Below are 438354 nucleotides of genomic sequence, written 5' to 3' on the forward strand. Positions count from 1 at the left end.
GTTTTGTGTAAAAGGAGGTGCAAAGCATGGTTAATGGGTTTAAGATATATTTTTTAAAAAATAAAAATGATTTCTTACAGACTGAACTGTTCATGCAGCTAGATGTTTTATACATATCAGGCCTGAGAAACCTTTGGCCTTCCATACATTGCTGAACTACAATTCCCATCAGCCTTAGGAAACATGGCCAATGGACATGGAAGATGGGACTCTTAGTTCAGCAACTGAAGCGCCACAACATGTTTTATATTAACAATCTCAGTTCTCACTCTTTAATAATGTTATGGTTTGCTAACTGTCCTTTTAGCTGAAGCAGTGTTGACTTGATCAGCTTGATGGAGCAGGCAGCTACCTAGGTGGCACAGTTCAAGGTGTGCTCTTCATACCACATAGAGGAAATGGACAGTGCTTGTAACTGAAGAGAGTAGACATAGTGCCTCTAGTTGTAGCTTGGCACCTGTGAACTTTAACCAAATGATGTGCATAGTCAATAGAGTATTCTTCAGCAGAGTTGTGGCATCGCTATCTCCGGATTCTCTGTCATTCCTAAGTGCACAGATGTGCTTTGTTTTACAATTCCAGAATCCTCTTTTGTTTCATGACTTTTTAAAAAAAGCACTACTCAATTTCAAGATCTTGAAGATGACTCTTAAAGGTGAAGGATCCCTGGATGGTTAAGTCCAGTCAAAGGTGATTATGGGGTGCAACGCTCATCTCACTTTTCAGGCTGAGGGAGTCAGTGTTTGTCCACAGACAGCTTTCTGGGTCATGTGGCCAGCATGACTAAAATGCTTCTGGTGTGACAGAACACTGTGATGGAAGCCAGAGCGCATGGAAATGCCATTTAGCTTTCCACCACAGCTGTACCTATTTATCTATTTCCACTGGTATGCTTTCGAACTGCTAGGTTGGCAGGAGCTGGGACAGAGCAACGGGAGCTCATCCCCTCCATTGGGTTTCAAACCACCAACCATCCATTTAGCAAGCCCAAGAGGCTCAGTGATTTAGACCACAGGGTCACTCGGATCCCTACTTTTACCTTAAAATGACTCTTACAGGAAACCTATGTATGAAGAACTCAATTTGGGCACCAGTGCTCTCATGTCCACCAACTCAGGAGCAAGGAGCAGGGACATGCCATGCAGTCCTGCCTCCTAGTCTTCACATGAAGTGAAAGAGCCGGGGTGCATACAGTTTGTATGCTCAGGCTTTCTCACAACTAAGGACACAAATTCTGGTCTGCATGCATGCCTGCCTATGTGCATACAGTTAAAAGTGGGAAGGCTCCAGGCGGTTGTGCTCTTTGGACAAAGACGAGGGATGTGGCTTCATGGCACAGTCCCACTGTGATCTGGATGAATGTGGAAGCATTAACACACAAATAGGGCTGGTAGTTTCTAAATATGATGGCCATTGCGGCATGGTACTATTGTCACCCTACTACCGCCATTAGGTTTTCATTAGAACATTGATATGTCTGTGGAACTTGAGATGTTTGGGGAATGTGACAGAAGAAGAAGAAAATGACTCTATCGACGACAGTGTATTTGTGTGGACCTGATGTGGTTGTGTCTTTGAATTCATGAATCGTGGAGTGGCTTTGGACAAGGCAAAATGTAGTCTCCTTATTTCCAGGTTTGGAAATACTGGTGATGCACAATACAGTTATTCTGAAGGTGAGTAAGAGAAAAATAATAAACTGCTTTCTGGCTAAAAAGAATGCTAGATGTAAAACCAACAAATATATTCAGGTTGTAAAAAAATTGTCCTGGTGCTGTGTTCCTCTTCTCTTCTCTCTGGCAAGTACTGTAGAAATTTCCACACATATCTTCAGACACATGAAAGCTATCTGGAGCTGTGGATTCAAGCAAGTGTGCGGGCCTCGTGTGCTGAACAGATTAGTTGTACTACCTTGTCTTGGAACTGCTTACTGTCTAGAAATAGGTTTATGGATGATGTCATAAAATGTGGTTTGACTGGAGCAAGTTAAATGATTTTCCAAAGTGGTATGGGTAGCTTTTCTAAGCTAGGCAAAGTTTTAAGATTATCAAGATATGAAATTATGTGCAATGGGCATTATAGTTATTGCAGTGTCGACACTGGAGTGTCAAGGAACAAATAACATAAGAAAAGACTGATATATTTCTGAACCCGCTCCTGAAAGAGAAAGCTGTGATGCAAAGGAGCACTGACTGTTTTGCAGCCCTGTGGTGTGTTTATGTTGGGGCTGCGCTGTGTGCAGCAGTGTGAGTTAACCTGAGAAGCCAATTGTTGTTGTTTAGTCATTTAGTTGTGTCCGACTCTTCGTGACCCCATGGACCAGAGCACGCCAGGCACTTCTGTCTTCCACTGCCTCCCGCAGTTTGGTCAGACTCATGTTTGTAGCTTCGAGAACACTGTCCAACCATCTCGTCCTCTGTCGTCCCCTTCTCCTTGTGCCCTCCATCTTTCTCAACATCAGGGTCTTTTCCAGGGAGTCTTCTCTTCTCATGAGGCGGCCAAAGTACTGGAGCCTCAGCTTCACAATCTGTCCTTCCAGTGAGCACTCAGGGCTGATTTCCTGAAGAATGGATACATTTGATCTTCTTGCAGTCCATGGGACTCTCAAGAGTCTCCTCCAGCACCATAATTCAAAAGCATCAATTCTTCGGCGATCAGCCTTCTTTATGGTCCAGCTCTCACTTCCACACATCACTACTGGGAAAACCATGGCTTTAACTATACGGACCTTTGTTGGCAAGGTGATGTCTCTGCTTTTTAAGATGCTGTGTAGGTTTGCCATTGCCTTTCTCCCAAGAAGCAGGCGTCTTTTAATTTCGTGACTGCTGTCATCATCTGCAGTGATCGTGGAAGCCAATAGTAAGGACAAAAGAGCAAATGGGAACGGAAGGACAAAGCTGGAGGCAGAAGTCAAGACTAAAGAGCAAGATGTAGCAATGGCCACCAACCTGGATGGCTTCAAAAGAGGATTGGACAAATCCACGGAGGATAAGGCTATCAATGGCTACCAAACACAACGTCTGTGTTCTGCCTCCCATGTTGGAGGCAGCATGCCTCTGAATGCCAGTTGCTGGGAACCACAAATGGGGAAAGCATTTGTTTGCACTGAGGTCCTGCTTGCAATCTTCCCATAGGCATCTGTTTGGCCAGTGTGAGAACAGGATACTGGACTAGATGGGCCCTTGCCCTGACCCAAGTCGGGCTTTCTCATGTTCTTATAGCGGAGTCAGGACCAAAGGGTACAGAAACAACCTAACATTTCAGAAAACCTTTTTTGCTTGTGCAATGCTTAACTGGGACAGGCAAGTCCTCTTTTTGTTTATTTAAATGTACAGCTCATTCGGCTGTTCCTTTTCTGGCAAGGAGGATCCTAGTTTGGCCAGGTCAGTCCAGAATCTGAGGATACTAAGCTGCCTAGGTAGATGAGGTAATGAGAAGTTCAATGGCTCACTATGTATCGTAGCTGCACAGACAGAAGGTTTCTGAGTTTGAGATCTGGCAGCTCTTGATAGTCTCCCAGGGAGACTTAGCAAGTGCTGAGGTTGTCATTTTTCTGGCACCATGCAAAGTCTTTTTTATTCCCTTGGGCATTTGGACAGCATTGATAGCTAGACTTTTGGTGAATGTCGGTATTCATCCTGTGAGGAGGGAGTGGATATTTTGTGCTGTTTTAGGTGACTTTCCCCCTTCTTTGGAAGAACTATTTTAATATTATATGTTATACTGCAGGAAACACACACACACACACACACACACACACACACACACACAATCCTCCACCCCCAATCTGGAGTGGTACAGTCCAGCAGCATCTGCAATGTGTGATGCTGATAATTAGAACTTGTCTCTCAAGAAACATGCACACATTCTGTACTGTGGGGTGGCAGGTGTGCTTGAACTGCAACGAGTGGGTTTGGTTTCTGGAGCGTTGCCAAACACAATTCTTTACTGTGAGAGGGAAGGCACATTTCCTCCCATGCTCATTACAGCACAAAATTTGTCCCCATGATGCCTACCAATGTTTCCTTTGCACTATGTGACTGGATACGGGCTGAACTGTGTAATATAGTAGCTCTTCTGGCCTTTTGTAAACAATTTCCCCTGTCTTAGCACAGAGCGGTTTTGGAATGTTTAGCTGTTCCTCTAAGTAATTGGCATTATGTCAACTGTCCTGGTCAGCTCTCAAAAATGAAAGGGAGCAAACCTAACTTATATCCAGTGCCAGGAGGAACACAGGCAGCACCCTCTTTTCTCAGCAATTGTTCATATGTGATACAGTCTGGCTTCAAATCCTTACAACCAGAGTTGTTTGGGCAAACAAACAGAATGTTGTCACTTGCGTAGGAATAGCACAAAGGTTGGTAGGTGGGTTGTGAGATTTTGAAGGACTATTTCTTCTATACAAGAGACTGTTGGGATATCTTGGACAATCAAAGAAACTGAAACAGGGATGAAGATGCCAGGAGCCAAATGTGGCCCTCAATCTGTGAATTATGGTTCATTCTGGGGTGTCAAAGAAGGCCTTCATGGGCACCACAGCACCTGCAAATACCAGGCTGGCAACCCCTGGACACTGGCGGAGGAAGAGGAGTGCGGGGGGAATGCACTGTCCCCGGCAGCGTGATACTGGCAGGGTGCCATTATGGCTGCCCCCCCACCTGCCCTGGGCACCATGCCCCTGCAGGTGGTACGCCCCACCCCCGCCTGCTCTCTGCCCCCTCGGTGCCGGAGCATGAAGGTCTGCCACTGCCCCTGGACTAGGTCCTGAGAGACCAGGGTTCAAAACCCCACTTAGTTGTTGAGGCTCACTGAGTGATCTTGGGCTAGTCACTGTCTCTCAGCCTAAGTTACTTCACAGGGTTGTTGTGAGGATAAATGGGGATGGAGAGAACCATGTTTATCACCTTTAGCAACTTGGAGGAAAGGTCCAATCATGTTGTATATCAACCCTGTCTCTGTACATACAGCAGGCTCCTTCCAACAAATGGGCAGTGGGGGAGCAAATGCAGGGGTGGGGTAAGTGGGTGCAGCCCCACTCCCCCCCATAACTATAATCATGTGGAAGAGAATAGTGAAAGTAGATAAATAGGTACCACTCCGGCGGGAAGGTAAACGGCGTTTCCATGCGCTGCTCTGGTTCCCCAGAAGGGGCTTAGTCATGCTGGCCACATGACCCGGAAGCTGTACGCCGGCTGCCTCAGCCAGTAAAGCGATATGAGCGCCACAACCCCAGAGTCGGTCATGACTGGACCTAATGGTCAGAGGTCCCTTTACCTTTTAACATAGAATGGGGTGGGGGTGTCTATTTGGCCTTCCTATGTCTTCAGATGTGGGATGTTCAAGTGATAGAAGGTTTTCATTTGACATGCTGTAACAAGAACTAGGAATTTTGGAGAAATAGTATTCATGAAGTATGAATGTGTTATAACATGAAAGTGTTGAAGAGCGTTGTTGAATCTCCTAAAAACTGAGTAACGTATATAGTTAAAAGATGCTGGATTAGATCAGTTTATGTATACTGTTTTAGATGGTTGCTTTATAGCTTGATATTGTGATTGTGTGCTAACTTTTTGACATTATTTTACTTGCACCTTAAGTGACAGTAATAGTGACTTAAGTGACTTCAGAAGAAACCTCAGGCTACATACCTGCTCTTTCAGAATAAGTGTAAGCCCATCCAAAACAGACCATGGCTGGATCTAGACACATCAAAAAAGCATTTCAGGAAAATGCGTTGTAAACCTCACAGTGGGAAATCACGTTGGTGAAAGACGGGACTCCACAGTGCCACCTGGTTTCACAGTGTTATAACACATAGAAAACACTTTTTCTTTACTAATGTAGCCAAGTCCCATGTCCCACTTATGCAATCTAGAGAACTACCCACTATTGGTACCTCAGTCTTTTCTGAATTCAGCTTCAGTTCATTGGCTCTCATCCAGTCCACAACTGAGGCCAGACATTAGTCAAGTATATCCAGTGCCACTACTGCAAATACAAAGGAGAAATAGAACTATACATCATCAGCATATTGCTGACAGTGCATTCCAAAACTCCTGATGACCACCATCAGCAGTTTCATGTAGTTGCGTGGCAAGACCCTCAAGCTGACCCTCCATTAGGATAAATAAATTCACACGGACATGGATATTTTGTTTAAGGTTTTGGGGGAAAAAATTGGCCACAACTTTATTGATTACAGGAATGAGAGCAGTATTGGCTTAGGTATTGGCAAGACTATATCTGACTCCTGTCCCCTTTGCAGGAAGTCTGTATGGGTAAACCACCCAAAGGGAAATTGCTTCGGGGGAACCCGCCTGCATCTCCCCTGGTGTTCCCGGAGGCCTGGCATGGCCCTCACCCTTCAAGCGGACTTCAGACAGGAACTAGGCCCTGGCTTCCTTTAATGGAATACCCTTGAAACTGGAGGGGCAGGTGATGTTCAGCAGCGCGAAGCAGGAGCCTGGCACACGTCACGCTGTTGCTTTTATTTTATTTTTTTATAAAATTTTTATTGGTTTTACAGAGTTTTTTTTTTAACAAACAAACACTTAAAAAGACAAACATACACGTATAGTTTCAAACATATTTTCATAAACCTCTTTTCTTGGACTTCCCCATACCCCCCCTTTCTGCATCCCAATGTCCATAATTTTATAGCAACTCCCAATTGTTACTTTCCAACCTCTGTCATCTTAGTCCTCTTTATATTCTGACCTTATATCCCTGTACCCCTTTATTTCTGAAAACCACAACATTTTAACATTCATTAAGTTTATAGTAGTCCTTAAGATAACTTTTAAATTTTCTCCATTCTTCTTCCACCGTCTCTTTTCGTTGGTCACGGATTCTGCCTGTCATCTCGGCCAATGTCATATAGTCCATCACTTTCATCTGCCATTCTTCCAGAGTAGGTAAATCTTGTGTCTTCCAATACTTTGCGATGAGTATCCTTGCTGCTGTTGTAGCGTACATGAAAAAAGTTCTATCCTTCTTTGTCACCAGTTGGCCGACAATGCCCAAGAGAAAGGCCTCTGGTTTTTTAGGAAAAGTGCATTTAAGTACCTTTTTCATTTCATTATAGATCGTTTCCCAGAAGGCCTTAATCTTCGGGCATGTCCACCAAAGGTGGTAGAAGGTACCTTCAGTCTCTTTACACTTCCAACATTTGTTATCGGGCAAATGATAGATTTTTGCCAGCTTGACTGGGGTCATGTACCACCTATAAACCATTTTCATGATGTTTTCCTTTAAGGCATTACATGCCGTAAATTTAATGCCGGTGTTCCATAACCATTCCCAGTCAGCTCACATAATGTTATGTCCAACATCCTGTGCCCACTTAATCATAACCGATTTAACTGTTTCATCCTGTGTACTCCATTTCAGCAACAAGTTATACATTCTAGATAAATTCTTAGTATTGGGTTCTAACAGTTCGGTTTCTAGTTTTGATTTTTCCACCTGGAAACCAATTTTCCTGTCCTGTTTGTAAAATTCCATTATTTGACGATATTGAAACCAATTTTGTACTTTATGTTTCAATTTCTCATGACTTTGTAGTTTGAACTTATCTCCATCCTGTTCTAAAATTTCCCAATACTTCGGCCATCCGACCTCCATATTGAGTTTCTTCACTGCTTTAGCCTCCACTGGTGAGACCCATCTAGGGGTTTTATTTTCCAATAGATCTTTATATCTTATCCAAACATTAAACAATGCTTTTCTGACAATATGATTTTTAAAGGCACTATTAACTTTGTCATACCATAGATATGCATGCCAACCAAAAGCATTATTAAAACCTTCCAGATCCAAAATATCCGTGTTCTCGAGGAGCATCCATTCTTTCAGCCAGCAGAAAGCTGCTGCCTCGTAGTACAATTTTAAGTCCGGCAGGGCAAAACCCCCTCTTTCTTTAGCATCTGTCAATATTTTAAATTTAATTCTGGGCTTTTTGCCCTGCCAGACAAATTTCGAAATATCTTTCTGCCACCTCTTGAAGCATTCCATCTTGTCAAGAATCTGCAAGGTCTGAAACAGAAATAGCATTCTAGGCAGTACATTCATTTTAATCACTGCGATTCGGCCTAACATTGACAATTTCAAATTTGACCATGTTTCTAGATCTTTTTTAATTTCTGACCAACATTTTTCGTAGTTGTCCTTATACAAATTCACATTTTTAGATGTTAAATAAACCCCTAGATATTTCACCTTCTTGACCACTGTCAAGCCTGTCTCCTCTTGGAATTTCTCCTTTTCCATATCTGTTAAGTTTTTCCCTAAAACTTTGGTTTTTTGTTTATTCAACTTAAATCCAGCTACCTGGCCAAACTGTTGTATTATTTCTAAAACCTTTTTCGTACTAGTGTTTGGCTCTTGCAAAGTCAATACTAGGTCATCTGCAAACGCTCTTAACTTGTAATGTTTAGCTCCGACCTGCACTCCTTTAACCTGCTGGTCGTTTCTTATCATGTTCAGCAACACCTCCAGAACTGAAATAAAAAGTAATGGGGAAATTGGGCACCCCTGTCGTGTTCCTTTTTCTATCTTGAGTTCCTCAGTCACTACATTGTTTACAATCAGTTTAGCTTTTTGTTCGGAATATATTGCAGCCATACCATTCTCAAAACCTTGGCCTACCCCCATCCCATGAAGATTCTTCATCATAAAACTCCAGGAAATATTATCAAAGGCTTTCTCCGCGTCCACAAAGATCAGTACTGCTTTAGTGTTTATATTCACCTCTAACTTTTCCAAAATGTCTATTACATTCCTTACATTGTCTGCTAGGTGTCTTTTAGGGAGAAAGCCTGCTTGGTCCTTATGAATCTTCTCCATCAACACTCTTTTAAATCTTTTTGCCAAAATGTCTGCAAAAATTTTGTAATCCACATTAAGCAATGATATTGGGCGGTAGTTCTTAAGTTAGGTCTTTTCAGTCTCTGACTTTGGTATGAGTGAAATATATGCTTCTTTCCACGATTCAGGTGCCCTTTTTCCCTCAAGGATCTCGTTGCAAACTTCTCTTAGTGGTTGAGTCAGCCATTCCTTCAACGATTTGTAATATCTGGAAGTCAGTCCATCTGGTCCTGGAGATTTGCCCAATTGCATATTCTGAATGGCAGCCTCTATCTCTTGTTCTGAAATTCTCTGGTTCAGATCCATCTTACTTTGATGAGAGATGTTTTGTAGTCCATATTTTTCAAGGAATTTGTCTATATCTTCTCCATTTTGCGGGCCTTGAGTGTAAAGTTTTTTAAAGTAACTCAAAAAGCAATTTCTAATTTCATTGGGTTTAGATATATTTTTTCCATCCACCTCTAGGCTTGTAACTGTATTTAATTTCTGCCTTTTCTTCAGTTGCCATGCCAAAAGTTTGCCACATTTATTTGCTGATTCAAAGGTCTTTTGCTTCATTTGCTTTATCTTCCATTCAGTCTCTTGGTTCATCAATTCCATATATTGTGTTTGATATAGCTTGATCTCTCTTAAAATCTCCTGGGATTTTGGTTTTGTTCTTAATTTTCTCTCTCCTTCCTTTATCATTTCCAAAATCTTTTCTTTTTTCTCATTTTGTTTTTTCCTCTTTACTGAATTTTGTTGAATCAAGAATCCTCTCATCACCGCTTTACTTGCGTCCCAGATCACTCTTTTCTCCACGTCGGCCCTCAGATTTATTTCAAAATAGTCTTTTAGAGTCTTTTGGGCCTTCGTGAGGATCTCCTTATCTCGAAAGAGGGTGTCATTCATTCTCCATCTAAATTGACCAGTTGTTGTAAGTTTCATCTCCATCCTCACGGCATTATGGTCGGAGCAAGTTTTTTTTTTTTTATAAAATTTTTATTGGTTTTACAACATTTTTAAGAAAAACAAACAAACACTAAAAAAGACAAACATACACGTATAATTTCAAACATATTTTCATGAACCTCTTTTCTTGGACTTCCCCATACCCCCCCTCTCTGCATCCCAATGTCCATAATTCAACTAGCAACTCCCAATTGTTACTTTCCAATCTCTATCATCTTAGTCCTCTTTTATAGTCTAACCTTATATCCCTGTACCCTTTTGCTTCTGGAAACCACAACATTTTAGCATTCATTAAGTTTATAGTAGTCCTTAAGGTAGCTTTTAAATTTTTTCCACTCCTCTTCCACCGTCTCTTTTCGTTGGTCACGGATTCTGCCTGTCATCTCAGCCAATGTCATATAGTCCATCACTTTCATCTGCCATTCTTCCACAGTGGGTAAATCTTGTGTCTTCCAATACTTTGCGATGAGTATTCTTGCTGCTGTTGTGGCATACATAAAAAAAATTCTATCTTTCTTTGTCACCAATTGGCCGACAATGCCCAAGAGAAAGGCCTCTGGTTTTTTAGGAAAGGTACATTTAAGTACCTTTTTCATTTCATTGTAGATCATTTCTACAACAAGGGGGGGCAATGATTGGTAGAAAATGCCCGCTATCAATTTGCAAACACACACTAGTGATAAAGGAAGGGTTCAAATAATGGGAGGGGAGGAGATAAGGCAAGGACTGAGTCGCAGCAGGGATCGCTACTAAAGGCTGCAAAATAAAACAAGCAATAGTTTAGAAAATCACTGCACAGATTTCAGTTGAGGTCCATGGGCAGTCTCCCCTCGTCGATAATGAGCGTGATGCCTGCTGTCCACTGCACCTGCTGGCAAGCTATGATAGTGAGATGCAAAACCAATACGTACCTGATGAGGCCATAGGTGCGCCTAAGGACCACCGAAGCATGACCGCCCCTGCAGCCAGATCCAGGATGGCCACCGCCATGTAGCCACCGGCGCAATGGCTGCTGCCATGCGATCGCCATTGAAATGGCTGCAGACTTGGGGCCACCACTAAGCAGGCCCCACCACGGTTTATGGGGGGGGGGGCAAGCAGAGGCACACACTGTCCCCCGGGGCCATCTGGGGGGGGGGAGGCGGGTATGCCCACCGGCGGCAGAGGTCCCCCCCGCCGCCGCCCAGGGGAGGTTCCAGGGTCGCCAGAGGCCTGGTGTAGGCCATACGAGGCGGCAGGGCCTCCCTGCGGCCTTAAAGGCTGACCAAAGGTGGGGGAAGGCCATGCGGTGTGGCCCGCGGCCCCCCCACGGAATGGGGGGGGCAGGAAGGCCCCCGCCGTCCAGGGGAGGCTCCAAAGCCACTGTAGGCCCAGCTAGGCCGCACTATTCAGCAGAGCCTTTCCGAGGCCCGGTTAGGCCTCCCGGAGCCGGGGAGGGCACGTGCCGCAGCCCGCGCCCCCACCCCAGCGATTGTGGGTGTGGCGGGAAGGCCCCTGCTGCCCAGGAGCAGCTCCAGGGCCACCGGAGGCCCGGCTAGGCCGCAAAATGCGGCAAGGCCTCGCCGAGGCCCAGCCAGGCCTCCCTGCGGCCCAGGCAGCCCTCCGGAGCTGGGGGAGGCCGCGTGGCGGGGCCCGGGGGCCCCCCGGCGAGCGCGGGGGCGGCGGGAAGGCCCCCGCCGCCCAGGAAAGGCCCCAGGGCTGCCGGAGGCCCGGCTAGGCCGCAAAATGCGGCAAGGCCTCGCCGAGGCCCAGCCAGGCCTCCCCGCGGCCCAGGCAGCCCTCCGGAGCTGGGGGAGGCCTTGTGGCGGGGCCCGGGGGCCCCCCGGCGATCGCGGGGGCGGCGGGAAGGCCCCCCTCCGCCCAGGAAAGGCCCCAGGGCCGCCGGAGGCCCGGCTAGGCCGCAAAATGCGGCAAGGCCTCGCCGAGGCCCAGCCAGGCCTCCCTGCGGCCCAGGCAGCCCTCCGGAGCCGGGGGAGGCCGCGTGGCGGGGCCCGCGGCCCCCCCGGCGATCACGGGGGCGGCGGGAAGGCCCCCGCCGCCCGGGGGAGGCTCCAGGGCTGGGGGACACGGAGGAGCCCCCCCCGAGGCCTAGTAAGGCCTCACGAAATGCCGCGGGCCTATCTGCGGCCTAAAAAAGGCCGTCTAGGGGCCACCAAGGCCCTGGGAGGTGACCGGGGACCCCCCCTCCACCACCCGCCGCACCCCAGGGCCGCCAGGCCTGGCGGGGGAAGGGAAGGGGCCGCGCGTGGCGTTGCCTCCCCCCCCGCGGCCCACACGCCCCCGCAGGCACGGGGGGGCAGCTAGAGGGGCCCCCATGCCACCACCCAACACCCCGGGGCATCAGGGCCCACCTAAGGAAAAGGATCCCCTTTTGAAGGGGTATCCTGAAGTCCATTACCCCCCGTTATCCCTTGGGATCCCTCTAGTGGGGGGGGGGGCAAAGGCCCCAGGCTTACCTTTTGGAGCGAGGAAGTCCAGGGACGTCCTTCCTGGAGAAGCTCTGGAGCCAAGTGTGGATTCCTAGGTAAGATCCTCCCTCTATTGTGTGGGCAGGTAATCCCTCCCCTACCTGGCCTGGTCTCCTTGGCAACGCTTCCCCCAGGTGGGATTGGACAACTGACTGAGGTAGGTGGAGACCTCCAGGTATCCCACCTGAGGGAAGGCAAAGCCAAGCCTATGCTGTTGGAGCCGCTCCAGATCTAGGGGCTGCACGCGTCCACGCAAAGGGCGCCCCCCATTTTAAGCGGGGAGCGGTCATTCTTGCTGCTGTTGTGGCATACATAAAAAAAATTCTATCTTTCTTTGTCACCAATTGGCCGACAATGCCCAAGAGAAAGGCCTCTGGTTTTTTAGGGAAGGTACATTTAAGTACCTTTTTCATTTCATTGTAGATCATTTCCCAGAAGGCCTTAATCTTCGGGCATGTCCACCAAAGGTGATAAAAGGAACCTTCAGTCTCTTTACACTTCCAACATTTATTATCGGGCAAATGATAGATTTTTGCCAGCTTGACTGGGGTCATGTACCACCTGTATACCATTTTCATAATGTTTCCCTTTAAGGCATTACATGCCGTAAATTTAATGCCGGTGTTCCATAACCATTCCCAGTCAGCTGACATAATGTTGTGTCCAACATCCTGAGCCCACTTAATCATAGCCGATTTAACTGTTTCATCCTGTGTGTTCCATTTCAACAGCAAGTTGTACATTCTAGATAAATTCTTAGTATTGGGTTCTAACAGTTCGGTTTCTAATTTTGATTTTTCCACCTGGAAACCGATTTTCCTGTCCTGTTTAAAAAATTCCATTATTTGACGATATTGGAACCAATTTTCTACTTTGTGCTTCAATTTCTCCTGACTTTGTAGTTTGAACTTATCTCCATCCTGTTCTAAAATTTCCCAATACTTCGGCCATCCGACCTCCATATTGAGTTTCTTCACTGCTTTAGCCTCCACTGGTGAGACCCATCTAGGGGTTTTGTTTTCCATTAGATCTTTATATCTTATCCAAACATTAAACAATGCTTTTCTAACAATGTGATTTTTAAAGGCACTGTTAACTTTATCATACCAAAGATATGCATGCCAACCAAAAGCATTATTAAAACCTTCCAGATCCAAGATGTCCGTGTTCTCGAGGAGCATCCATTCTTTCAGCCAGCAAAAAGCTGCTGCCTCATAGTACAATTTTAGGTCCGGCAGGGCAAAACCCCCTCTTTCTTTAGCATCTGTCAATATCTTAAATTTAATTCGGGGCTTTTTGCCCTGCCAGACAAATTTCGAAATGTCTTTGTGCCACCTCTTAAAACATTCCATCTTGTCAAGAATCTGCAAGGTCTGAAACAAAAATAACATTCTAGGCAATACATTCATTTTGATTACTGCAATTCGGCCTGACATTGACAATTTCAAATTTGACCATATTTCTAGATCTTTTTTAATTTCTGACCAACATTTTTCATAGTTGTCCTTATACAAATTCACATTCTGAGATGTTAAATAAACCCCTAGGTATTTCACCTTCTTTACCACAGTCAAACCTGTTTCCTCTTGAAATTTCTCCTTTTCCCTATCTGTTAAGTTTTTCCCTAAAACTTTGGTTTTTTGCTTGTTCAACTTAAATCCAGCTACCTGGCCAAACTGTTGTATTATTTCTAAAACCTTTTTCGTACTAGTGTTTGGCTCTTGCAAAGTCAATACTAGGTCATCTGCAAACGCTCTTAACTTATAATGTTTAGCTCCGACCTGCACACCTTTGACCTGCTGGTCATTTCTTATCATGTTCAGCAACACCTCCAGAACTGAAATAAAAAGTAATGGGGAAATCGGGCACCCCTTTCGTGTTCCTTTTTCTATCTTAAGTTCCTCAGTCACTACATTGTTTACAATCAGTTTAGCTTTTTGTTCAGAATATATAGCAGCCATACCATTCTCAAAACCCTGGCCTACCCCCATCCCATGAAGATTCTTCCTCATAAAACTCCAAGAAATATTGTCAAAGGCTTTCTCCGCGTCCACAAAAATCAATACTGCTCTAGTGTTTATATTCACCTCTAGCTTTTCCAGAATGTCTATTACATTCCTTACATTGTCTGCCAGGTGTCTTTTGGGGAGAAAACCTGCCTGGTCCTTATGAATCTTCTCCATCAAGACTCTCTTAAATCTTTTTGCCAAAATGTCTGCAAAAATTTTGTAATCCACATTAAGGAGTGATATTGGGCGGTAGTTCTTAAGTTGGGTCTTTTCAGTCTCTGACTTTGGTATGAGTGAAATATATGCCTCTTTCCACGATTCAGGTGCCCTTTTTCCCTCAAGGATCTCATTACAAACTTCTCTTAGTGGTTGAGTCAACCATTCCTTCAGCGATTTGTAGTATCTGGAAGTCAGTCCATCTGGTCCCGGAGATTTGCCCAGTTGCATATTCTGAATGGCAGCCTCTATCTCTTGTTCTGAGATTCTCTGGTTCAAGTCCATCTTACTTTGATGAGAGATGTTTTGTAATCCATATTTTCCAAGGAATTTGTCTATATCTTCTTCATTTTGCGGGCCTTGAGTGTAGAGTTTTTTAAAATAACTTAAAAAGCAATTTCTAATTTCATTAGGTTTAGATATATTCTTTCCATCCACCTCTAGGCTTGTAACTGTATTTAGTTTCTGTCTTTTCTTCAGTTGCCATGCCAAAAGTTTGCCACATTTATTTGCTGATTCAAAAGTCTTTTGCTTCATTTGCTTTATCTTCCATTCAATCTCTTGGTTCATCAATTCCATGTATTGTGTTTGATATAACTTGATCTCTCTTAAAATGTCCTGAGATTTTGGTTTTGTTCTTAATTTTCTCTCTCCTTCCTTTATCATTTCCAAAATCCTCTCTTTTTTCTCATTTTGTTTTTTCCTCTTTATTGAATTTTGTTGAATCAAGAATCCTCTCATAACCGCTTTACTTGCGTCCCAGATCACTCTTTTCTCCACGTCGGTCCTCAGATTTATTTCAAAATAGTCTTTTAGGGTCTTTTGGGCCTTCGTGAGAATCTCCTTATCTCGAAAGAGGGTGTCATTCATTTTCCATCTAAATTGACCAGTTATTGTGAGTTTCATCTCCATCTTCACGGCGTTATGGTCGGAGCAAGTTTTTGGGCAGATTTCCACTTTCTTAATCTTTGGAGCCATTCCACTAGTAACCCAGATTTGATCGATTCTGGTCCAGGTCATCATTGCTTGGGAGAAGAAAGTTCCCTCTCTCTCCAGAGGGTTCCTTGTTCTCCATATGTCTATCAGGTCCATATTTTCTGTCATTTCGAAAAAAGTCTTAGGGAGTCTCCCTTCCTTGCTAACTGTTAGTCTTTGTGCCTTGTCCATATTAGTGGAGACCACGCCATTCATGTCTCCCATGATTATCATATTATAGTCCAGATAGTCAGTGATGGTTTCATGGAGTCTCTTAAAGAAGTCAGATTTGCCTTCATTTGGTGCATAAATTCCAACCACTAGAAGTTTTTCTCCTTGTATTTGTATCTCCACTGCCAGATATCTACCTTGTTCGCCCTTGAATATCATTTTTGGAGCCCATTTCTCCTTCACATATATTACAACTCCTCTCTTCTTAACTTTGTCTGATGAAATAAATTCTTGTCCTAACCTTTTATTTATAAGTAATCTCCTGTGGGCTCTGGTTATATGAGTTTCTTGTAGGCATATCAAGTCCAGTTGTTCTCTATTTAATACATGAAATACTTGTCTTCTCTTCAAAGGCCCATTGAGCCCATTACAATTCCAACTAAGGAATTGCAGAGCCATCTTGCTATTTTTCTGAGGCTCCTCCAACAGCTCCCAGTTGTTGCTCTTCTTCTGATGGTGGTGGTTTTTGTCCAATCGAGAGATTCAGGATGTCCAGCGCTCTCCTCTGTTCTGCGAGTACGTCCACAGTCCCCTTCTGTAGGTCCTCCTGGTATCTTGCCAAAAATTTGTCTTTATCTTGAATTGTCTTTATTTTCACCTTGTTTGCCTTGTAATCAAATGACAGCCCTTGTGGGAATTCCCACCTGAAGCGGATAGAATTTTTCTTTAATAAAAGGGCTAAGTCCTTGTAGAAGTTTCTTAAGTCCAGAATGTATTTTGGGATGTCTTTGAAGGTCTGTACAGCTGAATTTCCAATTTGCAAGGCCTTTTCAAAGTGTAGTCCTAATATTTTGTCTCTTTCCTCCTTGGATCTGAGTGTGATCAAACAGTCTCTCGGGGTCTTTCTGTGTTGCTTTTTACCCAATCTAAAGGCAGTCGTAATTTTGAATTCGTCTTCCTCAAGGTCCCAGCAGTCCACAAACTCCCGTGTCAAGTATTCCACAAGGTTGTCTCTTTCATTCTCCGGAATCAGTCTTATTTTTAAGTTTCTCTCTTTCCTCTGTAACTCCCACAAGGCCAAGGTTGCATCATGCTCATAGACCTTCTTGGCGATCGGCTCTAATTTCTCCTGTGTCTCTCCCGCAGTGGCTTTGGCATCTTCCGCAATTTGGCGCGTAGTGGCGTTTTCCTCCACCAATTTATTTATAGATTCTGTATTCTGGTTTAATCTTGCTGAAATTTCTGTTAATTTTAGTGTATTCTCTGAAGTCTGTTTTGTCAAAGACTCCAGAGTTTGGTTTATCTTGAGCAGGGCGTCTGTCACAGCTTCCATAGAGACGGCTGCTCCTTTGTCTTGTCCTGTTGTTCCTGCTGATCCGACTGTTGCGCCTGAGATTGAGCCTCTTTTCTTTACCTGTTGCTGCTGCAGCTGTTGTTGTTGTTGCTTGGTCTTGGCTCTTGTGACTATCTCTTCTTGTGCGCCACTCATGTCAAGGTCAGTTCCCACGGGATTTATTCTCCCTTGGAAAATTCCACTGTCTTAGGCCGTGCCGGACTTCACTTTGTCCTCTAGAGGGAGCAAATCAAAATGGCCATAGAGCAAAGTTTCCAAGTATGAAAACAAAGGAGACTGTCCAAAATGTAAAAAGGGAGATTAACACAGTCAAAGTCAATGTTACTAAGAACTTGTTACTTCAAATTGCCACAGTTGCCCAATTTATGCTATTTCTTCTTGTATTATACAGTAGCCAGGCACTGTGGAAACTTTGTATCAAAGTATCACTTCACAGGGAAAAGTCAGTTCAGTGTGCTAAGAAGGCAGACCGTTTCATGCTTTCAGATGGGTGAGACAGCAGAGGTTTTTTACTTCCAATAGATCATGCAGTTATTGTTCAAATTCACCTCCCCTCTGCCCTGCTAGCTAGAGGGGAGATCAAAGGTCTAAATGTCCGGTTTAGCTGATCAAAGAGCAGGTTTAAACGGATGCAGGTTTAGAGCTCCGTTGCTTTCGCTTTCATGCAGTCGGGGGGAGGCAGACTTCCTTTGTTTAGATCTCCCCCGTTTTTAGCCCAATTTTTAAAATTTAAAGGGTCCCGATTATTTTTTCAGCTCTTACTCACGGGGATTCAGTCCAAATTTTCTTTTCAGGAAGGAATCGGCGCTCTCCGCTTATGGCGACGCGGCTTCACTTCGCAGGCTGGGTAGCGACTCTCAGCACCGCGCTCACTCCCGATGTCGATCCGTAGCCTTTAAAAAGGCTCTTTCACGGTACCGGGGGGCGCAAAGGTGCCCACCGAGTCTCCTTGTTCTCAGGCTTCAGCGCCTGGGATTTTAGGGGTCCCCCGCTTGCCGTAGCGGGTAAGACCCGAACTTGCGAAGCAGTCCTTCTCCGGAGCTCGGAGCTAGGACCGCCATTAAGCGCTGGCACCGACCGGAAGTCCATGGTCGGAGCAAGTTTTTGGGCAGATTTCCACTTTCTTAATCTTTGGGGCCATACCACTAGTGATCCAGATTTGATCAATTCTGGTCCAGGTCATCATTGCTTGAGAGAAAAAGGTTCCCTCTCTCTCCAGAGGGTTCCTTGTTCTCCATATGTCTATCAAGTCCATATTTTCCGTCATTTCAAAAAAAGTCTTAGGAAGTCTCCCTTCCTTACTAACTGTTAGTCTTTGTGCCTTGTCCATATTAGTGGAGACCACGCCATTCATGTCTCCCATAATTATCATATTGTAATCCAAATAATCAGTCAGGGTTTCATGAAGTCTCTTAAAGAAGTCAGATTTGCCTTCATTTGGTGCATAGATTCCAACCACTAAAAATTTTTCTCCATGTACTTGTATCTCCACTGCCAGGTATCTCCCTTGTTCGTCTTTGAATATCATTTTTGGGGCCCATTTCTCTTTCACATATATTACAACTCCTCTTTTCTTAACTTTATCTGATGAAATAAATTCTTGTCCTAGCCTTTTATTTGTGAGTAATCTCCTGTGGGCTCTAGTTATGTGAGTTTCTTGTAGGCATATCAGGTCCAATTGTTCTCTGTTCAATATATGAAATACTTGTCTTCTCTTCAAAGGCCCATTGAGCCCATTACAATTCCAACTAAGGAATTGCAGAGCCATCTTATTATTTTCCTAAAACTCCTCCAACAGCTCCAAGTTGTTGCTCTTCTTCTGATGGTGGTAGTTTTTGACCAATCGAGAGATTCAAAATCTCTAGTGCTCTCCTCTGTTCTGCAAGTACGTCCACAGTCCCCTTCTGCAGGTCCTCCTGATTTCTTGCCAAAAATTTGTCCTTGTCTTGAATTGTCTTTATTTTCACCTTCTTTGCCTTATAGTCAAATGACAGTCCTTGTGGAAATTCCCACCTGAAGCGGATGGAATTTTTCTTTAACAAAAGAGCCAAGTCCTTGTAGAAGTTTCTTAGATCCAAAATATATTTTGGAATGTCTTTAAAGATCTGTACAGCTGAGTTTCCAATTTGCAAGGCCTTTTCAAAGTGTAGTCCTAATATTTTGTCTCTTTCCTCCTTGGATCTGAATGTAATCAAGCAATCTCTCGGGGTCTTTCTGTCTTGCTTTTTACCCAATCTAAAAGCTGTTGTAATTTTAAATTCATCTTCCTCGAGGTCCCAACAGTCCACAAACTCCCGTGTCAAGTATTCCACAAGGTTGTCTCTTTCATTCTCCGGAATCAGTCTTAATTTCAAATTTCTCTCTTTTCTCTGTAACTCCCACAAGGCCAAAGTTGCATCGTGCTCATAAACCTTCTTAGCAATCGGCTCTAATTTCTCTTGTGTCTCTCCAGCAGTAGCTTTAGCATCTTCGGCAATTTGACGCGTGGTAGCGTTTTCCTCCACCAATTTATTTATAGATTCTGTGTTCTGGTTTAGTCTTACTGATATTTCTGTTAATTTTTGTGTATTTTCTGAAGTCTGTTTTGTCAAAGACTCCAGAGTTTGATTTATCTTAAGCAGAGCATCTGTCACAGCTTCCATAGAGGCAGCTGCTCCTTTTTCTTGTCCTGTTGTTCCTACTGATCCGGCAGTTACGCCTGAAATTGAGCCTCTTTTCTTTGTCTGTTGCTGCTGCAGCTGTTGTTGTTGTTGTTGTTGTTGCTTGGTCTTGGCTCTTGTGACTATCTCTTCTTGTGAACCACTCATGTCAAGGTCGATTCCCACAGGATCTATTCCCCGTTGGAAAATTCCACTGTCCTAGGCCGTGCCGGACTTTGCTTTATCCTCTAGGGGGAGCAAATCAAAATGGCCATAAAATAAAATATCCAAATACGAAGACAAAGGAGAATGTCCAAAGATGTAGAAAAAGAGATTAACACAGTCAAAGTCAATGTTGCCAGAAGCTTATAACTTCAAATTGCCACAGTTACCCAATTTATACTGTTTCTTCTTATAATGTACTGTAGCCAGGCACTGAGTAAACTTTGTATCACAGTATCACTTTTGCAGGAAAAAGTCAGTTCAGTGTCCTATTGTTCTAAAAGGGCAGACCGTTTCATGCTTTCAATAGATGAGACAGCAGAGGATTTTCACTTCAGGTAGATCATGCAGTTATTAAAATCTCATTCGCCTCCCCTCTGCCCTGCTAGCCAGAGGGGAGATCTAAGGTCTAAATGTCCGGTTTAGCTGATTAAAGAGCGAGTTTCAACGGATGCAAGTTTAAAGTTCCGTTGCTTTCACTTTCATGCAGTCGGGGGGAGGCAGACTTCCTTGATTTAAATCTCCCCGTTTTTAGCCCAATTTTCAGAATTTAAAGGGTCCCGATTATTTTCCAGCTCTTACTCACGGGAATTCAGTCCAAATTTTCTTTTCAGGAAGGAATCGGCGCTCTCCGCTTATGGCGACGCGGCTTCACTTCGCAGGCTGGGTAGCGACTCTCAGCACCGCGCTCACTCCCGATGTCGATCCGTAGCCTTTAAAAAGGCTCTTTCACGGTACCGGGGGGCGCAAAGGTGCCCACCGAGTCTCCTTGTTCTCAGGCTTCAGCGCCTGGGATTTTAGGGGTCCCCCGCTCGCCGTAGCGGGTAAGACCCGAACTTGCGAAGCAGTCCTTCTCCGGAGCTCGGAGGTAGGACCGCCATTAAGTGCTGGCACCGACCGGAAGTCCCACGCTGTTGCTTTTATACTTTCCCCCACTATCACCCTTTGACATGATTGGGCAATAGCCCTGGGTAATTGTGGTGCCACCCTGGCATGAGTGCAATAGCTCCACCCACACCCGGGTGGGGGGAACCAGGTAGAGAGCCTGCCCGCAACCAGGACCATCTGTTAAGATGATCCCATATGTTAAACAGCATGGAGGTAAGCAGGACAATAAGCAAATATTAAGACAATCATATGATGATGCAGGAATTAAGGTTTGCCAGTTTATAATACTGCTATGTTATAATTACTGTGCAGTCAATAGAATTTGTTGTTGAAGTCCTCTCGTGCCATAGAAATTATCAATATATTGCACAAGGAAGCCCTAATATTTTTGCCTTTCCGCTGGGTCTGCATTTGATAAACAGTTGGGAACTCAGATGCTGCGCACTGATTTTGTTTTTGAAAGGAAACACCAGCTTTTATTTTTTAAAGTTTATTGAAAGCTTCAAAGGAGCAGAATATTTTACTGCAATTGAAAACAGGCTTATGAATGGGTAAAATCAGAACAAGATAGCAATGGGGATGATTTGAAGGCCAAAACTGATTTTAATATTCTGATTACTATGGAAAGGCCAAGTTCCAATGTAAATCTCCAAGGGCCTCATCAACCAAATCACCCTCGGTTCAGCTACCCTTCCAACCGAGTTTGCCTGGCGAAACTTCTGTGGAATTGAACAGTGAGTGACGGGTCCACTGTGTACAGGTACTGCACACAGGGCCATGTATACACACTTTAGGGAATATAGAAACAAACAGATGGTGATGTTAAGAAGGGGAAATGGGGAATTGGAAGCTAAACTCACATCTTTGAAAAGCTAGTGTGTAACCTGCATGGGGAGCAAACACACATAATGCAAAGCTAATTAAACAGCTGTTGTTTATTAATGTAATATAGCAACGCTTGAATAGCATTACATAAAGTTGTCATATCCTTTCCATGACCTTTAAAGGACTCCGTAAACCCGACAATCTTTGGTCTTTTCTTCTCTCGAAGATGTATGGTAAACCTTCCCAGGTTAAGGAGCCCCATCTGCCCCTCATTTCCTCAAGAGCACATGCAGAAAGCACTATTGACCACTGGACCCACAATTTGTCTCAATCTGCTGGAGCCTGTATTCACATGCAGGGGATAAACATGTCCCTAACTCATTGAGATTTTGAGATCCATTGGCTACCTTCACCTGGTTTAGAAGGTTGTGATATGCCTTGTATATTTGCACTCATTATTTTACTGAACACCCCTTTTGTCTGTGTATATATATATATATATATATATAGATAGATAGATAGTATTTTACTGGGTGTGGGGTTTTTTTTTTACTTTATACAGTACAAAACAAAAAACAAAACATGAACTCACTAAACTAGATGGATGCATATGTTGATTAAATAAGGATGTGTTTGTCTCCATTTGGGGCCAGTTGTGTGTGGCAAATTGGGCCGATGGAATTAGATCAGGATCAAAGAGGATTGGAAAGAGGCATCCTTGGTTATATAAGTAGATCAAAATGGGATTTAGGGTTGCATCCAATGCTATTCAGAGTGGACGAATTGAAATGAATGAATCTAAGTTAGGCCCATTAACTTCATTGGGTCTACTCTAGTAAGACTAGTATTGGATACAACCCATAAACATCAATAGAAGTACAGGCTTTCCTTTACATTGCTGCAACAATTTAGTAGGTTAGCTTCACTCCCCACACCCCTTTATGGCAGTGGTGGGATGTTGGAACTGGCCTATCCTCCATGGATCACTTTTGATAGGTGTCTGGGGCCACTTACCTATCAGTCACTTGATGTCATCACAAGTGTGCTGTGAATTATTCCCCCCCCCCCCCAGCATTGGCTTAAATGAAGGCTTCAGCTGCAAAGATTCCTGCTGAAAGCAGAACTTACATTTAAGTGCCAAAGGCAGGCCAAATTGTTGGCAGGGATCAACTCCACATGGGAGCTCTGATCTCAGTGGGGCTTTCTGTTGGAGAGAGAGGTTTGGAAGATAAGCACAATGGTGATTGCTCCAAGCACTTAAAAGCTTGGTTAGATTTACATCTGCCCTCATCCACCGTTAAACAAACATTCCCTACAAAAATACTTAGGCTAGAATAAATCACAGACAGATAGCTTTCCAAATAAGTGGATATTTCACTCACAATTTTCAGAAGTTACAGTAAACAAGTCTCCATCTGTTGGAAGTAAAATGAAGATGAAAAAAATTCAAAATTACTCAAAAAGAAAAGTACTTTGTTACCTTACTAAAGGATGACACAGTCTTTGGGTTAGCAAAGATGTAGTCTATAAAATATTGGAAAGATGTTAACTTAGTTTTTACTTGCAGCTAGGACCCATTGGCCACATGGCTCCTTGCTTTTTCCAGGAAGCACAAAGAGGATCTCAGGTTAATCCATTCATGCATGCACTCGTAAATCAGTAACTGTATATTAAAATACTTTTGGCAGGGATTTGCTCCACTAAGGAGTGCCGACTGGGAGCAGCAGGGCTTGCATTTAGTACCAAATTTAAGAGCTGCTGCCAAATTCAACCCTGCTTGCAAAGGAAAAATATCTAAATCTCTTAGCTGATCCTTTGCAACTATGCCTTTATCTGCCCTATACCTGATGTCCTATGATAGCAGATATGGGGCTGTTGGGAGTGGCTAGGGAAAAGATAGCTTCACAAGCCAAATTAGGACCTCTGGGGAGTCTAATTTGGCCTGGAGGTTCCCTATGCCAGCTTTGCAGGAGTTGTGAAGCCATGTTTTTCAACAGTAGCTCTTTTGACTCAAATTCCCCTTAATGAAGAGCATTATTCAGAATGTTTGTCCAATGATTAAATCATGAGGAGTGAGCTTTAGTTCATAATCTCTGATTTTAAATGATTTGTTATCTGGCAGTATGTTGGAGCCTTACAGCTGGGAGAGATCTTGGAGCATGCTTGGCAATTATTCTCTTTTTGGTTCCCCTCATAAAACCAAAATGTTTTTTTAAGTGGATAGTGGAAGACTTTAAGAGTCACTTGATGGGCTGCTGTTCATGTGCTTAGTCATGTAGCTCAAATAGATCGGAATGTCATGCACACAGCTGAAGTTTCCTAAACTTTTGAGAAAAGGACATTCCATGGCCTACAACATTTTGGGTTCCAGAATGTATACAACACGACCAAGAGGTCACCAGTGACATTAAGCAGCTGGGCTAGTTGTTTGGGATGTTTGTGGTCAGTAAACCCATTCATAAAAGTAGCTCAACTGAGCTCTCTGAGAACTAAATAGGGAAGTATATTGAATGCCAGACAAGTTTAGGGGGAGAGAGCCTGTGGCCTCCGAACTGCATGCAGTCCTTGCCCCAATTTCATGCTGGTGGCAAGAGTGGCTGGGGGAAACAAGGAGACCATCACTACCCCTCAGTGTTCTCTCTGGTCACATCCATGCCATACATTTAAAGCACTATCAACACTTCGACATTCCCCCAAATAATTATGGGGGCTGACGTTTGTTAACAGTGCTTAGATCTGTTAAAAAGGTAAAGGTAAAGGGACCCCTGACTGTTAGCTCCAGTCGTGGATGACTCTGAGGTTGCAGCGCTCATCTTGCTCTACTGGCTGAGGGAGCCGGCGTACAGCTTCCGGGTCATGTGGCCAGCATGACTAAGCTGCTTCTGGTGATCCAGAGCAGTGCACGGAAATGCCGTTTACCTTCCCGCCGGAGCGGTACCTATTTATCTACTTGCACTTTGACGTGGTTTTGAACTGCTAGGTTAGGAATCCTCTATTCTCTCCACAGAGCTATAGTTCCCTAGGAAGAAGGATTGACTCCAGTGGCGTAGCGTGGGGGGTGCAGGGGGGGCCGGCCGCACCGGGCACAACATTTGGGGGTTAGGGTTAGGGGGCGCAGATCCATGGGTTAGGGGGCGCAAATCCACGGGTTAGGGGGCGCAAATTACTTGCCTTGCCCCGGGTGCTGACAACCCACGCTACGCCACTGATTGACTCTGTTAAACCACTCTGGGATTTGTAGCTCTGTGAGGGGAATAGGAGTTATTTTAAGAGATAAAGTGTGTGTGTGTGTGTGTGTGTTTTGACTCCAGCCCAGTCCAGTGCTGGCTCTAACTCACTCTTCAATGCTGACACTCATTCCCTGGTGACTTCTGAGGGAATGTGGTCCACGATGAGGAAAAGGTCATCCACCCCCATTCTAGTTCAATAAGTTAAACTCTCCAGAAGTCCTTTATTTGTGAGGAAATAGTTTAAACCCCACATGGGAATCATTATTCAGATTAGGGATGGCTTTGGGGAAGCCCATAGAAGGCAGAAATACCACTTGTCATATTTATGACCATTTCTCTTCCTTTCCCTTTAAATGAAGCATTCTAGTTTCAGCCCAACCTTAGGCTTGATGTCCATACTTTATTTTCTCTTTTGTTAATTTTTAAAATTTCCCTATGGAATAATAAAAAAAGAACCTAGATGGTTTCAAATGACTATTTGCACAGCATTTGGAAAGGTGAGTGAACAAGAGAGTCACAACTGATTACTTGTTGAAAAGAAATTGCAGGTTTTTTGTGGCAAGTGCCTTTGACCAAAACAGGTGGGCTAGCAGCTTTTCTGACAGAAAATTATTTTCTGCATATAGTTGAAACGGGAACCATCTTTCTACAAATCAATCTGAGCGAGACAATGTGAATTCAAGCTAGCCTCTCCATCCAGATGTGTTGAGACCTAAGATTTTCTCCAGTCAAGAAAACTTGAGCTTTTAATGGACCTCCAGGGTGTGGTCATTTAAAATGTCACCAAGTGTTGATGCTCTCAGATTTTAGCCATATACCAATTTAATCCAACCAAATTGAAGTCTAAGTACCTGCAACTGATTTTATTCAAGTTCATCTCTTCTTAACCTGGCCCCTTCCACTCTTCTTTCTCTTTCTCTATTATTTTGAAATCATGAGTAATAATAAACTTAAGAATAATAGTTTCAAAATGGTTGGCAACAGTATGTGTCAGGTGTGGAGAACCTTTGCACCTCCTGATTTTGCTGCAGGCATGCTATACCTTTAAAGCATATTTGAAGCACATTCTTTCCCTCCAAGAATTCTGGGTCCTGCAGTTTACCACTCACAGTGGTATAATTCCCACTAATCATTAATGAAGTACAGTACCCACAATTGCTTGAAAGAGTGAAATGTGCTTCAAATGTGCTTTAAAGATATAGTGTGTATGCAGCCTAAATTGAACATTGGTTTGACTGTACTTTTTGACTTGGTTTTGGAGCTCTGAAGTGATGTCCGCAGACTATTTCCAGATATAAAAGCGTGTGTGTGTGTGTTGTATTTGAGTTGCTGACATAATTATGTCAGACCTATCTGCTAAGGATTATACATTTGCCTTCCTGTGAAGAGAGTTGTTACCAGGAAAGAGTGACATCACGCTGAGGTCCTTGGTTAGCCCACTTGCTCTTGCTTTGCACTAGTGTCACTGAGAACAAACATTTGGTTTGTTTCTCTGTTTTAAAACACAGCCTGATAAGATCAACTGTGCTGTGATTTTATTGTACAAGGAAACTTTTTGAGGCCATCCAAATGTCCTTGAAAGTGCAATTTATGATAAACAATCCCAGGAACCTAAACCCACCCCCCATATTCTAAAGAGGATAAGTTCCACAGTTTATAAGACAGTTATGGCAAATTTGCTAGGTATTGGTTATTTACTTCATGTCTTGTTTATTTTTCTTTGCTCCATGGAGACAAGACCTACCTCAGCTAATACACGTGTGCTTGTCTGCATGTACACATTGCAATGTTTTTCTGCATAGCAGTTGTTATGGATAGTAAGGGAAAATATAAGTTTAATGCAGATATATATATATATTTTGTCTGCCCCAACTGATTCTTATAATTTTTCACCTAGTGAACTTGTGACTTATTCAGCCCTGTCCTTTGAGCAATCTCTTCACTTTCTGACTTACTATGCTTGAAGTCAACCACATGAATGGGTAACAAAGAAGATTGCGGTGAACCCACGCAATGTTCTGACGTCACACGGCATTCTGACCTCACACACGTGACATCATGAGGAGCCAGGAGGTGGAGCCAAACACCCTCTGAACACTGAGGGGGCCCGGCTCCCTCAAAAAAACACATGGGGGTGGGAAGAAAGTGCTTTGGCCCCTAGGAACAGGGGCCTATGAAGAGTATGAAGGGTAGCTGTGCTGCTTTGTTGCAACCCAAGCAGCAGAGAGTCTTGTATATCCTGAATGCAGTTGCAGTGCCAATTCAGTGCTCCTTGGCCTGCACTGACCCTTCCACCACCTCATCCCTTCCCCTCCTGGTAAGCACAGCAACGTGCTAACTGGAGGCCTGTTTTATACTACACTGGAAAATGAAGAGGTGAATGCAGCCTTGATGCAGCCGACAGCATTAAGCCTCTGTAATAGTGTCAAACAAGTAGAGTTTGAGCTGGCAGAGGAAGAAGAAGAAGAAGAGTTTGGATTTGATATCCCACTTTATCACTACCCTAAGGAGTCTCAAAGCGACTAATAATCTCCTTTCCCTTCCTTCCCTTCAACAAACACTGTGAGGTGAATGAGGCTGAGAGACTTCAGAGAAGTGTGACTAGCCCAAGGTCACCCAGGAGCTGCATGTGGAGGAGCGGGGACGCAAACCCAGTTCACCAGATTACGAGTCTACCGCTCTTAACCACTACACCACACTGGCAGAGCTGTTTCAGGGTCTTGTGTCTGTATGTCTGTGTCTGTGACCTGTTGGTGAGCATCTGTTTTGGGCTGGCGGACTGCCTGTAAGCTTGCAGAGGCCTACCACCCAAGGTCAGTCAGAAGGAAGTGCTACCATCCAGGATGGATTGTAGATAATTGAGTGGTTTTAGTTGGGAGTCAGTGACAAGAAGTTGTGTTATGTCACTTACTCTTCCAGACCTATCCTGTAGCAGATTAGATGAATTTTGGGAAGCAGTCTGGCCTTGTTGTTCTGCTTTTCAATGTCATTGGGTGAGTACTGTGGTCTAAGAAATGTCTGTGGTAAATCCCTAAGTTGTGAATTGCTGTCTGATGACTCAGAGCAGATGTGGTTGGATCTCAGGGCTTGGCTGTAGACAACAGATTTTATGTTGTGTGTTGCGTGGGAAACATATTAGTATGTGCAGCAGTTACTAGGTTTCTGAAATATGGTGGATTATGTGTCCATTATGTTGCTGCATGATAGTCTGGAAAGTGAACCTACTGCATGGGCTGCTCCTTGTTCAGGACGATGGTGAGGTGAAAGTTGAAACCTCAGGTAACCCTTCAAAGAACACTGGCATAAATGAGAAGAGGTCAGCAGGTTGTTAACTAGATAGGAACACAGTGGTACCTCGGGTTACAAACACCTCAGGTTACAAACACTTCGGGTTATAGACTCTGCTAATCCAGAAGTAGTACCTCGGGTTAAAAACTTTGCCCCAGGCTGAGAACAGAAATCGCATGGTGGCGGCGCAGCGGCAGCGGGAGGCCCCGTTAGCTAAAGTGGTACCTCAGGTTAAGAATGGTTTCAGGTTAAGAAGAATTAAGTTCGTAACCAGAGGTACCACTGTAATCTTTGTTGTTCAAAGAGTGTTATCATAAAGTGAAGATGAAGAATTCCGAAATCTCTCCTTCCCTCTCCCTTCCTCCTCAGCCAGGTATTCTGATCTGCATCTTATTTCTTTCATTTTCCTACCTAGTGGGACTCCTGCTGTTAGGCCCATCCCAACCATTAGGCAGAATGAGGTTGTAGCCTGACTCATGAGTTGCACACTCAGTCAGTTCCACAGTGAGTTTATGATAACAGAGATATAAGCCAGGCTTGTTGGAACATATATCTAGTCCCATGGATCTCTCCCAGTGTTTGAAAATGGTAACATAAATTGGCCTCTGGTGAATGTTGCTAAAACATTTTTTGAGGCTTTGCCCTCTAAATCCAAATGATACATCTCAGAAAACTTGCACATTCTTCCCAAGGATTTGATTTCTGCCTGAGATCATGACTGTAAATTGACTTAAACCCTTTTGCTAAGACCCTCCACTGATGAGCCCAGTCTGTTTCTTCTTTGTACTTAGAGCTTTAATCTAAGCTATAAAGGATTCATAAAAGGAGGCTTTTGTAATATCACTTTGGTAATATATATAGTGACCAAATCCTTTTGGGGGAGATTAATATATTCTGGACTCTGGATGTGTTTTTTGGGGGGGTGGGGTGGATAATCAACTTTTGGAAAAGGTTTAAGCATTTTGAAAAGTGCATTTCTTGTTTGTATCCGCAAAAAAGACACATTTATTGGGTCGAAAAGATGGCCCTTCTAGCCTAACATCCTGTCCCCACTGTCCCCAGGCCAATTTTGGGTGATTCTGAAGAAAATGAAAGGTTGTAACACTAAGATCCCATACAGACTTCTTTTAGCACTGTTTGTGGGCACAGGTCCATTCTTTAAAGCTATGTTGTCTGAACACTACTTCTTCTTCTTTTAGGCCCTGGCACTTTACCCATAAAACCCTGCTCTTTACTGCTGGAAGCAAATTCTGTGGGAAATCCTGAATTGCTGTTGGTTTTTTTCTGATCCAGGGTTAAAAAGTGGGTTTTCCTGGGGAAAGTGGGGCAGGAGAGGCTTGGGCACAGATTGGGAAAGTGCAGACCTGAGTCTAGAAGGCATGGGCAAAAGGTGTATGTGTGTGGATGAGCCCAGAGTCTCTCTAAAATCCCATTTAAAGGATATTTATGGGCTCCTGGGCTGGATCAAGACACATCAAAGAAGCATTTCAGTTCAATACGTTGTAAATTTAAACAGGGAAAACAGGTAGAGAAAAACAGGGACTCCACATCGCCGTCTGGTGGGACAATGTTGTATCACATATACAACACATATAAATCTCTTTTTCCTTTTCCAGTCTAACAGTTCCTGTGCAGGAGGTCATTGTTAGGTCTTCTCCTTTGCCAAAAGCATCTGTGGAGCTTAAGGAATGGGCATTAGCAGTCCTTCTCCCCATGTATGATCTGAACTGTAAAAATGCTTCTACTTCAATTATTTTTTTTTTACTATTTCAGAACTATGTTTCATCTCACTATATATATATACTATTATACATGGCGGTTCCCTATCTTTTCTTTTCTTTTTTGGAGGGGGTGATGGTGGTGCCAGTGGGATATCTGTAACAATGGGGGAATAAAAAATTAGGGTTCTGCACTTGGAAGAGTAATGGTTACAGTGCAAATTCAAACTAATGAAAAATTCAGAGATGTTATTAGAAGAAAGTATGCATAAAACAAATATATTGTTGAAGATAACATTTCTATCATTTTCATTAATTTGAATTTGCACTGTAAGTTAACACTTACCTATGTTGCATTGGTTTGACCAAACTTACCAGCATGAGTTTGACCAAACTGCGGGAGGCAGTGGAAGACAGGAGTGCCTGGCGTGCTCTGGTCCATGGGGTCACGAAGAGTCGGACACCACTAAACGACTAAACAGCAACAACATGTTGCATAAGCATGGTTGCCTGGAGAACTTAATCTCAAAGTTTGGATAGGGGTGAATTTCAAAGGATAGCTGTATTTCAGTTTCCATATCATTTCAGAAAGTGTGACTTTGATCGATTCTGCTTTTTTAATAGATTCTGCTTTAAATGCACACTGACTCAAATGTCTCCTTCATCCCTAGTGGGTACGAGTAGACTGAAAACACCTGGGCAACTGCAGCATGCGATGGAGCTTGTCCTGAAATGCTCCTGTTACATACATACATGAAAATTTTAATTACCCTACTTTTAACTAATTAATTCATCTCCGTAATCCTAGTACTTAACATTGGCTCCAGCATATAAAGCTATGAAATCATTGTAAAGTAGTTACAGGGATTTTGTAAACCATTGGGAATAAAATCCTGCGAGATAATTCATAAAAGGGCCAGGGCTTACTTCTGCTTTCCCCATGTGCTAGAAATCATTTGGCATTTGATGAAAATCAAATCTCAAATGGGAAAAGCCATAGGTCAGTGGCTGATGATGCAGTCAATCCTGGGATCATTCCCTGAAATTTCCTGCTAAAAGGGTCTTAGGGTGAGAAAGAGTTTTTCCTGAGACATAGTTAGGTAAAGGTAAAGGGACCCCTGACCATTAGGTCCAGTCGTGACCGACTCTGGGGTTGCAGTGCTCATCTCGCTTTATTGGCCAAGGGAGCCGGCGTACAGCTTCCGGGTCATGTGGCCAGCATGACTAAGCCGCTTCTGGCAAACCAGAACTGCGCACGGAAATGCCGTTTACCTTCCCGCCGGAGCGGTACCTATTTATCTACTTGCACTTTGACGTGCTTTCAAACTGCTAGGTTGGCAGGGGCTGGGAGTGAGCAACGGGAGCTCACCCCGTCGTGAGGATTTGAACCGCTGACCTTCTGATCAGCAAGTCCTAGGCTCTGTGGTTTAACCCACAGCGCCACCCGCATCCCCAAGACATAGATTGAGGTAAATACCGTAGATTTTTTCTTCTAATTTTTACTTGTAGCCATTTCAGGTCATATCACTAGTTGCATCAATAAGCAGAAACCACTGAATTTTAGATCTCCATATAATTGGAAAAGCCCAAGTTTCATTATGCGGATTATTTATGCATCTTCAAAGTGGCTCTCAAGAAATTCATTAAAAAAACAACAACCTACAATACCACAAGAAACCAGACAAATCTTCTAAGGATGCATAATGTTCTGATTCATGAATTTGAATGACATTACTTTGCAGAGAGATCCAATAACATTCCTTTCATTCTTTGGGATGTGGATGTGGTAATTTGAAGCAAATGGTTTTTTGCAAAATGCTTAGTGGTTCGACCTACTGCCATTTGGTCCAATGACAATTTAGAACTGGGACCAAGTTATTGTTAATATTTCTCAAGACAGAGAAACAATCTCTCTGTGTATACTAACCTTACACTTCTCTGTTCACTGATATCACCAACATGTTTAATTTAGATGTTAATAGTTTCCATTTAAAAGGAGGTGGCCACATATGTGATCTTGATTAATGGAGGCATGCTGAGTTTATCAAACACTTTGTCACATTAGAGAAACAACTCATTAACTGAGCCGTGTGCCATGTAATATTTATTTTATTGCTATGGAAGGAACCCTAGCATTGAAGGAGCTTCAAGAAAATGCTACTCCAAATACGCTCAATTTCTTGGGATAGAATAAAACTTTTAGTTCTGGAACAATCCTGCTGGTAGTAGAATTTAACATTTAAAATACTGTTTAATGTTTAACGTCCCTTGCATTCAAGCTGTGCTCTGGATTTGTTGGGGTCTTAGACGGGGTAAGACTGGGTCCTTATCTTCAACAAGCTTTCCAGGGCAGCCACCCAGGTTACAATATCATTGTCTCCTTCTGTTATTGTCACTTCTATCAGTTTCAAAGCCTGTCCTAGGATGATGGATCTCTTATGGTAGTAGTAGTAAGAACTGGACAAACAAAGTGCAATTAGTTGCTTAGCAATGAATTATGGTCCCTCCTTTTGCTGGACGTTTGTTTATGTTAAAGTATAGGCTTTGTTGCTGAGAAAATGCTTTATTTTCAAGTAGCAAATGGTTACTTCGTAAACCATAGTTGGCCTAACTATGAACATTTCTTGCATTTAAAAAGCCCTGAAAAACTTGGTCCAGGATACCTTAAGGCCTGCCTGAACCCCTATATCCCAGCCGGATCACTGAGATCAACTGGAAGAGCGCTGTTCGTTGTTTCCCATCTTACAGTGGCCCAATCAGCCTTGGCTGGAAGTCGAGCATTTAGTTTCACTGATCCCATGCTGTGGAGCACTCTTCCAGCAGAGATTTGGCAGGAATAGTTGCTTCTGACTTCCAGGCATCTCTTGAAGACTCTTTTTGTTTTGTTTTGTTATATGCCAACAGCCTTATGTAGTTGTTTAACATTTTCTTGAGTGGCCAGTCATTTTAACAGTTCTTTTGTACTTTTTTTTTTTTTAAAAGAGAGTGCTTTATTGTATACACATTGTTGTATACCACCCAGATACTTTATGAAATGGCGTTAGAGAAATACCTTTCATAAGCAAACAAACAATACAAGCATGTGGTGTACATAGAATTCAGGATCCACACACGTGTTGATAATTTAACTGGCTTGTTAAACAGGGCTTTATACAGCTCCCCGTGTAAGGGCTCTTCAAGCAAAACTGCAGCAGTGGCCAAGGGCAGAGAGAGAGGTGGGAAGGTGAGGTGTGCTTAAGAGGACCTGAATACAACACAAGCAGGAACACCAAGGGATGACTTCAGTTTGCCAACTACCAGCTGAATCTTCTGGGGAAGAAATGCAACATTAGCCCACTTTGTATGTTTGGGTTCTCCTCTGTACATGACATTAATGAACATATAGCAGGTGGTAGAAACTGGCCCCTCAGTGCATACAGTGGTGCCTCGCAAGACGAAAAGAATCCGTTCTGTGATTCTCTTCGTCTAGCGGTCTTTTCGTCTTGCGAAGCAAGCCCATTGACGGATTAGCGGATTAGCGCTATTAGCGCTATTAGCGGCTTTTAGCGGCTTATCTGCTAATCGGATCAGCTGATAAGCTGCTTAGCGGCTTAGAAAAAGGGGGGGAGGAAAAAAAACCAGCAGGAACTCGCAAGACATTGTCGTCTTGCGAAGCAAGCCCATAGGAAATTCGTTTTGGGAAGCACCTCCAAAACGGAAAACCCTTTCGTCTAGCGGATTTTCCGTCTTGCGAGGCATTCGTCTTGCGGGGCACCACTGTATTCAAAGTGCATGGAAACCAAACATGTGTGAAAATGTTACTGTTACTTGCCGTGTCTTTTAGTAAATGAGAGGCAAAATCACCCCAAGAATGACCGGAGAGCTACACATCCACAGTAGTGGTCACTGAAGCAGCAGTGTCTTATAACTTGGATTTGACTTCTGGCACACTTGCTAAAAACCTGGAGAGGTTACTGGCCTGAGGTAACCAATGCCTCAACTGGGTTTCCAAAAGCAAATCCAACTGCTCTAAAACCAAAGAGCAACAATTGCTTGTTGTGATTTCTCGAAAGTCACAAAATCTTCTTAAGAAGCTATAGCATTTAACACCTACGCTTTTACAGCATCTGAAACTCTTGTCTATCAGCAGCCATGAGGAGAGGTGGGCCTGACATAACCTCGCATGTTTATTCATGATTGGTACCTGTGAAATTGGTGATTGTCCTCTTGGGCCCACCACAGAAACATTACTTACATTCCATGTCATTTTCTTACCCTGGTGTGCTCTTTCCTTCCTTGGCATTGCCAGGAAGGATGGGATTGGCAAGGATGGATTATGATAAGTGAACAATGTCTTCCTTATAAGTCAGGGCTAAGGAAACTTCACAGTATCAGTTACAGAAGACTCCTCCATACTATTAAACGAGAGGTAGTTGTTTGGCCTTACAAATAGCGGGGGAGAGAAGGCAAGCAAAATGCGAGGGAGATAGCGAAAGATACAGGAAATTGAATGCAGATTTCCAAAAAATAGCAAGAAGGCCTTCTTAAACGAGCAATGCAAAGAAATAGAGGAAAACAATAGAATGGGAAAAACCAGAGATCTGTTCAAGAAAATTGGAGATATGAAAGGAACATTTCGTACAAAGATTACCATAATAAAAGACAAAAGTGGAAAGGACCTAACAGAAGCAGAAGACATCAAGAAGAGGTGGCAAGAATACACAGAGGAATTATACCAAAAAGATATGGATGTCCTGTACACCCCAGGTAGTGTGGTTGCTGACCTTGAGCCAGACATCCTGGAGAGTGAAGTCAAATGGCCTTAAAAAGCACTGCTAATAACAAGGCCAGTGGAAGTGATGATATTCCAGCTGAACTATTTAAAATTTTAAACGATGATGCTGTTAAGGTGCTACACTCAATATGCCAGCAAATTTGGAAAACTCAGCAGTGGCCAGAAGATTGGAGAAGATCAGTCTACATCCCAATCCCAAAGAAGGGCAGTGGCAAAGAATGCTCCAACTACCGCACAATTGCACTCATTTCACACGCTAGCATGGTTATGTTTAAAATTCTACAAGGCAGGCTTAAGCAGTATGTGGACCGAGAACTGGATTTCGAAGGGGTAGAGGAACCAGAGACCAAATTGCAAACATGCGCTGGATTATGGAGAAAGCTAGAGAGTTCCAGAAAGACATCTACTTCTGCTTCATTGACTATGCAAAAGCCTTTGACTGTGTTGACCACAGCAAACTATGGCAAGTTCTTAAAGAAATGGGAGTGCCTGGTCACCTCATCTGTCTCCTGAGAAATCTCTGTGTGGGACAAGAAGCTACATTTAGAACTGGATATGGAACAACTGACTGGTTCAAAATTGGGAAAGGAGTACGGCAAGGCTGTATATTGTCTCCCTGCTTATTTAACTTATATGCAGAATTCATCATGCGAAAGGCTGGGCTGGATGAATCCCAAGCCGGAATTAAGATCACCGGAAGAAATATCAACAACCTCAGATATGCAGATGACACAACCTTGATGGCAGAAAGTGAGGAGGAATTAAAGAACCTTTTAATGAGAGTGAAAGAGGAGAGTGCAAAATATGGTCTGAAGCTCAACATCAAAAAAACGAAGATCATGGCCACTGGGCCCATCACCTCCTGGCAAATAGAAGGGGAAGTAATGGAGGCAGTGAGAGATTTTACTTTCTTGGGCTCAATGATCACTGCAGACGGTGACAGCAGTCACGAAATTAAAAGACGCCTGCTCCTTGGGAGAAAGGCGATGGCAAACCTAGACAGCATCTTGAAAAGCAGAGACATCACCTTACCAACAAAGGTCTGTATAGTTAAAGCCATGGTTTTCCCGGTAGTGATGTATGGAAGTGAGAGCTGGACCATAAAGAAGGCTGATCGCCGAAGAATTGATGCTTTTGAATTATGGTGCTGGAGGAGACACTTGAGAGTCCCATGGACTGCAAGAAGATCAAATGTATCCATTCTTAAGGAAATTAGCCCTGAGTGCTCACTGGAAGGACAGATCGTGAAGCTGAGGCTCCAATACTTTGGCCACCTCATGAGAAGAGAAGACTCCCTGGAAAAGACCCTGATGTTGGGAAAGATGGAGGGCACAAGGAGAAGGGGACGACAGAGGAGGAGATCGTTGGACAGTGTTCTCGAAGCTACAAACATGAGTCTGACCAAACTGCGGGAAGCAGTGGAAGACAGGAGTGCCTGGCGTGCTCTGGTCCATGGGGTCACGAAGAGTCGGACACCACTAAACGACTAAAGAACAACAAGTTGTTTGTAATCTGGCCATGGTCTGATAGGTACATGAAAAACACTCCGCCCCCAAAGGAACTCTTGGCAATTACTTCATAAAATATGAGAGGACTGAAATTATTGACAAAAACTGTGGAGAAACTTGAAATGAGTGAAGTTCAGAATTGGATAATGGGCAGTACTCCAGGTGCTCCCATACTATAAGCTTCTTTTCTTTCACCTTCCAGCCAATCCTGTAACTTCAGGCAAAAAACTTTAGTCACACTTCTGAAATAATTAGTCTCAGCCTCAGTTAAAGTGGTGCAAGCCATTGTTCACTCCCCCAGTTCTCCCAGAGGTCTTGTGATTTGGCTGCAATTCTATTCATGCCTACTCAGGAGTAAGCACCACTGGGTTCAGCAGGGTCTGTTTCCCAGTGAGCAGCATAGTTGCCTCTTGAAGTTCCCACATTTTAAAAATCCAGACAAGCGAAGATGTGATCTGTAAGGCATTTAAGATAAATGGTCTTGTCTCTAGGGAATTACGTTTTTAAAATATGCGTGATTCAGGCGACACTGGATTTTGCAATCAAAACTGGCAAAACATTGTATTTACTTTCATCACCAATAAGGGATGCAATAAAAAAGATTACCTGATGCACTGTTTGGTTTGGGGTCCCTCTTGTATCCTGAGACTTATATGGCTACAACAATAGACCATAAATATAGTTGTCGCATAAAATTTTAGGGTGCAGTAATCAAGTTAATATTCCAAATATGTTTTTGATACATTGGGAGTCTGGACAATGTCTTCCTTTTGCCTTCATAGCTCTTGGATCTAGACTTTAAATATTGCAATAAACCGCATGACTGCTCAGTATTGTTGTTGATGTTCCATTCATTATGTACAATTCTTGCACTGGGTAGTCATCGTAAGGATAAGAAGACAATAAATGGAAAAATCTATTTCTAGCAATTCTTCTTCGTTTCTTTATTAGAAAAATATTGAAATTCTGGCATTGTGCAATGGTTGCTGCATTTTTTCTTGAAAAGTGTATGATTGACAAAGGACTTAAACTCTAGCCTACAATATTCAGAATATTTTCCATACTAATGAATTAGAAATAGAGCTGTTGCTTTATCATTATAAGTCAATATTGTTGAGCAATAGTTCAAAGTTGGAGCAGTACACAAAGGGCTTATTGTGATTGTTGAACAAACACTCAGGTGTGATAAAAGAATGGACAATAAAGTTATTAGAACATTTATGCAGAGCAGTATTTCAATGTTCTGTTTGGGGTACATTTCAGGGAGATGTATGTGCATTTAAGGCTTTGCTGACAAAGAAACACCCAAAGCTGATGCTATTCCCTGTATCATTTCACAGTATGGCTTGGTGGCCAGCTTGCAATTTATTAGCACCTATACTGAGCTACTGGGAAGCTCTTGTCACAACCTTGTTAATGCAAGCAGACCTCCATTTAAAATAATAAGCATTGGTGATGCTGGAGTGCTGGAAGCAAGTTTTTATGTAACATATTTAGGGCATCACCCACTGAAGTTAAGCACTTTATAAAAGTTAGTGCTATTTTCAAATGTAGATATGATTTAAAAATGCAAAAGTTCGGGAACCAACAATTTTTAAAAATAAAAATTATTATTATATGTTTGAATATCTAATCTGTATCATCCATGGAATCAAGAAATTGCTCATTGTTTACCCCTTCTTATTTTGGATAGCTTATTTTCAATGGGAGAGAAGGTAGAGCACAATGAGCTTAACCCTCTCATTAAAATTAACAGTTGTGAAATATGTTTAACTTTGGCTGGATCATTTCCCTTAGATTGTAAGTGTGCGTGTGACCATATACTGTGAAAAAGGAGTGCTGGAATTGAGTTGTGCATCACTGTCTGGCAGTTATTGGCAGTTAGCCTTTACTTGTGACAAGTGACACAACTCCTCCTACCAAATCCCGTATAATTTTTTTAAGTAGCACTGCACTGTAAGAAATATTTTGCTTTTTAGCAGTGTTCATTGAGCTCCAGTGTCCTGCTAATTTTTTTTTGACCTGCTTTAGTAGATAAGAGAGATAGTTGGCAAAGTTTAAATAGCACAAGCCTATACATGTTTAATAAGAATCAAGTTGCACTGGAATCAACGAGGCTTACTCTCTAGTAACCCTATACATATTTACATGGGAGCAAGTGCCGCTGAGCTCAGTGAAACTTACTTCTGAGAAAACATGCATAGTTTTGGGCTCATGAACATGATCCCCAACTCCTAAAATTTAACAATCCCCGTCATCCCATTATCCCAAGATGCACTCCTTTAAAAGGAATTAAGTTGTGAGACAACTCAACCCCAGGAGGACTAGGCAGAAACTGTGAGTGACTGCACATTTTTGCAATTCAGAATCCTTGAATCAATTGTGCACTGGATAGGCAGTTGACCCACAATGCCAGTTGGATGTGCCATTGCACTTCTGATGTGTACCTGCCCCCTGGATTTGCACTAGTGTGGATGCAATGCTAGAACATGTTCTGAAAACAGCCTTTCCCATTCTAAGTTCCACAGCATATAAATCCTCTGGCATGTGCTTTTAACATTTAACTCTGACTAATGCAGTATACTACACAATTTATTTGTACAAGATCCGAGGTTCGATTCCTGGTGTTTCCACTTGGTAGCATGGATGAGAAGGACCTCAGCAAGTGAGGACAGACAATTCTAAGGTAGACAAACTAGTGGCATCACTCTTTCCTTCCTTATGTGTTTTAGGCCACTATCAGCAGCAACTGGAGAATCTCATGCATACTCCCACCTGAACTGAGCTGGAAGGCTTTCCTTGAGGCACTATGTAGTGCTGTAGGCCACCTGCATGTCAACAGTAAATACCCAGTAAATAGCAACACACCAAATAACTTCCAATACTGGTGGATGTGCCACAAATTTATTCAGAGATATTCAGGTGCCTCCAATGAACAATTTGGAACCATACCATGTGTTCATAACAAAAAGACGATAGTACTTGGTGAAATGCTAAACCAACCTTAACCACTGTCCAGTCAACGTTAAGCACTTTTATGCCTTATTGATTGAAATGTGAGATTTAGGCTGTAATTCTATAGTAATTTACTTGGGAGTAAGCCACACTGAACTTTGTAGGATTTATTTCTAAATAGGCATGCATAATGTTGTGCTGCTAAACATGTGCTTAACTTACCCACCTCAATCACTGGTACTTATAGATGCTTTCTGCCCTGTGTTTATATTCTTCCGATATTCTGACGGCATACTTACATTGGTTGTAGCCATGGAACACTGTTGGAACTCTGAGTCAGAGCAAATAATGGATGCTGGTTGAAAAGAAATGTCTCTTGATGCTGATTATTATAGGCCAGAGTCCAGATGTTGTTGGACAGCAACTGCTATCATCACTGACCATTGGCCCTATGGGCTGGGGCTGTCCCAACAACATCTGGATGGTCACAGCTTAGTTGACCCTCTTTTAGGCATTCATATGTATCAGTGTGTATGTGTGAGCATATCCTGGAGGCCTAAAATTAACACTCTCTAGGCAGTTGTTTCATTGGCTTGAACAACTGGAGAAAGACCAAAATCTTGACTCTCAGTTTGGAAGTAAATACAGGTAATCTTGGATGCAAGTGGAAACAGATGGTTATTAAGAATGAACTACATCCAGCTCGCTCCCGCAACGGTTCAAATAATTATCAAAAGCAGAAATGGACTCCACACTTAATCCTCTGAACCCGCCTTTTGCTTTTGTTAATACAGAGGTAAGAAAATTTTAGTTCAAAACTGCAAACATGTGTATTCCTCTCGACTAGGTCTTTTCTACAATTGAAGTAAACAGTCACTCTTCACAAGAGAATCCTAGGCTTCTCTCTCCATAAAAGTCAAACCTTCTGCCCTGTGGTTGAAATTTAGCTTAGCAGAGCATAGTTGATCAACAAAACATTTGAAATCGTTTTTCTGTAAATATGGCAGACCCTAGGTGGAATGATGCTCCAGGTGAGGCACAAATTCCTAAACTTTTTAATGTGCTGCGATAAATGTTGACCTACCATTCCTCTCATGGGGGGGGGGCGCTTCTATAAACAGAGGATTAAACTTGGATCCACCCAATCCATTATTTATCATGTTTGTAGCCTATTTTATGACTTGCGCTGTTTATCCATGTGTGTCTTGTTTATCCCTGTCAAATAAGATGATAAACTTGTATACAATGGATCTGATCAGCAGCACATTAATTTGTTGAGTGGGGACTGATGTTGTAAATTTTTCTGCAAACGAGAACAACAACAACAACAGAATGTTACTCCAATGCTGGCCACACAGGCCATTGTTGCCAGCTTTGTAAGTAAAAACAGACTGTTCGAGCTGTTTGCTGTTTGCTTTGAGTGCCTTAGGTTGCAGCCCAGAGGTTTTCATACCTTTAAAACTGCTAATTTGAGTGCCAGGCCTTCTTCTCTCCATTCTCTCCCCAGTTCTCTTGTCTAACACACACCCTGCCCATCCTGAAAGAGGAATAAAAAAGCTGGGAAAGGAATGGGTGGAAAAAAGCTGATATGTGTGTTGCATAAGGGTCCATCCTATGAGGATAGTAAAAGGAGGAGAGAAAGGCTGCTTCCACATGGGGATTTAGAGTGCAACCTTCATCCCTAGCCAGTAGTGATGGGGCTTGATGGAGTTGCACAGCCAGCTGCTTGCTTGCTTTACAGCAGCAGGGCTTGCTCTGTGCTAGGCAGAGCAGAAGATGGACAGAAAAAAAATGTCCCTTTGGTGTGCAAGCTGCCAGGCTGGTGCAGTAAAGAGCCCAGAACCATAATATGAAGGCAGCAGGGTCTGCACCAGATCCTGTGAATCATGTGTCACCCCACCCAAGAAACACCCTGGGGATACCGGCTTCTGTAGCTTCTATTCACCTGCCTTTTAGGTGGTCGTATTGGAGCATTCCTCAGCATTGAGGCTTCCCCACCAAGGGCGGGGCTCTGCTGCTGGCAGAGCCAGCAGAACTAGGTGGAGGGATGCAAGCCTCCTCCAGCCCTGCTAATCAAGGGGTTGGATTGCTTTGTTAAGATCACAGTCATTCAGATAAGGGAAACAGGTAACTGACAACATTAAAAAAACACACACAATGTATTGGGCTTTCTCTGGAAAGTGTAAGTCTGGGGTTAAATGGGCAGAAAACTACTGGCTGGCATTTTGATGCCAACAGCATTGTCTGGATACTATGAAAACCTTGCACACAAGCATAACTCCAATCCCACAAACACCCATCTGGAGCCATCCACAAAGGCTTTTTTGGAGCTGGATGCAAAAATCAAATTAAGCTCTTGTAAACATCAGTAGAACCCAACTGGTTTATTGCACTGGAGTTCATCACATCTTGTATTCCCATCTCACTCCCTTTCTTTATTCTAAAGGGCTAAAATGTTACAGCACCTAATAAAGCTCTGAGATGGTTGTGTGTGTGTGTGTGGGGGGGGGGGTTCTGCTTCTGTTCTTCCTGCTGTCACTTCCAGAGTTCGATTGTACAGCACAATCATTGATGCATGCTGCTGGAATGGAGGGGATCCTACGCAAATAGCCAGATTTTCTTTCTTTGCAGTAGAATGCACAACAGAAACCACAATTTGAACTTCTTTTTGTGTCTGATGGAAAGAGACACACATGCAGAGGGGATGCCAGCTGCGGATGCAGTAGTGGCAAGCATACATGTTTCCAAAAGTTAGAGACAGTTGAAAGCCATTGGCTTATTAGTGAAAGAACTGGATTAAACTCTTTCTCCCCCTTGAAAGATTGTTCTTTGGGTCCAGGCTCCCTGTCTCCTTGGCAAAGCAACACAGCTGCGATATGGGTGCAGCCAGTCACCTACACTTTTGTTGTTATGCTTTTTACTGCTTTTCTGTTTTGCCACAGCAACCAGTTGGAATGGTGGCCAATCACATATGATGGCAAATGAAAGGCTTGAGCTATCTCCGCTGCCCTTTAATTTTGAAGTCATTGCTTTTACAGGCCTAATGCACTGACTCGCATAAATAGGAATTCTCTCTTTTCTCATTCCTGACAGTGGTTATGATTTCACCTGTTAACACCCATTTTTATTTTTCTTATGTGCCTCTCAGTGTGAATTATGTTTAAGGAATTATGATCTATTACTGTATTTTATATATACAAGGGTTTGGTATTTTATATCTAAGGGTTTGGCTGACTCCTTAGTTTATTTGGTAGGTAAGGCTGCAATCCTGCAATCCTAGTCCTGCTTATCTGAGAGTAAGACCTACTGACTTCAGTAGGACTTCTGAGTAGACATGGTTTGGATTGCACTGCAAGGAAGAAACTATAGTGTGGAACAATTGGTTCCTTAAAAATGCAGCCATACTCAGAAGCAAACCCTGTTAAGTGGAACCTACTCCCAGGGAAGTGCATATACCTGAACAAGTCTAAATAACACAGGGAATTTTTTAAAATAGAACTATATGGGTGGACCTTTGCCCCAGTATAAACATTCTATGATCTATTTTCAGTGGTTGCTTGGAATGCAACCATATAGAGGCTGCTCCATGTGGCCAGCTGTTGTTAACCACATAGAATGGAAAAAAATGAAAAACAACAACATGCAGTTATCCAACTGAGAACAAACAGTAGTAAGTGACAAAATTAATTAAGTCAGCATGTCATTCAGTCAAGCAATAATGCAGCTCAGTCAATGAACAATTTTAAAACAAAGGCTGGAATGCTACATGCAGTTTGATCAAGCTAATATGCATTGCATTTATTGGATTAAAGCAGCCTTCCTGTGCATAGGATTGCAGGTCAATTTTTGGCAAACCAATTTGGGGAACTCACCTTTTAGAAATCCAGATTTTTAGATAACAGAAGCTCAGTTTGTTTTCCTTTTGAAAAAGGAAAGATGGAGGAATTAAAGATCGATACCACAGTAGAAGTTGTTTAAAGTCATTTACTTTTAATTTTATTATTAATTTTAATTGACTTTTCCTGGCATTTTAACAAAATGAAAACTGCTACATTAATTAGCCCTCTTTATACAATGAGCTGCCATGTAAGAAAACGGCATAACCTGGTTTCAGAATTTTGCCACATCTGGGTTTTCTTGTGTGTGATGGAGGTAAATTAATGTAGACAGGGTACCACAGCTGTTGACTTCTCTTTAGACTGCACTGCCTTATCTGATGACTTGGTACATATCTTGCATGTCATTCAATTTCCTGATTCGGTATTGCAAAGGTGATTCCTCTCAAATGTTATCACATCATGTCGGTCAGTCACGTAATGCATGCTGCCTACACCCCAGCTGTTCTCACATTTCACTGAATTTCGACAAGGCTCTTAATCACTATTGCATATAGCAGGTCCTTTATGAGTATTCCTTTGCTGTAATCCAATTTCCAAATTTAGCAAGTTGTCAAATATGGTAACTAAAATACGTTTTGATCCACTAGAACTTGTCAGCTACTATGTATGCAGGTTCATACCACAACAAACCAGCTGGCGTCTGAGGCACATCTTTTGTCTGCTCCTGAATTGGTTATATATTGTGCACCTGGATATTGTACGATTCTGGGACTTTTGGGGGATGGGAAGGTAATGACAGCCATTACCAAAAATGAAGCCCCTGGCTGGTGTCCACTGTTTTATCAGAAAATGCCCAGGAACTAGGCAACATCTTGGGCATTCTAGACTTTTCTGGCTTCTCTTCCATGCTGTAGCTCCTGCACTCATCAAAATCCATTCGTGAGTTTTAAGGGACCCTCTGAAGCAGTATGGAATGAGGCATTGAGGAAGGGTGCTGAAGTGGGATGGAAAGGTCAGATGGATTAGGGGAAGTAGCCTTGTGTGAGTGGAAGTGAATTTCGGCTTGCGCAAGAAAACCTTTGCACCCAAGCCAATAATAATGACAATCTCTGCTCTTAGTACGGCTGTGCAACTGCTTATGCCATACAGCTTAATCCATGTAGCTGAGAACACATTCTTATTTCCATCAGTCTGCAATGAGCTAAACCTAGCATATAATGTGAAACACACATTGTGATGATGTCAAGGTTTCAGTTGGTGTGAGAGAAGCCCATGAAATGAAACTAGTTTCTCATAAGTCACAGTAGGTAATATGATGCCCTCTAGATGTTGATGCCAGCATCCTTGCCCATTGGCCATGCTGACTGGGGCTGATGGAAGCTTTAGTCCAGCAACACCCAGACAGCCTGTCATTGGTTATGAACCAACAAATTGATTATTATTCAAAAATGCTTGTGAAAAATGGATGGAATGCAAAAATCCATTGCATTCAGATCTTGTTAAATGTTTCTTTGGACATGGTTCTGAGAGGCCAGGGTTCAGATCCAGCTGATGCAGGGTTAGCCAACATGCTGCCCTCCCAGTATTTTGGACTACAACTCCTATCATGCCTAACTATTGGCCATGCTGGATGAAGCTGATGAGAACTGTCAATCAGCAACATCAGGAGAGCACCATATTGACTACCTCTGAGGTAAATAGTGATCCCAGGCAAGTAATCTCAATCTCATTTCTCTGCCTATAACATGCAGTGCTGTGAAGGAATGAACTACACAAATGGGATGTTTCTAATCTTTTTCTCAGCCATCCATATAAGTCCCATATAAATGTTATCCTGAGAAAATAAATGCAGTTGGCAGTGTTTTAACTTAGTCACATTAAATAGGATCATTTCAGACTGGGCACCATTATTATAATACTACTACTACTACTACTACTACTACTACTACTACTACTACTTTATTATTTATACCCCACCCATCTGGCTGGGTTCCCCCAGCCACTCTGGGCGGCTTCCAAAAGAATATTAAAATACTGTGATACATCAAACATTAAAAGCTTCCCTAAGCAGGGCTGCCTTCAGATGTCTTCTAAAAGTCTGGTAGTTGTTGTTCTCTTTGACATCTGGTGGGAGGGCGTTCCACAGGGAGGGCGCCACTACGAGAAGGCCCTCTGCCTGGTTCCCTGTAACTTGGCTTCTCGCAGTGACGGAACCGCCAGAAGGCCCTCGGTGCTGGACCTCAGTGTCCGGGTAGAACGATGGGGGTGGAGACGCTCCTTCAGGTATACTGGACTGAGGCCGTTTAGGGCTTTAAAGGTCAGCACCAACACTTTGAATTGTGCTCGGAAATGTACTGGGAGCCAATGTAGGTCTTTCAAGACCGGTGTTATATGGTCTCGGCGGCCGCTCCCAGTCACCAGTCTGGCTGCTGCATTCTGGATTAGTTGTAGTTTCCGGGTCACCTTCAAAGGTAGCCCCACGTAGAGCGCATTGCAGTAGTCCAAGCGGGAGATAACCAGAGCATGCACCACTCTGGCGAGACAGTCCGCAGGCAGATAGGGTCTCAGCCTACGTACCAGATGGAGCTGGTAAACAGCTGCCCTGGACACAGATTTGACCTGTGCCTCCATGGACAGCTGTGAGTCCAAAATGACTCCCAGGCTGCGCACCTGGTCCTTCAGGGGCACAGTTACCACATTCAGGACCAGGGAATCCTCCATACCTGCCCGCCTCCTGTCCCCCAGAAACAGTACTTCTGTCTTGTCAGGATTCAATCTCAATCTGTTTGCCGCCATCCATCCTCCAACCGCCTCCAGACACTCACACATGACCATCACCGCCTTCACTGGTTCTGATTTGAAACAGAGGTAGAGCTGGGTATCATCCGCATACTGATGAACACCCAGCCCAAACCTCCTGATGATCTCTCCCAGCGGCTGCATGTAGATGTTGAAAAGCATGGGGGAGAGGACAGAACCCTGAGGCACCCCACAAGTGAGAGCCCAGGGGTCTGAACACTCATCCCCCACCACCACTTTCTGAACACGGCCCAGGAGGAAGGAGCGGAACCACTGTATGACAGTACCCCCAGCTCCCAGCCCCTCAAGACGGTCCAGAAGGATGTTATGGTCGATGGTATCAAACGCCACTGAGAGATCCAGCAGAACTAGGAAACAGCTCTCACCTTTGTCCCTAGCCCGCCGGAGATCAACAACCAGTGCGACCAAGGCAGTTTCAGTCCCGTGATGAGGCCTGAATCCCGACTGGAAGGGATCCAAATGGTCCGCTTCTTCCAGGCGTGCCTGGAGTTGTTCAGCAACCACTCGCTCAATCACCTTGCCCAAGAATGGAAAATTTGAGACTGGGCGATAGTTGGCCATCGTGGCCGCATCTAAAGATGGTTTTTTAAGAAGCGGTTTAATAACCGCCTCTTTCAGCGGGTCTAGGAAGGCTCCCTCACAGAGGGAAGCATTCACCACCCCACGAAGCCCATCGCCCAGCCCTTCCCGGCTAGCTTTTATAAGCCAGGATGGGCAAGGATCCAGGAGACAGGTGGTTGGCTTCACTTGTCCAAGCAGCCTGTCCACATCCTCGGAGGTGACAGGTTGGAATTGATCCCGCGCAACTTGACTAGACAGGACTCTAGCACTCTCCCGCCCTGGCCCTGCTCCCATGGTGGAGTCTACTTCTTCCCGAATCTGAGCGATTTTATCTGCAAAAAACTTTGCAAAATCATTGCAGGAGATCATGTGGCCCGTACTGGGCCCCGATGTAGCAGGGCCATATACATACATACATACATACATATACATACATATATATATATATATATATAACATCTCATTTAGAAAGTACCTAACATAAAGTAGTCCATTACCTCTTGTATTTATGCCTTAGTTATCTGTCCCTCTTGGTTTCATCTTGAAATAAATTTATCTCTATTATTAAAAACACACAAACAACAATTTCATATAAGTGCTGGAAAACAATCAAGTTTTCCTTGATCTGGGAAACAATTCTCTCTTTTGTATAGTCTAGGACAGTCAACATTTAGCTGTTGGATAAAACTCGCTTATAATGAAAACCAAAAATTGCTGGCAATTTATTTTGTTTCAAGTATGTCTTAAGGCCAATAACCATCTACAGAATAAATGGGGGGAAACGATCTGAAAAGATTTTAAAAGCAAAAGATCTGAGAGAAATTGATCATAAAAAATAATAAATATGTTGCAAATGAGCCCCAACAGCTGCCACAGTAGTGGGGAAAGATGGATAGAGTCCATTGACAATATGTGGTTTCCCATAACTGGATCAACATGCAGTTGTATTGTCTTCATGGTTCTCATGTGTGTGTGTGTGTGTGTGTGTGTGTGCGCACGCGCATAATTTGCCTCCCAAAAATCTTATGGACTGCAATTAAAAAAGTAATTGTAGCCCTATTCAGATTTTCAAAGAACACAAAGGGGATATGAAGCATGTAGGAGGCATGGGACTATGGGTACCACCCCCTACCTGTTTTTAATTTTTATCTGTGTTGTTTTAAATGAGACCATCTTGGCTATGAGCCCTGGAAGACCTGTACCCTGCCTTGCTGGCCTTTTCCCATCTGGCCTGGGAGAATGGAGTGCTGACTGACTCCACCTACAAAAACTGAGGCTGTTGTACAGATTCTTGGGCTGGAGTATTGTTTATGGGGGTGGGTTTGAGAGAGCTATTTGCTGTTACTGATATTATTGTTGTATCCTTAGTTTTAGATCTTATGATTTACGTGGAAATTGTTTCCTTTTGGTTGTGTATGTTTTGATGTGTTTTATTTATTGTTTATGACTTGTGTTTGTAATTATGTAATTTTGTAATTATGTAAATCTTGTCATGTCGTAAGCCACCTTGAGCATAGTTGCAGCTATGGAAAGGTGACATGCAACAAAATGATAATGATGATTGTTATGTACTGAGTTGAATAGGATCCAAACTGCAGCAGTCTGATTGGTCCTAGAACAATAGGATCCAAAATGCAGCAGTCTGATTGGTCCCAGAACAATAGGATTCAGAATGCAGCAGTCTGATTGGTCCCAGAACAATAGGATTCAGAATGCAGCAGTCTGATTGGTCCTAGAACAATGCAGCAGTATGATTGGTTGGCAGGAACCACCCAATCATGCTCCAGATAGAAGTGAATCCACAACCTGATTGGCTTACAGTAGAATTCCAGAATTAGCCAATCATGTGCAGCCCATTGTGTAAATAATGTATATAAAGCAGATACTTTGAGGGGACATTCATTCATTCCTCCTCACCACTATGAGCTGAATAAAGAGCATGAAATCACTTTGCGACTCCGAGTCTATTTCAATGATGATGATGAGCATATTGGACTGTTGTGATGATACAATGTGGTATGGGAGGGGATGAGTCATGCATGCTCCCTTACATTTACTCTCTAGAAACCAGACCATTCTTAACCCAGAACCAACAAAACTAGGCATTTGTATAGTTCATGGAAAGCAAGCGTTTCGCTGGAAGGAGGGCTAAATTAAGAGGACCACCAGAGGAGTTAGCTATAGTGGTCTTTGACGAAGGTTTGCAGAGATAGGAGACATATTGAGATTCAGAAACAGTGGACTCGCCCAGATTGGTAAATCTCTTTTATTTCCTGTCATTGGGGTAACATTCCATCTTTGCTGAGTTAGAATTAGTACGCTTGAACATCTGCCAAAGGGGAAAGGAGACAGATTTTATTGCGAGAATATTTGCTCTTGTCCAAGTTGTGTTCCAGCTCTTGGTATGGACTTTGCACTCTTGAGCTTTTCAAATGAAATATTTAAGCATTCAGGATATTTATACTTTCCCCACCTGAACATGAAAATGCACAGGTACAGTTGGTTTTACACATTCCTCTTCAGAATTAAGAGAATTACTGATATCCGCTTGACATTGTGCCACACACCTCTACTTGTGACCAGATATGTGACAATTTTACTTCTGTTTGGTTATATGTATCATAAAAGTAACTTCGACTATCCCCACGTAAACCATAGGCTGTTCAGACTTCAATATTAGATGTTACATTTCCAGACAGCTTCTGTGCTGAGAGGCAAGTCAATTCAGGAAAATTCAGCCAGAGGGGAATGTGGAGAATGAGATGTTTTGCAATAAGGGTTGTTTTTTTCCTCTTCAGATGAAGAATGAAGACTACTTAGGTAGCTGTTTCTCAACCTCAGGTTGTGTGAGGCATCCTCCATGCACCAATCTCTCTTCTGTGGCATTTTCTGAACAAGAGAAGCAAGTGTTTCAACTTCCATCTGGACCCAATTCTCTTATATGTCACAGATGACAAATACCAGACATTTGATGCAAATGGGATTAGCAGAGCTTTCTCTCTCTCTCTTTTTGCAATCACATACAAGTTCTCTTACTCAACTGAGGACATATAACCTAATATAACCCATCATAATGCATACCATCTGTTTCATTGTGCCTCCACATGCAAAGGTATCAAAATGCTTGCTAATAGGTAAATAACTGCTAATGTTTGTATTGGCGCATAAGCAACAACCTCTTCTTCTGAAGCTTTCATTAAGTGGTAATTTCAGGAATGATTTTACAGCAACCATTTGTGCCAGACACATTATGTACACTCCTTAAAAGAAAAATGATATCAGTTAAATTAAACAATATAAAGTTTTACCAAGAATGCTGTTATCTTACTTGATGGGTCTCATATGTTAATTTTGTCCATTTGTTGTTCTGCACTGGAAATAAAAGGTGGGTAGATCTGTCAATTCTGGATCCTCTCAGTTCCTCATTTTTCCAAGCTTAATTTTAGTTCTCATTTCTACATCAGTTTGCAAATCACTATTTTTTTTTTTAATGGAAATCTGCCAGCATTTTAGTGTGGGTTTTCCTTAATATATACATTTTTGCAAGCAATTTCCCCTCATATAATGCACTTTTGAATGCTATTTGCACTAATATATGCATCTTTATGCATACATTACTTAGTGGATGTATTTTAGAATGCATTATTTGGGACTCAGCTATACAACTACAAATAAAATATTTTGAATGTGTTGTAATGTACAGTATACAATTGTGACACTAGATGATGACTGTGAGCTATAGCAAATTCAATGCGTTTTTCAACACAATTTTTTAAAAAAAGCATTTTCACAACGTTTTTCACATGTGTGTGGATTCCACCTTGGCTGGAGAACTGCATTGCAAAATTTGGGCAAGTGCAAATTTTGAAGGATGTCTGTGTTTTGGTTTACAGGAAGTGTGAATTACCGGTAGGTGGACTCACCTTTTGATTGCGAACTGAACTGAATCCCCCCCCCCCAATCCTTGATTGCAATGAGAGAGAGAGATTACTCTAACATTTCCAGAAGGGAGTTGTCACTTACTTTACTGGGTCTTGACAGGAAGTGTGGCTGGAGTGAAGAGAGCCTCATGCTGCCCTCTCCTGCCCCCACACTTCCCAGAAGACCTTGAGATGTGGCATCACTTCCAAGGCATTCCAGGAAGTGTAGCCAGTGGGGTGCTGAGGAGGAAATTTTGTGTCGCTGTGAGCAGTGTGTGGCTTATTTATAAAGCTAAAAAAGTAAGCCGTAATATTAAGTAAGGGAGATGGCTTTCCTATTGAGTCCCATGTGTGCACTAGGGTTACCATTATTTTTATCTACACTTCCTAAGCCAATAACTGGAAAGTTCTGCTCTGCGTCATGGTAATTCATATCATTCCTTACTAACGTTGTTTTCCTGATGAGAAATGGGCTGAACTGAAATTACATATATCAAGTCAATTTTGTTTTCTATTTCCATGAGAAAGAATCTTCTTTTCCCCCCTGTTGGTTTTCAGAACTCTTCACATTTCCCGCCCAGCACATGGGGCAGGATCCAACTGTCTAGTCTTGCTAGCAGAAGCCCACACAAGGACTTTGAGTAGTGAAAAAAGACATTTCCCCCTTTCTACCCCCCCGTGTGTTCCCATGTGCTCTAAACTTGATTTGGGGTAGTGGTGGTTCTGCATAACCCCCTAGAACAGAGACAAGTTGGGAGGAGAGGGGGAATCATTCCCTTAGGCAAGCTGAAAACCTTGTGCTGATGGAACGATTGCCATAGCTCTACAATGAATTCCTCCCTTTGCTTTTAATCGTTGCACGCTTAATCTATTTGCCATGCAGTATCTGATTTACTGTGTAGACTCTCAATAGTGACCAGAGGGGTGATACAGGTGAGGTAGTGTTGCTCACCTGTCTTCCCAACACAGCATGTCCCTGCTGGTCACTGAGAGGAGGACCTCAGCATGACATAGGAGCAGCAACAGAGCCAATAGTATTCTCCAGACACTGTAGGCACACTGCAGCAATTGCCCCACTGTCTTGGCCCTCCCTTTATCAGTAACTGGCAGCATTGGGAAGCCAGTGGGTAATGCCACCCCGCTGCACTGCTCTGCCAGCTGCTACTAGCTACTGCACCGCAAACAAGATAATCTTGAGTACTGTATAGTTGTACTCTGACTGAACATCAGAAATCAGAATCAGGTTAGCTCACATCAGAGTCAGATTTATTTACTAATGTTAGACGTACCAGTGCCACTCAGTGTGCTAAGTGGGCAACGTTATACCGCGGAGTCTACGCTGTACGCCCCCACAATTTTATTGACTGACAGTATTTTACATCTATTGCGCAGATATGCCAGACAGGAGTGGGGGTCCCAGAATACCATGAAGCACAGAGACTCATTGCCCTCTGATCCTGTAAGGTAGGATGCGACTTGCTATGATTTCTTTGCCATGCGCACAATCCGACTTGCCAAATGTGTAGTGGTGCAATGGGAAAAGGGAAATCAATATATACAGTAGGTGAAGAATATAAACAGTTACTTGGGAAATGACAGGGATGGAAATATTTAAATTATAAGGTTGTTTTTCAATCTATTACTTTTATTATCACATTCTAATTCAACTTGCCAGCACTAATTTCTTTCTTTCTTTCTTTCTTTCTTTCTTTCTTTCTTTCTTTCTTTCTTTCTTTCGATGTGGAAAGCCTTTATGTAGACTGGAATAAAATAATTTGTATTCTAGACAAAGTCATCTGGATATAATGCACTGTCAGCCCAAAGGCTTTTCTGTTTTCTTCTGTTGGTCTTGTGTGTAGAGGGGCAGAAAGCTGCAATTAAAAAAAAAAAATCTTAAAGCTTCATTTTTTAAAAAAATAAAAATTAATGTGGGCATTTACAATTACAGTGTTTATTTAGCCAGTATGATCTTATTTGGTACAGCGCTTTGCTGAAAGCCAAGAAAAATTGAGTTTTCAGAAGTACAATGAATTTGAGTTTGGTGAGGCTTCTTCTCACATAGGTGCATAAGTTGTCCCTACAGCCGAGAACGGAGGATCCTCCATTCACGGCTGCTGCCACAAGCAGAGGATCCCGGCACCGTCTGCATGACGCCGGAGCAGTGCTGGCTGCAAACCGCTATACAGCACATCTGTGGCGTCGCTATGTGTGCGACGCCGCACATGCACTGTACTTAGCGGTTTGCCGCTGGCACCGGGATCCTCTGCTCACGGCTGCAGCCACGAATAGAGGATACTCCACATGCGGCTGCGGCGCTGCGATGGCTGCTCGTGCCGCTGTGAGCCCCCGCGGGGTGACTTCTTGTTATCCCCGCAGACATGGAACCCGGGGTGCACCGCCCCCCGCTCCCCCATTGCAACGCCACTGCCTATCAGCCTCAGACAGAATAGCCATTGACCAGGGATGATGAGAATTGTGGTTCAGCAACATTTGGAGGGCCACAGGTTGGCCATCCTTGGTGTACATTATTGCAACATCAGTGTCAGAAACTGTGAGGCGAAACATGCAAAATTATTTCCCCCGTTGCTGTCCTATCTATTGACTTAACTATGATAAAAATGACATATTTCCATGGGCCAGGCTGGCCAATTTCATACAGCATTGGCCCATAACACGAGGATCGTGATGGTTGTTCAGATCCTAGTTTCATGTATGTGTGCTTTGGAGTGAGATTGATTCAACCCGATAATGGCTTATGTCAAAACATCAGATAATTTAAGATTCAGTATAAGGCCACAGTAAAAAAAAAAAAAATCTCACAAAGGTCCAAAGCTAAAATTTCAGCAATGCAAATCCTAGTGCTTTGGATGACAGAGAAAATAAAACAGGCTTAATAAATGGGGAATGAGTCAGTCATTTCAAGCTTCATCAAAGGCCACAGCTGCCCTTAACTTTTTACAGCAGACTTCTGCTGCCTTTCAACTTTACATTGTTTTATTTACATCATTTAGCAGCTGTTTTATTATTGTTTAACTGTTGTTTCTTTTGTTTGCAAGGACTTAGTTATTTTAATAGAAAGCTGGGGTGGAAAGCAAGCAAGCAACCAGACACGCAAAATAATTTGCCATCTATGGAATGCATTGTATTTTTATAGTTCAGCCAGTTATTTCCAGATATCAATAATAATCTGAAGGTCCAGGAAGTCAGGAGATGGGATAGAAGGAGGGATGAGAGTTGCAGTCTTTTATCCAGTGCAACTTACCTATTTCTCTCCCGCATATGGTGAGATGGGCCTGGCCTTCTTTTTCAGACCTACTTCCAAAATAAACATGGCTCCCACATCCTGAAGAAGAGGCAGCGACACTGTCTCCTTCTTCCCTTTCTCCTCTCAAATCTCCCATGTCAGGCACTGGAAACAATGTTAGCAAAATAATTTAAATCCCCTGAAGAGAAAATAAAGCCTGATAACACTCACTGAGAAAGCTGAGCCGAAACAGTGTATAATAAACAGAGAGATTTTGCATTTTCTAATTCAGGCCTTGTATATAGCAAGGAGATATTTAACCAAACGACAGAGGAAAACTCCCTCAGAACTGTGCTACCAATCAGGGCGCGTGCTGCCTCAGCAAACACCAGGCCGTTCTGTTTAGTTGCTGAGCAACACCGCCACCTGTCTCTCCCTTCGCCACATTAACAGAATTAAACTTTTAGTTGCACACACAATGGTCTGTGCTCTTGCCTTCCAACAACTGAATGGCCCTCCCCTGAAATTTTGGATAGCTCCGCTTCAGAGGTAGAATGAAGCAGCTGCGTTGGGCAGGGGAATGCCATATGGTTGCGCTAGGTCTTGTGCTGTTTCCGGGGGCCACTCAGCCTCGCAACCTCTCGTGTGCAGGAAGCCGAAGACAGCAAAGGTAAGAGAAGGGAAGGAAAGAGGGGGCGAGTGTCCCCCTTTTTTTTTTTTGCTCTTCGGAATATGGAAACCCTATTTTTGTTATCATCCCTGATGTATGTTCCTTCACTGCTTCCCACCCCCAGATACAAGGCTAGTTAAGGGGAAATTGAACAGCTCATAGCCTAGGTTTATGAGAGACGTATTGAAGGCTCTCACACAGACAAGGTTGTGTCTGAAGTTGCTTTTAATGTTTTGTTCATGTTTTGTAGAAATGATTAAATATCACCACATCAATGGGTAGGGTGCCAAGATAGGTAGGATGCATGTGCGAGAATTGTAACATACATGTCAAAGTGGCTGCTCAGAGAAGCAGAGAAAGGCACTGGTACACTATGAAAAGGAAATGGTTTGGAGAAAAGTGATAAGTGGTTGACTACAGAAGAAGCTTGTGTGAATGAAAAGAATACAGGTGTTTTTGTGTGCATGTGTGCTTGTATTCTTTTTTTAAAAGAAGGGCTTTCTGGTGCCAAGAGAAAATTAAATAGTATTATACAGCTGGAGAAAGATGGTGCTACACAATTGACCAGGGTATATGGAATGCACGTAAAAATGTTGTGGAAATGTAAATTTACAGTCATAACAGAATAAAGTAGAGGCAATAGCACTGAATTTAAAAAATAGATTTGTGCATAGATAGGGTTGTATTCAGCCAACTAATACTGAGAATAGACCCATTTAAAGTAAAGGACCTAAATTAGTCAAGGTGATCCTTCTTATTCTCCCCACCTCATATTTTTGGTGATGGAAAAATAATACAGATTTTATTCACACTGATGCAAATATGTATGTGACATAATATGTTGTATACTGCCCCATCATGGTTACACGTTTGTAACCTGGCACTTTCCCCAACAGATCCCCCCCCATGCAAAATAAATGATACAGCAGCAGTGGCTGTAGTTCTGTAAGTAGCACAGACAACATATTCACATTTTGTCTTCCATGTTCTTCTTGGGGGCTAACCAAGCTACAGTCTGTGTCAGATGTGACATTTTGGTTTCCTCTGGCATGGCTATCAATGGGCAACTCTGAGTCAAGCAATAGCTGGTTCAAATCCAAGGGAAGCACTGGCGTGCAACTTTTCAAAAGGGCACCTAGTTATTAAAAGGCATTTCCCAAGTTTAGTCATATGAAAACCATTGGGTAGCTTGACCTGCTCACCCCACTGAGTCCAAAAATAATACGGAATTTATTATTTTCAGTTGCCCAAGTCTTATGAGCATCTGAGAAATGTGGAAACTGGAAGTCAATGTAACGTAATCTCGACAGGAAATTTTCCTGAAGTTGTTAAGTTAACACCTTTTGGGGGGAAATGCCCTGCCTGTTGGGTTATGGAACTAACAACACACTCTCAATGCTACCTATTAAAACATACTGCCTATGATGATACTAATTCAGATCCCAGACTTCTGCAATTTCTTTTTCAGAACCTCCTTTTTTGCCCCCCAGACAAATATTTCCTTATTAAACACACATTCCTTTGGAAAGTATCCCATGAATGCCTGCTAGAAAAGGCTTGCAACGGAAGCCGCTGCGTTCCAGTATCAATACACGCAGGTGATATATAAACAATGAACAGTTCTAAATGTTGTGCAGCTTGCATGAGCACAGACATGCCACTAGGATTCAATATGCCACTATGATTTGCAGGCACTGAATGTATTTAAAAAGGATGTGTTTCTTGGAACAAAAAGTCCTGGGATTTTTACACATGGAGATGGGGGGACTTCATTGTTCATTCATAAATATGGATTGAAGGGTAATAACGTTCTGCTTTAGAATAACTGAAATTGGGATGTGATGGTGGTTAGGATCATATCAATGGCCCACCTGATAAATGGAGGTTGCCACTTTTAAAAGGGGTCATTGAAAAAGCCTTTGCCGTATTTGCAGGCTGTGAAATTGGAAAAGGATGGATTTCACCAAATGTGTTTGTGGGATGAAGGCAGAATTTGCCCACAGTTGAGGAGGCTGGAAGAGAAGCTAATAATACATTTCTCTTCTTTTCTGGAAAAAAAAATTCTGCTCAGTTGAAACTAAATGAAACGACGTTGTTAGTTTATACTGGTGAATGAGGGAAACAATGAGCTTTGAGAGGAGGGTTGGAAGGAGCAGAGGCGAAAGTCATTGCTCCCGTCTACAATATTAAAATAATTTTGGAACTGATACACTGCTGTGTTTGAGATTCTTTACTCCACTTGTGGGTGGTGAAATTGGTGGCACCATTTTCCAAATGTTCTCCACGCTGCTCCTGAAATATTCCAGCTGATCAGGGGAGCCCAAGAGAGAAAATTGCTCAGGATATTCTATTCTGAGAATCTTCAGATCAACTCTAGTTCTCATTCTGAGAAGAGGCTTCTGTTTATGACAGTAAAGTGTGAATTAAGGGAGATGGGGGAAGGGAGGGTGACCAAGGAGAAAGAAGAACATAGGTTACTGGGCTCAAGCATTGCATCCCAGGAGGATGGTTGTGCCCAACCACACCAGTAGCTATGGACATGCAGACTGCTCAGGTATAGTACATGAATGCAGGAAACTGGCCTTTCTCCTTCAGCTCTTCTGGACTCAACTCTATTTGAAATAAAAATTCCACTGCCACTAAAATATTACAGAATACGAGGTTCTCTCCCTGCCCCCATAGTGATGCTAATCTCTCCCCCCACCCCAATAGCACATGTGAGACGTAGACACCAAGTCTTTTGGCTAAAAACTAATGCTAAGTTGCTGAAGCTGGGTAGTATGATAAAACAATTATGAAATAACTTTGAATACACCCCATCAGGAAGTCCTGAAGGACAAGCCCTGCCCAGTTCAATGTGGCTTGTGGCGGCTTGTGGCCATTGTTCCGTCAGATGGTGTCTCTGTTCCCTATGCCAGAAGGAGAAAATGGCCAAGCTTCATTAGGAAATACTTGCAGCATGCTATTAATTAGATTGAAAGTTCAGCAGAGAAACAGTAAAAAGATTTAAAAACCAAGAAGTTCCATGCATGACTTATTTGCCTTAGGATTTACATCTTGGCTCCCTTGCAGAGTTTCCAGTCGCTCAGTTTATATGTTCTTGCCTATGAGCCTCTTTTCAAAAAAAGTTAACTCTGGGAAGACAGCAAAGGCAAACTGTTGAGCTGCTGGTGATTGCTATAATTACTGCATATGTGACATAATTACTTCACAAGAAATCTCCAGCCACTTACCAAAATGCATCTGCATTTGGCAAGAGGAAAAGGTAAAGATAAGATCATTCAGACAGATTGCCAGAGTGCTGGAATTAGACAATTTATTAGATTTTAGTCTCACCCTTTCCTGAAACTTTGGGTAGGCAGCAGTTAAAAGAAAAGAAAAGAAAAACAAATCAAAGGCAGTCTTGAAAATAAGAATAGAGTTCTGTAATCACTCCTGACTTCCAGTACCAGTTTGCCACAACCACCGAAAGCTAGTTCAGGTTCAGACCTTTGAGAAGGAAACTTCTTTTACATGCTCTTCTCCAGTTAAAGGTTTGATCCAATAGGGCAAGTCTTGTGCAGAGTTTATTTATTTTCATGTAAATGTGTAGCCCACTTTCCAACTATATACTCTTCCAATTGGCTTTTAATAGGAAAAAAAAATCATAGGGCCTCTCCTGCCTTGGTCTCTACAGTCACAGCAGGAGCTGCAACCATCCAACAGCTTGACCCCACCCTCAAAAATGCATTCCTCCATTGTTCCCCAAGACAGACAGATACCAACAATGGACCCAACTAAGCCATATGCAGAGTGAATCCACTGAAGTCACTGGACATAACTAAGAACAGCCATACTCTTAACTAACCACCTGAAAATTGCAGTGGCATAAACCTCATGGATTTCTCCTGTTTCCAATGAAAGGCAGCTAGAGTGGTGGTGCCATCTGAAGCAACATCTCAGCAGCTGATCTTAACTCATAGAGACAGGACTATGGGAGAAAACTCTCCATACAATTTCTTGGAACTAATGTGTTTAGATGATTAAAGATCAAAACCAGCATCTTGAGTTGGAACAAAATGGTGGGCAGTGAAGTTCACAAAAAATTAATAGGTTCTATATCATCCCTAGCTAACAGGACCAGTGGTCAGGGATGATGGGAGTTGTAGTCCCAAAACATCTGGAGGGCTGAATTTGCCTATGCCTGTTCTATATAGTCCCTATGAGTAGCTTCAGATAAAAACTTGGCTGCCCTCTTCTTCTGGAGTAGTTGCAGTTTCTGGACTACTTTCAAGGGTAGCCCTGCTTACACTATATCACAGTAGTCAATGCAGTAGTGAGCAGAACACAGAAGCAGATCTGTAGTTTCTGTGGCAGGTTCAGCTGGCAAAAACAGCACTCTGGGCCAGAGCTGTCCCTTGGAGTTTGGTCCAGAAGCGCTGGAAAAACTGCAAGCCTGGTCCTTTTGAAGGCTCAGCAACTGAATTTATGGTGCCTGAAAAACCCTGGTCATGGAGTATTGAAAGAACATAATGGAGTCTAAAAGGCTAAAAGAGGAACATTTAATACTACAGGGAGATTGCGTTAAGCACACTGAAAGCCCCTTCTCCCCTCTTAACAGTTACTGTAATGAATTTACATCCTCTAAATGAGTTCATTAAAATTACACAGGATCAATTGGCACAAGCGTTTATAAAATTATTATGAGTTTCAGACTGAAGTATTATACACTATTTTCCTGGACTGTGGCCATCTCCTTCTATAACTTGAAGAAAGAATTAAAAAAGAAAAGACTGTACTGCTTTAAATGTCAGCCGATGTATGTTGTTGGGTTATGGTGAATTGTGTCAGGTTCTAGAGTTTCATATGATGCAACCTGCAAATGTCCAAGTTGGCATTGTGCACAATAAAATGGAGGAAATGTTTCTCTTGAAACAAAAAGCAAGTTCAGAACTGCCGAGAGCCAAAATACAATGTTTGCTTTAGCCCTAGATAGCCAGGTAGCTCATGTCCTTTCCAGCTCAGATTCTTATGTTAGAGCAGAAGTTGGAAACTGGTGGCTCTCCAGATCCAATTGGACTACAACACCCATCATCCTTAACCATTGCCCATTCTGGCTGGGGCTGATGGGAGCTGGAGTACAACAGCATCTGGAAGGCCTCAGATTCCCCATCCTGTCTTAGACAAATAAAGAAATGATGACCCCCTAGGAACATTGCCCAGCAACTTTCTGAAAGGTAGCATTCAGCTGAGAATAATGCAAGGCCTCTTAGTTCCAAGGCCAAAACATCTGCTTAGCTCACTCTCCTAGGTAAAGTCTAAATATCAATGCATATTTAAATAGTCTCAAAGCACCAAACTCTCTATAGGAAATTCTGAAAACTTTTGCCCACTTTGTGTTTCACCCCCAAAGCTCCCTCCCCACCTAACCTTCAACCCCTTCTGTGCTTTTGCTTTTTACTCCCTCCAAACCTCTCATCTTTACTGCATTAAACAGGAATGAAGAGTTTTCTTTGTGTGCAGAATTTTATGTTTGCCTTTATACCACCAGTGCTCTTATAGCTAGGAGAAAAACCTTGAGAGTATGGAAACTTGGGAAAAGTCTAACATTGCCATTCCAAGAAAGGTAACTGCTAGTACTTGTGTGGACAAGTTACAAGAAGCCACGGGTTCCGCAGAACTTGAAAGTTGTGCCAAAACCAACAGTGACTCGGGTGGCAAAAATGCAGCTTGTAAATTTCTGGACCTGAAACTCCTGTATATAAATTAAGTATTGTTTAAATGCATGTAGGCTGGTGATGTCAACACACGTCGTATATCTGATGCAAAACATTTCTTCCTGATTGAGAAAAATAGAGGCTTGACTATGCCAGCTTGCAGAGGCCTATCCAAATCCATCATTTGTTTGTAGTGGTATCAGCCAGATGTCAGAAAAGGAACAGTTTAGTACCTTATAAGGTTTTTGGGTTTTGCAGGGAGGAGTTTGTTGCATTGGACTGCTGTGGTGTCCCCTGCATGGGCACATAGTTTTAGAACATCTTGGAAAATGAAAACATTTAGGACTGCATGCAGTTTAGGAAAGCCAGCACAGTGTTTCTTTTAAGACCAGGATTTTCAGCTTTAGAGCAGAGTTGTGACTCGTGTTTGTGTAGGTTGTCTCCAATGTGTTGGAGACCAAAGGTAGCAGCCCTAAACCTGGGTATAGTAAATGGTAGTTACATCTGAGCAGATATTAAGGACATTTGATTTGGACAAATCCTGAATCCTGAGCTGATGTAGGCCACATGGGAAAGATTCAGAGTTCATCTGAAATGAAGTGACATCTTTCCAATGCACCCTGAATTGAAGCAGGGACCTCTGAAGCAATTTGGGGCAGTGCAGACAGCATGTCTGCCAACAGTGAAACATTTCTCCCCAAGCTTCCCATGCAAGGTGTTAAGTTGTGGGTAAACGTATCAGACGACACAGCGATTCTTCAAGCAGCTCTTGTTTATTCACAGGCCAGAACAGAACTGAACTGAACTGTTCTGCCAACCTGCTTATATAGAGCTCCACTACAATGCAACTGTAACAACTTTCTGTAACTATCCAATCACTGAACGTCACTTTCAATCCCTTATTTGCATATGTGGATCTGAGTGAAAACTATCTACAGTATCCCCCTGCTGGCCCAGGGTGAGAACTTCAGTACATAACACAGGGGACATGCTAGGGTGGGGAGAGGAGAGGAGAGAACTCTTTTGTGACTGATAGGTCTAGCTACTAAACAGAGACAATGATTTTACCTGGGCTGTCTAACTGCAGTGCCTTGGAGGAGGGATGCAGAAACAACATATAACCTTGCTCTTGTTTGTTTTATGTGTTTTCCTAGTTCTTCTAGTGGTGCTTGCTTGGAAAATGCTGGATATTCAAGTCACCCTCCCTCTGCCAGATGCAGAAAATGCTGAATATTCAAGTCATCCTCCCTCCGCCAGATGCCCACAAAATCCTCACTGTCAAATCACCTTTGCACTTAGTTTCTGCAACATTTGGTGCCAACTGGGCAGAAGGCAAGCCTGCAGCTGCCCTGCCCTTCTTTCATAATAGTTTCTTAGCCTCTGCACCCATCCCTCTGAACTTTTGCCTCTGCTATGTACATTACTTTCAAACAAAAATTATTTCCTTAAAAACACAGTGAGGGAAGCAAATCCCTTTTAGTTATTCTACACCCCCCACAAGCTTTAAAAGTGCCTAGTACACGCCTGCTTGCACCTAATGAAATTTGGCTGATTACTTACCCATGGGCATCTATATGAAGCATTCTATATTTTGTTCAGATTGCCCACAAAACAATACGGGATATTATGCAAGTCCTCACATAAACCTATGGTGCTCAGTGCTGAAATTGAGAGATAAAACCCTCTTCTTGCTCTCTGGAGAGAAGGCAGAGTGCATTATTTCCTAAAATCAGTGTTGTGGTGCTCAGCATAAAGAGTTTAATGGGTAATAAGGTCCTGGGGGCAGGGCAGGCGGAGCAGGACAGGTAAAAACACACAAAGCCATTGCCCTTAGATGGTCCAGCACAGTTTCTCCCTGCAGCAATGTCTCTCAGGCAGAAGCTGTTCCTTATATGGGTGCCAGGTGGGGTTCTGGCACTTACCGGACCTCATGTCACTAATATTGGTGCATCCTACCAGGAAGGAGATGGGCAAGTTGGTGTCAGATTGGTTTCCCCAGTGTGTCCAAACCAAGTGTATTGCACCTCCTCATATGCCACTGGTGACGGGAGGTCAGGTAAGCGCTGTCAGTGGCACTGCCATTGTACTGTAAATCACCTATCTTAGAGCCAAGAAATGGTACAGAAATGCTTTAATAAATTTGCCCCATAGTGAGGCAATGTTTTTCATTTCTTATAACTGTTGGAAACCATATTTGCATCAGCATTAAGCTATATTCATCCCCAATCAAGCATCTAACATATTTCTATTATTAACATTTCATGGTTGCCAAAAACTGGATGATAAATTATCTTAAAGTCTTTGGACAGAATTATTCACTCTTAGTTCAAAGCATTTTCCACTAAAGCAGAAATGTGTCTGAATTACAATGAGGATCAAGTTATGCAGTGAGGAAAATATGTTGGCTTATATTTACAAGCTATCTTCGTTTTGATTCTATAGATGGATTTGGATGCCCATGGCATTGTGGATAACAATCTTCTAAGAAAGGAAATCATTTTTGCTGTTCAGTCAAAAGCAGCAAGATTGGAGCTTAAATTGTGGTTTTATATTGCAGAAATGGTGAAGATAGACAATTGTTCTGGCCAATAATTCATGTCAGTAACATCTTTGACTACACTGAAGCATACAGTGGTGCCTCGCAAGACGAAATTAATTCGTTCTGCAAGTTTTTTCATCTAGCGAATTTTTCGTCTTGCAAAGCATGGTGTCGGAAAAGTTTTGGAAAAGCTTCAAAAATCACCAAAAACCTCAAAAAAGGCTACCACACCGCATTCTATGAGTTGCTCCTCGAAGTCAAGTCGCAACTGTATTAACAGTGTTAAGAAAAAGGAAACAAACTTGCAAAAAACGCAAGACGTTTTCGTCTTGCGAAGCAAGCCCATAGGGAAATTCGTCTTGCGAAGCAGCTCAAAAACCGCAAAACCCTTTCGTCTAGTGAGTTTTTCGTCTTGCGAGGCATTCGTCTTGCGGGGCACCACTGTAAAGGCACCATTAGGTGACATGCTCTGTTTTGTACTGTATGTTTCTTAGAGTTGGCTCATAAAACACAAAGCTACAGGGTTCTGAAAAAGTCTACTAAGGCAGAAATCCATTGGCCAGCTATGGGGCCCTAGGCAGTGGCATAAATTCATTTTTGAGGGTGGGGTACACTTGCAGAAAGTTCTTGTGAACATGGATGCCCCATTTGTGCTCATTTATCTTTCTGTGAAATATATCAACAGCTTATAAATGTGAGGAATCTGCCTGGGTTGATAAATTTAGCTTGTCTTATCAAAACCCTTTTAGCTCCCCCACAAATCCCCCAAGATGAAACTGCAAATTTGCTTTGAATTTTACTTTTTGGCAAAATTTCAATTGCAACACTCACAAGCTGTTGGGACCTTCTTCAGGTACATATTGGTGTAGACAAAGATTTACATGAAGCAAAGATCATGAGTATGGCTGGCATCAGTTCTCTTGATCTGAATGGCAATTCTTCCAGCTGTTGTAATCAAGGGAGTTGCTGTCAGCCACATTGATGAAGATAATAATAATAATAATAATAATAATAATAATAATAATAATAATAATTTCAATTATAGCCCACCCATCTCGTTGTGTTGCCCCAGCCACTCTGGGCATCTTGCAACACATATAAAAACATAATCCAACATTACACATTCCTGATACAGGGCTCCCTTCAGATGTCTTCTAAAAGCTGTGTAGTTTTTTATCTCCTTGACATCTGATGGAAGGGCATTCCACAGGGAGGAGGCCACTGCTGAGGTCACATGCCTTTTTTGTCCACATGACTGTGTACCCAAGTATAGTTGAAGCTGCTTGTGTGGAGAAAACAAGGAACTTTGTGAACCAACTGCAAAGCTCATCTAAATGTGAAGTTGCTTTACATTTTTTGACGAGTGTAAAATTTGTGTCTCTTGACACACAGAGCTAATGTCAATTGTGTAAAGAAGCTGAATTTTAAAAAGTCGAAACAGAAATAAATCAAATCTGTTTATCTCTTGCAAAAGGAAAGCATGGGCTGTAAACAGAAGGGACCCATAACAAAAGAGGATATTGATTTTGTGAGGGATATTATTTGCTTATCTCTCATTCTCGTAGTTTTAAGTCTTGCCATTAATGAGATACAAATTGCTGTTTAAATGGGTGTTGCAGCATTTTAGAGCAATCCTACAGCAAAATAACTGAAAGAAGAGAAGTCTAGAAAAATGAGAAAAGAGAGAAAGTGGTAGATGAGCATTAATAATCAGTGGTTTAGTATAAAAACTAGCAGAGCTGACAGATTTGCTCCACTGAGGCAGAGCAGCCGTGTTTGATTTAATTCAATCCGACAATTTGAGTGTTGGCAGGCTCAGGTTTTTTTTTCTTTATTAATGACTAGCTAAACACTTTCCTGTTAAATCTTAATCCCTTCTTTGAATTTCATATATATCAGCATAATTACAGGAAACGTTCTAAAATTACTATGTTCCATTCAATTGGCTAATTGTTCAATTAAAGAGAAAGAGATGCAATGCGGTAAGTGCCTACCGTATTTTTCGCCCCATAAGACGCACTTTTTCCTCTCCAAAAATGAAGAGGAAATCGGGGGTGCGTCTTATGGGGCGAATGCCTGCAAGCCTCGCGCCCTCGGCAGGAGGTCCCACCGGGTGCGCGAGGCTTGGGGCGGCAGCCTGTCGCCCGAAGCACGGGGAGCCCTCGGGAGGGCTCCCCCTGCTTCGGGCGAGTGTCTGCAAGCCTCGCGCACCCGGCAGGAGGTCCCACCGGGTGCGCGAGGCTTGGGGCGGCAGCGGACTTCTAGCTTCTAGGTGCGCGCAAGCAGTCCGCTGCCGCCCCATGCCTGGCGCACCCGGCAGGAGGTCCCACCGGGTGCGCCAGGCTTGGGGCGGCAGCGGACTGCTTGCGCGCACCTAGAAGCTAGCAGTCCGCTGCCGCCCCAAGCCTGGCGCACCCGGCAGGAGGTCCCACCGGGTGCGCCAGGCTTGGGGCGGCAGCGGACTGCTAGCTTCTAGGTGCGCGCAAGCAGTCCGCTGCCGCCCCAAGCCTGGCGCACCCGGCAGGGGGTGCGCGAGGCTTGGGGCGGCAGCGGACTGCTTGCGCGCACCTAGAAGCTAGCAGTCCGCTGCCGCCCCAAGCCTGGCGCACCCGCAGGAGGTCCCACCGGGTGCGCCAGGCTTGGGGCGGCAGCGGACTGCTAGCTTCTAGGTGCGCGCAAGCAGTCCGCTGCCGCCCCAAGCCTGGCGCACCCGGCAGGGGGTGCACGAGGCTTGGGGCGGCAGCGGACTGCTTGCGCGCACCTAGAAGCTAGCAGTCCGCTGCCACCCCAAGCCTGGCGCACCCGCAGGAGGTCCCACCGGGTGCGCCAGGCTTGGGGCGGCAGCGGACTGCTAGCTTCTAGGTGCGCGCAAGCAGTCCGCTGCCGCCCCAAGCCTGGCGCACCCGGCAGGGGGTGCGCGAGGCTTGGGGCGGCAGCGGACTGCTTGCGCGCACCTAGAAGCTAGCAGTCCGCTGCCGCCCCAAGCCTCGCGCACCCGCAGGAGGTCCCACCGGGTGCGCCAGGCTTGGGGCGGCAGCGGACTGCTAGCTTCTAGGTGCGCGCAAGCAGTCCGATGCCGCCCCAAGCCTGGCGCACCCGGCAGGGGGTGCGCGAGGCTTGGGGCGGCAGCGGACTGCTTGCGCGCACCTAGAAGCTAGCAGTCCGCTGCCACCCCAAGCCTGGCGCACCCGCAGGAGGTCCCACCGGGTGCGCCAGGCTTGGGGCGGCAGCGGACTGCTAGCTTCTAGGTGCGCGCAAGCAGTCCGCTGCCGCCCCAAGCCTGGCGCACCCGGCAGGGGGTGCGCGAGGCTTGGGGCGGCAGCGGACTGCTTGCGCGCACCTAGAAGCTAGCAGTCCGCTGCCGCCCCAAGCCTGGCGCACCCGCAGGAGGTCCCACCGGGTGCGCCAGGCTTGGGGCGGCAGCGGACTGCTAGCTTCTAGGTGCGCGCAAGCAGTCCGCTGCCGCCCCAAGCCTGGCGCACCCGGTGGGACCTCCTGCCGGGTGCGCCAGGCTTGGGGCGGCAGCGGACTGCTTGCGCGCACCTAGAAGCTTGGGGCGCACTGAGCTCAGCACGCCCCAAGCTCCTGGTATAGCGCAGCGATCCGCTAGCCCTGGGAGAGCCCCGCGGCTCTCCCAGGGCTAGCGGACTGCTTGCCGGCACGCAGAAGCTTGGGGCGCGCTGACCTCAGCTTGCCCCAAGCTTCTGGATTAGCGCAGGAGTCCGCTAGCCCTGGGAGAGGCGCCCGGCTCTCCCACGCTAGCGGAGACCTTGCCTGCACGCAGAAGCTTGGGGCACGCTGAGCTCCGCATGCCCCAAGCTCCTGGTGTAGCGCAGCGCACCTGGGGGGGAAATAAAATTTTTTTCCTTTATTTCCCCCCCAAAAATCTAGGTGCGTCTTATGGGCCGGTGCGTCTTATGGGGCGAAAAATACGGTATATTATTTTTTTTTAGAAAAAGACACACAGAGAGAAATATATGAACTTAAGGGCAAAGCTACAAACAAAATAGACATCTATCAAGATGACTAAATGTAAGAAATGAGTTAAGAAAAACATGTAAAAATCTTGGAGAAGCTCTTCTGAGGTTGTTCTATCTGCCTCCAGGCTTGGTCCCAACAGACTGCAAGTGGAATTATGGACTTCCAAATCTCAATGGACTCCTACTTTCCCCCTGTGGCCTTTCATACAGCTGGGTCTCATTAGGGAAGCAGACTTTTAACAGAGACACTATCCCTGTCTGTTGACCATGCTATCTGGAGCTGATGGAAGCTGATGGAGTCCTGCAACATCTGGATTCCTGCAGTATAGAGACATCTGATGGATCCATGCATGGGTGGGTCATGATCATGCCTGTTGACCCTACCACCTCAGTGTGCCTAATATCCACGTATAGCAAGTGTCCACCAGGACCTACATATGTAGATGAGAACCATGTGAATGTTTAGAAACCAAGACATGGCTTCTGATTGGCTGCAGGAAGCTCCTGCAGCCAATCGGAAGCCACAGAAACCACGTTGGACATTGGGGTTGCAAAGAATGTCCACAAATTGGAACACTCACTTCTAGGTTTGTGGCATTCAGGAGCCAAAATGTTCGACTCGCAAGGTTTTCAACTAACTTCTGAGGTACAACTGTATTATACAAAATTTGGCTAGAGAATTGTAAAAATGCATACTGGGAACACAAACAACTTGTCAAAATGGTAGATAAAACAACCAATGTAAGCCTAAGTTTCAAGTTTGCAGTTATTACAAATCATTAACAAGAGCATGGTAAACAAGCCGTTTTTTGACAGAATTACAAGCCTGGTAGATGAAGGGAACGCAGTGGATGTAGCCTACCTTGATTTCAGCAAGGCATTCGACAAGGTGCCCCATGATATTCTTGTAAAGAAGCTGGTAAAATGCGGTCTTGACTATGCTACCACTCAGTGGATTTGTAACTGGCTGACTGACCGAACCCAAAGGGTGCTCATCAATGGTTCCTCTTCATCCTGGAGAAGAGTGACTAGTGGGGTGCCACAGGGTTCTGTCTTGGGCCCGGTCTTATTCAACATCTTTATCAACGACTTGGATGATGGACTCAAGGGCATCCTGATCAAATTTGCAGATGACACCAAACTGGGAGGGGTGGCTAACACCCCAGAGGACAGGATCACACTTCAAAACGACCTTGACAGATTAGAGAACTGGGCCAAAACAAACAAGATAAACTTTAACAGGGAGAAATGTAAAGTATTGCACTTGGGCAAACAAAATGAGGGGCACAAATACAAGATGGGTGACACCTGGCTTGAGAGCAGTACATGTGAAAAGGATCTAGGAGTCTTGGTTGACCACAAACTTGATATGAGCCAACAGTGTGACGCGGCAGCTAAAAAAGCCAATGCAATTCTTGGCTGCATCAATAGGAGTATAGCATCTAGATCAAGGGAAGTAATAGTGCCACTGTATTCTGCTCTGGTCAGACCTCACCTGGAGTACTGTGTCTAGTTCTGGGCACCACAGTTCAAGAAGGACACTGACAAACTGGAACGTGTCCAGAGGAGGGCAACCAAAATGGTCAAAGGCCTGGAAACGATGCCTTATGAGGAACGGCTAAGGGAGCTGGGCATGTTTAGCCTGGAGAAGAGGAGGTTAAGGGGTGATATGATAGCCATGTTCAAATATATAAAAGGATGTCATATAGAGGAGGGAGAAAGGTTGTTTTCTGCTGCTCCAGAGAAGTGGACACGGAGCAATGGATCCAAACTACAAGAAAGAAGATTCCACCTAAACATTAGGAAGAACTTCCTGACAGTAAGAGCTGTTCAACAGTGGAATTTGCTGCCAAGGAGTGTGGTGGAGTCTCCTACTTTGGAGGTCTTTAAGCAGAGGCTTGGCAACCATATGTCAGGAGTGCTCTGATGGTGTTTCCTGCTTGACAGGGGGTTGGACTCAATGGCCCTTGTGGTCTATTCCAACTCTATGATTCTATGATTCTATTCTATGATTCTAAGCATCACATTTAGAAATGCTACCATCCATTACAAAAGGTCCCAAGTGAGTTTTGGGAAGTTGGAGATGGCATCTCTTTTATAGGAGTGTTGGCAAGCCTTAATGAAGGGAAACAAACCTCATAGTAATGTTGTGGGTCACACCAATCTCTGAGCAGTGCGAGATTCCAGGGATTCCAGTTGCTTACACATGGTTTGTGTTTCCAACTCATCAGTTATCAATGAGGGTAGGCAAATGCACCATGCAATGATGTCACAGGACACATTGTGCTATACTAGATAGAGATTACCATTACAAAGAGGAGAAAGAAATACAGAGCTGCACCAGCTCCTTATCTCTAAGAGAGCTTTTCGTGATCATTTTGATTTTGACTGAATGTTCTCATGTGCTGAAGTGTAGGAACCTCTACTTCCACTTTCCACATAGTATTACCATTTCGCTCAGCCATTGCCATCTCTCTTCCTTGCTTTTTACAACCTCGTTGTTCACTGAATGTTCCATGTGCTTCCCCTTCTGGTATGCTTGCAATGACCTTCCACCACCAGTACAACTGTCTCCTTTTCTCTCTTCAAAAGACCTCTCTTATCCACCCCTCTTATCTTTCCTTCACAACTGCTCTTGCATTTCCTCCAATTTCCCTTCCACTCGTGTTATGTCTTATCAGATTGTAAGCCTGTGGGCAGAGCCATGTCTTTTTAATTTTTTGTATGGTGTCTAGTTTCGTAATAGGTGTGGTACAAATTATGATGATGACGAATTATGACCACAAAAAGACTGTGGTATATGAATTTCTACTCTATCCATTATAAACAATCCAGATGTTGGATTTTATAATGAACTGGCAGTTCAACATTATGAAAGTTTATTCAGGAGTAAGCCTTGCTGTGGTTCAGTGTGGCTTACTCTGCATAGTATGCATACAGCTTTAAACAGAAATGATTAAAATTAGAATTTTAATAGGATTTTTAGACTGCATTGCAAGTATAGTCAATTACTAACATACCGGTAGTTGGAGAAAGCTCATTTCCGCATTTATTTGAGATGTGGAAAACGGATGCCTACAGCCAGGAAAACGTCAACTGCTTTCGTTTCTTTCATCTCTCAGCTTCTGCCTTCGAAAGTATTTATCGACCGGCCTTTATCATAAAAAACATCAGCAGGTGAAGTGAGGGAGACGTCATGAAATCAGATAACGCTATAAAGTTGTTGTTTTTTTATGGGGGATAAAGCACACATGGAAGAACTATTTTGGAGTTTTCTCTTCTCTGCTACTAATTTTTGACTGCATGCCAGAACAAAGACTATGTCATATTATATTATCAGAATTGAAATGAAGGAAGTAGAAGTGTCGGCTTTTTCATTTTGTTTTGCATTCCTTGGGGAATTGTGGTGAGGCAGCCCATGGTGGGAAAGAAACACCTGGCCTGTTCCTCAGGGTTGCCTTGTAGGAGCTGTGAGTCCTGGTTTGGAAGGTTTGACAGCTGGGCCCCATTAGGGAAGCAGACCTTTAATAGAGATATGTTTAGAACATCAGACGGATCCCTTGCTTCCAATTAGCTCTGGGATAAGTTGTCGTCTGACCATGAGCCAAGATTTCTTTTGTCTACAAGGCTTACAAAAGAACTATATTGTGTGTTTTGTCTGGTTCCCAACTCCCAGGGCTCTTGCCTTTTTTATTCACTTCCAGCCGTGCCCAATACGTTGAAACCAAGTAGTGAATCTGAATGCAAAGAAAAGTAAATAGGAGCATACTTGTATCACTCTCTTTCTCTCTATATATTCTCTCTCTCTCTACTGTATATATTCTCTCTATATTTCAATGTATGTTCTGATTTTCTGCCAAAAAAGCCCCCAAAGCAGCTTACAACAACAAAAGTAAAACAGAACAATAAAATTCAGATGAAAATCTACAAAGTGCAGTTCGTAAAAGATAGCGGCAGCATTCTAAAAAACACCCCATCAGATTACAAGATTGTGGAGAAATGGGTGGAAAGGGAGGGTTTTCATTAGGTGCCAATTGGCAGATCTCTCTTGAGATAGAATTCCACAATATAGCTGTAAACCAGGAGTGGTTTGCGGGTGGAGCAGAACCTCAGCCATAGCCTGCCTGGAGAGATGTTGTGGTCACGAACCAGGAAGGGAAGAAAAAGGAAGAGGGGCAGTGACAAGGCTTGGGCTGCACTGGCAGAAAGGTCTACTTTTGGAAGGGGCATATGAACTGGGGAGGCATTCCTAAGGAAACCTGGAACCAGGCCAATTTAAGTTTTAAACATTAAAACCAGCACCTTGAATTATCTCCCTACTTCTTTCAGTTGGGTACCAGGGGTTAGTGGTGAAGCTTCATGCTCCGCTACCGGGGGCGGAAAGCAGGCGGGGGTGTGGCTGGCGCCCCCAGGGGGCGTGACACGTGCTCCGGGGGGGTGTGGCACACCACCCACAGAGTGATGGCGGTGTGCATCCTGGGGGTGTGTGTGTGTTCTGGGGGCGTGGCGCGTCTCCGGGGCCCCCGCTGCAATAGCACCCTACCGGAATAGTGGTGCTGGGGGTGGTCCGCTCCCTCCGCACCCCTGTTTGTCCGCCAGTGCCAGGGGTACTCATTCCACAAGTGGATCTCTGCTCCTAGGATTTTAGAACCCAACCCAATGTATGTTACACAAATACAAAATGGCATGTACTTTCATGTACACATCCTAAGGATAGGTTCACATTAGTGGCTTAGAACTCAACAAGTTCATTTCTGCTCCGCTGCATTTCAAGGGCACGTTGCTGTACACAAACACATCAGAGATGGCGAGGGGATGTCTTCACCCTGTGTGCATGGCCTGCTTGGTTCCTCTGTGCCCGCAACCTCCCCTCCTATTCATGTGCACGTGCACGATCATCTGTGGGTGTGCAATGGCTGTCTCAAATGTACACACCTCAGCTTAACTGCAAGTGAAATGTGGCTTCAGTTTTCAATTTTAATGGCAGTTGGTTTGAGGGAAAACATACCATACAGCAGTGTTTCTCAAGAAACTACACAATAGATATGGATCGTAACCTACGTCATTTGTACTTGGCTGTGTACTTATACTGCCCAAATAGTATGTGTTGCCTATGTTTGTAAAACTATAAAAACAAGAGTAACAAATGGAAATCCTTGAAAATGCAGATGTGCTGCCAATACGTGGTCTGCAGCAGTCGCTCTGTTGGAGCCTTCCCAGCCCCTTCCAATGGGTTTTGTGAAGCAGGGAGAGTTTTCTCACATAAATCCATAAAGCTGCCTGACAAACCTTACATAAAAATGTTTTGTGGTTACTAGATCTATATTGTTCGGTATTTCTTCAAACATAAAAATCTTGCTAATCTCCATAGAGCTTTTAGATACTCAAATACTCCAAAAGTAGAGAACTTTTCAGATGTTCAGTGAAGGGTCTCTGTCCTTGCATCCAAAGCTCTAACTGTTGATTCCATTGTCTCTACAGAATCGGCATGCTTACAAATTGTGTAGGAAGAGGTTCTGTACAGATACTAGGAGCAGAAACAGAATTCTCAGTCCTGATTCCCAAACCCTTCCCAGTCTACATGTTCACGGAACGTCTGAAAAAAAAAAGAGGTCTTTTCTGCATCTCACTTTCTTCTGGCCTCACTGTTTTCAATCCCACTCCAGAATCATATATGTACCTGCAGTTCAGGTTAACACTTCGATAGTCTGATGAAATGGACTGTAATCCACAAAAGCTCCTGCCATAATTTAAGGTGCAGAAAAACTGATGTTTCTGCTGCAAGAGACTAACAGAGCTACTCCTTTAGAATGTGTTTAGTTCTTTGATGTTTAGCATTTTGTTGTTTTTGTTGGTTCTGAAGTAGCTAGAACTTCTGTCTGAGCTCTATCATTTCTGCAGGTCTGGAGAGAAAGTCAGACCTCGTCAAAAGAATAGAATTTGGAATCTGGTAGGCTAACTATAGTATATATAATATCTAAGAGGGTACCAAAGCAGTTCTTTTCTTAGACCAGCATGGGGCAGCATTATCAAAGGTAAGGCATATTTGCAAAACTTCTGGTGGTAGAGCTATGGGTTAACAGGCTATAGGCATCACAGAAGAGATTAACAGGGAGCTAAAACGTCTGAGAAAATGCATGAAGATACTGAATTCTCAGAGGAACCTCATAGCTTGCAGGTCTTCTCTTTAGAAAAGTCTCAAGCAAAAGGGACAACTGTATAGCACTGAATGAGGATGGAAGAGATTTATTTGACTGATAAAAAAGAAGAAGTTAGTGAGAGGGAGAAATGCTTACTTCTAAAAGTTTTTAAAATATGCCCTATACTTAATATGCAATTATTTCCAGAAGCCTTTTTCATGGTGCTGGTGGTTGTCAGGATGACTGGATGTTTAAAATGTTATTCTTGCCATTATTTTTGTTGAAAGAGGGACATTTTCTATTTGAAAGCCTGCCCCCAACCCAAGAAATCAACAGCATTAGAAGTTCAAAGATACTTAAGGAAATGTGTGCTTTTATAGTATCTGTCGTGATATTTATTTTCATTTGTAAGAGGCCTTGAGATTGATTTCATCATAGAAGGGTGAAATAGAAAATTTAGAAATTAATTAAATCATAGGACTTGGCCACTTCATCTAGATCAACAACCTTTCTGAGGCAATCATGTGATTTTTTGGCTTACCTGATGCCTTTGTAGTTACTGCTACAACTGTTTTCTTATAAGTCCATTTTTTATTATAATAATATAAGAATATTCAGATGGCTCTAAGAATAACTAGGTTATTTAAAATGACAACAATAGTGTTGTCTCCAGGCACAATATACAGCATGGTATTGGTTCTGATCTATAGCATCTCACTTCTTATGTATGAAATAGTCTTAGCCATGTATTCCCATTTCCTTCATTGATCTCTTTTTTTGAATTCCCTTATACTGGAGAGATTTATCACTTTGGATATTCTTATTCTGTGGAACTATGGCCTTTCCCATAGAAGAAGGATATCTGGCTTATCATGATGGAGCAGGACCCAGTGAAGACATTTTGCTGCCTGAAGTGAAGGACAAGATGTTGCTGCCCCACAATCTGAAATTTGAAACAAGTCAGCATCTTCTACCAAAGCTGAAGGTAGCCAGCTTGTTTTGTCTTCCAGCAGTACCCTTCTGTCCTCTGCTCCTCAGCTTCTTCTTCCTGAGGCAGTCACCTCACTCTATCTAATGGTAGGGCTGACACTGCTGAACAACTTGAGGATGCTAATTATCCATTTTTGGATAAAGGAAAAAAAAATAGCAGAGGATTATTTTCAATTTAACGCTTCAATGTATTTGCTTTTGATGAATAAATGACTATAGCTCTGCACCCAGAGGTAGCAATCCTTCTGATTCTCATAAATGTTCACATGAAGGTGTAATATAAAATATGTTAAGCCTTTAAAATAGTTAGAGGCCAAATTCTATAGATGATACTCCTACTACTAGTGCTACGATTACTACAGCTATAAAGTTACAGCGCCAGAACTAAAGTGCTTCCCACTTTAGGAGCCCAGATACTCTTCATGGAAAATATATATATATATAGCCAGAACAGAAAAGACAAAATAAAAACCAATTCTGCCCTGAGACCCTGAGGAACCAGTCCCTGACAGAATTACATTTGTGGTTTGAACACAAGTTTATGGAACTCAAATGTCCTCTCATCCTCCAGAAACACACACACACACACACTTTAATGGAGCCAAATAAGAGTAAAGAATGAGACAGAGGAAACAAGGCTGTGCTGTGTCAGGAAGGAAAATTTGTGGCCCAAAGACTTGGGGTAGAAACATTTTGTCACATGCTTGTGGTACATATTTTCAACTCGGTCTGAATTGCTTTTGCAGAATTACCCTGGTCTATCCATTTATTTTAAGGCACATTTTTTGGTTAAGCTGAAGTCTTACAGATTCTTTGGAAGAGCGAGCAGACCAGTGTGGAGGAATGCAATTTATTATAAGTGCATTTGGCCAACTTATGCGGAGAATGATTCTACAGTCATTCACTTTGTGCAATGTTAAACCACAGGCGTAGGATTGTGACAATTGGGGGGGGGGGGACATAACATAATCATATGAAGAGCACCAGAGAAGAGCTTGGACTTCCATCTTTCTTCTACAACAGAGTTACCGTATTTTTTGCACCATAACACTCACTTTTTTCCTCCTAGAAAGTAAGGGGAAATGTCTGTGCGTGTTATGGAGGAAATGCCTACGGGTGGCATGCCTACGGATTTTCCTCCTCTAAAAACTATGTGCGTGTTATGGTCGGGTGCGTGTTATAGAGCGAAAAATACGGTACTTATTCTAGTCTATTTACTGTACAGAATTTAAAACTTCCTCCCCATTCTCTTCGAATTCCCAAATGAATTTGGTCCTTCGTAGAACTAATGGGAATGGATCCGAACCCCTTCAGAATGTATCAGAAGATGTTCCACTCCTTTCTGGCTCAGCTCTTAAATCAAGCCGGGTTTTTCTGCAGGAGATAGAGGAACAGCCAAGGATATCTGGTTCATAGTTTCTTAACATGCCACCAACAGAATCCCAGGACGCTGCATTATGTCTAGATACTTTGTCTCATAATGGATGACAAATGTAAATCTTGCTGTTTTATTTGCAGAAGCAAAATTGGACTTCATTTCCAGGGTAATACGAAGAGTGCTGAGATCTGAGTTCAGATGAAGCAGCAGAGGTCACAGTCGCAGCAGATTGCACATAGCTGCTGCTACTACTTTAGCCAATGAAATTATGATAAGGAAGATGTCAAAGAAGGAAGCAAAAACACTGATACTGACAGTTACTACAGAACGTTTTACAAAATTAACCCAGATTAGTCTTGAACTACATGCCTTTCTCAGTATGTTTAGTCAGAAAGACGATCTACCTGGATTTGCAGGGAATGGTGTAGGAATCAATGTTTTGATGATATGAGTAGCTCATGGGTCTTGTACATGCATGTGTATTTACTTTTTCCCTTGAATATTAAGAGATGGAATTCTGCATACACAGTACAGAGCCTACATGTAGAGGAAGAACAGAAACACCTATCCAAGAAGGGCCTTGCTGGATCAGACCAAAGCCAATCTAGCTAACCATCCCGTTTCGCGGTTAGCAACCAGAGCACTACAGACCTCTCCTACTGTTGTTTTCCAGTGAGTGGTATTCAGAGGCATGCTTCATCTGCTCCTAGGCTTGATGGCCTTCTCCTCCATTAATTGAATTAATCTAATCTTCATGAGAGGATTGGCCACCTCATGAGAAGACCCTCCCCAGAAAAGGCTCTGATGTTGGGAAAGATTGAGGGCACAAGGAGAAGGGGATGGCAGAGGACGAGATGGTTGGACAGTGTTCTTGAAGCTACTAACATGAGTTTTACCAAACTGTGGGAGGCAGTGGAAGACAGGGGTGCCTGGCGTGCTCTGGTCCATGGGGTCATGAAGAGTCAGACATGACTAAATGTCTAAAAAACAACAAATCCTCGTCTCAAGTGGCCATCACATCATGTGGTTGTGAAGAGTATGATGACCTGGCACACTGAGTGCTTGTTCATGTGCACTAAAGGGGGAGGATGGAAAGTAGTGTCCTGTTGTCTTTTATGGAGATGTCTTTGCACATAAATGCTGCACCCATTGCACACCAAATATGAGTGCTGCACTCCTATCGATCATGCTGAATAGGAATAAATAAGAAAAGGACTATTCCTTTAAATGGTTTCCCTATGCAAAAGCCCAACATAGGTTGGATAAAGGAACTAAGGGCATATCCATTTTCATAAAAAAATCTATGTTTATGTGAATTATTGTGAATATAAATGCACCCCACGTTTCTACATCTCCAGGGGAGAAGCTGATCATATAAGGTTCCAGCTTCCATTAAATTATATGCATGTAGAAGTTTACACCATAGTCTTCCCGCTGCAGACATCTGTATTAAATGCATGGGTGTCAGGAGGTGGGGCAAGGAAGCCCTATGACCTTGGCAGGAGTAAGGATGTATTGATTTGGTTTGATTATAATGTGTAGAGGAGGTTCACTTGATTCTCAGAAGCCTGCAGAAAGATGTGTCGCCTGATCCTCCAAGTAGTAGTTCAGTTGGTAGAGCATGAGGCTCTTAATCTCAGGGTTGTGAGTTTGAGCCCCGTGTTGGGCAACAGATTCCTGCATTGCAGGGGGCTGGACTAATGGTCCTTCCAGCTCTACGATTCTCTGACTCATGTTGGTTTCACAGAAGTGCTTTGCAATGTTTCCCATAAATGATATATGCATGAAAAGTGTGCAGTCAGAATGGGAGATCCACAGGGAGTTTGCAGAGCATTAGTGGTTCCTGCTCATGGATCTTTCTTTTGAATCAATATAGATTTCCCATCCTAAAGAAATATTTTCCATTTGTCATTTTACCTAGTGTAACCAACTTGGTTACCCTTGAAGATTTTATTCTGTGCATTGTTCCTCCATTTTATCTGTTTCTGCATCATTCCTCTGGAAGATTTTCATTTATAATAAGGCTGTGAGTCAGATATTTCAGACAAAGACTGGGAACTGCAATTGCAATAATCCGGGGGGGGGGGGGGCTGAAACCACAGCTCAGTGGTGGAACACAGGCTTCACGTATATAGTACAGTGGTACCTCTGGTTATGTACTTAATTCGTTCCAGAGGTCCATTCTTAACCTGAAACTGTTCTTAACCTGAGGTACCACTTTAGCTAATGGGGCCTCCCGCTGCTGCCGCGCCACTGCTGCCGCGCCGCTGCTGCGCAATTTCTGTTCTCATCCTGAAGCAAAGTTCTTAACCTGAGGTACTATTTCTGGGTTAGCGGAGTCTGTAACCTGAAGCGTATGTAACCTGAAGCGTATGTAACCCGAGGTCCCACTGTATTTGTGATATTCTCCTGGTGCCCCTAGATAGAGGCAGTTTAATTTGTTTTGATATGTGAAACTTAAATTTCTTTTTATTCTACATGTCCCGCTTCCCTTTGTATTTTTTCCTAGTCAATGAGAAAAATAAGTAGAAGGAATCAACATTGTGGCCAGTGTATATACAGCATTGAGTTTACAAATCAATTGAAGCAAGAATCTTAGCAGTACAATTTTAGACATGCCTACTCATAACTAATCAGGAATCAGGGTGGGCTATGGCCATTTCCTACAACTTTATTCTACACTAAAGACCAAATATCTTCCCTAAAATTGATATTTGGCAGAGGCAACTGATACAAACAGTGCTATTTCATCAACTTTATTTACCTTATTTACCTGAACAGAATAACCAAACTGGTTAAAAGTGCACATTATTGAAGGGTGAAAGGAAGAACTGTAATCACAAGATTTTGCTTGCAAACCATAAAACAAAACAAAAAAACTTGCTAACATCTGCTTGGACGATTAAAATCTATCATATGAAATGCAGACATTCTTGGCTTTTTCCTCATTTGAGATAATTGGTTAAGCCAAACGGATGTAGCCTTTGCCTAACAAAAGAGCATTCAGAGAGAGAAATGTAGATGCTGCCTTTAGATATATGTATTTTGCAAGCTCTGGATAAAGTAAGAATGGAAAAGAACAAATCCACTGGGATGCAAAATCAGCAGAAAACCTAACTGAATAAACCAAAGAGAAGGAAGTGGTCAGGAATGAAATCTCAGAGAGGACTATGGAAATGAGAACAGCTTGTAAATATAATTCATGTTCATTAAATGTTTTGACCAAGTATCTTAGAGCATTACAATGTCGGGAGTCAATTTTATTTGCATCCTTAAAGAGTGGCTGTAGAGTTAACACTTCTGACTGTATTAGTTTGTAGAAGCCAGAGATCAGTGTTTTTAATTTAAAGCCTTGAAGCATGATTTTCAAATAATATATAAATATTCTGTGACCTTTTGGAAGCCACAGAATGTGTGAGAGAACCAATCCTGTAGAAGACTAGAAACTAGAATGTTTCAAAAAAAAGGGAAATGAATAACTTTTTTTTAAAATGCCCTGTTTTCACAGAATATTTGAGGGAGAGGGAAGAATCTTTATGTAATACCAGCAGGCTAAGATTGAGAATGTTTCCCAGAGCATGAAGGGGAATGTTAAGGAATCTTCTCAGGAGTGGCTTGTACGTTATGGATATTACTTACTGAATTTAAAATGTTTGGTACCCCTTCTCTCAGTTACTGAGCACTCGGGGTTGGTTATGGTCCAAAATTAAAGCACTACTTCAATCAATAAAACCAGCAGATGTTGTAAAATAAAAGAAAACCAATGACTAAAATGTAAACCAACATTATAAAAAGCATGCTTACAAAGCAGTGGTTGCTTTAAATGGTTATATGCACTTTGGTTTGTGGTGTCATGGAGAAAATTGCCTGATTTGCCACCCATGAATGGTTCGTCACAAGGCAACAATTGCCATACTGTTATTGCCCAGGGATGGGGATGCCCTCCAGCTGCTCTTGGGCTGCCATCACCAATCAGCCCCTGCCAACATACACTGGTGGAGGAAGATGAGTGGGGGGGGGAGCGCACCGCCCCCAGCAGCATGATCCCGGCAGGATGCCATGGTGGCTGGCCCCCCCCCCCGTGCTGGGCACCACGCCCCTGCAGGCGGTGCACCATGCCCCTGTGGGTGGGGCTCCCTGCCCGTGCCTGCTCTCCGCCCTCCAGTGCCGGAGCATGAAGTTCTGCCACTGCCAACATAGCCAATGGTTAAGGATGATGGGAGCTGTAGCTTGCAACTTCTGGAAGGCAAAAGGCTCACAATTTCTATTCTAACCATCTTTCAGATAATGGTCACATTCAGAAGATCCTTCAAATTATGGAATGGAGGCTATGAAATGAGCATTGGCAATCCTTGGGCTCAAGTTCACCCTTCTCTCTTTCACCCTTGCATGTGGGAGGAGAAGATGAGCTTCTGCTCTCAATGTGATAATTTGCCATTTTGACTAAATGTGGCTGTGACAAACTGTGGTTTGAACAAACCATTGTTTTCACTTAAGGATCCTAAATCATGATCAAACTACAATTTGGATCCTGGTTTAAGATCAATTGATCACTTGTATAAAACTAGTTTACTACTCAAACAGCAAATGATGGCAGCGTGTGGTAGGGAAGAATCAGCCTAGTCTTAGAAGCGTGAAATTTACAATACTGTTCTAAGAGTCAAGATTTTTTAAGGAGGGGAAGGAGTATTCCTATGAATAGAGTTTCCTTGTTCGTCAGTTCTGTATGAATCTCCTCATAATTCTGTCAGCAGGACTCCATTTTTTCTAAGCATTATTGGCAGCTGTTATATTGTTTTAAAGCGGAGAATACATTTTAATCCCTGAAATGTTTGGTTTTCTAGTGGCTAACTATATTGGCCTGCCAGCATCGTTTGATTGATTGAACTACTTTAAGTGATGAGTCTGGCGGAGATCAAAATCCATTGCGTGTGGGACTATTTCAGGAGCATACATTAGTAGTTTAATAGACACACCGCATGGGCAGAACAAATCCAAATTCAACTGGATTTGGGTTTCTTTCAGAGTGTGTTTATACACAGGAAGTACATTGCCACGCTTCAGATTTCGTCTTTACTAAAAAGAGAAAAATCAAAGCACCACAGCTACGCTGGATTTAGGCCTCCTTTGGAAATCAGAGTAAGAAAGCAGTAACAGCGTAGTTTTATGATCTGGGAGGATTGTGTTTCTGATATTGTAGCCGTTGAGTTTATTATTTTCTAAACCTGACTTTAGTGGATACAGATGTTGCTAGGATTCTTTTAAAAGGAAAAGGGTTCCTCGCCAATAACAAAGAGGTATCATATTTATTCTCTCCTGCACATAGATTTTAGACTTCACATTATTTGAAATAGTAGATATAGGGTGATTCATCTCATGGTGGGGGAAACACTTGGAAATGACCCTTAGATGCAAATAATGATGTAGATGCTCCTTACATTTCAAACTGATTTGCGCATCACCCTCTTTTATTATTATTAAAATGGGCTCCTATGGGACATCCCATCCCAGGTCCTGCAAGAATGTATTTTGCTTCCTTTTTTTTGTAGCTGACACTGGCAAACTGCTAGGAGGCGGATAAGGACCAAACCACATTTTATGCTTAATGCATATCACACAGCAACCCATCCCATTTTACTTTTATAAATTACAGGTTCATGGAGGGGGAAGTTCTTACTGGGGATGCAACATGCAGGAAGGTGAGGCTTATCTCTTTTCTCTGCAGCATGATCAAAACTAAGACTCCCACCCCCTATCACTGGGCATGGCTAGGACACTTGTGGTAGGGAACTGTTGTCATCAATGGGAATATTTTTCCTAAGTATTCCTCCCAAGTTGGGAGGAGGCAGCTTTAGGTCTGATTGCACAGTGGAAGGAAGGGGTAGCTTGCCCTCCCCATGCACGGCCTTTCTTCTAAGGAACGCACCCCAACCTTTAATTAATAAAAAGAAAAAAAGGAGAGGTACCTGAGATGCCGAATCAGAGGTAGCCTAGGTGGTTCCCTCCAGATGTTTTAGACTACCGCTCCCATCGGATGCAGTCAGTATAGTCAATGGCCCGGAATGATAGGAAGTGTGGCCTGCAACATCTGGAGAGCACCATATTTGCTACCCTCTGAGCTGCACATTAAGCCCAATGTGTACTTTGGCCATGAAAGGTTCAACGGAAATGGAACTCTACTTCCCCAGATTCGAAGCAGATCTGCAGAAGTACCAGAATTCTGTGCCAGCACAAGATGTGATTTTTGCCAAAGTTTGCCTTTCCATATTCACTGAAACAGTGAAATGAGGAAAGAAAAGATCAGCTTCACCCTACACCTAATAGAAATTAAGGAACAGATATTATGGAATGCGAAAAAAATTATTGCCAGCTGTTAGATATTCAAGAGTAGTTAAAATTAAGGGAAAGGCTGGGAACAAAAGAGGATATTATGAACAGAACAAGGATGAAAAACTAGGGTACCTAATTTTTTATGGCAGGGGGCAGAATCTATTGAATCAATGAGAGTGATGTTTTTGCAGTCACATTTACATATACATAAGTTACTGATATGTTTTTATTTAGCAAGATTTATATACTACTTAATCAAAGAAATATCTCCAAAGTGATTTTCACCAAATAGTATAAAAAGCAGTGACAAAAGCAGAATGTATCTATCTCTGTATCACATACCAGTGCTTTTTTCCTAGAAAAAAATGGTGCTGTTTAAAAAACACTGTTTTTTAAATTTTGAACTGGGTGAGCTGTGGAAAAGTTTGAAACATTTACATTATTGCAGATTATGGTTGTTTTCACACTCTCTAGCTATACTGATATTTTCAGCACCAGAGGGTTTCATCTTGTGATCAAAACTTTTGCCTGAAATGTACACTTTCGTAAGAGTTGAAAATGAGCCACAAATATTACATTTCTTTTTATGCTGATTTCTCTTGCTAATAAGATCCATAAGGGCTTTCACACCTATTAACTACTGGACCACATTCCCAACATTTAGGTAGCTGAACCAACATTCTTTTCTTGCTGGAGAGAGACATAGTGTTCCCCAAATGAAACTATATTGGTACATTTCCTTTCTTCTGGCTGCTGTACAGAGTTGGCTGCATTTTCAGGTCATATAGATTTTAAAGGAGAGGTTGTGTAAAGCCTCAGGAAAAGGACAAAGTGTATCTCAGATACACTTGGTTTGCATGTGTGCTGTGCAAAGATCCAGTTCTAGTTATGCTTTTTGTGTTCTCCAATAAATGGCAGAAAATAGTTGTTTGATTGTTAGGTTTAACAGTAAAGGAGAATGACTTGCATTTTTGGAATTTAGGATAAATTAGTTGATTCAGTAGGCAGATTAGATATAGATATAGATAGGGACGCAGGTGGCGCTGTGGGTAAAACCTCAGTGCCTAGGACTTGCCGATCGCATGGTTGGCGGTTCGAATCCCCGTGGCGGGGTGAGCTCCCATCGTTCGGTCCCAGCTCCTGCCCACCTAGCAGTTCGAAAGCACCCCCAAGTGCAAGTAAATAAATAGGTACCGCTTTATAGTGGGAAGGTAACGGCGTTTCCGTGCGCTGGTGCTGGCTCACCAGAGCAGCTTCGTCACGCTGGCCACATGACCCGGAAGTGTTTTCGGACAGCGCTGGCTCCTGGCCTCTTAAGCGAGATGAGCACGCAACCCCAGAGTCGGACATGACTGGCCTGTACGGGCAGGGGTACCTTTACCTTTATAGATATAGATATAGATATAGATATAGATATAGATATAGATGATATAGATATAGATATAGATATAGATATAGATATAGATATAGATATAGATATAGATATAGATATAGATATAGATATAGATATAGATATAGATATAGATATAGATATGTATGTATTTGTATTAGCTGGTGTATGCGTGTATGCCAGCCGTGTCAAATGCTACCTGATGCTTTTTACATGTATTAGGAATCTTGTCCTGCATTGCTTATTTTGAGGAATGAGTCGTATATGCCTTCATAAAATATAAGAACATAGGTGGTGGTGTGATTGGTCACAAGAAAAGTCCATCTGACCTATCTGCTGCCTGCCTGATGCCTCCAGCAAGTGAAAATTGGGGTAGGATGGAAATGAGAAGCTATTGTTTGTTCAGAGCCATGTTCACACATAACACGAAGCCAAGGCGTGTGACTTGCTTAAACCATAATATGCACAAGCTGTTTGCTAGCGTATGGAAATCGAGCACTCACATTTAATTCCTCCCTTCATCTAGCTAGGATTGACCAACCTGATTGAGAAAGATGCTTATAGTTTGATCCAGTGCTTGTAGTTTGTTTCTCTCCAAGCAAACCACAATTGGGAACCCAAAGGTTTGCTCTTGGCTTCCTCACCACAGTTTGTTTGGGAGCAGGAGAGAAACAGGAGCACTGTGGTTTGTTGCTCCTGGATGGACAGAGTCGGGAGTGAAATAGGAACACTTGAGCTGCACGCACCAGCTCACAGCTCATGCACATTATGGTTTAAACTAGGGATGGGGAGCTTCAGGCAAAGGGGTCCAATGCAGCCCTCCAAGACTCTCTGTCCAGCCACCAAGACTCTCCAGAGGCCATGTCTCCTCCCCAGGTCACACACTATCTTTCCAGGCCAAATCCATCACCAGCCCTATTCCATGCGCTCCTTGACTGGTTTTCTCTGGCTAGAATGTGCCCTCGAGAGATGCTAATGTCTCTTGCTTGCATGGATGAAGATGAAGTCAGCTAAACTCGTAGCAATCACAGCATCCTTTGGCAAAGAATTTCCAGAGTCCACTGTTGGTTGTTGGGTGAAGAGTGCTAGTTCGCTGCATTTTAATCTGATGTTGTTTTGTGGAATATTTCTGATACTTATTTTCTTCGTGAGAAAGTTGCTGTATGATTCTCCCTGATCTGTTTAGATTTACAATAGGCTTTCTAAAAATTAGACACATTTATTTACCTAGGAGACCCAAGATAACAAAAAATAGCTTTATGCATTGAACACTGCAGATTAGAGGGCCCTTGCTACTGCTCCTTCCAATGTATCTTGAAGTAAGTTCAATAGCATTTGTTGATGGTAAAAGGGATTAGGGTTATAGGGATGTACCAAATGGCATGCGACCACTTGGCACAAGTGCTCCAGTAGCACTCAATTCACATTTGCCCAAGAATTTATACACTAGAAACCAAGATATCCTGATGGTATAAATTAGGGCTGCCCTTATTACTTCAAGCAGAGAACTTGGCAGACTACGGCACAAGAATCTGATTTTCTAACTTGTCTTATTCTGCCAGTGTATCACTTTTAAAGTCTTCAGATCTTCTTGGGCTGCTGCTGAAAGAGTGGAGAAAAATGCATCAAAAATGGTTTAAATTAGCTGTTGAAAATGGGGAGGAATTTCAGATCTTGGTTTGGCAGCAGCATTAGTTCAGTTTTGGAAGCTACACACCCACTTATTAAGCAGATGTCAGACAAATAAACTATTAAAAAGAATTGCACTGTCCCTTGCAATAAAATGTTCTTTCTTATGTTCTTGTTAAAGACTTTAAAATATAAGCATAATTTTGGGGGCATCTGCATACAATAACTTTGTTTAACTCAGTATGCCTTTCTGATTTAAAAATAACTCCAGAACTGCAGTGCTTTTTTAAACTTACATTTTATGAGTTTGAAAAGTTCTTTCTCCTCACTCACTGCTTTATTTTTCATTCATGATCATTAAAAAAAAAGGAATACAGAAAAAATGACAAAGAAAATAACTAGGCGAAGAAAACAACCAGTATAAGGCCAACAGAAGGGATGCTGTTATGATCAGCTTTCCCTGCTTAAAAACAAAGAAAAAATGAATGAGTACTCCTTTGGCATTCAACATAGTACAATATTTAGATAAGGTGAAGTGAGGCTTTCAGCACAATCATACACCTAATCTACCCAGAACAAAATGAAGTAAATCATTTTGAGTCCAGTGAGACTTACTCCATGATTAGAGTGTATAAGATTGCTTATTTGTTTAATTCATTTTCGCTTTCTTCTACCCTGCCTTTCTTCCATCATGGATCCTCAAGCAATCACCCATTTCAGATTTAATGTCTTCTATGCCCTTCTGTGCCCACAAGTGCCAGTAGTGGCCTGTATGGTGGGGAAGAGCCACAGAACTGCCCTCTTGACACCGGCATTGCTGCTGCTTGCTTAGATGGGTGGGGCAGACTTGAGGCTGGTGCAATTTGGTGCTTCTGTTGGTGAGTCTGTGTGGCCTTAACCTCCCTGGTGCCCCATCCAGGTTAAACAGCAGAGTCAATAGCTTGCTCTCTTCCACCATGTGTGCCACCAATGGCAATCAGAATGAGTCTGGCACTTGGTATCTTTATGGAGCAAGAAAACTTTATTTTGCAAAATGACATTTATTTTTTAAAATTGTTTGTAGGCGACCAGTCATCCATAAAAAGAATGCAATCTATGGATTTTTTACAAGACTGTATTATGAATGTTTGCATGCAAAGAGACTAGCTATAGAGTCTCTATTTATATGTAAACATTCTTAAAGATTAGCACATATCAGCTGGATTTTAGTGCAAAACAGATGGAGAGCAGGAATAGATTTAGGGATGTCTAACCAGATGGCTAGCCAGGCAGAGGGTATTAAGTCCAATTGACTTGAAGGGAAATTAGATCTGGAATCGAAGACCAGGAATCAATGCACTGTACTCCTATAAGAACTGGACTCCTATAAGAATCTCCCAAGCTATTTTTGAGTGACATTTCAAATGTGTGTGGCTATGTAACTGGGATGGATGCTGGTAGGCACTGTTTGGGGGGGGGCGGCGAAATCCTATCTTGTACTAGGTATGGTACAAAACATTGGACTTGTCTTTGGTTATCAGCTTAAATTCTTCATTGCACTCCTTAGGTATTTAAAGCAAGTGGAGCAAATCATAAAATTACATGACAGGGTAGCATGTGTGTGTGTGTGTGTGTGTGTGTGTGTGTGTGTGTGGAGAATTGCATTTAAGATTGGAAAAATGAGAAAGAGAGAGAACCAACTCTGGGTCTGGTCAGTGCCTGGATGGGAAAATGCATTGGTGCTTGAATCCAGTTTTATTTTTCTTCCTATATCCATAAAACTGTATGGCTGTTATTACACAGACACCCTCCCCCCAATTTGGAAGATTTGTAGTGCATATGAAATATGTTTTGTAAGATGTTTTAATTAAGTATTTGTTGTTTTGTTGCTTGTTACTTGTCTGGATTCTTTGGAAGGAAGGAAGGGAAATAAATAATACTAATAATTAACCTGCTACCACTTTTCATACTATCGCATCAGAGGTTGGAAGGAATAATTAGCAGAGGAAAATAATGACCTTGAAGTTGTTCCTTCATTTTGGTTGCTGCCAGTAGACAGTTTCAGTGTTCAGCATACTTGTTTAGAGCTCATGACATAATTGTGCTTTCCAAGCCAATATAAACAAGCAATTGTGGGATAAATTGAGAACCGAAAGGTACAAGAATGTAAGGGGTTGCAAAGGTTAGCTGTGACTAAATGGTCATAATAATGTTCTAATAAATACTGCTAGTATGATTTATCACTACTAATACAATCACTTCTTTATTTTAAAGGTGGGTGTCTTGTATGCACACATACTCAGCGATGAATAGACAGAAGTGATAGGAAAGGGATGGCCGATGGATGAGACCCCCATCCCAAAATACGCATGAGACTTCAGAAGTTTTATTTTTCTTAAGCTTATATATCTCCCAAACTGGAGGGACCGAAGACTGTGCATGTGCCAATTGACAAGGGCAGCAGAAAGCAGCATGCTTTCATTGGAGCTGGAATTAGACTGCACGGAAACAGTGCATTTTAAAAAGGAACTAGTTCAAATTCAGCTACTTCCTGTTCAGACTTGTACAAAATGAACTAATTCAATTTAAGTTTGCCCAGGTGAAATTTTGGTTTACTAGAGGGACACTGGCCCCTACTCTGCAACCCCTCCCCCCACCAATTAACCTGCTGGAGCTTCCCCTTCCCATATCATGCAAACACTTAACCCTGATTTCACCTTCCCAACCCTATTTTTCCTATTCTGCAGGCCCAGTTGGCATCCATTTTACTTTCACCTCCATGTCCATGCCTCCCCTGCATTTTCCTTTTATGTAACCCTCCTCCCTTGCACACAGACTAGCCCCATGTTAACCTCTTGTATCTTCTCCCACACAATTGAAACTACTAAACACTCTTTTTACCTTTCACCCAGTTATGAAGCCACCATCCTTTCCTATTCTGCAGCCCATTTTGTACCCCCATTTCATCATACACCCCACCCATTCCCATGCCTCCTCCTCCTTTGTTGCAACCAACTTTGAACCACTGTTTTCACCTTCATCCCCTTTGTCTCCTCCTCCTCCTCCTCCTCCTCCTCCTCCCTTTTCTTAACTTCTGTTTCCACACAGGTAAAACATGGGTTCTGCTGCTAATAAGTGGTACCTATCTTACTGCAAATGCAAAATTTTTTGTGCATGTATGCCAAGAATCAAGAAAAGGTAAAATTAATATGGTGGAATCAAAGGGGAATAACTGGGAACAGCAAAAGTGAAATTTTAAATGAATCACTTAGTATAACCTTACATAGTATAAGATTTATTCTTAGCCTGTAGGATTAATCTCTCACAGAAAGCGGAGGAAACCTTGTCATTTTGGCACATATAAGCTTACAAGGATCAAATGCAATCACATGTACAAAATGGAGTCCTCTCATATTGGCAGGGTAACCAACTAAATAACCTCATTATTTCCATCTCTGGCTTTTATGGACTAGATTTACTACTTGTGGATGTCCAGCTTAGCAGTTAATATCCCTCTTGTCATTCCACCTTAGGTTATAAGTGATGCATTTCATGATCATGAGCAAAACTCAAGTAGCTCAGTCAAGGCAAAAATAGATCTTTTTTCAGACAGGCATCAAGGAATTGCATTTGGGGCAGATTATAGCTGATGTCATTCAGGGATATGGAGACCCCAAGAGTATAATTAATTCCAGAAAATAGAGATCAAGATACATTAGACATGGTAACTGTACATATGGAAGACAATTTTCAAGTACAGTTTTAGATCATTGCATGTTAATACATTTTCAGTGATTATGATTAGCACTTCTACTCTCTCTCATACAAACACACAATGGATTTATTCAACTGAGTCATACTCAGAGCAGATGAACTGAAATTAATGAACATAACTAACTCAAGTCTATCAATTTCAATTGGTTCACTCTGAGTATGACTTAACCCAGCGGTGTGGGGAATCTGCTCCTTGGGTTCAAGGTTGCATCCAGCATCAGTTGGAGATGGGACATCAATGGACAGATGCATGCTACATCTGATGCTGGCTGGGTGTAGTGGATCTTAGATGGGCTATTTACAGGCCAAAACAGAAGGCGGATCAGGTTGGGAGATGAAGGCAGCACAGGAATGAGGCTGAGGGCCACTGGTCTCACAGATTCAATGTATTAGTATGCTCAAGGCTTGCAAGTCTAAGCAGCCTGTTTGTGCTATAAAGCAATTACACCATTGTTGGAGCTTAGCTGCAATGTATAGCTCCCAGTTGTACACCATTACCAGCAGTGCAGCTCTAGCAGCTGTCACAAAAAGCGCCCCTCATGCATGTGCTTTCCCTTCCAAGGTGAGGCCCAGTTCTACATAAGGGGGGGGGGTATGGAGATAACGAAGCAGCATGACAGCAAAGGGCTGGGTCTTCCAAGTCTGGCCTGAGTTGAGGGGTGTCCATCATACTGCAAAATGTAAATTTTAAAAAGAAATAGCAAATAAAAATAAAGGGGAAGAAGAGAGTCTCTGTCTGGCACCAAGGAAAGGGCAAGCATCCCATAATGGCAGTGCTTTTTTCCAAAAAACAAAATAAAAAAATGTTTAGAGGTACTCTCATTTTCCTACTCATATTGAACTACTGCCCCTCAATGAGGCCAAACTTAGATTCACAAAATGTTTAGGTGTATGCATGTAATTTGGTTATTCTGTTTGGTTATTCTACCACTTTTGTTCTTGATCAGAGTAGCTGATCACCTAAGCAACACCTTTCACAAGATCTAGAATGAGCGCATTCAGACAAATGAATTTCCTGGTTGCAGTGGAGTGATATTGTTATTTGGGTGTGGTAAGGAAAATGATTTCACATTTCATTTATGAGAATTCCCATTTTAAGCTTTTTGTTTTTGACTAATAGTGAGTAGTAATGATTATTTTTACATCTATAAAAAAAATAAGTAAACGAACCAAACTGGAATATTTTAAGTATTATTCATATAATACATACATTACTGTACTAATTCTTTCAGTATTTATATACCAACCGAATAACAAAAGTTGTCTGGGCAGCTTACAGGTGGAAAAAGAAGATTAAACAAAGATGCAGCATAAAAAGAAAATATAAAACCAGCAACAGAATAAAACCAGTATGGTTCAGTAAAACAAAGTAGGAAAATAATGAAAATCAGGTCATTTGTTTCTAGTGAATTCAAGATTGTTAGATACTGCAAAAAGCAAACAAAAACAAAGTACAACAAAAACCCACTTCCATGGTAATGCAGGTTTAAAGGAGAACATGCAATTATATGATGATGGTAACAATAAAACATTAGTGGCAGGCCAAGTCCAATAATCTTACAGTCAAACCAATATGTATTGTGCAGTCTCATTTTTTCCTCTTGCAATTGTAGCTTTCCAGGCCTATCTGTTTAGCAATAGGAAACTACACAAAAAGCATGGGAAAGGACAACTGAAGCAAGGAGATTTACCACCACCCTGCTTTGAAACAATAAAGCTGGTTGTATGTATCCTCTGTAAGGGACATGGGTGGCGCTGTGGGTTAAACCACAGAGCCTAGGACTTGCCGATCAGAAGGTCGGCAGTTTGAATCCCCACGACGGGGTGAGCTCCTGTTGCTTGGTCCCTGCTCCTGCCAACCTAGCAGTTCGAAAGCACATCAAAGTGCAAGTAGATAAATAGGTACCACTCCGGTGGGAAGGTAAACAGCGTTTCCGTGTGCTGCTCTGGTTCGCCAGAAGCAGCTTAGTCATGCTGGCCACATGACCCGGAAGCTGTACGCTGGCTCCCTTGGCCAAAAAAGCGAGATGAGCGCTGCAACCCCAGAGTCGGTCACAACTGGACCTAATGGTCAGGGGTCCCTTTACCTTTACCTTTACGTATCCTCTGCACAGTGGTACCTCAGGTTACATATTCTTCAGGTTACATACGCTTCAGGTTACAGACTCTGCTAACCCAGAAATATTACCTCGGGTTATGAACTTTGCTTCAGGATGAGAACAGAAATCATGCTCTGGCGGAGTGGTGGCAGCAGGAAGCCCCATTAGCTAAAGTGGTGCTTCAGGTTAAGAACAGACCTCCAGAACGAATTAAGTACTTAGCCCGAGGTACCACTGTACTGTGGACTATCAAGATGAGCAGGTAGAAGGCCAGTATAGTGCTAGCATCTTCTTTCCTGTGCAATGCAGTGTTTGGTCCTTTAGTAGTAGTTTTCTACACTCCCTTGCAGATATTCTTTGTGCCCCTGATTCTGGGGAAAGTGCAACTTTCCAAAAGTTCTCTATCTGCTTCCCATTCCTGGTAGATTCTAAGATGATGCTGCAGATATACAGACACCATAGATTCTTAGAATTGTAGAGTTGGAAGGGACCCTGAGGATCATCTTCTCCAAGCCCCTGCAATGAAGGGATATGCATTTGCCCCTAAAGGAGATCGAACCTGCAAGCTTGGCATTATCAGCATCACACTCTAACCAACAGAGCTATGCAAATACTTTTTGTATCATGGTGGTGTCCAGTGTTTTGAAAATGCTTTCAAATTTCTCTGATTTTTCTGACTTTCACGAGACAAGTACTTGATGCATCAAGGGACTAGGGATATATATTAGTGATTTACTGCTGTAGAATGAATGTGCTCATAATCGCTCATCTAAGTGAGCGAGGGGTTTTTTGTGCTACTGTGACACCACAGAAAAAAAAGGAAGAGCCAAAAGCCAATGTCATTGTGAAATAACTAGTAAATGCTTTGGGAACATCATAAACATTAATTTTGTGTTACCTTTCATCCAAATATAGGATTAGTTTGATCCAAAACAGATGAACGAGGAAAACAGCTACTGTTTTAAATAGTCTGCATGTCTATTTTCCAGGCAAAAACACACACAAACTAGCTGTAAATCATGCTTGCTTTAGTTCAGTGTGTCTTTCTTAGTTCCATCAGATTAAAGCTAGACTCTGGAATTTGAGGAGGTAACATTTTCCATGGAGGTTGGTGGTAACTCAATCAAGTGGACAGATGAACACACGCACAGTACTCCCTTCAATTCACTTCTTCTTTAGAAGAATTTGAAAGGCCTCCAGACTCCAAAAGCAATAACAGTGATCTCTTACTCAAATCGAAATCAATTTTTAAGATTCATTAAAAAAATATTTTAATGTCATTACAATGACATTGTCTAGTGTTGTTTGTGTAGCTAAAGAGAACTGGGATTTGGCCCAGGGCGAGGTAGCCAATGTAGTGCCTACCAGATGTTGGGCTACAACTTGCATCAGGGGTAGACAGCTGGTCTAGGTTGGAGCAACAGGTCAGGGATGATGGCAGGAGGCAGAGGGAGAAAGTCCAGCAACATCTGGAGGCCACTATGTTGACTACCCCAGCCCTGGGGTCTTGTGGGACTCAAGCCAAAGATGGAAATGGACTTTAGATACAGCAATGCCAATATATTTAATGAGAATAACAAAACGCAAGGGACGGAAGAGAAAGATGAGGACCCTTAACTGTGCCAACTCAATTTATAGGTCAAGTTGTTGTTGTTTAGTTGTTTAGTCGTGTCCGACTCTTCGTGACCCCATGGACCAGAGCACACCAGGCACTCCTGTCTTCCACTGCCTCCCACAGTTTGGTCAAACTCATGCTGGTAGCTTCGAGAACACTGTCCAACCATCTCATCCTCTGTCGTCCCCTTCTCCTTGTGCCCTCCATGTTTCCCTACATCAGGGTCTTTTCCAGGGAGTCTTCCTTTCTCATGAGGTGGCCAAAGTATTGGAGCCTCAGCTTCAGGATCTGTCCTTCCAGTGAGCACTCAGGGCTGATTTCCTTAAGAATGGATAGGTTTGATCTTCTTGCAGTCCATGGGACTCTCAAGAGTCTCCTCCAGCACCATAATTCAAAAGCATCAATTCTTCGGCGATCAGCCTTCTTTATGGTCCAGCTCTCACTTCCATACATCACTACTGGGGAAACCATGGCTTTAACTAGGCCTATATAGGTCATAGGCAGTCTCAAAGAGCTGCAGTCTTCCTTGCAATCTGCCGTGCTCATGCTTCAGGCCATGCTGACACAGATGAGCCTAGCTAGTAATAGAAGAGGGCATCTAGGCAAGCAACACATCTAAGATGCTGGGCTTACACTCCTGCAATTCTCCCCCACCTGTCCTCCTCATGTGTAGTAGAAATGACTTTCCCAATTTGCAGTTGCAACCCGTAAACTGATTTGTCAGATGCGGTGAGCTTATACACTAGCATAGATTCATAGAATCATAGAGTTGGAAGAGACCACAAGGGCCATCGAGTCCAACCCCCTGCCAAGCAGGAAACACTATCAGAGCACTCCTAACATATGGTTGTCAAGCCTCTGCTTAAAGAAAATGGAATCCCAGTTCTTGGAGTTACTCGGGAATTCTAAGAATCAGAGAAGTTTTGAACTCCGATTCAAAATGGCAAAATGGCCAACTGTATCCAAACTTAGATGAAAATCTTTTCCTTGATGTTAGGAACCTCATGCAAAATTTGGTTATGATATCTTAAGATGTGTCCAGATGCATAGCAAACAGAAAATTTCCCAAAGTGTATGGTAGATTTTGATACAAAAATCCATCTCCAGTTGGGAAAAGATAATTGTATGTTAAAAAAACCCATTGCCCATGGATCAGATGCTCACCCCATCCACATTAAAAATGCATCCATTCTGTTCAGGGCCTGAATGAATGTTGCAGTGTGAGAAACAATATTCACGCAAATCCATCTGCATTGACTATACATGGAAGGTTACATCTGCACGTGAATCAATTGAAGCAAATATCCTGCTGCAAAACCATCACTGAAATGAATGTAAACTTTGTTGATTTGTACATTTAAGGGCTGAATCACCAGGGAATGAATTACCAGTGGTACTTCGGCTGGTGAAGTGGATATCTGAAGAGAAATTGATTTTACACGAAGGCTGTGAATATTAGATTGTCAAATATTCAGGAATGCACTCAAACTGTTGCACTAAATTAACCATGCAGAATGTCTACTAAAAGCATGTACTAATTCATTTCACCCAGAATATGATTAATAATGATGTCTTGATTTTGTACATGGTAAAGATTCGTTTTTTATACTTGTAACTGGAACATTCTGTGCAAGTGATGACACCTCCTTGCTAGTTAAAATAGAAAATAAAAAGCAGACATTTTCACAAAGTGCCTCCTTTATCTAAAAGGCTCAGAAATAATTAAATGATGCTGTGCAGTATGTTCTCTCTAGTAGCATATTCAGCACTTTCTTAACAAAAGAAAGAAAAATGAGGGTCCTTCTGGTAATTTGACTGTAGGATATCTGATACCATTCTGATCTTACACTCGCTTACACATCACTCTTTTATATGTAGCATTGCCCGCTGATTGGTAAGGAAACATGACGTGGCCTGTTCTTGTGTCCATAACAGTAGTTTGATGTTGAAAAATCAGCATATTTTCACCCGCTAATAAACATTTCCAGGTGGCAGTCCAGAGTGAATACTTCTCCACTCCAGTCCACACCCCATCTTGCTCCTGATAGGGCAATTCAAATTTGTGAATGGCAGGTTATCCCACCACCCATAGCAGCTGGCCAGGGGATGTCCCATTGGTTGACCGCCACAAGCAGCCTTTTCACTCCTCAGGGGGTGAGAGGGGTAGCCATGAAAGACCAAACCATAGACCACCCTGGGACCTGGTAAGTGGCCATTTTCACCTGCTAATAAGCATTTCTTGTATATTTCTCTATATGTCAAGCAGCTGTTCAAGATCCAGCTACAGCAGCTAGTTAATATATATTCATGCACTTGCCAGTTCGGCCCATGCTCCCATGCACACCCCCCCCAAAGCAAACCCAGAAAAAATTATTCTGTTTTCCTGAATATTGAGAGCAGTTGCTAGACTGACATGGTTAAATGTAAAAGGAAACTCCAACCATAGTTGATTCCAGAACAGTTTATTATGCCCACAGGAATGCAAAATCCGTTTAGTTTATGCAAGTGGAAAATAAGTTCATTTTTAACACATGAATTCCAAGTAAAAAGCAAAAACATCTAGCTTGTTTATACAAACTTGCAGTCAAGTGTCAGATACTTTCAGTACAGTATAATGTATTTATTTTCTAGGAAGAGGACCTCTTAATCAGAAAGTATGCTTTGAGTAAGGATTGGTTTTGCAATTCTGAGGAAACTTACTTTATCTAAATAATGTAAGAAGCCTTAGGCCCAGATTGGAAGCTAAAGTAATTATGCAGCTGCTGTTGTTGAAAACAGCTGCATCTCATTTCCCGCTACTTCTCTATAATATCTACTTGAACGTGCTTTATGTTGTGATGTCGCAACATCCTGTTTCCTATCCCACTCCATGTCATTGGCTGCTGATGTTGCAGTGAGTGGACAGTAGGCAGAGATATATGGAAACATGGTGATGTCACAAGATGAAATATGATCTGTTAGATGCTCTGAAGAAGGAGGGAGGAAACAAAATGTGTGGTAGCTATTTTTTGTTTCGTTCCTGTTGTTGTAAGTATGTTTGCTATAATATCAAACTTATTTGATCCTGAGAGATAATTCACCAATATTCCAGCATTTAAGAATTGTTAAGAGTACAGGGGTAACAGTGGTGGTGATGTCATCAATGCAGGATGACACTAGAACGAGCTAGCCAAGGGTGTCTTTGCTGAACTTATGTTGAACATTAAACTGTAAAGTGGAAGACTTGGAGAAGTGCAACTGCTTTTTGAACCTCCAGGACCATAGGATGCTAGAATCAAAAGAAGGAATCAATAACCCATACCACAATAAATTATCTTAAAAGGGGTTTTGGGGACCTTCTGTCTGAGTTTACCACCAGAGTGGCAGACTTTGAATAGCTAACAAATACAGACTAGAGTACTTTGGTCCCAAAGAATACTGGTTTCACTGTTTCACTTTGTGGGACATGGAAGAATATACAAAATAGAATGTACAATTTTGTGGCGTTTGTGCCTCTTATTAGCTGTGCCACCCATCCTAGCTCTCCTGTCCTCCTTGCCATGTGGACCAGAGAACAGAAGAGACGGCTTTGTGGACGGTATGTGCTAAATCAGTACATCTTAGCTCCTGTCCCCACATACGCTTAGGAAATTTCCTAAGGTTATGCGTTCTGTTGGCTACTTTGGCTCCCTGATGTTTGGAATTGTCCAAGTCTGATGAGCAGAAAATGTAAAAAACTATTTCTCCCTTTGGTAGAGCACTCAGAGTGGCACAGCTGGAGCCCATTAATCAGTTAGGAGCTCTTAAATTGAATGCTCATTTTTCACATTTTCAAGAGAACACCCAACACAAATAAACATCTTTATTGGTTCCTCCAAGTGACCCAAATAGACATTTAACTCCACACTTACCTTTATTGTTTTTTTGAAATATGTTCAGAACATTTTAGGAAATGTCAACATAATGCAAGTACACGTGCTATAATCAATGGCAAAGTGTTCAACTCAGCAGGAGACACCCTTTCCTCCACTCTTTACAAACCATCTGCTTCTCCATATGTATTATGCAGGGTTTTCCCATTCTGCAGGTCCGATCCCCTTCCCCCCCATGGAATCCTATGTCTAGGCTTCAGGGAATGGATCATGATACTTTTTTTAAAAAATATTTTAAACCCCCCGATGCGTCATAAAACTATTATTTAAAAATAAAAATCTATTTCTCCCTGTATCCCAAGTCATTTTTCTCAAAATTAGCACCTTCATTACACACCTTACACAAAAGTAAAAGATCAATGTCTGTCTAGGCATCTGGAGAGCTGAGTTTGCCTATGCCTGATCTAGGCAGTTCACAACCAGTTCCTGCTTCTCAGAGAAAAGTGTTATATAGAGCTGAGATGTAATTTCTCAGAAAATGTTCTCCAGTGCAGGCTTTGGAGTAGTTGTCAGTGGAGTGATGGCCATTCACACCAGCTGATAATTTGGTCTGCGAATGAATGGGGAAAAGCTTTGAATGCAGCTTCAATAGCATGTGGGCATTCAGCCCAAGGTGAATATATATCATTTCAGAATCAAGAGAATAATTTTGCAATCCTTTAGAACAAATAGATGGCTGCCTTCTATGGTTTGGGCTCATTTTGAGTTTGCCTGGGGTATTTTTTGTATATAGCCATTCTTGGGAAGATTTTTGTCCACTTCAAAAGCTCTCTTTGTCCTTACTTAAGAATATGCTTATTTGAAGCCTTCTGATCAGCATTGTATTAAACTCATAAGTTAAATATCAATCAAAATATTTTCATTTATTGTTTTGTTTAATACAATCGCACACACATGAAAATTCATACCTCATTACCAGAAGGTTTCAAAGCAGACAATTTATTTGGAAACAGACAATGCTGGGAAGAATGGCTACCTCCTTAGCCTGCAACCCAAAATGTACGCCCAAAATCTGCTTCAGAGGATTGGGGGACGCTCTGGAGCAGATCTAAGGGGCATGGGACGTGCAGGGGGAATCCCATTGTGGTAGTAGAAGGCTGATAGTGAAATCAATTCTTCCTTAGAAATATTACCCCACCCCTGCAGATAAAACACAAGTACTTTCCAAAGTTACCACAACTTCACCACAAAACCAATTTGGTGAGCAGAATGGATGGCTCAGTTACATGGTTCATTTGATCTAAAAAGAATTTTCATTTAAAATGCCTGAAAGACTAGAAATGTTTTTACCTGGTGCATGAAGGACAACACTTCAGCGATCAGTACATTCCATAGCTATGGCACCACCAATGGAAAATCCCTTTCTCTTGTTAGGCAACAGTAATGCTCCTTTCCAAGTTCATTCTAGTTGTATTATATTTCTGTCATGCTATTCTTCTTAAGAAATCCCTCTTGTTGGCAGCATCAAAATAATATAGTTATAGGCTTTCACCATATTGTAATGCCTTTATAAGCATTCTGTGATAGGACATTGGAGGAAAACCACACGGATTATAATTTGCATTTGGAACTTTTAACACATTGGGTGTTGTAATTGTTACATAAAAATTTATGAAGTGGCAAGTTGAAACACATTTACTTGACCCGACAGTCATTTCTTCCTGTGGGATGGATCCAAAGGAGTGATAAGCCCATGTTGTGGAGAACCAAATACAGTGGTACCTCATGTTAAGAACGTAATTTGTTCTGGAGGTCTGTTCTTAACCTGAAACTGTTCTTATCCTGAAGCACCACTTTAGCTAATGGGGCCTCCTGCTGCCGCTGCACCACCAGAGCACGATTTCTGTTCTCATCCTGAAGCAAAGTTCTTAACCCAAGGTACTATTTCTGGGTTAGCGGAGTCTGTAACCTGAAGCGTCTGTAACCTGAAGTCTCTGTAACCCAAGTTACCACTGTATGCAGACAGAACTGCATTACAGTACTTGTTTGTAGTACAGCAATTGGCACTCCTGAAGAGAGAAGCCAGTGGTACATTTTAAAAGTGAATTGTCCCTTTGGCAGTAAAGTACCAAGATGCCATAAAAATTCCTGTGTTACACTTCTGAGTAACAGAGGGGCTCTTTAGAAGTTGCAGCACCAGCAGCATAAAGCTGTGGGTTCATCCCATGGCAGCTGTGATGTTAAAGGCCGAGGACAATAATGCTGTCATGCAAACCCTCACAATTTGAACCTAACCTTTGATCCTGATTGGCTGAAAGGAACCTGCACAGCTTACTTGATCTATGTGATGCTAGGCCTTTAAACTTTGCAGCAGCACCATGAAATGAACTTATGAAATGAACTTATGAAAAAGTAGCTGCTGTAAAGCTGTTGGGGAGTCTGTAGACACCAGAAGCAAACAAGAATACTGTATTTGTGATGATTCCCATGATCCCATATTTTCAGTCCTTAGTGATCTGCCAATCTGGTGGAACTGTCGCTTGTCCTCTTTTGCACGTGCCCAAAGCACAATTTAGTTTCCCAAAATGAGGGATTCGGGGAAACCTGTGCAGTGACTTCTTAAATTGTGAACATATAGCTTTACTATGTACATTTCTATTCAGCCTTGACAATAAAAGAACAACAACCAACCCTTGCTAAAAATGACCACCATATTCATGTGAGCCAGTCCAAAGTATGTGGAGTTCAAAAAATGTAGACTGCAAATATCAAGTGAGATGGAAGAGCAGCATACTTTGCTTATTTCAATGAAAATTATTATGTACAGTGCTATATATTATGTAATATGAAAGCAATGTTAGGATTTTATAGTAAACTTTGTGGTTACAATAATTACTTAGGTAGTCATAATCTATTTCATACTTTCCCTGAGTTCTAGCTACTGAATTTTGCTTGATTTGGCCAGTGCAAATACTAAAATCTCCTGGGCAGCCACATTTTTTCAATGCACAGTCCAATTCTTCATTGCTGTTTCTTACATGTCCACACATCCGCTGTGTGCAGATGTGCTATAATTGCTTCCAGAACCCTTAAGGGCAAAATGTGCTTTATTGTTTAATAAGAAGATGGCACAGAGATGTGAAACAATAATTTGGGTTCAGTATGGAAAAATAGATTCTTTAAGCTACATTGCTTTTCTGCGTAGCAAATAATCCTCCAGAGTGGCTTTTTTTATTATTACCACAATAACTAGCTAACCCGCCCACCCCATCCCAACTCCCTGATTTTTGGTTCATGTTGGTTCATTAAAATGTTTACAGTTGGTGGTGGCATAGTGGCGTCAACTCAAAGCAGAGCATTACTCTCCAGTTTTCAAAGTACATTTATATTGCTTCCTTTAATAGAAAAGTAGTTTTGGCAGCAAATCCCAAAATTAGTGGGTCTGGTTCTCATATTTGATAGCCTTCCTATTTCTCTCCAGTCCAGTGCTTGGATGAAATGCCCAGTTTAAGAAATGAGGCCTTTAAAGTGTTGAACATGTGACAGTTCTGAACTCATAACCGGAAACTTGAATGGCGAGCGCTGAGCCCATTATAAGCAGAGACCAAAACCCATTGGAGTTGAGGCCCAACTTGGTGTCACCCAAATTTACCCTGGGATTGTGAGTGGAAACATAATACTGGGGAGCAGCATTTACTGACCCCTTGGAATTGTAGCTTTCCATTCCTCCTGGCTGAAATAGTAAGTCTGAGTACCGTATTTTTTGCTCTATAAGACGCACCTTTTCCGTCCTAAAAAGTAAGGGGAAATGTGTGTGCATCTTATGGAGCGAATGCAGGCTACACAGCTATCCCAGAAGCTAGAACAGCAAGAGGGATTGCTGTGCAGTGAAAGCAGCAATCCCTATTGCTGTTCTGACTTCTGGGATAGCCACACGAAGCCTCTTCAGAGCAGGGGGAGGAACGCAAAGAGGCGCTGCACAGAGAGGGAAAGCTGCGCAGCGCCCCTTCTGTGAAGCGGGAGAAATGGAAGGGGCTCGGTTTCTCCTGCCGCTTCGCTGAAGGGGTGCTGTGCAGAGAGGAAGAGAATATTTTTTTTCCTTGTTCTCCTCCTCTAAAACTATGTGCGTCTTATGGTCGGGTGCATCTGTATTTCTGGACCGTTTATACTTGAAAACAACATTTTTTTCACTCAGCATAATTGCACAATATCTATACCTTTGTGACACAATGCTCTGAATTTGTAATTACTGCTGAAAGGGGGACAACTGGTAGTATGAAGGAATCAAGAGATTGCTTTCTTTGGAAAGAGAAAACTACAAATCCTTTGACTGCAGCAGGTTACAACTCTTCTGCACATGCTCAAAAAGTGTTATTTTAATGTCTGGAGCAGTATTATTATTTTTCTCTCTTGGTTTATTTCATAGGGTACCCTCTCTCACCCCCACACCTTATTTCTTTTTGAATAAGTTTTCAGACTATGTTTGAAAAATACTTACCGAATATAGTTACCAAACCTCTTACTTGGTAGAGGTTCCCAGAATTAAATGGGTGGTAGAAAATTACAAAGAAGGGGATATGCTGAAATACATTAACTATTTCATCATTCAAAAAGAAAGAAAAGCAAGTCAAAATTTGTTTAAGAATCAGTGCTGTGTAAATTCCATGCAAATTCTTCTGCCCCAAGACCAATATGAATTTGGTAACTTTTGTTTCTGATTGTCCAACTAATAGAAATAAAGTTTTTCGGTATTTGTGGCAGTAATACTTAATGAGCAGAGAGGTAATTAATAATTAGATAAGCCACCAAATGCATGACCACACAAAAAAGTTACAGTTTTTGTTGAACTGAATATGAATCCTGTCTAAATAGCAGCTCTCTGTGCCAACTGGAGTTAGCATGGAGCAATTATTTGTCAGTTGAGGGCCAACTTGATGTTATATCAATTTAAAAGAAGCATGGTTGGATCCTGGTGATGATCGAGGCAGGTGGAGCCAACTGGAAGCACAGCAGCCATGTCAATTACACCATGCTAATTAAATATGTACTAACCAATAATGTTTTCACTCCTGAAATGCATTTGTAATCTTTCAGAGCAATCTAATTCTTATTATCTTCGAAGATGAGGCCATGTGTCTTAGATGAAGCAGTTTGGCAATATTAATGACACCCAGATATTTCTTTCCAAATTAAGTCTACAATAGCATTTGCTAAGATTTCAAAGACTTGAGAAAGATTCCCTACTTTTTATAATAAGCTGGCTAATGAGAATCAGGTCATGTTTCTGTTTAGGAATAATAGCAACATCCTCTTTCACAGGATACATATTAGTGGTTAAAATAATGAGCCTTGAATTTCTCCATTATTTGAAAAAAACCAAACCCGTTTTGTAAAATGAGCACATGTGAATGTTTTATGAATTACAGCTTACTAAAATGTTTCCCTAACCATATTAACAGAACTATGATCTCAGTTTTAATTTTACTTTATTGTTACTGCATCGGTGCTGATTAAAATAGACAGTATCTTATTGTAAAGTTATTTCCAGCAGATTTTTATAATCTCAATGGATGCTGACCACCAGCTTTGCAGCCACAGTTATGTACCCTCCCTGAAACTCCCAAAGAACAATATAAATAACAAAATCTAGAAAACATACTTCATAGAATCATCAGATTAACCACACCGCCTATCTAAACGTCAGCTAAAACTGTTTTAACAGCTGCCCAAAGTCATATTGGAATATGGAGTCCCAAATGCCAACAGGCCAGAAGTTCCAGAGGTGTTTTGATGGGAAAGGGTGCAAATGCCCTTTTCAGATTTTTATAATAATTGGAGTTTCTTGGAATACATGCGTACCAAATTTCAGGACTGTGTTGCCATATTGCAGAAGACCATTTTTATTTCAATGAGATTTTGGGTGGATTGTAACAATGCTCCTTGCATGCCCAGAAATCCTGTGGGCCTTTAAGTAGCTAATTCTGTTCATTTCATACAATATTAGCTTTTCAAAGCCAGTTATTGGTTGGGAGGGTTCCGTATAATCCTACATGGGCAAAGGATAGCACAGGGTAGGAGTGTTAGTTGTTAAGATCGGAGTATCTATTAGCCTAGGAGTTGCCTATTGACTTCCTGCCAAATACTAAACTACTTCCTCTTCACACAAAAAACCCCCCTATGTGGGTTCTGCAATCAGTCCTGGTAAATACTCAAAAAACCTTGAAGTGTGTTGGGGAGGAAAAGCCTTACTGTTTCAAGGGGCACAACTGGCAGCATGAAGGAATCAAGAGAGTTATTACTTTCTTTGAAAAGAGAAAACTACAAATCATTTGACCACATGGAACAACTCCTCTGCGCATGCTCAAAAAAGTGTCCTTTCAGCTTTTGGAGTTTACACTGCTGGCCACCCAGCCTGTTAGTGAGCCAGGCTTCCTCCTCCTGCTAATTATACCTCCCCCTTTGGCATGGTAAAGTTTAAGCTGGCGTGGTTGCTTGCAAAAGAGATTAGCTGGGGGAGGGAGGGTATCCCCATAAAGTCCCATAACCCCCCCATAAATTCCAACCTATTTCACCTTTGAGCAAGGTGATGAAGAAGAAGAAGAAGAAGAAGAGTTTGGATTTGATATCCCGCCTTTCACTCCCCTTCAGGAGTCTCAAAGTGGCTAACATTCTCCTTTCCCTTCCTCCCCCACAACAAACACTCTGTGAGGTGAGTGGGGCTGAGAGACTTCACAGAAGTGTGACTGGCCCAAGGTCACCCAGCAGCTGCATGTGGAGGAGCGGAGACGCGAACCCGGTTTCCCAGATTACGTGACTACCGCTCTTAACCACTACACCACACTGGCTCTCTAGTGGTGATGAGTATAGATCAATGTGAAATGGATGCCAAGTTGTTGGGGGTTTTTTGGGGGGGTGTTTTTTTACATTTCAAATCCCTTCCTCATTTCAGATGCTTGCCAAATCCCTGTAGAAAAATATGTAAGCATGGAGAAGTCTAGGAAAGAATGCTTGCTGGTGGCATTTACTTTGCTACATTTGAAGTGGTATAGTCCATATTTAGGTTTACCACCTTGTCTGATGTCTGTAAGAACTAAACCTCACTCAAGCCTGAGTGTCTTTATATGTATAACCTTTTTTATAACATTAAGTGCCTTGCTACTGTATGCTTAGTTCTACTGTTTGATGTGTTTAATTTAAATTCCTCTCATTTATTTTTTTAAATCACTCATTTCTTTTTTTAAAATCCTCTGCTGTATAAACATATCCTTTCAGCTTTGGGGCTCAAATTTCGTGACACTCTATTACTGTAATTGGATCCTTAAAACACAAACACAAAGCTTTTTCAGTATGTATGCTCATGCGCCCTGGAAATGCATGGGAAGGGTCATAGCTCAGTGGTAGAGCATCAGTTGCCATTACATTCTCATTTCCCAATCCTAAATTCAGTTCTCCACATTTTATCATCAGTTTGCATTTTTTTAAAAAACCCTCATGGAAATTGCAGCAGCTTTTTCCTAATATGTACATGCCCATATGCAATATTGTGTGATATATACGTTTTTTGCAAAGCAATGATCCCCAATATACAGTGGTACCCCGCAAGACGAATGCCTCGCAAGACGGAAAACCCGCAAGACGAAAGGGTTTTCTGTTTTGGAGGCGCTTCGCAAGACGAATTTCCCTATGGGCTTGCTTCGCAAGAAGAAAACCCATAGGGAAATCTCCGGGGACCTCTTTTAAATGCTGCTGGTGGGGAGCAAAGCCTTTCCCCCCCTCCGGCCTTCAGAAGAGGTCCAGGAAGGCCGGCGGGGGCCGAAAGGCTTTGCTCCCCACCGCCAGCATTTTAAAAGCAGTCCGGGATAGCAGGGAAGCGCTTCCCGCTATCGCGGACGGCTTTTGAAGGCAGGTGGGGGGGAGCAAAGACTTTCGCCCCCCGCCCGCCTTCAGAAGAGGTCCTGGACCTCTTCTGAAGGCGGACGGGGGGCGAAAGTCTTTGCTCCCCCCTGCCTGCCTTCCCGGGAGAGCGGAGAAAGGCAGCGCGTTTCTCCGCTGTCCCAGACGACTTTGGAAGGCAGGCGGGGGGGGGGGCAAAGACTTTCGCCCCCCGCCCGCCTTCAGAAGAGGTCCAGGACCTCTTCTGAAGGCGGGCGGGGGGCAAAAGTCTTTGTCCCCCCTGCCTGCCTTCCCAGGGGCTTTTACATCGCCCCGGACAGCGGAGAAGTCCTCCGCTGTCCCGGGGTTTTTTAAAATGCTGGGGGTGGGAAGAAAAGCCCTTGTCCCCCCGCCAGCCTTCAGAAGAGGTCGGGGGACAGACTGTCCCCGGACCTGGTCTGAAGGCGGTTTACATAGGAACGCATTAATTGATTTTCAATGCATTCCTATGGGAAACTGTGCATCGCAAGACGAAAAACTCGCAAGAAGAAAAAACTTGCGGAACGAATTAATTTCGTCTTGCGAGGCACCACTGTAGTGCATTTTTGGTTTATTTTCAGTAATATATTTATTTTTATGCACACTTTCCCCTGGTATATGCATTTTGGACACATTACTTATGAGAAATGCATTGCAAAACTTCCACTAAAATTAGTATAAATTTCAAAGGATGGCTGTGCTTTGGTTTGTGTATTGTTTTGAAAAGTGAGAATCTGGTGAATTTGCCTTCAAATTTGAACTGAATTGAATTCTCCCTCATCCCTATTGCTGATTTTCATGAAGCTTATGCATGGGATTGCAACCTCATTCAACAAGATTGCAAAATTTGAAGTGATTTTGGCAAAAGCAGTTTTTATTCACTGGTCCTGGAAGTGATGATACTGACTGAGCATGCGGAAAGACTAATGATATGTCTGAAAAGTATTTGGCATAGACAGTACCAACAGTGCCTCTCAAGTGCATGCGTTTTAGAATGTTGGCACTGTTAATCATAAAAGCTTTGAAGACTGATTTATAGCACCCAATTGCATAGCAGTGTAATGATCAGTAAAGAGCAAGCACTCTTTATTGAAAACAAACCTAGAGTGACATTACATACTGAAAAGACTTTGCAATACTGTCTATAAACATGTCTGACCATGTGTTTTTACTTCCTTGAGTCACATCCCTAATTTAAGATTTCACTTAGGTAATATTCTGTGAATGTTCAGAGGCAACCCCCTTCATTTTCAGTACCTTTATAACAATGTTCTGGTCTAGATCCTACCTCCCCAGGCAATTCTAATCCCTGCAATCCTACTGCTACCATGCTTCTTCAGAGTATCTATCTATCTATATACATGTATAAAACCTTCTTGTAATAAACAAAGGAAATGAAAAGGGAAGAAGCCATTTTAGAGCACAGATAATTGGGGCAAATTGCTCTAGTGCTGGGGAGCCTCTTACGTATGCAGTCCTGGGCTGATTCTGCTGCTGCTTGACCAGCTGAGCTAGCTTAGAAATCAACATGTGATATCTATAGCTATCTATTTGTCTGTCATCACACAGTAGTTCACATGTCTGCCAACAGATGGTGCTGTGAGCCACAGTGTGATAAGAGTCACTTACCATGAAGAGCAGCAGGAGCAATTCAGGGACGAAGAAGATGCCCAGAAGTGGTGGCCCCTCTGCCTGCAAATATGCTGCAGTGGTGATAACGGTGCCATGAAGCAGAAAAGGGCAAAGGTGCTGTTTCAGAATGTTAAAAGTTCCTAAATAAGTCTCCTAACATTTACATCCACACCCAAAATAAAAAGAAAGTTGAATTACTTCAGAGATTCCAAACGATTATCAAGATTGGCAGATATTAAAAGAATTTTTAAATTTTAATTTGTGACTTCTTGTGTGACTTCATTTTATCAAGTTCTCTTGCTTTCTTTTTACCAAGCTGGATTTACTTTCAACAAATTAATGCCCGTAAACCCCACGGAAGGATCTTTCCTCCTTAATTAAGAGTCATGGAGAAACATTTGATCATTGAGTACCAGTAACAGCAATGACCAGTCCCCTTTTGCGTAGTTGCGCGCAGCCCCCCGGATTCCAGTGTGGCTCCTGGTAGTTTGGGATAGCTTCAATCTCCCCAGGCTGGATACCTGGAGGTCTCTGCCTACCTCAGCCAATTGCCTGGGGAGGTGTTGCCAGGGGATTGGCCAGGTAAGGGGAGGGACCGCCCTGCCCACACAACAGAAGGTGTACCTTACCTCAAAGCGTCAGTTGGCTCCAGAGCTTCTCCCACCTGCCCTCCTTCACTTAAGTCTTTTTTTGTAGGTTAACCTCTTCTCCACAGGTACACAGGCGCTGCTACGTCATGGTCGCTGTTGAAGGGCTGGAAAGGAATTTTCCTGCATTGGCAGGTCTTGCCTTTCCTGTAGCAAAGCGTCACAACTTTGGCGGTTTCAGGTCTTGGGCAGAATCCTTTAGTCTATCTTCCTAAAGGGGGGGAAGCGTGAAGCAGTGCCCCACGCCCCCCTTGCAGCAGAGAGCCCAGTGTTCCCAGTTAAAGGGATCTTGGGAAGGCATTGGCCATACACCAAGAGGTTTTCATTGCTCTTCCCTGTGACAGTGGCAAAACGGGGGGCAGGCTCTCTGCTTGAACAAATGTTCTCCAGAGCCAGCCCAATCCCCACACATTCTGGATGACCCTGATGTCTCCCAGGTCCCTGGCTGGGGACTGGGAAGGATAAACGCCCAATGCCTGAGCCTAGGTCTCCCTACATCTGAAACTTAATAAAGTTGTGGCCAATTTTAATCCCATAGCACTTTAATTTGAGTCATTATTCCACTCGGGGGTCGCCTGGGGTTGGGTGGGGGGCTCCGCCTGTCCACGCAATAGTAATGGACTGATTACTGTCAAAGTTAATAGCGCTTCAGCTGTTGGGGAAACATGATAGGCATGTATAAAATTATGCATTGCGCAGAAAAAATGCATAGGGTTATGTTTCTCTCCCTCTTTCACAATATTAGTACTCAGGTACATCCAATAAGAAATTACTTAGTTAAATTATATATATATATATATATATATATATATATGCAGGTTTTGGTGTCCTCGGGTGTCTTCCCGTGTAAAAGTTGGGGTGTCTAGGCGACGTTTCGACGAGGTCTCACTCGTCATCTTCAGGCTGGTGCTTTCGGCTTCTTGTTACTGGAACAGAGCGGGATCTCAGTGTTTGAGTTCCTATAAATACTGTAGAGGGGTGTGGTGTATTGCCTCAAAAGTTCTGGGCAGAGGGGAAGTTCCCAGGCTAGTGTTCTTTTCTTCTTTTGTTCCTTAATTACTTGAGGGATATCTTGAGTGATTTCTGGAGTGATATTCTGAGTACCACTTAGGTGGGTCATTAGGTGTGGATTAGTTGCTAAAGCCTTCGTGTCTTGACCTCTTGAATTTGTGAAGAGTTTTTCTGGGAAGATGGCTGTACTGCACTTAGTTGTGCTTTGGCTTGGCTTCGTGTATAGGGGCGAGCTGTGGTTTTGTGCCCTGTGCCAGCCAGATCTGTGTAGGGATTGCAGGGGGGTGCAGCATCCGGAGGTGCCACTATGGTTTGGTTACTGGATGGTGTCTGTAATTTATCTGTGGAGAGGGTCTGGGTTTGGGTCTGGTGTGGTTGATTGGTGGTGGCGTTCTGTGTGCCTCTGGATCTGGTGTCGGTTTTTGTGGGGAGGGCTAATTTCCAGATGTCTGGCAGGCGGGACGTGTCGTCACGCTTGTTCATGTTGTGAGGGTGTTTCTCTATCTCGATGGCTTCCATGATTATTCTCTTGTGGTGATGTTCCATGTTAAAGAGCAATTTGGAATCTGCAAAATTAATTTCGTGTCCTGTTTCTTTCATGTGTTGGAAAAGAGAGGAAGATCGCCCCTATACACGAAGCCAAGCCAAAGCACAACTAAGTGCAGTACAGCCATCTTCCCAGAAAAACTCTTCACAAATTCAAGAGGTCAAGACACGAAGGCTTTAGCAACTAATCCACACCTAATGACCCACCTAAGTGGTACTCAGAATATCACTCCAGAAATCACTCAAGATATCCCTCAAGTAATTAAGGAACAAAAGAAGAAAAGAACACTAGCCTGGGAACTTCCCCTCTGCCCAGAACTTTTGAGGCAATACACCACACCCCTCTACAGTATTTATAGGAACTCAAACACTGAGATCCCGCTCTGTTCCAGTAACAAGAAGCCGAAAGCACCAGCCTGAAGATGACGAGTGAGACCTCGTCGAAACGTCGCCTAGACACCCCAACTTTTACACGGGAAGACACCCGAGGACACCAAAACCTGCATTCCTGTACCCGTGAAAATCTACGAAAACATATATATATATATATATATATATATTTGCTTTCGTAGATTTTCACGAAATATTTATTAAGATTTTACAAATTATAACAAACATAACAATACACACACACAAACAAAAATAACATAAAAAAGAACAAGTATAATTTCAATACCTTATTTTCTTAAAACGTATTTCACCGACCTCCTCATACCTCCCCTTTCCGCATTCCCATTTCAGAAATTTAATTCAGCAAGTCCTCGCCCTTAATTTTATCTAATTATCATCCTTACTTTCCTTTCACTTAATCTTTACAGCTGTACTCCATTTAATTTTAAAAGCCACATTATACTAAATTTCATAAATTTTACAATATTTCTTAAGATAGTTCTTAAATTTCTTCCAATCTTCTTCCGCCGTCTCTTTTCCCTGGTCTCGGATTCTGCCAGTCATTTCTGCAAGTCCCATATAGTCTATCACCTTCATCTGCCATTCTTCCAAGGTGGGTAGATCCTGTGTCTTCCAAAGCTTTGCAATGAGTATTCTTGCCGCTGTTATTAAATTATAGTTTAATAGTTAACCTATGGAATTTGCTGCCGCAAGTTGCAGTGATGCTCCCCAACTTGGATGGCTTTAAAGGAGGATCAGAGAAATTCATGGAGGAAATGGCCATCAATGGCTACCAGTCATGATGGTAATGTTCTACCTAGACTGTTGGAGGCAGTATGCCTCTGAATACCACTGAATACCATCACAAGTAGAGAAAGGGCTGTTGCTGTCATATCCTTCTTGTCAGCATCTCCTTGGCCACTCTGAGAACAGGATTCTGGACTAGATGCACCTCTGACCAGAATCCACAGGGCTTTTCTTATGTTCTTATGCTGTTGGTACTGAGAGCATGAGTAACCTCTCATGGGAAGAGGCAGATCTGCTCGCAAGAGCCAGCAATGTGGGTTGAGGCAGGGAAATGTACAACATGGTAGATCTGCCTAAAAGTTGTAGGGAAAGGAGAGAGAACTTGCCCCAAGGCTTGGAGACAGCCCCATGCTGAGCATCACGTCGAGTTCTGCTCTAGTTCATTGTGTTACAAAAACAAAGCAGAAAAAAAAGTTCTTTGAAATATTTCTGTAAACCAGATGCAATAAACCTGACTGTGGAGCTTGAGCCCAGTTTTGTGTTGAATCTGAACCTAAAAATGCATCTCTTCCAAGGCTGGGACTGTATGAGGCCCACTAGTGGAAAAAACAGATACAAAATGGGAGCACTGTCTTAATTCATGATCATTCTAGCAATGAGTAGAGACTGTTAGTAGTTACCTCACAATCTCTGCTTTATGTAATGAAGGGGGAAAGTGGCGTGAGCTATTGGAAGGAAGCAAAGGGACCTGCCCAACTCAGTTTACTGTATACAGTGTTAAAGCCACTTTGACAACTTCTGGTGGCAAAGAAGATTGCCACAGTCAGCTATACACCTGGTTTAGATTTTTCAATCCATTTTGGAAGTAAACTCTGAAACCCTCAGGTTGTGATAAGTGTTCCATTACTTAGACAAAGTATCTGTGAAAGGAGAAGGCAGGTTTCAAGTTCCCTCCCTGAGGAATATGTTTCTTGGGCTTAAACATTCCAGTTCAATGATCCTCTGTTTTAAAATGTGGGACATAATTCTGCATCAGCATGAAGTCTTTATTTCTGACATTACATTCAAGAAGGATGTGTCTACACAAAAAAAAGGCGGGGGAACCAAATTCTGTTCCAAGGAGAGCTGAATTTGGTGGCTTAAATAAATTATATAAAATAATTTATTGCTTCTTTTTTTGCAGTTTATTTCGCTTCTTTGAACCTAGAGGGTGGAAGCTATGGAAATCAGTAAAGTCTGACCCCTTGGCTAAGGAAGTTGTGACTTTTCCACTGGAGAATGTGCACTATTTGTCAAGCTTATTTCTGCAGCCACAAAGGCTGTAATTTCCTTTTAAAGATGAAAGTAGGGGTCCTCAGGCTTCTGAATTCTGCACCAGATGCCAAAACCTGAATTCTACAGCAGCTACCAAATCCTGCCCCTCATTGTGGGCATGATACAAAAATAAAGGCTGCAGCTCAGGTTATAGTTATACACTTCCATTAATATGTATTGATTATAACCAATTAAATTGGAAGACAAGTCCGTACTTGAAAGAGCAGAAATACAAGTTATCTAGGGACCAAACTAGATGCAATGTGGATTAAGTCTTCACTTCCATTTCCCTAGCTTAAATCCTTTTGGAAGTAGTTAGCCACTGAGGGAAAGGGTGAGAGAAAGTACAGTACCAATATTTATATACCTCTCCCTCTGTTTATATACCTTTCCCTCTGTCTCTAATAGCAGCTTTGGGGTGTGTGTTGATTTGTCATGGAAACATCACTGGGGACAAGTTTATTTCTCCTTTCTCCAGGGTCACAGCTCTGAACTCAAGCAACATGATCGAACCTAAGACATTACGAAATTAGGTTGTGATTCAACCAAAATTAGGCACTTTTGTGATTTCAGGGGGGAAAGTTGAGTACATCTATATGCTTAACTTCATGGCTTGTAAGTTTCTTTCAGCTTGGTGGCTTACAAACTACTTGGACTTGTTTTCAAGAGAATTCATGTTTGAATGAAGAAAATATGCTTTCAAGGGGTGGGGTTTTTTTGTTCTTTAAAATCTAGTTCTGTAGCATAAAGATAAATAGGATTCAAAGAAAATGTTTGATAACAAAACTTGATTATTTTTTAAATCAAAGGGAACGAAAGAAATTGCATGTAATGCTCACAATTTGTTTTCAATATAAAATCCTATGATCTGGTGTTGTATGAACAGAGAACACTTTATCTGTCCTACACATAAGGAATGAGAAGCAAATAAAAACCAATCTGGAGTAAAACCGCAAATAAAGTCTTGTTTTTGCAAAACAAAGAACCTCAAAATTCCTGGAGGCAGGATGATATTACAAAGAGATAAAGATGGAAATCTGGCTGTGATGTCCTCAAACAAGTCAACAGCGGCTTTAGGGCTTGGACATCCCTTTCAAGTCCTAGCACTCATCCTGACTGGGCTTAGGTGTGTCTACCTCTGCATACAACTACAGCTTGAGGCTAGTTTTCTTGGAAAAAAAGGTGACTGGATACAGTGTGTAATAGCAACATACGTCTCACCATCTGAACACATCTTACATCCCATTCATTTTGAACTGCAAACTCACGACAAGAGAAAGAAAGTTCTCATTATGTAGCTTTTTGTTGCCTAGTACCCGAATATAGTGGAGAAACGGTTTCTTACAGACATTTGTCGTTATGTGGTATAGGAAATTGTTTAAATAATAACAATAATATGGAAAGCAATTTACAGGGGTCATTGAGCGGGCAGGAAGGCAGCGAGAAGGCATTAATGTAGGCTGGCAAAAAGTATCACGCACCACCAAAAGCACATATGCGGCTTCTCTATTATGGCATACCTTCCAAGTGTCCTGATATGCCAGGGTCAGTCCTGGAATTACAAAAACCACCCTGGCTTCTGATTTGATCCCGAATGTCCCTGTTTTCCCTGCTAGCACAGCTGCTGTTGAGCTTGGTGAGGAGGATGAGCAGAGGACAGGGCCGCCCTGGGCGGGGAAAAATGGGGAGCGGAGTGCAAGGAGTCTTGATTTTTTTTGAAAAAAGTGCTTCATGCATCTGCATCTAATCTTGCCCCTTTCTAAAATTTATTTATTGGTGTATGTTTTTCTTTTTGTAAATCTACCAAAGAATAAAATAAAATCAGGATTAAGGGGTTTTCTCAGGGTGGTGGAGGGTGTCTGTGCTGTGTCCCGTTTATTGTGGTGGTAGCACTTGCCCTTCTTCTGATGGGAAATGCTATGGGGTGGGGGACAAAATTGGGCGGGGGGGGCATTGAGGAGGGTCAGTTGGTATGGGCACACAACTTCTTTAAGTAGATTCTAATGTAGTTTATTTATTATTATTATTTTTTACTGTTCACTTTCTGGAGAATCAATTAGGCAAAGGCAAAAACAGAGGCCAGAATAAGAACAATAGGTCTATAAAATGTTATACAATGTGCCATCTTTTTGTCTGCAGTACTACTTTGTAATTTCACTGCTATCGTGTGTATTGCTTGCTGGCCCACATAGCCTAGACATATGGAACAGATTATCCTTAAATGGCTTGCAAACACCCCCCTCCCCATTTATTTTAATGCCCTATGTGATTTCCACAGCATAATCTGCATCTTTGACAAAGAATCTCATTCTTATGTTTGACCAGCAACTCGTCTCCCTCACCTAGTTATTTCCTCTCGTCTAGAATTTGGTGTGACATTTTTTGGGCAAAGGGATTCCTCTTCATGGAAATACACTTTGCTTTAGGTTGCCTGGTAGAACATAAACATGAAAATTCCAAACTTTTGTTGGGGGGGAAAGCCTTGGGATTTCTGTAAATGCTATATATCTATATTTATCTCACTCACCCAACAATTGTCAGCAACTTGCTCTGTGATATATTTCTCAAGGGCTTGTTGTTGACAGTTGTTGTGACCGGTTACCTATGATGGAAACTAGAGGCCCAGTGACCACAATTCCCTGGAAACTAGATGCTAGGGATATACAAAGGCTCAACCTGGTATTACTCACACACCTGACAGCTGTAGGTGACAAGGAATTGCATGCAAGCAATTCATGAAGCCCCATGCAGATGAGTGAGCAGGCTGGAGTGCTCTGTTTGCCCTCCTCTGTGCCCAGCAAAAAATCAAAGCAGATTCCTGCAGAAGGATAGATGTCTTCTAATCATCTCTGCCAGCCCCAGAAGGCTATTTGTGTGTGTGTGTGTGTGCCTGTGCAGGCAAGTAACCTTTGTGGTCTTAATTACAAGGCTGTATTAGCTTCGTGTTTTGCTTGTGAGTGTCTGCTCTTGAAAACATCATGCGGCATTAGGACGTATTTATATCATATACAGTGGTACCTCAGGTTACATACTCTTCAGGTTACATACAATTCAGATTACAGACTCCGCTAACCCAGAAATAGTGCTTCAGGTTAAGAACTTTGCTTCAGGATGTGAACAGAAATCATGCTCTGGCAGTGCGGCGGCAGCAGGAGGCCCCATTAGCTAAAGTGGTGCTTCAGGTTAAGAACAGTTTCAGGACCTCCGGAACGAATTAAGTACTTAACCTGAGGTACCACTGTATGTTTAAAGCATTATGATACCACTATAAACTGTCAGTTTCTTAAAGATTTTGAGAGTTGTTGGGAAACCCCTTCTCCCCTCACAGAGTTACAATGTCTAGCGTGGTTTAACAATCAGTTCATCTTTACAGGGAACTCTGGGAATTGTAGCTCTGAAGGGAAGAGGGATCTCCTAACAACTCCCAGTGCCCTTAACAAACTACAGTTCCTAAGATTCTTTATGGGAATCCATAATTGTGAAAAGAGGTGTTTGGGTCTACCTGAGTAAACAGTGTAACATCAGAGGGGGAATTCATAGAAGATCTTGTCATCTGTGGTTGGAATATATATATATATATATATATATATATATATATATATATATATATGCTTTCGTAGATTTTCACGGGTACAGGAATGCAGGTTTTGGTGTCTTCGGGTGTCTTCCCGTGTAAGAGTTGGGGTGTCTAGGCGACGTTTCGACGAGGTCTCACTCGTCATCTTCAGGCTGGTGCTTTCGGCTTCTTGTTACTGGAACAGAGCAGGATCTCAGTGTTTGAGTTCCTATAAATACTGTTGAGGGGGTGTGGTGTATAGCCTCCAACGTTCTGGGCAGAGAGGAAGTTCCCAGGTTAGTGTGCCTTTTCTTCTTTTGTTCCTTGATTACTTGAGGGATATCTTGAGTGATTTCTTGAGTGATATTCTGAGTACCACTTAGGTGGGTCATTAAGTGTGGATTAGTTGCTAAAGCTTTCGTGTCTTGACCTCTTGAGCTTGTGAAGAGTTTTTCTGAGAAGATGGCTGTACTGCACTTAGTTGTGCTCTGGCTTGGCTTCGAGTATAGGGGCGAGCTGTGGTTTTGTGCCCTGTGCCAGCCAGATCTGTGTAGGGATTGCAGGGGGGTGCAGCATCCGGAGGTGCCACTATGGTTTGGCTACTGGATGGTGTCTGTAATTTATCTGTGGAGAGGGTCTGGGTTTGGGTCTGGTGTGGTTGATTGGTGATGGCGTTCTGTGTGCCTCTGGTTCTGGTGTCGGTTTTTGTGGGGAGGGCTAATTTCCAGATGTCTGGCAGGCGGGACGTGTCGTCACGCTTGTTCATGTTGTGAGGGTGTTTCTCTATCTCGATGGCTTCCATGATTATTCTCTTGTGGTGATGTTCCATGTTAAAGAGCAATTTGGAATCTGCAAAATTAATTTCGTGTCCTGTTTCTTTCATGTGTTGGAAAAGAGAGGAAGTTTTTCTAGACACCCCAACTCTTACACGGGAAGACACCCGAAGACACCAAAACCTGCATATATATATATATATATATATATAAATTGATTGGTCTGTACCGGTCCTTAAGACAAAAGGATGAAAGAACATCTGTGAAATGTAGCCTCTGTTACCATTTTGCAAAGAGGAATATGCAGCTGTGACATTAATGGCTGGAAAGGAATAGGTTTGCCAGATAACATGACCCCTGCTTTTGGATGATATCGGTATCCCTGATGGCTCAGTTTGGCAATTCTAGAATCTTAGTTGCTGGCTTCTTTCTTTTACAGATTTTGCCAAGGATTTAAACAAAAATAGAGGAATAAATTTACTAACACTGCACGATAAACTAACTCTTCTTAAACTTTCTGTTGCATGGCTACGCATGTAAACAATGCTTTAAAATGTGTAAATAGCTATGGTGCTCATTATAGCCCACCCTCTTTCTGTAGATTTTGGTAAGTGGGGATCCATCACACTGGGAGGAAATGTGTACATAAACAATGTATAACCTTCATTCTGGCTAATTCAACAATCTATGGCCTTTTAATCTCTCTCTCTCTCTCTCTCTCTCTCTCTCTCTCTCTCTCTGTGTGTGTGTGTGTGTGTGTGTGTGCTTATTGTTTTTCTTTGTTACTATGCTATGCATTTTTATGTTTCTGTATTGTAATCTTTGGATGAAAGGTGGTATAGAAATTTAATAAATAAAATAAAATAAAATTTACAGTAAAAGATGGTTTCCAATAATAAAAATAGTCTTCCTGTGTACAGTCAAAATATTTTGTTGCATTCATATATTTGCACACTGTGCAACTGGCCTCAGCTCAGTGCAACACGGGTGAAGTGAAGGACAGAGCAAAGTCCAAAATTCAGCATGGCACAATAGATAATGTTGGACTGAGACCAGTTTATCAATGTATTATTTGTTTGCTTGCTTGTTTGTTTAGAGACTCCTGATACCCAGTAGTGACCCAAGTGGCAGCGCAGGTGGAGCATCATTGCTCTCCTGCCTTCACACACCTTTTAGTTGTAAGTTGTTTTTTTTCTAGCACTACACAGACAAATGTCTACCCTTGTTCAAATAAGGTTCTCAAGCTGTGTTTCTGATGTTAGACTATATATATATATATATATATATATATTCAATGAAGTTCTCAGGAGTTTATGGTTACTTAAGTTCAGCCAGGATTCATGGCCGAAATCAGTATATTAGCTCATTTACATTTAATTTCATAGCTTGCTTATTGAAATTCTTACGGAATATGAAAGGTCTTTGTCTGGCAGGAACAGAGGTGATCACACTCCACCTTTCCTTCGAAGATCTTGGCTTAACTGACTTCCCCAAAGCTTTTGATTCTTGGATTACTCTCACATTCCTCCCCTCCTCCCCCAAGTGAAGACTGAAATACATTTCAGTCTTTCACTCAGGAAACACTTAGTAATAGAATCATAGAATTGTAGAGTTGGAAGTGACCACAAGGATCATCTAACTGAACCTCCGCAATGCAGGAATCTTTTGCCCAATGTGGGGCTCAAACCCTCAGCCCTGAGATTAAGAGTTGTATGTTCTACCAGCTGAGCTATCCAAAAGGTCTACACCCAGGGTCTCGGTCACCACTGTGAGTCTTAAAACCCACCCCTGTATATTTCCCCTCCGGTCTATTATCTTCCCAACTGATTAACTTACTTTGTAAGCTGCTTGGGACATAACTGTCTTGTTCGCTTATGTGACTTCAATGCTGTATAGATCTACAATCTATAAATAGTCGTTAGAATAACAAATTGTTTTACAGGAGCTGAGGTCCACCCCTATGCATTGTCCCATTTTTAGCTGTAGCAGTCAATGATGTCATCTTTTCCTTTGGAGATAAATTTGGGGGAAATTCCTGTATGACCTCAGTAGGCCTCCACAACTGAAACGTTGCCTTAAGGTTAAACAATGCAACACATTACTGAGTCTTATCTTGACTTTCTTACTTTTTCACAAGTTAAAAAAGAAAAAGTCATTGGGCTTATGTGCACATTAAAAGATCAGTGAGGAGATCAGTGAGAAGTAAGGTGCCCCCACTCACAACCAGGGGATGTCTTTAAAAAAGGCCTAATGGACCTGATATGATACTGTGTGTTGGATAGGATTCCAAACAGTGGTTTAGCAAAATACTTAATGGGGCCAAGCTTCTGTCATTGCCTTCTATGATTTACTGCCTAGAAATCCAGAGAAATACCACATATTTTATTATACGTATGTTGGACAAATGGAATAAAATGAGTAGTGTGATTCAAGTCTCTTCTAGGCACTGTGTGGGGCCAAGTCTTGCATTTATGTCACAGATGCGCTGCAGTGTCCGAGCTAAAAATGTCTGGGAAAGAGGGGAATGGCTGCTGAGGAACAAGGCAAGGTTTGCACTGTTCTACATCTTGACCATCATTTGAACATAAATAAAACCTCTTCTGCAGCTGGAATGTGACACACTACAAAACTGAAAGAGACTACAGTGGTACCTCAGGTTAAGTACTTAATTCATTCCGGAGGTCCGTACTTAACCTGAAACTGTTCTTAACCTGAAGCACCACTTTAGCTAGTGAGGCCTCCTCCTGCTGCTGCACTGCCGGAGCATGATTTCTGTTCTTATCCTGAAGCAAAGTTCTTAACCTGAAGCACTATTTCTGGGTTAGCGGAGTCTGTAACCTGAATCGTATGTAACCTGAGGTGCCACTGTATTTCAGTCAAGGAAACATCCAGGTTTGGTCCAGGACATTTTGCTGCCTTGGATAAATAATACCCAAGGTCAGTCAAGTGATGGTGTATGTGTGTTCACATGCTGTTTTGCTCAGCATCAGACAGCAAAATATTATGGGCTGCTATGGGTTGGTTCCAGGATGCTTTAGGTCTTTGTGAAAGCTCCCGTGAGTTAGCTGCCCTTTACTTAGGGCTCATTCACACTTTCCTTTGCCCCACTCTTTCCAGGCACAAGTCTGCGATTTAAAGCTCTGTGTCTAAGCATATATATTTTGTTGCCACAGAGCTTTCGCCATGAAAACCTGCTCTTTAAAGCTGAAGTGCAACAAATGGCAATTCAGGTTTCCCATGGATTGCTGTTTGCTCTAATTTAGCTTTGAAGAGCAAAGAGAGAGAGACAGAGAGAAAGCACTTTGACACAGAGCTTTAATGTGTGGAAAGTGCAGAGGAAAGGCAAATGTGGACAAGCCCTTAGGTGGACTGCTCTATCAGGCCTTTGAGTCACTCACTAACCCAGCATAAGACTGGGACATGACAGACTGTGAAGCAGTCTACTTTTAGAGAGTGCAGTTCTTTACAGATCAATGTCAACCCATTGAAATGTGCTTAGGTGGGTTTAGAAAACTATTCAGACATCTCAAAGTACACCTTAGGAAATGGTGTGAGAGTGAAAGGAAAACAAGCCTTTGAACTAATATTAAATCATGAGGGATTCTGCGATGAAAGGCCATCTGTCTGTAATGACCACATGAGTCAAGGCTGAAGCATTCAATATCACATTAAAGGAAACTCTCTTTTTTCCATTTCTCTGACTTACATCATCCATCTGCTCCAGCATTTTGCCTGCATGACCACTTGTTTCCAGAACTAAATTATGCTAATGGCGAGATGCACAAAGGTATTGAAGGTAACTCAATTTGTCTCACAGCATCCCATTAGCGAAGGCTCCACATGTGGAGCTGGAAAAGTGAGAAGAGCAAAGCATTTGAGAGTGGAAAACATTCTGACAGCAGTCAGATGTGCAAGTGTCTCCTCTTGAGTTAATTGGTGTGATGCAATGATGTCTGAAGCCAGAAGGTCTGCATTCAATGCTGGGAGAAATGGGGAAAACATCATGCCCTCGCCATGTAATTATTCAACCAGAACTACAATGTAAACTGCTCAATGTATGCAATCAGACAGGAATTTGCTGCTCTCCATCAGGACAGCTTAAACACTAGTGGATTTTCGACAAGGTGTCCTGGGAAAAAACAGGTTCCTTTAGGTATCGGTTCACAAATCAGTTAACACTGGTTGAAGGGAGGTGGGCAAACTTGCAACTTCTGCTCCTGCCAATTGATTAAGAAGACCTATGTGGAATACTGTAGGGAAGTGACTGTGACAGTGACTCTTTCTGCCTGGGAGCAATCTCCACTGGAAGCTCTTTCCCTGCACTGAGCGCATGATCAGTGTACACTGTTCTCACCACACTGATAATCTGCTTAAGGCTAGAACAGAATGCAGGCACTTTTGTCTGCCCCACTCCAGCCCCCTTGGTGATCAGGAAGGCCTGTGCCAATCATAATTGGGGACTGTGGAAATATCATATTTAGGGACTGTGGAAAGTGCATGAAGCATTTAAAATTTTAAATGGGAGCCACAAGGGAGGGAGGGACCTTGGTGTGTGGGGTGGGGCTTTGATTTCCTCCCTTGTTCTGTGTTCCTGATGAACATTCTTTTGGAGCTGCTGTTCTGCCCAGAGGTAAAATCTTCCACTGATGCCAATATGAGCTTCCGTCTTATGCTAACTAGCAGCTTGGGGGAGGGATTTTTGTCAAGTTCATAGCCTAGAGGGAAAGAATTAAATCTGTCTCCCAATGTGCCATAGTCCTAGTCCTGCTTGCCCTACCTCATGTGACTGATGTTTAAAGTTTGGCAAAGAATCACACATCACCAAATAAAAAAAATTCCTTCCTGTAGCACCTTAAAGACCAACTAAGTTAGTTCTTGGTATGAGCTTTGGTGTGCATGCACACTTCTTCAGATACCAAGAACTAACTTAGTTGGTCTTTAAGGTGCTACTGGAAGGAATTTTTTTTATTTTGACTATGGCAGACCAACACGGCTACCTACCTGTAACACATCACCAAATGACATAGTCATAAAACTTTGCCAGTGCAGTGGGTCATTGAATTTCACTGTGTCTAATTGTGGGCTATGTTAAATACTGTTATTGCAGAAGGGTGCATAAACTTCACCTATCTGGCTTAGAAGGGCTGCTTTATGAACAGAAGCATTACTCCAGTTTCGGCCTTATACGATATCTTTATTGTCATTGTCCCATACAGAACAATGCAATTGGAAATCTCCATAAAACATTCAAAACCCCCTAAAAACTCTGAAACCCCATTTTAAAATACAATATACTACAGAGATTCCTTATGCTGCGTTTAGAACCAGAATTGCATTTGCGTTTCTCAGGCGGCTAGTCCTGGCCTTTATAACCCTATACCTTCTTCCAGAAGGCAGAAGCTGAAAGAGATCATTTCCGGGGTGCGTACTATCCTGCGCTATCTCTGCCGCTTTCTTATGGCGCCTGACAGCATAGATTTGATCTAAGGTGGGAAGAGTGCACCCAATTATTCTCTCTGCAGTCTTTACAACCCTGGACAGCATTGTTTTCCCCCTGGCCGTGCAGCTCCCAAACCACACACACAGATCATAAGTTAATACACTCTCCACAGTACAATGGTAAAATGCCATCAACAGGTCCTTTGAGAGATTGTTTTTCTGGAGGATTCTCAGAAAATATAACCTCTGCTGTGCTCACTACAAGGGCTCCCACAAAGTTGGCTGGCTTCGGACTACTGGAATCAGTGCAGAGCCTTAGTGTCTCTTTCAGTAACCGGGTGCCTTCCAAGATTTTGGAGCACAAGCCCTCTCAGCCCCATGCAGCAGCCCTCTAAAAGATATGGAGGGCACCAGGTTGGCAAAAGCTGCCTTGGTGATTCAGTCTGGAGCATAGAGGTATTGAGACAGGCATCTCTAGAGTTTTCTCTAAATGGCTTTTCCACCATTGAATTTCCACCATGCCCTGTGTACTAGGCCAACAAAAGCAAACATAAGTCAAAAGTGATTGTAGTCTCATGACGACAAACACTTTGCTAGTTCTTAGCAATAAGACTCCTGGTAAAAGACTCTACAAAATCACAAAAAAAAAAAAATGAATGTTCTGTCAGCAGGAGGAAAGGAGCATCCAGAAACCAAAGCCAAATGTGTGCATGAGAGATGCGAAGAAATTACATACCCCCGACTTCTACCTTTAAAGGCGATTGTTCAGTTTTGGTTGTTATTGGGGATTTGAGGTAGATTGATTTTACTTCATGGGTTAATTGCTAACGACATCCTTGTTTCTCCCCAAGACAGGAAACGGCTGGATCACAAGGGTGTCTTTTGAGTGTGCAGTGAGAGAGACTATGTCGTGAAAGGGGGCCTGTTACCATAATTAATGAATTGATGTGTTTTCCACATGTACGTGCTCTGTGGCTACAATCCAACAGATTTAAGTGTGTTTAACTCCATTTAAAACCATGGCTTTATGTGCACACCTACAGCCTGCAGTTACCGATTTCCACATCAGCATCTGATGTCTATTTTCTCCCTATTCTGCTGTGGGTTCTTCAATTTCATCCGAAAAGTTTAGACAAAATACCATTTCACTTGCGGAACTGGAGACACTCATATATTTGTCTTTGAGGTCAGGCATTAAAAGAAACTGTGCTACCCAGCTCTACTTATTCCTGCCTATAGTATGCTTCCCCAATCACAGAAATGTTCAGGATGTGGGTGGTGGAATTTCAAAGCTGGTGGTTTACGACCAAGAAGACATCTCTATGGGCTGCCCCAAAGAAATGTCATTATCCTGCACCTTAACCTAGAAATGTTCATCACTCTCAGTGATGATTGGCTTCATTATTTTGTTGTGTTTTTCCTATTAAAGCCAAAGGGACATCAGTTCTGGATGACTTATGCACTATTGATTTTAATGGGAATTGTGTGTTATAAAGGCTGCAATCCTATGCTAGGGATGAAGCTCATTTGAACCCAGTGAGGCTTCTTTTGCAGTGCACACACATCTTCACTCTGGCATTTAACACTTGAAATGCACATTCTTCTGATCCACCTTATTTCTGTGCTTTTGTTTTGAGCTGTTGTTTTTGTTAAAATTTCTATACAGTACCGCCCTTTGAGGATCACAGGGTGGTTTACAGAATAAACACGCATACATAATATAAGAACAAACTAAACAATACCCTCTCACAGTTTAAAAGGCTATAGATTATTTAATGAGCCAAAGGCCTGGGAGAAAGACTCTCCTCCTGCAAGAGAGGGGAGTGGTTGTGGTCGGGAGCCGGAGTCCTCCTCAAGCAGGGGGCGTTAGCCCCCTGCCTCCCACTCACCTGGCTGGCCTACGCCCACGGGCAGGCACCCAACCAGGTGCCTGCGAGGGGGCGTGTTTAGCAGCCCAAATTGCTGCGGCACCAGCCTTCCGGCCTCACTTTTCGTCGTCCCGTCACGAGTCACCCACCCTCCACTCCCTTAGAGCTCAGGGTCTCAGTTTTCTTTTGGCCTTGCTATGGACCTTAGGTTGGTCGCCCTGGTTGTCCGGGGGCCTGGCATAGGCGCCGACTCCATGGGGCTTGAGGGGGCTCGAGCCCCCTCAAAAAAATTTTTTGGGGGGCTCAGCCCCCCCAATAATCTCGGGCGGGCGCCCTTCCAGCAGAGCGCCGCCGCCGTCCCCCGCCTCCTCCCCACCTGCTCCTTCGCCAGCCAGCCAGCCGCGCGCCCTAATCGGAGAGCCCCGGCCGGAAATCCCGCAAGAACAGGGGAATCCCGACTGGCCACACCTCCCAGCCAGCCAATCGGCTGGCTGGGGGGCGTGGCTTGCCCTATTTAGGGCCGGAGCCACTTTATTTGCATATTCATGAGCTTATTTATTATTCATGAACTTTCCCGGGCCCCCCCAATATTTTTTCTAAGTCCGCGTCCCTGGGGCCTGGTAGGAATTTTTCCATTTGGCATTAGGCTTTTTGGTTTTTTCACCTACCTCGTAGCAATCGTCACAACTTTCATGGTATTGGTGGGTAGGTTAGGCATTGGAATAATGTGTTGTGGTGTGTCGAAGGGCTAGGTGTGGCCATCGCCTATGCCTTCAATTTTTGGGTATTTCGTTAAAGGAATGGTTACGTGCTTAATTCATTCCAGAGGTCCATTATTAACCTGAAACTGTTCTTAACCTGAAGCACCACTTTAGCTAATGGGACCTCCCGCTGCTTCTGCCGCGCCGCTGCCATGTGATTTCTGTTCTCATCCTGAAACAAAGTTCTTAACCCGAGGTACTATTTCTGGGTTAGCGGAGTCTGTAACCAGAAGCGTATGTAACCTGAAGCGTATGTAACCCGAGGTACCACTGTATTGTGTTTTAATGGTTGTAACCCACCCTGGGACCTTAGAGTAAAGGGCAGGTTAATTCTTAATATTTAGCATTGTGTTTTAACTTACTTTATCTGGCTCCGGTTACAATATGTATAAAATCTACTTGGCTTTCTAAGTCTTGAAAAATAGGAAAGGAGAAGCTTCAGTCTATCTCAGATACCCTGTGGTTAAGACAGGGTAGAAGTAGAAGTTCAAAATGGCTTGTGCAGGTCAGGATCGAGCAGCTGGGAGGTATCTGGCTGCTAATAAAAGCACACTAGCCTCTTTTTCTTTTTTGCACAGTACATATGTCTACCCCACTATTAGCCTAGATTGGACAGATCTCTACCATTTTTACTACCCTCTCGTATTTCGTTTGCAGAGTGTGCCAATGCAACTATACTAAGGCATCAGTCAAATAATTGACTGATAGAGCAATTCTGTGCTTAACAGGGAAAACCAAAGTTGGGTGACCCTGCAGCACTTTTCCATCTCGAACATCAACCCAGAGAGTGAACGAAGTAACCTTCCCACTTGCCACAGTGCAATGAATCATTTAAGTATAGCTGTGGGAACAATACTGCCTAGCTTTCCACTTAAACAGCTCAGAATTGCTCCCACTGCTGTGGAGTGTCAGGCTCGTTTTTCAAGAGGACTGTTGTAATGGAAACAAAAGAAGAATTAGGTATTCCTTAGGCTCCCTCCTTTTTAAAATCTGGAACATGGAAAGGAAGCAAAGGGGGATACCTGTAGAATCCTATTGGAAAGAGTTCATTGGATAATACACAGCTGTCTCCTTTTTACACTGCTTTCCAAGTTGTGTTCCCTGTGCTGCAGATCTGGGATGATATATAAATGAAATCATTTGTCCTCAGCCTCCATTTTGAGAAAAACAACTGCCCAGGAGCTTGAAATGATATACAGCATGTGTCATCTGTGGGATCAATTGCATGCCCAGGCTTGGGAATTTTAGGTGACAATATTAAATTATTGTTGCACAGGAATGTTCATTTGAGATTTATAGTGTGGTGACGAATGTTTGCTGGAGAACAGTTTCAGGATTATTATTTACAGCAGGAGTATGACGTTAAGTGGACTTTATTCTCTTCTCCAGGCCTACATAGACTCATTTCTCCTGAATTCTTGCCATGTGGTTTGAAGCCAGCTTAATCACCCAACTGGGAGTCCTGCCTCATGTCACTAAACCCTTGAGAAAATTTGATTCAATGTTTTCTCCGCATGTGTGTTTGAGTGTGCCTGTGAAAACAGTAGGGGAAGTACTGTGGCCAAAGACGTTACCATATCAATATGTCATTGCTTTATATATATATATATTCCTTGTCAACACTGTTTCATACTAAAATGTCTTCCTGTCCTACTTTTCCATCTCTGTGACACATCTGTGTGAGAACCTGCAAAGAAGATGCTCCGTAATTCATACTCACTATCTTGTATTTATGAAAGGCTCTTGTGAGATTTGGAGCTAGCAAACAGATAAGCACTTTCGGGCAGAAAGCAAAAATCCAAACCAAACCAGTGTGATTCATAGCCAGGTGAACTGAATGTCGGTCAGAACCATGTTTCTTCAAAACAGTTGAATGGCACAGATGTGAATTGTTTGCAGAATGTCAAAAAATGTGAGGATAAATCAGGATACATGACGCTGGCACTTACATGGGGTTGAGCAGGTATAGTTCTATTGGATGGGAAACACCAAATGTGGACAGCCATAAGCTCTCAATACTGGAGATGACAGGTGTAATATATTTGGGGATCTTTCAAAATATATTGGAAGGAGCTAAGCAAGATACAGTGGTTTTAATTAGGATTCCTGCACTCCTTCCCTTGCTCCCTAGAATTGTTAAGACTTCCAGTACACCTCACTAATGACTTTCACAAACTTTGGATGATATCCAATGTTTGTCAGGGTCCCATTAAAATCATGGGCAGTGGGATTATTGTGCTGGTTTTCCTGGTTATAATGCTTGTACTTCTGCCCAAATTTCTAATTCTCCTTTTATGCTGTATTATACATTGCATTATAGAATTGTAGTTTTTTGGTTGACACACTAAATTTCATTCACACCAGTGGGTGTAGTGTGACACAGCAACAGACGTCATTGGAGATGTCGCCCCTCCCCTTTATTTGCATGTGCACGTCTCTTCCCTGTGAAAATGGTAGGAAAGAATTGCCTGTCAGCATATGCCCCAAATTGGGCTAATAGGATTTAAAATGGATTTTTTTTTTCCTCTGGAAAGAATTAACATGGAAATGTTCACTAAACTTCCACTACATTCTGCTAGATTTCCAGAAGTGGCTTTTACGTCATGTTAAAGATCACATAAAATGTGAGAATTATCAGGAAAGGAAATACTGTATTGGGAAAACAACATGACCAATCAGCAAGGCCAGGATTTGTTAGCAAGCAAAAGAGCCTTCCACAACGAAAGAGTGAGTGAAATAGGCACAACGGGGTGGATATTTAGATCCATTTGATTTGTTCAAAGGAGATAAATCCTTGCCTTTCTCAATTATCAAAGAACAGTATGAGTGCATTCCACAAAATATCCAACTTCATGAAATGATTTGATAAACGATGTGCCCAATTTATATAATTGCAGCTTCCACAGTAATTTTGATTAAAGATAGTTTGTTGTCATCCAAGCAAAATAACTTTAGCGGCATCTAATAAAACTACACCAAATACAAACAACTGCTATTTTTTCAAAACCCTAGAAGTCACGCTGACATGTTATCAAAGCTTAAATTCTACAAGAATGTGTTTGGCTCAAATCTGAGCATACTAAAAAGATCCATGTTAAAAATAGCATTTGCTATGAACTTGTTTAACTAATTTGCAAAGGTGGCTGGATTAAGTCAGGCCAGTTCTAGGTGTCCTTTTTTTCTGATAGGAGACATAAGCATATTGGTTCACGATAGGAACTGAGGAGTAGTGATGTACCAGTCTGGCATGCAGATCTGGCCTGTCTCCGAAGGACGTTACAAAAATAGAAAAATGTCTTTCATTCCCATTTAAATGAGTTTAATTGTGTTGCATTTGGTTAAGGAAAATCAGCTGTAGGGTGTATTCTGATGTCTCCGGAAGCACTGAGCCTCTTGGGCTTCCTGGTTGGAATGTCAGTGGTTCAGATCCGTGTGATGGGGTGAGCTCCCATTGCTCTGTCCCAAACTAGCAGTTTGGCAAGTAGATAAATAGGTACTGCTGCGACGGGAAGGTAAGCTGCATTTCCGTGCGCTCTGGCTTCCGTCACAGTGTCCTGTTGCGCCAGAAGCAGTTTAGTCATGCTGGCCACATGACCCAGAAAGCTGTCTGAGGACAAATGCCAGCTCTCCTAGGCCTGAAAAGTGAGATGAGCACAACACCCCATAGTCGCCTTTGACTGGACTTAACTGGACTTTACCTATTTGTCACACTATCTATATTGTATAATTACAGTGTGACTGCTGCCTTGCTACAAACAGTGGATTTCCTTCGCTTCCTTGATTTCCTTTAGATGAGGGAAACCAAAGTTCAACTCTATCAATCTAGTCCAGCTCACACAGTTGTTGTGAGACCTCAGTGCTCTTCTGAACTACATGGAGAAAGACAGGAATACAGATACATTGCTTTTATTTATTTCTTCCTTGGGTCATTAGCAGTTCTCAAACATCAGGACCCATTGCAGTGTTGACAGATTTTTTTTAAAGCAGAAATTGCTTTTGGATGCACTCTTATATATGTCATAGCATTTGTAGTTAAATTGCATTTAAATAGCAAATACTCCCTGGTGTTTGACAGAGTCTGGACTATGGTTGTACATTAAGTTCACATTTGGCAACACAACAGTGGTGAATTCATATGGGCAGGTTTAGATCAGTGTATAGTTCAGATTCTGAAATCTCACATTGCCTTGCATTATCAAAGCATGTCGTTTATTGCAGTCTGGGAAAAGTCTTTCTCAGAGAATTCATATCCAACTCCTTCTCTCCAAAACATGTTCCACGAGTCACTATCTGCATAAGTTAAATCCTCAATGTCCATTTTAGAGCAGACATTTTTCATTCACTTATTAACTGTCATAATAGTTTGGAAAGCCAGTTAGCAGTAATGGTGTATTTGGCAGCTTGAGTCAGTTGCATAATCAGCTTTCTTTCCATTGTCCTATGGCCCTAAAAGAATGAGGAGCAAAGATTTCCAAGTTCCTACTTCTTCTTGTTAAATAAATCTTGTTACCAGTTGCAAGTTGCTTATCTATTCAAAATAATTCTAGGTGAAAAAATAGGTGAGTTGTCTTATGCATCTGCCAGGGCCTTTGCACCCCATTGTTCACATTGCAGTTTTGAAATTCTTAAAATACAAGAAAGGCACTGCTGGATCAGACCACAGGCTCATATAGTCCAGCATTTTGTTTTTTACAGTGGCCAGCCAGATGCCTCTAGGAAAATGCACAAGCAGGACCTGGCGGCTGCAGCTGGTGTAACATATTGCCTATAAACCTGGGGGTGGTGTATAGCCATCATCATTGATAGACTTCTCTTCCATGAATTGTCCAGTCCTCTCTCATATAACATCACCAGGTAATCTAGTGGCCATTACCACAATATATCAAGAACGAAGTGTAAAACATCACAACTAATATGCACAATTCACAACCTAATCTCCTTTGCACACAGATCCCCATCAGCTTTAACAACCCCAATAAACAACATAAAACATAAGCTGATTAAAAATAATGCTAAGGTGGTTTAAAATGCATGAAATCATTAAAAGGCCTGGGAGAAAAGAAAGGTCTTAGTCTGGCAATTGAAATATTGTAAAGTGGGCAATAGGTAACCCTTCCTGGGGAGCGTGTTGCACAAGTGGGGAGCCACTACTGAAAAGGCCCTCTCTCTTGTCACCATGTACCTGTTGTGCTTTAGAAATTGTGGGAGGAGAAGGCTAGCAGGTCACCCACCATTCAGTTCAGCAACATGTACACTTCTCTTGTAAATTACAAAGCCAGGAGGAAGCCAGGCTCAGCCTCACACCATGAATGAAGAACATGCAGTGACTTCTCATTAAATATTGCATCTGTCTTCACACATTACACATACCCTCCAACATTTCTCAAAGAAAATAGAGACATCCTATCCAATGATGGTGGTGATGATGATATTTGCACCCTGCCCATCTGATTGGGTTGCCCCAGCCACCCAATCCATCATGTATAAAACACAATAAAACATTAAACATTTTTTTAAAAACCTTCCCTATACAGGGCTGTCTTCAGGTGTCTTCTAAAGGTTGTATAGTTATATATCTCCTTGGCTCACGGTGTTAGCAATTCACTCCTCCCGTTGCTGATATGTCACATGTCACTGTTTACTTTCCTAGGCTTGGGAAAGTCTGAGGAGGGAAGTTACGTCTTATCTCTTCCATTATGTTGTGCTGTTGCACTCTTGCACATATTTTGGTTCTGATATGTGGATTCAGAAGCCACAGAGCGATACGCTCGGCAAACATAGTTTGCAAGGCCTTTTTCTGGGTTATGACAAAGGCCAGTACATAGTACTGATGTGCCAAACCAAGATGGTTGAACTCACTAGGAATGTTGAGTGCAGTGCAAAGTGGAGAGGGAATGTGTGCATTTGCCAAAGCTACCCCATTGCTGAAGGCTTAGATACTATACTGAGTCTGACACTGACACTGACAGTGAGAGAGCTATGAAGGGTAAGCTGCCCACCAGGTATGCTCGAGAGTTTGCTAACACAGCTGTTGTGAATATAGCTGTGGCTAGTAGCTCATAGGGACACGGGTTGCGCTGTGGTCTAAACCACAGAGCCTAGGGCTTGCCGATCAGAAGGTCGGTGGTTTGAATCCCCGCAATGGGGTGAGCTCCCATTGCTCTGTCCCTGCTCCTGCCAACCTAGCAGTTTGAAAGCACGCCAAAGTGCAAGTAGATAAATAGGTACCACTCCAGCGGGAAGGTAAACAGTGTTTCCGTGCACTGCTCTTGTTTGACAGAAGTGGCATAGTCATGCTGGCCACATGACCCGGAAGCTGTCTGCAGACAAATGCCGGCTCCCTCGGCCAGTAAAGCGAGATGAGCGCCGCAACCCCAGAGTCATCTGCGACTGGACCTAATGGTCAGGGGTCCCTTTACCTTTACCTTAGTAGCTCGAAACAGGTATGAAACCTGAGGTCTTACAAGGGATACAGGGATTGTCCTCGAAGGAAGCTGAACCACGTCCAAAGGCCGTGTGGGCCAAAACTGATTCCTCAGAGAGGAACAAAGCTAGGGTTCGAGTCCCAACAAAGCCAGGTGTGAAACTTCTTGATAGTCAGAAGAGCTATGACTCCAAGACTAACCAGAAGTGCAAAATGGTTAGGCACAAGGCCAAACCAGTTGCAGGTAATCCCAAATATGGGAAAGGAACTACAAGGGTCTGTTGTGTGTATGACAACTGTATGTTTACTTCTGGGGAGGCTGTTTGGGTGTTTGCAGCAATGGTTATCTGAATTGGGGGGAGGATGTTAGCAATTCACTCCTCCCATTGATGATATGTGGCTGGAGAGTCACATGTCACTGTTTACTTTCCTAGGCTTGTGAAAGTCTGAGGACGGAAATTACGTCTTATCACTTCCGTTATGTTGTGCTGTAGCACTGTGTTTCTTTCTCTCTCTGTCTGCTGCTGAAGAAGAGAGCAGACTCCATTATGATCTGTTCTATAAATATTGGTTGATAAATCCTTAGGATGCTCACATTCATGCTTCCAATCGTTACTGCTATCTCTGCTGATTAATAGAGTGTGCACAGGATCAGCCACCCTGTGTTGCTGGGAGCACTGTGATGAAGATTGATGGCCATCCCGGTGGAGCACAACACCGGAGGATGCCCGGAGAAGTTTGTCTCATACCGGGGGCTGTGGGGCCCCCCAGGGCGTATTCGGACACACGGGTCACATAACTCCATACCTTTCAACATTTCTCCAATGAAAACAGGGACATCCTAAGAAAAAGCGGTACATTCATGAATCAAATCAGAAACCAGGATGGCTTCTGTAAATCTGGGAGTGCCTCTGGAAAATAGGGACACTTGGAAGAGCTACGTGGTGAGATGTGAGCTACTACACAAGTGCTGAGTGGTGAATCTGCCTAGTGACATAATTTATATGATTGTTTTTCCATCTGTCTCCAGTGAAGCTTGCTTTGCAAGCACCTAACCCACATTTGGAAAGTTTGCGGTTGTTTTGGTTACCCACAATTTGGGGGCCTGGTGATGCACCACTTTGCCATGGGATTAACGCTCACCACTTGGCTGCGAGTCCTTTAATTCTGAGTTGGCACAGATGTATATGAAATGGATACAAGCCTGGGAAAAATGTACAGAGGGCAGTTACTTGTCATAAAAAAGAGAGTTTTATGGTGGGAAATGGGGGGGGGGAGTGGTGGGAAGAGATATGGAAGAAACAGGACAAAGTGAATTTCTTTATTTGAAGGAAAAGCCCTGCATGAAGTGGGAGAGTGGGGGTCATGCTCATGACCCCTGTGGCTTCTGTCTTGCTCCCAGCAGACCAGTCCCACAACCCCTCATCTTGTGGAAGCTGAACTTCTGCAGCAGGGAGGCAGCTTCATTCATGGGCACCATGATGGATCATGGAAAAATAAATAAATATCGAGTCGGTCAACGAGGGGAAAGCAGCATGGCAGAAAAAGAGAAAACAAATAGCATTTGCAGGGCACATGGGCAGCAGATGGGAACCATTAAAAGGTAGTCATAAACTAAGAGTAAAGCACGAAAATATTTAAAGTATTTTTCTTGGCCGAAAGAGGGCACTATATGTTATACCTATTAGCTGTGATGAAAAGTGTTATATAACCCAGGAAGTAAGTGAATTTGGCTCAAATGAACCCAGTCCAATAAAGTAAAGGAAGGAGAGAAGCTTGACTTCTTTGATTATCCCAACTCTTCCACCCCCAGTTCCACATTCCTCTTGAATCCTGAACATGCAGAGTAGAGCAAGTGCACCGTTTGCCCTTTGGCTCTCGCTCATGAAAAGTCCTTTGTGGCAGGAACTCTTTTGGCCTGAGCCTATTACTGTCCATCATGTTGCCCCTTTTCTTTTTTTGGAATGACATTGTGCTCAGTGATTATTACTCATAATAAAACAGTTATGCAATTGTGCTCAGGGATCAGAAACACTGCCAATTGTGGGAGCTTACAGCCCTTTAAAACAATGCCAGTCACTTGCTTTTCAATTGGACCTACCAGACTGTCAGATGTAGTAACTGCACAAGCAAATGGTTATAACAGGGTTATAGTAATGAATCTTTGTCATGGCAGTCACAGACACCCATGTCTTTCTGCTGCAGTTTTTACAAGTCTCCTTAAGTAGTCAGAGGCTGCCATGCTGCCAAGAAAACCCCAAACCTTACATATTCTGCATGGAATGAAAAAAAAAGTGTTTACTATGCACCTATGAAGTTTCAGAGCTCTGCATTCGCCTTGGAAAGCTTCAAGCAAACAGGGGGCATCTATTGCTGCACTCCTCAAGGTTCAATAAGAAACAACAACAGGAACTCCTATGAGGTGTCTGCTGTTCTCAATGGAAGGGAAGCAGTGAGCCAAAGTGTCAGGATTAGACCTCTGGTTGATTTGTTGTTGTTGTTGACAGTGAAGAGGCTTCTGGAGGCTATGTGTTTCCGTTCCGTCACATTTTTCTAGGAAAAGGCAGAAGTCGACGAACATTCCCCAGTAGCATCTGTGCATACTTTTAAAGAGGTTTTATAGGTTTCTTAGAGTTTTATTAATGATACGTGGAAGAAAATTGAGTGTTTTATTATTGTGGTGAATTATTGTTATGGGTGGAAAATCAAGGAGACACACGCACAGAAAGAAGCCCCTAGCACACACTGTTTTCCATTCAAGATCCAGCTTTGGCTAATGGAAAAAGAGTGATTAGTATAGAGTTTACTTATTCTTTTATTTATTAAATTTCTACACCACCCTTCATCTGAGGATCACAGGGCAATTTGCAACAGAAAAACGCAAAAATACTTAACAAACAGAAACAACACACCCACTATTATCTATTTATTTATTATTTCACAAGATCAAATAGAAACTCCCAAAAACAGCCCTTATGGGTTACTTAAGATAGGAATAACATTTTCTTCAAGGTTAATTGGTATAAAATCCACAAATAACAAATGTGATAAGAAAGGTGTATGATTGGAATGTTTAAGAAAACCATTTGGAAAAAAAAAAGATTTTGCATAGTACAGTGGTACCTCTGCTTACATACGCTTCAGGTTACACACTCCGCTAACCTAGAAAAAGTGCTTCAGGTTAAGAACTTTGCTTCAGGATAAGAACAGAAATCAGGCTCTGGCGGCGCGGCAGCAGCAGGAGGCCCCATTAGCTAAAGTGGTGTTTCAGGTTAAGAACAGTTTCAGGTTAAGTACGGACCTCCGGAACGAATTAAGTACTTAACCCGAGGTACCACTGTATACATTTGTTAAAGTGCCTGGTGCTTAATGAGCCTGAGATAAAATGAGTTTCAGCTGCATTGCTACAGCCTAGTTTTTGTCATTTGGCTTTGCCATGCTCTTCAGATGCGGAGTCCACAGTGGCTTCCTACTCTGCTTGAGGAACTGCTTCTAGTGGGGATTGCCCACATCTGTAATGTTAATGGTCCACCCAGTGGAGACAGATTTGATCTCATGTATTGCAAAAAGGACAGTTTGATTGGGCATGTTCTGCTGGGTGGTCTTGAGGTAGTGGGTCTTTATCCATATGTAAGAGAGCAACCCAGATGGCAGAAACTAGAAAGGTTTATGTTAATCCATGATAATCTCTGCCATCCCATAGTGTAGTGGGATGGGGAGAGAAGGGCTGCTGAATCACTCCTTTCGTGCAGCTGAGAGACCAGCAATGTTTGGTTCCTCTCCTCCTCAAACTGTTTTCATCTAAGCTGGTCATCTGAAGAACCTGCAACAAAAGAAATAGTACTTAGGAATTAATATCTGAGTTTGCACATTTCCTTGCTTTTCCCAATTTGCTTTCCTTCTGTGTAGATTTTACTAGATTATTAGCCCAAGGCTGCCATGTTTTTATTGATCCACAAGCTACTCTGATAGCCTTTTTTGACTGAAGATTGGGGTAAAATACCTTAAGTAAAAGACTGACAAACGAACAAGAAATCAGTTCTAAAGAGGTACATTTAATTATTTAAAACATTCATATACTGTTGTTTCCTCAATACAGTGGTACCTCAGGTTAAGTACTTAATTTGTTCCGGAGGTCCGTACTTAACCTGAAACTGAAGCACCACTTTAGCTAATGGGGCCTCCTGCTGCCGCTGCGTTGCCGGAGCACGATTACTGTTCTTATCCTGAAGCAAAGTTCTTAACCTGAAGCACTATTTCTGGGTTAGCGGAGTCTGTAACCTGAAGCGTATATAACCTAAAGTGTATGTAACCTGAGATACCACTGTATATTTCTAAAAATGGAATCATCATCATCATCAAAACAAAAGGACGCTGGCACCATCCATCCCAAGCATTTGTATAACCATGTTGTAAAGGATACGTGCATGTATGTATGCAAACAGTAATATCTGATTCCCTGTTGGAATGATTTGTTAATAATATTTTAGTGTTATGTTTTTACTGATGCTTGTTGCATCGTGTTTATATATTCATTGTACATTGACCTGAGCTCCTTTGGAGGCAGCACCACTTATAAATCCTCCCAGATAAATAAAATAACTATCTATCTATCTATCTATCTATCTATCTATCTATCTGTATGTGCGCATGTGTGCATATTCTATCCCTTTGTGCCATAAACACTTACCACAAAATGAACTGAAGTCAATGAGAGAGGAATGGAAATGTGTTTAGGCCATAACCATAACATTCAAGTCTTTTGATGCCTGGCCAGAGCCCACTGCAAGTTTTAATTTAATCCATTCTTTGTGAAAAAACCCAAAACACTTCCATGGAAACTAAGTAGGATGTTACAAACAGACTGGTGATGACTTCAGGTGGGGAGCAAAACACCACAGACTCCTAGGCCACAATCCACCCTAGAAGTAGGCACCATTAACTGTGGTGTTATGTGCACTTGGCTCTTGGTTGCATTGTGGCCTAAGGTATTGTTGTTTTTATTAAATAGCAACACTAGAGAAAAAACAATAAGTAAAATAAAAGATCCGAAGGGAGAATTGTCTGCGAAGAAATGATTTTCTGTTTTCTGTGTGTTGAGCATTCGTTACTGTTGCATAGGAATAGGTATTGTTTTTAGTGAACAATGCCTGAAGGTTGAGGCAAAAGATAAGATCATCCTTTCTCCTCATTTTGTTCTTGGATAAAATATTTTCTTCTGCCTGCTTTCTTCTCTCCACAGCCTAGTTAATGTAATAAATAGCCAACACATGGCTGTCCACAACTTTGTTTTTGTAACAAGTAAAATGAAAAAGATAGTATCTTGCATGCTTGAATTAGTGGGCACTAATGCTTGACAGCTAACATAGCTGAGAGGCATCTAGGAAGATGCCTTTATTGTCTAAGTTTATGGAAAGTAAAAATTAAAAAAACAGTGGCTGAATGATTTTTTTATTTTTTGGCAGTTTGTGGTTTGACAATGACTCTTGCTTTTAAATTCCATGACTTAAAAGCACCAAATTCCATTTTGGGGTAATTTGATGCTTGAAAATATCCATTCCTACTCCGTAAGTATAGTCTGCTTCCCTTTCCTACCCAATTTACACTGATGGGTAAAAGTTTCCCATTTATTTTACACACAAGAGCAGGGGTAAACAACAGCTTGCAAGATCTACCAGTCTGATTCTGGCGCAAAGACAAATGCTTAGAATGGAAAGCTTCTTATGAAAGAGAGAGACAAAACATTCTGTCACCAATTTCACATGACATATCCACAGCTGAGCTGCACCATTTCAGCCCCCACATAGAATGTTTAAATGTTTTCCTGAGTTTTAAACTTGTCATGTTAAAGGTTAGGCTATTCAGTTTGCGTGAAAGAATCTATTTTTTTCATATCATCCTTTAAAATCATTATCATTACGTCTTCTATCACCTTTTCAGCTATTTGTACTCTAAAAATCAATAAAAAAATCAAACTATTCTGCATACTATTCCTGTCTCATTACATATGCTAATCATCTGCATACTATCCCTTGCTTTTTCCTGTAGGACTAATTGCAGTTGTTAACAGTTGTCAACAGATTTACCATACTCATTGAGTCAATCACCCAGTCAATCACTAGCCTCCTGAGATAAACCCCACCCCACCCTCCCACTATATATAAGGGTCTGGTGACTTCTGTTTCAGTGTATCTGAAGAAGTGTGCATGCACAGGAAAGCTTATACCAAGAACAAACTATGTTACTATTTCTAAGTTACAGAGTTGTTTGGCTTCCTCCCCAAGATTATTTCAGTGCTGATGAAATGGTTGGAATTGTCTAATCTGCAGAGCTATATTCTTATATTTTGGCATTTTGGTTCTGAGAAGAATATGGATGGTAATGATTTCTGTGCATTGGACTTAGGGGAACCATTTTATTGAATTTCACTCCTGCTTACGGATCAACTCCAGACAACCTTTGCTTACTATTATGTGGCATTTTGATTGACTTGACAAATATATTGCCCTCCCATGGATTCTGGGATTTTTCTTGCGGACCAACATGGCTGCCTTTTGCTTTTTGTACAAATTACAGTGCAACATAACACCTTCCTCTGGTTAGTCATTCCCACAATTTTGGTTAAACATATGGCTGATGGCTGTCTGAGAAGGCCCAGTGCAGACTTGCCCCGACTCTCACGTGACATAAAAGTGCAGGAAGCGTTGATTTAATTGCAGTGTTGTGTGGAACTTAAAACTGAATGGAGCCAACAGCATGTCAAAAACAGCCCCAAGATGTTTTTGCTGCTATTTGAAAGCCAAAAATAAAAAGGAAATGAGGGGCACATTGTGCAACCATTTATGTAAAATATTGTCTCGTGCTATGCATTGAAAGTCTGACATCTCTTGAGGAGAAGCTGGAAAATCAGTTAGATTGGCTTGTTTATAGTGGTTATGTGATATAAACTGTAATACCATCCATGGAGACCGCAAAAATATTGCACTTAGGATGTTAAAACTGGGTTTCTCTTGTGGTCATAAAGATGGCATGTTTTTCTGCTCAAGTCAAGGTGAAGTGGCTTTGGTGATCTCATCTGAGTTCCCAGTACACATTTATCTATATTATAAAAACCCATCACTATGTAGTTTTTGGAATCTTTTTGAAAACCACTTTTAAACAGAAGCCCAGTAGTCAGATAGAGGTAAAGAAAAGCTAGAATTAAGCTGGTCCAATTACAGCCATGTATGCAAAGTGTACTGTGCTGACTATGTGACAGAAACCTATATTTTTACTCTGCTGCCTATGAAATCCTGTTCTATGTGGCATTAATTGCTTAAGCTGCTATAAATCAATTTTGTGCTACTGACTTTAAAAAAAAAACACTTCAAAAACTGGGTTGGGTGGGAAATTGGCTCAGTGTTGTGTCTAGTAATATAATGCAAAGGAAACTATTATAACTGAAATAACATAAAATAAATAAAATAAAATAATCCATTTAAGGTAATTTATGTATCTAGGGCATGGTCTTGGACTTCAGTTGTCCCTGGGAGCCAGCCATTAATTTCTGTGGTATTAGGATCAATGTGTGTGAGGAAAAAATTCCTTTAAAATCCAACCGGCGTAGAAAGGAAATGCCTTTGTGTCAGTGTGTAGGGAAAGAAGACTTATCTGCCCCAGATTCCTTAAAGAAGGGTGTTGGTAAAATCCATAAAACAGAATAATTTTTAACCAAAAGTGTTGAGGGGTTTCAGGTCTTGTTCCAACTAAACCATCTTGATCCTTTCCATACATCCCTTATGGCCCTTCATCTCCCCAGTATGAATCATACGTCACATTCAGGCCCATCCTTCATGTATTCTACACTTATTTTACTATCTCCCTGCAGCGAAGTAACTGCACTAGTACACTTTATCTCTGGGATTAACAATGTCACCATTGCCAAAACTGGGAAGTTAGGAGTTGGACTCGGAAATCAATAGAGTTAGGTGAGCATTCTAAAGCTTCCCTCAATTAACTCAGAAATTACCTGTCTACCTAAAAATTGAGGGGAGAAACTTGGATAAATTTCCAAACCACCCTGAGGTCTTTGTGGGGAAAGGTCCCTAAGATCCCTCAGTATGCCCAAAAGATCTCCCATCAACTTCCCTTCACATGCTTCTTCTTCTTCTTCTTCTTCTTCTTCTTCTTCTTCTTCTTCTTCTTCTTCTTCTTCTTCTTCGGATTGCTTTGTAAGTTTTGTTTTTTAAAAAAGGACTTAGCCTTCTCACTGGAAACAGCAGTATCAATCCAATTCAGAGTTTACTTTGCTTAAGTCCATTGAAATAAACAGGTTTAATGTGTTTAACTCTATTTTTAATTGTTAGCAGGTTCTAGGCCTGGTCCTCCCTGAGCTTAACTCACAGTCAACTTTGGTTTCTTACTAGTGTCTGGCTATCAGTGCTCCGCTTTGTTTAATTACATTGGCACCCTTCATATTGTAGCGTGATCATGGTTGGCAACCGTGCTATGGGTGTCTCAGCAACTTTGCAAAGCCAAATGCAGGTCTGACTGACTGCTTTGTGGAAGATGTAGCTTGGAGTGCCAACAGAAGATTCCTCTGTTTTGAGAACAAATGTGCAATCTCTAGGCCTGTTCCCAGAGTAGCAACATTCATATGGTGGCAGACTTGATGAGCTAAGCAAGCCGCACTATCCCATGTCTAGGACAGAGGTCTAGAAATGATCTATCAAACTATTTCTGGACAACTAGGAATATCCAACCTCAGTCATGTACCTTTCTTCATAAGTCATGAGTGGGGCTCTGGAATGGGCCATAGCTCAGTGGTAGAGAATACCATTATATGCTTTGTTTGCCAGAAAGTCCCAGGTTCAATCCTTGTCATTTCCAGTTAAAAGGGTCAGGGTGCAGTTGATGTAGCATATATCTGTCTGAGATCCCAGAGAAGCACTGCTAGTTACTGCAGATAACAATGATTTTCACTCAGTGAAGGGCAGCTTCCTATGTTCCATGTTACAATCTGGTAAATGTATGTGTGTATTTAATGGCATATCTTCTAAGAGTTAAGAAGTGTGCCGTGGCTAGAAATACCAAATCAAGTTTAATCATATAGCTAAAAAGACTCTGTGAGGCTTAGCATGGGTAAGAACAAAATTAAGGATTTGCTAACCCTATGTCTTCATGACACAGCTGTAGCCAGCTACACTGCTGTGTATACTTTCTGCACAAATAAAAAACTATGAACTGATTTATTCTCTGACCTTAAAGCCCTTAAAATCTCCAATAAAATCTTATAACCGTATGCTTTTCTCTGTTTTGCTCAAACACTCTTCTCTCCCCTGAATATTTCATATAAGAACTGCAATGTTCATTTTTAGAGGCATTAAGTTGAATTGTTAAACTCTTCAAGGAAAATGTCTTTCCCCCCTTTTTACAATCTATGTACCTATAAAAGTATTCACTGGGGAGAGAAAGACAAATAATCACTGGCAGGGTTCTAAATTATAGTCAAAGAGCAGTGACACTCGAGTAGAAATAATAAAAAAGGCACCTTGTTAAATATTGCAACTTCTGCAAGCATGTGTGCATATGGTTAGCTGCTGTTGGGTATGCTCATAGTCCCCCTGCCTAATAAGGTAAATGTCATAATGAAATGCTGGAAAGGTTATTTTCTTAGGCACGTGACACTAACCACATCCTTAATCTCTCATCAATCAATAATGTACTGCAGATCCAAGAAGAAAAGGGATGTTCTCATAGGCCCTGAAGGAAAATGTTATGTCACTTTTAAAAGAGCCTTTATCTCCACAGCTGTCAAGTGCCTTCCAAGATTCCCCCAAATCCACAGCTGTAAAGACAACCATCAGCTACAAACGGTGTTTCTTTTTATCTGCTGGGAGAACAATCAAACATTTGCCTAAATTTATTCAAGGGTGCAGTGACTGTGTTTACTCACATTGTTTTAGCCTTGTGTGTGTGGTTAAATGGTACTCTGTTGCTTCTGGAAACAAGGCAATGGCACTTTGCTGTGTAGCAATCATAACAATAATATGGGGTTTGCCATTTACTGGGTATTAAAATCTATTTTTCTTAGTGGATTTTGAGGAGATTTCACCCCTCCCATATCCAACAATCTCCTGAGGAGTCTGCTGATTCTCCAGAGAGGAGGAGGCGTGTTCTGCTCTCTACTTATTCTGCTCCAGCACCACGTCAAAGAGTCAGTCAGTCAGTGTGTCGGGGAGAGAGAGTGTTAGAGAGAGATTGTGTGTTTAGATAAGGTTGCTGCTCAGAGCAGCTGCAGACACTCAGTGCGGTTCAGCATTCATTTATGCTTAGACCTATTTAGCTCTGTATATAGGTGTATTATAGTTGTAGTTATAGAGTAAACAAGATATTCTACAGAGCTGCTCTCCGAGTTGTTTATATACTCTGCTGTACTCTGCTATACTCTGCTGTGCGACGACCGTCTACTTGTGGAAGTGAATCCGGTGCTCACAACTCTAAGCTGTGAGTCCACAGCACTTTGACCTGTTCCTGTGAAGAAGGTGGTCTCTGGAAGTGCTACCCAGCTCGCCTAGCCCAGTCGGGGCTGAAGTGGATGAGTCCAATTAGTGGCACTGGCTCAAGGGCGATGCTGACAAAAGTGCAAAAGTGGCAGAGACTGGCCTCCATTTTTGTCTAGGACAACAAAGTGTGTATCAATAGTCACCTTAAAGCAGAAAACTAAAATTCACAACTGGATCTGCAGAACCGAATGTCCAGAGACTGGAGATTGCCCCTCAATGGGGAAAGGTTGTAAAGGGATAAAGGTTGGCGCAAGTTCATTTGTGGACCAAAAAATGATGGCAGAGACCAATGACTCTGGCTGAATACTTCAGCAAATATAAATATCATCTAGATAAGCTGTGCTGGCTGGGGCTGATGGGTGTTATAGACCAAAACATCTGGAGGGCACCAGGTTGGCAAAATGGACTACTGTGGCCTGGATTCAGTTAACCTGGCATGGCAGAAGAAGCCAGCAGAATGGAGAAGAAGGGGGATTGTTCTTTCCGGCAAGCAAAAATGCAATTAATATAGTTTCCATAGGCAGGATTTTGGTTCCACCTCTCCTTTAGCAAAACAAAGATGCAAACCATATGATCAGACCGATGAATCACTAAATGACTAATCAGGAAATATTTCCTTTGACATATTATTAATTGCCAATTGATTTGCAGCTGCTCAAAACAATTTAAATCAGATGCTAGCAGACTCAAATAGCTGTGATAATTCCTAAGCTGCCCTAGAAAATGTAGCTTTTCAACACCATATTCATAGCCTCTAACATTTCACAGGGACATGCTTGTAACACCCCTTTCATCATACCAAGGATTAGTGATTGAGTCACCTCTCCTGTTGCACATTGTGGGGCCCTCACCTACATGCTGAATTTTCTTATTTTGCAATAGTCTGTTCTCTACAGATTTAAAAGTCAGTAGATTACTGTTCCTGGATTTAAAGAAATACATTCTGCTAAAGTGCAGAATGACAGGTTTGTATGGTGCCTTGGTGTCAATGAACATGCCTTTATTATTTATCTATTATTTTTATTTATACTGTGCTCTTCAAGACTTTAAAGCAGTAGGGCATGCTGAATTTTTCAGCTTTCAAATTCCAAAAATGAAGACTGCTAAAAAGTTGTAAAATGACTTGGGAATTCGAAAGATAATTTGGCAAAATTAATATAGTTTTGCTTGGTAAGTAAAATGTGTGTAAAATTGCATAGAAATCATTAAAAATGACTGCCAAATATTATTTTTATTTATTTATTATTTAGTATTACCTGACATTTTCAGAAGGCAAAATTAAAATTCTTTGGTTTTCTGAAAGCTGTTTATGTGCTTCTTCATCAAATGTAGATTTACCAAGCTAAATGTTGTCCAATCACAAAAATAATAGCAGATTTGGTCTCCCCACATCTATATTTTTAAGACCCCTCACTGAAGAATTTTGCAAAAATTAAGTTTCACCTTGTAAAATGACAAGTCCTACTAAAGCAGTGCACAGTGCAGGATCCTATAAAATACAGTACTCAGTGAAATACAGCAATAACAGGGGCATCCACACACATAACCCCTTATGTGGCTGGATCAAGTGATGTCCCACTGTTCAGCTCTTGCAGCTGAGCCAGCCTCCTGCTGAGTGCCAAATGTGTGCATGGGCAGCGGGACAAAGGGTGGTATTCCCACTAACAAACCTGGCGAAAAGCCCCGAAATGTGGTGTTCCAAGTGTGGGTCATGGCTGAGCCAATCCAGGATCTGCTGGATCCTGAGCTGGTCTCACCGCTATCCCTGGCGGCATTGTGCTTGATCCAGAACCAGCTGCTATGCTAGCCTGGAAGTGGTACAAGGGCTGACCCCATTTGTCCTGCTCCTGCAGTGGTTGCTGTGAGTGTCCGGGCTGCAAATGCTCTGATGGCTCCATTACTCAGCAAAGCCCTATGGGCAGGCTAGGATTGCAGTCTTAAATTTCCAAAACCATCCCTAAAACTTGGGGCTCCCATCAACTGTGGTTGGCAGGCGAATCCTGCCGGTTGTTTTTCTCTTTGCCTCTGTGTATTGAATCACTAATGCTGCTTTTTGTCACTTCCTGCATTAAATATGCACTGCAGCCATTTGTACAGCTGTTGTTGTTTTTAAAAAAGAAATCGGCAGCAGAGCTTCATTGAGCAACATATTTTATCTTTTGTATTCATTTAAAAATATTTACAGGCTGCCTTTCTGAGTGCAACTCTGTCAACATATTTCAACTATCTGCACCGCCACTGTGATCTGCTTACATGAACTCTTGAGCCCTTACTTGGAACCCAAATGTGGCTTTTAAAAATATACTTCTTGTTGTAACCAGTTCAGCGTAGGGGATGCCACTTTGACTTGAGCCCTTTTCAGCTGTTATCCAAACACATGGAGGGAGGAGAAGGAGTGGGAGGGGGTGGAAGAAAAAGGAAAAGAAAATGGGTGACCATGTCCACTTTGGGCTGTAGTCCTGCTTGCTATTAGAGTTGGTCTTACTTGTAGTTGGTATGTGGCTACTGACAGATTAGCCCCAAGGAGATGCAGCTTCTGAGAGAAAAATGGCGGGCCGCTTCCTGCCGTAGGTGAAGTAATAAAAGACTCTGCATTGTTCCCTGAAATGATTTTAATTCATCTGCCATTGAGCCTGCAGAATTTGAGAGCCATAAAAGGAGACTCAACCCACCAGCCTATCAGGGACTTGATCCTCCTCCTAGGACTGCAAAATAGAGGTGAGGGGTTCTCAAACAAGTAGCAGACCATCTTACTAGTGATTGTAGTTAAGCTTGGTGGTTTGCTGGGCTGCCTTATGAATTAAAAGTAATAAGAAATTTCAATGCAGAGGATGCTCTGGGGCTTTTTCAGATTAATATGTTGGCTCTCTGCTAGATGCAGAATGAGATCATTTATATATGCTATTTTTTTGGAAGCAAGCCTTTTGTGTCTTTAAATGTCTTTGGGTTACATCTTTGTGGTATTAATGATGGAAAAAATATATCAGATTTTTAGAGAATTTCCCCCTCTTAATACGTTGCAAAACCCTAAATATGGCGTTAATGTCACAGTGCAGTAGCTATTCCACGAGTAAGCATGTTTTCCATACGCTATTCATTATAAACTTAATAAATGCCCCCTCTTCTGAGCCCATGTGTGTGGTCCATGTCCAGGGAATGTTCTCTTTTGTTACATTGTCTTTATTTTTTAAACCAAAACAGAGTTTATTCAAGAAAGCTGTTTCAGAAAAGTCAAACTACAAGTCTACAAAAAATGCATGATCTGAAATTTTGTCTATTTCATAATTTTTGCCATTGCACCTCCTATAAACTTAGCTCATTATCCAGGCAAACCTAAACTTGCTTAGGCTCCACAGATTTCAAAAAATTAAGCATATGCCATTAAGTACAGCCACCACGGGCTGTTGGACTTTGAGAATCCTTAGCCTTAGATGACCTGAGATCCTTCTCTATGCCAAAAATAATCCAAGTTGAACCAGTATGCTTTCCAAAGCACTGAAGTGGGGTTCGAACCAAATCTGTCTTCCTATACAGTTGTACCTTGGGTTACATATGCTTCAGGTTACATACGCTTCAGGTTACAGACTCCGCTAGCCCAGAAATAGTACCTCGGGTTAAGAACTTTGCTTCAGGATGAGAACAGAAATCGTGGTACGGTGGTGCGGCGGCAGCGGGAGGCCCCATTAGCTAAAGTGGTGCTTCAGGTTAAGAACAGTTTCAGGTTAAGAACGGACCTCCGGAACAAATTAAGTACTTAACCAGAGGTACCACTGTACTTAACCCAAGGTACCACTGTATATGCTTCTCCATCCAGGGAGAGCTAATTACATGGAGCAATGCCCTGTTACAATGTCCTATATAATAGCACATTTGAGACATCAAATGCCAGGGGGAGCTGCAATTGCTTGACATTTCCCATGAATGTTAATAATGGGGGAAGGTAGACACACTTCACCAGGGAAGGCATCCCATAAATGGTGAGTTGCTATTGAGAAAGCCCTATGGCACTGACCTGCAGCAGGATCTTCTTAGTAATAGCTCTTTTTTGTACTATCATTTAGGAGGGCATTTTGAGTGGCTGAAATATTCTGTTCCTGGCAAGCTTTGATATTTCCTTGGTAAGAACAGAATCAGTGGAGCACTTTCCAAAGGCTGTATTAAGTAGCAAAGTGTACTATGGCCCACTTATTTGCATATATATATATAAAATTCTGTCCTACTGTTCCTCCCAAAGCAGCCCAGGTACACATTTCTTAAAGGATCACAGTGTGAACTTTTTGAAGAAGTTCAAAAAGCCCTGCCAGCTTGCTGAGATTGCAATATATCAGTTTCAAGAGTAAGTAATGCTGAGCACTTTAACAGTGTTTGAGCAAGCATCAGTGCAAATTCTGGATGGCAAACATTTACAGTGCTGTTCCAGCTGGTGAGGCAACTTTCATGAAGATTCTAGAAGCTAGAGAGAGAGAGAGAGAGAGAGAGAGAGAGAGAGAGAGAGAGACGTGCACTATCTGATGTACTTACACATAATGTACTGGTGCATTATCTTTCTTGTACAGGCATTGCAGGAAGTTAGACAGCATAAACATGACAGTTTAAAAATGTTCCAAAATGCCATTTGTCCCTTTCTAAAATACAAATTCTCCAAGAGAATAATTATTTTGCTATTCTTTTGCCACTTTTAATCAAAAGATACTAAATTCTGTGAAGAATAATACAATGCATAAATAAAATAACAAACAAAGGGGACAAGTATAACAATATTAAAATCAAGTCAGTACAACAAAAACAATGTAGCAGAAAATGTAAGTCAGATACTGCAAATCCAAACAACAATGAGATTACCCCACCCCCTAAAGAAAATGCACTAGCAGAAAATTAAAGTTAACTATTTTTGTATAATCACAAAAGGCCATTGTTAGAAGGACTCTTGAGGAAGCATATTACACAACTGAAGTACCACAACAGAGAAGGCATTGTTATGCACAACTACCAACCAAACCTTCTGTGGCACATCACTGCAGTCAGACTAACAAGTCATGCTTTGACAGATGGGCACATGAAGGGGCTGAGGCTCACAGATGTTTCCTGTAAAATTTGCTAGAGAGAACTCTGTGAGATCACTTCCTTTGTCTGCCTTGGCCAGAAGCTGTAACACTACATACTTCCTTCCTGTCTGGGCTTCTTCCTCTTTCTTCTTCATGCTTACTGTTGTGGAGCTGTTCTGGTTCATGGAACCTTGCCTGAAAACAAACCCAATAAGTAACTATGTTACTGGCCTAGGGAAGTTGCTTCATATTGTCTTAAAAGTGCAACAAGTAGTTTAAATAGTTAATGAAACAGGTCTGAGACATGACCATGTTGAGTGAGGACTGACCTGTCTTGTGAAGTATGGTGGCTGAAACACTGCATGCTCTGTGCCCTTAACCTCTGTGCAAAAGCACAAAAAGTTAGGAAAGTTCTTCCATACCTCTAGTGCTTTCAAATAATACTGTGACAAATAGCCAAAGCTTGGGGGTGGGAAATCCCCTCAACGCATAGCTCCTAAATGCAGAAAAACAAAACAATCAATCAATCCATGCCTGAGCTCAAAGGTTAGACATCTACTCTAAGGATGATAACTATGCACTTGACACAATAAACCTTGTTTTCTGGGAAACTGTAGAGCTCAAACAAATAGTTTCAATCAGCCCAGAAAGTGATTAGGGTTGCCTTGTCTTTCTCCTGCCTTCTTCCTTCTAGTAGGAAGTAATTCCATGAGTTCTTTGGAAATAAGTTAAGTGATGGAGAAGTCAGAATAAACAGCAAGGCAGGAATTTTGACTGCAAAGAAGGAAAATCATGTTTCATCTGGCAGTGCTCACATTTCCAACAGTTTACACAATCCAATCTAAATTATATGTCACAACATAAAACTGCATTATAAAAACTGCATAGGTCTGGCTGGAAATCCATTGACTGTCCAAGGAAAAAACAAAGGAAAAATTGAGCTACAACAGTTTGCATTGTGCCTGGGAAGGCCCAATAGATATTGTTGACCCATTAAATACTAGTGTGTGGACAGCCATATGTGTGCTTCCCCCACTTATGGTCAAACTCACACTAGGGGCAGGGAGGGAACTGGGCGCAATTTGGAACAGGGAAATGGGTGGCAGGAAATGGACGCTTACTGCTTCCCTGGTGGGTGTTGGTTGTGGGCCTTCTCTCTCTCCCTCCTTCCTGGCCAGCCGGAACTGTATGGTTGTTGGCCAACTCTAGTTGCTGGCGGGAGGGAGGATGGATCTGCAATTGAGCCTGCAAAAGGATGTGCATCTTCTCATTATTCATCACTTCTTGGCTCCCTGTCTCTCCCTCTAGCCCTAACTGCATTTCTATGTAGCCTATGTTTTAGTTCTTAAACAAATTAACAAGAGGACACCAGTATGTTTGGTTAAATTTGTATAAAATAAATGCTATAATTTAAATAAAAACACAATACTTCTGGCCGTAGTAGGGAAGACTGTGACTAGGTGACCTGTGTGCTTGCCTGCTCAGTATGCTATCCAGATGTTAATGACATATGGCCATTTCATGGCCTTTGCTTTCTCTTCTTAGGCTTCCTTATCTTTAAACTAAACTTGGACTGGAGAGTCTTTCATGCAAAGCACTGTGCTCTGTAATGTAGGACACATGATAACCCTCAGCCTGATCCAATAAAAGAATTTGAGATGCAATCCCAATCCTAGAGAGCCAGTGTGGTGTAGTGGTTAAGAGTAGTCGACTCGTAATCTGGTGAACCAGGTTTGATTCCCCGCTCCTCCACATGCAGCTGCTGGGTGACCTTGGGCTAGTCACACTTCTCTGAAGTCTCTCAGCCTCACTCACCTCACAGAGTGTTTGTTGTGGGGGAGGAAGGGAAAGGAGAATGTTAGCTGCTTTGAGACTCCTTCGGGTAGTGGTAAAGCGGGATATCAAGTCCAAACTCTTCTTCTATTGTGTTGTAGGGAGCATCAGCTCCCTACTGATCAAGTTACGCATTACAAGCAAAAAGCAGGTGCATTGGAGAAAGATGCTTGCAGAGCAAATACTGTTGCGTTATGCAAGCAAACCAAGCCACAGTGAAGAGGGACACCATTTCCAACAGTTTAAAAAAGCAACCTCATACAGACATGGGAAGAGCTCTATTGAATCAGACCAGAAGCTCATCTGGTCCAGCATTCTGTCCTTACAATGACTATCTGAATGCCCATGAGAGGCCTGCAAGCTGGAGCTAAATGCAACTGCGCTCTCTCCACTTGTGATTCTCAGCAACAGGTATACAAAGGCACACTGGCTTTTCCTTGCCTGCAGCAATTTTTCCTAAAGGCATCTAGAGGAGTGCAAAATAACAGATGCAGTGCTTGGCTTAGTAGCAAATGCCATAAAATCTAAATTGGAAGGAGGTAAAAGAATGCGACAGAAAGAAGCAAACCCAGGGGCAGGAACAGGAAGTTATTCATGATCTGGCTTCAGCCCATTTTTTTCTACTGCAGAAATCCTCCTTAGCCATGACAACTGCACCCTGCACATGAGCAGATTTCTACAGATTCTTAGAGCTTTTTACACGGGATAGGATTGCTGACAAAGTATTGGACAGCAGCTTTCCAGCCTGTAGACAAGTCTGGTATTTGGCAACCTCAAGATAAAAACTCCAGAGTAACTTCCTCTTTGGGCACCCGCTACCAAAAGAGGCACGAGAGGCAGTTTACCTAATGGAAAATATAAATCTGCCCTCAAAGATTTAGAGATGGCGTTAACCTTATCCCAAAACAGCATGGGCTCAGTACAGTTTACCATGGTCACTTTCTGTTTGTCCCCTCTCCCCACCTGCCTCATTCCAGTGTTGTACATCAGAACAGTATTCCTTCAGTTCTGATAACTTTAGAGGACTGCCTTCTGTGGTGAACAGTGAACCCACCTGGTGTCTAATCATAGAATCATAGAATTGTAGAGAGGGAAGGGACCATTGTGCGCTTCGTCCTGAAGTGAAGTGTCATGCATTCAAAATGGCACCCCTGATCTATTTATTTTTTACTGTGCATTTAGTACTATGCAAGTTTACTCAGAAGTAAATTGCACTGTGTTCAGTGGGGCTTACTCATTGTTAAACATGTATAGGATTGTAGCCTGGCTTTTAGTGGGGCACTTCATGTATCAGTCTGGGAGAATTAGGCAGTCTTCTGAGATGACTGCTTGCACAGCTTATAATAATTCAAGCACTGTTGGGATTCTCCATGTAGGCGGCAGAATAGAAGAATGGGCAGGGCTTTCCCCTTTCTCTGAACTACATCATTCAGAAGCCTCCATCCAAACAACCTCTGCATTAAAAAAAAATATGATTCAGGGTTTTCCTAGGGTTTGAGTCAGAATAAGCAGATAAGGTCAAACAACAACTATGGTATGAGCATGACATTATAAATGGAGAGAAAATTGCATTTTTCTCTCCTGAGAAACGGCAAAGCAGTTACTTCATACAATGAGATAATCAAAGACAGAAAGGCAGCAAAATCATCCGAGAATGAAAACACAAAACGATAAACTATTTGCTAATCGGACAGGAATTCAAATAAAAATGGCTATGTGTTATCTTTTCCTACACATGTCAATGCTTTCCAGTGAGGGGGTTTTTCAAGGGATGGCTTTGGAGGATAAATTATAGCATGGTGTTTAATAATGTTTAGAAAGTGAGGATGAACATAAGTGAATGCATTTGAAGTACTCTAAACCTCACAAAGTCTCTTGCGAGAGAAATGTATACAAATTTAGGCTTTGTTTGGAAGCAGAGATCTTGAGATCTGGCCAGTGAAAACTCTTGGAGCCAAACATTTCCAAAATGTGAGTTCAGCTAAGTCAAGGGTAAAGTGGTACCTTCTGGATGTTGTTGTGTTGACCACTGGTCATGCTGCCTGAGGCTGATGGGAGCTGGTACCACACTGACTACCCCGACTTAAGTTCAGATGTCATTGCAACCAGTGTGCCATATTTTCTTTTGGCATCAGTATTAAATTGAAAGCCATGAGAGAGAATGAGAAGCCGTGTAGTCACATTAGTTGGCTACTTGTACCATGCCCAGAATGATAAATATGGTTTCAAAGACTTTTGAGGAATGACATCATTACAATAGTCCATCTGTTGCCTCTGGCATGGTTTCAGGAGACAGAACAGTAGTAGGTATTTTATCGAGAATCAGTAAGATTTTGCTCCAAGCCAAGAACTGAGTTAATTTCCCTTCTGCTTGATGTGGACATGGATTTAACTTCCAGTTACTTCACTGAGCTGTGTCACAGCTGACAAGATTGCTCCTAATGCTATGGTAAAAACAAAACAAAAACCAAAAACTTAAAAAGAAACTTGAGGCAAATTCCTCACATCTTCACACCTGCAAAACAACCATGTAAAGAAGTACTTTATTCTTCTAATTTCACAAGTGGAAAACTGAAGTTTGGGTCTAGTTACTAGAAGAGGTGAGAGCCACGGTTGTCAGATTATCACAATAGCAATGGAATCCTCACTTAAGAGCTTCAACATTCTCTTTGTGATAGTTCGGAACCTCAATCCTCCGATATCCATATATTGCATGTGGATGTCCAAATAGCAGACGCCTACAAAGTGTAGATTATATACATAGGCTTTCGTAAGATCTGTAACCCCAACTGCGCAGGGTTTCAATCATACAATAGTCTATGTGCATAGGCTTCCCCAACCATATATCCATACACAACACATGAACAGCAGGAGTGGCCAGGGATGTGCTCCTGCTGTTGAGCCTTGTTCATGGGACAATGTCTGAAGAGGGCTTTAGTCAACTATATTAAAAACAAACAAACAAACCACAGTACACACTTTTGAGCAAGCGGTCTAAAATTGAAGTTAAAACTGTGTAAGCAGAGTTACCACAAATTGTATATGAGCTTGATTACTATTGCTATTAGGGAATTTGCTCTCAAATTCCTCTGTTATTTTTTGCCATTTTAAATTTAAAGTTTAAGTGAATGGACCATTGTGAACTCGGGTTACTTGTTTATGAGTAGTTGCAGAAAAGAGTGATAAACTCAAGAAATGAGATGGAAGGATCTGTCTGTTTTGATTCTCTCATTTTTCCAATTCGAAATCCAGTTCTCCACATTACTGCCACAATTTGTGAATTTTGTTTTTTAAAAATCATAATGAAAATTCTTCAGCATTAAGTGTAAATTTCTGCTAAATAACAAAAATAAACACATTTTGTGTGTTGTTTGGACTAGCGTACATATTTTTGCAAGCATTTTATTTTATTATGATGTGTTTTTGTATGTTATTTTCACATATACATTTAGTTCAATACATGCTTTCCCCCATTACATGATTTTTTGTAAAGATTGGTTGGAAAACTGCAAAGTGCAACACAAAATTCAGATAAATGTCTTTTGCTCTCATATTGTTCTGGAAAGTGCAAATGTAATAGATTCAGCTTTAAATGTGAACTGAATCAAATTTCTCCATTCTTACTTGAGAGAATAACTTACAGTTACGAGATGGCTGCTGACTTCTATGCAAGTAAACAAGCAATGTTGCCAACTCACCCACCTGAAAGAATATTTGTGTACTAAACAAGAAGTGTGGGGGCACCCCAGAATACTGTGAAAAATTTTTAAGGGATGGAAAACAACTAGAAATCGCCTTAAGTGCAAATTCCTAAATATTGCAACACTGCTATAAATGTCTCTGCAACGTACACTATTTCAAGGAATGTTGCAGTATGGGCTTTTTAACTATTGTGTGAACACCAATGCCACTTTGGTTCTGATTTGGGGGAGAGCCACTCAGGCTGCAGATGTTGCAAGTCACTTGGATGGGAGAGGTAGCCACTAGAAAGAAAATGTAAGTGAATAAACCCATGTTATGACTTACTTACTGGGTCACCAATACTGTAGACACCTTTGTGGCACCCACAGGGACCCTGTTGCTCTTCTCCTGTCCCCATTTCCCCCACAGAAATCAGGTGTGAAAAGAGCATTGCATTGTAGTAAATAAAATAGGGTGTGGAATTAATAATAATAATAATACCCTGCCTCTCTGGCTGGGTTTCCCCAGACACTTTGGTGTATGTGTGGTGACCACAACAGTTTTTCTGGTTTTCAGATGGACCCATGGACCCCAAAAGTTGGTTACCTCTGTGTCTGGAGGTCCTTTAAATAGATTATTGGCTTCATGCCCAGAGGGATTACCGCATACAGAGCACCATAGATAATAGCAGGTATTCAGTGATCTAGATAGTATAATCAACTAAGACTTCTTGTTAATGTTTCTTTGTGTTTACAGAGCTGTGAAATAGATTTTATAAGTCTGCTTACCTTACTTGGTGGGCAGTGTTGCGGCTGGGCATCGGGCCCTGCAATGATCTGGCTGGGGCAGAGATTGGTGCCCTCCTCGTTGCTGTTCGGCTATGTCGTCAGTGCTGCGTGGGGCCCTGCCCAGGGGCAGCCCTCACTATCCAGTCGGTGCCAGTGGGGACGGACATGGCCAAGGGAAATTTAAACCATGGCACGGCCAGGAGACCATCCTCTTGTGCCCTTCGCCAGATCTCCTCATTAAGAGTATCCTGTTAAAGGGATCTGGGGTGTGTGGATTCTGTCCGATGCCTGGATATGGGCTAGGGCCGGACCACTACCCAACAGGGACCCCTTGGGTGCCCCTATTTGATGTAAGTTATAGGGCTCCCCCTATTGGTGATTTACCCTTAGTTGGACTCCCTGCAGACAGGCAGGAGTCAAGATATAGCCTGGCTTCACCCAATTCATAAGCCAAACAGCTCACATCTGTAACCAGTAAAGTTGTGGCCTATTCAAACCCATAAACCAAAATCCACTTTTCTCTGTGTTGCTTTATTCACCAGGGAACTGCGGGTCACGAGGCCTTGGCACACAATACATGCTTATTAAAGCATAAGTAAAGTGTTTGCTGACCCTCTGTATCTCTCTGATTCCCCCCACGTTTGGATTTGGAAGAGAAGTGAAATTAACTAATCTTAATGAAGTGGGTTACAGGACATGAATTGTCCTACCTCCCCACTGGAACATTTTGGTATCGTCTCCAGTTCCATAAGGTCCAAACAGTGGCTGATTTAGCAGGAATCTTTATTTTATTAAGGAAAAGCTTCACCAAATAAATATTCCAGACATGAAATGAATACGGGAAGTAATCAGTATAGGTAAAATTGTCTTTCATTTACAATTGTCTGAATAAATTGGAATATATTTAGTTACATACTTTGTATTTTATCTTTGCAGTCTTTTAATTTAAATACCTAGATATTTACAGATTGCCATCTTGGATATAACATATTGTGTAGTGAGTGTTTGAAATATTAACAGGAGCACCAGATTGTCTGGAGATCATTTTCATGCTTTTTATTTCAACCCAATTTAGATGTTGCATTCTGGAGTGTCAAAGTACATAGTGTATGGGAACTCTTTGTACCCTGTTATAATGTATTTTTGCAAGAATGTACAGAACTTTATTTTCTATTAATTCATTATGACAAAAGGTAACTGAATACATATGGGCAAAAGGACTAATTCAAAGTTTGAAATTGGGTGCAATACAATATTTAAAGAAATAATAGCATATGGATAGCAAACAAAGATGAAAATGGACTATTGTGCATGTGAGTCTGTAGCTGAATAAAGGACCATATGCACACCTGCATTTCTTCTGAAATTTATTAACAGATGTGAAAGTGGTCTACAGTCCCTTTATCCAAAGAGTTGGAAACTATGAGAATTGTGCCTATGTTATAGTGACATCATGGTTGTGGCTGCATGAGTTCCTCAGGCTCACACTTCTTCCCCAGTACACAGAGGGCTATCCCAACAGCCTGAATGTCTGAATCCACATTATGGCAGTCACAGCCTACAGCCACAAAGCATACTTTAACATGATACAGTTCAATAGTTCCTATTTGTGCCCAGTTTCATTCATATATACAGTTTGACTCCTTACTTCATAACACATATGCATTAGTTCTAAGCTTGAACACCCACATAAATGTATATGTAAGCGTTTAACCATTGTAGCTTGCATAGGTCATGTGTCAAGATTTCATAACATGGATGATTTAGATTTAATTTGATAGCAGCATTTTGCTATGGCGCAGTCCATCTAGGTTATGAAGACTAGAACAGAGGACTGAAATATCCTGCCATAATGTGGATTCAGGCTGTTGGGATAGCTCTCTGTGTATTGGGGAAGAAGCCTCAGAAACTCATGCAGCCACAACCATGATGTCATTACAGTGGTACCTTGGGTTACAGATGCTTCAGGTTATGAGCTTTTGGGTTGCACACCACGCTGAACCTGGAAGTACTGGAACGGGTTTTGGCGTTCGTGCATGCGCAGAGGTGCTAAATTACGCTTTGCGCATGTGCAGAAGTGCTGAATTGTGACACGTGCGTGCCTCCAGCATGGATCACGTTCGCAACCCAAGGTTCCACTGTATAACATAGGAACAATTCTCATAGTTTCCAACTCTTAAGGGAAGGGATTGCAAATATTGAGTGACTCACATCTATGGCTGTTTGCATGATTACCCTTCACATAGAAAAAAATCCTGTGGGCCAAATTTCTGGAAAGGGGATTAGCATTTTATAGCCCTTTTCATATATTCAATGAACGCATAGGGTGGGGGAAGAAGATCACATCCACTGTCGACAACCTTGCAGTCAAGGTGAAGGTGCAACTAGAGCCTATGTGTATGTGCAAGTTGTCTTCAAAAAGTGTGGCCCCCTCAATCATTCAGCCATAGCCTCTGCACATGTAGTTGTGAATGTCTGGAAATTGGGACAGAATCAACTGGAGTGATTCTGTTCTCCGCTTGATCTGTTTTGTCTCCATGATATTGTTGTTTGGCTAAGGCTTACAACTTTAAGTTAAGCAATGTTTTGTTCATAATTACCTTCTCTATGTGCAAAGAAGCAGTAAATAAGAAACATTTTATACACTTGGGTTTGTTAGAATATCAAGTTGAATGTGCCTTTAAGAACTGCTTACATCACATCCTTGCATGGAGATCAAAGCATTTCATGTTCAAATTTGTTAAGAAAAAAAATTCCCTGTAGGGTTCAAGGCCCACTATTTATAAACTTTTCAACTTACCCTTAGCCAACATTTTATCTTCTATGGCTGAGTAGCTTAAGAGATTGTTTTAATTTTAAAATTATCAGCATCCGTCATTTCCATATGTGACAAAGAATCTTTTAATATTTTTTTCTATCACACTAATGTAGATTCAGTGATAATAAATGAAGGCTGGATGTTATGTTCCATTATGTTTTGGGTTTTCTCTGAATAGTAATGCATAAATCCCAACAAAGTTCAAGATGAGTTCACATAGTCTAAACATATGAACTTCAGAAATGTGCTTGGAATATTTCCCCCCTCCCCAAGTCTTTGTTGCAGATCTACTGATAACGATCTCAATTCATCCATTTTCTATTTGGTACAAATCAACAGTTTTTGAACTAGATCCTTTCCCCCAGTTGCATTCATTTTTACTTTCTTCATGCTACTTCTTTTTCTTTGTTGAACAGGAATGAGAAGAACTGTTTCAATCTGTGGCTCTCTCACATAAAGAACTCAGTCTAACTCAGTCTGAGTATTATGATAACACAAGCGGCGCCCTGCTAAGGAGGGGTGAGATATTCTGTTCAATTCACATTTAAGGGCTAATCTACCTGATCCATCCTTCCCAAAACAGTATGTGAACCAAAGCACACTTATCCTTTGATCTGTGCTCTTCCCTGAATTTTGCAATGCATTTCTCCAACCAAGTAATGGATGAAAAAAAATGCATGTACTAGGGTAGTGTGCATAAAAATGCCCGCATTAGCGAAAATAATATAAAAATGCACATTGCTTGCAAAAATGTGCATATTAGACAAAAACAAATACAAAAAATGTGTTGATTAGGAGAAATTCACACTAAAAGGCTGACAAACTTCCAGGTCAATTTTTCCCTTTTAGTTTGCAATCAGACCCAGAAATGTGGAGCACTCAACTTTAGACTGTAAAAATGATATACTGAAAGTAACCAAGATTGACACAGTTGTCCATCCCTAGGTGCAGCAATAATATGGTACCATGTGGGGTGGCTCTGTTTAAAACTTCGGTCATCCCACCCCATGCTCCCTAATATTCTTCCTCCATCACAAGGTAAGCCAGTATTCTGTGCCCACTGGACATGCTCAGCCCTCATTGGACACATTTAAGGGTGTTCTGCTTTTGTGCTCCATTTGGTCTTTCTTTCTGTTTTGGAGTGGGTGGACAATCAATTGATGCCTATAAGCAGCTTGTCAGTCCCTCTGAGGGGACACAAGAAAACAGCTTTTTACCGTGAACTAGGGACGCGGGTGGCGCTGTGGGTAAAACCTCAGCGCCTAGGACTTGCTGATCGCATGGTCGGCGGTTCGAATCCCCATGAGCGGGGTGAGCTCCTGTCGTTCGGTCCCAGCTCCTGCCCACCTAGCAGTTCGAAAGCATGTCAAAGTGCAAGTAGATAAATAGGTACCGCTTTCTAGTGGGAAGGTAAACGGCGTTTCCGTGTGCTGCGCTGGTGCTGGCTCGCCAGAGCAGCTTTGTCACGCTGGCCACGTGACCCGGAAGTGTCTTCAGACGGCGCTGGCTCCCAGCCTCTAGAGTGAGATGAGCGCACAACCCTAGAGTCTGTCAAGACTGGCCTGTACGGACAGGGGTACCTTTACCTTTACCTTTGGAGTGATCTATCTGAACAATGAGATGGTACTTTCTACCCTTTATGTCAGGGGTAGGGTACCAGATGTTGCTAAATTAGGACTTCTCTCAGTCCCAGCAAGCATGGCCAATGGCAAGGAATGATGACAGTTGTAATTCATTAACATCTGGAGGGGCGATGGATCCTCACACCTGCTTTATTCATAAGTCTTTGGCTGAAATCCTATACCCACTCACCCTTGAGAAGTAAGCTACCTTGAACTCATGTAGAAGCAGACATCTGCAGGATTACACTGGACGTTACTTTATCCCCGCTGTTCTGCCCACTCCATGCTATTCCTTCTCCCACCCAGATCAGTTCTTTCCTGCAAATTCTCTCACTGTTCCATGCCACTGAGATCTTGTGATGTTGGTCTCAGGGTTATCCTGAGTCTGCCAGAACTTCTCTATTCTGTGTCATTGTTGACTACTTGAACACAAGCAAAAGAAGACTTTAATCACTATTAGTATGCCGACAAGCTTTCATCAAAACCAGGTTCACAACAAAGGGTCCAAACAAAGTGTAAAGAAATAAATGTAGCCATTTTTGGAATGCAGATTAGGCCTTCCTCTGCCATCTGGCATTAGGTTAGACAGATTTGGCCAACCAAAAAACAACAGAAGTAGAACATGAACATTAAATGTTGATGCCCAAACTCAAAATATTTAGGGAGGAAATCCTTGTAGATTTCATTTTCAAAATTTGTACCAGATTTCTATCATCTCTGAATGTGTCATGGCATTGTAGCCCTTCATATTGCATCATTTAACTTTGAAGTTTGGTTCTTAGGAGGCCTCATCTGAGACAATTTATTTGACAATCATGTATTAGCAGTTGCTCATTGGCAGAACTGAGGTATGAAAGAATTTTCACTGAGCAGAATTGCAGAATTAGCTGTAGAGACAAAACACAGACATGCTCAAAATAAAGGATAGCGAGGAAATAAACACGGTGTAGGCCTTCTGTTACACAGACAAATGTTTAAGTAACCTTCGGTTTTTTTCCAAGACTGTTACCCTTCAACTACAATTTGCAAGGCTTCCAACGCAATCCAAACCCCTGACTGTCAACAGTAGGGCTTGATGGTGCAGCATAGCCACCACATCTACATACCCATCATATAAGCATAAAAGAGCCTGCTGGATCAGGCCAATGACCCAACCTCCTCCAGCAAACTCTTCTCAAAGTGCCACCAATTATGCTAGCCTGGGTGAAAGGGGGGCAGTATGGGAAAATGTCTGCTTGCTACACTAGCTCCCAGGCTGCTGCAGGTCTGGACCAGACCTGCTGCCATCATCTGACCGTAGCGAGGCTGGCTCAGGATGCAGTCAGAAGTGGCTCATTGTTTGGGGTAGACTGCTATGCTAGCTTCCTGGTAGGTGGGTCTCTGTTGCTTATCAAGAGAGAGATGTGGAGGGAAGAGGTGGCAGGGAAATCAGTGTGGTGAAAATACACGAGTAGAGCCAATCTACTCATAGAATCATAGAGTTGGAATAGACCACAAGGGCCATCGAGTCCAACCCCCTGCCAAGCAGGAGACACCATCAGAGCAGTCCTGACATATGGTTGCCAAGCCTCTGCTTAAAGACCTCCAAAGAAGGAGACTCCACCACACTCCTTGGCAGCAAATTCCACTGTCGAACAAGCTCTTACTGTCAGGAAGTTCTTCCTCATGTTTAGGTGGAATCTTCTTTCTTGTAGTTTGGATCCATTGCTCCGTGTCCGCTTCTCTGGAGCAGCAGAAAACAACCTTTCTCCCGCCTCTATATGACATCCTTTTATATATTTGAACATGGCTATTATATCACCCCTTAACCTCCTTTTCTCCAGGCTAAACATGCCCAGCTCCCTTAGCTGTTCCTCATAAGGCATCGTTTCCAGGCCTTTGACCATTTTGGTTGCCCTCCTCTGGACATGTTCCAGTTTGTCAGTGTCCTTCTTGAACTGTGGTGCCCAGAACTGGAGACATTACTCCAGGTGAGGTCTGACCAGAGCAGAATACAGTGGCACTATTACTTCCCTTGATCTAGATGCTATACTCCTATTGGTGCAGCCCAGAATTGCATTGGCTTTTTTAGCTGCCGCGTCACACTGTTGGCTCATGTCAAGTTTGTGGTCAACCAAGACTCCTAGATCCTTTTCACATGTACTGCTCTGCCAGTATGTTTGCACCATGCCAACCCCTACTCCTTGTAGCAACAATAACCCACCTGGTTGGAAGCTGGCATGGTGGAATCCCTTCTGAATATAGCATAGCCTATGCCAGACTTCTTCTGGCTGCTTCTGGTAGGGATACAGCCAGCATGAGCATCTATTTGCCCACCATTCATGCAGGTGTACTGAAGAACTCAGGGGCAGAGCTCCCTGACTGAGGGTGGTGGACCTGGGCAGGGTGAAGTGGTGGCACACTTCTTGCTCATCCAAACCCCACGAAGCACAGCAGATAGGGGTTTGGATTGCTCTGCCTCTACCTTCTTCATTAAACCTAAACCGCCTATGCACCTGTATTTCTATTATTATTATTAAAAGTATTATACACACACACATATATACATGGATTGCCAAGATATCATTTTATGGAAATGTCTAGCATGATCTTGCGAGATCAGGCCCCAGTTTAGTTGGGAGACATGGAGCCTGAGCCACCTTTGCCTCAGCCAGGAACTGAAATAAAGGGACTGTCAGTATTGCCTACCTCTAATGTTTTCCCCAACCATCTCCACTCCTGCTGCCAGGGGGGACGCAATTCTTTCCTCCCACTTAGCAGTGGTGGCCTGGGAAGATGCCCACAATACTTGATTGTTGACACTGGGCATTGGTCTTGCAACTCTACACATCCCACTTTCCTTTTCAAAAGCACTTCTGCTATTGTTCCTTTCGTAACAGTTTATCCTGTCAGGTCAAGCTAATAAAAATCCAGGGCAGCTTTTTTATCACTTATGAAGCACACAGACAATGGAAAGCAGAAGCTTTAGTAAATGCCACTAAATAGTTTGTTGGGTTTTGCCAAAGATCTTGTCTCGATTTTGTCAGACCACATCTTGTGTCTTGCAGCCAGATGTTCGGGAGGGGTGATAGTTCAGTAGCAGAGCACATACTTCGCATGTGTAATGCTTCACATTCAGTTCTTGGCATCTCTACTTGCAGGTTTTCAGTGGGCAAAGCTGAGGCTGTGGAGAGCTGGTGACAGTCTGAGTAAATAGATGTGGGATAAATGGAACAAATGATCTGGCTAGATTAAGTAGATCCTTTTATGTAGCTTAATACACCACACAGAGATTTTTTAGCAACAGTGGTTAACCATATAGAGTGGACAATAACACCATAGTAGGCAATGAGATGAATAGCATTTTATGGTGCAGAATGACCTCTCCCCACATCAAATGGGGGGCGCCTTTTGCGTGGTTGCATGCAGCCCCCCTGGATCCCAGTGCGGCTCCCGGTAGTATCGGCTGGCTTCGCCCTCCCCAGGCTGGATATCTGGAGGTCTCCACCTACCTCAGCCAATCGCCTGGGGAGGCATTGCCAGGGGATCGGCCAGGTAAGGGGAGGGACTGCCCTGCCCACGCAATAGAAGGTGAATCTTACCTGCGAAGCGTCAGTGGGCTCCAGAGCTTCTCCCACCCTGCCCTCCCTCAGTTAAGTCTTCTTTTGCAGGTTAACCTCTTCTCCACAGGTACACAGGTGCTGCTACGTCATGGTTACTGTTGAAGGGCTGGAAAGGAATTTTCCTGCATTAGCAGGTTTTGCCGTTCCCGTAGCAAAACGTCACAACTTTGGCGGTTTCAGGCCTTGGGCAGAATCCTTTAGTCTATCTTCCTAAATGGGGGTTGGGGTGAAGTGGTGACCCATGCCTCCCTTGCGGCGGTGATCCCAGGGTTCCCCGTTAAAAGGGTCTTGAGGGGAGGCATTGGCCATATGCCGAGAGGTTGTCATTGCACTCCCCTACGACAGCGGCAAAACGGGGTGGGCTCTCTGCTTGAACAAATGTTCTCCAGAGCCAGCCCAATCCCCACACATTCTGGATAACCCTAATGTCTCCCAGGTCCCTGGCTGGGGACTGGGAAGGATAAACGCCCAATGCCTGAGCCAAGGTCTCCCTACATCTGAAACTTAATAAAGTTGTGGCCAATTTTAATCCTATAGCACATTGTCTTGAGTCATTATTCTGCTCGGGGGTCGCCTGGGGTTGGGTGGGGGGCTCCGCCTGTCCACGCAAACTGAACCTGGAATCATCTCAGGTTACAATGAATAAAAGTTGGAATGGACATTCCTAACTTCAGACATCCCCAATCATGATGTAACAGCCTACAGTATAACTTTCTAAACTTCAAGCTGGAAGGAGAGACTCATATTGTTCATATTGTACTTGCCATTGAAGCTGCTTAGTTGTAGTATGCTGCTTTGTGATATCTGTCAAACACAGTATGCATTCAGGAGTTACACAGGGTAGGGTCATGGAAAAAATTGCACACATAAACCTGATCTGGTTATCTGTGTACCCCATTCATTTGAATGCTGTGTGCTTATTCATACAATTGGTCCTCCCCCCCCACTCTCTCTTTCTCTGGTCTTTCCACCTGAGTTCTTTGTGCACACACAGAATCCCTTGGACTAAGCTAATGAAACCCTCTTTCAGTGCTGATTCCAAAAATCCTGGCTTGTTTGTTTATTTCTTCAGTGGAATTATGCACTGGAGCATTTAAAATGCACATGAATGTCTCTCGGTCTTCTTTTTTAGTCTTCTATCTGGTATACATATCCTTAAATATTTGTTTTCTGAAGATACTGTGAGCAAAAACTGGCTTCTGCTGCTTTATAGGGCTTTCCCTTGTAAATAAGAACATCCTGTTCTTTGAAGCCTGAAAGATCTCATTCTCAGCCAGCTCTATCTTCTCCACTGTTTTCTTCTTCTTTTGATTTGTCTGACACACCCTAAGAGGAATTTTAAGGTAATAAAGTTATTTACTATTGGCAAGCTGTTTTTCTGCACTGTACATGTTGCCTTCATAAATGAACTGAGGTCCCCCCCCCCGACTCGCCCACATGTGTGCTTGTGTTTTTTTCTCCTTTTTTAAAAAAACACCCAAAGCTTAGATCTTTGAAAATCTGCAGCCTATTAGGCCCTTTTATTGCATTTTATTGGATGTCAACTTAACAAAATACAGCAGAAGTAAAAAAACAAAAAAAGGCGGGGGAGAGAATCTGGGGATTTTGTGTCTATTTTTCTGTGTGGTGTCCTTATTTCTGTGTAAGTTTAAAAATGGCTTGGAAAATTATTGTAGGATCAAAGTTTGTGTGTTTCTGTACAGATACCACAGGAAAAAATACACATGCCTCCCATTAGTTGTGAATGAGACGTGCACATTTAAATTATTGCAAAATGCAGTGCAACAGGACCCTGATCCTTTTTCATTCACCACTTCAGATTCTTTCCTATTTATTTTTGTACGGCAAAGGCTGGAGAGTCATTTGGTTGCTTCCATATTATTTTTACTTCAACCGTTTAGTAGTTCAAAGTTGCTGTCAAAAGGTCCAGTATTGCAGTTTAAAGTTCATATCCAGAAATGAGGCCAGCGTCACTTGAGACACATCTGTTTTTATTTTATTTTTTTAAATACGTAGTTTTAAATTATTGATGTTGATTCTTCTTATTGGTTACTTAATTGGTTCAGCTTTTTGTGAACTGCTTTAAGGGTGTGTTTTTGTTTATTTTTAAAAAATTGAGCAGTGGATAAATGCTATGAAATAAATAAAATAAAGAATTAGCCATGTTTTGTGGTTTGCTAACTGAAGGAGACAGCAAAAATTAGAAGCCTTTGAAGCTTTTGGTAACCTGCTGTTTAGGGCTAAATGGCTGATGGGCTTTGCTTAGTTTGATGGGTCCAAAGTTGTACTATAAGAAATCAAGGTATTCAAGTGTTTAAGGATATAAGGAAGGATCTATATTTTGCAGTCTTTGTGTAAAGACTACTGATTTGAGGATATGCAGTGGCTTCCCTCTTAATGAAGTATATCAAAGTCCATATTTAAACATACCTCTGCCCCAAAGTTCACCTTTGAATATTTTAGAAATGAAGTACAGGAAACTCATCTTAACAATTTATATCACTATATGTTTTCAGGCTCTGAGAAATCTCATTTGTATATGGCTATAAGGAGAGCAGGATCATATTCAATCACATTACCTTGACCCTTCAGTTTAGGACATTTCATAGGATCAACCATTCAAGAGAACACATATATTTCAGATGTTACAAAGGACACAGTGCAGCTGCCAAAACTGAGTACTTTTAAATCCCACTGATTGCCTTGAAAGAAGGCTTAGAAATGTCCAGCTCCTGCATGGAAATAAAAGGGGCTTAAAGTGCTTAACCTTGACTTGATTGCAAAAAATTGGTGCACTCTATAAAGTATATTTAAGGATTTGGGGGGGGGGTAGAAGCTCACCCACCTTTCTATGTTATAACAGGCTGGAGATGGACAAGTGAACCAAAGACAGAAGTGTGCAGAGCAAAATGTTCTAAGTGGCTGAAAACATTTTAAAATGGAATATTCTTCCATTTTCTTAAAAAAATTAAAGAAGTTAAATTTAATGCAATCAGCAATTCCAAGTTTTGTAATAGTAAGGTAGCTTCTGTGAATCAAATATGACTACCTGAGGGATATTTGAAGGAAATTTTAGGGTTACTTCATAAGCAAAATATCTGTGGAAAATCTGAGAGCTAACAAAGGAATTTGATAAAGGTTGCAAAATTTATGAGGAGGATATCATACAAACAACCTTACATGCAGGTGGATCAGATGAAATGTTGTAATTCCTCAGAACCTGAATGGCTACTTGAACCCCAGTAAAGTACCTAATATACTTCAAATAGCTTAACCTGTACACAGGACAGCATCCCAAATGACGCTTGCTGTCTGTGTCAGTTGTCCTTTCGTATTTGAACAAATAATTAATCTGCCTTTTCCTCTATTTATTATGAGCACTCTACATCCTAAGTGTATGTTGGTATAAGGAGATAGAAAAGAATGATCAGTGTAGAAAAAGAAATGAAATAGGAAAAGTCCACATATTTTTGACAGAAATACTGAACCAGAAAATGCTTATTAATCAGAAACAAGGATTTCCAAAGGCGCAAATGCTGCTTTTGATTAAGCAAATCCTTCCTGGCACAGAGCTGGTGGAACCACAATGGAGCGTTGTAATTTGCCAGGAAGTTAGCCCCATTGTTTCCCAATGGAACTTTTCATTAGTCAGCCACATCTCCCATGATTCTCTACCACCCATCGTGCAATAGACAAGGGATGAATTGTGTGTATTTTTTTTTCTGGCAGGAGATAGTAACTTGATTTAAAATTAAAATTATGCTGTTTGTTTTTTGGGTAACAACGGCCCCACCCCTAATCGTTGTAAGTGGGTTTTTTTGGGGGGGGGAATGAAGTAAAAATCACTTTCCACATATGAAACTTCCCCCTGAAAAGGGAATTCTGGTCCAGGAGAAACTTGAGTATTAAACTCAAACATCTCTTAGGTGTGAACATGTGTTTTTCCCCTGGTGGTCTTGGTTTTCCTTAAAGTTTCCTTTTTTATCATTGATGCTTACCTTCCACGATTTTTCATGGTAGCAGCTGTATCCAATGTATAGCAGTATATATTGAATGCTAGTAACTTGGTTAGTGACTAGAGTTAAGTTTGGATGAGGGAAACCTAGGTTTAAATCATTTCTCAACTCCGTGGCTTAATGGATAGCCTTGGACAAACCACTATCTCTCAAGTCTGTGACAGGCTAAAATATCACTTTAAGCTTTTTGAAGGAAGTGCAGGATACAATTTGATATGCACGGAGAGAGAGTGAATAAAAAGAGGGAGCTGTGCTTTTGCTAACTCCTTCAGGACCTGCTGCTATTTGTTGTTGTTGTTGTTGTTGTTGTTGCTGCTGCTGCTGCTGCTGCTGCTGTTGTCTTCATCATCTGGGATTAAAGTGCACTCTGAAGCATGCTTTCTCTGGTAGAAGTTCCACTGAACTCAATGGGAATTTACTTAATTTTTCCCCCATAACAATTTATACACGGGTTAGCTACAATTGTTTCTAAAAGGTGTACAAGAAATACATTACAGAAAAGGTAAAAATTGGTTAAAAGGATAAAATAAGACTTCAATTAAAATGCCCACTGGAACTTTTGTTTTGGTTATTATTTTAAAAATTCATTAGTAGGTGCTGGAAGTTCAACAGGAGGGGACTTGTCTGACCTCAGCTGACCTTAGCTTCAAAGTAAGCATGCATATGAATGTGCTGCATCAATGGTGCTCTCTTTCAGTAGGTGCCCTTTGTCTGATAGGCCACCATATTCCCCACCCTCTCTCTTTGTAGAACCAATGGTCATTGCAAACTAGAGGGTACAAAGCTGAGATTTCAAAGCTGAGAAAGCAGCCCCATTGCTATATTTCACCTAAAACACCTGGCTTCAGTCTATTGATAGTCAATTCCCTTAACCGAGTATCAGTTTTTTTGTCAGGAAATCCACATTTGGCAAAGGCCAACGATTTGCTACAAGGTGGCTGACCTTGGCTATTAACCAACGGTCACTTAAGTGCAGAATAGAGAGCTGCTGCTGTCATGAGGGGTTTGTTTTTAAGATATGCTGTTGGTGGAGTTTTAAAACTTCAAATCTTGTAAGCCAGTTTGTGTGTCCATGGAAAGGAAAGCAGGGTGAAAATAACAAATGAAGTCAAGTCAAGAAATTGGGTATGGGCAAAGCAGAATTGGGAACAGAAAATAGTATTCCTAGAGCAACTCCCCCAAATAGGAAAATTGTGCCATTAGTCATTATGACTAGCTTCCTTATAGCGTGGCTTATAGCAAATGTTACTTGGTTGCTTATCTGATTTGTTTTACCCCTGGTTGCTTGCTGCATAAAGTCTGTCATTGGCAGGGACTCAAGAAATTATGTAAATTCATGAAGTGTGTTCAGGATGTTTGCTTTTAAAGAAAACAATGGTGTACATCACACATCATGTGCATCACCCATATCTGATAATAATTCCTATGAAACCAGCCATCTTTGTGGGTTATCTGTTCACTTTGACAGGGCATACACAAACGATATACCCATGAAATAACTGAGAAAAAAGAAGTTGTCGAACTTCTCTGCAATGATTTTATGGAGTTACGGATGGAGTGAACTTTAGCTGGAAACTGCTGACAGCTACAGAAAATATGCTTTTCCATTTTACTCAAAACTGTCTAGGTGGCCAGCACATTTTCCTTTGTACGTTTAACTGATGCATACCTGACTGTAGCCTCAGGCTCATTAAAATGTGTAAAAATCCTCAAAGTGAGATTAAAAAGAATGAGAAGGAATAGACTCAACAGACACAGGGCTCCAGAACACCCATTATGTATTGTGAGGTGGAAGAAAGGAGGGTTAAAGGGGAAATGAAAACAGAAGGAAATTGTGCCTGTTTAATGAGAGAAAACAGATTTGCTTAAAACAAACTGTTGGAGATCTTGACCAGATGACTTGATTTTTCACTCCAACATCAATTTCAAGAAAACTATGCGCTATAGACTGGGCGCAATCCACAAGCTAGTCTATTTCTCACAGGAGGTTTTTTAGAATGTTATAGAGCTATGATCCTTAGAGATTTTTCTGGAGGAGCTACTGCTCATAATTAGTGATGAGTGAACCAACCTTGACTTAATTCAGCTTAGAGTTAGGAGAAAGAGAAGGAAGGGGGGGAATGTTAATCTCTCTCTCTCTCTCTCTCTCTCTCTCTCTCTCTCTGTGTGTGTGTGTGTGTGTGTGTGTATGTGACTGTACAAGCCCCAGTTTGCAGGTAAATCAGCAAGTTTGATGTGCTTTGAAATGCCTTCCCCCCAAAAAAAAAGATTGATAGATTTTTAAAATAAGTACATTATTATTTATCCTTCATATGTCTGAAGAGACAATGGAAGAATGCACCTTTGGGAGTAAAGTCAATCGTTGGAGAGTTACAGTACTTTCTGCAGCTGTAGAGACTGATATGGGAGAGACATGTTTTATTGTAGGCGAGGCTGATGATGATGTCTGGTTTTGCTGCTACAGGTGCACCATGGCATTTCTCTCTCTCTGTGCTCCTCCCAGCAGTCATTCCTCCTCTGGTCACTGCTGGGGATACACAACCTGAATGTCTGTCTCCAAGCACTGTGGTTGTCTACAGAGGATTCCCATATGGCGGGGTTAATGATGCCAGCTTTGGTGTCAGGTTTGAAGACATCTTCATTATGCAAAGTTCATCTGCCCACAGGCCTAGTGTCTGAATCCAGGTCCCGATACAGCATGTCTTTGGGGATTCTGCCATCTTCAAGACTGCTACATGATCAAAACAGCATAGATGTCATTGAGACAGAAGTGTGAACAGGCTAGGAATGTTGGCTAGGGAGATGTTTTGTTTGAAATTCTGTCCTGTCATGTGATGCCCAAAATCTTCCTGACAAAGCACATATAGAAGGCTTTGAGATGTCGCTCCTGTGGCTGTAAGTTGCCCATGACTCCCACAAAGCAGCATGCACAACATGCAAGCCTGATAGACCTTCACCTTAGTATTGCTCATCAGCATCACATTCTCCTGTACCCTTTTGGAGAGGCGAGCCATTGCCTTACCAATACATTTGTCCACCTCAACATCCATGGAAAGGTTGCTGGTTATGGTGGAGCCCAGGTAGTACATTATACAACTAGGGAGAAGTTAGGAAAATTCCATTCCCCTTAAACTGCAAAATGGGTTTTGGAAACTAGAAAGGATTCCACAGTTCATTCCAACCATGTACAAAGAGGCACCGCTCCTGTGCTGTGCCAACACTGCTCAGTTGTTGTGCCAGAGACCCTGGAGCATATGAGATGGACATAGCAAAGCCTGGTGGTGTTACGGAAATATGTCTGCCCCAATCAGAACATAGGAATCTAGCCAGGATATTGCTTTGAGCAGAACTCTTCTCGATCCCTGTTTACAATGTTGACTTAAAAAAGGCAATAAGAGCAACGATTTATTTTAGCACTATAAAGTTGCCTTTGGATTGCTTCTTCCCCCAGTTGCACAGAAAGTGGTGTGTGTGTGTGTGTGTGTGTGTGTGTGTGTGTGCGCGCGCACACACACACACACACTTCTTAGGAGGAGTGCCAACTAATCCATTTTGACTAGCCGTGATCAGCTCAGAAACTTACATGTTCCCTAGTGGGTTGTGAGTATCAATAAAGTTGGTAGCATATCCAGCTGAAATTATTTCCATGTTAAGAAATAATAATCTTCATGGAAATTATTTCAGAAATAACCAAGGGCAACGAAACATGTCAGATGTTTATGATATAGTCATGGTATGGTATGTTAAAAATATCTCCATCAGGACAGTATGCTAAAACAAACGCAAGTGAAGTTAACATATAATGCAGAAGTATTTAGATCCATTACCTCATTGATGCCTCCCACTGGCCATGGGTGAGTATTCTAAAATTACTTTCAGTCAAAAAGAAGAAGTTCTAAAGTTACTTCTCCCTAGGGAAGTAATGGAAACGCCATTATTTAATATTTTTCAAAACATAGATGGCTAAAATGCTAGGAAATATAGTGTGGGATAAAATCATGTGTTGGAAGAATATTCATTTTCCATAAACCATTATCTGGTTCTTAACCTCCAGCAGCCATGACGTTAGGTTCTATTTCAGGGAACACTAGTGGAATTAAGCAAGTCCACACTAGCATAGTTCCTTAATGCACACTCATATTTTTTATACATATACCTTTTACACCTAATCATCAAGGATCCCAGGGTCAGGCAAATTGAAATCACCTTCAGCAGTAATAAGATGTGTGTTACAGAAGGTTACTTTGACTTTTTTCTTCACGAGGACAAGATGAAGCAACTGTGTGATTTATTATTTGCTGAGAATTCAATTTGCTGTTCCACCACACATATTTGTACAGTAGTAGTGCAATAAAGGGATGCGGGTGGCGCTGTGGGCTAAATCACAGAGCCTAGGACTTGCCGATCAGAAGGTCGGCAGTTCGAATCCCCGCGACGGGGTGAGCTCCCATTGCTTAGTCCCTGTTCCTGTCCACCTAGCAATTCAAAAGCACGTCAAAGTACAAGTAGATAAATAGGTACTGCTCCAGCAGGAAGGTAAACGGCGTTTCCGTGCGCTGCTCTGGTTCGCCAGAAGCGGCTTAGTCATGCTGGCCACATGACCTGGAAGCTGTACGCTGGCTCCCTCGGCCAATAAAGCGAGATGAGCGCTGCAACCCCAGAGTCGGCCGCGACTGGACCTAATGGTCAGGGGTTCCTTTATTTTTACCTTAGTGCAGTAAAACTGGGAAATGAGGAATTCATGCTTTGCCAGTTCTGATAAAAACTGATCTGATACTCATCTTCAGACTAATAGTGTATGCAATTATCCTCTGAATTTTACACTTCTGGAAATTTTGCAGTGCAGTTCTTGGATAAAAAGATGTACCAAAAAGGCATCTAATAATGTGTATTATTTTAGGGTTAAATGTGTTATATTATTTTATTTGTTGTTGTTTTTTTACTTAGTAGTTGTCACTTCCTACAAAAAAATTAGGAACTGTGTAGCCTTTGTATACCGTACTTTCTGTAAGCCACCCCTCTGATTTGTGTAAGCCCGCCCTGTGTATTTTTGCTTGTTGCTGTTGTAAGCAAGTTTCATAGCTGACCCCCATTGTGATGTAAGCCTCTCTCTTCTGCCTCAATCTGGAAAGGAGAAAGCTTTCAAGCAGCTCCATGCCATCATGTTGTGCAAGTGAAGTGAATTGTAATGTTTTTGATTTGGAATCACACACACACACACACACACACACACACACACACACACACTTTTCTGTTATTTATTTAACAAGACAGATATACAAAACACCTGTAAGTGGTTTACAATGAACAGTCTAAAAATACCATTAATCATACAAATAAATATAATAATTCAAATCAAGTAACATCAAGACTATGTGTTGAAACTACATGAATGCATAGGCTTGTTGGAACCAATAGTGGTTTGTTTGTTTTTTGCAGATGTCAGAAACAATACAGTAAAAGTATCTGCCTAATATCAATATGCCGGGAGTTCCAAAGTGCAGGTGCTGCCACTCTAAAGGACCAGTTTCTCGAAAGTGCAGACAAACATTATGTGGCACTTGTAAAAATGCCAGTTGCCCTACCACATATCTAAGTGGTTGAGTCGCCACACTAAAGTGTTGGGTAGTTGGAAGTATAGAGTAATCATGTTATTTATAGATCTTCATTCCAATCAGAAAATGGAAGCATCCATGTGTATTCATTCTAGGGAGCAACCATAAGATGACAAGTCTAACAACGTATTAGTTTCCTGGTAGCAGTGAAATAACACCAGGAGAAAGACACCAACAGCTTATACAGTGGTACCTTGGGTTAAGAACTTAATTTGTTCTGGAGGTCTGTTCTTAACTTGAAACCGTTCTTAACCTGAGGTACCACTTTAGCTAATGGGGCCTCCCGCTGCCGCCACACGATTTCTGTTCTCATCCTGAAGCAAAGTTCTTAACCCGAGGTACTATTTCTGGGTTAGAGGAGTCTGTAACCTGAAGCGTCTGCAACCTGAGGTACCACTGTATGTACTAATGTTAAGTACAGCTTATATGTACTAATGTTAAGAACCTGGAAAAAAACTATCAGGGAGAAAAAGAGCTCTCTTTGAACACTTGCCAAGGAAGCTCAGAAAGCTTGAGCCTGTCACAAACTAAAGCAGGGGGAGCTCGCACATCACAAGAAAAAATATATAGTCAAATGCTCAACAACCACAGTCTTTACATTGAGAAATTGAAGAGAGACAGGTTAGCTTGCCAGGGGTAATATTTGAGCAATCAGAGGAGTAAAAAACATAGGCCCTTTCCAGTTTATGCTAGAAAGGTTCTCTCATCTAAATTACAGATTTTAAAGCAATACTCTGAATCCCCCTGCTGTGGAATCACCGGGCACTGAAGCTATTTCACAAATATCACACTGCAGTCTGACATGTTGCTCTACCTGTGTGAAGTCCAACATAATTTTTGTTTCAGGTGTGGCCTTCTGCCTACACACAAGCTACAGGGACTCTTGTGTTCATGTTCCCAAATGTTAGCCAGCTTCTCCTTTTCCACTCCTGTGGACATTGCCGTCACCCTCCCACCATTTGGAGTCAACAAGCTTTGATTCCTTCAAAATCTTGCCAAGGTTGTACTGTTTCTTTACTGCACAATATTTCAAAATCTCTTGCTGTTCCCTTTCTGTTCAAACACCCAAACACATCTGCGAAAGTTATCTCCCATGTTCTATCCCAGGCTATCATGATATCACTGCTGAGTGAATACCCATTATTCACCTTGTTAAAACTAGCTCTTTATCCCTGTCTTCAATATTTTGGATCTCACCTCCCCCCTACCCCACATCAAACTGGACATGTGTGGTTTGGAAACTGCAAAAGCGATGTGGTGAAGAAAGCAGCATATCTGTGAGGCCCAAGGAAGACAGATTGTTAGAACAATTTCCTCCTCCTTTTTAGTAGAATATTTAATAGCAAAATGTGCAGGGGCTCTACAATTTATAGCAAAGAAGGCCCTCAACAGCTTGGTAGCAGGTCTGGCAGAATAAGTAGCTGCCTAGAATGACTCAGTTCACTGCCCCTGCTGTTTGTTCATTGCTGTACAGGAAAGTACAGTGAGGTACAGCTATGTTAATTTAACACCTTTAGTGTAAAAGAAACTCAGAGCCCTCGCTGAGTCCTAATTGAATGCAATCTTACTTGCTGAAAAACTCTAGTTTGCAATTAAGCTTCTCATTGAAGTCTTTTTTGCTGAAACATATTGCATATGCTTGTACTTCTGATCTCTTATTAGGTGTTGTACAAGGCAAAAATAATAATGAGACTAGCCATATGCAAGTCATACTGAAACCTTGAGGCAACTCATGAATATAGATCTGTACTGTATTTCTATAGATCTTCAGGAACGGAATGGGTATTGAGGGAAAAGCAGGCCCTGGAAAAGGTCAAATGGTGTAGCATGAGCAGAAACAGTGGTGACAAAGGCCTGCTTCATGTGCTTATTAATTCCTTATGTGGTTGCATGTAGATCTGTCACTGGGATCATGAACCAATTTGGATGATGTGAAACCTTCAGTTGTGCGAGCCAGTGCTCCTACATATGAAGGACCACATCTCTCCATGTGAACCTACCTGGCCCCTGAGACCATCCTCTAAGGCCCCTCCATGAGAGGCCCAGAGGGTGGTAACACAATGACAGGCCTTTTCTGCAGTGGCTCCCTATTTGTGGGATGCTCTCCCCAAGGAGGTTCATGTAGCACCTTCAATATTACCTTCAGGCACCAGGCAAAAACATTCCTCTTCAACCAGGCCTTTGACTGATTAACATCTTTTAAATGTGTTTATGGGAGGGGTGGGGGAGAGGGAGGTTTTTTACTTTGTGGTTTTTGTTCTTGTTTTTATCATGTATTTTGTGTTTTTATATTGCATTTTAATGTTGAGAACTGTCCTGAGATCTACGGATGAAGGATGGCATACAAGTTAAATAAATAAAGTATAAGAGGTGGTTGAGTAGCTAAGCAACACTCCATCACTACAGCATTTTATATGAATTTGAAGATTATGTACCGATCCTCACCAAATTTGCAGCGTTGCAAGTTTGCAAATGTCAGAAATGCGGTTAAAGCCACTTGTCCCTTGTTACATAATTTTACTACAGTTCTAGAATTCTGGAAAAAAACAACCTGTAAAATAAAAAGCTGTGTCTAAAATGTGGATTCAATTGACACGGGGAACATTTGTCTGGAGATGTGACTGGCAACTACCACGATAAAGACTTTAAGTTAATGAAAGCCTGATTTTATGAAAAGAGAATATGGAACTTTTGTCCCTTATTGTGAAATGTTTGGTAGTTAATTTGTTTTGATTTGCTACCTTTCCCATGCCTGAAGATCCTAGGTGATCAACTAAATCAGGATAAATAGGATCACTTTAACAGCTATGGTTAAATACTTTTCAACAGAGCAATCCTATGTCAATGTAAGGGATAGTTACAGGTAGGTCTGCCGTAGTCGAAACAAAATAAAACAATTCCTTCCAGTAGCACCTTAGAGCCCAACTAAGTTTGTTATTGGTATGAGCTGTTGGAATACTGCCAGGGAGACAAAAGCCATCATGGACCCCATGTCGTCTCCGGACGATCCATCGACCTCCCGTAGAAATGCAGTATCAATCAATTAGCGACACAAAGCCTCAGAAATAGCTTTCCACATTCCAAGGACTAGTGCACGCTCTATCAGCAGAGTTCGTACAGCGAAAGATGCACTCAGGAGAGCATTATTTACAACTTTATTCAGCGTTGGTCAGAACAAAGAAAAAACATGACTGCCTGCTTCGATGTTCAGGCACAGAGAGAGAGAGAAACGAAAGCAATAGATTAACAGAAACTTCCTGTGAGCAGGAAATATGTAGGCTGTGACTCACAACAGCCTGTCCCCTTTTTAAGGTGGAACGGAAATACCCTAACATGAGCTTCCGTGTGCATGCACACTTCTTCAGATACTCAGTATGCCCTGCTCTTTGGAATATGGCCTCTGTCCAATCAGCAAGTGTCCTGGTGTGAACCTTGTGTCTCCGGGAACCTACGCCAGAACAAGAAAATAGTTTTCCATAGCTGAAGCAATATATTGTCTAAGGTTTGGAGGGATATAGGTATTGGCACATTCCTGAAGGAACCTGAGTAGCCCACAAGTTCACTTACCAGCACATCCTTATTTTGTGTGGTGACAGTATCAAGGCACAGCCAGCTGTTACCAGCATTTGCACAGTGCAGAATGAACACCTTGTCCGAGACCAGGGAGAAGAGTCGGTGGAAGAAGACTGGAAAAAGTTTAAAGACTATTTACAGAAATACTGTAAAATTAAAGAATGTTAGAAAGATGTTGGAATGAAGCTATATGGCTTTAGTAGAAATGTTATAAGGAATTAAGTATAAATAGATTATTAGAGTATTAAAGGAAAAATAAGGTTAGAATGTGTTAAGACAATTAAAGGATAGAAAACAGAGGAAGATGGAAAGGAATTGCTGAAACAATCAATAGAAGTGGAATACAAAAAGGGAGGTGTGAGGAGGTCGTGGAAATTAGTGAAAGAAAGATAAGATATTGAAACTGGACTGTGTTTTAAATGGTTTTTGTTGTGTTTTGTTAGTTGTATGTTAATGTTTTGCAGTTTTTTTCCTTTTTCTCTTTTCTTCTTCTTTTTTGTATTGTATTGTATTATTGTATGTTTTTTCTTCTGTAGTTTTTTGTAACGTTGTGTTCAATTTGTTGGAAAACTAATAAATATTATTATAAACCCCCCCCCAAAAAACCCAGAATGAACACGTTGATGTTACACACTGAAAATGACATTTGAAATATGTTCTAGGCATCCATCCCAAAGGTATAAATCCCCTTACCTGAACAAACGGGTGGCTGTTTGATTTGTGCTGATACTATATGGTTGTTATTAGATATCAAAGGCTAACAAATGCTTTTAAAGTACACTGGATTTGTTTTTGCACTTGGATTACTTCATCCAAGACTGAACCTTTAAAGCTTGATTAAAATCTTCCCCACACATCTTTATCCCCAACTGCTGGTGTGGGGAACTTGTAACCTTCTAGATATTGTGAACTACAACTCCTATCAGCCCCAGCAAGCATGGTCAATGGCCAGAGATGTGGCAGTTGTAGTTCAGCAACATCGGGCAGGCCAGAGTTTTCCTCCAACTACTAAAATGTGAAATGATGTCTCCTCAAAACATACCTCTTTTTGCTTAGCTAAAGCAGTGTGTATTAGGCCTTATGTCTTCAGAAGGATTGTTGGCACGTAACATGGGCCAGGTCTCTTTTTATTAGTTGTCACCATTCATATCCATCAATGGATGTATCATATTGCACCCAGACCATCTTCTAAGAAACTCTGATGTTCCCAGGTGATCATCTAAATTAGTCCCGGACTCACTAAGCTATCTGATAACATAACTTCATCTGATACTACAACACAGATTTTTCCAGACATGGTTATAATACAGTTCAAATGAATCGCAAAACATTTTGCCTGCCACTCAGCTGAAAGGTGAGAAAGTCCAGCAGTGCTAATAGGAGCTATTTAAGGTTTTCCTAGCACTTAGCTGGGTAAGCAAAATCATAACTATCAACAGAACTTCAGAATACATGTGACAGACATATTCTTTTTTGAAACACAAAGATCCCAGAAAATCAAAGTTGATTGTTTACTGAAATCTTGCATGACCTCAACTTGGAAGAATGGATTGCTTCACTTTCTAGGTAACTCTGTGATACGCAACTTCACTAAATACAATGGCTTTAAAGCAACCGTTAATCTTTTGTGGAAAAAGTACACTATGAGCTGTGGAATGCATTGAATCTGTTCTCTTTGAAACCTCATCTTTGTTCCTAGCAATTACCATCTGGTTCTGATTTTGAACCGGCTGATTCAGTGACGGAGGCTATCCGAGCTTCTGTACACAGGATGGTGTTGAGGTTGTTTATTTCCCCCCCAATAGATCAAGAGCTCTTTTTATTTTTTTATTTTTAAAGAAGTAAATAGAACTTAGTCAATTAAAGAGGATATAAGGCAATCTGTCAAATGCCAACAGAAGCAGAAATAGAATCAAAGCAATCTTTTATAAAGTCCCAGTCAATGAGTGCACACATTTTACTTCTCTCATTCATGTGGCCCAAAATCACAAGAAGTTCCTACATGGTAAATTTTGTTAATTTTTGTAAAAAAATAAATAAATCAGATGGCTCTCAGTCAATTCAGTTAGCATTTCAGAGTAAAGAGAAGAGTTTTGATTTCAAAACTGCACTGGAAGGTTAAACACACATTCAGATATTGGAAGAGTTGCCCACATCAGTGATCTCCAAATCTTTAAGCCAGCTGGCCCTTCTTTCAGACTTCATATTGGCCTGCGTTGGATGGCTAAAAGACAAGACTTCAGTGATTCCTTCACAAATTATAATTTCTTCATTGGTTTGGCTTAAGCTTCTCCTCTCCACCCACAAATTTATATTGTTTCAAAGGTTTCCCCACAAGGTTGTAACAGATTGATCTGCAGGTGGCCTTTGCTTGTGGATTTATTGTTCTGTTGAAATGTCTACTTGATTGGTTTTAGCTAAATTTGAAACTGCCAAAAAAAAAAATGCATTCCATAATTTTTATGGTTTCCTTTCTTTTGCCTTCGGCAGTGTTCTGCCCAAGGATGAAAGCAGATTCTTTAAGTACTGTTTAAACACAGTAGTAGACTTTAAAATCCCATGATCAGCAGTTACTAAACTATATGGCAGGAGGAGGGGCTCAAGAGCCTTTTGGGAAGGAAATCACACCACCATGTTGAAATCATTTGGATGTAATACTAAACCATGGTTGAGCATGATGTGTACAAGACAGGAGATTGGAAGCATCTACCTTCCATGTTTAAAGTAGTCAGAGTTTGTTTTTATGTCTTTAAACTAGGATGGAGGACAGATCAGTCTGTTCCCAGTCCTTGTCAGTTTTTTATATGTCCTTTCACAAGCACATTCCCTCCTCTTCCTGCATTAATCTGTCAGTTTTAAAAAAAGAAATCTATATATTTAAATACATATTTTAAAATACTTTCTTGAAACAATTGTACTTCTGAACATACTTTGAGAAGAGAGCATGTATTTCCACATATTTAAATAGGCATTTTGACACATTTTCCAACAACTAGAATGCAAAATTCATAGAAATGTGAAATCTGCAGGATTACCACTTTATGAGCCTCACATACCAATGTGGATCAGGTCAGTTCATAACAGAATTCACAGAGCATCCTTTCATCCTCAAGCATCCTTACTTTGGCTTATGGGGAAAAAACACAATGGTTTTAAGTGTATTCTTTCAAACTATTCCTCTGGTGTCTGTTCCTGGCTTGTACCAATATACCAAAGTTGAAACTAACTGCAGTTCCCAAACTGTGGCTAGTTTTAAGTGGGAAGTGTATTCTTCCAAACTATTCCTCTGACAAGCACTAGAGGGAGAAAGGAGGCTAAACTTCGGCTTACTGTTATCTCTAAACTAGGCCTATGCTCCTCAGAGCAGGCATTCCTCATGTGCCATTAAATCTTTCTCTCTGCCAAGATATAAGAAGTGGTACCATCATATGGAAGGCAGGAAGGCAGATGCACTGAAATTTTCTGATGCAGTTTGAGCTACAGGGGTGTGGGTGGGTGCACTTGGAGGATCCCAGAAACACCACCATTGCCCAGAAAGTATGACCGACTCCTGTGTATATCTGTTTTAGTCCTAATGAGTACCTTGAATATCAGTCCAGAAAACAACAGTGGCCTAAATACCAAAATTTGGGATATACTGCCCTAGAGCCAGTGCTTTTTTTCTTAAAAAATGTTTAAGGATACTCATATTCCTACTCATATTGAAATATTGCCCCTCAGTGAGGCCAAAGTTAGATTCACAAAATGTTTAGGAGTATGTGTACCCCCACATACCCCCAGAAAAAAGCACTGCCTAGATCTACCTACCTATCTACCTATCTATCTTCTATCATCTTATCTATCTTTCCATCTAGAAGCTCAGTAGTGATTTTGGCTTTGTGGTAGTTCCTTCTCCTCTCTCTTTATGTAGAGTTATACTTTACTCAAGACTATAAAGATCTCCAGATTGAAATTACCTCCCTTATCATGCTTGTTTGAAAATACTGCCGCTCTGGCACATGTGTCAGCTTGGGAGACACTCCAAAGCCCACAGAGGTGAATGGAAATACTCCATTTGACTGCAGTGGGCTCCACTAGGTATTGCCATTGGTGAAGTCGTCCAACTGGCTTGTGTACCGCACAGAGATCCCAAAGCTGTTATTAATCCTAAACTTGGTTGAAAAATAAACTAGTCAATAGCTGCATTCAAAAGCTATTTTAGGGAAGTTTGGACAGCAGCTATGAATTCACATATTGGACAGGGAAGAATTCCATATAGAGGGCTTTATTCCTCTAGAAGAGGAAAGCAAACTGAGGGGGGAACTCTTTGTGCCAACAGAAAGTATACAGTGGTACCTCAGGTTACATACGCTTCAGGTTACATACACTTCAGGTTACATATGCTTCAGGTTACATACGCTTCAGGTTACAGACTCCGCTAACCCAGAAAGAGTACCTCGGGTTAAGAACTTTGCTTCAGGATGAGAACAGAAATCGCGCAGCGGTGGCGTGGCGGCAGTGGGAGGCCCCATTAGCTAAAGTGGTGCTTCAGGTTAAGAATAGTTTCAGGTTAAGAACGGACCTCCAGAACGAATTAAGTACGTAACCAGAGGTACCACTGTATCTGCAATTCCCCCCCCCCCGCCAGGTAGTGATGTGCGAGTTACCCTCAGTTCAGTTTTTAGAACGATTGCAAATTTTGAGCAGCGACATTGGCTGTTTGGAGAAAAGTGAAGTTTGTTTCCCTGTCCAAGTCATAGCACAAAGTGGTGGAAGGTGGTGTGTTTTCTGCCTCAGCCTGTGAGGACAGCTTCTGAAGGCCTAGTCAATGTTATGTACTGAAGTTCTCATCCTGGGCCAGCAGAGGGATGCTGTAGATAGTTTTCACTCAGGTCCACATATACAAATAAGTACATAACCAGAGGTACCACTGTATCTGCAATTCCCCCCCCCCCCCGCCAGGTAGTGATGTGCGAGTTACCCTCAGTTCAGTTTTTAGAAGGATTGCAAATTTTACGTAACCGGAGGCACCACTGTACATTATTCACACTTTAGCAGCATTGCTGGGTCCCTGCATCTTTAACAGATAACTGACAAGCAGAATTTCAGCTGGTCTCCTTTTTTGCAGCATGCTGTGATTGTGAAATGCAGGCCCTTTGGAATTCCTGCTTGTCCCACAGCTGTGAGTTGCTAACTTAGCACAGTGAGACTGGGCAATCCAACCCTGCAAAAGGTGTCCCCCAAAACACGCTAATTTGTTTCTTTTTCTTGTTTACCTTTACCTGAACCCTTTTTTTAAAAAATGTAACTGAGCTCGAATACAGCTAGCCCTTTCTTTTTCCACATTCCCATTAGTGAGCATTGTAAGAAATAATGTTCCTTTGCCTTGCTTCTAGAGTTACCAGCTTTGGTGTTTTGGCTCTCGTTCAGTGCCTCAAATGGCATCCTGACATGCAAAAATAAAGCAAGTGAAGCGTTTTCAAGGACTTCCTCTCCATTCCAAGAAAAAGTGGCTTCATTTATCAACAAGCTGCTGTTAACAGCATAGGAGCAGGGCCATTAACTTGTCGGTTCTGCCTGTACCACTGTTCAACCTTGTGAGACAATACCAAGCCTTTTTCTGTATGCATGCTTTTTGCAGAAATAGTCCCAGAGATAAAAACAGCTGGAGTCCCACAAGATAAGAGTGGACCAGACCTTAGTCCTTGCTTGCTCTGCATGGAAAAGATCCCTCTCATTCTTCCATTGTAGGACAGCCTTTCCCAACCTTCAGATCTTGCTAGACAACAATTCCCGTCATCCCTGACTATTGGCCATGCTGGCTGGGCCTGATGGCAGCTGCAGAGAAGCAACAGGATGGGGAAGGGTGCTCTGCAAAGTGGAAAAACCCTAGCTGTTGGCATTCAGAATGTTTTTTTTACCGGAATGCACAAGACCGACATCTTCAAGATTCTCTGTGAAAAAGGCATTGATGAAGTCGAAACACTTTTTTTTCTTCCAAATCAGGGCTCTCTCTGACATTTAAATCATGGGATTGGTAAAGCCAAAGCTCTGTAAATAAATAAGTCAAGCTTGATGTATTCCCCCTACACGCAGCATTTTCACAGGCAAGAATGTCAGAAAATGTGCCTAACTGGCTTATTCTGTTGGTAGTTCATGGAAAAATGATATGTAGATGGTTAGCATTCAATGCCAGGATCAACATGCTTTCTTTTCCTAGAAGCTGGAGATTTAAAGATTTTTTTCCATCAAATGGATTTTTGCAAGGATTTATATATCCTGCAAAACTTGGCTTGACCTATATTATTCCTTACCCCACTTTGGAAAATTATTTTTTTTAACCCCCACCCCCAAATCTGTCATAAAAACAAAAAAGATGGACCTGCTTAATGAAATGCAAAGAATTCATTGCGGGCATTTCTTCTTCCCACCTTTTATTTGCAGAATATTTAATTAGAATAATTAGCCGATGTTTCATAATGCTGCTTAATGTAAGGCCACCCAAACTTTGCCCAGCAGGCCCTTTTATGAACACAAATGACCTCTTAAAAAGAAGAAGCAAAAATACATATTGCCTCTGCAAAACCTGCAGGTGTTAAGGGGAGGAAGTGTTTGTAGGAAGAAAACAGCTGGTGAACAAATTAAGCTGCTGTATACTGGCTGAAGCTATTGGTCCACCTAGCTTAGGGATGAGGAGCCTGGTACCCCTCCAGATGTTGTTGAAGTCCTCATCCCATCAGGCACAGCTAGCATGGCCATTGGACAAGGTTGATGAGAGTTGTAGTCCAGCAACATCTGGCTCTAGGCCATTGCTCTCTGTGAGAAGCAGCCACTCCTGACACAGCCGACAGTGAGGTAGGACTCACCTGACCTCCCTCTGAGTTGCTATTGCATACTAGGGAGGGATGGTTCACACCTGCTGGTGGAGTGAATCCGGTGAACCTGCTATTATGTTCACACCATACCAACCTCATGGCTGCCTCCCTCTCTTTGCCCTGGTATGCCTCAGTGACTCATCCAGAAGGAGGTCAGGTGAGCGGTGCAGCCCCATCATGGTGTCTGCCAGTGCTTGATGGTGTGAAGCGGAGGTCTTCCCCAGTCCTGTAAATACATCTCCCATTAGCAATATGAGCCAAGTGGAGTTGGAAATCCAATGTGCCTTAGGTCAAAAATGAGAATAGGTTCACACCACAAAAATTACTCAAGTTGCACAGTAGAAAAACAATGTACTTTCCTGCTTCCTACTTTCATTAATTTAGAATCAATTTAATGCATCTCATTTTAGCTGAGTTAGTTTCATTATAGGTAAAAATCACAAAATATATTGGAGGACAGAGCTGCCCTGTGCTCCCTAAGCTAGCCTACTGCTCTCAGGGGCAGTAGAAGACATAATCCCTTTGCTGGTGTTCAAGATAGGTTGATTCAGATTCAATAAAGATTCAGCTGACACTAAAGTCTGTTTTCTGCTCATGGAACTGAAGGGAAGGGTGCCATCTTGTACTTTGCCTCAGGCAGCAAGCTGACTGGGCTGGTCGTGACTGTGGTTGCTGGAATCCCTGAACTATCTCTCCCACTTTTGGTTCCTGTTTTGACAGGAAAGTGTGTGGTGCATTTTGAAATAAATAAATAAATATGTCTCCTCACCCGCAAACCATTTGGATGGTTTCTGAGACTGACAGAAAAGCACGTTATAAATAATAAACACAAGATAGTTTAATCTTTAGGAAACGCCTAAGGAGTATAAACAACCGGCCAACCATGTCAACAGATTGTCTCCCAACAAGTTTTTGTGGTAGGGGTTGTCACTGCATTTAACCGTAGAGAGGCAATCTAGTTATGAAGTCTGTGTTTGTGTGACTACATTGTGGTTGGGAGTGCTTGTGTGAGTATTCTGGGTGTGACAAAAATCAGCTCTGAGTTCACTGATGCTATAGTACCAAGTCCCATTAGAAGTTAGGGAATGAGGAAGCAATATAAGAGAATAACAGAGTTAGATAGGGTCTAGCTGGAGAAAGCTAAGTGGATTTATTTTTCTAGTCAGCTTTTGGAGGAGAGGGAGAATTGGCAAGCACTCTGCTGTTGCCCATGCTGTTGATGGGTGCTTCCTTTTCCACCCCTTCCAGAAAAGTTGCTTTCTATTAGCAAAACCCATCTCCACCCCTTTGTTATTTTTTAGCCGATTATTGAGTACACTGGTTAAAGTCCCAGATACTGAAAGAAGAATAAAAGTGCCCTAACAGGCACTGATTTGTTGTTTTTGGTGACTACATGAGAAATGAAAACAAATAAAGCTACTTGCTTTTCTAAAAGTAGCTCTCTTGTGGTGCTTGCGGTGGTTATTCCCCTTGTCCAGTTTCACTGAATTCATGGTCTTTGCAGCAAGCAGTTCCAAACCCCTCCCCGCAATTCGCACTCAGGGGAGGAAGACTGCACAACTCATCTTGTATATTATCCTCTCAGACTTAAAAACATAACAAAACACAGAGAGAAACGCAATGTTCCCAAACTCAAGACTACAGTACATAGTTTGGTTACTTTGTCCATTAGGAATGATTGTTTCCCATTAGAGTCTATTACATTACAGTTGGTAATGGGTGACCACAACCTGTGGGCATTTCTTAGCTCTCCTTAACAACAACAGCACAGCTGTGTCCTCTGAAGCAATCTTTGAGCAGCAGGAATAGTTGAGAACTGGTATAAATTATGAATGCTTTTGGCTCAACACCCAGGCCCTTTCCCCAATATAAGACTTTAAGAAAACCCCAAAAACCAGCCCCTTTTATAGTCACCTCAGAAATACTGCTATGTGCCATACGAATGTTCGTGTTTAATGTGCTTTCCTTTGTTTTAATATGGTTTTGCTAAAGTCCATAATGAAACACAGAGCAGCTGTTTACAGAAGGATACATTAGAGCCTCCATCCCAGGATGACTGCCACTGGCATTTCCATTTTGGCACGAATCTGCGAAGAACTGTATTTAGGAAATTTTAATTTAATAATTGATTCAATTAGGTTTCAAATTAGAATGGGGGCAGTGGTTGTTTTCCTTTTTTCCTCGAAATAGAACACACCTCTCCTGCCAGTTGGGCAAGCACCGAATAGAAGCCAGGCTTCATTCGATGTACAGGCTTGAATCCATTACAAAGATGACCCAGGAGATTTCTGTTCAAGCCTTAGAGATGTTGTTCAGCACTGGGCAAGTCACTATCTCTTAGCTTCAGCTCATCTATAGATTGCACTCTACATCACAGAGAGAACACAACAAGTGACAGAAAGTACACAGTGGCAGCTACAGTCCTCAACACACATATCCCCATTGGACTCAGTAGGGCTGGGCACTTTCTGCTAAGCACACGGAGAGCTGGAATCTTATACAGTGGTACCTCAGGTTAAGTACTTAATTCGTTCTGGAGGTCCGTTCTTAACCTGAAACTGTTCTTAACCTGAAGCACCACTTTAGCTAATGGGGCCTCCCGCTGCCGCCACGTCAACGCTGCACGATTTCTGTTCTCATCCTGAAGCAAAGTTCTTAACCTGAGGTAATATTTCTGGGTTAGCGGAGTCTGTAACCTGAAGCGTATGTAACCTGAGGTACCACTGTAGTCCTACAAGAATCAGATGAGATGGGATAGGGCTGCAACTCAGATATGCCGCAACCTGAGATTTGCTCATTGAGGGATGTTCATCACATTTCATACACATGACAAAGAAATCCCATGACGGCTCTTTGTCTGTTACTACTGTTATTGTTGTTGTTTGCTACTTGACAAAATCTCTATTCTCATGATCAACTCCCTGATCTTTACAGAGCTGCTCTCTAGACGGCAGTGTTGCTGCAGACATTCATTACTGGAAAATGGAAAAACGAGCAACTATTTACAGGAATCTCAACTGTGTAATTTTGGCTTTTACTGAGGTATTGGTATTTTCACATGGCCTTCTTTGATGGTGTAATCCAGATTAATGCTTTTCTCTGTTAATATAAAATGCGGTCATCCCAAATATTTTAGCTCTGGTGTGGCCATACCAGCATTTCCCTTTCAAAACCAACTTCTATGGCACATTAAGACATAAATGAACATTATTTTCCATGTTCCATGCAATAAGAGCAAGACTAGAGCTTTTTCAGAAATCCTTTTTCTTGCTGTCCTGCTAAATAACCGAAGCAAGACAGGGAGCAGCGTGTCTCAGGGTTGCTTTAGGGTAACCAACGAGGTGGTCTGCCACCACAACCACTTTATATTTTATATAACATTTTGAATTTGCAATAGATTTGCTTTCCTTCATTCTGTTTCTCACTGAAAAATGTCACAAGGTGACATCCACATCCACATAGAGTACAATCCTGTGCGTGCCTCCTCAGGGCCTAAGTCCACATGATGCTAAGTGCATCACTGCCAATCATGATGTGGTTAAAAATAATAATGCACCTGAGGGCAATTTTAATTGGGGTACACAGCATGCAGGCCAGGGATGTTTACTGCTCCCACATCACAATAAGAATATTCCCCACTGGTTCCAAGGGCACTACCTGCAACATGGTAGGGGTTTTTCATTGAAATTGGAGTGAGGGCACCCCCCCTTGCTGCACTCCTAAATAAAATCACCTCATGCCCATAGTTAAAAACAAGCAACAATGTGATTTGGCATGATTCAATTAGCATCACAGTTGCTAACAATTCCAAATTATTATTATTATTATTATTATTATTATTATTATTATTATTATTATTATTTATACCCTGTCCTCCCCAGCCAAGGCTGGGCTCAGGGCAGCTAACAAGCAATAATAAAAACAAGTTGAATGAATACAACTTAAAAACAAGATTAAAATACAACATTAAAATATTGAAACATTAAAATATTAAAATGCAGCCTCATCACAGAATCATAGAATCATAGACTCATAGAATCATAGCGTTGGAAGAGACCACAAGGACCATCGAGTCCAACCCCCTGCCAAGCAGGAAACACCATCAGAGCACTCCTGACATATGGTTGTCAAGCCTCTGCTTAAAGACCTCCAAAGAAGGAGACTCCACCACACTCCTTGGCAGCAAATTCCACTGTCGAACAGCTCTTACTGTCAGGAAGTTCTTTCTAATGTTTAGGTGGAATCTTCTTTCTTGTAGTTTGGATCCATTGCTCCGTGTCCGCTTCTCGGGAGCAGCAGAAAACAACCTTTCTCCCTCCTCTATGTGACATCCTTTTATATATTTGAACATGGCTATCATATCACCCCTTAACCTCCTCTTCTCCAGGCTAGAAGAAAGGAGGAGGAGAAAGGAAAAAGAAAAAAGAGAGGGGGAGGGAATCAAATTGACTACAAGCCAAAGGCCAGGCAGAACAACTCTGTCTTACAGGCCCTGCGGAAAGAAATCAGATCCTGCAGGGCCCTGGTCTCATGAGGCAGAGCGTTCCACCAAGCCGGAGCCAGAGTTGAAAAGGCCCTGGCTCTGGTTGAAGCCAATCTAACTTCCTTAGGGCCCGGGACCACTAGGGTGTTGCTATTTATGGACCTTGAGGCTCTCTGTGAGGCATACCAGGAGAGGCGGTCCCGTAGGTACGAGGGTCCTAGGCTGTGAAAGGCTTTAAAGGTCAAAACCAGCACCTTAAATCTGACCCTGTACTCCACCAGGAGCCAGTGCAGCTGGAAAAGGAGCCTCACTGCTGCATTCTGCATCTGCTGGAGTTTCTGGGACAGCTTCAAGGGCAGCCCCGCGTAGAGCGAATTACAGTAGTCAAGCCTGGAGGTGACCGTTGCATGGATCACTGTGGCGATGGATAGGATGTATCCTCACTCACAATGTAAGTGAGGATAGGATTGTATCCTTACAGTGGAATCCTACACACATGTTTTCTCCTAAGTCCTACTGAGTCGCATGCAATTATTACTTGCAGGTAAGTGTGTTTAGGATTTTAGCCTTAATCTTCTCAGCTGCCAGCTCATCACTTCATCTGAGTTGACCCCATAGCAGAAGAAGGAACTGAGTTTTCTCAACCAGACTGTGATGCACCTCTTGTTGCACTCTAGCTTTTCTGTTTCTAGCAGTGCTTATAACTTGTCTTTCGCTATAAAGTGGGTGGGGATTGTGCTGTAGGGAAGGGCTGAATATATTCAAGGCGGCTACATTCCAGCTCAGAATCCACCATGTCGGGTTACTGTTGCAGCTGTCTTGAATCAATACTCAATATACCACCACTCTGTGCATTTACAAGTAACGCGTCACTGAAGTTCCTTCACACCTTTGACTGGTAGTGATGTGTCATTAGCACTGGCTGCAATTTACCAGAAGGGCTGCTGCTTTTCAAAATGTCAGCCCAGTCTGTATTGGGAGCTTTTTTTAAAAAAAAACATTGTGCCTTGAGAAAGCTGAACTAAAAGAAATGCAGCTGTCGCTAACTCTGCAGACATAGTGCAATATCCCAAAGGAACACAAACATATATTTCATAGCGGCCTGAGGTGTTTAAGAAAGCATCTTGTAAAATGGGAAGGTAGTTTCCAATCCATTATAAATTACTGGCCATCATTCACTAACCACAACATACAGTAGTTGTGTATATAAGACCAAGATTCTGTTCTCCGTCTCCTATCCACAAGAATCCAGACAGCCACAAAAATTACTGAAATACTTAACGAGTCTTTTACTTGCATCACAACTGACTGGCCTGCCTCCTGTAAGTTTTTCGTCTAAGTTCTGTGGTGGATTTGCTGGTCAGATATTGAATGTCTTATCTGCTTGCATTGTCTCAGTGGCAACCCTTTTGAAAAAGGGCAGATGTACAGTAGACACAGCAAGAAACCTGTATTAATCCCAGATTCTCTTTGACTTGCTGTCTGAAAGCATATACAGGCGTCCTCCAACTTGTGTGGGGGTTACGTTCTGAGCCCCTGCACACATAAGTGAAATTGCGTAAAGTGGGGATAAGAATAAAAAACAAACAGCTGGATAACTTATTAGATCCACCAGTCTTGTGCCCATGTATTCCATAGTGCCATAGAATGAAGGTTACCCTCCCAAATGTGGTTTGGTGTCTCTTAGGTTTCATTCCTAGAACTGTGCATGTTCCTGCCATCAGACTTGCGATTTTCAATCCATGGTGTTTGAACCTGCAATGACTCACAACATACTGATATGCCTTTTCCATTTATCTTTCTTTTCCTACTAGAAAGGGGGAATTATTCAGTCTTTCATTTAAGTGAGATTTATGCATAGTTTTCAAATAAGGTTCTGCCCCTGAACCTTATATAGGCATCCCTATAGACAACACCCGTGGGATGCGGGTGGCGCTGTGGGTAAAACCTCAGTGCCTAGGACTTGCCGATTCAATGGTCGGTGGTTCGAATCCCCGCGGCGGGGTGAGCTCCCGTCGTTCGGTCCCAGCTCCTGCCCACCTAGCAGTTTGAAAGCACCCCTAAGTGCAAGTAGATAAATAGGTACCGCTTTATAGCGGGAAGGTAAACGGCGTTTCCGTGTGTGGCACTGGTGTTGGCTCGCCAGAGCAGCTTCGTCACGCTGGCCACGTGACCCGGAAGTATCTTCGGACAGCGCTGGCTCCCGGCCTCTTAAGCGAGATGAGCACGCAACCCCAGAGTCGGTCACGACTGGCCCGTACAGGCAGGGGTACCTTTACCTTTTTACCTTATAGACCACACCAGGTCCTGGAAATCAGGGGAAACCTGGCTGCACTTGATCACCAGTGCATGATGGATACAATTTCTGTTTTTCACCTATCCATCATTAGTGGTATTTAAAATATTAGGTAAAGTTTACAGACACGTTGCTGTCTGAAAGCATATACAAGTGTTTTCCAGTTAGCATGGGGGTTACGTTCCGAGCCCCTTCCAGGACTCAATAAAGTAAATATGGAGCAATATGGAGAGTTAACAATTCGTTTTTAATGCTATTATAGTTGCTTTTCAGAAGCTGTCACACGTTCATTGCTACTCTTTGTTAAGATCGTTTTAAGCTTCTTCTTTTGATGGATCTTGAATTGAGTTTCACATTATGAAGTAGTGGTAGCAGTAGTCCAGACTTGATGATTAGCATCTTGTGAAAAATCCTTCATGTATAATATATTAACTTAGTCCAACCCTACGCAAAATAATTTCCATTGAGTTCAATGGGGTCTCCTAGTATAGGACTCTAGCCTTAGTTATGAAACTTTTGAGCAGTTCAACTTCTTTAGGGAACACATGCAGGTTTGGACCATGAGAATGATGTATGTGCTGCTCAACCTTTGGAACAAAATGTACGCCAGCCAAATGCTGTATGTTTTCATTGTTTGCTTGACTCTCTCCTCTGCCCGCCTCATGGATTAATATATTTTTCCTTCAAGTCATCTCTGGCTGTATCTTCTAAACTTGGTCAAGTCTAAAGATTGGGAAAAGAACCAGCTTTCTGTTCCCTTCATCAGTCTGATGTCTACATTAAGCAGGTGTTTCAATGGATTGTATTTACTGTGTGTGAATACAAGCAGTTGGCTAAAAACCTGGGCTGTATTTCAATATGAATTAAGCTCCAAACCCTTTGTTCAGTTCTGTTCTAGGTTTTCATCCTGAAGGTCTTCACAAAGCTTGCTAACAAAACAGTTCTCATTTTGCCCCTTGAGAATAAGCAGTTCCTGCTGTTCTTTGCCCACTAGATACCAAGGACTCAGCTACTTTAGTAAAAAAACAGTGAGTTGAATGTGCTATAAGCATGCAACACCAGATGGTGCCAGAGAGCAGGAAATTTTAAAATACAGTTTTCCATAGAGATTTTTTTCTTTTGTTAAAGAGATCTAATTTCTGACTTATTTATCGTGGTTCTCTCCCCCCCCCCCCCGTGTGTTTAGATCTACCCCAAGTGAGATGCTTCTTGTGTTTAATAAGGAATTGTGCATTGCTGATCGGTCCAGTAGAGCTGTGCTGTTAGCAATAGCATTTTCTTTCATTTGTGCTGTTGCTAGGCTTTGTAAGAGCATAGCTGTATTGATCAGAACAGGATATAGAAACAGATATGAAAATGCTGTGCTTTTCTTTTATGGAGTTCCCTGTATTTCATGTATATGAAATCTATATGTAGACACAAATAGATTGTGATGGTTTGTTGGTATTGATTTTTAATGAAGCAATTGGCTCTTGCCAGGAATTGAACTTATAACTGTGTCCAGATAGCATATCATCTGATTGGTCATTTTCCACTTTGAACCTAAGGTCATTTGATCATTTTGAACCTTAAGGTCACGAGAGCTTCTCCGTTTTCTTTGGCTCCAGCCTCCCAGCAGCCCTTAGAAAAAACAGAAAGGGGATGCAGCTACTGCTAAGCTGCTCAGCTGCTCCAGTAAGATCCTATTCCTTGAACACGTCCTGCCTGCTGCCTTGTTTGACTTGCTCTGCACCGACCCTTTCGTTCCTGAACCTAATCAGTAACTATTTTGCTCAGTTGTTACCAGTCTGCTTGTCCTGATCTCATTCTGCTTGAGCCTATTCATTTGTCTCCTGATCCAACTTTGCCACTGATTACTCGCCTTGTCCCCTAAATAATTGACTGTTTGGCCTTTTCACTGCTATCATTCCAAAATTTAGAGTAAGGGTGGCACATGGCACAGAAAGATTCTTTTCCAGACAGTTCACACCAGGCAGGTTGGCACAGTGATTGAAATGTGTGTGATCAGATGGTATCTCAGAACTGCTACATAGTGCAAAACTAACTGGTCATCCAAGCACACTGTTTTCCTCTCCATCCATGGCCAGGAAGTGCCCTGGACAAGTTCCTATGCAGGGCAAGATATTGGTAGCCATCTTTTGTTTCTAGCACCTGGGTATTTGGGACCATGGGCTTAGTGCTCCTAGAGGGGCACTCCCTCTTTAGACGGCAATGTGTATTACAGTACAGTGGTACCTCGGGTTACAGACGCTTCAGGTTACAGAATCTGCTAACCTCGGGTTAAGAACTTTCCTTCAGGATGAGAACAGAAATCGTGTGGTGGTGGCGGCAGCAGCAGGAGGAGGCCCCATTAACTAAAGTGGTGCATCAGGTTAAGAACAGTTTCAGGTTAAGAATGGACCTCTGGAACGAATTACGTTCTTAAACTGATGTACCACTGTACTTGACTTCAAAATCTGATGAGCCAGTCCTGGTGTGCTTAGGGATCCTCTTGCTCATTCTGTCAGGGTGATATCTGCCCTCAAGTCCTGCCCTGACAGCAAGTGTGGTACCCCCAAGTGTGGCAATTCTATTCCTGCTCATCTGACAATATTGAAAGCCAGACCCCAGAATGAGAAATTAATAGTCCCATTAGTACAAGGTACAGTATTCTTGCCTTCATAGAAACACCAGCAAGGTAAAGAGGGAAGGAGAGAGAAAATTTGCTTCAGATTTTTGAATTTAAAAAAGTCAAAAGATAGTGCTGTGCCTTTTTCTTTTTTTAAAAAAAGCATAAACCTCTAACATTTGAGCCTGCAAAGCCAACCACAGTGTGTCAAAGGGATTGCCAGCCCTGCTCATATAGGCTTCCTTTTTCTCCCTCATCCATGTGGTCCTAATTGACCCTTTGGCACTAAGTCTTCCTGAAGTAGTTGTAGCATTTGCAGACTTTTACTCATCCACTAAGTTTTTAGATGGAAACTCTGTCTTTGTGCTTAAAAAAAATATGTGTGAAAACAAAAGGACATTGCTGAGGCTATTTTCAGCGCTTACGGCAGACACTTTCCTATTGCATTCTCTTTTATTAGATATCATGGAGGGGCCAAGTTTACTTCTTGATTATGGACACACTGCTGTATCAAGTCTGGGCTCCTGACCAAGCAGCTGATGGAAATCCAATTATTACCTTGAATAGAATATAGGGGCCATGAGTAGCGCATGCTGGGAATGTAATTAGAAACTTCCAGGCCATCGGCTGAATGCTATTTACTCTGTAAGCACAGTTCTCCACCCCTCTACTACTTCATTTACAGCAGGGATGGCGGACCTGTCACTTTCCATATGTTTGTTAGACTACAACCCCCATCAGCCCTGGCCAGCATAGCCAATGGCCAGGGATGATGGGAGTTGTAGTCCAACAAGGAAGGTTTCAGGTTCCCCTTCCTTGATTTACAATGAAATCCTACGCATTGGAAGTAAATCCCTCAGTGTTCAATGGGGCTTACTCCCTTGTAATTGCATTTAGGTCTGCAGCTTTCCTGCCTAGTATTGTGCTTCATTTTGCTGTGAGAGATCAGGAAATAACCTACAGTAATACAGCTCATCAGATATATAATTACAATATGGAGACAATTTATATAAAACTTGAGTTTGTATTCATGGTATGTAATCTGAGCCTGGATAGTTAATTCCATTCAGCTGCTCTAAATAAATGGAACAGTTTAAAGGTCTACCTGGTCTGTGTCTTAAATCTCACACATTTCCTGTGCCAGTTGTTAGGGAGAAATTTAGTTCAAATGTGCATACCCTAGGGCTATATACAGTGGTGCCTCGCAAGACGAAATTAATTCGTTCCTCGAGTTTTTTCGTCTAGCGAATTTTTCGTCTTGCGAAGCATGGTGTCGGAAAAGTTTTGGAAAAGCTTCAAAAATCACCAAAAACCTCAAAAAAGGCTACCACATCACGTTCTATGAGTTGCTCCTCGAAGTCAAGTCGCAACTGCATTAACGGTGTTAAGAAAAAGGAAACAAACTTGCAAGACGTTTTCGTCTTGCGAAGCAAGCCCATAGGGAAATTCGTCTTGCGAAGCAGCTCAAAAACCGCAAAACCCTTTCGTCTAGCGAGTTTTTCGTCTTGCGAGGCATTCGTCTTGTGGGGCACCACTGTATGTAATCTAGCTTTGCTCTGAGCAATGAGAGTATTACTGTGGTGAATGGGGAAAGCCCTTATTGGATGAGTCAGCAATAATCCCAGCACATGCCATTCATAAACAGGAGGATGCACCTTGCCCCAGCTTATTTCCAAAGTTAGCACCACATCTGAGGCAAGCAATAAATCAGCCAGTCAACTGCATAATAATATAGGAACTGGACTTTTATTGTTGTGGCAACCTATCCTTTAGAATTCTGCCCCGTTACATCTTAGAAAGGTGCCGCCAGTCTGAATCTGTATTGGAATTGTTTTAAAGATGTTTTCATTGTTGTATCACTTGTGTTTTTGCTGCCCTGGACTCCATTGGGAAGAAAGGGGAATACAGAAATTTAATACATAATAGCGTGAGGACATAATGAGTTGCTAGGCTGGCAAACATTGCAGCACAGGCTTTTCTTGAAGCCACTATGCATTGAAAGGACAATAGGGAGGCTCTGAGAAGGACAGGCCTTGCCATGAGGTAGAATAAGACCTCAGGCAGCAGGTATGCAGAGTGGATGGAGTTGAGTGGGCCATTTAGCCTGCCCTGTGCCCCTGACCTAGGCGCCAACTCTGTGGGGCACCCACAAATTTTCATTGAAGAGAGCCGTTCTGCCCCCCAAGGTTCTACTTGGTGGCACACACATGCTTTAAAGCACATACCACTGTGCCTTGAAAGGTAAGTTGGATAAGCTGGATTTTAGTATGTGAGGCCAGTTACAAGGTTTTTAGAAGAATTCTGCTCTGTATTCTTCCAGGCCAAGAGTTATATGTTGCACTAATGAAACAGCATAAGACATGGAGGCTGATCAGGTCACAGCACAGGCTTCATTAATTATCACTTCTGAAAGTTGGCCTGTACTAAACTCACAGTGATGATACCTTCGTTGAGTGCAATTTCCTGCATGCCTTTCCTCTGAAAGGGAGACAGCTAAGCCTGGAGTTGCATTCACCCATCTGGACCTGTACTGACGGAGCAACAAGATACTGTAGCTTTCTCTTTTAAGTCAGTGCGGAAAGTGCTTCCCGTGTCAAAAATACTTAAGACATAACAATAATTAAAAGTCCAAACTCTCTTAAAGGAAAGGTTACCCTAGGAGTAATCCAACACTTTTCAGTGTTTGCTTATATGCTGTCGTCATTGGAAAAAAGGAAAGCGCTGCTGTGGACTCAAAGGTCCCACAGAATAACAGTGTGTTGCACCGTCCATAGGAAAACATTGGCTGAAGTGTGCCTACAAGTATTTACAATAGCCTAATATGGAATTGATTCAATGTGGCTTCTGATACGGCGCTCTACAGATGTTCCAATGAATACATGTGGGTCTGGGGTGTATTTCCTCTCTCGTGTTCCAGGCATGTCATGGGAAGCTGGAAGGAGAAAGGAGGAGGGTGGGAGGCGAGGAAGAGGAGAAATGGAGTTGGGTAGGTCAAATGGCACAATATCCTGTGCTAGTTCTGAGCTTTTCAACCCATGGCTGTGCACAGATAGCTGCACAGATACACCCATAGCTATCTATGTGATTGCTATGTTTGGCCACATGAGCATCAGGCTTCAGATGCCACATGTTGAGGTATCAGACTGTATGAACCAATTCTTGGTCTGCATGCTTGAACTGCCTTGACTTGGCATGTTGGCATGTCAGATCAGTCACACTATAAAACCTGAGTAAAGCTGAGTACAAGCTGTCCCTTAGGCAGCTAATGAAGTTAATAGTGTACATTTTTCTTCCTCATTTTATAGTGTGAATATAATCCTTAACAGACACATTATGAATTCAGCTAGCTTGCTTCATGGAACCCAGGAATGTTTTTGTAAAAATTTTCAAAGGTGTGTGTGTGTGGCGGGGAGTATTTTCTCATTTCAGTGATTACTTTTGACAGCGCCATCATGATGCTATGACTTTGACAGGGATCCACGTTCTTAATGGCTAATCCCCTGTTCAGTCCTGGGATACAAAATGTGTACAATGTAGTGTGCAACACTTTTCTCTCTCTTCAAATTGCAGCACTCCCTAAAACCGCAAATGAAATTGCCAAAATGTGGTGTGCCTCATCACATTGAGGGTGTTATTCTACAGAAGCACACAAGTTTGGGCTGTGAAGGCCCATGGCAGAACATCAGCTCATTTTTCCTTACTATTGGGTTTCAGGTGGAAATTTTGTGAGCCAAGAGAAGCCTTTAAAGAAGATTATTTTAGAAGCACATTGTGGCCTTTGATGTTCCAAAAAAATGGCACATTTGGGTTTTTAAGTAGTATCTCTTTTTTTGTTTACATCAATACAACAATAACAACAACAAAGAGAATATTATGAGCGAGGTAGAAGCGAAAAGGGGACAGAGATTGGTCAGTCTTCATAGATTTTGCTAATTTAAATTTGTATCTAATTTCTGTAGTTTGCCATATGGAGCTAGTTCATGTGTGGCAAGTGAGGATAGGTCATCGGTTAGTTGGTCAATTGCAAAGTTTATTTTCTAAGCATTTGTCCTCCAGTTGTATGCTAGTCATTTTAAACGTAAGCAATTTAAAAAATCTCTCTCTTGAAGTTATATATTTTGTCACAGATCCTTCTTCTCTTTTTCTCTGTCCCTTCAGCCCCCCATAAAATATTTGAAGGGGCCAGCCCCTCCCCAGTTGATGAGCATTGCCATTTAAATGGTATGTGTGTGCCACGTCTTGTGGTTGATTATGTGGGGCAGGACTTACCTGGACCCCCCCCCCAATATTTTATTCAAGTTGGCACCCCTGACCTAAATGCTGGCCGTGCCTAACACGCGCAGTGTTGAAAAGAGTGTTGGAATGATTTTAGGTCTGTACTTAATTTTCTTTCTCAGAATATTCTCATGGCAGTTATATTCTTTCTCATGGAGAATATTGGGAAGGGTGTTAGCAGTCTCAGTGACATGGTTTATTCCATGAGTGGAAAGAGGAGATTGAAGGGGAAATAGCTTTAGAGAGCAAAGGGTGGTGTTTTCCTAACTCATCCTCTTAGTGCAAGGATTACCACAAGCACAATGAGACTTTGCCCCTCTCCTGCCACCCTGTGCACTGCTCCAGAGAATTGAGGAAGCACCTGGAACAAGTTTAGGGGGCACATGTGGAGGGAAGAGGGTGGAAGTCCTTAAGCTGAAGAACTGAGACTAACTGCTACATTGAATACAACCGAAAGTGTTTTATCTGATCACCAGATCCAGAGGTCTACCAGTGCTCTGTGGTACATGAACACTGATCAACCCAAGGCGTTCACATTCAGTAGAATTTGAAAAGAAAGTATGTGCATACATTATGAAAATACATGAAGCCAGGGGCTTTTTCCCAACAGGAACTCATTGGAACAGAGTTCCAGCAGCTGTCAGGTGGGCGCCATTGCCATTCTAAGAGAACGAGGGAGGTGTTCATGGGGAGTTCCGGCATCTCTTTTTCTAGAAAAATTAGCATTGCATGAAGCAAACCCTGAGATATACCACATGGATTGAAAACCCTTCTCATGCACAATGTTTTAACAGGAGAACCATGTGTGCAACAGAGGTCCTGCACATGGAAGAAACCTTTTAACTGGGGCTAGTGAGAGCAAGTATTTGTTCAACGTGCTAGACAAGATTCTTTATTATTATTATTATGCAACATTTTGTCTCTTTGTAAAACTCTCAAAGAGTCACGTAAGTTATCATGCGAAGAGGAAGGGAAAATCTGCTTGCTGGAAGACGTACAGCATATTCTTTAAACTTATGCCAACTCAGTCTTTGTGCTTAATGCTTATGTAGCCATTATGGATCTGGTCTTGGTGGAAGCAGTGACAAAGTTTAGCTTCACTGGTTAAATTTATGAGATGAATTTAAGAAAGATATTGTGAGACCCTTGCTAATCAAAAAGGTCTGAACAATTACACTTTTCTGCAAATGTTTCTGTTTTATGTCTAAGTATGTAATTAAGGTCCTGCTGTTCTTGTATACTTGTATGATTTTAGGATCTCTGAACACCATTTTTAGAGTAATTCCTGAAAATCATGATAGCTGTCACTGATTTTTTTTAAAGCAGTACTGAAATTAAATATGCCAATAATTCAAGTTTCTGTTCAGTGAAAATCATGAGAATTCCAAAGTAATCTTCTTGCATTAATTAAGGCAATATCAAATTGCTATCGAAATCCCTCTACTCAGTGTTATTTTTCTAGAAAAAGAGGTGCCGGAACTCACCATTAACCTTGTTCTCTTATTATGGCAATGGTGCCCACTCAGTGGCAGAGGAAGGGGGTGCCGTGGGGGCAGGCTGTCCTGGGTGTCACCACTGAGGGGGGGGTGACAAAATGCCGGGCGGCACTCACCGCAGGGCCTGCAGCGCACCCAAGCCACTCTCCTGGGAGTGACGCGGTAGCTTGGGTGACTACAGGCTCCGCTGTGCCCCAAATGGTCCGCCCACCGCCTCCCCCTCAGCTGTAGGGTGGCTGAGTGGGAGGAGGCAGGCAGACTCCTTGGAGGCCCCACGGAGTGTCCTGCCCCGGCTCGCCCTGCCCCAAGGGCAGCTGACCCTGACCCTGGGTGAAGGGGGAGCATGCTGCCCCAGGGGCCCCATCGGCTTGCTCTGCCACTGCGCCCACCTGAGAGGTGCCAGAACTGAGTTCTGGTGAGTTCCAGCTGAAAAAAAGCCTGCCTCCACTACCAGCAAATATGGCCCTAATAAAAGACCCTAGTAAAAAAAAGAAAGAAGCAAAGAAGCTTCACACTGAAAGTAGATTCTAGTAAAAGACCCTATAAATGACTCTAGAGCAAGCATGTCCAACAGGTAGATTGTGATCTACCGGTAGATCACTGGACGTCTGCGGTAGATCACTGGTAGATCATTGGCTCCCCCCAAAGAAGCTGAACAACTTTGGCTCACCTAAAAAAAAAAAAGCTCAACATTTTACCTCCTCCCTGAAAAAACTCAACAACTTTGACTCTAACCCCTCCCCCAAAATGGGCTTTCCTCCTCCCTAAAGAAAGCTCAACAACTTTGACCTGAGCCCCCCAAAGGGGGGAGATCACTGTCAGTTTTTAATTCTGTGAGTAGATCACAGTCTCTTGGGAGTTGGTCACCCCTGCTGTAGAGGGAGGAAGGAAGGCAAGCAGGCAGGCAGGCAGTGAAATAAAAGAAATATATATTTTTGGAACTTTTGATAAGGTGTTGTAGGGACATTATGTAAGTGGAATGGATGCACTGGACCAGGGTAGATGAAAAGATCAGGAAACATATGGTTTCAATTATTTCACTTGTGTTGCACTTATTTTATTTCTTAAAACTATATCTATACTGCCTTTCCTTCCAAAAAGGATCAAAGCAGTTTGCAAACAGTAAAATAGCAGAGATAATATAATCACAAATCATATCCATAAAACATATCAATAAAACACACCATTAAAATATTAACATCAGTGACAGTATTCAGGGTGCTAAAAACTGGCATGAATGGCCTGGGATTGCTTGAGCACAACAGATAACAGAAATTATATTCATTTGTGAAATGGCCTAATGCTTTTGAAGCTACCAAGTGGAAATCTAAAAATATATTCTAGTTGAACAGTGCACTCAGGAATAGTTTCTAACTTCCCAGGCATATCTAAAAATAGAGAGGAAATGCATATTCTAAAGTTCAAGCGTGACTTTATGTCTAGTCGTGTAATTTTTAAGAGAAATAAACACAGATTAATCTTTTCCTTCAGCTACATGTTTGAGGTTTATATGAGCAAATTAAGCTATAAATATACCTTATTTAACCTCCATATCTTCTCCAGTGGAAAGTTGGTTGCTGCCACAACTGTTCTTGCCACATTGTTCTGAAACTTTTTAAATTATAAGATTCCCTCCATTATTATTCCCTCTGTTATTGCACAGGGATTCCATTTTGTAGCTCTCGTGCATTAATAAGTCTATAAAAAGTTGCAGTAGAGATGGAAAAGCAGTTACATATGCACTTTGATTTTCCACTTTGTATAAGGCATGTTGGAGTGCTTGTACTTCTCAAAAAGAATTCTTCTCCCAGTGGACAGTGTGCTTGTGTTGTCATAAAAATACAATAGAAAACTGAGCACTCATGGAAAGCTCCACAGTGGCATTCTACACTCTTTAAGAAATAATAAAAAAGTTTCATTTGGCATGATTTACAGATTTTCTAAAAACTGGCTATAATTTTTGTGACTAATAGGTTTGGAACCAGCTTTGCTCCCACAGGTGAAGGGGAGAAGAGAACTTTTGCCGATATTTATTCCTATTATAGCTTCCAGCAATACCTCTTGCTCTGCGTGGGAAGTACTGTTGGGAGTTGGAAGAGGAGGAATCAGCAAATACTGCTGCTCCCTTCCTCCACCAGCGAGACCCCTCCACTGGCTCAAAAGCCTTTTGTAGACAGAATGACATCTTCTGTCTGTGTTCTGAATGTAATCAATTCCCATAATGCTTTCATAACAGGTAACTCAGTCTTTTGGGTACATTAACATATTTATTATGGCACAAGCTTTCATCGACCAGAGTCCAGCTGCATAAAGCGTTACCCTTAGTTGGGAGGTGTTTGTGTTTGTGTGTGTGTGATCCATTCTGGGGAAGAGAATGGAAATGGGGGCAAAATGGCTGTGAAATGCAATAAGTGATGTCTGTGGACTTAACTGCATGTTACGTTAGTAGTGTGCAAGGTAATCATGTTGCGGTTTTCTTTAAAATTAAATATGAGGCCTAAAGGGGAAATAATCATCAGCACTGAAACCCATGGGAAGGTTTAAGACTTCCTTTCCCAGCCATGAGCCAAGTAAAAATCCTTCCCCAATTAGTCTTGAGGAAGAGGGGGCTTCCCATTGGTGTCACTGAGAGTTTTCTTTCTCCTTTAATGCTAATTAAAGCAGTTTTTTTTAAAAAAAAAACAACAACCCTGATATTGTGACTGTTTTTATGCAGTGTGGGCATAGATTTTTATAACGAAGAATAGCACAGGTGTGGGATGAGGGAGAAATTCAATTTGGTTCACATTTTAATGCAAAACTCCCTAATGTATGTTAGCAAGTCACTAAAAGAACACAGATGAAGTCCAGAGAGATGAGAAATCCCAAGAAGTGGTGGGAACTGAATGAAAATAGTGCATAGTTCTCCGCTGTGATTGCATCTTGGTTTTCTTCCTTGAATGTGTGGGGATAGGCAAAACAGTTCGATGTAAAATTGTGTGTAACTCAAAGAAATTCCACAGCAAAGGTGCTTCTTAATCTGTAGCCCTCTTCAAGTGTTTAGCCTAGACATGCGAGGCCAAAACATGCATGTATGTAAGACTCAACCTTTGAATGTGTGGGAAATGTTTGGTTTTTGGTAAGTCCATTGACACTTGCCAAGATCAATTCTAAATGCCTGCATAGATGTAAACCAGATCATTTTATTAGCACCATACTCAACACTAAACACTAGATGGGGAGCCAACACACTGGAAGTTGTGACATCAGTTCATCGGCTGTCTTCCAAGAGATGTTCTTTTAAATCTTAGTATAAATCAGAAGATAGATCACTAGGCCCTTTATATTGGCAAATGGACTTACTGCTGAATGAGATAAATGAACAGAGAAGGAAAGGTAAGCCAAAAGCCATCTTCACGTTGCAGACCTTTTCTTCCTGATCTGGAATTTCCTGACCTGACAATGATTAGGGGAGATGCAAGAAAGGCAGCAAGTCTCTGCTCATCTCCAACATTATTTGTCAGCTGGTTTCCAATTTTTATATTTGTTCATTTAATAAATGTAGGCTCAACAGAGCTTCCAGCAGACATGCATTCGTTTTCAGTTCCTTCCCCTTCCCCACAATTTCCAGTTGTGTTGTCTTAGGCGTAGTCTTCCTCTAATGTCTTCTCCCACCTATAATACTGCACAGAGGGTTCTCTCTTCCCCTTGTGTACCTCCCTCTTTCCCCACAGCTGAATGTTGAAGATCCATCTAGGCATTTGCAACGTAAGAGGTAAAAGTTTCGGCTGTTCCTCTAAACAACCAGCACCCTGGACAACTTCCCAGAAATACTGGGTGGTATCATTAAACCTCCTCACTCCCTGCCCTACTAGATAGAAGTGATGGGTTGCTGCTGTTAGCAAGGAGGGTGAAGAGAAAACATAAAATTCCTTAAAGAGGTGAGACATTGATCTCTTCCATAGAATTGTGTTCTATTTTACAGTGGTTGCCAGTGGAATCTGGTGGGAATAACCAGAGGTAATTGTGCTTTGCCCAAATCCATTGCAGTAGAATCATAGAGTTGGAATAGACCACAAGGGCCATCGAGTCCAACCCCCTGCCAAGCAGGAAACACCATCAGAGCACTCCTGACATATGGTTGTCAAGCCTCTGCTTAAAGACCTCCAAAGAAGGAGACTCCACCACACTCCTTGGCAGCAAATTCCACTGTTGAACAGCTCTTACTGTCAGGAAGTTCTTCCTAATGTTTAGGTGGAATCTTCTTTCTTGTAGTTTGGATCCATTGCTCCGTGTCCGCTTCTCTGGAGCAGCAGAAAACAACCTTTCTCCCTCCTCTATATGAGGGAGTATGGTTCTATAAGTTTATGTTGCATGACACACAATAATAATGCTGTCCAGCTGTAGCATTTCCGAGCACAATTCAAAGTGTTGGTGCCGACCTTTAAAGCCCTAAATGACCTCAGCCCAGCATACCTGAAAGGGCGTCTCCACCCCCATCGCTTAGCCTGGACACTGAGGTCCTCCGCTGAGGGTCTTCTGATGGTTCCCTCACTGTGAGAAGCAAAGTTACAGGGAACCAGGCAGAGGGCCTCCTCGGTGGTGGTGCCCTCCCTGTGGAATGCCCTCCCTTCAGATGTCAAGGAAATAAAACAACTATCTGACTTTTAGAAGACATCTGAAGGCAGCCCTGTTCAGGGAAGTTTTTAAGGACTGAATTTTTTATCATGTTTTTAGATATGTTGTAAGCCGTCTCTGAGAGGGAACAATCAAACCACCCAGCTTTGTCTGAAGGGGTGGCAATCACCTCTACTTACCTAGTGATCACATTCTTCTCTGGAACTTTCAGGTTCCACATGTCATGAAGTAGTGATCCTGCGAGCAAGTATCACTGGGTGTGGCCCCTCAGGCAGGTGGTAACAATTAGTCCCCAAAGTGGGAGCATGTGATGGGGCTGGCTGGTTGCCAGCATTCTCCAGCCCTATAAATCTTTGAGTTAACCTGCTGAGGGAGGGAGAGAACATGCCATGTTTTAGACTTGCTGTTTGATGTTCTATAGCTGGTGCCAGAGAAGAAGCCAATAAAGCCTGGTAACCTGGTCGGTGCCTGTGTGTGTGTGTGTGATTGATTAATTAATAGCTTGGAGGGAGGACTCAGGAAAGCAACCCCCTCCTTGACACTACATGCCCTGTAAGTGGTCTGTGAGTGTCCCATCAGTATTAGAGACAATTACAATATTCAAGTGGTAAATGTACATATAGTTTGGATCCAAAGAAGCATGAATAATACTCTGTTCACACAATGGGGCTTTCTGGCATCTCTCTCTCTGTCTCTGTCTCTCTCTCTCTCTTTCATTGCAGCCTTCAAAAGCTATTCCTGAAGACTGAGGGAGTCTCTGGAGCAACTTGGGTTGGGGCCTGAGGGACCAGCAGCAGAACTGGGGAATAACAAAATGGAGGGGGAGCTGGTTTGCATAAACAGAAGTGACTTTCTGCTCATGCAAGGCATTTGGATCCAAGCCCACATATATACAATATTGGTTAACCCTGAAGATGTAGTATTTACAGTAAGAACATCACTTGAGAACCTGCAGTGAATTAACTGATGTCCTGTGAACAGTGTAAGGTTATAAAACAAGAACATGGAGCAATTTTAGGCAGCAGTTTGCAAACAGAAGATAGGTAAAAATGGCTGACCCTTTGAAATTTCATTTGGTCAATGGCCAAGATAGATACTTGGGATTAATATATTTCTAATCACTGAAGAGCTGACAAATTAATGGAGGATAAAGCTGTCAATGGCCGCTATGGGAGAACCATCTGGGCCAAATATTAAAACCTGTTCCATATTGGCTTGGAATAATAGATAGAATCTGATCCTGTATATCTTTCCAGTTTCATCAATCAAAGTTCAATTCCTATTATATGGGGTTTTGAGTATTACAATTTTGAAATATTTTTAAAATGATTCATTATCTTTTTACTCTTTATGTTTCTATTGCAGGTAAAGTGGATGTTGCGCAAGAGGTTGTGCCCAGAATTCAGACTAGAAGGGAAGAAGACTTAGAGGCAAGTAAAGCAAATCAGCACATTTATATTGCTAATCAATAACTAATAGTATTTTGATGCCTGGGCCTGTTGCAAGAGCACACGATGAAAAAGCTCAGACTCATATAAGCCAAGTTTTGAAGTTTCCCAAGTGCATTGCGTCAGCTGAGTCAATCTCTGAACTACTTCCTTGGTCTTTAGGGACAGCATTTCCTGATCTCTGTGGCTTCCCAAGTCACATAGCTGGGCAAAGCACATATAACCACAATTGTTGTAGCCAAACGAGAAAGCTTAACTGACTATTCTACTGTGCTTATTTTGTGGTGCTTTTCTTCTTTGAATCTGCATCCTGTCTGGAACATTTATTTAGCCCTGGGATTGTCATTCTCCCCCCCCCCACCCAAACTTTCCTTTCTGAATGAGTATCTGAAGCTTTTTCATACAGAGGGACATAGGAAGCTGCATAATACTGAGTCAGACCATTAGTCCATCTAGCTCAGTATTGTCTGCACTGACCAGTGTGGTATAGTGGTTAAGAGCGGTAGACTCGTAATCTGGTGAACCAGGTTCGCTTCCCCGCTCCTCCACATGCAGCTGCTGGGTGACCTTGGGCTAGTCACACTTCTCTGAAGTCTCTCAGCCCCATTCACCTCACAGAGTGTTTGTTGTGGGGGAGGAAGGGAAAGGAGAATGTTAGCCGCTTTGAGACTCCTTCGGGTAGTGATAAAGCGGGGTATCAAATCCAAACTCTTCTTCTTCTTCTGTCCAGGATTTCAGAGAGGGTTCACTCCCAGCTGTACCTTAGATGCTGGGGATTGGACCAGGGTCCATCTGCATAGACACAAGATGCTCTGCTGCTGAGCTATGGACAAAGCAAGACCACTGATTCATCTAAGTCCAGTACTTCCTCCAACTGGCAGTGGCAGCTCTCCAAGAGTCATAGAATCATAGAATCATAGAATCATAGAATCATAGAATCATAGAATCATAGAATCATAGAGTTGGAATAGACCACAAGGGCCATCGAGTCCAACCCCCTGCCAAGCAGGAAACACCATCAGAGCACTCCTGACATATGGTTGTCAAGCCTCTGCTTAAAGACCTCCAAAGAAGGAGACTCCACCACACTCCTTGGCAGCAAATTCCACTGTCGAACAGCTCTTACTGTCAGGAAGTTCTTCCTAATGTTTAGGTGGAATCTTCTTTCTTGTAGTTTGCATCCATTGCTCCGTGTCCGCTTCTCTGGAGCAGCAGAAAACAACCTTTCTCCCTCCTCTATGTGACATCCTTTTATATATTTGAACATGGCTATCATATCACCCCTTAACCTCCTCTTCTCCAGGCTAAACATGCCCAGCTCCCTTAGCCGTTCCTCATAAGGCATCATTTCCAGGCCTTTGACCATTTTGGTTGCCCTCCTCTGGACACGTTCTAGTTTGTCAGTGTCCTTCTTGAATTGTGGTGCCCAGAACTGGACACAGTACTCCAGGTGAGGTCTGACCAGAGCAGAATACAGTGGCACTATTACTTCCCTTGATCTAGATGCTATGCTCCTATTGATGCAGCCCAGAATTGCATTGGCTTTTTTAGCTGCCACATCACACTGTTGGCTCATGTCAAGTTTGTGGTCAACCAAGACTCCTAGATCCTTTTCACATGTACTGCTCTCAAGCCAGGTGTCACCCATCTTGTATTTGTGCCTCTCATTTTTTTTGCCCAAGTGCAATACTTTACATTTCTCCCTGTTAAAATTCATCTTGTTTGCTTTTGCCCAGTTCTCTAATCTGTCAAGGTCGTTTTGAAGTGTGATCCTGTCCTCTGGGGTGTTAGCCACCCCTCCCAGTTTGGTGTCATCTGCAAATTTGATCAGGATGCCCTTGAGTCCATCATCCAAGTCGTTGATAAAGATGTTGAATAAGACCGGGCCCAAGACAGAACCCTGTGGCACCCCACTAGTCACTCTTCTCCAGGATGAAGAGGAACCATTGATGAGCACCCTTTGGGTTCGGTCAGTCAGCCAGTTACAAATCCACTGAGTGGTAGCATAGTCAAGACCGCATTTTACCAGCTTCTTTACAAGAATATCATGGGGCACCTTGTCGAATGCCTTGCTGAAATCAAGGTAGGCTACATCCACTGCGTTCCCTTCATCTACCAGGCTTGTAATTCTGTCAAAAAACGAGATCAGGTTAGTCTGACATGACTTATTTTTCAGAAATCCATGCTGACTGTTGGTGATCACAGCATTCCTTTCTAGGTGCTCACAGACTGTTTGCTTAATGATCTGCTCCAGAATCTTCCCTGGTATTGATTTCAGACTGACTGGGCGGTAATTATTTGGGTCCTCTCTTTTCCCCTTTTTGAAAATAGGGACAACATTTGCCCTCCTCCAGTCTGCCGGGACTTCGCCTGTTCTCCAGGAATTCTCAAAGATGACTGCCAGTGGTTCTGAGATCACATCTGCCAGTTCTTTTAATACTCTTGGATGCAGTTCATCTGGCCCTGGAGACTTGAATACATCTAAACTAGCCAAGTATTCTTGTACTATCTCCTTAGTTATTCTGGGCTGTGTTTCCTCTGCTGAATCATTTGCTCCAAATTCTTCAGGTCGGACATTGTTTTCTTTATCGGAGAAGACTGAGGCAAAGAAGGCATTGAGGAGTTCAGCCCTTTCTGTGTCCCCTGTTTGCATTTCACCATCTTCTCCTCTGAGTGACCCCACTGTTTCTTTGTTCTTCCTTTTGCTACGAACATACCCATAAAAGCCTTTTTTGTTGCTTTTAACCTCTCTAGCAAGCCTGAGTTCATTCTGTGCTTTAGCTTTTCTGACTTTGTGTCTACACGTGCTGGCTATTTGTTTGAATTCCTCTTTGGTGGTTTCCCCCCTTTTCCATTTTTTGTACACATCCTTTTTTAATCGTAACTCAGTTAAAAGTTCTTTAGATAGCCACCCTGGCTTCTTTAAGCACCTTCCATGTTTCCGTCTCATTGGTATTGCCTGACGTTGTGCTTTTACTATCTCCCTCTTAACAAACTCCCAGCCATCATGAACTCCCTTTCCTTTTAGTATTACTGTCCATGGGATCTCACCCAGCACTTCCCTAAGTTTTATGAAGTCGGCTTGCTTAAAGTCAAGAAATTGAGTCCTAGTATGCTTGGCCGCTCCTTTCCGCTGTATAGTAAACTTCAGAAGAGCATGATCACTCGCGCCTAATGATCCTTCCACTTCTACCCCACTAACCAGGTCATCAACATTGGTTAGGACCAGATCTAAAATGGCTGTTCCTCTTGTTGCTTCTCCCACTTTCTGGACAATGAAGTTGTCTGCAAGGCCAGTGAGGAATCTGTTTGACCTTATGCTCTTGGCTGAGCTTGACATCCAACAAATATCCGGGTAATTGAAGTCCCCCATTACTACTATCTCCCTTCCTTTTGCATGCTTGGCCTGAGCAGAGATCTCCCCAGAAATACTGTGTAGTGAATCTGGCTTCCAAAAATGCAGAAGTTGGCCTCCCCCAATATATTACAAACAAAACCAGGAACCGAAAGATAGATATACTAGTGAGCAGGAGTGACTGGCACAGTGGACCAGTGCCTCACTCCTGATCCTAATGTCACTGTGACTTACCTGGACGGTGTGGGGGTAAGCAGAGTTTGTGAGGGGCAGTACCTGCTGAGCCAGTTCTCACTTGCTATTCCTGCTCATAAGGTTTCCCCTGCCCTGACTTCGAGACATCTCTGATCACCGTTAACAGCTCAGATGTTTTGATGTACCAGACAAATCAAGTGTAACTTGAAAGAAGTACAAAATGTCCTCCTCCTTTTTTAGAATCTTACTCAAAAGAAGTGAGTGGAGGAAATGTATGAGTTCACCATCAGACAGCAGAGAAGGGGTAGCCATCTGGAAGCAGAAATGGTTGGTGGTGTTTCACCGTCACCCGTGAAGCCCATCTCAGAGGTTAGTTATGCATGGCCCTGTAGATGTTCGCTGTACAGATGGTACATGACGCACTGAAAAAAACTAACACAAAGCAGCTGCCTGAGCATAAACAGACTCTTTGAGTGATTGTTCCTTTTCCCTGGGGAAAGGGCATGTTTGTCCTGGTTGGCATGGTCACAGTCTTCTCAGGGGCAATACCAATAGGACTGAGCAGCACATGTTCTGGTCTGCCATTGGCCCTATCTCTTCCCCTTCCTTTGCTGCTGCTGAATTGTGTCAGAAGGAGAAGTAGTGTGGATTGAGGGATGCAGACAAGGTATGTGGAATCTGTGGGCACATTCCAGCTAAACACTATGTATTGATTTCAATGGGAGAGCAAGGCACCTACTTCATGGTTTCTCATTGAAATTGTGCTGAATTGTGTGCCCTTACATGCAAATCTAAAGGCTCCGGTGTATGGGGAACATAACAATTCTGAGTATAACATCATTGGTGGAATTTGTATTTGAATCACCTGCATTGGAATATTATTTATGAGAAAATGAAAGCGCAGCGAAAATGTCTCCTGCCTGCTATTACCCAGAAGGTGTAGGGAGATGGGAACAAAAATGAGAAAACAAACCACCTCAGTAAATGGGTTTGGAGATTCAGAACCTGAAACGAAAAAACCAAATTGATGGCAGTTTGTAGATGCTCCAGCTATAACTGAACATAATCAGGAACACTTGGCTGCACATGTAGCACTATACCCCTGGGGAAATGTGGCTGTGAATATCGTGTCAAAGAATGGTATATATTGCCTTCTGGGTAATATGCTCCTGGCAGGATTTCTCTTCCTCTGTGAAGGGAAATCATGTTACCAAAAGTTCAAAGCTGCCAGCTATGAAAATGTCAACACGGTTCACAACTGGCACATGACAGATTTCAACCTCTTAAAATAAACGTACAGGTTATATTATGAACTCTGAAAAGACATATGAACAGTAAAAGTACTGCCACAGCAAACATATGATAGGTACTGACCTAGGAAAAATGTCTGCTCTAATGCTTTAACTACAGAATTTAAATGTGCAAAAGTCATTAAACTATTTGGTTTTTTAAAAATCTATTTTAGGACGAATTCTCAGTTCTTATATCTATCATATAGTTTCTTATGGTTCCATTCAGAGAATTCCCAGATTGGTCTCTATCCAAAAGCATATTTAATACTCAGACTGTACTGAATTCTGTCCCATGTGGATCTTTTGGGCAAAAATAGCCATTTCTCTCTCTCTCTTTCTTTCTCTCTCTCTCTCTGTGCGCACATGCAAACATATATCCAGAAAGTCCTTTGGTTGCAAGAATATTTACTTTTAAAAAATCTTATCTGGTGTTCCAGTTGCTGCTGCATTACTCCCCACCTTCCAGTTACTGTTTCTATTGGCTTCCTGGCTGTAGCCACTGGCAGGTGGCAGTGTTTGTCTCCTACCTTCACAATCAGTCACATGACAGGTGACTAGCCAATAGGCAACACTACATCACTAAGTAGCCAACCAGGTTTGGTTAATATGATGACATGACAAAAGATAAAGGCAAGGCTTTTGCCTTAATGCAGAGCTTTCCAGACTTTTCATGTTGGTGACATACTTTTTAGACATGCGTCATTTTGTGACACAGTAATTCAGTTTTACTGACAAACCAGAGGTTAAACTAACCCCTTTCCAGTCCTGGGAGGAGCGTGGAGAATGTTCATACAACACGCCTACACACTGCAGCCAACACACTAACGTGTCACGACACAGAGTTTGGAAAGCTTTGCCTTAATGTGTAAGGGCAAGGATTTATGGATCCATAGGATCAGTTCCAAACCAGTCAGACCCACTCAGGCTGCATATGCAGAACACATTTAAAGGACCCCCTTCCAATAATCCTGGAAAATGTAGTTTGTGAAGGGTACTGGGAATTGGAGCGCTGTGGGACTATTGTTGTTTAGTCATTTAGTCGTGTCCGACTCTTCATGACCCCATGGACCAGAGCACGCCAGGCACTTCTGTCTTCCACTGCCTCCCACAGTTTGGTCAAACTCAGGCTGGTAGCTTCGAGAACAATATCCAGCCATCTTGTCCTCTGTCATCCCCTTCTCCTTGTGCCCTCCATCTTTCCCTACATCAGGGTCTTTTCCAGGGAGTCTTCTCTTCTCATGAGGTGGCCAAAGTATTGGAGCCTCAGCTTCAGTATAGTTCCCAGAAATTGGGGTTTTGTGCTTTTAATGTATGGTGTGTACACAGCTACCATGAATGAGTGAGAGCTACACTTCATTTTATTCTTCATTTTGAAAGACTCTGTCCTGATTAGGTGTTGTTGTTTTTTTTAAAAAAACAAACCCAAGCATTTATTAATATAAATTAATTTTGTACTTTTTGTGTTGGTTTTAGTGATGGAGTAAGAATGCCTCCCGATATTTCAGGGCCTACAAGTCAGATCATTAGTGCCCCAACAGATATCTTGTCTGGATTAAGATTCAATTTATTTACATTGGCATTTGTTGTATAAATTTCCTAGGCTCCCTGGGATTAGAAGATAGAAATGAGAGATAAGAGCTAGGTATCATCATCGGGATGATGCCATCCCATCCCAAATCACTGAATGACTTCAACCACTTGTTAGATGGGAGGCAAAAAAGGGAGTCTTTCTGAGGCACCTCATAAATCAAAAGGCTACCAGATAATATTGATCTTTCAGCGTCTGATAAACGGAGAATTTTTCCCCATCAAAAACTTTTGAAAGAGTATTTTCTTAGCGTTTGCACAAAATTCACAGGTTTTCAGTCCTCTAAAACAGGTTAGACTGACATTTTAAACATTAGATTAATGGTCTATTCCCAGTGGTGTGGTATAAAGTGTTTCCTTCTCCTATCATTCCGATAACTAATACATTGATACATCACAACACACCCGTTCTTAATACTGCAACACGGTTTCTTTTGCTGCCCCTTCTTTATTCTCCATTCTCTCTTCCTTAATTTCTTTTTTGGTTATGGTACAGGCCCAAGTCCTACATCTCAGTCGTATGCTTTCCACAAAGATCCTGTTCATCACTGCTAACTTCATGACCTGGGCAAGCTGTCTTCAACCCTGACCTCTGATTCACACTGTAACCTCGAGACTCTCTGATTGCCTCAGTACCAAACTGATCTTCCTCCCATGTTCCTTACATGACCCCTATGGCGATCCTCCTGTCCCAGTTTAGACATCCAAAACTCTAACCTTATTGGACCTTTCTGGTTGAGTTGGATTCCATCTCTACCTGCCTCTACACCAGTAGTTCTCAACATTTCCTGATCCATGACCTACTTTTAAGCCCAAATAGGAGCCGCTTCATTTTTTTTCACCTTAAGCTTATTTTTCTGTACTTTTTTGGGCCCCATTCATTCATTGGCCACTGTTACACAACCACATTCCTTATTCCCTCTGTGATTTTAAATGAAATGGGGGAGAAGTTAGATTAGTGAAATGGAATGAAAGATATATCAAAGCATCTTTTGGATAATATCCCATCCATGCACTTCAGACAAAGATGTCAAAATCGGGAAGAAGGGTTGTGCTGGGTTGAGAACCAATGAAATAAAAGATTATGAGGCTGTTTCATGCAGTATTAAAACTGATTCTTCAAGTAAATTCTTCAAAATTGCCTTCGAAGAGTTCTTATCCAGATGTAATAAATTTGCGCACTCCTTGTATCTCATAAAATCTCTGGACTGTGTTGACAACAATTCTAATATGGCTTAACAGAAAGAAGGGAACAGAATAAAAATTGCCACATTAAAAGTTTATTCCTAGCTAATGAACTACAGTGGATGCATTTAACCATTAAAAACTATTTTAACTTTGAACTGTTAACAAATTATGAAAACATGGGTTATTTTTTATTTATTTCACATGAGTCATTTATGTTGCCTCAAGGCAGGTAGAGATAAACTTTTTAATGCAATTCTATTAAAGTTCAGTCTTTTTCTCTCTTGAGTCTCATAATTTCCATTTGCTCTAATAAAGACCTTTATTTGCTTCATCTGCCTTTCTAGTTGCAATCTTATGCTCCCTGAGAGGGGTTCCCAGAGACCATAAGGGTTTTTTGGAACTCCTGCTCTCCAAGGTCAGTGAGAAATCCAGCCTAGGAGAAAGAGATCTGACCTTATACCTCTTTGAGGTTGTAGAAAGGTATGCAGACAGTGCTCTTCTGATGGTGGAGGCACCCATGGGGGTATGCTGGGAGATTCTGTGGATCCATAGGATCCCAAACATTCCTGTTCTCTAGGCACCACCATCCCCATGAGAATTGGGAACAACCTTACTAGCCCTGGAATTGGCATATTTTATCTCTTTTTGAAATCAGTGGGAAATAAGCTTTTTTTTTTAAAAAAAGTAAAAGCCCCCTGAACAATGAACGAGGGGAGGCCTCACCACATCCTCTGTCCTGCCAGCATAAGCTGGCATGGTTCCTCCACCTTTGCTTCTCCCTCCTGCTCCAGAACTCCACGGGATCACTCTTGTCCAATAAGTAATTTGGATTCTTCCAGTTCAACACTCAAGAAAACGTGGTCCTCCAGTTTTTGCTGGATCACAACTCCCATCACCCCAATCAATTTTTGTGCTGGCTGGGGCTGATGGGCGTTGGAATCCAACAACGTCTGGTCTTTTACTTTCTCATGGTAAAAACATTATTATTATTTTTGTTTATCATAACATTTCACTAAGAAGCTTAGGGTGGCATGCATAGGGTAAATAGAGAGTGGTCGGCAACAGCCAGCAGGGATCAATCTTCTATTTTTTATTATTATTTTTAAATTAATTTTCTTTTCTCTCATTACAAATATACTTATAACATACAGCTTACATCACATCTCTCCCTCCCCCCTTTTGGACTTCCCTCAACTTCCGTTTTTGATTTATTAACCTCATTCGTATATTCTGCTGTTTTCTACAAATACCATATTTTTCCTTTTATTGCATTATCTGTTTCCTATCCATAAAGTTGTGAATATTTATTTAGATCCTACCATCAGGTAAATATTCTTTCTTTGTTTCTGCAAATATAATATAAAAGGTTCCCACTCTTTTTCAAACCCCCTATTGTCCCTTTCCCGAAGTCTGTGTGTCAGCTTCGCCAATTCCACATAACTCATCAGATTTTCTTGCCATTGTTCTTTTATTGGAATTTCTCAAGTCTTCCAATTCTGTGCTAACAGTATTCTCACCGCCGCCGCCACCACCACTTACATAAATAGTGTCCTTTTCTCTTTTGGCAGGTCTTGCCCTAGGGATCAATCTTCTTCTAGTCCAAGTTCCTCAAGAAATGGGGGCAGAGGGCCATCCATCTATATGTCACCTGGCTATTCTTAGGGGAATGGCAGGATAATCCGATCAATCAGCTGTTCATTTCTTATCTATCAATTTCAAAGAGATGTGTAAATATAAACGCAAAAACACAGAAATAATAGGTTGGTATTTTTGCTGGGATCAGCAATTAAGAATGGCAAAACCATATGACCGCAAGTGGATTCCAAGAACAGAAATCTGTGTTTATGTGAAATTCATCAGGAAATGAACAAAGAGACAAAAGCTTTTCTTATAATATTGGCTGTCTTGAAATACAGTGAAGTGCAATTCCAGATTACCCTTCATACCCTTTATTTAACCCTTGTGAATTAGATTTAAAAAGAGGGAGGGGTGGATTGTTTGTCAAGTGGGTTGTTTTAACTTTGCAGACTGGCTTCTTTTGCAAGTCAATAAAATAAACTTGAATCTTCCTTCTAGAGGGGAAATTCCCTTTTTCCTCAGACTGTCATACCTTTACCAAATGTGTGTAGATTTATACCTGCCTTGCATTCTTAGTAGGGCAAGTAGTGACCAGTAATCTAATTAAAATGTCAAAGTGAGCAGTCCATTGCGTATATTCAGCTGGGTTGTGAAGAGAAGGGAATTCTGTTTGTTCCCTTATGAGGAGCTTTCATCACATGCTTCCTTCCAAAGTAATTCCATTTGTTGGCTAGTAACCTTGCAGAAGAGAAAACAATTACAACCAAAGAATCACTTCTGTGTCCTGGCTAGTTTATTTATCTCTTTGTAACAGGGTTATTCATCTGTCATTTCATCAGATAGTTTCCCTCATAGTTGGACCTTCTTGATAGACATGTTTTATGCATGTGTCCTTCTAAACTGCACCCTTTACACACACACTCCATTCCACTCTACTCCACCAGATTATCGCCGCCATGTGGGAAACATTTGATCGGTGTGTTCCTCAAAGTATCCAGCAAGAGATGAGTAGTAAAAACATCTGAAAAATAATATTTCAAGTACTTTTGGAATTCAAGCAGTGCATTGCAGCCTGAGGCTGGGACTCGCATGGTCAGCCACTAGTTGTCAGATGTGGGTGGGTAATCAAGTTACAAGAAAACATACTGCGTGCATATCTGTGAAAATTAGCCTTTCGATTGCAGCTCATCCTCAGGGAAGTTTCTAACTAGAAAATGGTGAGGGATGGGCCTATAAGCACCAAAAGTGTGTTCAATCAGATTTTTACAATTAATAGATACTAACATCCATTCAGTCTCCCTTTTGTTTTATCTCATAAAGGCTCGTTCACAAATAAGGATGAGAGAGCCCATCAATTGTGGCTTCTCTCAGCTTCTCATTTATACAACTTTAAATTTGGTTCTCTGCATTTCCACATCAGTTTGCATTTTTTTAAAGAAAGAAACCTAATAAATATACATCAGCATTTTAGTGTGAATTTATTCTAGCAAACATGCTTTTGAAAAGCAATTTTCCCTACTGCAATACATTTTTGTTATTTTCACCAGTGCACACCTTACCACAGTATATGCATTTTTGTGCACATTACTTGGGTGGGGAATGGCACTGCAATTTTGGAGAAGTGTGAATTTTGAAAGATAGCCGTGTTTCGGTTTGCATATTGTTTCAGAACTGAATGTGAACTGAATGGAGTATCCCCTCTGTCCCTGCATCCCTATTCACAAAGGCCTGCAGATCACTTGATTTACATTCATTAGTGAGGCTGCTGGTTCACAATTGTCAGGTTCAGGATACACATTTGTCCAGTTGATAATGCTCAGCTATATTATGAATCAAGCATCATTTCCTTTAGAAGGTCTTTTCTAGCTTGAAATGTAAAATGGGGTATGGTGCTAATGCAGCCAGCATTCAGCAGACCAGGTGTCCAAGACAGTTGGTCTGTAGGCAGAAGTACAAAAGCACTTCAACATTCACCCCCTTACAAATTTCTGTGAAACTATAGTACATTTTACACCGGCTTCTCTAAACACTCAATGCATGGAGGAGGGAGCAGTATTGTACCACTGGCCACACTAACAATGTTGTCATTCCTGCTGTGCCCACTCCAATATAATACTGATGTTCATGATTTGATTATTGGGTTAGGCAGATGTGGAGTGTCAGGAGTAAACACAAAATCATAGAATTGTAGAGTTGGAAGGGACTCTGAGAATCATCTAGTTCAACCCCCTGCAATGCAGAAATATGCAGGTGTCCCATACGGGGATTTAACCTGTGACATTGGTGTTAACAGCACCACACGCTAACCAACTGAGCTAACATGCCATCTTGTGCAAGGTCATCATTTGATGCCTTTCCCCCAGCCCTTGCAGCATGGCTGTGGGCTTTGCGAAGAAAGTGCAAGGCTCTGGCAAGATCCTAGAGCCCTTCCTCCTCTTCCTCCTCCTCCCCAAAGCCTGATAAGTGCTTGCCTGGCTTTGGGAAGGAGGCAGGGGAGAACTCTAGGACTTTGTCAGTGTCCTCACACCTCTTTCGTAAAGCCAGGTTTTGAGAAGCCGCTCCCCCCCCGGCTGTGCACCCAGTGCTGCTGCACCACTCGCACTGCCATAAATCCTCCTCAGGGTGTGTGCAAAGCTGAAGTAGGGCACTTCCAGATTGCCTGTTTATCGAGTATATGTTTGAGAGGACGTGCATCATGGTGCATCAAAGCAGGTGGCATTCCATTCTCCTCAGTGCATTTACTCATCACTTTCCTTCTTGCAAAAAGAAACAGCATGATTGGGGACAGCATGATTATTGCCCATAGCTCCTAAACCAACCATAATCATGCAGCTTGATTTTGTTAGTAGGTGGTTGAATTCCCCCCCCCCGCCCAAAAATAGCAAAACTCTGGAAGTGTCCTGTTCATACTTGGAAATGACACCTGTAACGCCTTTTGATTTTGCTCTCTTAAAATGGCCTAGCATCCTGCAAAGCTTTCTCTCTTCCCCTCCACTCCCCTCTTAACCAACTGGGTGTATTTGGTTTTTTAAAAATATTTTTTACTGTATCACATCTTTCCCCCATATGTTTATTTCAACAATTGCATTGAAGCATGGCTTTCATACTTTGATCCCAGCTTCCTTGCAGTCTTTTATTAGATTTTTTTAAGGAGGTTTGAATGTAGGCTTCAATTGTTATTGTTAATCACCAAGGGAATACATGTACCTCTATGCAGTGTAGACTGTCAAAGGTTCAAGTCACTTAGTAACATTTATGCAGCTCATCATTAGCCGTGCGACTTCCTGAAGGAGCTCATAGTTTAAAAACTACAGTTAACACCACAGTGTCATGTTCAGAACTGTTGCGAGATCCCACGGGAAAAGCAGCAGAGCTGGAGACATGAGGTGAGGCTGAGAGCAAAGTTGCTGAACCAAGTCAGCAACCATTGTTTAAGTAAAAATGTTCAGACCATCTTCACCAAATAAAGCAGAAATGGCATAGGATACGTATGAATGGGTACATGCAAAATTGATTTAGATTGGCTATAGACCATCCATTGTGTGGCCTTGCAAATTGAAGTTACATAGTGAGGGGAGTTTGCTACTTCAGTGAAAACTTGGCCATAGTTAAAAACAGGTTAATGGAGAGCCTTTTGTAGATTTTGTGAATGCACAAAGGACAAAAGTATGTTTGCATTCTTTGCATTCATTTTGTGGCTTGACATTTAAGCATAATCCTTGAATCAGGGCAACTGGAATCTGGTGCATAACAATTTCACTTCCTTCCTGCACTGATTTTTCCCAGGACATAAGGTTGAAACTCTGTGTAGGTTTGAGATGCCTCTGTGTTGCTGAAGAGATAATCAGATATTATCCATCGCTAGTAGGATTTATTTTATGAACTTTGATCTTTTATTACAACATTGTTTCTTCAAAGGCATTGTTTGCTCAATTGGATTTCCCCACAAAATCATAACAAATACTTAGTCAAATAAGAGCACTTGTAATGGTGTTAAAAAATACAGGGTATATAATGCCTTTTATTGGGTTCATTAATGTCCAAAATGCTGATGGTGTGAGCTTTGGAGTCACATAAAACTCTATCAGATTTAAGTGTTCAAAGCAACAGTAATGAAAGTATAAATAAATAAATTGAAATTCTATAAAAGAAGTCAGCATGAACTTTTTCATTATTCAGTAAGAAGCAATCAATTGTTCAACTTGTCTGCTGATGTGTCCAATTTTATTTTACCTATAACAAATGCTAATTATATCCTGTTAATATTTGCAAAAGCACAGCCATAACATTTTGAACCGGTGTAGCTTCTGTTTTAAATGCAGTACAATGAACACAGACATCCCTTGAAATTTGCAGTTCTCTCATTTTGGAAATGTAGTTCTTCAGCTAAGTAATAGATACCAAAGTGCATATGCTAGAGTAAAGTGTGGACAAAAATGCATTCATATGAGAAAATAACATAATTTTGCAAAATTGTATATATTTGGGCATAATTGCATACAAAAATGCATATGCTAGGCAACATTCACATGCAAATGCTGATGAACTTTCATGAGCACCTTTTTAAAAAATAATAACAATAACCACAGACTAATATGGGCACACGGAGAACTGAATTTAAACTTGGAAAAATGAGAAACAGAGAGCAACAAAAAATGACAGATTTGCCCTTCCCTCCTAGTGGGGATCTTTCTAAATCAAGGAAAGGAAGTTGCCTTCCTCCATTTTTCAGGTACTGCAAATGGCTGCAGCTCTTTTCAGCCTTTGCAATACTAGGAAACATCCATAGAACTGTGAATAGAGTTCCACATATGCAACAGGGCTACCCTGCATTCTCCTTTGTACTGCAGCTTTTTGCATTGCTTCAGAAGTCATTCCTGATTATTGAGGGACCCTCCAGAATGTTGTGGGATATGGCATGGGAAGCACAGCAGGAGAAAGAGGAATTGCCAGAAATCAGAGATCCCTCTTGTACAAACTAGGGTGTCTACGGTATTAATAAGTTTAAAGCTGGCGTCCTATAGCCACTCGCCTTAGCATAAGTTGTCTTCTTCGGCGATCACTCATAGCCGAGTAAAATTGTCTTCCATGAACACAGTCTTAACAGTGTGTCCATAGGTGACTGTGGAGGCGAATTCACGACCTTCCACAGTGGGGACTTAGGTTTCTGGGTGGGAGTTGATCAAACGTGCCTTCCTCTTAGCTTGTTTCTCTCTTTCATCCTGAGTTTGAGGGTCTTCAAAGTCCATGACACCTTTGGTAAAGGCTCTTCTCTAACTGGAGCACTCGCAGGCCAGTGTTTCCCAATTGTCAGTTTTTATACTACAATTTGTTTTTTAGATTTTCATTGGGAGAGTCTTTAAACCTCTTTTGTTGACCACCAGCATCACACTTTCCATTTTTAAGTTCAGAATAGAGTAGTTGCTTTGGAAGATGATAAACATGCATCCGAACAACATGAACAGTTCAACAAAGTTGATGTTGAAGAATCATTGCTTCAACAATGGTGATCTTTGCTTCTTCCAGTACACTGACATTAGTTCATATATAATGTATTTTTTTCTGGAGACACCGTTGATGGAATCTTTTGAGGAGTTGGAGATAGTGTTTATAAGTGGTCCGTGTTTCACAAGTGTACAATAAGGTTGACAGTACAATAGCTTTGTAAACAAGCCTTTTGGTTTCCCTGTGAACAAGTAAGCCTCACTGGACTCAATAAAGGACTGTAGCTCAGTATTAGAGCGCTAGGACTTTGCATGTGAAATCTGCTGGGTTCAGTTTCTGGCATCTCTGGATAGGGCTTAATGATAACTCTGAACTCGGTGTGAAATCTTGTTCTGAAAGGTAACTCAGAACTCTTTTTGAAATCCTGGAGAATTGCTGCCACCCAATGTTGATAACACTACCCTAGATAGACCAAAGACCTCACTTGAGATAACACCTGTTCCAAATAGACATGTATAGGACTGCATTGTAAAGCTTTTGTGACATGCTAACGGTTTGCCTGTAATGCACCTTTGAGCATAGCTCAAAACACGACAATAAAATTCGGGAGTCACAAGGACTAAGGAAGAGTGCAAATGCCCTGGTTGCTGATGGAATTTTCATTTCATTTCATATGTTTTTTTAAAAAGACACCTCTACTGTAGGTGAGGGGATATTTCACTGAAGCTGGGCCTATCTTTTTCTACTGAATGCCTTTACAAATATATCTTAGTTATCAAGACCTAACCCGCTGATCACTCAGATTTGGCATGCTGGAGAAAACTTGCAAACAAGGATTCAGACTTCAGTGTAGACATGGGGCAGTCAAGATGCTAAAGATTTTTAGGAGGTCAAATGATTTGATTAGGAAGTGGCACAGTAAGCAACAGTTTAGGCTAAAATAATTTTGTCTGAGTAGCAATATTCATATCAAATTAGTAGTCATGGGAATTACACGTCCAATTTCCCCAGAGGCCTTTGAAATTGCAGCCTTAATTTTTATTGGTCTAAGGAATAAGTTGAAACTTATTGAGCAGATGACTATTTAAAAAGAAGATGCTTTAGCCACACAAAGCAGACCTCCATTGTAAATCCATCCAGAAATAGTTACCATACAAGTCCCCAGTGTGTCATTTTCTTGCCGGCATGTGCTTTTTCAGACAATTGCTGTTTGCATGCTATTCTGGAACACCAAAAGTTTACGAGCTGTGGCTAAATATGTCATCAAACTCGTTTGTTAAAGTGCCATTAATGGGGTTTGCTTTGAACAATGCAGTTCTGAAGCTTGCTCTTGGCTCATGGAAATGACCAGGATCTGCTTCGTTAATGCAACATAATCAAGCGTGAAGCGGTGCCAGCAGAATTATGTGGCCATGTGTTGTCAATGCAGCACTGATGCTATGGCAGTGTGACATGCTGATAAAGCAACAGCTTGGATCTAGACTTTGCTCCTGCCGATGGAAGCATGGAAGTGACTTGTTCCAAATTCCCTTCCTCACTGCCTCTCCTTGCACCCCACAAAATTCTGCTCCAGAGGGATGGGGACTCTCCAAAAGCATGCAGGGGATTGCACTAGGTTGTAGGGGGGAAAGGATAATCTGCCAAAGTCCCGCACCCCACTTGCTGCCCGTGGAACCTCCTGATTGGATCAATAACATTTTGAAGATGTAAGGAGCAGTTCCATTTGTGGAATGCCAAGTTTGGATCTAATCCAGTTATGGCACATTATTATGCACATCTGTGCAGAAGGAAGGTAAGAATATAGAGTTCCACAGGGCTTTTTTTTTCAGCCAGAGCTCAGCTCTGGCACCTTTCAGGTGGGCACCATTGCTATTCCAAGAGAACAAGGGAGAAGTTCATGGGGAGCTTCGGCACTTCTTTTTCTAGAAACATAGCACAGTGGTACCTCTGGTTAAGTACTTAATTCATTCCGGAGATCTGTTCTTAACCTGAAACTGTTCTTAACCTGAAGCACCACTTTAGCTAATGCGGCCTCCCGCTGCTGCCGGAGCATCTGTTCTCATCCTGAAGCAAGGTTCTTAACCCGAGGTACTATTTCTGGGTTAGTGGAATCTGTAACTTGAAGCATCTGTAACCCGAGATACCACTTGTCAGGGAACTGCCATCGGAGGGACAGGTGGTGGAGGGGCTCAGGGAGGAAGGAAGAGACTCAACAGCTGAAGCAGGAACCAGCAGGGGGAGGAGTGGATCTCTGAGGGAATGCGAGCAGGAGGGAGGGCTCAGAGACGCTTCCAGCAAGAACAGTGGGGAGGTATCTGAAGCTCCCATAGGGAGACCCACACCTCGCCGGAAACTGTCACGCCGTGAGTCCAGAAGGCGGGTTTCCGTTAAGGAGCTCTTATGTTGGAGACGATTCCGAAAACAACCACTGTCGGAATCTACAAGTGACTAGGGCAGACATGTTTGTGGAGCTCTGTCACACACAGAGGTTTGTGAAGTGGCACAAACTCTGAGGGAGCACGATTTTACGCACAAGCAGCTAATCATCCCATCACAGCATTCCGACAGTCTTTGTAAGCTGTTTGTGCAGGAGCAGGCATCATGAGCGACCCAGCCGGAACCGAAGGAGCAGGGGTTGGAGCTGGTCCAAGCTTGGAAGAAAGGTACCGAGCGTTGGAAATCCAACTTGCGCTGCAGACGGCGAGGCTTGAGGAGAGAAGGGCTCAGGATGCAGACAAGAAGGGGAGAGCCACCCAGTTCCCCAGAAAGGTACCAGGATTGGTGCAGAAGTTTGGGGGGGACCCCAAGGACTACCATGCCTTTAGGACAGAGATGCAATATGCCCTTAATGTGCAGTTTGATGAATTCCCTGATGAGGAATCGCGAGTTGCTTTCGTGATTGGGCATCTTGAGAGGGGGGCAAGAGACTGGGTTCGACCCCTGATGGCAACGCACAATGACGTCCTAAAGGACACCATGAAGTTCTTTCGTGCAATGGATATCATGTTTTCCAGCGATATTGAGGAGGGAGTGGTGCGCAGACAGCTAATGGCTTGCAAGCAGGGAAGCAGATCTGTCCGTGAGTACTGGACTGAGTTTACCATGCTGGTTCACCGATTGGGGTGGGATTTATCGGCGGCACCCATTCAGATGCTATTTGAAGAAGGTCTTTCTTCGGCTGTGAAAGACGAATTGTCCCGGAGCCCCAGGGCGGTGTCTATGGATCAGCTGACCAAATCTGCGCTGACCATAGGAGCGCGCCAGGAGGCAAGAGCCTTGGAGAGGCGGGAAGGTAAAGGGGAACGTTGGAAGGAGTTCCGCATTCCAGACATTCCTGAGCCAGCTTTCCCGCCGGCAGAGCCGATGGAAATCGGAACAGCGCGCGCGCGCGCAGTTTCAAAGCCCAGCGAAGGGGGTAGGAAGGAGGGAAAAGGCGCCCGGAAATGCTATCTCTGCCAACAGCCAGGTCACTTTGCCAGAGTCTGCCCCCAGAGGAAGGAATGGCAAGGAATGGTGGGAGCTGTTGAGGGAGGAGTGGAAGAGATATCGGAGCAAGTAAAAGCCAACGCCTGGCTGCCACCGTCAGGGCACAGCAGCCAGGCCAAAGAGCAGTGAAAGTGCCCACGCCAGAACCCCCCAAACCTGCCCTAGTGATAGAGGTGTCACTAGAGTTGCAAAACGGATACCCTCTGAAGATTAAGGCGCTGTTGGACTCAGGCAGCTCCTGCAATTTCATGAGCAAGGAGTTTGCAGCTGAACACCAGATACAGACGATCCCTTTAAGCAACCCCCTGCAGGTGACCACGATCGATGGCAGGGAGCTGTTGGGAGGGGAAGTCAGCTTGCAGACCGTCCCAATGACAATGAAGGTGGCAAGGCACACGGAACTGATAGCGTTTAATGTGGCTACCTTGGGAGGGGCTCCCATTATTTTGGGGATGAGCTGGCTGGCGTTACATGATCCACTGGTAGGCTGGCATCAGAGAGTGGTTTCCTTTGGTTCCGCACATTGCTTAGAACACTGCAGGGAGGGAAAGGGTTCAGCAGGGGCCCAAGCCACCCTAGCAGGGACGGAAGTAACGGAGAAAGTGAAGGTGCCACAACAATACGCAGATCTCAGCGACGTGTTCAGCGAAAGGGAAGCTGACCAACTACCCCCGCATAGACCCTTTGATTGTCAAATCAATTTACTCCCTGGGGCACAGCTCCCTGTAGGCAAGTTGTATGCCATGTCGGACAGAGAAATGCAGGAGTTACGAGAATTCATCGACAAGAACCTGAAGAGGGGTTTCATCAGAGAGTCAAGGGCAGTGGGGGGGAGTCCAGTGTTTTTTGTGGATAAAAAAAACACGAACAAGCCGAGGCTTGTGTGTGATTTCAGGGCCTTAAACGCAGTGTCAGAACCATTGGCCTTTCCCATGCCTAGAATAGATGACATTTTGAACAGGGTGCGGAAGGGAAAGATTTTTACCAAGCTGGACCTAAGGGGGGCGTACAATCTGATACGTATAAGGAAAGGGGATGAATGGAAAACCACCATGTTCACCCCTTTGGGGGCATTTGAATATCTCGTTATGCCATTTGGATTACAAGCAGGCTCAGCGTGCTTTCAATCGCTGATGAACCACGTACTAGGGCCTTTGCTTTACAAGAATTGTGTGGCCTTCCTGGATGACGTGTTGGTGTATTCTGAGAATGAGGAGCAGCATGTGAGAGACGTCAGAGAAGTGTTGCGCAGGCTGCTAGACAACCGGCTGTGGGTGAAACTGGAGAAGTGTCAGTTTCATACCAAGGAGGTGGAGTTCCTGGGGTACCGCCTGTCAGACAAGGGATTGGCTATGGATCCCGGCAAGGTCCAGGCAGTGCTGGAATGGAAAACTCCCAAAACAAAGAAGGATGTGCAGAGGTTCCTAGGGTTTGGGAACTTTTACCGTAAGTTCATCCGAAACTTTGCCCACTTGACGGCGCCCATAACGGACTGTCTCAGCAGTAAGAAGAAATTTGTTTGGACTGAGGAGGCGGAGCGAGCTTTTGAGGAGCTAAAAAGGGCCTTCGCCTCTGAAGAACAACTTCTGCATGTGGATTTACAAAAAAAGATGAGAGTCGAAACAGACGCATCAGACAGAGCCATTGGGGCGGTGCTTCTCCTGCAGCCAGGGGGGGAGGAGTCAGAGTGGAGACCGTGTGCCTTTTTTTCGCGAAAACTGAACAAATCCGAGAGGAACTACACGGTGTACGATCGAGAACTTCTTGCTATCCATGAGGCTTTTCGGAGATGGAGGCACCTGCTAATTGGCGCACAACATAAGGTGCAAGTGTGCACTGACCACAAGAACCTAGAGTATTGGAGAACGGCACGAGTGCTCAACCAACGGCAGTTGAGATGGGCACAGGAGTTCTCCAGATTTAACTTTGAGATTTGTTATGTGCCAGGCCCAGAGAACGTTAGGGCGGACGCTCTCTCACGTAAACCTGAATATTTGGAGGGGGAGGGAGCACCCGAAGAGAGACATGTCATTCCAGAGGACCGCTGGGTGTGTGGGGCGGCATTGGTGGGGCAAAGAGAACTGGTAGAGGGAACGGAGAACGATAAATACGCACAGGACAAACTCAGGGGACTCAGGAGGGAGGGAGATAAACCCGGAGGTTTTGAGGAGAGAAACGGGGCGTTGTACTACAAGGGAGCGTTATATATACCTGAAGGAGAGTTAAAATAAAAAAATTCCTTCCAGTAGCACCTTAAAGACCAACTAAGTTAGTTCTTGGTATGAGCTTTCGTGTGCATGCACACTTCTTTGGTATCTGAAGAAGTGTGCATGCACACGAAAGCTCATACCAAGAACTAACTTAGTTGGTCTTTAAGGTGCTACTGGAAGGAATTTTTTTATTTTGACTATGGCAGACCAACACGGCTACCTATCTACTACTGAAGGAGAGTTGAGGGGGAAGGTACTCAAGCAGCTGCACGATAGCCCCACAGCGGGGCATTTTGGGCAACACAGAACCATGTGGCTGGTGACCAGGGAATTTTGGTGGCCTAAGGTCAGGGAAGACGTGCGGGAGTATGTGAGGAGTTGTGAACAATGCCAGCGAGCCAAAGGGGAAAGGCGGGCGCCGGCAGGGTTATTAGAACCGCTACCCACACCAGAAAGACCATGGGAAGCAGTAGCTATAGATTTCATGACTGATCTGCCAAGGTCCAGAGGGAAAACAGCCATCATGGTTGTGGTAGACCTGTTAACCAAAATGGCACACTTTATAGCCTGCTCGCATGCGGTCACGGCAGAAGAAACCGCTAAATTGTTTGTAGAAAATGTGTTTAGGTTGCATGGCGCCCCCTTGAGGGTGGTTTCAGACCGGGGGAAACAATTTACTTCCAGGTTCTGGAGGAAGCTCATGAGCTTACTGCATGTAGAGGTAAATTTCTCGACGGCCCGGCATCCTGAAACCAATGGGCAGGCGGAAAGAGCCAATGGCATCCTCCAACAATATTTGAGGTGTTACGTCAATGACAGAGAGAATGATTGGGTGGAGAAGTTGGCATTGGCGGAATTTGCCTACAACAATGCGGAGAACGTGTCCACGGGGATGAGCCCCTTTTTGGCAAATTACGGGTGCCATCCCAGGGCTTTCCCAGGGGGGGAAAGGGAGAGATGGAGCGTTCCAGCTGCCGAACAGTTTGTAGAAGAAATGGAAGCTATCCATCGCCAGCTCCAACTTAACTTAGACAGGGCCAAGGAGGAATATAAGAGGCAGGCAGACAAACACAGGAGAGAAGGTGAAACCATTAGGGTGGGGGACCAAGTGTGGCTGTCAACCCAAGGGTTACCCTTCAAAGGGGGTTGTAAGAAGTTAAGACCCAAAAGACTGGGACCATTTGAAATCACACAACAGGTCAATCCAGTGGCTTTCAGACTCCGGTTACCGAACCACATGAAGCTGCACCCAGTTTTCCACAGGTCATTGCTGTCACTGTATAAAGGGGACAGAGAAGGGAGGGTCACTCGGGGACCAGCAATGGCGGAAAGGGAACAAAGCTACAATGTAGTGGAGATCCTCGATTCCAGGTGGAAGGGAGATCAAGTAGAGTATTTGGTAATGTGGGAAGGGGAACCGGAGTCGGAAAACACCTGGGTTAGGGCAGAGGATGTCAATGACGAAGTTTTAATAGAAACTTTTCATCAGAGGTTCCCACGTAAACCTCAGCCTGTAGCGAGGTTCCGGAGGGAATACTTTGCCACCACCGACGAAGAAGAGGAGTTGGAGGGGTTCACAGATTCCGAGGAGGAGGAGGAGTCAGCGAGCCAGGACGGCGATCGATGGAGGGAATTGTTCGAGATGTCTGAAGATGAAGAAGATTCTTTTCGGGGTTTTACCTCTTCACCTCCCAGAGGAGAGGAAATGGGAGGGGGTGAGGGGGGCCCTGGAGGGGAGGTGGATGTCAGGGAACTGCCATCGGAGGGACAGGTGGTGGAGGGGCTCAGGGAGGAAGGAAGAGACTCAACAGCTGAAGCAGGAACCAGCAGGGGGAGGAGTGGATCTCTGAGGGAATGCGAGCAGGAGGGAGGGCTCAGAGACGCTTCCAGCGAGAACAGTGGGGAGGTATCTGAAGCTCCCATAGGGAGACCCACACCTCGCCGGAAACTGTCACGCCGTGAGTCCAGAAGGCGGGTTTCCGTTAAGGAGCTCTTATGTTGGAGACGATTCCGAAAACAACCACTGTCGGAATCTACAAGTGACTAGGGCAGACATGTTTGTGGAGCTCTGTCACACACAGAGGTTTGTGAAGTGGCACAAACTCTGAGGGAGCACGATTTTACGCACAAGCAGCTAATCATCCCATCACACCACTGTACTGGGATTCCAGCATAAAAGGATTATGACTCTGATCAGCATTTCAGAGGGTATTTTGTGCACTTTTTTTGGTTCCAGGGCTGTAGGGAGAAAGGTCAGTTTTGAAGTATAGCTGTGTTTTGGTTTATGTACCGCTTTGAGAAGTTAATTAGGAAGTTTCTCATTAAAATGTTAACCAAACTGAAGTTCTACTCCATCCATGTGAGAACCAGCATGATTAACACTCAGGACTTGTGCTGTGAGCCTTCCACAGAGACACCAGCAGCTTCCCAGAAGAGATTGCAGTAGGTGAAAATGACTTAGAACAGCCATGTGAAACACTACCAGGAGACTGCCATGTGGTTTTGTCCCCAGGGACAAAAGGGAATAGTGTAAATGTTGCTATTCTAAAATATTTAAATCTGCCCAAGGTGGACAGAAATGTCCTGACAAGCTGTCCAAGCCTTAAGAAAGTGGGCTTATAACAATGAACAAACCCTGCCAATGTTAGGCCCTTCTCCCTGAGAAGCTGCACTGAGTTTAATGAGATACATACATGTGGATTAAGATCCCGAGTGACTAGTTTTCTGTCTTGTTGCATTTTATTGAGTTGCTCCGTAATTCAATCTCAACAAGGCAATTGTCCAGTGGGTGGCGAACAGCATGTTAACCTTTCCACAAGTAAAATATACCCCAAGTCTCTTGCCTGTTATAAAGGCAGTTGATCTGGCTTGGTTCATTTTCCACTCAGCAGAATGTCATACATGGTTGAACTATAAGAAGCTGTGGAGGGGAGGGTGAAGAATGAGGAAAGCAGCCAATAAAAATCAAGTGAGGTTTACTCATTTTCCCAAAGAGATACTGCTGACCTGCCCTATTCAACTCAACAAGTCTCCTTTACATTCCCCATCTGATTTCAGTACTGCATATGAATGAACAAATGTGTTATATCTTGCCACTAGAACGTTCATTTAAATAAACATGCAAGGGAGAGATAAATACTGGGCAATTGATTGCATACCATAAACTCACTGTTAAGTCATTTAACTGTTGTTTGGATAGGATGGTGTTCTGTCAAATCCTTGTGTTTATTCTTAGAAGAAATTTCATAGACTTTTCAAAATGGAGACATATTTGATAGGAACATTACCATTCTTCCTAGCCTACAAAAACAAGAATTACAAGGAAGGATGCATACTTTGTTCCAGCCTTCCATTTCTTCAGCTGCTTTGCATCCCTTATTACCCAAGTGCATGGGTGCATGGATAAAACACTGCAAAACAGTCATCTTAAGGTGATAACACACTGCAAAAAAACTTTAAAATCTTTACATGCGATTGCATAAGTGTATTTGTGTGTGTGTTTTACAGATGCACTTATGTGCTCCACAGTATAGGTAAGCCACCATTCATGAAATACCTTGATATAATTGTACATACATATTTGTTTTGTGGTCTTTTAATGCACACACAAACATTGGTGAAGCAGCGCAAAAAATAATAATCTTGTAATCACGTGTACAATCAAATAAATTCTGCTAATGCCTCCCCTCCCATCTGCCTCCCCTCCCATCTCCCCTCCCCCATCCTCCTTCATGCATGCCCTTCCCCAAATTTGCTCCAGAGGGTAGGCGGACCCCTAGAAGATATTTGGCACCAGAATTTTTAGTTTCCCGGGATTTTCAGTCTTTTGGTTTTAAATATTCGTTGTGACTTAGTGGCCCTTTGGATATTTCTGGAATTTTAAGACCTGTGAATCTTTGGTGCTGCTGTGGGTTTGATTTATTGATGTTATCTTCTGTTGCTGGCTTGATGTGGTATTAGATTTCATAGTTTTAGTTTTGTGCACAACAGTTTTTAACTTTTGCTGTCAGTTGTCCAGAGAACTTTAGTTATGGGTGGCATATAAATAGTGTAAATAAAGAAATACGCCATGCAGAATCCTATTCAGAATTCATATTCCTAAACACATAATAGGAAGAATACTATAATGGACTTCCTTTGCACCCCCCATGCTGGTAATTGGAAATGGAACCACATAATATTGTGCCATCCCTTGAAGTAATTTTCTTTGGATGGAGGCACAGTAATTCTATGGTTATTCACATAATGGGGCCTATAGAAAAGCAACAAGAGTGATACTCACCATATAATCTCAACACCATATTCTCTTCCTCCAAAATGCTGGAGTGGAATCCTAAGCTTCTCAAAAATAAATAAATGCTACTTTGTTTTTCTCTTCTGCAGGTCATAAACAATGGGAACACTTGCAGTCAGTTAATTAATAGTTACCCTATATATCTACTGTTGCAGGGGAGGGGGAAGCACTCTCTTTACTTGTGCCATTTTAGTAATATATTCAATGTGATCGGACTCTAACCAAACGAAACCTCCATGGTGTAAAGTGTTTTCCAACCTTTGCAGGGTTTTTACCAAATTCACTTTAAATTTAAGGCAAGAATGAACTACACTCATTTCCACCTTCATTTTCTTATCTTCCTTCTGTTATCATATATTGTTCACTCCCTAAGCAGGTATTGAAAGTATGCAAAGCCATTAGAGAACTTTTCAGAATATTAATGGCTTGTCAACACAGGGCCAAAATAAATGTACTGCTATCCATTATAAGTAATGAACACTGATCAAGAACAATCCTAGGCGGCCAAAGATCAAAAACTGTAGCTAATAGACATAACCAAAGAACAGGCTTGTGTGTATTCAAGCCTAGAGACACACACACAGCCTATGGTGAACCATAGTTCTGGGCTGCTTGTCTGCTTTTGGTTTTTATTTACTTAGTAGCAGCCTCTTGAGACAGAGCATCATCTCTAACAGTTCAGACGTTTGACGCCAAGCCACAGTTAGCACAAATCATTGTTTGTATATCCACTTAAAACCATTGCTCCCTATGCTGGTTTGCTGGTCCTTTGCAAATCATGGTTTGTCAATACAGTGGTACCTCGGGTTACAGATGCTTCAGGTTACAGACTCCACTAACCCAGAAATAGTACCTTTGGTTAAGAACTTTAACTCAGAACAAATTAACTCGGAACAAATTAAGTTCTTAACCCGAGGTACCACTGTACAGACCTCACAGTGAACCATAGTTAAGGTTCCTTAACAATGAAGTGATGTGATGTCTGAACTGGGTCTGTTCTCATGACTCAACCATGCTCAATTACTTATTTGTACATTGAGAATTAAGACATATATTGGCACTGCGGAACACCCCCCCCCCCCCGAGATAAATGAACAATTTAGGATTGCCCTAATATATAACAGACACATACAATTAGGTTTGTCAATGTGGAGGGCAGATAAGAAAAGGGCAGTGATCAAAATTATTTTAGGTATGAATCACCAAACCTTTATATCGGCCGTACTGATATTACTGGAAATTTCCACATGACTGGTGGAAATTATTTATTATTTACTTATACAAGTGGATGTATTTCCTGCTGTATCCCAAGGGTTAGAGGTTTGGCTACAACACTAAAATTAAAATTTGATTTTAAAAACCCTAACTACAATGCCTTTTGAAATACCAAAATACAATATGAGACTTACAATTACTTGCCTTTAAAAGCCAACTGTAAAGGAAATGTCTTGTAATGTTTCTTGACAATGGTAATTAAGTCCCACAGTTGGACAAGTTCCCTAAGAAAAAGAGGCTCCAGCACGGAGAATATCTCTTGTCATGCTCTTGTGGAACAGATGACCTGTGGCAAATGACATCACCTAGAGGTTTTTACCGATTGATCTTTATCACGCTAAAGTAGACCATTAGAAGGAAAAAATGCCTATAGCTTGGAGAAACACTTAACAACTTTACAGTTTATTGGACCAAAAAAATATTTTTCTCTTTGTTCGTGATTTTGGGAGTACTGTTTATGTTGATTTAAAGTTTCAAAAAACTGATGGATGTAATTTAATGCTTAATGTCGGTTTAATGTTGCAGTGTTCATTTTACTCCAGATGACCTGTGTATTCTCTCTTAAGGGCCAGATTCAACTAAATAGTTCTGCTAGCAGAAGCCAGTGCAATGAGTCCCACTAGCATTCTAGCCCCCCATTTCTCCTTTGACCACCCAAAAATTGATTCAGGGTTTTGGGATAACCCTCATGGGAAGGAAGAGGGGAGATCGTTCTGCAGTGGAATGATAGTAATAGTGCAATGTTGAATTGCACCCTAAGTCCCCGTGTCCCCCCCGGTATTTGGAAGAACCATTTGTGCTACTGATATTATCATTATATACCAAGGAATGCACAGCACCATGTATGAGGATTAATCAAAATACCAGCACATTGGTTTCAGTGTGAGATGCACACTAGACTTTTCTCTACAACATGTGTTCTTCAGAGCTAGTATCCTGATGACTTGAAAATGTATATGACCCACTCTGAGCCTTTAGCCTTTAGAACAGGGCAGGTTATAAATCTAAAAAAAGAATTACAGTACTGCTGGTAAATGAGGCCAGAGAAATCCCTTTCATGAAACATGCCAATGGAAAAAAAGCCTGCCAAAATATACTATATAGCACAGAGTTTCTACCTCCTTAAAGACATTGTGCAGGACATTGATGAACACAAGCAGTGAGATGTCTTTTAAAGACATGCACAATTAGCATTAGTGGCATGAAAAACTGGATTAAGACTGTGAAGATATGTATCTTCCCTCTGTGGCTTGAATCCATAGAACTTGTACTTTCAAGCCAAGTGGCTGACATCATTACTCTGTCATTAATCCCTGGCTTGTGTTACAGACTTACAATGGAAAGAAAACATTGTTCCAGAAAATAGTTGAGCATGCAGTGATCTAACCTTGAAGTTGTTTACCAATTAGACAGCTTTCCAATACTCAAGTACATGTGTGATTTAAATATCCCAGAAAGGAAGGCAAAAATGTAATAGTCATGAACAGAACTTAATACAGGAATGGGGGAAAGGGAACTATTGAATTGGATCATGGCCATGACATGGAAGGTGGCTGGGGCAACCCAGTCAGATGGGTGGGGTATTATTATTATTATTATTATTATTATTATTATTATTATTATTATTATTAAAAAATAATCTTTCTGAGAATGACACCAAGCAAGTTGAGGAGAAAAGAGAATGTGGCCTAGTTTCCTAACCCCTCCCTGCATATCTACATCTACATCTACATCTACATCTACATCTACATCTACATCTACATCTACATCTACATCATCTACATCATCATATTAATAAACTAGAGACTCTTGTCTTAAACATCAAATATAAGAGTCTATGTTTGATATACACATTTTAAGGGGGGGGAGACAACTAACCTCCCTTTACCCATATGCAGTTGTCATTTTCATCAGTCTCCCCCCAATGGATCCAAGGGTGCCTCTGTCTCCCTTGCTGTTTAATCTAGTATAATACCACTTTTGTTGACCTCTGTCCTCAGCTAGCAGCCTCTCATAGAGTAGGGATATGGAACCTCAGTCCTGGAGGTCAAATGCAGCCCTCAGGACCATTCCAGGTCATGCCTGACCTGCACCACACACCCCTCACCTGCTCTGCTTCCTCCTCGAGTGCTGTTGCTTGCCTGGAATGTGTACCTCGATTGAGATAATGCCTCTTGCTTGTCTGGATTGAGAGGTGTGCATGTAGAAACCTCTGAGTTACTGTAGTAGAACCTGCTGTGCAAAGGTAAGAGTCACATCCATTGCTACACCCACCTTCGCCTCTGGCTGCACCCACTAATGGCATGTGGACCCTGGAAGGAATGCAGCTTTTGGACTCCCCAGCCCTGCCCTAGAGACTCCAGTATTAAAGGATTGCTTGTCTCTTTCCCAAGCATTATGAGATGAACTGCTTAGGAACTATGAGCACGATCCAGTTCAAAGTCCTGCCTCTTGCATAACTCCCACCCAGAGCATGCATAGAACACCTTCCTGGTGGATTGTGCTTCTAAAAACCCATACATCTGTTTAAATGGGCCTAAGAAGACATTGAGCTTCACTCTGCAAATCTTTGCACCCCATAATTGTCCTGGTTTTAAAGATATTGACCTTGGGTGCATTTTTTTAAAAAAAACCAACTCTCCAGGATGTTCTTTGAAAACCAAACAATGGTTTGCTTTCATATCTGGAATCAGGATGTGATAATGGGGTTGATGGTGTATTGCTTCTGCTGTTAATTCAGTCAGATGGAACATCCAGTTGGTCTGTGAAAGAATAACCTGGTCCAAGGAGAAAATCATAGTGCAGAAAAATATCTCTAAGATTGTTGAGTTCAGTGCTTGTCATTATTGACAGAATTCACCTTATCTAAAGCATACCAACAAAATATGGTCTGAAGCTCAGCATCAAAAAAACTAAGATCATGGCCACTGGTCCCATCACCTCCTGGCAAATAGAAGGGGAAGAAATGGAGGCAGTGAGAGATTTTACTTTCTTGGGCTCCATGATCACTGAAGATGGTGACAGCAGTCACGAAATTAAAAGATGCCTGCTTCTTGGGAGAAAAGTGATGACAAACCTAAACAGCATCTTAAAAAGCAGAGACATCACCTTGCCGGCAAAGGACCGTATAGTTAAAGCTATGGTTTTCCTAGTAGTGATGTATGGAAGTGAGAGCTGGACCATAAAGAAGGCTGATCACTGAAGAATTGATGCTTTCGAATTATGGTGCTGGAGGAGACTCTTGAGAGTCCCATGGGCTGCAAGAAGATCAAACCTCTCCATTCTTAAGGAAATCAGCCCTGAGTGCTCACTGGAAGGACAGATCGTGAAGCTGAGGCTCCAATACTTTGGCCACCTCATGAGAAGAGAAGAGAAGACTCCCTGGAAAAGACCCTGATGCTGGGAAAGAGTGAGGGCACAAGAAGAAGGGGACGACAGAGGACAAGATGGTTGGACAGTGTTCTTGAAGCTACTAACATGAGTTTGACCAAACTGCGGGAGGCAGTGGAAGACAGGAGTGCCTGGCGTGCTCTGGTCCATGGGGTGACGAAGAGTCAGATACAACTAAATGACTAAACAACAACAACAAAGCATACCAAAGAGATGGATGTTTAATTTCCTTTTTTAAACATCCCACAGAAAGATGAGTAAAAATATGTTCCTTTTCCAGTTATTGCATTGTATATAGTTATGCTGCTGAGCATTTCCATAGCTGCCCCCCGCCTCAATTACTGCACAGTAGTGTATATTATCACGTTATTTGTTTCTGCTGCTTATTTGTCTGGAAATTGTATTATGTTAGCGAAACAGGTTATGCATCCTCCTACTGAATGTATTTTGTAAGCAAAGCAAGGTTTTTTTTTTTTTAAAAAAAGAAACTAGGGTTGTTGTTTTCTTAGTGCCTTTGGACAAGAAAAGTAAAATCGAGTTATTTCTCAATCACGATGTTCGCAAAATAGCCCCCTGCTGAGTTTGTGGAACTGATTTTTCCATCCAAAAAGATCATCAGAAGTCATTTATCTTGTGTCATAAGTTGACTAGGCTAGAGTGATTGTGCTTAGGCAAATGAAGAGACAGATGTGCATTTACCTAGCTTCAAACCTTCTGGTGAATTTCCGCAACAGGTTGTTTTGGCCTCTTATTTCACATAAATCCAAATCAGCAAAGGACAAAAATGGGAGGGTCTGAGCTAATAGACTGCCAGGCCTCTTGCACTGAAGTCTTTATGATTTGTAATATTTTATGAGCCAAATCCAGATGGACTTAATTAAAAATTATTTCCACTGGTTTTATGAAAATGAGTCTGAAGAAGGATCAGAGAGAGAGAAAGGGAGCAGCATAGTGGTCTTGAGGCAATGTATGCTCATAATTGGGTCAACTTTCATGAACTTCCAAATTTCAGTGCATTGCCTCTTGATATGGTGTAGATTTTCTAACCAATGTCCTAGCTCTGCAAAGCAGGATTGGACTCCATTCTGAAACTCCAATCCAATAATTGTTTTCTCCTGCTTGTAGCCATAGGCCATTGAAAAATTCTGCTGCCATTTTAAAAAAGATGAAGTGTATGTTGCAAAAACATACACTTAGGAGAGAAATCAGTAGATAGATAGATAGATGATGATAGATAGATAGATAGATAGATAGATAGATAGATAGATGATAGATAGATACATTTTGAGCACTGTGCATCACAGGGCCCACCTGTCTGTCACTTATGTACTGCAGGTACTAAACACGGGAATGAGGATAAGATCACATGGAAATGAAAAAGTAAAAAGTTGAAAGGAGAGCAAAGCATTCAGGAGCTTAGGACTTGTACAAGTTGAGATGAACTCTTAATCTTCTTTAACTTGGACAACATTGTGGGGACAGAGTGCCAAGATACAGGCAAACAAAATAATGAATGGTTTTCTCTTTCACACAAGGCAACCAAGCGTACCCAATGAATTTAAACCCATGCATTAAACACGAATCCACACCTAGGAAAAGGGTAGGAACCCAACCCAGCCATTTCAAGGCTGCCACACGCCCAGGTTGCTTGTGGGGCCCACAGAAGCAGTCTGCAGCATGGTGGACTTGAGAACCACTAATGGTAGCCCAGCATGGGGAGAGAGGCATTAGTCAGTAGGTGGGCTACTGATGGTGAGACCCTTACCACATGCCATGGCCAACTCTGGCTGTAACCAGAAGACGCTGTGACCATTTTCAACCCATGATGGACTGTGTGTGTTCATTGCTCCCACACAATGCATCCCTTGTTGCTTGGGGCACAATCAGAGCATACAAGTGTGTTACTTTTATTTCTTACTGAATAAGTGCATTCTGTCCAGAGTTCAAGCTCAGCAAACTATCAAAAAATTTAATGTTGCTAATTTGAAATGTGGCCATGTTCATTTTGAACGTCTATCACAGATTCCCATTCTTCCCAGTTCACTTTTCAAATATTATGACACCTTCTGAACTTGAAAGGAATTAACTTCCATTTCCTATTGCAAACTTTCTGCTTCCAGCTCAGCACACTTTAATTTGAGAGCGGGGGATGTATTGGCTAGAAGCAGCTTCTGAATCTGACACAGTAATTTCCTTTTTTTTCTTTTTCCTTCACTCAAATGTCCATGTCTATCCAAGTTTTCATTAAAAGCATTCTTTCTGTTTACAGCACGGTACCATGACATTTAAATTTGTGTATGCGCGATGCCATTGAGACTGTTTTTCATTGCAAGTTTATTTACTCTCTCCAAGAGTTTGACATTTGAAGTGTTGACTTTTGTCAGTGGAAAAAAAATTAAAGCAAAATTGCTTGCAGGGTACCCACTGCTGCCTTTTAGTCATAGAAAACAGGCAGGAGCTGCTGCGATAATATGAAGTGGAATAAAACCCATTTTGTGGTTCAAAGGCACAAATTAGACCTTCCCCCCCTGATGTTCTGACATATGCTGAGAAAGACAAGCATCGTGTCATCTTGTCCCGACCACTTTCTGTACTCTTAGAATTGAGCAACTTCAGTGACGAGCTGCCTCAGTGGCACAACACAGCACATGTTCTCAAGCTAGAATGAATCACCAGTCAAAATGATACATGAGGCCAACTGAAATTAATCTGGCCTGTTCTTCCAGCAAGCATGACTGTTTTTGCAAAGTGTTCCATGGCGAATACCCTTAAGTTTTCAGTAAATAGGGAAATCCTATTTACTGAAAGTCATGGCACAATAGCGAAGCTCCGTTCATTCATTGTAAAAAAGGGAAAAGGAAAAAAGAAACATTTTATTAATAACTAGATTTTCAAAAGCAGAAAAGGTAACACTCTCTGAGGATAAATGTTACACAATTCTTAATAATAATAATAATAATAATAATAATAATAATAATAATAATAATAATAAATATATTTATACCCTGCCCATCTGGCCAATCCTCCCCAGCCACTCTAGGCGGCTTTTAACAAAGTATGAAAATACAGTAGTCCACCAAACATTAAAAGCTTCCCTAAACAGGGCTGTCTTCAGATGTCTTCAAATATTTATAAGATGCCTTCAGATTTTTATTCAATTTTGATCCCTTCTTTCAAAAGGAGCCTAGGGCAGCAAACACATCAATAGTAAAAGGCATCATAAAAACATTCTAAAAATTTATCTCAGCTAGTGATTTCAGGGTTGTCAGGAACAGAATATCTCAGTTATCAAATGCCTGGATCATCCAGAATGTTTATAAATCACTCCTGAATTTAATAGTGAGGGATGAACCTGGCTAGAAAGGGCATTACACAAACAGAAGCAAGTTGATACTCCTGCGACATGTTGGAGTCCAGGAGTAGCCCCAGATTATGAGCCTGTTCTTTCAGGGGGAGTGCAACCCCTCCCAGAACAGGTCATGCACCTAATCCCCAGACATGGGAACTACCTACCCATAACATCTCCATCTTATAAGGATTCAGCCTCAGTTGATTGGTCCCCATCTAGTCTATCACTGCTTCCAGACACCCATCCAACACCTTCACAGCCTCTTCTGATTCAGATGGAATTGAGAGATTGATCAGCATGTTACCAGCATACTGATTGCACCATGCTCCATATCTTCGGATGACAGCCACCAGCAGCTTTATATAGACGTTAAAAAGCATAGGGAGCACAATGCACAGCCCAAAAACTATGAAGCCAAGCAAGTGTCTCCTAGTACTACTTTCTGGTAGCAATACTTGAGGTAGGAGCAGAAGACCAATCAACATAATGCAGAGGAATTATGTGGTATGGGAGATTCCGTTCACTTCTGTATGTCTGCTTTCCAGTATGTGGACCACATTTCCCCTTTGATCATTCCTTCTGTGTTTGACAATTTTTAAGATGCTCCCAGTAAATTTCTGCCAGTTGCTTTGCTCATCTGATACATCCATTGTTTTATCATCTTTCTTCCAGAGAAAATATGTTTGTCCCAACATCTCAGTCTAATTCTTTCCCCAGCTCCCATTTACAGCCAGTTATTTTTAAGCTTCAAAAGCAACTGATTGCATCCACATCCTTTAATGTTACTGAAAAAGTGGTCAGGAGACAGCTTTCATAACGTTCAGGCATCTGAATCCACTTTATGAGGCACAACTGTGGAAGCTGATGAAAGTTAATATGTCACTTAACTAAAAAGTTACTAGGGCATGGAGGAGTGTGGGAATTTTCCCCAGTACAACTAAGATTTAGGAATAAACAGAATAACTAAAATAATCTATGATTATTTGCACTTTTCCATCCAGCGCACACATAAGGGACAGGAGGGGGGATGTCTTTTTGAGTGTTTTTAAGTGTCTGTGTGTGTCTGGTTGGTACTTCTGCATAATCTTGGAGCATGCTGATATGCTAATACCTCCCTATTGTTCTTCAGTGGCTCCATTTTGGATCCAGTCTAGTTGGCACATGGGCACTAAGGATTGTATTCAAGTAAATGCTACTCCTGCCAACCTAGCAGTTCGAAAGCACGTCAAAGTGCAAGTAGATAAATAGGTAACGCTCCGGCGGGAAGGTAAACAGCGTTTCTGTGCACTGCTCTGGTTCACCAGAAGCAGCTTAGTCATGCTGGCCACATGACCCAGAAGCTGTACGCCGGCTCCCTCGGCCAATAAAGCAAGATGAGCACCGCAACCCCAGAGTCGGTCACGACTGGACCTAATGGTCAGGGGTCCCTTTACCTTTACCTTTAAATCCTACCCAGGGTAGGATTAAATTAATGACTCTGTTTGCTCTTAGAAGGAATTAGATGTGATTCAGTTCTTTTGAAGAAAGAACAAAACTGTATTCCATACTATTTAAAGACAGTTACGTTGTGTGTGGAAGATAGCTTTTATTTCTCTTTTATCTAATTGAACTATATTTGCTAACGTTATGTCAGAGAGAACCTAAACTGTCTCCCACTCTCTCTCCAGGCAGTTTCTGTGCATATGTGGAAAGCAATTTTGTTTTTTCTTTGACAGAATGTTATCAGATATAGTTAACTTAAATATAATTAATGTTGTGCCCAAAAACTTCTCCTACCACTTTTCACCTTCCATAAAAGTAGTGGGGCAGGGACTTGCTTGTTTACAAAGGGGAGGCAAATTTTTCAGCAATGTATTTTTGGGTGTTGGCTTACTTTAATTTAAGGTAGGTGGTTTAGCAATGGGTGTTGTTTATTTCTTAACATTTATAAAAACAGTTTGTGGCTACTCACAATTGCAGCATAGTTCCCTGGGTCCAAATGCCACAGGAATGATGCTACATCACGATGTAGTGTCACTTCTAGAGCACTACTGGGTAAAAAAGATAGCTTCCTCATGAACTGCCAATGGGACAGCCATTTTTCTTTCTTTTTTATTTTTTTGGCCTAGAAATGCCCATAGAAAGGGCCCAACTCAATGGCATCCCCTTGCTGGTGTAACAAGTTGTGGGGAATCATTTTCTTAGTGTAAAAAATGGGGGAAGCAAACCTAAGCTATGTCTTTAAATTTTCTCTGTGAATTTCCCACCCAACGCCATGGGGTATTTTCTTTTTGCTCCATGCACACATGCCTTCATGCCATGAGGTTTGACACAGACTGAAATTTAATACAAAACTTTTTTCAAGATAATTTAGCTCTTTGAGTTTTTGAACATTTTTTTTTTTAGTTCCCTCTGAGGGAAAAATAATAATACTCAAAACAGTCTGGGAAACTATATTTAATTATTCGATCAAGAGAACTCTAGAACATATAATTGTTTTCCAAAACAGGTGTTGCCTTTGAAATTTTACCTCAACCGAAAGTTGAAGTGCATTGGAAGTTCCTTCTTGAGGGGGGTGGATCTGGGATTTTTTGTGGAATCCAAGGGAGTTTCGGTACACTGAGCAAAATGAGGCCTCCGTGAACGTGTTGGAAATGAAGTTTCCATGACCATGTTGGTAAGGCCTAATGCATACCGGCGACATCTGGTTAAGTAGATTTTAGTGGCTAGAACCCATGAACACAAATAGCAAATGTGAGAGGTCAAAACTGTCTAAACAAGGATTGCAGCCATGGGATGTAAACCAGAGAAACACCATAAGCTCAGTGTCTTGAAAAATGAGGAGCCAGTGTAAATTTTATGACACAGTAATGATATGATTCTTGGATTCAATAAATTTCAGAGTGCATCAAGTTTTCATTAACTGCCAAATAGCCAACAGAGTAAACCAACTTTTCAGAGGGAAATATGCGTTAGCATGTTTCAGGTATAACAACAAAGAGTCTTGTACCTTGTGCCTTAGAAGCAAACCAATTTTGCTATGGCATAAGCTTTTGTGGACCTATAATCCTCATTTAAACGTATGTATATACATGAGGGATGTGGATTGTAACAAGCAAAGCTAGAGGGAAGTAAAATGCAAAAATTACAAATCATGACAGTTCCATTAGAGCAGGCATCCCCAAACTCAGCCCTCCAGATGTTTTGGGACTACAGTTCCCATCATCCCTGACCACTGGTACTGTTAGCTAGGGATGGTGGGAGTTGTAGTCCCAAAACATCTGGAGGGCTGAGTTTGGGGATGCCTGTGTTAGAGCTAGAATGCCTGCCAAATGAACACAGTGATCCCGCACAACAATTGTGATAGCTGATAATTAACTCAGCATTGCCAATTTGATTAACCCCAGAAATGTGAAAGGGATTACGCTTCATGCATGTGATGTAATGAACTGTTCACAAAATATCATGCCAGGTGTTTCCAACCTTTTTTGGGGGGCGGGGGCAGCAGGCACATTTGGAAATTTGAGAAAGTCTTGTGAGCACTAGTCACAAAATGGCAGCCATGGGGTGTGGCATGACACAAAATGGGTGTCACACCTGAAACAAATAATAATAATAATAATAATAATAATAATAATAATAATAATAATAATAATTTATTTATACCCCGCCCATCTGGCTGGGCTTCCCCAGCCACTCTGGGCGGCTTCCAAAAGAATATTAAAATACTATAATACATCAAACATTAAAAGCTTCCTGAAAGAGGGCTGCCTTCAGATGTCTTCTGAAAGCCTGGTAGTAGTTGTTCTCTTTGACTTCTGGTGGGAGGGTGTTCCACAGGGAAGGCGCCACTACCGAGAAGGCCCTCTGCCTGGTTCCCTGTAACTTGGCTTCTCGCAGTGAGGGAACCGCCAGAAGGCCCTCGGTGCTGGATCTCAGTGTCCGGGTAGAACGATGGGGGTGGAGACGCTCCTTCAGATATACTGGACCAAGGCCATTTAGGGCTTTAAAGGTCAGCACCAACACTTTGAATTGTGCTCAGAAATGTACTGGGAGCCAATGTAGGTCTTTCAAGACCGGTGTTATGTGGTCTCGGAGGCCGCCCCCAGTCACCAGTCTAGCTGCCGCATTCTGGATTAGCTGTCGTTTCCGGGTCACCTTCAAAGGTAGCCCCACGTAGAGCGCATTGCAGTAGTCCAAGCGGGAGATAACTAGAGCATGCACCACTCTGGCGAGACAGTCCGCAGGCAGATAAGGTCTCAGCCTGCGTACCAGATGGAGCTGGTAAACAGCTGCCCTGGACACAGATTTGACCTGTGCCTCCATGGACAGCTGTGAGTCCAAAATGACTCCCAGGCTGCGCACCTGGTCCTTCAGGGGCACAGTTACCCCATTCAGGACCAGGGAATCCTCCACACCTGCCCGCCTCCTGTCCCCCCAAAACAGTACTTCTGTCTTGTCAGGATTCAACCTCAATCTGTTAGCCGCCATCCAACCTCCAACTGCCTCCAGGCACTCACACAGGACCTTCACTGCCTTCACTGGTTCTGATTTGAAAGAGAGGTAGAGCTGGGTATCATCCGCATACTGATGAACCCCCAGCCCAAATCCCCTGATGATCTCTCCCAGCGGCTTCCCATGATGAGGCCTGAATCCCGACTGGAAGGGATCCAAATGGTCCGCTTCTTCCAGGCGTGCCTGGAGTTGTTCAGCAACCATTTGCTCAATCACCTTGCCCAAGAATGGAAGATTTGAGACTGGACGATAGTTGGCTATCGTGGCCGCATCTAAAGATGGTTTTTTAAGAAACGATTTAATAACCGCCTCTTTCAGCGGGTCTGGGAAGGCTCCCTCATGGAGGGAAGCATTCACCACCCCACGAAGCCCATCGCCCAGTCCTTCCCGGCTAGCTTTTATAAGCCAGGATGGGCAAGGATCAAGGAGACAAGTGGTTGGTTTCACTCGTCCAAGCAGCCTGTCCACATCCTCGGGGGTAACAGATTGGAATTGATCCCACACAACTTGACTAGACAGGACTCTAGCACTCTCCCGCCCCGGCCCTGCTCCCACTGTGGAGTCTACCCCTTCTCGAATCTGAGTGACTTTATCTGCAAAAAAACTTTGCAAAGTCATTGCAGGAGATCATGTAGCCCGTACTGGGCCCTGATGGAGCAGGTGGTTCCGCTAAATTGTGAACCACCTGAAAGAGTCTCCTGCTGCTGTTTTCTGCAGATGCAATGGAGGTGGCAAAGAAAGTCTTCTTCGCCGTCGCTATCACCACTTGGTAGGCTCGACATTGAGTTCTAACCCGTGTCTGGTCAGATTCAGAATGGGTTATCCGCCACCGGTGCTCTAGCCATCTCAACGATTGTTTCATTGCCCTCAGATCCATGGAAAACCACGGGGCTGTCCGGGCTCCATGCAATCAGAGAGGGTGCTTTGGAGCTAAACAGTCAATAGCCCTGGTTAACTCAACATTCCAGCGGGCCACCAGGGAAAGAGAGATGGGACCACAAATTGGTGCAGCCATGTCTCCCATCAATGAAAAGGAAAATATGTGTATCAGCCACTGCTATGGTCACTTCCAGAGAAGCTATTTCCCCCTCTCCAGAACAGAAGGGAGGGTGAGTGTGGGCATATTTAAGGGGATATTTTCAATGTTGGAGATGGTGAGGCAGTGTGAACAAGAACTGTGCAGGATGAGGACATTTCTCATGAAATGTGAGTTTTTGAGGGGTGAGACCTTTTGTAGATGCCATAGGAGATACTGATGCTCATACAGGTGTCCATAAGTGCCACCTTGGTGATCCCTAGCTTATGCCATAATAAAGCTTGTGAGCATTTAAGGCGCCACAAGACTCTTTGTTGTTTTTTTGTTGTTTTTATTTATATAAAAGCATAAAAATGAATTTATTCTGAATAAAGTCACGTCTAACTGAACATGGCCATATAGAAAAGACTGGGCAAAGTGACTTGAATATAAATAGTGGGAGTGATAAATCAATACATTTTTATTCAGGAAACCAAGGGAGAAAAATCCCCATTCCTCTTTGTAACATATGGACTTTGGTTTTCTAGCAAAGGAATGATGCTATTGATGCTATTCATTACATAACACTCAAAGGCATGGTTCTGACAGATCTTAGTTTAGGCCAGTCTTTGAAGTAGGCCTTTGAATTAGGCCTTTCAGGATTGAAAAGAAAATATTTAATTCAGCATATGATTGTGTTTATTCAATTAGTAAATTCTGTCCTCAGAGTCAACCAGCAAAACGGCTTGGTAAAAACATTACATTAAAACCTTGCACACCACAAGTTCCAATGTACCTTTAAGTTTGGGTCATTCAACTATATTCGTTTGGTGCCAGAATCTTACTATATGCTGCCCAATGGCACCTGCTGGACTCCTATTAGTTTTGGAAAACTTTCCATTTTGGTTCATCATTAGTAAGCTTCAGGGGGACTATATTCTCATTTTCTGAGCATCTCCCTAGCCCAGACAACTATCCCCAAACACAGTAAAGATGTTTAGTGTGGAAGGTTTCATAGCTCTGCCATGCACCCCGTTTATTTCAGCCATTCCTTTTATGAAAATCATGACTTGCTTTGGACGCAGTGGGAATCATCTAGTGACAAACACTGACCATTGCTCTGCTGCATGCATGCTCAGCTAGTGTAGCACAGAGACTGAACTATGAATCACTTGAATCAGGAAACACCTGATTCAGTTCGCATCTGTGCTATGAACTAGACGATCTTATAGGCAAGACACTCTCACTTAAACTTCAAAATCCCCAGTTCTGGGATAATCTAACAAGAATAATAAAAACCTACCTTACAAGGCTGCTGTAGGAATTACAATATGATCGTGTTTGTGAAGCTAATGATTATTGTTCATTAAAATGCATGTTTGCTTGCAGTTGCATAGTGTGTGAAGGAGCCCTAAGATAGGTTTGGGTGCATGTGTGCCACTTATGGCAAGTTCACTGGCAAAGACTCTGTGTCATGAGCAATGTTTGGTCCCCCACACAGAAGAATGAATGCCTAGAGTGACTTCAGCTTGTGGAACACCATCAAACATCACCGCAGGGTTGCAGAGTGTTGCGAGCCAAAATAAAAAATGTAAATAACAAAACTCGCAAACATGCAGAGCTTAACCATGCATAATTTTGATAGTGTAAAGCCAAGGAACACATCAGCTATTGGCACCTTATGTGTTGTTCACATCCAGATGCTACTGAAAGCACCTGCTAAGCACATATTTGTTTCAGGGTCCATGGCCTGATTTATTTCTGATTGATGCACTGCACTAACTACAGCAGGGGTAGTTAACCTGTAGACCTCCAAATGTTGTGCAATAAACCCCATCATCCCTGAACAGGCTGATGGGAGTCCCATAACATCTGGAAGGCCACATGCTGGCCAACTCTGAGCTACAGATTCATTTAACACCCATACAGTATCACATTTCTCAGAAAACAAACTCTAAAACCAATACTGAATTTGAACATGCAAAATTAAATTGAAAAATAAAAAAGAATACTGAAAGTTGTGGAGCACTGGCCAACTGTCATCTATCCAAAATATTGGGAATTGTTCTATAGCTTCTGTTTTATCAAGCATATTCTTTTGAGTTATGGCTTGTGTACAGATAAGTGTGGATTACAGCTATTTAGAGTTGCAATATAGAGTTATGGAAATTCCTCATGATGGTGAGAAACTTATCCTTCCCTTTACTGGAAAAGGTGGGGAACTTTAGGCCCATGGGCCAAATGCAGCTTTCTTACAAACCTCAGGACTATCCCCAGACCTTACCTGTCCCTGGCCACTCCCTTTCTTCCCAGGTCACACCTCCCCTCAGCCTTACTGGCTTAGCATTGCACCCTCCATGAGTGTTTATCCCTAGCTAGTGTTGGCACATCCCATCAGAGGTGGCTTTAGGACAGTGTGGCCGGTTCCCCCACACTGGGTGCAAAGCAGAACGGGCACCCGGTAAGCATTTGCCCGGCTACAGAAAGAAGGCACGAGGCCTCTGACAGGGTCATAGAACCCTCCTGCCTCTTTCCCAAAGCCTAGTTAGCACATGCACAGCTTTGAGAAGGAGGCAGAAGGCTCTAGGACCCTGTCAGAGTCCTCATGGCACGAGGACTGGATGGAGGGGGGGGAATTTTGGCCTAGCTCAGTGCGCCATAGTACCAAAGTCCGTCCCTGGTCCCATTTTGCCGCTTGAGGTGAAACAGGAATTGCTGCTCTGTGCTGCCTGCCGTGCCACCACCAATTTTGGGTGTGGTCAAAATTTCACAAGATCTCATCAGAAATTGGTGCTGATGCTGGTGCCACTTCTTCCAGCTGGGGTGCAGTAGATGGTACAGCACAGGAGGTGCTGCCTCAGGGGCTTCCTCCAGCTGAGGTGGTGGCTTCAACCCACCGCATGGCTGGGATGGGCCTGTCCCTAGTGTGAATGTGTACTTTAATTCTGAGAATGCTTCTTGCTTTCTTGGATGGAGAATAAAGTGTGTGTGGGTGTAGAAACAAGCCTACTGTCTAGAGGTAAAATTAACATTTGTTGCTGCTTCTTCTGACCCTGTCCACCCCTGATATGTGGTCCCTGGAGGTTTGTTTAGAAGGGAATGTGTCCCTCAGGCTGAAAAATATTTTCCTCCGCTTGCTTTGCTGCCATGGTGCTTATCTAAAGACGATTTCAAACTGTAAACAAGGATGGTTGTGTTAGATTTTTATTCCCACCCTTCCTCCCAAAAGTGTCCAGGGTGACCATACAACATCTTAGTTTAACAACAACAACAAAAGCAGCTCATACTTCTTGGGTAATGTGAGGAGGAAGAACTCAAGCACCTTGCCTACTTTGAGAGAAGCACACTTCGTGTACACAACTGAAGCTTATGCATCTCACCTAGGATGCAAAGAAGCGATTTCCTTATTTCACTTGTTTGAATGTCCCCACATGTCTGGATGTCTGAAGTTGTCCAAAGTTCACTCCTGAAATTGCACTCTATCCATTTCTGTTCGTTATAATCCAGAGAGCTTTTTTCCTGTCAAGTTTTGCCAATTATCCCTGTGAAGGCGTCCCCAGATAAGAAAACAGCAAGAGAAACTTTGGTGGTGAAACAAAAGTATCTTGTTGTAAAAAGAAAGAAGGGGAAAGAAGATCAAATGCCCCAACAACTCTGTACTTAAGACAACACTTTTGATGCCAAAGGGAATGTGTTAGGTCACTTGTTTCATCCAGCCTCACTCCCCAGTTCTGCCTAGGCCAACTCCATTTCAACACTCCTTTTGGTCAGTTCCTCACAAAAAAAATCTCTTTAGAAGGCGCAAAGCCCATGAAATTCTCTGGATCATGTCCTCTGGCTCTTATACTTCTCAGCTCACACAAGCAACATACACATTAGCAGCTTAAAACAGAGCATGGTAGTTTGCCGCCGCCCCCCCCCCCGCATTTCAAGTCACATTTGCATTTTGTTGTAAACACCAGAGAGGGGGCAGGGATGTTATCACCTAATGCATATTACTTGCTTGGTTTCCCCATCCCTTGACACCTCTCCAACTCAAATTTATGTGTGATGGCTGCCTCAGGTGTTAATATCTCTATTTAACTGAGAAGTGAATGTGGCTTGTGTATTCCTTTTCATTGAAGCTGGTCTGAGGAAAAACGCACCATGCACCAGCATTTCTCAAGAAACTACACAAAACTTTGCATTGTGGCAACATCATTTGTACACAGATTCAAAAGCCAGTGGTAGGAGCACACTGGAGCCAGCGTAAACAGTAATGTGTACACAGCATTAATTCACTTTTCAGTGACTTCCAAGTTTTACATTTACCTTACTTATGGGCAGCTTTGAACTGCTTCTTAGAGAATAAATGGAGAGAGCCTCTGTTATTTGAGAGGCTAGTTTTGTCCAGATACAAGTGTAGCCATACAATTGCTGCCTCTAAAAAGCCTGATTCATACAACCAGTTTACCAAGTCAGTTGATGGTAGTGTCAGAAACGCCCATTAAGTGTATGTAAGTTCTTGACCTCCTTTGACTTCACTAACAACAAAAGATATACACCAAACTCTGTTGTTATCAGGTCTTTGTAACACTGGGACTACAAAGCCCTCAGCTGGGTATATCTTTCCTTGGGAAAAGACAGTTAGCAGGCAATACAATAACCCTATTCAACAATTTGAAGATATGTCATTTCAATGAGGGAGCAAAGATGATTTCTGTTACTCTAGAGGGTCGGACCTGAACCAATAGATTCAAATTACAAGACCAAAAAAAATTAGACTAAACACTGAATGAATTTCCTGGTGGTATGAGCTGTTTAACAGTGAAACAGACTGCCTTGGAAGATAGCAGACTCTCCTCCATTAGAGATTTTTAAGCAGAGGCTGGATGGCCAACTCTCAGGGATGCTTTAATAGTCAATTTCTATGGTGGCAGGAGATCTGACTTGATGGGTTTTAAGGTCATCTCTATGATTAAAGATAGAGTGGTACCACAGGTCATAGCTTGGAGTTGGGAGGTTATATTATGTGTAATGCCTAGTTGTCTCCAATATATTCCCAAACCATTCTCAGAAGACACTGAATTTTGTTTCCATGACATATTAACGTCTCTGTGAATAATGCATTTCAACACCCATGATTAAGGTGGTAAAAATGGTGGTTTTGGCATAAGAACTCCCAATCAGCTAAGCAAAAATTGAATTTTCAGTAAATCAAATTAGAGAGACCTGTTAGTGTGCTGCAAGATTTCCATGTAATATCAAATCAGTCCCTTTGGTGCCATCATTTCAAGAATATTTTCACATGACTATAAATTTCCTGGGCATGCCCCTTAAAGCCCGTTCTAGCCAGCATGTTTGCCAAACTAAGCACTTCTCCTCCACAGCCCACAAGCTTCAAATGATACAGGATAAAATAAGCCAACTCTCCTTTCCTGGCTTAAAAATAATCCACAAAAATCCTTCTGACAAACATTCTAAAACAGCAAGTGTCAGCCATCATTTCTCTCCAAGATTCTAAAGCCAAGTCAGAAGCAATGGAAAAAGTTGTTCCTTGTACTATGCTGATTAAACAGGCCCATTATGTTCCATCAGCAGCCCTAATAGAGATAAGACATATCTGAAGTCAATGGGGAGCTGTTAGTTTTGACCTCACCACGCAGGTATGCTATTGACTGCAAAATTATTTAAACAGCCATTTTTTTTAACCAAAGAATATCAGGACTCCTGATTACAATAACCTTGGCAAAAATAAGGTGAAAGATAATGTAGTTCTCAGGCTTCAGTTACCTCGGTAGTAAATAAGAGCTACGTGCGAATGGCAAAAGTGTGGCTATTAAGAAGGCCATATATGCAGCACTAGTTGAGGGTGGCGAGGAAATATCACGGCAGTTTTATTCACTGAATGCAAGGCATATAGGTCAGACAGAACAAAGCCACAGATCCAGGTAAGGATCAATCTGTACTCTAACTGACATATAGGCAGAGGTTGCATGCCTACACCAACATCTGAGGATGCTGTTTATTCTAAGGTTACCAGACGTCCTGGTTTCCCAGGGACAGTCTCCAGATTTACAAATCAGTCCCCATACAAAATCCATTGAAGTTGAAAAGTGTCCCCCGATTCATTGAAAAAGCTCTGGTAACCTTAGTTTATTCTTTCAAGCTATGAAGTCATTCAGAATCCCCCAAAGCTGCTCCACAAGTGCACCAACCCACTTGTCCCAGCTACACTAGAATCCATGTCCAATTATAATTATGGTGCAAAATTTCCATGCGCATCTGGGAGACATTCAGAATCCATCAAACCCGCACCATTTAAGGTGCTTCTTAAAGTCTTCCCTTAATCTGGGTAGGATGGCTAAGTTTCGGGTTGTTTATTGTTCAGAAAGTACAAATCCGGTAGATTCGCCTTTAAATGCCGACTCCAACTTACATTGGGGTTAGATAGCCTGGGATCAGTGGCATAGCGTGGGGGGTGCAGGGGGGGGCTGGCCGCACCGGGCGCAACATCTGGGGGTTAGGGTTAGGGGGCGCAAATCCACGGGTTAGGGGGTGCAAATCCACGGGTTAGGGGGCGCAAATTACTTGCCTTGCCCCGGGTGCTGACAACCCACGCTACGCCACTGCCTGGGATAATTCTATGTTCAGCTCCATTGTTTTGCAAGTTTCCCTGACACTTTAGTGTAAGGTAACAAAATAAGCCAGATAGATAGATAGATAGATAGATAGATAGATAGATAGATAGATAGACAGACAGACAGACAGACAGACAGACAGACAGACACACACACACACACACACACACAGAGAGAGAGAGAGAGAGAGAGAGAGAGAGAGAGAGAGAGAGAGAGAGATGTTTTGGGGAAGGGAAAGATATATATGTAATGCTTAGGATGGAATAGCTCTTGAGTTAGAGGATCAAATCTCTGCCTGTGATTTGTTAATGGCAATTTATGCATGCAGATCAGTGCCTCTGGTTGGATCTAATGGTGCCCTATATAAACAGAAATCCTATGGGAGTTGATATGTTTCGTAGAGACAGCTTGTGTGGCGAGAGACTCACTAGAGATCTAACTGATAAAGTCTCTACTTTATCTAGCCCTTCAGGAGTTTACAGAAGGATCAGAAACTGTTTGAATATCTGTGCTTTACATTCACTTCTGGTCTCTTATAAAATATATTTCACAGTCCAAAATATCTAGCCAGATTCAAATAGTTTTGGATTAGTTTAACAGAAGGGGCTATCTGGAACAATTCTGGCAAGCTCCCCGCAAGTAAGCATTATGATGTATTTCTTTAATTAAGAGGCTGTGGCCAACAGCTGCTGTAATCTTATTGGATTGGTAGTGTGGACATGCTTCACTGCCACCGCATGCTCTGCTGCTCTTCCTTCAAGCCATTTGCTTTCAGTAGATGCTGAGATTTGTTCTCAGCACTTGCTACATAACCCGCAGGATATTGGCAATAAGCACTTCCGTTACTCACAGCCCTCGTTAGCCCTCATTAGCGTGGTGTAAAAGATAAAATGTTTTCATTCCACCCACGGCAAAACCAGATTAGAATTTTGAGCTTGCAGCTTGAGGCCACGCAATTCACTTTTGCCAGTTATCTGACATACAGGTCATTCACTGGTAAATACTGCATGAAGAATTTACAACATTTCTAAAATAGCTCCAGAAGCATTGCAGAAATATCCCCATGTCGACAAAGCAACGGAATCTTGGAAATTGTGACATTAAAACAAGACCGAATATAATCTTTGCTACAGAAAGCTGACTTCTCAACCACTCCACCCACTCCTTAATGGCCAGAAAACCCCTCATGGATAGAAAAGTGTATGAGTTTTTCCTACATTCTTCATGGAAAATGCCAGGAAAATTTATACCTTCCACTCTCAAACCACTGTATTCACTTAGGCATGTGTATAAAATCCTAGGAAAGGGATAACTGCGTGTACATGCTTCCTTGAAAAGATGGTTCTTTTAATATCAAATGTGATATGAAACCAATTCAGGGAGATGGTAACTCCAACATGAAGTCAATGCAGGACTGAACACATGTTGATGAGGGGAATGAAGCTTTATTAAAAAATTGAAGCGATGGACTGCTGCGACCTTTTGCTACTGCTAAACAAGGTTTTTGATGATGTTGCTGCACTAAACCATTTTTATTGAAGACATCTTGAATTGCTCTTGGTTCAGATTCATCTGTCTCCTAATGTGCAAGGTGCATTGTGACTTTGTCAAGTAAGCTGCCTCCCCCTCCTCAAGTAGGAGCATTATATAAATGGGAATTTCATTTGAGATCAGTTGCTGCTCCTGGCTGCTTTCTTTTGTTTATGAGAACAGAGTATGGAGAGCAGGGGGAAGTCTATTTCTTAGCTGAAGTGAAAATGAGGAAAAGTTGAAAAATTCCAGTTCCATGGTCCGTATGCAAGACATGACCTCAAACAAGGAAGCCAAAATTTCAGTCCTCTAACTTGAGGTGTCATTTCATTAACAGGCAATCTTTTTCACTCCAGGGTATCAAACACCCAATGTGGTACTTTCCAGATGTTGTCAGACTCACCAACCCCAGTCAGCATGAGCAATGGTCAGGGATGATAGGAGTCACAGTCCAGCAACATCTTGAGGGCACCACATTTACCATTCCTGATCTAACGCAAAAGCTGAAGCCTGGATAACTGTGCACAGCTTTTAATAAAACTGAGTGTTATCCTAAACAACATGTTTCAGCCTAATTTACTCCCTCTCTTTATTTTGGATACGAATACAACTTTCCCCCAAAGGCTGGCCAATTTCAACAAACATGTTTCAGCTCAGGGAGATGAAATGCTTTTAGCTCTTCCTTTCAAGTTGGGGTTACTGCTATGAGCTTCAAACACACTTGCCTGATTTCTTCACATTAGAGCCAGTGACCCAGAGTGAAATTTTAAATTTTAAAAAAATTACTCAAAGACATGTTTTAGATTTTGGAACACAGAAATTGCCAGAAGAAAAATGCTTGGCACCAACAATGGATGCAAACTCATCACGGTAATAATGTAGGCCGCTATATTTTATAGGGAAGGTGTGTATATCCGTGTGTGAAATAAACCTTCATTCTGCTGTTTGCTTATGAGAAGTGGAAGTAGTTGAGTGCAAAGAGACATTGAGGAAATGAAGTACCTCGTGTTGGTGTCAACAAAGCCATAATCTCAAGTCATACACAAATTATTAGAGGACACAATCAACAATTAATCTTTTCCTCATTCCGTACCCTGCCAGCATGACAGCATCTGGTGACACTTTGTTAGGTATAGTTAAGCCAAATACAGAAAACATAACTGTGGATTGTGGGACATTATTGGAATTTCTAGATTGTCCCTAACACCCATGAATTAGATGCAAAATATCCACTCAATAGAACCATCCCAAAATAGAACCATTTCTCAAAGCCAGTCTAAATGTCATTTCCACTGTGGGATTCAACATTCTCTTGATGATAACCTGCCTGCCAACTGGAAGCAGAAATCTTTGTTGGAAACACAATGCAATGTTTTCCCAGGTAAGTGTTGAGGGTGAGGAAACTCGTTGTTCAGTTCACATAGACAGTTTTGCACTATAATGATACAACCTGAGAGTGGGAAATCTACCATAGAATTATCGTGGCAGTCTATGCTACTTTGTATGGTATTTCTGTAGAACGGTAATGAAAAACCTATTTCAACTTAGGTTATTATACTATTTTCACGGTTTCAGTTTAAAGTATCCTTAAGTCACAAGAGTGCTAATATTTATTTAAAACACTTAGATCCCATCTTTTCTCAGTGAGCCCAAGGTGGCTGCTGTGAGGGGCTGACTATAGTTTCTAGGACCCTTTGGGGGAAGTCATGTGCTTTATATGTCCCCACCACAGTTTCTCTTTGGTGGTGTATTTAGCAGTAATTCATTTATATAGTAGGGCAAATTCCATTTTCAAATTGCAGCTCGGAGCCATAAAAATGAATCCTTGGCTCCCACAAACTATAAACATCCCTAAACTACTGTGTTAAGTCCTGTTGCCATTATTAATGTTAGTGAAATAATAGAAATGATGCAAACAATTTATTTGTTGAATAAAATAGTGTTTCCAAAATCTTTAGAACATTTAACCACGAGAACAGTATCTGGATTGCATATATATTAATTCTAATGATCAGTTGTGGTTGACATATGACAAGAGATAGTAACCTGTTGATGGGAATTCAAAAGGAGTAGAATCAATAGAGGCTAAAGGGATTTATTAATAAATCAAACCCCAATGCTTTTCAAGGTGTTCTCTTCATTGGGGTGGACTTGCTTTTTAACAAAGCTGCCAATAACCAGTTCTTCTAAATGTATTTTAAGAGAATGGTAAAGGATCACACTGTAAGGAGTTGATTATCCATATGCTAACTGTGACCAAAGCCACAGCAGCTCCATTTTGGAGGGATCTAGCTGGAGCAGTTATTTCTTATTGATACATATAACCTGAGAACCTCTAGAGGTCAGAAAGCAATGATAAATTTATTTCTGCTTGGTATTATTTTATTGTTTATGTTAATAATGCAGAACATAACCACAAAAACTCAGCTTATAAATGGCTGTGGATAACAAACGAAGGACAGGAAATGCAGCTTGTCCCCTTGGGAAATAAGGGATATCCATGTCAATTGTGTTTTTATTTTATTAGTCTTGTTATAATTTCTATTATATCAAATGTTTGGAATGCATTCTGGATGTCTCTCGCGACTCTCTGCTTTGATATTTTATACCTGCTTTCTGTGGTGATTTTGTTTTATGTGGTGAGCCCTATTGGCTCAAGTGGTGGTAGGCACTGGGGTAAGCCTTTGCCTTGGATGGCGGGGAGGTTGTTGCCTCTGCCTGCCCTTCCATGGGAAAGGCTATCCTGTTAAGAGGATCCGTGAGGAGTTGCTTCTGTCCGGATGCCCAGGCAGGGGCTAGGGGCATAGCACTCCAGAGACAGTTTGTAAGTCATAGGACCCCCTCCTGGCAGGTTGGGTTGACCCTAGAATACACTTCAAACAGATGGGCTGGAGCTAAAATGCCTAAGCCAAAACCTTCACATCTCTAATCAATAGAGTTGTGACCTATTGGATCCATTCAATACACTCATTGTACTGTTTGGTTATTTTATTATATTGGGGATGAGTGGGGTCACAGGTCCTTGGCATGCAAGGATATTGACAAGCTGGAACCTGTGCGGAGGAGGGTGACCAAGATGAGAAATGTTATGAAAACCAAGCCTTTGGAGGAACAGTTGATGAAGTTGGGAATGCTTAGCCTGGATAAGAGGAGGCTGAGATGCAATATGATAGCCATCTTCAAATATCTAAAGGGTTGTCACATGGAAGATGGAGCAAGCTTGTTTTCTCTTGCTCCTGAGGGTAGAACATGAACCAATGGGTGCAAGTTACCAGAAAGGAGATTCTGACATCAGTAAGAACTTTTTGGTGATAAGAGCTGTTTGACAGATGAACAGCCTCTCTCGCAAGATGGTGGACTCTCCTTCCTTGGATGTTTTTAAGCAGAGGTTGGATGGCCATCTGTCATGGATGCTTCAGTTGAGATCCCTGCATTTCAGGGGGTTTGGCTAGATGACCTCAGGGTACATTCCAGCTCTACAATTCTATGATTCACTGGAATTTAATCCCAAGTAAAAGGCATAAGGTTTATGCTGGAGTCCTAAAAGTTGCCTTGGAGTAATCCCCACTGAACACAACAATATACCCAAATAAATATACACAGAATTGCACTATTAGGCTGCAATCTGATGCACGCTTACATGGAAATAAATCCCGTGGCACACAGGAAGACTTACTTCTGAGTAAACATGCCTAGGATTACACTGTCTTTCTCTTGGTTATATTAATCTCTTCCTCTCACGTTTTACTGGTTTCTGAAGCAGTCAAGTTTTGCAGTAAAGCAAAGCCAGCTCGCAAAAGTAGCATGAGGAAAATGAAGGCAAAGGTTGTGACCATTTCATTATTTGGGTAACTTGAAACAGAAGAGAAAATAGCGGAAGGATGAAAGGCTTTCATTTTGTTTCCTTCTGTTCAGTTTAGATCTTCAGCTCTAAGTATTAAAAGTCCAGGAGGAAAATATTAAGGGGAATCTAAACGTTGGCTAAAAACCTGACACAGAATCACACTACAATGCATTCAAATTAGATTTCCGTGCAGCTGGAGAGAAGTATTCTGAGATTTGAATAGGTTGGACTCCACTCTCCCCTTGATCAAAGACTGCACATTTGCCAGATAGTTGAAGCACTACTTGAAAGCTCTATCCAAGAGGCACATCATAAGCCCCTTCCAAGAGGCACTTCATAACTGGTGATGTGTATATAAGTGTGTGTGTGTGTGTGTGTGTGTGTGTGTGTGTGTGTGTGTCCATTGTATCCATATTTTACTCAATTGCATATCACAGACTGGCTGGACATAGAGGAATGGTGGAAGGCACCAGCTGGGTAGAGCAACTCACAGAGGAGTGTAATAATAATAATAATAAATTTTAATTTGTACCCCGCCCTCCCCGGCTGGAGCCGGGCTCAGAGCATCTAACATCTTATAAATAATACAACATGCATAAAAACAATCAATCGATTAAAATGCATCCCAAAATTAATTCAAATAAATTAAAGTTAAAGTTAAAACTGGACAAATGACAATCCTTAGGTTAAAATTGAAAGCGGTTAATACTCGCCAGGACCAACTATTTCCACTTATATTATAAGGACCTGTGAGCAGGCTGGGAGTAAGAATGGGAGAAGAGGCATTAAAATGCTGATGATTTTTTATGAGGACTTTGAAAAATGAAAAAAGAAAAAAGAAAAAAGAATGATGCAGAAATGTGGAGAACTTAACTTAGAAATTGAGAAAATGAGAAACCATATCTGACACGTTGGCCCATTTATCCTCATTCCTCTTGTACTTCTAATTGTGTGTGGGGGGGGAGTGGGATGGGTTTAAAATGCCTGAATAGAATTCCTTTGTTCTCGTGTTTGAATATCAGAGGGAGAACCTAGGGCAAAAACAGGGACAATAGCTATACATTATTTATCTATCTATCATCTATCTATCTATCATCTATCTATCATCTATCTATCTATCTATCTATCTATCTATCTATCTATCTATCTATCTATCATCTATCTATCTATCTATCTATCTATCTATCTATCTATCTATCTATCATCTATCTATCATCTATCTATCTATCATCTATCTATCTATCATCTATTTATCTATCATCTATCTATCTATCTATCTATCTATCTATCTATCTATCTATCTATCATCTATCTATCTATCTCCAGGGAAGCATGAGGGTTTAACTATAAACTAGCCTTGAGTTCCACATAGACCTGATTATGAAAACATTCAGAATAGTTAAACCCCACCCCTACCCCATTCTAGGCAACATTTTTCTGGGTTTGTTGGATATCCTCTTACAGTGTAAAAATGCCATTGTCTAACTATCCAATATATATTCTGTATGATTTAACCCAGACAAAAATGTTTTCGAATAATATTCCTCAGAGGGGAAATTGCCTCACTGAACTCTGCAGGGAGGATGGGGTGCCTGGCTCCGTAAAAGTCTTGCAATAAGCTGCTTCCTTTGATGCCACTGGGCTTGTTCCACGAGGCCCTCTAAATGGCACTATGCCACTGGGGTCCCCTTGGAGGTTCACACAGCCAGCTCAGACACACTGAATAGAAAGATAGTTGTTAGCAAAAGCCACCTGGAGAAGGTAATTTGCAAAACATATTATTGTACTGAATATTGTACTTCTGACCCTGCCACACTGTTTGGGGGAATGCTTCCTGCTCTCTTTGTTTTGTCTGGCTTGTGGAATTCCCATGTAGTTATTGCTTCAGTTTCTGACAGCTTCAAATGCTTTGAATACATAATAGAGCAACGTTCTGTGGATGGGAGGGGTCCAATATTCAGCAATATCATATGAAGTACGACTTGGCTTATATCAGTAAACCAACACGGACACTGTACATTTTGAGGGCTATATCCAATGTTAGCCATGAAACCAAAGGAGTCAAGTTTCGTGATTTCAATGGCTCTACTCTGAGTATGGCTTAGCTGTCTCCGTGATGCTGTAAATGTTATCCGGCCTGCTCAAACCATTTCCTTGCTATCCAAACTCATATTCTAATTCCCTGCCTCCCAAACCAGCATTTTTGTTTTGAACAATGGCAGCTCTCTGTCTCTAGCCATCATGTGGATACATGTGTGCAGATTATTTAATAAATAAATATGGAAGCACCACCAAAATTTCTGTGTCCAAGTCTCTCCCCCCCCCCCCCGGTTTCCCATAAAAAAGAGCAGCCAATGTAAATCCCCTTTTCATAGTACCAAACAAGTGAGTGACCGTGGCTCAGTGGACTGACACTTGCCCTGGCCTATGACACCTGAGATATGTGTTTTCAGGATCCACCCTATTCTTGTGACTGTAATCTGTTTTAGCTATTGTTAATTCAGAATTTTAAACTGTTGTAATCTGCCCTTTGAGCTGCTAGTGAAGGGCAGGTAATACATGTAACAACAATAATTTTTTTAATTATTATTATTATTCATTGCATCAAATTTGTTAACCATTTGGCTGTAAAAAACAACAACCCTCAAAGCGGTTTATGCTGCTGCTGCTGCTGCTGCTAAATGTTTTCATGCAAGAGAATGCATATTGAAAACTAAAATGCTGACATTTTCAGGATGGGACCTAAGTAAACAGAACTAGGGGAAATCTCCAAACCCTTTGGGAAGCAATGCCAGGTGGAGCAGGGAAGAATCTGACAATTTTGGTTCTATTCGTTTCTCATTTTCCAGTCTTAAATTCAGTTCTGCAGGTTTCTGCAGCAATATGCTAATGTCATTTTTTTAAAATCCACTTGGGAATTCATCAGAATTTTAATACAAATTTCTCCAAATAAACACATTTTTGTCCACAATTTTGGCTAAGGTATAAAATTTTGCAATTTCTCCTATTAGAATACATTATGGCATGTTATTTCCACTGATATGTTCGTTTCCAGTGGCGTAGCGTGGGGGGTGCCAGGGGTGCCGGCCGCACCGGGCGCAACATTTTGGGGGGCGCGTTTGGCCGGCCCCCCTCGAGGAAGCGGGAACCTCTCCAAGGCGCAGCGCGCCGTCGGTGGAGGAAAAGAGCCGCGCAGCAGCAGCAGCAGCAGCAAAGCCGGGAGGAGGAGGAGGTGGAGCGAGCCTGCTAATTGCTTGCTGGGAATTACCGTAATTTTCGCTCCAAAACACACACTTTTTTGCTCCTAGAAAGGAAGGGAAAATGCCTGTGCGTGTTACAGAGCGAATGCACTCATGCTTGCTTTACAGCCAGGAGGAGGGGGTGGAGCTGAGGAGGAGGGAGGGAAGGAGAGCCATGCCAGCAAAGCGGGCAGCAGTCGCTTACACGCGAGGAGGGACAGACGGGAGCCATAGCGAGCCGGAAAAAGCGCTGCGTAGCCAGCAACAGCTGCTGCAGCCTCAGCTAGCAAAGGTCCGTGCGCTCTCTAAACGGAGCAATGAGGCTGCAGAGGGACGGCAGGGCACAGGAGGGCTCTGAGCCACGAGCGCAGTGAAAACCAGTAAAAAAAGTTTTTTAAAAGGCTGCTGGGGACAGGAGGGCACGGGATGAGGGAGAGGGGGAAATTACAATTCTCCCAGCGTCTCAGCTGATCCGCTGAGCAGGACTTGGGTTGCAGGGGATTCACCATTAGCTGTGTAAAGCAGCAAAGAGGGAGAGAAGGAGCAAAGCGGGAGTGGAAAGGAGCTGCTTACACTGCTGTAAGTGGCTGCTGTCCGGTTGGCTCCTTTAAAGCAACAGTGCTCTTTCCCTCCCCCCTCCCCGCTCAGCTCTCCGAAAAGCTCCTTCTCCACCCACCCCATGCGAGCTCCTTTTCCCCTTAGACCCCCCTCCTGCATTATTAGCCACATCCTTCACCCACCCCACGTGCGTGTTCCTTGTCCCCTTAGCAGTGGCGTAGCGTGGGGGGTGCAGGGGGGGCGGCTGTACTGGGCGCAACATCTGGGGGTTAGGGTTAGGGGGCGCAAATCCACGGGTTAGGGGGCGCAAATTACTTGCCTTGCCCCGGGTGCTGACAACCCACGCTACGCCACTGTTCGTTTCTATACACATTTCCCCCCTAATATAGACATTTTTGTAACCTCTGTTTAGTTGGAGAACTGCAGTGCAAAATTCAGATTAGTGCACTGTCAGGGGTTCAGGAGCAGAGACGCAGAGAAGGGAGGAGACAGAGAGCGAGGGGGAGGAATACGAAGGAAGGATGAGTGGGGATGACGACCCGAGATCACCGAGCCTGTCTAGCGAGTCCGAGGATTCCCAGAAGGGAGCGCCAGCAGCCAGAGCAAGGGGGGAGAGCAGGGGGACACCCCAGGAAGAAGGGTCCAGAGAGGGATCAGAAAGCAGCAGTTGGAGATCGGGACCCACGTTCCCAGCCGGGAGCAGCGGGGAGAAAGGGGACCAGATATCGGGCTCCGGAGACTTTCAGAAGGAGGGAGGGCATGAGTCAGGAGTAGTCACGCCCACCTCGGGGAGCGAGGAAACGATCAAGAGGAAAATGGAGAGTTGGGCGCGCGCGCCAAGTTCAAATGTAACGGAAGCTGGCGCAGCCAGCAGCCCAGAGAGTGAACCGAGTCCCAAAGCCCGCCGCAAGGAGGCGGAAGGGTCAGGGGGGTCCGCGTCAGAAGAGAGTAGGAAAGGAGAGACCCAGGGGGGGCAGGAGGACCCAGAGACGGAAGGAAAGGCGCAGGAGGTGGAGCAAGGCTAGGGTATTAAGCTGGTGCGCTAGAGGCGGAGACTCAGACGGGTCTTCGTCGTTCTGACCTAGAAGAAGTAGGGCTGCACGTTGCAGTTTGGAAATGGAACCTGTAATCCAATAAAGACTCTTTGAAACTGAACGCTGGCTGACTTGGTCCTATGTGAGCTGGGACTGGGCGGCAGCCCTGACAGTAAGACCCGTCTCTCAAGCTTCTGACACCTGATACCTCGCAGCGGAGACAGAAGCAGCTGGAGGAGGGGATCGGTGTGTGGGAGCAAGCTCACGACGGTTGGCAAAGATGACGGAAGCAGAGAAAGTTTCAGCGCTGCAACAGGCAGTTACCCAATTGAATGCGGAGGTACTGGCATCCAAGAAAAGGGAGGAGGATGTGGCAGCCGCCTACCGAGATCTCCACGCCAGGTTTGAAGCATGGGTTAAGCATGGGCAGCCAGGACCCAGACCGGAGGGGGTTGGGTTGGCACGGAGAGCAGGAGGGCTGGTGGCTCACTTCGATGGGAATTTACAACAGTACCCCAACTTTCGAGCAGATGTGATGTGCGCACTGCAACTGCTGGCAAAAGACTTTAGAGATGAGCAAGAGAAAGTGGGGTTTATACTGTCCCATTTGCATGGGGATGCGAAGGCGTGGCTGCGCAATTTGTGGAGGGATAAAGATCCGGCGCTTCAGAGTGCAGATGCCTTTATCAAAGCGATGGATGCATGTTTTTTGTCTACCATTGATGTGGATCTTGCCCGACGGGAGATTCATGGACTGAAACAAGGGAGGGCGAGCGTCCGACAGTACCACGCCCGCTTTTTTGCGCTGGTCAGTGCATTGGAATGGGACCGGGACTCGCCCCCAGTCAGGGACCTGTTCTGGGAGGGTCTCAGCTCTGCTGTGAAGGATGAAATTGCGAGGGGGGAGAGGCCCCGAAGCACGCAGGAGGTGGTCCAAAGGGCGCTGACTGTGGGGGTGAGGCTGGAAGAACGTCCATGGTGCAGAGATGAAGGACGTGGAGGGCGCGAAGCAGCGAGAAGTTTCTCTTTCGTTCCAAGGGAAGCAGCGCGTGCGCAATCCACACCTCCGCCAGGAGGGGGAGTGGAACCTATGGAAGTGGGAGGCGCCAGGGCTCAGTCAGCTAGCAGAGCCTCTGCACCGACAGCAGTCAAGACTAAACCTCCTAGAGGGACCAGGAAGTGTTACATATGCGAGAGCCCTCAACACTTGGCGAAAGAGTGTCCCCAGAGGAGCTCCAAGCACACTGCAGCCTCCGCAACGGTGAAAGTGGCCACACAATGCAGCGAAGCCCAGCAGGGAAACGACGATGTCTGGCTGGAGACAGAGGCACTGGGGCCCAGCCAGACGCATCAGTGAAGCAGTCCCCAGCGATATTGCAACCCACGGACCCCCTCCCACCCAAACCAGTAGTGCAACTCACAGCGTCTCTCCAGCTACCCAATGGAGTCACCATCGAAGTGCCGCTTTCTGTGGATTCTGGAAGCAACGCAGACTTTATAGCACAGGATTTTGTGGAGCAGCACGCTATAAAGCTGCTGCCTGCCACTCTGCCCCTGCAAGTCGTCACAGTGGATGGCAGAGAGTTGCTAGGGGGGCAGGTGGTGAAGCAGACGCCACCAATGGTGATGCAACTTGGTAACCACAGGGAAGTCATCAGTTTTAATGTCACCCGACTGTCGGACACGCCCATTGTGTTGGGCATGAGTTGGCTGGACAGGCACAGTCCAACGCTGGCTTGGTACCAGAGACAGCTGATCTTCGGCTCCTCTTACTGCGCAGAACACTGCATCCTGCCCAGGCAGGAGGGGGAGGAGGAGGACTCACAACTGCAGTTGGGAACGTTGCAAGCAGTTCCCCACAAATACGCGGACTTTCTGGAGGTCTTCTGCGAGAAAGAGGCAGACAAGCTACCACCGCACAGGCAATATGACTGCAAGATTGACCTCCTGCCAGGGGCGACGCTGCCGAAGGGGAAGCTATATTCCATGTCTGAGGACGAACTACAGGAACTCAAACAGTTCATCGATCACAATTTGCAGCGCGGTTTCATCCGGGAGTCCAGCGCAGTAGGGGGCAGTCCTGTTTTCTTCGTGAAGAAAAAGGACACGCCCCAAAAAAGATTGGTCGTGGATTACCGCCTCTTAAACAGAATGACCAAGCCCTCCGATTTCCCTATGCCCAGGATTGACGACCTGCTGGCGACGGTGCGCAAGGGACGCGTGTTCACCAAGTTGGACCTGCGAGGAGCGTACAATCTCATCCGTATGAGGGAGGGCGATGAGTGGAAGACAGCCATGTTCACGCCTCTGGGCACCTACGAATATAGAGTTATGCCTTTTGGATTGCAAAATGGCTCCCACGTTTTTCAAGCTTTTATGCATCACGTGTTGGCGGGACTCCTCTACAAGAAGTGCGTCTGCTTTCTGGATGACATCCTGATATTCTCTGACTCGCAGCAAGCACACGACCAGGACGTTCGGGAGGTGCTGAAGAGGCTGCAGCAGCATAGACTGTACGCCAAACTGGAGAAGTGCCAGTTCGACACGACGGAGGTGGATTTCTTGGGTTACAAGCTGTCGGACAAGGGGCTAGCCATGGACAGCGCCAAGGTTCGTGCGGTGTTGGATTGGAAGAGCCCGCGCAACCGGAAAGAGGTCCAGAGGTTTGTCGGATTCGCCAATTTCTATCGCAAGTTCATCAAGGGGTTCGCGATGCAGACGGCAGCTATTACGGACACGCTAAGCTCCAAGAAAAAGAAATTCATCTGGACGGAGCAGGCGGAGCGGTCCTTTCAGACACTCAAGCGTCTCTTCGCGTCGGAAGAGCACCTGCTGCATATCGACCCCAGCAGACCGCTGAGGGTGGAGACAGACGCGTCCGATAGAGCAGTGGGAGCGGTACTGCTGCAGAAGGACCCGCAGGGGGTCTGGAGGCCGGGGGCGTTCTACTCCAGAAAGCTCAGCAAGTCGGAGCAGAACTACACCATCTGGGATAGGGAGCTGCTTGCCATTCATGCAGCTTTCAAGGCGTGGAGGCACTTCCTGATCGGCGCCAAGCACACGGTGCAGGTCTGCACGGACCACAAGAATCTGGAGCACTGGCGCACGGCTCGGTTCCTGAACCAGAGGCAGATCCGTTGGGCGGAGTTCTTTGCTGACTTCAATTTCCGAATTGAGTACGTCCCGGGCGACACCAACATCATGGCGGATGCCCTGTCCCGAAAACCGCAGTACCTCGAAGAGGCGACGCCAGCGGCGGCCATGCACATCTTCGCGCCAACAGCGTGGGCGTGCGCTTCAGCCACGGTAGACCTGGATGCGGTGCGAAGGGCGTTGACGGACGACTCATTCGCGCAGGCGAAGATGGCAGAGGTGCACAAGGGCACGGCGAAGGGCGACGAGTTCCAGATACGAGACGGCTTGCTCTTACGTAAAGGGGCCGTCTACGTGCCGGGAGACGAACTTCGCGCCCGGGTACTGCAGCAGCTGCACGACGCACCCACGGCCGGGCACTTTGGCACAGAAAAAACGGTGGAATTGGTCGCAAGAGACTTTTGGTGGCCCAGACTGAGGGGGGAAGTCGCGGACTACGTCGCGAGGTGCGACACCTGCCAGAGGGCCAAGCCGGTGCACAAACCACCGGCGGGACTGCTGGAACCGCTGCAAACGCCGTTTGAACCATGGGAGAGGGTGGCCCTGGACTTTGTCACGGATCTACCCAGCTCGAGAGGCAAGACAGCTGTACTAGTGGTGGTGGACTTGTTCACCAAGATGGCACATTTCATACCGTGTGCGAAGGTGGCCACGGCAGAACAAACAGCCAAATTGTTCATAGATCACGTGTTCAAAGTGCACGGGCTGCCACGGTCTATACTGTCCGACCGCGGATGCCAGTTCATCTCGAATTTCTGGCAAAAGCTGATGGGCTTCCTGAACGTCAAGATCAACCCGACATCGGCAAGGCACCCGCAGACCAACGGGCAAGCGGAGAGGGTCAATGCCATCATGCAGCAGTACCTGAGATGCTATGCCAATCAACAGCCGGCGACGTGGGTGGATTACCTGCCGCTCGCCGAATTCGCCTACAACAACACGAAACACGTATCCACAGGGGTGACGCCGTTCTTCGCCAACAATGGGAGGAATCCCAGAACCTTCCCGGGACTGGACAGAGTGGGGGAAGGGGAACCACAGACGGCGGACGCTTTCGCATCTGAGTTGCAAGAGGTCCACGATCAACTCAGACGGCAGCTGGAGCTGGCGAAGCACGCATACAAGGTCCAAGCTGACAAGCACAGGCGAGTTGGCGAGGAGATCCGAGTGGGAGACTGGGTCTGGTTGGCAGCCCACGCGGTGCCGACCCGATCGTTAGCCAAGAGGAAGCTAGGGCACAAGCAACTCGGTCCATACCGAGTCGAAGCGCAGATCAACCCGGTGGCTTTCCGGCTGGTGCTACCAGAGGGTTCCAGGATGCATCCGGTGTTCCACAGGTCGGTGCTCACTCCCTACAGGGCACCGCACAGGTTCCAGGAACCAGGAACGGCACCGAGTCAGTCTCCGGAGCGGACGGAGGTGGGAAGATTGCCACAGCAGGACCCCATCAACGAAGTCACGGAGATTTTGGACTCCAGATGGGGGGAAGACGGAGTAGAATATCTACTAGCAAGGGAGGGCACCCGGGCCAGTACTAATAGCTGGGTGCCGGACTACGCCTTGGAGGAACCCCTGCTCAAGGATGAGTTTCATGCCCTTTTCCCACACAGACCTATGCCAGCGGGCTTCTTCGACGACTGGTTGTTCACGCCCACGCTTTCCTCCAGCACGTTCCATGGCTTCGACTCGGAAGGGGAACCCGCACCGCGCACACGTTCCCCAGAGGGGTCACCGGAGGGTTCGGCGTCCGACAACTCGTATTGGTGGGACGATCGGCCAGAGGAGCAGTGGCGCCGGAAGTGGCAGGAGACACCAGGTCCAGCGACAGACGCAGAGACGGACATGGACGTTTGCGGGGAGGACCTTGGTTTCGAGCACGGCGGCACCGAGATGGAGGCGGAGGAGACCACCGTTGACGAACGCGGGGAGGAAGACTCGGAGGTCTTCAGTTGGCGGCCAGCAACGGGGAGCGAACTGTATCCGACATTCACCCCCGTGATGACGGAGCACCCACCAACCACCCTTGAAAGCGGGGAGGGGGGAAGGGGGGGCTTCGAGGGGGGGATGGATGTCAGGGGTTCAGGAGCAGAGACGCAGAGAAGGGAGGAGACAGAGAGCGAGGGGGAGGAATACGAAGGAAGGATGAGTGGGGATGACGACCCGAGATCACCGAGCCTGTCTAGCGAGTCCGAGGATTCCCAGAAGGGAGCGCCAGCAGCCAGAGCAAGGGGGGAGAGCAGGGGGACACCCCAGGAAGAAGGGTCCAGAGAGGGATCAGAAAGCAGCAGTTGGAGATCGGGACCCACGTTCCCAGCCGGGAGCAGCGGGGAGAAAGGGGACCAGATATCGGGCTCCGGAGACTTTCAGAAGGAGGGAGGGCATGAGTCAGGAGTAGTCACGCCCACCTCGGGGAGCGAGGAAACGATCAAGAGGAAAATGGAGAGTTGGGCGCGCGCGCCAAGTTCAAATGTAACGGAAGCTGGCGCAGCCAGCAGCCCAGAGAGTGAACCGAGTCCCAAAGCCCGCCGCAAGGAGGCGGAAGGGTCAGGGGGGTCCGCGTCAGAAGAGAGTAGGAAAGGAGAGACCCAGGGGGGCAGGAGGACCCAGAGACGGAAGGAAAGGCGCAGGAGGTGGAGCAAGGCTAGGGTATTAAGCTGGTGCGCTAGAGGCGGAGACTCAGACGGGTCTTCGTCGTTCTGACCTAGAAGAAGTAGGGCTGCACGTTGCAGTTTGGAAATGGAACCTGTAATCCAATAAAGACTCTTTGAAACTGAACGCTGGCTGACTTGGTCCTATGTGAGCTGGGACTGGGCGGCAGCCCTGACATGCACATTTTGAAAGATGGCTGTTTCAGACCACGCAAATTTGATTAACATTGCTTTAAATGCAAAGTGAATTGAATTTGTCTCCCATCTCTAAGTCATAGTAAAGGATTCTGAGCCAGACAGACCAGTCCTATGACTCATGATGAAGGCACCCTCATATGTTCATAATCATTTTGCCATCCCTTTAGATGTCTAGCAAAATGGGTGAATGCTCTGTTGTGAATATATCTGCTTCTGAAATGCTGTCTAAAATCCATGAGGCTTACTCCCAAGTAAATGTGGTTAGTCCAAAAATGCAACCCACTTTGACAAAGATTAAACCCATAATTTCACAGCTGTCATCACCCCAAACCAAGGGGTGGCAGTGGAAGGGGACACACAGCAAAGCAAATATATCATATTCTTTGTCACTTTTTTCTAACATACTGAGAGTGAACATCTTGTTCAGAACTTCTTCCCCTTATACTACCCGCTCTCCAGCACATACTGTGCTCACAGTAAAAGAACAGACAAAAAGGGCACTTATATTGATGCACAGAATTTGCAAGGAAAGCCTGGGTGTTTATTTTATTTTAGGAAGGGTTATACAAAAGGAAACTTTGAATTGTTTTTCCACCCTGACTTCGAATGTGTGCTCTTTTGGAATGTTTTTTCGAAAGTGCTAAGTGCAAGGTGCCAGATATTTCCATTTTCCTTTAACATAATCTCGTAAAATCAGACCAGCCACGTCCTTCTCTGTATTTCCAATAAAAATTCCACAAAAATTCACCATTTTCAAAACTTTCACATTTATTTCCCATGCTCAACCTTGGAAAGAAGTTTTAATTGAGGGTCATCATCATAACAGTAGTTCATGAGGGGGTAACAGTAGGGAGCGGTTGTAGTGGAGTGAAGGAAGGCCCAAGACTGGGGTTGATCATCATATGAGCTGCGCACAGGTGGGCTGAAGCAAGCTGCTGCCAGTCCTGTGGAGCCTTCTTTTATTGAGACAAATATGCAAGCTAGGCAGATACATTTTGGGCTGTGACCTTTACACATCTTTCGTCCTGAGATCATGGGGTGGTGCAAAGTTATTTTGGCACCTGTTCCACAGCGTCATTTTCCCCTTGCACAGTGTATGACGAAGGAGACAAAAGGTCTCAGAGACAAAGGTTACAGACAGGACACCGCCGACTACTGAGACCGCAAAAGGTTAGACAGAGGGGACGATGTTCTGACAGCCGTGGCTTGTCTGAGGGGGAGTTTGCCCTGCACCCCAAGGTCACGCGTGCAGGCAGACTGTGGCTCCCTGCTGGTGGGGAGTGTGCTCCCTCCGGACCTCCCTGCCCACTCCGCAATATCCCTACAGTGGAGAAACAGTCTTCATTGTAATATAACCCCCAACAAATGCCTATCCCTAGATCCAATGCCTTTAAAATGCTGAGATCACACTCTGTACCTAAACAAAGATATTCTGACCTATAAAGTAAACAAAGATACTCTAACCTATGTTCATTGAACTTAGCTAGACAGCTAGGCTATATCTAACAAGGACTCTTAAATCAAATTTACATGTTTTAAAATCACATTTTGGTGGGTGGGAGTATATGCCAAGGATGGGTAGATTTCCTAGGGAAAAAATCCAAAGCTGCCTTTCTTGGCCAATGTCCAAGATATCTCGCAACCCCGATGTTCCCTCATATGTGAAGCATATGCAGTCCACAAAAATCAAACCGCAAACTACAGAATGTGACCTCTACATGGGACAATAGGAAGTTCCACGCTGAGTCAGACCTGTAATCCAGTAAGTTCATCATGATTTCTTGACAGCAGTGATCCTCTACACCATCCTGTTAGAGGAGATGAAAGGCATTCCCCTCTCTGCCAGTAAACAGATTTTGAGTAATCTGCTCCATGAGTAGCTATCCTGATGCGAAGCACAAGCCCAAACCCTTTCCAGATAGGGTGGCATCGAGTACATAGATCTAAGGTGCAATCCATTGAACATTATGGTACTGTAATTAACATAATTAAGGCTGCAATCCTGTACCCACTTACTTTGAAGCAAACTCCATTGAATTAAATGGCACATCTAAGTTGGGCTTGCCACTGTTTTGGCATGTTTATCTTTATTTAGTAGCATTTTTGGTAAATGGTATTTTTCATTTCACTGTTTATGGAAACTGTCCACAGAACCTGATTAGGTGGATAAGAAAGAAAGAAAGAAAGAAAGAAAGAAAGAAAGAAAGAAAGAAAGACAGTCTAGGATTGCCCTGCAAAACATTAGTAGTGAGATAAAATCATGACAGTCCTGGATTTTTTAGTGCCCTTCAGTTTTAGAAGGAAACACTGTATTTGTTTAGGCTTATAGACCACCGGACAGATCAGCCTCTGCATCTGTTTATTTACCTATGAAGGAAGCTTTTGCTGAATCAACAGGATGTATTACTATCCAAATAGAGCAAACTTTGTTTTATCAATTGGGTAAAGTAATTAAATTGTGATGTGCAAATATGTGTTTCTCCTCTTGTTGGGCAGCTTTCAGGGCTATATAGTAACCAGGGCTTTCTTTCTGCTGGAACTCACTGGAACTCAGTTCTGGCACCTCTTAGGTGGGTGCCATTATGAGAGAACGAGGGAGGTGTTCGTGGTGAGTTCTGGCACCCCTTTTTCTAGTAAAGTAGCACTGTTCATAGCCTATATGAATGAGGGGGAAGGAAGCAGAGGGGGGTATCCCTTGTACCTCTACAAAGAGCTTGTGGGTTGGCAGCTTCATGTCTGCCCGCAGTAAGAACTGGGCCTTATGAGTGCTGACCGTGTAATACGTATTTGGAAAAGCTGATACTTTGTTTGGAGACAGCATTGTCAACATTGTCCTAATACCAGACAAAGACCTAAATTCTTGGTGCTTTTAATTTGGTTGCATAAAAATAAAGGGGAGATTCCTCATTTAATTTGTTCCATTATAGTCTGTTTCACCACTGAAATCCTAGCCAGAAAATAAAGGCAATTTAAAGGCCACCAGGCTATAAAATATATTAGTAACTGAGTCATGTAATCAGTTAGTGGCCTGGCATTTTCATGAACATATTCCAGGCAGATGTTTCTACTATGCAACAGATCAGATAAAGTCTGACGTATCACTCTTTCTTAATGAGCTGTTGTGCAATTAAAGCCTAAGAATCTAATACCTAATAAAAAAAGGAGCAGCATGGAAAAAGATGTCTTGTTTCAAAATGTTATGGTCCGCTCAAATGAAGAAATGTACTGATAACAAGGGGAACAAGCACTAAAGACAGTGGATAATAGTCTTTGAAACTGATACCCAATCTATATGTGGTTCTTGTGTGAGATTCTGCATGTGCTCAGAGGATTTCTTGAGCCCTTTGATCTTACCCACGTCATTTCAACCACTGAGAATGCCAAAATTTCAGCAAAGTGCTAACTTGGCCAAGTGAAAGGACTCGCCCTGCCTGGGAGCTGTTTGTTTTCCCCTCAAACCTGGAAATGCAAGGAAAACTTGGAGATGTGCGTAATCTTCAAATGGAAGCATGTGGAGGTGCATCTGGCCCTGTCCTACCTGTGAGCCACCACCTCTTTTACCACACCAGATGACATCCTGTGGGGCTCTGTGTTCAAAGCATATGTAATACCTCCTTTGCATTTTAGAGACTTAAACCTTTATCCAATTGGGGTATCTCTTCCAAATCTGTGCATTGCCTGTGCATTGAAAACCCACGCAGGGCAATTTGCAGTGATAGGCAGAGAAAGGGTTCTCCTTTTTTTATATTAAAAAGCCTAAGTTAGAGATTCCTCCAATGCCTTCCCACTCTGGAAACAACAGCAAGTGGTGTTGGGGGAAATAATCCTGTTTATCTATCAAATTTCACTCAGGATATTGCATAGCTGAATTCAGAATCCTTATAACTGTGGGGAACTTCCAACAAAGAAGCTTATTTGTCTCTGTGTGATCACTTACATGACCTCACGGAGAACCTTGAGTGTAACTTAGCCGTTTCATCATGCAGATCTTCAGTCACCAGCAGTTTGGCGGGGGAAAGCAGCCTTGGTCATAGAAATATAAGCAAGCCTTTTGCACGGTTTCTCCAGCCATATGTATCACCATTAAAAAAATAAATAGTGTATTTTGTTTGTGGGAACTTGCCCTTTGAGTTGATAATGGAAATGGTCATTTTCATTAACTGAGCAATTATAACAGCATTCTCATACGTACTTCCTCTTTGGTTTAGTTGTTTTCAATCTCTGAGTTTAGCCTCAGTCACCTTTGGCCTGTTAGGCCATTCTAAACAGTTTTCTCTTTGAATCTGTTTACATCTTGAAGTCTGCTTTGAATTTACAATTGAATCTGTGCAGACTGTGCTTTCGTCTGCTCAGATTAAAATAATAATGAGAAGAAGCTTTACCTACAACATTTTAAGGCGTACTTTTCTGACAGTTAAATTCCTTCCAACTCTTTTTCTCTCTCTCTAAACAGATTTATTTTAGTAGTACTGAATGCCAGAAATCATCTCAAGGAAGTAATCGTCAGTATCTTAACAAGAAGAAGGGTGAACTAATTTATGCAAGGTATGTTTTGTTTTAAATTATGTTGAAAAAGAACTTACTGGAGGAGCTCATTTTTCAATTTTTTTTTTGAGATGTAAGCAAGCATTATTTGCTGTGGGTTGTTGGGAAAATATTGGTATGATTGTGGTAGCAAAAGTACCAATGTCTCATTACGTGATGGTGGTGATGTGACATCATTTCTGGGCATGTGTCAGGGACTGACAAAGTTCTGACGAGAATGTGGGAGAGGCAATAGGTCAGGGGCTGACCCAAGAGAATTGATACCAAATCCTGTGAGGCAGGAGTCAAGGCAGGGCATAAGAGGAATGGTCAGAGCCATCAGAGATGGGGTTGGGTGTGTAGGATACATCAGAGGAAGAGGCTGTTCAGGTGAGGGACAGGCCAGTTGAATCCCCATCATCCCCTGCTCCTCTATCTCCTAGCACCAGGAGGGGTTTGAAGAGGGAAAAACAATGACGACTTCTCGGACACTCATTGGACTAAACCGATATCCTTGGCCTATTTAATGATGTATTCTTTAAATGATTCAGAGCCATATTTCATGAATAGTGTAGAGATCTTTGAGGGTATATGTCTGCCATTCTTCGTAATTAATTTCTCAAACTCTGCTAAACCTCCTGTTTTCTGGTGCCCACTAAGATACTCCCATAAAAGTGATCTACTCTGGAAATATTCGAACAAAGGTAGATTTCCCCCTCAAAATATGTTAACACGATGTTCTCTCCTAGACATTTAGGCCCCTAGACTAGACCCCATTTATTCTTCTTTTAAACTCAAAACACGTTCTGTCCTAGACATATTTACCCAGGACTAAGACCCATTGAATTCTTCTGACGAGATGTACAGTACAGTATATGAGCCGGTGCTCTTAGATTCAAATTGTTGCTGGTAACAGGAATAAGGTTGCAGTCCAAAGGATACATACATACATGTTTAGACTCGGGCCGCATGTCCCCTAAAAATGAAAAAAGCCAGGGGCATACCTAGGGGCTTGGCCAAGGGCACAGGCACAGGGGACCACAAAAATCATGAAGAAAGAGGGAGAGAGCCTGTGATTGCCAAGAGCGGAAGGGGGCACAGATACAGCTCTTGGCCAAGGGTGCAAGGGAGCCTAGGTATGCCCCTGAAAGAAGCGCAGCATAACTAGGTTGTAGTTTTATACATGAACTCTGAAATAATGAGTTAATACAGTGGCTAAAACTTTGCTGGGGTTACATGTAGAACCCTTTTACAGACTGACTCTCAAACACCTGGGGGGAAAGAAAGCAGCTGTAAAGTAGCTAAAGTTATTGAATGATCAAACTGATAGCTGAGGCTTGACTGGGGGAGCAGACCATAAAAAGAGAAGCTGAGAGGATGGGAGGGCCTTTCGCTCTTTTCCAGGAGCTGCAGGCAGCTGGGAAGGCACCTCATACTGCTTTGAATTAAGAGAGACCTAGAAAGGTCAGGGGCTGTTTCTACTTTATTAATTTCCCGAGATTAAAACAGGAGTTTATTTTTCTTCCATCTTAAGAAAACTCTCACCCTGTTTCCCTTTAGGGTGGTAGTCCTGTCAGAATGAGCATCATTAAACAGTTCAAGGAGGGGGAAAGACCTCGAAGCTTTAAATAAACTAGGAACATAAGCTCATCAGCTTCCCCTAGCAATTTTCTTCTCTCTTTAGCAGCACAATTATATGCACGCCTACTCTGATGTAATACTCACTAGGAATTCATGAGGGATTAGGTGGGGAGGGGACAGAAATTCAATTCAGTTCACATTTAAAAGCAAACCTGTCCAATCTGCGCTTTCTTTGCAAAACAAAACCCAAGGGATTCCTATACAGTGGGTTGATGTTGCCGGCCTTCATGTCCCATTTGTGCATAAAAAAATGCATAGGTAAGTGAAAATAACATACAAAATTTCACTAAATTAGGGGAAATTGCTTTGAAAAAATGTGTGTTGGGGAAAATCCCATACAAAAATATTCATATTAAGTTTTTGATTTGGAAATGTGGAGAACTGATCTTAAGACTGATAAAATGAGGGAAACAGATTCGGCTCCCCGCTCCTGAGTAAATCTGTTTAGGACTGCAGCCTTCATTAACTAGGGTTGCCATATTTTGAAGAGTCAAAAAGAGGATCCACTTTCCGACTTCTGCTTTTAACTATGGATTGCTATGACGACTCTCGCTTTACATACCCATGAAAATGTGGCTGTGTCCTGGAAAAAGAGGACATATGGTAACCCTACTTTTTTTCATTGTTCAGTCTTTCTGTCAGTTTTATCTGGGGTGTAGTCACTAGGACATCACATAGAAGAGAAGTGTCAGCCAGGAAAAGAGGATGAAAAAAACTGGCACAGATTTGCATATAATTCACAGATATATATATATATATATATATATATATATATATATATATATATATATAATTCACAGATATATATATATATATATATATGTGTGTGTGTGTGTGTGTGTGTGAATTCATATAAAAGTGCAATATATGCCACCACAGTGTGGAAGCTTGTGATCAGGTCACCTGTTTGTCTGCTCAGTCAGCTGTCCACGTATGAATTACATAGGAGCAACTTCAAGATTGCTGCTCCCCATCCTATGGTTTCTGTCTTTAAACCAGACTTGAGCCAGGCAGCCATTCAAATGCAGGACCCCTTTCAATACAGAACTATCCTATGAAAGCCCTTCAAAAGACAGGTGCATTGAATGTTCCTGCTCCACTTTTACCAAACCAGACTCCACTAACAACAAAGTAGTCATACCCGGCTCCAGACCATTGATGGTTTCATCCTTTATCAGCTTTCCAAATGCAAACAGACTGAACTAGTCCTTCTATATGTGCCCTCCCCAGCTATATAATGGGCTGAACCTCTTAGTATAGGGCAACCACCACAAACCATATCAGTGTCAGCTGATCATCTCCAGAGTACATTGTAGACTGGCATGTCCAGTGCTCCAAAGGTGGTCTTCTCTACATATGACATTCATCCTCAAAGGGGGAGAATCCTCACAGGACCGGCCTTCAATTGAGTGTTTGTAATGAAGTAATGGCAAATAGAGAAGACACAAGAAGGCGTTTGTAATCTATATGTATTGTTAGCATCCGGTCTCAGGTTTTGAGAAACTTTCATAAAAAAGAAGGGTAAAGAAAGGATTCTGTAAGCATGCAGAAAGCAAAAGGAATGAACCACTAGCTAGGACCAAGAAACAAAAGCATCACAGACATAGATGAGGTTAAGAATAGCTGGGTTACATCATTTATTATACAATGCAGTAGTAGGAAATGGGAGGAAATGAGGCCTTGGGAGAGAGATAAATCACAGCCAGATTTGGTAGGAAATTCCTAGACAAGTAGCTTCTTAGAGAAAGTCTAGGAGAAGTCAGAGTTGTGTTCTGGTTTCAGTTTAAATTTAGGTGAAGAAAGAATAGAAGATAAAATGACAAAAGACATACTGTTAAGTGTGAATACAGCATAAACACAGGCAGGTATTAAGGAACTTAAAATGAAGCAAAAACGATTGCCTCTTAGGTTTTTTAAGTGAAACACAGATACTCGTGTTTCTATCACACTATGGAAGCCATGGCAATGGAAGAGGCACCAACCATTCAAACTCTGTAGACTTTGCCTTAGAAAATGTTAGATGCTTACTTTAATTGCAGAATGAAATTGTGTAAAACAAGAGGGATTATGTGGCTAATTCTGAAATCCATACTATGGGAAACACCTGTATTAGACCACCCAAGTGTGACAAAACAGTGGGCAGCTTTCAAGCTCTCCAGAACTTTTCATCTGGCACATGAAAATTTGTAGTCCAACCATCTCTGGAGGGCACCAGCTTGGTGAAGGCTGGAATAGATGCTAAACGAAGTGGGGGAAGCAGGAAAAGAGCCGCCTGATCTTGAAGCCCATGGGAGTAATTCAGTCTAGTGCTAACCAAGTCTCTCTATCAGCACAAGAATTTCTGCTTGCCTTATGGAAATTTTTCCCCTCTCCTGTCCTTCAGGAGGTTCTTCCAGCCAGTTTAGGGGGACATGAGAAGAGAAGAGCAGGGAAAGCCCTGTTGTGCAATCAGACACCCATGTGCAGGCTTCCATTAGGAGGATCAGTTACTTGAATCTGGCCCATGGAATCTGCACTAAATCATAGTCTAAAACTGGAACGTGGAAAAAGCAAGCAGATGACTGGATTAGGTGCCAGACTTAGGCTGCCATTCTAATCCCACCTACCTGGGAGTAAGGCCCATTAAATCCAATTGGACTTACTTCTAAGCAGACATGGGGCACCTCCAGACTTTGAGGAAGAAATGCAAGCGCATACCAGGCAATTTAGCATTGCACAATTAAAATGGCGTCAACCACTCTGTTGCCATAGTACATTATATCCACTAAAAAAAAGAAACCAAAGTAAAACATTGACTCTTCGCAGTTAAAAAATTGAAGGAGAAAAACACTGAACAAGTTATTAATGGGAATACATATAAACACCCCATAAGCAAGTCAGGTTGGATGTTCATTGTCATATAATTGCCCTACAAACAAATCAGAATGAAACTGTAATAAAAACCAGGCATAGTCCGAAGATACTCGCATTACATAGGATTCCTGCTTAATGTGTGATGGCATGAAGATGTAGTTTGTGTCCCAAGGAAAGAAGCTATTTATCTGAGGAAATAATTTGGACGAATATAAGCAGACAGAAACAGCTTATCTTGATAATGGCTATATATCAAATAACATTAAAGGGTAACTCAGGTATTTGCCTGGCTTTACTTGCCAGTACTTGATCCTCAGATTCACATGTTTACAGTTTCTTCATCATTCTCTGTTTTCTCTGTTTCTCTGTGTGGGAGCCAAAACCAACAACAGAAATGAGTGATCTTACAGAGGACACAATAATTTTCTGTCAAATGTGAAGTACCTGGAAGGATTAGAAAAGGGGAAAGTGTATTTGTCACAATCATTTTCATTTAGAATAATAAGAAAACCTTTTGGCAGTCTGTTACTTATAGAGATATCTAGAAATAACATATATTGAAGCATCTTAGTTCCCTTGACAGCTAATTGCATAAACTATATAAGGTAAAACAAACTAAATACATATGTGTGTTTCTGCACATATATTTACTTAAGGCAAAAACAAAATCGTGGTTTGTATTCCAGATTTTAATTTATCAGGATAGTGAGAAGAGGAACTCATGAAGCTGAAATAAAGCTATCAATGGCTACTAGCCACGATGGTTGCATTTCCCACCCAAACTCAGAGGCCCTATGCCTCCTGCTATATATTTTTATTTCTTTTATTTCTTACCCACCCTTTGGCATAAGGTCCCAGTGTGGGTAACAACAACCATCACAGCCATAACCAAAAAAAAAAAAGAAAGAAAAGTGTAAAATCAGTTCAAAACAGTTCAATATCTATCTGTCTATCTATGTATCTATCATCTATCTATCTATCATCTATCTATCTATCTCTATCTATCTCACAATCTGTCAACTACTTGACGTCTTCCCATATGTATCTGGTTGGCCACAGCACAAAGTAGGACCAGAGTGTGAGTGGGTGCTCTGGGGACAAGATGTGCAGCCTGGGGAGAGTTCCAAGGGTCAGATAGAAAGGACTGAAGGGCCGCATTTACTCCCCAGACTTGAGGTTCCCCACCCATGAAGCACAGCGTCTCTGACAGACGGCAGTTCAGGCTGTGCTTTGATACCTCCAGCATCCCACTGACTGCTGCTCCCAAGAGGGTGCTGGGTGTGATCCCCTTCCTCTGACAGGGCTTGTCTTACGTTCTGACTGTTGACATGACCTGAAATGCTCAGGTCAAGCAGACAGAAAAAGCAAATGGAAAGCAAATGAGTATCCATAATGTGTCTGCAGGAGTACTCCTCATCGACAAGGGGGACTGACAGTTTGAGAATGGTTTGATTGCCCCCAGAGCTTGTGCAATCCTTTGAGTATATTGAAAGATGAAGCAGTGAGAACAAAGCCAGAGCTGCTCCGCTTCTGATAGGTCTAGAGGCTACCACCTCCCTCCCTGCCGAAAGGCATCCGTTGCACCAGCTGGAACCTCACCCCACTTAGCCTGCCCAGAGATAAGGAGTGGTGCTAACCACAAGCCCATGGAACAGGGTGTGTAGTTAGTTACTCCTGCAAGCCAGCTGTGATTTAGACATAGGCACCTGCTGCTTGGGATGGAGAGAATCCAAGTAGTAGCCAATATTCACCCTTCCCTTCAGGGCGATTCCCCTTGACCTAAAGACAGCAAATTCTTGGGATTAATGTTTCAGACTTTTTAGGCATGCGAGTCCCGATTGTAATCAGCAATATCTCTCTTTTCATCAAGCGGAGTATTAATTTCCTAAGAGTTTAACTTCCCAAGTGGCCTAGGTTGAGCACATTGTTAACATTTTGTATTTCAGTATCAGTTTGCAATCAAAGCTCTGGGTTTTCTTCTCCATGCTTTAACTAACACCAGATTTGCACACTGTGCACCGCTAGCCACCCACTTAGAAAGAAAAGGAAACCCAAGACTAAACGGCACTGTTGCCGGGTGTTGACCATAAGCCACTAGTCACTGATGGAAAACTAGGTCAAATGGTGGAGCACCTGACTTGCATACAGAAGGTCCCCGGTTCAATGCCTGGCATATCCAGTTCAAAAGGGTCAGGTAGTAAGATGGTATGAGATGTGCCTGAAATCCTGATGAGCCACGCAGGCACTCAAAGTGGATAATGTTGGGCTAGATCAGAAGTAAAGGTAAAGGGACCCCTGACCATTAGGTCCAGTCGTGGCCAACTCTGGGGTTGTGGTGCTCATCTTGCTTTATTAGCCAAGGGAGCCAGCGTCCGGGTCATGTGGCCAGCATGGCGAACCAGAGCAGCGCACGGAAACACCATTTACCTTCCCACCGGAGCAGTGCCTATTTATCTACTTGCACTTTGACGTGTTTTCGAACTGCTGGGTTGGCAGGAGCAGGGACCGAGCAACAGGAGCTCACCCCGTCATGGGGATTCGAACCGCCGACCTTCTGATCAGCAAGTCCTAGGCTCTGTGGTTTAACCCACAGCGCCATCCGCGTCCCCAGATCAGAAGTAGGAAACCTTTTTCAGTCAGTGGACTATATTCCATTTGGGGAAACTTTCCAGGAACCACATGGCAGTGGTGACACTAGTTTCTACACTCTTACACACACAAATGGACTAGGTGGACACAGAGGAATGGTGGGAGGAACCAGTTGAGAAACCACCAAGGGAAGAAGGCTCAGAGCCCAGGGAGTAGTGGTAGTGGAACAATGATGAGTGGTCAGAGGGAGAAGACTGGAAAGAGGAGGTGTCAGAAGCTTAGGAGGTGACAGGGCTTAGTGAGCAGGAAGAGGCTGTGGCAGAGGGAAGTCCAGAATCAGAATCAGAGGTGGGAGGGTGGGAGGAGGGAGGCCAAGAAGTAGAGGTGAGTCTGGGTGATGAAGAGTCACAGGTGTCTCCTGCTCCTGCTGCAGCAAGCTCCCTGCCTCCTGATCGCTCAGGCCTGATACTCCTGTGCAGAACTTGTTAATAAAGAGTTAATGCCAACTTGCACAGTGTGCTTTACTGCTGACTTGCTCCTGACAACACCTCTCTATGCTGCTGACCAGGCAAGCAAAGGGCATTCTCAGTGTTTAAGAATATATTTCAGCCTAGCAAAAGATGCAAAGCTGGTGAGGGATATTGCCTGGGGAGAAGGGGTATGGCCTTAGGAAAGTCCCGAAGGCCAGACAGAGAGACTTGGAGGGCTGCATTGGACCCCAGCCTTCAGGTTTCCAACCCCAGGCAGATGACTACATAGTGTGACATGCTATAGGAACAAGTCATCTTCCTATGTTAACCTATGGTGGTGGGGTTACGAGAATTGTAGCAATAAGGTGCCACTAATGAAAGCTTCTCCAGCATTTAATCCAAAAGGAACTGAGTTCTGCATCTTCCTGAACAGAGAAGTGTGCCTGCTCGGTGCCAGATGGGTGGCTGCATCTGGCTAGAGCAGCGTTTAATTGTACAGACAGGCAGCTGAGACTGAATGTCCATGATTCACACTCAAGGCCTTCGAGTGAATCCAGAATTTAAACTCAATCACCCTGATTGCAAGACAGCCAAGTGGAATTTGGAAATGCCTAGGCACTCTTCTTCATCGTAAAGGAAAAGGAAAAGGGGGAGGATTTGGTTTTGGCCAGAGTAGCAGTAATAACATTCCATGAACGTGCTTCATACTTGCACCTCGGTTTGGGGATGCTCCTGAACATTATGAACCAAAATGAAGTGTGGCATGGCATATGTTAGCTCTCATTTCCCTCCTCTGAAATCACTACAATTGATTCATTTTTATTTTGCGTATTATGTTTTGTGCATTCCATCTAATGAGGCGGGGGGAGGAAGGTAATCTAAACCACAATTAAAATCTGGGTGGCTCATGGGCTCACTGTTCTTTCATCTATGTGCTCTGTGCATGGGGAAGAGGAAGATGTATCAGAACTTAAAATGATTAAAACTTCATTGCGAAATAAGTACAGAGGCAATTGCAAATCAGTGCTTGCTTGCTGGCATCTGCATAGCAACATGGTGAAGATGAAATCCCCCAGGAGGCAAAATACTAATGGATTTTGTATTATACCTGGGTTCACCTAATCTCCCCTTCTTATGTAAGATGCACTTTTTCGAAAGTGGCTCTATGGCTAGTCCTGCAAGCATAGGAAATGGCTTTATATTGAGCTAATTACTAGCCCTGTGTTATCGCTGTCTGGCAGCCACTATCCATGGTCTCTGGCAGAGGCCCACCTACCTGAGATCCCTTTAACTGGAGATTACAGGGACTGAATTTTCAACCTTCTGCATGAGAAGTATGGTCTGCCCTACCACTCAGTTAGGGTCACCTGTTCCCAGTCAGGATGGTGGCAAATGAAGACACAATTAAGCTGGGCACACACACAACATCCAGCACCTTATTTTTAGTTAAAGTGTGAAAGTTAAGGGCAGCGCTCTCTCTCTCTCTTTAACCAAAACAGTATTTGCTGTCAAGGGAATTATTTCAATTTAAATTGTTTTGGGAACAATGCTACAATCATAGGTTTTGACAAGCTGCATTTCTGAAAAGAGACGTGTTTAATTTACTCTAGAATTTCCCCCCCTGTGAGTTCTATTTCAATGGCCATTGACCACAAAAAAATAACTGACTACATAGGAATAGGAGAATGAGCATTCTAGCAATTAATAACCAATGGAGCCATTTCAAAGACCCATTAAAAGAAAATTGTTAATGAAAAGGACAGGTCCAATGTTGTGTTTGGCTTCAAACACTGCTGTGCTCTATTTACAGGGTTCAGAAAACAGGTCTGTGACCTAAATTATCCTATTGAATGCATCTGCTGTATATGTTCTGTTGTAAGGCAATCATAAAGACATTATGTTCTTTCCATTTCCTTCAAAATCACATTGTACTAAATAAGAACCCTAGATAGCTTTCTGTCTCTGGTGAGAAGCAGTAAGTCACCTTTTAAGCTGTCAAGCAGAAGTGTTTGAAAACAATAAAAGCAGGAAGGACACCACTGAGAAACAGTTACGATTCCAGTTCAGCCCTGCTCTCACCAAATACTTTTAAACATTGGAGTGCTAGGGAGATCAGATTTACTCAATATTTATCAAATAAATCATTTCACCAGACACAGAACACTGGAGTCTTATTCACCATCCAATTTTTGCTATAGAATTGTATGATATATTGTTGCCATTAAATTGGCATTGGATGAACTGTCTGTATGCTTTCCCAAGACTTCTGGAACGGGGGAAAAGACCACCCCAATTTGTTCTAAATCATGCCTACATAAATCTATCTAAGAACAAGTGTGAGTACAGTTTGTACCAGTGCAAAGATACCCAATGACACAACCTCACGGGACTTCCTATATCTTCCAAAGCCAAACACGTAGCTGTCAATTTAACACGATCCTGTGCATGTATGCTCATTAAAGAAGAGTGTGTGTGTATAGAATCACACCCCAAGTACAGTGGTACCTTGGTTCTCGAATGTAATCCATTCTAGAAGCCCATTTGGCTTCCAAACGTTCAAAAACTGAGGCGTGGCTTCCCATTGGTTGCAAGAGCTTCTTTCATTCAACAGAAGCCGCATCGCATGTTCGGGTTCTGAAAAATGTTCGAAAATGGAAGCATTTACTCCCAGGTTTTTGGTGTTTGAGAACTGAAACATACAACAATGGAGGCACTCAGGAACCGAGGTACCACTGTATCTCAGAACTCGGAAAAGTAGCTGTGTTTTGGTTCAGATATTGTTTCCGGAAGTGCCGACCAGTAGATCCCGAGTTGTGTGGCCCCAGAAGTGGATTCTGAAAATCCTTTCAATACACCTTAAGGGTGCAGCTCAGATAGAGGGACTATGGCAGGGCAGGTTGGAGGGCTGTGTACGACAGGGCAAGGATGACTTGTCAAAGGCAGATTGCATTTAGATTTCCCTTGTGCTGTTCTTTCCTGTTACTGAGATCTGTAACAATAAATGTGGATCTAATTTGATCAATAGTTCTGTGCCTTGCCTCTTTCCCATTCCAGAAGGCGGAAAAAAGGGAATCCCAGCTATCTGTGTTTTCATCCTCTGTCCTATCAGCACTAGTACAAATGTAACGCGCACGCGCGCACACACACACACACACAAATCTTAATGGATTAGGTACAAAATGTTCCTTCAGAAAAGAATGAGAAGAAGCCAGAAACAGAGGAAGAATGTATGGAAAGTAGTCAAGGGGAGAAAAGAGAGGGAAATTTAATTTAAAAACCAAAGGTACCATGATAGAACAATATAAACTACTTGGCACTGAAGGATCTGGAACATACATGTATACTGTGGGGGTAAAAACAACAACACAATGGAGCATTTTTGGGATGCAAATCCAACAAAATTTGAGGAGGGGGGTTCTTGTTTTTGAGGGAAATATACTCAATTTCCCCCTGCTGTGAATTCTTCATAAGCTATTGAACTATCAGACAATAGTAGTAGGGGCACTTTCAAATGACTCACAGATATACATTTCTGACCTATGAGTCAGCTATTTGTTACTGGAATAAGTATTGATTCTGTGCCTAGCTGGGTTTTAGGAAGCCACTTACAATTCATTAGAACAGATATCATTGCTCTGTTTATGGGTCATCATGGTTTTTCACTTGGAAAAAAAATTATCCCCCAAGTGAAGACTCTGATTAGGTCAAGGAATTGGAGTAGAATCTGTTCCCTTGACTTCAGCTGATCCAGCCACATTCTTGAGATTCAGCAACCTTTAATTGTTATTTTCAAAAAAGCATTTCGTACTTGTATTTCTCATGACTGGCTGCGTAACAAGTTCTTGTGCATTCTTTCCAATAGGTTATTATCAATCTCTGGGACCAGGCACATTCGTTCTCTCCACGGTTGAGTGAGCCTTGGTTGGAACATTGGCTAAAGGTTACAAAATCACTGCTTTAGTATAACATCTTTGAGGAATTAAGGTCGCTTTCATGGATTTGTCAGCTGCCCTGGTTTTCTGCCTGTTTCTTTCATGTGACCAAACAAAGGTGTCTTCAGAAAGTTCTTGTTTTTAAGCGGTAACCACATGAAACAAACGTTTGGGACAAATTGTCCACTCAATTCATGTGTCCAAAAGATGAAATTTCATTTCATTGCCCATGCACTCCAGTCAGAATGGTGTGGGAGAAAGAAGATATAATAGCCTCCTTACACTGTAGTGTAGACTTAATATGCTTGTAGAAGTGATTGTGGTGAATTCATTGGGGGGGTTTTCAAGCAAAACATGGAGTGCACCTTTAGAAGGTTCTACACAGTCTCATGAGCAGCACCAGGTGATTACAACCAGCCCTTTACTTTTATTGTTACTGGTCATGATGGCATATATATTACCTCCAGTGTCGAAGAGGGTATGCCAGTCGCTGAGAGTCACGAGTAGAAGATCCAGGAGTGGCTCATCCGGTGGGACAGAGCTGCAGCAGTAGCCTTCTAGCAAGAGCATCACTGCCAATTACTGGGAGAGGCAAAGTGGCAGTGAGGTTGGAGCTGTATGGGTGCTGCAGCTCTACCCACTAGGCAAGCTGTTCCTGTGTTGCCCTCATGTCCTGCTGGTGGTCTTCCTAAAACAGTGGTGGGAGTCTCAGGGCTGGAGACCAAATCTAATCCCTCCCCACCTCAGGCCTTGCTATTTGACCCTTGGAACTCTCCCAAGGTCACATTTGCCTGTCTGGAATGTGTCCACTTGCTTGACTGGATGGAAAATAGAGAGGGGTGCATGAGTGTGCATTGCAACTACATTACTGTATAAAGATTTTTTTTTTAAAAAAATGTTCCATACAGTTTTGCTTCTGGTCCCACCTGCCATTGTCATGTGGCCTCCAAAAGATTGCTCAGAAGGGGCAACCCAGCTAGATGGACAGCATAATAATAATAATAATAATAATAATAATAATAATAATAAATATTATAATAATATTGTGGCAATCTGACTGAACATAAAAAGAGCTTGCTAGATCAGGCCAAGGACCCATCTAGTCCAGAATCCTGTTCTCACAGTGCCCAACCGTATGCCTGTACGAAAGCAGCGAGCAGAACATGAGCACTACAGCACTCTCCCCTCCTGTGGTTTCCAGCAACCAGTATTCAGGGACGCGGGTGGCGCTTTGGTCTAAACCACTGAGCCTCTTGGGCTTGCCGATCAGAAGGTCAGTAGTTCAAATTCGCACAACCAGGTGAGCTCCCGTTGCTCTTTCCCAGCTCCTGCCAACCTAGCAGTTCAAAAGCATGCCAGTGCAAGTAGATAAATAGGTACCGCTGTGGCGGGAAGGTAAATGGCGTTTCCGTGCGCACTGGCTTCTGTCACGGTGTTCTGTTGCGCCAGAAGCGGTTTAGTCATGCTGGCCACATGACCTGGAAAGCTGTCTGTGGACAAATGCCGGCTCCCTCGGCCTGAAAACGAGATGAGCACTGCAACCCCATAGTAGCCTTTGACTGGACTTAACCGTCCAGGGGTCCTTTACCTTTTTTTACCTATTCAGAAGCATTGCTGCCTCCGACTGTGGCCATACAGCATTAGCCATGACGGCTGGTAGCCTTTGGTGGTCCTCTCCTCCATGGATTTGTCAAATCCTCTTCTAAAGCCATCCAAGCTGGTGGCCATCACCGCCTCTTGGTGAAGCAAGTTCCAAAGTTTGACTGTGCTGTACTTTCTCAAAGAAAGAAGAAATACTTTCTGAAATGGTTCAGGACCCCTGTCCTCACCCATGTGGGAACAGAATTCTAAACAAGATCCAGCACTGGAAGCCTTTACTCCTTGCTGGAGAAGACAACTATTGTGAAACTCCTTTGCTCATGACATCTCTGCCCCCTTTTCATATAATCCAAGCCTTATGTTTCTGGATGAGAACAGTTACGTGGAAAGCCAACACATCCCCTCGACAGCAAATGAATCATGTTCCTTCCAGACTCACTAGGTGGCAGTCTTCACAGGGCTAAGAAAGCGCCTTACAACATAAAGGGAATCCGTAACCAACCAGGAGGCAGACAAGAGTCTTTGCCGAACAATCTTTATATTATAGTGGATAGCTCCAATTTCCAATATAAATCCCAACACTTGGAACATTGCGCAGATACTCTGCTTCATCAGCAACTTTCAAGTTTCTACAGTCTTCCAAATGAACACTTTTCACCACAATCCCTCATTCCTCCAAGAAAACATTCAACACTGTTTCTTCCAGCACACTAGTATCTACAAAACATGCCTAGTTTGGAGGAGGAAAATTTATGGGGAATTACTTGGGAGACTCTAATGGCAATGCATACTGTCAGGGGTTTAGGAGCAGAGGCAAGGGCAAGGGAGGAAACAGAGAGCGAAGGGGAGGAGGCAGAAGAAAAGATGAGTGATGACGACGACCCGAGATCTCCGAGTCTTTCCAGTGAATCAGAGGATTCACAGAAAGGAGCACCAGTGGCCAGGGCAAGGGGGGAGTCAAGGGGGGCACCCCAGGAAGATAGAGCCAGAGGGGACTCAGAGGAGAGCAGTTGGAAATCGGGACCAGCGTCACCGCCAGAGAGCAGGGAAGAGGAAGGGAGCCAGGGGGCAAGCGCCGGCAGCTCACAACAGGAGGGAGGGCACGAGTCAGGAGTGGCCACACCTCCATCGGGGAGCGAAGAAACGGTTAAGCGGAAAGTGGAAGGTTGGGCGCGCGCGCCAAGTTCAAATGCAGAGGAAGGCGGCGCAGTAAGCAGCCCGGAAAGGGAGCCAGGTCCTAAAGCCCGGCGCAAGGAGACAGGAGGGTCCGGGGGGTCAGCGTCAGAAGAATCCCGGAAGGAAGAGACCCCGGGGGGTAGAGGGACCCAGAGGAGGACAGTCAGGCGGAAAAGGTGGAGCCGGGCTAGGATATTAAGTTGGTGCACACGGGGCGGAGACTCAGACGGAGCTTCGCCGATCTAGCTACTAGACGTAGAGTTGCACGCAGCAGCTTGAGAATGGAAACTGTAACTCAATAAAGACTTTTACTTAATGATCGCTGGCTAGCGTGATCCTCTGTGAGCTAGGATCTTCAAGCAGCTCTGACACATACATTGGACTTTTTTGTTTTAAAATTAATACAGTTTTTATTACGCTTGTGTAAGCATTAAAAGAAAAAAAAGCAGAAGCTTCCATTCTGCCTGTTGTGAAACATGATATCTCTTTGGATAAGGCTGGTAACATTTGCTCTTGTGTTCTTAAGAATAATAGAATTGTGGAGTTGGAAGTGACCATGAGGCTCATCTAGTCCAATCCCCTGCAATTCAGAATCTCAGCTAAAGCATCCAGGACAGATGGTAATCCAACCTCTGCTTAAAAACCTACAATGAAGGTGAGTCCACCACCTTCTAAGGGACTCTATCCCACTGTCAAACAGCTCTTCCGTCAGAAAGTTCTCCCTGACTTACAAACTAAACTAAACCGTGTGTATGCACAGGGACATGAATAGCTGTGTGTATGCCAAGAATGGAAATACGTAGCGGAGGCCGAGGAGGAGTGATGAGAGGGGAGAGAAAACACAGCCCCCGGAGATGTTCCCTCAAGCTCCACCTACTAGTGTGGATTCCTGGCAGTGGAATAGCATTGTGTATTATGTTTGAAAATGGGGGGAATATGTGAAAGCTAACTTGCCAAACACAAACACAGAAAATTCAGGTCTGAATTATGCATTTGCAGTATAAAGACTCGCATCTGGAAGTACTCCATATCTCGGTGAAATGACCTTGCGGATGGCAGCATACACCCAGTCTCGTACTAGTTGCTCATCATGCATAGTGCTTATCAGAGAATAAAAGGTTTTGGAGTTCTATGAGACAACTCTCAAACTCCCCCCTGCCCTGCAAATCTTATATATCTTTGCTCATGGTGTGTGGGTATCTATGCGAGAGAGAGTTTGATTTAAAAAGAGGGGGGGGGAGAGAAGCACCAGAAAAATCAAGAGGCCTTTAAGGAAAATAATTTACAGCTGCTGACAACTCTGTGAGATTAGCTTATCCTCAACAAGTGAGAAATTTTCCAAACATTATCAGAATGAAAGAAGCTGTGAAATAGCAGCCTTGTGTTTTCTGTAACATTAGCTAAACAGAGGCTGGCATGTTCACATTCTGTTGGGTGCTCCTTCTTTCCTAATTAATCAATCATGTTTCAACAGTTTGGACAGAAATTCTGGCTTTGCTTCTCTACTATAGGAAGCATGAGCTTGTGGCAGACACTAGAAGGCAGGGAGCCCCTAAGAAAGGCTCCTCCTCCCAAGGTGTGCTTTCTACTTGGCAATGTTAAAGCTTTAACAGCCAGTCCAGCTGGATTCTATCTATAGCAGGGATGGGGAACTTGTGGGCCTTCAGATGTTGTTGGACTGCAACTCCCATCAGCCCCAGCCAGCATGGCCAACGGTCAGAAATGATGGAGGCTCATAGCAGCACCATCTGGAGGGTACCACACTGACTACCCCTGATTTATCTGAACATAAACGCAAATATGTTTATTGCTTTGAAGCTCAGCACCTGCCTCTTTCTTCAGCAGGCAAAGATATAGGCATTGATACAGATGCATGCACACACTTTAGTTATACTCATCAGCATGTGGCTACGTTTTGAGAATATACATGTCTGCTCACTAGAACAGAGAGTTAATCTGAATACTTGGTCATACTATTTAAGTTTGCTCTGAAACTGTTTATCTGCTTCATTGCAGTAGCAACAGAACATCTTGATCCACAGTAATTAATTGCTGCAATGAATATTTGGGGTGGGTTTTTTTGGCTTCAGAAACTCTCTTCTTCAACTAAAACCATGGTTCCTTGTCAGTGAATAATTGCTCTCATATGTTATTATGGAAACAAGGCTCTTCTTCAAAGGCCGCATGAGTGTTCCACAGAAGCATGAAAGATCACCAGAGTTGAGCATTACCTTGTGCTCTGTTGATGACATACCAGCATTTCAGCGAACAGCTTATTCTTTCTCTCTTTTTCTTCTTCATTAATGTCATCTCTTTGGCCCTGCCTTCCCTAAGCCTCTCCTGCTTGGCCTTCGCATATTTATGTACCGGAGGACATTTTGGGGAAAGAATGCCGGGGATGTGCAGTGTGCTCGGAACAAATCCAGAGAAACTGAAAAAGGGAAAGGTTCAGTCAAGTCATCTGTCTACAAGAGGCAGGTTGTTCTGGATGATGCAGAAAGGAACTTCATTGAGAACACATGTCTTGTCAAAATACATGTGATGGGGTGGGAAGGACTGAATGCAGGCACTCCACAAAAGGGCAAGTCATGGCAGGCAAACTGCAGGGATCATCTAAGGAACAAAGGATACCGGGAAAGAGAAAACATGAGGTATGCACATGTATTAGGGTGGGATATTCCACTAGTGCCGTTGTGTTTGAGGAGCTTCCAAATGAATTACAGGTGGGCCAGTAGTATACATCTGAAGAGAGGAATCTGATGCAAGCAAACGGGTATCTGACTGTTTAGTCTTTCCATTAACCTGGACTGCCTGTTTTGTCACTTTGGACATAAATAAGATAATGATATTTGAAAGTTAAGGCTGTCTTCACAAGTGAGGTTTAAATATTCAGCAACTTTGATTTCTGCTGCTCCAGAGGGTGCCACTCAAGCCAATGGAATGAAATTACAAAAGAAAGGATTTAGCCCAGCTATTGCTAACCTGGTGCCTTCCAGATGTTTTGGACTACAGCTCCCATAAGCCCCCACCAGCACAGCATCTGGAGGCTGCCAGGCTGGCAAACGTTGATTTGGATTAAACATTAGGAGGAACTTCCTGATAGTACAAGCTGTTCAATGGTTGAACATTCTGCCTCAGAAATTGGTGGGTTGTCCTTCATTAGAGCAATAGGTGGATCATCACCAGATGCTGTGCTAGTGGATTTCCCACATCAGAAGGTTCAACGGAGAGAAAGTCCAGTAGCATTCACTGGTAGATCTCTGGCTGATTTGCAGTAGATTGCTAAGAGTTTCTGATAACAAATAGTAAGGGGGGAAAGTTTCCCATCTCAATTAGGCTGCTGAAATGACATCTCCACCCTGTTTTTAAAGCACATGACTTCCCTCAAAGAACCCTGGGAACTGTAGCTTACCCCCAGAGAGCTACAATTCCCAGCACTCTTAACAAACTACAGTTCCCAGGATTTGTTTGTGCTTTAAATGCACAGTGTGGATGTGATGGACATTTGATTGCAAGGACTCTGGACTCTGTTCAGCTACAATACTGAAAACAAGTTCTGAGGCTCAGAATGTGCTCAGATACACCCTGTTCTTTAATGCTAACTGTAAGTTAGGATTTCACTTACAGCTAAGTTTGGTAGACTCTGGGGTTCTAGATCTGATGAGCCTACAGTTTGTGCACTCCTGAACCACATGACCTTTGAAGTGCTGTGCTGTGGATTTATAATCGGTGAGCTCTTAGGTTGATGCATAATTGTTGCACAGGCAGGAGAATGCCTATACGCCTCTTTGGGAGTGAAAACAAACAAGATGGACACTATTTTTGCTGAATACAAAGAAACTAGAGGAAGCACAGGGTGGTTTTTGTTTATTAGCACATGGAAACGAAATGTAGCATTTTTAACTGAGTCAGTGTTGCCACCATAATCTTTTTCTTCTTTTTCTAAAACCATAAAAGTCAGCACATTTTAGGAGCACGAGCAGGGAGGCCATAGAATATAATTATTTGTTATATTATTTTATGTAAATATTTGTAGAGTGTAATGTTGCGTGAAATTTGACTGAGACAGAGTAACCTAATAACTGTTCGTCTGCATTTCTTGGTTAAAAAGTAGACCTATGCCAACACTCAAAATGTAATATGCAAACTGGGTCAACCATATTTGGAGGATGGCGGCATACTGTGAAGTCCTGATTTCAACCTGCTGCTGCCTTTTGGTTACAGTGGTACTTCGGGTTACAGACGCTTCAGGTTACAGACTTCGTTAACCCAGAAATAGTACCTCGGGTTAAGAACTTTGCTTCAGGACGAGAACAGAAATTGTGCAGCAGCAGTGGCAGGTGGCCCCATTAGCTAAGGTTAATGGGGTTAGCTAAGGCTAACATGTTAAGAACAGTTTCAGCTTAAGAACGGACCTCCAGAACGAATTAAGTTCTTAACCCGAGGTACCACTGTGCAGTGAATATGGTAGGAGTGTCTTTCAGTTCAAACCAAGTTTTTTTGAGTGTGAATAGACTGCTTCTCATTTGTTGTGTATGGTAGTCATTGTTTGAAAACTAGTTTTAACTTGCTTATATGAATATGTCTGTTTGTGGCCAAAACCACAAATATATTAACCAACAGAAACTGGGCTTTTGGAATATCAGAAAACAGAAAACATCCTGTTAGCCACTCAAATTGGGCAGTTAAACTGTCCAAGGAAGAGAACAAATGCCCATTTTGCTCCTGACTTATATTCATGGACTTTGCTCAGCATCCCCTGCCTTCCTGCTAACTGTTTCTCTTTATCAGTACCAAACCCATTTAACAGCAGTGATAATAGACACATGGGATTCATTAAATGAGTAATACACTTCGCTTATGTGCCATTTCAGCCCTTTGGGAGGTCTATTTTTCATTCCTGGGAAGGACTTCCTTTATTGGATAGGATTTCTCCATATCTAAAGAACACCACCACATTATTTGAATTTATCGGAACACACGAGTATTGCCACTAGAACAATTTCCATTTTCAAGTTCCTTCAACTCAAGAGGTGGCTGAAATGCATTGAAATGAACAAACATGACCACCCAGCAAGACAGTGACAGTCTTCATCCAGTAACTCTTAGGTAACGTATAGGGTACAGTCATAGATAAGGACAATGACCCTCTAGATATAGATAAGGGCAAGCTTATTGGCTGCATGATGGAAGCCCATCTCTTTAATCAATTGTTGTTGTTGTTTAGTCATTTAGTCGTGTCCGACTCTTTGTGACCCCATGGACCAGAGCACGCCAGGCACTCCTGTCTTCCACTGCCTCCCGCAGTTTGGTCAGACTCATGTTTGTAGCTTCGAGAACACCGTCCAACCATCTTGTCTTCTGTTGTCCCCTTCGCCTTGTGCCCTCCATCTTTCCCAACATCAGGGTGTTTAATCAATACACGACAGCAAATGATTTGTTGTTTGCACCTATGTCACAGCTCAGGGCCGCAATAACTCAATGGCTGCCCCTGTTCTCCACACACCCACCACACCACACTATTGGTAAGGAGAAGTCAACCAGATATAGCTTCCTATGAGCATCTGGTTGAGCACTGACCAGATGATTCATCTGGCTCTTCTTAGTTCTTTTGCTAGAATGTCAGATAAGGCACTGCATAATATACAGTTGATTGATGTTCCTCTATTTTCTCAAATTGCAGCACTTCAGTATGAAATGCAACTTACAGCTGTCCTATGAGGGGGGAAATGAACATGGAAACACACTCTCCTAATGGCAAGAGGAAGCATAGTTCCTCTGAAGTGAACTGCATTGATTTCAGTGAGGCCTATTTTCACATAAATTTGTTTAGGATTCTGCCTACTAAAAGACTGCAAATAGTTAAAAACCATGTAGTTATGTCACATGCTAATTTCTGCTGTTCCCATGAAACCTGTAGCAAAATAAATGTACAAAGCCAAAGTAGAAGGCATGGTTTTTCCAACATACCAGGTCCCTGAAAGTGAGACGTTGGTTCTTATTCTGCTATAGAAACTGCTGACCCTCTTGTCAGCAACTCATAGGTTCATTGGCAGACACTTTTGAGAAGGCTGTGAAGTCCAAGTACACAAAGCTTCTTGCCAGTTGGCTATTTTTCCAGCATCACCCTTCCCTATATCTCTCCTGCCTTTCTCTTCCTTCCTGCTGTTGCTTGCAATATGAAGGTGTGTTGAAGAACGATAGAATGTGAGGACATGATTTACCAGCAAGATGTTAGCAACAACCATGTGTATCCCCTGTTTCACACAGGCTTTGCATGAAATCTTTGGAGTAACTTGAGGAAGAATCTTGTATCTGGAGTTCGAGAAAGAGTTGTATAATGTCTGGACCTCAGTGTCTCTCGGTTGTTGATTCATACTGAAGGCATGACAGCTGGAGAAAAGGTTGCTCCATTGCATTTTAGATGTCAGAACAGATCAGTTTGAGCTTGTGGGTAGATTTATTCCTGCTAGATGTAGTTACGTCAAGCAATAATGCACAAATTATCGATAGCATTGTTTGTTTCTATCCTGCTTTTTCTCCCAAACAAACCCAGGGTATTACATGAATACAATTAAAACAAAATAAAATACATTAATCATTTAAAAATGTTAAGAACATCTAAAAATATGTAGTGCTTGTATGTTCTGCAGAACATTATTGCCCCAAGCAATCTCAGATATATCCAAGACATGTAATACATTGACTACAGTCTCCTCTCAGGGAGCTTGCATGCTCACACATTCATGCTAAGCCATGATTTGGCTTCATGTGACATCTGAATCAGGTCACAGCCAAAGAATCTTCCTCTAGATGAAAAATTTCTCCTCACAGTTGAAAGAAACTGGCGCTGTGTGCATCACTTCAGATGCTTAAAACCTTTCTATTTTTGCAGGTTTTCTCAGAAGGAGTTATCCAAAGGCAGTATTTGTGTTGGCAATTTTTGAGCACTGCATTTTATCTATTTTATTTTCTTCTACGTTTATGATGTTGTTCAAAGCTTAGTGGTTAAAAAATATTTCTAATAAATAATATTCCGGGGTGTGGGGAATAGGCTCTGGAGATGCATGCCTGTATTTCTTTTGCTTCTTTTCTTTAAGCCCCAGGCTGAAACAAAAATGTTGATCGTTATCTATTTTATAATTTTATGATATCCACTTGCTTTTAATGCCAATTTTACTGGTACCTTCTTACAAATATTTTATACTGTTTTATGTAAACTGCTTAGAGGCTGCTTTTTTATTTATTAAGTGGTATATCAATCATGCTAAATGAAAGAAAGAAATGGCCAGTGTTTTCAAATGCACTCTTCATGGGGAATATATACACTTATACAGGGTGAATCTTTTAAAAGAGGCCCTGTGGAACGTGTGTACTCTGTATCCACGGAGCCTCTTTTAAAGGACTCTCCCTGTACATACATTGTGCGCCCCCCCCCCACATTACATAGGTAGCTCAACTGGTGGGAAAGAGAATTCTCATAGTGTGGTTCTTTCTTCTTTCCACTGTAATACATAAGTATACTAGAGTAATAGGGAGTAACCAGGAGCGGAATACCACAGGTGATACAATTCAGCAATGATGGTCAATGACTGGCTTTCTGTGAATGCTGTTTTCCATCCCACTGGTTACAGCTGACATGTAAATGATTGTGGAAGGAGTGACCACACTGCTTCGTTCCACCACTAATAGCTGTTGTACCACTTGAACCTACTACTCACATCTTCAATGGTAGTTATTAGCTAATAACTACACTGCTGGAATTCCTGCAGTGCTGTAATTACCTCAAAACCAGCAGATGCGGCTGACATTACTTTCTCTTTTTCTTAATGCTCATATATTCCTAAGAGACTCAGCAAGGACTTTCTCCTTTAGAAGGTGTTTAGTACTTAAAAAGATTGATGAGCTGCAGAAGATCAGATTGTCTTTCTCAGCAAAAGGCCATTGTAGCCTATGGACGAGACTGGATGGAGGAATAGGCCCTGGTGAAGTCAGGAACAGGGATGTAGCGGAGGGAAGACGGAGGCAGGGGAGCACAGCTCCAGGGCTTTTATCAGAGCAGAAACAAAGACATCATCTGCTGGAGCGCTAGAGGAACCGACTGACCCTCCTTGCTCTGGAAGTAATAATGAGGATTTTAGGTTTGTTTGTCACAGATTGGCATAAAAAGGTGACACAAGGCTGGACTTAACATTAGGTAGAAGGTGGCAGCCACTTTTGGCAGCAGACACCGGCAGGTACAGAGCAATGATGAGGTGCTGGAGGTAGGGCTGTGCATGCCATATAGCCTGCTCTGGAGCCCTGAGCAAGCCTGCTGTTCTCAAAAGCAGTGGAGAATCATAGAATCATAGAATTGTAGAGCTGGAAGGGACCACAAGGGTAATCTAGTCCAACCCCCTGCAATGCAGGGATCTTTTGTCCTATGTGGGGCTCAAACCCACGACTCTGAGATTAAGAGTCTCGTGCTTTATGGACGTCACTGGCAATCAAGTAAGAAGATTCTGTTCCCATCTGACCAACCTATGTTTGTGGAATGTGGAGAGACATCTAGTCCTTTGCATCAGTCTCCAAAATGCTCAATTAAACAATTTGAAAACACCATGAAAACATTTTAAAATAGTTATAAAGACAGGAAAAGAAAAGAGCTGAAGAATAGGGCACAAAACCAATACAAAATGAAGACCAAAGGTTGAGTCTTGCGGATTCTTTGTTAAAATGTATTTTAACAAGTTGAATCTGTGCAGCCATAAGCAAGCAGCACTGTTAGTGAATCTCCCTCACAATAAACTATGCATAAGACTGAAACCATGCTGATGGCAATAACCTGAGTATTATGCCATATACGGCTGTTCTTTGGTGTTCATGTGTGTAATAATGGATCAGCATGAATGTATGCATCATTTACTCCTTGGAAGCATGGCTATGGGGGCTTTCATGGTGCACTTATTGGAAAGAACCTAGTTCTGCAAATGCACCCAAATGCAATGCTGTGTCATCGTGGCTCGTTGCTCATCCAGCCATCTCCAGTGGTAATTTCTAAAGACCACTTCATAGATTGCACTTTCTGAAGATGAATCTTCATGTCACAAAAGGGCCATGCAACTACCCACCCATGTACAAGGCCCTTCGAATACTACAGGCTTTTCCTTTCATGTCCATGACAGGAAAAGGGATGTGTTACCAGCCCGTAAGTCAGAATAAAAGCACTGAATACATGAGACCAGCTGCCAACAATATCAACTTGTACTTTTATTTGTGGTGGAAAAAGACATGGGACACAGAACTCTTTATTCCTGGGTTGTAAAAATACAGGCTCTGATCCAGCTCCACTTCACTGGAACAAAGTCTTGCTGAACACTATAGAATTTAAGTTAGCTATAACTAATGTTTTCCATTGGTTTCAATGGAGTTTAGTAAAGACTAGCTTTAGGTGGCTCATGGAAATATTCACATCCTTGACACAATTTGAATTTCTAGGATCAAAACAAGGTCTAACTCCGATTCATGATTTTGAAATCAATCATTACCTGTGTGGTGTAGTGGTTAAGAGTGGTAGACTCGTAATCTGGTGAACCGGGTTCGTGCCCCCGCTCGTCCATATGCATCTGCTGGGTGACCTTGGGCTAGTCACACTTCTTTGAAGTCTCTCAGCCCCCCCCCCACCTCACAGAGTGTTTGTTGTGGGGGAGGAAGGGAAAGGAGATTGTTAGCCACTTTGAGACTCCTTCAGGTAGTGATAAAGCGGGATATCAAATCCAAACTACTACTACTACTACTACTACTACTACTACTCTTCTTCTTCTTCTTCTTCTTCTTCTTCTTCTTCTTCTTCTTCTTCTTCTTCTTCTTCTTCTTCTTCTTCCTCCTCCTCCTCCTCCTCCTCCTCCTCCTCCTCCTCTTGGTTGAGTCTTACAATATGGTCTAAAAATCAGAGGTAGGGAACTTTTTCTTTCTGAGAGTAACCTTCCTTTCTGGGCAATATTCTGAGAGGGCCACATGCCAGTAGTAGGTGGGGCCTGAGGCAAAAATGAGTGGAGCAGCTTATGTCAATGTTACCTCTGTACAGTAGGCCAGTTTCTACTCACTTTTACACACCCCTCTCTTGTGGGAATGGTGCATCCAAAATCTATTTTTAAAAAAGGTCAAACGACCCGGGGCAGCTTCCGCACATACAGTTACCATATCTCTCTCCTGCACCCAGAAAAGCAAGAGTCATTATTGTATAAGAGTTCTAGTCAGGCAGAAACATCCACGGAGTAACAGCGAAGCAGGACCAATGAAGTATGTGGCCCAGGCAGATGGCTGTTTAGTGGAGTCACTCAGATTGAGTCTGTGTAGTTCAGAGACAGCTTACATTTCCTCTCTGTCCCCCCCCCACTCCCCCCACCCAAAATCCTTCACTCTACAGGCAAGGAGTGGATCGTTTAGCTTGCGCTAAAGCCCTGAACTATAGTCCTTTTAAAACAGCTGCCCTAAGCAAAATTGGAGTTTCCTGGGTTACCTGGGTCAAATTTATTAAAACTGTATTTACTTTCTGCTCTCTAGCCTGGAGTAATCAGATTCCGATGTATTTGTTTTGCTAGGTACTGTGATTCCAAGAGCCAGGAAAACATCAACAAACACTGTGGGAAAGGGAGATCCAAAGGGTTTCAAACAAGTTCACTTAACCAGATATATATATAGGAAGATATATATATATATAACCAGATATATATATATAAGGAACAAAAGAAGAAAAGGCACACTAACCTGGGAACCTCCTCTCTGCCCAGAACGTTGGAGGCTATACACCACACCCCCTCAACAGTATTTATAGGAACTCAAACACTGAGATCCTGCTCTGTTCCAGTAACAAGAAGCCGAAAGCACCAGCCTGAAGATGACGAGTGAGACCTCGTCGAAACGTCGCCTAGACACCCCAACTCTTACACGGGAAGACACCCGAAGACACCAAAACCTGCATATATACACACACACACACACACACACACACACACACAAAATGTCATCTGAACAGAAAGGAGTACAGTGGTACCTCGGGTTACATACACTTCAGGTTACAGACTCCGCTAATCCAGAAATAGTGCTTCAGGTTAAGAACTTTGCTTCAGGATGAGAACAGAAATCGTGCTCTGGCAGCATGGCGGCAGTGGGAGACTCCATCAGCTAAAGTGGTGCTTCAGGTTAAGAACAGCTTCAGGTTAAGAACGGACCTCTGGAATGAATTAAGTACTTAACCCGAGGTACCACTGTATAGCAAGTGAGCAAAGGAGCTTGCAAATTAGGACAGTTCCCGCCTGTCCTGCCAAACATTTGCTACAAGAATTGTGTTGCAATATAGCCCCCCCAACTTTGTTTTGCCTCAAAGCATTCTTAGAGTAACAGAAAATCCTTTGTAGAATCTATCACCAGCTGTCTAGCTACCACTGAATAAAGCTGCACAAGTTCTCATTGGCACATACAGACTTCATTTTTCAAATAAGATTTTTTTTTTAAAAAAAACAAAAACCACACCAAATAGCTGTGTTGGTTCTGTATTTTATTTTTTAGAACATGTGAGGACTTTGAAATGTAGCTTCCCATAGTAGCGATTAACCCTGTGTATCTAGCGATATCTGTTGAGAGTTTATTGAAAAACTGAAGTACAGTCTCTGGGGACCTGCTACCAGTTATATGTTTACTTCCACTAGGTATATTTGTAAATTATGAAGATATTAAAAATATGTCGTAAGTTTCAAGTGTTCTATTCTGCAAAGGAAAATAAATCTTATTTCATTTGGCACTCCTAGCTGAACTTACAATAGTATGATAATAAATCCTCAGAATCCTAGGATGACGGGGGGAATAGTTGCTGCTACACAAAAAAAGAGCAAAGTGAATGTATCATGTTTAGATTTAGATCTCAGTGAGACTCCTTCTGCTGAAGCAAAACTATATAGCCCAAACACATACCCATCTTTTGTGGATGATACATTTTCTGCACTCCTCTTATACCCTTTTTTACCTTCCACCTAATTCCAAGTATGTGCCTATCAATGCTTATCAAGATGTGTTGCAAAATTGTCTGTGAAATCACTTCTGCAATGCAGCATTTGGAGTTGGTTAGAGGCTCATTAGAACTTTGAATGATTTTGCACGCGTCAACAAGTATATCTAGGTTCCAACTCTTAGATAACTTGTTTTCACTTAGTCAGATTCTTGGTTGCCTCTGCACTTCTAGTAACTAGCCATAACCAAAAGATAAGATGCCAGGCAACAAACATTATTCTTACATCTTCCCAAACAAGAAGGAAACAGCATCAAATCATGGAAGTTTGTTGTCATGAACTGGCAGGACAATGGGGACGAGGAAGAGGATACTGGCGAGGGGTGTAGTTGGGACTGGGACACACTAAGGCAAGCTGGGGTTGGGGAAGCAGAGGTTGGTGTAGGAAGTTCTCATGGGATAATGAAGGATGGTAAGGGGGTGGGGGTCAGTGTACAGGAACCAGAGCCAGAGGGACCCATAACTCCATGAACACAGTGAGCTCTGAGGAGTAGGGAGCAGTGGGCAGGGCGCTCCAAGAGGCTGAGGCAAGCAAGGGCCCACAGCCCAGCTCCCTAGCTGGCCAGGTGGAGCTCGCTAGCTCTGGGAGGAGGTCTCTGATTCCTCATCTAGAGTAGGTTCAGAACAGGTGAGGGCCTAATGCCTCATCAAGCCCAGTTGCTGCAATCAGCATGCAAAGTACAAAAGGGAAGCAGAGCTGTGGTGCTTTGTCTGTTCAACTGCTCCAGGATATCTTTGGGACTATGCTTTGGTTTGAACATGTGGATTGACTCTGGACTGGGGACTTGACATACTGACTTGCTGCCAGGTAGGCCGGGGACATTTGTCCTAATTAGCCTCCTATTCCCTTGGTATTTCTATGCTATTTTTTATGCTATATTTTCAGACTGCAAAGATTCCCAGTGACATAGAACTTTTGACAAACACTTCACTCAGTGAGATTTGTCAGTGTTTTGACAATACTTACAACATACAAGATTAATGAAAGATTAAGGGAGGGAAACTTGATAAATATCATTAGTGGACCCCACCTTTTGTGAAATACTCACACCAAAGAGGCTTGCCTGGAATCTACTGCATATTTAGTGCTAGGCACCTGGGTCTTTTAATGTGTTCTTAACATTTCTAATTTTAACCTCTGTTTAATCAGATGTTGATGAGTTTTAGCTTGCATTTGGGGGTTGAGTTTGTGTGTTGATGCTGAAACTTGTCTGCATCTAAACATTTGTCCTTTTCTCTCATTCTACCATGGAATAATTGATAGCAGGATTATGCTATCAATTATGCTCATCTCTAATTGACAACCTGGAGTTTCCTTTGAAATATCCAGCCACTGAGCTATTACTTTTAGATGTGTAACTTTATAATACACTGTTATATAAGAATGTGGTTATCTTCAAATATAGTATATTTTAACTTCTATTAATTCTGCTTGCTTTCATCAGATTTTATTAAGTCATATTTTTTCAGATTTTAGTGGGTTTATTTTATAGCCAGGCAATTTTGGTACATATTTTAAAGGATTAGTTAATGAAAGCATTGCATCATCAGTGTTTAAATGAATTTTGTAAAGGGTAGATTTAGAATTTAGCCCAGTTACATTTTCTGTTGATCTAATTAAGGTCATAATGGTTCAATGCATATAACAAAAAACAGTGCTGCTTGGAGAAATCCTGTCTTGTTCCTCCGTTTACTTGAAAATAATTTGAGTACTGGCTGTTTATACATAATACAACACAGAGATCATTATAGAGAGTTTTAACATAATCCTGAAACTGTTTACCAGTATCTAATTTCTATAACGGGGAATATGAATACATTCATTCTATATGATCAAATGCTTTTTCAGAAGGATGGGGGTGGAGACGCTCCTTCAGGTATACAGGACCGAGGCCGTTTAGGGCTTTAAAGGTGAGCACCAATACTTTGAACTGTTCTCGGAAATGTACTGGGAGCCAATGTAGGTCTTTCAGGACTGGTGTTATTTGAACAACAGAGCAAGTGCTATGTAGCAAATGCTACATATGTAAAACTAAGGTTCTAACTACTTCCTACAGTGCTATGGAGGGAACCACACTCAGGCTGGGCTGTGGAGTTTCTATTATAGACCTGACATGCTTCTTAAAGAGACAGGCCACACCCACGACACAGCACTGCTAAACACCTCAGAATTTTGTGCTCCTTGCTTCTTTTAGGAACACCAACTGCACTCATTTTTAAGTATTTTCCTTGCCTTTTTTCATTTATAATCTCTTACCCTTTCTGGAAAACAGCATGCTGGCTTCTAAAAATAACCATTGCAATTCTCTATAAACACAATGGTCTACCCACAGCTGTATTCATGGTTGACGACAAGTTCACTCCTCAAATACGTCATTACTTTTTGTTTAGCTTCTTGGTGGGCTGGACTTCAGCCCACTAATATGCAGGAGATTTTCCAGTTATGATTGCATCCAGTCTGCGATCAAGTGGACTGGTGAACAGTAAATTAAATGGGAACCAAAACAATTTGATTTTTTTTAAAAAAAATTAAGTCCAGGCTCTCTCCATTTTTTCAAAAGGAAATGTTCCAGGTGGTCATTGATGTATGGGGGGTTAGTTGCTTAGTTTGTTAACTCCGGTTTGAGAATTACTGCTAACATTATCATATGACAAAAGCAGTGGTGTGTAATTTCCTGATTGTTGCAGTACATCGAAGTACGTTTCCGAGCACAATTCAAAGTGTTGGTGTTGACCTTTAAAGCCCTAAACAGCCTTGGCCCAGTATACCTGAAGGAGCATCTCCACCCCCATGGTTCAGCCCGGATGCTGAGGTCCAGCGCCGAGGGCCTTCTGGCGGTTCCCTCATTGTGAAAATCAAAGCTACAGGGAACCAGGCAGAGGGCCTTCTTGGTGGCGGCGCCCTCCCTGTGGAATGCCCTCCCACCAGATGTCAAAGAGAACAACAACTACCAGACTTTTATAAGACATCTGAAGGCAGCCCTGTTCAGGGAAGTTTTTAATGTCTGACATTTTAATGTATTTTTAATCTTTGTTGGAAGCCGCCCAGAGTGGCTGGGAAAACCCAGCCAGATGGGTGGGGTAGAAATAATAAATTATTATTATAGTATTATTATTGCAGATTTACACATACTAACTTGGGTCACATCCACATCCATACATTCAAAGCACAAGGCTTCCCTTCTGGGAACTATAGTTTGGTATGGGTGCTGAGTATTTTAAAGAGAGTAAACTGTAGTTCCCTGGATTTAAAGCCAAGTTTTTTGTTTTTTGTTTAACTGTGCTTTAAAGGTATGGTGTAGATGTGACTGTAGTTCTGCAGAGTGCCAAGGGGGTGTGCATTCCATTTCTCCTACATGGACTCAGCCAGGACTTAAATGATGTCCATTCAGCTTCAAGAATGCTGATTGGGCATCACTGTAATTGAGATAACTAAAGCACAAATCTGAGTTGTGCAGGGGAAAAGTAATAAAGCTGTATGAGCAGCCATTGCTTTCCTTGTAAGATATATAGTTATATATTTGTAGTGCAAATTATTTTGAAGGACCAAAGAGTCAGTCCCTTAGGGAAGGAATAAGTGGTACACACTGCTTATTAGTTCAGAACCTAAAATATCTGTTTGAAAGGAAACAACAACTTTTTTTTGGCCAGTGTCTGTTTCATATGAGTACAGGATCTAATTCTAGACGCCAAAGTGTCAAATATCCAGTTCAAGTGAACGGAGGTCCACAGCCACTCCAACTTTCTAGTACATTTGTTCATAAAGCTGTATTCTATAAACACACACACACATATATATCCCATACCCTATACAGTGGTTTGTTGTTTAGTCGTTTAGTCATGTCCGACTCTTTGTGACCCCATGGACCAGAGCATGCCAGGCACTCCTGTCTTCCACTGCCTCCAGCAGTTTGGTCAAACTCATGCTGGTAGCTTCGAGAACACTGTCCAACCATCTCGTCCTCTGTCATTCCCTTCTTGTGCCCTCCATCTTTCCCAACATCAGGGTCTTTTCCAGGGAATCTTTCCTTCAGAATTGATAGGTTTGATCTTCTTGCAGTCCAAGAAGATCAAACCTATCCGTTCTTAAGGAAATCAGCCCTGAGTGCTCACTGGAAGGACAGATCGTGAAGCTGAGGCTCCAATACTTTGGCCACCTTATGAGAAGAGAAGACTCCCTGGAAAAGACCCTGATGTTGGGAAAGATGGAGGGCACAAGGAGAAAGGGACGACAGAGGACGAGGTGGTTGGACAGTGTACAACTGTCCACAGTGGTACCTCGGGTTAAGTGGTACCTCGGGTTAAGTACTTAATTTGTTCTGGAGGTCCGTTCTTAACCTGAAACTGTTCTTAACCTGAAGCACCACTTTAGCTAATGGGGCCTCCTGCTGCTGCTGCGCCACTGGAGCACGATTTCTGTTCTCATCCTGAAGCAAAGTTCTTAACCCGAGGTATTATTTCTGGGTTAGCAGAGTCTGTAACCTGAAGCGTATGTAACCCAAAGTGCCACTGTACTGAGGGGATGGGAATGTGTCAGGGGTTGTACCTAGGGCCCCGAGAGTGTCTGAATGAAAGAGACCACACAAACCAAGAGTTCCATAACACTAAAAAAAATGTAGCTTTGGTTTTGTTTGCTCACCAGTGGCTCAAACATGTGTCAGAAAGGACCGTTTGGTACAGCACAGGGTATAATTTTGCCTCTGGCATTTTCACTACACCACAAAAACGTTTTGTTTTTTTATGCTGAGCCAGGAAAAGACAAACCAAACAAAAGGAATACCATGTAGCTGAAGATGTATTTTCCTGTCTATATAAGGATTGCACGGTAATTGAGGAATCAAGACAATCTCTGAAAATGAACCTTTAGGAGCATGGCTTATCAATTTATCTTACAATCAAAGTATCATAGAATATAAATGGCAAAGCAATGTTATGTGCTGTGATTATGCTTAGCATCAAAGAAAATGTTAGTTAGCAAAAGGTTGATGCTAAGTGGACTTATATACACATGGCATTAGTGTGCCAATGTAATTTTTATGTAGCCTCTGCAAAAAAGAATGAAAATGTGTTGATAACTGATCGGCGGTTGTCTAAAGACTCAATCAAGTCTTTCTGAGCCCAGTTACTCAAAACCCTTTAATACAAAACCTGTGGCCCATCTGATGGCATACTGTACTACAACACCCATTATCCTTGATCATTGGCCATGCTGGAGCTGATGAGAACTATAACCAAACCACATCTGGAGGGTCACAGCACAGGTTCTCTACCTCTGCTTTAACAGGAGATGCAGAAGAACAGGTTGCAAATAAAAACACCCACTGAAGTTTAGAAGCAAAGGTATATTTTTTAAAGAAGTAATAAAGCTCCTTTACATTTGCCAATGCAATGTGTCCCTCCTCTTCTCCCCTAAAATGACTTTTCCAACATTTAGTCACCACAATACCACATGGCTATTTATAGCCCTTTCCATCTCAGAACTGCTGATTTCATCAGTGACAAATACACCACTAAGTTTTCCCGGTCTTGATTTCTTTGCTTTCTACTTTCTCCAATAATAAAAGCTGTCTGTTATTCTGAGTCTGTATGCGCAGAGATGCCCTGCTTTTTTCTGGGAAAGAAAATGCTTCCTAGGAAAATGAGGGTTATCAGCTCTGGACATATTCATTTTATTCTATATAGAAGGGTTCTATCCCACCCTTGGGTCAAATGATCCTCAGGGAAGCTTGCAACAGACAGCAATTAAGACAGGTATATAAACATGTGCTTAATAATAATAATAATAATAATAATAATAATAATAGTAATAATAATAATTTTATTATTTATACCTAACTCATCCAGCTGGATTGCCCCAGCCACTCTGGGCGACTTGTTCAAGTGTTTTGCAGAACACAGGTACAAGTTGTCTCTACACATGTACAAGTGTTTGTGTGCAAGAGTGTGCACAGGTTGATGTGAACAGCTCAGCTATTTGCATACGCAGCTGCACATTTCTTGAACACAATGCACGAACACCCCTTGTTAGATCACAGAGGCCATTTTTTCTTCCATTCTGCAGTCTTGGAGCAACTGCAAGTTGAGAGTGGAGTATTTGTTATCGTAGAGGAACAAGCTCCTTGCAGCTGCTCCTTCTCAGATTGATGGATGAGGCTAGACTGCTCTTCCTTTTGCCATGGCCTGGCAATCAGATTGCACAGCTGCCCAGTAGCTTTTGTTCTCTTGACCAATGGTAGCGGCCAGAGTGCGCTTCCCTCCAGCTCTGCAGTCTCAGGTCAACATAGCAAACCTGCATGTGCCAAACACCAGGCACGCGGTGAGCCATGGGATCTTTGCCCATTGTCTGCAAAACTGATTCCGATTTGATGGGGTCATATCTGAGCCAAGGAAGACCTGGCACAATGTCATCAAAACGGCATCACAGCCTTAAGTACATATAAATAGGAGATCAAAAGGAAAATTCCTATTGATAAACCCTTCCTGGCAGGAATATGACTCGGGCACCCAAGAATATAGAAAGCAACCTCTTAAAGGCATGTGTAGGTTGCAGTACTTGGGAATGCAAAGAGCATTCAAACTAGGGACTCAGCTCTGCAGCTGCAAACAAAATGTTTTAAGCATGTTTTGAGTGCAATCTACAATGTGACACTAGATGGCGATGGTGAGCCTTATGGAAAATTCAGTGTATTTTTTAAAACTCTTTTTTAAAAAAGCATTTTCAGAACGGTTTTTATATGTGTGTTGATTCCACCCGAGTCATCCATGCCACAAACTCACTAGAAGAATCTTGAGGAATATTCTCTGAGCAGATATCAAGCTTGCTTTAGGAACTGAGTTTCATGATACCCAGAACAAATTTTGTGCATATTTGGAATAATCCAGAATGTGTGTGTTGTTTTAAGATGGACTGTTTTCATTATTCACCAGGTTTGTTGCTACAATATGGCCACACTTCATAATTATTCAGAACAGGGTGATGCTGCCAGATAAAGGTAAAGGGACCCCTGACAATTAGGTCCAGTCATGGACGACTCTGGACTCATGCCATTACATTATAAGTACAGTGGTACCTTGGTTTAAGAACAGCTTAGTTTATGAACAACTTGGATTAAGAACGCTGCAAACCCGGAAGTATGTGCTTTGGTTTGTGAACTTTGCCTTGGAAGCAGAACATGTTCCGCTTCCGGTTGAATGTGTTCCGTTTGTAAATTGAGTCCCCTGCTGCTATGGGAAAGCACGACTTGGTTTAAGAATGCTTTGGTTTAAGAACGGACTTCTGGAACGGATCAAGTTCGTAACCCAAGGTACCACTGTATCGGATAAGGGCGTAATCTCTCTTGGGAGATATTTTTAAATGATTGATCTAAGAGAGTAGCTAGGAAACATACAAATCACATTAGTACAGCAATGAAAAATCGTGAAAGAGGACAGATCCAACCTTCCAACATTCCTCTGGTGAAAATAGGGACAGTTCTTACTCCCACAAGTGTTCGTACGCCAGGCCCCCACCAAAGTTGGGCTGAACCCAGTGCATGTGTAGCAAACTACAGTTCCCAGGATTCTTTGAGCCGAAGCCATGACTGTTAAAGTTGTATAATAGGGCTTTAAATGTGTGGTGTGAATGTGGCCTAAGATTCATTTGCTAATATGACAGGGAGGGGAGGCTCCAGCTTCTCCTTTGCCTCAAGCAGCCAAATATCTGGAGCCAGCCCTACTCTTACAGCAATGCTGTGCTGTAGCAAAGGCCGGGAGGCAGTGATTTGTCCAAGGTCGTACAATAAGCTTTCTGGCTGGAGTATTTAGTCTTTGGAAGCTCATGAAGAGCTATTTATGTCTAGGTATCTCACAGCTGTATGTTCTTACCCAAAGAATCCAACAGCAGCCATTTAAACTCATTTGTGTGTGTGTTTCACTTTAAAAAAAGCATTTTCTGTGGATTACTTTTTGAGCCCTCACATGCCTTCTGACTGATTTGATGGGAGCCTAAGAAAGCTGTATGACTCATGTCAGAACTTTTGAAAACCTAGGAGAATATTCATGCAATTTCTTTCTCTCCTTTTTTACGAGTTTACTATAAAAGGTGTGAGAGCTCACTTGACTGGCAAGGTGTCAGATGTTGGAGGAGCCCATCTATTTTTTTTTTAATAAAACCTCCATGCACTTGAAAGGGCTTGAAAGCTTGACAAACTGTAGCATGGGCTAGTGCAGTTCTGCAGAAAAGACGTTGTGTAAGATTATAGGAGTCAATTTTGTGTTTCCTGAAGGGACTGCCAATGCAAAAGGGAGAACTGGTGTAGGCTCGTGTTTTAAAAGATATGCTTACAATGTTTTTCTGCGCCAATACACCAAGAGAGTGATGAGTGAATGAAAAATTAATCACTTTGTGTGTAATAAACTGGGTGACACTTCCACTAACACTTGGCCACCTTCTCCTTTTCCATTGAGTCATCACTGGCTAGAAAACTCGACTGAAACTCGAGAATTATACAGCACACCAGGAAACTAGAAGAAGATGAGCGGTTTTAAGGACCCTTGTTCTGCTAAATGTAGTCCGTGGGGGCAAGAAAACCATATGACCACCTGTGCCATTTTCTTGCATTTCTAGTCTTTAATTAAGATCTCGATCTCTCGCACAAAGTGTACAGTGTTGAGATATTCCACTACGTGTTGGAGTATGCCAGCTTCACTACAACAAAATCTGCACCCACACCTTGGTGTGTACAAAAGAAACCATCTCAGGTGCTTTGTTTATTTACACACGACATAATAGCATGCCTCCATAGGAATCTTCAGAGACCAGTGTAAAACAAAGATGTGATCCATTCGTGTTCGCATTAGTGTCTTAAAATTGCTTCTCAGGACCACCTAACCTTATCTGAATTATTATTCATACAGTGGTACCTTGGGTTAAGTACTTAATTTGTTCTGGAGGTCTGTTCTTAACCTGAAGCACCACTTTAGCTAATGGGGCCTCCTGCTGCTGCCGCGCCGCCAGAGCACGATTTCTGTTCTCATCCTGAAGCAAAGTTCTTAACCCGAGGTACTATTTCTGGGTTAGCGGAGTCTGTAACCTGAAGCGTCTGTAACCCGAGGTACCACTGTACTATGACTACTACTAGATTTATATGCTCCTTAATGCCAAAACAGACTTCTAATTACAAGTGCACAAGCATTGAAGTATAAACATCCATAAATAAAATGCACAATGAAACAATCCCATTAAAACAATACGAGAGATCGGCTAACACAATACACTTCCAGTGAGGACACTGGCTTCTGGGGGCTGAGGTACTGTGGGGGGTGGCTGAACTTTTTTGAGGGGGCCAGGGCTCCTCAATGTTCAAAGCCCCCCCCCCCCCCCCAATGTCAGGATGTTGCAGGATGTCATTAGTGTAATGGCAGGACATTGTGTCCAGCCCCTCTGACTTCAAGAGTCCCTTTTTACCAGGGACAGTCAATGTTCCCTGATGCATCACTGCTCCAATCTCTCTCTCTCTCTCTCTCTCTCTCTCTCTCTCTCTCTCTCTCTCTCACTCTCTCTCTCACACACACACACACACACACACAGAGAGAGAGAGAGAGAGAGAGAGAGAGAGAGAGAGCTTTTTCCTGCTTTGTTTGGGGAGATAGATGGCTTGTTACATTTTTTGTTAATCTGTTTCTCCAGCATTTTCATTCTTCAGTGTTTACCTGCTTTCCACGGTCTCTAGAAGTTAAACTAGGGATGGAGGATAGATTTTATTCAGTTTACATTTCAAGATGAATCTAATTTTCACTTTCCAAAACAATAAATGAACCAAAACACAGCTTTGAAATTTGAATGTATCCAAATTTTGCAGTGCAGTTCATCAGCCAAGCAATCTGTACAAAAAAAATTCATACAGTAGGGCATAATGTGCATATAAATGCACGTGTTAGTGAAAATAACATAAAAATGCATTATGTTAGAGGAACCAGTTTTGCAAAAATGAATGTATTGGGGGGGTGCATATAAAAAGGTGTCTTATTAGGATAAATTCACAAAAAAATGCTGGCGAATTTTTATAAGGACTTTTAAAATAGTTGCAGATTGATGGGGAACTGAAATTAAGATTGGAAAACTGAGAAACAAAAACTGACATGTTCACCCATCCCTGTCTAGCACGAATGTAGGCAAAATGCAGGTTATGTAGTGTTCAGCCTGCCATTTCACATACAATGTCTGCTTACTAAGATAAAAATGGCCGCTTATAGGTTTCCTGGGTGGGCAGTAGTTGCATCCCCTCACGTTTGGCCAGCAACCTGAGCACGTGAGTTTAGCCAGCTCTTGGGAATTTTCGTTTCTGGTCCACAAGGCAGGACTGCCCACCAAAGTTAAATGGGCCAATTGAAAACATACAGCCAGATCTGGATTAGAACAAAGATCCATCTAGTGCTGTCTTGTGTTTCCACGGTGGTCACCAAGGCCAGGGAGGTGACTTGTAAGCATTTAAATAAGCCAACAATGTGTACTAACGAAGTGTACTAATTGATCTGTAGTATCGTGTGTTTCAAGCATTCGTTTTATTTATTTAATAATTTATTATTTATACCTCGCCCATCTGGCTGGGCTTCCCCAGCCACTCTGGGCGGCTTCCAACAAAATATTAAAATACAGTAATGCATCAGACATTAAAAGCTTCCCTAAACAGGGCTGCCTTCAGATGTCTTCTGAAGGTTTATATATAAATAAGGTTTATATGTCCCTTAATTTTAAAAGCAACCATTAAGCAGTTTCCATAAAGCATAAAATATTTATTTGAAAATGATAAAATCAACTGACTTTAAAATGTAGGTAATAAAATATTTCTAATTCCATCTGTGAGATGCTGGAAGATACCCACCAATAGGAACCCAGGCCCCCTTCCCTGCACACAGACACTAATGTGCATACATATATCAAGTTTGCAGCCAAAACCCTTTCCTCTCAAACAGGAGTGAAATCTTAGGTCTGGTCATAAGTGCAGAGCAGTTTCAGGGTGTGGGGAGGTAGGCTTGTTGGCAGTATATAAAGCCAAATATAGCTCAAGTTTTGAAAAGTGTTTAGTGGGTAAAAGAATAAAGGCAACTGATCTGGTTTTTTTTTTAATGTGGTCATGGTAGGAATTACCTCATGAGTAAGTTTCTTTAACTCTGGGGACTGTCTCTTTTGTATAATTGCTCTAAAAGCTGGGTTTGTCTATGCTGCAAGTGAAATCAAAGTGCAGATGAGTCTATCACATCCCAAAGTACCATGGATAAGATTAGGCACAGTGACACTCCAGTGTATACAAATGAGAAGAGAAATTAGGGGTATAGGTTCAGTTTGCCAAAGATGAATTGATTCAAGCTGTTTGAGATATCCATATCATTTGGAACTCTCTTACGTAGACTGTGCTCCTGAAAAACAGATATGCAAAACTGACTCACTGGAGAGCTTTAAATTGGCAGTTCAGGCGGAAGTGCCATACAAAATAAAAATAAAACTCATCTCATGAAAGGGCTGGCCATGGAATTACTGCCCTTGAGTAAGGGTGTAATATATTCATCGTGTAATAAATAAGGAATAAACACATGAATTTATGACTGAAAGGGAAAGGGGCTCAGTCTTCTATTTTTTATTTTTTATTTAATCATTTTAGTGACGTTGAGCAAAATCTTCTTCCATTGCAAATGGTGTAGAAATAGGATGCCTCTTATTGGCAAGGAAAGGTTGGCCATTCTTCGGCAATCCTCTTTTGAAAGTCACATAAATCATTTTAGGCCCATAAAAAGCTGTATTCCATGCCCAAAAGACATTCCTGTGGAAAGAATCACAGCATTTTATGCCATCAGGGAGGAGGATGACTCTGTTATTGTCTTGACTACATGGATTCTTTTGGATTAAGGGAGTTTTCCTGGTGCAGCCCTTTGAGTTGAATATATGGAATAATAAGTCAGGCTTCAGAGGTGGGAATGGAAGAACACAATGGTTTAGGGTGAGATGATCAAAATATGAGTAATATAATCATATTAGATTAAAGAAGAGACACCGCATCATATACCCAGTGAGTCACCATTTCAGAACAGAAGGCTCTCTGTACAAATCATTATATTTATGCAAGGAACTTTGTAGTAGCACCATAAGCACAGCTGGGATTACCATTTTCACTGGGCGATCCTTTTGTTGACAGGGTGAGCCACTTCAAAGAATCCAGTGTTTTAGAACACCCCTAGTTTAAGTCTCAATTCCAAACAAATTTGCAGGAAGCAATTGTGTTACCAACAGATATCCGCACCTCAGATTTATTACCTATTCACGATTACTCATTCTTGGTGATTTAGACAAAAGTACCGCACTGAATTAATGAATTCTGAGTCAAATGCAACCGCCAGACCAAGATGCAGCATCTATGTGCGTGCAATTACCTGTCTGAAACAGGATCTGTTTTCATTTCATGTAATGTTTGGCTTGCTATTTAAGTAGGCTGCCCTGTTTTATGTTATCTAAGAAGATAATTTAAATTCCGTGCAGTTCAGTTCTGTCCTGATGGGAACACTTATTGTATCCTTGGAAGTTGCAATTATTTTCAGAACTAAATTGGAAACTTGAATGCATATCCCCTCCCACCAACCCCCATATATCAGCCCTGGGTTCCATGACTCTCCAGTATCACACCAACAACAAAATCAGCTGGTAAAACGTTGTCTGGATGGTTCCACTTCAGTCTGCAGAATGATGTGTTGTCTGAATGCTCCCACTGAGGATGCAATCAAGTGCATTTACCTGAGAAGAAGCCCCTTTGAATATAATAGAGATTGAATTTCAGCACTTTATTTATTTAAAAGTTAAAATTCTGCCCTGCACTTTCAGTGCTCCTGTACCACTCAGAGCAGCTAAACTGGTTAGGACTGCACTGTTACAAATGCTTAACGTTTCCTGGATCGAGCTGCATTAAGTCTGCTTGAGGGTAAAAGTGTGTCAACGGTGGTTCATAAACAACAGTAAGCCTCCGTATGCCCATTGCTAGGAATTGGAAGTGGTGAGTGTGTCACTGAATTCATGTCCTGCTTGCAGGCTTCCTATGGGCATCTGACTGGGGCTTTGGGAGAACAGGATTGCTGGACTAAGGGCCTTTAGCTGGATCCAGCAGGGCTTTTCTTAAGCTTAATGAAAAGCTGAGCAGCAACTGCCTCTCATCCATCCCCATGCCTTTGTTTTGCAGAATCCCATCTTCTCCTGTTTCAGCAACAGAGAAGTACAGGAGCGAACAAACATAAGTTCAGCATAGTTACCACACCTGCAAATCTGATGAAGCTCCCACCATTTCCAACTATTATTTGGAGAAAAATTGATGTAGACAAATCCTTCTCCCCTCCTGCAAATCATCCTTTGGGTAAGATCTGCAAGCTCTTACTAGTATCTGGATTGGGGCAATTATATCTGGCAAGAAACACAGTAGATAATCCTCTTGTTTAGATGTGACAAAACCTGACTGTGTTCGCACCCGCTGCATTTCCATTGTTGGGTTTTTAATGTTTGCTTACAGAATGTATATGTAGTCTCTACTTTGAGGCATTGTTTCTCAAACCAGTTTCACACCAATTGGAGTCCTAAAGGGATAAAGACATTCCAGTCAACCACCACGCCACCCCGATGTGTGCATGTGTTGATATGAACAGCTGGCCGGGGGGGGGGGGGGGCAGCAGCAAAAAGGAAGAGCTATGGAAGAAAAAGAATTTTTACTATGCTTAAAACCAATAATATGAACACGCCCTCTGTCTTGAGCCGATCGTGCTGCATTTTGCAAAGGTTAGATAGGGTGAGCAACTGACAGCTTAATACCACCTTCTATAAATAAGCAGGCAGGAATTGGGGTGGAGCTTTGCTCCTCCTCTTAATGCACTGGGAAAACGAGTGATTACTTAACGTGCTCATATTGACCAAAGGGATGGGAAGGGAATGTTCTGCACCTGGAAAAAGGACTGCAGCCTGCAGCCCGGAAGCAAGCTGAAGCAACCTTGGACTTTGTTTTTGTAGAGATGCACCACCCTTCTCATCAAAGTGCCGAAGTGCCCTGAGCACTTGACTGCTCTATATCTCTTTCTCTCTGACAGGAAAGAGCCCTAGAGCCCTAGGGAAGAATTGTCAAATCACACTTGAATCAAATTGCTGCATCCTATGGTTGATGGAGCAGCAAGTTTAATCATAGTTTCTTTTATGGAAATGAAGCTCTCTTTAAGAAATATAGCCGGTGGGTACTTCTGTTTCTGCAGCTGAGCTGTCTGGCAATGGGAGAAGAGAGAACATTTAAAAAGGTAAAGGTAAAGGGACCCCTGACCATTATGTCCAGTCGTGGCCGACTCTGGGGTTGCAGTGCTCATCTCGCTTTATTGGCCAAGGGAGCCGGCGTACAGCTTCTGGGTCATGTGGCCAGCAGGACTAAGCCGCTTCTGGCGAACCAGAGCAGCGCACGGAAATGCAGTTTACCTTCCCGCCGGAGCGGTACCTATTTATATAGTTGCACTTTGACATGCTTTCGAACTGCTAGGTTGGAGCAGGGACCGAGCAATGGGAGCTCACCTCGTCGCAGGGATTTGAACCGTCGACCTTCTGATCGGCAAGTCCTAGGCTCTGTGGTTTAACCCACAGCGCCACCCATGTCCCCTAGAGAACATTTAGTCTGGTATAAAAGAGCACTGAGCAGTGCTCTCTCTATGCTTATAGTGCATGGAGACAGGGGAATGAGCTGGAGATCCAGCTGCCCATCAGCTTATTTTCTCATGTAGCCATGAGTTGCCATCCTCGACAGGGATAACATGTTGCTTCTTTCCTGTTGTTGCATCTGCTGTAGCCACCCAACAGATCTAAATGCAACAGGCAAAGCTTTTGATGGAAGACAGTGAAATAGTTACGCTGCTAGATTTCTATGTGCACAGCTGCACATAGAATGCAGGAGCAGTTTGGTTTTCTGAAGTGACAACCATAAATAGAATGGATTCCTCATGCACCGGCCTGCGTGGTGTCAGGAGCAGCAGCGGAGCTAGTTGCTTGGTCACCTTGTCACATGCTGGCCACTCAGGGGGCAGGGCGAGCCACCCAGGGGGATTTTGTAACTCCCGTCAGGGATGACACCCAGGTCGCCCCCCCCACTGCCCCCCTTCCTAGGCCTCTGGTCAGGAGACACAGCAGGGACTGGCGTGAGGTCACATCAGCCTGCACAGCACTGGCAGATGCTGCTAGGTTAGGGCAGCCAAGCACTGCAGACATTCTTCTGGAAGTGCTGTGACAGAAGTAGGAAGAAGAGTGGTGGCACATGGAGTTTTCCTTCTGTTTTTTGGTCCTGTTTATGAGCACCTGACTCATGCTACAGCGCAGAACCAAAAAAGCACCCGTCTTTTGGTCCTGCACTCTGGCATGGAAAGAGCACAGGAGTCAAAACGGAACATCCGGCATTGGAATCAGACTTCAGACAATCTGTGGTGTCACGCTTAAAACAGGACACTTGGAGGGTATGAGTTCATCTGGTGAGATTTCCCCATGCATGCAAGGAGATAAGGGCCTATGACTGTATACAGAAAGTTTCACATGAACTTTTCTGTATACAGAGGCAGCTGCCAGCACTAGGCTCATGCATCATTTGTTTCATGCTGCCATAATCATAGGAATAATTCCATCTATATCTGCATGTACAGAGCTCGGCTTAGATTCAAGCCAATGTTTCCCTGTGCAATTGTGTGGCTGAGAAGGCCAAGAAAGGACTGTAGCCCAGTGGAAGAACATCTGCTTTGCAAACAGGTGGTGACATGTTCAGTCTCCAACATTTCCAGGTAGGGTTTGAAAATACTCCTGCCTGACACTATGGAGAGCTGCTGCTGGTGTAAACTATACCAAGCCTGAGGACAGGGATGAATGGGCCCTTTAGTACCTAGAATAGCATTGCAGTACCATGGGAAGAGTGGTGGATACTCTAAAGGCAACATGATGAGTAGGGAGGAAAATCTGCAAAGCTAGGAATTTAAGTGTAACATGATTCCACATGCCAAGATGAATCTAAAGAAATAGGTTAAATATTTCTTATGATGAGAAGAATTAGGAATGGGTGGGGCATACCAGAAACTATTAACTTTACGCCCAAAAGTAATTTCACTGTTACAATTTAATTTCAAGAATATTTGGGAGTTCAGCACTTGCTATGTTGGTGAGCATTTGGTGTGAGATAGAGTGGAAGATCTTGGCCCCAATCCAGAGATCTTCATAGGCTGCTTGCACAAAAGGGTCTCTTTCCTAATATTTGGAAGAGAACCAGTTTCATGGCCTACAGCTAAGGTGTAATTTGGCATGAAGCTCTCAGGTGTAGCTGTGGGCTTTGATCACTACAAGATGAAACAAGAGCAGCAATCATATTGGAGGAAACTGAGCAACAAGCCTTTCATAATTATGATTCAGACAAGTGCATAATCTAGTGACTCTGGCTAAAACTAAAGGCTACTAGTCTCAGCCTGGATAGCTCAGTTGGTTAGAGCATGGTGCTGATAACAGCAAGGTTGCAGGTTCGATCCCTGCATAGGACAGCTGCATATTCCTGCATTGTAGAGGGTTAGACTAGATGATCCTTGGGATCACTTGCAACTCTGATTCTATGAGGGTTACTTCTGCTTCACTATTCAAAGGCAGTATGCTGCTGAATACCCATTGCTAAAAACCACAGGAGGGGAGAATGCTCTTGGGCTTCAGTCCTGCTTGAGGGTTTCTCATAGACATCTTGGTTGGCCATTGTGAGAACAGGATTGGTCTGATTCAGAAACATCTTCTTATATTCTTATGTACCCAATCCAGCAGGAGCCCCAAGTGCACAATAAGGAATGAATTGGAAACTGCGTGCATGGAAAATGGCAAGCCCCTGCATTTGATACAGGTGGATCTTTAGAAGGAAAGAGGGTCACGGCCAGCTCATCTTTCCAATCAGCTGACCAGCACTCTCACATCTGACAGCTTCAACCATCAGCTGCAGGGCTAGGGATGATCAAGGAAACCTGCATGTCTCTGGAACAGTGCCCTGCTCAGATTCATGGCTGCAGTACAAGGCATGCTAAGTTTCAATAGGACACTTTGTCTTCATGCCCTTCTTCCTTTGGATAGGTGAAGTGTGGGCTGGGAAAATGGCACATGTAAGATGCAGTCACTTAGGGCAGGAGTGTTGTTGATAGCAAGTGTTGCTTGATATTATTTTCCTGATATTATTGATAGAAGTCATTTGTACTTAGTCTTCCCAAACCCCAGCCCTGTGTAGCATCCAAAGCAACTCCATGATAGCTGGGCAACCTCTCTCAGATAAGTTTTCCTTTATGTTAGTAAAAGAACTGTGGGTGATAACTAACTCATATTCAACATAAGCCTGTGTATGTCCATTGATTGCAATGCCTGTACTCCAAGTAAGATGAACTTTGGATTTCACTCCATAATTGGGAAAAACAGTAGTTATGTTCCCATATGCCTACTGTACATATGTATCTGCTCTGCAGATACACACACACAATTTCATTTATAATCCACCCTTCCTCTAATAAGCTCCCATCTCTCAATTTCACCCATCAAAGGATAGCTGCATTTTGGGTTGTGTACTGGTTCAGGAACCAGGGACGCGGGTGGCGCTGTGGTCTAAACCACTGATTGCCAATTGGAAGATCGGCGGTTTGAATCCCCGCAATGGGGCGAGCTCCCGTTGCTCAGTCCCTACTCCTGCCAACCTAGTGGTTTGAAAGCATGTCAAAGTGCAAGTAGATAATTAGGTGGGAAGGTAAACGGCGTTTCCATGTGCTGCTCTGAATTTGCCAGAAGTGGCTTAGTCATGCTGGCCTCATGACCCAGAAAAACTGTCTGCGGACAAACATCGGCTCCCTCGGTCAGTAAAGCGCAATGAGTAGTGCCACAACCCCAGAGTCATTCGCAACTGGACTTAACTGTCAGGGGTCCTTTACGTTGTTGTTTTTTTATGGTTCAGGAAGTGTAACTTAGGTGGGTTTGCATGAAAATGAAAAGTGAAACAAATTTGCCCTCCATGCCTATCAGAGAGACACAATTTTTTTACTTGGAGATTCCATTTATCTGTTGTCGCTAATAGCCAATGGCAAATCTATTCTGTTTAATATTTGTCTAATCCCATTTAAAAGTAAGGAAAAGCAGCTTCAAAGCGGGTAATTTTCAATGGCGATACAATCAAAAAAGGGGGGAAAGTTCAACCATTTACATGCTTGCCAGTTTTGTTATTCACTTTTCACCTGCATGGGATTCTTTTCTAAAGACTAATGTCTTGGAAATCCTGGCTGCAGAAGTGGCAATGTGAGAGCTATTATTCTTGTATAGAGGCCATGGGTTCATAGATTATGTGAAAAATGTACATGGCCTGAGTTTGGAACCACTATCTTAATTCTATCATGGTTGGGGCCTCCATAGAGCAGGGAAATGAAGTATTATACCATCAGAGTATGGAAACTACTGCTTGATATATAATGCTGACCTCAGCCTGTAACACAATCTAGTATTCATTGTTCAACATTCTAAACTGCAATGTGCTGCAAGTTTTATATGTAAAAAGGTTATTCTGAAAGTAGTTTAATGTTTCTGTTGATTTATTTCCCATGACAATAAAACCTCTGAAGGTTGGAAGCCTCCCAGCAATAATACGCACAGCCTATATAAATTTTCAGTAGTTTTATTGAAAAATGCCTCTTTTGTTTCAGAAATAAATAATATAAGGCAGTGAAATTCACAATTTGCAGTTAAAATATAAAAGCAGCAATTCTATATCCATAGTCTTGCAAACAATTTCCAACTGCTTTTTTTTTTTTGATAACTACGAAACATTATATTCTGGGGGGGAGGGGAATCATACTAAATATACAACACAAACATGCAATTCCATCTCTGCAGGATTGACTGCAATTTGGCATAAATGTTAATGTCTCTAAAAGGAGATTTAAGCCATTATTTCTTTTTTTTAAAAAAACCTGTATCCAGTTGATACAATGATGTCAGCTACATTATTTAAGATTTGTGGTTGTTAAAGAGATGTATAAGAGCAGTATATGCCCTGCAAGATATGAGCAAGGATAGGAGAAACTGAACACATCAAAAGCAGAGTTTTTTGTTTCACTAGACTGCAGATTTGTCATGTGACTGAACTGTGTGAGTTAAGTAATGGATGAGGTGAAAAAGCATAAAGCAAGGTCCATTGCTGAAGCATCCAGCCTTTAGATCGCTGGCAGCAACTGTGTAGGGTTTTCTTTCTTTTAATTTACTTAAAGATAATGCAGCCCTGTGGTAATTTTAATGCACTTGTTAAAGTTCTATGAAGCTGCTGCAAGCTCAGGTATTTTACAAGCATTGTAAGAGCAAGAATGAAATCTATGGTAACGTTTTATTGCTATTCCCACATAAGCATGATACCCTCAGAAGAAGCAATGGAAACAGTGGTGGAGAAATAGGCGCACCCAACCAATTCCCGATGAATCTACATATGTAAGAATAGCAACAACAAAAACCACCAGCCAAAGAGAGGGGAAAGGTAAGGAAGTCAATCATTTATGGTTTTGTTTTTGCTTTTCTTGATAACGATCTTTTCCAGCGCATATGCTCGGGGTATCCAGGTGAATGCATATCTGCTCCATAGTCCTCATATTCATCATCTCTTCTTTCTGATTCCACTGGTACTATGTAGGGGTCACTTTCAGGCGGATAAGGTCCACTTTCAGGTGCATATGGCTCTGGTTGAAAATAGTCGTCCGATTGAACATTATAGTTATCAAATGCCTTTGAATCCACAGATTTTTTTTAAAAAATAAATATTTTCATTTTAGTGATTCTGGGGTGTAAATCTATATGACCCTAAGTACATTTACTTGCAAAGTGAGTTTTCATAAAAAAGCAACTTATTTCCAAGTAAATGATACTAAGCCAATGATTACTGCAGGAATTCTAATACACATAAAGATTTTCGCTTCAGAAAAAGGGAGCTGTTTGTGCAACTGCTCCTTGCCCTTGAAGTGAATGAGAAGGGCTTCTTGTGCAAGATCACCCTAACTGTACACCAGAGCTCAGATATAGCCTAACCCCATAATATTTACTCAAAAGTAAGTCTCCCTGAGTTCAAAGGAACTTCAATCCCAAGCAAGCAAGCACAAGACTGCTACTTAGTCTCTAACATTAATTGTACACAGAGTACATACAACAATTATTTTTAGTTTCTTTGGGGGTAAGGAGAAAAGGTATAAAACAAACTTGGTGTAAAATGTAATGTGAGTTTCAAAAATACAATGCTATAAAAAGAAAACTAATAGTGGGTCATATTCAACTAACTTTTGTTCAGATTAGACCCATTACAATTAATTAGTTAACACCATTAATTTCAGTGGGTCTACTTTGAATAAAAATTAGTTAATATGATGCCTTGAAATTTGGGTAACTTTATAAAGAAGCATTTAGGCTTTAGTACTAATGTAACTAAGTCACATTAAAGCAATGGGAAAAGTTAATCACAACCAACTTCTTGTTGCAATGAAACCTCAACACTTAACATCAGTTGAATCAGACCTTGGTGCACAATTTATTAATCCTTTACATTAGAACTTAACCTGCCAACTTCTTTAATTAGCTTTCAGTTGAGTCAAGAAGGGAAAACTCACATGTCTTCATTGTTTTTGTTTCTTAAAAATAGTTTTCTACTATGGCAGGCATCTACAAAAAGTATGACTAGTGGTGATCATATTCGGTAAATATTATTTCATGACAGTGTTCCTTATATTGGACTGAGTAATAGCTGTGCTGGAGAAATACCTAACACTGCAGGAGGACCAGAAGCAAAAGTAATTGTGTTTTTGAGTGCTTTAAAGAAGATTACATATACAAAAAAACCCATGCCCTGAATCAGATAAGAAGATGATGATGAGAATGATGAAGACAAGCACCAGAGAGAGAGAGAGGTTTCAACAAGTTTCAGAGTGGTTATGGCAGCACACAGTAAAAAGCAGCAGCAGCAGGCTTAAATGCGAAAGCATGATGGTAATGTTAACTAATTTTAGCAGACATGATCCCATACAAATCATTTACAAGCCACAATTAGTTTACTATTTACATTAAGTCATTTCTCTTTCATGAAGTTAAATGTATCATGGTCTTAAATTCACTAGTTAGTAGTTTTATAAGTCTCCAATGCAACAGTCTTTTAGGGACTTTTTAGGTATGGGGTTGGAGAGAAAAGTAAGGATAGGAAGATGGACTTTTCCCCTCTGGCATTACCAACATCTTTGTCCTTTATCATGTTCAAGAAGACTTGTTAGTAAGTGTATAAAAAAAGAATCTCCCCATCTTATGGTGTTCAGTTAGCCATTATCTATGTGAAATATCCATACAGATTCACTTCCTAATAAGCACGTGCGCAAACATCTCAGAAACAGGATTTTCATTGTTTTCAAACTGTAAGCAGCACTGGCGACTTAGAAAATGTGTTAGCCGGAACCTGAAACAGGTCAAAGAGGATGTTAGTTTTCCAAGGTCAAACAGCTGTGCAATATATATATATTCATTCAGCTAAATCCATCTATGGAGGGTTAAATTATATGCATATATCTATATATGTATACAAGGCTTCTCTTGGGAAGGAGAGCACTGCAATATTGTTTCCCATTTATTTTTAATTCATGTAAATTGTTGATCTTGTGCAAGTTCTATAAAATTAGTTTCATTCATTAGCTCAAAGTCCATGAATTTGTGTGTACATATATATATATATATTCATTCATGTATACATGCACATTATGATAGTGGCAAACAACATATCAAGTTTATGAATTATAAGGTGCTACAGTGCACACAACAAACTATTGATACCGTGAGCCTGAACTCCTTTCTTGAGAGATGCCCTAGATTTATATGGCACACACAATTTTGGGACTCATCCCCTCCCCAGTTTACAGTGACTTTGGCTGCAATCCAATACAGTTATCTGGGAGTAAGCACCAATGAGCTCAGTGGGGCTTACTTCAGAGTAGACACGTATAGGATTGCTTCATTGGTGCCCCAGTGACCACAGCTATCCAGCATTTTTGTTCCTTTGGCAGTTCACTGTCTGAAACTGCTTCTTCTCAGAAGAAATGTGTGCCATTGAGTAATATAATCATAGATGCCATGGAATTTAACCCAACACAAAGTTGTGCTATGGTGACTTTTTTCAGTTGTCTGCACTGTACCAAAGAATAGCATTTGTTCTCAGGATATTAGATTTCAGGTACTAATTTTGTATAGATAATCCCAACATTAATCAGAAAGACACAAAATGGCAAACAACTGTGTTCTTTTTACTTTAGATGGAGAGGTCAACCTTGTTCAGAAGAAGTAGTTTGATGGGAGGAGGAGCACAAGGAGAAGAAGAAGAAGAAAATTGTCATTTAAATCCTTAAGCAAAGGTAATACTTTTCTAACACTATATTTATTAGAAATAAACTGCTTCTGAAAGGTAATATTTTCCCCTTAACACAAAACACATATCAAACTGGGGTAGTTCAGTAAATACCAAAAAAGTACTTTTAATAGCACCTGAATCTAGGCTGGCTCAGTTATGACTACTGAACAGCTGAGCTGGATTCAGTTCATTATACTAGAAGGTCTCCTTCCACAAAGCAATTCAGATGGAACTGGCATATCAATGAGGTACAAAATTAAGTTTAAGTTCTCAGTAACCTACCTGGATATCCTTGACCATTGTAAGCAATGCTAGCACACTGGGATGAATCACAGTATCCAGGAGGCCCGGGGGGACCTCTGATACCTGAGTTACCAGGACGGCCAGGTGGCCCAGGTGGTCCCCGTGAGCCTGTAGAACCTGGAGGGCCAACTCTGGATTCTCCTTGTGGACCTAATTATAGAAGGAAAAGGAAGATAATATATCTATATAATTCAACAGGCAGCAGTCTGATAAAGTGACTGTCAAAACTGAAGTCTAGACTCAGACATATGGTTAAGAAATGTTTCCACTTGGGTTCTACATATGGTGTCAATGAAGCGACCGCAGGGAACCCAAGATGTAACTCATCATTAGTTGCTTCCCTAATTTTAAGGTCTTTATGCACAGAAAACTGCTGTGGCAAGATTTGAGCTTAGTGGTTTATATCCATCCTGTGTACGGTACAGGGACCTCATGGGGCACTTCTGCATTAGACAAGCACACTAAATTTCAATTAAAGTGTAGGGCTGCTTCAGTTCTGCTACCCTGCAGCTTTAGAATGGATGAGATCATGGGGTGTTTTTTTTGGAACAAGTTATATTCATGGTTAACAGAAACGTTGAGAGCTTTAACAAAGTGGAGCTAAAATTTGTTGCAAAATTCTTATGGATCTTGTAATGAAGAAAGGTATGCTTCAACTAGTACCGTATTTTTCGCACCATAGGACGCACTTTTTCCCCTCCAAAAATGAAGGGGAAATGTGTGTGCATCCTATGGTGCAAATGCAGGCTTTCACTGAACCCTGGAGAGTGAGAGGGGTCGGTGCGCACCGACCCGTCACGCTCTCCAGGCTTCGCGGACCTGTCCGCAAGCAGCGGGAGCGCTCCCGCTGCTTGCGGAGAGCTGCCAGCATGCCGAAGCCTGCGCGCACTGAGAGCAGCGTGCCCAGGCTTCACGGACCTCTCCGCAAGCAGCGGGACCGCTCCCGCTGCTTGCGGAGAGCTGCCAGCATGCCGAAGCCTGCGCGCACTGAGAGCAGCGTGCCCAGGCTTCGCGGACCTCTCCGCAAGCAGCGGGACCGCTGCTTGCGGAGAGCTGCCTGTTTGGGGGCTGGGGTCGGGGGAAGCTCGACCTTCCCCCGCCCCAGCCCCGCGCCTGGGGGAAAAATAATTCCCCCCCTTTATTTCCCCCCAAAAAAACTGGGTGCGCCCTATGGTGCGAAAAATACGGTAAATTGAAGACAGAAGCGCCAAGACAGTCTGACTACTCTTGCCAGGACATCGGTAAATGATCAAAAATGTACTGATAGAAAAAGTAACTGTGAAGGCCCTACATTGTATCCTAAATTGTAACTATACTATAGAGTAATTTACAACTGAAAGAGAGCCCAACAGTTGCAAATAAAACCTAATTGTGAGTCAAAAGGCTAACATAACATTTTATTTCCCATGAAATAGGAGGGGGGAAATATAAAATGTCTGGCTAGATACAAGCTAAAGAGACTTGATGCTCATTTTGATCAAATTTTACTTGCATACACAATAAAGCCTGTCAATATTATCTTTTACGGTTTTTTGCTGCCATGTGATGCAGAAAACTCACCTGGTGACCCAGGCAAACCTCGTGGTCCTTGTGATCCAATCCCTCTTTCACCTTTCTCTCCAGGTAGCCCTAAAGCACACATAAAAAGAAAAGGGAAACAACCCATGTAATTGTGAAAGTGATGCTGAAGAAATAATTTTCCATGCTTGTGAAGCATATAATTAACAGCACATTTTAAAATATTGCTCTTATTCATCTAATGAACCACTTAGCATATGCAGGCCATTTTTATACTAAAACATTCTGTTTGGTTTAAAGGCTGTCCTGTGGATGATGTTAGACGGAAGGATTAGCAAAGGATTGACAGCGGCTGACCTAGGATGACGAAACACACACACACTTTCTACATATATAGTACAACTCACCTCTTTCTCCAGCTGGCCCTTGCATGCCAGGTGTGCCTGGGAAGCCTGGCCTGCCCCCAGCCCCTGGTTCTCCTGGTGGCCCAGCAGGTCCAGGGGGCCCTGGTGGTCCTGATGGTCCTGGCTGGTTACGGTTTGAATAGTAATCATTTGGTATTTGGTTCAGCCTCTGGTTAAACTGGGCCATATTGGCTTTGGAGAAATAAAACAGGATAATATAAGAATGCACAATACCATTTTCTGTAAAGTGAAAAACAAAACAGAATACGGCTCCCTGGTGCCACAAAGCACCTTCTTGACTACTATTGGTTAATTTGGTACATGACTTTAGCCTAAGATTAACAAACAGTATAAACTCGTAAATAAATAAATTCAACTAAATTCCACTCTTAGTAGACTGAAATTAATGAGCCTGAGTAAATCATGCCCATTAACCTCAGTGGGTCTACTCTGAGTAGGATTAGCATTTAATACCCATAGGGTTAGATTCATTTGCGGAAGTGAGTCAGAGCCAGTGTAGGCACCTGCTCTGCAAACTGGGTGCTTCCATGGACAGAACATGAATTTCTCCCATACCAACTCTGGCCTGCAGCCTCAACACACTCAGCCCCTCACGCTCTTCTGAAGGATCCGAAAGCTTCCAGAATAGTGTGGGTTTATTTTAAGAGAGACACAGATGGTTGGAGGTGGGGGTGGGGAGGCCCAATCAGCCAAAATCTCTTCCACTCTTTTCTACCCATGGAGGCATAGAGCTTGTGAGGTTCCACTCTATGCAACTGTAGATCCAATAAATACAACAAAAGGAGAAATGTTGGCAGCAAGATGGTATTATAAAAAAGCTGAAACCAGTACAACTTAGCTCCCCAGAAGAACACATATTTTATCAATAAGGTCTTGCCTAAGAATGTAAAGCACAGAATGTAAGGCAGAGTTATGGGTGTCATGTGCCTGCCTCCCAGCCCCCATAATGGCCTGATGTACTGAGTGTACACAACAGAAGGCAAGTTTCAAGACAAGCTCTAATGTCCTATAAATGATACCTCTATGTATGGGTAGTGTGCCTGTAGTGGGCTTGACCATGCCCCTACTTTTAAGCATAACCATTTATTTTTATTTCTGTATGCTCTAGAAGACCTTCTGGAGCAGCAAAATATATTCAGTATTTGCCAGCATTTGGAGAACGGAACCTGAACGTGTCATCACTGCTACTGCCACTGAAGAGCACAAAGTGGCAACAGCATAAGGTGGGATCAGACCTAGCCTTCATTAAGCATTATCAGTACTGCTACAGAAAGGCAGCAGCTGACAGCAAAGCAAGGAATCAAACTCAAACCCATATTTCAATCCAGAATATCAACCACTGACTAATTTTGTGTTGATTTGGTACAATGAAGTTCTTGTTTGCCACACTGAATATGCCAATGGGAAAAGTGGCAAATAAACCTAGGCTTGTTGTGACAGCCACTGGTTTGTACCCACCTGTGGTAACTCAGAGTTGCTTCCAGCTGATCAGACTCTGCTGGATTTGGTGATCGAGCTAGCAAGAGGCCAATCATTTGCAATTTCACCCACCAGCCTAGGCTCTGCCTAATTTGAGAAACACTGAACCCATGTGACTTTAAGCTTTAAGTTCACAAGAGAGTCTGACAATATGGTACACAGAAAAATGCGTTTAGTTGCACATATTTCAAAGCATTGTTTACCATTCATCATTTGTTCACAGACTTGTCTTGCCACAGCGCGCATCATATTCTGGGAAGCAATGTCTCCCTTCATAAAATAAACAGAACATGTATTAGACATGATGTCCTCTTTTGTAGGAGGCATTAGAAAATGCAAACAAATTCATTTTAAGGGTGCACTTACTCTGTCACCTTTCTCGCCTTTTATTCCAGCTGGCCCCTGTAACAAATTAAACTCCATCAGAGTGCATCACAGAAAGAGGGAGGATTAACAGGAGAGACTGCAAAAGTGTTTGCCAGGCACTCCAGGGCCTTAACGTGGAAGGTCAGCCCATGAAAGTCAAGTGTCTGCCTTATACTGAATCAGACCACTGGTCCATCTAGCTCAGCGTCATCTAAGCAGACTGGCAGTAAATCTACAGGGTTTCAGGCAAGAGTCTCTTAGTCTTTCCTGGAAATGCCAGAACCTGGGCACTTCTACATGCACCACATTTCATGTACCAATAAGCTACAACTGCCTATCTCTAAGTTGCTACGGTGATTATTTTCATTTACTAGAATACATAGTCTTCATTTAACCACCCCACCAACACTTTGGGTGATTATCTATCCTTTTTAGATAACAGTGCTAAGGAAGGAAACAGGCAGTATTAATGTTTCAGTGAGTATGAACATCAGTCTGCAAAAAAATTGTCTCCTTGGGACCATCAATAATAGCTTTCCAAGGATATCGTAATATAACCCCACAAACAAGAACAACATAACCTATATTAATCTTTTTTTTGTATTCCTTACTGAAACATCTTCCAGCATGGCTTCTTAAGGGGGAAAAACATGACTTGATAATAAGTTGCCCTTATAATTATTTTCATTAATTAGAATATGTAGCCATGGGGGGTAGGGGAGAGACAAAAATAATTAAAAATTAAATTATCTCCTGGTTAATTTCAATAAACATAGTCAGTGCATTTAAGCTGTATATTTGCAGATATTCAAAAATGTATGACAATTGTCACACAAATATATTTATTACCTATTTGAAACCAGTTAACATTGTTTCATCTGTCAACAACATGTTTCAAATCATCCAAAAAGGAGACAGTGTTGCCTGAACCCTTGGACTGTTATCAGAAAAATATTAACCCACGCTAGTAAATCTTAGTCATCTGAACAAGTTCTGTAGTCTTTCCAGAGGCACTTAGTAAACATCTCAAGCCAGAGATGTTTCACCCTATACCTCTAGTGCCCCATCCACAGTAATGTCCTCCACTTTTGTTGTACTAAGTGATTTGATGACGACAGCGGATTGGCATCAGTAATACCAGAACCTCAACTGCTGAATTTCCTTTAAATTCCCTCCCTTCTCCTTTCTGTGGGGACTCCAATTTTTGAAATAAATGATCAGAAATGTGTGAAAATTCTGGGCATTCAAATGAACAAACAAAAGAGAAATTGCTATTAAACCAAACACATTTTCACTGGTAAGCTCCCAGAGGTGAATCGTTAGTTATTATTTAATCATGCTTAATATTCTGTTGTCAGCAAAAGTAATCACCAAACCTGGCCACAAGTGGTTTCTTTAAAAAGCTCCTTTAGTGACACACCAATAAATTACTCTGCAGGACTAGAGCATAACTGAATATGGCAACATTTCAACAATCTTGCACTGAGATCATGAGCATTTAATTTGTGAAAGTGAGAAGTTTACACCAGGGATGATTTCAGATGTGCAGAATTTAGGGTCATGGTGACCCTGGGTGCTGCTGCCAAACATGCAAAAGTCTGTTTGTTTACATATGGCTCAGATTATTTGTTACCCTCCAGGCTGCTTTCAGTGGAGCAACATCAACCACTCTTCTTGCAAATTAAACTCTTTACCTGAGTTGCCAAAGCAAGTGTGTGAAAGAAAAGGACTCTTCTAATTCACTAAACCATCTGCATCTCTTTGGGAGAGCAACATTGCTAGCAGCTGTACAGAGCTGCCACATGCCCAGATCAGGAAAGTAATTTATGTCTTCTCTCGTCATTTTGACCAGCCTTACACAGAATATGATGTGTCGATTGTCTTAGCCTGAGGCAGCATTTACTTTCCAGAAGTAATGTCAACCACATGTGAGAAATGGATCCAATGGGAGACCCTGGGAAGGCTGTTTAACTAATGTTTGTGTCTATGAAGTATAGTTACATTATTTGTTCTTGTTCATTCTAAATACTTAAGAGGCACCATTGTTTGCTTAGATACTTTCTCCTTATTGAATTAATTAGTCTATTGTGTTATAGCTATCTTTGTCTAAAGAATAGGCTTTTCTTTTTGTAGGGTAATTAATTAGCAAATTATCAAGTTTGTCCCCATGGAAAGCAAAAGCTCAAAGCAAGTAGGATATTGCTGCTGCTTCCTGTATGTCTGTATGTCTTCTAAACATGCATACAAATCATTTTTCTCTTATCACCCACTTAGAACTTTTTCTTCTCACCAACTTAGAATTCTCAAGAGATACTTAAAAATGCACTGATAGGCCAATGAACTCAGGAAAGCTCTCTGTTCACTATGGCCCAGAATTATCTAAACTTTTTTGGTGACATACTCATGTTGAAATGATTTCATAGTATCTATGACCATGATATTATTCTTCCATGCTTGGCTTAAAAGTGCGTGATTTAGATCTTTGTTACCACTGCTAGCAAAGATTCTTAGATGGTTACATTATACAAGAAATATGTAAAGCTGTGTGAGGAAATGCTGCTTTGGAACACAGCCATGTAGCTACAGGAAAAGTCTGGATGACCTTTAAAACTCTGCAGGCTACATTTGGCCCACCGCTTGCACTCATGGGCTTAGGTTGCCACTTTGGCATTTCTTGATAGCATACATATAGGTGCTGAAAGCCCATCTGCCACATGAGTCTGACAAAACATCTGCACAGACTTTATGCCAGATTCCTGCTGGGATCTGATCTGAAAAGCTGAGAAACAGTATGCGGGAGAGTGGGACAACCAAAGCAAAACACTGCACTCTGAAAACATTATATTTGGATAAAGGGAAGGGGAACCAGGCAGAGGGCCTTCTCGGCAGTGGCACCCGCTCTGTGGAATGCCCTCCCATCAGATGTCAAGGAAATAAAGAACTACACAACTTTCAGAAGACATCTGGAGGCAGCCCTGTATCAGGAAGTTTTGAATGTCTGATGTTTTATTATTTTTTCATATTTTGCTGGAAGCCGCCCAGGGTGACTGAGGAAACCTAGCCAGTTGGGCAGGGTATAAATACCAGTACTTTTATTTATTTATTTATTTATTATTTATTTGTTTTCCATTATTATGAAGAAGCCTTGAAGTTATCATTACATACAGAGCTCCTAAGCTGAATGTAGCCAACTTGTTACTAGTCACTGCTCTTCTGCCTCTTAACAGCACCTTGATGTGCAGCAGTAGCAGGTGGTGTAGTAGGGCTGTGCCACTTGGTCAACTTCTTTCTAGCTGAGTCACTGCTGCATGTTGGTAGCAAGGTTGGTGTGGTGCAAATGTGCTGGTGGAGCCAGTGCAGTACTTCTGCTGACTCAATTGCACTGCACTGACCTTGTTGCCACCTCAGTGACTTAGCTGGAGGGAGTTCAGGCATGCAGCGCAGCTCCAACATACCATCCATTACTGATACACAGAAATTTGAAGCAATGATGCCTCTCCAGGTGTGCAGAGGTTTACCTGTTTATGACTTCAGATATAACTACTATTAGACAATTAATCAGGCCAAGCCCTGTTGTTGTTGTTGATGATGGTGGTGGTGGCCAGTTGGTAACCCAACCTGTTCCCTTACTAAGACAGCACTCATAATAAGTGCTAATGTGAGACCTTAAGCACAGAAAATTAATGACAATTAAGATCTACGGAAATCAGTGGGACAAGCTAGTGTGACCAATTGACTCCAAATATGAGACTGTGTAATCTCATAGAAACTAGATGCAAACATTTGCATGGCATTCTAAAAGGGGGGTTGGGCAGAAAAACCTTGATGCAACTTATCTGAGGCAATATAGAAAATATCCCTTTCTCCTTTTCAAGACTATTTTATTATTATTACTATTATTATTTAAAAAATAAGGGTGGTAGACAATATAAAAACAAAAAAATACACAACAAAGTAACAAACATAAATAATACCCCTCCCCCACTTTAAAAGGCATTAGATTGTGTCATTGGCCAAAGGCTTGGGAGAATAGGACTGTTTTTGCCTGCAGCCTAAAACTGTGTGGCAAAGGCGGCAGGCGAGCCACCCTGGGGAGAGCATTCTACAAATGGGAAGCCACTGCAGAAAAGGTCCGTTCTCATGTTGCCACCCTCTTGACCTCTTGCTTAGGAGGCACACAAAGAAGGGCTTAAGATGATGAACACAGGGTCTGAGTTGGTTCATATGGAGTAAGGCAGTCATTGGGGTATGATGATTCTGAGCTATTTAAGGCTTTATAGGTCAAAACCAGCACTTTGAATTAGGCCCAGAAGCTAACTGGCAGCCACTGCAGTCAGGTTAGGATTGGCATTATATGCTCAAACTGTCTTGCCCTGGAGAGAAACCTAACCATTGGATGAAGTTCCAAACCATCTTCAGAGGTAGCCCCATGTATGACAGATTGCAGTAATCTAACCTAGAAGTTACCAGAGCACAGACAATAGTAGTTAGGCTATCCCTGTCCAGATACAGGGCCATGTATCTGACGGAAAGCACTCTGCACCACCAAGGCCACTTGAGCCTCAAGCGACAGCAATGGATCCAGTAGTACTTCTAAACTATGTACCCACTCGTTCAGAGGAAGTATAACCTTTCATTGCCTCAAAGGTACTGATACAAGTTAAGATAATGAGAGAGAGCCTTCCCATGCTGACCAGTGTAGTAGATGCAAACGTTGCAACCTTTGGTACCAAATGCATAACTTTCTAATAGCAGCCTTGACAAAATCAGACAGATTGGCTCTGGCAATGCTGCTGGGACAATCTCTTGATCCCTCATCTGGTATCAGATTCTAGACAGAACCCACAACACAACACCGAGGCTCCACTGTAAACATTCAAACTTTTTCAAACCAACAAGCTCCCAGAATGCAAAATTTCCACCTTAGGGAAGCACATCATACTTGACTGTGCTTAAAAAAGAATAATTCCAGTAATTCTGCTGATTTTGCTCTGAGATGTTTACATAGTGCAGAAATATAAGCCTTGGCATGTGCAGCTTCTGCTCTCTTTTTAGTGGAAAGCCCTGACCACAATTTCCAGACCTGACTTAAATTGCAAAAAAAGATGTGCTGTAAGGAGTGAAGTTGCTGAAAATTAGACTTAACATCTTAACTTTCAGATATTAGCTAGTTGTGCTGATAGACTTTTCTCAGACTCACATTACACAATGGCTCTCTCAACATTTGATGGTATCTTTAACAACAGATGCACTAAATGCCAATCATTGATTATCTTACCGGAGAGCCACGATCTCCTGGTTTTCCTGGTTTTCCAGTTGGGCCAGCAACTCCAGGAACTCCTGGGGCACCCTGCAAAAATGTACATTGAAAAGGTATACTAAGGAGGACATAATAATAATCTGTTAAATCCAACAAACATGATACTCACCAAATGCAGGGAATGCATGTGAAAACTTTTCCTACTACTATTTGTTTTCATTTCCTCATAATCTGACACATCTTGTAACATAAACAGTGAGTCTCTGTTTTATTTCTTTAATGCTCTATGAACAAGTCAAGCTTGCATCTGGCAATAAAATTCTATTTTTCTGGTCATCTCAACCCCCATCCCACCACCGCCACCTGCCCAATCTGCACTGGTGAGGAACTGCAGAACTGGCTCTAGGTCCCAACAGATGTGGAAAGGTGAGACCAGGCTTCTCCAACCTCGGCCCTCCAGATGTTTTTTGGCCTACAACTCCAATGATCCCTAGCTAGCAGGACCAGTGGTCAGGGATGATGGGAACTGTAGTCTCAAAACATCTGGAGGGCTGAGGTTGAGGAAGCTTGGGTGAGACACTCAGTTGCTATAAAAAAAGGAAGGAAATATCCAGGTATACAAAAAAAAAAGTTAATTAAGCCCAGTGTGTTTTGAACTAAGTTCAAAACCAATTTCAGTCTTGCTCTCTGAAATGTTTTGCAACAGTGTGAATTGGTTGATCCAAGGTTCACTGAGGAGTCTTAAATGCTTTGAGCTCAATATATCATGTATATGTATATGTATGTTTTTTTCCACGCAGAACTCACTGGAACTCAGTTTCAGCACCTCTCTGGTGGACACCATTGCTATTATAAGAGAACAAGGGAGGCATTCCTTGTGAGTTCCAGCACCTCTTTTTCTAGAAAAATAGCACTGGATATGTCTATGACTATATTTTGCACCTGGAAGTTGGCATCCTTGGCCATCTCTCTCTGCCCACTATCATTTTCTCTGTCAGTGCAGAGGGAGTCTCACAGTATCCCATGAGTTACCCTCCCAGGGAGCAAAGGATTGGTCTCTCACTTACTTAACAATTAGTATGGAAGTAATTAAATAGCATCTTAAAAGAAAATAATTTTTAATGCTTAGCCTATTGATTTTTCATGAAAAGGCATTATCCCAGCAACTAGCAGGCTTTCTTTTAACAGATTTTCCAAGCAGCAGCAAAACACTCACATCTTTCTAATCACATCAAAGGAACAAATTCCATAAGAGAAATTTTCAAGCCTCATAAAACATTATGAAGCTTCTAGTATTCCCAAAGCTTAACTGTACTCAAAACGATTTCCTTTTGACTATTTTCCAGCATAATGAACATGTGCAGACCACATTAGACACAGCCAGATCTTTTTCTTCATAAACTATCTGTAGTCATCAAATGTTCTAACTGGATAACAAACAATACAGGATTGATAGGAATAGGATTTAGAATGCAAGAGGGGAGTCAAAAGGGTGCACATTTTGCCAGAGTGACATTACAGCAAAATTTGGCACTGAATAATATGCAAAATTATATCAAACCAATTAGGCCTGCAACAAAATGAAGTGTGCCAGCCATGACCTTTTCCATGATACTCCTTTATATTACCCCTCCCCTGGTTTTTTCTGTCCTCCCTCCCCTTCAAGAATCAGTCGGCATTCCATAGCCACTGAGCATGCTCAATCATCATTGGGCTAGGGGGCAGAGTTTCACCTACGTTTTGTTTCCTGAGGTTTTTTGTATATGTACAAGCCCTACAGTTCATCCAAGCCTGTTGATACCACACACACACACACACACACACACCTTTTGTGTGTGTGTGTGTGTGTGTGTGTGTGTGTGTGCATGGTTGATGCTTCTTTTGGCTACATAAGAGTATGTTGGGAATGCTGTGAGCAGTGATTCCTCTGTTGCTCCATCTGCTTGATGATCTGCCCAGAAGGTAAGGCAGGCAGAGTGGAAGGGTTGGGTCAAGCCAATGTCATGGGAAAGACAGAAATGCCCAACCAGTTGCATGATAAAATTTGCAGGGGGGGAAAGGAGATGCTGTCAGAGGAGTATAATTGGAGCAGACCAGGGTGAAAAGGAGATGGGGGTCAAGACAAGGACACGAGGGATATTGGATATAGAAACAAGGGGAAAAGTAAAGGTAGCAGGGAAACAGAAAAACAAACAAGGAAGCACAGAAGTAAGTAGCTGAGAAGCATTGCCTCAAATGAGCATCACCCAACATGGAAGAAAGACATGGTGGAGAGTTCTGGGCAAGCTAAAAAGTGGTGTGTGTGTGTGTGTGTGTGTGTGTGTGTAAAAGGGTCCTTAAACTACAGATCCATAAGCATTACTGTCCAGATAAACTACTGTACCAAACCCACAGAGAGGCATGTTGACAAGAGCCCTGAACTTAGAATGAGTACAGGGCTCACCAAATGGTCTTAAGATCCTTGGAACCTTTAGGGTTTGGGGCAAAAGAGGTTACATAGTTGTATGATTTAACCTGCTCAGGTAGTTATTTGCTGAAACTAACAATGAGGAGGTAGAGGGAGAACCATGACAGCAAACTGACTTTTACAAAGCTAATCCCTCCCCAATGTCAGAACCCCCCAGTTAGTCCACAAACAGTCAAGCTAACACTTACTAATGGTCCAGGGGGTCCTCTTGGTCCAGTTGGGCCATCTTTTCCAGTGAACCCCTAGTTGAAAAGTGAAAGTTTATGCATTATTGTTTTGTTTCTTTAAAAGGATAAGCTAATTCCATGATGACTGGTTTAGGCTAATGTCTATTAACTATTCATATATATGTTTAAAAGATATTGCCAGCCTAGGTGTGATTTAGTTCTGTGGTTCAATTACGCTGACATCAACTAGTTATCATGTGAATGTATCAAGGCTTTTCTCTGATTGAGAATTCATGCTGAATACTAAAGCTCAGTTACTTGTGAGGAAGTTCCAACATCATCATCTTCTAATGTGTTACACCTAAGACTCTGTTTCCCTCTTTCTCCTGTTGTTTGCTTTCTCACACCCAGCCTTTTTTGTTAGTTGGCGGGATTCACCTAACCAGCCTTTTCAACGTAAGCTCTCTGCAAGGACATCTTCCAGCACAATGGAGCTTTCCCCACTCTTCACATCATGCGCCCCTTCACCCCACCCCCCAAAATGGCTGAGAATAATGAGCACTCATCCAAAAAGTCACTCAAGAAAGAAAAATATTAACTAATCAAGAGTAGTGGTCATAGCTGTCATATTAATTTCAAAGAGAAAGCACATTTAGATAACCAGACAATATCAAGAGAGTAGTTTATTTCTAATTCTAAAACTTTACTGTTCCTCTCTCAATCTAAACTTAGCCAGAGCCTTTACTCTGATGGTCTGCACAGTTTGACTTTTCACGTACAATCAAAACCAACCTTAAGCATTTGGGTGATGGTAATTATTATTTTTTAAATGCTGCCTCCCACCCATCCATTAGGGATTCTTTTGGTAGGTTTGGCAGACTTTCTTCATTCATTCACCCTGACCCTGTGAAGTCCTGCTGAGGAAATTCTACCCTGTGGTATTCCTAAAGTCAAGCCAGGTGGCTTCTCCTTACACAATGTTCTATGATGTTCTCCCGTCAAAGGGAGCAGTGTCATCCATATATTTATTTTGCCATGAGTACATAAAGAAGAAACACAATGTAAGTTAAAACACAGTTCATGTACAAGCATTGAAATGGTGCCCCTCACCAGCTCACCTCCTTTTGGTACTCAAAAAGGATGTCCTACTCAAAACTAGTAAACAATTTCCATGTAGGAAATTGTTGTGTAACTAGGAATCTTTGTCCAACAATGGCACAGCCCTAGACCTACTGTGATCATCAACAAATATAAAACAAAAATGCTTACCCTATCACCTGGAGGTCCCATTGGGCCAGGGGGCCCAGGTAAGCCTGGAGATCCCTACAGAAGAAGAAAAGTATTAATCAGATAGAGTTATTGAGTTATGCAATACAAGACACACATTTGAGAGTACCAACAAGCATAGAGACAGAGGTGATCTGGTTGACACAGTTGACTTGGACTTTCAAAAAGCTTTTGACAAGGTACATCACCAAAGACTCCTGAGTAAGCCTAGCAGCCCTATTCTGGAGCAGGAATAGGTTAAGTAGAAAGAAGCAGAGAGTAGGAATTAAGGAACAGTTCTCCAAATGAAGGGATGTAAAAAGTGGATAGTGAGGCCTCTGAGCTTGAGAGTCTTTTTTCTTGTGTTGTTGCCCAGTTTTGCTGGAACTTTGATGCCTTCTTTGTTTCCTTAAAACCTAGTCCCATTTCTCAGTACCAATTCACAGCTGATACATGATGTGGTTTTGCACCTGTGTGGTCTTGTTTTATTACTTTGTACTTCAATAGCATTTTGTCTCATCTGTTGAAGAGCAAGTGAAACTGCTGCATTTTTTGCTCTATAAGGCTCACTTTTTCCCTCCTAAAAAATAAGGGGAAATGTTTGTGCGTCTTATGGAGCGAATGCAGGCTGCGCAGCTATCCCAGAAGCCAGAACAGCAAGAGGGATTGCTGCTTTCACTGCGCAGTGATCCCTCTTGCTGTTCTGGCTTCTGAGATTCAGAATATTTTTTTTCTTGTTTTCCTCCTCCAAAAACTAGGTGCATCTTGTGGTCTGGTGCGTCTTATAGAGCGAAAAATATGGTAAACAGAAACTTCTTCATACCAGGCTACAAGTGAGAACTTAATATATGTTAGCACTTATGGGACATGTGCAGCATAAGTAGCATGACCATATTATTTTTTTTAAAAGCAAACTTACTGAGCGACCAGGTAGTCCTGGCTCTCCAGCATCACCTTTCATCCCTTGACGACCCTAGGAGGAAGAAATACTGCAAGTTTTAGAAGGTGCCATTCATCATGCAAACTGGGGTGGGAAGACTTGGAGTGATTATCCCTTGAATCCCAGCCCCACAGTGTACAGCCCATCCCATTCACCAGACTGGGGGGTTTCTAGGGAAGACTGGACTGCTTCTTCCAGCCCCTTTGTCATTCTTTCCTCTGGTTTACCTACACAGCCTACAACACATGATTTAGTTTCTCAGAATACAGTGACATGATTAACTATCAGAAAATAGTTCAGAGTATGCCAGATAATTGCCTAATCTTTTTAAAGCATAAGAATTTATCTGAAAATGCAGAAAGGCATGTTCCTTCTAAATCACCACAACAATAGTATGGCTATTATTTTTGTGTGTAATCTGCCAGTATTGCAATGCTTGTAAATATGATGTCATGTGTTAAAGCACTTATTCCCAGTATTTTCTACTATGTGACGAACAATGTCAAAACACAATAGTTAAAGAGTATCTGAGAGCACTAAATATGCTGTCTTGGTCTCTCCAAAAATAGAATGCCTGTTTACTCACTGGTTCTCCTGTAATGGAAAGTCCATTTGGCCCCTGTGGTCCTGGTGGTCCTTGAGGGCCTCTAGGTCCTACATCTCCGTGAGCGCCAGGTGGCCCCTTAAAGTAGAAAAAGAGAGAAACCCATTTGCTAGCTAGCCTTTTATTCTTCCAAAGTGGTTATCTTAAAGAACATACGTAAAAGATGGATTCACATAATATATTTTCACAAGGTGACAGCATTTATAAAAGGCCTGTCTAGAAATCTGAGGGTTCTACTGTATTTCGGCCCTCTGCCGAAACTCTTTTTTTAGTGCATTTAGAAACACTGGTAGCCATCAGCCGAGGTAAAACTTTGCCTTGCTGGTGAGCTTGTCACATTGTAGCAGCTTTATCAAAATATTATGTAGTTTAAAGGTGTGAAAGATGATAAGCCAAGAGTGTCGCCATTATTGCTTGGTGGCATTATTTGATACAAATATTGGTGCCTCCATTGTGATGTTGGCAAATATTGCCTCAGGTTCCTCCACAAAATACATATGATGAATCAATCCCACATAACTTCCTGGGACAGGGAAGAACAATGCAGCAGAACTGACATCCTTTCTCTTATATCTTCTTCACATGTGTATTAACGATAGAAACTGAAGGCAATTGAAGGGAAGCAAAGTGAGATACAGATATTATAATTTCACATGAATGAGGTTGATTTCAGAGGTAAAACTGTCATAGAGTGAATTCTCAGTAAGATTAATTCTCCCTGGTGTGTGTGTCTATATGGTACAGATATTTGCAAAGATATTTCTTGAATTCACAGTAGACTAAAAATGTAGCATACGATGTGGTTCTAATATATAGAACTAAATACTGATACTTTAACTTTAAATAACTACTTGGTTAAATGCCTTTTTTTAAAAAACCCAAGGGAGGAGACAAAGCAGTTACCAAACAATCCTGTGTATGTCTGCTCAGGAGTAAGCCCTACCGAGTTCAATAGGACTTACATCCACGTAAGTGTGTATTTTAGGCAGATACTCACAGAGGGCCCAGTTAAGCCTCTTTCGCCTCTTGGTCCCTTAGCACCTGGGCCTCCCTAAAACAAAAACATGCAAATAATGAGTATAGATAGATGGATAGATAGATAGATAGACATGGAAGTCCAAGATCATATATGCATGCAAATATTACTTTTTGCAAGTAGCTATATTACTTCTTGCAAGTAGCTGAATGGTGAAGCAGAAGGTTCAGTATGGGCTCATTCAAAGCACAAATAGAGACTAACAAACTTTAGAACAACATATTGTGGGGCTGTGGGGTTCAAACTGCTCACTACAAGATAAAAATACTAAAAACAACAAAGAAAGCTATGAAGTCTAGCTGTGCTTAGATGTAGTTTTTTCACCAGACTTGGCAGTGATATTGTTGCCCAATGTACACACGGTGATTATTGCCAGTGCATCAATACTGCTGTAAAGGTTTCAGTAACACTTTAAGCGGTACCTAGAAAAACCGATTTTAGTTCCCAATAGTACAACAAGCATTGCTGCCATAGTCATGTGTACAGTTATTGTTGTAGGAATGTGTTGGGTAGTAACATCATCATGGTGACAAGAAGCACTCCCCCATTGCACAAAAACAGAAGAAAACCCACATGCACACCTGGGCTGTTTTTAAACATTTGCTAATAATTTTTAATACAGTAAAGAAATTGTGAATATATACCTCTTCATGCAGCAGGTCTATTATTGTATAACTCTCTACAAATATAGTGTGGAAGGGTATCTGCTCCCACACAGTAATGTCTCACTATTTCAAGAAAAAGATCTCACTTTTTAAAATACACTTTTACTCTGAATGGTGCGCACTTCCCCTTCTGCAGCACATTCAACAACAAATTTCTCTTTGTCTTTCCTTAAATTACCTCTTAGGAGTGAAATTAATCTGATCAGAAGTGTGATGATACAATCTCGTCAGTTTCACCACTTCATTGACTGGCATGATAGTCGTAGAAGTCACTGTGGTTAGGAAATAGAGGGAAATGGCTCCCCTGCCCCCCGCAACACTTCTTCTACCCACCTCCCCCAATACTTTTGTATAATTATCAACCACCAGGCCTCCTCAGTTGGCTCACCAGCCCATTTTGACCATATGCAGTGCTTCAGACTTGCCACCAGTTCAAATGCCGGGCTTCTGAAGTGCCAATGGTCAGGAGGACTTCAAAGGGCCATACAGGGCTGTTTGCAAGGGATCCATTTCCTTACTCCTGTGCTAGAGCATCAACAACCAAAAGCTGATGCTATACTAATTCTGGTGCTGCAGCTAATTTGGCTCCCTGTGCTAGTGTGAACAGAGAGGTTGTTGCCGTCATCATTGACCTCTGCTTCCTGAGGTCATTGGAGTTCTATGGATTCCAGTTTGTTAATCTGAGGTACTCTACAGAGTCACATGTCTGGTAATCACAATGCAATAATTTTGCTTACAGCAGGTCCTGGAGGTCCTGGAGGTCCCACGCTGTCTTGTGTGCATGTGCAAGCATTTGGTAACGATGGGCATTTTGCTTCATCCCTCTGAAAATTAAAGGACAAACATCTGTCATTTCCCTTGAATATTTTTTTAAAGGGTGATCACCAAGAGAATGGTTTCAAATGTGTTTTTTATTGTCTGTAGCATGTTTAAATTATATTTTTAAGGGCAGGCAGACAGACAGGAGAGAGAACTGAGACTCAAGGTTGCCTGGGAACCATGATGGCTGGTGTGGAAGTCTTGCTGCTTAGTCCAAAATGCACATTGCTCATGGACTCAGCAGATGTTTTGCTACACTTTTTATGACTTCCTATATTGTAGGACTTGTCCTTAGGACTAAAAACAGATTCAGATAAATTGATTTACCTATACACATAGTAATATACACATACGAATTAAAGAAATTCATGTTGCTTATGTGTGCCATAGGGGGTTTCTCTAAAGGTCATCCAGAGTTATTGCTTCCATATAATCTGTGACCGATATGAGGGAAAATTCAATGCTGTCATCCTGCTTCTGAAACAGTTAATAATCCAACAGAAGTGTCTGATAGCAGAAGAGGAGGGAAAACAATATTCTCCTATCATTCTTTCCCCTAGAAGTCCCCTGTGCCACTTTCTGGAGTGTTCCCAACCTCTGTAACAGATTTTCAGGGCTGCTTGGGTTTCAGAAGGAAGGTGTATCAGAAAACCATTCTGAAGAACAAAAAAGAGGACACTTTTGCCGACTTTTACTTTTAACTATGGATTGCTATTTTGACTCTACCAATGAAAAAGAGGATGTGTCCTGGAAAAAGAGGACATGTGTCTACTCAGAGTAGACACTGTTTGCACTCATTTGGGAAGAGGGATACTGTATTGAGTTTTCTTAAACAAACACAAACTTTGGGGCAGAAGTCGATAAGAAGTTGCAAGTCTCAAAATGGTACTGAAACAAAAAACATGGAGAACTTTAATAAGATAGTAAATTGCCCAGCATATTTTAGTAGAAACATTTCTTCAGGGCACAAGGGTTCAATTTGTTATTCTTGTAAGACTACATCTCTTTTTCATCTTTTCTCCTCTCTCTGGGCAGAAGCCACACAGTGTCCTCCACTTGACCATCGCTCAACAATTCTGCCTTCCTTATCTGAACTTTTCTTCCACCTTTAGCCCATTACAGATTAGTGCAAATTCACCCTTTTGAGTTTTGCCTGCTAATTTACACTAGCAGTAACTAAAACATGACTATTTAATCATCCCATAGCTCAACTACCCCATTATTCCATCTCTAATTCGACTCTCACATACTCAATTAAAAAACCCCAACAGCATTTATGAGGATATATATGAGTAGAATAGGGCAAAATTATTGCTTATTTTAAAAATAAACCCTCAAATCTTGACATACGTATGCGAAATGTATCTGTAAGGGATAAAATTGGACTGAAATGTGGCCTGACTGTACCTAAGTTCAAAATAGCAGCATTTATAATATGGTTCTGGTAAAGTATCTGCATTCTTGCCCTCTGAGTCTCAGGATGATTCAGAGTCACATAAGCAATTTGTCATTCCCAACAGGGACCTTTCAAACATTATTCCGCATTATCCTCTGTGTAGGACTGGCGCAGATTGTTAACATGAGGCTCTAAAAATTATATTTACCCTAGAAGGAATGTCACAGCACCTATCTCTGCTAGTCCAAACAGCATTACATACGATGTCGAAGCTCTGGATCTCTAACTGTAAGACAAAAACACAAATGTCTTCAATGTTACATCTGCAGAAAATTTCAAAAAAATAGTCATGCAGGGTGATATTATGCAATAATCATTTTTGCCATTCAGCCAAGGCAGTAAAATGCTATTCAGCAACACAGAATAGGACAACATTGAATAAATGGTCACTTAATTGTTTACTTTGGATCACAGACATTTTTAACAAAGCACACATAAGATTTGTTTAATGCAATAAATGTCTTGCAGCTTTATATATTAGTACATAAAAATAGCAGTGGGAGAAAGTTGTTCAGATAATAGAAATATTTTCCCAGCCAAAGACTATGTGACTCAAGCCCTTTCATGACTGAGTCATGCTACTGTTGACTCATATGTTGAGGCTACTAGATCAGAAGGCCAACTTCTATTCTACGACAAATGCCATGGGGATATCTTGATTAAGCACACAGATGCATTGTGGGATTTTTTGATGGAGATCAGAAAACTCTAACTTGTTCATTTACATTTATATTTTGGTCTGAGAATACTCCAGTCAACTTCTCAGAGCTACAGCTTTTGGTTCATATGGTAATTTTGACTAAAAATTACCATTTACATTGTAACAAGGAGCAAACAAGTTCATCCATCTTGGACTGAACATTTATCCTAAGTCAATATAAAAGGAACTGACTTCATGGCATAAAATTGGTCCAGAGCTGGGCAGATGAGTAGTTTTTGTGATATGTGATAGTGTCTTGTGTGTAATCCAAAGAGCATTATTTGGTGAAGTAGGGTATCACTATGAAAACTCCTGCCACAATATATTTGTTATTAAGATGTCATTTGAGTCTTGTTGGCCATTAGGTATACCTTAAACGTTGTAAGTAGACTCTTAATAAGGATTTCAAAATACATTTTGCATGTGCTTGGAACGGATATAAATTAAAGCTTTTTACTTACTGTTGCTGTTTTCCTGTCACCTTTCTGTAGTTTACCCAGTATTTCATAGCCATCAGTTGTGATATTTCCACCCTCTTTAATTGGTTTTTCCATTATTTCAAGGCAGTCAATGTAAATTTTAGCATTTGTGGGAGTTACAACAATATGAACCTGTAGAAAAATTATTAGAAACATAACTAAATGCATGTATGTTTTTTATACACCTTAGATTTGCTGTTTAAAGTTGTTAACTATTTAAAAGGTATAGGGGCACTGATCTACGCATGGGTCCTCCACATGCAAGGGCTTCTTTACTAAGAAAGGCAACAGCTCCATATAAAGTTGTTCTTGGGACTTAAAAGCGGGTGCCCAAGTAAGTTGGTGAGCATTGGTTCGGGCACTAAGGTCTGGATCAAGGTATGTAATTATTTATACAAATAGTTGAGGTGGCTAAGACCAACTATGACCATATGAGTAAAACATTCTCGCAAGATATACTGTAGATAGAAGAATTTAAGAGAGGGTGGGTTTGTTTTGTTCTTTCTTGTCCCAGAACATTATTTTTCCATTTTTCCTTTCCACACAACAGTGGTTGTATTTGAACAAAATGGTCTCACACGCTCCCCCCACCCCTCTCCTCCTCTGGCATGACCACAAGGAGATCAAAAGCTTCCACTTCTGTTCTGAGATTAACCACAGTTTAGTGTGTTGTCCAAACCCCAGACTGTAGTTAAATTTAACTATGGCTAATAAAAATAAGACTAGCTCATCAACTCCTTCGCCATGGTTTGAAGTCAGCATGTTTCCTTAACTATAGTTAATAATAATCAGTTGTCTAGATTTGGGCAACATGACAAAACTACAGTCAATCAAAAGTGGATGGGAAGGCTTCCAGATTCCTTCTCACAGCAAAGGTGCAGAAGCAGGGAGAGCGCACAGGCCTGGACAAAAGCTAAGCTCATTCTTGTAATGTTAAATGTTTTTGTGGTCCCTAAAATATGGTTTAGCATTATTTCTGCAGCTGTCCAATGTCTTGGATTTAGCCACAGCCAGTAGAAGTTGCAATGCACAAGAGTTCCAAACATCTCTCCCATTCATAGAAACTGGGTGGAATAGATGGGATGGGGTAGAGAGAATAATGTTCCTCATTTTTACAAGACTAGACTGAGAATTTGAAACATTAGATTTACTTATTCATATTTTTCGGGGGGGGGGGACTGTGCTACCACCACATACTAGCATTTCACAAAAGGAATACTAAGAGTTCCATTTTGCATCTTTCTTATCCAATGTAAATAATTTTTTTAAAAAAAAAAATACTATACTTCTGCTAGCTTTGTAACAGTTACATTTTCCATACTGTTTGCTTTATACACTTTGGAATGAAAGAGTATCTAGCAGAGGCCTTGCTTGGATAAAAGGGATATGCTTCTGTTGGAATACATCTATAACAAAATATCACAGGACAGTGCCAAAAGCTGAGTAATACATTTGGACCACAAATCCATGAGAAATGGAAAGACATTCCAGCACTGATCAGCTTTCAAACACAAGTTTATTAAAGTTCCCTCCTCAATTGTTTGAAAGCTCATCAAGGGTTTCCTGCCATTTTACCACTTCAAGATCTGACTGTATTTCAGTGCCCTTTCTGATAGTTTATTTGTAATTATAATGTCATTTCTATAGCTGCATTAAGTCATGTTTAGCAGGAAGGAAAACTGTATATCATAGATGTTTATATTTATGATTTCTTAAAAGTTCTTGACAATTTAAAATAAAAAGTAAAGCATCTGTTTATCCAGAGTTAAATCCCATAAATATTTGTTATTATATTATGTGGCACTAAATTGCTGCAAAAATGTGTGTAGATGCAACTAAATAGCTCTCCATGGTGTTATAGCTATATAGATCTGTCCATGTTTGTAGTTGGTTTATATAAAATATTTATAGCCTGCCCTTTATCAATGAAAGTGAGTATACGTTTCTTCTGCTGGAAAGCTAAGGCAAAGGCTGAGGGCCAACCTACAGATTAGAGGCTTATTTCTTCTTCCATATTTTTTAAGCAGCTGTGAGAAACTGAGGACTGGCTGAAGGGAAAAGCTACATGACCATTCCTGCTTCTGCTGTTCTGTGCAAAGTAACCCCATCCCAATACTTTTCTCCTGGGAAGGGAATAGATATGAGGACCTTATATCTCTTCCCCTGGTGATGGGACAGTAGCTGCAGGGGGCCATTTTCAGCATGTAAAGAGCAGAAAGCAAAAGCATTTAGGAGCTCTTCCCTTCTGTCAGCCATCTGCCCCCAGTTGCAGCTTCCTGTGTCAGCTATTTTTTTAAAAAAATTAAGTGCTGCAAGGGAGAGTAATGGAACTTCTATCACATGTAGTTTGGTTCATAATGGCGAGGCACAGAATAAAAACCATATGGTTCTATAAGAGTTCTTTGATACTGCTTTAATTACTGAATTACTAAGCCAACACTTTCCCAAAGAGTCTTGCTGGATTCATTCACTATCACTACAGCAATGCTACTCAACATCCAAAGAACTGGGCCAAAGCAAATTTTCCACAAGTAGCCAATATTAAGTTAGCTATTTTTCATTGAGTGAACATATAACTCGTTGAATGAACACCACAAAAATGTTTCATATTTTGGAAGGGTTCAATCCAATTTTTAAAAGTTTGGCATATTCTTAATATTGGATATTTTTAACATGAAAATTACCATACAAAATATGTTGCAATTTTTTCCTCTTTTGCTAAAGCTAGGTCACTTATTTCATGTGTACACACACACAAACATGATAATTCATTGCATAATTATCCAAACTCATGTGCTGAGTTGTGCTACACATAATAAGCAGATGACAGAAAATATGGGGTGCTGGATGTTGTGAAGCGCCCTAAGATATATGGTTATAAACTTTGTTATACAAATTTTAATCATCATCATTATCTATGCAGGAAGCGCAATTGTAGACCAGCTCTGAAGGTTCCTTCTCTTTAGCTTTGAAACATTCTTTCTAATGAATTACCTAATCTCCTACTGATGACAAACAATGCAATGGCATTCAGAAATCATAGCAGGCCCATATTATAGTATTTACCACCTTTTAGCTGTGATTCTGAACTCAATTACTTGCAATCAAGCCCCTTTGAACTGGACATATTCAATATGTTAACCTATCATAAATATTCAATCTACGTTAACGGTAAAAGCTCAAGAATATTTGCTTGAATTGACTTATGAATTATTAAATCTATCTATATCTACTAACTAGCAAGTATGGTTTTTGTTCTCAAGAAAAATGCTTTTGTTCATAACAATTTGCATACAATTGTCAGCATTTACCTTGTGGAAACTTCCATAAAAGAGTTTCTTAACTTCATCACCTTCAAATGTTACTGTCTGAACCTCTCCTCTTGTGTCCTTGTTAAAGAATGATAATACTTTGCTGGATGCTGGGGGAGGAAAAAAAATTATTGACTATATGCATGGTTAATTAGTTACAGATTTATAACACTCCATGCCCCCAGTAACATATGCAGTCTAATTTGATTAAACCTGTCAGAAGCAGCAAAGAATGTATTACTAGGGCCAAATCATGAATGTTTATTATCCACTTGTCTCAGGTTTACTAATAAAAAATAAACAGAAATAATACCAGATTCATGGTCATTACACATTGTAAAGTACATTATTTGATGTCTCGGGGCCCAAATAAATATCAACCTATCATAAAACTTTAAATGGATAGGACACAACAAAGCTCACTGGCACAGAATGCAAGCCAATTACTGGAGCACTTTGGATAAGTACGCTTTGAGATAAGCCAAACACTGTGTTAAAACACCTGGTGCCAATGCTTGCTGCAGGTGGCTGAGAGATGAATGGCTTCTTGCAGTTCCCAACTTGCCAGTTTCCCTCCCTCAAAACTCAGACACCACATAGAAGTAGCATGATTTATGGCGGTTTAACTCTGAAGGAAGATTATTTCAGTATAAAGATGAAAGCAAAACTTCCTGGTATTTACTTATTCTTTTAACATGCCACCAGAATATGATGAACTAGAGAAACATCTGGCTTAGTTGACTGCTCACAAATGCTGACCAACAAACAATATATCTACTGCTGGAACTCTGCCTGGCCTTTGATTATGCCGATATAGGAGCATTGAATTAACATCCTTCTAGTTGGTGTACTTTGGTGAGCAGTATGTTCATTTCTAAACTCTAAAGTTTGCAAAGTATAATTTCAGATAATAAAAATGGCAAGATCTTTCTCAGTTAGTGGCTGATCCATTCCTAAGAACTTCTATTTTTAAACCTCAGATTAAAGCATTTCCTGGATGATTTCATCCAGATAGAAGATTTCACAATCACCTGTGGTTTTGCAAACACAGGGTCCAGGCAAATATTATGCAAATTGCACATAACTGTGCAAATTAGTTTCAGTCTACCTCAGAAATTTCTTCCCTGTTGATCTCTGGTGCTGAACAAATATTGGATTGCAACAATAAAGATTTCAATAACATTCTGAGCTTGACAGATTGAGGAAGAAAGGATGGAAATTTAGCCATAAAGTTCCATTTAGAGATTCTATTCATACTATAAGCAGGTGAAATCATTCTTACAATCAAGAACAACTCCAACTTGTGGTTTGTAATCTCTGTCTGTTATCTGCCAAATTGCGAATGGTTCAGTGGGGGTGTCCGGGAGAAGGCGGAATAACAATATGATAGTGTAAGCCTTTGGTAATCCATCTGGATGAATCTCCCTATTAAAGAAATCATAGATTACTGCTCATTGAAAATGCATGAAAAAGGCTAAAGAACTCCATAATGTTTCATCTGAAACACAGAAAAGACTGTAGGAAAATGTCAACACGCAGACATCTGCATTACAAATTTCACAACAAAATTGTGGTTCACTCAAGATCCAGAACACACAGACCTTTGCTCAGCAGTTGATCACTCGCTCCACTCAAACCTCACAAAGACTGATGTACTGAAGTTACAGATAGGTAGCCGTGTTGGTCTGCCATAGTCAAAATAAAAAAATTCCTTCCAGTAGCACCTTAAAGACCAACTAAGTTAGTTCTTGGTATGAGCTCATACCAAGAACTAACTTAGTTGGTCTTTAAGGTGCTACTGGAAGGAATTTTTTTATTTTGATGTACTGAAGAAGATTCAAAAAGAAATTCTGAGAGGGCTACTTTGTATTTAAGACTGAAAGAAGCTCTTGCCAGAAAGGGAGGAAAGGCTTGTTTAAACTTCCCAATATTCTTCAGTTTGCCTATTTGACTGCTTTTCCTTCTCACTGTAATGAAAAGCATTATGAATCTGAACTGTTTAGGGCGGGTATATAATTTGATTCTTAATCATTCACTAGAACTGTACTAAATTCTAATTTTTCGATAACCAAATGAGATAGCTATCCAGACCATAGACTGAGCCTGTAAGGCAGGTGTGGGGAACTTTTGGCTCTTCAGATGTTGCTAAACTACAACTCCCACCAGCCCCAGCCCAGTTTCCCCATGCCTGCTGTAAGGGGTAAGAGGCAATGGTGACAGAAACTGCCGTGTAATCTTCAGGGTCATTAAGCAACAGGACCCTTAGAATTTGCCTGGAGAGGAAAATGAGTAGCAGCAGAAATATTTTGGGGAACTAGCTAGGAATAAGAGGCTAATGATGACTTCTGGGAAGGAATTCAAAAAGGAGAGCAATTCAGGGAGGGGGGAATCAGATGAAAATAAAGCTATGAATTCCTCTCACTTAGTACAATTTGCTCCCCTCAAAAGCTGTGGCTTTGTCTTGGCTATATACAGAGCACTGGCATGTTTCTGTAGGGCTTAGGAGCTGCACCCTCTCCAAACTATGGAACTGTTTTATTCTAATAAACCTTCAGAATTCCTCTCCTATTGGCAAATGAGCTGGTGAGTCTGGGTGAAGAATATCTAGCAGCTAGCAATATACTGTATGGAACAACTATCATCATGCATCTATAACTAAAAATTTCCCCACCACTAACCACTAATAGCTGAGTTTGAAACTGAATAATTGCAAAAGATTTCAATTGCCATGTCAATAAAAGCCTGTATAGGGAATGAAGAAACAAACAAACAAACAAACAAAGCCTGTATAGGGAATGAAGAAACTAAACATTTTAAGCAATAAGAAAAGTGGTACATTGTTTAAGAAAGTTGCTGCAGTTCCTTTTGAGCATATTTCTTAATGTTGCAGACTAAGCAAAATATATCACCCATCATTCCAGAAATTATGTGTTCCATGTAACCACACACAGTCAACTTTCCCCAGTTAAAAAAAGAAAAGAAGAAAGGTAGCACAGCTTACATTGTGGGTTGGCTAACAAAGGCATTTTTATTAATCCTGTATGCCACATAACTTGGGTAGGATCCTGACTGCAAGGAAACGCCTGGTACTGAAGCAAAATACTTCTCCGTTAAGTTGTAAGCTTCCAGCATCCTGAAGCCTGTATCATAAAGGAGAACATGTTTTTCATCATTATTATTATGTTCAAAGGGAAAGAGACTTGTGGAATTTAGAAAATGTGAAGACACTTTACTAGGCTGGGAAACTGGTGTATAAATTCTTACCAGGAGAAGTGTACCCATCCAAGTACATGAGAGGGCAAGCTGAAACAGAAAAAGAAACATGTCAAATGAAATAATGAATGAGCCAGCAGCATTGTTGTTGGAAGGTGCGCAGGGTTACTGCAGAATCTCCTCCTTTGGAAGTTTTCAGAGTGAGACTAGACAAGCTTATATATCGCAGATGCTTTGCCTGGTATTCTAAGAGTTTCAGCATGCACCTAATAAGCTGTTGTGTGTACATGGGGCTTTCTGTTGATATTCCCTTTCCAGCGTAGCCCATCTCACGGCATCAGAGGACAATCTGGACACCCCTCTTCATTAAGAGCAGATTTCTGCGGAGGAGGCATGAGGGAATGTGCTAGAAAGGATGGTACTGAAAAGAATGCATACAGTTGTATCTAATTGTGTCCCTCCACTCATGGAAGGCTCTTTGATCACTAGAATCCAATAGCTAAATTTATTCTTAAGAAGATTACAGAGAAGAGTGGCATTTGACTTACTTGAGGTAGCTGTCTCACAAACAAAGGTGATGAGGTTATCCTCAATCTTTTCAAAAGCATCAAAGTCATCAACTATAAAGACATGGCGTTCACTGGGTTTGCTGGCGATCTTGGCCAGTTCATGGTAATCAACATCAGCCACACCAATAACAAAGACACTGAAACCTGCAAAATAGTATGGATTGAGTTAGTGTTGTTACAAGTATATTTCTACATGTTCTTCTCAAAGATAACATCTAAGCAATCTGTTATGAGGGGATGACATACAACTCAAGGGAGATGTGTAAAGTGTGTACGTTTATCGTTTCCTTTTTAAAAAAGAAAACATCATATCCTGAAGAGGGTAAGTGACTAAATCTGTGGTGCAGGTAGATATTTCTATAAATAAATGTTCAAATAAAAATCTTACATGTACAACAGAGTTTACCCAGGGTGAAATCCAACACTGCTTGAACAGATTTCCACTTGCACTACGTGGCTTCCCCTTCCTCCCAAATCTTCTTCAAAGGATCCCCTGATGTGCAAGTGGAAATCTGCCCTCCTTGTACATGAACAGCACTGGATTCAGTCCACTGCAAAGTGATACTGGATAAATTGGTTTACAGATATCAGACTCTCGAATGTTCACTGATTATTTGAACTGTGTATATTACAGCCTTCCTAACAATACAGAATCTGACATTTGACGAAGTTAGCGGAATTATAGTTGTACGAAGTTATGGTACATAAAAGCAACTTACCAGAATGTTGTATGACAGCTGCAGCTTTCCTCACTTCATCCTGTGACCGGCCATCAGTTACAACAACAAGTACCTTGGGAACTCCTTTCCTCATACCACTTTCCCATGTCAAGACCTTATCTTTGATAAATGTAAGTGCTTTGCCTGCAGATGGTGAAACAAAATTCATTGCGGTGATCGAACGAAAATGATAATCTTAGCAGCACACACATTAACATTGGAATGAAATTAAAAGGTTGTATCCAACTAAGTTATACTCAAAGCAGACTGACAGAAATTAATGTGCCTAAGTTAGTCATGTCCATTATTTTCAATGGCTGAACTTTGGACTCAGCTATACAGCTGCAAATAACATGTTTTAAGTGTGTTGTAAAGTGCATTATACAAATGTGGCACTAGATGGCGATGGTGAGCTATGGCAAATTCAATATATTTTTCAAAACTTTTTTAAAAAACAGCATTTTCACTTCTTTTTCTATGTGTCTAGATTCCACATCTGAGTAGGACTGACATTGGATACAATCCCAAGTCTGTGAAGCATAGAGACCATGTTTATTTTTTTAAAAAAACTGAACTTAAATCCTCCCACAAGTACCTGTTTTTGTGTTCCCTCCTCTATACCGAATATTCTGAATTGCTCCTAGTGCTTGTGCCTTATCATCATATGTATTCAAATGGAACTCAGACTTTGGATCATCACTGTATTGCACCAAAGAAACCTGAAACAGAAAATTAAATCTGGCATTAATGGAATGAATGCTCCAACAATGCAATTTTGTTCAATACCACGGGGGGAGGGGAGTGGGGGTACAGGAAATATTAATGAAGGATTTGGCACATATAATAATGATTTAGTCCATGATTTGGAAGATGTGGGTGTGGTTGTCAGTTAAGCAGTCTGCATCACATACAGGCTTACCTGCTTACTGGCAGTTATTACATGCATGTGATGAAAGGGTTTTTCAAACAGCCAAGCTGTCATTTGCAAGGTATGGTTTCTACAGTCTAACAAGCATTTCACCATACTACAAAGTAAAGGAAGCACACACATACACCCCACACTGCTGAAAATCAGGCCACCCAAACTTTGAATGGCTTGCAAGTAGGAAAAAAAATAAGAGCCAACCCACCAAGGACAGAGTGGCAATTTGTCCAGGGTAGAAGGGTGTAAAGGGCAAAATGTAGCAAAATATTGTGCACCTGTGCTACTCTTTTAAAGAATATTCAATCCTATGAGGGTCAGAATCAGTTTTGCCTCAAGCTAGTCAGTTTTGCCATTTGTTGAGGGTGGGGAAACTGAAGGTCTAGTGAATTGACTAATGCAAGGATAACAAATGTGGTACCTTGCAGATGCTGAGGACTGCAACTCCCATCATCTCAGACTACTGGCAATGGTGACTGTGGCCATTAGGGAAGCATAAGTGTCTCCCTCTTACTGTATCTTCATCCCCGGAATCAGCAAAATGCCCATCCATGAGCTGGAGAACACCTATGATCCACGCTTTTATGGTCATGGAAAGGGGATGATGCAATCCATAGTGCAAGCATGAAGACAGAATCTGGAAACATGGGCTACAGACTGAATCACTTTTCTAGCTTTGGTTGAAATTTAAATCTAGCAGCTTCTTTTAAGAATCTTTAAAGTCTTGGCTTCTCTTGTTTATTACTGGACAGGAAGAATAGACAAACCTGAATTCCAGCAGGGTTGATTCGGTCAAAGGCTCCAACTGTATTAAAAACGAATTTCAGCACTTTGTGGAAATTGTCATCTCCAATACTCCAGGAAGCATCAGTCAAGAAGACTATATCTGCTTTGGCTCCCTTGCATACTGAAAAGTTCATTGGATTCAGTTAAGTCATCTGACACATACAGAATAATTAAGGACACTGAGATGATAATTTGAAGAACAGCATGTGTCAAGCTTTTCAATGTAACATATAGAATACATCTAAAAAACCATTCCCCCCCATTGGAATTTATGAAAAATACATTCAAAGGCTCAAATGCACCAAACATGTTTATAGAACTCAGACTAAGAACGCAAACATGAATGCTCTGGAAACGTAAAAGACAAGGGAATATATGGGAAGAGTCAAATACAGTTTTAAGCAGAACTTACTTCTCTGTTCACAAGCTAATATGAGTGCCCTAAATTATAGTAACATCAGAGCCTTTAGTCAACAGTACTCTCAAAGTCCTGCTTTCATAGACATGGCAGAAATAAGATAAATGCTTTTGCAAGCACTTACCATCCCGAGCAGGTGGGATTGTTGGAGGAGGAGGGGGAGTTGGTGGCTGAGTTGGTGGTTCTGTTGGCTTGATCACTAAAACAAAAATATTGAATTAAAATATTTTACATATTCAATATTCTTAACTTTGTGAGTTGAAATTAGTAATATCCACTGCAGAGAAATACAACTGATAGACGTTCATTTGGTTGCAACTTAACTGACACGTCCATCTTTAAGAAAATAAACTTCTATTGTTCTTCGTATGCACACAAAGAGATAAGAGAGGCAGTGTGTTAAAATCATTTGTAGTTCACCTTTTGTACCCAAAGCACTCTAATCATCCCACCTGGGACTGCAAAATCCTGGCAGGAGGTCAAGAAGTGCCAAGCACCTGGCTGGCAACAATACATGATTGGTGAAAGATTTTCAGACAAGAGAAGGTTAGAATCCAAAAGTTTTAGGATCCCACCCCCATGAAAAATATATCTGTTGCCCAATTCATGCATGAAATCTCACAAATAGGAAACAAAGGAAAACTAGATTCTGCCTGATAGCTCAGTCAATAGAACATGAGACTCTTAATTTCAGGGTCTTGGGTTCAAGCCCCAAGTTGGGCAAAAGATTTCTATAGGGGGACTAGATGACCCTCGGGGTCCCTCCCAATTCTACAATTCTAGGATTCCATGATTCCTTAAAAATACTACAGTGTTTTTACAAGCTCAAGAATGATAATATCTCCAAGCACAATTACTTTGACCACATTCATCCAACGTACTTTAAATCAACATTACCACCACTACTACTCTTATTGTTATCTGCCACCTACATGTTCGTTCTCTTGTAGACACCGGAGGCCCCTCAAGGTTTGGAGTCTGAACAAACACAGTAGCATCATACTCTGTGTCTGGTGAAAGGCCAGTGAAACAGTGACTGGTTTCTGTTCCACGCACTGTAATTTCTTGCCCTCTGGATCCTGCAAATAAGTAAAATAATGACTTTTAAATGCTTAGAACGTAGAAGCTTATGAATGCTTGCTGAATGGCTGAAAGCAGAAAACTAAAGTACATATAGCAAAGAAGGGAATGGTTGCATCAATGGAGTGTTTTGCTTAGCTTCCAGAACTTTTGGAAGTTTGGAGCATCTGGATTGCAGGCGGGTACATAACAGTGCCAGGATACGAAAAGGGAAAGGTGTGGAACAACTGATCTCCATAACAACAGAGGAGAAGGATGCTTAGTTGGCCTTTGATCTGCCCTAGTGTTTCTTAATGCCCACATGTACCACATTTGTGAAAAATACTTTTCTTGTTTTGTAGTAGAGATACTGTGGGAGTAGCTGTGCTATAAAATTATATATTCATACCCTGCAACAAACAGGAGGGGCATATGTAATAATGGGAAAGAGATATTATCCATACTACTCAGCTACTAAACTCTCGAGGAGCAAAAATTATTTAAATGAAGGACAACTATGGAATAGCCTGAGGCAGAATATGTTGAAAGGAGGGGAACAAGAGGAGCATAACACTTCCTATAAGCAATCAAACACTAGTACTGTTTTACGGAGAGCTACAGGTATTTGCCCCAAGTGTTCCTGCTGCCTCCAGCCTTTCAATGATCAAGATCTCTAATGAGATCATCTGCCATATCCCTGGATGGGAACACAACCCATTTGTTATCCATTTTCAGAGGAACCTAGGGATGCAAGAAATGACAGTAGGGGTCTGTGAGAGGCACACTGACAGGAAATTCCTTGCTCTTCAAGGTTTAGGTGGAAATGTGTTACAGTCTTCACATTAGTTGCATGCACAACCCAATATATATATATTTACCATCAGCTGGATTTAGCTTCAGTCTGTAAGAAGTAGCTGCCCGATGAGCTGTCCATTTGATGCAGAAAGTGTCCCATCCCACATTATAACTTGTTAGGTCAGTGACATTTAAATACACTGCAAAGTATGAAAGAAAAATTTCCATGAACTACAAGATGAAAGCTAAAAGCAAATTATGAAACTATGATGAATGTCTTTATTCTTAAAATATCACTTATTCTACCACAAGTAATAGGATATTGAACTCACACTGCAACTAATAGGTACTGTATGTGTACTGAGGGGAGGCAAGAATCACATTTTCTCAGCAACAGCAAGTTGCAGTTTTAGTAACTGGGGTGTGTGATTTTATGATAATGAAAAATGTATTTGCATCCCTAACATAAAGAATGGTGTTAGGTTCCTACACAGTAACCAAGAACTGCACATTTCCTGAACAATGCCATGTTTCTCTGAAAGCCCATCATAATCCTCCAACACTACCTGTCCCATGGGGTAGGCATGCTCTAACTAATGGAATCTCCCATCTGAGGTTATTTTTCTCCCAGAAAAGGCTCCTCTGTGTTAATATACAGTGAAACCAAAAGCATGAAAAGTAGTCTTACATGTAGTGCCTTGATCGACCAGAGGTGCACTGAGTCCAGAATCATACTGAGCATAAACATTAACATCATAGGAAGTACTAGGAGACAGGTTGTGCAATGTATATGAAGTCACATCTCCAACAAACACCTCCATGGGCTCATTGGTACCTTAAAAGAAAAAATGAATTTTCATTTGCCTTAATAAGAGCAGATCTCCAAGAGGCTCAGAGAGAAGACTCATTTTCACATTTATATCAGTCACATTCTCATAGTGTTTAAGTCTTGAAATGAACCAATATTAAATAATGTCAAGTGTACTTGAATATCTTAAGCTTATCCTTACCAACAGGTTTGTAGACAATTTTGTACCCAAGAACAGGAGATGGTGAAGGATCCCAGGCAACTCTGAACCGTGTGTACCATTCATCTGAAATGCGTATGTTCTGAGGTGAAAGCAACCCAACTGAAGAAGACAAAAATTGAGTATAAAGTTAGAATGCAGAATGGTAGCATAAAATGTTATTTCTATGCCTGTATGACATCTAGCAGAGGAATGGATTGGGCAGTGATAGTGATTAAATAACCCAAGGTGTTCACAAAGATCCAGGTTATGGTTGTAATTCTGCCATGTCTCTGTGCTGGGACATTCAATCTTTCCCTATGCAGACACACAGCATTTCATGTCGCATGTGCAAATATTTGAGGAACGCTGAGATAGGATCTCAAACGAAGGTCAATTTGGCAAATATCAACCATGGCAGCAACTCCTCTACCACTACTTCTGGGGGGGCGGGACAGTTAAGGACCATTTGCACCTCAGTTGTTGCATATTATTTAACAGCACCTCAGATGTACCTGTTTTTCCATTTCCTGTCAACTGTCCACCATCTCCATCTTCATAAACTGCCACAACGGTAATTTTGTAGGGTGTATCTGACTGCAAAGGCTGTAGCAACACATTATTTCTTCTGCCAGGCACTGTTGTCTGGAACATAATGGGAATCGAGTAAATGCTGTAGAACTGTAAATTGCTCAAAGCTGTAGTAGTACAACTTGGAGTTCTACTCCACACTGAACAAGCAGCTATGCTTTTATTCATAGGTTCCATAAAGCCCATTAGCAAGGTTCCATTCACATAAAACACTCCTGCTGAGGGAAGGGGTACATGGCATTCTTTTATTCCCCATATCTCTTGAAGCTCCTTATACAGTGCATATGGGGAGCTTCTGGAACAATTTGGAAGGTGGCACAGGGGAAAATGGAGAGCATCATTTCTGTCATCTCCAGCCTTCACTAGCAGAAGGATCTGATCCTACTATGAATGAAGGGCAGTTCTGGATCCAAACCAATGCATGGGCAGGGGGGATAGGAAATATTTTCACTGTAATATTTATATAGGGTGTGTGTGTGTGTGTGTGTGTGTGTGTGATTATTTTCATTTCTATTTCTTTTCTAAAGTAAAAAGAACACAAAAGGAAAAGGATGATGAGCACATGGATTTGTATAATAAAGATACATTTTTTAAATAATAATTTTAGCCCCATCAAAATTAGTCTGCCTAGGGTAATAGATGGGACATTAATTTATGATATTTATATTTTAAAATGCCATTGTAATGTGGATAAAATGATGTTTGTTACCAATGGGAATTTTTTTAGAGCAGCATCTGGCAACACTCAAGTATATTGCCAAACATGTCTGGCACACGTCCAGGAAACCAAAGCCTTTCTTTCAAGGATAGCCCAACATCCATTTATATGAACAAACTGCATGTGGGGGAAGGTACTACTGTTGTACATGCACATTTAGAGAAAGAATGGCAAAATAGCAACTAGTAGAGAGTGGCGGCAGACCAGAAAACCCTTTGGGATGGTGCAGTGAGCCTCCAATGTATGTAACAACTACAGTTTCTTTTGGCATGTGAAAATAACAGGACTGTGTAGAAAAATCAGTATACAGCCTGCAACCAGGGGCTGATGCAGGAAGAGAATGCAGAAGTACAGTAGAACCAACTAGTTCTGTCCTGTATACATGTGACTAAGCCCTACTTATTTCCATACTCAGATTACTTTTCTAGATCTGCACCTTTGTTAGAAAAACAGCAGATGTGGGAGGAAAATGCATGTTTTAAGGACTGGGGAGTTGTGACAGTAAACTATTCACCAGTTTGGAATGCAAAGTGGAAGCGGGGATTGAATTCACAATTCAATCATCCTTCATCCCTGTTCCTTCATCCCTCTCAACCAGATAATCACACTACCATGGCTGTACTGTACTGTACTGTCTTGACTGGCAGCAGGGAAGGGTAGCAGACAAGCAGTTGATGAGACTATCTGTGGATCAAGTCTAGTAACTGCATTTTGTAAATTGTTTCCTTCAAAATATATTTAAGACAATGGTTTGAAGAAGAAGTGACAACTCCTGTCCTTAGCTGTTTGTCTGAATGGAAACAGAATGGCAGAGAATGTGAGGACCATATCTCTGCTTCTGGTGAGAAACTGGTGGTCTGGAATAACTCCATCCAATTCAGTAGAACAAGCATTACACAAGCATTTGATCTAAAATGTGTAAGACAGAGACAGCCCTGGAAGAAAGTAGGGCTGTATACATACTCCCATTAGTTCTGCATTCTCTGTACTCCCAATAGTAGTCTGGGAAGCATTGTACACATGATAGCCAAAGTCCATATATATCCTAGATCTATCCTGTTGTTTCTTATGTAATACTGAGGTTTGATATACTCTGCTCCAAATCAGCTTTGATCGGAACTAAGAACAAGACCCAGCCTAGCTACATTTTAAGACAGTAATAAGTACACAGCCCAGATGAAAAAAGATGAGAATTGTGGAGGGTAAGGGGTGGGAACCATCATAAGTAATATTTAAATGTGATGGTTAAAATGTCCTCTGGATAGTTCATATTTATTTCTTCATGTTTCTGGGAAGATTTGCCTATAATTCCCCCCCCCCCAAGTGAGTGAAATTCCAATGGTGAAATGGAGAGCACCATTTCTTTATTGCATGAGCACCATTTTCAGTACAATGTGCTTTCCGTATAATGCCGTTGTAGCAAAATATATTATCATTCAGAAGTAAGTAACCATCATGAACAATTAGGTGGTGTTTTTATAGGCTGAACTAAGTTTCCACAGAAGTCAGAAGAAGTCATGCCATCAACCTCCCTATGGGGAAATAATTTGGCTGCACTGTGCATCTCTAAGAGAATTCCGCAGGCATTCACCGAAGTTGTGCTGCCAAATAAGGAGAAGGAAGTTCACTTGCAAATTATAAAAATCTTGGCAGAACTCCAAAAAAAGGAAAAAAAGATCAAAGCTGCAGACTGCCAATACCGCTCATAATAGTCAGATACATGATGGTCATTAGACACAGATGACAATTAAGGTTGCTCTCTGTTGATCTCCCCAACTGCATAGAGCAGGCTCACAGAAATATATAGCTCCACAAAAGAGGGATGTGTACTGTAAGGCCAGTTAGAAATTGTCAAAGGAAACCAAGGTTGTACTTAAGATACAATCCAACACAGAGTTCAGCAAACTTAAGTCCATTAGTATCAATGATCTTAAACATGTCAAAAGACCTTGTGTATGCTTAAATCTGCACTGGATTGTACCAAAAAGCTCTGTACAGACAAATGTTGCTCAGAATAAAGTTTACCACTTGCTGCTAAGGAAGTACTAATTCCATTTCAGTAGTCTGGTATCTATGCAAAATACGGAAAGAAGAGGGAGGAGCTTTGCTACACCATAAGAAACCTGTGCATTTATTTTTCTAACTAATGAGGAAATGTTTAGATAGAGGAAAGAGTGTACTCTGTCCAAAGGAGGACACATTCTGGGAGAGGGGAATATTCTTGAAAGGGTGTGCCTTTACTGTGGGTGGGCAAGGACTACTGAGCTCAGGCCTGGTGCTCAAAACAAGCTCAAAGGTTTGGAATTCTTGAATTCTTTTTCACATCGCTCTGGTGGGTGGATCTTATGGCTTCGGTAAAAAAACAAAAAACAAAGTAAATCCCCCCTAGATTTGCTTTTGTAGTACCACTAAAGCATGTCAAATATCAGAGATATCCCCGGGGGAAAATGAAATAATGAATGTGTACACTGAAGGGTAAAGGAAACACCTCCATAGATGACTATTGTCTGTACACAGACTATACACACTATGGTTTGGCTAATTGCACATGTTCATATTTTTGCAAACAGCAGACAAGGAATGTATTTTTCAATCCATCAATACCTATGGGACAGGAAAATGCAAGCTTACAAAGTAGAACAAAATGATTCAATAGGAATGTAAACATGCAGAATCCCTGATAAACTGACTTCCTCTGGAAGCTAAAGCCAAAAATACTTAAACTGAAGTAAATAAGCTGTGATATATTTCTAACATGCCTTCATGAGAACACTTACATATTCATCTATGGGATCTCCAACCGTGGGAGAATATATGATTCTGTATTGCTGCACAGGTCCATCAGCATGTTCCCATTGGACGGAAAGGCTGTTTGTAGTAGGATTAAAGACTCTTATGTTCCTGGGCCCACTGCGAGGCACTAAAAGAAAAAGAAGAGATAAATAAGCGCACAAAATGAAGTGGAATTTGGAGAACTGAAGTCTAGAAAGTAACCCTTTTTCACTGTATGAAGCCGTGCAATAGCTTATCTGCAAGTAAGACCTAATGCAGAAAAGTGACAACTGAACAATACCGGCAGAGCTTGGAGCGAATAATAATTCATAACATACAACTATATCTTAGCAATAAAATGTGTTTTCTGCTTACATGTCCTTCCCTGTCCAGGACTTGGATCTCCTTCTCCATCAGCATACAAAGCAACAACATTGACAGAATAGGGCATATCAGGAATCAGACGCTCTAGTAAAATATTGCGGGTGTTGCTTGGTACCACAACCTAAAAAGAAAGCAACACTGGAGTTTAAACTGCTGTTTTCTTTTAAATTTAAAAAATCTGAGCTTGATAGTTTGAGAAGAAAGCTTCTTGAGCTCTTCACAAACAATCTTGCTCTTAGACAACTTTCCTTACACTTGAATGCTTTTTTTGATGTTGCTGTAATTTTTGAATGAACTAGAAGGGATATTTTTTTTAATGAAATCCGTCCCTTAATTTCTCAGACTAAATTAACCAGGGCCAGATTTGAAGTAGCGCCCTGGCAAAGTGCCCTCTGGCTGTCCTCTTCACAAACCAGTGCCCACCCACCAGTGGAAATAATTTGCTGCCTGTTGACAGCAGCAACAAGCAGAGCTGTAATCTGCTTGCCACTTAATTTTCCACAGTACCACAGGCCACCACTATGTTGGGGACTTTGTGGCAGGTGCCAGTCTACACAGTAAGCTGTTTTTACACACTATGGTTCTTGTATGGAGCTACCATCATGCAGAAGCATTTCTCGCCATCCTTTATGAGGCAGCTTTAATGTATGAAGTTGCCCATTCATAAATCATAGAATCATAGAGTTGACGAGTTGGAAGTGACAATGAAAATCATCTAGTCCAACCCCCTATAATGCAAGAATCTTTTTCCCAACATGGGGCTTTAACCACAACCCTGATATTAAGAGTCTCCATGGACTGAGCTATCCCAGCTGTCATCTATCCCTAACCTGATGACCTCCAGATGTTTTGGACTCCAACTCCCTTCAGCTCCAGAAACAACTGGAAGGCACCAGGTTGGCAAAAAGCAATACAACAGGGTATCTGCTGAATACTGAGAATCTGTAGCATTTTAAGAGGGAAAATGTATTCTTTAATCATAAATTCATATAAGAGAAAGTTACCCCCAATCATGCAGCAAGTTCAGTTAATGTTATAGTTTGGGGTGCAGCCAAGCAGTCATCTGAGAGAGTTATTAGGTGGCGAAATTGGTCTGCTTCCCAAAATAAGCTGACTAACTTTCCTCCCAGATTTCAACAAAGTTTGAAAATGAAACTGGCAGTTAGAAATTTAATGTTTTATAACAAATGATCCTGACCTTGCATTTAACATTTACCTTCTCTGATTTTGGTCTACCGATGTTTACAGTTAAATTAAAATATGTGCAGCAAATATAGAATGACATTCAGAGAAGTAGGATGGAATAGGACACTTTATATAGATATTTATGTTTTCACCAGAAATAAATCACCGCAGTATGCCTTTATACCCAATAATTCATATATGGAAAGGCCCAGGAGGTTAAATTACTTACAGATTCTGATGGCCGTGTGCCAAGCAATGGAGCATAGACAACTCTGTATTGCTGCACTGGTCCTGGTGCAGGTTCCCATTGGACATTAAGGCTGTTTGGTGTTGGGTTGTAAACTTGGATGCCTCTTGCTGTTCCTCTCATTACTGAATCAAAAATAATGTCAGATAGTTTTGGACTAAATAATAACTCCTTAGTTGCAGAGCCAGATAGCCGGAGAGAGTGGTTATAAAATGAATGGACTATTCTAAGAATGCTGTTGCCAAGGGGTGGGGAATCAGTGGACTTCAGATGTTGTTGGGATTCCAACTACTATCAGCTCAAACTAGCATGGCCAATGTTCAGGGATGATGGAATCTTGAGTCCAGCAACATCTGGAGGGCTAGAAGTTCTCCAACCCTGTATTTTCTCTTTAACACCACAGTTAATTGGAAATAAGTTCCATCAAATAAAATTGCATTTACTTCCAAGTAAACATGGATAGGGTTGGGATGTAAAATAGTTTAATCCTATAGATATTTAACCTGGCAGTACTTCCCACTGAACTACACAGAGACAAATAAGAGTGCATTGAAAGCTCAAAACACGGTGGCAGAGACCTTATCGCTCAGAGGCATCTATATTCATGTTCTTATCCTACTCTGCATTAGGGAATTGGAAAATACCCTTTCACACATCCCTGTCCATAGAGGGAAGTGTGTGCAAAAGGGTCTCAAAGGGTTTTATCTTAACTATCTGTACAATAGTATAATATGGTGCGGTTAACTAAGTTAACTAAAATAAGTGGGTTTAAGTAGCTCAGCACTGAATTGTGGCTCAAAGTCCAATGCCTCAATATTTTATGAAGAAAAAACAACGTAGTGTTACTTACAAGTTTTCCCATTGTCAGATGCTCGCCCTCCATCACCTTCTGGGTAAACAGGAATCACAGTTACTTTGTACTGTGTGTCAGGCTGGAGATTTCTTAGAACTGCATAATTTGTGTTGCCTGGAACAGTTGCCTGTTGGGTTACAAAAGGAAAAAAGGAAGAGGGAATGGTTTTATTGGGATATTTTCCACCATATAAGGACTGAACTTCATGTTCAAAGGACAACAAGATGAGCCAGCTTAGCCCAGCAGTTCCATCAACCAACTCATAGCTTGGATCGTGCAAATCAGCGGTTCCACCGACCAACAAATTGCTTGGATCCTGCAATCGACAACAGTGGTTTGAAACCCGCGGGTGCTGCCTAGTGGTGGCGGTTGTTGTTGCTGCTGCTGCTGCTGTTGTTTAAGGACAACAAGACACCTTCCTAGAATTATGAAAGTTCAGCATGCAACAGCAGCAACTCGCCAGGTGAGGCGGAATCGCTACCTGGCAGGTGGGTCACTGTTGCTTATTGGAAGGGAGAGGGGCATGGTATTGGGGAGTCTGGTGTGGTGCAAATGCTCCAGCAGAGCAAATCTAACCTTTCCCATCTCCTTGCTGATAAGCAAAAGAAATTTACCCACCAGGAGGCTAGAGTAGTAGCTCTGCCCACTCCAGCAAGCTGTTTCCTGCATGCAGGGAAAGGGTTGCTGCATGTTCTAATCTGCCCAGCCAGATGTCAACAGTAAGGATTGTGCCCTAGCTTTCTCCCTGGTTTGCCATTGCTCTATGCTCATAGAGTAGGAGTCAAACATATGAGCTCCTCAACTGTACACTTAAGTAATACAGTCCCAAGAGGGTTGTACCATACACAATTTTCTGAATGGAAAACTCAGCTCTAAGTTGTGCCCCTGCCTAATTCTGAAACCACCTCTAGCAAAAACAGTTGCAAGTACAGGGCAAGTATGAAGTATACAAAAGTAAAAAAGGAATACCAGTTCATCTGCACCTCCCGCCACTGGTGCATAAAGCAACTTGTACTGACGAGGGTTCCCTTCAGCATGATCCCATCGAACATTCAGTGTGCTGGTAGTTGGATCATAGACTCTGAGGTTCTTCACAGTGTTGAGAGGTTCTGAGATAAACAGAATGAATTTTCAGACTCAGAGGATCTTACTATTGTGCATCATGTTGCATCATGTGAGTGGCTGTGCCTAGCCTTGGTCAGTGACAAGTAACACTTTGTCCAAAAACACTTGCAAGATGAATCTAGTCTGCCATACTTGAGCACAAAGGGAGTTTAAAAATAGGAGATGCAGTTCCTTGCTGCTGCTTTGACTCACAAGGAGGCTTAGGAAGGAAAGAACAGCTATTCATCCTTCCAACCCAACAGTTAGCCTGGCATGCTGCTCATGGCATGACTGAGTTGCCACTTGTCTTGTGTCTTCACTCTCAAGGGATGGGGCAAATGTGAATTGTAGAGTTGGAAGGAACCCTGAGGATCATCTACTCTAACTGTCCCATATGGGAATCGGACCTGTGACCTTGGCGTTATCAGCACCACGCTCTAACCAACTGAGCTATCCAGTTATAAAATACTGATGTAACTCCATAATGAAGATATAGGGATAGAGAGGGAAGGATTTGCCAGTTTCAGTTCTCTGTTTCTCACTTTCCCCAACTTAAATTCCACATTTTGCAGAAATTTGTATTCATTTGTTTGTTAAAAAAAAACACCCTCATGAAATTCATCAATGTTTTAGTTAAAAATTCTCTTAATAAATAATTTTCATATGCATTTTGATTAATGTACACATTTTTGCAAACAATTATCCCTACTGATTTTTGTAAGTTTTTTCCACTAATGCATTTATTTTTATTCACACTTTCCACAATATATGCATTTTGGTAAAACAAAAACATTGGTCAGAGAACTGCAACGCAAAACTTGGATATATGTGAATTTCAAAGGAAAGCTGTTCTCATATTGTTTGGGAAAGGGCCAGTTTGATAGTTTAGCCTTTAAATGACAACTGATTTGAATTTCTCCCCCATCCATAGATGGGGGATTTATTTTCAGGTCCAAGTGCCACTTTCCCTTGTGGGGAACTTTCCAGTAACAGGCAGGGCTAGAGGCAAAAGTGCAGAAGCAGTGGATTTGTGTCTAGTGAGCTACATTCCAGCCATGCAAAAATCAGAGGCTTCACTACACTAGACACACAAATCTCTATCCCTCCGTTCAGGCAAACGAGAGGCAAGAACATTTAAGGAAAGCATATAGCAGAGCCAGTAAGGTACATGGCTTGGGGAATGGCCTAGGGAGAGCCTCAAGGGCTAGATAGAATGCCTGGGGGCCACATTTGTCCCCAAGGCCTGTGGTCATAGTGAAAAGACAGGATTAAAATATGACTAATAAATATTCTTCCCCACTCTCAACAATACAGTGTCCCTTATGACACATAACCCTTGAACTATTCCTACCATGTTGCCTTCCACTCTTTCGACTAGTGTACTTATCTACTTGTCTCCCACTGTTAAGAAAAAAAAAGTTATTTCTATTCTAGATAACTACAAAGTATAATTTGTCTTAATAAAATTCATCTCTCTTGTTCTAGCCAACCATGTCAACCATGTCAGAACATTCAGAATGTTCCTCTTTTGCATAAAACTGAAGTTTGAAAATTTCAAAAGATAATTGTGGCAAATTAATTAAGAGCACGGTTTTTGGAGAACATGTACACCAGTGTTTCCCAAACGTTTTTGGGCAACGGCACACCTGTTTACCGGAAAAAATCTCGCGGCACACCACCATTAAAGCCCCGCCCCGTGACGTCAGCGCGCAGCGTCACGCCGGGAGGGACGCACAAAAGTGAAAGTTTTTTCCCTTCCCCTTGCCGGGGTGGGAGGAGGCAGCAGAGCGAGGGCGCGTTGCGGGCTCTGCGTGGCTTCAGGCGGAGCCTAGGAGCCACTTCCCAGCCTGGAGGGCAGGCTGTGCGCGGACCCCGCCACTCTCGGGGCGCGACCCAGACCCGGCTGCCTTCCACGGCCAGCAGAGGTAGGCCGCCGGCTTCTAACCCGGCGGAACTGGGGCGTCCCGGGCGCAGCACCGCGCTCCCCGCTCCTCCCGCCCCGCCCCCTTCTCCCGGGTGCCCCCTCCCTCCTTTGTTCTCCGGAGCCCCGCCTCCCCCTCTGCCCCAGCTCGCCTATTGGCTCACGCAGCCGCCACTCAGGTGGGGGCCCGCTTTGGCCCCGCTCCCCGGCCGCCGAGAGAGAGTGGGAGCGTGCGGGGCTGGGCTGGGCGGCCGGGCGTCTCCTTCCCTGCGCTGCTTCGGCCGCGTCTGCAGCCGCCGCGGGACCAGGCGGGAGGCCAGTCATGCCCAGACACTGCCAGCCGCTCGGAAGGAGCCGTCGCTCCGCCGGGCAGCGCCTGCCTGCGCGCCCCTCGCTCCCTGCGCCGAGGATGGCGGGGGCGCCGGGCGCAAGGCAGCGCCGGGGCTGCTGGGCAAGCGGCAGGTGCTGATGCAGTTTTGGGAATTCCTGTCACAGGGAGCAAGGCAGAAGCGGATGACGGGGCACGTTCCCCGGGGGAGCGGGGCCGGAGGATTAGCCCGACTCGCCCGCCTCCCTCCCACGGCACACTAGGCAACGTCCGGTGGCACACTAGTGTGCCGCGGAACACCGGTTGGGAAACACTGATGTACACATACTGGCTGCAGTTTTTTTTAAAAAATCCGGGGTTTATTATCCTTGAGTGAAATCCATTGGGTAGTAATGATAAGGATCCAAAAGAATGTTGACACCAAGGGGCTTTCCAGAATGTGGAATAAAAGGAGCACATGTCTTTGAAAGAACTAAATTTAAATAGAGGGGAAAGAAGAAAATGTGACATATTCATATAAAAGGGCCAGGCACTACAGCGGTGGGAGCAGGTAGCCTTGCTGGTAGATATTTGTTGTTTCTTTTTGTTGGATTTAACAGGCTCCATGTGTGCTCCCAGTTTGAGTGATATAGCTGACAGACATTCATCCTTAAGCTTAATGTTGTATTACTTACTTAAACAAAAATAACAGAGTATTGGGATGTGAACTCTGCCACCTATTACCAGTGACAACAAGGTCACTGACTAACAGGTTTCCCTGAAAATTGTGTAAATGCATTCAGCAGTCCAAACCTGGAAAAATAAGTCTGGAAGGTTGCACCACAGATGAGTAAGAATTGTGTGATGATTGTGCAATAAAAAAAAATTATCCAGAAAGTCTCCCTCTCACTCTCTTTTATACACAAACAAAAAGAAAAGCTGCCAAACCTCCAAGATAAAGATTACAGATATTTTCAATATGAAATTATATATAATTATCAATATAAAATCAGACGTGAAAAAAGAAGAAGGTATTTTCACTTTCAGAGCAAGTTTTGGTATTTCTCAAAAAGGGGGGGGGGGAGTTGCACACAAAGAAATGAATATCTGTGGGGACTTCAACAAAGGAAAAGCCAAGCCTGCCAACTTTATAAGTGATTTAGCATTACTCTTGCATAATTCTTCACAAATGAGAAAACCAAAGTTGTTTTACTTACTGGTTTTGCCACTGCCTGTCATTCGTCCCCCTTCACCTTCTGCATATATGGATGAAACCGTAACACTATAACGTGTCTCAGGTTGCAGCTTCTGTAGTACAACACTGTTCTGCCTCCCTCCTACTGTGGTCTAAAAAACAATGGAATGAAATGTAAATTGAAGGAGCAGGCAGCTAAATTCCAAAGATGCTGAAAGGATACAGTTTGTATATACTACAAGTATACAAGTTTCTGTTTTCCAGACAATACTGTCTGCCTATGTCAATATACATTGTTTGACTTTTTCCTTCAGTGGATTAAAGAAAAAATACCAGAACTGCATTAGTCATTTGTTAAACCCATGTGAATAAAATATTAAATGTTGAATGATCTGAGCTCTTTATGGATCATCTTTCTTATTTCTACATATTAGTTAGTGAGTACAGATCTCCAGGTCCTCAATCTACAGCTAAAGGGCATATAAGGCCAATTCTGCTACCCAAAGAAAATTAAGCTTTATGTTTATTGGAACAGCAAAACATGATGATTCCCACATTGTCTCATGATCTAAATGCTTTGCCTATGGGCTCCAAAGAAATATCTTTGGCTTCTGTTGTGGCCAGTTGGACAGATATTGTCAGCATTTACAAAGACCAGACGCAACAAAGTTCCTACATAAAAAGCATTTCCATAAAGAGAAAAGCATGTACAAGTAATAAATGAACAAGTAATATAAACACACTAGGAAGATGTGAATACATACAGCAAAATAAGAATACAAGAGTCCTGTTGGAGCAGAACAAATGCCTCTCTAGTCAGCATTCTGCTCCCACAGTGACCAACCATATTGCATACAACTGTGACACATGACAATTTAAAATAATCTGCATGCTTTTTCACCACGGTATGTCAGAAATCTGCAGTGTTTGAAAGAGCCTTTGGACAGAAGACCCCAGTAAAAAGCAATCCCTGGCAACTGTTTGTTCTGCAGGCTCTGAGAAACTGATATTTGCCAGATTACATCTGAAAGACCACCATGAGTCATTTTGTGGGTTCTACTTATACAGGAAACAAATCCACTTTCTTTGATTTTGTAATATAAATACTTTTCTGCAGAACTGTAGAACATGAAAACAAAACAATCTGACAAGCTCATGTTTTCAAAAGCAGATATTTGTTCAGGAGCACAATGCTGCTTTCCCCCATTAGAGAATAGTTTCAGAGTTGGTTACCGATTGTTCAGCACCATCACCAGTTGTAGGTCGATAGGTGATCCTGTACCGCTGCACTCGTCCAATGGCAGGATCCCATTTGACAGTCAGGCTATTGGACGTTGCATTGTATACCTGAAGGTTTCTTGGGGGACCCGTTGGAGCTGAAATGAATTTATTAAAGGGTTGTTTAGCAAAGAGATATAATAAACAACATATAATGAGTCATTCTCCATGACATTACTGAAAATCAGCAGCAGCAGCACCACCTTGGAATAACAATACACATATAGGGGCCTGCTGAGAACAACAAAATCCACCCAACTGCAGAATTTGGGCAAGATTATATCAGAATGACTTATATAAGAAGGGGCAAAGGAGAACTGAATGGAAATGTTGCGTGGAGCTAAACATGATTAATGGGGAGTAGAACATCACCAAATATACAAAAGTTGCTATTAATTCACCAAATTGTCACTTTTTTTAAAGCCACCCTATCTTTTGTATGGATGGAAAGTACTTCAGTGGACATAGGGTAATGGCAGCAACTTTTTTCTTCTGTCTGCATCACCTCAAACGACACACCCTCTGAAAAGCCTGCTGAAATTCAGGCAAACCTCCAGAGCAACACCCCACAACGCATGAGAGAAACTCAAGAAGGGACAAAGCCTGTGTACACACAGGAGTACTTTCAGCAGCAGAGATTAAGGCAGTGGTATCTTCCCAGTAGTGATGGTGAACTCGGGGCAGGGGTGAGGGGAACAAAGTGGCAGTGATGAATTGAGGGAACTCTAGGATGGCAGAAGCTCTATAGGTGTATGCACTGCCACCAACCCAGAGGTCACTTGACCTCATCTCCACCTCACCCTGACTAGCTAAGTGCTGCCACTGCCAGAATGACACCATTGCCTCTGCCTCTCTCCCCTTTTATGAGTCACCACTAAGTATGCTGTATAGAAACATTGGCTTCTCTGCATCCTGGCTTGGTTTGGACTAGCTCTGTCTTTTGGTATCTGTATAATCCTCATATATAAAATGTTATTAATGAATTCAGGCTCTTACCTGCTGTTGTCAGAGGCACCTCGGGCACTATAGGAGGGGGAGAAACACAAACAGAGCAAGTTTGCATTAAAAACATGTCTTTCATTTGAATACTATTGTTACAAATTGTAATCCATGTATGAATGCATTTCAGAATTTCTTACATGTGGTCTCGCTGCCAATCAGTTCATCACTCTCTGATTCATCGGGATAAATTGCAGTAACTCCAATCTCATAGAGTGTGTCTGGGTTCAAATTTTCAAAAACTAGAGTATTTTCATCACCATTAAGAATTGTCTTTGGAAGTGACAGGGGATGGGGGGAAAGAAAGAAAGTTACTCATTGAGGCAATATATTTAACAATTAACATTTTTCATTGACTAGAACAGATCTTTAAATACAGAAATCCACCTACAGTTCTTTAAATACAGAAATCCATCTACAGACAATTGATCAACAGTGATTTATACACTGTGCGCTACTGGAAGAGGTTGTTATGGCCTTGAAAAATTAAGCCAACATGTTGGATAAATCTACAACCCTATGTCTTTCAGAGCAAGGAGACCATCATCCTATGAAGTATTAGTCTCCCCCACCTCTGCCAATGGCCACTTTATGACAGAAAGCTTTTCATAAACTACACTGAGGGAAATTAGGATGTGTATGAACATACCCCAGCTTCTGCTTCCAGTTTATTCATAAAGAAACCACAAGCTCTGATTCACACATAACACTAGGCCAGCCGCTCTGTCATTTGTTTCCCCATTATCGAAAGACAGTGAGTAATTTGGGGAGTGTTTGAGCTGCATGCACCAGCACACAGCTTGTCCAGAGGCTAATTATCCAACCATGATTTTATGGTCAGCTTTATGTGATAATGAACCATTTTATATGGGCAGTGACAACTGTGGGATAAACTAGCTTCATATAGCCAACATGCTTAACTCTAAGTAATGCATGAAGGATTAAGAAGAGTAAGCTGTTCTGCCAGGCTTAGCTAAGTCACACCTCTTCACCCTTGAAGGAAAGGTTACCAAACTCTTTGTTCTTTTCTTCTTCCACCACGTGAACTCTACTAAGGATGTTGAAGTTAGATGCTCCAAGCTTAGACCACATGGCTTTAGCAAGCCATCTTTGTGTTTCTATACAAATAATTTATAAACATTTTACTACTTTTTGAAACTAAGTTGTATTGCCTGTCTTTTCTTGCTATTGCATGAAAAAGCGCATGAATCTGACCTTTGAAGAGTTCTTAAGTAAACCATTTTGACTTACCAAACATGTGGTCTCTTTCTATAGTAAAGGAAGTGGGTAATTTTGGAAGCCATTTAGAAGGGGATATTTTAAAGATCTAACAGCCTATACTTCCATGCTTTACTTTGCTGCGTGTTCTGCGATTTTAAATCTCTGCTGGGGATCATTCACTTTACCTCCCTCCAAGTGAGTTCCTTGGAGAGCGTGAGGGAAGAGGTAAGATCAGCACACAGCAGCAACTCAGGCAGAGGGTGGTTAAGTGAGCAGTGCAACCCAACCATAAAAAAGGAAAAGGGACCCCTGACCGTTAGGTCCAGTCACAGACGACTCTGGGGTTGCGACGCTCATCTCGCTTTATTGGCCAAGGGAGCCAGCGTACAGCTTCCGGGTCATGTGGCCAGCATGACTAAGCAGCTTCTGGCGAACCAGAGCAGCACACGGAAACGCTGTTTACCTTCCCGCCGGAGCGGTACCTATTTATCTACCTGCACTTTGACATGCTTTCAAACTGCTAGGTTGGTAGGAGCAGGGACCGAGCAACGGGAGCGCACCCCGTCACGGGGATTCAAACCACCAACCTTCTGATCAGCAAGCCCTATGCTCTGTGGTTTATACCACAGTGCCACCACACTATGGGGTGCCAGGAGGCAATATTAACTGAGCTAATCTATAGTTCCAAGGGGGAGAACACATACAGTCACTTTTGTATTCAAAAGGATTCAATGTGTCTCCAGACTTAATGAAGAAACTGGTTCCCTAGGTATCAAAAGTTTAGAAAACACAGTGGCCAGTTTAACATTTCCAGCAAACAGCAGTAAACACACAAAAAGGGTTTAAAGTGATTGATTTGGGGGTTATTGAAAAATTCTTACCTGTAGCTTCTCTTCACCAGGTGGTCCCCATTCTACTCTGTAGAGAGCTACATCAGGTGCTCCATGGTCCCAAGTACCTCTGAAACTTGTCTTGGTTACTTGATCGGTTCTTAGATTTTGTGGTGCCGGTACTGGTACTGTCAGGAAGGAAAAAGGAAGTGAGAAATTGTATCACAAGAGGAAAAACCCTATAAACTAAACATTTCTAGAAATGCAAGGTTATGTGCAGAGACTAATCCACCACATAAGACGTTTGGAGTTTGGACACAAACCACATGGGGAATGTACAGAACAGTTTACATGCCATATACTCATAGGGTGAAATCCTTAATTTCTCTAGAACAGCACAGATTATTTTACTACAGTAGGATTGTCAGGCTCAGTCTTTTGGCTCCACAGTCTCCACATTGCAGAATGCCACTGCATCTGCCATGCCCAGAATCAGAATATGGCAAGACCGGATATCTGCCTGGGGCCTATGGGTAGTTGAGGAGCTCAACAAGCCCATTTTCACTCAAACAACAATACTGTACATGGAAACAGGAGTTTTAAAACCTCTTCTTTATCCTCCATAGTGCACTTCTCTATCTGTTCAACATCCTTCCCCCACCCTCACCCACCCCATGTTTGTGCCAGTGATGAAATCTCTATTCACATCTTAAGTGCTTCCAGTCAGGGGTGGTCACAGAAATGCCATCATAGCGATTTTTATCTATAAAGGTTGTATGTGGATATAAGCTGTCTGAACAACATGCTTCCTTTATAAACTTAGTGGTGCTCTGCAGAACAATCCTACCCCAGTGAACTCTGTTAAGGTGGGTGTGCAGAGGCTTGGTGTACATGGACTGACAGTGTCCACAGTGTTCTGGCTGGGATATGGCCAGTTCTATGCTGTCCCCTTTGGCCCTTTTCTCTGCCTTTATGAAACCTCTTCAGGTTTCTGGTCCTCGTCTATGTTATGGTCATTATTTGTGTTGATGCTTTTCCCATACGGCACATCCAACTTTGTGTTTTCTTTCCCTGTGTTCCTCATGAGTCCTAAATACCAGACCTCCAAGTGATCTGGAGTGCAAACTTTCATGCCAGGTGTGCCCTACAAAGTGTCCTCCCACTGTTATGTGAGTCTGCCATGCCTGAGGGCAAATGAAAAAGCTGATCCTTTGCAGCTTTCTCCTTGAGAACCAAAGGCACTATTCACAATATACCTGAGGAAAGCTGTACCAAAGACACTGTTTAATCACCACAGTGGGCGTTATGCCAATCCTGATGCTGTGCCAGAGAGCTAATTAATCACTTCTACAATGCAATTTCTGGCAGCATGCCTGATAGGAGCTATTGCCAGGGATACTGTCTGGATTTGAATCCATGATCTCATTGGTGAATACAGTTCCTATGTTAATGGCAGCATGCCTGATAGGAGCTATTGCCAGGGATACTGTCTGGATTTGAATCCATGATCTCATTGGTGAATACAGTTCCTATGTTAATGGCAGCATGCTTGTTGCTGCCCAATTTGTGGTTGCTACATATACTGTAGAGGTGGGAGCTGCTGCTTCATCTTTTCATGTTTTCCTTCTGGCACCTCCCACCTAGGATGATGTTTAGGAGAACAACCTAAGTCTCCTCCTCTAGAGTCATTCTGGTCTAGGCCATTACTCTTTACAAAACTCAACATTTTAAACCCTACATTTCTTTAAGAAACTGACACAGCTACGGGCAATCTTTTGTACTCCAGATGTTGCCGAACTACTATTCCAATCATCCTTGGCCATGCTTGCTGGGGCTGGTGGGAGTTCTAGTTCAGTGACATTTGGTGGGCCAAAGGTTCTCCACATCTGATCTAAGAAAACCTATTAAGCAATAGAGTTGACTTACAAGTGGTGCCTTCTGCAGCTACTGGCATAGACGGTCCTTCGTCATATACTGCAACAAGCTCAACGTTATAGAGTGTTTTTGAAAAAAGATCAGGGAGAACTGTGCTGGTCTGAGAGGAATCCAATTCCAACTAGACATAAACAAAAGAGATTTATTAAATGCTGCTTTCCTCCTTACAACATCACTTTCATACTTTTGTTTTCCATGTTGTAGACAGTTTAGGACTATCTTCACAAAGCTATTCCTGGTGGATAGATATCACTGAAGACTTGTGGTGAACTTTGTACTAATCTGTTTATTTACAAATGAACGGCATCAAAGTGTGTTAACCTGAATATATTTTCTTTGATCCTTCTCCGTGTTCTAGGGCCATCGTTCCCAATGGCTGAAGCTAACAGGAGTTATGGTCCAAAAACATATGGAGGGACCAAGCTGGGGAAGGCTGCTATAAGGGAAAAGCCCTGAACTAGCCTTCAATTTAATGAGTGCTCGTGATGGTGCTTTTTGCCAAGCTGCTTCACCAGTCCTGCTGTGGTACAACATTCACAGCCGTTCAGCCCTGTACAGTGGTATCTCAGGTTACATACTTAATTTGTCCAGAGGTCTGTTCTTAACCTGAAACTGTTCTTAACCTGAAGCAACACTTTAGGTAATGGGGCCTCCCACTGCTGCTGAACTGCCGTTGCATGATTTCTGTTCTCATCCTGAAGCAAAGTTCTTAACCCGAGGTACTATTTCTGGGTTAGCGGAGTCTGTAACCTGAAGCGTATGTAACCCAAGGTACCACTGTATCCTCATACTGGCTTGCTTCACATAGCTTTTTTCTATATTCCTTGGCTACTTTTTATTTTTTAAAAAATTATTCCTTTTTGCAAGCAAAGTACACATGCTAGCCATTGTCACTCTTCTACCACTTGTATTTATAACATAAGAATCCTGTGGCTTAGCAATGCTAACTTCTAAGAGAAGAACAATCCATATATGTTGGTTCAGTACCACTGAAACCAAAGAATCTAAATTTGTTTAAGAGGAGAAATAATTTTACATATCAGGAACTCAGGCATCTGATTGCTCCTTAATAACACTGCTGCAGGTAGTCATGCTGTAATACTCCACTTAAGCTATCTTCACATATTAGCTAAAATTCACCTACCTCTTTCACGTCATCTTCCCCAGCTGCTTTGTATCTCAATATGTATTTCCGAACTTTCCCTGGAGCACGTTCCCAAATGACTCTCATGCTGCTGTGAGTAATATCTCTTATCATTAGGCTTTTTGCTCCACTTAAAGGTACTGTGGAATAATCAGACATATTGGCAAGAATATTAAATGCCATCCCCTAAACAGGTTTATATTTTGGCAAATATTTATCTTTAAATCTCCTAGTCCATGTAACTTTTACATTCATATTAAAAAATTAATTGAAGTGAGAATGCCACCTTTCAAACAGATTTTACAAGGTACTGAAATAATATGTAAACCAGAAAAACATGCTTATGGGAGGTACTGTATTTTTCGCTCTATAAGACGTACCAGACCATAAGACGCACCTAGTTTTTGGAGGAGGAAAACAAGAAAAAAATATTCTGAATCTCAGAAGCCAGAACAACAAGAGGGATCGCTGCACAGCGAAAGCAGCAATCCCTCTTGCTGTTCTGGCTTCTGGGATAGCTGCGTAGCCTGCATTCACTCCATAAGACGCACACACATTTCCCCTTACTTTTTAGGTGGGAAAAAGTGAGCCTTATAGAGCAAAAAATACGGTAAATAGCTGCAAGTATATATACAATAAGAAATGGTTATTCTAATAAAAACCTTCAATTATCCACATGGGGGAAAAACTATCATCTATTCCTAATACGCCTTGTGCCTGTGCTATATGAACAGCCATATCTAAAGGCTTCCCATTGAGAATAACATGGGAACATCTTTCAGAACATCTTTGGAGAGTGATTGTCTTTTAGCAGCCAAGTTTCAAGCACTGTATGGGTACAGTAGCACTATCACATTTTAAGTATTAGTGGATGGGTTTAGTGACAATAATCCAAGCCCCTAGAATGTGTCTAAGTAACTGAGTAATGGTATAACTATGCAGTGGTGGAGCTTCATGCTCCGGCACCGGGGGGCGGAGAGCAGGAGGGGTGGGGCTGGAATGCATCCTGGGGGCGTGACAAGCATCCTGGGGGCATGGCATGTCGCCTGTGGGGGCGTGGCGCCCAGTGCAGGCGGCGGAGCAGCAGCAATGGCACCCCAATGGGATCGCACTGTCGGGGCAATGCGCTCCCCCCGCACTCCTGTTCCTTCGCCAGTGTGACTATGTACAGGCAACACCTCACTTACCCAGGGGTAATGTTCTGGCCCTCCACATCCATAAGTGAAATGTGCATAAGTGGGGAGAACCCTGTAGAGTCCTCATGGCTCATGAGGAGACCCTTCCCAGAGCCCAACAATGACATCCTCTTTGGTCTCTGTTGGGAGTCTCCTCATGAGTCAGAGGAACAGCAGCTATTAGGCAGGGACACTCAGCAGCCTCAACAAAGTCACACAGCACATCCAGTTCATGAGAGCTGTGCATGTGCACAGTTGTGCGCAAGTGGCAAGTGAAACGTTGCCTGTACACAAATCACAGTATACCTTTAATATACTGAGGCATGGCATTACCAAACCAAGAGGGGGTAAATATAAGACAAGCAAGATATTATTCCTACAGGTGACTTCCTGCATGGTGAGTGGATCACTGATGAGGTCACCAAAAGCTGAATGAATTGTTAAAGTGTATTCAGTGTTAGGAATCAGGTCAAGCAGCTGTACATCATTCACTGATGCTCCAACACGCATCTGGAAAAAGAGAAAAAGAAACAAGGAAGTTTAGAAGAAGCCACTAGAAAGAAAAACAAAATGCTTGGGCCTTTACATTGTTTTTTTAAAAAATTCAGTTTCCATGTTCAATAATGTATTTACAACTTCCTGATTCATACATCATTGTGTATATAACTTTCCAATCAAGCTGTTTTATTTTATAATCTATACACTCACAAAATAAATGTCTTACTGCTTTGGCATATGGAAGCAAATTCAGGTTGTCACTGTCTGTCTGCCTCTCTTTCTTAAATCTGTTGTTACCTGTTTCTCTGTTGCTGGTATTGTGGCATTGACAGGTTCATACAGCAGCACATAGCCAGTAGCTCCACTGACAGGTTCCCATCGCACGCGCATTGTTGTTGAGGTGATGTCATACGTATTCAAGTTTCTGACTGAAGGGATTGGCACTGCAGAACCATAAATGTAATTCCGTTATTTGTGTCCCTAAACATATTTTACATCTTCATTTTTGAAAACATGTTTGAACTTTCAGCTTTCAGATGGGGAGTAGCTTTTAGTTATTGTGTTTTTTTTTTTGCAGTAAACCAGGCCCGCACAACTTATAACCAACTAGTTTGAACACAGTCCACCAGCTGTACATACTGACCCAACAGGGCTTACGAAACCTCCTGTTTTTACAGTCTCCCAGGGTTTGTAAGAACAGGGGAGATGTTAGGTACTTGGCAGGTTCTGATGCATAGCTAATAGTCTGAACTTAGTTTAGTGGGTCACAAACTGTACATGACTTTCGGTGAACAGTCTTTTAATCCTATGAAAGCATAATACACATAACTGTCTGGGATAGTTTCTCTCATCTGTTCTGGACTTAATCTACACAGCCACAATCCCAAATTGGTAAATCTGAAATGTATACTGACAAAGCTGAATCACACTCTCAGGGTCACCCAGCTTGATTGGCACTCATCCTTTTCATAACTCTACCCTCTGGACTGAAGAACCAAAACTCTCCTGTCATATTGCTTATAATATCATAGAATATTAAATACCCAATGTTCTCTTTCTCATCGTAGGCTCCTTCTTCAATATACGTTTAAAGTAGTGTCATACCACTTTAATCAGTCATGGCTTCCTCCCCCCAAAGAATCTTGGGGAAAGTAGTTTGTTAAGGGTGCTGAGACTTGTTAGGAGACCCCCTATTCCCCTCACAGAGCTACAGTTCCCAGAGTGAATCATTTTGTTGTTCAGTAAGGTAATGTCTATCTACAAGGAGGTTGCAATTTTTAAAAATATCCATAGAGGTTTTTTATATGCTTGGAGTTCTCATCTCCATTCCATATTCCCACAAACATTCTATGCAGAGCTTTGTTTTAAAAACAGTTTGGAAGTTTTATGAATTATCACATATCTTAATTGAATTTGAATTGACACTTACAAGTCGTATCAACGCCCTCTAGAGGTACGCTACTGGTACCTTCTACCACAGAATATACATTCACAACATACTTTGTTTCGGGCTTGAGGCCAGTCAGAACTGTAGTCGTCTCTGAACGACTTACAAAGACCTGCATGAAAACAAGAAACGGGAGACATAATTGTGCATAAATCTATCTACTGCTATTTTTATCTCTGCTCTTGGCCCTGATAGAACAAAAGCAACTTCTAGTAAAGACACTCACACAGGACATTCACTGCCTTCACTAGTTCCAATTTAAAAGAGGTAGAGCTGGGTATCATTCGCATACTGGTGAACACCCAGTCCAAACGCCCCCCCCCCCCCCCCGATGATCTCTCCCAGTGGCTTCATATAGATATTGAAAAGCATGGGGGAGAAGACAGAGCCCTGAGGCACCCCACAAGTGAGAGCCCAGGGATCTGAACATTCATCTCCCAGCACTACTTTCTGGACATGGTCCAGGAGGAAGGAGCGGAGCCACTGCAAAATCAGTGGTATACACAAACATAAATAAAAATAATAAAATTGGATGTCCAGTGCTGACCTCCTTTCGTGGGCCTCCATCTGCAGGATAATATTCAACCCTGTATCTATCAACGCTCTCAGCAGGTGGCGTCCATGATACTCTGAAGGAATAAGGTGTCTCCTCGGAGGTTCTTAGATTGGTTGGTGGTAGTGCCAAATCAGCTGTGATGCAAAAAAAAGGAACAATACTATAAAATCTTCATTAGGAGGGTTACCAAAGAAGGAAATGCAAAACAATAATATACGTCAACTCGACTTGTTTTTACTTAAGTATTGGATCTATTTACTTACTGAACTGAAATGTATATGATTCATATGCATAAAATAATTTATAGTAAAATATGATGCATTCTTTAATCTGTGATAATCACACTTGAGATGTTATGGCAAACCTAAGTCCATGCACTGAGAAGCTGCAGCCAGTAAAAACTTCAGAGCAAAAAAACCAATTAATATGCAAAAATCACAAATGACATGCTGAGGGCATGTTATTTCATATATTTTCTTCTGTGCAGGACTCATCATAACATTTGAATTTGCCCTTTTATCTTGTTAAATAATATGCCAACAGTTGCTCATGAGTATCTCTGTCTTAAAACGGCTATAGAATATATTTTCCTCCCAAGGAACTTTTCTCTTATTACTCTGTGATGGAGTCACCAGTGTAGTACAACTCCTTCCTGGACTGTGAAACTAAACATTGGCGACTTGGGTCATGTGGGAGAAGTCCATCCTATGACTTGTTCTCACTCAGCATTTCCCCATTCACAGAAAATGTGGTAATGCTGGCATGTGTGAAGGGCTGCCACCCTGCTACTTCTCACATGATCCAGAGCTTCAGATGCTACCTGAGAGCTCAGAAAGCAGATGGGCTTTAACAGCTAGCACACCATGGGGGTAATGCAAAAACAAAGTTCCAAGTAAGTAATTTAGGAAAAATTCAGCAGGCATCATATAAAAGGTAAAAAGAAGTTGAAAACGAAACTAGAAAGAGAAACATACCTGGACCTCTGACACTATTGCACAAATTATTAGTAAGGTCATCAATAATTGTAACAAGGAGGCCAAAATCGCCAACATTGTAAACATGAATGTTATCGGGGTCTGTTGCGATCTGCTTCAGTTCATTTTCATCAGCATTTTTGATACCTTAAAAAGGTCACAAAAATAAAACATTTTAAAATAACCTAGGCATGTTCATTAGACTGTTTCCCAATTCATATAAAGGAGAATGAGTGATTTAGTTTTCCAACCAACTTCTATATTTCCCACCTCTCCACGTAATACTCACCAACAGCATACAGCTCCACTCCCAAATCTCTCAGTGACTGAGATGGCACAACTATATCATCTTGTGATTTGCCATCTGTGATGAGGACACCAATTTTGCGAGCCCCAGGCCTCATGCCAGCTTCTATCTTAAAGTTGTTGTTTAAGATGAACTTCAGAGCATCTCCTGAAATCACAGCGCACACAGGTACCCATTATTCATTAGCCATAGATTCCAGCATAGAGAGTAGACGTCCCAAAAGTAGGATAGGTACCTTCATTAAGAGACACATAAGCTTTGCCCTAAGTACTTACTTCATTCCAGCTGTTACGGTTACCACTCATAGGTAAAGGACCCCTGGATGGTTAAGTCCAGTTAAACTTGGCTATAGGGTGTGGTGCTCATCTCGCTTCAGGCTGAGGGAGCCAGCATTTGTCCACAGCTTTCCAAGTCATGTGGCCAGCATGACATTGAGCTTCTGGCACAATGGGACACTATGATGAGTGTCGGAGCACACAGAAACGTTTATTTTCCTGCAGCAGTGGTACCTATTTATCTACTTGCACTGGCAAGACAACTTTCTGCCTGGTAACCATAGACTACCCTCCTAGTTTGGAGATCACTTATACAGAGTAAGATTGTGAAGTGATGCTCCCTGTGAGATATCTGTAGCACAGACTTTGTTGTTGTTGTTGTTGTTGTTGTTGTTGTTGTTGTTGTTCCTTAAGGGCTACTATAAGGGACTGAAGGTCTTGGCTGAGGAAATTGGGGAAGCATTCTGAAGAGATTCTGTGGAGTGTTGTTTGAAGAGACTGAGTGGCAGCAGATAAACAGAGGAGATTAAAGAACCACTTCTTTGTCCACTCTATAAAGTCAGTATAATATATTCAAAACAAAAAATCTTTTCAGACCATATAACATTGTATTAATTTCCCCAGTGTACCTTATGATGAATTCAGCAGCAGAATGTTACCTGTGAGGGTGTTCCCTCCTTTATAAGGCAAGTTGGTAACAGCATCCATCAAACTCTGCTTGGTTTTGTGTGCATTGAGGTTCCATTCTGTTCTAGGAGATCCACTATACTGTGCAAGAGCTGGGAGAGAAATATAACTTAGTTGCAAAAGGTCCCAAAACAACAACACCCCCAAATTATTTCAGGACATTCAAGGCTTACCAATCTGCACTTTGTCGGGACCAATGTCAAATACTTCAACAATGCGACCAATGAAGCTTCTGATTGTTTTAAAATTTTGCCGACCAATGCTCCATGAGCCATCCACCAGCAACACAATATCTGCTTCTACTTTGGTTTTGCATTCCAGGCCTGTCACAGCAATCAAAATACAAGTGTGTTAGTTGCAGCAAATGAACAGCTGTTTTCTATCCTATCCTCTTTTACATTGTCCAGCATGCATGGCTTAAGTAACTGACTAGTGTTCTTCTATATAAATTGGAACTTAAAGTCGTTAGGAGCATTCCATAGTGCTACCAATAACACTTCTGAGATTATGTATTATTAATATTTGCTTTAAAAGGTGTGCTGTGAAGCATATTCTGGTGAGCACTGCCCGTAACACTGACATGATCTATTAGACTATTACTTAGCCAGGGCCCAAGTGCAGTGAGAATCAACACAGCTAAATTATTGAACAACTAAATAAACTTAAGTTAGGTAGCCAATGACAACGACTACTTCAAAATTGCGCATCTTCTCCAGTTAAATATGTGTGAGAATTGATAAAATCTGAGGAGTGTTAAACAAGAATCTTTAGAAATTAGTCCATATGCTTAATATGTGGAGATAAATGATAAAATTACTTTTATACTGTTTTGTGGTCTGTTAATGAAGATGGTGCAGACTTTTACACATTTAACACAACAAGAGAAAGAATACAACACATATAAGATACAGAAACACACATAAACACAAAAGAATCAGAAGTGACAAAAACAAACATTTATACAAAGTTTTAAATGCTTCAGAGAGAAAGTAAATAAAATATTGGGGACCGTCCATTTGTAGGCTAAAAATAAGAACTGCTTTCTACATGCTGAAATTCACAGTGTGTTTATACAAAGCAGAAAGACACAAGGCTTTAAAATATGATCCTTTCATTAGCCATTTGAATGGGTGTATGTGTGCTCTTCCTCCTTTTTTCCTCTGGAGATCATGTTACCAGCAGCAAAACCTTCTGGCTTCATGCCATCATAGCTTCTGGTCTTTACATGGAAGAAATCCCATTGAGTAAAATCAGGCACACTCATCAGAGTGATTTCATCTATGTTCCACATAATTGATCCAAAACTGTAGATTCATGAATAGAACTATTCCAGGTACCTGGGGATTTAAAAGCATGATCCTCTTCTGCATAGAAAATACAACACTAGTCTTTAATCAACACAATCATAAATCATGAAATAGGGTATATATTAAAGTTCATGCACTTGCTAACATTGTTCAGGATTCAAAGAGCCTTGTGTTAGAGGAGGGGACCAGAAAAGCCCTGATAATTGTGAATGCAAAGCAACACACACGAGTGTCTGGAGTCTGGCCTTAATTTTAAACATTGGAAATATCAATGCCATCAAATCTTTTGTAAATTTAGTCTCCAACCAGAAAGCCATGGCAGAAAGTCTATATGTTTTAATGCAGCATATGGATTTTTATGAGCACAATTTTCCATATAGGCTGCCACTTCACCTCATTTATTTAAAAAAGAAAGAAAGAAAAGCATCTTAGGTTGTAAGGAATAACTGCAGGAATAAAGGGCAATTGCAATGATATAAACGGGGTATTATCCTGCCAACATTAGGAACTTTTTAAGGTGCACTTATTTCAATGGGAGAGAGTTAAGTATGGGTAGTGCTCAACTACATTTTACTCAAAGCAAACCCACTGAGATTGACGTAAGTCATGTTCATTCATTCCAATTAGCCTACTCTAAGTAAAACTTAGTCAAATAGCAGCCCATGTGCTTAACTGTCCCCTAAAAATAAATAAGACCGAAAAATACCTAATTTTAGCCAGACTGTACCTACTGAGTTGGATCCAAGGGTTCCCTCCTGTGAAGGATGGACTTTTCCATCCTCAAAAGTATTCTTTCCTCCATAAGAATGGAACACAGTATAACTCAGTATAAGTGATTTTGGTGGAATTATTTTATAGTGCTGTACTGAACCCTGCATTTCCTTCACTCCTTTCAAAGGAGGAATTCATTTTTCTGCCTCTTTTGCAGGGAGCAAGAGAACTTTGCAAAAAAATAAAATAAATCATAGGATGGAGGTGAGGACTGCATTTAGCTTATCATGTCAGTCAAGTGGCCAATGGGTGTTATCTGTTGTTGTTGTTGTTGTTGTTGTTGTTGTTGTTGTTGTTGTTGTTGTTGCCCTTGCTGCTTTGCATTGAAACGCTTTAAGAAAGTCCTACACTCACTTGTAGTGGTATTGCAGTGGGCTTTAACAAACTGCCTTCCAGCCTATAATGTAACCATGCAACAGCACACAGTCAGATATATATATATATATATATATATATATATATATATATATATATACACACACACACACACATACACACACACACACACACACACACACACACTTTATTTTACTTATATACCATTTAATGCCAGAATGGGCTTCTAAGATGTTTACAAAGTACTCTCTCTCTCTCTCTCTCATACACACACACACACACACACACACACACGCAAAAGCTGCTGGGCTGAAAGACTGCTTGCAAAAAGCCCTGCAAGTGAGCGGGGGCGGGGGCCTTTCCTAACACTGCTAGATGCAATCCCCGCTGCCACACACACATACAGTGGTACCTCGGGTTACCTGAAGCGTATTTAACCTGAAGCTTATGTAACCCGAGGTACCACTGTACATGCCTGTCCTGTGAATTTTGTTCAAGTTTCACTTTTTGAAAATACGTTCATGCCCACCTACACCCTCTTGAGGGGAGGCACTGTGAAGTTTCAGAACACTGCTCATTTTCTATATGGAGGAGTTAACTACTACAGTATTTCCCATTTCACTTGCAACATTATATACCTCCTGACAGTGTTTCAGTTTAGGCCAGTGAACTATTGCACAGTGAATTATATGCACGCTTACTCAGAAGCTGCACTGTGTGCACTGGGGCTTACTCCCTAGTAAATGTATTTAAGATTGCACTATCAAGCAGAAACAGTGCAGAAACAGTCCTGGATCCAAAGAACTGAAGAAAGTAATTCCAGGTGTCCATGTTTGCTTGGAGTTTTTCAAACACTTGCCATAGAGTAAACCTCTTGAAAATTTGGGGAATGTTCAAACATGGTATGTTATTCACCACAGGGTTCAAAGAAAAATGTTTTTAAAAATTCAGTGGGTGAAGTCATTGGACACATATAAAATAGCTGTTTGGATCCTGGCCAAATTTTATTCACCCTAAATCAGGCATAGGCAAACTTGGCCCTCCAGATGTTTTGGGACTACAACTCCCATCATCCCCGACCACTGGCCCTGTTAGCTAGGGATGATGGGAGTTGTAGTCCCAAAACATCTGGAGGGCCAAGTTTGCCTATGCCTGCCCTAAATTCTCTGAAAGGTTTCAAAATCCTTCCTACAGCATTTTCAAATTTCCAGAGAAAAGGACAGTGGTGGCACCATATGGGCTGTTTATTGACTCCATATAGTGCCGTATGGTGTGTGTGTGTGTGTGTGTGTGTAAATCATGTATTTGACAATGCATGAGTAACTGTATAAGTCTGCATAGCTATAATGTGAAATGGGGCAATAATCATTAAAGTCTTCACAAACAAGAAAGAGCCTTTTTATAAAGATGGAAACTAACGGAGAGGGAAGTTATCTTTAAAAATGGTCACTAAAGACCAAGGAGTGGTCTTCATGAAAAGTAGCCTTTTCTTTTTGCAATTACTCCTGCAAGTAAATAACTGTATCAGTTAATTATGTTGAAAACAGTTCACTTTACCAGTTTTCTAAAAGTAAAGATCTACAGCTAGAATATCCAAATAAGAAATGGGCTTCTCATTAAAATCATATTTACCTTCAGGTAAAAAGGGCACCTCAGCAGTATCTGAAAGGGTAGTCATTTCTTCTCCAATCAGTGGTGCACTTTCACCTCCTTCAAACATTCCAAAAACATTGACTTTGTAGGAAGTGCCTGCCCTGCGTGATTTAAATGCATATATGAAGCAAATTAGACTGGGAATGGATGGATCACTTTGACACCTTTAGAGATTTATTCACTCTGTTTTTAATCCTACCATTTCTCAAAGGAGCTCAGGACAGAATACATGGCTCTCTCCCCACTGATTTTATCCTAAGAAGGATATGAGGTGGGTTAGGCTGGCCCAACAAGATCTTCAAAAAAGCTTTGTGGCCAAGTGTGGATTGGAACCTGGGTCTTCTTGATCAGGGTTCATAAACACTAACCACTAAACTACAATGATTCTCCCTGTCATGGATTTTTACGGCAGGGTAAGTCTTTAGGAGCTGAAATCTAAAGCTTTCTTTTTCACAGGGAACTCGCAGGAACTCTTTTCCGGCACCTCTCAGGTGAGCGCCATTGCCATTCTAAGAGAACAAGGGAGGTGTTCATTGTGAGTTCCGGCACCTCTTTTTCTAGAAAAATGGCACTGAGCAAGAAACTATTACTGAAGCAAGAGATTGGTCCTTACAACTGAACATCTATAGCTGTATTGTCTGTATCTCCTAGCTTTGAGCCAAGCTTGACCATCAAGACAGCTAACAACTACTACAGACCCAGCAGAAGGGTTTTACAAGCTTTCTTGAGGGTCATATTTTAATTCATTTATTTGAATAGTATATTTACCATGCCTTTCTGCATTTGGCATCTAATGAAATAGACTTTAAAAAATAAACATAGGATGATAGAATTGGTATTATATGCTGAAAGAGATGCAGTTGACTGAAAAATACCTATGGGGAGAAAAATACTGATAAGGAAGGAAATTATGAGTGGCAATACCTGAGCTCCTCCAATACAACAGTGTTGTCATATGGGCCAACTATTAATTCTCCAAGGCGCCTGCTTTCTCCAGTTGGATGGAAAGTTACTTTATAACCCGTCACTTCACCGGGGGCTGGCTCCCAGGTTACACGGAAACTTGACATCGTAGAATCAGAAGTGTGCAGATTTCTGGGAGGTTTAAATGGGGAAGCTGCAACAATCAAACAACACCCAAGAAATTAAGTGTTTGCTATATTCAACCATAAAACCCTAATTTCAGTTTTTAAAAAGTGAATGCACTATAGCACCTGTATGCTTTGCCCTAGCAGCCCAAGAAAATTGGTTCAAAGGAGTTGAGGGATCCTCCAGAACAGGGTAGAATGTGGCATAGGAGGAAGGAGATATGGTAAAAACAACAACCCTCCCTTCCTCTTCTATTACCAGATCCCTCTACTGGATCAAAAGCCCTTGCATATGCACAATATTACCAAATCCACCATAGGTTCCACCCCGTGCGCCCCCCCCATTATGATTGTTAAATGAGCAAATCTATGAAGGTGGCGCTATCACTCATTATAGCTGCCATAAGTGATTTCTTTAAAAGTTGTATACCTTTTAGGTTTTCATTGAAATGTCACAGACTGTAAGTCTTACATTCTATGCTTCAGATGAAGGGGGCTCTAATCTGTAAACTCTTATGTTTTCTATTCACCTGTATATTCTCAACCATTCTCATTTTTGAAGCAATTCAGATGACCTAATCATTGCCATGCCAAGAGGAACAGGAGCAGAGAACTAGTCTCTAAAGCTCCAAACCATTAGAGCACCTTAAAGCTAGTTAACACTCATCATTGATTTTGCACTGTATCTGGAAACTGGCAAGCAGTGCAGCCAATGCAGATTAAAGAACACTGGAATAATATACTACTGGTTTAACAAGCAATAGATTCCTTCCTGAGCCAATTTTTCCTAGTCGGTTGAATGCTATCTCATTTGCAGTTTGTTTGTTTGTTTGTTTGTTTGTTTGTTTGTTTTTTAGCTAAAAGGGCAGCAATCTAATCTCAAAGAGCAAAAGCCAAGGATTCTAGTAGGGGATGAAACAGACACCTTATTGCTTTTTAAACTCGCTAAACTCAGAATTTTAGGGGAGAAGATAATGTGAGCCCACTTCCTGGATCACTGATAGCAAGACATAATTATAACATCCTTTCAAACCACTGTTACTGCAAAAGGCTGCTCTATTAATAGCTCCTATGATTATTCATAATCAGAGCCTCTGAAAGAAGAGAATCAAACCTAGCACTCTAGTGGAAAGCCATTTAAAAATATTTATTCTACTTTGGCTGAAGCAGCCTCAATAGAAGTTTAACATAAACACCGCTTAATTTCTAAGATCAGAGGTGTGAGGGTTCAAGACCCTGTGGAAGTTGCTCTATAAAATACTTTCTACAGGTGTGTGTTAAGGGCTGGTTACCAGGAGAATCTGCTCAAGTTATCTGTCCTTTATTCATAATTTATACATATTCCATTGTGGAGCCCTGGAATTGAAAATGTTCCTAAAATTAAGTTTTACCGAGTAATTCTGGCTCAGATTGAAAGCTTTGAGCACCACTAAAACTCCATACAAAACAGTTAGAAATGCAAGTAGGTAATTTCTAATTGCCACGCAGTCAAGCAGCTTCCCATACTGCTAAACAAGGCATGCAGGAAGCAGTACTTTAACAAGAGGTATAAAGCTGCTTGAAAATGTGTGCCAAAAGAATCCCATATAAATTCCCTGTTTGCTCTTTGTGCCACTTTGCTAATCTCCCTTTCTGTCACTGGGCTTAACCAAGAATTAACACAGAGATCAGCAGAATCCTTGTGTGGTTTGCAGGAGACAAGCGGCTTATACCACATCTGACGAGGTTGGCCCTCCCATGTCACCTTGGGAGCAGATAGGGAGCATGTGTAAAAATAGCTAGAATAATATTGTAAACACACACATAGATGACAAAATATGACATCTTAAACTAACATTTACAGTCTTTGGCAGCCTTGCTAAAGCTCTTACAGGGCGAGTCCTTTAAAAGAGGCTCCATGGATACAGACTACACATGTTGCAAGGGGCATTTTAAAAGACTCACCCTGTACATGTTTGCAGGAATGAATTTCCACACACATACCCCTCTCTACATCCATGTAGCGTAGAAATCAATGTACCTGTTGTTCCTTCGCCTTGTCTGTGTTTTCCTTCACCAGTTCTATACATTGGAATGACAGAGATGTCGTAAGTAGTCAGTGGCTGGAGCCGTTTCAGGGTGGTGGTGGTGGAGGAAGGCGGCACTTTTGCAACCATCTGTCTTCCTCCTCTACGGGGCCGGTAAACTACACGGTAGCTGACAACTTTCCCAGGTGCAGGCTGCCAGGTAACTCTCATGGTGGTCTCTTTCTCTTCATCCACTCTCACGGTCCTAGAGCTAGGAGACACTTTTCAGTGTAAAATAAAATGAAAGCAAACATATTGGGGTGGGTTGTTTTTGTTTTTGGTGAAACTTAACTTGACATATAAACTGCAGCTACAACCCTCTGTAATATTGCAAGTATGCACATGTCCAGCTTCTCTCCCACAAAGTTTGGGATTCTGAACTTTTGGAAAACTGCAAACTTCCTTCCAGATTAGCACTGGTTTATACTGCCTCGGTAGCTCAGTCGGTAGAGCATGAGACTCTTAACCTTAGGGTTGTGGGTTCAAGCCCTACATTGGACAAAAGATTCCTGCATTGCAGGGGATTGGATTAAATGACCCTTGTTGTCCCTTCCAACTCTACAATGCTATGATTCTATGCCATGTTTCTATACTATCTCCCCATGTGAAAGTTCGTAAATATCCCTTTAAGAGCAAAAAATTCTCAAATTTGGGAAATGTGCTCTCAGTATTTAGAAAATCCAACTGCTCCTCCATATTTGCATTTGGCTCTGGAAAGACCAGGCCTTCTTGGCTTCTCACAACCACAGAATCTTCACCCATATATAATTAAAATGCTGCAACAATGGCTCTCAGTGCTTTGAACAAACAGTTCCAGGTTCACACAGGGTATACTGTTTCCCTGCAACTTTGGAATTTCTGCTTTTATGCCACACTAAACACTGTTTCCCATTTCCTGTTGGTTCATTCAGCACAATAAAGGAAGCCATAGCAGGTGGCTCTGTTGACTGCTGGGCAAGTCAACTCCTCCTGCATGACTTTACTGTTTGATGGTGCAGCAGCAAAGTTGGCATAAACCTGAACTTTCCAACCCATAGCTTCCTGCATGGGATGAATGGAAGCAAGCAAAAGAAACAATTCTCTGCTGTCATGAATGCAAGGACTGTCTGATAAAAGAAGGGGGTAGCCCACCTACACTCCATCTGCTAATCTCATTGAACTACACCCACAACCAAACCTCAGTTCAAGTTTTAAGACAAAAATCTATGGAAACACTTCTGAGATGCTAATGTCCTTTTCGACGAATCCTTGAATTGGAACTCAACTAGGCAACATGGATTGCTTCATATTCCAAACTTGGGTGCAAATTCTCCAGGATTCAGAATTATAGTATAACTAATAATTAGGAATTTAAGAACTAAATAGACAGGGCGCAATTCCAGCAGGTCCTGCCTTTTTTAATCCTAGTATGGTCCCTACCAATATTAGGTGTGTTGAGTAACATAACTATTGCAAGCTTACCTGTACAATGTACATGCTCTATTTCTCTTCCCCCTGCAAGCCCCCATTCTTTCCCAAAAATCTGCTCTGTGGGTTTGGGGGAACCAAACATCACAGATTGGGAGATGCAAAGTACAAGGAGGACATCTCCTTGTGTGTCTTCTGGCATTACACTAGATATTTCCCATTAATGTTAAATTATAAATTATAATAAAATGAGAAGTTTTGAATCTTTGTTACCAGTGTTTCTATATGCAGAGTACAAGGAGGACATCTCCTTGTGTGTCTTCTGGCACTACACTAGATATTTCCCATTAATGATAAATTATAAATTATAATAAAATGAGAAGTTTTGAATCTTTGTTACCAGTGTTTCTATATTCTATCTACCTTCAGTTGTAGCTTCTCCCTCTAAAGGAGCTCCTTCTCCACTTCTGTAAGAAGCCAAGACTGAAATTTTATATCTGGTCTCAGGCTGAAGGTTTTCCAGTACAGTGTTTATTACATTTCCAGGAACAGTTTTCTCTCCAGACTGATCATCATAAAGTGATTTCCATATAATTCTGTACTGATTAACTGATCCTGGAGCTGCTGTCCATGACACTCCAATAGTAGTATCAGTTATGTCTCTGGTAACCAAGTCACGAGGGGAGCCACGTTCTGCAAGGGAGAAATTCAAGAAATGTAGATTAAAATGCAGTAAATAAATGCTGCAATAAACCAAGAACATTAAAGGCCATGAAATAAAACACAGCAAAACTGATGCATATTAAATTCATTCATTTAGAAGTCGAATTCCAGGTGCCTGAAGTCAAGAGAAAACTTTTGCACACACTAAATGAATATACATAATGTAATTTAGCTATACATTGGGCCAAAGTCCATTTTAACTACTTTCCTGATCTCAAAGCAGTTTTGCTTCAGAATGGGGGTGTAAATCTAGTGACTCTCACAGATACTGCAATAAATTATTGTTCTGAAATAAAACATACAAACTGTCTGAATTATAAATAATTTGGCGCATCTCTATTATGAAGATCATAGACTTTGAAACTCCATTGCCATTTTCAAAAATAGCAGATAGTTCAGTTCACATTGGGTGGTATCAAATAAACAACAATTCTATTATTTATACCCCGCCAACATGGCTGGGGTTTCCCAGCTGCTCTGGGAGGCCTCCAGCACATGCAAAAACAAAGTAATATGTCAAACATTAAAAACTTCCTGATACAAGGCTGACTTCAGGTGTCTATTAAAAGTTGTGTATATGTTTTGTGAGTGGACATCTCCCCTGCAGATCCCAATACATCCTCAAAATCTGCTCCAGGTGGTCTGCAGTGGGGAGGAGCATATGCGGAAGTCCTGTTACACTAACAGAAATCCAATCCACTGATGTAAGGCCAGAATTGGATACAATCCATTTTATTTTAATTTTTACTTAACCTGACTGTGCGAACCTGCTGTCAGTTATGGGGATAGCTACTTATTACCATTGGCCATTTCCTATGCTTCACTTCCAACAAGGGCAGATTTAGGGCTGTGTGTGAGTGATGTGCACGCACTGGGCACTGAGTTGAGGGGACATCGGGGACATCTTCTCAAAACCCAGTAAGCAAGGTGCTGGGGCTTTGGGAAAGAGGAGTGAGGCTCTGACAGGGTCCTAGAGTCCTCCCAACTCCTTCACAAAGCCTAGTTAGTGCTTTTCCAGCTTTGCCTGACTACAACCCCAGGAGAACAACCTTCCTGGAAGAGTGAAAGGTGCTGGATTTCAAAAGAAACACACAAATTTTCTGTATTTTTTTTTTTTTTTACTTTCTTCTGTAAAGCTTCAGCTCTCGAAATATGGCTTTTTCATACATTCAAAAAATGACTTCAATCCAAATGGAAAAATATGGAAAAATTGTGTTGATATAATGTACAGATGTCTCAAAATAAATGGCTTTTCTTTCCATATTTTAATGTAATATGAATACATAGGCCACTTTACATTGGCTACTTTACTTCAAGCCTCTGCCATAGTGTGCCTTCAGGATTAAACTATCTGCAGTTATAATAATATTTCAACAATTAACTATGGAAATCTGGATGACTACATCTGTACACTGGACATACTGCAAAAATAATTGTATGCTTGAAACAATTGTCAACTGAACTAGGATATGTACCATTAGATAGAAGAAGTGATTTATTTCAAATGAAGTATAATATATGTCAATTAAATTATTATTATTATTATTATTATTATTATTCAGGAGTCCTAAGATGTTCTGTGGTTTTAAAAATACCATGTTTTTGTTCAATGAACTATTACTGTGAGTTTCCAAGCTAAGTGGAAAATGCTGGCCTCAGATAACTGGGAACTGCTGACCAGACACCTTTCCTAAGAAAGTTGACTTGCTTTGCAAGTCAAATGATACATTTAGGAAAAACATTGAATAGCAGCCTGATGCTAAACACATTTTACATGGAAATAAATATCCCCCTAAATTCCAACTAAATAAAACCTGTGGCATTGTGCAACAGGACTCCCCCCATCTCCTCCCCTGAACACAGTCCCAAATTTGCTCCTAGGGGCAGGGACATAGTGTGGGGAGGGTCAGGAGGCATAGTCCCAGGCGCTTCCACTCAGGGATCCCCACCCTGCCTACCACTGGGGGTCTCTGGGCCCCAGAGCCTGGCCCATCTTTTATTCCCCCATTCATCATAACTCCCTAGCCGCTTCACCTATGCTTCTGACATTTTGCAGGTTACTTTCCTAGGGGCACTTCTGTGGTGCATATTGGCTAGGACTGATGGAAAGTGGAGTCCAACAACATAAGGCAGGTCACATATTCCCCACCCTGAAGTACATCATTTTCATATTAACATTGCTACCCATAAAATCACAGGAAGGGAAGTAAATCTCTTTTAATCTTCTACCAGAAAAAGAACAACTTCAAAGGTACCTATCAAAAAATAATAATACAAAACCCTGGATCTATTTCTCTGTAACTTGGCAAGTTTCTGACCAAGGGGTACTGCTGTGGTGTGGGTTATTTACACATACAAAATGCCCGTAAAACAAGAATGGGGAGGGTAAATGAATCCTTTTTTAACTATCTCAAAATTGTAATGCTTGATCCTTGCAGTAAAACCACAGAAGCCATCATTCTGAAATGTGACAGGATTCAGCACTTCAAAAGAGGCCACGGTACCTGCAAATTTTATTCAATTCTACCAAAAAATTAAAAGGTTTTTAAAAAATGTTCTTTAAACAAAAGCATAGGTCCAGCATAAAATTCCCTGAACCTATCTGTCTCTACTTTAGCTGACTTTCTCCAATCAGGAGGGTCTACTATGCCTGTAAATTTCACCCAATTCTGTCAAAATGAAAAAAAGCCTGTAGCCTTTCTTTCAATTCCCCATAGGAGTGAATGGTAGCAGCATGAAGTTTCAATTTTCCAAACTGGGATTCAGTTGCAGATCATCAGCTAAACTGAATCTAGCAGCTTTATGAAACCTCAACTTGAGGTCTGAACCAAGTCTTGTGGTCAGCACACACTAATGTATTCACCAGTATTCTTTACTTCTGAAGGGTTCTTATTCCTTAGAAACATGCCAGATGTTTCCATCCTTGCCATTAGTGTCCCAAGGAAATCTGAGATACACTGTGAAACTGAGGCAAAGACATATCAGAATTTGCTCCAGAATGAGACAGTTCAGTTATAGGCAGGCATCAACCAATGAGAGCATATTACATTGATTCTGAAGCAGTTCCAGTGGATCCCAGTTAGATTCCCATATGTGAAGATCATCAAATGAGGGTCTGCTCTTACTATGACAACCTTCAGAGGTGAAGTTGCTAAATTTGGGGAGCAGGGCTGTTTAAGTTGCACAACTCATTGTTTTGATTGCACAACTTACAATGTTTTATCAAGCTCACTCTTTCATTGTTTTTGTTTTGTTTTATGAAGATCACAAAAACCTTTCTGTTTCAGGGGACTTTTGATCCAACTGACTGGTTTTCTCCCATTATGTTGTTGATTTTCAGGCTAAGACACAATGGTGTCAGTTCACTGCAGAATAGAATTCACTAGTACAATTACCTCCTTCCTCACCACCCCCACCCCCAGTCTTCTCTGGAGGTCCATTAAGGCAAAATTGCCATGGGGAGGGGTCTATCTTGGCTGAAACACTAGCATATACTTTTGAAAAATAGATAAGTGATCGAATTTACAAGCGTTATCAACATGACAAGCTATTCCATTGTGATGCAGGCAAAAAGGCCAAGACCTACTATTAGCATTGAGTCAATGTGTCAAATCACTCCAGGAGCAGTCAAAGTCTCCATCATTCATGCACTAGAAATCATTAACATTTCATCTGTGTCACAGCATGGGTACATTAAAATATGGAAAATATTTGAAGCACTTCATAAAGGCCTGGCTGCAGCTAGATGCAAATGTTTCCAAAATTCCATATCCACAGTTTCCATCTTACCCAGCCACAAACAATAACTTTCTTTAAGTAGTTTCCCTATTCTAGGTTCCCATCTTCCTATCACTAGATGGGCAGTATCTGTATCTATACAAGCCTCAGAAACCACAAAAAGTTACAAGTGAATCTTCTAACAGGGCTTCCTCTGTTCTCCCTGCACAACTCCGTGCCTCTTCTCCCAGAGACCGTTCTCTTACTATGTACATTCCATACATTTAAAGTACACCCCCCCCAAAGAATCCTTGGATCAGTAGTTTACCCCCCACAGAGCTGCAATTCTCAGCACCCTTACCAAACCACAGTTCCCAGGATGTGAGAGCTTTTAATGTGTTTTAAATGTATGGTTTGTAGTATGCAGCCAGTATCCCTTCCAGTCCCACCTGGCTCACACTTCCCTTTAGTTCAAGGCACAATCCCTGAGGGTAAGCCACATTAAATATAGTGGGATTTACGGTATGTCTGAGTAGACATGCCTAAGAATTGGACTGTTAATCTCCATATGAACATCATTTCTGGCAACAGCACAAAATAGGGTCATTGGAATGAATTGGGCAAATTAATTTACTGCAAATCCGTTTTTCTATATTAGCTTCCCTGGCACTGCAGCCTGTAACTGGCTAACCAGGGAAACCAATGGAGATGACTAACTTAAGTCCATTAATTTCAGTTTGGCAAATGCAATGCTTTGTCTTGGTGAACCTGCTTCAACCACAAATGCAATGATCAACGTTATCTCCTATGCAGGACTATAACAAGACAAGGAGGAACTGTATACCTGGCGCCTCTGGCTGGTGCCCTCAATCTAGGAACAAGGAAGTTAAAATAGAAAGGGATGCGGAGTATCCACAAGAAGCTATGGGGAAAAGGAAGGAGCAATGCAACATTGATTCCTAGCACTGGCAAATGGATCGGAGGCACTATGCCTTCTGGTCCAAGCAAACTGCTCCCTGGAAAGGTGCCAGGGAGGATGTTCTGCATCCTCTGGAAACAATGTGTACCTTTCATGGTGAGTAGAGGCTGCCTATAATATATAATTTGTGGAATTAAGACAGAAGAGAAGTCTGGCCCAGAAACCTCAATTTCTTCATTATCATTCTGCTGGCTGGGATCATTTAGGTTACATGGAAATGCCTCCATTTCCTTACCACATAAAATTCCAGCAGTTATGCAACGTGCCTTTCTATTCTAGAGGCATTTGTAAGAAGCCAGTAACACTTTTATTGCAGAATGGATCACTTCCTCTAGGCCGATTTGTTTTTTCCTAGAAATATGGCATTCCCACAGAAAGGACAAGTGACGTGATTGTTTGACAATTGGCAAAAGTCTCTTGAAAATGTCAGAATCCAAAAAACTAAGTACGCAAAATTTAAATAATGCATGAGACAGCACTAAATCTCCTCAGCAGACACAGAGTCTCTTTGTGTGGTGCAAGCCCTTTGCGACTCAAAACATGTACGTAACGTTCCTATGTTATGCTAAAAACTTCATTGTAAAGAAATGTCACTTGTGCTGGTACCAATTCAGTCTGTAGGAAGTCCACAATCTCTAGAACATTTTTAATTAACTGTTAGAATATCAGAAGAATAGAGAATATCTAGAGATTGATAACTCTCTACAATTAAAAAGGCATGCTGCAAAAAAAATCTGTAACTAAACCATAAAATATGATGAGCTCTTTTGCAAAAGAGTAAGTATTTGAGCGTTGCAGTTCTCAGAGTTTGAAAAGAAGGGTGCTATTTCCTTCAGCATTTCCTTCCTTCCTTCAGTTTCCTTCCTTCAGTTTTATGGGGGGAAAGGAAAAATTATCCAATATTTACAGAGAGATGCACTGGACTCTTATAACTTTGTTAAACTGAGTTTTGTAACTTCAGAAGGCTAAATGCATTTGCAAAAGGTAGGCTACATCATCTCCTGGAATAAACTGGCCCAAAACACATCAACGTTTATCTACAAAAACAACACTGTGCATTAATTTAAATTCAAAACATAATGTGGTTGTTCACAAAGCAAGTATAAAATGTTTGAGTGCTTGTTCTGCTGACTTGCTTTAAATGACATGGAGTACTTTAAATGGTAAATTAGTTCCTCTGCTTTGATCAGTTATTCTGAGGCCCTGATATCCAATATTTGTAACATCTTTAAGACAATGATGGAATATTATTTTCAGACATAGGTCATTTGTCAATTTTTTGAAGAATGGTTATGCAAATTACAGTTAATAGTATAGTTTCTGTCAGAAGTTTTTCTCCCAGAATTGCAGTAATAATAATAATAATAATCCTATATTCTGTTTAAATTAATCTATTTAACAGATATAGTATACAGCATGTTCTTGTCATTTGACATTAATACCTCAAGGCAAACAAGTTAGCTCTTGCCAGAACTGCTCTTACCACCTCCTCTCCATGGGAAAAACAGATTAGAAAAACAGTAGCTCTCAGAAAAAGTTGATTGTTAGCCATCTACTGGGTTTCCATTCATTACAATTGCTGTGTTTATCATTATGTTTTATTTCTAGTGTATGACCCATGGTTTTGGCTCAGGCTATAAAAAAAGGGAGGAATGGAAAACTCCAAGGGGGGTTGGGGCATAGGAAGGAGAATGATGAGGTGAAATATTCCAATTCATTTTTTAAGTTAACTATGCCAAAATGTGAAATTGATCCAGCACCAACAATTGCAAGGAAAAGCAGTAAGTAGCTTTGTAGAAAACCAATATGTTATTATATGACAGTGCATCTGCCATATAATAACAACAATACTATGTTCCATTTCAGGATGAAATCTTAGTATTGGTTACATGAAGGATGTGTGTCAGGTACAATGTAGTCCTCTGGTGGACCATTGGCCAATTTCTGGTAGACCAGGGTGTCCCAAATTTGGGTCTCCAGCTGTTTTTGGACTACAACTCCCATCATTCCTAGCTAGCAGGACCAGTGGTTGGGGATGATAGGAATTGTGGTCCAAAAACAGCTGGAGACCGAACTTTGGGAAACCCTTTGATAGAGCTTCTAGCTAGCACCTGCTGGTTACTGGGATTTCTGCAAAGAGTGTTGAACTCTATGAACTTTAATCTGATTTCCAGCATGAGGCATCCCTTACGTTAGTGGTTTTCATCCAGTGTGCCATGGCACCCTGGGGTGCCTTTAATGATGGTCAGGGGTGCCGTGGGCAACACTGGCCTCTGTCCCTCTTTCTTTCTTTCTTTCTTTCTTTCTTTCTTTCTTTCTTTTTCTTTCCTTCCTTCCTTCCTTCCTTCCCTCCCTCCTCTGATGCCCTCTTGCCTCCCAAAGGTTTACACAACTGTTGGTTGCAGCAGCCCAGGCTACAAGCTCCCCAGGTGAATGGCGCCTCTGGGGCTGAGTAGGTGGTGCTCCCCAGGTCCCTGTGGGGCAGTGTGAGGAGGCACCTCTCTTTGGGGCATTGGGGGCAGCTCAGAGACCAGGGGCAGCAGCAGCAGCAGCTGTCTGGAGGACTCCCAAGGGGAGAGGAGAGGTGACTGAGGGAACACTCCACAAAGGAGAGTGTTCGATAAAGGGCGAGGCTGCCAGCTCCTCAGGCAAGGGGTGATATAACTGGGCTCCTGAGCCCCACAGGGTTGCCACAAAAAGAATGTAGTTGGTCAAGGGAGCCACAGACTCAAAAAGTTAGAAAACCTCTGCCTTACGTTATTAAGCAAGAATGTACACTCAGGATCACTTAACATAGTTATGTCTTAACTATTAACAGGCCGTGAGAACACACTCTTTATACATTTAAAACACATTACTTTTAGCAGCTTCTAACTCCTAGACAGTGAGCAGCTTCCAGGAAGCAGAATATTCTTGGGCTGGGGAACAAAGTTATATTAGGGCCTAGGTGGGTAGACAAAGAACGCAGACATACACACCAAGTCCCATACTATGGGGTGAATTTAGAAGCGCTATAAAGTAAGTTTGTGTGTGACTCTGTGGGGTCAGTACAGAGATCTAAAAGTTCATCTGCTGTAACACGGATCACTCTTACAAAGTTATGCATCGTTTGTCCATGAAGCCAGACAGCCAGGGACAACATTTCAGGTTTCAATAGTGAAGACTTTTCAGTGTTGGGAAACACAAGATGCATAGCTAGTTAGGAACATAAGCAACTAGATAGCTAGAAATGTGACGTTGTGCAACAATGGCCTCTGGGCAGTTACGGCATTCCAAGCAGTCACCTTCCATTAAACTAAACTTTATGTTAAATGAATTATGGCAGTGGGAGGTGTCCAACAAACCAATTCCATTAGCACACAGACTTCTGACTGCACAATGGATCATCCTTTCCTTCCCACATTCCCTAAACAGAGGAAGGGAAAGTTGTGTTGCACAAACAGAAATCCTTGCACTAACAGAACTGGTTCACTGGATACCACCCAGTGTTTTCCACCAGCTGGGCTTGAGCCACTTTCAGATGGGCCTCAGTGGCACAGCCCACAAAGTGTCTCCTCATAGGCCTCGCCTGCCCTCTAGCCATTTCATAGCTTTCCAGCTGGACCAATGCCAGCGCCAATAACTCCTTGCTTGCTGAGAAAAGATGACTGAGAGACAGTTAAGTTTGATGGCAGGAGGAAAAAAGGCCATGGCAGGTATTGAAGGAAAATTAAAAAGTGAAAGGTTGATATTTATTAATAATAAATAATTAAGCAAGCGAAGTGGAGATATAAAGGAAGGTGATAAGACTCTGCATCTCTTATTCATGGGCTGGACATTTCCAGATCACCATTTGAAAAAAGAAACTGCATTGTCAAAAAAAAAAAAAAAGAGAAGAGGACAAACTTGCATAAATTTGCACATATTAATGAGTATAGAAATAAACCTAGAAATAATTGCAAACACAATACATCTCACCATGGTAGGGAAGATTGTGCCTTGATGACTTGGGTACCTGTTCAGTCCACAGTCCAGTCTACCTAATGGGCAGCTTTATGGTACTTTATCTCCCTTCTTATGGCTCTTTCTCTCTAAACCAGAACTGGAATGGACAGTCCTTTAAACAGAAGACTGTCTTCTGAAAAGTAGGGCATGTCTCAATCCCACTTACAAGTTTCCATTAAGTTATCAAGCTAGGAGTAACTTTTATTTTTTCTTATGTTATTTCGTATCACTAAAGGTTTTTTAATTAGCCCTTTGTGAAAATCCATCCTATTCTAGTACTTTCTGCTTTCCACCCCTTGTTCTTTCAAGACCATCCTTATAACTTGGTTCTCTCACACACAATAAGCCTACAATTCTTTCATCCCACCCCTTGAAGGCAGCTTGCTCTAAGAGTATACAGGATGGGCTGGGGAGAAAACTAGCTCTGTTTTTGTGCTGTTAATTGTAATCATCATGCCCAGTTCAAAACGTCGCCGTGTCTCCTCTGGCACTCCAATTTAATCATATATTTTTTTTGACATTTTGCTTTTTATGTGCTCAGCCAGAGCTCTGTTCACTTTCATCATAAAACAATCCAGAAGCAAAAACTTCTCAAGAGCTCCAAAAATTCAGCTACAACATGTTTGCATAGCTTTCTTATCCAGCTGAAGAATAAACACATTCCAGAGGAGGAACATTCTAAAAACTATTCATATAAATTATAGAAATCATCATCATCCGCCACCGAAAGAGGCAAGTGGGATTTCCAAGTTATATTTTGATAATGAAGAAGTTCGCACAACTTGTGATATTTAAGTCTGGAAGATGGAAGCCAGGCCATCTACAGATCATCTACAGACCCAAATATATGTAGGATGTATACTTCATTATGCCTTATCAATAAAGCTGAATAGTTATGTTAAACATGCGTATAAACAGAGATTAAAAAAAGATTGGAGGACTGGAGGGAGAAAGGAGGGTTTTGATTAGGGTCATATTAATGTTTATATTAAAAAGCTAACATGTAGCAGCTGGGTGTTTATTTTATATTAATCAGTGGCCTGACTCTTCTGTTTAAATCAGTGTGTTGTTTTAATCGGATTTCTTTGTTTGATATTTTAGTGGGATTGTTTTATTGTGTGTTTTAAAAGAGCTACTCCCAGAAAAGAAAATCAGAAATTATGTACCCTAGACATGGCATTGTGCATGTGCAAAGGCCTCTTAGGATTCCAACTTATGAATATATTAGGAGTAAATAAGTTTGTTCACTACCTTCTTTGATATGGGGATGGGGGGAGGAGTCTGGAAATAAAACTCAGTTTTATATGGCCTGGGATGTGCTTCCTTGTTTCATTTTATTGTGCTTGAATCTTTTGACATGTTATGTCAGATTTTTATTGGCACTCTTAATCCCCCAATAATACAAAGTTTATCCTTATTTTTTGATACTGCTGCAGTTCCTGTTTCTCTGCATTCCTCTCCCTGGTTGGGGGGTGGGGGGGCATGTGGAAGCATCTGTAGGGGAGTGTCTGCATAGCACTTCACCCCATAAAATGGGATTGTAAAAAACAGCCATTCATAAGCAGTGCATAGTTAAACTATGGAATTCGCCCTAGAAGAAGTAGTGATAGCCACCAACTGGGGTGCTTTTAAAGGAGGATTAGGCAAATTCTTGGAGGATAAGGCTATGAACAGCTGCTAGCTCTGATGGGTATGTTCTACCTCCATTGTGGAAGCAGCACTGCTTGCTAGGAAACACAAGTAGGGAGAGAGCTGTTGCACTCAGGTCCTGCTTGTGGGCTTCCTGTATATATATGGTTGGCCATTATTAAAAGAGGATGCTGGGTTACATGGGCCTTTGGCTTGATCCAGCATGTAACGCTGTATGTAAAGAATTGCATAATCTTTACTATGTAAATGGCCGCACCCCTGTGCAAGATAGTGAGAACCCAAGAACTTCAGAAGAGGAGCCAGCTGTCTGCCGTTGCCTGCTTCCCAGTGGGATGCCTGAACTATTCTTCTCTCCTTGCAGGATTGAAGCCCTTGCTGAACAGTCCCTCCTGCTCCAGCCCCAGCTGAACTGGGTCATCTAGCTGGGTTGATGACATAAAAGCCAGGCTGCAGTGGGGGCAGGCACACCATTGGCAGGGGTGAAACCAGCAGGGGGTTAACCACAAAGGGAAGTTTCCTGTTGCCTTGGCAGGCGATTCTGCTGAAGCATTGGCGATCTGTATAATGGAGAAATGACCAGGGCGGTGGACACAATCGCTCCTTAGTACCCCCTCTCATGGGGTGGAGTCAAACCAGCCCCTTAGTTCTCTAGGGAGCTGGTAACAATTGAACATTTGAGGCAGTGACTACAGCGAAGTTGGCGGAAAACTCAGGATGGGTACGACCAGGGCTTTTTTAGAGCTGGAACTCAATTCTGGCCCCTCCCAGGTGGGCACCATTGCCATTCTATGAGAATAAGGGAAGTGTTCATGGTGAGTTCCGGCACCTCTTTTTCTAGAAAAATAGCACTGGATACGACGAAGACAAGCTAGAGCCTCTTCGAAGACCTACTCTGCGGCACTGTGAGCAGTAAATATATATATACCCTCCAGAGCATATTTGGGAAAGGCATAGGGCATGCATAGTGGGAGGAGGGGTGGAAACCCCATTTTGCAAGCGTGTGTGCATTTTTGTAAGTATTATTTGGTTGGAGAAGTGCATCACAAAATTTGGGCAAGCATGAATTTCGAAGGATGGATGCGTTTTGGTTTTCCTGTTGTTTCAGAATGTGTGAATTTGATAGATTTATCTCCAAATGCAAACTGAATCAAATTTCTCCTCCATCCTTAGTGGGGATACAAAGAGAGATAGGATACTGCTCATGATTTCTGATGGAATAAAAAATAATAATTGTATAAATACAGTGGTACCTCAGGTTACAGCTGCTTCGGGTTAAAGACTCCGCTAACCCAGAAAAAGTATCTCGGGTTAAGAACTTTGCTTCAGGATGAGAACAGAAATCACGCCACGGTGGTGTGGTGGCAGCGGGAGGCCACATTTGCAAAAGTGGTACCTCAGGTTAAGAACAGTTTCAGGTTAAGAACAGACCTCCAGAACAAATTAAGTTCTTAACCCAAGGTACCCCTGTAGCCTGGAAAATGTCTGGAATCACTATGGGATAGTACCGTAATAAACCACTTCTCTTTGCACACCAGGCTATATCCTTCACAAGCAGAAACATTTCATTCTGAAAGGGAACTGCAAACAAAGCCTCCCTCTTGCTGGCATAGGATCATGGAGGAAAGGGTTCTAACTCACTTAACCAATCTATGGCACACTTCTGATTTGAAAAGCTCCATATGTTTTGTTTTTAAAATTTCGACATGATTAATGTGCCCATGCACTACCTTGACATTGCACATATCATTAGCAATGAAAATATTATCACTGAGAACTCACATCCTGTATAATGTGATTCATTATCATTTTATTTCTGACACCTTACTAACAAAAACAAAAACACACACAGATTCAGAGTACCACTGCAAAGCTGTGCTGGCAAACAGTGGAAGCAAAGAGAAATAAAGCTGTTCATTATGTTGCACAATGACAAGCAGAGCCACACACCCTGATCCACAAACACCCCACTGTGGGGTAAGCATGGCAATATAAACATAGGAAACTGCCTTTATGTCTTAGCATGGTTTCATCTGGCCCAATCTTGTACACTCTGCCTGGCAGCCCTCCGCCAGGTTAATCCATTTCTCCTCCAGGTCTTTTAGGGGACATATGCATACAACAGCCAGGGGAGATGAAGGGGACCTTATAAATCTAAAACACACTCTTTTTTTTAGCTATGGCCCCTTCCCCCAACTGTGCCCCTGCTTTTCCCCAGAAACATAGCCTTGCCTTGGAAACAGACCCAGGACCAATTCACAATCAGGGGAAGAATCATATATCCAGACAGTGAAATGCTAAGAATGTGTCCAATATCAGTACAGTCGTACCTTGGAAGTCAAATGAAATCTGTTCTATAAGTCCATTCGACTTCCAAAATGTTCGGAAACCAAAGCACAGCTTTTGATTGGCTGCAGGAAGCTCCTGCAGCCAATCGGAAGCCCCATCAGACATTCAGGTTCCAACGAACGTTCGCAAACCGAAACACTTACTTCCGGGTTTGCGGAGTTCAGGAGCCAAAACGTCTGAGTACCAGGGGGTTCAGGATCCAAGGTGTCTTTCAGTCATATGTCTACATTAATGGTTATACAAAGAAAGGTTGCAGAGAAACAACTGAAAATGACTATGGCAAAAAAATAAAAAAAAATCCTAGGTCTCCACATGTCATAATCCAAGAGGGATATCTGTTCACAAGTATATCTGCAGTATCAGCAGCAAGGTATGTGATTCAGCTGTTTTTACCTTCAAGCGTGACTCCTTGTCCAGGGAGAGCATCGCCTGCTCCAGATGCATACAATGCAGCCACAGACAAATCGTATCTTGTTCCTGGCTCCAGGTCTCTGAGAACTGTACTGGTGGTAGTTCCGCTTACGGTCGCTTCCTTAGTTTCACCTCCTGTTGCTGGAGTATACGTCACAAAGTATCGCTGTACTTTACCAGGTGCTGGACTCCAAGATAATCTCAACGAGGATGTCGTAGCATCAGAAACCTTCAAGTCTCTTGGTCTTCCCAAAACTGCACAATTAAAAAAAGAAGAACATTAGAAACAGACAAAGAACTTCCTTGCAATAATAACTAGCTATCTTTAAGGTCTCCTGTGAAATATCTGTGATGTAAACTATTAATCACAGCTAACATTTAGGAAAGCAATCAGTCGACACAGGGTAGCATTTAAATATGGCAGCCAAGTCAGGACAACAACCTCCTGAAGCAGCCTGATAATGCAAGGTGTCACTTTTTAGCTGAGTGAAAGCAGAGCAATATGTGCATTTTTGACAGAAGTGAAATGCAAATGAAACTGAATGAAATCTGAGAGATGGGGGGAAATGTGGCTCATACGGCTAGACAGGGATGGGGAACCTGTGGCCCTCCAGATGTTCACAACTCCCATCAGCCCCAGAAAGCATGGTCCACGTCAGAGATCATGGGAGTTGGGAGTCCAAACAAACCTGGAGGACTACAGATTCCCCACCCCTGCCCTAGACAAAGAACATAGTCAGTTGAGGCTTTGCTGCCGTGGTAAGAATTGCTAGACACACTCTTTTTCAATGCAGGGGGGTCAGCTTCAGCCCACTTCACACACTGAAGTTTTAAATACAATGGTCTAATATATAACCAAGTGCCAAAACACCCTGAATCACAGAGATACATGCACAAGGGAGCCAGCTGGGTTTATTATTGCTTCCTATCATATTTAAATGTCACAGCAACTCTTCTGCTGTTGAGTTTTGTGTGGAGTCCCAAAAACCATTACATTGATGGCTTACCTTCCTCGGTTTTTCCATGTCCATTGAGTGGCTTTCCAGCCCCAGACTGGTACTCAGCAGTAACAGAGACTTCATATCTTGTATCTGGTTTCAGATTCTGTAGTGTCGTTGCTCTTTCATTTGCTGGGACTGTCACTTGTCTTCTCTCACCACCAGCGACTGGCCTGTAAGCAAGCCTGTATCTGAGAACACTGCCTGGAGCAGGTGACCACCCAACCTTGAAACTATCCGTTGTCTCATCTGTTACTCTTAAGTTTCGTGGTGATCCCCTGACTATAAAAGAAATATAAAATATAAAAGAACAAATGAAATGGTTTTAACTGGTTGTTTTTATTGTTTTTCATAAAATTTTATCTGTCTTGGTTTTTATGATTTTTTACTTATATTTTATTGCTGTTTTGTTGAATTGCATCTGGTTAGATTTAATATCTATACCCTGCTTTCCTGTTAAAATAATGCTCAAAGCAGATTACACAATACAAAGCAACAAAAATGTAACACACAACATTTTTTATATTAGCTGCTTTGAACACCAGTAGAAAGGTAGGGTCCAAATTTTACCAATAAATTTAATTTTAAATCAGTTTATCTCATTGGGTGATGGGGGAATAGAACTGTATTAAGTTATGCCTTTCAACCAGAACTGGGATACAGAGGACTCTGCACATACTGTTCCTCGACATCATTTGAGATTCCACCCAAAAAATAGCACAATAAAACCACTACTTTCTACATCAATAGTATTATCAAATAGTATTATCAATATGTAGGAGGAATGAGAAAGAAAGGGCATTGGCAGGAAAGTGGGATTTCCCATAAATATGAAATTTAATCCATTTGAAGTGCTGAAAAATCAGCTTCAATATGGAGTTATCCGTCTTTGTTCTACCACCTCAGGAACGCCAAATTGGTTTGTGATACAGGACTTTCCAAATAAGAAAGATACAATGTATAGCCTCTCTCTAGAAAACACAGGGAAGTAGACCCAAGAAACTCAAATGACCAAAGGGTTTTAATGTATCTGTTAGATTAGTAAATACACCTTGCAGCCTTGTACCTTTTCTCTTTTACCAATGGTAAATCTCTTGGTATGTTCCTCATATACAGTTCTGCCTTAGACAGCTGTTATCTGAACACAATACATACTGATTCATATTCAACCATGGCTACTTGGTGTGTGCCAAAGCCTAGAGCTAATTTTGGTGGGGCAGGGGCAGCAAACACATACATAGGGCCCCTATCTTGGTTTTCAGGAAGGAGAATTGATGCAGGACAATAGGAACAATACCTTCTAAAGTTGTTTCTTCCCCATTCAAAGGAGGTCCATCACCATCTTCATATTCTGCAATCACACTGACGGTGTATGTGGTTTGTGGTAGTAAATTGGTAAGAACTGTACTAGTAAGCGGAGCTGGTACAGAAACAAAGTATTCGTCTTCGCCAATAGCCACCTTGTACTTGACAAGGTAAGATAAAACACCAGGTCCTGCTGGAGACCAGCTCGTTTTGAAGCTGTTAGCTGTCACTTCTGAAAACTTCAGATCCCTTGCTCCCAAGTGAATTGCTGAAAAAAAAGCACATAGTGAACAAATGAAGGCTTTAGAAAAATCTCTTTTCAATTTCCAGTAAGGTGTATAAACACAATTGGTTGCTATATATACAGAAACATCTTGATTTAACAAGCTGTTACAGAGGAACCTGTGGCCTCCATATGTTTCTGGATAATCACTCCCATTATTCCTCTTAATTGGCCATGACAGGTGTGGCTGATGGAAACTACAGCCAAACACTTAGAAACCCACAGGTTCCCCACTCCTAGCCTAAAAGCCTACTGGGGGAGGGGGCAGAGCTGGGGAGAGGAGAAAGCTATCATTGGCTAAAGCTATCATTAGCCATGAGGGCTATGCTTTGTATGCACAGCTGGAGGCTATAATGCTTCTGAATAAGTGCAATTGAGAGTATGGAGTGATGTGCTATGCATAAGGGGAGTGTGATTGTTGAGTTGGGTGTGTGTGGTTTTGGGTACATTGTTAATTATCACGATTGCATTATAGCGGGCACTTCTGCAATATACATGGGATTTTCTAATGATATTTTGATGCTGTATTTTTACTTTTTTGCATGATTTCCTTTAATGGTTCTTATTTTACTTACTAGCATTGTTTTGAGATATTTATCATTGCATAATTATGTTTCACTAAATTAGTAGTATCAGTGTCTAGTTCAGAATTAGTACTGTGTTTTCTATATTAAGTTTTAAAGTTTTCTGTTTAAACTTGCATACCATTTCATATTTCATCAACCAATATTAAATTAAAAATTCTGCACAGCAAGAGCGACTCACCTTTCTTCCTAATTGCCTCAAGTTCCTGTTCAATTCGTAAGCAGATAGCCCGTGTAAGCTCAAACGATATCCTTTGAAAAGCGTCAAAATCTTCCACTGTGTACACATGGGTTTCTGTAGGCTCTGAAGCAATTGCTTCCAACTCTGACCGTACTGCATCTTTAACACCAACTGCAAATATTTCTACATCTGAATTTCTTAGTCTGTCGGCAGGATCTTTAAAGGCATCTGACGATTTCCCATCAGTAATAAGAATCATGACCCTTGGGACATTTGGTCTTGCACCTCTGCTTTGAACAAAGACTTTCTCCCTTACAAAGGTCATTGCTTTGCCTGTGTTTGTAGATCCACCTCTGTAGGGGAAGGTGTTAATAGCATGAAGTACATCTTCAATTCTAGTGTATCTGTTCAGAGTGAATTCTGTATGAGGATCCCGGCTGTACTGAACAAGGCTGATTTGGACTTTGGCTGGCGAAACATCAAAGCTTTTAACCAGCACTTCCAAAAATGCTCTTACTTTAACAAAATTGGCGATGCCAATACTGTAGGAGCCATCAACCAGAAGCACAATATCAGCTTTTATATCCACGCCTTCTGAGCACTCTGTGTAAAGAAAAAGGGGAGGGGGGAGAACACTTAGTATTTATATTTAGCACTTCAGAGTGTTCAAAGCATTACATATCACCATCATGAATTATTCCTATATTTCCGGGGTGGTGATGAGGCAGAGAGACAGCAGTTTGTCTCTTGTGTTCACAGGGGTGGCAAGATTTGAAGAGAGATTCATATTCTCTTAGCTACTATGCTAACTACATGAGCTCCGATATCACCTACTAAATAGGCAGTCATACAGCTTTGGGGGGGTGTACACTTTGGGGTAGAGATTCCTGGTATGAATAATAGTTTAGTACATAGGCTTTATTTCCCATGCCATTTCTGCAACAAGTTAGATGATGGCAAACAGAAGTTAGATTTCTAATATTCCATGGTGGGGAAGCCGAGAGGCTGAACTGGTCCAGGATCTGCTAAATCCCAAGCCAGCACCACTGCCATCAGTTGACAGCATCAGGCCCAACCATATCTTATTAGGCATTGAGAGCCAGTGTGGTGTTGTGGTTAAGAGCGATAGACTCGCAATCTGGGGAACTGGGTTCGCATCTCTGCTCCTCCACATGCAGCTGCTGGGTGAACTTAGGCCAGTCACACTTCTTTGAAGTCTCTCAGCCCCACTCACCTCACAGAGTGTTTGTTGTGGGGGAGGAAGGGAAAGGAGAATGTTAGCCGCTTTGAGACTCCTTCAGGTAGTGATAAAGCGGGATATCAAACTCTCTCTCTCTCTGATATCATGTAAAATATGTACGCAGCATATTGTTGCAATCCTATTGTTGAGTGGAACTTATGCTTAAGTAAGTATGTATAGGATATGAACCTTTGTCCTCCATTTATTTCTCTCTGTGCATTTTAGATAAATTAATAGAAGCCCGTTTTTTTGCCTTGCAACACCAGTCCCCAAAGCTTTTCTAAAATACAGTTAAAAAGAAAAATATGAAATTATATTTTATGTCTTTTACATCAACTATCTTTTCCCAAGAATGCTTTGTTTTTATGCAATTCAAACATGATTCTGCAATCTTAGTAGCCAATAACTTACCCACTTGAACTTTTACTGCCTGAGTTTTTTCCATAATAGTCACTGCCTCACTGGGAGTCAGTCCTTTCATTGCATATACATTGATTTGGTATTCAGTGTCTGGTGAAAGGTCTTTTACATTAAAAGCAGTAGTCTGAGGTCCTACGCTCAATGAATGTTGCTTGGCACCAGCTATCATTGGAATGAGGTCCACCTTGTAGCCAGTTATTTCACTAGGAGATGGATGCCAAGTGATTCTAATGGATCGTGATGAGACTTGCGTAGCTACCAGGTTTGAAGCAGGCTCTATAGCTGAAAAAAATAAAAATAAAGATCCAGTTGGATCTCAAGAACAAGGAGATGAAATGCTTGATTATGTACACAAGTAGTCTAGTTCTTGTGAAACTTTAAAATGTCCCTTACCTTCTTCTCCACTGACCAATTCACCCAATTGTTCATCAACACCTGAGCACACCTGCGAGATTATTTCATTCTGTATAGTCACAATGCCATCAAAGTTGGCCACATTAAAAACATGAGTCAGTGAGGGCTGAGAGGCAATTAACTTCAGCTCTTTGGCGACTGCAGCTTTGATTCCTTCAAAAGAAGAAAGTAACAATATGTGAATATGTTTGCCAGTGATACACCAGTGCTCCAGATAGCATTTTACCTACCCAGACCCCAACATCACCAGCTAATGTTGAGTGTCCCCACAACATGAGATTCAGAGGGCCTTTTCAGCAGAGAACCCCACTCCTGGTTGTGGGACAACCTCTCTAGAGAGCTTCACATAGTGACTTCTTTTATATCCTTTAATTGGCAGGCATACATTTTTCCAAACTATTCCCCAGGTCTTTTAACACAATTTTAATATACTTCCATAATATTTGTACTAATACTTTAATTGTTGCAGAAATCTGACATACCCAAAGAAAACACTTCAACTCCTATGCCCTGAAGTTCTCTTGCAGGGATTTCTACTTCATCTTGAGATTTTCCATCGGTTATGACGATTGCCACTTTAGGAAAGCCTTTTCTTGCTCCAGCAGATTCAATGAATGTATTCTTAATCAGATAATCTATTGCTTCTCCTGAAATTTGGAAAATGGGTTGTGATTTAAAAATCCACAGATGTTCCAAGTTTAGATGAAATTCAAAATTTGTAAAATCAAGACGGCAGCACAATCAATGAAGAAAAATTATAAGCTCTTGAAACTCATCCATGTTTTCAGCTCTGTGTCCAGCCCAAAATGACAAGGCAAATTGAGTTGATTCTGATGAAGTTTTCACATGTCCACATTGGATTGCACCATTAATGATGCATCTTGAGCTGGATCAGACTCCCTAAAGCTCTGTGACACTGCATTTTGTTGTAAAATTAAAGCAATCACTGCATTTGTTTTAAAAAACTGACTAGGGAAACACCCTGAATGTGGAGGAAGTGTAGAGTGCAGTGCATGGGTAGAGAGGTCACAGGATATTTTCATGTTGAAGGGCAAGTCCTGGTTTTAATCAAAGTGATTATTTCTCCAGGGCACTCAAACCACAATAATTTGGGGGAGGAGTGTTAGCATCCTTTCTGTTTTCTAACAAAATTTAAAATAAACACTACAATAAAATTGTTTTCATTCTTCTGTTTTTCTACACTCACACAAGTGATTTCTATTTTACCCACCTACCAAATGATAATGGGAGAACCACTGCAGCTATCATTATGATAATTCTCAGGCTTCATCCCCTCAGAAGGGGAAACTATGCCTACCAACTGTCTCTAATTCTGGCAGAGAAAAAGAAAAAATGTAGTTTTTAAAATAACAAAATATATTTTAAGGGTTCCCTGCATACAAAAAAACCTGGTTGGGTCTGCCTATCGCTTGCCAGATCTATTGCCTGCAATTTTCATCCATCAGTTTCTAGATTCCTCTTATAGTCAATTGGAGGGAATGTGAGCTTCAGATTTAACAGAACTAATTTGGACCCAAATAACAAGTCAAATCAGAAAAACAATGAGAGCATCCAAAACAGATCAGGTTGCTTTCCAACATTACTGATACAAGGTGAATTTTGAGAATGGTGCACATCCCTGATTACTATAATATTTAAAAGTCCATACCTGTCATTGTATTGCCTCCTTTGTATGGTATTCCTTTTATTGCCTCAATGAGATCTCTCTTTTTGAAATACTGATTTAAGTTGAACTCAGTCCTTGTATCAGAGCTGTACTGAACTATTCCAACTCTTGTCTTATCTTCTCCAATATCAAAGGCCGACACAAGGGTAACGATGAAATCCAAGATGTATTTAAAGTTATGTCTGCCCACACTCCAAGAGCCATCCACAAGAAAAACTAGATCTGTAACAGCACTGAGGGAACATCCTGAAATATAATTTTATCAAAATTAATGACCATTGCCATACAACCACACAAGTAATGTAGCATAAGTAATGCACTACAAAGAAATATGAGACAATTTTCATTGACTCCTGCACCACCTCCCACACTGACTAGAAGGGATAGATTTTCAGAGGAAGAATCCACATATTTCCTCTCCTTCCACAAGCAGGAGATTCCATAAGTGAAACTCCACCTACAGGATCTCTGGATCCAACCTATAATATGTATAAAGCCCCTTACTATACAGGCAATATATGACTAAAAATAAATTGTTTGTTGGCACTTCACAGTTAGAATCAGATTCTTGTTCATTTACAGCAGGCATCCCCAAACTCGGCCCTCCAGCTGTTTTAGGACTACAACTCCCATCATCCCTAGCTAACAGGACCAGTGGTCAGGGATGATGAGAACTGTAGTCCCAAAACAGCTGGAGGGCCGAGTTTGGAGGTGCCTGATTTACAGGAACCGTAATGAGGTCCTCTGTGTGGAATGTTAGCATCCAAAATGTATATGTAAAGGGTTAATTGCAAGAGCTGTAGAACTCTATGACGTCATACACTCTGTGGCAGTTATGGCAGTTGGTACAGTTATGGCAGTTAGTAGAGAAATCTTAACAGTTAGAGCAGCAGGTATGAACTGTTCTGCTGCTGTCTGCCTCAGAGTTAGTTAGTCTGTAACAGTTTAATCCAGTGATGGCCAAACTTGGCCCTCCAGCTGTTTTGGGACTACAATTCCCATCATCCCTAAGCACTGGTCTTGTTAGCTAGGGATGATGGGAGTTGTAGTCGGAAAACAGCTGGAGGGCCAAGTTTGGCCATCACTGGTTTAATCTATATAAAATGTTTTAGCAACTTAAGTATCATTCATCTGCATTGTATATTTTGATCTGCAACTGCAACTACACTAAGTAAAAGTTACATGTTATTTAAACGTAAACACTCTCTTTCTTTAAAGAGAGTGTCTTGTGTAGTTCTTATAGGAGGGGGGAAAGAAAATTAATTAAAAGGTTCAAACGACCCAGGACTGTCTTCCACATACTCTGCAAATGGGAACTAGAGTCGAATTCCCACACTCTGAACCAAAATTTAAATGGTTGGAAAGCTTGAGGAATAAAACAAAGGCTGATAGCTCACCAGGCTAAATTAACTTTTAAATGGAGAAAGGAAGATCAAAAGAGAAAAGGAAAATGGAAACTTTAAGGTGTCTAGAGGACAGGAAACAAAAGCTTGCATAAGTAAGTAAGTAAATAAATAAATAAATAAATGTTTTCCTCCTTAGCTACCAGACCTAGCAGTCAGCACAAGGAGTGATACAGACTAGTGTCTGTAATACAATGATTGGGACAGGGTGTAACTAAACACTCTTTTCCCTGTCCAGTAGACATACCTATTGAGAAAAGGGAAAGGAAGAATTTGCACAGCTCAATGGGCAACTGGCGGTGCTGACTTAAAAAGAACTGTCTCACGTTCCTAATGTGATTTTAAGTGATTTTAAATGGGCAAAGTCACTTACTTTGTAACTGAACTTCTTCGATTTTCTTTTCTGTTGTTACTAAACCACCTGTTTGAACTGGAACAACAAAATAACATAGGATTAAGAAGTATCCCATATCACTGATAAACTGTCAGAATCTAAGGACGTGCTGGGAGAGTATGTAAATAGGGCCAAAAAACATATGGGCTTCTCCAGTGATTCACATCCCATTATTCTCCTTCAAATTCAGAACAGATGGGGGCACATTTACTACAAAAGTCAACATGTGGAGAAAGCCTAGCAAAGTCATAGCAAGGGTGGGTTCAGCCAACATACTGATAACCCCATTTATCTGATAACCTCATTGCAAGTGAAAGTTTTCTTGCATGCCTTCAGGTTTTTGAAATATTATTATGGAGGCGGGGGGAATGATGGATGTTTCAGGTGAATGTTGCTCATTACATGACAGAAGCATATGGGGACAGGAAACTGTGCCCAAATAATACCAGGGTCATAGAACCATAGAACTGTAGAGCTGGAAGGACTCAAGGGTCATCAAGTCTAACTCCTTGCAATGCAGGTATCTCAGCTAAAGCATTGATGACAGATGGCCATCCAACCTCTGCTTAAAAAGCTCCAAGGAAGGAGAGTCCACTACCTCCCGAGGGAGACCTTTGTGACTCTCTGGATAAATCTGAATCAATAATGCGAACTTACTTGTAAGTTGTCCAGAGACAGATATGCTCTCTTCTCTGTCATCATATGAACTTATCGTTACAACGTATTCAGTATCAGGTGTAAGGTCTGTTAATAAAGTTTGGGTAGCGCTATGTGCTAGGGTAAATTCTCTAGTAGGTCCATCTGCAACACAATATATGTAGAACAATAAACACGTCATAGTTGCAAAGTTTCATTCAAAACAATAAAAGAGAGCTTTTACCTATTTAACAATGAAAGAAATGTAGAAACTTCACGGTCACTTCTTTTCCTGAAATAGGTATAGTAGCATGTTCATAGTACAGTGGCCCAGCAGAAAGTGGCTGAATTGCACTGATATCAGAGTGTGGCCATAGAGGCAAAGCTGTCATGGCCCTTCTGCCTACTACCCAGCTACTCTAATGGCAGTTACCCCTGCCACGTTCTATCGCATTCAGCAGGGTTTCCCAAACTGGGGACTGGCGCTGCCACGGTGGGAACATGATCAGGAGGAGGCCTTGCCCAGCGCCTCACAGCTTCAATAGCTGCTGCTCCCCTTTTCTCATGCTTAGGAGGAGCCTGCCTTTGATGCTGCACTTGTCTAGGTGATTTCGCTAGTGGGGGCTTAGGCTTGTGCTAAGGAATGCGGGTGGCGCTGTGGGTTAAACCTAGGACTTGCCGATCAGAAGGTCAGCAGTTTGAATCCCCATGACGGGGTGAGCTCCCATTGCTCGGTCCCTGCTCCTAGCAGTTCGAAAGCACGTCAAAGTGCAAGTAGATCAATAGGTACCGCTCCAGTGGGAAGGTAAAGGCGTTTCCGTGTGCTGCTCTGGTTCGCCAGAAGCGGCTTAGTCATGCTGGCCACATGACCCGGAAGCTGTACGCTGGCTCCCTTGGCCAATAAAGCAAGATGAGCGCCGCAACCCCAGAGTCAGCCACGACTGGGCCTAATGGTCAAGGGTCTCTTTACCTTTAAGGAATATTAAGAGGGCAGATGACGCCTCTGCCCTCTAGAATTAGTGCACCTGCCAGGAAACCACTCTGAACATGATTACCAGGCACCATTTAGGACAAATTACAGCTGTCCCTGGTATGTATTTTCATATTGTATTTGGACATACCCCCCCCCCCAAAAAAAAAATCAGCTAGGAAAAATGAATGAAATAGAGCAAGACTGCATTATTTGAGGTTTCAGCTTATTAGAACGCCAAAACTTACCAGCTTCAGGTGTCACTGTTATCCTGTAACCTTCTATTGCATCAGATGGTCTTGTCCATGACATTTGAACAGTATGTTCATCTATAATTTTAAAATTCAAGTCTGACGGCGGATTAACTGCAAAAGATTTACACCAAGCAAGAGTGTGTTTAAATGTTGAACAAATGAACATTTTGTTAAATTTTTAAAAAATGTATGTTAAGCAAAGCTTGCTAAGATATGTCTTTGCATAAATTTGTTTCCAACACATATAAGGATATGCTGTTGGCAAAGGGAGGATACAAGCTGATGGAATATGACAAAACACATCAAAGAGAATACACATTACAGAGGACAGCACAGAACATTTGTTTCTTGAATTGCCAAGTCATTCAAGAATGGCCAGCAAAATCAAGCACAATAGAAAACACATTTGGATACATGTACAATGAGTTCACAGATAATAACCACATATGCAAACATTTCACATCACAATTAAAAGAATGTTTTTAACATGCTGGGTGCAATTCGTAGAAGCATGCCAAATCACAACCTGCTTACAACACCATGAGATCACTTGACATTAACACAATAATCCCTTTCAATAAGACATCAAAGAATTTATCGGTCTTTTTAAAAATGGTCTCTGCACATTTGAAACTTTTTTTATAAAATAAAAGCTTGGCAGAGAAAAAGAGAAATATGTATTTTGGAATGTGGTAAAGATTTGAGCGGTTCAGAGCTCAATTTATACCATACACATATATATATGCATATATTTGTTCTTGGAGTTTAACCCCTCAGTTCCAAAAAGCTGCCCGAGTGGCTTATCTTGAATCTGCTTATACATAAAATTGGGAATGAAGGGGTTAACAAATTAGAAATTATTACCTATCACATTTGAACTATTATGTATAACTTTTTTAAAAAAAACCACACATTTTCTGTTTACACCACCTTTGCTATACTATTCCTGAGGTGTAAACTTTTTGTTTATCTTTTATCATGTCCCCTTTGCAGCAGGTGTATCCATACTAAAGAATGGCATTTTAACACAAAATGCCAGTATGGCGTGTACACAACAATGGTTAATTATGGAAAGACAACATCAAGGTATATTTATAGACATTTATTTACAGAATGTATGGGGGGGACAAGGAAAAGGTCATCAGTGATCCAAACGAATGACTGCAAATAAATTTGTGGGAGCTAATGAGACGATGAACGGAACAGTACAGAAAGGAATAGTTTACATACGCTATCTTGCAGCATCATGCATGTATGTATATGAAAAGTCAATTTTTTTATTTTGGTTTAGCTTCCCACAATGGACGGAAGCTTCCATGTACAAGGATCATTACGCAAAGACGTTTCATAGTAATATTTTATAATGATATTCTCGTGGTTAAACTGTTCATGCTGAGTCATGCAGGATTTTACTGATTCACTGTCAGTGCATGGTAGGCGTTCTATAAATAACTATTTAAACAAGTCTAACAAAGGCAGATGAAATTCAGCTGTGCTTTCCTTTAATACCTCAGATTGTTTGGCAAGCATTGTGAATGAGCCATATCTTGTGGTTTTCTTGGAAGATGTCCATTTTTACTTAATTTGGCCTTTTTAAATTAAAAAAAAAACCCAACTTACTGAAAAGTGGGCCTCTGAGCAATCAATGACAAAATGTTAACTACTTCCAGGGAGATAATTCACTCATCACCTATGGCACTGCAGTTCCATTGACCACAGAAGCACTTCATCGGTGTGCATTCCAAATGATTCACAGCTTTAAAAATGCATAACAAAATTTCATACAATTATATGTGGGGGAGCTTGAGGTCTTGAATAAATAGTGAATGTTTTTTAACATATGGTCATTTCCAATGAAAATGGGATAATATGGCTTTGTGCTGTTGCTGTAGTAGATATAGTAGTAACTAGAATACATGTTATTTTTCCTATTGTCCATACACAGGCAGTGAGATTAGAATATTAATCTGCATGTACAATTGACTCTTCATTCTGTTTAAGCCAGTCACACTTCTGCAGTCAAAACTTAAAGCATACATTTATATACTGTACCAAAGTCATGCAATAGATGTTAATAGTAGGATGCACAACAATTTAAAGAATACCATTATAAAATATTGTTTCCACAGCAATGGCTCAGGACAAATTTAATGCAAAGGCAGAGACAACTGACCTGAGCATGCTCTTTTTTAAATAATCAGTACATGGGAAAAAAATAGCACCACCAACCTTGAAGGTAAATTGACCTGAAGCAGCAGAGGTCTTAGGCTGTAACTGCTGAGGGACAGCAGCAGCCCACCTTGATGATATCCAAATGACCGGATTCCAGATAAACTGAAAAAACTAACTGTGGGGAAAAGTCTTTAACATTTCAAAAGACTGTAATTTGCTTTGTGAAAACTCAGATGTGGCACTTGGCATATATATTTATATAGTGTGAACATCACTTTTAACTTTCATATGAGATCATCTGTTTGTAGCAAATTCAACGGCGCAATTATTATTTACTTCCATAGGAGTATGGCTCATACATGAGTTTATTCCAAACTTGATCATACATGAGTTTATTTCAAAGAAATTCAAAGCTAAATAACCAAGCTCAGTAGGGCTTACTTGCAAATGAAGTGTGATGGGATTGCAATCTGTACTTCTGCTAGATTTGGACAAAGGGCACACTTTAAAAAAAAGAATTACTTCTCAATGAATGTGTCAATGAATCTAGAACCTATCGGTTTCTCACAAAAAGGCAGGCTTGCAGCCTCTGACTAGGATCCAAAGTACCATGCAACTATTTCTGTGCAACTAAAATATCTTCTATTTCTCAAACAGCATTCCCCTATGCATCATACCAAACCACTTTTGAAACAGAGTGGTGTTTCTAAAGCAGTTTCTGATGTGGCATAGGAAGTCTGCTTCTGCTTCTCAGAAGCCCACTAGACATGCACAAGCCCTTCCTCATGCATAAAGTGATTGGTTGGATCCAAACCTGTCTTTTAACTTCACTACTATGGATGACTAAGGAAATCAGACTTCAAAATAGCGAAAGCAAGTAATATACTAATAAAATACAGTATTCTATGAGCCAATTTAATTACTTTTTTATTACATTGTGAAGAGTCTTCTGAGTGCTTCCTGACTGTGTGATTGTTTCTAGTCAAATAACTGTACCAGTGTATAAAATACACTGAAAAAAGGAGCCCACAATGCAATCCTGCACGTGTCTACTCTGAAACAAGTCCCACAGAAATCAAGGAAACATTCCCAGGTTCAGTTCTCTCACAAATTATTCTATACCACTGAAAGTATTGTGGTAAAGCCAAGAACAGGGGTATGATTTATATTGTTTTCTGCATATTTCTCTCACTAAAATAAACATAAGCAATAAGTAGTCATTATATTGATCAAGTTCACACAACTGTTAGCGTTGTAAACATACGCTGACTAGTTAAGATGAGGAACACAAGCCCTTTATGAGGTTGTCTATCTCTCACATTGGTTTGGGTATCAAATGCAATAAAAATTAATCAAAAGACAGCATTTTTACAGGTGACACTATCTGGCTACTCCCTGTGAATATCTAACGAGATAGGAAAGCAATATTTAAAAGAAGGCTAGACTTAAGCTACCAAGCCATGACAGAAATGTATAGTGGACTATGCCCATGTCGTGTGTGTATGTGTGTGTTTTTATTTAATATTTAAGGAATAAGGAAGAGGTAATTTGCTATATAGCTGCTAAGTAGTTGCATACTGGCTTACTTCTTAACATGGCCCCAGTAACGCGATGGGTCCTTGCCTCTAGCTGTTAATCAGAAAGTTGGTGGTTCGAGACCACACAGGGACACCTATAGGCAGTATTCCTGCACTGTTGGGGGTAGGACTAAATGACCATTGGGGGGGTCCCTTCCAACACTGCAATGCTATAATTCCCCCAGCAGGTGAGTTGCTGCTACTTACCAGGAGGAAGAGGGGAAGGCATCAAGAAAGGTAATGTACTATCTTGGTGGTTCAGCCAGCGCCATCTGCCCTTCCCCAATGTCACCACCATCTTGCCCCACCCCCACCCCAGGTAAGCAGCAGCAACTCACCTGCTGGGAAGTCAGGTAAGTGCCTCCACCTTCTGGTTCTATACTCCACATGATCAGAGCTCTAAATCAAAGAGGAAACAACCTACACATGAAGAGCACAGCTTTAGACATGCTCCCCTAAAGCATAGACAGCTGGGGAGGTGGGGGGGGGAGGGCCAGCTGTCAGAGACCCACTCATGGAGCCTTACCTTAAATTTATCACCTCTCTGAAAGTCTGTTCAGTGCCTGAGCTGTGACAAGTCATATTTCAGGTGAAAACTGACACGGTGGAATACTCCCCCCATGGAGGAAAAAAGAATATTCCAATATACAGAAACCAAACCCTAGAAGACGCCGTACTGATAATCATCAGATTTGAGGGGGATAACGGCACCTATTGTTGCCCCACTCTCCCAAATTGGGAACTGCATAGAAGTATATTGTCATGCTCGCCTGAAAAACCGAGGGGTTGGTTCTGTATTGGGGGTAGAAAGGACTGTAATTCTAGAACAGGGGGTGAGGGTGCTGAAAACATTTCAAAATTAATTACTGGCTTGTAGAAACAAGTAAACCAGTCTGGATTTAGCTGGGAGGGTTTACACCTTTTTAACAAATCACAGAGTTTTGGGCTTCTAGGAGATACATCTAAAACAGCAAGCTTCTTTCAGTTTTTATACCCATTTAACAGACACGGTCCCTCCCCACCAAGAATTACAGTTTCTAGGGTTCCTTTGGGGGAAAGAACTGCTTTAAAACCAGTCTGTGGCAGGGCAAAAAAACCAATGTCTGTGTTGTTTTATGAGATACCAATATTTTGGTTTTGTTGCAACCTATAATAAAAACAGGAGCCAGCTAGAAGCTGAAAAGCAGTAATCATTTCAGATCTGCATGCAAAAAAATAAAAATAAAAAAAATCAAACCACCTACACTGGACAGTCTCAATGACTTCTGTGGTCAGTGATTTAGGAATTGTGGCCTTAGGTTAGAACCAACCATAAGTACAAGTCAGACATTTGAGGTCATGTATGGATTGGAATGTTGGTTTCGATTCCGACACATTCAGTTAAACCACATCTTATCCTTCAACACAGATTTCCAAAGGCTCCCAAGCAACTTGACACAGATAGATAAACGTTACCCTCATACATACTTGATGCATATCCCATCAGAGCAGCACATGCTACTCCCAAGTTGCACACATTCAGTTTGTACTTTTGCATGCTGTGACAGCATCATGGTGCTATGTTCACAAGAAGTCCTTTACATTGTGTCTTCGGCTGTAGCCAGGATAATGTTATGGAGCTGAAGTCTCCAGCAGGACCTTCCGCAACAGATCCAATGGGGAAGTGGCACAGCACGACTGCCACCCTCCTCCATGGAATATTAAGAAAGAATGGAGCACGCAAAAGGTCTGAAATCTGCTCCAGTGTATCAAAGGCAAATCTTGAAACACATCCACAATGAGGAGCCACATGTGCCCCTCACCAGGATTTGTAAACATATTGCCTAAATGCAGTTTACCCTAAGTCTTTTCTTAACCTAATGTATTTTTTTCTTTAAACACTATTTATGGGCACTGCCAGGATAAATATGCTGCACATAGATTGCTAGAGGCTGCATCCTGGTACTTCATAGCATAAGCACAGAGAAGAAAAGGATAGGTCCAGGCCCCAGGGTGTATGCGGGGGGCGGAATCTAATAGTAGGGAGAAAACAGAAGCAGCAGAATTTTGGATAGTGGTGATGGCACCGAGATGTGACAAGGCAAGGCTAGAGAGAAGGGTGCAGTTGTCAACAAGAGAGGTGACCAAAGTTTAAGCAGACTTGAAGCTTCCAAAACTGGATGCAGCAAATTACAATCTGTACAGAATAAGATCCTGGAAAAGTCCCATCTGCACAAATCCACAGTGCTGGCACTATTAGCTACTACCTCCCTCTGGATGCAGCAGCAACAGTACAGTACATAGGGGTTTTCCCCCCCAGCTGTGCAGATTAAGAACAGATATGCAAAAATTCTCATATATGTGTAAGAATCAAGAGGGTCCATTCAAGTTACCAGATTACATTTCTACTCTTGTATGAAAATTTATGAGCATTCAGTGCTGCTCAGTACAATGCTAATTGTGTGGTTAACAAATCTCAAGGAAGAGTTTTGAGTGGAAGAATGTGATGGATGAGTGCATGGATAAAGTAAGGAGAGGTTTTTTTGCTCTTTTTCTATATCCCCAGCCAGCAATGGTTTGCTGTGCACATGTTTGACCTGAATATCCCCTCCTTCACAGCAGCAAAGCATGGGGAAAGGGCTTTCCCTCCTCTCCTCTCCTCTCCTCTCCTCTCCTCTGGGCCAAAGGTGGGGAACCTGTTACCTTCCAGCTGTTGTTGGATTACAACTCCCATCATCTTTGACCATTGGCCATGTAGCTTGGGCTGTTGGGAATTGGAAATCCAGCAATATCTGAAGGGCTCTAAGTTCCCTATCCCAGCTCTTCACCACTGGTGTTGCCACTGAATAATAATAATAATAATAATAATAATAATAATAATCTGAGAGGTTGAAAGGAGAGAAGGGAAAACCCTTCACCTATTTAAAGTATGTTATGTGTGATGTTATGTGTGATGGCAGCATGGGGATGAGGAACCTATTGCACTCCAGATGTTGCTAAACTTCCACCATATGGAGAGCCAGAGGTTAGTCCCACCCCCGGGACAGTGGATATGCCAGGGGTCATTCAGCACTGCTTGAGATGAGAAAGGGAAATCCCAGCTTAGAGATTTCCTTCCTCCCTTATGAGCACACATTCTAAACCAGGACTGTGAACTCTGAGGCTCTGGCATGAAGATTCCAAGTTACTAAACACTTACTGTGAGGACCACAACCAGCCTTGTCCTTAGCCTCAAGGAGCCACTTGCCTCAGGTGGCAGTGTGAGAGAGACATCAGAACGACATGCACACCCCCTCCCTCATATGCCCAAGGCCCTCCCGGAGCGCCAGAATGAGTGTGACTATTTGCATGCTTTCTGAGTTCCTGGCACCAGCAGCTGCCTGGCCAGGCACTTTGGCATGACCTCAAGAGCCTTGGGATCGATTCTCTGCAGCACCTGCAGCAAACAGCCATTACCGGCACTGGGGAACAATAGTCCAGAGTTTCCCAAACTTGGGTCTCCAGCTGTTTTTGGATTACAATTGCCATCATCCCTAACCACTGGTCCTGCTGGCTAGGGATGACAGGCGTTGGGTCACCAGCTGTTGATGGACTGACTACAAGTTTGGAAAAACCTGCAATAGCTTTATCCCAGGGAGCAAACCAGCTTTGAGGTGCTTTGCTGAAAGCCGGTCTCCTCTGTGTGAGAAAGAATGGCAGGAACTGCCATGTTAATTCCAGGGATCCGGTTATTGCTCCCTACACAGGAGCAAGTGCGGTGCCCCAAATGTTTGATTCATTAGGAAAGACTTCCCACCTTCCTCACCCATCTACCCCCCCCCCCCATTTCAGACAAAAATGCACAGGTAGCCAGATTCTGTTGGAGTATTTTATTTTATAAAGGGTTTGTTTTTTAAGAAAAGAAAGGGGGGAACTGTGCATGTGTCTATTATGTATTCACAGTACAAAGCAAAGCAATTAAGCATCAGGAGGGCGTGTGCGAACGCTCCAGGGTTTCTCTGGCTTATTAAGGAGAAGGTTCAAGTTTGTACAGGTGTCCTCCTTCTCCCGGGAGGGAGGGAAAGAGGAAAGGAGGCCACGGGAGGGCAGAGGCCAGCTTCTGGTTGCAAGGAGACATCCAGTGTGGACAGCACACTGGGAAGACAACAAAGAAGAGGAAGGAGAGTGGAGCTACTCAGCTGGAGTTGCTCTCTGGAAGTAAACAAACCACAGAAAGGAAGGAAAGGGACGGAGGGAGGGAGAGAGAGAGGGGAAAGGGGGTTTGGTGAAGCACTCACACGTAAAGAGAAATTGTTTCCTTCTTTAATTCTGCACCATCACTTTTCCCAAGGAATGAAGGAAGGGATGACTTACCTTCAGCCTCTGTCACACAGAGGAGAAGAGCACACAGGGCAGCAACTGCTGCAGGAAGCCTCGTCTTCATTGCTGTCAGTTTGGATCACAACCACATGAATGAATCTATTGGAAGAAAAAGAAGGAAGAGAATCAGCACACATTTCTTTCAGTCGTTTAAATGGATGAAGAGAAGAAATCACATAGCAGCAGAAGGAAAGCTGCTGAGCACTGAGCAGCTAGTATACACCTCTGCTCCCTCTTAGCTCTCTTTTTTTAGCCCAGTGTTATACATAAGATATGGATCACATCTCTATTTGAAAGTGCTTTGATGATCAGATGGGGTTTTCCCTCTGCTTCATGCACACTGCCACCATACATACTATGTTCCCTTTAAATATCCATAATGCCTTGCCAGCTAGAGCCAAACTAAACTAGAAGATATATTAGCTATGTATCCATGCCCATAAGTGCAGCAAATTTTCACTAGAACTGGGGGCAGGGGAAACAATCCAAGATGGCTATGTATGCCTTTGAATACCAGCTCTGGGAATCACTATTGAGGAGAGTGCTGTTGCCCTTGGGTCCTCCATCTTCCTATAGACATCTGGTTGGCCACTGTGAAAACAAGACGTTGGACTAGAAAGGCCTTTGGCATGATGTAGCAGTGCTCTGGAGGGAGTAGGTAGCCCCTCTATCCCCAAGCTTCACTTCCCATCTAGATTAGGATGCCATATCTTCAATTTGCATTGGCAGTGGGGTGGGGAAAATTCCTGTCCTTCCAATTTGCCTGTTCATCCCATCTGATCTACTACTGGCAGTGCAAAACCATCATCCATGTCAATTTCACACAGTCTTTTGTAAAAATAAGTATTAGAAGTGACCAGAAAGTGGCAGAAGGGAGAAGATCTGCTGAAAGTTACATGAATTTGTTTCCAGCTATGCAGTGATGGATTTAGGGGAGCACGACTGGTTTGGGGAGCCTCAGGGGAGCCTCAGTAGCACTGCAGTGGATGCTGCAGGGGACTCCAGAACGATTATTTAAAATGGAGCGTGAGAAGAGAAGGGGCCACTGAATTCTGGTGTCACACAGGGTGCCGATGAAATTTGAGTCCCCAAAGTGTGCCACTGAGCTACGTGATGAATGATTAATAGATAAACTCCTGGACAGATCAGAGGCCAGCAATGTATGGCTCAAGAGCCAGATTTCATGCAGGTGGGGAGGGCCAGGAAGGAGAGAAGGAGGGAAATATGGAGTGAAGCTGAAACAGACTGAGCGAGGAAAGAAAGTCTTATTTAAGTAGTAAGTTCAGGCTTTTTGGCAAGAGCAACCTGTCCCTCCCTGGCAGCCTTGTAGGTGGTAGGAAGATGGAGAGACAGAGAGAGAAGGAAGTATCAGAAAGAAAGAGAAGGAATGAGACAAAAAGGAGAGAAAGGTAGGCCCCACCCAGTTTTGGCTCTGGCCTTGCCCACCTCTGGTTTTTCCCACCACAACCCCAAGCCTCCTGACAAATTATCTCCAGAGAAATGCAGCCCTTGGCAGGAAGAGGTTCTGTAGCCCTCCGTGTTGAGAAAGACAGGCATCCTTTAGGGAGTGGTATAGGAGGGCTGGAGCATATCCTTAGGAGGCAAGAGAGTCTGAAAGCAGGATTTGATGCTTGTTTGTTTTTTCCTTTTCCATTCCACTTCCCTTCTCTTTCAAAAGCTTTGCCCACTAGAATGGTTGGAGGGTAATTCATTCTTAGGGAGGCAGAAGTGTGTGGGCAAAAATGTCTAGCTCATAAAATGCAACGCCTGTTAAAAGAAGTGACCAAAGAGGCTATTAAATAGAAGGCACATCCTCCCAAGCATACACAACTTCTGTTTTTTTTAAAGAAGTGCTTTGCAACTGAAACCAATATCCCAGAAAAACTGGCATGCAACTTCCTGGCACGGTCATCTATCGATTTTCTAAAAAACAGACACGAGGGCATTTAAAGAAGCATTTTTTGCCCTTCACACATGCACACCAACAACAGGAGAGATAACCGAAAGCACTTCAACTGGCATGCATGAAATCCGTGGTCTTGGAAGTGGTGGGGGATTCCATCTGCATCCTCCTTCCTACCCCTGACCCAGAACAAATGCAGAGGCCAGCCGTGAGTTCCAGCAACTGCTAACTCAGAAGTTTCTTCTCTCTCCCGGCCTTCCCCTTCACTGGCTCCAATTCAGCTGGGGATTTTATTTGGCTCCTTTTCCGTAACTGTTGAAGCACTTAAGGATGACTTTAGAAGTCTAGGGTAATTTGGAAACTGCAATAAAAACACTCTGCCTGCAAATATGCAGCTCCTTGATCCTGTCCCCCTCGCCTGCCTGCAGTAAGGTCTGAAACAAATTATACACAAGGGGATGTAACATACCAATGAAACCCAACGCCTAGGTCTAGCACCCCTCTGACGCAGCAGCTTGATTGGGGGTTTTTTGTTCACACAGATGCAGAGAAAGGAAGAGAACTCTAAAAACACAGGATGGAGGTGAGCAACAGAAGATGTATTTGGTCTAGAAATATGCAGTTGGCTGCAAATCTACAAACCACTTAACTCTACTTATTCCTTTGAACAGTTCTGAAAGAACTCATTAACTAGCCCTACTTATTGTTAACGGAGCATTCTGTGTGTATTCCAAGCAAGCAAGAGAAATGTGCGGAATTCAGCAAAGGGCGTGGAATTCAGAAGCTTTACAAATCTCAGATTTCACTTTTAACCAGAAGAAAAAAGTGGTTGGCGGGGTGTTTTTTGGGCTGAAAACACAGACACAAAACTGTGGGTCTCGTGGTCTGATAAAATCTCCTGAGGAGAAGGGAGAGAAAGCCTTAAGAGGATGTCTAGTAGCCAAGGTACACTGCATTGCTCTTCCCTGCATCCAGCAAAACATATTTTCAAAGTAAGAAAATCTATGCAAATATTACATTTGTTGCAGAACTCAGAATTTTGCACTGAGGCAGAACATACTGTATACTAAGAAGGGTTTTTTTGGGGGTATGGGGGAGTTAAGTGATGCTTTTCCTTGTCAATACTTGATTTATCGATCTATTGTAGGCTGGGTGGCACCCGCAACCAGTGGCGTAGCGTGGGGGGGCCGGGGGGCCGGGAGCAACATCTGGGGGTTAGGGTTAGGGGGCGCAAATTACTTGCCTTGCCCCGGGTGCTGACAACCCACGCTACGCCACTGCCCGCAACACATTTACCACATTATAAATGTTTAAAAGCAGCAGTAAAATATATATTTTAGCATCAAGGAGATTTCTGTATTTCCTCTCTGGAAAAAAGCTATATGGGTGGTTTTAAAAAAAATCTACTTGCTTAAGACCTGGGAGATTGGAAGATCCAGCACAGACTCTAAATCCACAGTGATCAATGCTGCAGTCCAGTGCACACTTACTTGGGAGTAAGTCCCATCCATAGGATCAGGTTGGCAGTGTGCCTAATTCTGCATTTAACTGTAGCCTTCCTACTGGGCCTTGAGCCAAAGTTCATTGTCCTGATAGGCAAATCTAGTCAAGTTTAATGGTCTTGCAGAGTTTTCAGAGCATCCTTGTCTTCACTCTGAAGCAATACAAGGGAGCCAATAAGGGGGGTGGGGTGTTGAGTGGTATAAACCCCTGAAACTTTCGCACACAAGTCTAGACTAAAAGGCTCTTACATAGCCCAAAATGAGAAGCGGAGACGTTTGTAACCCGTATAAACGAAGCATCCGAGATCTGGTGTATTTTTTAAAAAAGAGTAAATACCCAACAGCAACTTTTAGCTTCAGCTTTTCGTTTACCCATTCCCGCGAGAAGGAAAGGCGCGAGTAATTAAGCAATAGACTTGAATCACTTATAGCGCTGCCAAGACCAAACCACAAAGCAAAACAGTTGGCGTAAATCATTAGGCGATTAACAGCTCAGGAGGAAGAAATAGTTTCTGGGCTATGGAAAGAGATGTTTTGTTTTGTTCTCTTAAACACACACAGCCAGAAGGTACGTTTAATCGCTCTGCGAAACTGACAAGACTCGACAATACCTTCCCAGTTCCTGCCCGAGACCTGACGCTCAACAGAAGCGCACAGGCAGCAGAAGCGCCTGCTCAACGGATGCTTTTAAATATACATAAATATGCCCCCACTCCAATATACACACACGCGGTGCTAATGCAACCGAGAATCTCTCGCTTCTGTAGCAGCCAGCCAACGTGAGCGATCTTGTTCGTTGCTCTTCTCGCTGCCTACCTGCATACAAGCACGCGCACGCTCTCCTCTCCAGCGCTCCACTCGTGAGCGCGTCTGCTCCTCGGCCGGTGCGCACCCAGGAGGCATTTAAAGCAGCGAGGAGGACGCGGCTTCTGTCCGGGGTGTGTTTTCTGAGCTTCCAGCGCCACCTGCCGGGCAGAAGCAGCAGCGCAGCTACTCGCCCCCCAAAGAACCCGAGCGAAGCCAAAGCATTATAAGGAGATATATTCCCAGCGCCCCCAACCCGCCCCGGCCGCTCCTTCCAGACTGGAGTTCCCACCACCAACACCCTTCGAAAACGTTTCTCTTTTTAGTTTGGCCAAAACGCTGATCCGATCGCTTAGCAACAGTTTCGCTGACTTTTCTGCTTTCCACTGCACAATTTATGAGCTGCCTTTCTTGAGTTGGCAGCAGCCAAGAAACGCCGCCGCTCTGAATTTATTTCAGTTTATTTGCAGTCACCCGGACCTTGAGAAAAAAGAAGCAGCAGAAGCAGATCTCTTTCAGACGCGTCGATCCCCGGCCAGAGAATCATTTCGCACACAATGAAAACAAAACGCAATCTTGCACACACAAAAACCCTTGAGTCCAAACCTGCTGAAACGAGCAAACGTGAGTAATTGTCCCCAGAACAAAACTACCGACTGGAAAGGAGAAACTTACATATAAGGAGCTGTTGCACAGCCAGAGAAGGCGCGGGATGAGGGCGAGAGAGAGAGACAGAGAGGCAGAGAAAGAGCTTCCGACGCCCAGCCAGTGTGAAGCAGTTGCGACCAGGGATTTCCCTTGCCCACGTCGAGGGGGATTCCTTGCCCACCCCCAACTCCCACTCAGCTTGATAAAAATGGGGCGCAGGAACTAAAGATCCCCAGGGACAAACGATGCGCGCCTTTCTTTTTAAACGCCACTATTCTAAGCAATCGCCAACGGAGAGAAAAAGGCAGCAAACCAGTAACTATTTGCGTGTGCAGCCTTTTCAGAGCCCAGAACTGCAGAAGCAAGAGCTGATGAGAAGCCGTCGGATGCCACGCTCGTCTTTGATTCCCTCCCTCCTGAATCATCTGCCCTTTAGGGGGAAAGCTGACCGGAGACCCTCGACGACCTCCTGCCATCAAATCCGAGGACATCGCCCCCCCCGCCGCGCGCGCCCTATAAAATCCACGCTTCCACCGCAGGGAGCCCGCGCGCTCCGGCTCGCCCGCGCCGCCAGCCCCGGCGCACCAGCAGCGCCTCTCGCCTGGGGCGCCTTCGCGCGCGGGCTGCTGCTGCTGCTGCTGCAAGGGCTCTGCCGGCACGAGGCGAGAAAGGGCTCCCTCTCCGCCGCACGCGCACAGACCTGGGCTGGCAGGGCTGGCTGGCGGGGAGGGCGGCGGCGACGGAGCCGGCTTCAGGAAGGAGGCAGCGGCAGCAGCAGCGGAGGGAAAAGGTCCTGGGCACCTTGAGGCAGGGCGCGGCCAGAGGCAGGAGCGGTGGCGGCGTCGAGAGGAGCGGCTGCTGCTGAGGCGGCGGCTGCTGGGCTGCGAGGGGTCGCTCCGTCCGGCAAGCCTCGCCTTCTCCGAGTGGGAAGAGCCTCTCGCCAAGCGCGCTCCTTAAGAGAGGGCTGCTCCCAACTCCGCGCTCGCCTCTCGTAAGCGGTTACGAAACGGCGGCGGGAAAAGGTGGACGGCTGCCACGGGATGAGCTAGGCGCTCCTCTCCTCTCCCCTCTCCTCGCTAGTAGGGGAAGAGCGAGCAGCGCCCGCTCGCCTGCTTGGAAAGGGGCGCATACCTCGCCGCATTCCTGAGGCATGAGGAGTCCCGCGCGAGCGCAGCCGCAGCCCCCGCCGCGGAAGGGCTCGCGGGGAGGGGGGCAAGGAGGGGGGAGGCAGGGGGCGGGGAGGGGGCAGCGGCCGCCCAGCCAAGAACACACGTAGCTGCTGCTCTCCGGGCTCCTCCGCGCCCGAGCCAAGCAGCAGCAGCAGCCGCGCGGCAGTGGCTTCTGGCTGAGGCGGGGGCCGGATGGGAGCCCAGGACAGAGAAGCAGCCAGCCGCTGGGGACCTCCGGCGCTTAGCTCGCACCCGGGAGGCTGGCGGGGGGGGGGGGGGGAGACGTCCCTGAATCCACAAGAGGAAAGATGTGGTCTTCACTGAGAGAAGTTTGAAGTGGAAATACTTGCGGGAAATTGAAGTGACCCTGAATTTCTTGGGAGCATTTATTATTATTATTATTATTATTATTATTATTATTATTATTATTATTATTATTTTGCGCGAGGGGATTATTTCGTGTGGGGAGCTCACGCATTCGGGAGTCAAGGGGTGTGAGACACGCGCCTTTCTAGAAAGTCCAAAGTCTCCTTGGGCATTCAAAAGTTCTGCAAACTCGCGGGTGCGAAATTGAGTGAAAAGCAGTCATCTGTACTTGGTGAGCGGGCCGTCCCAAGCGCACAGGATTGCATTCCCTGGTATCGGGGAGAGAGGGGGAAGAAACCCTCACTCGAGTGTGAAATTTGGTGGGAACCCGGAGAATGCTGTTCTCATGCGGGGCAATTAAAATTAAAACGTCGCCCTGAGGAGAGACCAAAACGCACGGGGTTTTCTCATCTCCGGTTTTGACGCCGCCCTCTTTCACACGTTGCTCACCCATTTCTAACCAGTGTATACTAATCCTTCTACTGCAAGGTCGCCCCCCACTCACCCACCCTTGAAGTCATCACCTATAAAAAATAAATAAACACAACTCAGGAAGCGGCTGCCCAGTGCATTTCTTTGGCTGAAACTGGCGCGCTTCGCAACCCAGCTCCAGCTGAAGTACTTGGATTCCTGTCGACTCGCAAGTCCCCCTGGGGAGGGAGCAGGGCTTTCACCCGGCTTAAATCTTCATTTCGTTTAGTTTGAGGCGGAAGAAGAAGGAAGGAGTAGCAGGAATGCAACGTCCAAGTTTGACCATCATTTCCTCAGACCCTGGAACGTGGCGCCTCGTCTCCCGCGCCTTTCCTCCGAGGGAGAGCGCGCTTCTGCTCGCCGGCACGTGGGCCGGCCGGGCAGCCCGGGATTTTGGGCGGGAAAGGCGGGACAGAGCCTGACCAGAGAAGCTGCGCGAAGCCCGACATTCGTGGAAATTTGGGAGCCTTCCGAGAGCGCTTCTAGTCATCAGCTCAGCAAAGCCCACCGGGCAACCCAGTCAGATGGGCGGGGTACAAATAATAAAATCACGACTACTTGACAGCCCTGCCTGCGATTTTTACAGCCCATTGCGGGAGGGGGGTCTTTCCTTCCACAGCAAAGCATTAGAAAAACCAAAGAAGTCTTGTCCTCAAAAAGAAAAGCTGCCTCACACCGAATCAGTCCGTCTGACTAACTGGCAGCTGCTCTCTGTGGGTTCCGACAGCGGACGTTTCCCGGGCCGACCTGGAAATGCTGGGGATTGAACCTGGGTCCTGCAGAACAGATGCTCTGCTGCTGAGCTACGAGCCTTCCGCATTGTGAAGCCTCCAGAGGGGCGCCATTGAGCCTCCCGGCCTGTGCGAGCTGCCAAAACTGGGTCTTTGACCCGGGTGAAATAAAGCCTAGTTTGGCCCCCGCCCAAAGTATCCCTAGACATATACAGTGTGCCACTGAAAGGAAAGGTTGGAGAGAAGAAAGGTTGCCGCTGTGTCCCGCTGAGAGGGGAAAGTGGTGAGAAAGGAAGAACCGAAGCGAGTCGAGCGGGGCTTTGGGAACTCCACGGCTTCCGCCCGCTTGTGCCCTGGGATTTATCCCCGTAGAGGCAACCGGGAAAGTGGACAGTATCCACCACCTCCTACTCCCACCAACAGGACGCCTAGGCAGGCCTGCGGTTAGGCTGCCTTTAATGCAGCCGCTCTTCGCTTGCGAGGTAGAAAAGCCATGATTAGGCAGCAGTTGCCTCGTCGGCCTCTGAAAAAACCAAAGTGAACAGCTATGCTTTTTGAGAACGCTGCCGAACAGTCATCTACAAGGTCTAGCTCTCCTGGCTTTTTTCAAGACTGCGAGCTGAGGGCACATTCGCGCATGCTCCCTGCTCACAGAAAACGAGGGCGTAAGGGAGCGGGGAACACTAGACCCCTTCTCCCTGCCCTCTAGCGTTCTGTGTGCAGGGATCCATCCACTGACTTGATGGTGGACAAGCATTCCATCAGTTATGCCTCCACCTGGTGCAGCCCAGACCCGAGTCTACCGCCTCAGCCCTGGAAAGATGGGAAATGCACGCGTTTATCTTCCTCACACTCCTTAGGCTAAAAACAGAGAAGCCCAGCAAAGAGTGTCGCTCCTCTCAGCGGCAGATCCATTCCACACCATATAGTTAAAGCACATTCGATGCACGTGTAAAGCGCATGGCCTCGCCCCCAAAACAACCATGGAAGCGCTTTCAATGTATGGCGCGCATTTGCACTAAATCCCAGAGAAGGCAGGGTATTTATAATCCTCGCAGCAACTCCCCCCAAAATAAAATAATCCCCGTCCGTGAGATTTAGGCGCAACTCATCTTGGCCAAGCTCGTGTCCAGAATCTACCCGAGAAGCGAAAGAGTTCTGTCTGCCTCTGGTGGCGCAGCGCACACCTTAGAAGGAGTCCACCTTGATACCCGGGGACGCACCGGCCGAGTCCTGAACCACAACGTGCATCCAGCTGCAGAAAAGGGAAAGTGGGCAAGAAAGGGAAAGAGATCCTGGAAGAAAAAGGATAGGTGGACTCAAATGCTCTGACGTGCATACCAGCACCTCACCTCGCGGTGCTGCTGCCCTTTGCCTACCTATACCCAGTCGCTTTTGAATTATGATGTTGGAGGAGACTCTTGAGAGTCCCATGGACTGCAAGAAGATCAAACCTCTCCAGCCTTAGGGAAATCAGTCCTGAGTGCTCACTGGAAGGACAGATCCTGAAGCTGAGACTCCAGGACTTTGGCCACCTCATGAGAAGAGAAGACTCCCTGGAAAAGACCCTGATGTTGGGAAAGATGGAGGGCACAAGGAGAAGGGGACGACAGAGGACGAGATGGTTGGACAGTGTTCTCGAAGCTACCAGCATGAGTTTGACCAGACTGCGGGAGGCAGTAGAGGACAGGAGTGCCTGGCGTGCTCTGGTCCATGGGGTCACGAAGAAGCGGACATGACTAAACGACTAAACAACAACAACAAAAGCCAGTCGCGCAGGATGGTGTAGATACGCCTCCCTCGTACCTGGGAGAAACGAGGCCCGTTTCCCGCTGCCCTGCCCGTGCTTTCTCTCGGTCCCAACGACGCATCAGGCGAGGCTCCTTCTCCCAAGCCAGTGCCCCCCCCACCTTACCTGGTTTGGAAAGAAGACGGGAGGCGCGGGGCGCGCAGGAAAAAGTGGCCCCGGAGGCTCCGCTGCGCGTCTCCCTCCGCCCCCGCGCAGGTGTGCCTTATTCTGATTACCCAAGCGCCGGGCCGCGTCGCAGTCCCAAGGCAGCGCCAAGGCGAGGAGGCGCAGCATCAAAAGCACCTTTCTTCGCGCGCCCCGCGGAACCGAGAGACAGGGGTGCAGCGGGCAGGGCGAGACCCGGGAGGGGGAAAGAGGGGAAGAAACGCAAAAGGAGGAGAACCCGGGCCCAGCAAGCCTGGTCTCCTGGCGCAGACTCCCCGAACCTTCCGACTCCCGCCTGGACATTCAAAGCAACCACGTACGCGCTGCTCGCCGGCGTCGGTCCTTCGCTCCGCGCGGGTTAGGGCTCCAGATTATCTCCAGTATTTCTGCTGCTGCCGCTGCATCTGCTGCGCCCACCGCGCTCTGCTGGCCGAGGGAAAGATAAGCCGCCCTTCCGAGATCGAGAGGTCCCAGCTGCCCAGAACTGCCACATCCAGAGAGCTCCCACTCAGGCACCAGAAATGGGCTTCCTTTTTGTCAGGGACCGTTTAGAAGGGCTTCCCTTTAACCCTCCTCTGCGCGGAATTCTGCGTAGGAGGGGGGGAAACGGAGCAAGGTCCATTTGTTGTCCAATAGCCCTCCCTAGTGGCCGTTGTTGTTATTACAATCAGCAGGAAATGTTGCCATATCCATCCACTTTTCCATCTGGCAATAACGGGTTGCTATCACCTACTGGCAAATAGAAGGGGAAGAAATGGAGGCAGTGAGAGATTTTACTTTCTTGGGCTCCTTGATCACTGCAGATGGTGACAGCAGTCACGAAATTAAAAGACGCCTGCTTCTTGGGAGAAAAGCAGTGACAAACCTAGACAGCATCTTAAAAAGCAGAGACATCACCTTGCCAACAAAGGTCCGTATTGTTAAAGCTATGGTTTTCCTAGTAGTGATGTATGGAAGTGAGAGCTGGACCATAAAGAAGGCTGATCACCGAAGAATTGATGCTTTTGAATTATGGTGCTGGAGGAGACTCTTGAGAGTCCCATGGGCTGCAAGAAGATCAAACCTCTCCATTCTTCAGGAAATCAGCCCTGAGTGCTCACTGGAAGGACAGATCGTGAAGCTGAGACTCCAATACTTTGGCCACCTCATGAGAAGAGAAGACTCCCTGGAAAAGACCCTGATGTTGGGAAAGATTGAGGGCACAAGGAGAAGGGGATGACAGAGGATGAGATGGTTGGACAGTGTTCTCGAAGCTACCAGCATGAGTTTGACCAAACTGTGGGAGGCAGTGGAAGACAGGAGTGCCTGGCGTGTTCTGGTCCAAGGGGCCATGAAGAGTCAGACACAACTAAACAACAACAACAACAACAACAACAACAACAACAACAACAACAACAACAACAGCTAGGTTTGGGGTGTTGTTGCCTGGCGCAACAGCATCAAAGCCACATTTCCTTCCACCACCCCCCTCACTACACGGCAAGAACTTTAAGAAAAGTTGGTAGAATTGGATGGCATTGACACGTACCATAGACTCCTGTGAGGGCATGAACTATCACGCCAAATCTCATAAGGATTGTTGCAGTATCTTCTCCTACATTGGCAGCTTTTACAGCTTGGGGGTGGGTAAAAAAAGACAAATCACACAATCTCCCTGTATGTTCTGTGGGCAATTGGTCTGAAAATAGCAGGCGTGAGAGAGATATACCCCAAACAGGTCCAGAGGCAACTTTGTACTAAGCACCTTTAAATTTTATGATTTAAACTAAAAGGGGTTCGGTTTCTTTCCTTTGTTTTTGCTTGTGGGCACAAATTCAGTGTCATTGTCTTGGGTGACATTGCAAACAGAAGCTGCAAGAAAAGTGCTTTTTATTTGAGGAGCGGGCTGGTTGGGACATTGGGACATTGGATACAACCCACTGATTCATTCCTATGTATGAATTTTACTTAATAAGTTACAGAGAAATAAAATAATGCAACTTTTGAATGACAGGCTTACAAAATTCTGATGACACTTTTGGGGGTGCTTTTATTCTAGGACCACATTCTGCTGTCTGCCAAAATAACCTTTACACTTTCCAGAACCTACCTTTCCCTCGGCAATAAATTACTAAAGACATTTGAGCAACTAAATTTGTGTAAATAGCACAAGTAATTAAGCAGCAATAGATTCCATTCCCCCTCAAACACTAATAGACACTTTGAGTAATGTTAGTGCTACACCAAAACAAATCAGAGAAAATTAATCAGTCACCTCTCTTGCTCTCAGACACTGAACTGCTGTTCTAGTGAATGCTCTGTGTGCCTATTTTCCAGGTTGTCACACTATATTCCTAACTATATTACTGAGGGCACCAACTTAGTAAAATGGTGTTTTTGTTTGGAACTTACCTACAGATTGGAGCCCCTAAGGCGGTTGGTGTCTTGTATGCCTCTTTCCAGCAACTCCTGCAGCCAAGCTGGTGCCAAATGTATAATTCTGCTTTCCTTTGGACCACTTCAGCGAGGCCAAGAGGGTGGGATGGGTCTTGTTGTCTGCTTTGACTTCACCCCCAGAGGTGCACTCCATTGTCTCTCGAGACAGATGGATGCCAATAAGCTACTGATTCAAGATCCTGAGCTCCAGGGGACCCCCCCCCCAAAAAAATCATCTACCTCATTATTCACAACAGCCTAGATATCTATTTGCAAGGCAACCTGAGTTATTTCATTGACCTGGAATCTGAGCTTGCTCCAACAATTTTGAGCTTACCCAAAGACCTTGTACTAATTAGGGGTCGGCAAACTTTTTCAGCAGGGGGCCGGTCCACTGTCCCTCACACTTTGGGGGGCAGATTATTTTTTTGGGGGGATGAACAAATTCCTATGCCCCACAAATAACCCAGAGATGCATTTTAAATAAAAGAGCACATTCTACTCATGTAAAAACGCGCTGATTCCTGGACCATCCATGGGCCAGATTTAGAAGGCGATTGGGCTGGATCCGGCCCCTGGGTCTTAGTTTGTCTACCCATGAATTAGCCCATGGACCCACCAAACAACCCTGTTTGGCTTTCAACTGATTGGTGGTGACTGCAAAGCCCTGTGGAAAACAACTTCACAAGACTTGACCATCACCTGATTGTCAATCATTGCGTAGCCCTTTGCAAAGCACTCTGCTGACTACCTTGCTGTTCTGTAGTCATTCCTATACTTGCCATTGCTATTGCTATGATTTACCAACACCATGCTTTATGGGTGGTTCACACAACTATTCTCCCCCACCCACCCACCCAAGTCAACCCAAGAAAATTATTTCAGTGCATTTCTGTGTGCTGAACCAGTCTTCAGAATGCTTAAAATACCTTGTCTAGATCACTGCGCAATGTGTCACAATCTGAAGATACATTGATAACAATGGGTAGACACATGTAGAGCTGCATTGCACAACCAACGCACAGGCCTTTAGCCTGAAATAAACCAGCATGTTAATCCCAAAGCATTGATGGTTGCTTTGGACATTATTAGTTGGGAGAAGGAAGCAGCACTCTTAAGTGAGGAAAGAGCTCCAGAAAGAAAAAGACAAGACTGTGATAGTCTGGCTACATTTCAGAAGTCTTAAAGCACAGGGATCTAGGTACCTTATCAAACATGTGTTTCTGATATGCAGCATTTGAATGGATTTTCCCTGGCTATTAAAAGAACAAATGAATGAACCATATTGTCACGCTTTGCCTAAGATCTACACCACACTGTTTTACAAGAGGCATGTTCAGTGTGAAAGTGTGTTAGAGGTTAATATGATTTATAAATGATTCACAAGCACTTCAAACTTCCAATTTTTTCACTTTCATGATAAGGAAAAATCACAACTTTTTAGCTGCTTATGTTTCTCTGTAAAACACTGCATACATTGGCAGTGCTAAGTAAACATTGATATGTACCTAATACAAAAAATATATATATTTCAGAGGACTTTGTTTAGACTTTCAATTGGGTCTGTCCCAAGTAGGTAAAGTGCAAAGGGTAAAGAGACCCCTGACCATTAGGTCCAGTCGTGGCCGACTCTGGGGTTGTGGCGCTCATCTCGCTTTATTGGCTGAGGGAGCCGGCGTACAGCTTCCAGGTCATGTGGCCAGCATGACTGAGCTGCTTCTGGTGAACCAGAGCAGTGCACGGAAACGCCATTTACCTTCCCACTGGAGCAGTACCTATTTATCTACTTGCACTTTGATGTGCTTTCGAACTGCTAGGTGGGCAGGAGCAGGGACCAAGCTACAGGAGCTCACCCCATCGCGGGGATTCGAACCGCCGACCTTCTGATCGGCAAGTCCTAGGCTCTGTGGTTTAACCCACAGCGCCACCCGTGTCCCTGTTCCAAGTAGGTAGAGTCAGCTAAATCCATCTGTCAGCAAAGCCCTTGCCTGAGTATAGCTGCCTTGTTGCATGAGTAAAAGTGGGGAACAGAAAATTCTGAATGTGCTGTGTATTTTACCAGGCTGTTACTGTGCGTTTGCTGCTAATCCCAAACTCGGTCTTTCTATGTATGTCCTAGGAGCCCATCATTATCCTGGGTCCCATTCTTTTCATTTCCCACATCCTTTATCCACTTGACTAGGTAAACCCACCTGTGGCTATTTTAGCATAACCAAGTGTGCAACGAAGGCTATTTGTAGCAAAACATTGGTTTTTTGCAGTTAATATGCTGAAATTCTAGTCTGATGAAACATATTTGATGTTACTGAAAACTGTTCTGTTCTGTTTACTGTGTGCCTACGTGCTGAGTACACAATGTGCTATTCAGAAGGCATTCCTGAAATGCGCAAACATTTACCAGCATATTCTAATCTGCCTGAATCTTGGATAATGATGTTAGTTTGCAATCTTAATCCACCTATGCAGAAGTCATTTGCTTAAACTCTATGCGTCTTACTTCCAAATAAATGCATTTATAAAGCATTGTAAGATTCTCTAGGAAGGAACATGTGGCTCCAACATTTTTCTTCTTATTCAGTAAACAAGACAGGCAGAGAACTTTTATCTAAATGTAACATCTAACATATTCACATGCTTAATTTTCTATTTTGATAAACTTAAAAGAATGTTTTTCTTCACGGAGGAAAAAGCCTCTGGAATTGAATCCAGCGAAAGCTAGTTATTCTCACAGCATCTTTTCCAATGTTTCTTAAAAACTTTTTTTCAGGGTGACATGTGCAAGTTGGCTGTGTAGCTTGGAACCACGGGTATTTTCTCATCTGTCAGGCCTGAGCAATGTGTGATCTCCCCTATGGAGCGGAATGTAGCCAGAGGCAGTGTCCAGCAGCTGATCAGGAGCTCGATAAGCCTTCTGTTTGTGATTCCTGCCTGGAAAGACAAAAACAGGGGTGGGGGCAGGATTGTTCCTGGCAGGCCACCGTCCACGATGAGTGGAGTGTTTGGCTTGGCAGGCCAACATATAGGCATGCCGATTGGGAATATTCACACCAACACAAATTCTGTGCCTTCTCATAGTGGAATACCAGGGGGCACGGGAGGCTGGTCTCCTAGAGAGCAAACAGAGCACTGCTGCACCTCAGTTTCCCCACAGCCAGCTCCCACTGGCCTGCCTTCCTGCAAGATGCCCAGAGAGTGGCAGTGACTGTCAGCTCCTTCCTCCTCCTCCTCATTGTCTTTATAGAACTCAACAATGAGGAAGATGGGGACAAAAGTAAAATTAGCTGAATCTACCTGCCATTGTCTCTGGCTTTACTTACTACTGGTTTCCTTGTCTTCAGTGTGGTGTAGTGGTTAAGAGCGGTAGACCTGTAATCTGGTGAACCGGGTTCGCGTCCCCGCTCCTCCACATGCAGCTGCTGGGTGACCTTGGGCCAGTCACACTTCTTTGAAGTCTCTCAGCCCCACTCACCTCACAGAGTGTTTGTTTGGGGGAGGAAGGGAAAGGAGAATGTTAGCCGCTTTGAGACTCCTTAAAGGGAGTGAAAGGCAGGATATCAAATCCAAACCCTTCTTCTTCTTCTTCCACCCTACCAGTCCCAGTCTGGTGGGAAGTGTCCTTCTGATCGTGATTTTTCCTCCCCCCTGATCCAAGTTTACTATGATTTTGTAGGTGATGTCCTGGAAAGGTGTAGCATGTTATGCGATCACAAACTTTTTATCACTCTACGTATCTCAGATAAGGAGAGAAGCCCAGCTTTTCCATGGCTGCCATGTTCAGGTCTTTTTAATGGACAACATATCCATTCCTTCCAGACATTTTCATGCAATACAAAAAAGGAATGAAACAAACTATGCTTTTTGGTGCTTTTTTTAGCAGCTTAAAAAAGCAAGCAGGACAACTGTATCATGGGCCATTTAGATATTTACATTTTATTCCTATAAGGCAGGGGTAGCCAACTCCCAAGAGACTGTGATCTACTTGCAGAGTTAAAAACTGGCCGTGATCTACCCCCTTTTTGGGGGTTCAGGTCAAAGTTGTCGAGCTTCTTTTTATGGGCTGCAGGGCTAAAATGTTTAGATATTTTTAGGGGAGCCAAAGTTAGTGGGCTTCTTTGCAGGGAGCCAGTGATCTACCACAGACATCCAGTGATCTACCGGTAGATCATGATCTACCTGTTGGACGTCCCTGCTATAAGGTGTCAGCACTCTTTACCCTATTTGCATAAAATAACTAATGTGAATTGATGATGATGATGTATTACTTATGTCCCACCCATCTGATTGAGTTGCCCTAGCCACTCTGGGTGACTGCCAATGGAATACAAAAACATAATGAAACATCAAACATTAAAAACTTCCAGATAGAGGGCTGCCTTCAGATGTCTCTTGAGTGTCATATAGCTGTTTGTCTCTTTGACGTCTGATGGGAAGGTGTTCCACAGGGAGGGTGCCACTGCCAAAAAGGCCCTCTGCCTGGTTCCCAGTAACTTCACTTCTCGCAGTGAGGAAACCGCACAAGGCCTTCAGCACTGGATCTCAGTGTCCAAGCTGAACGGTGGGGGTGGAGATGCTCCTTCAGATATACATGCTGAATAATGAAGTTCAAACTTCCAGCATTAGCCTAATCTTTTAAACAGGATGCTGGAACACTAACAGACTAACAGTCATGGGGGTGGTAGATTTTCTCTCTTCTTTTTCTTTTAAAGTGGAAAATTATTTCCCTGAGTGACAATTTATTATACCATTCTGGCTTTTTAATCTGATCTTTCCTTTACATAATACTCTGAAAGGAATACGCCAATGTACTAATAAATCAAAAGCCTGGGAAACAAAACATGGCAAAACAGTTCCACTAATAGAAAAGACAATGTTCCCGAATACTTACTTTTCTGTAGGTGAACATTTGTTTTCATGTAATTAAATAACTTGCATTGGCTCTGACTTACCTTTCTGGGTCTTCTAAAATGAACACAATGGTTTAAGAAAATAGGCTTAAAATTTAAAGTTGGGTATATGTGTCAATGAAACACACAGTTAACACTTAATTAACTTCGCAGCATGCCCAGAATGAAAAATGTATGAAAATCTATATAAAGCCCTTTTACAAAATCAGTCTGCCTAGAAGGTTTGCCAGTTACTTCAGACTTTGGCTTCAATCCTTTACTCACTTACCTAGAAGCAAGTCTGATTCAACTCAGTGGTGCTTCCTTACTTATGGTATTCAGTGCAATTACATTAGGAATTTGATCTCCATCATTTAGCTACCTATAGTTGGAAAGTCATTTTGGATAAGCACACTGGACCTGAGCTGCATTTAGGGCCATGCAAGTTGTTTCCCCAAACAGGGCGCTGAGTGAAGGAGGCACAAAACTGAGAAGATCCCTCATTGGGCGGGGTACAAATAAGCAATCTGTTGTTGTTGTTGTTGTTGTTGTTGTTGTTGTTGTTGTTGTTGTTGTTCCAGCCCTCTGGAGCTGCTATGGGTGCATGTGGAGAGATGGTTTTAGGGTAGTGAATCCGGTTCGGCCGCATTGGGTGCTCTGCTGTAGGGGGTGCCACGACAATGCTGTAGAACAAAGCAGTGGCGTAGCGTGGGTTGTCAGCACCCGGGGCAAGGCAAGTAATTTGCGCCCCCTAACCCGTGGATTTGCGCCCCCTAACCCTAACCCCCAGATGTTGCGCCCGGAGCAGCCGGCCCCCCCAGCACCCCCCACGCTACGCCACTGGAACAAAGCAAGAGAGGCAGGGGGCATATAATGTTAGCATTGTGCTGGGCGCTGTTACAATGTGAGAGCACCAGGGGTGGAGGGTGGAGTTCCATTGCCCAAGCAGAAGTTATTTCCCTCACGCAATTGAATGCAACCCATGCTATTTTCCCACTGAAGCTGAACAGAACACCATGGATTCAGCTCCTGGTTTGCTCTCCTTCTCCCCCCACCCCCACCTCCCAGTTAAGTGTGACCAGCAACTTGCTCTGCATTAAATTACGTTTAAGTTTGGAACCTCCTGGAGAATGGGTTCGTCAACACGGCATGCTGCCTAGAGAACCTCCGTTATCGTAGTGCCAACATTCATGCACATGCTCTAGTGTCCTCAGTTTTCCAAAATAGTTCCAGTCAATAGTGCAATGCTGCTACCCCTGCCTTCACCACCACGAAATGTAATCTGTGGTGCGTCTGGATGGGTTGTGGTCTCTAGCCAAGAAGAGAGATGGGGGAGGGATCCAGGCTGGGGAGAATCTTGAACAGAGGTCTGGGGGACAAATCATATAACCCCAAAGTAGCTAAGTGGGTCATTGCAAAAGGGAAGAAGGCCAAAGCGGCTCAACCCCCCTTTCCTGTAATTTGAGAACTGCAGCAGCAGCTGCTGCTTTTTTGGGGGGGGAGGGTTTGGGGACAAGATACCGTACCACCTTGGGTTACAGACTCCGCTAACCCAGAAATAGTTACCTCGGGTTAAGAACTTTACCTCAGGATGAGAACAGAAATCTCGTGGTGGCAGCGCGGCGGCAGTGGGAGGCCCCATTAGCTAAAGTGGTACCTCAGGTTAAGAACGGTTTCCGGTTAAGAACGGACCTCTGGAACAAATTAAGTTCGTAACCAGAGGTACCACTGTATATCATTTAAGTACCTTTGCATTTTATGTCAAGAACTCAGGCCGAGCCACCCGGTTCTCCCACCCGGCTGACAGGCCAGTTACACCAGCATAAAGCCCCTATATCCCTGACATCATCACTGGGGAGTATCTCAAGATATATGGCTGCTGGTGGCTTCTGCAAAATCCAATAGCTCCCCAACCAGCACATTTGGAGCATAGGATGGCATTCTAAGGATGGCTTTGCGAAAGCCTGCTGCCAGGTGAACGGAAGAGTGTGAACTTAGCACACAATAGGGGAGAGCTTTTTATTAATTTAGACACCCAAATATGGCATGAAAGCTTCTAAGCTTAGATTCTTGCTGCTGCAACCCTATCTTTGCTACGTGATTATAGCACCGTGTCAATTTAGGTTCATGATGTCACATTTTTGAAGCCACAAGGGAGCCTTCAAATTGGCCAAGGGGATGAGCTGTGCAGGAGCCATGGAGAGTTGTGCAGCAGTTCCTTCATCAAAAGCACTGACTTCCCGCCGAGCTAGATTGTATCTTTTATAAAGATAAGAACATCCGTACTATGGAGATGAGATGACTTCAAACAATATTTTGCAGTGTGTCCAATTCATGACATTAAATGAGAGAGAGAGCACTGAGAAAAATGACAGCCGCCAGCATGGCTCCTCCAATACTCATTTTTTCCATTGAGCACAGATCAGTAAAATATTTTAGTCATGCATTTCCATTTATAAATAAAACAGCTATAGATAAGATGAAATACAAAGTCAATCTTTCCATTTAAAAAAGAGCAACATTTCCAATGCTTAAATTATAACAGGAGGGGCAGAAATCACAACATGAGTCAACTTGACAGGGAAGCATTAGGGAGTTTTAAACAGTTTTTGAAAATGAACTTAAATTGGATTGGATCCAGAGTTTCATGAACTCCTTCAATATGTATATGCTCCTACTGGACAATGGTGAGGGGTAGACAATTACCTGTTCCTAATCAACCTTCACATTACCTCTTACACTGATCTGGAGAGTCTTGCAACCCCCTGGAGCAGCTTTTGGGGATGCACACTGACCTGCTGGAGAAAGGGCAAAGAATCTCATTCCCCATCTTCCTCCAGTGGGAGCATCCCATAAACAAAGTTCCACTATAGAAACTCTGTATCTAAGCAAAGGTGCAGCGTGAGGGGGGGCTACAGGGTGGTTGCCCTGGCGCAAAATTGTTAGGGGCAAAAAAAAATTCAACAGCCAGTGCTGTCTCAATACAGCTGTGCGCTTCTGTTGCTGGGCTCTGTTGAAACAGTTTCTCCATGCAAACCAGGAAGTGACCTCTCCAAACAACGGATCAACCATCTCCGCAGCTGTGATCTCCTGGGTCACGCAGGTGCAGTTAGGCAGCTGAATGCACATGCGTACTCCATCTCTCATGTCCTGTTCCAAGCACTATACCACACTGGAACCACCATTTTGTTTTTGGATGTTGTTTTTTTAAAAAGTCACATGCCTTGACTGCTGCTCTTTCTCAGTTTCATACCCTAGAAGAAGTTTGGATTTTCTGAGACAGGACATGGGAATTAAACACTGCTGTTGCTGCGACAGAAGAAGTCGTCCAATTTTTCACCCTATGGATTTCAGTATCAAACTGGATTTATGGGCTAGGATCCAAAGAACTATGAAACTAGTATGATGAGTCCAAATTGACTTTAAATTTGCTTTTCTCAAAACCTTAACCCCCTCCCCCTGCCACACGGCAAATGGACTTCTGAAACTGATGTGAGTTTCAAAAACAGACAATAATGTGACATATGGGGAGGCACAAAAAAGGAAAACATTTTACTGGGCCTTTGTATGAACCTAAGTAGTTCTTTGGATACCGTCCACAACATTCCGAAACTATATATAGCTTGCGTAACATCTGCCTTTTGAGTCACACCTACCTGGATTAGTTGCGGCTATGCAGTGTATGCTCCATTTTCTAATGTGCTCCTAATTATTATGCTTTTTTAAAAGAGTTTCTGAGCTCATTGCACGGAGAGTGACAACTGCTAACAACACACCAGTCTGTAGTCTGTGCAGAAGCAGGGGTGGGGAACTGCAGGTGCTGTTGGACTGCAACTCTCCTCAGCCCTAGCCAGCATGGCTGATGGTCAGGGGTGATGGAAGTTGTAATCCAACAGGATCTGGCTGTAATCTTACAGGTTCTCCATCCTAAAGCTCAACGGCTGAAAGAAAGCCCAGAAGGAAAAGACAATATGTCACAGACATGCATTGCAAATCCTTCTAGCTACAGCACTTTTCAGAAGAATTTTAAGTGCCTGCTTAAGATGGCCTTTGGCGGAAAGTCTTCAAATTAGATGAAATCTTATTATTTTGCTGATACTGGTCTTTGTCCCCCATGACATGCTTGCAGAGAAGCTGGTGAAATGTGGTCTGGATGTCGGATTCTCAGGCCGCAGTCAGAGGTAACTGGCCATTCTCCAGGCATTCGGCTTGAGATCCTTGTTGACCGGCAGGATACAGGCAAGGTCACCAATCGGCGATCCCACTCAGCGTGAGAGGGACACACCATTCCTCCCTCCTCCCTGCTTCCCTCAGGGAGGGGAAAGAGACAGACAGAAATCTATTTGCATGTCTTTATTTCTGTCATTGCAGCAGTACAGAGAAACACGTCTGCACTCTCCAGTCTCCAACAGTAGAGAGAGAAGCTCCACCCCTGTATTTCCAGTACAGGTCAGATGACACTCTGAGCTAACATCCGGTGCTCAGCACAGTGAATAGACTGCCCCTTTGTTCCAATAGCACAGTTCCAAACATCAACATCCTGTTTTGCATTCCAGCAACTTGCAGCTTGCTCTTGCATTGCTGCTTTTTCCTGACACTGGATGAGGTAACCGTTAGGATTGAGGGGTCTTAGTAGACCACAAGCTTAACATGAGTCAATAGTGTGATGCAGCAGCAAAAGAAAGCTAATGCTATTCTAGGCTGCATCAACAAAAGTATGGTGTCCTGATCAAGGGAAGCAGCAGTACTGCTCTATTCTGCCTTGGTCAGACCACACCTGGAATACCGTGTCCTATTTGGGTGCCACAATTTAAGGATTTTGCCAAGCTGCAGCATGTGCAGAGGAGGATAACCAAGAGTCTGGAAACCAAGTTTTATGAGGAATGGTTGAGGGAGTTGGATATTTTTAGCCTGGAAAAGAGGAGACCAAGATATGATAGCCATCTTCAAACATCTCAAGGGCTGTCACATGGAGCAAGCTTGTTTTCTCCTGCTCCGGAGGATAGGATTCGATCCAATGGCTTCAAGTTACAAGAAAGGAGATTTTGACAGGAAGAACTTTCTGACACAGCTGTTCAACAGTGAAATGGGCTCCCGCGGGAGATTATGGAGTCTTCTTCCTTGGAGGTTTTTAAGCAAAGGTTGGATGGCCATTTGTCATGGGTGCTTTAGTTCAGATTCCTGCTTTGCAGACAATTGGATTAGACGACTCTCTGGGTCCCTTCAACTTTACATTCTAGGATTTGTGATCCACTGAGTCTTTGGGGTGGGACAGGCCACACATCTAAATAGCATAAATAGTGCTAGTGACACCATTTACTCTTTTGTGCAACCTCTACTTATTCCATACTGAGATATATATTTTTTGTAATGGGAGGGGCATTTTCCACTTCACTTAATATGCTAAGTACACAGTTTTCTCTCTTTTCCCATCACACTTAAACTAAAGCTGTATTTCTATAGCTTTCACAGTGCAAGAGTTCTTATGTATTTGTGTAAGAACGCAGTCTGTTATGCAAGTAAAACTGGATGTACATAACTTAACTCACAACTGCTTGGCATTCATAAAGTTTAAATGACCATGACTTTTGTCTGAGTGAGTTAGCTATACCCATAGATGTTCCCCCCATAATTCTTTACTCCTCTATTTCCAACTTCAAACACCCATGCTCCCCATAAAAAAAAACTCTCTGATCACCTTACACATAATCTCTGAACAACCTTGATCTTATTTCACATAAAGAACACGTTCTTACCTGTTTCTTCCTTGTCATCTGGTTTTTGTGTCCTCCAAACATGTTGAGGTTTTAACACACACGGAGATCTGACCTGACTTGATGTGCTGGCAGATTTGCTCCATCAGCAAAAATAAATAAATAAAATTAAAAAATCCACCAGTGGAATTCCAAAGCTGTGAATATTCAAAACCATATTGCTAAACAAGTATTTTTGAACCAAAAACAAAATTCCAGGCATCGTAGAGACAAGACAGCACAGCATCTTGTGATGAGACAGTCAAAAGATAACACTTTTCTGAAGAATCAGACAGACCATGGAACTTGAAGAAAGGGAAAACTCAGGTCAGCTCAAACTATTTTTCCATCTAGTTTCCTAATTTGATTTAAGCAGGTGGTACCCTAACAAGCAATAATAGTCATTTGTGCTGCAACATATTTGCCTGCAATGCCATTCTAGTGTTCCTTCAACGTCTCAATTTTAAAAGGTGCGCTTTTTATGGTTTGGTCTGATCCACTGCATTCAATGAACTGGGCAGTGCAATCCTATGAATATTTCTCTTCAACATCTCAATTTTAAAAGGTGCACTTAAAAAAAAAATAAATAATGGCTGAGTCTGATCCACTGCATTCAATGAACTGGGCAGTGCAATCCTATGAATATTTCTACAGAATTAAATCCTGCTGTGCCCAGTGGAGTTTACCTCCAGGTAAGTGTGCAGAAGAATGTCACCTTAACCCTAACTTACTCACATGAGGAAATGATAAATGTATTTGGGGAATTTAGTGAAAAAACAAAGGGCCCACCCACACTTTCGTTTGACCCATGTCATCATCATATTCTGTGTCAATCTCTTATGCCAGGTCTGAGAGCTTTCCCCCTCACACTTCTTGCTCCAGTTAAAACCTGATGTTTACCATTGAATTGGGTTTGACGAGATCCCCGCTTCCTAAACTGCTGTGAAAATACGATTCCTCATACTTTCCCTGGAACTGTGTTTGGAGGCCATTTGATCTCACCTCCTTTATTTGCTGCCTACCCCTCAAGGATCATTTCCAGTTTCTGAGAATTGCACTTCCAGTTCTCAGCATGGCTGACCTGACCCGCATTCTTGCAGGTTCCATCTTTTTTTCTAAATCCCCTCTAGTTTAGTGCTCACATGAAATTATTGATTGTATGATATATGCACAAAACACACCTGCCCATCTTCACAATTTGCTGACTCTCTGCCATGGGTGGGTGGAGCTGAAGGTGGAGACAACACCAAAAGCAGGCTACTTGCTTACAAGAAGAATGACCTGAAAAACATGGGGTTTCAGGGGTTTCTCTCAGAGTAAAACCCAAGGCAAAAATCACCCGGTCCCAGACCAAACTGAAAACAAGGAGATGCGGACTTAAGTGGGTGGAACCCAAGAGGCTTCTTGAAAAATTGGTGATTTTGAATTTCACTTGTTATTTTCGTTAGTGTTATGCAAAGGCATACTAATGTCACAAGCAGACAGAGAGACAGAAGTACTTTCCTGTTATCAGACCAGAGCCTGCTGCCAACCAGATTTGGCTGGTCCTGAATTCTAGTATTATGAGAGGGGCAGAAAAACACCTATCAGCATTGGGCTACCAGTTAAAAAGCTGGTGGCCTTTGCTATAGAGACCACCATGGACAAAGATGGCTCCTAAGCTGCATAACTGTTCCTTCAGTTGATATGTACAAGAATATTTGCTCCATTTATTGCTTTAGGCCCTAATTCAGGCCTTCATTTTTCCCTATTCCATATTAGGAAATCTAAAAATGGCTATACCTTTCCCCACCTTGGACAGAAATGGATATATTATGGGCAAATAGGTCCAGGATTGTTTTTGGTTTGGCTTCATTCAGCTTGGGACTGGGCATCTTTAAAATGTATTCTTTAAAACATAACCACATATAGCTTTTAATTTTGCGGGAAGTACTTAATGAAATTTGCAAGCATATTAGACCCACCTGAAGGGGGTGAATCCTGCCAAAATTCAGGAGGGTGGCTGTAGTGATTTTCCTGCATGGGCAGCCTGTACTGTTTTGGACTGGAGAAAAAATGAACCCCACTTGAAATTGATGGGACTTAAGTTACAGCACAATCCTAACTGTATCTAGTGAGAAATAAGTTCTATTGCATGCAAGGGAACTTACTCTCAGGCAGGGGTGCTAACTTGCATGGGGGGGGGGAAGCGCCACCCTGCATAATTGCTCACACGATGTGGGGCATGGACACCATTTGAATGACAATGCTCATCAACTTTGGGGGGGGGGCAAACATTTTATTCGTGGGGACTGAAAAGACCTCGGCCCCTAGGAGTTGGCTCCTATGCTCTCAGGTAAGCGGTGCTGCCTTAGACAATGATTTAAATCACATTGGTTTCCGTGGCTCTGCTGTATTGTATGAGACTAAGGCTGCAAACTTCTTAGCTGGGAGTAAGCCCCATTGAATTTCGCAGGACCTACTTCTGAACAGATATGAACAGGACTGAGTTCTAAGCCTGGATTCAAGTCATTCTTCTCCCCATGGCCCTCGACCGCACAAGGCATCTACAATTTGAAGTGCTCATGCATTAGACTCTCTCCTCTGTCCTCTGCAAAAGAAAGAAAAAATCAGACTAGCTTAACAAAAGCAAGAGACTTTCTAGAAAACTGTGTACAAGCATACACACGAAATGATGTGTAACACAGGAGAGAGACTTTCGACTGAGTCATAAAGGAGTCTCACCACAACAATTATTTATGTACTGTCTGATTTCATGGCCAGTCATAGAATCATAGAATCATAGAGTTGGAAGAGACCACAAGGGCCATCGAGTCCAACCCCCTGCCAAGCAGGAAACACCATCAGAGCACACTTGACATATAGTTGTCAAGCCTCTGCTTAAAGACCTCCAAAGAAGGAGACTCCACCACACTCCTTGGAAGCAAATTCCACTGTCGAACAGCTCTTACTGTCAGGAAGTTCTTCCTAATGTTTAGGTGGAATCTTCTTTCTTGTAGTTTGGATCCATTGCTCCGTGTCCGCTTCTCTGGAGCAGCAGAAAACAACCTTTCTCCCTCCTCTATGTGACATGTGATGTGTTTGAGCATAATTTCAGGTATCTGACTCAGTAGGAGTTATGCAGGCGAAATCC

At 42.5% G+C, this 438354-nt stretch overlaps 2 protein-coding genes across 24 annotated transcripts; one reads left to right on the forward strand and one right to left on the reverse strand.

Annotated features, from left to right (window-relative positions):
* The first annotated feature begins 51583 nt into the window (after positions 1–51583).
* LOC310704211 (uncharacterized protein) lies at positions 51584–304907 on the forward strand. Of its 2 annotated transcripts, none has more exons than XR_014524631.1 (4): positions 51584–51660; positions 199651–199715; positions 265164–265255; positions 290078–290135. XR_014524631.1 is itself a non-coding variant. In XM_083497404.1 (4 exons), exons 1-4 carry the CDS (start codon positions 203554–203556, stop codon positions 304806–304808), a joined length of 345 nt encoding a protein of 114 aa, XP_083353530.1. In that variant the 5' UTR covers positions 203540–203553; the 3' UTR covers positions 304809–304907. The 2 variants fall into 2 exon arrangements, 1 of the variants encoding a protein (XP_083353530.1); XM_083497404.1 differs by lacking the exons at positions 51584–51660; positions 199651–199715 and adding exons at positions 203540–203652; positions 304740–304907 and having other exon boundaries at positions 290078–290162.
* A 5309-nt stretch (positions 304908–310216) lies between these two features.
* COL12A1 (collagen type XII alpha 1 chain) lies at positions 310217–422739 on the reverse strand. Of its 22 annotated transcripts, none has more exons than XM_083497259.1 (66): positions 422491–422739; positions 412617–412721; positions 404530–404646; positions 403333–403476; positions 402655–402711; positions 400861–401124; positions 399674–399838; positions 399171–399344; positions 398769–399059; positions 397118–397720; positions 396062–396337; positions 394774–395046; positions 393749–394021; positions 380380–380649; positions 378504–378770; positions 376320–376512; positions 375375–375496; positions 371502–371651; positions 371301–371420; positions 370349–370513; positions 370060–370206; positions 369077–369219; positions 368512–368641; positions 367380–367525; positions 366965–367094; positions 365410–365549; positions 364257–364386; positions 362382–362518; positions 360420–360552; positions 360277–360303; positions 359236–359378; positions 358025–358154; positions 354445–354584; positions 353473–353602; positions 352605–352747; positions 351182–351311; positions 350812–350954; positions 347241–347370; positions 346729–346848; positions 346407–346553; positions 345802–345918; positions 344797–344943; positions 343989–344063; positions 343428–343567; positions 342334–342457; positions 341739–341882; positions 340999–341163; positions 340502–340540; positions 340239–340377; positions 338520–338662; positions 337238–337347; positions 333909–334058; positions 332896–332973; positions 331210–331296; positions 329769–329822; positions 328754–328849; positions 328147–328200; positions 327231–327284; positions 325983–326036; positions 323346–323417; positions 318068–318103; positions 317905–317971; positions 316205–316393; positions 315840–315908; positions 314259–314429; positions 310217–311283 (listed from the first exon to the last, which is right to left on the reverse strand). In XM_083497259.1, exons 2-66 carry the CDS (start codon positions 412684–412686, stop codon positions 311102–311104), a joined length of 9369 nt encoding a protein of 3122 aa, XP_083353385.1. In that variant the 5' UTR covers positions 412687–412721; positions 422491–422739; the 3' UTR covers positions 310217–311101. The 22 variants fall into 22 exon arrangements, with proteins under 22 accessions (XP_083353385.1, XP_083353394.1, XP_083353393.1 ...); XM_083497268.1 differs by having other exon boundaries at positions 310217–313895; XM_083497267.1 differs by lacking the exon at positions 422491–422739 and adding an exon at positions 418299–418552 and having other exon boundaries at positions 310217–313034.
* Between the last annotated feature and the right edge of the window lie 15615 nt (positions 422740–438354).

This window comes from Podarcis liolepis (genome assembly GCF_965112155.1).
Source record: "Podarcis liolepis genome assembly, chromosome: 3".
NCBI classification, from domain to species: Eukaryota; Metazoa; Chordata; class Lepidosauria; order Squamata; family Lacertidae; genus Podarcis; species Podarcis liolepis.

Coding starts and splice junctions, on each gene's coding strand:
- LOC310704211 (XM_083497404.1), top strand. CDS start 203,554: ATGTATGAGTTCACCATCAGACAGCAGAGAAGGGGTAGCCATCTGGAA. Junction 203,653..265,163: donor CCGTGAAGCCCATCTCAGAG/GTTAGTTATGCA, acceptor CTCTCTAAACAG/ATTTATTTTAGTAGTACTGA. Junction 265,256..290,077: donor GGTGAACTAATTTATGCAAG/GTATGTTTTGTT, acceptor TTGTTTTGCTAG/GTACTGTGATTCCAAGAGCC.
- COL12A1 (XM_083497259.1), bottom strand. CDS start 412,686: ATGAAGACGAGGCTTCCTGCAGCAGTTGCTGCCCTGTGTGCTCTTCTC. Junction 376,513..378,503: donor ACAAGGCGAAGGAACAACAG/GTACATTGATTT, acceptor TGATTGTTGCAG/CTTCCCCATTTAAACCTCCC. Junction 371,421..371,501: donor TCCCGACAAAGTGCAGATTG/GTAAGCCTTGAA, acceptor TTTCTCTCCCAG/CTCTTGCACAGTATAGTGGA.